Here is a 576,716-nt window from a genome sequence, read left to right on the forward strand (position 1 = left end):
TCCAACCCATTCCATACCCCATTCCATGCCATTCCGTTCCACATTCCATTCCATTCCATTCCACATTCCATTCCATTTCATTCCACATTCTTTTCCAGATTCCATTACATATTCCATTCCATTCAATTCCATTCCACATTCCATTCCACTCCATTCAGCATTCCATTCCATTGCATTCCATTCCAAACTCAATTCTCTTCCATTCCACATTTCATAGCACGTTCCATTCCACATTCCATTCCATTCCACATCCCATTCCTTTCCATTCCACATTCCATTCGGAATTCCATTCCATTCCAATCGACATTCCATTCCACTTTCCATTCAATTCCATTCGACTTTGCATTCCACATTCCATTCCTTTCCTGTCCACACTCCATTCCATTCCATTCCATTCCACATTCCCTTCCATTCACTTCCATTCCATGTTCCATTCCATTCCATTCCTCATTCCATTCCATTCCATTTAACATTCCATTCCATTCCATTCCACATTCCATTCCATTCCATTTGATTACACATTCCATTCCAGATTCCCTTCCATTCCATTCCACATCACGTTCCATTCCATTCCATTCCACATTCCATTCCATTCCATTTGATTACACATTCCATTCCAGATTCCCTTCCATTCCATTCCACATCACGTTCCATTCCATTCCATTCCACATTCCATTCCATTCCATTCCACATTCCATTCCTTTCCATTCCACATTCCATTCCATTCCATTCCTCATTCCTTTCCATATTCCATTCCAGAATCCATTCCATTCGATTCCATTCCACATTCCATTCCTTTCCATTTTGCATTCCATTCCATTCCACATTCCGTTCGATTCCATTCCACGTTCCTTACCACCTTCCATTCCAGATCCCATTCCAATCGATCCCATTCCACATTCCATTCCATTCCATTTCGCATTCCATTCCATTCCATTCCACATTCCATTCTGTTAGATTCCACATTCCATTGCACATTGCAATCCTCATACCATTCCATTCCATTCCACATCCCATTCCATTGCATTCCACATTCCATTCTAAATTCCATTCCATTCCATTCCACCTTCCATTCCACTTTCCATTCCATTCCATTCGACATTGCATTCCACATTACATTCAATTCTATTCCACACTCCATTCCATTCCATTCCACTTTCCATTCCATTCCATTCCATTCCAAATTCCATTCAATTCCATTCCAATTAAACTTCCACTCCATTCCATTCCACATTCCATTCCATTCCATTCCCTTCCACATTCCATTCCCTTCCTCATTCCATTCCATTCCACATTCCATTCCATTCCATTCCACATTCCATTCCTTTCCATTCCACATTCCATTCCATTCCATTCCTCATTCCTTTCCATATTCCATTCCAGAATCCATTCCATTCGATTCCATTCCACATTCCATTCCTTTCCATTTTGCATTCCATTCCATTCCACATTCCGTTCGATTCCATTCCACGTTCCTTACCACCTTCCATTCCAGATCCCATTCCAATCGATCCCATTCCACATTCCATTCCATTCCATTTCGCATTCCATTCCATTCCATTCCACATTCCATTCTGTTAGATTCCACATTCCATTGCACATTGCAATCCTCATACCATTCCATTCCATTCCACATCCCATTCCATTGCATTCCACATTCCATTCTAAATTCCATTCCATTCCATTCCACCTTCCATTCCACTTTCCATTCCATTCCATTCGACATTGCATTCCACATTACATTCAATTCTATTCCACACTCCATTCCATTCCATTCCACTTTCCATTCCATTCCATTCCATTCCAAATTCCATTCAATTCCATTCCATTTAAACTTCCACTCCATTCCATTCCACATTCCATTCCATTCCATTCCCTTCCACATTCCATTCCCTTCCTCATTCCATTCCATTCCACATTCCATTAAATTCCATTCCACATTTTATTCCATTCCATTCCTCATTCTACTTCACATTCCATTCCATTCAATTCCACTTTCCTTTCCACTTTCAATTCCATTCCATTTCACATTCCATTGCTTTCCATTCCATTGAAGTCCATATGCCATTCCATTCTATTACACACTTGATTCCATACGAATCCACATTCCATTCCATGCCATTTCACATTCTTTCCATTCCATTGCACATTCCATTCCGTTCCAGATTCCTTTTCATTACATTCCATTCCATTCCACATTCCACTCCCTTCCATTCCATCCCATTCCACATTCCATTCCATTCCATTCCACATTCCATTCGGTTAGATTCCACATTCCATTGCACATTGCAATCCTCATACCATTCCATTCCATTCCACATCCCATTCCATTGCATTCTACATTCCATTCTAAATTCCATTCCATTCCATTCCACCTTCCATTCCACTTTCCATTCCATTCCATTCGACATTGCATTCCACATTACATTCTGTTCTATTCCACACTCCATTCCATTCCATTCCACTTTCCATTCCATTCCATTCCATTCCAAATTCCATTCCATTCCATTCTATTTAACCTTCCACTCCATTCCATTCCACATTCCATTCCATTCCATTCCCTTCCACATTCCATTCCCTTCCTCATTCCATTCCATTCCACATTCCATTAAATTCCATTCCACATTTTATTCCTTTCCATTCCTTATTCTACTTCACATTCCATTCCATTCATTTCCATTTTCCTTTCCACTTTCAATTCCATTCCATTTCACATTCCATTGCTTTCCATTCCATTGAAGTCTATATGCCATTCCATTCTATTACACACTCGGTTCCATTCGATTCCGCATTCCATTCCACATTCCATTCCATTCCATTTCACATTCTTTCCATTCCATTGCACATTCCATTCCGTTCCAGATTCCTTTTCATTCCATTCCATTCCATTCCACATTCCACTCCCTTCCATTCCATCCCATTCCACATTCCATTCCATTCCATTCCATTGCAAATTGCATTCTGAATTCCATTCCCCTCCACTTTCCATCCCATTCCACGTTCCATTCTACATTCCATTCCATTCCTTTCCATTGCTTTCCACATTCCATTCTAGATCCCATTCTACATTCTATTCCAATTTCCATTCCATTCCATTCTATTCCATTCCATTCCATTCCATCGCCTTCCTAATTCCTTTCCATTCCACGTTCCTTCCATTCCATTCCACTTTCCATTCCATGTTCCATTCCACTCCATTCTAAGTTCCATTCCATTCCACTTTGATTCCGTTCCATTCCACCTTCCATTACATTCAAATCCACTGTCCATTCCATTCCAAATTCCATTCCATTACATTCCACGTTCCGTTCCATGTTCCACTCCATTTTCCATTCCTTTACATTCCAGTTTCAATTCCACGTTCTTGTCCACGATTCATTCCACGTTCCATTAAATTCCATGCCACTATCCATTCCAAGTTCCATTCTACGTTCCATTCCACGATCCATTCCACATTCCATTCCATTCCATTCCACATTCTATTCCTCATTCCATTCCACATTCCATTGTATTCCATTCCACATTTCATTCCACATTCCATTCCACATTCCATTACACATTCCATTCCATTCCATTCCACATACCATTCACTTGCATTCCACATTTCATTCCATTCCATTCCATTCCACTCCACATTCCATTCGATTCCATTCCACATTCCGTTCCCTTCCATTCCACATTCCGTTGCTCATTCTATCCCATTCCATTCGACATTCCATACCATTCCATTCCGTATTCCATTCCATTCCATTCCACGTTCCATTCCGTTCCATTCCACATTGCATTCCATTCCATTCCACATTCCATTCCATTCCGCATTCAATTCCACATTCCACTCAGTTCCATTCCACATTCCTTTCCATTCCATTACTCATTCAATTTCATTTCACATTCGATTACATTCCATTCTGTTCCAAATTCCATTCCATTCCATTCCATTCCATTCCACATTCCACAATCCACTCCGCATTCCATTCCATTCAATTCCACATTCCAATCCATTCCATTCCACATTCCATTCCATTCCATTCCATATTCCATTCCATTCCATTCAATTCCATTCCATTCCACTTTCCATTGCATTCCATTCCACCTTCCAGTGCATTCCATAGCATATTCCATTCTATTGCATTCCACATTCCATTCGCGTCCATCTCACATTTCTTTACATTGCATTCCATTCCATATTATACTCCATTCCCTTCCCGTTCCCATTCCCTTCCATTCCACTTTCAATTCCTTTCCATTCCATCCACATTCCAATACATTCCATTGCGCATTCCATTCCATTCCATTCCACTTTACCTTCTATTCCATTTCTCGTTGCATTCCATTCCATTTTTTTCCGCATTCCGTTATATTTCACATTCCACATTTCATTCCATTCCACATTCCATTCCATTCCATTCCATTCCATTCCACATTCCTTTCCATTCCATTCCACATTCCATTCAACATTCCATTATATTTCACATTCCACATTTCATTCCATTCCATTCCATTCCACATTCCTTTCCTTTCCATTGAAATCCAGAATCCATTCCATTCCATTCCTTTCCATTTCACATTCCATTCCACTTTCCATTCAATTCAATTCCACATTCCATTCCATTCTACTTCACATTCCGTTCCACATTCTATTCCATTCCATTACACATTTCATTCCATTCAACTTCATAATCCATTTAATTTCATTCCACAATCCATTCCACTTTCCATTCCATTCCATTCTATTCACATTCCATTCCATTCACATTCCAATCCATTCACATTCCATTCCATTCCATTCCATATTCCATTCAACATTCCGTTCTATTCCAATCCATATTCTATTGAATTGTATTCCACATTCCATTCGATTCCATTCCACATTCCTTTCAATTCCATTCCACATTCCATTCCACATTCCCTTCCATTCAATTCCACATTCTTTTCCATTCCATTCAAAACAATTCCGTCTCAGTCCACATTACATTAGATTCCATTCCACTTTCCATTCCACGTTAACTTCCATTCCGTTCGATATTACATTCCTTTCCATTCCATTCCATTCCAAATTCCATTCCATTCCACATTCCATTCCATTCCATTCCTTTCCATTCCACATTCCATTCTATTCAATTCCACATTCCATTCCATTGCATTCCACATTCTATTTAACATTCCATTCCATTCCATGGTCAATTTCACTCTATTCCATTCCATTCCTTTCCAGTTCACATTCCATTCCTTTCCCTTCCATTACACATTCGATTTCACTACATTACACATTCCAGTCCACATTCCATTCCATTCCACATTCCATTCCATTCCACATTCCATTCCACATTTCATTCCATTCCATTCCACATTCCATTCCACATTCCAACACATTTTATTCCAAATTCCATTACATTCCAGTCCGTATTCCTTTCTATTCCATTCCATTACACATTCCTTTCCATTCCATTGAACATTCCTTTCAATTCCATTCCATTGCATTCCACATTCTATTCCATTTCATTACACATTCCATTCTATTCCATTCCTTTCAACTTTCCATACCATTCCATTCCACATTCCAGTCCATTCCATTCCATTCCCCATTCCGTTCTATTCCATTCCAAATTCAATTCCACATTCCATTCCATTCCCATCCATATACCATTCCACATATCATCCACTTTCCATTCTACATTCCACTCCATTCCATTGCACATTCCTTTCCATTCCATTCCAATTTCCTTTTCACCTTCCATTCCACTGCATTCCACGTTCTATTCCATTCCACTTTCCATTCCATTCTATTCCACATTCCATTCTGCATTCCATTCCATTCCATTCCACATTCCATTCCCTTCCATTCCGTATTCCATTCAATTCCCTTCCATTATATTCCATATTCCATTAAATTCTCTTCCATTACACATTCCGTTACATTCCCTTCTACTTTCCATTACGTTGCATTCCGTTCTATTCCACTTTGCATTCCAATCCATTCTACATTCCATTGCATTCGATTTGACATACCATTCCCTCCCAGTCCACATTCCATTGCATTCCATTCCATTCTACATTCCATCCCAATCCATTCCATATTCCATTCCCTTCCATTCCACATTCCATTCCATTCCCTTCCATTCCACTTTCCATTGCATACCATTCTATTCCACATTCCATTCCATTCCATTCCACGTCTCGCTCCATACCTTTCCTTTCCACATTCCATTCCATTCCATTCCACATTCCATTCCATTCCATTCTTCTTTAATTCCACATTCCATTACATTCCATTACTCATTCCATTCCACATAACATTCTGTTGCATTCCATTCCATTTCACATTCAATTCCATTCCATTCCATTCCACATTGCATTTCCTTCCATTCCACATTCCATTCCATTCCAGATCCATTCCATTCAATTTCACATTGCATTCCATTCCATTCTTCATTCAATTACACATTCCATTCCATTCCATTACCCATTCAATTCCATTCCATACCGCATTCCAATCCGCACTTCCTTCCACATTCCATTTCATTCCATTGCACATTCCATTCCATTGCATTCCTCGTTTCATTCCATTTCATTTCACATTGCATTAAATTCCACTACATTCCACATTCCTTTCCAATCCATTCCAAATTCGATTTCAATCCATTCCACATTCCATTCCACTCCATTTCACATTCCATTCCCTTAGATTTCACATTCCATTCCTTTCCATTCTATTCCACATTTCATTACATTCCGTTCCACTTTCAATTCCATTCCATTTCACATTGCATTCCATTCCATTCCATTCCACATTCCATTCCATTCCATTTCAAATTCCATTCCATTGCTTTCCATTCCATTCCTCATTCCGTACCACATTCCATTCCATTCCATTCCACTTTCCATTCCATTCCATTCCATATTCCATTCAATTCCATTGCAAACCACATTCCATTCCATTCCATTCCATTCCATTCCACATTCCATTCTATTCCATATTCCACATTCCATTCCATTCCACATTCCATTCCATTCCATTCCATTCCAAATTCCATTCCACATTCCATTGCATTGCATTCCACATTCCATTGCATTTCCCATTCCATTCCATTCCATTACATTTCACTTTCTATTCCATTCCATTCCATCATTACATTCCATTCCACCTTGCAATCCATTCTGTTCCACATACCATTTCACATTCCATTCCATTCCATTCCACATTCCTTTCCATTCCATTCTATTCCACATTCCATTCCATTCCATTGCATTCCACATTCCATTCCAAGTTCCATTCCACTCCATTAAACATTCCATTCCGTTCTTCTTTCCATTCCATTGCATTCCACGTTCCATTCCATTTCCTTCCACATTCCATTCCATTCCACATTCCATTCCATTCAATTCCATATTCCATTCCACATTCTATTCCATTCCATTCCACATTCCATTCCATTCCTTTCCACGTTCCATTCCACGTTCCATTCAATTCCATTTCACATTCCTTTCCAACGCTTTTCACATTTCATTCCACATTCCTTTCCATTCCATTCCACATTCCATTCTACATTCCACTCAAATGAATTCCAATTTCCATTCCACATTCCATTCCATTCCATTCCTTTCCATTGCATTCCACATTTCAATCGATTCCATACCATTCCAGTTTCCATTCCATTCCATTCCACATTCAATTCCACATTTCATTCCATTCCGTTCTACGTTCCATTCCACATTCCATTCCATACCGTTGCACATTACTTTCCATTCCACATTCCATTCCATTCCATTGCACATTCCATTCTATTCCATACTACATTCAATTCCACATTCCTTTCCATTCCATTCTACTTTCCAGTCCACTCCAATCCATTCGATATTCAATTCCATTCTATTCCAGGTTCCATTCCACATTCCATTCCATTCCACATTCCATTCCATTCCATTCCACCTTCAATTCTATTTCCATTTCACATTCCATTCCATTCCATTCCACATTCCATTCCAGTCCATTACACATCCATTCCATTCCACATTCCATTTGATTCAGTTCCGCATTTCATTCCACATTCCATTATATTACATTCCAGATTGCATTCCACTTTCCATTCCATTGTACTCCACATTCCACTCCAAATTCCATTACACGTTCCATTTCACATTCCATTACACATTCCATTCCATTCCGCATTCCATTCCATTCCATTCCACCTTGCATTCCACATTCCATTCTGCATTCCTTTCCACATTCGAGTCCATTCCAGTCCTCATGCCATTCCACTGCATAAAACATTCCTTCCCATTCCATTCCATTTTCCATCCCATTCCGCATTCCTTTCCACATTCCTATTCGATTCCATTCCACAATACATTACAACTTACTTTCCATTCCATTCCACATTGCATTCCCTTCCATTCCACATTCCACTCTAACACTAACTACATTCCATTCCATGACATTCCATTCCACCTTGCATTCCATTCCATTCCACATTCCATTCCATTCCATTCCTTTCCACTTTCCATTCCACTTTCCATTCAACATTCCATTCCTTTCCGTTCCATTCCATTCCATTTTCCATTCCACGTTCCATTCTATAACATTCTTTAGATTCCATTGCGTTCCACATTCCATTCCATTCCATTCCATTCCACATTTCCTTCCATTCCATTGCACATTCCATTCCATTCCATTCCACATTCCATTCCACTTTCCATTCCAGCCCATTCCACGTTCCATTCCACATTCCATTCCACTCGATTCCACATACCTTTCTAATCCATATCACATTCCATTCTACATTCCTTTCCATTCCATTCCACATTCCATTCCTAATTCCATTCCACATTTCATCCCATTGCTTTCCATTCCATTCCATTTTCCATTCCACATTCCATTCCACATTCCATTCTGCTCCATTGCATTTCATTCCACGTTCCATTCCATATTCCATTCCAAATTCCTCTCCGTTAAATTCCATTCCATTCCACTTTCCTTTCCACTCCATTCCAGTTTCCATTCCATTCCATTCCACGTTCCATTCCATTCCACGGTCCATTACATTCCACATTCTGTTCCATTCCATTCCCTTCCACTTTCCTTTCCAGATTCCATTCCATTCAATTCCACATTCCATTCCATTCCATTCCACATTCCATTCTATTTACATTTCACATTCCAAACTACTTCCACTTCTCATTCCGTTCCATACCATTGCACATTCAATTCCATTCCACAGTCCGTTCCATTCCATTCCACATTCCATTCCACATTCCATTGCATTCCATTCCACGTTGCATTTCGTTCCATTGAAACATTCCATTAGATTCCACATTCCACTCCATTCCATTCCTTTCCATTTCATTCCATTCGATATTCCATACCATTACATTCCATTCCACATTCCCTTCCATTCCATTCCATTCCACCTTCCATTCCATTCCATTTCATTCCACATTCCATTCCATTCTATTCCGTTCCACTTTCCATTCCACATTCAATTCCATTCCATTCCTCCGCATTCCATTCCACATTCCATCTTGTTCCATTCCATTCCACATTCCATTCCATTCCATTCCACATTCCTTTCCAGTCAATTCCAAATTCCACTCCACATTCCATTCCATTCCATTCCACGTTCCATTCCACTTTACATTCCTCTTTCCGTTCCATTCCATTCCGCATTCCATTCCACATTCCATTCCATTCCATTCCACCTTCCATTCCATTCCACTTTGCATTTCATTCCTATCCATTCCATTCCACATTCCATTCCACGTTCCAATCCACTCCATTCCACTTTCCATACCATTCCATTCAAAGTTCCATTCCTTTCCATGCCACATTCCTTTCCAGATTCCATTCAATTTCATTCCATTCCACATTCCATTCCTTTCCATTCCATTGCACATTCAATTCCATTCCATTCCACATTGAATTCCAATCCATTTCACATTCCATTCCGCATTCCATTGCCTTCCATTCCACATTCCATTCTATATTCCATTCCACATTCCATTTAATTCCATTCCATTCCATTCCACGTTCCACTCCACATTCCATTCCGCTTTCAAATCCATTCCATTCCATTCATTTCCATTCCACTTTTCATTCCACGTTCCATTCCATTCCATTCCACATTGCATTCCATTCCATTCCACCTTGAATTCCACTTTCCATTCCATTCCACATTGCATTTCACGTTCTGATACTTTACATAGAACATTACAGTCCACATTCCATTCCATTCCATTCCATGTTCCATTCCTTTCCACTTTGCATTCCATTCCGTTCCATTCCATTCCACATTCCATTCCACGTTCCATTCCACTCCATTCCACTTTCCATACCATTCCATTCCATGTTCCATTCCATGCCATTCAACTTTCCATTGCACTCCAATCCACCTTCCATTCCATTCCACGTTCCATTCAATTCCATTCCACGATCCATTCAATGTTGCATTCCGCGTTCCATTCCACGTTCTATTCCATGTTCCATTCCATTTCATTCCTCGTTCCGTTCCTCATTCCATTCCACATTCCTTTCCATTCCTTTACAAATTCCATTCCACGTTCCATTCCACTCCACTCCACATTCTATTCCATTTGGCGTTCCATTCCTTTCCACGTTGCATTCCATTCCGCGTTCCATTCCATTCCACGTTCCTTTCCATGTTCCGTTCCATGTTCCATTCCATGTTCCATTCCATGTTCCATTGCATTCCATTCCACGTTACATTTGTCGTTTCATTCCATGTTCCATTCCATTCCATTCCACATTCCATTCCAGATACCATTCCACATTCCATTCCATATTCCATTCCACATTCCATTCAATTCCATTCCACATTCCATTCCACATTCTTTCCATTCCATTCCTATCCACATTCCTTTCCATTCCATTCCATTCAATTCCACTTTCCATTCTATACCATTCAACTTCCCATTCCATATTCCATTCCACGATCCATTCCACTTTCCATTCTACATTGCATTCCACATTCCATTCAACTTTTCGTTCTATGTTCCATTCCAGTCCATTCCATTCCTCATTCCATTCCACCTAACATTCCATTCCAGTCCATTCCACATTCCATTCTATTCCATTCTAATTTCCATACCATTCCATTCCACATTGGATTCCATTCCATTCCATTCCATTCCACATTCCATTCCATGCCATTTCATTCCACATTCCTTTCCTTTCCTTTCCAGATTCCATTCCTTTTCATTCCACTTTCCATTCCATTCAGTTTCACATTCCAATCCATTCCATTCCACTTTCCGTTTCCATGCCATTCCACGTTCCATTCCACATTCCATTCCACGTTCCATTCCACTTTCCATTCCACACTCCATTTCAGGTTCCGTTCCACATTCCATTCCACATTCCATTACACGTTCCTTTCCACGTTCCTTTCCATGTTCCATTCCATTCCATTCCTTTCCAAATTCCTTTCCACATAGCATTCACTTACATTAGATTCCACTTTCCATTCCATTCAATTCCACGTTCCATTCCATTCCATTCCACATTCCACTGCATTCCCCTTTGCATTCCACTTTCCATTCCATTCCATTCCACATTCAATTCCATTCCACATTCGTTTCCACATTCCATTAAACATTCCATTCCATTCCTTGCGAAATTCCATTCCACATTCTATTCCATTCGATTCCGCATTCCATTCCATTTGATTCCAAGTTGCATTCCATTCCATATTACATTCAATTACATTCCACATTCAATTCCATTCCGTTGCATTCCACCTTCCTTTCCATTCCATTCCCTTCCATTCGAAATTCCATTCCATTCCATTCCAAATTCCATTAGATTCCATTCCACATTCCATTCCATTCCCTTCCATATTCCATTCCACATTCCTTTCCATTCCATTCCACATTCCATTAGATTCCATTCAACATTCCATGCCATTTTATTCCATTCCATTCCGCATTTCCTTCCATACTCCATTCGATTCCATTCCACTTTCCTTTCCACATTCCATTCCATTCTATTCCATATTCCATTCCATTCTATTCCACATTACATTCCATTCCCTTCCACAATCCATTCCACATGGCATTCAATTCCATTCCACATTCTATTCCATACAATTCCATTTATTTCCACATTCCATTCCCTTCCATTCCACATTCCAGTCCACATTCTATTCCATTCAATTGCACATTCCATTCCATTCTGTTGCACTTTCCATTCCATTCCACTCCATTCCATTCCACATTCCATTTCATTCCATTCCACTCCATTCCATTCCACATTCCATTCCATTCCATTCCACATTCCATTCCATTCCATTTCATTCCATTCCATTCCATTCCATTCCATTCCACATTCCATTCCATTCCATTCCACATTCTATTCCACATTCCATTCCTCCTTCCATACCGTTCCATTCCATATTTCATTCCATTCCATTCCACATTCCATTCCATTCCACATTCCATTCCATATTCTATTTCACATTGCATTCCATTCCTTTCCATTCCACATTCCTTTCGAGATTCCATTCCAAATTCCATTCCACATTCCATTCCAATCCCTTCCATCTCACGTTGCATTCCGCAATCGCTTCCATTCCATTCCATTTAATTCCATTCCACTCCACATTCCATTGCATTCCACATTCCATTTCATTCCATTCTACATTCCCTTCCAATCCATTCCATCCCATTCTTTTCCACATTCCATTCCACATTCCACTCCACATTCCATTTAATTTCATTTCATTACACGTTAAAATCCGCAATCCATTAAACATTCCATTACATGCCATTCCACATTCCTTTCAAAATTCCATTCCGTTCCATTCCACTTTCCATTCCACAATCCATTCCACATTTCATTCCATTCCACGTTCCATTCCACATTCCATTCCACATTCCATTCCGTTCCATTTCACGTTCCTTTCAACATTGCATTCCATTCCATTTCACATTCAGTTCCATTCCAATCCACATTCCATTCCATTAAATTCCACATTCCATTCCATTCCATTCCATTGCATTCCACATTCCATTCCATTCCATTCCACATTCCATTCCCCATTTCATTTCATTCCAATCAACGTTCCATTTCACATTTCATTCCATTCCATTCCACATTCCATTACATTCAATTCCACATTCTATTCTATTTCCATTTCTCATTCCATTCTATTTCCATTTCACATTCCATTACATTCCACACTCCATTCCACATTCCATTCCATTCCATTCCACGTTACATTCCACATTCCATTCCATTCCATTCCACATTCAATTCCATTCCCTTCCACATTCCATTCCACTCCATTCCTTTCCATTTCATTCCACATTCCATTTCATTCCGTTCCAGTCGTCATTCCATTCCATTCCATTTCACATTCCATTCCATTCCACGTTCCATTGCATTCGATTCCACATTCCGTTCCATTCTACAATCCATTCCATTCCATACAACATTCCATTTCATTCCATTCCATTCCACATTCCATTCCATTCCATTTCACTTTCCATTCCATTCCATTCCATTTCACATTCCATTCCATTCCATTCCACATTCCATTCCATTCCATTCCATTCCTTTGCATTCCATATTCCACATTCTATGTTCCATTCCGCATTACATTCCACATTCCATTCCATTCCATTTCACATTCCATTCCATTCCATTCCACTATCCATTCCATTCCATTCAATATTCCTTTCCGTTCCATTCCACTTTCCATTCCATTCCATTCAACATTCCATTCCATTACATTCCCTTGCATTCCACATCCTATTCCATTTCATTCCTTTACACATTCGATTCCATTCCACATTCTATTTCACATTCCTTTCCATTCCATTCCATGTTCCATTCCACATTCAATACCTTTCCATTCCACATTCCAATCCATACTAATCCACAATACATTCTATTACATTTTCACTTTCCATTCCTTTCTCTTCCAGATTGCATTCCATTCCATTCCACATTGCATTCCACTTCATTCCACATTCCATTTATTCTATTACTTTCTATTCCACATTCCATTTCATTCGATTCCACATGCCATTCCCATGCATTCCACATTGCATACCACAATGCATTCCATTCCATTCCACTTTCCATTCCGCACTGCATTGCACATTCCTTTCCATTCCACATTCCATTACACATTCCATTCCCCATTCCATTCTATTGCATTCCACACACCATTCCATTCCATTCCATTGCACTCAACATTCCATTCCATTCCATTCAATTCCACATTCCATTCCATTGCACTCCACATTCCATTCCATTCCAATCCATTCCACTTTCCATTCCATTCCATTCCATATTCCATTCCATTACATTTCACATTCTATTCCATTCCATTGCATTCCATTCCATTCCATATTCAATTCCGTTCCATACCACATTCCATTCCATTCCATTCCACATTCCAGTCCATTCGATTCCATTCCATTCCACATTCCAATCCACATTCCATTCCACATTCCATTCCATTCCCGATTCCATTCCATTCTATTCCACATTCAATTCCATTTCATTCTGCATTCCATTCCATTCCATTCCACATTCCATTGCATTCCATTCCACATTCCATTCCATTCCATTCCACATTCCATTCCATTCCATTCCACATTCCATTGCATTCCATTCCACATTCCAGTCCTTTCCATTTGACATTCCTTTCTGTTCCATTCTGCATTCCATTCCATTACATTACATTTGACTTTCCATTCCATTCCATTCCACATTTCTTTCCATTCGATTGCATTCCATTCCATATTCCATTCCATTCCATTTCACATTGCATTCCACATTCCATTCCTTTCCATTCCAAATTCCTTTCGAGATTCCCTTCCAAATTCCATTCCGCATTCCATTCCATTCCACTCCATTCCGTTCCACGTTGCATTCCGCAATCGCTTCCATTCCATTCCATTTAATTCCATTCCACTCCACATTCCATTCCATTCCACATTCCATTTCATTCCATTCCACGTTCCTTTCAAAATTCCATTCCTTTCCATTCTACTTTCCATTCCACAATCCATTCCACATTCCATTCCATTCCATTCCATTCCACGTTCCATTCCACATTCCATTCCACATTCCATTCCATTCCATTTCACGTTCCTTTCAACATTGCATTCCATTCCATTTCACATTCAGTTCCATTCCAATTCACATTCCATTCCATTAAATTCCACATTCCATTCCGTTACGTTCCATTGCATTCCACATTCCATTCCCCATTTCATTCCATTCCATTCATCGTTCCATTTCACATTTCATTCCATTGCATTCCACATTCCATTACATTCAATTCCACATTCTATTCTATTTCCATTTCTCATTCCATTCTATTTCCATTTCACATTCCATTCCATTCCACACTCCATTCCACATTCCATTCCATTCCATTCCACGTTACATTCCACATTCCATTCCATTCCATTCCACATTCAATTCCATTCCCTTCCACATTCCATTCCACTCCATTCCTTTCCATTTCATTCCACATTCCATTTCATTCCGTTCCAATCGTCATTCCATTCCTTTCCATTCCATTTCACATTCCATTGCATTCCACATTCCATTGCATTTGATTCCACGTTCCATTCCATTCAATTCTACAATCCATTCCATTCCATACAACATTCCATTTCATTCCATTCCATTCCACATTCCATTCCATTCCATTTCACATTCCATTCCATTCCATTCCATTTCACATTCCATTCCATTCCATTCCACATTCCATTCCACTCCATTCCATTCCTTTGCATTCCATATTCCACATTCTATGTTCCATTCCGCATTACATTCCACATTCCATTCCATTCCATTTCACATTCCATTCCATTCCATTCCACTTTCCATTCCATTCCATTCAACATTCCTTTCCATTCCATTCCACTTTCCATTCCATTCCATTCAACATTCCATTCCATACCATTCCATTGCATTCCACATCCCATTGCATTTCATTCTTTTACACATTCGATTCCATTCCACATTCTATTTCACATTCTTTTCCATTCCATTCCATGTTCCATTTCACATTCAATACCTTTCCATTCCACATTCCAATCCATACTATTGCACAACACATTCTATTACATTTTCACTTTCCATTCCTTTCTCTTCCACATTGCATTCCATTCCATTCCACATTGCATTCCATTCCATTCCACATTCCATTTATTCCATTCCTTTCTATTCCACATTCCATTCCATTCGATTCCACATGCCATTCCCATCCATTCCACATTGCATACCACAATACATTCCATTCCATTCCACTTTCCATTCCGCACTGCATTGCACATTCCTTTCCATTCCACATTCCATTGCACATTGCTTTCCCCTTTCCATTCCATTCCATTCCACACTCCATTCCATTCCATTCCATTCCATTGCATTCAACATTCCGTTCCATTCCATTCAATTCCACATTCCATTCCATTGCAATCCACATTCCATTCCATTCCAATCCATTCCACTTTCCATTCCATTCAATTCCATATTCCATTCCATTACATTTCACATTCCATTCCATTCCATTGCATTCCATTCCATTCCAAATTCAATTCCGTTCCATACCACATTCCATTCCATTCCGTTCCACATTCCAGTCCATTCGATTCCATTCCATTCCACATTCCATTCCATATTCCATTCCACATTGCATTCCATTCCCGATTCCATTCCATTCTATTCCACGTTCAATTCCATTTCATTCTGCATTCCATTCCATTCCATTCCACATTCCATTCCATTCCATTCCACATTCCAGTCCATTCCATTCCACATTCCAGTCCATTCCATTTGACATTCCTTTCTGTTCCATTCCGCATTCCATTCCATTACATTACATTTGACTTTCCATTCCATTCCATTCCACATTTCTTTCCATTCGATTGCATTCCATTCCATATTCCATTCCATTCCATTCCACATTGCATTCCATTGCATTCCACATTCCATTCCATTCCAATCCACATTCCATTCCTTTCCTTTCTTTTTCACTCCGAATTCCATTCCATTCCATTCCGTTCCATTGCACGTTCCATTCCATGCCATTCCACATTCCATTCCATTCCATTTCATATTCCATTCCATTCCATTCCACATTCCACATTCCATTCCACGTTCCATTCCAAGTTCCATTCCACGTTACATTCCATTCCATTCCACTTTCCATTCCACGTTCCATTCCATTCAATTCCACGTTCAATTAAACGTTCCATTCCAAATTGCATTCCATTCCATTCCACATTCCATTCCATGTCATTCCACTTTCCATTCAACAATCAATTCCATTCCATTCCACATTCCATTAGAATCGATTCCACATTCCATTCCATTCGATTCCACGTTGCATTCCATTCCATATTCCATTCTATTACATTCAACATTCCATTCCTTTCTATTCAATTGCATTCCACCTTCCTTTCCATTCCATTCCATTCCATTCCAAATTCCATTCCTTTCCATTCCACATTCCATTAGATTCCATTCCAGATTCCATTCCATTCCATTACACATTCCATTCCATATTCCCTTCCATTCCATGCCACATTTCATTCAATTACATTCCACATTCCATTCCATTCAACTTAACATTCCATTCCATTCCATTCCACATTCCATTCCATTCCTTTCCACATTCCATTCCACATTCCATTCCATTCCACTCCACATTCAATTCCATTCGATTCCATTTAATTCCCCATTCCATTCCCTTCCATTCCACATTCCAATCCACATTCCATTCCGTTCTATTACACATTCCATTCCATTCAATTCCACTTTCCATTCCATTCAACTCCATTCACTTGCATATTCAATTCCATTCCATTCCATTCCACATTCCATTCCATTCCATTCCAAATTCCATTCCATTCCATTCCACATTCCATTCCTTTCCACATTCCATTCCACATTCCATTCCACATTGCATTCCATTCCATTCCTTTCCACTTTCCATTCGAGATTCCCTTCCAAATTCCATTAAACATTCCATTCCATTCCATTCCATTCCATGTTCCATTCCGCATTCCATTCCGCATTCTATTCCAGTTTCCAAGAGATTCCATTCCACATTCAATTCCTCATTCCATTCCGCTTTCCATTCCACATTCCATTCCATTCCGCTTTCCATTCCACATTCCATTCCATTCCATTCCGCATTCCAGTCCACATTCTATTCCACATTCCATTCCATTCCATTCCACATTCCATTTAATATTCCATTACACATTCCATTCAATTCCATTCCACATTCCATTCCACATTACGTTCCATTCCCTTCCACATTCCATTCCATTCCATTAAATTCCGCATTCCATTCCATTCCATTCCACATTCCTTTCCATTCCATTCCACTTCCATTCCATTTCATTCAATGTTACATTCCACATTTCATTCCTTTCCATTGCATACCATTTCATTGCAAATTCCATTCCATTCCATTTCACATTCCATTCCATTCCATTACACATTCCGTTCCAATTTCTATTCCATTCCATTACATTCCGTGTTCCATTCCACATTCCATTCCGTTCCATTCCATTCCATTCCATTCCATTCCACATTCCATTCCATTCCATTCAAATCCACATTCCTTTACATTCCGTTCCATTCCACATTCCATTCCACATTCCATTGCATTCCATTCCACATTCCTTTCCATTCCATTCCTCTCCACATTCCACTCCATTCCATTCCTCATTCCATTCCATTCGATTTCAATTCCTTTCCATTCCTCATTCCATTCCATTCCATTCCACATTTCATTCCATTCCATTTCACATTGCATTCCATTCCATTTCACATTGCATTCCATTCCATTGCACATTCCATTCCATTCCACTATCCATTCCATTCCTTTCGTTTCCATTACACATTCCATTCCGTAGGATTCCTTTCCACATTCCATTCCATTCCATTTCTAATTCCATTCCTTTCCATTCCATTCCACAGTCCATTCCATTCCATTTCCCATTCCATTCCTTTCCATTCCGTTCCCCCGTCCCTTCCATTCTTTCCACGTTCCATTCTATTCCACTTTCCATTCCTTTCCACTATGCATTCCATTAAACTTTCCATTCCATTCCACTTTCCATTCCATTCCATTTGTTTCCATTCCACGTTCCATTCCATACCACTCCTTTCCAGATTTCATTCAATTCCATTGCACATTCCATTCCATTCCATTCCATTCCACGTTCCATTCCAAATTCTCTTCCACATTCCTTTCCATTCCACATTCCATTCCATTGCATTCCAATCCACTCTTTTCCATTCTACGTTCCATTCCACATTCCTTTCCACATTCCATTCCAATCCACATTCCATTCCATTCCATTCCATTGCATTCCACACTGCATTCCATTCCATTGCATTCCACATGCAATTCCATTCCATTCCACATTCCATTCCATTCCATTCCACATTGCATTGCATTCCATTCCACATTCCATTCCATTCCATTTCATTGCATTCCACTTTCCATTGCATTGTATTCCACATGCCGTTCCCATACATTTCACATTGGATTCCACATTCGATTCCATTCTATTCCACTTTCCATTCCACATTCCATTGCACATTCCATTCCATTCCACTATCCATTCCACATTCCGTTCCCCATTCTATTCCATTCCTTTCCTCATTAAATTCCATTCCGTTCCATTCCACTGCATTTCACGTTCAATTCCATTCCATTCTTTTCCACATTCCATTGCATTCCATTCCACATTCCATTCCGTTCCCTTCCTCATTCCATTCCACATTCCACTCCATTCCATTCAACGTTTCATTCCACCTTCCATTCCATTACATTCCATTGCATTCCACATTCCATTCCAATCCTCTCCTTTCCACATTCCATTCCAATTCATGCCACATTCTATTCCATTCCATTCCACAATCCATTCCACATTCCATTCCATTCCACATTCCCTTCCACTTTCCATTCCATTCCGTTCCAATTTCTATTCAATTCCATTCCATTCCATGCCACATTCCATTCCAGATTGCATTCAACATTGCATTCCACATTCCATTCCATTCTATTCCATTCCATTCCATTCTATTCCATTCTATATTCCATTCAATTCCACATTCCATTCCACTCCATATTCAATTCCATTCTATTCCACATTCCTTTCCACTTTCCATTCCACATTACATTCCACATTCCATTCCATTCCACATTCCTTTCCACATCTCATTCCTTTCCAATCCACATTCGATTCCACATTCCTTTTCATTCTATTCCACATACCATTCCACATTCCATTGCATTCAATTCCATATTCCATTTCACAGCATTTCACATTGCATTCCACATTCCATTACATTCCATTCCACATTCCGTTCCATTAAATTCCACTCCGCATTCCATTCCATTCCCTTCCACCTTCCATTTCATTATATTGCACATTCCATTCCGTTCCACTCCATTCCATTCCATTCCAAGTTCCTTTCCATTCCATTCCACGTTCCCTTCCATTCTGTTCCACATTCCATTCCATATTCCATTCCGCATTCCATTCTGCATTCCAATCCCTTACCTTCCACACCCCATTCCATACTATAACTGATTCCATTCCACATTCCCTTCCACGTTCTATTGCATGATCCATTCCACGTTCCATTCCATTCCATTCCACATTCCATGCGACATTCCATTCCATTCCATTCAACTTTCCATACAATTCCATTCCATTCAATTCCATTCCATTCCACATTCCATTCCATTCCATTTCACATTCCATTCTACATTCCATTCCATTCCTTTCCACAATCCATTCCATTCCAACCCACATTCCATTCCATTGCTTTCCACATTCCATCCCACGTTCCATTGCATTCCATTCCAAGTTCCATTTCAAATTCCATTCCACGTTGCATTCCACTCCTTTCAATTCCACATTGAATTCCATTCCATTCCACATTCCATTCCACTCCATTCCATTCCACATTCCATTCCACTCCATTCCATTGCACATTCCATTCGAGATTCCCTACAACTTTCCATTCCGCATTGCATTCCATTTCATTCCACTTTCCATTCCATTCCATTTCACATTCCATTCCGTTCCATTCCATTCCACATTTCATTCCATTCCATTCCACATTCCATTCCGTTCCATTCCATTACACATTAAATTCCATTGCATTCCACATTCCATTTCACATTCCATTCCAATCCATTTCACATTGCACTCCATTCCATTCCACTTTCCAATACATTGCATTCCATTCAATTCCATTCCATTCCATATTCCATTCCATTACTTTCCACATTCCATTCCGTTCCGTTCCTCATTCCATTCCATTCCATTCCACATTCCATTTCAAATTCCATTCCACATTCCATTCCATTCCATTTCACATTCTATTCCATATTTCATTCGAAATTCCATGCCAGATTACATTCCATTCCCTTACAGATTCCATTCCACATTCCATTCCACATTCCATTCCATCCCATTCCACGTTCCATTCCATGAACATTCTACGTTCAATTCCATTATATTTCACGTTCCATTCCACTTTCCATTCCATTCCATTCCACTTTCCATTCCATGTTCCCTTCCATTACATTCCACATTCCATTCCACGTTCCTTTCCGTTACATTCCACATTCCCTTTCATTCCATTCCACATTCCTTTACACATTCTATTTCACATTCCATTTCACATTCCATTCCACATTGCATTTCACATTCCACATTCCATTCTACTCCATTTCACATTCCATTCCATTCCACTTTCCATTCCAATACCTTCTACCCTTCATTCCACATTTCATTCCATTCCACTTTCCATTGCATTCCGTTCCACTTTCCATTCCATTCCATTACATTCCACATGCCATTTCATTCCGTTGAACATCCAATTTCATTCCATTCCATTCCACATTCCATTCCATTCCATTCCATTACACATTCCATTCCACATTCCATTCTACCTTCCATTCCAAATTCCATTCCTTTACACATTACATTACATTGCATTCGACAATCCATTCCATTCAACATTCCATTCCAAATTCCATTAAATTACACATTCCATTACATTCCATTCGAAATTCCAGTCCATTTAATTCATTCTTGCATTCCACTCCATTCCACATTCCATTCCATTTCATTCCATTCCAGATTCCATTCCACATTCCATTCCATTCCATTTCACATTCCATTCCACAGTCCTTTCCATTCCATTCCAGATTCCATTCCATTCCACATTCCATTCCATTCCATTCCACATTCCATCCCACATTGCATCCCATTCCATTCTATATTCCATTTCACATTGCATTCCATTCCACATTCCATTCCATTCCACATTCCATTCCTTTCCATTCCACATTCCATTCCACTTTCCAGTCTAATACCATCTAATTTCCATTTCACATTCCATTCCATTACGTTCCATTTTCCGTTACATTCCGTTCCACATTCCACTACATTCCATTCCATTCCACATTCCATTCAATTCCATCGCGTTCCACATTCCACTCCACATTCCATCACATTCCATTTCACATTCCATACCACATTCCACTACATTCTGTTCCACATTCCATTTCATTCCATTCCGTTCAACATTTCATTCCACTCCGTTGCATTCCATTCCACATTCCATTTCACTCCATTCCATTCCATTCCACTTTCCAATTCATTCCACTACATTCCAGATTCCATTCCAAATTTCATCCCATTTCATTCCACATTCAATTCCACTTTCCATTCCATTCCATTCCACACTCCATTCCATTCCATTCCATTCCACATTCCATTTCATTTCGTTCGTTTCCATTGCACGTTCCATTCCATTCCGTTACGTCCCACATTCCACTCCACTTTCCATTCCATTCCACATTCCATTCCATTCCATTCCACATTTCATTCAACATTGCATCACATTCCATTCCTCATTATACACCACATTCCTTTCCATTCAATTCCACATTCCTTTCCATTCCATTTCATTCCAAATTTCGTTCCATTCCATTCCATTTCACATTCCATTCCATGCCACTGGAAATTCCATTCCATTCCACATGGTAATCCATTCCATTCCATTACAACTTCCATTCCGTTCCATTCCACATTCCATTCCATTCCATTCCACATTCCATTCCATTCCTTTTCCCATTCCACACTCCATCCCCCTTTCTGTTCCAAGTTCCATTTAACATTCCATTCATTTCCATTCCACATTCTATTCCATTCCACATTCCAATCAATTCCATTCCACACCACATTCCATTCCATTCCATTTCTCATTCCATTCCACAATCCGTTCCACGTTTCATTTCACATTCCATTCCATTCCATTCCACATTCCATTCCACATTCCATTCCTTTCCATTCTACTTTCCATTAAATTCCATTACACATTCCATTCCTTTCCATTCCACTTTCCATTTCAGTCCACATTCGATTCCACAATCCATTCCACATTCCAGTACATATTCCATTCCATTTCACATTCCATTCCAGTCAATTACATTCCACATTCCATTCCATTCCACATTCTATTCCTTTCAATTCCATTTCACATTCCATTCCACATTCCAACACTTTCCACTCCACATTCCATTCGATTCCATTACTCATTCCATTCCACAATCCATTTCACATTCCATTCCACAATCCATTCCATTATTTTCCTTTCAACATTCTATTATTTTCCATTCAGCATTCCACTCCATTCCATTCCACATTCCACTCCATTCCATTGCTTTCCATATTCCATTCCACTCCATTCCGTATTCCATTCCATTACATTCCATTCCATATTCCACTCCACTGCATTCCATATTCCACTCATTTCCATTCCACGTTCCATTCCTTACCATTCTATTGCATTCCACATTCCATTCCATTCCATTCCACATTCCATTCCATTCTATTCCAGATTCCGTTCCTCATTACATTCCATTCCATTCCTCATTTCATTCCATTCCATTCCACTTTCTATTCCACATTCCATTCCACTTTCCATTGAATTCCATTCCACATTCAATTCCATTCAGTTCAATTTCATTCCACATTCCTTTCCATTCCATTTCACATTCCATTCCATTCCATTCCTCTTTCCATTTCATTCCATTCCACATTCCAATCCATTCCATTCCACATTCCATTCCACATTCCATTCCACATTCTATTCAACATTCTTGCCCATTCCTTTCCACATTCCATTCCACATTTCATTCCCCATTCCATTCCACATTCTATCCCATTCCATTCCACATTCCATTCCGCATTCTATTCCACTCCATTTAACATTCCATTCCATTCCACATTGCATTCGACATTCTTATCCTTTCCATTCCACCTTCCATTCTACTTTCCGTTCCATTCCACTCAAAATTCCATTCCACATTCCATTCCATTTTCCTTTATATTCTGTTCAACATTCCTTTCCATATTCAACTCCTTTCTCTTAATTCCATTCCATTCCACATTCCATTCCATTCCATTCCACATTCCATTCCATACCATTTCAAATTCCATTCCATTCCATGGCACGTTACATTATGCATTCCATTCCATTCCATTCAGTTCCATAACATTCCATTCCACATTAAATTCCATTCCATTCCACGACCCATTCTTTGTTCCATTCCTCGTTCCATTACACTTTCCTTTCCACTTTCCATTCCACGTTCAGTTCCAAGTTCCATTTCATTCCATTCGATACTGCATTTCAAATTCCATTCCACATTCCATTCCATTCCATTTCACATTTCATTCCTCATTCCATTCCCTTGCACATACCTTTCCATTCCACATTAGATTCCACACCCCATTACATTCCATATTCCATTCAATTCCATTTCATTCCATTCCACATTCCATTACAATCCTTTCCACCTTCCATTCCATTACATTCCAAATTGCATTCCTTTCCATTCCACATTCCGTTCCATGTTCCATTCGACTTTCCATTCCACGTTGCCTTCTACATTCCATTTCACTGTCCATTCCAAGTTCCTTTCCATGTTTCATTCCACATTCCACTCCACATTCCATTCCACGTTCCATTCCATTCCATTTCACATTCCATTCCATATTCCATTCCACGTTCCATTCCAGGTTCCATTCCATTCCTTTCCACATTTCATTCCTTTCCCTTCCACATTGCACTCCATTCCTTTTCACACTCCATTCCATTCAATTGAACATTCCATTCCATTCCTTTTCACATTCCATACCATTCCATTCCACATTCCTTTCCATTCCACGTTTCTTTTCCTTACATTCCACTTTCCATTCTGCATTCCCTTCTATTCCCTTCCATTCCATTCCTTTCCATTCCATTCCATTGCATTCCACATTCCTTGAAATTCCATTCCATTCCATATTCCATTCCATTGAATTCCATTCCATTCTACAATCCATTCCATTCCATTCCACATTCCATTCCATTCCATTCCATACAAAATTCCATTCCACATTCCATTCCATTCCGTTCCACATTCCATTCTACTTTCCTTTCCATTCCATTCCACATTCCATTCAATTACATTGCACATTCCATTCCAAATTCCATTCTACATTCCATTCCATTCCATTCCACATTTCATTCAATTCCATTCCACATTACATTCCATTCCATTCCACGATCCATCCCACATTCAATTCCATTACATTCCATATTCCATTCCACTCCATTCCACGTTCCATTCCATTTCCTTCCACATTTCATTCCACATTCCATTGCACATTCCATTCCAAGTTCCATTCCTCGTTCCATTCCACGTTCTTTTCCATGTTCCATTTCACGTTCCATTCCACTTTCCATTCCATTCCATTCCACATTGCATTCCACGTTCCATTCCATTCCATTCCACTTTCCATTCCACATTCTATTACATTCTTTTACACATTCCATTCCACATTGCATTCCAGATTCCATTCAACGTTCCAATCCATTCCATTCCACTATCCATTCCACATTCCATTCCTTTCAGTTCCACATTCCGTTCCAAATTCCACTCCGCGTCCCATTCCACATTCTATTCCATTCCATTCCACATTCCATTCCACATTTCATTTCATTCCATTCCACATTGCGTTCCACATTCCATTCCATTCCATTCAACATTCTATTCCATTATATTCCACATTCCATTCCATCCCATTCCTTCCCATTCAACATTCCATTCCATTCTATTCCACCTTCTTTCCATTGCATTCCACATTGTATTCCATTCCATTCCTCGTTCCATTCCACGTTGCGTTCCACCTTCCATTTCAGTTTCCATTCCACTTTCCACCCCACGTTCCATTTCATTACATTCCACGTTCCATTCCATTTTCCATTCCACTTTCCATTCCACTTATCATTCCACTTTTCATTCCTCATTTTATTCCATTCCATTCCAAATTCCAATCCATTCCATTCCAAATTTCATTCCATTCCATTTCACATTCCATTCCTTTCCTTTTCACATTCCATTCCATTCCATTCCAAATTCTATTCCAATAAATTTCAGAACCCAATGCATTCCATGCCACATTCCATTCCACATTCCATTCCATTCTATTCCACATTCCATTCCCTTCCACATTCCATTCAATTCCATTCCACATTCCATTCCATTCCATTCCATTCTGTAATCCATTCCATTCCATTCCACATTCCATTCCATTCGATTCCACTTTCCGTCCACATTCTTTCCATTCCATTTCATATTCCTTTCCATTCCATACCACATTCCATTCCACATTCTAATTCATTTCATTCCACAATCCATTCTACATTCCATTCCACTTTCTATTCCACATTCCATTACATTCGATTCCACATTCCATTCCTAGTTCCATTCCATTCCATTCCACATTGCATTCCATTACATCCCATATTCCATTCCATTCCTTTCCATTCCATTCCAGATTGCATTGCATTCCATTCTACCTTCCATTTCATTCCATTCCACATTGCATTACATTCCATGCCACGTTACTTTCCACATTGCATTCCACTTTCCACTCTACGTTCCATTCCGTTCCATTCCAAGTTCCATTCCACGCTGCATTCCGCATTCTATTCCATTCCATTCCACATTCCATTCCATTCCATTCCATTTCACATTCCATTCCAAGTTCCATTCCACACTGCATTCCTCTTTCTATTCCATTCCATTCCACATTCCATTCCATTCCATTCCATTCTACATTCCATTCCATTCTTTTCGATTTAACATTCCTTTACACCCCATTCCATTTCAAATTCGATTGCACATTCCATTTCATTCCATTCGACCTTCCATTCCATTGCATTCCATGTTCCATTCCATTCCATTCCACATTCCTTTCCATTCCATTCCACATTCCATTCCATTCATTTCCTTTCCATTCCATGCCACATTCCATTCCACGTTATATTTCTTTCCATTCCAGATTCCATTCCACATTCAATTCCTTTCCATTCCTTTCCATTCCACCTTCCTTTCCACGTTCCATTCCATTGAACTCCAGTTTCTATTCCATGCCATTCCTCATTCCATTCCACATTCCATTCCATTCCAATCCAGATTCCATTCCATTCCTTTCTTTTTCACTCCAAATTCCATTCCATTCCTTTCCGTTCCATTGCACATTCCATTCCATGCCATTCCACATTCCATTCCCTTCCATTTCATATTCCGTTCCATTCCATTCCACATTCCACATTCCATTCCACGTTCCATTCCAAGTTCCATTCCACGTTACATTCCATTCCATTCCACTTTCCTTTCCATGTTCCATTCCATTCAATTCCATGATCAATTAAACGTTCCATTCCAAATTGCATTCCATTACATTCCACATTCCATTCCATGTCATTCCACTTTCCATTCAACAATCCATTGCATTCCATTCCACATTCCATTCCACATTACATTCCATGCCATTCCAGTTTTCATTCCACATTCCTTTCCATTAAAATCCATATTCCATTCCTTTCCATTCCATTCCAGTCTACATTCCATTCCATTGAATCCCATTCCAAATTCCATTCCATTATATTCCACATTCCATTCCATTCCATTCCATACAAGTCAAAATTCCATTCCATTCCATTCCACATTCCATTCCATTCCATTCCATTCCACATTACGTTCCATTCCATTCTACTTTCCATTCCATTCCATTCCACGATCCATTCCACGTTCCATTCCAGTTTCCATTCCACGTTCCCTTCCATTACGTTCCTCGTTCCATTCCATGTTCCCTTCCACATTGCATTCCAAGTTCCATCCCACGTTCCTTTCCGTTACATTCCTTGTTCCATTCCATTACATTCCTCGTTCCATTCCACGTTCCATTCCACCTTCCATTGAACTTTACATTACATTCCATTCCACGTTCCATTTCACGTTCCATTCCACGTCCCAATCAATTACATTCCACCTTCTGTTCGGCGATAAATTCCACATTCCATTCCATTCCGTTGTACATTCCATTGCACATTCCCTTCCATTCCATTCCACATCCTATTGCACTTTACATTCCAATCCATTCCAAATTCCATTCCTTTCCATTGCACATTCCAATCCATTCCTTTCCACATTCCATTCCATTCCATTCCACGTTGCATTTCACGTTCCATTCCATTCCATTCCCCATTCCATTCCACTACATTCCCCATTCCATTCCACATTCCATTCCATTCCATTCCACATTGCATTCAACATAGGATTCCTTTACCTTCCCCATTCTATTCTATTCCCTTCCACATTCCTTTCCATTGCACATTCCAATCCATTCCTTTCCACATTCCATTCCATTCCATTCCACGTTGCATTTCACGTTCAATTCCATTCCATTCCCCATTCCATTCCACTACATTCCCCATTCCATTCCACATTCCATTCCATTCCATTCCACATTGCATTCAACATAGGATTCCTTTACCTTCCCCGTTCTATTTCATTCCCTTCCACATTCCATTTCATTCTTTCCACATTCCATTCCATTGCATTCCACATTGCATTCCTTTCCACTGCATTTCACATTCCATTCTAAATTCCATGCCACATTCCATTCAATTGCATTACATGTTCCATTCCATTAAAATCCATTCCATATTCCATTCCGTTCCATTCCACTTTCCATTGCAAATTCCATTCCATTCCATTCCACATTTCGTTTCACATTCCATTCCATTCAATTCCACATTCCATTACATATTCCTTTACATTCCATTACACGTTCCTTTCCAAATTCCATTCCTTTCTATTACACATTCCATTCCACATTCCATTCCATTCCAATTCTCATTCAATTCCATTCCATTCCTTTCCATTTCATTTCACTTTCCATTCCATTCCACATTCCATTCCATTCCACTCCACATTACATTCCACATTCCATTCCATTCCGTTACATTCCACATTCCATTCCATTCCATTCCATTCTAAATTCCATACCATTCCATTTCATGTTCCATTCCAATCCATTACATTCAATGTCACATTCCATTCCACATTGCATTCCATTCTGTTCCACATTCCATTCCATTCCATTCCACATTCCATTCCATTCTTTTCCAAATTCTATTACATTGCATTCCACATTCCATTCAATTTCTTTCCACATGCCTTTCCATTCCATTCCACATTCCATGCCACATTCCATTTCATTCCATTCCACATTCCATTCCTTTCCATTCTGTTCCACATTTCATTCCATTAATTTCCACATTCCATTCCATTCCATTCCACATTCCATTCCATGCCATTCCACATTCTATTCCATTCCAGTCCACATTACTTTCCATTCCTCTCCTTTCCACATTCCATTCCATTCCATTCCACTTTCCATTCCTTTCCATTCTATGTTACATTTAATTCCATTCCATATTCCATTCCATTCCATTCTACATTCCATTCCACATTCCTTTACATGCCATTCCACATTCCATTCCATGTTCCATTCCATTCCATTCAACATTCCATTCCACATTCGAACCCATTCCGTTTCACATTACATTCCACATTCTATTCCACTCCAATCCACATTCCATTCCATTCCATTCCACATTCCATTCCATTCAATTTCACATTCCCTTCCACATTTCATTCCACTCCAATCCACTTTTCATTCCATTCCATTCCCTTTCAGTCCATTTTCCATTCCATTCTATTCCATTCCACATTCCATTCCATTCTATTCTATTCCACGTTCCATTCCATTCCATTCCACGTTCCATTCCATTCCATTCCGCGTTCCATTCCATTCCATTCCACGTTACATTCCATGCCACGTTGCATTCCATTTCACTATCCATTCCATTCCATTCCACGTTCCATTCCACGTTCCATTCCACTTTCCATTCCAAGTTCCATTCCATTATATTCCACGTTCCATGTCTCATTGCATTGCAAAATCCATTCGATTCTTTTCCACATTCCTTTCCACATTCCAATCCCTGATGAATTCCATTCCCTCCCACATTCCATTCCTTTGCATTCCACATTCCATTCTACATTCAATTCCATTCCATTCCAACTTCACTTCCACATTCCATTAAATTCGATTCCACATTCTATTCCATTCCATTTCACATTCAATTCCATGTTCCTTTCCATTCCATTCCACATTACATTCCATTCCACATTCCATTCAACATTCCTTTACATTCCATTCCACATTCCATTCCATTGTACATTCCATTTAACATTCCATTACATTCCATTCCACATTCCATTCCATTCCATTCCACATTCCATTCCATTTGATTCCACATTCCGTTCTGCATTCAATTCCATTCCATTACACAATCCATTCCACTCCATTACACATTACATTCCAAATTCCATTACACATTCCATTCCATTCCATTCTATTCCATTCCACATTATATTCCAGTCCACATTCAATTCCTTTCAATTACATTCAACATTGCATTCGATTCCATTCCATATTCCATTCCATTCCTTTCCACATCCCATTCCACATTCCATTCCATTCCATTCCACGTTGCATTTCACGTTCCATTCCATTCCATTCCCCATTCCATTCCTCATTCCTTTCCATTCCATTCCACATTGCATTCAACATAGGATTCCTTTACATCCCCGTTCTATTCCATTCCCTTCCACATTCCATTCCATTCCTTTCCACATTCCATTCCATTCCGTTCCACATTGCATTCCTTTCCACTGCATTCCACATTCCATTCTAAATTCCATGCCACATTCCATTCGATTGCATTCCATGTTCTATTCCATTAAAATCCATTCCATATTCCATTCCTTTCCATTCCACTTTCCATTGCAAATTCCATTCCATTCCATTCCACATTTCGTTTCTCATTCCATTCCAATCCATTCCACATTCCATTCCATATTCCTTTACATTCCATTCCACTTTCCTTTCCAAATTCCATTCCATTCCATTACACATTCCATTCCACATTCCATTCCATTCCAATTCTCTTTCAATTCCATTCCATTCCTTTCCATTTCATTTCACATTCCATTCCATTCCACATTCCATTCCATTCCACTCCACATTACATTCCACATTCCATTCCATTCCATTCCATTACACATTCCATTCCATTCCATTCCATTCTGAAATCCATACCATTCCATTTCATGTTCCATTCCACTCCATTACTTTCAATGTCACATTCCATTCCACATTGCATTCCATTCTGTTCCACATTCCATTCCATTCCTTTCTACATTCCATTCCATTCTTTTCCAAATTCAATTCCTTTCCATTCCACATTCCGTTCAATTGCTTTCCACATTCCTTTCCATTCCATTCCACATTCCATGCCACATTCCATTTCATTCCATGCCACATTCCATTTCATTCCATTCCACATTCCATTCCTTTCCATTTCATTCTCATTTCATTCCATTAATTTCCACATTCCATTCCATTCCAGTCCACATTCCATTCCATGCCATTCCACATTCTATTCCATTCCAGTCCACATTCCTTTCCATTCCTCTCCATTTCACATTCCATTCCATTCCATTCCACTTTCCATTCCTTTCCATTCTATGTTACATTTAATTCCATTCGATATTCCATTCCATTCCTTTCTACATTCCATTCCACATTCCATTACATGTCTTTCCACATTCCATTCTATATTCCATTCCTTTCCATTCAACATTCCATTCCACATTCGAACCCATTCCGTTTCACATTGCATTCCACATTCTATTCCTCTCCAATCCACATTCCATTCCATTCCATTCCACATTCCATTCCATTCAATTTCACATTCCATTCCACATTCCATTCCACTCCAATCCACTTTTCATTCCATTCCATTCCCTTTCAATCCATTTTCCATTCCATTCTATTCCATTCCACATTCCATTCCATTCTATTCCACCTTCCATTCCATTCCATTCCACGTTCCATTCCATTCCACGTTCCATTCCATTTCACTATCCATTCCATTCCATTCCATGTTCCATTCCACGTTCCACTCCACGTTCCATTCTACTTTCCATTCCAAGTTCCATTCCATAACATTCCACGTTCCGTGTCTCGTTCCATTGCAAATTCCATTCCATTCTTTTCCACATTCCTTTCCTCATTCCAATCCCTGTTGAATTCCATTCCCTCCCACATTCCATTCCTTTGCATTCCACATTCCATTCTACATTCAATTCCATTCCATTCCAAATTCTTTTCCACATTCCATTAAATTCGATTCCACATTCCATTCCATTCCATTCCACATTCCATTCCATTCCATTCCACATTCCGTTCCGCATTCAATTCCATTCCATTACACAATCCATTCCATTCCATTACACATTACATTCCACGTTCCATTCCACATTCCATTCCATTCCATTCCACATTCCATTCCATTCCTTTCCACATTCCATTCCATTCTTTTTCACATTCCATTCCATTCCACATTCCAATCCATTCCATTCCACATTGCATTCCTTTCCATTCCATTCCACATTCCTTTCCAATTCATTCCACATTCCATTCTGCATTCCTTTCCTTTCCATTCCATTCCATTCCGTTCCAATCCATTGCATTCCACATTCCATGCAATTCCATTCCTTTCCACATTCCATACCAGCCCATATTTCATTCCATTCCATTCCATTCCATATTCCATTCCATTCCATTCCATTCCACAATCCATTGCATTCCATTCCACTTTCCATTCCATTCCATACCACATTCCATTCTACATTCTATTCCATTCCATTCCACATTCCACTGTGCATTCCATTCCATTCCGCATTCCATTCCATTCCATTCAACATTCCATTCAATTCAATTCCACATTCCATTCCACATTCCATTCTACATTCCATTCCATTCCATTCCATATTGCATTCATATCCATTCCATATTCAATTCCATTCCACATTCCATTCCATTCCTTTCCACTCCAGTCCACATTCCGTTGCTTTCCATTCCACATTGCTTTCCATTCCATTCCACATTCGATTCCATTCCATTGCACTTTCCATTCCATTCCATTGGACAATCCATTCCATTCAATTTCACATTCCATACTACATTCCATTTCATATTGCATTCCATTCCTTTCCACAATTGATTCCACATTCCTTTCCACATCCCACTCCAAATTCCATTCCTTTTCATTCCACATTCCATTCGCGTTTCATTTATTTCCATTTCACATTGCAATCCACATTCCATTCCATTCCATTTCACATTCAATTGCATTTCATTCCGCATTCCATTCCATTCCACATTCCATTCCATTGCATTCCATTCCATTCCACATTCCATTCCATTGTATTCCATTCCACATTCCCTTTCATTCCATTCCAAATTCCATTCCATTAAATTCCATTCCACATTCCATTCTATCCCATATTCCATTCCACCTTCCATTCCATTCCATTGCATTTTAATTCACATCCCATTTCACATTCCATTCCATTCCATTCCACATTCCATTCCATTATATTCCACATTCCATTCCATTCCATTCCACATTCCATTCCACATTCACTTCCATTCCATTCCACCTTCCATTCCTTTCCATTCCATTCCATTCCACATTCCATTCCATTCCGTTCCAATTTCCATTACACATCCCATTCCGTTCCACTCCACCTTTCATTCCTTTCCACTCCATTTCATTCCACATTAAAATCCACTTCATTCCATTCCAGAATCCATTCCATTTCATTCCCCTTTCCATTCTATTCCATTCCACATTCCATTTCATTAGTTTCCACTAAAATCCAATCCATATTTCATTCCATTCCATTCCATTCCACAATCCGTTCCACTCCATTCCACATTCTGTTCCATTGCCTTCCACTTTCCATTCCACATTCCTTTCCATTCCATTCTACATTCCATTCCATTACCTTCCATATTCCATTGAACTGCATTGCAAATTCCATTCCATTCCATTTCACTTTCCATTCGATTCCATTCGATTCCAGTCCACTTTCCTTTCCATTTCATTCCACATTCCTTTCCATTCCTTCTCCACATTCCATTCCAGATTCCATTCCCTTCCATTCCACATTCCATTGCATTACATTCCAGATTCCATTCCATTCCATTCCGCATTCCTTTCCACATTCCCTTTCATTCCATTCCACCTTCAATTCCTTTCCATTCCATTCCATTCAACATTCCATTCCATTCCATTCCATTCCGCATTCCATTCCATTTCATTCCCCATTCTATTCTATTCCATTCCACATTCCATTTCATTCGTTTCGATAGTATTCCAATCCTCATTCCATTCCCTTCCATTCCATTCCACAATATATTCCACTCCATTCCACATTCCGTTCCAATCCATTCCACTTTCCATTCCACATTCCTTTACATTCCATTCCACATTCCATTCCATTCCATTCCATATTCCGTTGAATTGCATTGCAAATTCTATTCCATTGCATTTCACTTTCTATTAGATTCCATTCTTTTCCAGTCCACATTCCATTCAATTACATTCCACATTCAATTCCATTCCATTCCATTCCACATTCCATCCGTTCCAATCCATTCCATTCCACTTTGCATTCCATTCCGTTCTATTCCTTTCCATTCCACATTCTATTCCGCATTGCATTCCATTCCATTCCACATTCCACACCATTGCATTCCATTCCACATTCCATTGCACATTCCATTCTACATTCCGTTCCATTCCATTCAACATTCCACTCAATTCCATTCTATTCAACATTCCATTCCATTCATTATTCCACTCAATTCCATTCTATTCCACATTCCATTCCATTCCATTTCAAATTCCATTCCATTCCATTACTTTCCATTCCATTCCACGTTCCTTTGCATTCCATTCGAAATTCCATTCCAGTCCATTCCGCATTCATTTCCACATTGCATTCCACTCCATTCCTCATTTCATTTCACCTTCCATTCCACTCCATTCCACGTTCCATTCCAGTTTCCATTACACATTCCATTCCATTACATTCCACTTTTCATTCCACATTCCGTTCCAAGTTAAATTCCATTCCATTCCACATTCCATGCCATTCTGTTCCACATTCCTTTCCACATTCCTTTCCATTCCATTCCACTTTCCGTTCCACATTCCATTCCATTATATTCCAAATTTCTTTCCATTCTATTCCATTCCATTCCTCATTCCATAACACATTCCATTCCATTCCATTCCACGTTCCGTTCCATTCCCTTCCACGTTTCCTTCCACATACCTTTCCATTCCTTTCCACATTCCTTTCCATATTCCATTCCATTCCATTTCACATTCCATTCCATTCCATTCCCTTCCATTGAACTTTCAATTCCATTCCATTAACTTCCATTCCACATTCCATTCCTTTCCATTCGACTTTTCTTTCCATTCCATTCCATTCCATGTTCCATTCCATTCCATTCCATATTCCATTCCATTCCATTCCACATTCCATGCCATTACATTCAATCCCATTTCACTTTCGATTCCATTCTATTCCACATTCCATTCCTTTCCATTCAACTTTCCACTCCATTCCATTACATTCCACATTCCATTCCATTCCATTTCACATTCCATTCAACATTCATTTCCATTCTATTCCATTCCACTTTCCATTCCACTTTCCATTCCATTCCATTCCACATTCCTTTTCATTCCAATCCATATTCCATTCCATTCCACTTTCCATTCCATGCCATTCCACATTCCGTTCCATATTCCATTCAATTCTATTCCAGGTTCCATTACACATTCCATTCCACATTCCTTTCCCTTCCATTACATTCCACGTTCTATTTCACATTTCTTTCAACATTCCATTCCATTCCTCTCAACATTCCATTGCATTGCATTCCACATTCCATTCCACGTTCCATTCCACTCCACTTCACCCACCGTTCCATTACATTCCACTTTCAATTCAATTTCATTCCACGTTCCATTCCATTACACTTTCCATTCCAAGTCCCATTCCACGTTCCATTTCACTTTCCTTTCCATTTCATTCCACGTTCCATGCCTCATTCCATTCCATGTTCTATTCCATTCCATTTAACATACCATTCCACATTCCATTCCACAATCCATTCCATTCCATTCCATTCCACATTTCATTCTACATTCCATTAATCTTTCCATTCCATTCCACTCCAGATTCCATTCCATTCCATTCCACATTCCTTTTAACATTCCATTCCATTCCATTCAACATTCAATTCTACATTCCATTCCATTCCATTCCACATTCCTTTCCATTCCATTCCATTTCATTCCTCATTCCATTACACATTCCATTCCATTCCATTCCAAGTTCCATTCCATTCTTTCTACGTTCCATTCCACATACCGTTCAATTCCATTACACTTTACATACCGTATTCCATTCCTTTCCATTCCACATACCATTCCATTCTATTCCATTCCCTTCCATTCCATTCCACATTCCATTCAATTCCATTCGATTCCGAATTCCATTCCATTCCATTCCAGTTTGCATTCCTATCCATTCCACATTCCATTCCATTCCATTCCAATCCACATTCCAATCCATTCCATTCCACATTCCATTCCATTCCATACCACATTCCATTTCATTCCATTCCACACTCCTTTCTACATTCGTTTACATTCCATTCCACATTCCTTTCAGTTCCGTTCCACATTCTATTTCACACTCCATTTCCCATTCCATTCCATTCATTTCCATTCCATTCCACATTGCATTCCATTCCATTCCACATTCGATTCCATTCCATTCCACATTCGATTCCATTCCATTCCATTCCATTCCATTCCACATTCCATTCCATTCCACATTCCATTCAACTTCATTCCCCATTCCATTCTATTCCATTCCACATTCCGTTTCATTTGTTTCCATAGCATTCCAATCTTCATTCCAATCCCTTCCATTCCATTCCACAATACAATCCACTCCATTCCACATTCCGTTCCTTTCCATTCCACTTTCCATTCCACATTCATTTACATTCCCTTCCACTTTCCATTCCCTTCCAAATTCCATTGAATTGCATTGCAAATTCTATTCCATTCCATTTCACTTTCCATTCGATTCCATTCTTTTCCAGTCCACATTCCATTCCATTACATTTCACATTCCATCCCATTCCATTCCGCATTCAATACCATTCCTATCCATTCCGTTCAACTTTGCATTCCATTCCATTCCATTCCTTTCCATTCCACATTCCATTCCGCATTGCATTCCATTCCAATCCACATTCCACTCCATTCCATTCCATTCCACATTCCATTGCACTTTCCATTCCATATTCCAATCCACATTCCATTCCCTATTCCATTCGATTCCATTCCACGTTCAATTTCACATTCCATTCCATTCCACATTCCTTTCTAACCCATTTCACATTCCATTCCACATGCTTTTCCATCCCATTCCACATTCTATTCCACATTCCATTACACATTCCATTCCACGGAATTGGAATATCCATTCCACATTCCATTCCATTGCATTCCTTTCTATTTCATTCCGCATTCCATTCCACTTTCCATTCCACTTTCCATTATATTCCATTGCACATTCCATTCCTTTGCATATGACATTCAATTCCACATTCCTTTCCATTCCATTCCACTTTCTATTCCACATTGCATTCCCCATTCCATTCCATTCCTTTCCATTCCACATTCTATTCCACATTCCATTCTATTCCATTCCACATTCCATTCTATTCCTTATTCCACATTCCATTCCATTTCACATTTCATTTCATTCCATTCCATTCCATTCTACATTCCATTCATTTCCATTGCATTCCATATTTCACTCCATTCCATTCCACATTCAAATCTGTTCCACATTCCACATTCCATTCCATTCCATTCCACGTTTCATTCCCCATTCAATTCCATTCCATTCCACATTACATTCCATTCAATTTCACACTCAATTCCATTTCATTTCGCATTCCATTCCATTCCATTGCATTCCACATTCCATTCAATTCCATATTCCATACAATTCCGTTCCACCTTCTATTGCATTCCATTCCATTCCATCACACATTCAGTTCCACATTTCATTACATTCCTTTCCTCACTGCATTCCATATTCCATTCCACTCCATTCCACATTCCATTCCTTTCCATTAAACCTTGGATTCCTTTCCAATCCATTCCACATTGCATTCCAAACTCCATTCTTCACTTTTCCCCATTCCATTCCTTTCCATTCCACATTGCATTCCATTCAATTCCACATTCCATTCTATTCAATTTGACATTGATTTCCATAACATTCCTTTCCATATTCCATTATATTCCACTCCAAGTTCCATTCCATTCCATTCCATTCCTTTCCACCTTCCATTCCATTCCATTCCTTTCCACCTTCCATTCCATTCCATTCTACATTCCATTCCATTCAACATTCCAAATTACATTTCATTCCAAATTCCATTCCATTCCACACCACATTCCATTCTATTCCATTCCACCTTACCGTCCATTCCGTTCCACATTCCATTACCCATTCCATTCCATTCTATTCCACGTTCCATTACAAATTCCATTCCACATTCTATTCCGCATTTTATTCCATTATATTCCATTCTGTTCCACATTCCATTCCACCTTCCATTCCATTCCATTCCACCTTCCATTGCATGTTCGTTTCCACGTTCCATTCCATTCCCTTCCACGTTCCCTTCCACTTTCCTTTCCATGATGCATTCCGTTCCATTCCACATTTCATTCCACATTCCATTCCAAGTTGCATTACATTCCAATCAACATTCCATTCCACATTCCATTCCATTCCACATTCCATTCCACATTCCATTCCATTCCATTCCATTCCATTCCACATTCCCTTCCACATTCCATTCCAATCCTTTCCTCATTCCCTTCCAAATTCCATTCAATTCGATTCCATATTCCATTCCATTCCATTCCACATTCCATTATATTCCACTTTCCATTCCATTCCATTCCATACCATGCCAAATTCCATTCAATTCCATTCCACATTCCATTCCATTCCATTTCACATTCCATTGCTTTCCATTGCATTCCACATTCCATTCCATTCCATTCCACATTCCTTTCCCTTCCATCACAATTTCCATTCAATACCATTCGATTCCATATTACATTCCTTTCCATTCCATTCCAATTTCCATTCCATAGCGTTCCTATACTAATTCCAGTCCATTCCATTCCACATTCCATTCCATTGCACTCTTAATCCAATTCTACATTTCATTACATTCCATTCCTCATTCCATTCTACATACCATTACATTGCTTTCGATTCCATTACACTTTCAATTCCATTCCATTCCATTCCACATTGCATTCCCTTCCATTCCACATTCCATTCCATTCCATTCCGTTCCAGATTCAATTCCATTCCATTCCAGATTGCATTCCATTCCATTCCACATTCCATTCCGTTCCATTCTTCATTCCATTCCACATTCCATTCCATTTCATTCCACATGGCATTCCATTAAATTCAGCATTCCATTCCACATTCCATTTCATTCCATTGGAAATTCCATTCCATTCCATTCCACATTTCGTTCCATTCTATTTCACATTGCGTTAAATTCCACTACATTCCACATTCCATTCCGTTCCATTCCAAATTACGTTTCATTCCATTCCACATTCCTGTCCATTCCATTTCACATTGCATTCCATTCCATTCCATTGCATTCCACATTCCATTCGATATTCCATTCCATTCCATTGTATTCCACATTCCATTCCACATTTCTTTCGACATTCTATTCCACATTCCATTCCATTCCATTCCACATTCCATATTCCATTGCTTTCCATTGCATTCCACATTCCATTCCATTCCATTTTGTATTCCATTCTATTCCACATTCCACATTCCATTCCATTCGACTTTCCATTCCATTCCATTCCACATTCCATTCCACTTTCCATTCCACATTCCATTCCACATTCCATTCCACATTCCATTCCACATTCCATTCCATTCCATTTCGCATTCCATTCCATTCCATTTCACATTCCATTCCTCATTCCATTCCACATTCCATTCCACATTCCATTCCATTCCATTTCGCATTCCATTCCATTCCATTTCACATTCCATTCCTTTCCATTCCATTCCATATTTAATTCCATTCAATTCCACATTAAATTCCATTACATTTCACATTGTATTCCATTCCATTCCATTCCACTTTCCATTCCATTCCATACCAAATTCCATTCCATTCCTTTCCTTTCCATTCCACATTCCATTTCACATTCCATTCCTTTCCATTCCACATTCCATCCCACTTTCCATTCCATTCCATTCCATATTCCATTCCATTCCTTTGCATTCCACATTCCATTCCATTCCTTGCCAGTCCTCATTCCATTCTAATCCACATTACACATTCCATTCCATTCCACATTCCATTCCATTCCATTCCACATTCCATTCCACATTCCATTCCATTCCATTCCACATTCCAATCCATTAAACATTCCGTTCCATTCGATTCCATTTCACATTCCATTCCATTCCATTCCATCATTGCCTTCTATTCCACATTACATTGCTTTCTATTCCACTTACCTTTCAACATTCCATTCCATTCTATTCCGTTCCATTCCACTTTCCATTCCATTCCATTCTTTTAAACATTCCATTCCTTTCCATTGCATTCCACATTCCATTCCAGGTTCCATTCCACTCCATTATACGTTCCATTCCATTCCACTTTCAATGACACGTTCCATTCCACGTTCCATTCCTCGTTCCTTTCCATGATGCATTCCACGTTCCATTGCATTCTATTCCGCTTTCCTTTCCTCATTCCATTCCACGTTCCACTACATTCCATTCCACATTCCATTCCTCTTTCCTTTCCACTTTTCATTCCATTCCATTCCACAATCCATTCCACGTTCCATTCCACGATCCATTCCATCTTCAATTCCACGTTCCATTCCTCATTCCATTCCACGTTCCATTCCTCATTCCATTCCACGTTCCATTCCATTTCATTCCACATTCCATTCCAGTCCATTCCGCATTCATTTCCACATTGCATTCCACTCCTTTCCTCATTCCATTTCACCTTCCATTCCACTCCATTCCACGTTCCATTCCACTTTCCATTACACATTCCATTCCATTACATTCCACTTTTCATTCCACATTCCGTTCCAAGTTAAATTGCATTCCATTCCACATTCCATGCCATTCTGTTCCACATTCCTTTCCACATTCCTTTCCATTCCATTCCACTTTCCGTTCCACATTCCATTCCATTATATTCCAAATTTCTTTCCATTCTATTCCATTCCATTCCTCATTCCATAACACATTCCATTCCATTCCATTCCACTTTCCGTTCCATTCCCTTCCACGTTTCCTTCCACATACCTTTCCATTCCTTTCCACATTCCTTTCCATATTCCATTCCATTCCATTTCACATTCCATTCCATTCCATTCCCTTCCATTGAACTTTCAATTCCATTCCATTAACTTCCATTCCACATTCCATTCCTTTCCATTCGACTTTTCTTTCCATTCCATTCCATTCCATGTTCCATTCCATTCCATTCCATATTCCATTCCATTCCATTCCACATTCCATGCCATTACATTCAATCCCATTTCACTTTCGATTCCATTCTATTCCACATTCCATTCCTTTCCATTCAACTTTCCACTCCATTCCATTACATTCCACATTCCATTCCATTCCATTTCACATTCCATTCAACATTCATTTCCATTCTATTCCATTCCACTTTCCATTCCACTTTCCATTCCATTCCATTCCACATTCCTTTTCATTCCAATCCATATTCCATTCCATTCCACTTTCCATTCCATGCCATTCCACATTCCGTTCCATATTCCATTCAATTCTATTCCAGGTTCCATTACACATTCCATTCCACATTCCTTTCCCTTCCATTACATTCCACGTTCTATTTCACATTTCTTTCAACATTCCATTCCATTCCTCTCAACATTCCATTCCATTGCATTCCACATTCCATTCCACGTTCCATTCCACTCCACTTCACCCACCGTTCCATTACATTCCACTTTCAATTCCATTTCATTCCACGTTCCATTCCATTACACTTTCCATTCCAAGTCCCATTCCACGTTCCATTTCACTTTCCTTTCCATTCCATTCCACGTTCCATGCCTCATTCCATTCCATGTTCTATTCCATTCCATTTAGCATACCATTCCACATTCCATTCCATTCCATTCCACATTTCATTCTACATTCCATTAATCATTCCATTCCATTCCACTCCAGATTCCATTCCATTCCGTTCCACATTCCTTTTAACATTCCATTCCATTCCATTCAACATTCAATTCTACATTCCATTCCATTCCATTCCACATTCCTTTCCATTCCATTCCATTTCATTCCTCATTCCATTACACATTCCATTCCATTCCATTCCAAGTTCCATTCCATTCTTTCTACGTTCCATTCCACATACCGTTCAATTCCATTACACTTTACATACCGTATTCCATTCCTTTCCATTTCATATACTATTCCATTCTATTCCATTCCCTTCCATTCCATTCCACATTCCATTCAATTCCATTCGATTCCGAATTCCATTCCATTCCATTCCAGTTTCCATTCCTATCCATTCCACATTCCATTCCATTCCATTCTTCATTCAATTCCACATTCCATTGCATTCAATTCCAAATTCCTTTCCAACTTCTATTCCATTCCACTCCACATTCCATTACATACCATTTCACATTCCATTCCATTGCATTTCACATTCCATTCCATTGCATTTCACATTCTATTCCATTCCATTCCATTCCACATTCCATTCGATTGCATTCCGCATTCCATTCCAATCCATTTCACATTGCATTAGATTCCATTCCATTCCACATTCCATTCCATTCCATTCCAAATTGCATTCCATTCCACATTCCATTTCACATTCCATTTCATTCCATTCCATACTCCATTCCATTCCATTCCATTCCACATTAAATTCTAATCCATTCCACATTTTATTCCATTCCATTCCACATTCTATTCCATTCCATCCCATTCCAAATTCTATTCCCTTACATTCCACATTCCATTCAATTCCATTTCACTTTCCATTCCATTCCATTCCATTCCAAATTCCATTCCATTCCACGTTCCATTCCCTTCTATTCCACATTCCATTCGATTCCATTCAATTCCACATTACATTCCATTGCATTCCGCCTTCCATTCACTTCCATTCCACATTTCATTCCATTCCATTCCACATTCCATTCCCTTCCATTGCACATTCCTTTGAAATCCATTCAACATTCCAATCCACATTCCATTCCTCATTCCATTCCATTCCATTCCATTGCAGATTCCATTCAATTCCATTCCACGTTCCTTTCTATTCCATTCCACACTCCATTCCACATTCGATTCCACTACATTCCACATTCCATTCCACATTCGACTCCATAGCATTACACATTCCATTCCATTACGTTCCATATTCCATTCCATTCTTTACCATTCCATTCCTCATTTCATTACACATTCCATTCAATTCCATTCCACGTTCCATTCCATTCCTTTCCACGATCCATTGCACACTCCATTCCTTTCCATTCCTCATTCCATTCCATATTTCATTCCTTCCCATTCCACATTCCATTCCATTCCATTCCCTTCTATTCCACATTCCATTCCATTCCCTTTTATATTCCTTTCCATACCATTCCAATCCACATTCCATTCCATTCCACTCCACATTCCATTCCATTCAATTCCACAATCCATTCCATTCCATTCCACATTCCATTCCTTTCCATTCCATTTCAATGCACATTCCTTTCCATTTCAACACATTCCACATTCCATTCCATTCTTCATTCCATTCCTTTCCATTTCACATTCTTTTCCAGTCCATTCCACATTCCATTCCACATTCCATTTCATTCCATTCCATTCCATTCCATTCCACATTCCATTCCACATTCCTTAGCATTCCATTACAAATTCCGTTACATTCCACTCTATTCAAGTCCACATTCCGTTCCATTCCATTCCATTATATTCCACACTCCATTCCACATTCCATTCCACGTTCCTTTCCATTCCATTCCATGTTCCTTTACTCATTCCATTCCACATTCCATTACATTTCTTTCCCCATTGCATTCCACATGCCATTAGACGTTCCATTCCTTTCCCTTCCACATTCCATACCATTCCGTTCCACATTCCAATCCACATTCCACACCATTCCATTCCACAATCTATTCCTTTCCATTTCACTTTCCATTCATTTCCATTCCATTCCATAGTCCATTCCATTCTACTCCACATTCCATTCCACATTCCGTTCCACGTTCCACTCCATCCCATTCCACATTCCATTTCGTTCCCTTCCAATCCATTCCATTCCACATTCCAATTCATTTGATTCTACATTCCATATCCACTCCATTCCACAACCCATTCCATTCCATTCCACATTCCATTACATTCCATTCCACTGCACGTTCCATTCCGCATTCCATTCTATGATCCATTTCACTTTCCATTACACGTTCCACTCCACCTTTCATTCCACGTTCCAGTCCATGTTTCATTCCATTCCAGTCCATGTTCCGTTCCTCATTCCATTCCACTATCCATTCCATTCCATTTCACATTCCTTTGCACATTCCATTCCACGTTCCATTCCCTTCCATTCCACATTCTATTACATTCCATTCCGCATTCCATTCTACGTTCCATTCCATTCCATTCCACATTCCATTCCACTTTCCATTCCATTACAATCAACATTCCATTCCATTCTATTCAATTCCATTCATCATTCCTTTTCACATTACTTTCCATTCCATTCCACGTTCCATTTCATTGCATTCCATCTTCCATTCCACATTCCATTCCATTCCATTCTATCTTCCATTCCATATTCCGTTCCATTGCATTCCACGTTCCATTCCATTCCACGTTCCATTCCATTCCATTCCACATTCCATTCCATTCCATTCCATTCCACATTCAATTCCATTCCATTCTACATTCCATTGCATTCCATTGTTCGTTCAATTCCACATTTCATTCCATTCCATTCCATTCAACATTGCATTCCATTCCATTCCGCATTTCATTCCACATTCCATTCTATTCCATTCCACATAACATTCCATTCCATTCCATATTCCCTTCCATTCCATTTCCCATTTCATTCCATTCCATTTCATTCCGCATTTCATTCAATTCCATTCCAAATTCCATTCCATTCCATTCCACATTCCATTCCATTCCATTTCAAATTGCACTCCATTCCATTGCATTCCACATTCCATTCCATTCCTTTCCAAATTCCATTAAATTCCATTCGATTCCATTCCACATTACATTCCAAATTCCATTCCGTTCCATTCCACATTCTATTCCACATTCCATTCTATTCCATTCCACATTCCTTTCCTCTCCATTGCATTCCACATTCGATTCCATTCCATTCCACATTACAATCTATTCCAAATTCCACATTCCATTCCATTCCACATTCCATTCCATTCCATTGCATTCCATATTCCCTTCCTTTCCATTGCAATCCATATGCCATTCCTTTCCTTTCCACATTCCATTCTATTCTACATTCCACATTCCATTTCATTCCACATTCCATTTCACTCCATTCCATGTTCCATTCCTTTCCATTGCATTCCACATTCCATTCCATTCCACCCCACATTCTATTCTATTCCATTCCACATTCCATTCCTTTCCATTCCATTCAACATTCCATTCCTTTCCTTTCCACATTCCATTCCATTCCATTCCACATTCAATTCCACATTCCATTCCATTCCATTCCACATTCAATTCCACATTCCATTCCATTCCATTCCACTTTCCACTTCACTACCATTCCACTCCATTCCACGTTCCATTCCATTCCACTTTCCATTCCAGTCTATTCCAAATTCTATTCCACAGTCCATTCCATTCCTTTCCACATTACATTCCCTTCCATTCCATATTCCGATCCATTCCATTCCTTTCCCTTCCATATTCCTTTCCATTCCATTCCTTTCCACATTCCATTCCATTCCATCGAGCAATCCATTCCTTTCCACATTCAATTCCAGATTCCACTCTGTCTCCATTCCACATTCCATTCCCTTCAATTCCACATTACATTCCATTCCATTCCACATTCCATTCAATTCCATTCCATTCCATTCCGCATTCCATTCCACGTTCCAATTCACATTCCATTCTGTTACATTCCATTACACATTCCATTCCCAATTTCATCCCAAAAGTTTCCACATTCCATTTCGCATTCCATTCTGTTCCATTCCACAGTACATTACATTTCATTACACATTCCTTTCCATTCCATTAAATTCCAAATTCCATTCCATTCCATTCCATTCCATTGCACTTTCCTTTCCATTCCATTCCACATTCCAGTGTATTTCATTGCACATTCCATTCCATTCCATTCCGTTCCATTCCAATTTCCATTCCATTCCATTCCGGATTACATTGCATTCCATTCCAAGTTCCAATGCATTCCTTTTCACATTGCATTCCTTTCCATTCCACATTCCATTGCATTCCATTCCATTCCATTTTCCATCCCATTCCATTCCAAATTCCATTCCATTCCATTCCATTCCACATTCCATTCCATTTAATTCCGTTCCATTCCACTTGCCATTCCATTCCATTCCACATTACATTGCATTAGATTCCACATTCCATTGCATTCCTTTACACTTTCCATTCCCTTCCATACTACATTCCATTGCATTCTATTTGATTCCACATTCCATCCCATTCCATTCCAAATTCCATTCCCTTCCATTCCACATTCCATTCCATTCCATTCCATTCCACATTTCATTCCATTCCATTCTACATTCCATTACATTCATTTCTTCATTCAATTCCACATTCTATTCCATTCCATTCCATTCCATTCAACTTTGCATTCCATTCCATTCTGCATTCCATTCTATTCTATAACATTCCAATCCATGTTCCCTTCCATTCTATTTCATATTGAATTCCATTCCATTTACTTTTTCATTTAATTCCATTCAATTCCAAATTCCATTCCATTCCATTCCACATTCCATTCCATTCCATTTCACATTGCACTCCATTCCATTCCATTCCACATTTCATTACATTCCATTACAAATTCCATTCCATTCCATTCCATTCCATTCCACATTCCATTCCACATTGTGTTCTACATTCCATTCCATTCCATTCCATATTCCATTCCATTCCATTCCACATTCCATTCCATTCCATTTCACATTGCACTCCGTTCCATTCCATTCCACATTCCATTCCATTCCATTCCATATTCCATTCCTTTCCATTGCATTCCCCATTCCATTCCATTCCATTCCATATTCCATTCTCTTCCACATTCCACATTGCATTCCACACAACATTCCATTCCATTCCATTGCATTCCACAATCCAATCATTTCCATTGCATTCCATATTCCATTCCACTCCATTCCACATTCCATTCTATTCCACATTCCACATTTCAACCCATTCCACATTCCATTCCAATCCATTCCACATTTCATTCCACATTCCATTCCATTCCATTCCACATTCCATTCCATTCCATTCCACGTTTCATTCCTGTCCAATGCATTCCACATTACATTGCATTCCATTTTGTTCCAGATTCCATTCTATTCCACATTCCACATTCCATTCCATTCCACATTCCATTCCATTCCATTTCGCATTCCATTCCATTCCATTCCGTTCGATTCCGCATTCCATTCAATTCGAAATTCTATTGCATTCCATTCCATTCCACATTCTATGCTACCTTCCATTCCATTCCACTTTCCATTCTATGTACCATTTCGTTACATTCCACAGTGCATTCCATTCCATTCCTCATTCCATTCATTTCCATTCCATATTCCATTACATTCTCTTCCACATTTTATTACATTTCATTCCACATTCCATTTCACATTCCATTCCACATTCCATTCCACTGGCTTCCACGTTTCTTTCCACATAGCATTCCATTCCATTCTGCATTCCATTCCTTTCTACATTCCATTCCATTCCATTCCAGATTCCATTCCATTCCATTCCACATTCCATTCCTTTTCATTACAGATTGCATTCCATTCCATTACATTCCACATTCCATTCCAAATTCCATTCCACATTCTATTGGATTTCATTCAACATTCAATTCAATTCCATTTGACATTCCTTTCCAGATTGCATTCCATTCCATTCCACGTTCTATTCCATATTCCATTCCATTCCATACCACATTCCATTCCATTCCATACCACATTCCATTCCATTCCATTCCACATTCCACATTCCATTCCTCTTTATATTCCACGTTCGATTCTACATTCCATTCAACGTACCATTCCACTTTCCATTCCATTCCATTACACGTTCTATTCCACATTCCATTTCATTCCATTCCACGTTCCGTTCCATGTTCCATTCCTTTCAATTCCATGTTCCATTCCACGTTCCATTCTATTCCATTCCATTCCACTTTCCATTCCATTCCATTCCATTCTACTTTGCATTCCTTTCCTTTCCATTCCACTTTCCCTTCCATTACATTCCACATTCCATTCCATTCCATTCAGCATTCCATTCAATTCCATTTCAAATTCCAATCCATTGCATTCCATTCCATTCCATTCCACATTCCATTGCATTCCAAATCACATTCCATTCCATTCCAATCCATTCCACATTCCATTCCATTCCATTCCACGTTCCATTCCACTTTCCATTCCTCTTTCCATTCCATTCATTTCCACATTCCCTTCCACATTGCATTCCATTTCTTTCCTCACTGCACTCAATTCCTTTCCACCTTCCTCCCCATTCCATTCTGCATTCCATTCCACATTCCACTCCATTCCATTCAACATTCCATTCCATTACATTACATTCCATTTAACATTTCATTCCATTCCTTTCCATTCTAGTCCACTTTCCTTTCCTTTCCATTGCACTCCATTCCACATTTCATTCCATTGCATTGCACACTCCATTCCCTTCCATTCCATATTGCAGTGCATTCCATTGCTCTTTCAATTCTACATTCCATTCCACCTTGCATTCCATTCCTTTCCACTTTCGATTCCACATTCCTTTCCACATTCCTTTCTAAATGCCATTCCATTCCATTCCACATTCCATTCTGCATTCCATTCAATTGCATTTCACATTCCATTCCACATTCCATTCCATTCCACTCCACATTCCATTCCACTTTTCATTCCACATTCCATTCCTGGTTCCTTTGCTTTCCATGCAACTTTCCATTCCACATTCCATTCCTTACAACTCCACATTCCATTTCACGTTCCATTCCATTCCATTCCACACTCCATTTCACATCCCCTTCCATTCATTTCCACATTCCATTTCAATACATTGCACATTCTATTCCATTCCCTGACACTTTCCATTTCATTCAATTCCACATTGCATTCCATTCTGTTCCACTTTCCATTCCACATTGCATTCCAATTTCCACTCCACGTTCCATTCCATTCCATTCCACGTTCCACTCCATGTTCCTTTCCAATTTCTATTGCATTCTATTCCACAATCGTTTCCATTCCATTCCATTTCACATTCCATTCCATTCCATTACATTTCACGTTCCTTTCCACATTCCATTCAATTCCATTCCACATTCCATTCCATTACATTCCACATTCCATTCCAATCCATTCCATTCCATTAAATTCCTTTCCACCTTCTGTTCTATTCCTTTCCACTCCACATTCCATTCCATTCCATTAAATTCCACTTTACATCCCATTCCAATCCCTATTCCATTCCTTTTCTTTCCACTTTCCATTGCGTTCCATTCCACATTATATTCCACATCCCATTCCACGTTCCATTCCTTTCCATTCCACATTCCATTACTTTTCATTGCATTCCATTCCACGTTCCATTCCATTCCATTCCACATTACATTGTCTTCCATTCCACATTCCATTCCACTCGTTTCAATTCCATTCCATTCCATTCCATTCCACATTCCTTTCCATTGCATTTCAGATTCCATTCCATTCCGTTCCACATTCCATTCCACTTTCCATTCCATTCCATTCCACTTTCCATTCCACATTCCTTTCCTTTCGATTCCACATTCCATTCCATTAAATTCCACATTCCATTCCACGTTGCATTTCATTCCAATCTACATCCCATCCCATTCAATTCCATTCCACGTTGCATTCCATTCCATTCCACTTTCTATTCCACTTTCCATTCCACATTCCATTCCATTTCATTGCATATTCCTTTGCTTTCCATTCCACGTTCCATTCCATTCCATTCTACATTCCATTCCATTCGACATTCCAAAAAACTTTCCTTTCTATTCCATTCCACCTTCCATTCCACATTCCATTCCATTCCTTTCAACATTCCATTCCATTCCTTTCCATTCAACATTCCATTCCATTCAATTCCATTCCACTTTCCATTCCATTCAATTCCACATTCCATTACATCCAATTCCACATATCATTCCACATTCCATTTCATTCCATTCCACATTCAGTTCCACATTCGATTCCAATCCATTACACATTCCTTACCATTCCATTTCACATTGCATTCCACATTCCATTCCATTCCATTCCACATTCCATTCCACATTCCCTTCCATTACACATTCCATTCCACATTCCATTCCATTCTATTTAACATTCCATTCCACATTCCATTCTATTCCACTCCACATTGCATTCCACTCCACTCAACATTCCGTTGCATTCTTTTCCACATTCCTTTCCATTCCACATTCAATTCCACATTCAATTCCATTCCAGATTCCATTCCACATTCCATTCCATTCCATTCCACTTACCATTCCATTCCACTCCACACTCCATTCCATTCAGTTGCATTCCATTGCGTTTCATTTCATTCCATTCCTTTCCATTCAATTCCATTTTACCTTTCATTCCATTCCATTCCTCATTCCATTCAATTCCATTCCATTCCATTCCACATCCAATTCCATTCCGCATTCCGTTCCATTCCATTCCACATTCCATTCCATTTCATTCGACATACCATTCCACGTTCAATTCCGTTCCATTCCACATTCCATTCCATTCCATTCTATGTTCTATTCCACATTGCATTCCTTTCCATTCCACAGTCTATTCCACATTCCATTTCATTCCATTCCGTTCGAATCCACATTCCATTCCATTCCATTCCATTCCACTTTCGGTTCGATTGCATTCCCCGTTGTATTCCATTCCATTACACCTACCATTCCAGTCTATTCCACATTCTATTCCATGCCATTCCACATTTCATTACACATCCCATTCCATTCAATTCCATCTTCCATTCCATTCCGTTCAATTCCATTACAGTCCACATTCCATTCCATTCCATTCCATTCCACATTTCATTCCATTGCATTCCACATTCCATTCCATTCCACATTCCATTCAATTCCAGTCGATTCCACATTCCATTCCATCCCACATTCCATTCCATTGCATTCCAGATTCCATTCCATTCCATTCCACATTCCATTCCATTCCATTCCACCTTCCATTCCACGTTCTATACCACGTTCCATGCCATGTTCCATTCCACTTTCCGTTCTATTCCATTCCATTCCACTTTTCATTCTACTCTATTCCACATTCCATTCCACTCCATTCCACATTCCATTTCACATTCCATTCCATTACACATTCCTTTGCACATGCCATTCCATTCCATTCCAGCACAAATTCCATTCCATTGCATTCCATTCCACTTTCCATTGCATCCCATTCCACTTTCCATTCCATTCCATTCCATGTTGCTGTCCATTACATTCCACATCCCATTCCATTCCACGTTCCCTTGCACTCCATGCAACATTCCATTCCATTTCATTCCACATTCTATTTCATTCCACTTTCAATTCCAAATGCCATTCCATTCCACATTCCATTCCACATGCCATTTCATTGCATTCCGCATTCCTTTCCAAACCATTCCTTTCCATTCCATTCCATTCAAGTCAATTCCACATTCTGTCCCATTCTATTCCATTCCACATTCTATTGCATTACATTCAATTCCACATTTCATTCCCTTCAACATTCCATTCCATTCCATTCCACATTCCATTGCGTTTCATTCCATGACATATCTCGTTCCATTGCATTTCTCATTCCATTCCAATCAATTCCAATCCATTAAATTCCATTCCATTCCAATCAATTCCACATTCCGTTCTTTTCCATTCCATTCCAAATTCCATTCCATTCCTTTACACATTCCATTCCATTTCATTCCACATTCCATTCCACTCCATTCCACATTCCATTCCATTGGTTTCGATATTGAATTCCATCCCTTTCCACTTTCCATTCCATTATATTCCACATTCAATTCCACATTCCATTCCATTCCATGCCACATTGCATTGCACATTCCATTCCATTCCATTACAGTCATATTACATTCCATTCTATTCCACTACACCTTCCATTGCATTCCATTCCACTTTCCTTCCCATTCCATTCAACATTGCATTCCATTCTATTCCACATTCCATTCAATTCCACGTTGCAGTACACATTCCATTCATTCCATTCCACATTCCATTCCACATTCCTTTCCATTCCTTTCCGCATTCCATTATTTCAACATTGCTTTCCACATTCCATTCCACATTCCGTTCCACTTCGCGTTCCATTCAACATTCCATTCTGTTCCATTCCACATTCCATTCCATGTTCCATTCCATTCCATTCTGCATTCCATTCCATTCCACTCCACATTCCATTCCATTCCATTACACATTCCATTCCACATTCCATTCCATTGCATTCAACATTCCATTCCATTGCATTCCACATTCCTTTGCATTACGTTCCACATTCCATTCAATTCCATTCAATTCCATTTAATATTCCATTCAATTCCTTTCCATTCCAGTCCATTCCTTTCCACATTCCACTCAACACTCCTTTCCTCATTTCATTCCACGTTCCATTCCACATTCCATTCCACTTTCCCTTTCACGTTCCATTCCTCGTTCTGTTACACGTTCCATTCCACATTCCATTCCATTTCACATTCCATTCCTCGTTCCATTCCACTCCATTCCTCGTTCGATTCCATTCCATTCCATTCCATTCTATTCTATTCTATTCCACATTCCACTCAATTCCATTCCATTCCATTCTACATTCCATTCCATTACATTCCAAATTCCATTCCATTCCATTCCATTCCAATCCACATTCCGTTCCATTACATTCCACATTCCATTCCATTCGACATTCCATTATTCTTTCCATTCCATTCCATTCCACATTCCATTCCACATTCTATTCCTCATTTCAATCCTTTCCATTCCACATTCCATTCCATTCCATTCCACATTCCATTCCCCATTCCATTCCCCATTCCATTCCATTCCATTCTATTCCATTCTATTTCACATTCCACTCTATGCCATTCCATTCCATTCCACATTACATTCCATTCCATTGCACATTCCTTTCCATTACATTCTATTCCATTCCATTCCATTCCTCCATATATTCCATTAAATTCCACTTTCCATTCCATTCCATTCCATTCCTTACCATATTCCATTCCATTCAATTCCATTCCACATTCCATTCCATTCCATTCCATTCCACATTCCGTTACACTCCATTCCATTCCACATTCCATTCCATTCCATTCCATTCCACATTCCGTTACACTCCATTCCATTCCACATTCCATTCCATTACATTCCACATTCCATTCCATTCCATTGTATTCCATTCCATTCCATTCCTTTCCACATTCCATTCCATACCATTCCATTCCACGTTCCACTCCACATTCCATTCCGTTTTCTATTCCATTACATTCCACATTCCATTCCATTCCATTCCACATTTCACTCCATTCCATTCCACTTTCCATGACATTCCTCATTCCATTTCATTCCACATTCCATTCCACTTTCCATTCCATTACATTCCAATTCATTCCATTCTTCATTCCATTCTATTCATTCCATTCCATTCCACATTCCATTGCACATTTCATTCCATTCCATTCTATGATCCTCTCTACATTCCATTCCACCTTCCTTTACATTCCATTGCGTGTACCACTCCACATTCCATTCCACTCCATTCCATTTTCCATTCCATTATATTCCACACTCCATTACATTCCATTGTATTATACTGCACTCCACATTCCATTCCATTTGTTTCCATTCTGCATGTCATCCCATTCCATTCCACATTCCATTCCTCCTCCCTCGCCATTCCATTTCACATTGCATTCCTTTCCGTTAAATTCCATTCCATGCCAATCCACATTCCGTTCTATTCCGTTCCACACATAATTCCATCACATTCCAAATTTCATTTCATTCTATTCCACATTCCATTCCATTCCACTCCACATGCCATTCCATTCCATTCCACATTCCATTCCATTCAATTCCTCCTTCAATTCCATTCCATTCTACATTCCATTCCATTCCATTCTGCGTTCCATTTCACAGTCTAGTCTATTGCATTCCACATTCCACTACATTCCATTCCACGTTCCATTCCACATGCCTTTCCAAGTTCCATTCCGCGTTCCATTCCGCGTTCCATTCCATGTTCCATTCCTCATTCCATTCCACATTCCATTCCTGATTCCAATCCATTCCATTCCACATTCCATTCCATTCCATTCCACATTCCATTCCATTCCATTCCAGTCCACATTCCATTCCATTGCATTCCATTCCATTCCATTCCACATTCTTTTCTATTCCATTCCACATTCCATTCCATTTCATTCCATTCCAAATTCCATTCCATTCCATTCCACATTCCATTCCATGCCATTCCATTCCATTCCGTGTTACATTCCACATTCTATTCCACATTCCATTCTATTCCACATTTCATTCCATTTCATTGCATATTCCATTCCATTCCATTCCAGGTTTCATTCTATTTCATTCCACGTTCCGTTCCATTTCATTCCATGTTCCTTTCCATTCCATTCCACGTTCCGTTCCATTCCATTCCACGTTCCATTCCATTTCATTCCAAATTCCATTCCACATGCCATTCCATTCCATTCCACTTTCCCTTACGTTCCATTCCACATTTAATTACATTCCATTCCACATTCCAATCCATTCCATTCCACATTCCGTTGCATTCCATTCCACATTTCATTCCATTCCATTGCACATTCCATTACATTCCGTTCCATTCCACATTCCATTCCGTTGCATTCCATACCATATTCCATTCCATTCCATTCCATTCGACATTCCATTCCATTTCATTCTTCTTTCCATTCTATTTCATTCCTCATTCCATTCCATTCCATTCCACATTCCATTCCACATTCCATTCCATTCCATTCCACATCCCTTTCCACTTTCCATTTCATTCCATTCCACATACAATTGCATTACATTCCACTTTCCAATCCATTCCATTCCAAATTCAATTCCACGTTCCATTCCACGTTCCATTTCACGTTCCTTTCCACATTCTATTGCACATTCAATTCAATGTTCCATTCCATTCCATTCCACATTTCATTCCACATAACATTCCATTCCACGTTCCATTCCACATTCCATTCCATTCCATTTCACATTCCATTCCTTTCCATTCCATTCCATGCCAATGCACATTCCATTCCATTCCATACCAATACACATTCCACTCCAATCCATTCCACATTCCATTCCATTCCACTTTCCATTCCGCATTCTATTCCATGCCATTCCACATTACATTCAAATTCATTCCACATTCCTTTGGAGTTTCCATTCCATTCCGTTACACATTCCATTCCACCTTCCATTCTATTCCATTCCACATTCCATTAAATATTTCATTCCACATTCCATTGCACATTATATTCCATTCCATTCTGTACTCCATTGCATTCCTTTCCATTCCACATTCCATTTCATTCCATTCCACATTGCATTCCATTCCATTCCTTTCCATTCCACATTCCATTCCATTCCATTCCACATTCCATTCCATTCTATTCCACTCGTTTACACATTACATTCAACATATCATTCCACTCCATTCCACATTCCATTCCATTCCTTTCCACATTTCATTCCACATTACATTCTATTGCATTCCACATTCCATTCTATTCCATTTCACATTCCATTCCATTATATTCCACATTCTATTCCATTATATTCCGCATTCCATTCCATTCCATTCCATTCCGTGTTGCATTCTGCATTCCATTCCACTTTCCATTCCACTTTCCATTCCATTCCATTCCACATTCCATTCCATGTTCCTTTCCACGTTTCAGTCCACATTCCATTGTACATTCCATTCCACCTTCCATTTCACATTCCATTCCATTCCATTCCAGATTCCATTCCACATTCCATTCCATTCCACGTTCCAATCCACATTTCATTCCACGTTGCATTACACATTCCATTCCATTCCATTCCATGTTCCATTCCACTTTCCATTCCCTTCCTTTCCACATTCCATTCCATTTTATTCCACATTCCATTCCACATTCCATTCCATTCCATTCCACATTGCATTACACATTATATTCCATTCCTTCCCACATTCCTTTCCATTCCATTCCACATTTCATTCCACGTTCCATTCCACATTCCATTCCACATTCCATTCAATCTCATTCCACATGGCATTCCACATTCCATTCCAGAATCCATTCCAAATTCCATTCCATTCCACTATCCATTCCACATTCCATTCCAAGTTCCACTCCATTCCACGTTCCATTCCACATTCCATTCCACGTTGAATTCGAAATTCTTTTCCATTCCATTCCGCGTGTCATTACACATTCCATTCCATTCCTTTCCACATTCCAGTGCATCTCATTCTGCATTGCATTCCACCTTCAATTCTATTGTATTGCAGCATCCATTTCACATACCTTTCCATTCTGTTCAGTCGCACTTTCCATTCCATTCCATAGCCCGTTCAATTCCACGTTACATTCCCCGTTTCATTCCACGTTGCTTTCCATGTTCCATTCCACATTCCATTCTATTCCATTCCACATTCCATTCCACGTTTCATTCCACGTTGCTTTCCATGTTCCATTCCACGTTCCATTCTATTCCATTCCACATTCCATTCCACATTCCATTCCATTCCATTCCACAGTCCATTCCACATTCCATTCCCTCCATTACATTCCACTTTCCATTCCATTCCACATTCCATTCCACATTCCATTCCACATTCCATTCCATTCTATTCCATTCCACATTCCAGTCCACGTTAAATTCCACATTCCTTTCCTTTACATTCCACGTGGCATTACAGATTCTATTCCATTCCTTTAAACATTAAATTCCGTTTCTTTCCACATTCGATTCCACATACCTTTCTATTCCATTCCACCATCCATTCCACATACGTTTCCATTATGTCACATTTCACATTCCATTCCATTCCATACCACGTTCCATTCCACGTTCCATTCCACAATCTGTACCACGTCCCTTTCCACGTACCATTCCACGTTCCATTCCATTCCATTCCACATCCCATTCCAAATTAAATTACACGTTCCATTCCACGTCCCTTTTCACGTTCAATTCCAAGTTCCATTCCATTCCATTCCATATTCCATTCCACATTCCATTCCATTCCATGCAACATTCCATTGTTCATTCCATTTAACATTCCATTCCATTCCATTCCATTCTATGCCAATCCACCTTCCATTCCATTCCATTCCACATTTCATTCCATTCCATTCCATTCCACGTTCCATTCCACATTCCATTCCATGCCATTCCACTTTCCGTTCAATTTCATTCCCCATTTCTTTGGAGTTTCCATTCCATTCCACTGCACATTCCATTACACCTTCCATTGCGTTCCATTCCACATTCCATTCCACATTCCATTCCACATTCCATTCCACATCATATTCCATTCCATTCCGCATTACATTCCATTCCTTTCCATTCTGTATTCCATTCCATTCCATTCCACATTCCATTCCATTCCAAATTCCATTCCATTCCATTCCATTGCATTACACATTCTTTTTCACATACCATTCCACTCAATTCCACATTCAATTCCATTCATTTCCACATTCCATTCCACATTACTTTCCAATGCATTTCACAATCAATTCCATTCCATTTCACATTCCATTCCATTCCATTCCATTCCATATTCCATTCCACATTCCTTTCCATTCGATTCCATATTCCATTCCATTCCACATTCCATTCCATTCCCTATTCGATTCCACAATCCACTGCATTCCTTTCCACATTCCATTCCATTCCACATGTCATTCGATTCCATTCCATTCGATTCCATAACACATTCCATTCCATTCCATTCCATTCCATTCCACTTTACATTCCCCATTCCATTCCATTCCATTCCATTCCATTCCATTCCAGTCCACTTTACATTCCACATTCCATTCAATGGCATTCCACATTCCATTCCAAAATATTCCACATTCCATTCCATTCCATTTCATTTCATTCCATGTTCCATTCTCCATTCCATTCCACTTTCATTTGCACATTCCATTCCATTCCATTCGACGTTCTACTCCATTCCATTCCACATCCCATTCCACATTCCATTCACCATAACATTCCATTCCATTCCATTCCACATTCCATTCTATTCCATTCCACATACAATTCCATTCCGTTCCACATTCCATTCCCTTCCATTCCATTCCACATTCCATTCCATTCCTTTCCAAATTCCATTCCATTCCACCTTCCATTCCACATTCCATTCCTTTCCATTCCATTCCACATTCCATTCCATTCCATTCCATTCTACATTGCATTCCATTCAATTCCATATTCCCTTCCATTCCATTCCATTCCACATTCCATTCCATTCTATTCCAAATTCAATTCCATTCCATTTAACACTGCATTCCATTCAATTAGATGTTCAGTTCTATTCCATTCCACATTCCATTCCATTCCAATACACATTGCATTCCTTTGCATTGCACCTTCCATTCCACATTACATTCAATTACATTACTCATTACATTTCACATTTCATTCTACTCCACTTTCCATTCCGCATTCCATTCCACATTCCTTTCCATTCCATTCCACGTTGAATTCCTCATTCCATTCTATTACATTCCACATTCTATTCCATTTCATTCCACATTCCATTCCACTTTCCATTTCTTTCCTTTCCACATTCCATTGCATTCCACTCCACTTTCCATGCAATTCCATTCCAAATTTCATTCCGCGTTCCATTCAACGTTCCATTTCACGTTCCTTTACACGTTCCATTGCACATTCATTTTAACGTTCCATTCCACTCCATTCCTCATTTCAGTCCACATTCCACTCCATTCCATTTCATATTCCACTCCATTCCATTCCATATTCCACTCCATTCCATTCCATTCCATTCCATGCCAATCCACATTCCATTCCATTCCATTCCACATTCCATTTCATGCCATTCCATTGCATTTCATGTTATCTTCCACGTTACATTCCATTCCATTCCACATTCCATTCCATGCCATTCCATTCCATTCCACGTTACCTTCCAAATTACATTCCATTCCATTCCACATTCCATTCCATTTAATTGCACATTCCATTCCATTCCTATCCAGGTTCCGTTCCATTCCATTCCACGTTCCGTTCCATTCCATTCCACGTTCCATTCCATTTCATTCCAAGTTCCATTCCACATGCCTTTCTGTTCCATTCCACGTTCTATTACTTTCCATTGCACATTTCATTCAATTCCATTCAATTCCACTCCACTTTACCTTCCATTCCATTCCACATTCCATTCCCTTCCATTCCACGTTCCATTCCACTTTATTTTCCACGTTCCATTCTATGTTCCGTACCACTTTCCATTCGACATTGCATTCCACGTTCCATTCAACGTTCCATTCCACATTCCATTCCATTGCATTCCACATTCCTTTCCACTTTCCATTCCAGTCCATTCCACATTCCATTCCACGTTCCATTGCATTCCATTCCACATTCCATTCGGTTCCATTCCACATTCCATTCCATTCACTTGCAGATTCCATTCCATTCCAGGTTCCATTCCGTGTTCCATTCCATTCCATTCCAAGTTCCATTCCATTTCATTGTACGTTCCATTCCACATTCAAATCCATTCAATTCCGCGTTCCACTCCTTTCCATTCCATTCCACTTTCCATTCCATTCCATTCAATTCCATTCAACGTTCCATTCCATTCCATTCCACATTCCATTCCCTTCCATTCCAGCTTCCATTCCACATTCATTTCCACCTTCCATTCCATGTTCCATACCACTTGCCATTCGACGTTCCATTCCTCGTTCCATTCCACATTCCATTCCACTATCTATTCCATTCCATTCCACATTCAATTCCATTACATTCCATTCGATATTCCATTCCAATCCATTCCGCGTTCCGTTACATTCCATTCCACGTTCCAGTCCGATCCAATCCACATTCCAGTCCTTTCCATTCCAAGTTGCACTCCACGTTACATTCCCCATTCCATTGGACGTTGTATTCCACGTTACATTCCCCATTCCATTCCAAGTTCGATTCCACATTCCATTCGATTCCATTCCACATTCCATTCTTTTCCATTCCAACATCCATTCCACATACCAGTCCATTCTGTTACATTGCACATTCCATTCCATTCCATTCCATGTTGCATTCCACGTTCCATTCCACGTTCCTTTCCACGTTCCATTCCCCGTTCCATTCCATTTCATTCCACATTAAATTCCACATTCCATTCCATTCCATTCCACATCCCATTCCACTTTCCATTTCATTCCATTCCACATTCCATTCCATTCCATTCCATTTTCCATTCCATTCCATTAGAAATTCTATTCCAAGTTCCATTGCACGTTCAATTCCACGTTCCATTCCATTCCATTCCACATCCCATTCCACATTCCATTCCATTGCATTCCTCATTCCATTCCACATTCCACCGCATTCCATTTCACATTCCATTCCATTCCATTCCATGCCAATACACATTCCATTCCATTCCATTCCACATTCTTTTCCACATTCTATTCCATATTCCATTCCATTCCATTCTCCATTCCATTGCAGATTCCATTCCCTTCCAGTCCACGTTGCATTCCATTGCATTCCACATTCCCTTCCATTCCATTCCACATTCCTTTCCACATTCCATTCGATTCCCTGCCATTCCCTTGCATTCCATTCCGCATTCCATTACATTCCTTTCCTCAATGCATTCCATTCTATTCCACATTCCATTCCATTCCGTTCCACATTCCACTCCATTCCATTCCATTCCATATTCCTTTCCTTTCCATTCCACATTCCATTCCATCTTCCTTTCCATTCCATTCCACATTCCATTCCATCTCATCCCACATTCCATTCCAGTTTCCATTCCACAATCCATTCCACATTTCATTCCACGTTCCATTCCACATTCCATTCCACGTTCCACTCCACTCCACATTCCATTCCCCATTCCATTCCACGTTAAATTCCAAATACCTTTCCATTCAATTCCACGTGGAATTACACATTCCATTTCATTTCTTTCCACATTCCATTCCATTTCATTCTGCATTGCATTCCACATTCCATTCTATTCTATTGCTCCATCCATTCCACATACCATTCCATTCTGTTCCTTTGCACATTCCATTCCATTCCATACCACGTTCAATTCCACGTTCCATTCCACGTTCCATTCCACTTTGCTTTCCATGTTCCATTCCACGTTCCATTCTATTCCATTCCACATTCCATTCCAAATTCCATTCCATTACATTCCACAGTCCATTCCACATTCCATTCCCTCCATTCCATTCCACATTCCATTCCTTTCCAAATTCCATTCCATTCCACATTCCATTCCACATTCCATTCCATTCCATTACATTCCACATTCCATTCCACATTAAACTCCACATTCCTTTCCATTACATTCCACGTGACATTACACATTCCATTCCGTTCCTTTCCACATTACATTCCGTTTCATTCCACATTCCATTCCACATTCCATTCTATTCCATTCCGCCATCCATTCCACATATCTTTCCATTCTGTCGCATTTCAAATTCCATTCCATTCCATACCACGTTCCATTCCACGTTCCATTCCACGTTCCATTCCACGTTCCATTCCACAGTCCATTCGCTTCCTTTCCACATTCTATTTCATTTCATTACACATTCAATTCCACATTCCATTCCATTCCATTCCACTTTCAATTTCACATTATAATCCCTTCCTTTCCACTCTCCTTTCCATTCCATTCCACATTCAATTCCACATTCTATTCCATTTCATTCCATTCCACCTTCCATTCCATTCCATTCCATTCCACATTCCATTCACCATAACATTCCATTCCATTCCATTCTACATTCTATTCCATTCCATTCCACATACCATTCCATTCCATTCCACATTGCATTCCCTTCCATTTCATTACACTTTCCATTCCATCCCTTTCCAAATTCCATTCCATTCCACATTCCATTCCACATTCCATTCCATTCCATTCCACATTCCATTCCTTTCCATTCCATTCCACATTCCATTCCATTCCTTTCCACATTACATTCCATTCAATTCCATATTCAATTCAATTCCATTCCATTCCACATTCCATTCCATTCAATTCCACATTCAATTCCATTCCATTTAACATTGCATTCCATTGAATTTCGTATTCCATTCTATTCCATTCCGCATTCCATTCCATTCCGATCCACATTGCATTCCATTCCATTCCACCTTCCTTTCCACATTACATTCTATTAACTTCCTCAATACATTTCACATTTCATACTATTCCACTTTCCATTCCACTTTCCATTCCGCGTTCCGTTCCACATTCCTTTCCATTCCATTCCACGTTCAATACGACATTCCATTCCATGCCATTCCACATTCTATTCCATTTCATTCCACATTCCATTCCACCTTCCATTCCATTCCATTGATCATTCCATTCCACATTCCATTAATCAATCCCTTCCATTCCATGATCCATTCCACATTCCTTTCCACATTGCATTCCGTTCCACGTTGCATTCTACATACCATTCCTCTTTGCTGTCCACAATCCATTCCACGTTCCATTCCACATTCCATTCCATTTCATTCCACGTTCCCTCCAACTTTGCATTCCATCTCATTCTGCATGCCATTCCACATTTCATTCCACAATCCATTCCACATTCCATTCCATTCCACATTTCATTCCACATTTCTTTAAGCGATCCAGTCCATCCCATGTTCCATTCCACATTCCATTCCACATTAAATTCCACTTTCCTTTCCATTCCATTCCACTTGGCATTACACATTCCGTTTCATTCCTTTCCACATTCCTTTCCATTTCATTCTGCATTCCATTCCACATTCCATTCTATCCCATTGCACCATCCATTCCACGTACCATTCCATTCTATTCCATTGCACATTCCATTCCATTCCATACGACTTTCCATTCCACGTTCCGTTCCACGTTCCATTCCACGTTGCTTTCCACGTTCCATTCCACGTTCCATTCCATTCCATTCCACATTCCATTCCACATTAGATTCCATTCCATTCCACAGTCCATTCCACATTCCATTCCCTTCCATTCCATTCCACATTCTATTTCAGAGCATACCATTCCATTCCACATTCCATTCCACATTCCATTCCATTCCATTCCATTCCTCATTCCATTCCACGTTAAATTCCAAATTCCTTTCCATTACATTCCACGTGGCATTACACATTCCATTCCATTCATTTCCACATTCCATTCTGTTTCATTCCTCATTCCATTCCATGTTCCATTCCACATTCCAGTCCACATTACATTCCATCTTGTTCCACATTCCATTCCACATTCCATTCCACAATACATTCCACATTACATTCCATTCCATGTTCCATTCCACATTCCATTCCACAATACATTCCACATTTCGTTCCATTCCATGTTCCATTCCAGATTCCATTCCACGTTCCACTCCATTATACATTCCAATCCACGTTAAATTCCACATTCCTTTCCATTATATTCCACGTGGCATTACACATTCCATTCCATTCATTTCCACATTCCATTCCATTCCATTACATTGCGCATACCATTCCACGTTAAATTCCACATTCCTTTCCATTACATTCCACGTGGCATTACACATTCCATTCCATTCATTTCCACATTCCTTTCCGTTACATTCCACATTCCATTCCACATTCGATTCTATTCCATTCCACCATCCATTCCACATGCCAGTCCATTCTGTTACATTGCACATTCCATTCCATTCCATACCACGTTCCATTCCACGTTCCATTCCATGTTCCTTTCCACGTTTCATTGAACGTTCCATTCCACATTCCATTCCATTGCATTCCACATTCCATTCGACATTCCACTGCATTCCATTTCACATTCCATTCCATTCCATTCCATGCCAATACACTTTCCATTCCATTCCATTCCACATTCCTTTCCACATTCTTTTACATATTCCATTCCATTGAATTTCACATTGCACTGCAGATTCCATTCCCTTCCAGTCCACATGGCATTCCATTGCATTCCACATTCCATTCCATTCCATTCCACATTCCTTTCCACATTCCATTCCATTCCATTCCATTCCACATTCCACCCATTCCATTCCATTCCACATTCCTTTGCTTTACATTCCATTCAATTCCATTCCATTCCATTCCATTCCACATTCTTTCCATGTTCCATTCCATTCCATTCCACTTTCCATTCCACAATGCGTTCCATTCCATTACACTATCCATTCCACTTTCTGTTCCATTTCCCATTCCACACTCCATTCCATTCCATTCCACATTCCATTCCAAAATCCATTCCTTTCCATTCCACATTCCATTCCATTCCATTCCACATTCCTTTCCACATTCCATTCCATTCAATTCCACATTCCATTCCATTTCATTCCATTCAAGTCTGCTTTCCATTACAGTCAATTCCAATCGACATTCCATTCCAGTCCATTCCTCATTCCATTACATTCCATTCCATACCACATTCGATTCCATTCCATTCCACATTTCATTAAATTCGATTCAAATTCCATTCCATTCCATTCCACATTCCATTAAATTCGATTCCACATTCCATTCCATTCCTTTCCACTTTCCATTCCATTGTGAATTCAATTCCATTGCTTTCCATTACACATTCCATTCCATTCCATTCCATTCCACGTTCAATTCCACATTCCATTCCATTGTGAATTCCATTCCATTCCTTTCCATTACACATTCCATTCCATTCCATTCCATTCCACGTTCCATTCCACATTCCAATCAATGCCGTTTCACATTGCTTTCCATTTCATTCCACATTCCATTCCACATTCCATTCCATTGCATTACACATTCCATTCCATTTCTTTCCACATTCCATTCCATTCCGCCTTCCATTCCACTGTCCTTTCCACGTTCCATTCCTGTTTCTTTTCAACTTTTCATTCCAATTTCCTTTCCACCATCCATTCCACATTCCATTCCTTTCCATTCCACATTACATACCACATTCCATTCCATTCCATTCCGCATTCCATTTCACATTCAATTCCATTGCATTCCACATTAAATTCCATTTAATTGCACACTCCATTCCATTCCATTCCACATTCAACTGCACACTCCATTCCATTCCATTCCACATTCAATTGCACACTACTTTCCATTTCATTCCACATTCCATTCCATTCCATTCCGTTCCATTCAACATTCCATTCCATTCTATTCCATTCCATTGCACATTCCATTCCAATTCATTAGAGATTCCATTTCACATTCCATTCAATTCCGTTCCAGATTCCATTCCATTCCATTCCATTCCTTTTCACATTTCGTTCCATTACAGTCCACATTCCATTTCATTCATTTTCACATTCCATTCCATTCCTTTACACATTCCTTTCCACATTCCATTCCATTCAATTCCACATTTAATTCCATTCCATTACATTACACATTCCTTTCCATTCCATTCAACATTACATTCCTCATTCCCTTCCATTCCATTCCATTCCATTCCAAATTCCATTCCATTCAACTCCATTTCACACTATATTTTCTTTAATTCCATTCCACTTTCCAATCCATTCCTTTCCATTCCATTCCACAATCCATTCCATTCCGTTCCCCATTCCATTCCATTCCATACCACATTCCATTCCATTTTGTATTCCATTAAATTCCACATTCCATTCTATATTCCATTCCATTCCATTCCACATTCCATTCAATTCCATTCCAGATTCCATTCCATTCCACTTCCCATTCCATTCCATTGCATTCCTGTACAAATTCCGTTCCATTCCAGTCCGCATTCCATTCCATTCCTTTCCGCATTCCATTCTATTCCATTCCATATTACATTTCACATTCCATTCAATTCCATTCCACCTTCCATTCCTTTCCATTCTATTCCATTCCAGATTCCATTCAATTCCATTCCATTCCACATTCCATTCCACATTCACTTCCATTCCATTTCACTTTCCATTACTTTCCTTTTCATTCCATTCCATATTCCATTCCATTCCGTACAACATTACTTTCCATTTCATTACACATTTCATTTTATTCCATTCCACATTCCAATTCCTTGGTTTCCATTCCATTACATTGCACATTCCATTCCACTCCATTCAGTTTGTCAATCAGTTGCATTCCTTTCCACATTCCCCTCAATTCCATTCTTCAATCAATTCCATTCCATTCCACATTCCATTCCATTCCATTGCCTTCCATTCCACATTCCATTCCATTCCATTGCCTTCCATTCCACATTCCATTCCATTCCATTCCACATTCCATTCCATTACATTTCAAATTGCATTCAATTCCATTCCATTCCATTCAACATTCCATTCCACATTGCATTCCATTCCACCTTCCGTTCCACATTCCATTCCACATTCCATTCAATGTTCTTTACCGCGTTCTATTGCACGCTCCATTCCACCTTCCATTACCTTCATTTCCGCATTCCATTACACATTCTATTCAACGTTCCATTCCATTCCATATTCCATTCCACATTCCATTCCGTTCATTTCTGCATTCCATTCCACTTTCCATTCCACATTCAATTCCACGTTCCATTCCATTCCAATGCACATTCCTTTCTACATTCCATTCCATTCAATTCCACATTTCATTCCACATTCCAGTCCTCATTCCATTCCATGTTCCATTCCACGTTCCATTCCACTTTCCTTTCCGCGTTCCATTCAACGTTCCCTTCCACCTTCCAATGAATTCCTTTCCACATTCCATTCCACATTCCATTCAACGTTCCATTCCAGTCCATTCCACATTCTATTCCCCATTCCATTTAATTCCATTCCACATTCCATTCCCCATTCCATACAATTCCATTCCACGTTCCATTCCACGTACCTTTCCACGTTCCTTTCCATTCAATTTCAGGTTGCATTGCACATTCCGTTCCAAATTTCAGTCCATTCCATTCCACATTCCATTCAACATTGCATTCCATTTCATTCCACTCCACATTCCACTCCATTCCATTTCGCATCCCATTCCACATTCCATTCCACATTCCATACCAATCCATTCCCCATTCCGCTTCATTCTATTCCAGTCTATATTCCATTGCATTCCATCCCACATTCCATTCTACATTCCATTCCATTCCATTCCATACCACTTTCCATTCAGTTCCTTTCCACATACCATTCCACTTTCCATTCCACTCCATTCTACATTCCATTCCGCTTTCCATTCCACATTTCATTTGACATTCCTTTCAATTCCACTTTCCATTCCACTTTCCATTCCATTCCACATTCCATTCCATTCCATTGTACATTCCGTTCCACATTCCATTCAACATTCCATTCCACATTCTTTTCCATTCCATTCCATTCCATTCAACATTCCATTCCACATTCAATTCCACATTCCATTCCAAATTCCCTTCAACATTCCATTACATTCCATTCCGCATTCCATTCCACTTTCCATCCCATTCTATTCCACATTACATTCCACATTCCATTCCTCATTCCTTTCCACATTCCATTCTATTCTGTTCCACATTTCATTCCACATTCCATCCCATTCCATTCCACATTCCATTCCACATTCCATCCCATTCAATTCCACATTCCATTCCACATTCCATTCCTCATCCCTTCCACGTTCCATTCCATTCCATTCCACATTCCATTCCACATTGCCTTCCACATTCGATTACATTCCTTTCCACATTCCATTCCATTTCATTCCACATTCCATTCCTCATTCCATTCCATGTTGCATTCCATTCCATTCCACGTTGCATTTCACCTTCATTTCCACGTTCCACTCAAAGTTCCATTCCACTTTCCATTTCATTCCATTCCACGTTCCATTACACCTTCCATTCCTTATTCCATTCCATTCCATTCCATTCCAGTCCACTTTCCATTCCATGCCATTCCACATTCCATTCTAATCCATTCCATCTTACATTCCTCTTACCATTCCACATTCCATTGCATTCCTATCCAAGTTCCATTCAGTTACATTCCAATTTCCATTTCCTTCCATTCCACGTTCCATTCCATTTCATTTCAACTTCCATTCTGCATTCCATTTCACATTCCATTCCATTCCATTCCATTGCATTCCACATTCCATTCCATACCAATCCATATTCCATTCCATTCCATTCCACTTTCCATTCCATTCCACATTCCATTCCATTCCATTCCACATTCCATTCCATTCCATTCCACATTGCATTCCACCTTCCATTCCATTCCATTCCACAATGCATTCCACATTGCATTCCATTCCACTTTCCATTCCAGATTTGATTCGATTCCATTCCACGTTCTATTCATTTCTATTCCACGTTCCATTCAACACTCCATTCCATTCAATTTCATATTCCAAATTCCATTCCACATTCCATTCCAGATTCCAATCCACGTTCCATTCCACCATCCATTCCACTTTCCATTCCACGATCCATTGCACATTCCATTCCAAGTTCCATTCCGCATTCCATTCCATTCCATTCCAAATTCCATTCCACATTCCATTCCATTACATTCCACATTCCTTTCCATTCCATTTCACATTGCATTCCACATTTCATTCAATTCCATTCCATTCCACGTTCCATTCCATTCCATTCCACATTCCAATCCATTCAATTCCACATTCCATTCCACATTCTATTCCACATTCCATTCCACGTTCCATTCCATTGCATTCCACATTCTGTTCCATTCCATTCCACATTCCATTCCATATTACATTGCATTACATTCCACATTCCATTCTCATTCCATTGCATTCCATTCCGCATTTCATTGCATTGCATTCCGCATTCCATTCCATTCCATTCCATTCCATTACATTACATTACATATTTCACTCTATTCCATTCCATTCCACATTCTAATCCAGTCCATTCCACATTGCATTCCATTCCATTTCACATACCATTCCATTCCACGTTGCATTCCACATTGCATTCCACTTTCTATTCCATGTTCCATTCCACTTTCCATTCCACATTCAATTCCATTCCATTCCAAATCACATTCCATTCAATGCCACATTCAATTCCACCCTCCATTAAATTCCATTCCACTTCCCATTCCACGTCCCATTCCATGTTCCATTCGACATTCCATTATATTCCATTGCACTTTCCATTCAACTTTCCATTCCATTACATTCCACGTTCCTTCCACTTTCCGTTCCGCGTCCCATTTCACTTTCCATTCCACGTTCCATTCCACATTCTATTCCATTCCATTCCACGTTCCATTCCACTCCATTCCACTATCCAGTTCATTCCATTCCACGTTCCATTCCACATTCCAATTCACATTCCATTCCACCTTCCATTCCATTCCATTTCACCTTCCATTCCATTCCATTCCATTCCATTCCACGTTACACTACATTCCATTCCACTTTTCATTCCATTCAATTCAACATTCCATTCCATTGCATTACTTTCCATTCCACATTCCATTCCATTCCATTCCACATTCCATTCCATTCCACTCCATTCCAAATTCCATTCCATTCCATTCCACATTGCATTCCACATTCCATTACATTCCATTACACATTGCATTCCACATTCCATTCCATTCCACATTCCATTGCACATTCGATTCGATTCCATTCCATGTTCCATTCCATTCCATTCCAAGTTCCATTCAACACTCCATTCTATTCAATTTCATATTCCAAATTCCATTCCACATTCCATTCCAGATTCCAATCCACGTTCTATTCCACCATACGTTTTACTTTACATTCTACGATCCATTGCACATTACATTCCACGGTCCATTCCACATTCCATTCCATTCCATTCCAAATTCTATTCCACATTCCATTCCATTACATTGAACATTCCTTTCCGTTGCATTTCACATTGCATTCCACATTACTTTCGATTCCATTCCATTCCACGTTCCATTCCATTCCATTCCACATTCCAATCCATTCAATTCCATATTCCATTCCACTTTGTATTCCACATTCCATTCCACATTCCATTCCATTCCATTCCACATTCCATTCCATTCCATTCCATTCCATTCCACATTCCATTCCATATTCCATTCCATCCCATTCCACATTCAATTCTCATTCCTTTGCATTCCATTCCACATTTCATTCCATTGCATTCCACATTCCACTCCATTCCATTCCATTCCATTACATATTCCACTCTATTCCATTCCATTCCAGTTTCCATTCCATTCCATTCCACATTCCATTCCCTTCCATTTGACATTCCATTCCATTCCACATTCCATTCCATGTTGCTTTCCACTTTCTATTACATTTTCCATTCCTCATTCCATTCTTTCCATTCCACATTGAATTCCATTACATTCCAAATCCCATTCCATTACATTCCACATTCAATTACACGTTCCTTTCTATTCCATTCCACTTCCCATTCCACTTCCCATTCCACTTTCTATTCCATTCCATTCCACGTTTCTCCAACTTTCCATTCCACGTCCCATTCCACGTTCCTTTCCACGTTCCATTCAACCTTCCATTCCATTCCACGTTCCGTTCCACTCCATTCCACTATCCGTTTCATTCCATTCCACGTTCCATTCCACATTCCAATTCACATACCATTCCACCTTCCATTCCATTCCATTCGATTCCATTCCATTCCACCTTCCATTCCATTCCATTCCACATTCCATTCCACTCCATTCCACTTTCCATTCCTTTCAATTCAACATTCCACTACATTCTGTTTCTTTCCATTCCACATTCCTTTACATTCCTTTACTTTCCATTCCACATTCCATTCCATTTCATTACATTCCATTACATTTTCCATTCCATACCATTCTGCATTCCATTTCATTCCATTCCATTCCATTCCATTACACATTCCATTCCATTCAATTCTACATTCAGTTCCATTCCATTCCCTTCCATTCCACATTCTATTCCATTCCATTCCACATTCCATTCCACGTTCCATTCCACGTTCCATTCCATGCCATTACACATTCCATACCATACCATTCCATTCAATTCCTTTCCGGATTCCATTCCATGCCAATCCACATTCTATTCCACATTCCATTCCTTTCGTTTCCACATTACATTCCACTTTCCATTCCACGTTTCATACCATGTTCCATTCCATGTTCCATTCCACGTCCCATTCCATTCCATTCCACGTTCCATTCCAAGTTCCATTCCATTCCATTAAACGTTCTATTCCATTCCATTCCACTTTCCATTCCACGTTCCATTCCATTCCATTAAATGTTCCATTCCACATTCCATTCCCTTCACATCCACGTTCCATTAAACATTCCATTCCACATTGCATTCCACGCTGCATTCCACATTCCATTCCACTTTCCATTCCACGTTCCATTGCAAGTTCCATTCCACGTTCCATTCCATTCCATTCCACGTTCCATTCGACATTCCATTCCATTACATTTCAATTTCCATTCCATATTCCATTCCACTTTCCATTTCGTTGCATTCCACTTTCCATTCGACATTCCATTCCTTTCCATTACACTTTCCATTCAACATTACTTTGCATATTCCGTTAATTCCCATTCCACATTCCATTCCACATTCCATTCCATATTCCATTCCAAGTTCCATTGCATTCCATTCCACATTCCATTCCATTACATTCCACATTCCATTTCACATTCCTTTCCATTACATTCCACATTCCATTCCACATTGCCTTCCATTCCCTTACACATTCCAATCCAGATTTCATTCCATGTTCCATTCCATTCCATTCCACATTCCATTCCATATTCCATTCCGTTCCATTCCACGTTTCATTCCAGGTTCCATTCCACATTCCATTCCGGGTTCCATTCCACATTCCGTTCCTTTGCATTCCACGTTCCATTCCACTTTCCATTCCATTGCATTCCACATTACATTCCGCATTCCACTGCCCATTCCATTCCACGTTACATTCCACTTTCCCTTTCACTTTCCATTCCACTTTCCCTACCACGAACCATTCCATTGCATTCCACGTTCCATTCCACGTTCTATTCCATTACATTCCACGTTGCATTTCGCATTCCATTGCACATTCCATTCCACATTCTATTGCATTCCATTCCACATTTCATTCTTCATTATATTTTTCGTTCCATTCCATGATCCATTCCACGTTCCATTCCACGTTCCATTCCCTTCAACTGCATGTTCCATTCCACAATCCATTCCATTCCATTCCACTTTCGTTAGCACATTCAATTACACATTCCATTCCTTTCCATTCCACTTTCCTTAGCACATTCAATTACACATTCCATTCCATATTGCATTCTGTTCCATTCCGCATTCCATTCAACATTCCATTCCACATTCCCTTCCACATTATGTTCCATTCCTTTGCATTCCATTCCACATCCCATTCCACTTGATATTCCATTCCATTCCATGTTCCATTCCACATTCCATAGCCCATTCCATTCCCCGTTCCATTCCACGTTTCATTCCATGTTCCATTCCACGTTTCATTCCATGTTCCATTCCATTCTATTCTACGTTCCATTGCACTTTCCTTTCCATTCAATTCCACGTTTCATTCCACTGCATTCCACATTTCATTCCACATTCCATTCCATTGCATTCCACATTACATTCCACATTCCATTCCATTCCATTCCACAATGCTTTCCACATTCCATTCCATTGCATTCTACATTCCTTTCAATTCAATTCCACATTCCATTCCATTCCTTTCCACTTTCCATTCCATATTCCATTCCTTTGCATTATACATTTCATAGAACCTTCCATTCCATTCCATTCCACATTGCATTCCACATTTCCTTCCATTCCACTCAACTTTCCATTACACATTCCCTTCCACATTGCATTCCATTCCATGCCACATTCCAATGCACATTCCATTCCATTCCATTTCACAAACCATTCCACAATCCCTTCCACATTCCATTCCATTCCATTCCACATTCCAATAGACGTTTGATTCCATTCCACTCGACGTTCCAATCCACATTCCATTCCATAGTCCATTTCATTACATTTCACATTCTATTCAACATTGAATTCCACATTCCCTTCCACATTCCATTCCATTCCATTCTACATTCCATTCCACATTCCAATCCATTCAATTCCACATTCCATTCCACATTCGATTACATTCTTTTCCATGTTCCATTCCATTACATTCCACATTCCATTCCACGTTCCATTTCATTCCATTCCACATTCCATTCCACTTTCCATTCCAATCCATTGCACATTCCATTCCACATTCCATTCAATTTCATTCCACCTTCCATTCGGTTCCATTCCACATTCCATTCCATTCCATTCCGCATTCCCTTCCACTCCATTCTGCAGTCAGTTCCTTTCCATTCCACTTTGCATTGCATTCCATTCTATTGCACATTCCATTCCGTTTCATTCCATTCATTACTCCATTCCATTCCATTACACATTCCATTCCATTCCATTCCATTTCACATTCCATTCCACATTCTTTTCCTATCCATTCCACAATCCATTCCACATTCCATTCAATTCCATTCCACATTCCATTCCATTCCATTAAGCATTCCATTCCATTCCATTCAATTACATTCCATTTCGTTCTCATACCATTCAATTCCATTACACATTCCATTCCACATTCCTTTCCATTCCATTAAACATTCCATTCCATTCCATTTAATTCCATTCCATTCTCTTCTATTCCACATTCCATTCAATTACATTCCATATTCCATTCCACATTCCATTCCATCCCATTCCAAATCCATACCATTTCATTCCATTCCACATTCCCTTCCATTCCATTACACATTCCATTCCATTCCATTCCATTACATTACATTTCATTCCACATTGCCTTCCATTCGATATTCAATTCCATTCCACATTCCATTCTATTCCTTTCCATTCAAATGCAAATTCCATTCTACATTCCATTCCATTCCATTCCATATTCCATTGCATTCCATTCCACATTCAATTCCATTCCATTCCACCACCTATTCCATTCCTTTCCACTCCATATTCCATTCCATTCCATTCCACATTCCATTCAATTCCATTCCATTCCATTCCACTTTCCATTCAATATTCCTATCCATTACATTCCAAATTCCATTCCATTCCATTACACATTCCATTGCGTTCCATTCCACATTCCATTCCATTCTATTCCACATTGCATTCCATTCCATTCCATTCCACATTTCTTTCCATTCCATTCCATTCCACATTCCATTCCATTCCATTCCATGTTCAATTCCATTCCATTCCACACTCCATTCCATTCCATTCCCCATTCCATTCTATTCCATTCCAAATTCCATTCCACTTTCCTTTTATTCTATTCCACATTGCATTCTGCATTCCAATTCATTCCATTCCACATTGCATTCCACTCCATTCCATTCCATTCCATTCCACATTCCATTCCATTCCATTCAACATTCCATTCCATTACATTCCACATTCCAGTCAATTCCATTCCGCATTGCATTCCATTTATTCCGCATTCCATTTCATTCCATTCCGCATCCCATTCCATTCCATTCCATTCCAATCCATTCCACATTGAATTCCATTCCAATCCATTCCACATTCCATTCCATTCCATTCCACATTCCATTCCATTAAATTCCATTCCATTTCACTTACCCTTCCACATTGCATTCCAATCTATTACACAATCCATTCGCCATTCCATGCGATTCTATTCCAATCCATTCAACAGTCCATTCCACGTTCTATTCCAATCTATTCCGCTTTCCATTCCATTCCATTCCATACAATTCCATTCCATTCCACATTCCCTTCCATTCCATTACACATTCCATTCCATTCCATTCCATTCCATTACATTACATTACATTTCATTCCACATTGCATTCCATTCGATATCCAATTCCATTCCACATTCTGTTCTATTCCTTTCCATTCAAATGCAAATTCCATTCCATATTCCATTCCATTCCATTCCATTCCATATTCCATTGCATTCCACTCCACATTCAATTCCTTACCATTCCACAATCCATTCCGTTCCATTCCATTCCTTATTCCATTCCATTCCATTCCACATTCCATTCAATTCCATTCCATTCAATTCCACTTTCCATTCAACATTCCTATCCATTACATTCCAAATTACATTCCATTCCATTACACATTCAATTCCGTTCCATTCCACATTCCACTCCATTCCATTCCACATTGCATTCCATTCCATTCCATTCCACATTGCATTCCATTCCATTCCATTCCACATTCCATTCCATTCCAATCCATGTTCAATTCCATTCCATTTCACACTCCATTCCATTCCATTCCAAATTCCATTCTATTCCATTCCGAATTCCATTAAACTTTCCATTGTATTCTATTCCACATTTCATTCTACATTCCATTTCATTCCATTCCACATTGCATTCCACTCCATTCCATTCCATTCCACATTCCATTCCATTCCATTCCACATTCCATTCCATTACATTCCACATTCCAGACAATTCCATTCCACATTGCATTCCATTTCATTCCGCATTCCATTACATTCCATTCCTCATCCCATTCCTTTCCATTCCGTTCCAATCCATTCCAAATTGAATTCCATTCCAATCCATTCCACATTCCATTCCATTCCCTTCCACTCTAATCTACTTTCCATTCTGCGTTCCATTCCATGTTCCATTCAATTCCATTCCACTTTCCATTCCACATTCCATTACAGTTTCCATTCCACTATACTTTCCATTGAAGTCCTGATTCCTTTCCATTCCGTTCCACATTTTATTTCATTCCATTCGAAATTCCATTCCATTCCATTGCATTCCATATTCCACTCCATTCCATTCTGCATTTATTTCCATTACATTCCACATACCATTCCATTCCATTCCACATTCCATTCCCGATTTCATTCCACATTCCATTCCATTCTAATCCACATTCCTTTCCGTTCCACATTCCATTCCATATTCCATTCCACATTCAATTTCATTCCATTCCCCATTGCATTATATTCCATTCCACATTCCATTCCACTGCACCTTCCTTACCATTCCATTCCATTCCATTCCAAATTCCATTCCGTTGGATTGCATTGCACATTCCATTCTAATCCATTGCACATTCCATTCCAATCCACATTGCAATCCATTCCATTCCCTTCCACATTTCATTCCCATCCATTCCATTCCAAATTCCATTCCATTCCATTCCACATTCCATTCCTTTCCATTCCACGTTCCACGTTCCATTCCACGATCCGATCCATGTTCCATTTCCTGTTCTATTCCATTACATTCCACATTCCATTCCATCCCATCCCTTTCCACATTCCATTCCACTCCATCCCATTCCATATTCCTTTCCACATTCCTATACATTACATTCCACATTCCATTTCACATTCCCTTCCATTGCATTTATCATTCCTTTTCACATTCCATTCCACATTCCATTCCACATTCCATTCTATTCAGTTCCATTCTACATTCCATTCCTTTCCATTCCACATTCCATTCCATTTCATTACACATTCCATTCCGTTGCATTCCACATTCCATTCCATTCCACATTTCATTCCACATTCCATTCCAAATTCCATTCCATTCCATTTCACATTCAATTTCTTTCCATTCCTTTCCAAATTAAATTCCATTCCACTTTCCATTCCATTCAATTCAATTCCATTCCATTCCATGTTCCATTCCATTTCATTCAATTCCATATTCCATTGCACTCGATTCCATATTCCATTATATTCCCTTCAACCTTGCATTCCATCCCTTCCCATTCCGTATTCCATTCAACTCCATTCAATATTCCATTCCATTCCATTCCACGTTCCATTGCTTTCCATTCCGTTGCTTTCCACATTTCATTCCATTCCTTTTCTCATTTCATTCCATTTCATTCCACATTCCATTCCACTTTCAATTCCATTCCGTTCAACTTCCCATTCCACATTCCATTACACATTCCATTCAATTAGATTCCACATTCAAATCTATTCTGTTCTATGTCATTCCACATTTCTTTCCATTCCTTTCCACATTCCATTCCATTCCATTCCACATTCCATTGCATTCCATTCTACATTCCATTCCATTCCATTCCACATTCCATTCCATTCCATTCCACATTCCATTCCACATTCCATTCCACATTCCAGCCATTCCATTCCACATTCCTTTTTACATTTCATTCCATTCCATTCTACATTCCATTCCACATTCCAACCCATTCCATTCCACAGTGCATTCCACATTCCTTTGTATTCCATTTGACATTCCATTCCATTGCACATTGCGTTCCCCATTCTAAGCCATTACATTCCACCTTCCATTCCACATTCCATTCCACTCCACTCCACATTAAATTCCACTTTCCATTCCACTTTCCATTACATTCCGTTCCACATTCCATTCCGTATTCAACTCCATTGTATTCCTCATTCCATTCCATCCCATTCCCTTCCACATTCCATCCCTTTCCATTCCACATTCCATTCCACATTCCATTCTTTTCATTAAACAATCCATTCCACATTCCATTCTTTTGCATTACACAATCCATTCCATTCCATTCCATTCCACATTCCATTCCATTACATTCTATTCCATTCCACATTGCATTCCATTCCATTCCATTCCACATTCCATTCCATTCCATTCCACATTCCATTCCATTCCATTCCACATTCCATTGCATTCCACATTCCATTCCACATTACATTCCATTCTATTCCTCATTCCATTCCACAATGCCTCACTTTCCCTTCCATTGAATTCCACATTTCATTCCATTCCATTCCATTCCACATTTCATTCCTTTCCATTCCACTTTCAATTCCATTCCATTCAACATTCCATTGCATTACACATTCCCTTCCATTCCATCTATTACACATTCCATTCCACGTTCCATTCCATTCCACATATCAATCCGTTCCACATTTCATTCCTTTCCGTTCAAAATTCCATTCCATTCCATTTCATTCTATATAATTCTACATGCTGTTCCATTCAATTCCTCATTCCATTCCGTTCCGTTGAATTCCACATTCCATTTCATTCCATTCTATTGCATTCCGTTCCTCGCTGCATTCTACATTCCATTCCTTTCTCTTACACATTTCTTTCCGTTCCATTGAATTCCAAATTCCATTCGAATCCATTCTACATTCCATTAGATTCCATTCCATTCCGCATTCCATTCCATTCCATTCCACATTCCATTCCACATTCAATTCCATTCCATTCCGTTTCATTCCACAATCCACAAAACATTCTGTTCCATTCCATTCCACATTCCACTCAACATGTGATTACATGCCATTCCACATTCTGTGCCATTCCATTCCACATTCCATTTCTCATTCCATTCCATTCCATTCCTCATTCCGTGCCATTCCATTCCACATTCCATTCCACATTCCATTAATTTCAATTCCACTTTCCATTCCACATTCCATTCAACATTCCATTCCACATTCCATTCCGTTCCATTCCATTCAACATTCCACACTGCATTCCTTTCCATTCCATTCCATTCCACACGTCATTCTACATTCCTTTCCATTCGATTCCACATTCCATTGCCTTCCATTCCACATTCCATTCCACATTCCCCTGCATTTCTGTTCATATTCCATTCCACTTTCTATTCCATTCCATTCCGCATTCCACTCCATTCCAATCCACATTCCATTCCACTTTCCATTCTATTCCATTGCACATTATATTCCACATTCCATTCCATTCCATTCCACGTTCCATTCCAATATCAATTCCACATTCCTTTATAGGTTCCATTCCATTCCATTCCATGATCCATTCCACGTTCCATTCCATTCCATTTGAAGTTCCATTCCGCATTCCATTGCACATTCCATTTCACTTACCATTCCACCTTTGATTCCACTTCCCATTCCATACCATACCACGTTCCATTTCTTTCAATTCCACAATCCATTCTACATTCCATTTCACATTCCATTTCACATTCAATTTCACATTGCATTCAATTCCATTTCATTCCTTTCCACATTCCATTCCATTCCATTCTATTCCTTTCCACATTCCATTCCATTCGGTTCCACATTCCATTCCATTCCATTCCACATTCCATTCCTCATTCAATTCCATTCCAAACCACATTCCATTGCACATTGCACTCCAAGTTCCTTTCCACATTCCAGTCCACGTTTCATTCCATTCAAATCCACGTTCCATTCCATTCCATTCCACATTCCATTCCACGTTCCACTCCACATTCCAGTCTACATTCCATTCTATGTTCCATTACACGTTGCATTCCATTTCATTCCTCGTTCCTTTCCATTCCATTCCACGTTGCATTTCATTTCATTCCACTTTGCATTCCACATTCCGTTTCATATTCCATTCCAAATTCCATTTCACATTGCATTCCATTACATTCCGTTTCCATCCACATTTCTTTTCTTACGAATCCACATTCCATTCCTTTGCATTCCACGTTACATTCCATTCCATTCCATTCCACATTTCTTTCCACATTCCATTCAACATTCCTTACCACATTCCATTCTATTCCATTCGACATTCCATTCCATTCCATTCCACATTCCATTCCATTACATTCCACATTTCTTTCCACATTCCATTCCACATTCCTTACCACGTTCCATTCTATTCCATTCCACATTCCATTCCATTCCATTCCACATTCCATTCTATTCAATTCCACTTTCCATTCCATTCCATTCCATTCCGAATTCCTTTCCACATTCCATTCTAAATTCCATTCCATTTCATTCCACATTCCATTCCTTTCCATTCCACTTTCCATTCCATCCAATTCCACACTCCTTTCCATTCCATTCAATTCCACAATACGCTCCATTCCGTTCTGCATTGCATTCCATTTCATTCAAAATTCCATTCCATTCCATTCCTTTCCACATTCCATTCCATTTCTTTCGACATTCCATTCCATTGAATTCTAAATTCCATTCCCTTCCATTTCATTCCATTCCGCATTCCTTTCCATTCCATTCCATTCCATTCCAAATTCCATTCCATTCGATTCCATTCCACAGTCCATTGCTTTCCATTCAACATTCCATTCCATTCCATTTCATTACACAATCCATTCCATTTAATTCCACATTCCATTCCATTCCTTATAATTCTATTCTACATTCCATACCATTCCAATATATTCCACATTCCATTCCTTTCCATTCCACATTCCATTCCATTCCGTTCCACATTCCATTCCAATCCACTCCACATTCAATTCCACCTTACTTTCCACATTGCATTGCACTTTCCATTCCACGTTCCATTACATGTTCCATTCCATTCCACATTCCACAGCATTCCATTCCGTTGCACTCCTCATTCCGTTCTATTCCAATTCCATTCCAAATTCCATTCCATTCCATTCCATTCCATAATCCATTCCTTTCCCTTCCACATTCCATTCCACATTCCATTTAATGTTCTATTCCAAATTCCATTCCACACTCCATTCCACGTTCCTTTGCATTCCATTACACGTTCCATTACATTCCGTTCCACGTTCCATTCCACGTTCCATTCCGCCTTGAATTCCAGTTTCCATTCCACGTTCCATTCCAGTTTCCATTCCAGATTCCATTCCACATTCCATTCCACGTTCCATTCCAAATTCCATTTCACGTTCCTTTCCATGTTCCATTTCAAATTGCATTCCACGTTGCATTCCACATTCCATTCCACATTCCATTCCATTCCATTCAACTTTCCATTGCATTCCATTCCAGTCCACAATCCATTCCATTTCATTCCACATTCCATTCCATTCCTTTTAATTCTATTCTACATTCCATACCATTCCATTATATTCCACATTCCATTCCTTTCCATTCCACATTCCATTCCATTCCATTGCACGTTCCATTCCAATCCACTCCACCTTCCTTTCCACATTCCATTGCACTTTCCCTTCCATGTTCCATTCCATGTTCCATTTCATTCCATTCCACATTCCACACCATTCCATTCCATTCCATTCCTCATTCCAGTCGATTCCATTCCATTCCAAATTCCACTACATTCCATTCCTTTCCACATTCCATTCCACATTCCATTTAATGTTCAATTCCCAATTCCATTACACACTCCATTCCAGGTTCCATTACATTCCATTCCATGTTCACGTCCACGTTCCATTCCGCATTGTATTCCAGTTTCTATTCCACGTTCCATTCCATTCCATTCCAAGTTCCATTACATCTTCCATTCCATTCCATTCCATTCCAGATTCCATTCCACATTCCATTCCACGTTCCATTCCAGATTCCATTTCACGTTCGTTTCCACGTTCCATTCCAAATTCCATTCCACGTTCCATTCCACATTCCATTCCATTCCATTCCACATTCCAATCCACATTCCATTCCGCATTCCATTCCTTTCCATTCAACATTCCATTCCACATTACATTCCATTCCACGTTCCATTCCTTTGCATTACACATTTCATTCCTCATTGCACTCGACAGTCCATTCCATTCCATTCCATTCCAATTTCCATTCCACTTTCCATTCCACATTCCATTCCACATACCAATCCATTCCATTCCACATTACATTCTGTGTTCCATTCCATTCCATTCCACTTTCGATTCCACATTGCATTGCACATTCCATTGCATTCCACAATCCATTCCATATTGCATTGAATTCCTGTCCACATTCCATTCCACTTTCCATTCCATTCGAATCCACATTCCACTCCATTCCAATCCACATTACATTCCACATTACTTTCGATTCCATTGCACATTACATTCCACATTCCATTCCACATTAAGTTCCACATTCCATTCCATTCCATTCCACGTTCCTTTCCACCACCAATTCCACATTCCATTACACATTCCATTCCATTCCATTCGACGATTCGTTCCGCTTTCCATTCTATTCCATTTCATTTTCCATTACACATTTCATTGCACATTCCATTCAAAGTTCCATTCCATCTTCCATTCCACGTCCCATTTCATTCCATTCCACGTTCCATTTCATTCAATTCCACAATCCATTCTACATTCCATTTCACATTCCATTCCACATTTCATTTCACATTGCATTCCATTCCATTCCGTTCCTTTCCACATTCCATTCCATTTCTTTGTATTCCACATTCCATTCCATTCCATTCCATTCCACCTTCCATTCCATTCCATTCCATTTCTCATTCCATTGCACATTCCATTCCATTCCACACTGCATTCCATTCCGTTCCACATTCCACTTCATTCCACTCCACATTCCATTCCATTGCATTCCACATTCCATTCCACATTTCATTTCATTCCATTCCACATTGAAGTCCATTCCATCCCATTCCACACTGCATGCCATTTGATTCCTTTCCATATTCCATTCCTTTCCATTCCACATACCATTCCACGTTCCATTCCGTTTCATTCCACATTCGATTCCATTCCATTCCATTCCACATTCCATTCCAGTCCATTCCACATTCCATTCAATTCAATTCCACATTCCATTCCATTCCATTCCAAACCATTCCATTCCATTCCACTTTAAATTATTTTCCATTCCACCTTCCATTACATTCCAATCCACATTCAATTCCATTCCATTCCTTTCCATTCCACATTCCATTCCACATTCAATTCCATTCCTTTCCATTCCAATTTCCATTGCACGTTCCATTCCATGTTCCATTACACGTTCCATTTGACGTTCCACTCCATTCCATGACGTTCCATTCCATTTCATTCCACATTCCAATACATTCCATTCCATGTTCCATTTCATTCCATTCCACGGTCCATTTCACTTTACATTCCTCATTCTATTTAGCATTCCATTCCATTCCGTTCCATTCCATTCCACATTCCATTCCATTCAATTGAACTTTCAACACCATTCCATTCCACATTCCATTCCATTCCATTCCATTCCACATTAAATTCCATTCCATTCCACATTCCATTTCTTTCCATTCCACATTCCATTCCATTCCATTCCATATTTTATTCCTCATTCAATTCCACATTCCATTCCATGTTCCATTCCATTCTTATTCCACATTCTATTCCATTCCATTCCACATTCCCTTCTATTCAATTCCACATTGCATTCCATTCCATTCCACCTTCCATTCCATTTCATTCCTTTCTATTCCATTCCATTTCATTCCACTCCCCGTTCCATTCCATAGTCCATTCCACGTTCATTTCCTTTCCGTTACATGTTCCATTGCACGTTGCATTCTATGATCCTGTCCATTCAATTCCACATTCCATTCCATTTCATTCCACATTCAATTCCATTCCGATCCACATTCCATTCCATTCCATTCCGTATCCCATTCCATTCCATTCCACTTTCCACTCAATTCCAATCCACAATCCGTTCCACATTCCATTCCGTTCCATTCCACATTCCATTCCAAATTCCATTCTGTTCCATTCCACATTCCATTCCATTCCAATACTCGATCCTTTGCATTCCACATTCCATTCCACATTACTTTCCACTTTCCATTCCACATTCCATTAAATATTCGATTCCATTCCTTTCCACATTCAATTCCACTTGCCATTCCATTCCATTCCACGTTCCATTCCACTTTCCATTCAATGTTACACTCCATTCCATTCCACTTTCCTTTCCACATTCGATTCCATTCCATTTCAAGTTCCCTTCCACATTACATTCCACATTCCATTCGACTTTCCATTGCATTCCATTCCACATTCCATTCCACATTCCATTCCACATTCCATTCCATATTCCATTCCACATTTCATTCCACATTACATTGCATTCCATTCCACATTCCATCCCACATTCCATTCCACATTCCATTCCACATTCCATTCCACATTCCATTCCACATTCCGTTCCAAATTCCATTCCAAATTCCATTCCATTCCATTCCACATTCCATTTCATTCCATTCCACATTCCATTACACGTTGCATTCCATGTTCAATTCCACGTTTCATTCCACCTTCCATTCCATTCCAATGCTCGTTTCATTCCACATTCCATTTCTTTACATTCCACTTTCCCTTCCACCTTCCATTCCACATTCCATTGCACATTGCGTACCATCTTCCATTCCATTCCATTCCACAGTCCATTCCATTACATTCCACATTCCATTCCACTTTCCTTTGCATTCCATTGCACATTGTTTTCCACGTTCCTTTTCACATTCCATTCCACACTCCATTCCACATTCCATTCCACATTCCATTCATCATTCCATTCCGTTGCACTACACGTTACATTTCACTTTCCGTTCCACATTCCATTCCATTCCGTTCCACATTCCATTCCACACTCCAATACACATCCTGTTCTACCTTCCATTCCATTCTGTTCCACATTCCATTACACATTTCATTCCATTCCATTCCACATTCCTTTCCATTCCATTCCATTCCACATTCCATTCCTCATTCCATTCCATACCATTCCACATTCCATTCCACATTCCATTCCATTCCACATTCCATTCCTCATTCCACTCCATTCCACCTTCCTTTCCATTTCATTCCACATTTCATTCTATTCCATTCCACATTCCATTTCATTCCATTCCACATTCAATTGCATTCTGTCGCACATTCATTTCCATTCCATTCCACATTCCATTCCAGTTTCCATTCCATTCCGTTCCACATTCCATTCCACTTTCCATTCCATTCCATTCCCCATTCCAATCCACATTCCATTCCACTCCATTCCGCATTCCATTGCACATTCCAGTCCATTGCATTCCACATTCCATTCCATTCCATTCCATTTCTTATTTGATTCCACATTCCAGTCCATTGCATTCCACATTCCATTCCATTCCATTCCATTTCTTATTTGATTCCACATTCCACTCCACATTCCATTCCATTCCATTCCACATTGCATTCCATTCCATTCCACATTTCATTCCATTCCGTTCCACATTCCATTCCATTATGTTCCACATTCAATTCCATTCTATTCCACATTCCATTCCACTTTCCATTCTATTCCATTCCACATTCCATTCCACTTTCCATTCCATTCCATTCCATTCCACATTCCATTCCACATTCCATTCCACATTCCATTCCATTCTACATTCCATTCCACATTCCATTCAATTGCATTCTACATTCCATTCAATTCCATTCCACATTGCATTCTGTTCCATTCCATTCCACATTTCATTCCATTCCATTCCATTCCATTCAATTACATTGCATACCACATTCCGTTCCATTCCATTCTGCATTCCTTTCCATTCCTTTCCATATTTCATTCCACTCCATTCTATTCCACATTCCAATCCACATTCATTACAATTCCTTTCCATATTGCATTCCACATTCCATTCCAATCCATTCCACATTCCATTCCATTCCATTTCACATTGCATTCCGCATTCCATTCCAAATTCCTTTCCTTTCCATTCCAGATTCCATTCCACGATCCATTCCATCATACATTTCATTCCACATTCCATTCCATTCCATTCCAAATTCCAATGCACATTCCATTCCATTCCATTCCACATTTTATTCCATTCCATTCCTCATTCAATTCCACATTCCATTACATTCCATTCCACATTCCATTCCATTTTGTATTCCTTTCCATTCCATTCTGCAGTCCATTCCATTCCATTCCACTTTGCATTGAATTCCATTCCATTCCGCTTTCGATTCCGTTCCATTCCACATTCCATTCCATTCCATTCCTCATTCCATTCCATTCCACTCCGTATTGCATTCCATTCTATTCTGCAATCCATTAAATTCCATTTTACTTTGCAGTGTATTGCATTCCATTCCACATTCCATTCCAATCCATTCCACATTCCATTACACTGCATTCCACTCCATTCCACTTTCCATTCCACATTCCTTTCCAATCCATCCCACATTCCATTCCACATTCCATTCCAATCCATTTCACTGTCCCATCCATTCCATTCCACATTCCATTCCATTTCATTCCACATTCCATTCCTTTCCTTTCCCCATTCCATTCCATTCCATTCCACATTCCATTGCACATTCCATTCCATTCCATTCCACATTCCATACGATTCCATTCCATATTCCTTTTAACTTTCCATTCCATTCCATTCCACGTTCCATTCCACCTTCCATTCCTCATTCCTTTTCCTGTTCCATTCAACTCCATTCCACCTTCCATTATTTCCATTATTCATTCCATTCCACTTTCCATTCCATTCCATTCCATATTCCATCCCTCATGCCATTCCATTCCATTCCACCTTCCATTCCACATTGCAATTCCCATTCCACTCAATTCCATTCCACATTCCATTCCATTCCATTCCTCTTTGCATTCCACATTCCATTCCGTTGCATTCCGTATTCCTTTGTTCATTCCAATCCATTCCATTCCACATTCCATTCCATTCCATTCCACATTCCATTCCACATTCTATTCCACCTTAGAATCCACATTCCATTCCTTTCCACATTCCATTCCACATTCTATTACACATTCTATTCCACATTCCATTACATTCCATTCCACATTTTATTCTACATTCCATTCCATTCCATTCCACATTATATTCCACATTTCTTTCCACATTCCATTCCATTCAATGCCATGTTCCCTTCCACATTCCATTCCGCATTCCATTCCACATTCCATTCCACCTTCCTTTCCATTCCATTCAACATGCCCTACCAGAATCCATTTCACGTTTCATTCCACATTCCATTCCTTTCCATTCCACGTTTCATTCTATTCCACCTTCTCTTCCAAGTTCCATTCCAAGTTCCACTCGACGTTCCGTGCCATTCCATTCCACTTTCCTTTCCACATTCCATTCCATTCCATTCCACATTTCATTCCATTCCATTCCACATTCCATTCTACGTTCCACTCCCATCCATTCCGCATTCCATTCCACATTTGATTCCCTTCCGTTTCTCATTCCATTCCACATTTCACTCCACATTGCATTCCACATTGCATTCCACTTTCCAACCACATTCCATTCCATTCCATTCTTAATTCCTTTCCACATTCCTTTCCATTCCATTCCACATTCCATTGCATTATCCATTCCATTCCATTCCACATTTCTTTCCACATTCCATTCCACGATCCTTTCCACGTTCCTTTCCACGTTCCTTTCCACGTTCCATTTCACTTTCAATTCCATTCCATTGCATTCCATTACAGATTCAATTATATTCTAATCCATACTCCATTCCATTCCATTCCATTCCATTCCACATTCCATTCCACATTCCATTCTACTTTGCATTCCATTCCATTCCACATTCCATTCCACTTGCCATTCCATTCAATTTTATTCCACAATCCATTCAATTCCATTCCATTCCACATTCGATTCCATTCCATTCCACATTCCATTTCACATTCAATTCTGCATTAGATTCCGTTCCATTCTACATTCCTTTCCACATTCCATTCCAGATTCCATTACACATTCCATTCCATTCCAATCCACATTCCATTAAACAATCCATTCCATTCCATTGTACTTTCCGTTCCATTGAATTTCACATTCCATTGCACATTACGTTCCACATTCCATTCCACATTCTATTCAAAATTCCACTCCACTTTTTTTCCACATTCCTTTCCATATTCCATTCCACATTACTTACTTTTGATTCCACATTCCATTACACATTTCATTCCGCGTTCCATTCCACATTCCTTTCCATTGCATTCCACATTCCATTCCACATTACTTACTTTTGATTCCACATTCCATTACACATTCCATTCCGTGTTCCATTCCACATTCCTTTCCATTGCATTCCACATTCCATTCCACATTCCATTCCATTCAATTCCTCATTCCATACCACATTCCATTCCATTCCATTCCACATTCCATACCACATTCCATTCCATTCCATTCCACATTCCATTCCATTCCATTCCATTCCACATTCCATTCCACATTCTTTTCCATTCAATTCCACATTCCATTCCACATTCCATTCCATTCCATTCAAAATTCCTTCCCACATTCTATTCCACATTCCATTCGATTCTATTCCACATTCCATTACATGTTCCATCCCATTCCATTCCACGTGAAATTTCACTTTCCATTCAATTACATTCCACATTCCATTCCACTTTCCTTTCTACATTATATTCCACTTTCCTTTCCACGTTCATTTTCACTTTCCATTCCATTCCATCCCACATTCCATTACATGTTCCATTCCATTCCATTCCACATTCCTTTACACGTTCCATTCCACATTCCATTACACGTTCCATTCCATTCCATTCCACCTTCCATTCCACGTTCCATTGCACTTTCGATTCCACTTTACTTTCCACGTTCCATTCCACAATCCATTCCATTACATTCCATATTATATTCCATTCCATTCCATTCCTTTCCACAATCCATTCCATTTCATTCCACTTTGTATTCCACATTTCGTTCCACATTCCAATCCGTTCCTTTCCACATTCCATTCCTTTCCATTCCTCATTCCATTCCACTATGCATTCCACATTACATTCCACTTTCTAATCCGTTCCATTCCACATTCTATTACACACTCCATTCCACATTCCATTCCAACCACCCATTCCATTTCATTCCACATTCCATTCCACATTCCATTGCGTTCCATTAAACATTCCTTTCTACCTTTCAATGCATTCAATTCCACATTCCATTCCATTCAATTCCACATTCCATTCCAAATTCTATTGCACATTCCTTTGCAAATTCCATTCCAGTCCTTTCCACATTCTATTCCATTCCATTTCACATTCCATTCCATTCCATTCCACATACCATTCCACATTCTATTCCCTTCCATTCCACTTTTACTTGTACATTCCTTTCCATTACATTACACTTTCCACTCAACATTTCATTCCACATTCCATTCAACATTCCATTCCACATTTCATTCCACTTTCCTTTATACATTCCATTCCACATTCCATTCCACATTACTTCCATTCCATTCCACATTCCATTCCTCATTCCATTACACGTTCCTTTCCACTTTCCATTCCCACACATTCCACGTTGCTTTCCAGACTCCATTCCATTCCGTTCCACTTTCCTTTCCACAATCCATTCCACATTCAATTCCTCATTCCATTCCATTCCACATTCCATTACATTCCACTAACCCTTCCACTTTCCATTCCATTCCACATTCCATTCCATTCCATTGTACATTCCAATCCACATTCCATTCAACATACCATTCCACTTTCTATTCCATTCCATTCCATTCCACATTCCATTCCACATTCTATTCCATTCCATTCCATTCCCCATTCCATTCCACACTCCTTTCCATTCCATTCCACATTCCATTCCACATTCCATTCCATTCCATTCCACATTCTATTCGACGTTCCATTCCATTCTATTCCACATTCCATTCCACAATCCATTCCATTCCATTCCACATTCCATTTCACATTCCATTCCACTTTCCATTCCATTCCATTCCACATTCCATTCCATTCCATTCCACATTCCATTCCACTCCATTCCACTTTCCTTTCCACGTTCCATGCCATGTTCCATTCCATTCCATTCCTTGTTCCATTAAATTCCATTCGACATTTCTTTCCACATTCCATTTCACGTTCCATTCCACATTCCATTCCACATTCCATTTTACATTCCATTCCACATTCCATTTCACATACCATTACATTCCCTTCCACATTCCATTCCACTTTCCATTCCATATTCCATTCCATTCCATTCCAAATTCCATTCTACATTCCATTCCATTCCGTTCCAAATTCCATTCCATATACCATTTCATTCCATTCCACATTCCATTCCAAGTTCCATTCCACTTTCCATTTCATTCCTTTCCACATTCCATTCCACGTTGCATTTCACATTGCTTTCCACATTCCATTTCACATTCCATTCCATTCCATTCCACATTCCATTCCACATTCCATACCACATTACTTTCCATTACATTCCATTGCACATTCCATTCCACATTCCATTCCATTCCATTCCACATTCCATTCCATTCCATTCCACATTCCATTCCACATTCCATTCCATTTCATTCGAACTTCCATACTACATTGCATTTCATGTTCCATTCTACGTTCCATTCCACATTCCATTCCTTTCCATTCCACGTTCCATTACATTCTACCCCACTTTACATTGCATTCCACCCCACATTCCATTCCATTCCATTCCACATTAAATTCAACATTCCGTTCCACATTCCATTCCATTACTTTCCACATTCCATTCCTCATTCCACTCCATTCTGTTCCACGTTTTTTCCACATTCCATTCCACCTTGCATTCCATTCCATTCCATTCCATTCCACATTCTATTCCACATTCCATTCCATTCCATTCCACATTGCATTCCACATTCCATTCCTTTCCATTCGAACTTCCATACTACATTGCATTTCACGTTCCATTCTACGTTCCATTCCATGTTCCATTCCTTTCCATTCCACGTTCCATTACATTCTACTCCGCTTTCCATTGTATTCCACCCCACATTCCATTCCATTCCATTCCACATTCCGTTCAACATTCCGTTCCACATTCCCTTACGTTACTTTCCACATTCCATTCCACATTCCACTCCGTTCCATTCCACGTTTTTTCCAAATTCCATTCCACATTGCATTCCATTCCATTCCATTCCATTCCAACTTCCAAATCTCATTGCATTACACGTTCCATTCTACGTTCCACTTCATGTTCCATTCTTTCCATTCCACGTTCCATTCCATTGTATTCCACTTTCCATTGCATTCCACCCTACATTCCATTCCATTGCATTCCACTTTCCATTACACATTCCGTTCCACATTCCATTACGTTACTTTCCACATTCCATTCCACATTCCATTCCGTTCCATTCCACATTTCTTTCCACATTCCATTCCATATTCTATTCCATTCCATTCCACATTGCATACCTTTCCATTCCAGATTCCTTTCCACGTTTCATTACGCCTTCGATTCCATTCCATTCCACATTCCATTCCACATTCCATACCATTCCATTCCACATTCCATTCCATTCCATTCCACATTCCTTTCCACATACCATTCCATTCCATTCCATTCCGTTAAACATTCCATACCACATTCCATTCCACTCCATTTCACATTCCATTTCATTCTATTCCACGTTACATTCTATGTACCTCTCCATGTTCCATTCCACGTTGCAATCCACGTTCCATTCCATTCCATTCCACTTTCCATTCCATTCCATTCCACATTAAGTTCCACTTTCCTTTTCACATTCCATTCCATGTCACATTTCACATTCCATTCCACTTCATTCCCCATTCCATTTCATTCTATTTCACATTCCATTCAACATTCCATTCCATTAATTTCCACATTCCATTCCACATTTAATTTCTATTTCCATTCCATCTCATTCCATGTTCCATTGCACATTCCATTCCATGTCACATTCCATTCCATTCCACGTTCAATTCCACATTCAATTAAGTTTCTTTTCACTTTCCACTCTACATTCCATTCCACAGTCCATTCCGTTCCATTCCACATTACATCCCATACTCCATTATGTCCCATTCCACATTCCATTCCACACTCCATTCCACAATCCATTCCACACTTTATTCCGTTGTATTCCACATTCCTTTGCACATTCCATTCCACATTCCATTCCACATTCCTTTCCTTTCCATTCCATTCCATTCCACATTCCATTCCATTCCATTCCACGTTCCTTTCAACATTCCTTTCCACGTTCCATTCCACGTTCCATTCCACGTCCCATTCCATTACATTCCACGTTCCATTCCATTCCATTCCACTTTCCATTTCATGCCATTCCACGTTCCATTCCACATTCCATTTCACATTCCATTCCACATTCCATTTCGCATTCCATTCCATTCCTTTCCATTCCACATTCCACTCCATTCCATTCCATACTCCATTCTATTCCATTCCACGTTCCACTCCATTCCACATTCCATTCCATGGCATTCCACATTCCATACCATGGCATTCCATATTCCATTGCGTTCAATTCCACATTGCATTCCGCATTCCTTTCCATAATTCCATTCCACATTCCTTTCCATTCGGTTCCACATTCCATTCCATTGCATTCCACATTCCATTCGACATTCCATTCCACATTCCATCCCGTGTTCCATTCCATGTTCCATTCCATTCCATTTCGCTTTCCGTTCCATTCCATTCCACGTTCCATTTCATGCCTTTCCACGTTCCATTCCACATTCCTTTTCACATTCCATTGCATTCCATTCCACATTGCATTCCGCATTCCTTTCCATAATTCCATTCCACATTCCTTTCCATTCCGTTCCACATTCCATTCCATTCCATTCCACATTCCATTCGACATTCCATTCCACATTCCATCCCGTGTTCCATTCCATGTTCCATTCCATTCCATTTCGCTTTCCGTTCCATTCCATTCCACGTTCCATTTCATGCCTTTCCACGTTCCATTCCACATTCCTTTCTACATTCCATTGCGTTCCATTCCACATTCCATTCCATATTCCTTTTCAAATTCATTTCCATTACATTCCACATTCCATTCCACGTTCCATTCCTCAATCCATTCCACTTTCCGTCCCTCATACCATTCCACATTCCATTCCATTCTATTCCACATTCCATTCCTCATTCCATTACGCAATCCATTCCACATTCCATTCCATTCAATTCTGTTCCGCATTCCACTGCATTCCATTATACATTCCATTCCACATTCCATTTCCCATTCCATCCCACATTCCACTCCATTCCATTCCACATTCCATTCCAGTTTCCATTCCATTGAATTCCACGTCCCATTCCATTCCACTTTCCATTCCAGTCCATTCCACATTCCATTCCACATTCCATTCCATTCCATTCCACATTCCATTCCATTCCTTTCCACCTTCCATACCACATTCCATTCCATTCCATTCCACGTTCCGTTCCACAGTCCATTCCATTCCATTCCACATTGCATTCCATAACATTCCTTTCCACATTTAATTCCATTTCATTCCACGAACCATTCCACGTTGCCCTCCACGTTCCATTGCACTCCATTCCAGATTCCATTCCACATTCCATTCCATTCTATTGCACATTCCATTCCACATTCCATTCCACAATCCATTCCACATTCCATTCCATTCCATTCTATTCCACATTCCCCTGCATTCCATTCTACATTCCATTACACATTCCATTCCATTCCATTCCACCTGCCACTTCATACCATTCGGTTGCACATTCCATTGCATTCCATTCCAGATTCCATTGCATTCTACTCCACATTCCATTCCATTCCATTTAAAATTCCAGTCCATTACACTCCATATTCAACTCCACATTCCATTCCATTCCATTCCATAACATTCCATTCCACATTCCTTTGCATTCCATTCCACGTTCCATTCCATGTTCCATTCCACGTTCCATTCCACATTCCATTCCACTTTCCATTCCATTCTATTCCACATTACTTTCCTTCCCATTCCACAATTCATTACACATTCCAATCCATTCCATTGAATAACACTTTCCCTTCCACATTCCATTCCACATTCCAGTCCATTCCATTCCACCTTCCACTTCTTTCCATTCCATTCTACATTCCACTCCATTCCATTCCACATTCCATTCTGTTCCATTCCTCATTCCATTCCATTCCATTTCACATTCCATTCCATTCCATTTAACAGTCCATTCCATATTCTATTCCACATTCCATTTCATTCCACTCCATTCCATCCCACATTCCATTCCATTCCATTCGATTCCACATTCCATTCCACTCCATTACACATTCCATTCCTTTCCATTCCATTCCATTCCATAAAATTCCATTCCATATTCAATTCCACTCCATTTCACGTTCCATTCCACATTCCATTCCACGTTCAAATCCATTCCATTCCACATTCCATTTCACATGCCATTCCATTCCATTCCACATTTCATTCCACATTCCACTCCATTCCATTCCATTACACATTCCACTCCATTGCATTCCACTTTCCATTCCACATTCCTATACACATTCCATTCCACATTCCATTCCATTCCATTCCAGCTTTCACTTCATTCTATTACATTCCATATTTCATTCCGTTCCATTCCACACTCTTTCCATACCATTCCACATTCCATTCCATTCCATTTCCCATTCCATTCCATTCCATTCCATTCAACATTCAATTCCACTTTCCATTGCACTCCATTCCGTTCCATTCTACTTTCCATTCCATTCTATTCCATTTCCCATTTCATTCCATTCCATTCCACATTCGATTCCATTCCTTTCCTTTTCATATTACATTCCATTCCATTCCATTCCACATTCCATTATTTTCCTTTACATTACATTTCATATTCCTTTTAATTCCATTCCACTTTCCATTCCTTACCATTCCACTTTTCATACCATGTCCCATTCCATTCCATTCCACACTGCCATACTCTCCATTCAATTCCATTTTACATTCAATTCCATTCTATATTCCATTCCATTCCATTCAACATTCCATTCCGTTTTTTCCACATTCCATTACAATTTCCATTCCATTCCATTCCACTTTCAGTTGAACATTCCATTCCATTTCATTCGATATTCCATTCCATTCGATTCCACATTCATTCCACTTTCCATTTCATGTTCCATTCCACGTTCCTTTAAACGTTCCATTCCTTTCCATTCCACTTTCCAATCCACGTTCCTTTCCACGTCCCATTCCATTTCATTGAACATTCAATTCCACAGTGAATTGCATTCCATTTCACGTTCCATGCTACATTCCATTCCACATTCTATTCCACGTTCCATTCCGTCCATTCCACACTCCATTCCACACTCCATTCCCCATTCCTTTCCACATTTCATTCCGTTCCATTCCACATTCCATTCCACGTTCCATTCCACTTATCATTCCATTCCATGTTCCATTCCACATTTCATTCCATTCCATTCAACATTCCATTCCACATTACATTCCACAACCCACTAAATTCCAATCCACATTCCATTCCATTCCATTCCACATTCCTTTACACATTCCATTCCACATTCCAATCCATGACATTTCACATTCCATTCCTTATTCCTTTCCACATTCCATTCCACATTCCATTCTACATTCCATTCCACATTCCATTCCATTATATCCCACATTCCATTGCACATTCGATTCCACTTTCCATTCCAGGTTTCATCCCATTCCATTCCACTTTCCATTCCACTAAATTCCACGTTCTGTTCCACGTTCCATTCCATTGAATTAAACATTGCATTTCACATTGCATTCCACATTCCATTCCACATCCCTTTCCATTCCATTCCTCATTCCATTCCACGTTCCATTCCACGTTCCATTCGATTCCATTCCACGTTCCATTCCACGTTCCTTTCCACATTCCATTCCACATTCCATTCCATTCCATTCCATTCTATTCCACATTGCATTCCACATTCATTCCACATTCCATACCATATTCCATTCCATTCCATTCCACTTTCCTTTCCACTTTGAACTCCATGTTCCATTCCACGTTCCATTCCATTCCATTCCACGATCCATTCCATTCCATTCCATTCTACATTTCTTTCCACATTCAATTTCACAATCCATTCCTCATTCCATTTGAAATACCATTGCATTCCCTTCCGCAGTCCATTCCGCATTCCTTTGCACATTCCATTCCATTCTATTACACATTCTATTCCATATTCCATTCCATTCCATTCCACAATACATTCCACATTCCATTCCACTCCATTCCAAATTCCATTCCATTCTATTCCACATTCCATTCCAAAATACATTCAATTCCATTCCATGTTCCATTCCACGTTCCATTTCACATTCTATTCCACATTCCATTTCACATTCCATTCCACATTCCCTTTCACATTCCATTCAATTCCATTCCATTCCTCTTTCCATTCTACATTCCATTCCACATTCCATTCCACGTTCCATTCCATTCCATTTCACTTTCCATTGTACGTTCCATTCCACTTTCCATTCCGCGTTCCATTGCATTCCATTCCACGTTCCATTCCACATTCCATTCCATTCTATTCCACTTTCCATTTCATATTGTATTACACATTCCGTTCCCCCATCCATTCCACATTCCATTGCATATTCCATTCCGTGTTCCATTTCACGTTCCATTCCATGTTCCAATGCACGTTCCTTTCCACGTTCCATTCCATGTTTCATTGCATGTTCAATTCCATGTTCCATTCCCTTCCATTCCACATTGCATTCCATATTCCATTCCACACTCCATTCCATTACTTTCCACACTCCATTCCACATTATATTCTATTCCATTTCATATTCCTTTCCACATTCCATTCCACATTCTATTAAACATTCCATTCCATTTCAATCCACATTCCATGCCACATCCCATTGCTATTCCAGTACACTTTCTATTCCACATTCCAATCCATTCCATTCCACATTCCATTCCATTCCAATCCACTTTCCATTCCACATTCCATTCCACTGTATTCTACATTCTATTCCACATTCCATTCCACATTGCATTCCATTGCATTGCACATTCCATTCCACAGTCCATTCCATTTCATTCCTCGCTCTATTCCACGTTCCATTCCATGTTCCATTCCATTCCATTCCACAATCCATTCTATTCCATTCCACTTTCTGTTCAACGTTCCATTCCATGTTCCATTCCACGTTCTATTCCACGTTCCATTCCACGTTTCATTCCATTCCATCTCACATTCCATTCCATACCATTACAACTTCCATTCCACATTCCACTCCACTCCTTTACACATTCCATTCCATTCCACTTCAACTTCAATTCCACATTTCATTCTGTTCCATTCCATTCCACATTGCATTCCATTCCATTCCATTCCATGTACCACTCCATTCCATTCCACATTCCATTCCATTCCATTCATTCCATTCCACATTGCATTCCATTCCATTCCATTCCATGTACCACTCCATTCCATTCCACATTCCATTCCATTCCATTCCACATCCCATTCCTTTCCATTCCACATCCCATTCCGCATTCCAATCAATTACATTTCACATTCCATTCCATTCAATTCCACATGTCATTCATTTCCATTCCACTTTCCATTCCATTCCATTTCACATTCTATTCCACATTCCATTCCATTCCATTCCACCTTCCATTCCACGCTCCATTCCATTCCATTCCACATTCCATTCCATTCCATTCCACAATCCATTCCACATTCCTTTCCTCATTCCATTCCACATTCCATTCCTTTCCATTCCATTACATCTTCAATTCAACGTTCCATTCCATTCAACATTCCATTGCACATTCCATTCCATTCCATTCCACATTCTGTAACATTCCATTGCGCATTCCATTCCACATCCCATTCCTTTCCATTCCACGTTCCATTCCACGTTCCATTCCACATTCCATTCCACATTCCATTCCACCTTCCATTCCACATTCCATTTGACATTCCATTCCACGTTTCATTCCATTCCATTCCACAATACATTCAACATTCAATTCCTTTCCTTTCCAAAATCCATTCCACATTCCATTCCATATTCCATTCCACTTTCCATTCCATACCATTCCTCTTTTCATTCCACGTTCCATTCCACATTCCATTCCACATTCCATTGCATTCCATTCCTCATTGCATTCTGCATTGCTTTCCATATACCATTCCACATTCCTTTCCATTCCATTCCACATTCCATTCCATTCCATTCCACATTCCATTCTACGTTCCATTCCACGTTCCATTCCATTCCATTCCACGTTCCGTTTCATTCCATTCCACATTCCATTTCATGCCTTTCCACGTTCAATTCCACATTCCATTCCACATTCCATTGCGTTCCATTCCACATTCCATTCCACATTACATTCCATAATCCTTTGCAAATTCATTTCCATTACATTCCACATTCCATTCCACGTTCAATTCCACTTTCCATTGCATTTCATTTGAAATTCCATTACACATTCCACTCCACTCTCCATTTCACATTGCATTCCGTTCCATTCCACATTCCTTTCGACATTCCGTTCCACATTCCATTCCAAGTTCCATTCTATTCCTTTCCACATTCCGATGCATTCCATGCCACATTCCATTCTATTCAATTCCACATTCCATTCCATTCCATTCCACGTTCCATTCCATTCCATTCCACTTTCCTTTTGATTCCTTTCCACTTTCTATTCCACATTGTATTCCGCTTTGAATTCCAGTTTACATTCCACGTTGCATTCCATTCCATTCTACGTTCCATTCCATCTTCAATTCCATTCCATTCCATTACAGATTCCATTCCAGATTCCATTCCACATTCCATTCCACATTCCATTCCGCGTTTCTTTCCACGTTCCATTCCAAGTTCCATTCCACGTTCCATTCCACATTCCATTCCATTCCATTCCACATTCCATTCCACATTCTATTCCACATTCCATTCCATTCCTTTGAACATTCCATTCCACCTTCCATTCCACATTCCATTCCACTTTCCATTACATTCCATTCGACATTCCATTCCACATTTTACTGCACATTCCATTCCATTCCATTCCCTACCAATTTCAATTCCACTTTTCATTCCACATTCCATTCCACATACCATTCCATTCTATTCCACATTACATTTCACGTTCCATTACATTCCATTCAACTTTTGATTCCACATTCCATTCCACATTCCATTCCCTTCCACGTTTCATTCCAAATTCCATTGCATTCCTGCCCAGATTCCATTCCACTTTCCATTCCATTCCATTCAACATTCCACTCTATTCCAATCAGCATTCCATTCCACATTCAATTCTATCCCATTTCACTTTGCATTCCACATTCCATTCCATTCCATTCCGCATTCAATTGCACTTTCCATTACACTCCATTCCACGTTCCCTTCTACGACTAATTCCACATTCCATTCCGCGTTCCATTCCATTCCATTGCACATTCCATTGCATTCCATTCCAATCCATTCCAAATTCCATTCCATTCCATTCCATTCCACATTCCAGCCCATTGCATTCCACAATCCGTTCGATTCCTTTTAATTCTATTCTAAATTCTTTGCCATTCCATTCCTTTCCACATTCCATTCCAATTGACTCCACATTCCATTCCACATTCCTTTCCACATTCCATTGCACTTACCATTCCACGTTCCATTCCACGTTCCCTTCTATTCCATTCCACGTTCAATTCCATTCCATTCCACGTTCCATTCCACGTTCCTTTCCGCGTTGATTTCCAGTTTCCATTCCATGTTCCATTCCATTCCCTTCCAGTTTCCATTCCATTTTCCATTCCATTCTATTCCATTCCAGATTCCATTCCACATCCCATTCCATTCCATTCCACATTCCTTCCCACATTCCATTCCATTCCATTCCAAATTCTATTCGATTCAATTCCATTCCACCTTCCATTCCATTCCATTCTATTCCACATTCCATTCCATTCCACATTCCATTCCCTTCCTTTCCTCATTCCATTCCACTTTCCATTCCATTCCATTCCAGATGCCGTTCCTTAGTCCATTCCATTCCATTCCGCTTTCCATTCCACATAACATTCCTTTCCGTTGCAAATTCCATTCCATTCCATTCCACACTCCGTTCCACATTCCATTCCACATTGCATTCCACGTTCCATTCCACGTTGCATTCCAACTTCCTTTCCACGTTCCATTTCACATTTCATTGCACGTTCCATTCCATTCCATTCCACATTCCATTCCACTTTCCTTTCCATAACATTCCACATTCTATTCTACATTCCATTCCATTCAATTACACATTCCATTCCATTCCATTCCACCATCTTCTGCATTCCATTCCACATTGAATTCCACATTCCAGTCCTTTGAATTCCACATTCCATTCCACATTCCAATCCACATTCCATTGCATTCCATTGCACATTCCGTTATATTCCATTCCATTCCACCTTCCATTCCGTTGCATACCACATTCAATTCCATTCCATTCCATTCCACATTCCACTCCATTTCATTCCATTCCACTTTCCATTCCATTCCATTCCACTTTCCATTCCATTCCATTCCACATTCCATTTCATTCCATTTCAACTTCTTCTTCATTCCATTCCATTCTGCTTTCCATTCCATTCCATTCCTCATTCCATTCCATGCCATTTCATATTCCATTCCCTTCCATTCCACATTCCATTCCACATTCCTTTGAATTCCGTTCCATTCCGTCAAATTCCATTCCACATTCCGTTCCATTACATTCCACATTCCATTCCATTCCATTCCACTTTCCAATCCATTCCATTCCACATTACATTTCATTCCATTTCGACTTCTTCTTCATTCCATTCCATTCTGCTTTCCATTCCATTCCATTCCTCATTCTATTCCATGCCATTTCATATTCCATTCCCTTCCATTCCACATTCCATTCCACATTCCTTTGAATTCCATTCCATTCCATCACATACCATTCCAAATTCCATTCCATTACATTACACTTTCCATTCCATTCCATTCCACGTTCCATTCCATTCCATTCCACATTCAGTTCCTCATTCCATTCAATGCCACTCCATATTCCATTCCATTACATTTCAAATTCTATTCCATTCAATTCCACATTCCATTCCACACTCCATTCCATTCCATTCCACTTTGCATTCCACATTCCATTCCACATTCCATTCCATTCCATTCCACATTCCATTCCGTTGCATTCCATATTCCACTCCAAATTCCATTCCACATTGTATTCCATTCATTCCCCGTTCCATTCCACATTCCCTTCCACTCCGTTGCATTTCATTCCATTCCATTTCTCATTACTTTGCATTCCTTTGCATTCCACATTCCATTCCATTCTGTTACACATTCCATTAAATTCTATCCACATTTCATTCCATTCCATTCCATTCCATGGCACATTCCGTTACATTCCATTCCTCATTCCATTCCATAGCATTCCATTCCTCATTCCATTTCATTCAATTCCATTCCACATTCCTTTCCACGTTCCATTCCAAGTAACATTCCACATTGCATTCCAGGTTACATTAAATTCCATTCCACATTCCATTCCATTGCATTCCACTTTCAATTCCACATTCCATTCCACGTTCCATTCCACATTCCAATCCACTTTTCATTCCATTTCATTTCACTTTCAATTCCAATCCATTCCACCTTCCATTCCAAATTCCATTCCATTCTATTCCATTCCACATTCCATTAGACATCCCCTTCCATTCCATTGAACTTCCACTTCATTCCATTCCAATGCACATTCCATTCCATTCCATTCCACTTTCCTTTCTATACCATTTCACATTCCATTTATTGCCATTTCAAATTCTACTTCTTTCCGTTCCACATTCCATTCCACATTCCTTTCCATTCCATTGTATTCAATAACATTCCATTCCACATTCAATTCCATTCCATTCCAAGTTCCATTCCAAGTTCCATTCCATTCATTTCCACATTCCAGTCCATTTCATTCCACATTCGATTCCTTTCCATTCCACATTCAATTCCACATTCCATTCAATTCCATTCCACATTCCTTTCCATTCCATTCCATATTCTATTGCACTCCACTACACATTCCTCTCCAAATTCCATTAAATTCCGTTGCATTCCATTCCACATTCCACTCCATTCCATTCCTCATTCCATTCCACTTTCCATTTCACTCCATTCCACATCCCATTCCATTCCACTTTCCATTCCATTCCATTCCACATTCCATCCCACTCCATTCCAGATTGCATTCCACATTCCATTCCATTCTATTCCACATTCCATACCACATTCCATTGCATTCCATTCCACATTCCATTCCACAGTCCATTCCATTCCATTCCACATTGCATTCCATCACATTCCATTCCACATTTCTTTCCATTTCATTCCACGAACCATTCCACGTTGCCTTCCACGTTCCATTGCACTCCATTCCAGATTCCATTCCACATTCCATTCCATTCTATTCCGCATTCCATTCCACATTCCATTACGCAATCCATTCCACATTCCATTCCATTCATTTCTATTCCGCATTCCACTGCATTCCATTATGCATTCCATTCCACATTCCATTCCACATTCCATTTCCCATTCCATCCCACATTCCACTCCATTCCATTCCACATTCCATTCCACTTTCCATTTCATTGAATTCCACATCCCATTCCATTCCACTTTCCATTCCATTCCATTCCACATTCCATTCCACATTCCATTCCATTCCATTCCACCTTCCATACCACATTCCATGCCATTCCATTCCACATTCCATTCCACAGTCCATTCCATTCCATTCCACATTGCATTCCATAACATTCCTTTCCACATTTCATTCCATTTCATTCCACGAACCATTCCACGTTGCCCTCCACGTTCCATTGTACTCCATTCCAGATTCCATTCCACATTCCATTCCATTCTATTGCACATTCCATTCCACATTCCATTCCGCAATCCATTCCACATTCCATTCCATTCCATTCTATTCCGCATTCCCCTGCATTCCATTATACATTCCATTACACATTCCATTCCATTCCATTCCACCTGCCACTTCATACCATTCGGTTGCACATTCCATTGCATTCCATTCCAGATTCCATTGCATTCCATTCCACATTCCATTCCATTCCATTTAAAATTCCAGTCCATTACACTTCACATTCAACTCCACATTCCATTCCATTCCATTCCATAACATTCCATTCCACATTCCTTTGCATTCCATTCCACGTTCCATTCCACGTTCCATTCCACGTTCCATTCCACGTTCCATTCCACTTTCCATTCCATTCCATTCCACATTACTTTCCTTTCCATTCCAAAATTCATTACACATTTCAATCCATTCCATTGAATAACACATTCCCTTCCACATTCCATTCCACATTCCATTCCATTCCATTCCACCTTCCACTTCATTCCATTCCATTCCACATTCCACTCCATTCCATTCCACATTCCATTCTGTTCCATTCCTCATTCCATTCCATTCCATTTAACAGTCCATTCCACATTCTATTCCACATTCCATTTCATTCCACTCCTTTCCATCCCACAGTCCATTCCATTCCATTTCATTCCACATTCCGTTGCACTCCATTACACATTCCATTCCATTCCATTCCATTCCATAAAATTCCATTCGATATTCAATTCCACTATATTTCACGTTCCATTCCACATTCCATTCCACGTTCAAATCCATTCCATTCCACATTCCTTTTCGCATGCCATTCCATTCCATTCCACATTTCATTCCACATTCCACTCCATTCCATTACATTACACATTCCACTCCATTCCATTCCACATTCCATTCCACATTCCAATACACATTCCATTCCCCATTCCATTTCATTCCATTCCAGCTTTCACTTCATTCTATTCCATTCCATATTTCATTCTGGTCCATTCCACATTCCTTTCCATACCATTCCACATTCCATTCCATTCCATTTCCCATAACATTCCATTCCCTTCAACATTCAAGTCCACTTTCCATTGCACTCCATTCCATTCCATTCCACTTTCCATTCCATTCTATTCCATTCCCCATTTCATTTCATTCCATTCCACATTCGATTCCATTCCTTTGCTTTTCACATTCCATTACATTCCATTCCACATTCCATTATTTTCCTTTACATTACATTCCATATTACTTTAAATTCCATTCCACTTTCCATTCCCTACCATTCCACTTTTCATACCACGTTCCATTCCATTCCATTCCACACTGCAATACTTTCCATTCAATTCCATTTCACATTCAATTCCATTCCATATTCCATTCCATTCCATTCAACATTCCATTCCGTTTTTTCCACATTCCATTACAAATTCCATTCCATTCCATTCCACTTTCAATTCCACATTACATTCCATTTCATTCGACATTCCATTCCATTCCATTCCACATTCATTCCACGTTCCATTTCATGTTCCATTCCACGTTCCTTTAAACGTTCCATTCTATGTTCCATTCCGCGCTCCATTGCACGTTATTCCATTCCATTCGACACTCCACACCATTCCATTCCACTTTCCATTCCTTTCCATTCCATTCCATTCCAGATTTCATTCCATTCCCTTCCTTTCCACATTCCTTTACATTCCATTGCACATTCCATTCCTTTCCATTCCATTCCATTAAACATTCCATTCCACATTCCATTCCATTCCATTACACATTCCATTCCACATTCCATTCCTTTCCATTCCATTCCATTCCACATTCCATTCCACATTCCATTTCATTCCATTCCACAATCCATTCAATTACATTCCACATTCCTTTGTATTTCATTCCCTTCCATCCCACTTCACATTCCATTCTGCTCAGTTCCACATTCCGTTCCACATTCCATTTCATTCCATTCCAAATACCATTCCTTTCCTTTCCACATTCCATTCCATACCATTCCATTCCATTCCATTCCATTCTACCTTCCATTCCATTCCATTCCATGTTCCATTCCACATTCCATTCCTCTCCGTTCCTTTCCATATTCCATTCCATTCCATTTCACATACCATTCCATTCCTTTGCATTTCACATCCCATTCAAGTCCATTCCACATACATTCCATATTCCATTCCATTCAGTTTCACATTTCATTCCATTGCATTCCTCATTCCATTCCATTCCACATTGCATTCCATTCCATTGTGCATTCCATTCCATTCCGTTCCACATTTCATTCCACATTAAATTTCTTTCCGTTCCACATTGCATTCTACATTCCATTCTATTTCATTCTACATTACATTCCACATTACATTTCATTCCGTTCCACTTTATATTCCATTCCATTTCAAATTCCATTTCATTTTATTGCGTTCCACATTCCATTCCTTTCCATTCCACTTTCCATTCCTTTCTCTTGCACATTGCATTCCATTGCATTCCATATTGCATTCCACATTCCATTCCATTCCATTCCGCATTCCATTCCAAATTCCCTTCCACATTCCATTACATTCGATTCCACATTCCCATCCATTCCCTTCCATTCCATTCCACATTCCATTCTTTCCCATCCATTCCATTAAATATTCCATTACCCATTCCATTCCTTTCCATTCCACATTCCATTCCATATTCCTTTCCATTCCATTTCATGTTACATTCAATTCCAATCCATTCCATTGCACATTGCCTTCAATTCCATTCATCATTCTATTCCATTCCATTCCACATTCCATTCAATTGCATACCACATTCCATTCCATTCCGCTCCACATTGCATTCCAAATTCCATTCCATTCCATTCAACATTCCTTTCCATTCCATACCACATTCCATTCCAAATTCCTTTCCATTCCATTCCACATTCCATTCTGCATACCATTTCATTCCATACCGTTTTCCATACAATTCCATTCCATTCCACTTGACATTCCTTTCCATTCCACCTTCCATTCCGTTCCATTCCACTTTGCATTCCATTCTATTCCACGTTCCATTCCACGTTCCATTCCAGGATCCATTCCACGTCCCATTCCACTTTCCTTTGCATTCCATTCCACATTCCATTCCAGATTCCATTCCATATTCCATTCCATTCCATTTCACATTGCATTCCATTCCATTCCACTTTCCATTCCACATTCGTTTCCATTTCAAATTCCATTCCACGTTGCATTCCATTCCACATTCCATTCCACTTTCCATTCAATTTCATTCCACATTCCATTCCACATTCCATTCCGCATTCCATTCCGCATTCCATTCTGCATTCCATTCCATTCGATATCATTCCGCATTCCCTTGCATTCCATTCCACATTCCATTCCATTTCATTCCACATAACCTTCCCTTCCATTTCTTTCCATTCACATTCCATTGCATTCCATTCCAGATTCATTTCCTCATTCCATTCCATTCCATGACATGCCATTCCCCAACCCGTTCCATTTCACATTCCATTCCACTTTCCATTCAATTCCATTCCACTTTCCAATGCATTCGATTCCATATTACATGCCATTTAATTCCACATTCCAAATTGCATTCCACGTTCCATTTCAAGTTCCATTCCAAGTTGCATTTCACATTCCATTCCATTCCTTTCTACATTCCATTCCGTATCCCATTCCATTTCATTACAAATTCCATTCCATTCCATCCCACATTCTATTCCATTGCATTCCACATTCCATTCCATTCCAGTTCACTTTCTATTCCCATTCCATTCCACTTTCTATTCCCATTCCATTCCATTCCATTGAACATACCGTTCCATGCCATTCCACATTCCATTCCATTCCATGCCACATTCCATTCCACATTCCACTCCATTCTATTCCACATTCCATTCCATGCCATTCCACATTCTTTTCCACATCCATTCCATTCCAATCCACATTCCATTCCATTCTATTCCATTCCTGTCCACATCCCATTCCATTCCACTTTCCATTCTATTCCATTCTGCATTCCATTCCGTTTCATTCAACGTTTCATTCCATTCCATTCAACGTTCCATTCCATTCCATTCCATGTTCTGTTCCATGTTCCATTCCACTTTCCCTTCCACGTTCCATTGCACATTCTATTCCACATTCCATTCTACTACTTTCCATTTTGCATTCCCCTTTCCATTCCACATTCCTTTCCATTCCATTCCACTTTCCATTCCACTTTACTTTCCACGTTCCATTCCAAGTTCCATTCCATTCCATTCTACGTTACACTGCACGTCCCATTCCACATTCCATTCCATTCCATTTCACATTCCATTCCAAATTCCTTTCCATTCCGTTCCATATTCCATTCCATTCCATTCCACATTGGATTTCATTCCATTCCACATTTTAATCCATTCCATTGTATTCCATTCCAGATTCCATTCCTTTCCATTCCACATTCCATTACTTTCCATTCCATATTCCACTCCATTCCATTCCACATTCCATTCCATGCCATTCCTCATTCTATTCCACATTCCATTTCATTCCAATCCACATTCCATTCCATTCTATTCCATTCCTCTCCACATTCCATTTCATTCCACTTTCCATTCCGCTCCATTCCTCATTTCATTCCATTCCATTCAACTTTCCATTTCGTTCCATTCCATGTTCTGTTCCAAGTTCCATTCCACTTTCCCTTCCACGTTCCATTGCACATTCTAATCCACGTTCCATTCTACTAATTTCCATTTTGAATTCCACTTTCCATTCCACGTTCCATTCCATTCCATTCCACTTTGCATTCCACTTTACTTTCCACGTTCCATTCCATATTCCATTCCATTCCATTCCCCGTTACACTGCACGTCCCATTCCACATTCCTTTCCAGTCCATTTCACATTCCATTCCAAATTCCGTTCCATTCCATTCCATATCCCCTTCCATTTCATTCCACATTCGATTTCATTCCATTCCACATTGTAATCCATTCCATTGTATTCCATTCCAGATTCCATTCCTTTCCATTCCACATTCCATTCCATTCCATTCCACATTCCATTCCATTCCATTCCTTTACACATTCCATTCCGTGTTCCATTACCTTCTAATCCACATTCCCTTCCATTAATTCCACAATCCCTTCGACGTTCCATTCCACATTCCATTCCTCATTCCATTTCACGTTCCATTCCATTCCATTCCATTCTATTCCACATTCCATACTATTCCATTGCATTCCACATTGAATTCGTTTCCATTACACATTCCATTCATTTCCATTTCACGTTCTATTCTGTTCCATTACACATTCCTTTCCAATCCATTCCACATTCCTTTCCACATCCCATTCCATATTCCTTTCCACTTTCCATTCCACGTTCCACTCCATGTTCTATTCCATTCCATTCCACATTCCATTCCATTCCATTCCATTCCACATTCAATTCCACATTCCATTTCACAATGCATTCAATTCTGTTCCATGTTCCCTTCCACGTTTCATTCCATTCCATTCCACATTCCATTCCATTCCATTCCGCATTCGATTCCACATTGCATTCCTCGTTGCATTCCATTCAGTTACACGTTCCATTCCACTTTCCTTTCCATTCCATTCCACTTTCCATTCCACATTCCATTGCACATTCCATTCCACGTTACCTTCCACGTTCCATTTCGTGTTCTCTTCCATACCATTCCAAGTTCCATTCCACATTCCATTCCATTCCATTCCACGTCCCATTCCACATTGCATTCCATTTTCCATACCGATCCATTACATATCCCACTCCACATTCCATTCCACATTCCATTCCACATTAAATTCCATTCCATTGCATTCTATTCCACATTCCATTCCACAATCAATTCCACTTTCGATCCGCATTCAATTCCGTTCCATTCCACATTACATTCCACATTCCATTTCATACCATTCCACATTCCATTCCACAGTCAATTTCACATTCCGTTCCACATTACATTCCACATTGCATTTCACATTCCATTTCATTCCATTCCATATTCCATTCCATTCCATTCAGCATTCCATTCCACGTTTCACTCCACTTTCCTTTCCATTCCATTCCACGTTCCATTCCACGTTTCATTCCACGTTCCAATCCACTTTCCATTCCATTCCATTCCACATTCCATTCCACATTCCATTCAATATTCCATTTCACATTCCATTCCACTCCATTGCACATTCTATTCCATTCCATTCCATACTCCATTCCACATTCCATTTCATTCCATTCCACATTCCCTTCCATATTCAATTTCCCATTCCATTCCGCATTACATTCCACATTATATTACACATTCCATTCCACTTTCCATTCCATTGCATTCCATTCCGCATTCCATTCCACATTTCATTCCATTCCATTCCACTTTCCATTCCATTCCTTTCGACTTTCCATTCCTCATTCCATTGCACATTCCATTCCATGTTCCAGTGAACTTTCCATTCTATTCCATTCCACATTCCATTCCACATTCCATTCCACATTCCATTCCACATTCCATTCAACATTCCATTTCACATTCCATTCCATTCCATTCCACATTCCATTCCACATTCCATTCCACATTCCATTCAACATTCCATTTCACATTCCATTCCATTCCATTCCACATTCCATTCCACATTTCATTCCACATTCCATTCCATTCCATTCCACACTTCATTCCACATTGCATTCCACTTTCCATTCTGCATTCCATTCCATTCCACATGCCATTCATTCCATTAAACATTCCATTCCACGTTGCATTCCATGTTCCACTGCACTTTCCATTCCACGGCCCATTACATTCCATTCGACGTTCCATTCCACATTCCATTCCATTCCGTTCCACTTTCCTGTCCACATTCTTTTCCAAATTCCATTACACATTACTTCCGTTCCATTCCACTTTCCACTCCACATTCCATTCTACGTTCCATTACATTCCACTTTCAACTCCGCATTACTTTAATCATTCCGTTGCACATTAAATTCCATTACGTTCCACATACAATTCCACATTCCATTCTATTCCATTCCACATTAAATTACACGTTTCATTCCATTCCATTCGACGTTCCATTTCACGTTCCATTCCACATTCCATTCCACATTCCATTTCACGTACAATTCCACTCCATTCCACACTCCATTCCAAACAATTTCATTTTGCATTCCACATTCCATTCCACATTGCATCGCATTCCATTGCATATTCCAAACCACACTGCATTCCATTCCATTGCATATTCCAAACCACACTGCATTCCATTCTATTCCATTCCATTCCATTCCACATTCCATTCCAGATGACAGTCCACGTGTAATTCATAATTCCATTCCACAATCCACTGTACTTTACATTAAAAGGCATTCGACCTTCCATTCCACGATCCAATCCTCATTCCATTCCACATTGCAATCAACGATCCATTCCATTCCATTCCATTCTACATTCCATTGCTTTGCATTCCACATTCAATTCCACATTCAATTCCACATTCCATTCCATTCCTTTTCACATTGAATTCCACTCCACATTCCATTCCATTCCATTCCACATTCCATTCCACATTCCATTCCATTCCATTCCACATTGAATTCCCCATTCCATTCCACATTCCTTTGCACATTCAATTACAGATTCTTTTCCACATTCCATTCTATATTCCATTCCTTTCCCTTCCACATTCCATACTATTCCATTCCACATTCCATTCCATTCCATTCCATTACACTTTCCATTCAATTCCATTCCACGTTGCATTCCATGTTCCATTCCATGTACCATTCCATTGCATTCCACTTTCCATTCCTTTCCATTCTACTTTCCATTTCATTCCATTTCACATTCCATTCCACATTCCATTTCACATTCCATTGCATTCCATTCCATTAGATTCCACATACCATTCCATTTCACATTCCATTCCATTCCACTTTTCATTCCATTCCACATTCCATTCCATTCCACATTCCATTCTATTCCATCCACATTCCATTCCATTGCATTCAACATTCAATTAAACTCCACATTCCATTCCCTTTCATATTCCATTCCATTCCATTCCATATTTCATTCCACGTTCCATCTCACATTCCCTTCCACATTCTATTCCACATTCCATTCCACAATCCCTTCTATTCCATTCCCCATTCCACTCCATTCAATTCACTTCCACATTCCATTGCATTCCATTCAGCATTCCTTTCCATTCCATTCCACATTGCATTCCATTCCAATCTATTCCACATTCTATTCCATTCCATTCCTCTTTATATTCCATTCCATTCCACTTTCAATTGCACATTCCATTCCATATTCCATTCCACATTACTTTCTGCATTCTAGTTGCTTCCATTCCACATTAGATTCCATTCCATTACACGTTCCATTCCATTTCTTTTCACGTTCATTCCATTCCATTCCACTTTCATTTCCACATTCCATTCCACATTTACTTCCACATTCCATTCCCTTCCATTCAACATTCCATTCCATTACCTTATTCATTCCATTACACGTTCCATTGCACGTTCCATTCCAAGTTCCATTCCACGTTCCATTCCAAATTCCAATCCATTCCAGTCCATATTCCATTCCACATTCCCTTCCATTCCATTCCAAATACCATACCATTCCATTACATTCCATTACACACTCCATTCCATTCCATTGCATTCCACATTCCATTCCACATTCCATTACATTCCGTTCCGCATTCCATTCCATTCTATTCCACATTCTATTCAATTCAATTTCACATTCCATTCAATTCCATTCCACATTCGACTCCGTTTCATACAATTACACATTTCATCCCTTTCAATTCCACATTCCATTCCATTCCATTCCATTCCATTCCATTCCACATTCCTTTCCATTACATTCCACATTGCATTCCATTCCATTGCACATTCCATTACATTCCGTTCAACATTCCACTCCATATTCCATTCCACATTCCATTCCGCATTCCAGTGCCTTCCATTCCACACTGCTTTCCATTCCATTCCATTCACCATTCCATTCCATTCCATGTTTCGTTCCATTCCATTCCACATTCCATTCCATATTCCATTCCACATTCCAATCCACATTCCATTCCCCTCCGTTCCACATTCCATTCCATTGCATTACTCATTCCTTTCCACTTTCCATTCCACATTCCATTGCACGATCCATTGCAAGTTGCATTCCACGTTCCAGTCCACGTTCCATTCCATTCCATTCCACATTTCATTACACATTCCATTCCATTCCATTCCACATTTAATACCATTCCATTCCATTCCATTTCAAATTCCATTCTATTGAATTCCACATTCCATTCCACATTCCAAACCATTCCACGTTACATTCTATAATACGTTCCATTCCACATTCCACTCCACTTTCGATTCCATTGCTTTCCACATAGCATTCCACATTCCATTCAATTCCATTCCATTCCACATTCCATTTAATTCCATTCAATTCCATTCCACATTCCATTTCATTCCATTCCATTCCACGTTGCATTCTATTCCACATTCCATTCCACATTCCACTCCTCATTCCATTCCATTTCATTCCACATTCCACTCCACATTTCATTCCATTCCATTTCACATTCCAGGCAATTCCATTCCACATTCCTTTCCACATTCCATTCCATTCCATTCCAAATTTTATTCTACATTCCATTCCACATTCCATTCCTCGTTCTATTCCACCTTCCATTCCATTCCATTCCACATTCCATTCCACATTCTATTCCACGTTCCTTTCCACATTCCATTCCACATTCCATTCCATTCCATTACATATTCCAATCCACATTCCATTCCATTACATTACACCTTCCATTCCACATTCAAACCCATTCCACATTGCATTCCACGTTCCATTCCACATTCCATTTCATTGCATTCCACATTCCATTGCACATTCCACTACTTTCCATTCCACATTCCAATCCATTCCATTCACTTTCCATTCCATTTCATTCAACATTATATGCCACATTCCATTACATTCTATTCCATATTCTGTTCCACATTGCATTCCACATTCCATTCAATCCCTTTCAACATTCCATTCCATTCCGTTCAATTGCATTCCTCATTCCGTTCAATTCCATTCCACATTCCAATCCTTTCCATTCCACATTCCATTCCATTCCATTCCACATTCCGTTCCACTCGATTCTACATTCCATTCCATTCCATTCCACTTTCCATTCCACTTTCCATTCCATGCCATTCCAAATTCAATTCCTTTCCTTACTCCATTACATTCCGTTCCACATTGCATTCCATTCCAGTACATTCCATTCCATATTCCATTCCGTTACATTCCATTCCAGATTCCATTCCACATTCCATCCCATTCCATTCCGCGTACCATTCCGTTCCATACACATTCCATTCCACTTTCCATTCCACGTTCCATACCTTTGCGTTCCACATTCCATTCCACTTTACATTCCATTCCATTCAACTTTGCATTCCATTCCACATTCCATTCCACATTCCTATGCATTCTATTCCACATTCCATTACATGCCATTCCATTCCATTCCAATCCACATTGCATTCCATTGCATTCCATTCCGCTTTCCATTCCTCATTCCATTTCATTCCATTCCTCATTCTATTCCATTACATTCCATAACATTCCATTCCTTTCCATTCCATAGCATTCAATTCCACATTCCATTCCACTGCATTCTATTCCATTCCATTCCACATTCCATCGCAATCCATTCCATTCCACATTCCATACCATTCCATTCCATTCCACATTCCATTCCACTCCATTCCACATTCCATTCCACATTCCATTCCATTCCATTCCACATTGAATTCCCCATTCCATTCCACATTCCTTTTCATATTCAATTCCAGATTCCTTTCCACATTCCATTCTATCTTCCATTCCTTTCCATTCCACATTCCACACCATTCCATTCCACATTCCAATAAATTTCATTCCACATTCCATTCCACATTCCATTTCTTTCTCTCCACATTCCATTCCTCTTTCCATTTCACATTGCATTCCATTTCATTCGACTTTCAATTCCACATTCCATTCCATTCCATTCCACATTCTACACCATTCCATTCCATTCCACATTCCATCACTTTCCATTCCAACTTCCATTCCACACTCCATTCCATTCCATTCCACATTCCATTCCATTCAATTCCTCTTTCCATTCTGATGCATTCTATGCCATTTCACATACGATTCCATTCCATTCCACATTCCATTCCATTCTGCATTCCATTCCAATATCCATTCCTTTTTATTCCACCTTCAATTTCACATTGCATTCCATTTCATTCCATATTCCATTCCTCATTCCATTCCATTCCATTCCACGTTGCATTCCATGCCATTCCATTCCACATTCTACACCATTCCATTCCATTCCACATTCCATCACTTTCCATTCCAACTTCCATTCCACACTCCATTCCATTCCATTCCGCATTCCATTCCATTCAATTCCTCTTTCCATTCTGATGCATTCTATGCCATTTCACATACGATTCCATTCCATTCCACATTCCATTCCATTCTGCATTCCATTCCAATATCCATTCCATTTTATTCTACCTTCAATTTCACATTGCATTCCATTTCATTCCATATTCCATTCCTCATTCCATTCCATTCCATTCCACGTTGCATTCCATGCCATTCCATTCCACATTCCATTTCATTCCATTCCACATCACATTGCGTTCCATTGAATTCCACATTCCATTCCATTACACATTACATTCCACATTCCAACCCATTCCTTTCCACATTCCATTCCACATTCCATTCCACATTCCAGTCTATTCCATTCCTTTCCACATTCCATTGCTTTGGATTCCACATTCCATTTCCTTTCATTACACATTCCATTCCGTTCCATTACACATTCCATTCCATTCCACATTCCATTCCACAATCCATTCCACATTCCATTCCATTCCATTTCACGTTCCATTCCATTCCACATTTCATTCCATTCCGTTCTATTCCATCCCATTCCACATTCCTTTCCTTTCAATTCCACTTTCCATTACTTTCCATTCCACATTCCATTCCATTCAATTCCATTCCCTTCCACATTCCATTCCATTCCATTCCACGTTCCATTCAATTCCATTCCACATTGTATTGCATATTCCATTCCACATTTCGTTTCGCATTCCAGTCCGTTCCATTCCACATTCCTTTCCACATTCCATTCCATATCCCATTCTGCATTCCATTCCCTTCCATTTCACATTCCATTCCATTCCATTACTCTTCCCATTCCACGTTCCTTTCCAATCCATTCCACTTTCCTTTCCACATTGCTTTCCACGTTCCATTCAACATTCCATTCCACATTTCATTCCACGTTGCTTTCCACATTCCATTCGACATTCCATTCAACGTTCTATTCCATTCCATTTCAATCCATTCCACATTCAATTCCATTCCATTCCATTCCATATTCCATGCGATTCCACATTCCATTCCATTCCACATTCCATTCCATTCTATTCCACACTCCATTCCATTGCATTCCACATTTCATTCAATCACATTCCACTTTCATACCATGTTCCATTCCACTATCTACTCCACTCCATTCTACCTTCCATTGCATTGCATCCCACGTTCCATTTCATTCCATTACACATTTCATTCCACATTCCATTTCACATTGAATTCCAACTTCCATTTCACATTCCATTCTTTTCCACATTTCATTCCATTCTATCCACATTCCATTCCATTGCGTTCCACATTCCATTCCTTTCCACATTCCATTCCACATTCCATTCCCAATTCCATTCCATTCCACCACATTCCACATTCCTTTCCTTGAAATTCAACTTTGTATTCCAAATTCCGTTCCACATTTCCTTCCACATTCCATTCCACAGTCCATTCCACGTTCCATTGCATTTCATTCCACTTTCAATTTCATTCAATTCCAAATTCCATTCCATTCCACTTTCCGTTCCATACAATAGCATTCCAAATTCCATTCCATTCCACATTCAATTCCACATTCCAATCTTCATTCCATTCCATTCCATTCCACTTTACATTCCATTCCATTCCACATTCCATTCCACATTGCATTTCACATTCCATTCCACATTCCATTCCATGTGCCATTCCAAGTTCCATTCCATTCCCTTCCACGTTCAATTGCATTCAATTCCCCCTTCCATTCCATTCCACTACACATTCCATTCCATTCCATTCCATTCAAATTCCAATCCATTCCATTCCATTCCATTCCATCTTGAAGTCAATTCCATTCCTCATTCCATCCATTCCATTCCACGTACCATTCCATTCCATTAAACGTTCCATTCCATTACATACCGTGTTCCATTCCATTCGATTCCACATTCCATTTGACATTCCATTCCGCATTTCATTCCCTTCAATTCCACATTCCAATCCATGTTCCATTCCACATTCCATTGCACGTTCCTTTCCATTCCATTCTACCTTCCATTCCGCTTTGCATTTTACGTTCCATTCCATTCCATTCCACATTCCCTACAATTCCTTTCCGTTCTATTCCACATTCCATTCCATTCCATTCCACATTCCTTTCCATTCCATTCCAAAATTCACTCCATTCCTTTCCACTTACCATTCCACATTCCATTACTTTCCATTCCTAATTCCATTAAAATCTTTTCCAATTTCCACTCCATTATCCTTCATTCCAAATTCCATTCCATTCCCTTCCACGTTCCATTCCATTACCTTCCGCACTGCCTTCCATTCCATTGCAGATTCCATTCCACATTCCATTACACATTCCGTTCCTTTCCATTTCACATTCCACTACTTTCAATTCCTCATTACATTCCACGTTCCATTCCACGTTCCATTGTTGTTTCATTCTACGTTCCATTCTACGTTCCATGCCACATTCCAATCCGTTCCATTCCACATTGCATTCCATTCCACATTCCATTCCATTCCATCCATTACAGATTCAATTCCACATTCCATTCCATTCGATATTCCATTCCATTCCACATTTCATTCCATTCCATTCAACATTCTTTTCCATTCCATTCCATTCCATACCATTCCACATTCCATTCCTTTCCATTGCATTCCATTCGATTCCATTCCTCTTTCCACTCACATCTTTTCCACTATCCATTCCATTCCCTTTCACATTCCTTTTCATTCCATTCCATTCCATTCCACATTTCCATCCAAATTTCATTCCATTTCATTCCACATTTCTTTGCTTTCCATTCCATTCCACATTCCCTTCCATTCCATTCCAAATCCCATACCATTCCATTCCATTCCATTACACACTCCATTCCATTGCATTCCACATTCCATTCAACATTCCATTACATTCTGTTCCGCATTCCATTCCATTCCATTCCACATTCTATTCAATTCAATTTCACATTCCATTCAATTCCATTCCACATTCCACTCCGTTTCATACAATTACACTTTTCATTCCATTCAATTCCACATTCCATTCCATTCCATTCCATTCCACATTCCATTGCATTCCATTCCACGTTGCATTCATTCCATTGCACATTCCATTCCATTCCGTTCAACATTCCACTCCATATTCCATTCCACATTCAATTCCGCATTCCAGTCCCTTCCATTCCACACTGCTTTCCATTCCATTCCTTTCACCATTCCATTGCATTCCATGTTCCATTCCATTCCATTCCACTTTCCATTCCATATTCCATTCCACTTTCCAATCCGCATTCCATTCCCTTCCGTTCCACATTACATTCCATTGCATTACTCATTCCTTTCCACGTTCCATTCCACGTTCCATTGCACGTTCCATTGCACGTTGCATTCCACGTTCCAGTCCATGTTCCATTCCATTCCATTCCACATTCCATTCCACATTCCATTCCATTCCATTCCACATTTAATACCATTCCATTCCAAATTCCATTAAATTGAATTCCACATTCCATTCCACATTCCAATCCTTTCCACGTTACATTCTGTTCCACGTTCCATTCCACATTCCACTCCACTTTCCATTCCATTGCATTCCACATACCATTCCACATTCCATTCCATTCCACTCCATTCCACATTCCATTAAATTCCATTCAATTCCATTCCACATTCCATTTCGTTCCATTCAATTCCACGTTTCATTCTATTCCACGTTCCATTCCACATTCCACTCCTCATTCCATTCCATTGCATTCCACCTTCCATTCCACATTCCATTCCATTCCTTTTCACATTCCATGCCATTCCATTCCACATTCCTTTCCACATTCCATTCCGTTCCATTCCAAATTTTATTCCACATTCCATTCCACCTTCCATTCCTCATTCTGTTCCACCTTCCATTCCATTCCATTACACATTCTATTCCACATTCTATTCCACGTTCCTTTCCACATTCCATTCCACATTCCATTCCATTCCATTACATATTCCAGTCCACATTCCATTCCATTCCATTCCAAATTCCATTCCATTCCATTGAATTCCGTATTCCATTCTGTTGCATTCCACATTCCCTTCCATTCCATTGCATTCCACATTTCATACCATTCCATTCAATTGCATTCCTCATTCAATTCCATTCCATTCCACATTCCATTCCTTTCCATTCCACATTCCATTCCATATTCCAATCCATTCCATTCCACACTCCATTCCACCTTTCATTGCATCCCATTCCACATTCCATTCCATTCCATTCCATTCCATTTTTCATTCCATTCCACATTCCATTCCATTCCTTTCCATTCCATTCTATGCCTTTTGACATTCCATTCCTTTCCATTCCACATTCAATTCCATTCAATTACGCTTTCCATTCCGTTCCTTTACAAATTCCAATCCACATTCCATTCCACATTCCTTTCCACATTCCATTCGACATTCCATACCATTCTGTTTCACATTCTATACCATTCCATTCCATTCCACTTTCCATTCGATTCCACCTTCCATTCCATTCAATTCCACGTTCCATTCCGTTCCATTTCTCGTTCCTTTCCACATTCCATTCTATTCCATTCCAGATTCCATTCCACATTCCATTGCATTCCATTCCATTCCACTCCCTTCCATTCGACATTCCTTTCCTTTCCATTTCACATTCAATTCCATTCCATTACAAATTCCAATACGTTCCATTACAAATTTCTTTCCATTCCACATGCCGTTCTTCATTCCATGCGACATTCCCTTCCATATCATTTCACATTCGATTCCATTTGATTCTATTCCACTTTCCATTCCATTCCACATTCCATTCCATTCAATTACATTCCAATCCATTCCACATTGCATTCCATTCCATTCCATTCCATATTCCATTCCATTGCATTCCATTCCATTCCATATTCCATTCCATTTCATTCCATATTCCATTCCATTCCTTTCCATTCCATTCCACATTCCATTCCACATTCCATTCCATTCCATTCCCCATCCTATTCCATTAAATTCCACATTCCCTTGCACTCCATTCAACATTACATTCCACATTCCATTTCGTTCTATTCCACTTTCCATTCCACTTTCCATTCCACTTTCCATTCAACATTCCATTCTATTCCATTCCACATTCTATTACATTCCATTCAATTTCATTCCACTTTCCTTGCCATTCCATTCCACCTTCCATTCCATTCCATTCCTCATTCCATTCCATTACTTTCCACATTCCATTTCACATTCCATTCAACATTCCAGCCCATTCCATTGCACATTCCTTTCCACATTTCATTCCATTCCATTAAACATTCCATTCCACATTCCATCCCATTCGATTCTACATTCCTTTCAACATTCCATTCCACTCCGTTCCACATTCCATTCCATTCCATTAAATTCCAAATTCCATTTCACTCAATTCCAAATTCCATTCCACTCCCCTTTCCATTCCTTTCAATTCCAATCCACATTCAATTCCATTTCATCCCACATTCCATTCCACATTACTTTCCATTCCATGCCACTGTCCATTCTTTTCCAATCCACTCTTCATTCCATTCCAGTCCACATTCCATTCTATTCCCATTGCATTCCACACTCTATTTTTTCCCATTCCACATTCAATTCCATTCCACTCCACATTCCATTCCATTCCATTCCCTGTTCCATTCCATTCCATTCCACGTTCCATTCCATTCCATTCCACATTCCAATCCATTCCATTCCATGTTAAATTCCATTCCATTCCTCGTTCCATTCCATTGCATTCCAAATTGATGTGTATTGCATTCCGCATTCCATTCCATTCCATTCCACATTCCATTCTGTTCCTTTCCACATTCCATACCGTTCCAATTTCCATTCCATTCCATTCCACTTTCCATTCTATTCTTTTCCACGTTCCATTACATTCCCTTCCACGTGCCACTCCCTGTTCCATGCCACTTTCCATTCCACGTTCCATTCCATTCCATTCCACCTTCTATTCCATTCCATTCCATTCCATTCCACGTTCCATTGCATTCCATACCGTTCCAATTTCCATTCCATTCCATTCCACGTTCCATTCTATTCTATTCCACGTTCCATTACATTCCCTTCCACTTGCCACTCCACATTCCATGCCACTTTCTATTCCACGTTCTATTCCTTTCCATTCCACATTCTATTCCTTTCCATTCCATTCCATTCCATTCCATTCCACATTCCATTGCATTCCTTTCCATTCCACATTCTTTTCCACTACATTCCACATTCCGTTCAATTCATTTCCACGTTCCATTCCATTCCCTTCCATGTGACATTAAACGTTCCATGCCACCTTCCATTTCACATTCCATTCCACGTTCCATTCTATTCCATTCCACTCTCCATTCCATTCCTTTCTGCTTTCCATTCCAAATCCCATTCCATTCCATTCCACATTCCATTCCAAATTCCATTCCATTCCATTCCACGTTCCATTCCACATTCCATTCCATTACACATTCCATTCCATTTTGCATTGAATTCCACATTCCATTCCACGTTCCATTCCATTCCACATTCCATTCCACATTCCATTCCGCATTCCATTCCATTCGATTCCTTTCCAATCTCCATTGCATTCCATTCCAAATTCCATTCCATTCCGTTCCACATTCCATTCTGTTCCAGTCCACTTTCAATTCCACTTTCCATTCCACATTACATTCAATTCCATTCCATATTCCATCCCACATAACATTCCACAAGCTATTTCATTCCATTCCTCATTCCATTCCATTATAGTCCACATTGCTTTCGATTCCATTCCACATTCCATTCAATTCCATGCCAGATTCCATTCCATATTCCACTCCATTCCATTGCATTGCACATTGCATTCCACTTTCCATTCCATGCCATTCCATTCCAAATTTCACTGAACTTTCCTTTCCATCCCATTCCAGTCCATATTCCATTCCATTCAATTGCATTCCAAATTCAATTCCATTCAATTCCACATTCCATTCCATTGCATTCCAAATTGCTGTCCTTTGCATTCCACATTCCATTCCATTCCATTCCGCGTTCCATTCCATTCCATTCCACATTCCATTCCTTTCCATTCCACATTCCATTCATTTCCATTGCTTTCCACATTCCCTTCCACATTCCATTCCATTCCATTGCATATTCCATTCCACATTCCATTCCATTCCATTGCACATTCCATTCCACATTACATTCCATTCCACATTCCATTCCACATTCCATTCCACTTTCCATTCCACATTCCATTTCACATTCTATTGCATTCCATTCCACATTCTATTCCATTCCATTCCATTCCATTCCGTTCCACATTCCATTCCATTCCATTCAAATCCACATTCCATTCCATTCCATTCCATTCCATTCCATTGTACATTCCATTCCACATTTCTTTCGAAGACATTCCACTTTCCATTCCATATTCCACTACATTCCATTACACGTTTCCCTACATTCCCTTCCACATTCCATTCCATTCCAATCCACATATCGTTCCATATTCCATTCCATTCCATTCCACATTCTATTCCATTCCATTCCACATTCCACTACACTTTCATTCCATTCCATTCCACATTGTAGTCCATTCTATTCTACATTCCATTCCCTTCCTTTCCAGTCCACATTCCATTCCATTCTATTCCACAATCAATTCCACATTACATTCCATTACATTCCACATTCCATTCCACTTTCCATTACATTCTGTTCCACATTCCATTCCACATTCCATTAGATTCCATTAAATATTCCATTCCTTTCCATATTGCATTCCATGAGATTCCAATCCACATTCCATTCAATTCCATTCCTGTCCTCATTCTATTCCATTCCATTCCAAATTCCATTTCATTCCAGTACAAATTCCATTCCTTTCCATTCCACATTCCACTCCAGTCCATTCCACATTCCATTCCGTTCCATTCCTTTCCCTTCCACATTCCATTCCACATTCCCTTCCGTTTCATACCACATTGCATTCCATTGCATCTCAAATTCCATTCCGTTCCATTCAATATTCCATTTAATGCCATTCCATATTCCATTCCACATTCCATTCCATACCATTCCACATTCCATTCCATTCATTCCATTCAAGTCCACATTAAATTCCATTCCATTCCGTTCCATATTCTATTCCATTGCATTGCACATTCCATTCCATTCCATTCAGTATTCCATTCCATTCCATTCCACTTTCCATTGCCTTTCATTCCACATTCCATTCCATTCCATTTAACATTCCATTTAATTCCATTCCACTTTCCATTCCATTCCATTCCACATTCCTTTCCATTCCATTCAACATTCCATACCATTCCTCACTCCATTCATTGCCATACCATTCCATTCCTTTCAATTCCACTTTCCGTTCCATTCCATTCTATTCCAAGTTGCATTCCATTCCATTCCAATTTCCATTTCATTCCATTTCACATTCAATTCCATTCCATTCCACATTCCGTTTCACATTCCATTCCATTCCATTGTACATTCCATTCCACGTTGCATTCCATTCCAATCCACATTCCACATTCCATATTCCATTCCATTCCAGTCCTCATTCCACTCAATTTCATTCCATTCCATATTCCATTCCATTGCACTGCATTGCACTTTCCATTCCATTCCATTCCACATTCCACACTCCGTATTGCATTCCACATTCCAAACCATTCCATTCCATTCTGCATTCCATTGCATTCCATTCCACATTCCATTCCATTCCGCTCCGTTCCTATCCATTTCTCATTCCATTCGATTCCATTCCTCATTGCATCCCATTCCATATCAAATTCCATTCCAGACCATTCCACATTCTATTCCATGCCACTACACATTTCATTCCACATTCCATTAGATTCCATTCCATTTCATTCCACATTCAATTCCATTCCATGCCACTACACATTTCATTCCACATTCCATTAGATTCCATTCCATTTCATTCCACATTCCATTCCATTCCATTCCAGATTAAATTCCACATTCCATTCGGTTCCATTCTAAATTCCATTCCATTCAATTCCACATTCTATTCCATTCAATTCCACATTCCATTCCATTCCAGATTGCACACCTTTCCACATTCCATTCCAGACCATTCCAAATTCTTTTCCATGCCATTCCACATTTCATTCCACATTACATTCGATTCCATTCCAATTCATTCCACATTCCATTCCATTGCATTCCACATTAAATTCCACATTAAATTCCATTCCATTCCACATTCCACTCCATTCCATTCCACCTTCCATTCCATTCCATTCCACCTTCCATTCCATTCCATTCCTCATTCTTTCCACATTCCATTCCATTCCATTCCACACTCCATTCCATTCCATTCCGCATTCCATTCCACATTCCACTCCATTCCAGTCCATATTTCATTCCATTCCAATTCACATTCCATTCCTTTCCGTTCCACATTCCATTCCATTCCATTCCAATTTCCTTTCCATTCCACATTCCATTTCTTGCTCTTCCATATTCCATTGCATTCCGTACCACATTCCATGTCATTGCATTCCAGATTCCATTCCATTCCACTCCACATTATATTCCATTCCGTTCCTCATTCCATTCCATTCCATTCCATTCCACATTCCATTCCATTCCATTCCATTCCACAACATATTCCATTCCATTCCGTTAGACATTCCAATCCACTCCATTCCATTCCATTCCAATCCATTCTACGTTCCATTACAAGTTACATTCCATGTTCCATTCCATTCCATTCCACGTTCCATTCCATGATCCAATCCACGTTCCATTCCGCGATACTTTCCATTGAATTCCACATTCCATTACATTCCATTGCACATTCTTTTCCATTACATTACACATTCCATTCAATTCTATTGCACCTTCCAATCCATTGTATTCCATTCCATTCCCTATTCCATTCCACATTCCATTCCATTCCACTGCACATTCCATACCATTCCACATTCCATTCCACATTCTGTTCCATTCCATTCCACATTCAATTCCATTCCATTCCACATTCCATTTCACAATCCATTCCATTCCATTCCACATTACTTTGCAATCCATTCCACAATCCATTCCATTTCACATTCCATCGCATTCCATTCCATTCCATTCCAAATTAAATTCCACATTGCTTTCCATTCCACTCCACATTCCATTCTATTCCATTGCACATTCCATTCAACATTGCATTCCAATCCATTCCATTCCACATTGCATTCCATTCCACATTTCATTCCATTACATTCCACATTCCATTCCATTCCATTCCACATTACATTCCATTCCCTTCCATTCCACATTGCATTCCATTCTGGTCCATTCCCCATTCCATTCCACATTCCATTACATTCCATTCCACATTCCATTCCATTCCATTCCATATTCCATTCCATTCAACATGACATTCCATTCCTTTCCATTCAATTCCAAATTCCATTTCACATTCCATTCCATTCCATTCCATTGCACTTTCAGTTCCTTTCCATTCCACATTCCATTCCATTCCATTGCATAACACGTTCATTCCATTCCATTCCACGTTCCATTCTATTCCATTCCACATTGCATTTCGTTCCATAGCATTCCACATTTCATTCCATTCCATTTCAATCCACATTACATTGCATTCCATTCCACATTCCATTCCATTCCATTACACATTCCGTTCCACGTTTCTTTCCACGTTCCATTCCAATCCATTCCACAATCTACTCCGCGTTCCATTCCACATTGCATTCCACATTCCTCTCAAACTTCCATTCCATTCCATTCCGGGTTCCATTCCACGTTCCACTCCATTCCATTCCACGTTCCAACCCACATTCCATTCCTTTGCATTCCACATTCCGTTCCACATTCAATTCGACATTCCATTCCACATTCCATTCCATTCCATTCCACATTCCATTCCATATTCCATTCCATTCCATTCCACAGTCCATTCAAAATTCCATTCCATTCCACTCAACATTCCATTCCACATTTCATTTCATTCAATTCAGTTTCATTCGACATTCCTTTCCATTTCTTTCCACAGTCCATTCAATTTCATTCCACATTCCATTCCATACTTTCCACTTTCCATTCCATTCCATATTCCATTCCATTCCTCTTTCCATTCCACATTCCATTTTATTACATTCCACATTCCATTCCACTGGATTCCACATGCCATTCCACATTCCATTCCATTGCCTTCTTCATGCCATCCCACAACCCATTCCTTTCCATTCCAGATTCAATTCCATTCGGTTCCATATTCCATTATGTTCCATTCCATTCTACATTCCATTCCGTTCGAATCCATTCCACATTGAATTCCACATTCCATCGCATTACATTTCAAATTCCGTTCAACATTGCATTCCATTCCATTCCACATTAATTTCCATTCGATTCCACTTTCTATTCCATTCCATTCCAATCCATTCCACATTCAATTCCCTTCCAATCCACATTCCATTCCATTCCACTTTACATTCCACATTCCAATCCATTCCATCCCACATTCCATTCCATGCCATTCCGTATTCCATTCCATTCCATTCCATTCTATATTCAATTCCCTTCCAATCCACATTCTATTCCATTCCATTCCACTTTCCATTCCACATTCCAATCCATTCCATTTCACATTCCATTCCACATTCCAATCCATTCAATTTATCATTCCATACCACATTCCATTCAATTCCATTCCACATTCCTTTCCATTGCATTCCACGTGCCATTCCACGTTCCATTCCATGATCCATTCCATTCCATTCCACATTCCATTCATTCCATTCCCCATTCCATTCCATATTCCATTCCATTCCATTCCATTCCACATTCATTTCTTTTCCATTCCATTCCACATTCCATTCCATTCAACATTACATTTCTCATTCCACTCCATTGCAATCCACTTTCCGTTCTACATTCCCTTCCATTCCATTCCATACCACATTCCTTTCCACGTTTTAGTCCACTTTCCATTCCATGTTCCATTCCACACTGCATTCCATTCCATTCCACATTTCATTCCATTCCATTCCACATTCCATTACACATTCCACTCCATTCCATTCCACATTCCATTCCAAATTCCATTCCATTCAATTTCGTTCTATAACACTTAGCATTCCATTCCATTGAACTTTCCATTCCATTCCTCACTCCACTCAATTCCATTCCACATTCCATTGCACTTTCCATTCCACATGCCATTCCTTTCGATTCCACAGTCCACTCAATTCCATTATACATTCCATTCCATTCCATTACACATTCCATTACTTTCCATTACACATTCCATTCCATTCCACATTCCATTCCATTCCTTTCCATTCCTTTCAACATTCCATTAAATTCCATTCCATTCCATTCCATTCCACATTCCATTCCATTCCATTCCATTCCACATTCCCTTCCATTCAATTCCATTCCAGGTTCCATTCCATTCCATTCCACATTCCATTCCATTCAATTTCTCATTCCATTCCACATTCCATTCCACATTCCATTCTATTCCAGTCCACATTCCATTCCACACTGCATCCCATTCCTTTCCATATTCCATTCCATTCCACATTGCATTCCTTTCCATTCAATTACATATTCCTTTAAATTCCATTGAATTCCACATTTCATTCCAATCCACATTTCGTTCCATTATATTCCTTTCCACGTTCCATTTCACTTTCCAATCCATTCCATTAAACATTACATTCCACATTCCATTCCATTCAATTTCTCATTCCATACCACATTCCATTGATTTCCATTCCACATTGATTCGACATTCCATTCCATTCCATTCCACGTTCCCTTCCACTTTCCACTCCATGATCCATTCCATGCCATTCCACATTCCATTCAATTCCTTTCCACTTTCCATTCCGCAATCAAATCCATTCCATTCCACATTCCATTCCATTCCATTCCAAATTCCATTCCATTCCATTCCAATCCACATTCCATTCCATTCCATTCCACATTCCAGTCCATTCCATTCCACATTCCATTCCTTCCCATTCCGTTCCACATTCCATTCAATTCCACATTCATTTTCTCATTTCACTCCAATCCATTCCACTTCCCATTCCACATTCCTTCCATTCCATTCCATTCCACATTCCATTACATTCAATTACTTTCCATTCCATTCCACATTCCTTTCCATTCCATTCCATTCCACATTCCACTCCATTCCATTCCATATTCCATTCCACATTTCATTCCACGTTCCATTCCGCATTCCATTCCATGTTCCATTCCATTCCAGTCCACATTCAATTCCATTCACTTCCAAATTCCATTCCATTCCATTCCACATTCCGTTCCATTCCATTCCATTCCGCATTCCATTCCATTCCATGGAATTCCACATTCCTTTCCATTCCGCATTCCATTCTTCATTCCACATTCCATTCCATTCCATTCCACATTCCATTCCATTAGATTCCACATTCCTTTCCACACTCCATTCCACATGCCATTCCTATTTCTATTACATTCCATTCCATTCCATATTCAATTCCATTCAATTCCACATTCCATTCCATTCCTTTCAACATTTCAATTGATTCCATTACATATTCCATTCCATTCCATTCCATATACCATTCCGTTCCATTCCACGTTCCATTGCATTCTATTCCACATTCTATTCCATTCTATCCTATTCCACATTCCATTCCATTCCATTGCACATTCCATTCCATTCCACGTTCCTTTCCATTCCATTCCATTCCACGTTCCATTCCTTTCCATACCACGTTGCATTCTCTTCCACATTCCATTCCATTCCATTGCATTCTCCATTCCCTTGCATTCCATTTTACATTCCACTCCAAATTCCATTCCATTCCATTCCACATTCCATTCCATTCCGCTGAATTCCATATTCCATTCCATTCCATTCCATTCCACTCCACATTCCATTCCACATTCCATTCCATTCTTTTCCAAATTCAAGTCCATTCCACATTCAATTCCATTCCATTCCACATTCCATACCATTGCATTCCACTTTCCAGTGCATTAAATTACAAACTCCTTTCCATTCCATACCACATTCCACTCCGTACGATTTCACATTCCATTCCATTCCATTCCAGGCCACATTGCATTCCTTTCCATTACCGGTTCCATTAAATTTCATCCTGCATTTCATTCCGTTCCATTCCACTTCCCATTGCGTTGCATTCCACATTCTATTCCATTCCATTCCATGTTGTATTCCATTTCATTCCACGTTCCATTCCATTCCACATTCCATTCCATTCCATTCCATTCCACATTCCATTAAATTCTATTCCACATTCCATTCCATTCCATTCCACACTCCATTACTTTACACTCCATTACACATTCCATTCCATAAGATTCCACATTCCATTCCATTCCATTACTTTCCATTCCATATTCCATTCCATTCAATTCCATTCCATTCCTATTTAAATTCCATTCCATTCCATGGAATTCCACATTCCTTTCCTTTCCATTCCACATTCCATTCCATTCCCTTCCATTCCACATTCCATTCTCCATTCCATTCCACATTCCATTCCATTCCACTCCATTCCATTCCATTCCACATTCCATTCCTTTCGATTCCACATTCCATTCAATTCCATTACACATTCCGTAAATTTCCATTACACATTCCATAAAGTTCCATTACACATTCCATTCCATTCCTCATTCCATTCCACATTCCATTCCACATTGTTTTCCTTTCCATTTCACATTCCATTCCACTCCATTCCATTCCACATTCCATTCCATTCCACATTCCATTCAATTCCATTTTGCTTTGCATTCCACACTCATTTCCATTAAATTCCACATTCCATTCCACATTCCATTCCATTCCATTCCACATTCCATTCCATATTCCATTCCAGTCCATTCCATTCCATTCCATTCCACATTCCATTCCTTTCCATTCCATTCCTCATTCCATTCCATTCCACATTCCATTTCTCATTCCACTTCAGTCCATTCCACTTTTCATTCCACATACCCTTCCATTCCATCGCATTCCACATTCGATTCCACATTCTAGTCGGCTTTCTATTCAAATTTCCATTCCACATTCCATTCCATTCCATTCCACATTCCATTCCTTTCCATTCCACATTCCATTCCACATTCCACTGAACATTCCTTTCCACATTCCATTCCATTGCACATTCCATTCCACATAGCATTCCATTCCATTCCACATTCCAATCCACTTTCCATTACATTCCACTTTCATTCCCTTCCATTCCATATTCTTTCCACATTCCATTCCAATCCATTCCATTTTCCATTCCACTTTCCTTTCCACAATGCATTGCACATTCCATTCCTCACTGAATTCCATTCCATTCCAAATTCCCTTCAACGTTCCATTCCATTCCATTCCACATTCCATTCCATTCCATTCCCCTTCCATTGCACATTGCATTCCATTCCACATTCCATTCCATTCCATTCCAAATTGCATTGCACATTCCATTCCATTCCATTCCACTTTCCATTCTCCAAATCCATTCCACATTCCTTTCCACTTCCCATTCCACACTGCATTCCACATTCCATTCCATGCCATTCCACATTCCACTGCATTAATTCCAAACTCCATTCCATTCCATGCCACATTCGACCCCATTCGATTTCACATTCCTTTTCATTCCATGCCACATTCCATTCCTTTAGATTCCACATTCCATTACACATTCCACTGCATTCCATTCCACATTCTATTCAAAATTCTATTCCATTCAATTCCATTCCATAACACGTTGAATTCAATTCCATTCCATTTATCTTTTCGTTCCATTCCATATTCCTTTCCATTCCATGCCACCATCCATTCCATTCCACGTTCCATTCCATTCCATTCTGAATTTCATTCCGTTCCATTCCATTCTGATTTTCATTCCGTTCCATTCCAATTTCCTTTGCGTTCCATTCCACATTCTATTTCATTCCATTCCACGTTGTATTCCATTTCATTCCAAGTTCCATTCCATTCCACATTCCATTCCATTCCATTCCATTCCGCATTCCATTCCATTACATTCCATGTTCCATTCCATTCCATTCCACACTCCATTCCATTCCGTTCCATTACACATTCCATTTCATTTGATTCCACATTCCATTCCTTTCCATTCCATTCCAATCCACATTTCCTTCCATTCCATTTCACATTCCATTCCATTCCCTTCCATTCCACATTCCTTTCCATTCCATTCCATTCCACATTCCACTCCATTCCATTCCATATTCCATTCCACATTTCATTCCACGTTCCATTCCGCATTCCATTCCATGTTCCATTCCATTCCAGTCCACATTCAATTCCATTCAATTCCAAATTCCATTCCATTCCATTCCACATTCCATTCCATTCCATTCCATTCAGCATTCCATTCCATTCCATGGAATTCCACATTCCTTTCCATTCCGCATGCCATTCTTCATTCCACATTCCACATTCCATTCCATTAGATTCCACATTCCTTTCCACACTCCATTCCAAGTTCCATTCCATTCCATTCCATTCCATATTCAATTCCATTCAATTCCACATTCCATTCCATTCCATTCCATTCCATTTGATTCCACATTCCATTCCATTCCATTCCATTCCGTTCCACAATCCATTCCACATTCCATTCCACATTCCATTCCACATTCCACATTTCATTCCATTCAATTTTACTCCACAATCCTTTCCATTTCATTCCACATTCTCTTCAATTCCAGTCCACTTTCCATTCCATTCCACCCCACATTCCATCCCATTCCTTTCCACATTCCATTCCATTCATTTCCACATTCCATTCCATTCCATTCCACATTGCATTCCACATTCCGTTCTATTCCATTCCGCCTTGATTTCATTCCATTCCACATTCCAATCCACTACCTTCTGCATTCCATTCCACATTCCATTCCATTCCGTACCACATTCAATTCCATTCGGTTCCATATTTCATTATATTCCATTCCATTCCACATTCCGTTCCATTCGATTCCATTCCACATTCCATTCCACATTAAATCCCGTTCCATTCCAAATTCCATTCAACATTCCATTCCATTCCATTCCACTTTAATTTCCATTCCATTCCCCAATCCAATCCATTCCATTCCATGCCATTCTATTCCACATTTCATTCCATACCTTTCCATTCCATATTATATTCCATTGCATTCCAGAATCCTTTCCATCCCTTTCCACATTCCATTCCTTTGCATTCCATTCCACATTCCATTCCATTCCATTGAATTCCACATTCCTTTCCATTCCATTCCACATTCCATTCCATTCCATTCCTCATTCCTATCCATTCCTTTAGACATTACATTTCACATTCCTTTCCATTCAATTTCACATTCCATGCCACATTACATGCCATTCGATTCCATATTCCATTCCACAATCCTTTCCATTTCACTCCACATTCCATTCCATTCCATTCCAAATACCATTCCATTCCATTGAATTCCATATTCCATTCCATTGCATTCCACATTCCATTCCATTCCATTGCATTCCTCATTTCATACCATTCCGTTCAATTGCATTCCTCATTCCATTCCATTCCATTACACATTCCATTCCATATTCCGTTCTTCATTCCATTCCAATCCATTCCATTCCAGATTCCATTCTTCATTCCATTCCCTTCCATTACATTCCATATTGCATTCCATTCCATTCCACATTCCATTCCACATTCCATTACACATGCCATTCCATGTTCCATTCCATTCCATTCCACATTATATTCTATTAAATTCTGCATTCCAATCCATTCCATTCCACATTCCATTCCATTCCATTTCATTCCATATTACATTCCATTCCTTGCCATTCTATTCCACAATTCATTCCACATTCCATTCCATTGCATTCCACATTCCACTCCACACTCAAGTACTTTCAATTCAATTTCATTCCACATTCATTTCAATTTCAATCCACATTCCTTTCAATTCCATTCCACTTTCCATTCCATTCCGTTGCACATTGCATTCTTTTCCATTCCATACTCCATTCCATTCCTTTCCACATTCCATTCCATTCTATTCCAATTTCCATTCCCTTCCATTCCACATTCTATTTCACATTCCATTCCATATTCCATTCCATTCTATTCCACATTATATTTCACATTCCATTCCAAATTCCATGCCAGAATCCTTCGCGTTAGATTCCATATTGCATTCCACATTCCATTGCACATTCCCTTCCATTCCATTCAACATTCCATTCCATTCCATTCCACATTAATTTCCACGTTCCATTCCAATCCATTCCACTTTCCATTCCACTTTCCATTCCACATTCCATTCCACATTCCATTCATCGTTGAATTCCATTGAATTCCACCTTCCATTCCATTCCATTCCACGTTTAATTCCACATTAGATTCCTTTGCATTCCACATTCCATTCCACATTCCATTCCACATTCCATTCCACATTCCATTCTGTTCTATTCCACATTCCATTCCACATTCCATTACACATTCATTTAAGAATTCTGTTCCATTCTATTCCATTCCATTCCACAATCCATTCCACATTCCCTTCCATTCCATTCGACATTGCATTCCACAATCCATTCCACATTCCATTCCATTCCATTCCACATTGCATTCCATATTCCATTCCATATTCCATTCTACATTCCGTTCCATTCCATTCCACATTCAATAACATTCCATTCCACATTCCATTCCAAATTCCATTTTACATTCAATTGAATTCCATTCCACATTCCATTCCATTCCATTCTACATTCCATTCCATATTCCATTTAATTCCATTCCCCATTCCATTCCACATTCCATTAGATTCCATTCCACGTTCCATTCCACGTTCCATTCCACATTGCATTCCACTTTCCATTCCATTCCCCGTTCCATTCCAAGTTGTACTACACGTTCCATTCCACGTTCCAAAACGTTGCATTCCATGCTTCATTCCGCATTCCATTCCTTTGCATTCCAGGTTCCATTCCACATTCATTTCCAAATTCCATTCCACGTTTCATTCCACTCCATTCCATTGCATATTCCATTCTACGTTCCATTCCATTCCATTCCACATTCCATTCCACTTACCTCTCCACATTCCATTCCTTTCCATTCTGCATTCCATGACAAATTCCTTTCCATTCCATTCCACGTTCCATTCCACATTCCATTTCATTCCATTCAATTTCATTCCATATGCCTTTCCATTCCATTCCACATTCCATTCCAGTCCATTCCATTTTCCATTCCATTCCTTTCCACATTCCAATCCATTCCATTCCAATTTCCATTGCTTTCCATTCCACATTCCATGCCACATTCCATTCTATTCCACTCCACATTCCATTCCATTCCACATACCAGTTCACATTCCATTCCATTACCTTCTACATTATATTCCACATTCCATTCCACTCCTTTCCACATTCATTTCTATTCGCTCCCATATTCCATTATATTCCGTTCCATTCCGCATTCCATTGCATTCTATTCCATTCTACATTCATTCCACATTCCATCCCATTCCATTCCAAATTCCATTCAACATTCCATTCTATTGCATTGCACATTAATTTCAATTACATTCGACATTTCATTCTATTCCATACCATTCCATTCCATTCTATTTCATTTTCCATTCCATTCCATTCCATTCTATTTCACATTCCATTCCATTCCATTCTATTCCATATTACATTCCATTCCATTCCATATTCCATTCCGTTCCATTCCGAATTCCATTCCATTGCATTCCATTCCATTTCACATTCCATTCCCTTCCATTCCGCATTCCATTCCATTGCATTCCATTCCATTTCACATTCCATTCCATTCCATTCCACATTCCATTCCATTCCATGCCACTTTCCATTCCACATTCCATTCCATTACATTCCACATTCCATTCAATTCCATTCCACATTCCATTCCATTTGATTCCACATTCCATTCCTTTCAATTCCTTTCCACATTCCATTCCACATTGCATTCCCTCCATTCCACTTTCGATTCCATTCCATTCTATTGCACATTCCATTCCATGCCATTCCATATTCCATTCCATTCCATTCCAATCCACATTCAATTCCATTCCAATCCACCTTCCATTCCATTCCATTCCATGTTCCACATTCCATTCCATGTTGCATTCCACTTTCCATTCTACGTTCAATTCCGCGTTCCATTTCATTGCATTCCACGTTTCATTCCACATTGCATTCCACATTCCATTCCATTCCTTTCCACATTTCAATCGATTCCCTTACATATTCCATTCCATTCCATTCCATATACCATTCCATTCCATTCCACGTTCCATTGCATTCTATTCCACATTCAATTCCATTCTATCCTATTCCACATTCCATTCCATTCCATTGCACATTCCATTCCATTCCACGTTCCTTTCCATTCCATTCCATTCCACGTTCCATTCCTTTCCATACCACATTACATTCTCTTCCACATTCCATTCCATTCCATTGCATTCTCCATTCCCTTGCATTCCATTTCACATTCCACTCCAAATTCCATTCCATTCCATTCCACATTCCATTCCATTCCGCTGCATTCCATATTCCATTCCATTCCATTCCATTCCACTCCACATTCCATTCCATTCTTTTCCACATTCAAGTCCATTCCACATTCAATTCCATTCCATTCCACATTCCATACCATTGCATTCCACTTTCCAGTGCATTAAATTACAAACTCCTTTCCATTCCATACCACATTCCACTCCGTTCGATTTCACATTCCATTCCATTCCATTCCAGGCCACATTGCATTCCTTTCCCTTCCCGGTTCCATTAAATTGCATCCTGCATTTCATTCCATTCCATTCCACTTCCCATTGCGTTGCATTCCACATTCAATTCCATTCCATTCCATGTTCTATTCCATTTCATTCCACATTCCACTCCATTCCACATTCCATTCCATTCCATTCCATTCCACATTCCATTCCATTCCATTCCACGTTCCATTCCATTCCATTCCACACTCCATTACTTTACATTCTATTACACATTCCATTCCATAAGATTCCACATTCCATTCCTTTCCATTACTTTCCATTCCATATTCCATTCCATTCAATTCCATTGCATTCCTATTTACTTTCCATTCCACTCCATGGAATTCCACATTCCTTTCCTTTCCATTCCACATTCCATTCCATTCCCTTCCATTCCACATTCCATTCTCCATTCCATTCCACATTCCATTCCATTCCACTCCATTCCATTCCATTCCACATTCCATTCCTTTCGATTCCACATTCCATTCAATTCCATTACACATTCCATAAATTTCCATTACACATTCCATAAAGTTCCATTACACATTCCATTCCATTCCTCATTCCATTCCACATTCCATTCCACATTGTTTTCCTTTCCATTTCACATTCCATTCCACTCCATTCCATTCCACATTCCATTCCATTCCACATTCCATTTAATTCCATTTTGCTTTCCATTCCACACTCATTTCCATTAAATTCCCCATTCCATTCCACATTCCATTCCATTCCATTCCACATTCCATTCCATATTCCATTCCAGTCCATTCCATTCCATTCCATCCCACATTCCATTCCTTTCCATTCCATTCCTCATTCCATTCCATTCCACATTCCATTTCTCATTCCACTTCAGTCCATTCCACTTTTCATTCCACATACCTTATCTTCCATTCCATCGCATTCCACATTCGATTCCACATTCTAGTCCGCTTTCCATTCAAATTTCCATTCCACATTCCATTCCATTCCATTCCACATTCCATTCCACATTCCATTCCATTCCATTCCACATTCCATTCCGCATTCCACTGAACATTCCTTTCCACATTCCATTCCATTGCACATTCCATTCCACATAGCCTTCCATTCCATTCCACATTCCAATCCACTTTCCATTACATTCCACTTTCCATTCCCTTCTATTCCAAATTCTTTCCACATTCCATTCCAATCCATTCCATTTTCCATTCCACGTTCCGTTCCACAATGCATTGCACATTCCATTCCTCATTGAATTCCATTCCATTCCACATTCCCTTCAACGTTCCATTCCATTCCATTCCACAATCCATTCCCTTCCATTCCCCATTCCATTGCACATTGCATTGCATTCCACATTCCATTCCATTCCATTCCAAATTGCATTGCACATTCCATTCCATTCCATTCCACTTTCCATTCTCCAAATGCATTCCACATTCCTTTCCACTTCCCATTCCACACTGCATTCCACGTTCCATTCCATGCCATTCCACATTCCACCGCATTAATTCCAAACTCCATTCCATTCCATGCCACATTCGACCCCATTCGATTTCACATTCCTTTCCATTACATGCCACATTCCATTCCTTTAGATTCCACATTCCATTACACATTCCACTGCATTCCATTCCACATTCTATTCAAAATTCCATTCCATTCAATTCCATTCCATAACACGTTGAATTCAATTCCATTCCATTTAACTTTTCGTTCCATTCCACATTCCTTTCCATTCCATGCCACCATCCATTCCATTCCACGTTCCATTCCATTCCATTCTGAATTTCATTCCGTTCCATTCCAATTTCCTTTGCGTTCCATTCCACATTCTATTTCATTCCGTTCCACGTTCTATTCCATTTCATTCCAAGTTCCAATCCATTCCACATTCCATTCCATTCCATTCCATTCCACATTCCATTCTTTTACATTCCATGTTCCATTCCATTCCATTCCACACTCCATTCCATTCCGTTCCATTACACATTCCATTTCATTTGATTCCACATTCCATTCATTTCCATTCCATTCCAATCCACTTTTCCTTCCATTCCATTTCACATTCCATTCCATTCCCTTCCATTCCACATTCCATTACATTCAATTCCATTCAATTCCATTCCACATTCCTTTCCATTCCGTTCCATTCCACATTCCACTGCATTCCATTCCATATTCCATTCCACATTTCATTCCACGTTCCATTCCGCATTCCATTCCATGTTCCATTCCATTCCAGTCCACATTCAATTCCATTCAATTCCAAATTACATTCCATTCCATTCCACATTCCATTCCATTCCATTCCATTTCGCATTCCATTCCATTCCATGGAATTCCACATTCCTTTCCATTCCGCATGCCATTCTTCATTCCACATTCCACATTCCATTCCATTACATTCCACATTCCTTTCCACACTCCATTCCACATGCCATTCCAATTTCCATTCCATTCCATTCCATTCCATATTCAATTCCATTCAATTCCACATTCCATTCCATTCCATTCCACATTCCATTCCATTCCATTCCACGTTCCATTCCATTCCATTCCATTCCATTTGATTCCACATTCCATTCCATTCCATTCCATTCCATTCCATTCCACAATCCATTCCACATTCCATTTCATTGCATTCCACATTCCATTCCACATTCCACATTTCATTCCATTCAATTTTACTCCACAATCCTTTCCATTTCATTCCACATTCTCTTCAATTCCAGTCCACTTTCCATTCCATTCCATCCCACATTCCATCCCATTCCTTTCCACATTCCATTCCATTCATTTCCACATTCCATTCCATTCCATTCCACATTCCATTCCACATTCCGTTCTATTCCATTCCGCCTTGATTTCATTCCATTCCACATTCCATTCCACTACCTTCTGCATTCCATTCCACATTCCATTCCATTCCGTACCACATTCAATTCCATTCGATTCCATATTTCATTATATTCCATTCCATTCCACATTCCGTTCCATTCGATTCCATTCCACATTCCATTCCACATTAAATCCCGTTCCGTTCCAAATTCCATTCAACTTTCCATTCCATTCCAATCCACTTTAATTTCCATTCCATTCCCCAATCCAATCCATTCCATTCCATGCCATTCTATTCCACATTTCATTCCATACCATTCCATTCCATATTATATTCCATTGCATTCCAGAATCCTTTCCATCCCTTTCCACATTCCATTCCTTTGCATTCCATTCCACATTCCATTCCATTCCATTGAATTCCACATTCCATTCCATTCCATTGCACATTCCATTCCATTCCATTCCTTTCCACATTCCATTCCTCATTCCTATCCATTCCTTTAGACATTACATTTCACATTCCTTTCCATTCAATTTCACATTCCATGCCACATTACATCCCATTCGATTCCATATTCCATTCCACAATCCTTTCCATTTCACTCCACATTCCATTCCATTCCATTCCAAATTCCATTCCATTCCATTGAATTCCATATTCCATTCCGTTGCATTCCACATTCCATTCCATTCCATTGCATTCCACATTTCATACCATTGCGTTCAATTGCATTCCTCATTCCATTCCATTCCATTCCACATTCCATTCCTTTCCATTCCACATTCCATTCCATATTCCAATCCATTCCATTCCACACTCCATTCCACCTTTCATTGCATCCCATTCCACATTCCATTGCATTCCATTTTTCATTCCATTCCACATTCCATTCCATTCCTTTCCATTCCATTCTATGCCTTTTGACATTCCAATTCTTTCCATTCCACATTCAATTCCATTCAATTACGCTTTCCATTCCGTTCCATTACACATTCAATTCCATTCCACATTCCGTTCCACATTCCATTCGACATTCCATACCATTCTATTTCACATTCTATTCCATTCCATTCCATTCCACTTTCCATTCGATTCCACCTTCCATTCCATTCAATTCCACATTCCATTCCGTTCCATTTCTCATTCCTTTCCACATTCCATTCTATTCCATTCCAGATTCCATTCCACATTCCATTGCATTCCATTCCATTCCACTCCCTTCCATTCGACATTCCATTCCTTTCCATTTCACATTCAATTCCATTCCATTACAAATTCCAATCCGTTCCATTACAAATTTCTTTCCATTCCACATGCCGTTCTTCATTCCATGCGACATTCCCTTCCTTATCATTTCACATTCGATTCCATTTGATTCCATTCCACTTTCCTTTCCATTCCACATTCCATTCCATTCAATTCCATTCCAATCCATTCCACATTGCATTCCATTCCATTCCATTCCATATTCCATTCCATTGCATTCCATTCCATTCCATATTCCATTCCATTCCATTCCATATTCCATTCCATTCCTTTCCATTCCATTCCACTTTCCATTCCACATTCCATTCCATTCCATTCCCCATTCTATTCCATTACATTCCACATTCCCTTGCACTCCATTCAACATTACATTCCACATTCCATTTCGTTCTATTCCACTTTCCATTCCACTTTCCATTCAACATTCCATTCTATTCCATTCCACATTCTATTCCATTCCATTCAATTTCATTCCACTTTCCTTGCCATTCCATTCCACCTTCCATTCCATTCCATTCCACATTCCATTCCATTACTTTCCACATTCCATTACACATTCCATTCAACATTCCAGCCCATTCCATTGCACATTCCTTTCCCCATTTCATTCCATTCCATTAAACATTCCATTCCACATTCCATCCCATTCGATTCTACATTCCTTTCCACATTCCATTCCACTCCGTTCCACATTCCATTCCATTCCATTAAATTCCAAATTCCATTTCACTCAATTCCAAATTCCATTCCACTCCCCTTTCCATTCCTTTCAATTCCAATCCACATTCCATTCCATTCCATCCCATGTTCCATTCCACATTACGTTCCATTCCACGCCACTGTCCATTCCATTCCAATCCACTCTCCATTCCATTCCAGTCCACATTCCATTCTATTCCCATTGCATTCCACACTCTATTCTTTCCCATTCCACATTCAATTCCATTCCATTCCACATTCCATTCCATTCCATTCCATTCCACATTCCACTCCATTCCATTCCACGTTAAATTCCATTCCATTCCTCGTTCCATTCCATTGCATTACAAACTGCTGTGTATTGCATTCCGCATTCCATTCCATTCCATTCCACATTCTATTCTGTTCCTTTCCACATTCCATACCGTTCCAATTTCCATTCCATTCCATTCCACGTTCCATTCTATTCTATTCCACGTTCCATTACATTCCCTTCAACGTGCCACTCCCTGTTCCATGCCACTTTCCATTCCGCGTTCCATTCCATTCCATTCCACGTTCTATTCCATTCCATTCCATTCCATTCCATTCCATTCCACATTCCATTGCATTCCATACCATTCCAATTTTCAATTCCATTCCATTCCACGTTCAATTCTATTCTATTCCACGTTCCATTACATTCCCTTCCACTTGCCACTCCCCGTTCCATGCCACTTTCCATTCCATGTTCCATTACTTTCCATTCCACGTTCTATTCCATTCCATTCCATTCCACATTCCATTGCATTCCTTTCCATTCCACATTCTTTTCCATTACATTCCACATTCCGTTCAATTCATTACCACGTTCCATTCCATTCCCTTCCATGTGACATTCCATATTCCATGCCACCTTCCATTCCACATTCCATTCCACGTTCCATTCTATTCCATTCCACTCTCCATTCCATTCCATTCTGCTTTCCATTCCACGTTCCATTCCATTCCATTCCACATTCCATTCCATTCCATTCCACATTCCATTCCATTCCATTCCACGTTCCATTCCACATTCCATTCCATTACACATTCCATTCCATTTTGCTTTGCATTCCACGTTCGATTCCATGTTCCATTCCATTCCACATTCCATTCCACATTCCATTCCGCATTCCATTCCATTCGATTCCTTTCCAATCTCCATTGCATTCCATTCCAAATTCCATTCCATTCCATTCCACATTCCATTCTGTTCCAGTCCATTTTCAATTCCACATTCCATTCCACATTACATTCAATTCCATTCCATATTCCATCCCACATAACATTTCACAATCTATTTCATTCCATTCCTCATTCCATTCCATTATAGTCCACATTGCTTTCGATTCCATTCCACATTCCATTCAATTCCATGCCAGATTCCATTCCACATTCCACTCCATTCCATTGCATTGCACATTGCATTCCACTTTCCATTCCATTCCATTCCATTCCAAATTTCACTGAACTTTCCTTTCCATTCCATTCCAGTCCATATTCCATTCCATTCAATTGCATTCCAAATTCAATTCCATTCAATTCCACATTCCATTCCATTGCATTCCAAATTGCTGTCCTTTGCATTCCACATTCCATTCCATTCCATTCCGCATTCCATTCCATTCCATTCCACATTCCTTTCCATTCCATTCTATTCCATTTCTTTCCATTCTATTCCACATTCCATTCCTTTCCATTCCACATTCCATTCATTTCCATTGCTTTCCACATTTCCTTCCACATTCCATTCCATTCCATTGCATATTGCATTCCACATTCCATTCCATTCCATTGCACATTCGATTCCACTTTACATTCCATTCCACATTCCATTCCACTTTCCATTCCACATTCCATTTCACATTCTATTGCATTCCATTCCACATTCTATTCCATTCCATTCCATTCCATTCCGTTCCACATTCCATTCCATTCCATTCAAATCCACATTCCATTCCATTCCATTCCATTCCATTGTACATTCCATTCCACATTTCTTTCGAAGACATTCCACTTTCCATTCCATATTTCACTACATTCCATTACACGTTTCCCTACATTCCCTTCAACATTCCATTCTATTCCAATCCACATATCGTTCCATATTCCATTCCATTCCATTCCACATTCCATTCCACATTCCATTCCATTCCATTCCACATTCCACTACACTTTCATTCCATTCCATTCCACCTTGTATTGCATTCTATTCTACATTCCATTCTCTTCCTTTCCAGTCCACATTCCATTCCATTCTATTCCACAATCAATTCCACATTACATTCCATTACATTCCACATTCCATTCCACTTTCCATTACATTCTGTTCCACATTCCATTCCACATTCCATTAGATTCCATTAAACGTTTCATTCCTTCCCATATTGCATTCCATGAGATTCCAATCCACATTCCATTCAATTCCATTCCTGTCCTCATTCTATTCCATTCCATTCCACATTCCATTTCATTCCAGTGCAAATTCCATTCCATTCCATTCCACATTCCACTCCAGTCCATTCCACATTCCATTCCATTCCATTCCTTTCCCGTCCACATTCCATTCCACATTCCCTTCCGTTTCATACCAAATTACAGTCCATTGCATCTCAAATTCCATTCCGTTACATTCAATATTCCATTTAATGCCATTCCATATTCCATTCCACATTCCATTCCATACCATTCCACATTCCATTCTATTCATTCCATTCAAGTCCACATTCAATTCCATTCCATTCCGTTCCATATTCCATTCCATTGCATTGCAAATTCCATTCCATTCCACTTTCCATTCCCTTCTATTCCACATTCCATTCCATTCCATTTAACATTCCATTTAATTCCATTCCACTTTCCATTCCATTCCATTCAACAGTCCTTTCCATTCGATTCAACATTCCATACCATTCCTCACTCCATTGCATGCTATACCATTCCATTCCTTTCAATTCCACGTTCCGTTCCATTCCATTCTATTCCAAGTTGCATTCCATTCCATTCCGCATTCCATTCCACATTCCATTCCATTCCATTCCATCCCAGTCCATATTTCATTCCATTCCAATCCACATTCCATTCCTTTCCGTTCCACATTCCATTCCATTCCATTCCAATTTCCTTTCCATTCCACATTCCATTCCTTGCTCTTCCATATTCCATTCCATTCCGTACCACATTCCATGTCATTCCATTCCAGATTCCATTCCATTCCACTCCACATTCCATTCCATTCCGTTCCTCATTCCATTCCATTCGATTCCATTCCACATTCCGTTCCATTCCAGATGGCATTCCATTCCATTTCACATTCCATTCCATTTCATTCCACGTTCTATTCCATTCCATTCCACGTTCCTTTCCATTCCAAGTTCCATTCCATTCCTTTCCACATACCATTCAATTCCATTCCACATTCCATTGCACATTCCATTGTACTATGCTTTCCATGTTCCATTCCATTCCATTCCAAATTCCATTCCACATTCCATTCCTTTCCATTCCACTCCATTCCACATCCCATTTCTTTCCATTCCACATTCCATTCCGCATTCCATTCCACTTTCCTTTCCATTCCATTCCATTCCACATTCCACTCCATTCCATTTCACTTTCCATTCCATTCCATTCCATTCCATTCTGCATGCCTTTCGACCTTCCATTAAATTCCATTCCACATTCCATTCCATTATATGCCACCTTCTATTTTACCCCTTTCCATTCCACTTTCCATTCTATTCCATTCCACATTCCATTCCACATTCCATTCCATTCCATTCCACACTCCTTTCAATTCCATTCCATTCCATGTTCCATTCCATTCCATTCCACATTCCACTCCATTCCATTGCACATTCAATTTCATGATATTCAACCTTACATTCTATTGCATTCCATTCCACATTAGATTCCATTCCATTCCACTTTCCATTCCACCTTCCATTCCATTGCTTTCCATATTCCATTCCATTATATTCCATGTTCAATTGTATTCCACATTCCATTCCATTCCTTTCCACATTCCACACAACATTCCATTCCATTCAATACCAAATTCCATTTCTTTCCATTCCACATTCCATTCCTCATTCCATTCTCTTCCATTCCACATTCCATTCCATTCCATTCCACATTCCTTTCCATTCCACATTCCATTCCATTCCACATTCCATTCCATTCCACATTCCATTCCATTCCATTCCATTACACGTTCCATTGCATTCCATTCCAACTTACATTTCATTCCATTCCACATTCCACTCCATTCCTTTCCACGTTCCATTCCACATTCAATTTCATTGCAAACCACATTCCATTGCATTCCATTCCACATTCCATTCCACATTCCATTCCATTCCATTCCATTCCACTCCACTTTCCATTCCATTCCAAATTCCATTCCATTCCATTCCACATTCCATTTCTTTCCATTCCACATTCCATTCCATTCCATTCCACATTCCATTGCACATTCCATTCCACATTCCATTCCACATTCCATTCCACAATCCATTCCACATTCCATTCGACGTTCCATTCCTTTCCATTCCACATTAAATTCAACATTCCATTCCATTCCATTTCACATTCCATTACATTCCATTCCACTTTCCATTCCAAATTCCATTCCATTCCATTCCACATTCCTTTCCATTCCATTCCGTTCCACATTCGATTCCACATTGCATTCAATTCCATTCCACGTTCCGTTCCACGTTCCATTCCACTTTCCCATCCACCTTCCATTCCTTTGCATTCCACCTTCCATTCCACTTTCCATTGCACATTCTGTTCCATTCAATTTCATATTCAATTCCATTCCATTCCATTCCATCCCATATTCCATTCCATTCATTTCCACATTCCATTCCTTTGCATTCCACAATCCATTATATTCCATTCCACATTCAATTCCTCAATGCATTCCACATTCCATTCCACTTGCCATTCCTTTCCATTCCACATTCCATTCCACATTCCATTCCTATCCATTCCATTCCATTCCACATTCCTTTCCATTCCATTCCATTACACATTCCATTCCATTCCATTGCATTTCACATTCCATTGCATTCCGTTAAACATTACATTCCTTTCGTTTACATTCCATTTCATTCCACATTCCATTCCATTCCAGTCCATTCTGCAATCCATTGCATTCCATTCCACATTCCATTTCCTTCCATTCGTATTTCCATTCCACTTTCCATTGCATTCCATTCCACATTCCATTCCACATTCCATTGCATTCCCCTCCACATTCCATTCCATTCCATTCCATTAAATTATGTTACATTCTTTTACATTCCATATTCCATTCCATTCCATTACATTGCGTAATCCATTTTATTTCTTACCACATTCCATTCCATTTCATTCCACTTTCCATTCCATTCCAGATTGCATTCCATTGCATTCCATTTCGCAATCCATTCCATTCCATTCCACATTCTGTACCATTCCATTTCACTTTCCATTTCATTCCATTCGATTTTGCATTCCATTTCATTCCATTCCATTCCTTTCCTCATTCCATTCCATTCGACATTCCATTCCATTCCATTGTACATTCCATTCCTTTCCATTCCACTTTCCATTCCATTCCATTCCACGTTCCATTCCATTACATTCCTCATTTCATTCCATTAAATTCCACATAGTATTCCATTCCATTCCACATTGAATTCCAAATTCAATTCTATTCCATTCCTCATTCCTTTCCACATTCCATTACACATTACATTCCACGTTCCATTCCACTTTCCATTCCATGTTCCTTTCCACGTTCCATTCCATGTTCTATTCCACCTTCCATTCCATTCCATTCCATATTCCATTACAAATTCCATTTAACTTTCCTTTCCAATTCATTCCACATTCCATTCCACATTCCACTTCATTCCTTTCCACATTGCATTCCACTTTCCATTCCTCATTCCATTCCGCCTTCCTTTCCACATTCCATTCTGTTCCATTCCACAATCCTTTCCATTCCATTCCATTCAAAATTCCATTCCATTCTACTTCAATTTGCATTTCATTCCATTCCATTCCATTCCACATTCCGCTGCATTCCATTCCACAATCCATTCCATTCCCTACAACGCGTCATTTCGTTCCAATCCACGTTCCATTCCACATTCGATTCCACTTTCCATTCCACTTTCCATTCCATTCCATTCCATTCCACATTTCATTCCACATTCCATTTCATTCCATTCCACATTCCATTCCATATTCCATTCCATCCCAAATTCCTCTCCTTTCCATTCCAGTCAACATTCCACTCCATTCCATTCCACATTCCATTCCACATTCTACTCCACATGCCACTTCATTCCATTTCACATTCCATTCCACATTCCATTCCTCATTCTATTCTATCCCATTCCACTTTGCACTCTTCCAATACATTCCATTCCACATTCCATTCCATTGCCTTACACATTCCATTCCACATTCCATTCCACATTCCATTCCGCATTAAGTTCTACTTTCCATTCCACGTTCCATTCCTTTCCATTCCACATTCGACTGCACATTCCATTGCATTCCATTCCACATTTCATTCAATTCCATTCCACATTCCATTCCATATTCCATTCCATTCCATTCCACATTACATTCCATTACTTTCCACATTCCTTTCCATTCCATTCCATTCCATTCCAACTTCCATTCCATTCCTTTCCTCCTTCCATTCCATTGCATTCCACATTGCATTCCATTCCGTTCCACGTTCCATTCCACGTTCCATACACTTTCCCCTCCATGTTCCATTCCATACCATTCCACCTTCCATTCCATTTTCCATTCCACATTCTATTCCATTGCATTCCACATTCCATTGCATTCCATTCCATTACATTACATTGCTTTCCACATTCCTTTCCATTCCATTTCATTCCCAATTCCATTCCGTTCCATTCCATATTCCATTCCATTCCTTTCCACATTCCATTCCTTTGCATTCCACATTCCATTCCATTCCATTCCAGATTCCATTCCACATTCCATTCCTCGTTCCATTCCTTTCCTTTCCACCTTCCATTCCACGTTCCATTCCTTTCCATTCTGTTCCATTCCACATTCAATTCCATTCCGTTCCATTATACGTTCCATTCCATTCCATTCCACATTATACTCCACGTTCCACTCCACCATCCTTTCCTTTCCATTCCACGTTCCTTTCCATGTCGTATTCCGTTCCATTCCACATTCCATTCCATTCCATTCCACATTCAATTCCACTTTCCATTCCACAATCCATTCCACGTTCTATTCCTTGTTCCATTCCATTTCATTCCACGCTCCATTCCATGTTCCTTTCCACGTTCCATTCCATGATCCACTCCACGTTACCTTCCATTCCAAGTTCCGTTCCATTCCATTCCACATTTAATTTCACATTCCATTCCATTCCATTCAATATTTCATTCCATTCATTTCCACATTCCATTCTATATTCTACTTCACCCCTTTCCTCGTTTCATTCCACATTCCATTCCATATTCCATTCCATTCCACATTCCATTCCACTATCCGTTCCATTCTGTTCCACATTCCATTCCATTCCACACTCAGTTGCATTCAACATTCCCTTCCATTCCATTACATTCAACATTCCATTTCATTTATTACACATTGCATTCCATTCCATTCCATTCCACTTTCCTTTCCACATCCCTTCCCTTCCATTCCACATTCTATTCCATTCCATTCCAATTTCCATTCCATTGCATTCCACATTCCATTCCTTTGCATTCCTTTCCAATCCATATTATATTCCATTCTATTCCACATTCCTTTACGTTCCATTCCATTCCATTCAACATTCCATTCCACATTCCATTCCTTTCCGTTCCATTTCTTTCCACGTTCCATTCCATGTTCCATTCCACATTCCATTCCATTCCACTCCTTTCCCTTTCATGTTACATTCCATTCCATTTCATGTTCCATTCCATTCCATTCCACATTCCATTCCTTATCATTCCACATTACCTTCCACATTCCATACAACGTTCCATTCCACATTACTTTCCACATTCCATTCCACGTTCCTTTGCATTCCATTACAATTTCCGTTCCACTTTCCATTCCACATTCCATTCCACAGTCCATTCCATGTTCCATTCCGTTCAATTCCACATTCCATTCCACATTCCATTCCGCAATCCAATCCATTCCATTCCACATTCAATTCCACATTCCATTTCACATTCCATTCTGAAATCCAAACCATTCCATTCCACATTCCATTTCACTCCATTCTACATTCCATTTCACATTCTATTCCATTCCATTCCACTTTCCATTCTGTACCATTACACATTCCATTCTATTCCGCATTCCATTGCATTCCACTACATTCCACTTTGCTTTCCATTCCATTCCACTCCATTCAACTTTTCATATAATTCCCTTCCATTCCAAACACCATTCCTTTCCATTCCATATTCCAGTGAATTTGATGCCACATTCGATTCCATTCCATTCCATTCCACTTTCCTTTCCACATCCCTTCCCTTCCATTCCAGATTACATTCGATTCCCTTCCACCTTCCATTCCATGTTCCATTCTACTCAATTCCACATTCCATTCCAGATTCCAATCCATTCCATTCCACATTCCATACCATACCAATCCATTCTATTCCATATTCAATTCCATTCCATTCCAAATTCTATTCCTGATTCCATTCCATTCCATTCAACACTCCATTCCACATTCCATTCCATTCCATTCCAATTCCATTCAATTCCTTTCCATGTCTCATTCCTTTCCATTCCACATTATATTCCACATTCCATTCCTCATTCCATTCCACATTCCATTCCACTTTCCATTTCACGTTTCATTGAATTCCATTCCATTTTCCATTCCACGTTACATTCCACATTGCATTCCACATTCCATTCCACTTTCTATTCCATTCCATTCCACATTCCATTCCACATTCAATTAAACATCCCATTACAATTTCCATTCTATGCCATTCCTCATTGCACTCTTCCATTCCATTCCATTCCACAATCCATTCCATTCCATTCCACATTCCATTCCGCTTTCCATTCGACGTTCCTTTCCTTTCCATTTCACATTCCATTCCTCATTCCATTCCATTCCATTCCACATTCCATTCCATGATATTCCACATTCCATTCCAAATTCCATTCCATTCTATTCCACATTCCATTCTGTTAATTTACACATTCCATTCCATTCCTTTCCCCATTCCATTCCATTCCATTACAGATTCCATTCCACTTTCCATTCCACATTCCATTCAAATCCATTCCACTTTCCATTCCACATTCCTTTCCATTCCACATTCCATTTCATTCCATTCCACATTCCATTGCGTTCCATTCCACATTCCATTCCAGTCCATTTCACACTGCATTCCATTCCAATTTCCATTTCACATTCCATTCCACATTCCATTCCATTCCATTCCACATTCCATTCCATTACATTCCACGTTAAATTCCACTTTCCATTCCGCATTCCATTACATTCCTTTCCACCTTTCATTCCATTTCACATTCCATTCCATTTCACGTTCCATTCCACATTCCATTCCACATACCATTCCAAATTCCTTTTTGTATTCTATTCCATTCCATTCCACGTTCCATTCAATTCCATTATACATTCCATTCCATTCCATTCCACATTGCTTTCCGTCCCAATTGAAATTCAATTCCATTCCATTCCACATTCATTTCCCTTGCATTCCATTCCAATTTGCATGCCATTCCAATCCAAATCACATTCCATTCCATTTCATATTCCATTCCATTCCATTTCATATTCCATTCCATTCCACTCCTATCCACATTCCATTCCATTCCATTCCACATTCCATTCCATTCCATTCCATTCCATTTCACATTCCATTCCACATTCGATTGCATTGCTTTCCACTTTCCATTCCACATCCCATTCCACGTTCCTTTCCACATTTCATTCCATTGTATTCCACATTCCTTTCAAAATTGCATTACTTTCCATTCCACATGCCTTTCCACATTCCATTCCAGAATCCACTCCACTTTCCATTCCATTCCACATTCCATTCCATTCCATTCCACTTTCCTTTCCATTTGATTCTATTCAACGTTACATTCCATTGCAATCCACATTCCATTCCATTCCATTCCACATTCCATTCCATTCCATTCCATTCCATTCCACATTGCATTCCATTCCATTCCACCTTGCATTCCACATTCCAATGGATTGCATTCCACTTTCCATTACACAATCCATTCCACATTTCATTTCCTATTCCATTGCATATTCCATTCCATTCCCTTCCAGATTCCATTCCATATTCCAATGCATTGCATTCCACTTTCCATTCCATATTCCTTTCCACATTCCATTCCCTATTGCATTGCATATTGCCTTCCATTCCATTCCACATTTCATTCCATTCCATTCCACATTAAATTACAAATACATTCCACATTCCATTCCACATTCCATTCCAATCCATTCCACTCCACATTTAATTCCTCATTCCATTAAATTCCATTCCACTTTCCATTCCACATTCCATTCCATTCCACATTCCATTCTGTTCCATTTCAGATTCCATTCCATTCCATTCCACATTCCATTCCATTCCATTTCACACTGCATTCCATTCCATATTCGTTTGCATTGCATTCCACCTTCTATTCCATTCCATTCCACCTTCCATTGCATTACATTAAATGTTCCATTCCACATTCCATTCCATTCCATTCCACTTTCCAATACATTCCATTCCAATTTGCATTTCATTCAACGTAACTTTCCACATTCCACTGTACTTTCCATTCCATGTTCCATTCCACATTCCATTACATTCCATATTCCTTTCCACATTCCACTCCATTCCACATTTCATTCCACATTCCATTCCACTTTCCATTCCATGTTCCATTCCACATTCCATTTCATTGCATTCCGCTTTTCATTGCATTCCATTTCACATTTCATTCCATTCATTTCCACATTCCATTCATTCCACTCCACATTCCATTTCTTAACACATTCCATTCAATTCCTCATTCCATTCCACATTCCATTCCATTCAATTCCACATTCCGTTCCATTTATTTCCACATTCCATTCCATATTCCATTACACATTCCATTCCACATTCCATTCCATTCCATTCCACATTCAATTCCTTTCAATTTAACATTCCATTCCCTTCCATTCCATTCCACATTCCATTCCATTCCATTCTACATTCCATTCCACATTCCATTCCATTCCACATTGCTTTCCATTCCATTCAATATTCCATTGCATTCCATTCCACATTCCATTCCATTCCACATCCCATTCCATTCCATTCCACGTTCCATTCCACATTCCATTCCACTTTGCATTCTACAGTCCATTCCATTCCATTCCACAAACCATTCCTCATTCCATTCAATTCCATTCCACATTCTTTCCGTGTTCCATTACTCATTCCGTTGCATTCAATTCCACATTTCATTCCACATTACTTTCCATACCACTGTCCATTCCACATTCCATTCCACATTCCACTCCATGTTCCATTCTACATTCCTGTCCATTCCGTTTCATTCCACATACCATTCCACATTCCATTCAATTCCACTCGACATTACATTCCACGTCCCATTCCACATTCCATTCCATTCCGTTCTACATTCCATTCCACTTTCCATTCCACATTCCATTCCATTCCATTCTACATTCCATTCCACATTCCGTTCCATTCCCTTCCATTCCACATTCCATTCCATTGCATTCCACAATGTATTGCATTCCATTCATTTCCATATTCCATTCCACATTCCATTCCTTACCACGTTCCATTCCACATATCATTCCATATTCCATTCCACGTTCCATTCTACATTCCATTCCACTGCATTCCCGATACCATTCCACATTCCGTTCAATTCCATTGCACATTCCATTCCAGATTGCATAACACATTCCATTCCATTCCAGTCCACATTCCATACCACATTCCATTCCATTCCATTACACATTCCATTCTATTCCATTCCACTTTACATTCTACATTCCTTTCAATTCCATTGTAATTTACCTTCCATTCCATTCCACACTCCATATCGCACTCCATTCCATTCCATCACACATTGCCTTAGACTTTCCATTCCAGTCAATTTCACATTCCATTCCATTCCATTTCATTCTAGATTCCATTACATTCCATTTCACATTCAATTCCACTCCTGTCCATTGCATTCCAAATCCCATTCAACATTCCATTCCATTCCATTCCACATTCCATTGCATTCCAATCCACATTCCTTTACATTCCATTCTATATTCAATTCCATTCCATTCCACATTCCACTCCCTTCCATTCCATTCCACATTTCCATTCCATTCCATTCCATATTCAATTCCATTCAATTCCACATTCCATTCCCTTCCCTTCCATTCCACTCCACATTCCATTCAATTCCATTCCACCTTCCATTCCCTTCCCTTCCATTCCACTCCACATTCCATTCAATTCCATTCCACCTTCCATTCAACTTTCCATTCCATTCCACCTTCCATTCCATTCCATTCCACTTTCCATTCAACATTCCATTCCATTCCACATTCCATTCCGTTCCATTCCACATTCCATTGCATTTCATTCCACATTTGATATTCCATTCCATTACACACTGCAGTCAATTCCATTCCAATTTCTATTCCATTCCATTCCACATTCCATTTCATTCCATTCCACATTCCATTCCATTCCATTCCATTCCACGTTCCATTCAACTTTCCATTCCACATTCCATTCCATTCCTTTCCACATTCCTTTCCATTCCACATTCCATTCCATTCCATTCCACATTCCATTCGATTCCATTCCATTCCATTCCATTCCGTGCAACATTGCATTCCATTCCACTCCTTTCCACATTGCAATCCACATTCCCTTCCCCGTTCCATTTCACATTCCTTTCCACATTCCATTCCACTTTCCATTCCACATTCCATTCCTATCCATTCCACAACTCATTGCCCATTCCATTCATTTCTTTGCAAATTCCATTACTCGTTCCACTCCACGTTCGATTCCTTTCCATTCCACAGTCCAATCTACATTCCAATCAATTCTATTCCACATTTGATACAATTACATTCCACATTGCATTCCACATTCCATTCCATTGCATTCCACATTCCATTCCACATTACATTCCACAATCCATTCCATTCCATTCCATATTCCTTTCCATTCCATTCTGTTCCATTCCACATTTCATTCCACTTTCCATTCCATTCCACTCCACATTTCATTCCACAGTCCATTTCAAGCGATTCCATGTTGCATTCCATTCCAATCCATTCCAAGTTCCATTCCATTACATTCCGCATTCAATTCCATTCCATTCCACATTCCATTCCATTCCATTCCATTCCACATTTCATTCCATTCCATTTCACATTTCATTCCACTTTCCATTCCACATTCCATTCCATGCTCCATTCCACATTCCATTCCGTTCCATTCCGCATTCCATTACACATTCCATTCCATTCCACATTCCTTTCCATCTCATTCCACATTCCATTCTGCATTCCGATCCATTCCATTCAAAATTGCATTCCACTTTCCATTCAACAATCCATTCCACATTCCTTTCCATTCAACGTTCCATTCCACATACCATTACATTCAATTACACGTTGCATTTCACATTCCAATCTATTCCATTCCACATTCCATTCCACATACCATTCCATTCATTTCCACATTCCATTCCATTCCACATTCCATTCCATTACATTCCATTCCATTACATTCCATTCCATTATCCATTCCACATTCCTTTCCTTTCCTTTCCTTTCCAGAATCCATTCCACATTCCTTTCCATCTCATTCCATTCCATTCCACAATGCATTTCACATTCCATTCAATTCCATTCCACATTCCATTCTACATTCCAATCATTTCAATTCCACCTTTGAAACCATTACATTCCACATTGCATTCCACATTCCATTCCATTCCATTTCACCTTCCATTCCACATTCCATTCCACATTCCATTCCACTATTCATTGCACATTCCATTACATTCAACGTTCCATTCCACAATCCATTCCACATTGTATTCCATTCCATGATCCATTCGACGTTCCATTCCACGCTCCATTCCACATTCCATTCTCTTCCATTCCACATTCCATTACACATTCCATTCCACTCCATTCTACATTCCCTTCCATCTCATTCCACATTATATTCCGTTCTATTCTACATTACATTCCTTTCCATTGCACTTTCCATTCCATTCCATTTCACATCCCATTCCATTACTTTCCAAATTCCTTTCCATTCCATTCCACATTCCATTCCATTCGATTCCATTCCATTCTATTCCATTCCATTCCATTCCACAATACATTCCACATTCCAATGCATTCCATTACACATTCCATTCCATTCCATTCCACATTCCATTCCACATTCCATTCCATTCCATTCCACATATCATTAAATTCCATTCCGTTACATTCCACTCCATTCAACATTCCATTCCACATTTCATTCCATTCCATTCCTCATTCCTTTCTACATTCCATTTCATTCTGTTCCATTCCATTCCTCATTCAATTCCACACTCCGTTCCATTCTATTCCACAATCCATTCCATTCCTTTCCCTTCCATTCCACATTCCATTCAATTCCATTCCACGTTCCATTCCATATTCCATTCCATTCCAGTCCATTCCACATACCACTGCACATTTCATTCCCTTTCATTCCACATACCTTTCCACATTCAATTCCATTCCACTTTGCATTCCACATTCCATTCCCTTCCAATCCATTCCACATTCCATTGCATTATATTCCACATTCCATTCCATTCCACATTCCATTCCATTCCATTCCACATTCCATTCCATTCCATTCCACATTCCATTCCATTCCACTTTCCATTCCATTCCATTACACATTCCATTCCATTCCACATTCAACTCCATTCCATACCACTTTCCATTCCGCATTCCAGTCCACTCCATTACACATCCCATTCCATTCTACTCCTCATTCAATTCTATTCCATTTTGCATTGCATTCCATTCCACTTTACATTCCATTCCATTCCGCATTCCATTCCATTCCATTCCATTTTACATTCCACATCCCATTCCATTCCACATTACATTTCATTCCATTCCACATTCCATTCCATTCCATTCCACATTCCATTCCATTCCACTTTCCATTCCATTCCATTACACATTCCATTCCATTCCACATTCAACTCCATTCCATACCACTTTCCATTCCGCATTCCAGTCCACTCCATTACACATCCCATTCCATTCTACTCCTCATTCAATTCTATTCCACTTTGCATTGCATTCCATTCCACTTTACATTCCATTCCATTCCACATTCCATTCCATTCCATTCCATTTTACATTCCACATCCCATTCCATTCCACATTACATTTCATTCCATTCCACATTCCATTCCATTCCACATTCCAGTCCATTCCATTCCACTTTCCATTCCACATTCCAATCCTTTCCATTGCATTCCATTCCATGTTCCATTGCATTAAATTCCAAGTTGCATTCCATCCCATTCCACCTTCCATTCCATTCCATTGCATTCCAATCCCTTCCACAGTCCATTCCATTACACTTTCCACTACATTCCATTTCATTCAACGTTGCATTCCATTCCATTTCATTCCAGGTTCCATTCCACTCCACATTCCATTCCACTCCACGTTCCTTTCCATTTCACGTTCCATTCCATTCCACGTTCCATTCCATTCAACTCCACTTTCCATTCCACATTCCATTCAATTCCATATTCCATTCCAATCCACATTCCATTCCATTCCATTCCACATTCAATTCCATTCCATCCCATTCCGCATTCCATTCCACATTCCATTCCATACAATTCCAGTACATATTCCATTCAATTCCCTTCCATTCCACATTCCAATCCTTTCCATTGCATTCCATTCCATGTTCCATTGCATTAAATTCCAAGTTGCATTCCATCCCATTCCATCTTCCATTCCATTCCATTGCATTCCAATCCCTTCCACATTCCATTCCATTACACTTTCCACTACATTCCATTTCATTCAACGTTGCATTCCATTCCATTTCATTCCAGGTTCCATTCCACTCCACATTCCATTCCACTCCACGTTCCTTTCCATTTCACGTTCCATTCCATTCCACGTTCCATTCCATTCAACTCCACTTTCCATTCCACATTCCATTCAATTCCATATTCCATTCCAATCCACATTCCATTCCATTCCATTCCACATTCAATTCCATTCCATCCCATTCCGCATTCCATTCCACATTCCATTCCATACAATTCCAGTACATATTCCATTCAATTCCCTTCCATTCCACATTCCATTCCATTCCACGTTGCATTCCATTCCATTCCTCATTCCATTCCATTCCAAATTGTGTTACATTCCATTCCACATTCCATTCCATTCCAAATTGCTTTACATTCCATTCCACATTCCATTCCATTATATTTTCCATTCCATTCCATTCCAAATTTCATTCCAATCCACATTCCATTCCACATTCCATTACATTGCTTTCCACATTCCATTTCAATCCTTTCTATTCCATTAAACATTCCGTTCCATTCCATTGCATTACATTCCACATTCCATTCTATTTCATTCCATTCCGTTCCCCATTCCAATCCATTCAACTCCACATTCCATTCCATTCCATTCCAGTTTCCATTCCATTCCATTCCACATTGCATTCCACTGAGTTACACATTCCATTACATTCCATTCCATTCCATTCCACGTTCCCCTTAACATTCCATTCCATTCCACTCCACATTCTATTCCATACAACTTTCCAATCCATTCCATTCCACATTCCATTCCTTTAATTCCACGTTGCATTTCAAATTCCATTCCATTTCATTCCACGTTCCATTCCATTCCGCCTTCCATTCCATTCCGTTCTACATTCCATTCCTTTCCAATACATTCCACATTCCATTCCAAATTGCATTCCATTCCATTCCACTTTCTATTCCACATTCCATTCCATTCCATTACACATTCCATTCCATTACATTCCACTTTCCATTCCATTCCATTACAATCCATTCCATTCCACATTCCATTCCATTCCATTCCACATTCCATTCCATTCCATTTCACATTTCACTCCTTTACATTCCACATTGAATTCCAAATTTGTTTTTGTTGCATTCCACATTCCATTCCATTCCTTTCCACATTCCATTCAATTCCATTCCACATTCCAATCCATTCCATTCCACCTTCCATTTCAATCCATTCCAATCCACATTCCATTCCATGCCATTCCTCATGGCATTCCATTCCATTCCACATTCCACATTCCATTCTACTTTCCATTCCACGTTGTATTCCACGTTCCATTCCACATTACGTTCTTTTCCATTCCATGTTACATTCCAAGTTCCATTACATTCCAATCTACGTTCCTTTCCACATTCCATTCCGTTCCATTCAAGGATCCATTCCTTTCCTTTAAATATTCCGTTACACCTTATATTCCATTCTGTTCCACATTGCATTGCATTCCATTCCATTCCATTCCTTTACATTCCGTTCCATTCAAATCCACATTCCGTTCCATTCCATACCATTCCACGTTCCATTCCAATCCATTCCATTCCGCTTTCCATTCTATTCCACATTCCATTCCATTCCATTCCACATTCCATTCCACTCTATTTCGCATTCCATACCAATCCATTCCCTTCCGTTCCCCTTTCCATTCCATTCCATTCCCCATTCCATTCCATTCCATTCCACATTCCATTCCACATTCCATTCCATTCCATTCCTTTCGATTGCAAATTCCATTCCAATCCATGCCATTCCGCATTCTATTCCACATGCCATTCCACATTCCATTCCACATTTCACTCCGTTCCATTCCACATTCCATTCCATTCCATTCCACATTCCATTCCATTAAATTCCATTCCTTTACAAGTTCCATTCCGTTGCATTCCATTCCCTTCCACATTCCTTTCCATATTCCATTCCATTCCAAATTCCATTCTATTCCATTCCACATTGCATTCAATTACTTTCCATATTCCATTCCATTCCACATTGAATTCCTTTCCATTTCACATTGCATTAAACTCCACTCCATTCTATATTCCATTCCATTCCATTCCACATTCCATTCCATATTCCATTGCACATTCCATTCCATTGCATTCCATTCCATTCCACATTCCATTCCATATTCCATTCCACATTCCATTCCACTGCATTCCACATTCCATTATATTCCACTTTGAATTTCATTGCATTCTACACTCCATTCCATTCCACATACCTTTCCATTGCTTTCCACATTCCATTCCATTTCACATTGCATTCCACATTCCGTTTCATTCCACATTCCATTCCAGATTCCTTTCCATTCCATTATATTCCTATCCACATTCCATTCCATTCCAAGTTGCATTCCATATTCCATCCTTTCCATTCCATTCCTTTCCACGTTTCATTCCATTCCATTCCATTGCACGTACCATTCCAATGTATTCCACTCTCCATTGCATTCCATTCAATTCCATTCCATTCCAGTCCATTCCTTTCCTTTCCATTCGACACTCCGTTCCTTTCCAGTCCATTCCTTTTCTTTCCATTCGAATTTCCGTTCCTTTCCTTTCCATTTCACATTCCATTCCATTCCATTCCACATTCCATTCTATTCCATTCCACATTCCATTTCATTCCATTCCATTCCAATCCACATTCCACATTCTATTCCACGTTCCAATCCATGTTAGATTCCACATTCCATTCCAGGTTGCATTCCACGTTCCACTCCATTCTGTTCCAGGTTCCATTCCACATTCCATTCCATTCCAATCCATTCCACATTCCATTCCATTCCATTCCACCTTCCATTCCACATTGCATTCCATTCCATTTCACTTTGCATTCCACATTGCCTTCAATTCAATTCCACATTCCATTCCATTCCATTCCATTCCTTATTCCATTCCATACCATTCCTAATTGCATTCTGTTCCATTCCACATTCCACATTCCATTCCACTTTCCATTCCACGTTGCCTTCCATGATCCATTCCACAGTGCTTTCCACGTTCCATTCCATTCCTTTCCACGTTTCATTCCACGTTCCCTTCCATTCCATTCCACGTTAGATTCCACGTTGCATTCCGTTACATTCCACTTTCCATTCCATTCCATTCGAAATTCCGTTCAACTTTCCATTCCATTCCACTCCACATTCCATTGCATTCCATTCCACATTCCATTCCATTCCATTCCATTAGAGATTCCATTCCAAATACCGTTAAATTCCCCTACACATTCCATTCTTTTCCATTCCATATTCCATTCCATTCCACATTCCATTCCATTCCATTGCATTCCGCATTCCTTTCCGAATTCCATTGGACATTCCATTCCATTCCATTCCACTTTCCTTTGCATTCCATTCCACTTTCCATTCAATTCCATTTCAATTTCCATTCCATTCCATTCCACAAAGTATTCCATTCCATTCCACATTCCATTGCACATTGCATTCCATTCCATTGCACATTCCATTTCACATTCCATTCAATTTCATTCCACATTCGAACCCATTCCCTTCCACCTTACATTTCAATCCTTTCCAATCCACATTCCATTCCATGCCATTCCACATGACATTCCCTTCCATTCCACATTCCACATTCCATTCTACTTTCCATTCCACGTTGTATTCCAAGTTGCATTCCACGTTACATTCCATTCCATTCCACGTTGCATTCCAAGTTCCTTTCCATTCCATTCTACGTTCGTTTCCACATTCCATTCCGTTCTTTTCCATGTTCCATTCCTTTCCTTTCCAAATTCCATTCCACCTTCCTTTCCATTCTATTGCACATTCCATTCCATTCCATTCCATTCCATTCCTTTACATTCTGTTCCCTTGAATTCCACATTCCGTCCCATTCCATACCATTCCACGTTCCATTCCAATCCAATCCATTCTACTTTCCATTCTATTCCACATTCCATTCCATTCCATTCAACATTCCCTTCCACTCCATTTCACATTCCATACCAATCCACTCCATTCCATTCCCCATTCCCTTCCATTCCGTTCCATATTCCATTCCATTCCATTCCACATTCAATTGCATTCCATTCCATTTCATTGCAAAATCCATTCCTTTCCATGCCATTCCACATTCCATTCTACATGCCATTCCACATGCCATTCCACATTCCATTCCGTTCCATTCCACATTCCATTCCATTCCATTCCACATTCCATTCCATTCCATTCCACTTTCCATTCCATTCCACATCCCATTTCGTTGCATTCCATTCCCTTCCACATTCCTTTCCATATTCCATTCCATTCCAAATTCCATTCTGTTCCATTCCACTTTGCATTCCATTATATTCCACATTCCATTCCACATTGAATTCCTTTCCATTTCACATTGCATTAAAGTCCACTCAATTCCACATTACATTTCATTCCATTCCACATTCCTTTCCATATTCCATTCCACATTCCATTCCACTGCATTCCATTCCATTCCACATTCCATTCCATATTCATTTCCACATTCCATTCCACTGCATTCCACATTCCATTACATTCCACTTTGAATTCCATTGCATTCCACATTCCACTCCATTCCACATACCTTTCCATTGCTTTCCACATTCCATTCCTTTTCAGTTTGCATTCCACATTCCATTTCATTCCACATTCCATTCCAGATTCCATTCCATTCCATTATATTCCATTCCACATTCCATTCCATTCCAAATTGCATTCCATATTCCATCCATTCCATTCCATTCCGTTCCACATTTCATTCCATTCCATTCCATTCCACGTACCATTCCAATGCATTCCACTCTCCATTCTATTCCATTCCTTTCATTACCGTCCAGTCCATTCCTTTCCTTTCCATTCCACATTCCGTTCCATTCCATTCCACCTTTTACTGCATTCCACATTCAATTCCGTTCGACATTCCATTCCATTCCATTTCATTCCTCGTTCCATTCACTCCATTCCACATTCCATTCCAGTCCATTCCACATTCCATTCCATTCCGTTCCAAGTTCCATTCCACATTCCATTCCATACCCTTCTACATTCGATTCTATTCATTTCCACATGACATTCCACATTTCATTCCATTCCTTTCCATTCCATATTGCATTCCATTGCATTAAACACTCCATTCCATTCCATTCCACATTGCAGATTTCATTCTATGTTCCATTCCATTCCATTCCACATTCCGTTCCATACCATTCCATGGCATTCCGTAATACATTCCATTCCATGCCACATTGAATTCCATTCCATGGCATTTCGCATTCCATTCCATTCCATGACACATTCAATTGTATTGCTTTCCACATTCTACTCCATTCCACTTTCAATTCCATTCGACATTCCATTCCATTCCATTTCATTCCACGTTCCATTCACTCCACTCCACATTCCATTCCATTCCATTCCACATTCCATTCCATTCCATTCCATTCCACAATCAATTCCACATTCAACTCCATACCACGTTGCATTCCAAATTTCATTCCATATTACATTCCATTCCACTTTCCATTCCACTTTCCATTTCACTTTCCATTTCACATTCCTTTCCATTCCATTCTACGTTCCATTCCATTCCATTCCCTTCCAATCCACAATCCTTTCCATATTGAATTCCATTCCATTCCACGTTTCATTCCACATTCCATTCTATTCCATTCTACATTCCCTTCCATTCCATTCCACATTCCATTCCATTCCACATTCCATTACAGTTTGCATTCCATTTCATTCCACATTCCATTCCACTTTCCATTCCATTCAATGCCACATCCCATTACATTCTATTCCACATTCCATTTCATTCCATTCCGCATTCCATTCCATTCCAATCCACTTTCCACATTCTATTCCACGTTCCAATCCACATTAGATTCCACATTCCATTCCAGGTTGCATTCCACGTTCCATTCCATTCTGTTCCAAGTTCCATTCCACATTCCATTCCATTCCTATCCATTCCACATTCCATTCTATTCCATTCTACATTCTATTCCACATGGCATTCCTTTCCAATTCACTTTGCATTCCACATTGCCTTCAATTCCATTCCACATTCCCTTCCTTTCCATTCCATTCCATATTCCATTCCATTGCATTCCAAATTGCATTCTGTTCCATTCCACATTCCACATTCCATTCCACTTTCCATTCGACGTTGCCTTCCATAATCCATTCCATGGTGCTTTCCACATTGCATTCCATTCCATTCCACGTTTCATTCCACGTTCCATTCCATTCCATTCCACGTTGGATTCTTCCTTGCATTCCATTTCATTCCACTTTCCATTCCATTCCATTCGACATTCCATTTCCACATTCCATTCTATTCCATTCCACATTCCATTCCAATCCGTTTCACATTCCATTCCATTCTATTCCACATTCCATTTCTTTCCATTCCACATTACATTGCATTACATTCCACTTTCCATTCCACATTCCATTCCATGTTCCATACTACGTTCCATTCCACATTCCATTCCACCTTGCACTCCCTTCCATTCCACGTTTGATTCCACTTTCCACTCCATTCCATTCCACCTTCCATTCCATTCTGATTGAAAGTCAATTGCAAATTCCATTCCATTCCATTCCATTGCCCATTCCATCACATTCCACTCCATATTTCTTTCCATTCCACTCCACATTCCTTTCGTTTCTACATTCCATTCCACATTGCATTCCATTCCATTCCACATTGTATTCCACTTTCCATGCCATTCCATGCTACGTTCCATTCCATTCCATTCCACATTCCTTTCCATTCCATTACATATTCCATTCCATTCCATTCCATCTTCCACATTCCATTCCACGTTCCATTCCATGTCCATTCCACGTTCCTTTTCTCTCTACCCCTTTCCGTTCCACGTTGCTTTCCATTAGGTTCCATGTTCCATTCCACATTTCATTCCATTCCATTCCACCTTCCAGTCCACATTCCATTTCACCTTTCATTCCACATTCCATTCTTTTCCATTCCACATTCCATTGCACTTTCCCTTTCATTCCATTCCACATTCAATTGCACATTCCATTCCATTCCATTCCAGTTTGAATTCCACATTCGATTCCATAATCCATGCCATATTCCATTCCATTCCACGTTTCATTTCACTTTCCATGCCACATTCCATTCCATTCCATGTTCCATTCCACATTCCATTCCATATTCCATTCCGCATTCCTTTCCACATTCCATTCCACATTCTATTTCATTCCATTCCACGTTCCATTCCACGTTCCTTGCCCTTCTATTCCACTTTCCATTCCACATTCCGCTCCATTCCATTTCACATTTCATTCCATTCAGTTCCATCCCATTCCATTACATTAATTTCCACATTCCATTCCATTGCATTCCATTCCGTTAAACATTGCATTCCACATTCCATTCCATTGCATTCCACATTCCATTCCACATACAATTCCACTCCATTTCACATTCCATTAAATTCCCGTCCATTCCATTCCACATTCCACTTCATTCCATTCCACGTTCCATTCCATATTCCATTCCACATTCCATTCAACATTACTTTCCATTCCATTCCATGTTCCCTTCCACGTTCCATTCCTTTCCACGTATCATTCCACATTCCATTCCACTTTCCGTTCCACGTTCCGTTCCACATTCCATTCCATTCCACATTCCTTTCCACATTCCATTCCACGTTTCATTCCACATTCCATTCCACTTTCCATTCCACATTCCGTTCCACATTCCATTCCATTCCATTGCACTTTCCATTGCATTCCATTCCACATTCCATTCCATTCCATTGCACTTTCCATTGCATTCCATTCCACATTCCATTCCATTTATTTCCACATTCCTTTCCATTCCATTCCACATTCCATTCCATATTGCATACCATTCCATTCCACATTCCTTTCCATTCAATTCCACATTCCATTCCACATTCCATTCCACATTCCTTTCCATTCCATTCCACATTCCATTCCACATTCCATTCCACATTCCTTTCCATTCCATTCCACATTCCATTCCACATTCCATTCCACATTCCTTTCCATTCCATTCAACATTTCATTCCAGATTCCATTCCTTTCAATTCAACATTCAATTCCCTAACATTCTATTCCACATTGAACTCCATTCCATTCTACATTCCATTCAACATTTCATTCCATTCCACATTCCATTCCACGTTGCATTCCATTCCATTCAATATTCCATTCCATTCCATTAAACTTTCCATTCCATTCCATTCCACATCCCATTCCATTCCATTCCACTTTCCATTCCACATTCCATTCCACGTTCCATTCTACAGTCCATTCCATTCCATTCCACATACCATTCCATATTCCATTCAATTCCATTCCCCATTGCATTCCATGTTCCATTACTCATTCCATTGCTTTCCATTCCACATTCCATTCCACATTTCTTTCCATACCACTTTCCATTCCACATTCTATTCCACGTTCCATTCTACATTCCATTCCATTCCATTCCATTCCATATGCCATTCCACATTCCATTCAATTCCACTACACATTCCATTCCATGTTGCATTCCACATTGTGTTCCATTCCATTCCACATTCCATTCCACTTTCCATTCCATTGCATTCCACATTGTATTGCATTCCATGCAGTTCTATATTCCATTCCACATTCCATTCCATACCACGTTCCCTTCCACATATCTTTCCACATTCCATTACACGTTCCTTTCTACATTCCATTCCATTGCATTCCACTTACCATTGCACATTCCATTCAATTCCATTCCACATTACATTCTGTGTTCCATTCCACTTACCATTCCATTGAATTCCACATTCCGTACCACTTTCCATTCCATTCCATTACACATTTCATTCCATTCCATTCCACATTCCATTCAATTCCCTTGTAATTTACGTTCCATTCCATTCCACATTCCATACAACATTCCATTCCATTCCATTACACATTGCCTTCCACATTCCATTCCAGTCCATTCCACATTGCATTCCATTCCATTCCAAATTCCATTCCATTCCATTCCACGTTCAATTCCATTCCAGTCCATTGCATTCCACATTCCATTCCACATTCTTTTGCATTCCATTCCACATTCCATTCCATTCCAATACACATTCCTTTACATTCCATTCCATATTCAATTCCATTGCATTCCAAATTCCGTTCCCTTGCAATCAAATCCACATTTCCATTCCATTGCATTCCATATTCAATTCCATTCCATTCCACATTCCATTCCCTTCCATTCCTTTCCAAATTTCATTCAATTGTATTCTACTTTTCATTCCACATTCCATTCCATTCCACATTCCATTCCAATCCATTCCACATTCCAGTGCATTCCGTTCCACTTTCCATTCCATTCCATTACACACTGCAGACAATTCCATTCCAATTTCCATTCCATTCCATTCCACATTCCATTCCATTCCATTCCACTTTCCATTCCATTATATTTTGTGTTCCATTCCACATTGTTTTCCACATTCCATTCCATTCCTTTCCACATTCCATTCCTTTCCACATTCCAGTCCATTCCATTCCACATTCCACTCCTTTCCATTCCATTCCATTCCATTCCGTTCAACATTGCATTACATTCCATTCCTTTCCATATTGGAATCCACGTTCCAATCCACATTCCATTCCACATTCCATTCCACTTTCCATTCCACATTCCAATCCATTCCATTCCACAAACCATTCCACATTCCATACATTTCCTTTGCAAATTCCATTCCACTTTCCATTCCACATTCCAATCCATTCCATTCCGCAAAACATTCCACATTCCATACATTTCCTTTGCACATTCCATTCCTCGTTCCACTCCAGATTCCATTCCTTTCCATTCCACATTCCATTCCACATTACAAAAAATTCCATTCCACTTTTGGTACCATTACATTCAACATTCCATTCCATGTGCCATTCCATTCCATTCCACATTCTATTCCACAATCCCTTCCACATTCCATTCCATTCAATGATCCATTCCACAATTCTTCCACATTCATTCCATTCCACGATCCATTCGACATTCAACTCTAGGCTCCATTCCACGTTTCATTGTGTTCTATTCCATGCTCCATTACACTTTCCATTCCAATCCATTCCAATCCATTCCACATTCCTTTTCATCTCATTCCACATTCCATTCTACATTCCATTCCATTCCATTCAACATTGAATTCCACATTCCATTCAACAATCCATGCCACATTCCATTCCATTCAATGTTCCATTCCACATTCCATTTCATTCCACTTTCCATTCCATATCCCATTACACGTTCCATTCCACATACCATTCCATTCCTTTACATGTTGCATTTCACATTCCATTCTCTTCCTTTCCACATTCCATTCCACATACCATTCCATTCAATTCCACATTCCATTCCACATTCCATTTCATTTCTTTCCACATTCCCTTCCACATTATATTCCAGTCTATTCTACATTCCATTCCATTCCATTCCACTTTCCATTCCATTGCATTCCACATTCCATTCCATTACTTTCCACATTCCATTCCTTTCCACATTCCATTCCATTACACATTCCTTTTCATTCCATTCCATTTTCCATTCCACATTCCTTTCAATTGCAGTCCACAATCCGTTACACATTCCTTTCCTTCCAATTCCATTCCATTCCATATTGCATTCCACATTCCATTCCATTCCTTTCCACAATACATTCCACATTACAATGCATTCCATTCCACATTCCATTCCATTCAATTCCACATTCCATTCCTCATTCCTTGCCATTGCATTCCACATATCACTAAATTCCATTCCATTCCATTCCACATTCCATGCCGTTCCATTCATCATTCCATTGCACATTCAATGCCATTCCATTCCATTTCACATTCCATTCGATTGCATTCCAGTTTCAATTACCTTACGTTCCTCATTCCCTTCCATTCCTTTCCATGTTCTGTTCCATTCCATTCCAAGTTCCATTCCATTCCATTTCACGTTTGATTCCATTGCATTCCACATTCCATTCCATTCCATTCCACGTTCCATTTCACCTTCCATTCCATTGCATTGCAAGTTGCATTGCATTCCATTCCACGTTAAATTCCACATTCCATTTCATTTTATTCTACATTCCATTCCACATTCCATTCCATTGCATTACTTTCCATATGCCATTACATTCCATTCTATTCCACTTTCCATTCATTTGTATTCCACTGCAGAGTCCATTCCATTCCATTCAATTCCACTCCATTCCATTCCACATTGCATTCCATTCCATTCCACATTCCATTCCATTCCTTTCCATTCCACATTCCATTCCATTCCATTCCATGTTCCATCCCTTTATATTCCACATTCAATACAAAGTTCCATTCCATTAAATTCCACATTCCATTCCGTTCTAATAAACATTCCATTCCTTTCCATTCTTATAAACATTCTATTCCATTCTAATAAACATTCCATTCTCTTTCCATATCACATTCCATTATATTCCATTCCATTCCCTATTCCACTCCATTCACTTCCATTCTATTCCACATTCCGTAACACTTTCCAGTTCATTCCATTTCACATTCCATTCCCTTCCATTCTGCATTCCATTCCACTTTCCATTCCAATACATTGCACGTTCCATTCCATTGCATTCCATTCCACATTCCATTTCATTCCACTCTATTCCATTCCACATTCCATTCCACTTCATTTCATTCCACATTCCATTCCCTTCCGTTACACTTTCTATTCCACATTCCATTCCATTCCTTTCCACATTGCATTGCACGTTCCATGCCATTTCATTCCACATTCCATTCCACATTCCATGGCATTACGTTCCATTCCACATTCCATTCCATTCCATTCCACTTTCAACTCCTTTCCATTCCACATTCCATTCCATTTCTTTCCAAGTTCCGTTCCAATCCATTCCAACTTCAATTCCATTCCATTTCACGCTCCATAACATTCCATTCCACTTTCCATTTCACATTCCATTCTATTCCATTCCACGTTCCTTTCCATTCCATTCCACGTTCCATTCGATATTACATTCCATTCCATTGAATTCTATATTCCATTCCATTCTATTCCACATTCCATTCCATTTCACATTCCATTCCATTCCACGTTGCATTCCACTTTGAATTCCACTTTCTATTCCATGTTCCACTCCTCCTTCCATTCCTTTCCATTCCACATTCCCTTCCATTCTATTCCACATCACATTCCGTTCCATTCCACATTCAATTACACGTTTGATTCCATTGCATTCCATGTCCCATTCCACGTCCCGTTCCAAGTTTCATTCCACCTTCCATTGCACTACATTCCACATTCTATTCCACGTTCCATTCCATTCCCTTCCACGTTCCTTCCACGTTCAATTGCACGTTCCATTCCACTTTCCATTCCATATTACATTCCACATTCCATTCCATTCCATTCCGCGATCCATTTCACATTCCATTGCACATTCCATTCCACATCCCATTACCTTCCATTCCACATTCCATTCCATTCCATTCCACGTTCCATTCCACATTCCATTCCACATCCAGTTGAACATTACATTCCACATTCCTTTCCATTCCATTCCAAATTCCATTCCACATAGCATTCCTTTACTGTACACCTTCCATTCCACATTCCATTCCATTCCATTTAAACATTCTATTCCTTTTAACATTCCAATCCACATTCCATTCCATTCCACGTTGCATTCCATTCCATTCCACATTCCATTCCACCTTCCATTCCATTCCATTCGATCTTCCATTCCACGTTGCATTACACATTCCATTGCACATTCCAATCCTCATTGCATTCCATTCTAATACACATTCCATTACACATTCTATTCCATTCCATTCCACATTCCATTCCATTACACTCCACATTCCATTGCACATTCCATTCCATTCCATTTCACATACCATTCCACTTTACCTTCCACATTCCATTCCATTCCATTCCACCTTCCATTTCACCTTCCATTCCATTACATTCGACGTTCCATTCCACGTCCCTTTCCAAATTCCATTCCATTCCTTTCCCTTCAATCTCACATTCCATTCCACATTTCATTGCATTCCATTCCACATTCCATTGCATTCCATTCCACATTCCATTCCACATTGATTTCCGCATTCCCTTACACATTCCATTGAATTCATTTCCACCTTCCATTCCACGTATCATTCAATTCCATTCTACATTACATTCCACATTGCATTGCACATTCCCTTCCACATTGCCTTCCATTCCATTCCACATTCCATTCCACTTTCCAATTCATTCCTTTCCACATTCCATTCCACATTCTATTGCATACTTTTCCACATTCCATTCCATTCCATTCCACATTCCATTCCACGTTCTCTTCCATTCCATTCCATGTTTCATTCCACTTTCCATTCCATATTCCATTCCATTCCAGTCCACATTCCATTCAACATTTCATTCCATTCCATATTCCATTCCATTCCATATTCCATTCCATTCCATTCCAAATTGCATTGCACATTCCATTCCATTCCATTCCATTCCGCATTCCATTCCGTTCCATTCCAAATTGCATTAAACATTCCATTCCACGTTCCCTTCCACGTTCCCTTCCACGTTCCATTCCACGTTCCATTCCATTCGATTCCTCATTCTATACCATTCCATTCCATTCCATATAGGATTCCATTACATTCCATTCCACATTCTATTAACCATACCATTCCATTCCATTCCACATTGCATTAGACATTCCATTTCATTCCATTCCACATTCCTTTCCATTGCATTCCACATTCCATTCCTGTACATTCCACATGCCATTCACATTTCATTCCACGTTCCACTTCACATCCCATTCCATGTTCCATTCCACATTCCTTTCCATTCCATTCCAGATTCCATTCCACTTTCCATTCCACGTTCCTTTCCACATTCCATTCCAGTTTCCATTCCATTACATTCCACGTTCCTTTCCACATTCCATTCCATTCCATTCCACGTTCCATTCCACATTCCATTCCACGCTCCATTCCACATTCCATTCTACCTTCCATTCCACGTTCTGTTCCAATTTGCTTTCCACGTTCCATTCCATTTCATTGCACGTTCCATTCCACTTTGCATTCCATTCAATTTCACTTTCCATTCCACATTGCATTCCACATTGCATTACATATTCCATTCCTTTCCATTCCATATTCCATTACACATTCCATTACACATTCCATTCCACTTTCCAACACATTCCTTTCCACATTCCACTCCATTCCACATTCCCTTCCACAGTGCATTCCTTTGCAGTCCACATTCCATTCCTCATTCCATTCTATGTCATTCCACGTTCTATACCATTCCATTGCACAATCCAGTCTACATTCCTTTCCATATTCCAGTCCATTCCATTCCACATTCACTTCCACATTCCATTCCACTTTCCATTCTGTGTTCCATTCCACTATTCAGTGCACGTTCCATTCCATTCCATTCCATGTTCCATTCCACATTGTTGTACATTCCATTCCGCTTTCCATTTAACATTTCATTCCACATTCCATTACATTCCATTCCACATTCCATTCCACATTCCATTCGACATTCCATTCCATATTTCATTCCATTCCATTCCACATTCCATTTGACATTCCATTCCATTCCATTTCACATTCCATTCCACATTCCATTCCATTCCATTCCACATTCCATTCTACATTGCATGCCACAATCCATTCCTTTCCATTCCATATTCCATTCCACATGCCATTCCACGTTCCATTCCACGTTCCATTCCACATTCCATTCCATTCCTTTCCACAATCCATACCAATCCATTCCATACCATTCAACAATCCATTCCATTCCATTCCACTTTTGATTCCATATTCCATTCTACATGCCATTCTGTTCCCTTCCACTTTCCTTTCCACATTCCATTCCATTCCATTCCACATTATATTGCATTACATTCCACATACCTTTGCACTTTCCATTCCATTCCATTCCACATTCCTTTCCATTCAATTCCACATTCCTTTCCACATTCTATTCCACATTCCATTCCACATTCCTTTACATAGCATTCCACATTCTATTCCATTCCATTCCACCTTCGATTCCACAATCTTCTCCACATTTCTTTCTACATTCCTTTCCATTCCATTCCACATTTCATTCCACATTCCGTTCTACTCTTCATTCCTCATTCCATTCCATTCCATTCATCATTCCATTCCATTTTATTTCACATTCCATTATACGATCATTTCCACGTTTCATTCCACGTTCCATTGCATTCCATTCCACATTCCATTCCACATTCCATTCCGTTCGATTAAACTTTCCTTTCCACAATACATTCCACATTCCATTACACAATATATTCCGTTCTATTCCACTTTCCCTTCCATATTCCATTTCACATTCCATTACACAATATATTCCGTTCTATTCCACTTTCCCTTCCACATTCCATTTCACATTCCCTGACATTGCATTCCACGTTCCATTCCACGTTCCATTCAACTTTCCATTCCACATTTCATTTCATTCCATTCCACATTCCATTGCATTTCATTAGACATTCCATTCCAGATACCATTCCATTCAATTCCACTTTCCATTCCACATTCCATTTCACATACCTTCCACATTCCATTTCACATTCCATTCCACATTCCATTCCATTCCATTCCACAATCCATTCCATTCCGTTCCACATTCCATTCCATTCAACTCCACATTCCATTCCCCGTTCCATTAAACGTTACATTGCACGTTCCATCCCACGTTCCATTACATTACATTCCACGTTCCATTACATTACATTCCACGTTCCATTCCACAATCCCTTCCATTCCATTTCACTTTCCATTCCACATTCTATTCCACATTCCATTGCATTTCATGCCATATGCCATTCCATTGCACACCACATTCCATTCCACATTTCATTCCATTCCATAACAAATTCCATTGCACTTTCCTTTCCATATTGCATTGCATTCCTGTCCACATTCCATTTCACATTCCATTCCACATTCCATTCCACTCCATTCCACATTCCATTCCACATTCCTTTGCATTCCAGTCCACATGGCATTCCTCGTTGCCTTCCGTTCCATTCCACTTTCATTTCCATTCCAAACCAAATTCCATTACACATTCCATTGCACTTTCCATTCCACATTCCATTCCTCCTTCCATTCCATATTCCATTCCATTCCGTTCCACATTCCATTCCATCCCATTCCACATTCCACTCCATTCCATTCCACATTCCATTCCAATCCATTATATGTTGCATTGCACGTTACATTCCATGTTCCATTCTACGTTCCATTCAAAGTTCCATTCCATTCCATTCCACTTTCCATTCCACTCCATTCCACTGTACATTTCATTCCATTCCACGTTCCATTCCACATTCCATTTCTCATTCCATTCCACCTTCCAATCTATTCCATTCCATTCCTTTCCATTTCCCATTCCATTCAATTCCACATTCCATTCCATTCCATTACATTGCATTCCACATTCCATTATGTTCCATCAGATTCCATTCCACATTCCATTCCATTCCATTCCAGTCCATTCCACATTCCACTCCATACCGTTCCAATTTCCATTCCTTTCTATTTCATTCCCCTTTCCATTCCATTCCCCTTTCCATTCCATTCCATTCCACATTCCATTCTATTCCATTGGACATTCTAATACACATTCCATTCCACATTGCGTTCCATTCCATTCCACATTCCATTCGAAGTTGCATTCCATACAATTCCACATTCTATTCCACATTGCATTCCACATTCCATCCCATTCCATTGCACATTCCATTAGACATTCCATTCCATTCCATTCCACATTCCATTCAACTTTCCATTGTATTACCCTTTCCATTACACATTCCATTCAATTCCATTACACTTTCCATTCCACATTCCAATCCACATTCCCTTCCTCATTCCATTCCATTCCATTCCACATTCCATTGCATTCCATTCCACATTCCATTCCACATTCCATTCCATTCCTTTCCACATTACATTCCACATTCCCTTCCCCATTCCATTCCATTCCATTCCACATTCCATTCCACATTCGTTTCCAGATTACCTTCCACATTCCATTCCATTTTATTCCACATTCTATTCCACATACCATTCCACATTAAATTCCTTTCCATTTAAACCTTCCATTCCATTCCATTACACATTTCATTCCACATTCCTTTACTTTCCACATTCCATTCCACTTTCCATTCCACATTCCTTTCTATTCCATTCCACGTTCCATTTCATTCCATTCCACATTCCATTTTACATTCCATTTTACTTTCCATTCTACATTCCATTCCACATTCCATTCCTTTTTACTTTTCATTCCACATTCCATTCCACATTCCATTCCTTTCCATTCTATTCCACATTCCATTCCATTACATTCTACTTTCCCTTCCACTCTATTCCACATTCCATTCCATTCCACATTCCATTCCACATTCCATTCCACATTCCATTACACGTTCCATTCCATTCCATTGCACATTATATTCTATTCCATTCCAATCCACATTCCCTACCATTCCCTTCCACATTCCATTCCGTTCCGTCCCATTCCATTAAACATTCCGCTACATTCAATTCCATTCCACATTACATTCCGTTCCATACCTCATTCCATTCCATTGCATTCCACATTCCGCTCCATTCCTTTCAACATTCCTTTCCATACCATTCCATTCCAGATTTCATTTCCTTCCATTCCACATTCCATTACATTCCATTCGAACTTCCATTGCATTCCTTTCCATTCCTTTACACATTACATTCCGCGTTGCATTCCATTCCAATCCACATTCAATTACATTCCATTCCACGTTCCATTCCACGTTCCTTTCCATGTTCCATTTCGCGTTCCATTCCGTTCCATTGCACATTTCATCCCATATTCAACTCCATTCCATTCCACATTCCATACAATTCAATTCCATTCCATTCCACATTCCATTCCACATTCCAATACATTCCATTCCACATAGCATTCCACATACCATTCCACATTACATTGCATTCCACTTTCCATTCTACATTCCATTCCATTCCAGCCCACATTGCCTTCCACATTCCATTCTATTCCGTTCCACATTCCATTCCATTACAGTCCACTTTGCATTCCACATTCCAGTGCATTCCATTCCACTTTCAATTCCACATTGTATTCCATTCCATTTCACATTCCATTCCATTCTTTTCCACTTTCCATTCTATTTTCCTTTCCACATTCCATTCCACGTTCCATTCTACGTTTCATTCCACATTCCACTCCATTCTATTACACATTCCATACCATTCAGTTCCATTTCATTCCAAAATCCGTTCGATTCCATTTGACATTCCTTTCCATCGCATTCCACATGCCATTGCGTTACATTCCACATTAATTTCCATTTTCCATTCACTTCCATTCCAGATTCCTTTCCATTCCATTCCACATTCGATTCCATGTTCCATTAAATGTTACATTCCACTTTCCATTCCACTTTGCATTCCATTCCATTCCACGTTCCATTCCACATTAGATTCCTTTGTATTCCAAATTCCATTCCAAATTCCATTCCTCATTCCATTTCACATTTGAGTCCACATTCCAATTCACTTTCCATTCCTTTCCATTTTCCATTCCATTCCAATCCACATTCCATTCCATTCCATTCCACCTTCCATTACATTCCATTCCACATACCATTCTATTATATTCTCTTCCACATTCCATTCCATTCTATTACACAATCCATTCCATTCCATTACACATTCCGTTCCATTCCATATTCCATTCAACTTTCCATTCCACCTTCCATTCCACGTTGCACTCCATTCCATTCCACGTTAAATTCCCCATTCCATTCCATTCCACGTTCAATTCCAACTTCCATTCCATTGCATTCCACGTTCTATTCCACATTCCTTTCCACATTCATTTCCATGCTCCATTCCACATTTCATTCCACATTCCATTCCATGTTGCATTCAACGTTCCATTCTGTTTCATTCCACGTTCCATTCGACATTCCATTCCATTCCATTACAATTTCAATTCCACATTCCATTCCATTACACTTTCCATTCCACATTCCATTCCACATTCCATTCCACATTCCTTTCCGTTCCATTCCACATTCCATTCCACATTCCCTTCTACATTCCATTACTTTCCTTTCCACATTCCACACAATTCCATTCCACACTGCATTCCACTTTCCATTCCATTCCATTCCACATTCCATTCCACATTGCATTCCATTCCAGTCCACATCCCATTCCACATTCCGTTGCATTCCTTTCCACATTCCACTCCATTCCATTACACATCCCATTCCACTTTTCATTCCACATCCCATTTCATTCCATTCCAAATCCATTCCACATTTCATTCTGTTCCATTCCAGATTCCATTCCACATTCTATTCCAGATTCCATTCCACGTTCCATTTCATTCAATTCCATGTCCCATTTCCTTTTCCATTCCACTACCTTCCACGTTCCATTCCGCGTTCGATTGCCCATTCCTTTCCACATACCATTCCACGTTACATTGCTCGTTCCATTCCACGTTCCATTCCACATTCCATTCCACGTTACATTGCATTCCATTCTACGTTCCATTCCACGTTCCATTCCATTACATTCCACGTTCCATTCCACCTTCCATTGCACATTCCATTACACATTACCTTCCGTTCCATTGCCCATTTCATTCCACATTCCATTCCTCATTACATGTCCTGCTACATTCCACATTCCATTCCATGTTCCATTCCACTCTATAACAATTTCCTTTGCACATTCCATTCCACATTCCATTCCACTTTGCATTCTGTTCCATTCCACATTCCATTCCACATTCCATTGCATTCAATTCCAATTTCCTTTAGATTCCATTACATTCCGTTCCACATTAAATTTCATTCCATTCCATTCCATTCCACATTTCATTCCATCGGATTCCGCATTCCATTCCATTCCATTCCGTGCCATTCCACATTCCACTACATTCCATTCCAATCCACATTGCATTCCATTCCGTTCCACATTCCATTCCATTTCACTTCACATTCCAATCAAGGTTCCATTCAAGATTGCTTTCCACGTTCTATTCCATGTTCCATTCCATTCCATTCCATTCCACATTCCATTCCACTTTCCATTCCATTCCATTCCACGTTCATTTCCACTTTCCATTAAATGTTCCCTTCCACATTCCATTCCATATTCCATTCCACATTCCATTCCGTTCCATTCTACGTTCCATTCCACATTCCATTCTACATTCCATTACATTCCATTCCACATTCCATTCCACATTCAATTGAACATTCCATTCCACATTCCATTCCATTCCATTCCACATTCCATTCCACATAGCATTCCATTACATTCCACATTCCGTTGCACATTCCATTCCATTCTATTTGAACATTCCATTCCATTCCACATTCCAATACACATTTCATTCTATTCCACATTCCTTTCCATTCCATTGCACCTTCCATTCCTCATTCCATTACATTCCGTTCCATCTTCCATTCCACGTTCCATTCCACACTCCATTCCATCTTCCATTCCACATTCCATTCCACATTCCATTCCACATTCCATTCCTCATTGCATTCCATTCCATTCCACATTCCATTCCACATTCCGTTCCATTGCATTCTACATTTCATTCCACATTCCATTGCATTGCTTACCACATTCCTTTCCACATTCCATTCCATAGCTCTCCACATTCTATTCCATATTCCATACCATTCCATTCCACATTTCATTCCAGTTTGCATTCCACATTCCCGGCCTCATTCCATTCCTTTCCATTCCTCATTCCATTCCACATTCCATTCCACATTCCCTTCCACATTCCATTCCATTCCACTCCATTACACATTCCATTCCACCATCTATTTCACATTCCCTTCCACATTCCATTCCATTCCATTCCACATTGCATTCCACATTCCATTCCATTCTATTCTACTTTACATTCCACATTCCTTTCTACATTCCCTTCTACATTCCATTCCATTCCATTCCAGATTGCATTCCACATTCTATTCCATTCCATTCCACTTTGCATTCCACATTCCACTCCATTACATTCCACGTTGCATTCCACATTAGATTACATTCTTTTGCACATACCATTCCATTCCATTCCACATTCCATTCCATGTTTTATTACATTGAATTCCATGTTTCATTCCACCTTCGATTACACTTTCCATTCCACATTCCATTCCACTCAATTCCACATTCCATTCCACATTCCATTCCTTTGCACATTCCATTCCAGATTCCATTCCACATTCCATTCAATTCCACATTCCATTCCATTGCATTCCAAATTGCATTGCACATTCCATTCCATTCCCGTGCACTTTCCATTCTATTCCATTCCAAATTGCATTACACATTCGATTCTGCATTCCATTTTAAGTTCCATTCCACGTTCCATTCCACGATTCATTCCATTCGTTTCCTCATTCCATTCCAATCCATACTGGAATCCTTTCCGTTCCATTCCACATTCTATTAATCATACCATTCCATTTGATTCCATTTTGCATTCCACATTATATTGCATTCCATTCCGTATTCAATTCCATTCCATTCCACATTCCATTCCGCTCCATTCCACTTTCCATTCCACGTTCCATTCCACATCCCATTCAACCTTCCATTCCACGTTTCATTCCATTCCATTCCACGTTCCATTTCACGTTCCATTCCACATTCCTTTCCACATTCCCTTTCACATTGCATTCCATTCAATTCCCCGTTCCATTTCACGTTCAATTCCTTTCCATTACACGTTCCATTCCACACTCCTTTCCCCATTCCATTCCATGTTCCATTCCACTTTCCATTCCACGTTCCATTCCATGTTCTATTCTAAGTTCCATTCAAAGTTCCATTACATTCCGTTGCACGTTCCATTCCACATTGCTTTCCATTGCATTCCACTTTCAATTCCACATTCCATTCTATTGCATTCCACAATCCATTCCATTCCATTCCATTCCATTCCTCATTCCATTCTATTCCATTCCATTCCATTCCACATTCCATTCCATACCATTCTACATTCCATTCCATTCCATTCCATTCCATTCCACATTCCATTCCATTCCATTCCATTCCATTCCATTCCATTCCACATTCCATTCCTTTCCATTCCATTCCATTCCATTCCTCATTCCATAAAATTCCATTCCATTCGGCATTCCATTCCTTTCCATTCCTCATTCCTTTCCATTTCATTCCACATTCCATTCCATTCCACATTCCATTCCATTCCATTCCACATTCCCTTCCACATTCCATTCCATTCCACTCCATTACACATTCCATTCCACCATCTATTTCACATTCCCTTCCACATTCCATTCCATTCCATTCCACATTGCATTCCACATTCCATTCCATTCTATTCTACTTTACATTCCACATTCCTTTCTACATTCCCTTCTACATTCCATTCCATTCCATTCCAGATTGCATTCCACATTCTATTCCATTCCATTCCACTTTGCATTCCACATTCCAGTCCATTACATTCCACGTTGCATTCCACATTAGATTACATTCTTTTGCACATACCATTCCATTCCATTCCACATTCCATTCCATGTTTTATTACATTGAATTCCATGTTTCATTCCACCTTCGATTACACTTTCCATTCCACATTCCATTCCACTCAATTCCACATTCCATTCCACATTCCATTCCTTTGCACATTCCATTCCAGATTCCATTCCACATTCCATTCAATTCCACATTCCATTCCATTGCATTCCAAATTGCATTGCACATTCCATTCCATTCCCGTGCACTTTCCATTCCATTCCATTCCAAATTGCATTATACATTCGATTCTGCGTTCCATTTTAAGTTCCATTCCACGTTCCATTCCACGATTCATTCCATTCGTTTCCTCATTCCATTCCAATCCATACTGGAATCCTTTCCGTTCCATTCCACATTCTATTAATCATACCATTCCATTTGATTCCATTTTGCATTCCACATTATATTGCATTCCATTCCGTATTCAATTCCATTCCATTCCACATTCCATTCCGCTCCATTCCACTTTCCATTCCACGTTCCATTCCACATCCCATTCAACCTTCCATTCCACGTTTCATTCCATTCCATTCCACGTTCCATTCCACGTTCCATTCCACATTCCTTTCCACATTCCCTTTCACATTCCATTCCATTCAATTCCCTGTTCCATTTCACGTTCAATTCCTTTCCATTACACGTTCCATTCCACACTCCATTCCCCATTCCATTCCATGTTCCATTCCACTTTCCATTCCATGTTCCATTCCATGTTCTATTCTAAGTTCCATTCAAAGTTCCATTACATTCCGTTGCACGTTCCATTCCACATTGCTTTCCATTGCATTCCACTTTCAATTCCACATTCCATTCTATTGCATTCCACAATCCATTCCATTCCATTCCATTCCATTCCTCATTCCATTCTATTCCATTCCATTCCATTCCACATTCCACTCCATACCATTCTACATTCCATTCCATTCCATTCCATTCCATTCCACATTCCATTCCATTCCATTCCATTCCATTCCATTCCATTCCACATTCCATTCCTTTCCATTCCATTCCGTTCCATTCCTCATTCCATAAAATTCCATTCCATTCCGCATTCCATTCCTTTCCATTCCTCATTCCTTTCCATTTCATTCCACATTCCATTCCATTCCACATTCCATTCCATTCCATTCCACATTGCATTCCATTCCATTCCACATTCCATTCCATTCCATTCCACATTCCATTCCACGGTCCATTCCACGTGCCATTATATGTTCCCTTCCATTTCACTCCACATTCCGTACCATTACATTCCATTCCATTCTGGATTCCATTCCATGCCAATCCACATTCTACTCCACATTCCATTCCTTTGAATTCCACATTATATTCCATATTCCATTCCACTTTCCATTCCACATTCCAATCCACGTTCCATTCCACTTTCCATTCCACATTCATTTCCATTCCATTCCACGTTCCATTCCATTCCATTCCACCTGGCATTCGACATTCCATTCCATTCCATTCCACTTTCCATTCCACATTCCACTACACATTCCATTCTACATTCCATTCCGTTCAATTCCACGTTCCTTTCGACATTCCATTCCACATTCCATTGCACATTACAATACATTCCATTCCACGTTCCTTTCCAGAATCCATTGAAAATTCCATTGAAAATTCCATTCCAGTTCATTCCACATTCCATTTCAGAGTGCATTCCATTCCAGTCCACATACCTTTCCACTTGCCATTCCATTCCTTTTAAACTTTCCATTCCATTCCATTCCACATTCCATTCCATTCCATTCCACATTCCATTCCACTTTCAATTAAATTGCTTTCTACCTTCCATTCAACATTCCATTCCACATTTCATTCCACATTCCATTCCATTCCATTCCACTTTCCATTCCACTATCCATTCCTAGATCCATTCCATTCCTTTCCGCGTTTCATTCCACTTTCCTTTCCATTCCATTCCACTTTCAGTTCTACATTCCATTGCAAATTCCATTCCACTCCATTCCACTTTGCCTTCCACATTCCCTTCCACAATCCATTCCATTCCATTCCACATTCCATTCCACATTCCAATCCTTTCCATTCCACATTCCATTCCACTTTACATTACAATTCATTCCATTCCATTCAACATTCCATTCCATTCCATTCCACATTCCTTTCCATTCCATTTGACATTCCATTCAACATACCATACCACAATCCATTCCATTCCACATACCAATCCATTCCGTTCCACATTCCATTCTCATTCCATTGCATTAAATTCCACATTCAATTTCACATTCCATTCCATTCCACATTTCATACCACATTCCTTTATATTCCATTCCACATTCCTTTCCACATTCCATTCCACGTTCCATTCCATGATCCATTCCACGTTCCATTCCAAGATCTTCTCCATTCCATTCCACGATCCATTACACTCCACGTTCCATTCTATTCCTTTCCACGTTCCATTCCACTCCATTCCACGTTCCATTCCACTCCATTCCACGTTCCATTACATTCCGTTCCACATTCCATTCCACATTCCATTTAACATTCCATTCCCCATTCTATTTCACTTTCCATTCCATTCCATTCCATTCCTTTCCGTTCCACATTCCATTCCATTCTATTCCACATTCCATTCCATTCCAATCCACATTCCTTTCCACATTCCATTCCGCATTCCATTCCTTTCCCTTCTGTTACAAATTCCATTCCATTCCATTCCATTCCACATTCCATTCCACATTCCATTCCACGTTCCATTCCATTTCATTCGAAATTCCATTCCATTCCATTGTTTTCCACACTGCATTCCATTCAATTCCACATTCCATTAGATTCCATTCCAGTCCATTCCATATTTCATTCCTTTCCATTCCACTCCATTCCACATTTCATTCCATTGCATTCCGCATTCCATTCCATTTCATTCCATTACCTTCCACATTCCACTTTCCATGCCGTTCCATTCCACATTCCATTGCATTCCATTCCACATTCCATTCCTCATTCCAATCCATTCCATTCCACATTGCATTACATTCCATTCCACATTCAATTCCATTCCATACCACATTCCATTCCATTTCATTCCACATTCCACTCCATTCCATTCAACATTACTTTCCATTCCATTCCATTCCACATTCCATACCATTCCATTCCACATTCCATTCCTTTCCTTTCCACATTCCATTCCATTCCATTCCACATGCCATTCCGTTTCATTTCATTCCATTACACATTCCATTCCGCGTCCCATTCCCTTCCAATCCACATTCAATTGCATTCCATTCTTCGTTCCATTCCAAGTTCCATTTCACGTTCCATTACACGTTCCACTTCAGGTTTCATTCCATTACATTCCACGTTCCATTACACGTTCCATTTCACGTTTCATTCCATTCCATGCCACATTCCATTCCACATTCAATTCCATTCCTTTCCACATTCCATACTATTCAATTCTTTTCCAATCCACATTCCATTCCACATTCCAGTCCATTCCATTCCACATTGCATTCCACATTCTATTCCACATTCCATTGCATTCCACTTTTCATTCCACATTCCATTCAATTCCATCCCACATTGCCTTCCACCTTCCATTCCATTCCTTTCCTCATTCCATTCCTTTCCCTTCCACATAACATTCCATTCCATTACACAATCCATTCCATTCCTTTCCACGTTCCATTCCACATTCCTTACCACGTTCAATTCCACATTCCATTCCATTCCGTTCCACATTCCATACCATTCCTTTCCATTCCTTTTCACAAATCATTACTTTCCTTTCACATTCCATTCCACATTCCATTCAACTTTCCATTCCATTCCGTTACACATTCCATTCCACATTCCATACCGTTACATTTCACATTCCATTGTATTACATTCCACAATATTTTCCACTTTCCATTCACTCCCATTCCATGTTCCCTTCCACAATCTATTCGACATTCCATTGCACATTACATTACATTCCTTTCCACATTCTATTCCACATTCCTTTTCACTTTCCATACCACATTCCATTTCACTCCATTCCACATTCCATTCTCTTCCATTCCACATTCCATGCCACGTTCCATTAAATGTTACATTCCACTCTCAATTCCACGTCCATTCCATTCCATTCCACGTTCCATTCCACATCCCTTTGCATTCCATTCCACTTTACTTTGCACTTTCCATTCCACATTCCATTCCACATTACATTGCTTTGCATTCCACTTTCCATTCCACATTGCTTTCCACATTCCATTCCACATTGCATTGCATTCCATTCCATTTTCCATTTCATTCCACTCCACATTCTATTCCACATTCCATTCCATAACAAATTCCAGTGCACATTCCATTCCAAATTCTATTCCATTCCATTCCAGGATGATTTCCACGTTCAATTCCACGTTCCATTCCACATTCCATTCCACTATCCATTCCCCATTCCATTCCATTCTATTCCGCATTCAATTCCACTTTCCATTCCACGTTCCATTCCACGTTCCACACTATTCCATTCCATTCCTTTCCATGTTTCATTTCACTCCATTCCTCATTCCAGTCCACATTTCATTCCACATTACATTTCACATTCCAGTCCACGTTACACTTCACTTTCCATTCCATTCCCCTTTCTCTTCCATTCCAATCCACATTCTATTCCATTCCGCCTTTCATTCCATTCCTTTCCACCTTCCATTGCATTCCATTCCACATTCCCTTCCACAATACATTCCATTCCACATTCCATTCCTCATTCCATTCCATTCCATTCTATTCCACATTCCATTCCATTCCATTCAACATTCCATTCCTTTCCTTTCCAAATTCCATTCCACATTTCATTCCACATTCCATTCCATTCCATTCCACATTCCATTCCATTCCATTCCACATTTCATTCCATTGAATTGCATTCCACATTCCACTCCATTACATTCAGCATTCCATTCCATTCCACTCCATTCTATTCTACATTCCATTCCATTGCATTCCACATTCCATTCCACATTCCATTCCGTTGCATTCCTCCTTTCATTCCACATTCCATTCCATTCAATTCCACATTCCGTTCCAAATTTCATTCCATTCCACATTCCATCACACGTTCCATTCCACCTTCCAATCCACGTTCCATTAGACCTTCCATTCCATTCTATTCCTCGTTTCATTCCACATTCTATTCTATTACTTTCTACTTTCCTTTCCACATTCCATTCCACATTCTATTCCACATTCCATTCCGTTCCATTCCACATTCCATTCCGCATTCCATTCCACATTCCATTCCTTTCCATTTCACATTCCATTCCACATTTCATTCCACATTCCATTCCATTCCATTCCACATTGAGTTGCACATTCCATTCAACATTCCATTCCGTATTCCACTCCATTCGATTCCAAATTACATTCCACTTTCCATTCCATTGCATTCCACATTGCATTAAACAATCCATTCGACATTTCATTCCATTTCATTCCACATTCCATTAAACTTTCCATTCCATTTTATTCCACATTCCATTCCCCGGTACATTCCACATTCCATTCCTCATTCAACTGCACATTCCATTACACGTTCCATTTCATTCATATTCTATTCCACATTCCATTTGACATTCCGTTCGATTCCATTTCACATTCCATTCCACATTCCATTCCATTCCATTAAACATTCCATTCTACATTGCGTGCCACATTCCATTCCATTCCATTCCACATTCCATTCCATGGTCCATTCCATTCCATCCCAAATTCCATTCCACATTCCATACCATTCCATTCCACATTCGATACCATTCCATTCCATTCTATTTCACAATCTATTGAATTCCATTCCACTTTCGACTCCACATTTCATTCTAGATTCCATTCCACATTCCATTCCGTTCCATTCCACATTCCATTCCACTTTCCATTCCGTTCCATTCCACATTCCATTGCATTCCATTCCACAATCCTTTCCACTTTCCATTCCATTCCATTCCACATTCCATTGCATTCCATTCCACAATCCTTTCCACTTTTCATTCCATTCCATTCCACATTCAATTCCATTCAGTTCCACATTCAATTCCACATTGTATTCCACATTCAGTTCCACATTCCATTCCATATCATTCTACATTCCATTCCATTCCATTCCACGTTTGATTCCAGATACTATTCCACATTTCTTTCCACATTCCTTTCCATTACTTTCCACATTTCATTCCACATTCCGTTCCACTTTCCATTCCACATTCCATTCCATTCCGTTGAACATTTCATTCTATTTTATTCCACATAGCATTACACGTTCCCCTCCACATTTCATTGCATTACTTTCCACTTTAAATTCCACATTCCATTCCAATCCATTCCACTTTTTTTCAACATTGCATTCCACATTACATTCCACTATATATTCCGTTCTATTCCACATTCAATTCCACATTCCCTTCTACATTCCATGCCATTCCATTGCACATTCCATTCCACGTTGCATTCCACATTCCATACCAAATTTCATTCCATTCCATTCCACATTCCATTGCATTACATACCACATTCCATTCCACATTCCATTCCATTCCTTTCCCCATTCCATTTCACATTCCATTCCACATTCCATTCCATTACATTCCACATTCCATTCCATTACATTCCACATTCCATTCCACATTCCATTAAAAGCTAATTTCCACATTCCATTCCATGTTCAATTCCATTATATTCCATGTTTCATTCCACAATACTTTCCATTCCATTCCAATTTCCATTGCAGTTTCCATTCCACATTCCATTCCACTTTACTTTCTTTTCCATTCCACATTCCATTCCACACTCCATTCCGCATTCCATTGCATTCCATTCCACATTCCATTCCAAATTCCATTGCATCCAAATCCATATTCCATTTCATTCCACTCCACATTCCATTCCACATTCCTTTCCATTCCATAACAAATTCCATTGAACTTTGCATTGCACATTCCATTGCATTCCTTTCCACATTCCATTCCACATTCCATTCGACATTCCATTCCGCATTCCATTCCATTCCATTCCACATTCCATTCCACATTCCTTTGCATTCCAGTCCACATTACATTCCTCATTCCATTGCTTTCCATTCCAAATTCCATTCCATTCCAAACCACATACCATTCCACATTCCATTACACTTTCCATTCCACATTCCATTCCACATTCCATTCCATATTCCGTTCCATTCCGTTTTACATTCCATTCCATTCCAATCCTCATTCCATTCCATTCTGTTCCACATTCCATTCCTTTCCATTATACGTTCCAGTCGACGTTCCATTCCACGTTCCATGCCACGTTGCATTCAACTTTCCATTCCATTCCATTCCACGTTCCATTCCACTCCATTCCACGTTCCATTGCACATTCCATTTCACATTCCATTCCACCTTCCACTCCATTCCATTCCATTCCGTTCCACGTTGCATTCCATTCCCTTCCACGTCCCATTCCATTAAATTTCACATTCCATTACACATTCCATTCTATTCCGCTACTTTCCATTCCATTGAACTTTCCATTCGATTCCTTTCCATTCCACTTTCCATTCCATTCCATTCCATTCCACATTCCATAATTTACCATTCCATTCCGCATTCCTTTTCTTTCCATTCCACTTTCCATTCTATTTCATTGCACATTCCATTCCATTCCAGATTCCATTCCATTCCATTCCACATTCCATTCCACATTCCATTCCTTTCCCTTCCCCATTACATTCCACAGTAGATTACACGTTCCATTTCAAATTCCGTTTCACATTCCATTCCACTTTCCATTCCATTCCTTTACACGTTCCATTCCACGTTCCATTCCATATTACATTCCACATTCCGTTCCACCTTCCATTCCATTGCATTCAGCGTTCCATTCCACCTTCCATTCCATTCCATTCCACGTTTCATTCCACATTCCATTCCAAATTCCTTTCCACGCTCCATTCAACATTCCATTCCATGTTCCATTTCACGTTCCTATCCAAGTTCCATTCCATGTTCATTTCCATTCCATTCCACGTTCCATTCGACATTCCATTGCATTCCATTCCAAGTTCCGTTCCACACTCCCTTCCACAGTCCATTTCACCTTCCATTCCATTCCATTCCATATTCCATTCCACAAACGATTCAACATTCCATTCCACTGTCCATTCGACACTCCATTAAAGTACTTTCCACCTTCCATCCCATATTCCATCCCACATTCCATTCCACATTCCATTCCATTCCTTTCCACATTCCATTCCACATTCCATTCCACTTTCTATTCCACCTTCCATTCTATTTCATTCCATGTTCCATTCCTCATTCCATTCCATTCCATTGTATTCCACATTCCATTCCATTGCATTCCTCATAGTGTTCCAGATTCTATTAAAATCCATTGCACATTCAATTCCACATTCCGTTCCTTTCCATTCCACATTCCATTCCAATCCATTCCATTCTGCATTCCATTCCATTGCATTCCAGAATCTCTTCCTCATTCCAATCCATTCCATTCCACATTCAATTCCACATTCCATTCCATTCCATTCCACATTCCATACCATTCCAATCCATTCCATTCCACATTCCATACCATTCCATTCCAATCCATTCCACATTCCATTCCATTCCACTTCACATTCCAGTACACATTCCGTTCAACTTTCCATTCCATTGCATTCCACTTTCCTTTCAACATTCCATTCCATTCCATTCCACATTCCTTTGCACATTCCTGACCACATTCCATGCCATTCCATTACACATTCCTTTCCATTACATTCCACTTTCCATTCCACATTCCATTCCAATTTCCATTCCATTCTACATTCCTTTCCAATCAATTCCACATTCCATTCCACATTCCATTCCATTATATTTCGGATTCCATAGCATTCCATTCCATTCCATTCTACATTCCGCTATATTCCATTCCATTCCACATTCCATTCCATTCCTTTCCACAATCCATTCCATTCCTTTCCACATTCCATCCCATTCCATTCCACTTTCCATTCCATGTTCCATTTCCTTCCATTCAACAATCCATTCCATTCCATTGCACTTTCCATTCCACGTTGAATTACACGTTTCATTCTGCGTTCCATTCCACGTTCCATTCCTTTCCACTCCAAATTCCATTCCATTGCCTTCCCTATTCCTTTCCTTTCCATTCCATTCCATTCCACATTGTATTCCATATTCCATTCCCTTCAATTAAAGATTCCATACCATTCCATTCCACATTCCATTGCACGTTCCATTCCACGTTCCATTCCATGTTCCATTCCATTGCATTCCACATTCCGTTCCACTTTGCATCCCATTCCGGTCCATATTCATATCCACATTCCATACCATTCCATTTATACATTCCATTCCATTACATTCCACATTGCATTCCACTCCATGTTGCATTCCACATTCCATTACATTTAACACTCCATTCCGTTTTCCATTCCATATTCCATTCCATTATATTTCGCATTCCATAGCATTCCATTCCATTCCATTCTACATTCCACTACGTTCCATTCCATTTCACATTCGATTCCATTCCACATTCCAATCCATTCCATTCCACCTTCCATTCCACATTCCATTCCACATTCCATTCCATTATATTCCACATTCCATTCCACATTCCATTCCATTCCACATTCCATTCCACATTCCATTCCATTCCGCATTACATTCCACTATCCATTCCACGTTCCATTCCATTCAATTCCACGTTCCATTCCACATTGCATTCCATTCCTTTCCACATTTCTTTACACATTCCATTGCATTCCATTCCCTTCCATTCCACGTTCCGTTCCACATTCCATTCCCTTCAATTGCACGTTTCATTCCACATTCCATTACATTCCATTCCACATTCCATTCCAAGTTCCATTCTACATTCCATTCTACGTTTCATTCAATTCCATTCCATGTTCCATTCCAAATTCCATTCCACATTCCATTCCACATTCCGTTCCATTCCATTCCACATTCTGTTCCACATTACATTCCATTCCATTCCACATTGCATTCCACATTCCATTCCATTCCACATTCCATTCCACATTCCTTTTCACATTCCATTTCATTGCATTGCACATTCCATTCCATTCCACATTCCATTCCATATTCCATTCCATTCCTTTCCACGTTCCTTTCCACATTCTATTCCACATTCCATTTCATTCCAATACAAGTTCCATTCCACGTTCCCTTCCATGTTCCATCCCACTTCATTCCACGTTCTATTCCGCATTCCATTACTTTCTATTTCACTTTGCCTTCTACATTCGATTCCACATTCCACTCCGTTCCATTACACATTCCACTCCACACTCCATTCCACATTCCATTCCGCATTCCATTCCATTCCATTACACATTCTATTCCACATTCCATTCCACAAGACATTCCACATTCCATTCCGTTCCATTTCACGTTACATTTCACGATCTATTCCACATTCCATTTCATTCGATTCCACATTCCTTTCCACACACTATTACACATTCCATTCCACTTTCCATTCTGTTCCATTCCACATTCTATTCCACTTCCCATTCCACAGTGTATTCCACATTCCCTTCCATTCCATTCCACATTTCATTCCATTCCATTCCATTCCATTCCATTACACATTCCATTCCACATTCATTTAACATTCCATTCCACATTGCATTTCACATTCCATTCCATTACCTTCCACTTTCCATTCCATTCCATTCCACATTCCGTTCCACATTCAATTGCATTGCTTTCCACATTTCATTCCACATACCATTCCACGTTCCATTACACTTTCCATTCTACATTCCATTCCACATTGCATTTCATTCCTGTCCACATTCCATTCCACATTCCATTCAATTAGACTCCACATTCCATTCCACATTCCATTCCAATACATTCAACATTCCATTCCACATTCCATTCCATTCCATTACACGTTCCATTCCACGTTCCATTCCACATTCAATTCCACCTTCCATTCCACATTGCATTCCATTCCATTTCACATTGCATTTCACCTTCCATTCCATTGCATTCTACATTCCATTCCCGATTCCATTCCCTATTCCATTTCACTTTCCATTCTATTCCATTCCACAATCCATTCCATTCCATTCCACGTTCCAATTCATTCCATTCCGCTTTCCATTCCACATTCCATTCCACATTCCATTCCAGAGTTCATTCCACATTCCAATTCACTTTCCATTCCATTCTTTTCGATTCCATTACACATTCCGTTCCATTCCAATCCACATTCCCCTCCATTCCATTCCACGTTCCATTCCTTTTCACATTCCATTCCATTCCATTCCACATTCCATTTTTTTCATTCTACATTCCATTCCATCACATTTCACATTCCATTCCACATTCCATTCTACATTCCATTTCCTTCCATTCAATTCCACTTTCCTTTCCATTCCTTTCCACATTCCATTCCATTCCATTCCACATTCCATTCGAATTAATTTCACATTCCGTTTGATTACATTGCATTCCACATTCCATTCTATTTGATTCCGCATTCCATTCAATTCCATTCAATTCCACTGCACATTCCATTCCATTCCATTCTATTACAGATTCCATTCCATTCCATTCCACATTCCATTCCATTCCATTCCGCATCCCATTCCACATTCCATTCCACTTTTCATTCCACATTCCATTCCACTTTCCATTCCATTCTATTCCACTTTCCACTCCATCCCATTCCACATTCCATTCCATTCCATTCCACTTTCCACTGCATCCCATTCCACATTCCATTCCATACCATTTCACATTCCACTCCATTACATGGCTTTCCAAATTCCTTCCCATTGCATTCCGAATTCCATTACATTCAATTCCATTCTATTTCACGTTCCATTCCATCCCGTTCTATTCCACGTTCCATTCCTTTCCATTCCACATTCCATTCAACTACATTCCACATTCCTTTCCACATTCCATTCCAAATTTTATTCCACGTTCCTTTTCACATTCCATTCCACATTCCATTCCATTGCATATGACCGTCCAGTACACGTTCCATTCCATTCCATTTCACATTCCATTCCACTTTCTATTCCATTCCATTCCACCTTCCTTTCCGCATTCCATTCCACGTTCCATTCCACGTTGCTTTCCACGTTCCATTCCACACTCCATTGCATTCTATTCCATAATCCATACCATTCCATTAAATTCCATTCCACAATCTAAATCACTCCATTGCACATTCCATTCCACATTCCATTCCACATTCCTTTCCGTTCCCTTCCACATTCCATTCCTTTCCATTCCACATTCCATTGCATTCCATTCCACATTCCTTTCCACATTCCATTCCATTCCATTCCGCGTTCCACTACAAATTCTATTCCACATTCCATTCCACTTTCCTTTCCATTCCATTCCTCATTCCTTTCCACCATCTCTTCCACATTCAATTCCACATTCCATTCCATTCCGTTTCATGTTCCCTTCCACATTCCATTCCAGATTCCATTACACATTCCATTCCATATTCGTTTCCAATCCATTCAACATTCCATTCAACATTCCATTCCACATTCCATTTCACATTCCATTCCACATTCCATTCCATTCCATTCCACATTTCATTCCATTCCACGTTCCCTTCCACGTTCCATTCCACGTTCCACTCCACGTTCCATTCCATTCCAATCCACGTTCCATTCCACATTCCATTCCATTCCATTCCGCTCTACATTCCGCATTCCATTCCACATTCCATTCCACATTACATTCCTTTCCATTCCAGATTCCATTCCACATTCCATTCCACTTTCCACTGTACCTTCCATTGCACATTCCATTCCATTCCTTTCCGCATTCCATTCCATTGCATTCCATTATATTCCACATTCCATTCCACTACATTCTGTTCCACTTTCCATTCAGTTACATTCCAGATTCCATTCCACATTCCTTTCCACATTCTATTCCTCTTTCCATTCCATTCCATTGCACATTCTATTCCACATTCCATTCCGTTCAATTTCACATTCCATTCCATTACATTGCATTCCACTTTGCATTCCATTCGATTCCGCATTCCTTTCTATTCCATTTCATTATATTCCACATTCCATTCCATTCAATTCTTTTACACATTCCATTCCATTCCATTGCACATTCCATTCAATTACATTCCTCATTCTATTCCAAATTCCATTCCACATTCTCGTCCACATTCCATTCCATTCCATTCCATATACTATTCCCTTCCATACCACATTCCATTCCATTCAATTCTGCATTCCTTTCCATTCCATTGTATTCCATATTCCATTCCATTCCATTCCGCTTTCCATTCCATTCCTTTCTATTCCACATTCCATTCCATTACATTCCTCGTTCCATTTCATTCCATTGCACATTCCATTCCACATTCCATTCCACTTTCTATTCCACGTTCCATTTCATTCCGTTCCAAATTCCTTTCCATTCCATTCCACATTACATTCCATTCCATTCCACTTTCCATCCAATTCCATTCCATTCCATTCCATATTCCAACTCATTCCATTCCACGTTCCATTCCATTCCATTCCATTCCACATTCCGTACTATTCCATTGCATTCCACATTCCATTCCTTTCCATTACACATTCCATTCCTTTCCATTGCACGTTCCATTTCATTTCATTCCACTTTCCATTCCATTCCAATCTACGTTCCATTCCTCATTCCATTGCATCACATTCCACTTTCCATTCATCTTTCCATTCTATTCCATTCCACACGGAATTCCTTTCCTTTCCACGTTCCATTCTATGTTCCATTCCACGTTCCATTCCACGTTCCATTCCACATCCCATTCCATTCATTTCCATTTTCCATTCCTTAGCATTACACGTTCTAATACATTCCATTCCACATCCCACTCCACATTCCATTTCACTTTCCTTTCCACTTTCCATTTCACATGTCATCCCATTCCTTTCTATTACATTCCACTTTCGATTCGATTCCACTCCATTTTCCATTACATTCCATTCCGAAATCCATTCCATTCCATTCCACATTCCTTTCCACATTCAATCCCATTCCAGACCACATTCCATTCCATGTTCCAATCCACATTCCATTCCACGTTCCATTCCACTTTCCAATGCATGTTCCATTCCACGTTCCACGCCACGTTCCATTCCACGTTGCATTCCATATTCCATTCCACATTCCATTCCATTTCATTCCATGTTCCATTCCTTTCCATTCCACATTCCTTTCCACATTGAACTCCACGTTCCATTCCACATTCCATTGCATGTTTCATTCCATTCCATTCCATGTCCCATTCCATTGCATTCCCCAATCCATTCCATTACATGCTACGTTCCATTCCATCTTCCATTCCTTTCCACTCCACATTCCATTTCACATTCCATTTCATTCCATGCCACGTTCCATTCCGCATTCCATTCCACGTTGCATTACTCGTTCCATTGCATTGCACTCCATGTTCCACTACTTTCCATTCCACGTTCCAATTTATTCCATTCCACATTCCTTTTGACATTCCATTACACATTCCATTTCATATTCCGTTTCTTTCCAATCTTTTCCATTCCACATTGCATTCAATTCCAATCCACATTCCCTTCCATTCCATTCCACGTTCCATTTCATTCCATATTCCATTCCATTCCATTTCCTTCCACATTCCATTCTGTTCCATTCAACATTCCATTCCACATTCCATTCCTTTCCATTCCACATTCCATTCCACAATCCATTCAATTCCTTTGTATTCCACATTCCATTCCGTTCCAATCCACATTCCTTTCCATTTTATTGCACTTTCCATTTGACATTCCATTCGACTTTGCATTCCACTTTCCATTCCATTCCATTCCACGTTCCATTCCATTCAGTTCTACATTACATTGCATTCCATTAAACATTCCTTTCCATTCTACTCCAAATTCGATTCCACATCACATTCCCTTCTATTCCGCAATCCATTCCATTCCATTCCACGTTCCATTGCACGTTCCTTTCACGATACTTTCCATTGAATACCGCATTTCGTTCCATTCCATTCCACATTCAATTCCATTTCGTTCCGAAATTCATTCCATTCCTATCCATATTCCATTCCGTTTATTTCCACATTACACTACATTCCGTTCCACGTTCCATTCCACATTCCATTCCGTTCCATTCCAAATTCCATTCCACATTCCATTCTATTGCATTCCACATTCCATTCCATTACATTACACGATGTGTTCCATTCTACAATCCATTCCACATCGCATTCCATTCCATTCCACATTCGATTCCACATTCCATTCTATTCCATTCTACATTCCATTCCACATTCCATTCGATTTCATTCCGTTAAACTTTTAATTCCATTCCATTCCACATTCCATTCCACTTTCCATTTCACGTTCCATTCGACGTTCCATTCCACGTTCCATTCCATGTTGCATTCCACGTTCCATTCCACATTCCATTCCATTCCATTCCACATTCCATTCCACCTTCCATTCCAGGTTCCATTGCACCTTCGATTCCATGATCCAATTCAATTTCCATTCCACGTCACATTCCACGTCACATAACATTCCATTCCATATTCCATTCCACGTTCCATTCCACGTTCCCTTGCCCATTCCATTCCAATTTCCATTCCTCGTTCCATTCCACGTCCCATTCCACGTCCAATTCCAACCCTTCCATAATCCTTTCAATTCCACATTCCTTTCCATTCCATTCCATTCCATTACACATTGTATTGCATTCCATTCCATTCCACATTCGATTCCATTCCATTCCACATTCCATTGCATTCCATTAAATATTCCATTCCATGCCATTAAACATTCCATGCCATTCCATACCTCATTCCATTCCACAACACATTCCCTTTTATTACGCATTCCATTCCATTCCATACCACTTTCTATTACACGTTCCATTCTACGTTCAATTTCACGTTGCATTGCAAGTTCCATTCCACTCCATTCCGTGATCCGTTGCATTCCAATCAATCTTCCTTGCCATTCTATTCGATGTTCCACTCCACTTTCCATTCTACTTTCATTCCACATTCCATTCCTTTCCATTCCCCATTCCATAACATTCCATTCCATATTCTTTTCCACTTTCCATTCCATTGCAGTCCACATTCCATTCCACTTTCCATTCCACATTCCATTTCACATTCCATTCAATTCTATTCTTCATTCGATTCCTTTCCTAATTTTCATTCCATTCCACATTCCATTCCATTCTATTTCATATTCCATTCCTCGTTCCTTTCCATTCCATTCCACATTCCATTCTATTCCATTCCACATTCCATTACGCATTCCATTCAATTGCATTCCACATTCCATTCCGTGTTCCATTCCACGTTAAATTCTATTGCATTCCATTCCATTACATTTTCCCTTTCATTCCATTCCACATTGCATTTCACATTCATTTCCACCTTCCATTTCACATTCCATTCCATTCCACATTCCATTCCACAATCCATTTCACATTCCTTTCCACATTCCATTTGACATTCGATTCCATTCCATTCCATTCCACATTCCATTCCCCTTTCCAATCCATAACATTCCACATTCCACAAGGCATTCCATTCCATTCCATTTCACATTCCATTGCATTCCAATGCACATTCCATTCCATTCCATTCCATTCCATTCCACATTGCATTCCATTCCATTCCACTCAACTTCGAATTCCATTCTACGTTTGGTTTCGTTCCTTTCCATATTCCATTCCATTCTATTCCACATTGCATTCCATTCCTTTCCATTCGACATTGCATTCCAATCCAATTGATTCCACATTCCATTCCATTCCATGCCAAACTACCTTGCATTCCATTACATATTGCATTCCATTCCATTTCATTCCACTTTCCATTCCATTCCAGTGAATACCGTTCCACATTGCATTCCGCATACCATTCCATTCCATTCCACATTCCATTCCGTTCCTTTCCGCATTCCATTATATTCCACATTCCATTCTATTCCTTTCCATTCAATTCCAAATTCCATTCAAAATTTCATTACATTCCATTCCACATTCAATTCCATTCCATTCCACATTGCATTCCATTCCATTCCATTCCACATTCCATTCCATTCCATTGAATACCATTCCACATTCCATTCCAGATTCCATTCCATTCCATTCCACATTCCTTTCCATTCCATTCCACATTCCATTCCATTCCATTTCACATTCCATTCCATTCCATTCTACATTCAATTCCGTTCCAATCCACATTCCATTCCATTCCAAATTCCATTCCCCCTTCCTTTCCATTCCATTCCACTTTCCATTCCATTCCTTCCATATTCCATTCCATTCCATTCCACATTGCATTCCATTGCATTCCATTTTCCATTCAATTCCACATTCCATTCCATTCCATTCCACATTCCATTCCTTTCCATTATACATTCCATTCCATTCCACATTCCATTCCTTTCCATTATACATTCCATTCCGTTCCACTTTCCATTCCATTGCTTTCCATTCAAATCCAAATTCCAATCCACCTTCCAAACCATTCCATTCCACATTCCATTCCATTCCATTCCACATTTCATTCCATTCCATTCCACATTTCATTCCATTCCTTTCCATTCAATTCCAAATTCCATTCCACATTCAATTCCATTGCATTCCACATTCCATTCCATTCCATTCAGCATTCAATTCCATTCCAGTCCTCTTTCCTTTCTGTTCCATATTCCATCACATTCCATTCCAGATTCCAATCCATTCCATTCCAATACATTCCACATTCCGTTCCACATTCTGTTCCATTCCTTTGCACTTTCAATTCCATTCAATTTCACATTCCATTGCACTACATTCCACATTGCATTCCATTCCATTCCATTCCACACCTCATTCCATTGCATTCAATTCCAATTTCAATTCCATTCAATTCCACATTGCATTGCATTCTATTCCTTTAAACATTCCATTTCAATCCATTCCAAATTACAGTACATTCCATACCGCATTCCATTCCATCTTTCATTTCATTCCATTGTAGATTCCATTTCAAGATCCATTCCATTTCACATTCCGTTCCACATTCCTTTCCTTTCCATTCCACATTCCATTGCATTCCATTCCAAATTCCATTCAATTCCTTTCCTTTCCACTTTCAATTTCATTCCATTCCACATTCCATTCGTTTACATTCCACATTCCATTCCATTCCGTTGTGCGTTCCTTTATATTCCATTCCAAATTCAATTCCATTCCATTCCAAATGCCATTCCATTCCAAATTCCATTCGATTTATTCCACACTGTATTCCATTACCTTCCATATTCCATTCCATTCCATTCTATTCCACATTCAATCCATTCCATTCCCAATTCAATTCCATTCCATTACACCTTCCATTCCATTCCAGTCCACATTCCGTTCCATTCAATTCCACATTCCGTTCCATTCCATTCCATTCCACATTTCATTCCACATTCAATTGGATTCCATTCCACATTCCATTGCATTCCATTCCACAATGCATTTAATTCCACTCCATTCCACATTTAATTCCATTCCATTTCTCATTCCATTCCATTCCATTCGACATTGCTTTCCATTCCGTTCCATTCCACATTCCTTTCCACATACATTTGCATTCCATTCTACATTCCATTCCAATTCCACATTCTAATCCACAATCCATTCCATTCCACATTCCAATGCACATTCCAATACTATCTATGCCACATTCCATTACAAATTACATTTCATTCCATTCCACATTCCATTCCACGATCAATTCCATTCCAAATAACATTCCACTCCACTGCACATTCCATTTCACAATCCATTCCATTCCACATTCCACTCCATTCCATTCCATTTTTCTTCCACATTACATTCCACTTTCCATTCCATGTACCATTCCGCGTTCCATTCCACGTTCCATTGCATTGCATTCCATGTTCCATTCTATTCAATTTCACATTCCCTTCCACATTCCATTTCACATTCCGTTCCACATTCCATTGCACATTCCATACCATTCCATTCCACAGTCCATTCCATTCCAATCCACATTCCATTCCGTTCCTTCCCACATTCCGTTCCTTCCCGCCTTCCATTCCATTCCATTCCATTCCACATTCCATTCCATTCCGTTCCACATTCCATTCCATTCCATTCCATTCCATACCTTTCCTATTGCATTCCACATTCCATACCATTCCATTGCCTTCCTAATTCCATTTGTTCAATTCCACATTCCATTGCATTCCATTCCACATTCCCTTGCATTCCTTTCCATTCCACATTCCATTCCACATTCCTTTGCCTTCCGTTCCACATTTTGTTCCATTCCATTCCATTCCATTCCACGTTCCAGTCCACGTTCCATTCCATGTTCCATTCTACATTCCTTTCCACGTTTCATTCCACTTTCCATTCCATTCCATTACACATTCCATTCCACATTGCATTACATTGCATTACACTTTCCATTACACATTCCATTTGACATTTCATTCCGTTCTATTCCACATTGCATTCCACATTAGATTACACTTTCCATTCCATTCCATTCCACATTCCTTTCCAAATTCAATTCCACATTCCATTCCATTGCATTCCACCTTGGATTCCGCATTCCATTCCATTGCATTGCTCATTCCATTCCACTTTCCATTCTATTGTATTCCTCATTCCATTCCACATTGAATTCCATTCTATTCCACATTCAGATTCCATTCCACATTCCATTCCATTCCATTGCATTCCACATTTCATTCCTTTCCATTCCTCATTCCATTCCATTCAATTACATTTCATTCCACATTCCATTCCAAACCATTCCACATTCCATTTCTTTCCATTCCGCAATCCATTCCATTCCATTCCTAGTTCCATTCCATTCAATTCCACACTCCGTTCCATTTCATTCCATTCCTTTCCTCATTCCATAGCATTGCATTTAATTCCATATTCCAATAATTTCCATTCTGCTTTCCATTCCATTCCATTCCGCTTTCCTTTCCATTGCATTCCACATTCAATTCCACATCCCTTTCCCTTCCATTCCACATTCCATTCCGCGTTCTATTCCACGTTCCATTCCACATTCCATTACATATTTCTCTCCATTCCTTTCCACATTAGATACTATTCCATTGCATTCAATTCCACTTTCCATTGCATTCCAATCCACATTCCATTCCACATTCCATTCCATTCTGTTTCACATTCCATTCCATTCCGTTCCACTTTCCATTCCATTCCATTCAATTCCACATTCTATTCCATTCTATTCCATTCCACATTCCATTCGATTCCACATTCCATTCTATTCCACATTCCCTTCTATTCCTTTCCATTCAAATCCAAATTCCATTCCACATTCCATTCCACTCCATTCCACATTCAGTTCCATTGCATTCCACCTTCAATTCTACTCCATTAAATGTTCAATACCCTTCCTTTACATTCCACATTCTATTTCATTTTTTCCACATTGCATTCCATTCCATTCCACATTGCATGCAATTCAATTCCATTCCACATTCAATTCCGTTTCATTCCAAATTCCATTTCATTGCATTCCATTCCATTCCATATTACATTCCATTCAATTCCACATTCCATTCCATTCCATTACATACCATTCCAAATTCTATTCCACATTCTATTGCTTTCCATTTCATTCGTTTACACGTTCCATTCCACTTTCCATTCCACATTCCATTCCATTCCATTCCATTCCATTCCACCTTCTATTCCATTCCATTCCATGTTTCTTTCCATTCCATTCCACTTTCCATTCTATTCCATTCCACGTTCCATTCAATTCGACATTCCATTCCATCCCATTCCATTCCATGTTCTATTCCATTCCATTCCATTCCATCTTCCATTCCATTCCATTCCACGTTCCATTCCATTCCATTCCAAGTTCCATTCCATTCCATTCCACGTTCCACTGCAAGTTCCATTCCATTCCAATCCATTCCATATTCCATTCCATGCCACATTCCACTCCGTTCCATTTCATTCAACGTTCCATTCCAGTCCATTCCATTCCATATTCCATTCCATTCCACATTCCATTCCATTCCACGTTCCATTCCATTCCATGTTCCATTCCATTCCACTTTCCATTCCACATTCCATTCCATTCCATATTTCACTACATTCCAGTTTCTATTCCATTCCATTGCTTTCCACATTCCTTTCCTTTCCCCATTCCCTTCCTCTTTCCATTGCACTCCTTACCACATTCCATTCCATTCTATTCCACATTCCATTCCATATTCCATTCCACCTTCCATTCCATTGCATGCCACATTGCATTCCACTTTCCATTCCATTTCATTCCACATTCTTTTCCACATTCCATTACATTCTATTCCACATTCCATTCCATTCCATTCCACGTTCCATTCCATTCCGTAGCATTCCACATTTCATTCCATTCCATTCCGCATTCCATTCCATTCCATGCCATTCCACATTCCGTTCCATTCCATTGTATTCAACATTTCTTTCATTTCATTCCATTGCACATTCCAATCCCTTCCATTCTAAGTTCCATTCCATTCCGTTCCACATTCCATTCCATTCCATTCCTTTGCACATCCCACAGCATTCCATTCCTTTCCACATTTCATTACCTTCTGATCCGCATTGCATTCCATTTCATTCCCTATTCCATTCCATTGCATTCCACATTCCATTCCACATCCCTTTCCATTCCATTCCACATTCCATTCCACGTCCATTCTACGTTCCATTCCACATTTCATTACATATTCCATTCCGTTCCTTTCCACGTTCCATGCCATCCTATTACATTCTATTCCACATTCCATTGCATTCCATTCCACATTCCATTCCAAATTTCATTCCATTCTATTCTACATTCTATTCCTTTCCACTTCATATTCCATTCCATTCAATTCCACGTTGCATTCCACGTTCCATTACATTCCATTCTACATTCCACTCCACTTTCCATTGCACATTCCATTCCGCGTTCCATTGCACATTCCATTCCACATTCTATTCCACGTTCCATTCCACGTTGCATTCCATTCCATTTCACGTTCCATTCCACATTCCATTGCACATTCCATTCAATTGCACGTTCCATTCCACGTTCAATCACATTCCATTCTACTTTCCACTCCGCATTCCATTGCACATTCCATTCCATGTTCCATTGCACTTTCCAGTCCTCATTCCATTCCGAATTCCATTCCATTCTATTCCACATTCTATTCCATTCCATTCCAAATTCCATTCCATTCTATTCCACTTTCCATTCCTTTCCATTGCACATTTGATTCCACATTCCATTAAACTTTTCATTCCACATTCCATTACACCATCAATTCCAAGTTCCTTTCCATTCCATTCCTTGTTCCATTCTATTCGATTACACGTTGCATTCCACTTTCCATTCTACATTTCATTTCACATTCCATTCCATGTTGCATTCCTTTCCATTCCATTCCACATTTCATTCTAAGTTCTGTTCCATTGCATTCCACTTTCCATTCCACATTCCATACTATATTGCAGTACACGTTCCACTCCACGTTCCATTCCATTCAATTCCACATTCCATTCCACGTTCCATTACATTCCGTTCTACGTTCCATTTCGCATTCCATTCCATTCCATTCCATTCCGCATTCCATTCCATTCCAATCCATATTCCATTCCATTCCATTCCATTTTGCATTCCATTCCACATTCAATTGCATTCCACATCCCATTGCATTCCACATCCCATTCCACTCCATTCAATATTCCATTCCATTCCACATTCAATTGCATTCTACATCCCATTGCATTCCACATCCCGTTCCATTCCATTCCACATTCCATTCCATTCCACTCCACTTTCCATTCCACATGCCATTCCACATTCCATTCCATTCATTTCTATTCCCCATTCTATTCCACATTCCATTCAACATTCCATTCCATATTCCATTCCACGTTAAATTTCATATTTCATTTCATGTTCCATTCCGTTACTTTCCATTCCGAATTGCATTCCATTCTATTTCGTATACCACATTCCATTTCATTCCATTGCATTCCACATTCCATTCCATTCCATTCCACTTTCCAATCTATTACTTTCCTCTTTCCAATCCTTTCCACATTCCATTCCACGTTCCATTCCACATTCCATTCCATTCCATTTTTATTCCATTCCACATTCCATTCCACATTCCATTAGACTTTCCATTCCTTTCTATTCCACATTCCATACCACAGTCCTCTCCTCATTCCATTCCACATTCCATTACTTTTCACTCCACATTCCATTCCACATTTCAACACATTTCATTCCACATTCCAGTCCATTCCATTCCGCATTCAATTCCACATTCCATTTCATTCCATTCCACTTTCCATTCCATTCCATTCCACATTCCATTCCATTAAGTTCCACATTACATTCCACGTTCCATTCTACATTCTACTCCAAATTCATTTCAATACCATTCCAAATTTCATTCCACATTCCATTCCATTCCACTTTCCTTTCCACATTCCTTTCCACATTCCATTGCTCATTACATTCCGTTCCAACGACATTCCATTCCACATTCTATGCCACATTCCATTCCAATCGATTCCACATTCCATTTAACATTCAATTCACATTCCATTCCATTCCACATTCCATTTAACATTCCATTAACATTCCATTCCATTCTATTCCATTCCACATTCTATTCCACATTCAATTCAACAATCTCTTCCACATTCCATTCCATTCCATTCCACATTCCATTGCCTTCCTTTCCACATTCCATTCCATTCCACTCCACATTCCATTCCACATACCATTCCATTCCATTCCACATTCCATTCTATTCCATTCCATTCCATCCCCAGGTTCCATTCCATTCCATTACACATTCCACTCCATTCCATTCCATTCCATATTTCATTTCATGGCATTCCACATTCCAATCCATTCCATTCTAACGTCCATTCCATTGCATTCCGCATTCCATTCCGTTCCATTCCACATTCCATTCCATTCCATTTCACTTTCCTTTCCATTCCATTCCACATTCCATTCTTCATTCCATTCCACATTCCATTCTTCATTCCATTCCACATTCCATTCCATTGCATTCCATATTACACTCCACATTCCATTCCATTCCATTCCACGTTCCATTCCACGTTCCATTCAACATTCCATTCAATTTTCCATTCCTCTTTCAATTCCATTCAATTCGACATTCCACTCCAAATACCATTCCATTCCAGTCCACATTCCATTCCAACTTCCATTGAATTCCATTCCACATTCCATTCCACATTCCATTCCACGTTCCATTCCACGTTCCATTCCATACCATTCCACTTTCCATTAAATTCCATTCAACGATCCATTTCATTCTATTCCACCTTCCTTTCCACATTCCATTCCACATTCCATTTCACATTCCTATTCGCATTCCATTGCATTCCATTCCATTCCATTCCACATTGCATTCCACTCCAATCCACATTGCATTCCACTCCAATCCACAATCCATTCCATTCTATTCCACGTTCCATTCCATTACACGTTCCATTCCATTCCATTTGACATTCCATTAAACATTCCCTTCCTTTCCGTTCCACATTCCCTTCCATTCCATTCCATAGCATTCCACATTCCATTCCGCGTTCCATTCCATTCCATTCCACATTCCATTCCACGTTCCCTTGCACATTCCATTCCACGTTCCAATCCACTTTCCATTTGACATTCCATTCCTTTCAATTCCACGTTCCATTCCTTTGCATTCCACGTTCCATTCCATTCCATTTCATATTCCATTCCACATTGCATTTCACATTCCATTCCGCATTTCATTTTGCATTCCATTACATTCCATCTCTTTCCACATTCCATTCCATTCCAATCCATATTTCATTCCATTCTTTTCCACCTTGTACTCCATTCCACATTCCATTGCATTCCACGTCCAATTCAATTCCATTCCTCACTCCATTCCATTCCATTCTATTCCACAGTCTTTTCCACATTCCATTCCATATTCCATTCCACGTTCCACTCCATATTCCATTCCACGTTCCACTCCATTCCATTACATTCCATATTCCATTCCATTCCATTCTGCATTTGACATTCTATTCCATTCCATGCCACATTCCATTCCATTCCATTCCATTCCTTACCATACTCCATTCCATTCCATTCAACTTTCAATTCCATTCCATTCCACATTGCATTCTGTTCGGTTCCACATTCCATTCCACGTTCCACTCCATTCCATTCCAGATTCCATTCAATTGCATTCCATTGCATTCCAAATTCCATTCCACATTCCATTCCATTCCATTCAACAGTGCTTTCCATTCCAATAGATTGCACATTGAATTCAATCCCACATTCCATTACATTCCATTCCGTATTCCATTCCATTCCATTCCACATTGTATTCCTTTCCATTCCATTCAACATCGCTTTCCATTGAAAACCATTCCACATTCCATTCCATTCCATTCAACATTCCATTCTATTCCATTCCACTTTGAATTCCATTCCATTCCACTTTGCATTCCATTCCATTCCATTCCACATTCCATTCCATATTCGTTTCCATTCCAATACAAATTCCATTCCACATTCCATTCTATTCCATTTTTCATTCCATTCCACATTCCATTCCTTTCCTTTCCACATTCCATTCCATATTCCATTCCATTCCATTCTACATTCCATTCCACATTACATTCCGTTCCATTCCACATTGCTTTTCATTCCATTCCATTCCACATTGAATTCAATTTCACATTCCATTCCATTCCATTCCACATTCTGTTCCATATTCATTTCCATTCCAATCCACATTCCATTCCACATTCCATTCTATTCAATTTTACATTTCATTCCACATTCCATTCCTTTCCATTCTACATTCCATTCCACATACAATTCCATTCCATTCCAAATTCCGTTCCACATTCCATTCCATTCCGTTCCGCTTTGCTTTCCGTTCCATTCCATTCCACATTGCATTCCATTGCAAACCATTCCGGATTCCATTCCATTCCATTCTATTCCATTCAACTTTGCATTCCATTCCTTTCCATTCCACATTCCATTTCATATTTATTTCCATTCCAATCCACATTCCAATCCACATTCCATTCCATTCCATTCCACTTTCCATTCCATTCCACTTTGCATTCCATTGCATTCCACATTTCATTACATTCCATTACACATTCCATTCCATTACATTCCACAATCCATTCCACATTGCATTCCACATTCCATTCCATTCCATTCAATTCCACATTCCATTCCATTCCATTCCAGATTCCATTCCATTCCATTCCACTTTCCATTCCACATTCCACATTCCACTTTTTCCTTTACACATTCCATTACACGTTCCATTCCACCTTCCATTCCACATTCCATTCCACGTTCCATTCCATTCCATTCCACATTCCATTCCACATTACATTCTACATTCCATTCCATTCCTCATTCCATTCCACATTCCATGCGACATTCCATTTCACATTCCAATCCTCATTCCTTTCCATTCCATTGCACCTTCCATTCCATTCCACATTCCATTCAATTCGACATTCCATTTCATCTTCTGTTCCACATTCCGTTGCATTCCTTTCCACATTCCATTCCAGATTCCACTCCATTCCATTCCACATTCCATTCCACTCCATTCCACATTCCTATCCATGTTCCATTCCCCTTTCCAGTCCATGTTCCATTCCATTCCATTGTACGATCCACTCCATTCCATTCCACATTCCACTCCATTCCAATCCACTTTCCTTTCCACATTCCATTCGATTCCTTTGCACATTGCATTCCACTTTCCTTTCCATTACATTCCACATTCAATTCCACAAACCATTCCATTCCATTGCACTTTCCATTCCATGATCCATTCCCCATTTCATTCCATATTCCATTACACGTTCCATTCCATTCCATTCCACGATCCATTCCACGTTCCATTATATTCCATTCCACACTGCAATCCGCATTCCGTTGTACATTCAATTCCAAGATCCATTCCACCTTCCATTCCAGGTCCAATTACCTTTCATTCCACGTTCCATTTCCTTCCATTCCACATTCCATTTCATTCAATTCCACATTCCATTCTACTTTCCTTGTCATATTCCATTCCGCATTCCATTCCACTTTCCATTCCACATTCTATTCCATTCCATTCTATTCCAAATTCCTTTCCATTAAATTCCACTTTCCATTCCATTCCACATTCCATTCCACATTTAATTCCACGTTCCATTCCTTTCCATTCCACATTTCATTCCATTCCATTCCGCATTCCATTCCATTACGTTCCATTCCTATCCACATTCCAGTACATTCAATTCCATTCCACATTCCATTCCATTCCATTCCCCATCCCATTCCATTCCATTCCATTCCACATTCCACTCCATTCCCTTCAACATTCCTTTCAATTCCATTGCATTCCACATTCCATCCCATTCCTTTCCACATTCCATTCCTTTCCATTCCACATGCCATTCCCTTCCATTGCACATTCCTTTCCACTCCATTACCCATTCCATTCCTGTTTCCATTCCCTTCCAATCCACATTCCCTTCAATTCCATTCCACGTTCCATTCCACGTTCCATTCCACGTTCCGTTCCAATTTACATTCCATTCCATTCCACATCAATTCCACTCCATTCCACATTCTGTTCAAATCATTTCCATTGCATTCCACATTCCATTAAATTCCATTCCACATTCCATTCCACATTCCGATTCATTCCATTTCTCATTGCATTGCAAATTCCATTCCACATTCCATTGCATTCCACTTTCCATTACATTCCATTTCATTACTTTCCACATTCAATTCCACATTGCATTCCACATTCCATTCCATTCCATTCCAATTTCCATTCCACTTTCCATTCGACATTCCATTCCATTCCTTTCCCCTTTCCATTCCACTTTCCATTCGACATTCCATTCCATTCCTTTCCCCTTTCCATTCCATTGCATTTCACCTTCCATTCCACATTCCATTGCATTGTATTCGACTTTCCATTCCACTATCCATTCTATTCCATTCCACATTCCATTCCTTTTTTTCCACTTTCTATTCAACATTCCATTGCACGTTCCATTCCACGTTCCTTTCCACGTCCCATTCCTTTCATTTAAACTTTCCATTCTGTACCATTACACGTTCCAGTTCATTCCATTCCACATTCCACTCCACTTTCCATTCCACATTCCATTCCATGTTCCATTCCACGTTCCATTGCATTCCATTCCATGTTCCACATCTTTCCATACCGCGTTCCAATTCATTCCATTCCACATTCCTTTCCACATTCCATAACACATTCTATTTCTTATTCCATTCCATTCCAATCTTTTCCATTCCACATTGCATTCAATTCCAATCTACATTCCCTTCCATTCCATTCCACGTTCCATTCCATTCCATATTCCATTCCATTCCATATCATTCCTCATTCCATTCTGTTCCATTCCACATTCCTATCCATTCCATTCCACAATCCATTCAATTCCTTGGTATTCCACACCCAATTCCATTCCATTCCACATTCCTTTCCATTCTATTCCACTTTCCATTCGGCAATCCATTCCACATTCCATTCCACGTTCCATTCCATTCCATTCCACATTCTGTTCCTTTCTATTCCACATTGAATTCCATTTCATTCCACATTCCATTCCACATTCTGTTCCTTTCTATTCCACGTTGAATTCCATTTCATTCCACATTCCATTCCACATTCCATTCCGTTCCATTCCACATTCCATTCCACTTTCCATTCTATTGCATCCCACATTCCATTCCATTCCATTACACGATCCGTTCCATTCCACATTCCTTTCCACATTCCATTCTATTCCATTCTAGATTCCATTCCACATTCCATTTCATTTCATTCCATTAAAATTTTCATTCCATTCCATTCCACATTCCATTCCACTTTCCATTCCACGTTCCATTCGACGTTCCATTACACGTTCCATTCCACGTTGCATTCCATGTTCCATTGCACATTCCTTTCCATTCCATTCCACGTTCCATTCCACGTTCCATTCCATGTTCCATTGCCAGTATGATTCCACTTTCCATTGCCAGTATGATTCCACGTTCCATTTCAATTTCCATTCCACGTCTCTTTGCACGTCCCTTACCATTCCATTCCATATTCAATTCCATGTTCCATTCTACGTTCCATTACACTTCGAATTAAATACCATTCCACGTTGCATTCCATTCTATACCACGTTGCATTTCATTCCATTCAACATTCCATTTCACATTCCGTTTCACATTCAATTCCAAATTCCATTTCACACTACATTTCATATTCCATTCCTTTACATTCCATTACACTCCACTTTCCATTCCATTCCATTACAGTGCACATTCCATTCCATTCCATTACAGTGCACATTCCATTCCATTCCATTCCACATTCCATTCCTTTCCATTCGACTTTACATTCCATTACGCATTCCATTCCTTTGCATTCCACATTCCATTCCGTTACATTCCACATTCCTTTCCACATTCCATTACACATTCCATTCCACTTTCCATTCAATTCCATTCCACATTGCATTCCCTTCCATTCCACATTCCATTCTATTCAATTCCACATTCCATTCCATTCCATTCCACCTTGCATGCCATTCCAATCCATTCTGAGTTCCATTCCATGATCCATTCCACGTTCCTTTCCATTCCATTCCACGTTCCATTGCACGTTTCATTCCACGATACTTTCCATTGAATTCCACATTCCATTCTATTCCATTCCACATTCAATTCCATTTCGTTCCACATTCCATTCCATTCCATTGCATATTCCATTCCATTCCATTCCACATTACACTCCATTCCATTCCACTTTCCATTCCACAATTCATTCCGTTCCATTCCACGTTCCATTCTGCATTCCATTCTATTCCGTTCCGAATTCCATTCCATTCCACCTTCCATTTCATTCCTTTACATTGAATTCCAAATTCCATTCCACATTCCATTCTACATTCCATTCCATTCCATTCCATTCCATTCCACATTCCATTCTATTCCATTCCACATTCCATTTTATTCCATTTCATTCCAATTCACATTCCATTCCACATTCCATTCCAATCCATTCCACAATCCTTTCAACATTCCACTGAATTCCATTACATATTCCATTCCTTTCCATTCCACATTCCATTCCATTCCATTGCATTCCATTACACATTCCTTTCCACATTGCATTCCAATCCAATCCACCTTCCATTCCATGTTCCATTCCATTCCATTCCATGTTCCATTCCATTCCCTTCCATTCCAGTCCTGATTCCATTCCATTCCACATTCCATTCCTTTCGATTTCACATTTAATTCCACATTCCAATCCGTTCCATTCCACTTTCCATTCCATTATAATCCACATTGCACTCCATTCCACATTCCTTTCCAACTTCCATTTCATTCCATTCCACATTCCATTCCACATTGCACTCCATTCCATTCCACATTGCATTCCATTCCATTCCACATTCCATTCTATTCCATTCCATTCCATTTTGCATTCCAGTTTCCTTTCCATTGCATTCCACGTTCCTTTGCACGTTCCATTCTACGATGCTTTACATTGAATTCCAGATTCCATTCCATTCCATAAGACATTGAATAACATTCCATTCCACATTCCATTCCATTGCATTCCATATTTCCTTCCTTTCCATTTCGTATTCCATTCCATTAAATTAGGCATTCTATTCCATTCTATTTCGTATTCCATTGAATTCCATTCTACATTAAATTCCATTGCATTCCATTCCATTCCACGTTGCATTCCACATTCCATTCAATTCAATTCCACATTCCATTCCATTCCATTCCACATTTCATTGCATTCCATTCCACATTGCATTCCATTCCATTCCATTCCACATTGCATTCCAATCCATTCCATTCCATTCCACTTTCCATTCTATTACACATTCCATTCCGTTCCATATTGCATTCTGTTCCACACTGCATTCCATTCCACATTCCATTCCATACCTTTCCATTCAATTCGAAATGCCAGTCCACATTCCATTCCATTCTATTCCACATTCCTTTCCAATCCACTCCGCATTCAATTCCATTCTCTTCTACATTACTTTCCATCCCATTCCATTCCATTTTACATTCCATTCCATTCCAAATTCCATTCCATTCCATTCCATTCCACATTCCATTCCTTTCCATTCCACATTCCATTCCATTCTATTCCACATTCCATACCACATTCCAATCCGCCATCCATTCCATTCAAAATTCCATTCCACATTCCAATCCTTTCCATTCCACATTCCATTCCACATTCCATTCCATTCCATTCCACTTTCCATTCCATTCCAATCCATTCGACATTCCTTGCCACATTCTATTCCACATAGCATTCCATTCAATTCCACATTCCATTCCATTCCATTACAAATTCCATTCCATTCCATTCCACATTCCATTCCATTCCACATTCCATTCCAATCCATTCCACAATCCATTGCATTCCATTCCACATTCCATTCCACATTCTACTCCATTCCATTCCACAATCCATTCGATTCCATTCAATATTTCATTCCATTCCTATCCATTCCACATTGCATTCCATTCCATTCCTTGCCACATTCCATTCCATGTTCCATTCCATTCCATTCCACTCTGCATTGCAACTTCCATTCCATTCCATTCTAATCCATATTTCATTCCATTCCATTCCATATTTCATTCCATTCTATTCCATTCCACATTCCATTCCTTTCCATTCCACATTAAATTGCATTCCTTTCCACATTGCATTCCATTACATTCCGTTCCACATTCCATTCCATTCCATTCCATTGCACTTTCCATTCCACACTCCATTACTTTTAATTCCACATTCAATTCCATTCCACATTCCATTCCATTCCACTTTCCTTTCCATTCCATTCCACATTGCATTCCATTGCATTTTATTCCACGTTGCATTCCATTCCATTCCATTCCACGTTGCATTCCATTCCATTCTATTCCATTCCGCATTCCATTCCATTCCCTTCCACATTACATTCTATTCAATTCCACATTGCATTCCATTCCATTCCATTGCACATTCCATTCCATTCCATTCCATTCCATTCCATTCCACGGTCCATTCCGTTCCATTCCACATTCCATTCCATTCCACATTCCATTCGATTACACATTCCATTCCATTCCATATTCCATTCCATTGCACGTTCCATTCCATTCCACATTCCATTCCGTACCTTTCCATTCAATGTGAAATTCCACTCCACATTCCGTTCCACTCCATTCCACATTCCATTCCACCTTCCATTCCATTTCACATTTTAATCCATTCCATTCCATTCCACATTCCATTCAATTCCATTCCATTCCACATTCCATTCCATTTCATTCCAAATTCCATTCCATTCCTTTCCACATTCCATTCCATTACATTCCCCATTCCATTATATTTCTTTCAACATTCCATTCCATTCCATTCCATTGCATTCCATTCCACATTTCATTCCATTCCATTCCATTCCACATTCCATTTCATTCTATTCCACATTCCATTCAATTCAATTGCTTTCCACATTTCATTCCATATTGCATTCCATTCCATTCCAATTTCCATTCCATTCCATTCTTTTCCACATTCCATTACATGCCATTCCATATTCCATTTCATTCCATTGCATTCCATATTCCACATTCCATTACAAATTCCATTCCTCTTTCCATTCCAGGTTCCATTCCACGTTCCATTCCATTCCGTTCAATGTTCCATTCCATTCCATTACACATTCCATTCCTTTCCATTGCATTCCATTGCACATTCCACTCCATTGCTTTCCATTCCATTTCATTCCATTCCACATTCAATATCATTCCATTCCACATTCCATTCCATTCCATTCCATTCCATTCTACATTCCATTCCATTCTATTCCATTCAATTCCACATTCAATTCCATTCCATTCCATTCCACATTCCGTACCATTCTACTTTCCACTCCATTCCATTGCATTCCCCTTTCCATGTCATTCCATTCCATTCCATTTCACTTTCCATTCCATATTCCATTCCATTCCTTTCAACATTCCATTCCATTCCATTCCACATTCCATTTCATTCTACATTTCATTTCATTCCATTACACATTTCATTCCATTCCATTCCACATTCCATTCCACTCCATTCCATTCCACATTCCATTTCATTCCAGTTTCCTTTCCTTTCCATCCATTACAAATTCCATTCCACATTCTATTCCATTCCACATTCCATTGGACATTCCATTTCGTTCCACTCTACATTCCTTTACACATTCCATTCCATTCCATTCCACATTCCATTCCACATTCCATTTCATGATATTCCACATTCCATTACATTCCATTCCACTTTCCATTCCATTCCATTCCACTCCCTTCCATATTCCATTCCATTCCATTCCACATTCCATACCAGATTCCAACCCGCCATCCATTCCAATACAAATTCCATTCCACAGTCCATTCCTTTCCATTCCACATTCCATTCCACATTCAATTCCATTCCATTCCACATTCCATTCCATTCCAATCCATTCCACATTCCATGCCACATTCCATTCCACATAGCATTCCATTCTATTCCACATTCCATTCCATTCCATTCCACATTGCGTTCCAATCCATTCCACATTCCATTGCATTCCATTCCACATTCCAACCAACATTCTACTCCATTCCATTCCTCATTCAATTCGATTCCATTCCACATTCCATTCCATTCCATTCCATATTCCATTCCATTTCATTCCTTGCCACATTCCATTCCACGTTCCGTTCCATTCCATTCCACTGTGCATTGCAACTTCCAATCCATTCAGTTGTATTCCATATTTCATTGCATTCCATTCCATTCCAAATTCCATTCCATTCCATTCCACATTACTTTGCATTCCTTTCCACATTGCATTGCATTACATACCATTCCACATTCCATTCCATTCCATACCATTCCATTGCACTTTCCATTCCACATTCCATTACTTTTAATTCCAGATTCCATTCCGTTCCATTTCACTTTCCATTCCATTCCTCATTCCATTCCATTCCAAATTCCTTTCCTTTCTATTCCACATTGCATTCCATTCCATTCTATTCCATGTTGCATTCCATTCCATTCCATTCCGCATTCCATTCCATTCCCTTCCCCTTTACATTCCATTCAATTGCACATTGCATTCCATTCCATTCAATTCTCCTTTCAATTCGTTTCCTTCCCATTCCATTCCACGTTCCATTCCATTCCATTCAACATTCCATTCCATGCCACATTCCATTCGATTACACATTCCATTCCATTCCATATTCCTTTCCATTGCACATTCCATTCCATTCCACACCTTTCCATTCATTTCGAAATTCCACTCCACATTCCATTCCATTCCATTCCGCATTCCTTTTCATTCCAGTCCAAATTCATTTCCTTTCCATACCAAATTCCATTCCATTTCATTAAATTCCGTATTCCATTCCATTCCCTTCCACATTTCATTTCATTCCATTCCATTCCATTCCACATTGCTTTCCATTCCATTCCATTCCACATTCCATTATTTTCCATTCCACATTGCATTCCATTCCATTCCAGATTGCATTCCATTCAAATCTATTCCACTTTCCATTCCAATTTCCATTTCGTTGCATTCCACGTTGCATTCCACATTCCATTCCATTCCATTTCACATTCCATTCCATAATCGATTCCATTCCATTCCACATTCCATTCCAACATCCATTACATTCCACATTACACTGTCCATTCCTTTCCATTCCTCATTCCATTACACATTCCATTCCATTCTATTCCTCATTCCATTCCATTCCATATTCCATTCCATTCCATTCCGCATTCCATTCCTTTCCATTCAATTCCACATTCCATTCCACATTCCAATCCACTATCCATTACATTCCAACTTCCATTCCACATTCCATTCCATTCCATTCCACATTGCATTCCATTCCTCTCCATTCCACATTCAATTCCACTGCCCATTCCTTTCCATTCCACATAGCGTTCCATTGCATTCCACATTGCATTGAAATCCATTCCACATTCCGTTGCATTCCATTCCGCATTCCATTCCACATTCCAGTCCATTTCATTCCACATTCCATTCGATTAAATTCCACATTCCATTCCATTCTGTCCCACATTCCATTCCATTCCATTCCACATTCCAGACCTTTCCATTCCATTCCACATTCCATACCATAACATTCAATTCCACATTCCGTTTTTTCAATATCATATTCCATTCAATTCCATTCCCCATTCCATAGCATTCCATTCCATTCCACATACCGTTCCACATTCCTTTTCCTGCCATTCCACATTGCATTCCATTCCATTCCATTCCATTCCACGTTCCATTCCACTTTCCTTTTCACTTTCCTTTCCACTTTCCATTCCACGTTCCATTCCATTCCATTCCACATTCCTTTCCACATTCCATTCCATTCCATTGTACTTTCCATTCCACATTCCATTCCACATTACATTCCGTTCTATTCCACATTGCTTTCCCCGTAACGTTCCACATTCCATTCCATTCCATTCCACATTCCATTCCATATTCCATTCCACATTGCATTCCATTGCATTCCTTTTTCCATTCCACATTGCTTTCCATTGTATTCCACATTCCATTCCATTCCATTCCACGTTCCACTGCATTCCATTGCATTCCACATTTCATTCCATTCCATTCCTCTTTCCATTCCATTCCATTCAATTCCATTCCACTTTGCATTCCAATCCATTCCACATTGCATTTCATTCCAGTGTACATTCAATTGCATTCCATTCCAAGTTCCATTCCATTCCATTCCACATTCCATTCAAATATATTACATTCTACTCCTTTCCAAATTCCATTGCATTGAATTACATTCCACTTTCCATTGCATTCCATTCCACTCCTTTCCAAATTCCGTAGCATTGAATTCCATTTCACTTTACATTACTTTCCGCTCTGCATTCCATTCCATTCCATTCCTCCTTTTATTCCTTTGCATTCCACATTGCATTCCACATCCCTTTTTATTTCATTCCACATTCCACCACTCATTCCATTCCACGTTCCATTTCATATTCTATTCTACGTTCCATTCCACCTTCCATTCCATTCCATTCCGCATTGCATTCCACATTCCATTTCACATTCCATTCCATTCCATTCCATATACATTCTACATTCCATTCCTTTACATTCTACATTTCATTCCATTCCATTCCACCTTCCATTTCACATTGCATTCCACATTCCATTCCATTCCATTCCACATTCTATTCCACATTCCATTCCACATTCCATGCCACATTCCATTCAATTCCATTCCACATTCTGTTCCAGATTCCATTCCACATTCCATTCCATTCCATTCCACATCCCATTCCATTCCATTCCACATTCCATTCCACATTCCTTTCAACTTTCCAATCCATTCCATTCCACATTCCTTTCAACTTTCCATTCCATTCCATTCCACATTCCATTCCATTCCACATTCCATTCCACTCCATTACACTACCTATTCCATTCCTTTCCACATTCCATTTCACATTCCATTCCACGTTCCATTCCATTCCATTCCACATTCCTTACCACATTCCAATCCATTCTATTCCACATTCCATTCCACATTACATTCCAATAAATTTCTCATTCCATTTCAAATTCCATTCCACATTGCATCCCATTCCATTCCATATTCCATACTACAATACTTCACATTCCATTTCACATTCCAGTACATTCCATTCCATTCCACATTACATACCATTCCACTCCACATTCCATTCCACTTTCCGTTCCATTCCATTCAACAATCTATTCAACATTCCATTCCATTATTTGAACATTCCATTCCACATTCCATTCCATTCCATTCCATTCCACTTACCATTAGATTTTCCATTCCACATTCCATTCAATTTCATTCCACATTCCATTCCATTCCATTCAATTGCATTCCCTATTACATTCTACATTCCGTTCCATTCCAGTCCAAGTTACAGTCCACGTTCCATTCCATGTTACATTCCTTTCCATTCCACATGCCATTGCATTCCATTCCACATTCCCTTCCACATTAAATTCCACATTCCTTTCCACTTTCCATTCCACATTCCATACCACATTCCATTCCACATTTCTTTCCACGTTCCATTCCAATCCATTCCACGTTCTACTCCACGTTCCATTTCACATTCCATTCCACATTGCACTCAAACATCCATTCCATTCCATTCTGAGTTGCATTCCACGTTCCCCTCACTTCCATTCCACGTTCTGTTCCACATTCCATTCCTTTGCATTCCACGTTCCTTTCCACATTCCATTCCACATTAAATTCCATTCCATTGCATATTCCATTTTACATTCCATTCCGTTCCATTCCACATTCCATTCCTTTCCATTCCACATTCCATGCCACATTCCATTCCATTCCATTCCACAGTCCATTCAACATTCCTTTCCATTTCATTCCACATTCCATTCCACATTCCATTCCATTCCACTCAATTTCATTCCACATTCCTTTCCATTTTATTCCACAATCCATTCAATTTCATTCCACATTTCATTTCATACCTTTCCACATTCCATTCCATTCCATTCCATTCCACATTTCATTCCATTCCACATTCCATTCCACATTCCATTCTATTCCATTGCACATTCCATTCCATTGGATTCAACTTGCCATTCCACATCCCATTCCATTGCCTTCTTCATTCCATCCAACATTCCATTCCTTTCCATTCCACAATCAATTCCATTCTGTTCCGTATTCCATTATGTTCCATTCCATTCCACATTCCATTCCGATCGATTCCATTCCACATTGAATTAAGCATTCCATCCCCTTCCATTCCAAATTCCATTCAACGTTTCATTCCATTCAATTCCACATTAATTTCCATTCCATTCCACCTTCTATTGCATTCCATTCAATTCCATTCCATTCCATTCCATTCCATTCCATTCCATTCTATTCCACATTCCATTCCATTCCATTCCATTCCATATTCCATTCCTTTCCATTCAGCTTTCCGTTCCATTCCAATCCACATTCCATTCCTTTGCATTCCATTCCATTTCACAACCCATTTCATTCCTTTCCACATTCTATTCCATTCCATTCCACTTTCCATTCCCCATTCCATTCCATTCCAGTTTCCATTCCACATTCCATTCCACATTTCATTCCATTCCATTCCATATTCCATTCGATTCCATTCCACATTCCATTGCATTCTATTCCTCTTTCCATTCCATGCAATTCCGTTCCACATTCCATTCCACATTACATTCCATTTCATTCCACTTTAGATTCCATTCCATTCCATTCCACATTCCATTCCATGCCATTCTGTTTTCCATTCCATTCCATTCCATTCCATATTCAATTCCCTTCCAATCCACATTCCATTCCATTCCATTCCACTTTTCATTCCAAGCTCCAATCCATTCTGTTCCACGTTCCATTCCATGCCATTCCGCATTCCATTCCATTCCATTCCATTCTACATTCAATTCCCTTCCAATCCACATTCCATTCCATTCCATTGCACTTTCCATTCCACATACAATCCATTCAATTTATCATTCCAAACCACATTCCATTCAATTCCATTCCATATTCCATTAGACATTCCTTTCCATTGCTTTCCACGTGCCCTTCCCTGTTCCATTCCACGATACATTCCATTCCATTCCACAATCCATTCATTCCATTCCACATTCCATTCCATATTCCACTCCATTCCATTCCATTTCTCATTCCTTTCCATTCAATTCCATTCCACATTCCATTTCATTCAACATTCCATTTCTCATTCCACTCCATTGCATTCCACTTTCCATTCCACATTCCCTTCCATTCAATTCCATTCCACAATCCTTTCCACATTCCATTCTATTCCATTCCATTCCACATTTCATTCCATTCCATTCCATATTCCATTCCACATTCCTTTCCACATTCCATTCCGCAATCCATTCCACTTTCCATTCCATTCCATTCCACATTCAATTCCATTCAATTCCAAATTCCATTTCATTCCATTCCATATTACTTTCCATTCCACTGAATTCTACATTCCATTCCATTCCACATTCCTTTCCACATTCCATTCTTCATTCCAATCCAATCCATTCCATTCTAAATTCCATTCCATTCCATTCCACATTCCATTCCACATTCCATTCCACATGCCATTCCACCTTCCGTTCCATTACATTACAAATTCAATTCTAGTCAATTCCACATTCCATTCCATTCCATTCCACATTCCATTCCATTCCATTCCACATTCCATTCCATTTCATTCCACATTCCATTCCTTTCCTTTCCATTCCACAATCCATTCCACAATCAATTCCATTCCATTCCAAATTACATTCCACATTCCATTCCATTCCATTCAATTTCTTTCCACATTCATTTCAATTCCATTCCACATTCCATTCCATTCCATTCCACTTTGCTTTCCTTTCCATTCCACATTCAATTCCAATTAGTTCCAAATTCCATTTCATTCCATTCCATATTCCATTCCATTCCCCTGAATTCTACATTCCATTCCATTGCACATTCCTTTCCACAATTCATTCTTCATTCCATTCCATTCCATTCCTTTCTACATTCCATTCGATTCCATTCCATTCCATATTCCATTCCACATTCCATTCCACATGCCATTCCACATTCCAGTCCATTACATTACACATTCAATTCTAGTCAATTCCACATTCCATTCCATTGCATTCCACATACCATTCCATTTCATTCCACATTCCATTCCTTTCCATTCCATTCCACAATCCATTCCACATTCCATTCCATTCCACAATCCATTCCACATTCCATTCCAAATTCCATTCCACATTCCATTCCATTCCTTTCAAATTCATTCCACATTCCTTTGAATTCCATTCCACATTCCATTCCATTCCTTTCCAAATTCCGTTCCATTCCATTCCACATTCCATTCCATTCAATTCCATAATCCATTCCACACACCATTCCACTTTCCATTCCATTACATTCCACATTCCATTCCATTCCAATCCTTTCCCCATTCCATTCAACTCTATTCCACTATCCGTTCCGTTCCTTTCCACATTCCATTTCACATTCCATTCCACATTCCATTCCATTCCATTCCAAATTATATTCCACATTTGATTCCAAATTCCATGCCACAATCCATTCCGTTCCATTCCAGAATCGATTCCAAATTCCATTGAACATTCCTTTCTCTTCCATTCCACATTCCATCCCACATTCCATTCCACATTCCATACCACGTTCCATACCACATTCCATTCTACATTCCATTCCGTTCCACTCTACTTTCCATTCCACATTCCATTCCTTTCCATTCCACGTTGAATTCCACATAGAATTCCCCATTCCATTCTACATTCCATTCCGTTGCATTCCACATTGCATTCCACAATCCATTCCACATTCCATTACACATTCCATTCCAAATTCCATTCCACATTCCATTCTATTCCATTCCACATTCCATTCCATATTCCATTCAGTTCCATTCCCCATTCCATTTCACATTCCGTTAGATTCCATTCCACTTTCAGTTCCATGTTACATTCCACATTCCATTCCAGTTTCCATTCCATTCCATTCCATGTTACCTTCCACATTCCATTCCATATTCCATTCCATTCCATTCCATTCTATTCCACATTCCATTCCATTCCTCTTCCCATTTCTCATTCCACTGCATTCCATTCCACTTTCCATTCCACATTGCCTTCCATTCCATTTCATTCCACATTCCATTGCGTTCAATTACTTTCCATTCTATTCAACATTCCTTTCCATTCCATTCAATTACACATTCCATTCCATTCCATTCCATATTCCATTCCACATTCCATTCCACATTCCATTCCACGTTCCATTCCATTCCATTCCTCTTTCAATTCCATTCAATTCCAAATTCCATTCCATTCACTTCCACATTCCATTCCATTCCGTTGAATTTCACATTCCATTCCATTCCACACTCCATTCTTCATTCCTTTCAATTCCATTCCATTCCACATTCCATTCTTCATTCCTTTCCATTCCATTCCATTCCACATTCCATTCTTCATTCCTTTCCATTCAATTCCATTCCACATTCCATTAAATTCCACTCCACATTCCATTCCACATTTCATTACACATTGCATTCCATGTTCCATTCCATTCCAATCCACATTCAAGTCCATTAAATTCCTCATTCCATTACATTCCATTCAACATTCCATTCCATTCCATTTCATTAAAAATTACTTTCCATTCCTTTCTATTCCATTCCACAATTCATTCCACATTCCATTCCATTCCATTCCAAATTCCATTCCACATTCAATTATTTTCAATTCAATTTAATTCCACATTCCTTTCAATTTCAACCCACAGTCCTTTCAATTCCATTCCACATTACATTCCATTCCGTTGCACATTCCATTCATTTCCATTCCATATTCCTTTCCATTCCTTTCCACATTCCATTCCATTCCATTCCATTCCACTTTCCATTTCATTCCATTCCACATTCTGTTCCATTGCATTGCACATTCCATTTCACATTGCAATCCATATTCCATTCCATTCTATTCCACATTATATTCCACTTTCCATTCCAAATTCCATGTCACAATCCTTGGCATTCCATTCCATATTCCATTCCACATTCCATTGCACATTCCATTCCACTACATTCAACATTCCATTCCATTCCATTCCACATTAAATTCCACGTTCCATTCCCATCCCTTCCACTTTCCTTTCCACTTTCCATTCCACATTCCATTTAACATTCCATTCATCGTTCCATTCCATTCCATTCCATGTTCCTTTCCATTCCATTCCACGTTTCATTCCACATTCCATTCCTTTGCATTTCACATTCCATTCCACATTGAATTCCACATTCCATTCCACATTCTATTCTTTTCCATTCCACATTCCTTTCCACATTCCTTTCCACATGCCGTTAAAAATTCCGTTCCATTCTATTCCATTCCATTCCACAATCCATTCCACTTTCCAATCCATTCAATTCCACATTGCATTCCACATTCATTCCACTTTCCATTACATTCCATTCCATATTGCATTCCACATTCCATTCCATTCCATTCCTTATGCCAGTCTACATTCCATTGCATTCCATTCCACATTCCATTCTATTCCATTCCATTCCACATTCCATTTCACATTCCATTCCAAATTCCATTTCACATTCCATTCCAAATTACATTTCACATTCCATTCAATTCCATTCCACATTCCATTCCATTTCATTCCACGTTCCATTCCATATTCCATACAATTCCATTCCCCATTCCATTTCACATTCCATTCCATTCCATTCCAAGTTCCATTCCACATTCCATTCCACGTTCCATTCCATTCCACATTCCATTCCAAGTTCCATTCCACATTCCATTCTACGTTCCACTACATTCCATTCCACGTTCCACTCCATTCCATTCCATGTTCCATTCCACATTCCATTCCTTTGCATTCCACGTTCCATTACACATTCAATTCCACATTCCATTCCACATTTCATTCCAATCCATTCCATTACCTTCTGCTTTCCATTCCATTCCGTACCACATCCAATTCCATTCGGTTCCATATTCGATTATATTCCATTCCATTCCACATTCCATTTCATTCAATTCCATTCCACATTGCAATCCACGTTCCATGCCATTCCGTTCCAAATTCCATTCAACATTCTATTCCATTCAATTCCACATTGATTTCCATTCCATTCCCCAATCCTATCCATTCCATTCCATTCCATTCCATTCCATTCTATTCCACATTCTATTCCATTCCATTACTTATTACATTCCCTTGCATTCCACAATCCTTTCTAATCCATTCCGGATTGCATTCCTTTCCATTCCATTCCACTTTCCATTCCATTCCATTGAATTGCACTTTAAACTCCAATTCATTCCACATTCCGTTCCATTCCATTCCATTCCACATTCCAGTCCTCATTCCAATCCATACCATTACACATTACATTCCACATTCTTTCCATTGAATTTATCATTCCATTCTACATTCCATTCCACATTCCATTCCATTCCATTCCACATTCCATACCATTCCATTCCAATCCACAATCCATTCCTTTCCATTCTCCATTCGATTGCATTCCATTCCATATTTTATTCCATTCAGTTTCACATTCCATTCCATTCCATTGCATTCCATATTCCATTCCACTCCATTACGCATTCCATTCCATTCCATTCCATTCTATTCCACATTACATTCCATTCCATTTCACATTCCATTGAACATTCCATTTCACATTCTGTTCTATTTTCCATTCGTTTCCATTGCACATTTCATTCCATTCCACATTCCATACCATTCCATTCCACTAAACATTCCATTTCTTTCCATTCCACATTTCATTCCATTCCATTAACTTCCATTCCACATTCCGTTGCACATTCCATTGCACATTCTATTCCACGTTCCATTCCTTTCCATTTCACATTCCATTCCATTCCACATTCCATTCCATTCGAATCCACATTCCATTCCAATCCACATTCCATTCCATTCCATTCCACATTCCATTCCACATTCCATTCCACATTCCATTCCACATTCCATTCCATTCCATTCCACATTCCATTCCATTCCATTCCACATTCCATTCCTCATTCCATTCCAATTTCCATTCCACAATCCTTTCCATTCCTTTCTTTTCCACAATTTATTCCACATTCCGCTATATTGCATTCCATATTCCTTTCCACATTGCATTCCATTTCATTCCAGATTCCATTCCATACCATTCCACATTCCATTGCATTCCACATTCCATTCCATTTCGCATTCCATTCCATTCCATTAAACATTCCATTCCACATTGCATTCCACATTCAGTTCCACATTCCATTGCTTTCCATTCCATGATCCATTCCACATTCCATTCTAGATTCCATTCCACCTTCCATTACATTCCATTCCTTGTCCCATTCCTGTTTCCATTCCATTCCAATCCACGATCCATTCCACATTCCATTGCGCATTGCATTCCACATTCCATTCCACTTTCCATTCCATGTTGCCTGCCATGTTCCATTCAAAGTTCCATTCCATTCCACTCTGCATTCCTTTCCGTGTTCCATTCCGTTCAATTCCACTTTCCTTTGCACGTTCCATTCCACATTGCATTCCACAATGCATTCTCTACCATTCCACATTCCATTCCAAATTCCATTCCACATTGCATTCGACATTCCATTCCCCTCCATTGCATATTCCATTCCATTCCATTCCACATTCCATTCCACGTTCAATTCCACCTTCCATTCCACGTTCCATTCCACGTTCCATTCCTTTCCATTCCACATTCCATACCATTGCTTTTCGTTTTCCATTCCATTCCAAACCACATTCTATTCCACATTCCATTCCTTTCCATTCCACTTTACATTCCACCTTCCATTCCACGTTCCATTCAACATTTCGTTCCACATTCAGTTCCATTCCATTCCATTACACGTTCCATTCCACTTTCCATTTCACATTCCATTCCACACTCAATTCCACATTCCATTCCATGTTCCATTCCACGATCCTTTCCAATTTCCATTCCACTTTCCATTCCATTCCATTCTACTTTCCTTTCGACATTCCGTACCATTGCATTCCACTTTCCATTACATATTCCATTCCATTCCATTACACTTTCCATTCCACATTGCGTTCCATTCCATTCCACATCCCATTCCACATTGCGTTCCTTTCGATTCCACATCCCATTGCACATTACATTACATTCCTTTCCACATTCCATTCTATTCCGTTACACATTGCATTCAAATTACATTCCTCATTTCATTCCACATCCCATTCCATTCCGTTCCACATTCCATTGCACATTCCATTCCGTTCCATTCCACGTTCCATTCCAGGTTCCATTCCACATTCCATTCCAGATTCCATTCCACTTTCCTTTCCATTTCATTCCACGTTCCATTCCACATTCCATTCCTGTCTATTCCACAACCCATTCCATTCCAATACATATTTCATTCCACATTTCATTGCACTCCATTCCACATTCCATTCCAAGTCCCATTCCAAATTCCATACCACACACCATTCCCCATTCCACTCCAAATTGGATTCCATTCCATTCCATTCTATTGCACTTTCCATTCCACATTCCATTCTATTCCATTCCACGTCCCATTCCACATTCCATTCCATTACATTCCACTTTCCATTCCACTCTCATTTCCACATTCCATTCCACATTCAATTACGTTCCATTCCAAATTCCATTCCATATTCCATTCTGCGTTCCATTCTGCGTTACAATCCACGATCATTTCCATACTATTTCACGTTCCATTCCACAATCCATTCCACGTTCCATTCCACATTCCATTGCATTCCATTCCATTCCATTCCACATTCCATTCCACATTTCACTCCATTCCATTCCATTCCATTCCATTTTCCATTGTACTTTCCATTAAATTCTGCTTCACTTTCCATTCCATTCCATTCCACATTCCATTGCATTCCAATCCACATTTCATTCCACATTTCATTCCATTCCATTCCACTTTCCATTCCACATTCCATTCCATTCCATTACACATTCCATTAAATTCCATTCCATTCCACGTTCCATTCCACATTCCATTCCATTACATTCCACATTCTATTGCACACTCAATTCCAAATTCCATTCCACCTTCCAATCCGTTGCATTCCACAATCCATTAAGCATTCCATACCACGTTCAGTTCCACAATGCATTCCACGTTGCATTCCACGTTCCATTCCACACTCAATTCCACATTCCATTCCAGTTTTCAATCCGTTCCATTCCACTTTCCATTCCACATTCCATCCCACTTTCCATTCCACATTCCATTGCCCATTGCATTCAACGTTCTATTCCATGTTCCATTTCACGTTCCATTCCACCTTCCATTCCACGTTCCATTCAACATTCCATTCCATTCCGCTACACGTTCCATTCCACGTTCCATTGCATTCAATTCCACGTTCCTTTGCACATTCCATTCCACATTCTCTTCCACATTGCATTTTGTTCCTTTCCACATTCCATTCCAAATTCCATTCCACATTAATTTCCACATTCCTTTGCATTCCATTCCACATTCCATTCCACAGTCCATTCAACAATCCATAACACATTCTGTTACATTCCATTCCACATTCCATTCCACATTCCATTTCATTCCATTCCACGTTGCATTGCAGATTCCATTACACACGCCATTCCATTCCATTGCATTTTCCATTCCACATTCCATTCCATTCATTTCTACGTTCTATTCCACGTTCCATTCCACATTCCATTACACTTTGCTTTGCACTTTACATTCCATTACATTCCACGTTCCATTCAATTTCATTTCACGTTGCATTCCATATTCCATTCCACGTTCCATTCCACGTTCCATTCCATGATGTATTCCACGTTCCATTCCATTTTACATTCCATTCCATTCTGCGTTCCTTTCCACATTCCATTCCAATACATTCCACGTTGCATTCCATTCCATTGCACATTCCATTCCACATTCCTTTGCATATTCCATTCCATTCCATTCCACATTCCCTTCAATATTGCCTTCCAATTTCCATTCCATTCCATTCCACATTCCATTCCACATTCCAATCCATTCCATTCCACATTCCATTTAACATTCCATTCCACTCCATTCCGTGTTCCATTCCATTCCATTCCTCGTTACATTTCACGTTCCATTCCATGTTCCATTCAATTCCCATGCACCTTCCATTCCATTCTATTCAACTTTCCATTTCATTCCATTCCTCATTCCATTTTATTCCATTACACATTCTATTCCGCTTTCCATTTCACATTCCATTCCATTCCATTCCATTGCATTCCACATTCGAAAGACATTCCAATCCATATTCCATTCCATTGCACTATCCATTCCATTGCACATTCCATTCCTTTCCATTCCACATTCCATGAAATTCCATTCCATTTCACATTCCGTTCCTTTCCATTCCACATTCAATTCCATTGGCTTCCACATTCCATTCCATCCCATTCCATTCCATTCCATTCCACCTCCCATTCCACATTCCATTCCCTTCCATTCCACATTCCATTACTTTCCATTCCACATTCCATTCTACTTTCCATTCCACGTTCCATTCCATGTTCCATTCCATTCCATTCCACATTCCACACCATTGCATTCCATTCCATTCCGGTTTCCTTTCCATTCCAATGCACATTCTATTCCACATTGCATTCCTTTCCATTCCACATTCTATTCCACGTTCCATTCCCCATGCCATTCCATGTTCCATTCGAAGATCCATTCCATTCCTTTCCACGTTCCATTCCACGTTCCATTCCACATTCCATTCTGCATTCCGTTCCACATTCTATTCCATTCCATTCCATTCCGTGTTCCATTCCACATTTCATTCCCCTTTCCATTCCACGCTCCATTCCTCATTTCATTCCATGTTGCATTCCACTTTCCATTCCAATTATTTCCATTCCACTTTCCATTCCATTCCATTCCAATTTCCATTCGAGGTTCCTTTCCATTCCATTCCACATTCCATTCCATTCCACTTTCCATTACACATTCCATTCCATTCCATTCCATTCCACATTCCATTCCACATTGCATTCCATTCCATTCCACATCTCATTACAAATTATATTCCATTCGTTTCCACATTCCATTCCATTCCATTACACATTCCACTCCACATTTCATTCCACTTGTCATTCGATTCCATTGCATATTCCATTCCACATTCCCTTCCACGTTCCATTCCATTTCATTCCACGTTCCATTCCACTTTCCATTCCATTACATTCCACGTTACATTCCACATTCCATTCTACTTTCTATTCCACTTTCCAATCCATTGCATTCCATGTTCCATTTGACATTCCATTCCATTCCATTCCACTTTCCATTCCACATTCCATTCCACATTCCCTTCCATTCCATTCCATTCCATTACACATTCCATTTCACATTCATTACTTTCCATTCCACGTTCCATTCTAGGAACCTTTCCACCTTCCATTCCACATTCTCTTCCATTCCTGTCCACATCCCATTCCACATTTCGTTCCACTCTCAGTTCCACATTGCTTTCCACACTGCATTCCACATTCCATTCACATTCTATTCCACATTCCATTCCACTTTGTATCCCAAGTTCCATTCCACACTCAAATCCACATTCCATTCCAGATTCAATTCCGTTCCATAACACTTTCCGTTCCACATTCTATACCAGGTTCAATTTAACATTCCATTCCAGGTTGCATTCCCCTGTACATTCCACTTTCCTTTACATACCATTTCACGTTCCATTCTGCATTCTATTCCATTCCATTCAAAGTTGCATTCCACATTCCATTCCACGTTCCATTCCATTACATTCCATGTTCCATTCCACATTGCATTCCACGTTCAATTCCATTCCATTCCACATTCCATTCCACATTCCATTGCATTCCATTCCAAGTTCCATTCCACACTTCATTCCACATTGCATACCACATTCCAATCCGTTCCATTACACATTCCATTATATAATGGGTACCACATTTCATTACACTTTCCATTCTACATTCCGTTAAATTCTATTCCACATTAAATTCCACATTCCGTTAGATTCCATTCCACACTCAATTCCACATTCCATTCCACATTCCATTCAATTCCTTTCCACATTTCATTCCACATTCAATTACACATTCCATTCCACTTTCCTTTCCACGTTCCATTCAATTTCATTCCATGTTTTATTCCACATTCCATTCCATTCAATTCGAAATTCCATTCCACTTGCCATTCCACATTCCATTCCTCATTCCATTCCGTTCCATTCCACATTCCATTCCACATTCCATTCCATATTCCAATCCATTCCATTCCCTTCCTTTCCAAATTGATTTCCATTCAATTCCATTCCATATTTCATTGCATTCCATTCCTCATTCCATTCCTTTCCATTCCACGTTCCTTTCCATTCCATTCCACATTCCATTCCTCATTCCATTCCATTCCACATTCCATTCCACATTCCGTTCCGTATTCCAATCCATTCCATTCCACATTCCATTCCGTTCCATTCCACATTTCATTCTCATTCGTTTGCATTCCATTCCACCTTTCACACTGCATTCCATTCCAGTCCATTACACATTCCCTTCAACTTTTCATTCCATGTCCCATTCCATATTCCATTCTATGTTGCATTCCACGTTCCTTTCCATTCCATTCCATGTCCCATTTGATTCCTTTCCACGTTCCATTTCAATCCGTACCACATTCCATTGCACATTCTTTTTCACATTCCTTTCCACATTCTATTTCACTGTCCATTCCATTTCATTCCATTCCATTACACATTACATTCCATTCTTTCCACATTACATTCCATTACACATTACATACCATTCCTTTCCACATTTCATTCCATTCCATTCTACATTCCTTTACACATTCCATTCCACATTCCATTCCATTCCACTCTGTTCCACATTCCATTCCATTCCATTACACAATCAATTCCACATTCCATTCCACATTCCATTCCACGTTCCATTCCATTCCATTCCACATTGAAATCCATTCCATTCCATTCCGTTCCACATTCCATTGCATTCCATTCCATATTGCATTCCATTGCATTCCACATTCCTTTCCATTCCACATTCCATTCCATTGCATTCCACATTCCATTCCATTCCATTCCATCCCATTACATATTCCACTCCATTCCATTCCTTCTCACATTCGATTGCATTCCATTCAACATTCTGTTCCATTCCATTCAACTCCGCGTTCCATTCCACTCTCCATTGCACGTCACATTCCTTGTTCCATTCCACATCCCATTACACTTTCCATTCCTTTCCATTCCGCATTCCATTCCATTCATTTCCACATTCAATTTCATTCCATTCCACATTCCATTCCATGTTCCATTCTTTTCCATTCCACATTCCATTCTATTCCATTCCACTCTCCATCCCTTTCCATTCCTTTCCACATTCCATACCACATTCTATTCCACAGTCCATTCCATATTCCATTCCATTCCATTCCACATTCCATACCACATTCCACTCAATTCCATTCCACATTCCAGCCCATTGTATTCCACATTCCGTTCCACTTTCCATTCTGTGTTCCATTCCAAGATCCTTTCAACGTTCCACTCCATGTTCCATTACATTCCATTCCACGATCTTTGTCCATTTTCCACTTCACATTCCATTCCATTCCGTTCCACCTTCCATTCCACATTACTTTCCATTGCATTATACCTTCCATTCCATTCCATTCCAGGATCCATTCCACATTCTATTTCACATTCCGTACCACCTTCCGTTACATTCCATTCCTTTCCATTCCACATTCCTTTTCATACTGTTACACTCCACATTCCATTCCATACCGTGCCACTTCCAATTCCTTTCATTTCCACATTCCTTTCCTTTCCATTCCATTCCATTCCACATCCATACCATTCCTTTCCTTTCCACATCCCATTACTTTCTCTTCCAAGTTCCATTCCATTCCATTCCACATTCCATTCAATTCCACTCCATTCCATTCCATTCCACATTCAATTCCACATTCAATTCCCTTCCATTCCACATTCCATTCCATTCCATTCAACATTGCATTCCACGTTCCATTCCTCATTTCATTCCATGTTCCATTGCATTCCATTCGACATTCCATACCATAAAATTCCATTCCATTCTGGAATCAATTCCATTGCATTCCACATTCTATTCCACTTTCCATTCCATTCCATTCCACATTCCATTCAATTCCATTCCACGTTCCATTCCACATTTCATTCCACATTGCATTCCATTCCATTCCACATTCCATTCCACTTTCCATTCCACATTCATTCCACATTCCATTTCACATTCCATTCCATTGCATTCCATGTTCAATTCCACTTTCCATTCCATGTTATATTCCACTTTCCATTCCATTCAATTCCACTTTCCATTCCACTTTCCATTGTGCTTTGCATTCCTCCTTCCATTCCCGATTACATTTCACGTTCCATTCCTCATTCCATTCCTTTGCATTCCACGTGACTTTACACATTCTGTTCCATTCCATTCCACATTCCATTCCACATTGCTTTCCACATTCAATTCCACATTCCATTCCACATTCCATTTGTCATACCATTCCACATTCCATTCCTCTCCATTCCACATTCCATTCCACATTTCATTCCACATTGCATTCCTAATTCTGTTCCATTCCATTCCACATTACATTCCACATTCTATTCCATTCCAATCCATTCCATTCCACATTATAATCCACATTCTATTCCACATTCCATTCCACATTCCATTTCATTCCACTCCACATTCCATTCCATTCCATTTCACATTCCATTCCACATTACATTCCATTAAATTCCATTCCACCTTCCAATCCACATTCTATTCCACATTCCATTCCACAGTCAATTTCACGTCCCATTCCACGTTAGATTCCTTTCCATTCCACGTTCCAATGCACATTCCATTCTATTCCATTTCACATTGCATTCCAAATTGCTTTCCACATTCGATTCCGCATTCCATTCCGCATTGCATTCCACATTCAATTCCACATTCCATTCCACATTCCATTCCTCATTCCATTCCACATTCCATTCCACTTTCCATTCCTTTCCACTCCATTCCTCATTTCATTCCACATTTCATTCCTTTCCATTCCAAATACCATACCATTCCATTCCACATTCCATTCCTTTCCATTCCAAACTGCATACCATTCCATTCCACATTCCATTCCATTCTATTACAAGTTACATTTCACATTGCATACCATTCCATTCCACTTTCCATTCCATTCCATTCCACGTTGAATTTCACATTCCATTCCACATTCCATTCCATTCCATTCCACATTCCGTTACACATTCCTTTACACATTCCATACAGCATTTCATTACATTCCATTCCACATTCCATTCCCCTTCCCATACCATTACATTTAACATTCCATTCCAAATTGCATTACATTCCAATTCACATTATATTCCACATTCCATTCCATTTAATTCAGCGTTCCATTGCGTTCCGTTAGGCATTCCATTCCACGTTCCATTCCGCAATCCATTGCAATCCCTTAAACATTCCATTCCTCATTACATTCCATTCTGTTCCACGTTCCATTCCACTTTCTATTCCACATTCCATTCCACATTCCATTCTACGTTCCATGTCATTGCATTCCACGTTTCATTCCATTTCATTCCACGTTCCATTCCACATTCCATTTCACATTTGATTCCACATTCCATTCCACTCCATTCCACTTTCTATTCCACATTACATTCCACGTTACATTCCACATTCCATTGCCCATTCTTTTCCACGTTTCATTCCACATTCTATTCCACGTTCCATTCCATGTTCCGTTCCGTGTTCCATTCCATTCCATTCCACATTCCATTCCACATTACATTACAATCCTTTCCACCTTCAATTCCACAATGCATTCCACATTGCTTTCCTTTACATTCCACATTCCATTTCACTTTCTGTTCTTCATTCCTTTCCACATTCCATTCCGCTTTCCGTTCTTCATTCCTTTCCACATTCCATTCCGCATTCCATTACATTCCACTCCACTCCACATTCCATTCTGCATTTCATTCCACATTCCATTCCTCACTCCATTCTATTGCATTCAACATTCCATTACACATTCCATTCCATTCCATTCCATTCCATCCCACATTCCAATCCACATTCTATTCCACATTCAATTTCACATTCTTTTGCATTCTATTCCACATTCTTTTCTCCATTCGTTTCCGTTCCGTTCCACTTTCCTTTGCATTGCATTCCACATTCCATTCCACATTTCATTTCATTCCATTCCACATTCCATTCCATTCCATTCCACGTTGCATTCCACATTCCATTGCACATTAAATTCCATTCCACATTCCACTCCCCATTTCATTCCACATATCATACCTCATTCCATTCCTCATTCCATTTCACATTCTATTCCATTCCACTCCATTCCTCATACCATTCCACATTTCATTCCATTCCATTCCACTTTCCATTCCATTCCGCTTTCCATTCCACATTCCATTGCATTCATTTCCACATTCCATTCTACATTGCATTCCACATTCCTTTCCATTCCATTCCACCTACCATTCCACATTCCATTCTACATTCCATTCCATTGCATTACACATTCCATTCCACATTCCATTCCCTTCCATTCCATTGCATTCCAGATTCCATTCCACTTTCCATTCCCTTCCATTCCACATACCATTCCTTTGTATTCTATTCCACATTTCAATCCATTCCTTTCCATTACAAATTCCATTCCACTCCATTCCATTTCACATTTCACTCCATTCCTTTACAATTTCCATTCCATTCTTTCCATTCCATTCCACATTCCATTCCATTGAGTTCCACGTTCCATTCCATTCCATTTCATTCCATTACAAAATCCATTCCATACCATTCCAGGCCACGTTCCATTCCAAATTCCATTCCACGTTCCATTCCGTTCCATTCCATGTTCCATTCAACTTTCCATTCCATTCCATTCCACGTTGCATTCCGCCTTCCTATATATTGCATTCCACTTTCCATTCCATATTCCATTCCATTCCATTCCGCTTTCCTTTCCACGTTCCATTCCATCCATTCAATTTTCCATTCCACGTACCATTCCGCATTCCATTCCAGAATCCATTCCATTCTCTTTAACATTGCATTCCACAATCCATTCCACATTCCATTCCACATTCCATTCCTTTCCATTCCTCTTTCCATTCCATATTCCATTCCATTCTCTTCCAAATTCCATTCCACATTCTATTCCACGTTCCATTCCACATTCCATTCCTTTCTATTCCACATTCTATTCCATTACATTCTGCATTCCTGTCCGCATTCCATTACACATTCCATTCAATTCCTTTCCATTCCACATTCCATTCCACATCCCATTCCTGTTGCATTCCATTGAATTCCACATTCTGTTCCATTCCATTCCACATTCCATTCCACATTCCATTCCACATTCCATTCCACATTCCATTCCCCATTAAATTCCACTCAATTCCGCGTTCCATTCCACTCCATTCCACATTCCATTCCATTCCATTTTATATTCCGTTCAATTCCATTCCAACTTCTGTTCCATTCCGTGTTCCATTCCATTCCATTCTATGTTTCATTCCATTCTATTCCACATTCCATTCCATTCCCTTCCACTTACCATTCCACTTTCAATGCCACTTTCCTTACCATGTTCCATTCCATTCCATTCCACAGTCCAATCCATTGCATTCCACATTCTTTTACCTTCTATTCCACGTTCAATTTCAGACCCTTCCATGAGCCATTCCAGGTTCCATGCCACGTTCCATTCCACGTTCCATTCCATTCCATTCAACGTTCCATTCCATTCCATTCCACATTCCATTCCGGATTCCATTTCACTTTTCATTCCATTCCATTCAACATTCCATTCCATTCCATTCCATTCCACATTCCATTCCATTCCTTTCCAGATTCCCTTCCATTGCAACGCACATTCCATTCCATTCCACACTCCATTTCATTCCATTCCATTCCACATTCCATTCCATTCCACTTTCGGTTTCGCATTATTTTCCATTCCATTCCACGTTCTATTCCATTCTATTCCAATCCACATTCCATTCCTTTCCATTCCACAATCCACTGAACATTCCATTTCATTCCACATTCCATTCCATTCCATTCCACATTCCATTCCATTCCATTCCATTCCACATTCAATTCCACATTTCATTCCGCTCCACGTTCCATTCCACATTTCATTCCGCGTTCCATTCCATTCCATTACACATTCAATTCCATTCCATTTCACATTCCTTTCCATTGCATTCCATTCCACATTCCATTCCTTTCTTCTACACATTCCATTCCATTACAACACACATTCCATTCCATTCCACACTCCATTCCATTCCATTCTGCTCCACATTTCATTCCATTCCACTCCACATCAGATTCCATTTCATTCCATTCCACATTCCATTCCTTTCTTCTACACATTCCATTCCATTACAACACACATTCCATTCCATTCCACACTCCATTCCATTCCATTCTGCTCCACATTTCATTCCATTCCACTCCACATCAGATTCCATTCAATTCCATTCCACATTCCCTTCAATTCCTTTCCATTCCACATTCCTTTCCATTCCATTCCATATTCCATTCCATTCCACTCCACATTCCGTTCCATTCCATTCCACTTTCCATTGCGTTCCATTCCACGTTCCACTCCACTTTCTGTTCCACATTCAATTCCATTCCATTCCACATTCCATTACTATCCGTTCCACTTTCCACTCCATTCCATTCCACGTTCCATTCCATTATATTCCACATTCCATTGCATTCCATTCCACATTCCATTCAATTCCTTTCCATTCCACATTCCCTTCTATTCAATTCCATTTAGCATTCCCTTCCTTTCCATTCCGTATACCATTGCATTCCATTCCTCATTGCATTCCATTCCATTCCACGATCCATTCCATGTTCCGTTCCACGTTCCATTCCATTCTGCTCCACGTTCCATTCAATTCCATTACATATTCCATTCCATTCCATTCCACATTCCATTTAATTCCATTCCACATACCATATAATTCCGTTACATATTCCATTGCATTAAATTCCATTACATTACTTTCCATGTTGCATTCCTCATTCCATTCCAATCCATTCCTCATTCCATTCCGTATTCCATTACACATTCCTTACCATTCCATTCCATATTCCATTCAATTCCATTCCATTCCACATTCCATTCCCTCCCATTCCATTCCACATTCTCTTCCATTCCATTCCTCATTCCCTTCCCTTCCATTCCACAGTCCATTCCATTCCATGCCACTTTCCATTCCACGTTCCATTCCACGTTGCATTTCCCATTCCATTCCATTCCATTCCACATTCCATTCTACCTTCCATTCCATATTCCTTTCTACAATCCATTCCATTCCATTCTACATTCCATTCCAATTTCCATTCAATTCCATTCTATATTCCATGCCATTCCAGTCCACATTGCATTCCATTCTATTCCACATTCCAATCAATTCCACATTCCATTCCATTCCACATTCCATTCCATTTTCCATTGCATTCCATTGCACAATACATTAAACATTCCATTCCTTTCCATAGCATTGCATTCCACTTTCCCTTCCATTCCAATCCATTCCATTCCACTCAACAATCCATTACATTGAATTCCAAATTCCCTTGCACTTTCCATTCAACGTTCCATTCCACTTTCCATTCCACATTCCATTCCTTTCCATTCTGTTCCATTTCACATTCCATTCCATAACTTTCCACGTTCCAATCAACATTCCATTCCACATTCCATTCCACATTCCATTCCATTACATTCCACATTCCATTACATATTACATTAAATTACATTCCACATTCCATTGAATTACATACCAGTTTCCATTCCATTCTGCTCCACATTTCATTCCATTCCACTCCACATCAGATTCCATTCCATTCCATTCCATTCCACATTCCATTCGATTCCATTCCACAGTCCTTTCCACATTCCAGTGAAATGGAATGGAATCAAATTTGGAATGGAATGGAATGGAATGGAATGTGGAATGGAATGGAATTGTATGTGGAATTGAATGGAATGGAATGGAATGTCAAATGGAATTGAATGGAAAGGAATACAATGTTTAATGGAATATGGATTGGAATGGAATTAGTAATGAAATGCTGTCTGGAATGAAATACAATGGAATGTGGAATGGAATTGAGGGGAATGGAATGGAATTGAAAGTGGAATGAAATGGAATGTGGAATGCTTTTTAATATGTGCAATGAAATGTAATGCAATGGTAAGTGGAACGGAAAGGAATGGAATGGAAAGTTGAATGCAATGTGGAAAGGAATGGAATTTAGAATGGAATGTGGAATGCAATGGAATGTGGAGCGGAATGGAGGTGAATGGGGTGTGGAATGGAATGAAATGGAATGTGGAATGCAATGTGGAATGCATTGGAGAGGAAAATTGTATAGAAAGTGGAATGTAATGTTTAATGGCACGTGAAATGGAACATGGAATGTAATGGAATGGAATGTGGAATATAATGGAATGGAATGTGAAATGGAATGGAATGGAATGTGGAATGGAATGTAAAATGGAATGTGGAATGGAATAGAATCGAAAGTGGAATGGAATGTTGAATGCAATGTTGAATGTAATGTAATTCAACTGGAATGTTGAATGGAATGGAGTGGAATGTGGAATGGAATGGAATGGAATGGAAAGTGGAAAGGAATGGAATGAATTGGCAGATGGAATGGAATGGAATGGAATGTGGTATGGAATGTGCAATGGAATGTGGAATGGAAAGGGGAATGGAATGTAGTGGAATGTGGAATCAAATGGAATGGAATGTGGAATGCAATGGAATGGAATGCGGAATACAATGGAGTGGAAAGTGGAATGGAAATTGGAATCTAATGCAGTGGAGTGTGGAATGGAATGGAATGGAATCTGGAATGGCAAAGAGTGGAATGTGGATGGGAATGTTGACTGATATGGAATGGAATGAGGAATGGAATTTGGAATGGAATGGAATGGATCGTAGAATGGAACGTGGAATGGAAGGTGGAAAGGAATGTGGAACGGAATGGAATGGAATGTGGAATGGAATGGAATGGACTGTGGAATGGAATGTGGAATGGAATGGAATGAGGAACATAATGAAATGGAATGTGGAATGGAATGGAATGGGGTGAAATGTGTAATGGAATGGAATGGAACGTGAAATGGAATAGAGTGGAATGTGGAATAGAGTGGAATGTAGAGTGGAATAGAGTGGAATGTGGAATGGAATGGAATGGAATGTGTAATGGAATGGAACACGATGTGGAATGCAATGTGGAAAGGAATGTAATGGAATGTGGAATGGAATGGAATGGAAAGTGGAATGGAATGGAAGGGAACGGAACGGAATGGAATGTGGAATGAAATGGAACGGATTGCGGAATTGAATGGAAAGGAATGGAATGTGGAGTTGAATGGAATGGAATGTGCAATAGAATGGAATTGAAAGGAATGGAATGAAATTTGAAAAGGAATGAATGAAATGTGCAATGGAATTGAATGGAATGTGAAATGGAATGCAACGGAGTGGAATGTTTAAAAGAATGGAATGAAATGTGGAAAGGAATGTGGAATGGAATGTGCAATGGAATGTGGAAAGGAATGGAGTGGAATGTGGAATGGAATTTGACTCAGAATGGTGTGGAATGTGGAATGAAAGGGAGTGGAATGTGGAATGGAATGCAATAGAATGTGGAATGGAATGTGGAATGGAATGGAATGGAATGGAAGGGAATGTGGAATGGAATGTGAAATGGAAAGGAATGCAATGGAATAGAATGTGGAATAGAAAGTGGCATGGAAAGTAATGGAACATGGAATGGAATGTGGCCAGGAATGGGTTGGAATTTAAGGGAATGTGGAATGGAATGGTATGCAGAATGGAATGTGGAATGGAATGGAGTGGAATGTAAGGGAATGTGGAATGGAATGTGAAATGGAATGGAATGGAATAGAATGTGGAATGGAAGATGGAATGGAAAGGAATGGATAGTGGAAGGGAATATGGTATGGAATAGAATGGAATGTGAAATGGAATGTGTAATGGAACATGGAATGGAACGTGGACTGGAACGTGGAATGAAATGGAATGGAATGTGGAATGGAATGGAATGGTATGGAATTTGGAATGGAATGGAAAAGGATGTGGAATGGAATGGAAAGGAATGGAATGGAATTTCAAATGTAATGGATTGGAATGTGCGACAGAATGGAATGCATTGTGGAATGGAATACGGAATGGAATGTGAAATGGAATGGAAAGGAATGTGAAATGGAATATGAAATGGAATGGTGAGAAATGTGGAATGGAACATGAAATGGAATGGTGTGAAATGTAGAATGGAACATGGAATGAAATGGAACCTGGAATGGAAGGTGGAATGGAACGGAATGGAAAGTGGTATGAAACGGAATGGAATGTCGAATGGATTGTGGAATGGAAAGGAATGGAATGGGGAGTGCAATGGAATGTGAAGTGGAATGGAAGGGAAAGGAACGGAATAGAATGTAGAATGGAATGGAATGGAATATGGAATGGAAGGGAATATGGAATGGAATATGGAATGTGGAATGGAATGGAATGGAGTTTGGAATGGAAAGTGGAATGGAATGGTAAGGAATGGAATGCGGAATGGAATGTGGAATGGAATGGAATGCAATGTCGAATGGAAAGTGGAATGGAATTTAATGGAACCTGGAAAGGAATGGAATGGAATGTGAAATGGAATGGAATGGAGTTTGGAATGGAACATGGAGTGGCATGGAATGGAATATGGAATGGAAAGGAATGTGGAATGGAACATGGAATGGAATGGAATGGAACGTGGAATGAAATGTGGAATTGAATGGAATGGAATGTGGAATGGAATGGAATGGAACGTGGAATGCAATGTGGAATGGAATGGCATGGAATGTGGAATGGAATGGAAAGGAATGGAATGCAGAATGGAAAGTGGAATGGAATGGAATGGAATGTCGAATGGAAAGTGGAATGGAAAGGACAGGAATGTTTAATGGAATGCAGAATGGAATGGAATGTTGAACGCAAAGTGGAATGGAAAGGGCAGGAATGTTTAATGGAATGTGGAATGGAATGGAATGGAATGGAAGTTGGAATGGAATGGAAGTTGGAATGGAATGTGGAATGGAAAGAGGAAAGGAATGGAATCCAAAGGGGAATGGAAAGGAATGGCATGGAATGTGAAATGGAAAGAGGAATGGAAAGGAATGCAACGTGGAATGGAGGGTGAAATGGAACGTGGAATGGAACGTTGAATGGAATGGAATGAAAAGTGGAATGGAACTGGGATTGGAACCTGGAAAGGATAGTGGAAAGGAACGTGGAATGGAACGTGGAATGTAATGTGAGATGGAGTGGAACGGAATGTGGAATGGAATGGAATGGAAAGGAAAGGAATGGAATGGAATGGTATTTGGAATGGAATGAAATGGAATGTGGAATGGAATGTGGAATGAAACGTGCATAGAAATGATGTTGAATGAGGAATGGAATGTGGAATGGAATGGAGTGGAAAGTGGAATGGTATGGAAAGCAGAGGAATGTGGAAAGGAATGGAATGGAATTTGGAATGGAATGTAGAATGGAATGGAATGGAATTTAATGTTGAATGGAAAGTGGAATGCAACGGAATTGAATCTGGAATGGAAGGTGGAATGGAATTTGGAATGAATGGCATGGAATGTGGAATGGAATGAGGAATGGAAAGGAAAGGAATGTGGAATGGAATGGAATGGCGTGGAATGTGGAATGGAATGTAGAATGGAATATGGAATATAATGTGGAATGGAATGGAATGTGGAATGGAATGGAATGGAATGTGGAATGGAATGTGGAATGGATTGCAATGGAATGGAATGGAATGTGGAATGGTATCTAATGTGGAAAGGAATGTGGAATCGAATAGAATGGAACGTGGAATGGATTGTGGAATGGACCATGGAATGGAATGTGGAATGGAATGGAATGGAATGAAATGGAATGTAAAACGAAATGGGATGGAATGTTAAATGGAATGTGGAATGGAAAGTAATGGAACGTGGAATGGAATGGAATGGAATGTGGAATGCAATGTGAAATGGAATGGAATGGAATATAATGCAATGTGGAATGGGATGGAATGATATGTGGAATGGTACATAGAATTGAATGAAATGGAATGTGAAATGGAATGGAATGTAATGGATTGTGATGTGGAATGGAATGGAAAGGTATATGTATTGGAATGGAATGGAAGGTGGAATGGAATGGAATGGAGTGGAAAGTGGAATGGAATTGAATGGAATGTGGAATGGATGTAGCATGGAATGTGGAATGGAATGTGGAATGAAATGGAATGGAATGTGGAATGGAATGGAATGGAAAGTGGAACGGAAAGGAATGGATTGTGGAATGTAAAGAATGGAATGTGGACAGGAATTTAATGGAATGGAAAGTGGAATGGAATGGAAAGTGATGTGGAATGCAATTTGTAATGGAATGGAAAGGAATGTGGAATGGAATTTGGAATGGAATGGAAAGGAATGCGGAATGGAAAGTGGAATAAAATGGAATGGAATGTGGAATGGAATGGAATGGAATGTGGAATGGTATGCAATGGAAAGGAATGTGGAATGGAAAGGAATGGAAAGTGGAATGGAAAGGAATGGAATGCGGAATGGAATGGAATGGAATATGGAATGAAATGGTATGGAATACAATGTGGAATGGAATGGAGTGGAAAGGAATGTGGAAAGGAATCTAATGCAATATAACGGATTGAAATGGATTGGAATGGAATGTGGAATGGAATGGTTGGGAATATGGAATGTAATGGAATAGAAACAAAAGCAATGTGGAATGGAATGGAAGGCAATGTGGAAAGGAATGTGGAAAGGAATGGAATGGAATGTGGAATGGAATGGAATGCAATTTGGAATGGAATTGAAGGGAATGCAACGTTCAATGGAATGGAATGCAATTGAATGTGGAATGGAATGGAATAAGGAATGGAATGAAATGGGATGGAAAGGAATGGAATGTGGAATGAAATGGACGGGAATGTGGAATGGAATGTGGAATGGAATGGAATTGAAAGGAATGAAATGGAATATGGAATGGAATGGAATGCAAGGGACAGGAACGGAATGTGGAATTGAATGGAAGGGAATTTGGAAGGAAATGTGGAATGGAATGGATTGCAATGTGGAATGTCATGGAATGAAATTTGGAATGGAATGTGGAATAGAATGTGGAATTGAATGAAGTGGAAAGTGGAGTTGAATGGGGAATATAATGTGGAATGAAATAGAGTGGTATGTGGAATGAAATAGAGTGTTATGTGGAATGGAATGGAATGGAGTGGAATGTGGAGTGGAATGGAATGTGGAATGGAATATGGAATGGATTGGAAAGGAATGTGGAATGGAATGGAATGGAAAGTGGAATGGAATGTGGAATGGAATGGAATGGAAAGTGGAATGCAATGTGGAATGGAATGTGGAAAGGAAAGGAATGGAAAGTGGAATGCAATGAGGAATGGGATGTGGAATGGAATGTGGAATAGAATGGAATAGAATGTTCAACGGAAGAGAATGTAGCGGAATGTGGAATGGATGGAAGAATGGAATGTGGAATGCAATGTGGAATGGAATGGAATATGGAATGGAATGTGGATCGGAATGGAATATAATGGAATGAAATGTGGAATGGATTGTGGAATGGAGTGGAATGGAATGGAATGGAATGTGGAATGGAATGGAATGGAATGGAATGTGGAATGGAATGGAATGGAAAGGATTGGAATATGTAATGAAATGAAACGGAAAGTGGAAAGAAATGGAATGGAATGGAATGTGGAATGGAATTGAATGGAATGGAATGTAATGCAGAATGGAATGGAATGGAATGCGGAATGGAATGCAATTGAATGTGGAATGGAATCCAATGGAATGTGGAATGGAATGGAATGGAATGGAATGGAATGCGGAAAGGAATGCAATTTAATGTGGAATGGAATGCAGTGGAATGTGGAATGGAATGGAATGGAATGGAATGTGGAATGGAATGGAAAGGATTGTGGAAAGGAATGGAATGAAATTCGGGATGGAATGCAATGAAATGTGTAATGGAATGGATTTTAAAGTGGAATGGGTTGTAAAATGGTTAAAAATGGAATGCGGAATGCAATGCGGAATGGAATGGAATGGAATTTGGAATGGAATGAGGAATGGAATGTGGAATAGAATGTGGAATCGAATGTGGAAACGTATGGAATGGAATGTGGAATGGAAAGTAGAATGGATTCTGCAACGGAATGGAATACAATGTGGAATGGAATGGAATGGATTGTGCAATGGAATGGAGTGGAATGTGGAAAGGAAAGTGGAATGGAATGGCCTGGAATGTGGAATGGGATGGAATGGAATGTGGAATGGATTTGAAAGGAGCTTGGACTGGAATGGAAAGGAACGGAATGGAATGTGCAATGGAATGGAATTTGGAGAGGAAGGCTGTATGGAACGGAATGGAATGTGGAATGGAATGGATTGGAATGGAATATGGAATGGAATGGAATGGAATTTGGAATGGAATGAAATGGAATGGAATGTGGAATGCAATGGATTGGAATGGAATGGAATGGAATGGAATGGAATCGAAGGGAATGCGGAATGGAAGGTGGAATGGATTGGAAACGAATGTGGAATGGATTGGAAAGGAATGGAATGTGGAATTGAATGCAATGGAATGTGGAATGGAATGTGCAAAGGAATGGAATGGAATGTGGAATGGAATGGAATGGAATTTGTAATGGATCATGGAATAGAACGTGGAATGGAAAGTGGAAAGGATTGTGGAATGGAACATGGAATGGACCGTGGAATGGAATGTGGAATGGAATGTGGAATGGAAGTCAATGGAATGGAATGGAAATTGAAATGAATTATAATGAAAGGTGTAATGGAATGGAATGAAGTGGAAAGTGGAATGGAATGCAATACGGAATGGAATGTGGAATGGAATGGAGTGGAATATGGAATGGAATGGAACGAAGTGGATTGTGAAATAGAATGTGGAATGGAATGGAATGGAATATGGAATGGAATGGAATGTGGAAAGGAATGGAAAGAAGTGTCAGATGGAATGGAATGGAATGGAATATGGAATGGAATGTGCAATGGAATGTGGAATGGAAAGGGGAATGGAATGTAGTGGAATGTGGAATTCAATTTAATGGATTGGAAAGTGGAATTGAATGTGGAATGGAATGGAATGGAATGGATTTGACTGGAATGTGGAATGGAATGGAGTGGAATGTGGAATGGAATGGAACGAAGTGGATTGTGAAATGGAATGTGGAATGGAATGGAATGGAATATGGAATGGAATGGAATGGAATGTGGAAAGGAATGGAATGAAGTGGCAGATGGAATGGAATGGAATGGAATGTGGAATTGAACGTGCAATGGAATGTGGAATGGAAAGGGGAATGGAATGTAGTGGAATGTGGAATCAAATGGAATGGAAGGTAGAATGAAATGGAATGGAATGCGGAATGCAATGGAGTGGATTTTGGAATGGAATGTGGAAGGTAATGCAGTGGAGTGTGGAATGGAATGGAATGGAATCTGCAATGGCAAGGAGTGGAATGTGGACTGGAATGTGGACTGATATGGAACGGAATGAGGAATGGAATTTAGAATGGAATGGAATGGATCGTAGAGTGGAACGTGGAATGGAAGGTGGAAAGGAATGTGGAACGGAATGGAATGGAATGTGGAATGGAATGGAATGGACTGTGGAATGCAATGGAAAGGAATAAGGAATATAATGAAATGGAACATGGAATGGAATGGAAAGGGGTGGAATTTGTAATGGAATGGAATAGAATGTGAAACGGAATAGAGTGGAATGTGGAATAGAGTGGAATGTAGAGTGGAATAGAGTGTAATGTGGAATGTCGAATGGCACAGAATGGAATGTGGAATGGAATGCAAGGGAACGCAGAATGGAATCTGGACTGCAAAATTTAATGGAAAGTGGAAAGGAACGTGGAAAAGAACGTGGAATGGAAGATGGAATGGAAAGTGGAATGGAAACTGGAATGCAATGTGGAATGGAATGGAATGGAATGTGGAGTGGAAAGGAATGGAATGTGGAATGCAATGTGGAAAGGAATATAATGGAATGTGGAATGGAATGTGGAATGGAATGGAATGGAAAGTGGAATGGAATGGAATGGAATGGAATGGAATGGAATGTGGAATGAAATGGAATGGATTGCGGAATGCAATGGAATGGAATGGAATGTGGAATGGAATGGAATGGAATGTGCAATAGAATGGAATTGAAAGGAATGGAATGGAAATTGAAGTGGAATGAATGAAATGTGCAATGGAATTGAATGGAATGTGGAATGGAATGCCATGGAATGGAATGTGGAATGAATTGGAATGGATTGCGGAATCGAATGGAATGGAATGGAATGTGGAAGGGAATGCAAAGGAATGTGCGATAGAATGGAAATGAAAGGAATGGAATGGAATTTGAAATGGAATGAATGAAATGTGCAATGGAATTGAATGGAATGTGGAATGGAATGCAAGGGAGTGGAATGTTTCAAAGAATGGAATGAAATGTGGAAAGGAATGAGGAATGGAATGTGCAATGGAATGTGGAATGGAATGGAGTGGTATGTGGAATGGAATTTGGCTCGGAATGGTGTGGAATGGAACGGAATGGAGCGGAATGTGGAATGGAATGCAATGGAATGTGGAATGGGATGTAGAAAGGAATGGAATGGAAGGGAAGGGAATGTGGAATGGAATGTGAAATGGAAAGGAATGGAATGGAATAGAATGAAAAATGGAAAGTGGAAAGGAAAGTAATGGAACATGGAATGGAATGTAGAAAGGAATGGGATGGAATTTAAGGCAATGTGGAATGGAATGGAATGCGGAATGGAATGTTGAATGGAATGGAGTGGAAGGTAAGGGAATGTGGAATTGAATGTGAAATGGAATGGAATGGAATAGAATGTGGAATCGAAGATGCAATGGAAAGGAATGGAAAGTGGAAGGGAATGTGGTATGGAATAGAATGGAATGTGAAATGGAATGTGTAATGGAACGTGGAATGGAACGTGGAAAGGAACGTGGAATGAAATGGAATAGAATGTGGAATGGAATGGAATGGTATGGAAATTGGAATGGAATGGAAAGGGAAGTGGAATGGAATGGAAAGGAATGGAATGGAATTTCAAATCTAATGGAATGGAATGTGTGACGGAATGGAATGCATTGTGGAATGGAGTATGGAATGGAATGTGAAATGGAATGGAATGGAATGTGGAATGGAATATGTAATGCAATGGCGAGAAATGTGGGATGGAACATGAAATGGAATGGCGTGAAATGTGGAATGGAACGTGGAATGGAATGAGGAATGGAGCGTGGAATGGAATGGAATGGAACATGGAATGGAATGGAATGGAACTTGGAATGGAACGGAATGGAACGTGGAATGCAATGGAATGGAACGTAGAATGGAACGTGGAATGGAACCTGGAATGGAAAGTGGAATGGAACGGAAAGGAACATGGTATGCAACGGAATGGAATGTCGAATGGATTGTGGAATGGAAAGGAATGGAATGTGGAGTGCAATGGAAAGGAAGGGAATGGAACGGAATAGAATGCAGAATGGAATGGAATGGAATATGGAATTTAATGTGGAATGGAATTTAATGGAACCTGGAAAGGAATGGAATGAAATGTGGAATGGAATGGAATGGAGTTTGGAATGGAACGTGGAATGGCATGGAATGGAATATGGAATGGAATGGAATGTGGATTGGAACATGGAATGGAATGGAATGGAACGTGGAATGAAATGTGCAATCGAATGTAATGGAATGTGGAATGGAATGGAATGGAACGTGGAATTGAATGGAATGGTAAGGAATGGAATGCGGAATAGAATGTGGAATGGAATGGAATGGAATGTCGAATGGAAAGTGGAATGGAAAGGACAGGAATGTTTAATGGAATGTGGAATGGAATGGATTGGAATGGAAGTTGGAAAGGAATGTGGAATGGAAAGATGAATGGAATGGAATCCAAAGCGGAATGGAAAGGAATGGAACGGAATGTGGAATGGAAAGAGGAATGGAATGGAATGCAACGTGGAATGGAGGGTGAAATGGAATGTGGAATGGAACGTTGAATGGAATGGAATGAAACGTGGAATGGAACTGGGATTGGAACATGGAAAGGATAGTGGAAGGGAATGTGGAATGGAACTGGGATTGGAACATGGAAAGGATAGTGGAAGGGAACGTGGAATGGAACGTGGAATGTAATGTGAGATGGAATGGAACGGAATGTGGAATGGAATGGAATGGAAAGGAAAGGAATGGAATGGAATGGTATTTGGAATGGAATGAAATGGAATGTGGAATGGAATGTGGAATGAAACGTGGATAGAAATGATGTTGAATGAGGAATGGAATGTGGAATGGAATGGAGTGGAAAGTGGAATGGTATGGAAGGGAGAGGAATGTGGAAAGCAATGGAATGGAATTTGGAATGGAATGTAGAATGCAATTGAATGGAATTTAATGTTGAATGGAAAGTGGAATGCAACGGAATTGAACCTGGAATGGAAGGTGGAATGGAATTTGGAAAGAATGTAATGGAATATGGAATGGAATGTGGAATGGAATGGAAAGGATGAGGAATGGAATGGAATGGCGTGGAATGTGGAATGGAATGTATAATGGAATGTGGAATATAATTTGGAATGGAATGGAATGTGGAATGGAATGGAATGGAATGGAATGTGGAATGGAATGTGGAATGGAATTCAATGGAACGGAATGGAATGTGGAAGGGAATCTAATGTGGAAAGGAATGTGGAATCCAATAGAAAGGAACGTGGAATGGATTGTGGAATGGACCGTGGAATCGAATGTGGAATGGAATGGGATGGAAACAAACGGAATATAAAATGGAAAGGAATGGAATGTGGAACGGAACGTAGTAGAATGTGCAATGGAATGGAATGAAATGTGGAATGCAATGTGAAATGGAATGGAATGGAATATAAAGCAAGGTGGAATGGGATGGAATGATATGTGGAATGGTACGTAGAACTGAATGAAATGGAATGTGAAATGGAATGGAATGGAATGGATTGTAATGTAGAATGGAATGGAAATGTAAATGTATTGGAATGGAATGGAAGGTGGAATGGAATGGAATGGAGTGGAAAGTGGAATGGAATTGAATGGAATGTGGAATGGATGTAGAATGGAATGTGGAATGGAATGTGGAATGGAATGTGGAGTGAATTGGAATGGAATGTGGAATGGAATGGAATGGAAAGTGGAACGGAATGGAATGGATTGTGGAATGTAAAGGAATGGAATGTGGACTGCAATTTAATGGAATGGAATGTGGAATGGAATGGAAAGTAATGTGGAATGCAATTTGGAATGGAATGGAAAGGAATGTGGAATGGAATTTGGAATGGAATGTAAAGGAATGTGGAACGGAAAGTGGAATGAAATGGAATGGAATGTACAATTGAATAGAATGGAAAATGGAATGGAATGGAATGGAATGTGGAGTGTAAAGGAATGGAATGTGGACTTGAATTTAATGGAATGGTAAGTGGAATGGAATTGAAAGTAATGTGGAATGCAATTTGGAATGGAATGGAAAGGAATGTGGAATGGAATTTGGAATGGAATGGAAAGTAATGTGGAATGGAAAGTGGAATGGAATGGAATGGAATGTGGAATGGAATGGAATGGAATGTAAGATGGAATGGAATGGAATGTGGAATGGAATGGAATGGAATGTGGAATGGAATGGAATGGATTGTGGAATGGAATGGAATGGAATGTGAGATGGAATGGAATGGAATGTGGAATGGAATGTGGAAAGGAATGGAGTGGAAAGTGGAGTAGAAAGGAATGGAATGTGGAATGGAATGGAAGAGAGTCGAATGTGGAATGGAATGAAATGTTGAATGGAATGTGCAATGGAATGTGGAATGGAATGGAATGGAATTAGAAATGTAATGAGTTGCTATGTGGAGTGGAATGGAATGGATTGGAAGGGAAAGTGCAATGGAATGGTATGGAATGTGGAATGAAATTGAATCCAACTTGGAATGTAATGGAATGGAATGTGGAAAGGAATTGAAAGTAGTGTGGAATGGAAAGAGGAATGGAATGGAATGGAATGTGGAATGGAATTTTATTGATTGCAGAATGGAATGGAATGGAATGGAATGTGGATGGGAATGGAATAGAAACGAAAGAAACGGAATGTGGGGTGGAATGCAATGGAATATGGAATAGAACGGAATTGAATTGAATGGAATGTGGAATGGAATGGAATTGAAAGGAATGGAATGTGGAATTGAATGGATTTGAATGTGGAATGGAATGTGGAATGGAATGCAATTGAAAGCAATGTGGAATGGAAAGGAATGGAAAGGAATGGAAAGTGGAATGGAAAGGAATGGAATGAGGAATGGAATGGAATGGAATGGAATATGAAATGAAATGATGTGGAATGCAATGTGGAATGGAATGGTGTTGAAAGGAATGTGGAAAGGAATCTAATGCAATATAATGGAGTGAAATGGATTGGAATGGAATGTGGAATGGAATGGAATGGAATACAGAATGGAATAGAATAGAAAGAAATGCAATGTGGAATGGAATGGAAGGCAATGTGGAAAGGAATGTGGAAAGGAATGGAATGGAATGTGGAATGGAATTTGGAATGGAATGGAAGGGAATGCAATGTTCAAAGGAATGGAAAGCAATTGAATGTGGAATAAAATGGAATGGAAAGGAATGGAATGTGGAATGAAATGGATGGGAATGTGGAATGGAATGTGGAATGGAATGGAATTGAAAGGAATGGAGTGGAATATGGAATCGAAAGGAATGGAATGGAAAGGAACGGAATGTGGAATTGAATGCAAGGGAATTTGGAAGGGAATGTGGAATGGAATGGAATGGAATGAAATGCAATGTGGAATGTCATGGAATGGAATCTGGAATGGAATGAGGAATGGAATGCGGAATTGAATGAAGTGGAATGTGGAGTTGAATGGGGAATATAATGTGAAATGAAATAGAGTGGATTGTGGAATGGAATGGAATGGAGTGGAATGTGGAATGGAATGGAATGTGCGATCGAATTTGGAATGGAATGTGGAATGGAATGAAATGGAATATGGAATGGAATGTGGAATGGTTTGGAAAGGAATGTGGAATGGAATGGAATGGAAAGTGGAATGGAATGTGGCATGGAATGGAATGGAAAGTGGAATGGAATGTGGAATGGAACTTGGAATGTAATGGACTGCAACGAGGAATGGAATGGAATGGAATGTGTAATGGAATACAACGGATTGTGGAGTGGAATGGAATGGTTTGAAATGGAAATTGGAATGGAATGCAATGGAATGAAATTGAAATTGAAATGGAATGAAATGGAATGTGGAATGGAATGGAATGGAATGCGGAATGCAAAGGAATGGAATCGAAGGTGGAAGGGAGAGGAATGGAATGTGGAATGCAAATTGGAATGCAATGTCGAATGGCACGTGGAAAGGAATGAACTGGAATGTGGAATGGAATGAGGAATGGAATGGAGTGGAATGTGGTATGGAATGTGGAATGGAATGGAGTGGAATGTGGAATGGTATGGAATGCAGAGGAATGTGGAAAGCAATGGAATGGAATGCGGAATGGAATGTGGAATGGAATGGAATGCAATGTGGAATGGAATGTGGAAAGGAATGGAATGGAATGTGGAATGTGAAATGTAATGTGGAAGGGAATGTGAAATGGAATGTGGAATGGAATGTGGAATCGAATGTGGAGTGGAATGAAATGGAATGTGGAATGGAATGGAAAGTAATGTGCAGTGGAATGGAATGAAATGTGGAATCGAAAGTGAAATGCAATGGAATGGAATGTGGAATGGAATGGAAAGGAATTGTGTGGAAAGTAGAATGGAATGGAATGAAATGTGGAATTGAATGTGGAATGGAATGGAATGGAATGTAAAATGCAACGTGGAATGGAATGCGGAATTAAATGGACTGTAAAGTGCAATGGAACATGGAATGGAACATGGAACGGAATCTGAAATGGAAAGGAATGAAATACGGAATGGAATGTGGAATGGAATGTGGAATGGAATGGAATGGAACGTGGTATCTACTGGAATGGAACGTGGAATGGAATGGAATGGAATATTGAATCAAATGGAATGGAATGATGTATGGAATGGAATGGAATGTGGAATGGAATGGAATGGAATGGATTGGAATTTGGAGTGGAATGGAAAGGAATGTGGAATGGAATGGAATGGAATGTGGAATTGAATGGAATTGAATGTGGAATGGAATGGAATGGAACGTAAAATTCAACGTGGAATGGAATGTGGAATTATATGGAATGGAAAGTGCAATGGAACGTGGAATGGAACATGGAATGGAATGTGGAATGTAAGGGAATGAAATACGGAATGGAATGTGGAATGGAATGGAATGGAACGTGGTATGTATTGGAATGGAACGTGGAATGGAATTGAATGGAATGTCGAATCGAATAGAACGGAATGAGGTATGGAATGGAATGAAATGTGGAATGGAATGGAATGGAATGGATTGGAATTTGGAGTGGAATGGAATGGAATGTGAAATGGAATGGAATGGAATGTGGAATTGAATGGAATTTAATGTGGAATGGAATGGAATGGAACGTAGAATGGCAGGTTTAAAGGAATGTGGAATGGAATGTGTAATGGAATGGAATGGAATGAAAAGTGGAATGGAATGGAATGGGATGGAATGAAGAACGGCATGTGGAATGGAATGTGGAATGAAATGGAAAGTGGTATGCAATGGAATGGAATGGAATGTGAAATGGAATGGAATGGAATTTGGAATGGAATGGAATTGAATGTGGAATGGAATGGAAAGGAAGGTGGAATGTAATGGAATGGAACGTGGAATGGAATGTGGAATGGAATGTGGAACAGAATGTGGACTGCAATGTGGAATGCAATGTGGAATGTAAAGGAATGGAATGTGGAATGAGATGGAATGGAATGGAATGTGGAATGGAATGTGGAATGGAATGGAATGTGGAATGCAATGGAATGGAATCTGGATGGAATGGAATGGAATGCGGAAAGGAATGGAATGTGAAATGTAAGGTGGAATGCAATGTGAAATGCAATGTGGAATGGAATGTGGAATTGAATGAAATGAATCGTGGAATGCAATACAATGGAACGTGGAATGGAGTGGAAATGTAAGTGGAATGGAAAATGGAATATAACGTGGAATGGAATTGAATGGAATGTGGAATGCAATGGAGTGAAATGTGGAATGGAATGGAATGGAATGTGGATTGGAATGGAATGGATTTTGTAACAGAATGTGGAATGGAATGGAAGGGAATGTGGAATTGAATGTAATTTGGAATGGAATGGAAAGTGGAATGGAAAGGAATGGAATGGAATGGAATGGGGTATGGAATGGAATGGAATGGATTGTGGACTCGAATGGAATATGGAATGGAATGGAATGCAATTGTATGTGTAATGGATTGGAATGGAATGGAAAGTTGAATGGAATGGGAAATGGAAGGTGGAATGGAACGTGGAAGGGATTGGAATGGAAGGTGGAATAAAATGTGGAATGAAATGTGGAATGGAACGTGGAATGGAACTTCGAAAGTAATGTGGAATGGAATGGAATGGAATGGAACGTGGAATGGAATGAGTAATGGAATGGAATGGAATGTGGAATGGAAGTGAATGGAATGAGGAACGGAATTTGGAATGGAATGTGGAATGGAATGGAACGTGGAAAGGAATGGAATGGAAGGTGGAAAGGGATGGAATGGTATGTGGAATGCATTCCATTCCACATTCCATTCCATTCCATTGCATTCCATATTCCATTCCATACCATTCCACCCCATTGTACAATCCATTCCATTCCATTCCACATTCCATTCCATTCCATACGTCCTTTCATTCCACATTCCAGTCCATTCCATTCCATATTCCATTCTACATTCCATTCCATTCCATTACACATTCCATTCAATTCCATTGCACATTCCATTTCGCATTCCTTTCTACATTCCATTCCATTGCTTTGCACATTCCATTCAATTCCATTCCACATTCCATGCCCTTCCGTTTCACATTCAATTCCATTCCATTCCATTCCACATTCCATGCCCTTCCGTTTCACATTCCATTCCATTCCATTCCATTCCACACTCCATTCCATTCCATTCCACGTTCCATTCCTCATTCCACTCCATGCCATTCCGCATTCCATTTCATTCCAATCCACATCCCATTCCATTCCATTTAACTTTCCATTCCAAATTCCACTCCATTCCAAACCGCATTCCATTGCATTCTATTCCACATTGCCTTTCATTCCATTCCACATTCCATTACACATTCCATTCCACGTTCCATACCACATTCCTTTCAATTCCATTGTACATTACATTCCATTCCGTTCCATTCCACATTACCTTAGATTTCATTCCACCTTCCATTCCATTCCATTCCACATTCCATTCCACTCCATTCCACATTCCATTCCACATTCCATTATTTTCCATTCTACATTCCATTCCATTCCATTCCATTCCACATTCCGTTCCATTCCATTCAACTTTCCCTTCCATTCCATTCCACGTTCCATTCCATTCCATTCGACGTTCCATTCCACATTTCATTCCATTGCATTCCACATTCAATTCCATTGTATTCGACGTTCCATTCCATTCCATTTCACATTCCATTCCATTCCACATTCTATTCCATTACATTCCTCACTCCACTCCATTCCATTCCACATTCCATTCTGCATTCCTCTCCATTCCATTCCATATTCCATTGCATTCCATTCTACATTCCATTCAACACTGCATTTGATTCCATTCCACCTTCTATTCCACATTCCTTTCCATTCCATTCCTCACTCCACTCCATTCCATTCCACATTCCATTCTGCATTTCACTCCATTACATTCCACATTCCATTGCATTCCATTGTACATTCCATTCCTTTCCACATTCGATTCCACTTTCCATTCCACATTCCATTAAAAATTTAATTCCTTTCCATTCCATATTCCAATCCACATTCCATTCAATGCCATTTAAGATTACTATCCACATTCCACTCCATTCAATTCCACATTCAATTGCATTGCATTTCATTCCAATCCACATTCCATTCCATTGCATTCCATTCCATACCACATTCCATTCCATTCCATTCCTTTCCACATTCCATTTCATTCTATTACACATTCCCTTCCATTCAATTCCATTCAACGCCACAATCCATTCCATTCCATTCCATTCCACATTCCATTCCACATTCCTTTCCAAATTCCATACCATTCCACATTGCATTCCAAATTCCATTCAACATTCCTTTCCACATTCCACTGCATTCCATTCCATTCCATTACACATTCCATTCCATTGCATTCCACGTTCCATTCCATTCCATTCCTCATTCCATTCCACATACCATTCCATTCCATTCCACATTCCATTACACATTCCATTCCACGTTCCATTCCACATTCAATTCCATGCCATTCCCCATTGCAATCCATTCCATTCCATTCCACATTCCATTCCATTCCATTCCACGTTCCATTCCACATTCCATTCCACATTCCATTTCACAATCCATTCCATGCCATTCCACATTGCACCCCATTCCTTTCCATTCCACATTCCACTCCATTCCTTTCAACGTTCTACTTCCTTCCAATCCACGTTCCATTCCACATTCGATTCCACATTCCATTCCACGTTCCATTCCATTCCATTCCACATTCCAATCCATTCCATTCCATATTCCATTCCACATTCCGTTTCATTCCATTCCACATTCCATTCTATATTCCATTCCATTCCATTCCACATTCCACTCCATTTCATTCCATTCCACATTCCACTCCATTCCGTTGCACATTCCATTCCACATTTCACTCTACATTCCACTTCATTCCATTCCACATTCTATTCCACATTCAGTTTCATGCCATTCCACATTGCACTCCATTCCTTTCCATTCCATATTCCATTCCATTCCATTCCACATTCCATTCCATTCCATTCCACATTCCATTCCATTCCATTCCACATTCTATTCCAGATTCCATTCCACATTCCATTCCACATTCCGTTCCATCTTCCATTCCTTTTCTTTCCACATTCCATTCCATTTCATTCCACATTCCTTTCCAAATTCCATTCCCTTCCATTACACATTCCATTCCATGAAATCCAAATTTCGATTCAATTCCATTCCGTTCCATTCCATTCCAAATTCCATTCCATTACATTCCACCTTCAATTTCATTCCATTCCACATTGCATTCCAATCCATTAAAAGTTCCACTCGACGTTGCATTCCACTTTCCACTCCACATTCCATTCCATTCCATTCCACGTTCCATTCGACTTTCCATTCCACATTCTATTCCATTCCATTCAACATTCCATTGCATTCCATTCCATTTCACATTCCATTCCATTCCATTCAATTTCACATTGCATTCCACATTCCATTCCATTCCATTGCACATTCCATTCCATTACATTACATTCCTTTCCACCTTCCATGCCATTCCATTCCATTCCACATTGCATTACTTTCCATTCCATTCCATATTCCATTCGATTCCATTCCTCATTCGATTCCTTTGCATTCCACATTTCATTCTATTCCATTCCACACTCCTCTCCACATTTCATTCCACGTTCCATTCCTTTCCATTACACTTTCCATTCCCTTCCATTCCATTCCAGTAAAGATTCCATTCCATTCCATTTCACATTTCTTTCCATTCAATTGCATTACATTACTTTCCTTTCCACATTCCATTCCATTGAATTTCACATTCCGTTGCATTCCATGCCACCTTCCATTTCATTCCATTGTACGTTCCAGTCCACATTCCATTACATTATATTCCATTCCATTCCACATGCCATTCCATTCCATTCCACTTTCCTTTCCATTGCATTCCACATTGCATTCCATTCCATTCCACCTTCCATTCCATGGTCCATTCCACCTTCCATGACAAGTTCCATTCCACTTTCCACTCCGCCTTACATTTCATTCCATTAAACGTTCCATTCCACTTTCCATTGCAGTTTCCACTCCACATTCCATTCCATTCCATTCCACGTTCAAATCCACGCTCCATTCCACTTTTCATTCCCTCTGCATTCCACGTTTCATTCCTCATTCTATTCCATTCCATTCCACATTCCATTCCATTCCTTTTCACATTCTTTTCCATTCCATTCCACATTCCATTCTATTCCATTCCACATTCCATTCCATTCCACATTCCTTTCCATTCCATTCCACTCCACATTCCACTCCTCTTTCCTTTCAATTCCATTCCATTCCATTCCATTCCATTCAACATACCATTCCATTCCATAAAAAATTCCATTCCACATTCCATTCCATTCCATTCCACATTCCATTCTACATCCCATTCCATTCCATTCCACTTTCCATTGAATTCCATTCAACATTCCATTCCACATTCCATTCTACATTCCATTCCATTCCATTCCACATTCCACTCCATTTCATTCCATTCCACATTCCACTCCATTCCGTTCCACATTCCATTCCACATTTCACTCCACATTCCACTTCATTCCATTCCACATTCCATTCCACATTCCGTTTCATGCCATTCCACATTGCACTCCACATTCCACTCCATTCCATTCCATTCCATTCCAATTTACATTCCACTTTCCATTCCACATTCCATTCTACATATCATTCCGTTCCATTCCACATTACATTCTACGTCCCATTCCATTCCATTCCACTTTCGATTACACATTACATTCCACATTCCATTCCATTCCATATTCGATTCCAAATTCCATTGCATTCCTGTCAACATTCCAATCCACTTTCCATTCCTTTCCATTCCACATTCCACTCCATTCCAATCCACATTCCGTTCCGTAATCTGTTCGAATCATTTGCACATTCCATTCCACATTCCATTCCATTCCATTCCACGTTCCATTCCACGACCAATTCCACATTCCGTTACCCTTTCCAGTCCATTCCATTCCACGATCCATTCCACGTTCCATTCCATTCCATTCCATTTTGCATTCCGCATTCCATTGCACATTCCATTCCGCGTTCCATTCCACCTTCCATTGCACATTCCATTCCACCTTCCATTCTACCTCCCATTTTATTCCATTCCACTTTCCATTCCATTGCATTCCACGTTCCATTTCATCCCATTCCACATTCCATTCTACATTCCATTTCACTTTCCGTTCCACATTCCATTTCACATTCCATTCCATTCCATTCCATTCCATTCCAGATTGCATTACATTCCAATCCACATTCCCTTCCACATTCAGTTGCATTCCATTCCACATTCCATACAAACCAATTCCATTCCATTCCACATTCCATTCCATTCCATTCCACATTCCATTCCACTTTCCAATCCATTCCAATCCAGATTTCATTACCTTCCACTTTCCATTCCACATTCCATTCCATTCCATCTCACCTTGCATTCCACATACCGTTCCATTCCTTTCCACATTCCATTCCATTCCATTCCACTTTCCATTCCACATTCCATTCCACTTTCCATTCCATTCCATTCCTCATTCCATACAATTCCATTTCATTCCATTCCACATTCCATTCTGTTACATTGCTCATTCCATTCCATTCCATGCCACAATCCGTACCATTCTATTCCAATCCATTCCACATTCCATTCCATTCCATTCCACTTTCCATTCCATTCTATTCCGCATTCCATTCCATTCAATTTCACATTCCGTTCCATTTCATTCCACATTCCATTCCATTCTGTTCCACATTCCATTCCATTCCTTTCCATTCAATTGCACATTCCATTCCATTCCATTCCACATTCCATTCCATTCCATTCTACATTCCATTGCATTGCATTCATTTCCACTTTCCTTTCCATTATATTCCGCATGCCTTTCCACATTCCATTCCTCATTCCATTCTCTTTCATTTCACATTCGATTCCATTCCATTAGGCAATCCATTCCATTTCAAATTCCACGTTCCGTTGCACTTTCCATTACACGTTTCATTCCACGTTCCGTTCCATGTCACATTCCCTTCCATTCCACATTCCATTCCACATTCCATTCTATTCTATTCCATTCCACATTCCATACCATTCCATTCCGCATTCCATTGCATTCCATTCCACATTCCATTCCACTTTCCATTCCATTCCATTCAACATTCCATTCCTTTCCATTCCACATCATATTCCATTCCTTTCGACATTCCGTTCCATTCCATTCCACTTTCCATTCCATTAAATTCCACATTCTATTCCATTCCATTCCACGCTCAATTTCATTCCATTCCACATTCCATTCCACATTCCATTTCACATAACATTCACCATTCCATTTCGCATTCCATTCCACATTCCATTCCACATTCCATTTCACATTCCATTCCACAATCCATTTCACAGTCCATATTCCATTCCATTCCATTTCACGTTCCATTTCATTTCACGTTCCATTGCATTCCATTCCACATTCCATTCCTTTCTATTAAATTTTCCATTCAATTCCGTTCCATATTCCACTCCACATTACATTGAACATTCCATTCCATTCCATTCCATTCCACATTCCATTCCATACCATTCCACATTCGATTCCATTCCATTCCATTCCATTCCACATTCCATTCCACATTCCATTACCTTCCATTCCACATTCCATTCCATTCCAAACCACATACCATTCCATTACGTTCCATTCCACATTGCATTCTTTTCCATTCCACGTTCAATTCCATTACATTCCACATTCAATTCCATTCCATTCCGTTCCATTCCACATTCCATTCCTTTCCATTCCACATTTCATTCCATTCCATTCCTCATTCCATTCCATCTTCCATTCCACGTTCCTTTGCCCTTTCCATTCCACGTTGCATTCCACGTTCCATGCCATGTTTCATTTCATGTTCCATTCTAATCCATTCCTCATTCCATTCCCCGTTCCATTCCAATACATTCCACATTCCATTCCATTCCATTCCACGTTCCATTCCACATTGCATTCCACATTCCGTTCCATTCAATTCCACATTCCATTCCACCTTCCATTCCATTCCATGCCAAATTCCATATCATTCCATTCCAATCCATTCCACATTCCATTCCATTCCATTCCACATTCCATTATACATTCCATTCAACATTGAATTACATTCCATTCCATGTTCCATTCCATTCCATTCCACATTCAATACAATTGCATTCCATTACACTACACATTCCGTTACATTCCATTCCGCATTCCATTAGATATTAAATTCCACATTCCATTCCCCATTATATTCCATTCCATTCCAGATTCCATTCCATATTCCATCCCATTCCATTCCACTTTCCATTCAACATTCCATTCAATTCTATTTCACATTCCAATCCAATCCATTCCATTCCATTCCATTCCAATCCATTCCATTCCATTCCATTCCAATCCATTCCATTCCATTCCATTCCATTCCATTCCAGTCCATTCCATTCCATTCCACATTCCATTCCATTCCTTTCCATTCCATTCCATTCCACATTCCATTCCTTTCCATTCCATTTCAATCCACTTTCCTTTCCATTCCATTCCTTTCCACATTCCATTCCATTCCATTCCATTCCACATTCCATTCCATCCCATTCCAGATTCCATTCCACATTCCATTCCATTCCATTACACATTCCATTATATTCTGTTCGATTCCATTCCGTTCCATTCCAAATTGCATCCCATTCCATTCCACATTGCATTCCACATTCCATTCCATTCAATTCCATTCCATTCCACATTCCATTTCCCATTCCATTCCACATTTCATTCCATTCGATTCCCAATTCCAATCCATATTTCATTCTATTGCTTTCCAAATTCCTTTCCACATTCCATCCCTTAGCATTGCACGTTCAATTCCTCATTGAAATAGATTCCATTCCAACGTCCATTCCACTTTCCATTTCACTACACTTTCCTTTCCACATTCCATTCCACTTTCCTTTCCACATTCCATTCCATTCCATTCCACATTCCATCTCATTCCATTCCACGTTACGGTCCATTTTATCCACATTCCATTCCATATTCCATTCCATTCCATTCCATTCCACATTCTATTCCTTTCCATTCCATTCCAATCCACTTTCCTTTCCATTCCATTCCTTTCCACATTCCATTCCATTCTATTCCATTCCACATTCCATTCCGTCCCATTCCAGTTTCCATTCCACATTCCATTCCATTCCATTACACATTTCATTCTATTCTGTTCCATTCCTTTCCGTTCCATTCCAAATTGCATCCCATTCCATTCCATATTGCATTCCACTTTCCATTCCATTCAATTCCATTCCATTCCACATTCCATTTCCCATTCCATTCCACATTTCATTCCATTCGATTCCACATTCCAATCCATAATTCATTCTATTGCTTTCCAAATTCCTTTCCACATTCCATCCCTTAGCATTGCACGTTCAATTCCACATTGAAATAGATTCCATTCCACCGTCCATTCCACTTTCCATTTCACTCCAGATTCCCTTCCACATTCCATTCCACTTTCCATTCCACATTCCATTCCATTCCATTCCACATTCCATCCCATTCCATTCCACGTTACAGTCCATTCCTTTCCACATTCCATTCCACATTCCATTCCATTCCATTACTCGTTCCATTCCACTTTCCATTGCAAGTTCCATTGCACTTTCCATTATATGTTCCATTCCACATTCCATTCCACGTTCCATTCCATTCCATTCCACATTCCATTCTAATTTCCATTCCATTTCATTCCATACCATTCCATTTCATTCTTTCCACATTCCATTCCATTGCATTCCACATTCCATTCCACATTCCATTCAACATTCCATTCCACATTCCATTCCATTCCATTCCATTCCACGTCCCATTCCACATTTTATTCCATTACATTCCACGTTCCATTCCATTCCATACCACGTTACATTTCATTCCATTCCAGTTTCCATTCCACATTCCATTTCACATTCCATTCCACATTACATTTCACATTCCATTTCACATTTCATTCCGCATTCCATTTCACATTCCACATTCCATTCCATTCCATTCCACATTCCATTCCTTTCCATTACATTACACATTCCATTGCATTCCAATACACGTCCCAGTCCATTCCATTCCACGTTCAATTCCACATTGCATTCCACATTCGATTCCGGATTCAATTCCCTTCCATTCCACACTCCATTCCATTCAATTACTCATTCCATTCCACGTTCCATTTCACGTTCCATTGCACGTTTCATTCCACGATCCATTCCACGTTCCATTGCACGTTACACTACGAGTTCCATTCCAAGTTCTGTTCCACGTTTCATTCCATTCCATTCCACTTTACATTACATATTCCATTCCATTCAATTCCTCATTCCATACCATTCCATTCCATTGCATTCCACATTCCATTCCATTCCATTCCACATTCCATTCCATTGCATTCCACATTCCGTTCCATTCCATGTTCCTTTCCACGTTCCATTCCACGTTCCATTCCATTGAATTCCACGTTCCATTCCATTCCAATCCTATTTCCGTTTCATTCCATTTCACTTTGCATTCCACATTCCCTTTCACATTCCATTCTACGTTCCATTTCACATTCCATTCCATATTCCATTGCACATTCCGTTTCAAATTCCACATTCCATTCAATTCCATTTCACGTTCCATTCCATTCCACATTGCATTTGATTCCATTCCGCGTTCCGTTACGCATTCTGTTCCACATTCCTTTCCCTTCAATTCCATTCCACATTCCATTCCATTCCATTCCACGTTCCATTCCTTCTCATTCCACATTCCGTTCAATTCCGTTCCACATTCCATTCCTCATTCCATTCCACATTCCATTCCTTCCCATTCCACATTCCATTCGACTCCATTCCACATTCCTTTCCACATTCCATGCCACATTCCGTTTCACATTCCTCCTTCCATTCCATTCCCTTTGACGTTCCATTCCATTCCATTACTTTCCACATTCCATTCCATTGCATTTCACTTTCCTTTCAATTCCATTCCACATTCCATTGCACGTTCCATTCATATTCCATTACATTCCATTACATTCCACGTTACATTCCATTCCTTTCCAGGTTCCGTTTCATTCCATTCCACATTAAATTCCACATTCCGTTTCACATTCCATTCCACATTCCATTCCACATTTCATTTCACACTCCATTCCACATTCCAATTCACATTCCAAATTCCATTCCTTTGCATTTTACGTTGAATTCCACATTCCATTACATTCCGTTGCATTCCATATTCCATTCCTTTCCATTCCGTATTCCATTACATTCCATTCCACATACCCTTCGGTTCCATTCCACATTCCATTCCATTCCATTCTATTCCATTACACATTCGATGCCATTCCATTCCAATCCACATTCCATTCCATTCCATTTTACATTCCATTCCATTTCACATTCCATTCCACATTCCATTGCATTCTATTCCACATTCCATTCCACATGGCATCACATTCCATTTCATATACTTTCCACATTCTATTCCAATCCATTGCACATTACATTCCTTGGCATTCTATTCCATTCCTTTCAACATTCCATTCCATTCCATTCAATTCCACATTCCGTTACATTCCATTCCACATCCCATTCCTTTGCATTCTATTAAACATTCCCTACCACATTCTATTCCATTCCAATCCACATTCCATTCTGATAAATTGAATTCCACTTTCCATTCCATTGCATTTCACATTCCATTCCCTTCAAAATTCCAATCCACATTCCAATTCATTAAATTCTACATTCCTTTCCACATTCCATTCCATTCCATTCCGCATTTTATTCCACATTCATTTCCATTCGTTTGCATTCTATATTGCATTCCATTCCATTCCATTCCACATTCCATTTCATTCCATTCCATGTTCCATTGTGTTCCACATTCCATTCCTCATTCCACACCACATTGCATTCCATTCCATTCCACATTCTGTTCCACATTCCATACGATTCCATTCCACATTCCACGACATTCCATTCCACATTAAATTCCACTTTCCATTCCGTTCAATTCCACATTCCATTACACATTCCATTCCACTTTCCATTCCACATTCCATTCCATGCCATTCCACATTCCATTCAACACTATTTTCCACTTTCCATTGCATTCCATGCCCCATTCCATTCCACATTCCGTTCAACATTTCTTTCCACATTCCATTCCCTTCCATTCCACATTCCTTTCCACATACCATTCCACATTCCATTCCATAATATTCCATCTTCCATTCCACATTCCATTCCACATTAAATTACATTCCATTCCACATTCCGTTCCAATCACATTCCATTCCATTCCATTCCACTTTCCATTCCATTCCATTCCACATTCCTTTCCATTTCATCCCACATTCCATTTCACACTGCATTCCATTCCAATCCACATTCTGTTCCATTCCATTCCATTGCAGTCCACATTCAGTTCCATTCCATTCCATTCCACATTCCAATCCAATCCGTTCCACGTCCCATTACATTCCATTCTACATACCATTCCACATTCGATTTCATATTCCATTCCACATTCCATTCCATTCTATTCCACAAACCATACCATTCCATTCCATTCCACATTTCATTCCACTTTCCAGTCCATTCCATTCCATTCCATATCCCATTCTATTCCATTCCATTCCACTCCACATTCTATTCCATTCCATTCCATTCCACGTTCAATTTTATTCCATTCCTCATTCAATTCTATTCTATTGCACATTCCGTTCCATTCCATTCCATATTCCATTCCTTTCCATTCCACATTCCATTCCATTCAATTCCACATTCCATTCCATTCAATTGCACATTCAATTCCATTCCGCGTTCCATTCCATTCTATTCCACTTTCCAGTACATTCCATTCCGCATGCCATTCCACATTACATTCCACATTCCATTAAATTCCATTCCATTCCACATTCCATTGAATTCCATTCCATTCCACATTCCATTCCATTTCATTTGTCATTCCACTCCACGTTCCATTCTACTTTCCATTGCACGTTCCATTACACGATCCATTACACGAGAAATTCCACATTAAATTACACTTTCCATGCCACTCCATTACAGGATCCATTTCATGTTGCATTCCATTCCATTCCACAATCCATTCCGCATTGCATTACACATTCCATTCCATGTTCCATTCCACATTCTGTTCCACGTCCCATTTCATTCCTTTCCACGTTCCATTCCATTCCATTCCACTTTACATTTAATTCAATTCCACATTCCATTCTACATTCCATTTCACATTCCATTCCATTCCGAAGCACATTCCATTCCATTCCAATCCACATTCCCTTCCTTTACATTCCACATTCCATTCCATGTTTCATTCCACGTTCCCTTCCACGTTCCATTCCACGTTCCATTTGATGTTCCATTCCATTCCATTCCACATTCAATTCCATTCCATTGCACAATCCACACAAACGAATTCCATTCCAATCCACATTCGATTCCATTCCATTCCACTTTCCAATCCATTCGATTCCACATTGCATTTCACATTCTATTCCACATTACATTGTATTCCAAATTCTTTTCCTCATTCCATTCCTTTCCATCCCACATTGCATTCCATATTCCATTCCATTCCTTTCCACATTCCATTCCATTCCATTCCACTTTCCATTCCACAATCCATTGCATTCAATTCCACTTTCCATTCCACATTCCATTCCATTCCATTCCACTTTCCATTCCATTCCTTTCCACGTTCCATTCTACGTTCAATTCCACGTTCCATTCCACGTTCCATTCCACGTTTCATTCCACATTCCATTCCATTCAATTTCACGTTCCATTCCATACCATTCCACGTTCCACTTCATTCCATTCCACATTCTTCTCCACATTCCATTTCACATTCCCTTTCACATTACATTTCTCATGCCATTTCATTTCATTCTATTCCATTCAACTCCATTCAACATTCCATTCCTCACACCGTTCAATTCCATTCCACATTCCATTCCATTATATTCCACATTCCCTTCCATTTCATTCCAATTTCCATTCCATTCCATTCCAGTTTCCATTCCATTCCATTACACATTCCATTCCATTCCATTCTATTCCACATTTCATTCCATTCCGTTCCACATTCCATTCCATTCCATTCCACATTCCATCCCACATTCAATTCCACTCCGTACAATATTCCATTCCACATTGCACTCCACGTTCCATTCCATATTCCATTCCACATTTCTTTCCATTCCATTCCACGTTCCATTCCAAGTTCTATTCCGCTTCATTCCACATTCCATTCCATTCCATTGCACTTTTCATTCGACATTCCATTCCATTCCACTCCACATTCCATTTCACTTTCCATTAGATTCCATTCCACATTCTATTCCACATTCAATTCCACCTTCCTAACCACGTTCCATTGCATTCCATTCCTCGTTCCACTACACTCCATTCCACGTTCCAATTCATTCCATTCCACATTCGTTTCTGCATTCCGTTACACATTCCATTTCACATTCCATTCCATTCCATTATATTCCACATTGAATTCATTTCCAGTCCACATTCCACTCCATTCCATTCCACGTTCCATTCCACATTCCATTCCATCCCATTCCTCATTCTATTCCGTTACATTCCACATTCCTTTCCATTCCATTCCACATTCCATTCCACTTTATATTCCGTTCCACATTCCATTCCACATTCCATTCCACATTCAATTCCATTCCATTCCACATTCCATTCCACATTGCACTCCACATTCCACTCCATTCCATTCCATTCCATTCCAATTTACATTCCACTTTCCATTCCACATTCCATTCTACATACCATTCCGTTCCATTCCACATTACATTCCACGTCCCATTCCACTCCATTACACTTTCGATTACACATTACATTCCACATTCCATTCCATTGCACATTCCATTCAAAATTCCATTGCATTCCTGTCAACATTCTATTCCACTTTCTATTCCATTCCATTCCACATTCCACTCCATTCCAACCCACATTCCGTTCCACATTCCGTTCGATTCCTTTGCACATTCCATTCCACATCCATTCCATTCCATTCCACATTCAATTCCACATTCCCTTCCATTCCATTCCACATTCAATTCCACATTCCATTCCATTCCATTCCACATTCCATTCCACGACCAATTCCACATTCCGTTAGACTTTCCAGTCCATTCCATTCCACGATCCATTCCATGTTCCATTCCATTCCATTCCACATCCCACTCCACATTCCATTCCATTCCATTCCACATTCGATACCTTTTCATTTCATTCCATTCCACATTCCATTCCATTCCACATTCCATTTCACATTCCATTCCATTCATTTCCACATTCCATACCATTCCATTCCATTCCATTCCAGATTCCATTCCATTCCATTCCACATTCCATTCCAAATTCCCTTCCATTCCATTCCACATTCCATTCCATTCCATTCCACATTCCACACCATTCCATTCCATTCCAATCCACAATCTATTCAATTCCGTTCCACATTCCATTCAATTCCATTCCATTTATTCCACATTCCATTCCATTCCATTGAACACTCCATTCAATTACATTCTACATTCCATTGCACATTCCATTCCACATTCTCTTCCACGTTCCATTGCATTCCTTTCCATTCCATATACTATTCTTTTTCATACGACATTCTATTCCATTCAATTCCACATTCGTTTCCATTCCATTGCATTGCACTTTCCATTCCATTGCATTTCGCTTTCCATTCCATTCCATTCTATTCCATATTCCGTTCCATTACATTACACATTCCATTCCATTCCATTCCAAGTTCCATTCCACATTCCATTCCACGTTCTATTCCATGTTCCATGGCATTCCGTTCCACATTGCTTTCCATTCCATTCCACATTCCATTCTTTTCCATTCCACATTCCTTCCCATTCGATTCCACATTCCTTTCCATTGCATTCCAATCCATTTCAGATTCCATAGTATTCCTTTGCATTCCACATTCCTTACATTCCCATTACACATTCCATTCCTTTACATTGCACGTTCCATTCCATTCCATTCCACATTCCTTTCCATTCCATTCCACATCCCATTCCACGTTCCATTCCACGTTCCATTACACGTTAAATTCCACGATACATTCCATTCCATTGCTCATTCCATTCCATTCCATTCTACCCTCCATTGCACTTTCCATTCCACGTTCCATTCTTCGTTACATTCCATGTTCCATTCCACGTTTCATTCCTTTCCATTCCACGTTCCATTCCATTCCATTCCACATTCTATTCCACATTCCATTCCATGTTGCATTCCATTTCGTTCTACATTCCATTCCATGTTTCTTTCCATTTCATTCCACTTTCCATTCAATTCCATTCCATACTCAATTCCACATTCCATTCCACGTAGCATTCAATTCCGTTACACGTTCCATTCCACGTTCCATTCCATTCGAGTTTCCATTCCACATTCCGTTGCACATTCCTTTCCACGTTCAATTCCACATTCCATTCTACGTTCCATACAAATTTCCCTTCCACGTTCCATTGCGGGTTGTATTCCATACCATTCCAAGTTCCATTCCACATTCCATTACTTTCCATTGAACGTCCCATTCCACATTCCATTCAATCTTCAATTCCACATTCCATTCCGTTCCATTCCACATTCCTTTCCAAATTCCATTCCACATTAAATTCCATTTCATTACATTCTATTCCACATTCCACTCCAGAATCCATTCCACGTTCCATCCACATTCCATTCCATTCCATTCCATACCACATTCCATTCCATTCCATTCGACGTTTCATTCCTCGTTCCATTCCAATTTCCATTGCACATTCCAATCCACTTTCCATTCTATTCCATTCTACATCCCATTCCTCATTCCATTCCACATTCCTTTCAACATTCCATTTCACATTCCATTCCATTCCATTCCACAATCCATTCTGTTGCATTCCATATTCCATTACACATTCCATTCCACATTCATTTGCACGTTCCATTGCATTCCATTCCACATTCCACTCCATTTTCCATTCCACATTCCATTCCATTCCATTCCCCGTTCCATTGCACATTCCATTCCACGTTCCATTCCAATTTCCATTGCATTCCACTACACATTCCATTGCACGTTCCATTTCAATACATTCCGCGTTCCATTTCACATTCCATTTCACATTGCATTCCACATTCCATTTCTCAATCATTTCCATTCCATTCCATTCCACTCCACATTCCATTCCATTCCAATCCAGATTTCTTTCAATTACATTCCAGATTCCATTCCATTCCACATTCCATTCCATTCCATTCCATTCCATCCGAAATCGCATTCCACATTACTTTCCATTCCAATCCACATTGAATTCCATTCCTTTCCCAATTCCATTCCATTCCATTCCATTACACGTTCCATTCACCGTTCCATTCAATTACCTTCCACGTTCCATTCCACGTTCCATTCCACGTTCCATTCCACGATAAATTCCATTGAATTCCAGATTCCATTCCATTCCATTCTGAATTCCATTCCATTCTACATTACATTCCATTCTCTTCCACGTTCCACTCCATTCCATTCCATCCCATATTCCATTCCATTCCATTCCACATTCCATTCCATTCCATGTTCCATTCCATTCCATTCCATTCCACATTCCATTCCAAATTACATTCTACCTTCAATTACTTTCCATTCCACATTCCTTTCCATTTCATTCCATATTCCATTCCATTCCATTCCATATTCAATTGAATTCCTTCCACATTGCATTCCATGTTCCATTCCATGTACTATTCCATTCTATTACACAGTCCATTCCATTCCATTCCACTTTCCATTTCATTCCATTCCACATTCCAATGCACATTCCATTTCACATTCCTTTCCACATTCCATTCCATTCCGTTCCACATACCATTCCTCATTCAATTTCATTCCTTTCCCTTTCATATTCCATTCCATTCCATCCACATTATAGTCCATTGCATTCCACAATCCGTTCCTTTCAACATTCCATTCCACAGTCTATTACACATTCCATTCCATTCCATTCCATTCCTCATTCCATTCCATTCCATTCCACATTAAATTCCATTCCTTTACTTTCCACATTCCGTTCCATTCCTTTACATTCCATTCCACATTCTGTTCCATTCCTTTCTATTCCATTCCATTTATTTCCCCTTTCCATTTCATTCCTTTCCACATTCCATTTAATTACATTGCAGTCCTCATTCCATTGCATTGCATTCCACGTTTCATTCCATTCCATTCCACATTCCATTCCATTCCATCCCACATTCCTTTCCATTCCACATTCCATTCCATTCCATTCCACATTCCATTGCATTCCACATTCCATTCCATTCCATTCCACATTCCATTCCATTCCATTTCACATTCCATTTCACGTTCCATTCCATTCCATTTCATGTGCCATTTAATTCCATTCCACGTTCCACTTCATTCCATTCCACATTCCATTTCACATTCTATTCAATAGTGCACTCCACAATCCATTCCATATTCCATTTCACCTTCCATTCCACATTCCATTCCATTCCATTCCACATTCCATTGCATTCCACATTCCATTCCATTCCATTCCACATTCCATTCCATTCCATTTCACATTCCATTTCACGTTCCATTCCATTCCATTTCATGTGCCATTTAATTCCATTCCACGTTCCACTTCATTCCATTCCACATTCCATTTCACATTCTATTCAATAGTGCACTCCACAATCCATTCCATATTCCATTTCACATTCCATTCCACTTTGCATTCCGCATTCCATTTCATATTCCACTTTCCATTCCATTTCATTTCAGGTTCCATTCCATTCCACATTCCACCCAATTCCTTTCCCCATTCCATTCCGTTGCATTCTACATTCCATTCAATTCCATTCTACATTCCATTCCGTATTCCATTCCATTGCATTCCATTCCACTTTCCATTCCATTCCATTCCACATTCAATTCCATTCCATTCCATTCCATTACACTTTCCATTCCACATTCCATTCCCTTGCATTCCTCATTCCATTCCATTCCATTACCTTGCATTCCTCATTCCATTCCATTCTATTCCATTGCACATGCCTTTCCATTCCATTCCACGTTCCATTCCATTACATTCCACATTCCATTACCTTCCATTCCATTCCTTTCCACATTCCATTCTATATTCCATTCCTTTCCATTCCACATTACATTCAATTCCATTCCTCATTCCATTCCACTTTCCATTCCACGTTCCATTGCACGTTCCATACCATGTTCCATTCCACGTTCCATGCGACGTTCCATTCCACGTTCCATTCTCTTCCATTCCACATTCCATTCCACTGCATTTCATTCCATTGCACATTCTTTCCATTCCATTCCTTTCCATTCAACATTCCATTCTATATTCCATTCCATTACATTCCACAGTCCATTCCACGTTACATTGCATTCCATTAATATTTTCCATTCCACATTATATTCCATTCCATTCTAAATTCCATTCCATTCCTTTCCACTTTCCGTTCTACGTTAAATTCCACTTTCCATTCCATGTTCCATTCCACATTCCGTTGCATTCAATTCCACGTTATATTCCATAGCATTCCACGTTCCATGTCATTCCATTCAACATTCTACTCTACATTCCATTTTACATTCCCTTCCACACGCCATTTCATTCCATTCTATTCCATTCCACATTCCATTCGATTCCATTCCACATTCCATTCCACATACCATTCAATTCCATTCCACAATCTATTCAATTTCTTTCCACTTTAAATTCCACATTCCATTCCGTTCCATTCCATTTTTCTTTCCACACTCCATTCCACATTCAATTCCGCTTTCCATTCCGTTCCATTACACATTACATTCCACCCTCCATTCCGTTCCATTACACATTCCATTCCACCCTCCATTCCACATTCCGTTCCACTTTCCATTCCATTCCATTCCACATTCCATTCCACATTCGATTCCTTTCCATTCCAGATTCCATTCCATTCCATTCCACATTCCTTTCCATTCCATTCCACGTTATATTCCATTCCATTCTATTCCACATTCCATTCCATTCCATTACATATTCCATTTCATTCCATTGCACGTTAAATTCCTCATTCCATTACGTTCCGTTTCACTTTCCTTTCCACAGTAGATTCCACATTCCATTCCACGATCCATTCTGCTCCTTTCCACATTCCTTTCCACATTCTATTCCACATTCCATTCCATTCCATTCCACATTCCATTCCACTTTCCATTCCATTCCATTTCACATTCCATTCCATATACCATTCCATTCCATATTGCATTCCCCATTCCATTCCATTCCATTTCACATTCCATGCCATTCAATTCCGCATTCCATTCCACATTCATTTCCACATTCCATTCCATTCCACTCCACTTTCCGTTCCACATTCCATTGCACATTCCGTTTCACATTCTATTCCACATTCCATTTCATATTCCATTCCATATTCCATTCCATTCCATCCACATTCCATTCAACAACCCATTAAATTCCATTTCACATTCCATTCCATTCCACATCACATTCCATTCCACATTCCCTTCCATCCCATTCCACTTTCCATTCCCCGTTCCATTCCTTTCCATTCCACATTCCATTACACGTTCCATTCCATTCCATTACACATTCCTTTCCACCTTCCATTCCATTCCATATTCCATTCCATTCCATTAGACATTCCATTCCATTCCATTCCACTTTCCATTCCATTCCATTCCAAATTCCATTCCGTTCCAAATTCCATTCCATTCCTTTCCATTCCATGCCACATTGCATTCTAGATTCCATTCCATTACATTCCACATTCCATTCCATTCAATTCCATTTCACATTCCATGCCATTCAATTTTACATTGCATTCCAATCCTTACCATTCCATTTCACCTTCCCTTCCATTCCATTCCATTCCCTTCCACATTACATTCCACATTCCATTCCATTCCATTCCATTGCATTCCAGTCCAAACTCCATTCCATTCCATTCCACATTCCATTCCATTCCATTCCATTCCACATTACATTTTATTCAATTCCATATTCACTTCCATTTCATTCCACTTTCCATTCCATTTCATTCCACATTCAATTCCATTCCATTCCATGCCATTTCACATTTCCTTCCACATTCCATTCCATTCCATTTCACTTTCCATTCCATTCCAATCCATTCCAGTCCACAATCCATTCCATTCCATTCCATGTTCCATTCCATTGCAGTGCACATTCCATTAAATTCCATTCAACATTCCATTGTATTCCATTCCACGTTCCATTGCATTCCCTTACACAATCCATTCCATTCCATTCCACATTCCATTCCTTTCCGTTCTACATTCCATTCCAATCCAGATTGCATTCCTTTCAAATCCACATTCCATTCTATTCCAAATTCCATTCTACATTCCATTCCATCCCTCATTCCATTCTTTTCCATAACACGTTCCATTCCACATTCCATTCCATTCCAGTTTCCTTTCCATTCCATTCAACGTTCAATTTTATTCCATTCCAAGTTCCATTCCATTCCATTCCGCATCCACTTCCATTCCACTCCACATTCCATTCCACATTCCTTTCCATTCGATTCTATATTCCATTCCACTTCCCATGCGATTGCATTCCACTTTCAAGTCCACTTTCCATTCCATTCCATTGCATTCCATTCCACATTCCATTCCTTTCCATTCCATTCCCCATTCCATTCCATTCCTTTACACATTCCATTCTATTCCATTCCATTCTACATTCCATCCGATACCATTCCACATTCCATTCCATTCCATTCCACAATCCATTCCATACCATCCCACATTCTCTTCCATGGCATTCCCCATTTCATTCCACATTATTACATTCCATTACATTCCACATTCCATTCGGTTCCATTCCATTCCATTCCACCGTCCATTCCATTACATTCCAAATTTCATTCAACATTCCATCCCATTCGATTCCAGATTTCATTGCTTATTCCAGTGCATTCCATTATACTTTCCATTCCATTCTACATTCTATTCCATTCTATTCCACATTCCATTCCGTACCATTCCACATTCCATTCCCTTCCATTCCACATTTCATTCCACATTCCTTCCATTCCATTCCTCATTCCATTTCACTTTCCATTCCATTCCTTTCAACATTCCATTTCATTCTATCGCATACGTGTTTGCAATCCATTCCATTCCATTCCAGTTTCCATTCCGTTCCATTGCACTTTCCACTCCATTCCAGATGGCATTCCATTTGATTCCACATTCCATTCCTTTCCAGTCCACATTCCATTCCATTCCATTGCACATTCCATTCCATTCCTCATTCCATTTCAATCCATGCTATTAAATTCCATTCCATTCCACATTCCATTCCATTCCATTCCACGTTCCATTCCATTCTATTATAAGTTGCATTCCCTTCCATTCCACATTACATTCCACTCCATTCCACACTCGATTCCACATTCCTTTCTACATTCCATTCCCCTTTCCATTCCATTCCTTTCCATATACTATTCCACAATCCATTCCATTCCATTCCATTCCAGTCCACATTCCATTCCATTCCATTGCACTCCACATTCCATTCCATTCCATTCCATTCCACATTCCATTCCATTCCATTCCCATTCCATTCCGCATTCCAATCCACATTCCATTCCATTCCATTCCATTCCACATTCCATTCCATTCCACATTCTTTTCCATTCCATTCTATTCCACATTCCAATTGATTCCATTCCAAATTCCATTCCACTCTATTCCACATTCCAATTGATTCCATTCCACATTCCATTCCACTTCTTTCCATATTCCATTCCATACCACTCCAAATTCTATTCCATGCCATTCCACGTTTCATTGTACATTCCATTCCATTTCCTTCCACATCCCATTCGATTCCATTCCATTCCATACCACATTCCATTCCATTCCATTCCACTTTCCATTCTACATTCCATTCCATTACATTCCGTAATCCATTCCCCATTCCATTCCATGCCTTTCCACACTCCATTCCATTCCCTTCCTCATTCCACTCCTTTCCTTTGCACATTCCATTCCACATTTCATTTCCAATCCAGATTGCATTCCATTCCTTTCCACATTCCTTTCCATTCCATTCCACATTCCATTCCATTCCATTCCAAATTCCATTCCACATTCCATACCATTCCTCATTCCATTGCATTCAATACGATTGTATTCCATTCCATTCCACGTTCCATTCCATTCCATTCCAATTTCCTTTCCATTCCATTCCAAATTCCATTCCATTATACACCACATTCAATTCCATTCCATTCCAAATTCTATTCCACATTCCATTCCATTCCATTCTACCTTCCATTCCACGTCACATTCCATTCCATTCCACATTCCATTCCACATTGCATTCCATTCCATTGCATTCCATTCCACATTCACTTCCATTCCATTCCCTTCTGCATTCCATTCCATTCCGCATTCCATTCCATTCCATTCCACATTCCATTCCATTCCATTCCATTCCACATTCCATTCTATTCCATTACTTATTTCACTGCATTCCATTCCACATTCCATTCCATACCATTCCACATTCTATTCTTTGCCATTCCACGTTTCATTCCACAATACATTTCATTTCATTCCACAATCCATTTGATTCCATTCCATGGCATTCCACATTCCATTCCATTCCATTCTATATTCCATTCCCCTTTCAATTCCATTCCATTTCGCATTTCATTCCTCATTCTATTTCATTCCATTCCACATTCCATTCCATTCTTTTCCATATTCCATTCCATTCTCTTCCACATTCCATTCTAATCCATTCCACCTTCCATTCCTTTCCATTACACACAGCATTCCATGCCATTCCACATTCCAGATTCCATTCCTGGTTCCATTCCATGTTCCATTCCTCTTCCCATTCCAATCCATTCCACATTCCATTCCATTTTCCATTCCTTTCCACTCCACATTCCTTTCCATTCCATTCCATATTCCATTCCATTCCACTTTACATTACATTCCATGAAACACTCCATTCTATTCAATTCCACAATCCGTTCCATTCCATTCCACATTCCTTTACATTCCATCCCATTCGCACTGCATTCCATTCCATTCCACGTTCCATTCCATTCCATTACATTCCACATTCCATTCCACGTTGCATTCCATTCCATTCCACTTTCCATTTCACATTCCATTGCATTCCATTCCACATTCCATTCCATTCAACGTTCCACATTCCATTCCACGTTCCATTCCATTCCTTTCCACTGCATTCTGCATTGCATTCCATTCCATTCCACGTTCGCTTCCATTCTATTCTGCGTTACATTCCATTCCATTCCATTCCATTCTACTTTCCATTCCATGTTCCATTCCATTTCATTCCACATTCCATTCCATGCCATTGCATATTCCAGTCCACTTTCCATTCTATTCCATTCAAAATTCCATTCCACATTTGATTCCACTCCATTCCACATTCCATTCTAGATTCCATTCCACTCCAATCCACATTCCATTATCTTCCATTCCATCCCAGTCCACATTCCATTGCATTCCATTCCATTCTGCATTCCATTCCATTCCATTCCACGTTCCATTCCTTTCCACTCCACGTTCTATTCCATTCAATTCCACGTTCCATTCCATGCCATTCCAAGTTCTATTCCATGTTTCATGCCACCTTCCATTGCACTTTCCATTCCATATTCCATTCCATTCCATTCCACATTCCGTTTCTTTCCACTTTCCATTTCATTCCACGTTCCATTACATTCCTTTCCACATTACATTCCACATTCCTTTGTTTTCCATTCTGCATTTCATTCCACATTCCATTACATTCCATTCCACATTCTACGCTACCTTCCATTCCATTCCTCTTTCCATTCCACTTACCATTCTGTTCCATTCCACATTGCATTCCATTCCATTCCACATTCCATTCAATTTTATTCGAAATTCCATTCCATTCCATTCCACATTTTATTCCATTTCATTCCACATTCCATTTCACATTCAGTTCCATTCCATTTCATATTCCATTCCACTTTCCGTTCCACATTCCATTCCCCTGGCTTCCACATTGCTTTCCACCTAGCATTCCATTCCATTCTACATTCCATTCCATTCCATTCCATTCTCATTCAATTCCATTGCATTCCAAATTGCTTTCCATTCCATTGCATTCCACATTCCATTCCAATTTCCATTCCACTTTCCATTCGATTTCATTCCACATTCCATTCAATTCTATTCCACATTCTTTTCCACAGTGCATTCCATTCCATTCCACATTCTATTCCACATTCCATTCCCTTCCATACCACATTCCATTCCATTCCATTCCAATTTCCACATTGCATTCCTCCTTTTATTCCACGTTTGATTCTACATTCCATTCCACTTTACATTCCACGTTCCATTCCCCGTTCCTTTCCACGTTCCATTCCACCTTCCGTTACATTTCTTTCCACATTCCATTCCACATTCCATTCAATGTTCCATTGCATTCCACATTCCTTTCCACATTCCTCTGCATTCCATTACACTTTCCGTTCCACATTCCATTCCATTCCATATTGCATTGCACATTCCTTTCCATTCCATTCCACATTCCATTCCAGATTCCATTCCATGGCATTCCACCTTCCATTTCACTTTCCATTCCATTTAATTCCACATTCCATTCCATTCCATTCCATATTACATTCAAATTCATTCCATTCTATTCCACATTCCATTCCATTCTATTCCACATTTTATTCCAATTCATTCCACATTCCATTTCACATTGCATATCATTCCAATCAATTTTCCATTCCACATTCCGTTCCACTTTCCATTCCACTCCCTTCCACATTGCTTTCAACATAGCATTCCATTCCATTCTACTTCCATTTCCATTTCATTCCACATTCCATTCCATTCCATTCCACGTTGCATTCCATTCCATTGCATTAAACATTCCATTCCAAATTCCATTCCACATTCCATTCGATTTCATTTCACATTCCATTCAATTCCATTCCACATTCCTTTCCACATTGCATTCCATTCCATTCCACTTTTGATTCCACATTCCATTCCATTGCATAACACTTTCCATTCCATTCCATTCCACATTCCACATACCATTCCACTTTCCATTCCACGTTTGATTTTACATTATATTCGACGTACCATTCCACATTCCATTCCATTCCATTACACATTCCGTTCCAAGTTCCATTCCATTCCGTTCAACGTTCTATTCCACGTTCCATTCCATTCCATTCTGTTCCGTACCACATAACATTCCATTCCATTCCTCTTTCCATTCCATTCCATTCCACATTGCATTCCATTCCATTCCATTCCACTTTCCATTCCATTCCATTGCACATTCCATTCCATTCCATTCCACATACCATTCCATTCCATTCCACATTCCATTCCAATTCATTTCAAATTCTATTCCGTTCCATTCCAAATTCCATTCCATTCCTTTCCGTTCCATTCCATTCCATTCCATTCCATTCCATTCCACATTCTATTGCATTGCAATCCACTTTCCAATTCATTCCAATACATTCCACTTTCCATTCCATTCCATTCCACGTTCCATTCCACATTCCATTCCACTTTCCATTCCTTTCCATTCCACATTCCATTCCACTCTACATTACATTTCATTCTGCATTCCATTCCAAATTCCATTTTATTCCATTGCACATTCCATTCCACATTGCATTCAATTCCATTGCACATTTAATTCCACATTCCATTCAATTCCATTCCACATTTCATTCGTTTCCAATCCACATTGCATTCCATTCCATTCCACATTCCATTCCATTCAATTCCATTAAATTCGATTCCACATTCCATTCCATTCCACATTCCATTCCATTCCATTCCACGTTCCTTTTAATTCCATTACATTCCATTCCCCATTCCATTACACATTGCATTCCATTCCATTCCACGTTCCATTCCACATTCCTTTCCATTCCATTCAACATTGCATTCCACATTCCATTCAAAAATCCATTACACATTCCATTCCATTCAATGCTCCGTTACACTTTCCATTAAATTCAACGTTCCATTACACATTCCATTCCACATTCCATTTCATTCCACTTTCCATTCCACATGCCATTACACGTTCCTTTCCACATACGTTTCCAATCCATTCCACGTTGCATTTCACATTCCATTCTATTGCATTCTACATTCCATTCCACATACCATTCCGTTCAATTCCACATTCCATTCCACATTCCATTCCACTCCTTTGCACATTCCATTCCACATCATATTCCATTCCATTCTATATTCCATTCCATTCCATTCCACTTTCCATTCCCTTCCATTCCACATTCCTTTCCATTACTCTCCACGTTCCATTCCAATCCATTCCATTCCATTTACCATTCCACATTCCTTTCCATTCCATTCCACAATCCATTACACATTCCTTTCCATCCCATTCCATTCCATTCCACATTGCATTCCACATTCCATTCCATTCCATTCCAAAATATATTCCATATTCCAATGCATTCCATTCCACATTCCATTGCATTGCATACCACATTCCGTTCCATTCCATTCCCCATATCATTAAAATCCGTTCCATTCCATTCCACATTCCCTTCCATTCCACTCCATTCCACATTCCATTCCACATTTCATTCCATTCCATTCCACATTCCATTCTAAATTCCAATTCATTCCGTTCCATTCCATTCCACTTTCCATACCACACTCCGTTCCACTCCATTCCACATTCCATTCCCTTCCATTCCACATTCCATACCATTCCATTCCACATTCCATTCCACATTCCATTCCCTTCCATTCCAAATTAGATTCCATTCCATTCCACATTCCATGCCATTCCATTCCACATTCCATTGCATGTTCCATGCGGTTCTATTCCATTCCACATTCCATTCCATTGCATTCCAGTTTCAATTCCCTTACTTTTCACATTCCCTTCCATTCCATTCCAAGTTCCTTTCCATTGCATTTCCCGTTCCATTCCATTCCATTCCGCGTTCCATTGCATTACATTCCACGTTCAATTTCATCTTCCATTCCATTCCATTCGACGTTGCATTACATTCCATTCCATGTTACATTCCACATTCCATTCTATTGCTTTCTACATTCTATTCCACAATTCATTCTGTTCCGTATTCCATTACATTGCATTCTATTCCACATTCCATTCCATTGCCTTCCAATCCACATTCCATTCCATTCCAATTCCATTCCACGTTTCATTCCACATTCCATTCCATTCCATTGCACATTCCATTCCATTCCATTCCATTGCATTCCACATTCCATTCCATTCCATTCCATAACACACCACATTCCATTCCATTCCATTCCACATTCCATTCCATTACATTCCACATTCAATACAAAGTTCCATTGCATTCCATTCCACATTCCCTTCCATTCTAATAAACATTCCATTCCATTCCATTCTAGTAAACATTGAATTCCATTCTACTAAATATTCCATTTTATTTTCGTTTCGCATTCCATTACATTGCATTCCATTTTCTATCCCACTCCATTCCCTTCCATTCCATTCCACATTCCATTCCACTGCATTCCACATTCCATTCAAATCCATTCCACGTTCAATTCCATTGCATTCCATTCCACATTCCGTTCCATTCCACTCGATTCCATTCCACATTCCATTGCATTTCATTGCATTCCACTTTCCATTCCCTTCTCTGACACCTTCTATTCCACATTCCATTCCATTCCTTTCTACATGGCATTCCACATTCCATGCCATTTCATTCCACATTCCATTCCAGATTCAGTGCCATTACATTGCATTGCACATTCCATTCCATTGCGTTCCAGTTTCAATTCCTTTGCATTCCACATTCCATTCCATTCCATTCCACGTTCCGTTCCTATCCATTCCAAGTTCCATTCCATTCCATTTCGTGTTCCTTTACATTCCAATTCACTTTCCATTTCACATTCCATTCCATTCCATTCCACGTTCCATTCCATTCCATTCCATGTTCCATTTAACATTCCATTCAATTTCATTCCACATTCCATTCCACATTCCATTCCATTCCATTGAATTCCATATTCCTTTACATTCCATTCTATTCCACATTCCATTCCATTGTATTCCATTCGACATTCCATTCCACTCTTTTCGTTTCCACGTTGCATTCCACTTTCTATTCCACATTCCTTTCCATTCCATTCCACATTCAATTGCACATTCCATTCCATTCCATTCCCCATTCCATTCCATTCAATTTCAATGCATTCCGCTTTCCATTACATTCCATTCAATTCCACATTCCATTTCATTCCATTCACATTCCATTCCATTTCATTCCACATTCCATTCCACATTCCATTCCATTCCATTCCACATTCCATTAAACATTCCATTCTATTTCCATTTCACATTCCATTACAATCCATTGCATTCCACATTCCACTCCTTTCCATTCCATTCCATTCCACATTCAATCGCACATTCCATTCCATTCCATTTCACATTCCATTGCATTCCATTTCACATTCCCTTCCATTCCATTACACATTCCATTTCACTTTCCATTCCAATCCATTCCATATTTCATTCCTTTACATTCCACATTCCATTCTGCCTTCCATTCCATTCCACATTCCATTCCATTCCATTCCACTTTCCATTCCATTCCATTAAAATTTCCTTTCTATTTCCATTTCATATTAAATTCCATTCCTCTCCATTTCACATTCCATTCCATCCCATTCCATTACACATTCCATTCTATTCCACATTCCATTCCACATTCCATTCCATTCCAATCCACATTGAGTTCCACATTCCAATTCATTGCTTTCCACATTCCATTCCATTTCATTCCACATTCCATTTCATTTCATTCCACCTTCCATTCCGTTCCATTCCATTCCACATTCTCTTCCATTGCATTCCATTACATTCCACATTCCATTACATTTCAGTGCATTACACATTCCATTCCTTTCCCTTTCACATTCCGTTCCACATTCCATTACATTACATTCTACGTTGCATTCCATTCAATTCCTCATTGCTTTCCATTCCATTTCACACTCCATTCAATTCTATTGCATTTCCCATTCCATTACATGACTTTCTACGTTGCATTCCTTTCTATTCCACATTCCTTTCCATTCCATTACACACTCAATTCAATTCCATTGCATTCCACTTTCCGTTCCATTCCATTCCACATTCCATTCAATTCCACTGCATTCCATTCAACATTCCATTCCACATTCCATAATACGTTCCTTTCAATTCCATTCCACATTCCATTCCATTGCATTCCACATTCCTTTCCACATTCGATTGCATTATATTCCACCTTCATTTCCATTCCATTCAGTTGCATTTCACATTCCTTTCCATTCCATTACATTCCACATTCCATTGCATTCCATTCCACATTCCATTCCATGCCATTCCGCATTCCATTCCACATTCCATTCCATTTCATTGCACATTCCATTTCATTCCATTCCACATTCCATTCTATTTCCATTTCACTTTACATTCCATTCCATTCCTTTCCACATTCCATTCCATTCCATTACACATTCCATTCCATTCCACATTTCTTTACGTATTTCATTGCATTCCTCTACAGATTCCATTCCATTCCACATTCCATCGCATTTCATTCCATATTCCATTCCAATCCATTCTGTATTCAATTCCATTCCATATTCGTTTCCATTTCATTCTACATCCCATTGCATTCCATTCCACATTCCATTCCAAACCATTCCACTCCAATCCATTCCACATTCCATTCCATTCCCCAATCTGTTCCGTTCCATTCCATTCCATTCCAGATTCCATTCTATTCCATTCCATACCATATTACGTTATACTTCTTTCAAATCCATTCCACATTCCATTCCACTTTTCATTTCACATTCCTTTCCATTCCATTCCCTTCAACATTCCATTCATTTCCACATTAATTTCTATTCCATTCCATTCCAATCCATTCCAAATTACATTCTTTCCATTCCACATTCCATTTCACATTCCATTCCGCATTCCATTCCATTCCACATTCCGTTCCATTCCTTTCCACTTTCCATTCCATTCCATTAAACAATCCATTCTATTTCCATTTCATATTCAATTCAATTCCTCTCCATTCTACATTCCGTTCCATTCCATTCCATTCCATTCCACATTCCATTCTATTCCACATTCCATTCCACGTTCCATTCCATTCCATTCCACGTTGCGTTCCACATTCCAATACATTGCTTTCCACATTCCATTCCATACCATTCCACATTCCATTTCATTTCGTTCCACATTCCATTCGATTCCATTCCTTTCCACATTCTGTTCCATTCCATTCCGTTCCATTCCACATTCCATTCCATTTCATTCCATTCCACATTGCATTCCATTCCCTTCCACGTTCCTTTCCATATTCCATTCCATTCCTTAACACACTGCATTTCACATTCCATTCCATTCCATTCCATATTCCTTTCCATACCATTCCACGTTGCATTCTACATAGCTTAACATTACATACCACGCTGCATTCCATTCCATTCCACATTCCTTTGCATTCCATTTCACGCTCCATTCAATTCCATTGCATTCCGCATTCCATTCCATTCCATTCCACATTCCATTCAATTCCAGTGCATTCCATTCCATGTTCCATTCTACATTCCATTCCATTCAGTTCCACATTCCATTCCATTCCATTCCACATTCCATTTCACATTCAATTCCGTTATATTCCACTTTCCATTGCATTCTATTCCACCTTCCATTCCATTCCATTCAATTGCATTTCACGTTCCATTCCATTCCATTCCATTCCACATTTCATTCCATGCCATTCCACATTCCATTCCATACCACTTCACATTCCATTGCATTCAATTCCATATTCCAATCTATTTCCATTTCTCATTCCATTCCATTCCATTCCTTTCCATATTCCATTCCATTCCAATCCACATTCCATTCCCTAACGTTCCATTCCATTCCACATTTCTTTACGTATTTCATTTCATTCCTTTACACATTCCATTCCATTCCACATTCAATTCCATTACATTCCATATTCAATTCGACTCCATTCCATATTCCATTCCAGTCCATTTCATATTCCATTACTTTCCACATTCCTTTCCATTCCATTCCATTCCACATCCCCTTCCATTCCATTGCACATTCCATTCCATTCGATTACACATTCCATTCCATTCCACAGTCTGTTCCGTTCCATTCCATTCCCTTCAACATTCCATTCCATTCCACATTAAGTTCTATTCCATTCCATTCCGTTCCACATTCCATTCCACATTCCATTTCACATTCCATTCCATTCCATTCAACATTCCATTCCATTGCATTCCACGTGGCATTCCACGATCCATTCCAATCCATTCCACGTTCCATTCCGTGAGACATTACATTCCACCATCCATTCAGGTTCCATTACACGTTCCATTCCACGTTCCAATCCATTCCATTCCGTGTTCCATTCCTCATTCCATTCCACGTTCCATTGCATTCCATTCGACATTCCATTCCACATTCCACTCCATTCCATTCTACATTCCATTCCATTCCATTCCAAATTCAATTCCACGTTCCATTCCACTCCATTCCACGTTCCGTTTCATTCCACTTTCCATTCCGTTCCGTTCAACGTTCCATTCCCTTCCATTCCACGTTCCATTCCATTCCATTCCACATTCCATTCTATTCCACGTTAGATTTCATTCGATTCTGCGTTCTATTCCACATTCCACTCCACGTTCCATTCCATGTACCATTCCACGTCTATTCCATTCCATTACACGTGCCATTCCTCATTCCATTCCAAATTCCATTCCCTTTCATTCCACATTCCTTTCCACATTCCATTCCACGATCCATTACATTCCACTACGGGTTTCATTTCATTCCGTTCCAAAATCCATTCCTCATTCAATTCAATTTCATTACACATTCCTTTCCACATTCCATTGCATTCCATTCCATTGCATTCCACATTCCTTTCCATTCCATTCCATTGCACTTTCCAACGCATTACATTGCTTTCCATTCCACGTCCTGTTCCACAGTAAATTCTACATTCCATTCCATTCCATTCCACGTTCCATTCCACATTCCTTTTCACATTCCATTCCATTCCATTCAACATTCCATTCTATTCCATTCCTTTCCACATTCCATTCCATTCCATTCCATTGCATTCCAAATTTCATTCGATTCCATTAAATTCCATTCCACGTCCCATTCCACAATCCATTCCACATTCCATTCCATTCCAATAAACACTCCATTCCTTTCCATTCGATTGCATTCCACATTCCATTCCATTCCATTCCATTCCATTCCACATTCCATTCCATTTCATTCCACCCTGCATTCCACATTGCATTCCATTCCATTCCAATAAAAACTCCATTCCTTTCCATTCGATTGCATTCCACATTCCATTCCATTCCATTCCATTCCATTCCACATTCCATTCCATTTCATTCCACCCTGCATTCCACATTGTATTCCATTCCATTCCAAATTCCATTCGATTCCAATCCAAATTGCATTCCATTCCATTAAGCATTCCATTCTATTTCCATTTAAAAATCCATTCCATTCCACATTCCATTCCAATCCGTTCCAATCCATTCCACATTGCATCAAATTTTCCATTCCATCACATTCCATTGCACATTCCATTCCATTGCATTCCATTCCACATTCAATTACATCCTATACCTCTGCAAATTCCATTCCATTCCATTCCACATTCCATTCCATACCATTCCACATTACTTTCCAAATTCCCTTCCATTCCATTCCACATTCCATTCATTTCCATTCCGTTCCATTCCAGATTACATTCCACTTTCCTTTCCATTCCATTCCACATTCCCCTCCTTTCAATTCCATTCCATTCCGTATTGCATTCCATACCATTTCACATTCCATTCCATTCCATTCCACATTCCATTAAATTCCTTTCCACATTCCATTCCTTTCCTCTTTCCATTGCATTCCATTCCATTCCATTCCACAATGCATTCCATGTCATTCAACTCCGACTTTCATTACATTCGTTTCCAAATTCAATTCCTTTCCGTTCCACATTCCATTCCATTCCATTCCATTCCGTCTTTCATTGCATTCCATTCCTCATTCTATTCCTTTCCATTCCACATTCCATTCCATTCCACATTCCATTCCACATTCCCATCCATTCCATGCCAAATTCCATTCGTTTCCATTCCATTGCTTTCCACATTCCATTCTTTTCCTTTCCACATTCCATTTCATTTCATTCCACTTTCCATTCCATTCCTTTCCACATTAAATTCCATTCCATTCCTTTACACATTAAATTCCATTCAATTCTGCAATTCATTCTATTGCATTCAACCTTCCATTCCATTCCATACCAATTTCCATTCAACGTTGCTTTCCATTCCATTCCGCATTCTATTCCATTCCATTCCAAGTTCCATTGAATTCCATTTCACATGCCATTCCATTGCATTTCTCTTTCCATTCCATTCCACTCCATTCCATTATACATTCCATACCATTGCATTCCACATTCCATTCCATTCCAATCCACATTCCATTCCACACTCCATTCCACATTTCATTCCATTCCATTCCACGTTCCATTGCGTTACATTCCACATTCCCTTCCACATTCCATTTCACATTCCATTCAACATTACATTTCGCTTTCCATTCCATTCCATTCCATTCCGCATTCCATTCTGTTCCAATCCATATTCCATTTCATTCCATTCCACGTTGCATTCCATTCCACATTCCATTGCATTCCACATCCCGTTCCATTCCATTCCATATTCCATTCCATTCCATTCCAAATTCCATTCCACATTGCATTCCATTCAATTCTATTACAAATTCTATTCTACATTTCATTTCACATTCCTTTCCATATTACATTACACATTCCATTCCATATTCCATTGCACGTTCCATTGCGTTCCATTCCATTCCTCGTTCCATTCCATATCTGTCCACATTCTATTCCACATTCCATTCCATACCGTTCCACATTCCATTCCATTCCATTTCAAATTCCATTTCATACCTTTAAATTCCATTACACATTCCGTTGCATTCCATTCCACATTCCATTCCATGCTATTCCACGTTCCATTCAATTCCACTCAACATTCCATTCCAAATTCCATTCCATTCCATTCCCCGTTCCATTCCACATTCCATTCCATTCCATTCCACACTCCATTTCATTCCATTCCACATTCCATACCATTCCTGTCCATTCCAGTCCGCATTCCCTCACATTCCATTACACATTCCATTCCACATTCCATTCCATTCCATTTCACATTCCATTCCATTCTATTCCACTTTCCATTCCACATTCGATTTCACATTCCTTTCCACGTTCCATTGCATTCCATTCCATTTACATTTCCGCATTCCATTTTACAGTCCATTCCACATTACATTCCGTTGCATTCCACATTCCATTCCACATTGCTTTCCACATTCCATTTCATACCATTCCACATTCCATTCCATTCTATCCCACATTTCATTGCACGTACCATTCCATTCCATTTCACATTCCATTCCACTTTCCATTCCATTACATTCCACGTTCCATTCCACATTCTTTTCCACGTTCCATTCCACATTCCATTCCATTCCATTCCATATTCTATACCATTCCATTCCATTCCACAATCCATTCCACATTCCATCTCACATTCCATTCCACTTTCCATTCCATTCCATTCCACATTTTATTCAATTCCACGTTCCCTTCCACGATGCATTCTATGTTCCACTTCACGTTGCATTGCATTCCTTTCCATGTTCCATTCCGCATTCCAGTCCATTTCATTCCACTTTCCATTCCACATTCCATTCTTTATTACATTCTACAGTGCATTCCTTTCCATTCTGCATTATATTCCACATTCCAAACCGTTCCAATCCACATTCAATTCCACATTGCCCTTCACATTCCATTACACTTGCCATTGCATTCCATTCCACATTCCATTCCTTTCCACTCCACATTCCGTTCAACATTTCATTCCATTCCATTCCACGTTCCATTGCACATTCCATTCCACATTCCATTCCTTTCGATTTCACATTCCATTCCATGTTCCATTCCATTCCATTCCACCTTCTATTCCACTTTCCATTCCACATTACATTCCACATTCTATTCGACGTTCCATTCCGCATTCCCTTCCACATTCCATTCTACATTCCATTCCGTTCCATTACACATTGCATTCCACATTTTATTCCACAATCCATTCCATATTCCATTCCACGTTCCAACGACATTCCTTTCCATTTCATTCCTCATTCCATTCCAAATTCCATTCCATTCCGCATTCCACTCCACTCAATTCCACATTCCTTTCCGCGTTTCATTCCACGTTCCATTCCACCTTCCATTCCAAGTTCCATTCCATTCCATTACACCATCCATTCCTTTCCATTCCACGTTCCATTTCATTGCATTCGGCTTTCCATTCAACATTCCATTCCACCTTCCATTTCACATTCCATTAAACATTCCATTTCACTTTCCATCCCATTGCCTTCCATTCCATTACATATTCCATTCCATTCCAATCCACATTCTCTCCATTCCATTCCATGTTCCATTCTGATCCACATTCCATTCCATTCCTTTCCACATTCCATTCCATTCCATTCCACATTCCGTTCCATTACATTGCACATTCCATTCCATTCCATTCCATTCGACATTCATTCCATTCCATTCCACATTCCTTTCCATTACATTGCATATTCCATTCCACATTCCATTCCACGTTCTATTCCATTCCATTCCGCATTCCATTCCATTCCATTCCCCATTCCATTCCATTCCACATTCCATTTTATTCAAATTCATATTCCATTCAATTCAATTTCACATTACATTCCATTACATTGCATTTCATATTCCATTCCATTCCATTCCGCATTCCATTCCATTCTATTCCACATTCCATTCCATTCCATTTTGTTCCACATTCTATTCCATTCCATTCTATTCCACATTCTATTCCATTCCATTCCACGTTCCATTCAATTACATTCCACATTCCATTCCACTTACCATTGCACATTCTATTCCACTTTCCATTCCATATTCCATTCCGCATTCCCTTCCATTCCATCTCACATTCCATTACACTTACCATTCCATTCCATTCCGCCTTCCATTCCACGTTACATTCCATGTTCCTCTCCCTGTTCCTTTCTACGCTCAATTCCACATTCCTATCCATTCCGTTCCATATTCCTTACCATTTCATTCCTTTCTAATCCACAATCCATGCCAGATTCCATACCATTCCATTCCACAATCCATTCCATTCCATTCCAAATTCCATTCCACATTCCATTCCAAAATAAATTCCTTTCCTTTGCACATTCCATTCCAGAATCCATTCCACATTCCATTCCACATTACATTCCGTTCCGTTCCACATTCTATTCCACACTCCATTCCACATTCCATTCCACATTCCATTCCACCTTCCATTCAAAATTCCATCCCACATTCCTTTAAACTCCATTCCACATTCCGTTCCACATTTCATTGCATTCCATTCCACATTCAATTCCACATTCCGTTCCATTCCATTCCATGTTTCATGACACATTCCTTTCCACATTTCATTCCGTTTGATTCCACATCCCATTATACGTTCCATTCTTTTCCATTGGATGTTCCATTCCCAGTTATATTCCATATTCCATTCCATCCCATTCCACCTTCCATTCCATTACATTCAACATTGCATTCCCTTACATTCCACATTCCATTCCACATTCCATTATATATTCCATTTCATTCCATTCCACATTCCATTACATGTTCCATTGTATTCCATTTGACATTCCATTCCACGTTATATTCCACACTCCATTGCCCATTCCATTCCAAATTACTTTTCACATTCCATTCCATTGCATTCCACATTCCATTCCAATCCATTCCACTTTCCATTCCATTCCATTCCACATTCCATTCCATTTCATTCCACGTGAATTTCACGATCCATTCCATTCCATTCCACGTTCTATTTCATTCCATTCCACGTTTCACTTAATTCCATTTCACATTCTATTCCACATTAAATTCCAAAATCCATTCCATATTCCATTTCACATTTCATTCAACATTACATTTCACATTCCATTTCACATTCCAAATTGCATTCCATTCCATTTCAGGTTACATTCCATTCAACATTCCACTCCATTCCTTTCCACATTCCATTCAATTCCAATATACATTCCATTCAGTTCCATTCCACATTCCATTCCACATTCCCTTCCATTGCATTACTTTCCACTTTCCATTCCATTCCATTCCACATTCCATTCCATTCCATTCCTCATTCTGTTCCACTTTCCATTCCACGTTCCATTGTACGTTCCATACCACGTTCCATTCCACGTTCCATGGCATGTTCCATTACACGTTCCATTCCATTCCATTTCACATTCCATTCCACACTACATTACATTCCATTCCGCATTCCATGCCATTCTTTTCCAATCCATTCCACATTCCATTCCATTGCATTCCACATTAGTTTCCACATACCATTCCACATTCCATTCCAGATTCAATTACATTCCATTCCACATTCCATTCTTTTCCATTCCACATTCCATACAAATCCATGGCTTTCCATTCCACTTTCCAGTCCATTCAATTCCACATTCCATTCCACATTACATTCCACATTCCTATCCACATTAAATTCCACATTCCATTCCCTACCATTCCACATTCCATTACACACTATTACGTTCCACGTTCTATTAGACCTTCCATTAAATTCCATTCCACATTCCATTCCACATTGCATTCCATTCCATTCCACATTCCATTCCGTTCCATTCGACTTTCCCTTCCATTCTATTTCACATTCCATTGTATTCCATTCCTTTTCACATTCCATTCCATTCCACTTTCCATTACATTACAATCCATTCTATTCCTTTCCACATTCCATTCTGTTCCATTCCATTCCGTATTCCATTCCATTCCATTCCACATTCCACACAATTCCATTCCACATTACGTTGCATTCAATTCTATATTCCATTCAATTCCATTCCATTCCTTTGCACGTTCTTTCCATTCCATTCCACATTGCATTACATGCCATTTCACATTCCAAGCATTCCATTCCACATTCCATTCCACATTCCATTCCAAAATCCATTACACATTCCGTTCCATTCCGTTCGACATTCCATTCCACATTCCATTACATTCCATTCAATTTCATTCCACATTCCTTTAAATTCCATTCCACATTTCGTTCCATTCCATTCCATTCCACATTCCATTCCATTCCATTCCACATTCCATTCCACAATCCATTCCACATTCCATTCCATTCCATTCCACATTCCATTCCACATGCCATTCCATTCAATTCAATTTCATTCCACATTCTTTAAATTCCAGTCATCATTCAAGTCCATTCCATTCCATTGCATTCCACATTCCATTCCATTCCATTCCACATTGCTTTCAATTCCCTTCCACGTTCCATACCATTCCATTCCACATTCCACTCCACATTCCATTCCATTCCATTCCAAATTCCATTGCACATTACATTCCATTACCTTCTACAATCCATTACACTTTCCATTCCAATCTGTTCCACATTCAATTGCATTCCATTCCATATTCCATTAATTACATTCCATTCCACATTCCATTCAATTCCATTCCATTCCACATTCAATTCCACATTCCATCCCATTGCATTCCACATTCCATTCCATTCCATTCCACATTCTCCTTCATTCCATTCCATATTCCATTCCTTTCCATTCTACATTCCATTCCATTGAATTACAATTTCCATTCCTTTCCACATTCCGTTCAATTCCATTCCACTTTCCTTTCCATTCCATTCCATGCCATTTCATGTTCCATTCCATTCCATTCCACATTCCATTCCACTCCATTGCACTTTCCCTTCCATTTTCCATTCAATTGCCATCCATTCCACATTCCATTCCACATTCCATCCCATTGCATTCCACATTCCATTTCGTTCCATTGCGCTTTCCATTCCATATTCCATTCCACATTCCATTCCTTTCTATTCCATTGCATTCCACATTCCACTCCATTGCATTACACGTTCCATTCAGATCCATTCCACAGTCCATTCCTTTCCATTACACATTCCATTCCATTCCATTCCACATTCCATTCCGCATTTCATTCCATTCCATTCCACATTCCATTCCACATTCCATTCCATTCCATTCTACATTCCATTCCATATTCCATTCCATTACATTCTACATTCCATTCCATTCCATTCTACATTCCATTCCATTCCATTCCACTTTCCGTTCCATTCCATTCCTTTCCATTCCGCATTCCATTCCATTCCATTCCGCATTCCATTCCATTACTTTCCATATTGCATTCCACATTCCATTCAATTCCATTCCACTTTCCAAGCCACTCCACTCCACATTCCATTCGACATTCCATTCCTTTCCATTCAACAATCCATTCCACATTACATTCCTTTTCGTTTCATTTCTGATTCCATTTCTCATTCCATTCCACATTCCATTCCATTCCATTCCACATTCCATTCCACATTGCATTCAATTCTTTTCCACTTTCCATTCCACATTCCATTCCTCATTCCATTCAATTCTATTCCACATTCCATGACATTCCATTCAGTTGCATTCCACTTTCCCTTCCATTCCATTCCAAATTCCATTCCTTTCCATTCCACATTCCAATCCATTCTATTACACATTCCATTCCATTCCATTCCACATTGCATTTCATTCCATTCCACTTTCCATTTCACTTTCCCTAACACATTCCATTCCATTCCACATTCCAATACATTCCCTTCCACATTCCATTCCCCTTCGATAGACATTCAATTCCATTCCATTCCATTCCATTCCACATTCCATTCCATTCCATTCCACATTCCATTCCATTCCATTCCATATTCCATCCCATTCCACATTCCATTCTATTCCATTCCACATTCCATTCCATTCCATTCCACATTCCATCCCATTCCACATTCCATTCCACATTCCAAACCCATTCCATTCCATTCCACATTCCATTGAATTCCACATTCCATTGCACAACATTCCACATTCCATTCCATTCCATTCCATTCCATTCCACTTTCCATTCCACATTCCAATCCATTCCATTCCACATTCCATTCCACATTCCTTTCTATTCCATTCCACATTCAATTCCACATTCCATTCCATTCCATTCCACATTCGATTCCAAATTCCAATCCACATTCCATTCCACATTCCCTTCCATTCCATTCCATTCCACATTCCACATTCCATTCCACATTTCATCACATTCCATTCCATATACCCTTCCGCATTCCATTCCATTCCATTTCACATTCCATTCCATTCCATTTCATTCTACATTCCATTCCATTCCATTTCACTGAATTCCACATTCCATTCCATTCCATTCCACATTTCATTCCATTCCATTCCTTTCCATTCCACATTCCATTCTGCATTCCATTCCTTTCCATTACTCATTCCATTCCACATTCCATTCCATTCCATTCCACATTCCATTCCACATTCCATTGCACATTCCAATCCATGACATTCCACATTCCATTCCACATATCTTTCCAATCCATTCCACATTCCTTTCCACATTGCATTCCATTCCATTTCTCATTCCATTCCACATTCCATTCTGTTCCTTTCCACATTCCATTCCACATTCCATTCCATTCCACATACCATTCGTTCCCATTCCACATTCCATTCCATTCCAGTACACAATCCATAACATTCCATTCCACATTCCATTCCATTCCACATTCCATTCCACATTCTATTCGGCATCCCATTCCATTCCATTTCACATTCGATTCCCTTCCATTCCATTCAACTTTCCATTCAATTACACATTCCATTCCATTCAATTCCATTCCACTCCATTCCACTTTGCATTCCATTCCATTCCATTCCATATTCCATTGCAATCTATTCCATTCCGTATTACATTCCGTTCCATTCCATGTTCCATTCCATTCCACTCCACTCCATTCCACATTCCATTCCGTTTCATTGAACATTACATTCCACATTCCATTCCGTTTCATTGCACTTTCCATTCCACATTCCATTCCACATGCCATTCAATTCCTTTCAACAATCTATACCATTCCTATCATATTCATTCCACTTTCCTTTCCATTCCATTCCACATTGCATTCCTTTCCATTCCACATTCCATTCCATTCCATTCCACATTCCATTCCACATTCCATCCCATTCCATTGCACATTCCATTCCGTAATTCATTCCATTCCATTAAATATTCCATTGCAAATTCCATCCCATTCCATTCTACATTCTGTTTCACATTCCATTCCACTCCATTCCACATTCCATTCCGTTCCATTCCATTCCACATTCCATTCCATTCCTTTCAACTTTCCATTCCATTCCATTCCTCGTTCCATTCCATTCTACTCCACTTTCCATTCCATATTCCATTCCACATTCCATTCCACATTCCTGTCTTTCCCATTCCAGATTCCATTCCATTCCATTCCTCGTACCATTCCATTCCATTCCATATTCCATTCCATTACATTCCACGTACCATTCAATTCCATTCCACATTCAAATCCATTCCATTCCACATTCCATTCCACATTCCGTTCCACATTCCATTCAACATTCCATTCACTTCCATTACACATTCCTTTCCATTCCATTACTCATTCCATTCCACGTTCCATTGCACGTTCCATTCCATGTTCCATTCCATTCCATTACACATTCCTTTTCACATTGCATTCAATTCCATTCCATATTCCTTACCTTTACATTCCATTCTCTTCCACATTTAATTAGATTCCATTCCACATTCCATTCCATTCAATTCCATACTCCATTCAATTCCATTAAACATTCCATTTCATGTCCCATTACACATTCCATTCAATTACATTCCACATTCTATTCCATATTCCATTCCAAATTCCATACCACGTTCCATTCTATTCCCATCCTCATTCCATTCCACAGTCCATTCGACATTCCATTCCATTCCATCCAACATTCCATTCAATTCCATTCCACTTTCCTTTCCACGTTACTTTCCACGTTCCATTCCACTCCATTCCACAATCGCTTCCATTCCATTCCTCATTCCTTTCCACATTAGATTCCACTTTCCATTTCCCATTCCTTTCCACATTTCATTCCACATTCCATTCAAACCCATTCCACGTTCCATTCCATATTCCATTCCACATTTCATTCCACATTCCATTCCGTTCCATTGCATATTCCATTCCACATTCCATTCCATTCCATTCCATATTCCTTTCCACGTTCCATTCCACGTTCCATTCCGCGTTCCATTCAATTCCATTACACGTTGCTTCCCTCTTTCCATTCCAAATTCCACTAAATTCCATTCCACATTCCATTCCTCATTCCATTCCACATTCCATTCCATTCCATTCCACGTTCCAATCCACATTCCATTCCACGTTACTTTCAATGTTCCATTCCATGTTCCATTGCATTCCATTCCAGGTTGCATTCGTCATTCCATTTCATGTTCCATTGCATTCCATTCCACATTCCATTCCAGATACCATTCCACATTCCATTCCGTTCCATTATATTCCATATTCCATTCGAGTCCATTCAACATTCCATTCAATTGCATTCCACGTTACATTCCATGTTCCCTTTCATGTACCATTGCATTCCATTCCACATTCCATTCCATTCCATTCCAGGTTCCATTTCATTCCATTCCACATTCCATTCCACATTCCATTTCACATTCCATTGCACATTCATTTTCACATTCCATTCCATTCCATTCCACATTACATTCCAATCCACATTCCATTCCATTCCAACCATATTACAGTCCATTGCATTCCACATTCCATTCCATTCCACATTCCATTCCACATTCCATTATACATTCCATTCCATTCCATTCCATTCCACATTCCTTTCCATTCCATTCCACATTCCATTCCATTCCATTCTAGTGAATTGCATTCATTTCCACTTTCCATTCCATTCCATTACACATACCATTTCATTCCATTACACTCCACATTCCATTTCACATTCCATTCAACATAGCATTGCATTCCATTCCACATTCCATTGCAGTCCACTCCATTCCATGGCATTCCATTCTATTCCATTCTATTCCACTTTCTCTTCCATTCCATTCCATTCCACATTCCATTCTATTTTCCCTTCCATTCCATTCCACGTTCAATTCCATTCCAGCCCATTCCATTCCATATTGCAATGCATTCCATTCCATTCCACATTCCATTCGATTCCATTCCATTCTATTCCACTCCATTCCACAATGCATTCCATTCCATGCCACATTCCTTTCCATTTCATTCCACGTTCCATTCCACTTTCCATTCCATTTCACATTCCATTGCATATACCATTCCATTCCATTAAACATACCAATCCATTCAAATCCACATTCCATTGCATTGCATTCCATGCCATTCATTTCCATTCCATTCCTCATTCCATTGCATTCCACATTCCATTCCATTCCATTCCACATTCCATTCCATATTCCCTTCCATTCCATTCCACATTCAATTCCTTTCCAATCCACATTCTATTGCATTCCATTCCATTACATATTTCATTCGATTCCATGCCACATTCCTTTCCATTCCATTCTATTCCATTCCATTCCACAATGTATTCCATTCCATGCCACTTTCCTTTCCATTTCATTCCACTTTCCATTCCACATTCTATTCTATTCCATATTACATTACATATTCCATTCGATTGCCTTCCACATTCCATTCCATTCTAAACCAGATTCCATCCAATTTGATTCCAATCCATTCCATGCCATTCCATTCCATTCCATTCCTCATTCCATTCCATTCCATTCAACAGTCCATTCCATTCCATTCCACTTTCCATTCCACATTCCATTCCATTCCGTGCCACGTTCCATTCCACATTCCATTCCATTCCATGTTCCATTCTGAATTCCATTCCGTTCTATTCCACATTCCGTTCCACATTCCATTCCATTTCATTGCACATTCCATTCCTTTCCATTCCGGATACGATTCCATTTCTTATCATTCCACATTGCATTCCACATCCCATTCCATTACCCATTCTTTTCCATTCCACTTTGCATTCCATTCCATTCCACAATTTTGTGTTCAATTCCATTCCATTCCACACTCCATTCCGTTACATTTCACTTTCCATTACATTCCTTTCCACTATCCATTCCATATTCCATTCCATTCCACTCCACTTTCCATTACACATTCCACTACACATTCCCTTCTGCATTCCATTCTACTCCATTCAATTCCAGATTCCATTCCATTCCATTCCATTCCATTCCACTTTGCATTCCATTCCATTCCATTACACATTCCATTCCAAATTCCTTGCCATTCCATTCGCTTCCATTCCACATTCCATTCCATTCCATTCCACATTCCATTCCATTCCATTCCATTCCACATTGCTTTCTATTCCATTCTAATTTCCATTCCACATTCAATTCCATTCCATTCCACATTCCATTTCATTCGGTTCCATTGCATTCCATTCCACTTTCAATTCCATTTCATTCCATTCCACATTCCATTCCTTTCCACGTTTCATCCAATTCCTTTCCACGTTCCATTTCATTTCATTTCATTTCATTTTCCCTTCCAGTCCATTCCACATTCCATTCCGTTCCATTCCACATTCCATTCCACATTCCATTCCAACTTCCATTCCTTTCCATTCCACATTCCATTCCACATTCCATTTCATTCCATTCCACATTCCATTCTCATTCCATGGCATTACATTCCACATTCCATTCCACATTCCTTTCCATTCCATTTCACATTTCATACCACATTCCATTCCATTGCATTCCACATTCCATTCCACATTCCATTCCACTTTCCGTTCCATGATCCATTCCACATTCCATTCCAAGTTCCATTCCACATTCCATTCCATTCCATTCCACGTTCCTTTCCATTCCATTCCACCTTCCATTACTTTCTGTTCCACATTCCATTCCACATTCCATTTCACATTCCGTTCCACATTCTATTTCACTTTCCATTCCATTCCATTCCACATTCAATTCCATTCCATTCTATTTCACATTCCATTCCATTAAACAATCCATTTCATATTTCTTTCCACATTCCATTCCATTCCATTACATATTCCATTTCACATTGCATTCCACATTCCATTTCATTCCATTACACTTTCCATTCCACATTCCATTCCTCATTCCATTCCAACACGTTCCACATTCCATTCCACATTCCATTCTCATACTATTGCATTTCATTCCATATTCCATTCCGCATTCCATTTTATTCCAATTCACATTCCATTCCACATTCCATTCAATTCCATTCCACATTCCATGCCACATTCCATTCCTCAGTCGCCTCCACATTCCATTCCATATTCCATTCCACATTCCATGCTCATTCCATTTTATTTCATTGCAGATTCCATTCCACATTCCAATGCATTCAAATTCACATGCCATTCCACCTTCTATTCCAATTTCCATTCCGTTATATTCCACATTCCATTCCACATTCCATTCCACCTTCCATCTGTAGTCCATTCCATTCCATTCCACATTCCATTCCTCATTCCATTCCATCCCTCATTCCATTCCATCCCATTCCACATTCCTTTCCACATTCCATTCTCATACCATTGCATTTCATTCCATATTCCATTCCACATTCCATTGCATTCCAATTCACATTCCATTCCACATTCCATTCAATTCCATTCCATTCTATATTCCATGCCACATTCCATTCCGCAGTCCACTCCACATTCCATTCTATATTCCATTCCACATTCCACGCTAATTCCATTTTATTTCATTGCACATTCCATTCCACATTCCAATGCATTCAAATTCACATGCCATTCCACCTTGTATTCCAAGTTCCATTCCATTATATTCCACATTCCATTCCACATTCCATCCCACAGTCCATCTGTAGTCCATTCCATTCCATTCCACATTCCATTCCATTCCAATCAACATTCCATTCCACATTTCACTCCATTCCTTTCCACATTGCATACCACTTTCTGCATTCCATTCCCCATTCCATTCCATTGCATCCCACTTTCCATTCCATTCCATTCCATTCCATTCCACGTTCCATTCCACTTTCCAATAAATCCTCTTCCACATTCCATTCCACATTCCAGTCCATTCCATTCCACATTCCATTCCATTCCGATCCACATTTCATTCCACATTTCATTACATTCCATTCCACATTCCATTCCACATTCCGTTCCACATTCCCTTCCAAATTCCATTGCATTCCATTTGACATTCCATTCCATTCCATTCCATTCTGCATTCCATTCCGGTCCATTAAACGTTCCATTCCACCTTCTATTCTACATTCCATTGTCTTCCATTCCATGTTCCATTCCTCATTACATTCCACATTCCATGCTACGTTCAATTCCACATTCCATTCCTCGTTCCATTACACATTACATTAAGTTATCCTTTCCATTACATTTCACGTTCAATTCCCGATTCCATTCCATTACATTCCAAGTTCCATTCCACATTCCATTCCACTTTCCACTCAATTCCATTCCAAGTTCCATTCCACGTTCCATTCCACGTTCAATTCCATGCCATTCCACGTTGCATTCCACATTCCATTGCATTCTATTCCAAGTTCCATTCCACACTCCTTTCCACATTACATTCCAAATTCCATTCCCTTAACTCCACATTCCATTCCACAATCCATTCCACATTCCATTGCACTTTCCAATCCACATTCCATTAAAGTCCATTCTACATTCCATTCCACACTCCATTCCACATTCCATTCCACATTCCATTTCATTCCTTTCAACATTCCATTTCACTTTCCATTCCACTTTCCATTGGACATACCATTCCACATTCCATTCCATAGCATTTCACATTCCATTCCGTTCCATTCCATTCCATTCCATTTCCCTTTCCATTCCACTTTCCATTCCATTGCATTCCACGTTCTATTCCACATTCCATTCCTTTCCATTCCATGTTCCTTTCCCCACTCAATTCCACATTACATTCCACAATAGGTTCCATTCCAATCCACATTCCATTCCACATCAAATTCCATTACATTCCACTTTCCATTCCACATTGCATTCCACATTACATTCCGTTCAGTTCCACATTCCATTCCACATTCCATTCCATTCCACTCCAGATTCCATTCCACATTCCCTTCCATTCCATTCCACATCCTATTCCAAGTTCCATTCCATTCAATTCCACGATCCATTACACGTTTCATTACACATTGCATTCCACTTTCCATTCCGCATTCCATTGCGTTCCATTGCACATTGCATTCCACAATCCATTCGATATTCCAGTCCATTACTTTCCACATTCCTTTCCACATTCCATTGCATTCCATTCCATATTTAATTCCACATTCCAATCCACATTCCATATCACATTCCCTTCCATTCCATTCCACATCCTATTCCAAGTTCCATTCCATTCAATTCCACGATCCATTACACGTTTCATTACACATTGCATTCCACTTTCCATTCCGCATTCCATTGCGTTCCATTGCACAATGCATTCCACAATCCATTCCACATTCCAGTCCATTACTTTCCACATTCCTTTCCACATTCCATTCCATTCCGTTCCATATTCAATTCCACATTCCAATCCACATTCCATTCCACATTCCATTCCGCATTCCATTCCATTCCATTTCTGTCCATTCCATTCCACATTCCATTCCACACTCCATTCCACTTTCCAATCCATTCCATTGCACCTTCCATTCCACATTCATTCCATTCCATTCCTCATTTCTTTCCACATTCCATTCCATTCCATTCCACATTCCATTCTGCATTCCATTCCATTCCATTCCATTCCTGTCCATTCCACATACTATTCCACATTCCATTCCTTTCCATTACACATTCCATTCCTTTCCGTTCCACATTCCATTCCCCACTGCATTCCATTCCATTCCACATTCCATAGCATTCCATTTCATTCCATTCCGCATTCAATTCCAGTTCATTCTATTCCTCATTCCACTCCATTCCATTCCGTATTCGATTCCAGATTCCATTACATTCCTTTAGACATTCAATTCCACATTCCATTCCATTCCATTCCACATTCCATTCCATTCCATTGCATTCCGCACTCCATTCCATTGCATTCCGCACTCCATTACATTGCATTCCACATTCTATTCCTCATTCCATTCCATTCCATTCCACATTCAAATCCACATTACATTACATTCCACATTCCATGCCATTCCATTGCACATTCCACTCATTTCCATTCCACATTCCATTCCACGTTCCTTTCCACATTCCATTCCACGTTCCATTCCACTTTCCATTCCATTCAATTCCACCTTCCATTCCACGTTCCATTCCATTCCATTCAGCATTCCATTCCGCATTCCATTCCATTCCATTTCTGTCCATTCCATTCCACATTCCATTCCACACTCCATTCCACTTTCCAATCCATTCCATTCCACCTTCCATTCCACACTCCATTCCACTTTCCAATCCATTCCATTCCACCTTCCATTCCACGTTCATTCCATTCCATTCCTCATTTCATTCCACATTCCATTCCATTCCATTCCACATTCCATTCCGCATTCCATTCCATTCCATTCCATTCCTGTCCATTCCACATACTCTTCCATATTCTATTCCTTTCCATTACACATTCCATTCCTTTCTGTTCCACGTTCCATTCCCCACTGCATTCCATTCCATTCCACATTCCATAGCATTCCATTTCCTTCCATTCCGCATTCCATTCCATTTCATTCCATTCCTCATTCCATTTCGTTCCATTCCGCATTCCATTCCATTTCATTCCATTCCTCATTCCATTCCATTCCATTCCGTATTCTATTCCAGATTCCATTACATTACTTTCCACATTCAATTCCACATTCCATTCCACTCCACATTCCATTCCATGCCATTGCATTCCACATTCCATTCCATTGCATTCCACATTCTATTCCTCCTTCCATTCCATTCCATTCCATTCCACATTCAAATCCACATTACATTACATTCCACATTCCATGACATTCCATTGCACATTCCACTCATTTCCATTCCACATTCCATTCCACATTCCATTCCACGTTCCTTTCCACATTCCATTCCACTTTCCATTCCATTCAATTCCACCTTCCATTCCACGTTCCATTCCACATTCCATTCCACATTCCATTCTAGGTTACATTCCACATTCCATTCCACTTTCCATTCCACGTTCCATTAAATTCCATTCAGCATTCCATTCCATTCCATTCCACATTCTACTCCACATTCCACTCCATTCCATTCCACATTCCATGCCACATTCCAATCCATTCCATTCCACCTTCCATTACACATTCCAATTCGCATTGCATTCCGCATTCCATTACAGTCCATTCCACTTTCCATTTCACATTCCTTTCCACATTCCATTCCGTTCTATTCCACATTCCATTCCACATTCCTTTCCACATTCCTTTACAGATTCCATTCCATTCCATTCCATTCCACATTCCATGCCATATTCCATTCCACATTCCATTCTGCAGTCCATTGTACTTTATATTCCACATTCCATTCCACATGAAATTCTCATTCCATTGCATTTCATTCCACATTCCATTGCATTGCAATTCACATGCCATTTCACTTTCTATTCCAAATTGCATTCCATTATATTGCACATTCCATTCCACATTCCTTTCCGAAGTCCATTCCATTCCATTCCACATTCCATTGCATTCCAATCAACATTACATTCCATATTCCATTCCATTCCATTCCACATTCCATTCCATTCCATTCTAAATTCCATTCCATTCCTTTCCATTCCATTCCACGTTCCATTCAAATTTGCATTAAATTCTATTCCACCTTCCGTTCCACATTCCAGTCCATTCCATTCCACATTCCACTCCATTCCAATCCACATTTCATTCCACTTTTCATTCCATTCCATTCCACACTAGAGTTCACATTCCATTCCACATTCCCTTCCACATTCCATTCCATTCCATTCCATTCCACATTCCTGTTCATTCCATTCCCTTCCATTCCACGTTCCATTACGCATTTCATTCCATTCCATTTAACGTTCCATTCCACTTCACGTTCCATTCCACTTTCCATTCCACATTCCATTCCTTTCCATTCCACGTTCCATTCCACACTTAATTCCACATTCAATTCTACATTCCTTTCCGTTCCATTCCACATACCATTCTAAATTCCTTTCAACTTTCCATTCCACATTACATTACGTTCTATTCCACGTTTCATTCCACATTCCATTCCACATTCCAATGCAAATTCCAGTCTCACTCCATTGCATTTCATATCACATAGCATTCCACATTCCATTGCATTCCAATTCACATGAAATTCAAGATTCTATTGCAAATTCCATTCCATTATATTCCACATTCCATTCCACATTCCATTCTACATTCCATTCCGCAGTCCGTTCCATTCCTTTCCACATTCCATTCCATTTCAATCAACATTCCATTCCACATTTCATTCCATTCCATTCCACATTCCATTCCACATTCCATTCCACATTCCATTCCATTCGATTCCATTCCACGTTCCATTCCACTTTCCATTAAATTCTATTCCACATTACTTTCCATTCCAATCCACATTTCATTCCACGTTTCATTCCATTCCATTCCACATTCCATTCCACATTCCATTTCACATTGCCTTCCACATTCCTTTCCATTCCATTCCACATTCCATTCCACATTCCATTCCACATTCCATTCCACATTCCATTCCATTCCATTCCATTCCATTCCACATTCCATTCCATTCCATTCCTTTGCATTCCACGTTCCATTCAACATTGCATTCCATTCCATTACACGTTCCATTACACGTTCCATTCCACATTCCATTCCATTCAATTGACGTTCCATTCCACACACAATTCTACATTCCAGTCCACATTCCATTCCGTTCCATCCATATTCCATTCCACATTCCATACCACGTTCAATTCCACATTCCATTCCATGTTCCATTCCACGTTACATTCCACGTTCTATTCCATTGCATTTCACGTTCCATTTCACATTCCATTCCATTCCAAGATACATTCCACGTTCCATTACACTTTCCACTACATTCCATTCCACGTTCAATTCCACATTCCCTTCCACGTTCAATTCAATGCCATTCTACGTTGCATTGCATCTTCCATTGCATTCCATTCCAAGTTCCATTCCACACTCCATTCCACATTCCATTCCAATTCCATTCTGTTCCATTCCTCATTTCATTAAACAATCCATTCCACTTTCCTTTCCACTTTCCAATCCACATTCCATTAAATCCATTCCACATTCCATTCCACATTCCATTCCATTCCATTTCACACTCTATTCCACTTTCCATTCCACATTCCATTCCATTCCTTTGCACATTCCATTTCACTTTCCATTCCACTTTCCGTTCCAGATTCCATTCCACATTCCATTCCATTACATTCCACATTTCATTACATTCCATTTCTTTCCATTCCACTTTCCATTCCACATTCCATTGCATTCCATTCCACATTCTATTCCCCTTTCCATTCCACATTCCACTCCATTCCATTCCACGTTCCATTCCACACTCAATTCCACATTCCATTCCACAATCCATTCCATTCCATTGCACGTTCCTTTCCACACTCTATTCCATATTCCATTCCACATTCCTTTCTATTCCAATCCACGTTCCATTTTACATTCCATTCCATTCAACTTTCCAATCCACATTCCATTGCACATTCCATTCTCCGTTACATTCCTTTCCATTCCACATTCCATTCCACATTCTATTCTATTCCATTCCACATTCCATTCCATTCCACTCCACATTACTTTCCGCATTCTATTCCATTCCGTTCCACATTCCATTCCATTGCACTGCACATTCCTTTCCACATTCCATTCTACATTCCATTCCACGTTACATTCCTTTCCATTCCACGTTACATTATTTTCCATTCCACGTTTCATTCCACATTCCATTCCACATTCCAGTCCACGTTGCAATCCACTAAATTCCACTTTCCGTTCCACATTCCATTCCGTTCCATTCCACATTTCAATCCACATTCCATTCCACTTTGCATTCCACTTTCCATTCCATTCCTTTCCACATTACATTCCGCATTCTATTCCATTCCATTTACTTCCACATTCCTTTCAATTTCATTCCACATTCCATTCAATTCCATTCCATGGTCCATTCCATTCCATTCCACATTGCATTCAGCATTCCAATCTCTTCCATTCCACATTCCATTCCATAACATTCCACATTCCATTATATAGCATTCCACAATCCATTCCATTCCACTCCACATTCAATTCCACACTCCATTCCTTTTCATTCCACATTCCATTCCACATTCCATTACATTTTCTATTCCACATTCCATTCCATTCCATTCCTTTCCACATTCCATTCCACTAAATTCCACATTCCATTCCATTCCATTCCACAATCCATTCCATTCAGTTCCACATTCCATTCCACATTCAATTCCACATTCCATTTCATACTCCGTTCGATTCCATTCCACATTCCATTCCATTGCATTTGACATTCTATTCCATTATATTCCACATTGTATTCCATTACATTCCACATTCCTTTCCACATTCCATTCCACTGCACATTCCTTTCCACATTCCATTATACATACCATTACACATTCCATTCCATTCCTTTACATCCCACATTCCATTCCATTCCATTCCACATTCCATTCCACATTCCATTCCATTCCATTTCACATTCCATTGCATTCCATTACACATTCCATTCCACATTCCATTCCACATGATATTCCACACTCCATTCCATTCCATGCCACATTCCACTCCTTTCCATTCCACATTCTACTCCCTTCCATTCCACAACCCATTCCTCTCCATTAAACGTTGCACCCCAATCAATTCCATTCCACTTTCTCAATCCTTTCCATTCCATTCCACAGACCATTACACTTTCCATTCCACATTGCAGTCCATTCCATTCAGATTCCATTCCACATTCCATTCCGTTCTATTGCACATTCAATTCCACATTCCATTCCATTCCTTTGCACATTCCATTCCATTGCATTCAATATTCCATTCCACAATCCTTTCCAATCCGTTCCATTCCGCTTTCCATTCCACCTTCCATTCCATTCCATTCCACATTCCATTCTATTCAACTACACAGTCCGTTCCATTCCACTCCACATTCCATTCCATTCCATTCCATTCCATATTCATTTGTATTCCGCATTGCATTCCATCCCATAACACATTCCATTCCATTGCATAGCACATTCCATTCCATTCCATTCCACATTTCTTTAGACATTCCATTCCACCTTCCATTCCATTCCATTCCACTTACAATTCCACCTTCCGTTCCCGATTCCGTTCCACATTCCATTCCATTATATTTCACTTTCCACTTTCCATTCCACTTTCCATTCCATTCCATTCCACATTCCATTCCATTCCACATTCCATTCCACGTTCCATTCCACGTTCCATTCCACGTTCCATTCCATTCCATTCCACTTTCCATTCCACATTACATTCCACATTCCAATCAATTCCATTCCACATTCCATTCCTTTCCATTCCACATTCCATTACATTCCATTTCATTCCAGTCCACTTTCCATTGCAATAAATTCCATTCCACATTCCATTCCATTGCATTCCACATTCCATTTCTTAGCATTACACATTCCCTTCCATTACATTCCACTTTCCATTTCATTCCATTCCACTCTCCATTCCACGATATATTCCACTTTCTATTCCGTGTTCCATTCCACGTTCCATTCCACATTCCATTCCACATTCCATTCCATGTCTTTCCTTTCCACATTCCATTCCAATCCTTTCCGCATTCCTTTCTACATGTCCTTCCATTCCATTCCACATTCCGTTCCACATTCCTTTTCATTCCTTTCCACATTCCATTCTACATTCCATTCCTTTCCATTCCACTTTACTTTCTACATACCATTCCATTCCAATAAACTCCATGTTCCCCTGCACATTGCACTCCATTCCATTCGAGTACACATTCCACTCCATTCCATTTAATTCCACATTCCTTTCCATTCCATTCCACATTCAATTCAATTCCACATTTCTTTCCACATTCCATACAATTCCACATGCCATTCCATTTCACTGCATTCCATATTCCTTTCTATTCCATTTCATTCAATTCCACATTCCTTTCCTTTCCATTCCATTAAATTTCACATTCCATTCCACATTCCATTCCTTTCCATTCCACCTTCCACTTCATTCCATTCCATTCCACATTCCATTCCATTCAATTCTGCATTCCATTCCATTGCATTCCACATTCCATTCCATTCCTTTTCACCTTCCATTAAATTCCATTTCAAATTCCATTCAACATTCCATTCCATTCCTTTCCACATTCCATTCCATTCCATATTCCATTCCATTCAATTCCACATTCCAATCCATTCCTTTCCATTCCATTCCTTTCTACATTCCATTTCATTCCTTTCTGAAATCCACTCCATTCCATTCCATTCCACATTCCTTTCCATTTCATTCCATGATCTATTCCATTCCATTCCACATTCAAATCCATTCCATTCCAGAATCCGTTACATTCCATTTCACATCCCATTCCATAGCTTTCCACATTCTATTCTACTTTCCATTCCATTGCAATTCACATTCCAATTCACACTCCATAACACATTCCATTACATTCCACATTCCATTCCATTCCATTTCACGTTCCACTCCATTCCACATTCCACTGCATTCCATTCCGCATTCCATTCCATTCCATTCCACATTCCATTCCCTTTCATTCCATTCCACATTCCATTCCGTTCCATTGCTCCATTCCACTTGCCAAACATTCCATACCACATTCCACTCCATTCCATTCCACATTCCATTCCATTCTTTCCAAAATCCATTTCACAGTCCATACCATTCCTGCATTCCACATTCCATTCGATTTCACATTCCATTCCATTCCATTGCACATTCTATTCCAATCCATTCCATATTCCATTCCACATTCTATTCCATTCAATTCCACATTCAATTTCAAATTCCATTCCATTGCATTCGACATTCTGTTCCACATTCCAGTCCATTCCTAAATGCCAAATTCCATTCCATTCCATGCCACATTCCAATCCATTCCAAATGCCAATCCATTCCATTCCATATTCCATTCCATTCTATTCCACATTCCATTCAACATTCCATTCCTTTCTTTACCACTTTCCATTCCATATTCCATTCCATTCCATTCTACATTCCATTCCACATTCCATTCCCTTCCATTCCACATTCCATTCCACATTCTATTCCATTCCTTTCCATTCCACAGTCCATTCCATTCCATTCGACATTCCATTCCATTCCACATTCTATTCCATTCAATTCCACATTCCATTCCATTCCATTCCACATTCCATTCCCTTTCATTGCATTCCACATTCCATTCTATTCCATTCCACCATTCCCCATTACCTTCCATTCCATTCCACATTCAATTCCATTACATTCCACATTCCATTCCATTCCTTTCTACATTCCATTCCAATACATTCCACATTCCCTTCCATTCCATTACAAATTCCATTCTATTCCATTCCACATTCCATTCCACTTTCCATTCCACATTCCATACCACATTCCATTCCATTCCATTGCACATTCCATTCCATTCCTTTCCACATTCTAACCTTCATTCTATTCCATTCCATTCCACATACCGTTCCACATTCCATTCAATTCCTTTTAACATTCCATTTCCCATTCCATACCACATTCCACTCCATTCCGTTCCACATCCTATTCCATATTCCATTCCATTCCACATTTCATTGCCCATTAAATTCCATTATATTCCACATTCCATTCCAAATAACCTTACCGTCCATTCCACATGCCATTCCACATTCCAATCCTTTATATTCCATTACATATTCCGTTTCAAATTCCATTCCTTTCCATTCCACTTTCTATTCCACATTCCATTCCATTCCATTACACATTCCTTTCCGTTCCATTCCGCTTTCCATTCCATTCAATTCCAATCCCTTCCATTCCACCCTCCATTCCACATTGCATTCCACATTCCATTCCACACTCCATTCCTTTCCATTTCACATTCTATTCCGTGACATTCCACATTCCATCCCAAATTCTTTTCTGTTCCTTTCCACATTCCATTCCACATTTCATTCCATTCCATTCCACAATCCATTTCACATGCTATTGCATTCCATTCCACATTCCTTTCCATTCCATTCCGTGATCCATTCCACTTTCCATACCTCCTTCCATTCCATTCCATTCCACATTCCATTCCATATTCCATTCCATTCCATTCCACGTTTATTTCCACTTTCCTTTCCAAGTTCCATTCCACGTTCAATTACGCATTCCATTCCACCTTCCATTCCATTCCATTCCACGTTCCATTCCACATTCCATTCCACATCCTTTTCCAATCTATTCCACGTTCCAATCCATTGCATTCCACGTTACATTCCACAATCCATTCCATTCCATTCGATTCCACGTTCCATTATATTTCACATTCCATTTCAATACTTTCCACATTCAATTCCACATTCTATTCCATTCCATTCCACATTCGGAAGATTCCATGCCACGTTCCAATACACGTTCCATTCCATTCCTTTTCACGTTCCATTCCACTTCCCATTTCCTTCCAGTCCGCATACCATTGCATTGCATTCCATCCCTATCCACATTCCATTCCACATTGCATTCCATTTCATTCCACATTCCATTCCAGATTCCATTCCATTTCATTCCACATTCCATTCCAGATTCCGTTGCATTCCAATCGACATTCCATTCCATTCCATTCCAGATTCCATTCCAGTCCACTCCATATTCCGTTCCATTCCATTCGATATTCCATTTTATTCCACGCTCCATTCCACTCTATTCTTTTCCAAATTCCATTCCATTCCAAATTCCATTTCATTGCATTCAATTCCACTTTCCATTTCACATTCCATTCCATGCCATTCCACATTCCATTCCACATTCCTTTCAATTCCTTTCCACATTCCATTCCACTTTTCGTTCCATTACTACGTTCCACCTTCCATTCCATTCTTTCCACATTCCATTGCATTACATTACACAATCCAATCCACATTCTATTCCATTCCATTCCACATTCCATTCCACAATCCATTTCATTCCACATTCCATTGCATTCCATTAAACATTGCATTCCGCATTCCATTCCATTCCATTCCACATTCCTTTCCACATTCCATTCTATTCCATTCCATTCGACATTCCATTCCATTCCACATTCCACGCCATTCGATTCCACATTCCATCCCATTCAATTCCACATTCCATTCCCTTTCATTCCATTCTAAATTCCATTCAATTCCCTTCCACATTCCATTCCCTTCCATTCCATTCCACATTCCATTCTGTTCCATTCCTCCCTTCCCCATTCCAAACATTCCAGTCCACATTCCATTCCATTCCATTCCACATTCCATTCCATTCATTCCAAATTCCATTTCACAATCCATTCCATTCCTCCATTCCACATTCTATTCCATTCCATTCCATTCCACATTCCATTCCATTCCATTGCACATTCCATTCCCTTTCATTGCATTCCACATTCCATTCCTTTCCTTTCCTCCATTCCACATTCCAAACATTCCATTCCACATTCCTTTCCATTCCATTCCACATTCCATTCCATTCTTTCCAAATTTCATTTCACATTCCATTCCATTCCTCCATTCCACATTCCATTCCATTCCATTCCACATTCCATTCCATTCCATTGCACATTCCTTTCCTTTCCATTCCACATTCCTTTCCAAATTCTATTCAATTGCATTCAACATTCCATTTCACATTCCATTCAATTCCACATTCCATTCTCCATTACAGTCCATTGCTAAACTCCACATTCCATTCCATTCCATGCCACATTCCAACCCATTCCATTCCACATTCCATTCCACATGCCATTTCATTCCATTCCACATTCCATTCCATTCCATTCCACATTCCATTCCATTCCATTCCACATTCCATTCAACATTCCATTCTCTTCCATTCCACATTCCATTCCATACCATTCCGCATTCCATTCCATTCCATTCCACATTCCATTCCATTCCATTCCACAATCCATTCCATTCCACTCCACATTCCATTCCACACTCCATTCCTTTTCATTCCACATACCATTCCACATTACATTACACTTTCTTTTCCACATTCCATTCCATTCCATTCCGTTCCACATTCCATTCCATTCCATTCCACAATCCATTCCATTCCGTTCCACATTCCATTCCACATTCAATTCCACATTCCATTTCATACTCCATTGGATTCCATTCCACATTCCATTCCATTCCATTCCACATTCTATTCCATTCCATTGCACATTTCTTTCCACATTCCATTCCATTCCACTGCACATTCCATTCCACATTCCATTATACATACCATTCCACTTTCCATTCCATTCCATTACAAACCACATTGCAGTCCATTCCATTCCACATTCCATTCCACATTCCATTCCATTCCATTGCACATTCCATTCCACTTTCCATTCCATTCCTTTCCACATTTCTTTCCATTGCATTCCATATTCCATTCCACATTCCTTTCCATTCCCTTCCATTCCGCATTCCATTCCACCTTCCATTGCATTCCATTCCATATTCCGTTCCATTCAACTCCACATTCAATTCCATTCCACTCCACATTCCATTCCATTCCATTTCATTCCATATTCAATTCTATTCCACACTGCATTCCATTCCTTAACACATTCCTTTCCATTGCATACCACATTTAATTCCATTCCATTCCACATTCCATTCCATTCCATGCCATATTGTATTCCACATTGCATTCCACGTTCCATTCCATTCCATTCCACTTTCCATTCCACCTTCCGTTCCCGATTCCATTCCACATTCCAGTACATTCTATTCTGCATTCCACTTTCCATTCCACTTACCATTGCGTTCCATTCCACATTTCATTCCATTCCACATTCCATTCCACGTTCAATTCCACGTTCCATTCCATTCCATTCCACTTTCCATTCCACATTATATTCCACAATCCATTCAATTCCATTCCACATTCCATTCCTTTGCATTCCACATTCCATTACATTCCATTTCATTCCAGTCCAATTTCCATTACATTAAATTTCATTCCACATTGCATTCCATTGCATTCCACATTCCATTTCACACCATTACACATTCCATTCCATTACATTGCACTTTCCATTTCATTCCATTCCACGATCCATTCCACGATATATTCCACTTTCTATTCCATGTTGCATTCCACGTTCCATTCCAAATTCCATTCCATTTCTTTCCTTTCCACATTCCATTCCAATCCTTTCTGCATTCCTTTCTACATTTCATTCCATTCCATTACACATGCCATTCCACATTCCTTTCCATTCCTTTCCACATTCCTTTCTACATTCCATTCCTTTCCATTCCACATTACTTTCCGCATTCCATTCCATTACAATATATTCCATATTTCACTGCTCATTCCATTCCATTCCTTTCGAGTCCACATTCCACTCCATTCCATTCCATTCCACTTTCCATTCCATTCAATTCCAGATTTCATTCCACATTCCATACCATTCCACATTCCATTCCATTTCACTCCATTAAATATTCCTTTCAATTCCATTTCCTTCAATTCCACGTTCCTTTCCATTCCATTCCATTCCATTCCACATTCCATTTAACTTTCCATTCCATTCCATTCCACCTTCCACTTCATTCCATTCCATTCCACATTCCATTCCATTCAATACGACATTCCATTCCATTACATTACATTACATTTCTCCTTCCATTAAATTCCATTTGAAATTCCATTCAACATTCCATTCCATTCCATTCCACATTCCATTCCATTCCGTTGCATTCCAAATTCCACTCCTTTCCGTTCCACATTCCATTCCATTCCACATTCCATTCCTCATTCCCTTCCATTCCATTCAACTTTCCATTCCTTTCCATTCCATTCTATTCCACATTACATTCTACTCCATTCCATTCCACATTCCATTCCATAACATTCCACATTCCAATCCATTCCTTTCCATTCTATTCCATTCCACATTCCATTCCATTACACATTCCATTCCATTCCATTCCACTTTCCAATCCATTCCTTTCCATTACATTCCTTTCTACACTCCATTTCATTCCTTTGTGAAATCCACTCCATTCCATTCCATTCCACTTTCCTTTTCATTCCATTCCATTAGCCATTCCATTCCATTCCATGTTCCATTCCATTCCATTCCATTCCATTCCATGTTCCTTTCCATTCTATTCCATTCCATTCCACATTCCATTGCATTCCATTCCACATTCAATTGCATTCCATTCCAGATTCTGTTACATTCCGTTACATTTCGCATCCCATTCCATACCTTTCCACATTCTATTCCACTTTCCATTCCATTGCATTTCACATTCCAATTCACATTACATTCCACATTGCATTCCATTGCACATTCCATTCCATTCCATTTAACTTTACATTCCACATTCCAATCCATTCCCTTTCACCTTCCTTTAGATTCCATATTCCATTCCACATTCCATTCCATTACGTTCTATATTCCAATCCATTGCATTCCACTTTCCATTTCATTCCATTCCACATTGCATTCCACATTCCATTCCATTGCATTCCATTCCACATTCCTTTCCATTCCATTCCACATTCCATTCCATTCCACATTCCATTCCACATTTGAATCCATTCCATTCCACATTCCTTTCCATTCCATTCCACATTTCATTCCACATTCCATTCCATTCCATTGTACTTTCCATTCCATTCCATTCCACATTGCATTATATTCAATTCCATCCCACTTCTTTCCATTCCACATTCCATTCCATTCCATTCCATTACAAATTCCTTTACATTGCATGTCGCATTCCATTCCACATTCCATTTCATTCCATTTCGCATTCTATTCCATTCCATATTCCATTCCACATTCCATTCCATTCCATTCCACATTCCATTCCATTCCTTTCCATATTCCTTTTCAAATCCCATTCCCTTCCCTTCCACATTTGATTCCACTTTCCATTCCATTCGATTCCACATTCCATTTTATTCCATTCCAGCTTCCATTCTAATCAATTCAACATTGCTTTCCATTCCATTCCACTTTCCATTCCACTTTCCATTCCACTTTATGTTCCACGTTCTATTCCACGTTCCTTTCCACATTCCATTCCACCTTCAATTCCACCTTCACTTTACCATTCCATTCCATTGCATTCCACATTCCATTCCATTCCATTTCAAATTCCATTCCATTCCATTCAGTTCCATTCCATATTCCATTCCATTCCTATCTACATTCCAGTACCTTCCATTCCATTCCATTCAACATTCCACTCCTTTCCATTCCACGTTCCATTCCACGTTCCATTCCGCATTACGTTCCACATTCCATTCCATTATAATTCACTTTCAATTCCACAATTCATAACATTCTATTCCACATTCCATTCCTCATTCCATTCCATTCCATCCCACATTCCATTCCACATTCCATTCCATTCCTATCCACTTTCCATTCCATTCCATCTGACTTTCTATTCCCTTCCACTTTCCATTTCACTCCAATCCACATTCCGTTCCATTAGATTCCACATTCCATTCGATTCCATTCCGCATTGCATTCCACATTCCTTTCCATATCATTCTGCATTAAATTCCATTCCATTCCATTGTATTCCACATTCGATTCCATTCCATTGCGCATTCCATTCCATTACATTCCACATTCCATTCCACTTTCTATTCCACGTTCCATTCCATTTCATTCCACATTCCAATCGATTCCATTCCACATTCCATTCCATGTTCTATTCCATTCCATTCCTCATTCCATTCCATTCCACATTCCATTCCATTCCATTCAAAATTCCATTCCATTCAATTGTTTATTTCATTCCATTCCATTCCATTCCACATCCCACTCCACATTCCATTCCAAATTTCAATCCACATTCCATTCCATTTCATTTCACATTCCATTCCATTCCATTCCACTTGCCATTCCATTCGATTCCACATTCCTTTCCACATTCCATTCCAAATTCCATTCCTTTCCATTCCACCTTCCTTTCCACATTCCACTCCACATTCCTTTGCATTGCAGTCCACATTCCATTCCTCGTTCCATTCCATTCCATTCCACATTCCATTCCATTCCAAACCACATTCCATTCCACATTCCATTCCACATTCTATTCCATTCCATTCGACATTCCATTCGACATTCCATACCCAGTTGCATTCCATTCCATTCATCGTCCCATTCCACATTCCATTCCACATTGCATTCCACGTTCCATTCCATTCAATTCCACATTCCTTTCTATTCCATTCCACTTTCCATTCCACATTCCACTCCACGTTGCATTCCATTCCATTCCATGTTCCATTCCATGTTTAATTCCATTACATTCCACATTCCTTTCCACATTCCATTCCACATTCAATTCCACATACCATTCCACGTTGCATTCCAATCCATTTGACATTCCATTCCACATTCCATTCCTTTCCATTCCACATTCCATGTCATTCCATTCCACATTACTTTCCGCTTTCCATTCCCTTCCATTCCACATTCCATTAATTTCCATTCCATGTTCCCTTCCACATTACATTCCACATTCCATTCCATTCCATTCCACATTCCATTCCACATGCCATTACAGATTGCATTCTGTTTCATTCCACATTTCATTCCACATTATATTCCATTACATTCTACATTCCATTCAACGTTGCATTCCACATTCCTTTCCATTCAATTCCACAATCCATTCAACAGTCCATTCCACATTCCATTCCTTTCCATTCTACATTCATTCCACATTCCCTTCCATTCCATTCTACATTGTATTCCACATTCCATTCCATTCCATTACACATTGCATTCCACATTCCTTTCCATTCCATTCCATGTTCAATTCCACGTTCCATTCCACTTTCCATTCCACATTCCATTCCATTTTCCATTCCTTTACATTCCACGTTCCATTTAACGTTGCATACAATTCCATTTCACATTCCATTTCATATTTAATTCCACATTCCATTCCACATGACATTCCACTTTCCTCTCCACGACCCATTCCACTTTCCATTCCATGTTCCATTCCATTCCATTACACATTCCACTCAACTTTCCATTCCATTCCTTCTCAACTTCAATTCCATTCCACATTCCATTCCACATTCCATTCCATGTTCCATTCCACAATCCGTTTCATATCATTCCATGTTCCATTCCACATTCCATTCCACATTCCATTCCACTTTCCATTCCACATTCCATTCCACATTCCATTCCGTTGCATTCAACGTTCCTTTCCACTTTCCTTTCCACATCCCATTTCCCATTCCTGTACATTCCATTCCACATTCCATTCCACATTCCATTGAAAATTCCATTCCATATTCCATTCCATTCAGTTCCACATTCCATTTCACAGTGCATTCCATTCCAGTGCACTTACCATTCCACATTTCATTCCATTCCATTTAAACTTTCCATTCCTTTCCATTCCACATTCCATTCCATTTCACATTCTTTTCCACATTCCGTTCCATTCCATTTCAGATTCCATTCCACATTCCATTAAATTGCATTCCACATTCCATTATACATTCCACTCCGCATTCCATTCTACATTCCTTTCCATTCCATTCAAATTTCCATTCCGCATTTCAGTCCACATTCCATTCCACATTCTGTTCCATTCCATTCCACGTTTCATTCCACCTTCCTTTCCACGTTTCTTTCCACTTTCCATTCGACGATCCATTCCATTCCATTCCATGTTCCATTCCAACTTCCATTCCACTTTCCAATTCATTCCATACCATTCCAGTCCACCTTCCATTCCATTCATTTCCACATTCCTTTCCTTTCAATTGAATATTCCATTCCACCTTCCATTCCACATTCCATTCCACATTCCATTCCATTCCATTCCACTTCACATTCAATTCAATTCCTTTCCACATGCCTTTCCACATTCAATTCCACATACCACATTCAATTCCACATACCATTCCACATACCATTCCACGTTCCGTTCCACGTTCCATTCTACGTTCCATTGCACATTCCTTTCCACATTCCATTCCATTCCATTCCACATTCCATTCTTTTCCATTCCACATTCCATTCCACATTACACCCCACGTTCCATTCCACATTCCATTCCACGTTTCATTCCATTCCATTCCATGTTCTATTCCATTCCATTCCACATTCCCTTCCACATTCGGTTCCATTCCGTTCCACATTCCATTGCACGTTGCATTCCACATTCCATTCCATGTTCCATTCCATTTTCCTTTCCATTCGAATCCACGTTGCATTCCACGTTCCATTCCACATTCCATTCGACGTTCCATTCCACGTTCAATTCCATTCCATTCCACATTCCATTCCACATAAAATTCCACATTCCTTTGCATATTCCATTCCATTCCATTCCACATTCCATTCCACATTCCAATCCATTCCATTCCACATTCAGTTTCACATTCCATTCCATTTCATTCCACATTCCATTCCATATTCCACTCCATTCCTTTCCATTGCACATTCCATTCAACGTTCCATTCCAAGTTCCATTAATTTCCATTGCATTCCATTCCACTTTCCATTTCATTCCATTCCACGTTCCTTTTCACTTTCCATTTCACATTGCATTCCACAATCCTTTCCTTTCCATTCCATATTCCTTTGTACATTCCATTACACATTCCTTTGCAGGTTCCATTGCATTCCATTCCACATTCCATTCCATACCATTCCACATTCCATTCCATTCCATGCCACTTTCCATTGCACATTCCATTCCACGTTCCATTCCACGTTCCATTCCACATTCCATTGCATTCCATTCCACGTTCCATTCCATTATATTCCACGTTCCATTTCAATCCATTCCCCGTTTCATTTAACATTCCATTCCACATTCCATTTTGAAATCTTTTAATTTCCATTCCATTCCTCTCCACATTCCATTCCATTCCTATCCACCTTACATTCAATAACTTTCCACGTTCCGTTCCATTCCGCATTCCATTTCGCAATTTTTTCCATTCCATTCCATTCCACTCCACTTTCCATTCCATTCCAATCCACCTTACATTCAATTACATTCCACGTTCCATTCCATTCCACATTCCATCCCATTCCATTCCACATTCCTTTACATTCCATACCACATTCCATTCTACATCATAGTACATTCCATTCTATTCCACATTCTATTCCATTCCATTCCACTTTACATTCCATTACATGCCGCATTCCATTGCACATTCCATTCCACAATCCATTCCGTGGCATTCCACATTCCTTTCCACTTTCTATTCAACATTCCATTCCATTCCGTTCCACGTTTCATTCCACCTTCCATTCCATTCAATTCCACATTCCATTCCGTTGCATTCCACATTCCATTCCATTCCACATCGCATTCCATTCGTTTCCATTCAATTCCAAATTCCATTCCACCTTCCATTCCATGCCATTCCACTCCACATTCAATTGCATTCCATTCCACATTCCATTCCATTCAGTTCCATTCCACATTCAATCCCATTCCATTCCGCATTCCATTCCATTCCATTCCACATTGCATTCCATCACATTCCATTCCACATTTCATTCCATTCCATCACATTCCATCTTACATTCCATTCAATTCAAAATTCAGTGGCATTCCATTCCACTTTCCGTTCCATTACATTCCACATTCCAAACCATTCCATTATGCATTCCATTCTACATTCCATTCCATTCCATTCCACATTCCATTCCACATTCCATTCCATTCGACATTCGAATCCATTCCACTCCGCATTCCATTCCATTCAATTACGTTCCAATACATTCCATATTGCATTCCATTCCATTCCATTCCACTTTACATTCAATTCAATTCCGTTCCAGTCCATTCCACATTGCATTCCATTCCACATTCCATTCCATTCCATTCCATTCCATTTCACACTCCATTTCACATTCCCTTCCAATCCATTCCACAATCCATTCCACATTAATTTCCATTCCATTCTAATCCATTCCACATCCATTCCACATTCCATTCCATTCCATTCCATTCCACATTCCATTACATATTCCATTCCAATCCATTCCACATTCCATTCCACGTTGCATTCCATTCCATTCCACATTCCATTCCATTCCAGTACACATTCTATTCCTTTCCATTCCACATTGCATTCTATTCCAATCCACCTTAAATTCCATTCCACATTAATTTTCATCTTCCCTTCATTTCCATTCCACATTCCATTCCATTTCATTCCACATTCCATTCCACATTGCATTCCATTACATTCCACATTCCATTCCTTTCCAGATTCCATTCAATTTCATTCCATTTAATTCGAAATTCCATTCCACATTACATTCGTTTCCACTCCACATTCAATTCCATTCCGTTCCACATTCCATTCCATTCTTTTCCATTCCATTCCATTCCATTCCATTCCTTTCCATTCCATTCTACGTTCCATCCCACGTTCCATTTGAAGTTCCATTCCTTTCCATTCCAGTTTCCGTTCCATGTTTCATTCCACGTTCCATTCCAAGATCCTTTCCTTTGAATTCCATTTTCCATTCCATTCCGCTACTCATTCTATTCCATTCCATTCCACATTCCAGTCCTTTCCATTCCACCTTCCATTCCATTCCATTCCATTCCATTCCATATTCCATACACATTCCATTCAATTCCGCTGCCCATTCTAATCCATTCCACATTCCAATCCAAATTCCATTCCATTTCATTCTTTTCCACATTGCATTGCATTCCATTCCATAATCCATTCCATTCCACATTCCTTTCCATTCCATTCCAAATTTCATTCCATTGCAATCCATTCCATTCCACCTTCCATTCCACATTCCATTCCATTCCATTCCACATTTCATTCCACATTACATTTCATTCCATTCCACACTACATTCCATTGAATTCCACATTGCTTTCTACTGCATTCCATATTCCATTCAATTCCCTTCCACATTCCATTCCATTCCACATTCCATTTCCTTCCATTCCATATTCCAGTCCATTCCATTCCACATTGCGTTCCATTCTCTTCCTTTCCTCATTCCAGTCCATTCCATTCCATTCCACATTCCATTCTATTACATTCCATTCCAATCCATTCCACATTCCATTCCAAATTCCATTCCATTCCTTTCCACTTTCCATTCCATTCCATTCTGCATTCCATTCCATTCCACATTCCATTCCATTCCACATTCCATTCCATTCATTTCCTTTCGATTCCAAATTCCATTCAACATTCCATTCAATTCCATTCCACTCCACATTCCGTTCCATTCCATTCCACATTCCATTCCATTCCACATTCTATTTCATTCCACATCCCATTCTTTTCCTTTCCATTCAATTCCAAATTCTATTCCACTTTCCATTCCAACTTCCAATCCTTTCCCTTCCACATTCCATTCCATTCAATTCCACATTGCATTTCATTCTATTCCACATTCCATTTCATTCCATTCCATGTTCCATACCTTTCCATTCCACATTCTATTCCACATTACACTCCAAGTTCCATTCCACATTATATTCAACGTTTCTTTCCATTCCATTCCATGTTCCATTCCCTTCCATTCCACATTCCCTTCCACAATCCGTTCCATTGCATTCCACATTCCATTCCACGTTCAATTCCACATTCCATTCCATGTTCTATTCCATGTTCCTTTAAATTCCAATACACGTTGCATTCTATGTTCAATTCCACATTCCATTCCACGTTCCATTCCACATTCAATTCCAATCCATTCCACAATCCATTCCACATAAAATTCCACATTCCTTTGCATATTCCATTCCATTCCTTTCCACATTCCATTCCACATTCATTTCCATTCAATTCCACAATCCATTCCACATTCCATTCCATTCTATTCCATATTCCATTCCATTCCAGTCCATTCCCTTCCATGCTTTTCCATTCCACATTGCGTTCTGTTCCATTCCATATTCCATTCTATTCCATTCCATACAATTCCATTCCAAATTCCATTGCACATTCCATTCCATTCCACACCATATTCCATTCCATTCCATTCCACATTCTTTTCCATTCCATTCCATTCTACCTTCCATTCTGCGTTCCATTCCAGCTTCCATCATACTCCATTCTACGTTCCATTCCACGTTCCATTCCACATTAAATTCCACGAACCTTTCCATTGAATTGCACATTTCATTCCATTCCGTTCCACATTCTATTACATTCCATTCCACATTTCATTCCATTTCATTCCATTCCATTCCACATTCCTTTCCATTCCATTCCATTCTTCCTTTCATTCTGCGTTCCATTCCACTTTGCATTATACTCCATTCCACGTTCCATTCCACGTTCCATTCCACATTCCATTCAATTACATTCCACATTCCATTCCACATTACATTCAACATTCTATTTCACGTTCCATTAGACATTCCATTTCACATTCCATTCCATTAAATCCCACATTCCATTACATGTTCCATTCCTTTCCATTCCACATTCCATTCTACGTTCCAATCCATTCCATTCCACCTTCCATGGCACGTTCTATTGCACTTTCCATTCCAAGTTACTTTAAACGTTCCATTCCACATTCCATTCCATTCCATTCCATATTCCATACCATTTCTTTCCGTTCCTTTCCACAGTCCATTCTTTGCCGTTCAACTTTCCATTCCTCATTCAGCTCCACTTTGCATTCCATTCTGTTCCACTTTCCATTACTTTCCATTGCACATTACATTCCACATTCCATTCAACGTTCCATTCCATTTCATTCCACATTCCATTCCACATTCCATTCCGTTGCATTCCACATTCCATTCCACATTCCTTTCCATTCCATTCTATTCCTCAATCCGTTCAATTCCATTCCATTCCACATTGCATTCAATTCCATTCCACATTCCATTCCATTCCATTCCACATTCCATACCATTCCATTCCGAAATCTATTCCATTCTATTCCACTCTTTTCCACATTCCATTCCATTGCATTCTGTTCCACATTCCATTCCATTCCATTCAACATTCCAGTCTGTTACAGTCCACATTCCATTCCGCATTCTATTTCACATTCGATTCCATTCCATTCCACATTCTATTCCATTCCATTACAAATTCCATTCCAATTTCCATTCCTTTCCTTTCCACATTCCATTCCACTTTACATTCCTTTCCATTCCGTTTCATTCCACATTCCATTATTTTCCATTCCATTACAGGTTCCATTCCATTCCATTCCACTTTCCATTGCATTCCATTCCAAATTCCATTCCATTACAGATTCCATTCTATACCATTCCACATTCCATTGCATTGCACACCACATTCAATTCCATTCAATTCCATTCCATTCTATTCCACATTCCATTACATTTCATTCGAAATACCATTGAATACCATTCCACATTCCATTCCATTCCATTCCACATTCAATTCCATTCCACATTCAATTCCATTCCATTCCACATTTCATTAGACATTTCATTGCATTCCATTCCACATTCGATTCAACATTCCATTCAATTCCATTACACATTGCATTCCACATTCCATTCCACATTCCTTTCCTCATTCCATATTCCATTCCATTCGATTTCACCTTCCATTCCACATTCCATTCGATTCCAATCCACATTCCATTCCAGTCCATTGCACATTCCATTCCATTCTAATTCACATTCCATTACATCACATCCATCCTACAATTTCATTCCAGACAGCATTCCACATTCCATTCCACATTCCATTCCATTGCACATTCCATTGCACATTCCATTCGATTCCATTCCACGTTCCATTCCACGTTCCATTCCATGCCATTCCACTTTCCATTCTCTTTCCATTCCACGTTCCATTCCACATTCCATTTCAAATACCATTCCATTCCATTCCACATTGCATTGCATTGCATTCCATGCCTTTCCACATTCCATTCCTTTCCACATTCCATTCCACGTTCACTTCCTTTCCATTCCACATTCCAGTCCACGTTCCATTCAATGTTCTACTCCATTCCATTCCACGTTCCATTCCACATTCGATTCCATTCCATTTCCAGTTCCCTTCCGCATTCCATTCCACATTCCATTCCACATTTCATTCCACATTCCATTCCATTCCATTCCACATTCCATTCCACATTCTACTCCACATTCCATTCCATTGCATTTCATTCCATGCCAAATTCCATTACACTTTCCTATTCACTTTCCATTCCACGTTCCATTCCACTTTCCATTCCATTTCATTGCTTGTTTCATTCCACATTCATTCCACTTTCCTTTCCACATTCCCTTCCACATTCCTTTCCACATTCCATAAAACAATCCATTCCTTTCCATTTGACAGTCCATTCCATTACATTCCACTTTCCTTTCCACATTCCATTCCACTTTCCATTCCATTACATTCCACGTTCCCTTCCATGTTCCGCTGGACGTTCCATTCCACGTTCCATTCCACGTTCCATTCCATTGCATTCCACGTTCCATTCCATGTTCCATTCCATTCCATTCAACATTCCATTCCATTCCATTCCACTTTATATTCCATTGCTTTTCACGTTCCATTCCATTCTATTCCCCGTTCCCTTCCACTTTGCACTCCTCGTTCCATTCTATTCCATTCCACATTCCATTCCATTCCATTGCACAATCCTTTTCATTCCATTTCACCTTCCATTCCACGTTTCATTTCACATTACATTCCACCTTCCATTCCATTGCATTCCATTCCAGATTCCATTCCTTTCCATTCCACTTCCCATTACCTTCCATTCCACATTCCATTCCATTCCATTCCACTTTCCCTTCCACATTCCATTCCACGATGCATTCCATGTTTCATTCCGTGTTCCATTCCACGTTCCACTCCTTTCCACTCCACTTTCCATTCTATTGCATTCCACATTCATTTCTTTCCATTCCACATTTCTTTCCAAATTACACTACATTCCTTTCCCTTCCACATTTGATTCCATTCCATTCTACATTGCATTCCATACCATTCCATTCCACATTCCATTCCATTCCATTCCATTTCACACCACATTTCATTACATTCCATTGCACATTCCATTCCATTCCATTCCACATTCCATTCCATTCCATTTCATTACTAACCCCATTCCATTCCACTTTCCATTCCATTTCATTACATTCCAAATTCCATTCTAATCCACTCCATTCCATTCCACATTGCATTCCACACTCCATTCCATACCACATTACATTCCATTGCATTCCATTCCACTTTCTATTCCATTCAAGTGCACTCCACATTCCATTGGATTCCATTCCATTCCACATTCCATTCCATTTCGTTCCACATTCCATTCCATTCCACATTCCATTCCATTCCATTCCACATTCCATTCCACATTGCGTCCCATTCCATTCCATATTCCATTCCACATTCCATTCCATTCCATTCCACACATCATTCCATTCCATTGCATTCCAAATTCCATTCCGTTTGTTCCCATTACACATTCCATTCCATTCCATTGCTCATTCCATTCCAATCCACATTGCAATCCATTCCATTCCCTTCCATATTTCATTCAATTCCATTCCATTCCACATTCCATTCCACATTATATTCCATTCCATTCCACATTCCATTGCATTCCATGTTCCTCATTCCATTCCACGTTCTGTTCCACGTTCCATTTCACGTTCCATTCCATTCCATTCCACATTCCATTCTATCCCATCCCATTCCACATTAAATTCCATTCTATCCCATTCCACATTCCTTTCCACATTCCTATCCATTATTTTCCACATTCCATTCCACATTCCATTTCATTGCGTTTCTCATTCCTTTTCATCTTCTATTTCACATTCCATTTCACATTCCATTCCATTCAATTCAATTCCACTTTCCATTCCTTTCCATTCCACATTCCTTTCCATTCCACTACACATTCCATTCCGTTCCACTCCACATTCGATTCCATTCCACATTCCATACCGCATTCCATTCCACATTTCATTCCATTCTGTTTCACATTCCATTCAATTCCATTCCATTACACATTAAATTCCATTCCACATTCAATTCCATTAAATTAAATTCCATTCGATTCCACATTCCATTCCATTCCATTCCATTCCACATTCCATTCCATTCCATTCCATTCCATTCCATTGCATTCCATTCTGTATTCCATTCAACTCCGTTCAATATTCCATTCCATTCCTTCCACATTCCATTCCATTCCATTCCTTTGCATTCCACATGCCATTCCATTCCTTTCGAGATATAATTCCATTCCATTCCACATTCCATTCCACATTCCATTCCATTTCATTCCACTTCCCATTCCACATTTCTTTCCACATTCAATTCAATTCTATTCCACATTCAATTCCATTCAGTTCAATTTCATTCCACCTTCCATTCCTTTCCATTCCATTCCACATTCCTTTCCAATCCATTCCATTCCACATTCCATTCCATTCTATTCCACATTCCATTCCATTCTATATTCCATTCCATTCCATTGCACATTCCATTCCACATTGCATCCCATTGCATTCTATACTCCATTCCACATTGCATTCTATTCTATTCCACATTCCATTCCTCTCCATTCCTTTCCAAATCCATTCCGTTCGATTCCATTACACATTCCATTCCATTCCATTGCACATTCCATTCCGATCCACATTGCAATCCATTCGATTCCCTTCCATATTACATTCCATTCCATTTCATTTCACATTCCAATCCATTCCATTCCACATTCCATTCCATTCCATTCCATTCCACATTTCATTCCATTCCATTTGACATTCCATTCCACAATCCATTCCACATTCCAGCCCATTCCATTCCACATTACATTTCACTTTTAATTCCATTCCATTCAACATTCCATTCCACATTCCATTCCACCTTCAATTCCATTCCATTCCACATTCCATTCCACATTCCATTCCATTCCATTCCACATTCCATTCCATTCCATTCCATTCCACGTTCCATTCCACATTCCATTCTTTTCCATTACACATACCATTCGACATTCCATTCCACTGTCCATTCCATTCCTTTCCAAGTTGCATTCCACATTCCTTTCCATTCCATTACAGGTTCCATTCCACATTTCATTCCATTCCATTCCACAATGCATTCCACATTCCATTGCACATAGCATTTCACATTCCTTGCCATTCCATTCCACAATGCATTCCACATTCCATTGCACATAGCATTCCACATTCCATTCCGTTCCATAACACGTTCCATTCCACATTCCATTCCACATTCCATTCCGTTCTATTCCACATGCCACTCCACATTCCAGTCCACATTCCATTCCATTTCATTCCACGTTCCATTCCACATTCCATTCCAATCCATTCCACGATCCATTCCACATTCCGTTGCACATTGCATTCCACATTCCATTCCGTTCTGTAAAACTTTCCATTCCACATTCCATTCCACATTAAATTCCGTTCTATTCCACATGCCACTCCACATTGCAATCCACATTCCATTCCCTACAATTCGACATTCCATTCCACATTGCATTCCATTCCCTTCCACATTCTCTTCCACAATACATTCCACATTCCCTTCCACATTCCATTCCACATTCCCTTCCACATTCCCTTCCATTCCATTCCGCATTCCATTCCATTCCATTCCATTCCAAATTACATTCCATTCCATTCCATTCCACAGTCCATTCCAGTCCATTCCACATTCCATTCCATTCCATTCCACAATCCATTCCATTCGTTTCACAATCCTTTCCATTTCATTCCACATTCCATTCCATTCCTTTTAATTCTATTCTACATTCAATACCATTCCATTACATTCCACATTCCATTTCTTTCCATTCAACATACCGTTCCCTTCCATTCCACATTCCATTCCTATCCACTCCGCATTCCATTCCACCTTCCATTCAACGATCCATTCCACGTTCCGTTCCATTCCATTCCACAATCTATTCCACATTGCATTCCATTCCATTCCACGTTCCATTCCAAATTCCATTACATAGCTTTCCACGTTCCATTCCACCTTCCTTTTCACATTCGATTCCAATTTCACTCCACATTCCATGCATTCAATTTCACGTTCCATTCCACTTTCCATTCCATTCCATTCCACGTTCCTTTCCAGATTCCATTGCATATTGCTTTCCAAGTTCCATTTCACCTGCTGTTCCATACTCCATTCCACTTTCCATTCCAATTTCCATTCCACATTCCATTTCATTCCACTCCACGTTCCATTCCACTTTCCATTCCATTCCATCCCACATTTCATTCCACATTCCATTCCACATTCCATTCCACTCTATTCCACAATGCATTCCATGCCGTTTCAAATTCCATTCCACATTCCATTCCGTTCCGTTCCATATTCCATTCCACATTCCATTCCATTCCATTCCACATTCTGTTCCACATTCCATTGCATTCCTGTCCACATTACTTTCCATTTTCCTTTCCAGATTCGATTCCTTTCCATCACACAATCCATTTCACATTCCAATGCATTCCAGTCCACATTCCATTCCACATTCCAATCCATTCCACATTCCATTCAATTGCAATCCACATTTCATTCCACGTTTCATTCCATTACATTCCACATTCCAGTAGACTTTCCATTCCATATTACGTTCAATTCCATTCCACATTCCATTCCACATTCCATTCCACGTTCTATTCCACATTCCATTCCCCATTCCATTCCATGTTACATTCCATTCCATTCCATGTTGTATTCCAGTTTCCATTTCTTTCCATTCCACGTTCCATTCCACATTCCGTTGCACTTTCCTTTGTATCTTCCATTCCACATTACATTCCACATTCCATTCCTCATTCCATTCAATGTTCCATTCCACTTTCCATTCCATACCTTTCCACGTTCCATTCCACATTCCATTCCATTCCACGTTCCATTCCACATTCCATTCCCCGTTCGATTCTACCTTCCTTTCCATTCCATTCCACAATGCATTCCATTCCATTCGACATTCTATTGCATTCCACTCCACATTCCATTACACCTTCCGTGACATTCAATTCCATATTCCATTCCACACCATTCCTTATTCCATTCCACTTTCCATTCCACAGTCCATTTCACATTCCCTTCCACATTCCATTTCATTCCATTCCACATTACATTCAACATTCCATCCCGTTCCACATTCCTTTCCACATTTCATTTCACATTCTGTTCCACATTCCATTCCATTCCATTCCACATTCCATTCCACATACAATTCCATTGCATTCAACATTGCATTCCATTCCATCCGACATTCTATTCCACATTCCATTCCATTGCATTCCGTGTTCCATTCCACATTAGATTCCATTCCATTCCATTCCACATTCCATTGCAAAATGCCTTCCATTCCGTTCAACTTTCCATTCCACATTCCATTCCCTTCCATTCCACATTCCATTCCATTCCATTTAACGTTCCATTCCAATCCGTTCCACTTTCTATTCCACATTCCATTTCATGTTTGGTTCCACATTCCATTCCATTCCATGCCACATCCCATTGTATACCCTTCCACATTCCTTTCCACATTCAAATCTATTCCATTCCACCTTCAATTCCATTCCATTCCACATTCCATTCCACATTCCATTCCATTCCATTCCACGTTCCATTCCACATTCCATTCTTTTCCATTACACATACCGTTCGACATTCCATTGCACTGTCCATTCCATTCCTTTCCAAGTTGCATTCCACATTCCTTTCCATTCCATTACAGGTTCCATTCCACATTTCATTCCATTCCATTCCACAATGCATTCCACGTTCCATTGCACATAGCATTTCACATTCCTTGCCATTCCATTCCACAATGCATTCCACATTCCATTGCACATAGCATTCCACATTCCGTTCCGTTCCATAACACGTTCCATTCCACATTCCATTCCACATTCCATTCTGTTCTATTCCACATGCCACTCCACATTCCAGTCCACATTCCATTCCACATTCCATTCCAATCCATTCCACGATCCATTCCACATTCCGTTGCACATTGCAGTCCACATTCCATCCCGTTCCATAAAACTTTCCATTCCACATTCCATTCCACATTAAATTCCGTTCTATTCCACATGCCACTCCACATTGCAATCCACATTCCATTCCCTACAATTTGACATTCCATTCCACATTCCATTCCATTCCCTTCCACATTCTTTTCCACAATTCATTCCACATTCCCTTCCACATTCCATTCCACATTCCCTTCCACATTCCCTTCCATTCCATTCTGCATTCCATTCCATTCCATTCCATTCCACAGTCCATTCCAGTCCATTCCACATTCCATTCCATTCCATTCCACAATCCATTCCATTCCATCCACAATCCTTTCCATTTCATTCCACATTCCATTCCATTCCTTTTAATTCTATTCTACATTCCATACCTTTCCATTACATTCCACATTCCATTTCTTTCCATTCAACATACCGTTCCCTTCCATTCCACATTCCATTCCTATCCACTCCTCATTCCATTCCACGTTCCATTCAACGATCCATTCCATGTTCCGTTCCATTCCATTCCACAATCTATTCCACATTGCATTCCATTCCATTCCACGTTCCATTCCAAATTCCATTACATAGCATTCCACGTTCCATTCCACATTCCTTTTCACATTCGATTCCAATTTCACTCCACATTCCATGCATTCAATTTCACGTTCCATTCCACTTTCCATTCCATTCCATTCCACGTTCCTTTCCACATTCCATTGCATATTGCTTTCCAAGTTCTATTTCACCTTCTGTTCCATATTCCATTCCACTTTCCATTCCATTTTCCATTCCACATTCCATTTCATTCCACTCCACGTTCCATTCCACTTTCCATTCCATTCCATCCCACATTTCATTCCACATTCCATTCCACATTCCATTCCACTCTATTCCACAATCCATTCCACGCCGTTCCAAATTCCATTCCACATTCCATTCCGTTCCGTTCCATATTCCATTCCACATTCCATTCCATTCCATTCCACATTCTGTTCCACATTCCATTGCATTCCTGTCCACATTACTTTCCACTTTCCTTTCCAGATTCGATTCCTTTACATCACACAATCCATTTCACATTCCAATGCATTCCAGTCCACATTCCATTCCACATTCCAATCCATTCCGCATTCCATTCAATTGCAATCCACATTTCATTCCACATTTCATTCCATTACATTCCACATTCCATTAGACTTTCCATTCCATATTCCGTTCAATTCCATTCCACATTGCATTCCACATTCCATTCCACGTTCTATTCCACATTCCATTCCCCATTCCATTCCATGTTACATTCCATTCCGTTCCATGTTGCATTCCAGTTTCCATTTCTTTCCATTCCACGTTCCATTCCACATTCCATTGCACTTTCCTTTGTATCTTCCATTCCACATTACATTCCACGTTCCATTCCTCATTCCATTCAATGTTCCATTCCACTTTCCATTCCATACCTTTCCACATTCCATTCCACATTCCATTCCGTTCCACGTTCCATTCCACATTCCATTCCCCGTTCGATTCTACATTCCTTTCCATTCCATTCCACAATGCATTGCATTCCATTCGACATTCTATTGCATTCCACTCCACATTCCATTACACCTTCTGTGACATTCAATTCCATATTCCATTCCACACCATTCCTTATTCCATTTCACTTTCCATTCCACGGTCCATTTCACATTCCCTTCCACATTCCATTTCATTCCATTCCACATTCCATTCAACATTCCATCCCGTTCCACATTCCTTTCCACATTTCATTTCAGATTCTGTTCCACATTCCATTCCATTCCATTCCACATTCCATTCCACATACAATTCCATTGCATTCAACATTGCATTCCATTCCATCCGACATTCTATTCCACATTCCATTCCATTGCATTCCGTGTTCCATTCCACATTAGATTCCATTCCATTCCATTCCACATTCCATTGCACAATGCATTCCATTCCGTTCAACTTTCCCTTCCACATTCCATTCCACATTCCCTTCCACATTCCATTCCATTCCATTCCACATTCCATTCAAAATTCCATTCCATTCAATTCCACATTCTATGCCACTTTGCGTTCCACATTCCATTCCATTCCATTGCACATTTCATTAGACATCCCATTCCATTCCATTCCATGTTCCATTCTACATTCCATTCCATTACATTTCACTTTGCAATCCACATTCCATTCCGCATTCCCTTCTTCATTCCATTCCATTCTTTTCCACAATCCATTCCAAATTCCATTCCATTCCATTCCACTTTCCATTCCACACACCATGCCACATTACCTTCCACATTCCATACCATTCCTTTCCACTTTCCATTCCACATTCCATTCACATTCCATTCCACATTCCTTGCCACATTCCCTTCCACATTCATTCCATTTAATACCATTCCAGGCCTCATTCCATTCCATTCCATTACACGTTCCATTCCTTTCCTTTCCACGTTCCATTCCTTTCAATTCCTCATTCCATTCCCCATTCCATTCCACTTTCCATTCCACATTCCGTTACACATAGCAATACATATTCCATTGCATTCCATTCCACTTTCCATTAAACGATCCATTGCTTATTCCATTCCACGTTGCATTCCATTCAATTCCATGTCCCATTCCGCATTCCATTCCCTTTCATTCCAAGTTACTTTCCACATTCCATTGCACATTACACTCCACGTTCCATTCCACGTGCCATTCCACATCCCATTCCATTCCATTACACTTCCCATTCCACATTCCATTCTACATACCATTACATTCCATTTCTCATTCCATTCAATTACATTCCATGTTGCATTCCATGTTAAATTCCACATTCCATTCCATTCCATTCCACATTCCATTCCATTCCAATCCATTCCACTTTCCATTCCCTTGCATTCCACGTTCCATTCCATTTCATTGCACGTTCCATTCCATTCCATTCCACATTCCATTCCATATTCCATTCCACATTCCATTCCGCATTACAGTCCCTTCCATTCCATACTCCATTGCATTCCATTCCACTTTCCATTCCATTCCATTCCACGTTCAATTCCATTCCATTCCACTTTCCATTGCACGCTCCATTCCACACTCCATTATGCATTCCCTTCCCTTCCACTCTACAGTCCATTCCATTGCATTTCTCATTCCATTCCTCGTTCCATTGCGCGTTCCACTCCACGTTGCATTCCACGTTCCAGTTCCTGTTCCATTCCATTCCATTCCACATTAAATTCCACATTCCATTACATTCCACTTTTCATACCATTTGATTCGATTCCATTCCAAATTCCATTCCATTCGATTCCACATTCCATTCCACATTCCATTCCATTCCTTTCCATGTTCCGTTCCATTGCATCCCACATTCCATTCCTTTCCATTCCACTTTCCTTTCCATTCCATTCCATGTTCTATTTCATTCTATTCCACAATCCATTTCACACTCCATTTCACATTCCATTTCACATTTCATTCCACATTCTATTTCACTTTCCATTCCACATTCCTTTCCGCATTACGTTTCTCTTTGAATTCCACATTCCATTTCACATTCCACATTCAATTCCATTCCATTTCACATTCCATTGCATTTCACATTCCATTGCATTCCATTCCAGATTGCATTCCTTTACATTCCACTTTCCATTCAATTCAATTCCACATTCCATTCCACATTCCATTCCATTCCATTCCACATTCCTTTCCATTCCATTCCGAATTCCATTCCATTCCATTCCATTCAATTCCATATTTCCTTCCACTTTCAATTCCATTCCATTCCACTTTCCATACCTTTCCAGTTTACATTCCACTCCAGTCCACACTCCATTACTTTGAACATTTCATTCCACATTCCATTCCATTCTATTCCACATTCCACTCCGCATTGCATCACTTTCCATTCCATATTCCATCCCACATTGCTTTCCATTAGATCCCGCATTCCATTCCATGCCATTCCATTCCATTCCATTCCAAATGCCATTGAATTCCATTGAATTCCACATTCCATTCCATTCCTGTCCACATTCTATTCCATTCCACATTCCATTCCATTCTATTCCACATTTGATTCCATTTCATACCACATTGTATTCCACATTCCAAACCATTCTATTCCACATTCCACTCCACATTCCTTTCCATTCGATTCCACATTGCATTCCACATTCCATTCCATTCTATTCCATTCCACATTCCATTCCATTATTTCAATTCCATTCCACATTCCACTCCTTTCCATTACATTCCACTTTATATTATATTCCAGGTTCCATTCCAAGTACCATTCCACATTCCACTCCGCATTCCATTCCATTGCATTCCACATTCCATTCCACATTCCATTCCATTCCATTCAAGATTCCATGCAATTCCTTTCCACGTTCCTTTCCACATGCCATTCCGTTCCATTGCACTTTTCATTCGACATTCCATTCCACGTTCCATTCCACATTCCATTCCATTCCACCTTCCATTCCATTTCATTCCATGTTCCATTCCATTCCATTCCACAGTCCATTCCATTCCCTTCCATTCCAGGTTCCTTTAAATTCCATTCCACATCCCATTCCATTCCATTCCATTCCATTCCATTCCATTCCATTCCACATTCTATTCCATTCCATTCCATTCCCTTCCATTTCACTTTCCATTCCATTCCATTCCACATTCCAATCCATTCCATTCCACATTCCATTCCATTCCATACCATTCCATTCCACATTCCATTCCTTTCCATTCCATTCCACATTCCATTCCATTCCACATTCCATTGATCATTGCACTACATTCCATTCCACTTTCCATTACACTTTCCCTTCCATTCCATTCTATTCTATATTCCATTCCAAGTTCTAGTCCACGTTCCATTGCACTTTGCATTCCAAACTCCATTTCATTCCATTCCACATTCCATTCCATTCCATTTCACATTCCATTACACATTCCAATCCATTCCATTCCACATTCCATTCCAATTTCCATTCCATTCAACTCCATTCCATAACACATTTCATTCCATTCCATTCCTTTCCACATTCCATTCCGTTCCACATTCCAATCCTTATTCTATTCAATTCCATTAATCATTCCATTGCACATTCCGTTTCATTCCATTCCAGATTCCTTTCCATTCCATTCCGCATTCCATTCTATTCCATTCCACGTTCCATTCCATTCAATTACAGGTTCCATTCCATTCCATTACAGGTTCCATTCCATTCCATGCTACCATCCTTTCCATTCCACTTTCCACTCAACATTCCATTCCATTCCATTCCAGTTTCCATTCCATTCCATTCCACGTTTCATTTCATTCCATTCCACTTTCCATTCCACATTCCATTTTACATTCCCTTCCACATTCCATTTCACATTCCATTCCACATTCCATTGCACATTCCATTCCACATTCCATTACACATTCCATTCCACATTCCATTGCACATTCCATTCCATTCTAAATTCAATTCCAGTCCGTCCACATTGTATTCCATTGCATTCCAGATTACATTCCACTCCACATTCCATTCCACATTCCATTACCCATGCAATTCTATTCCATTCCATTCCACATTCCATTCCATTCCATTCAACATTGCATTCCTCGTTCCAATCCTCATATCTTTTCACTTTACATTCCACATTCCATTCCACGTTCCATTCCATTCCATTCCACATTCATTTCCAATCAATTCTACATTCCATTCCATTCCATTCCACATTATATTCCATTGCATTGCATTCCACATTTCATTCCATTCCGCATTCCATTCCACATTCCATTCTTAGTTCCATTCCATTCCATTCTATTCCACATTCAATTCGATTCCATTCCACATTCCATTCCACATTCCATTCCACATGTCATTTCACTTTCCATTCCATTCCATTCCATTGAATTCCACATTCTGTTCCATTCCATTCCACATTCCATTCCTTTCCTTTCCATTCCATTTCATTCCACATTCCATTCCATTCCATTCCACAATCCATTCCACATTCCATTCCATAGCATTCCGTATTCCATTCCACATTGCATTCCATTCAATTCAATTTCATTCACCATTCCTTTCCATTTCATTCCACATTCCATTCCACTCCATTCCACATTTCATGTCATTCCATTCCGCATTCCATTCCATTTCATACCACATTGCATTTGACATTCCATTCTATTCCACTGCACATTCCATTCCATTCCATTCCACATTCCATTCCACCTTCCATTCCATTACATTCTACATTCCATTCCACATTCCATTCCATTTCGTTCCACATTCAATTCCATTCGGTTGCATATTCCATTATATTCCATTCCATTCCCCATTCTATTCCACATTCCATTCCACATTCCCTCCCGTTCCATTCCAAATTCCATTCAACATTCCATTCCATTCCATTCCGAAATAATTTCCATTCCATTACACTTTCCATTCCATTCCATTCCATTCCATTCTATTCCACATTCCATTCCATTCCATTCCATTCGATATTACATTGCAATGCATTCCAAAATCCTTTCCATTCTGTTCCACATTCCATTCAATTCAATTCCATTCCACATTCCATTCCATTTCATTGAATTACACATTCAATTCCACTCCAGTCCATTCCACGTTCCATTCCACATTCCATTACACATTCCATTCCATTCAGTTTCTCTTCCCATTCGACTTTCCGTTTCACATTCCATTCCATCCTGTTCCACATTCCATTCCACATTGCATCCCATTCCATTACATATTGCATTCCACAATCTTTTCCATTTCATTCCGCATTCCATTCCATTCCATTCCATTCCACATTCCATTCCATTCCACATTGCATTCCACTTTTTTCCACATTGCATTCCACATTCCATTCCATTCCATTACTCATTCCATTACATGTTCCATTCCACTTTCCATTCCACGTTCCACACCACTTTCCATTCCAATCCATTCCACGTTCCATTCCACATTCCATTCCATTCCATTCGCCTGTCCATTACATATTATATTCCACATTCCATTCCACATTTCATTCCTTTGCCTTACACATTCCATTCCACAATGCATTCCACATTCCATTCCATTCCATTCCACATTCCTTTCCACATTACATTGCATTCCTTTCAACATTCCATTCCATTCCATTCCACATTGTGTTCCATCTTCCACTCCATTCCATTCCACATTACTTTGCACATTACATTCCACATTCCATTTCATTTCATTCCACAATCCATTCGATTTTCCATTCCATTCCATTCCGCATTCCTTTCCGCATTCCATTCCTTTCCCTTACACTTTGCATTCCACGTTTCATTCCACAGTCCATTCCACATTCCATTCCAGATTCCAACCACATTCCATTCCATTCCATTCCTCATTACTTTCCGCATTCCATTCCATTCCATTCCACATTTCATTCCACTTTCTATTCCATGTTCCATTCCATTCCTTTCCACGTTCCCTTCCACATTCGATTTCACATTCCATTCCACGTTTCATTCCACATTCCATACCACGTTCAATTCCACGTTCCATTCCAACTTCCATTCCATTCCATCTATTCTATTCCTTTCCATTGCGTTCCCCATTCCATTCCATTCCATTCCACATTCCATTCCATTCCAGTCCGCATTCTTTCTATTGCATTCCACATTCCATTCCATTCCATTGCACATTCCGTTCCATTCCATTCATTTACATACCACCTTCCATACCATTCCATTGCATTCCACATTCCTTTCCACATTCCATTCTACATACCTTTCCACATTACTTCCGTTCCATTCCACTTTCAATTCCACATCCAATTCCACATTGCATTCCATTGCATTCCACATTCCACCCCTCCTTCCATTCAAAATTCCATTCCACATTCCATTCCATTCCAATCCACCATCCATTCCTCATTCCATTCGATTCCATTCCACATTCCATTGCACATTCCACATTCCATTCCAATACATTCCACATTCAATTCCACAATCCATTCCAAATTCAGTTCCATTACATTCCACATTGCATTACACTTTCCATTTCATTCCATTCGACATTCCATTCCACGTTCCATTCCATATTCCATTCCATTCGTTTCCACGTTACATTCCACATTCCATTCATCATTCCGTTCCACATTCCATTCCACATTCCATTTCACATTCCATTCAATTCCATTCCACATTCCATTCCAATCCATTCCACTTTCCATTCATCATTCCATTCCACATTCCATTCCACATTCCATTTCAGTCCATCCCACATTCCATTACACATTCCATTCTATTCCATTTCACCTTCATTCCACCTTCCATTCTATAATCCATGCCATTCCATTCTACGTTACATTCCACATTCCATTCCTTTGCATTCCACTGTCCATTCCATTCCATTCTGCATTCCATTCCATTCCATTCCTTCTATTCCAAGTTCCATTCTGTTCCATTCTCTTCAATGTTCCATTCCATTCCATTCCACATTCCATTCTATTACTTTCCACATTCCATTCCACATTCCATTCAATTCCATTCCACCTTCCATTCCACGTTCCATTCCATGTTCCATTCCCTGTTCCTATCCACATTCCCATCCACATTCGATTCCATTCTATTCTGTATTCCATACAATTCCATTGCATCCCAATCCACTATCCATGCCATATTCCATAGCATTCCTTTCCATTCCATACCACAATCCATTCCATTCCATGGCACATTCCATTCCACATTCCATCCCACATTCAATTCCGTTCCATTCCACATTCCATTCCATTCCACGCCCCATTCCACTCCGCCTTCCATTCAAAATTCCATTCCACATTCCTATCCAGACCATTACACATTCCATTCCACATTGCATTCCATTCCATTCCATTCCACCTTGTATTCCACATTACATATTCCTTTCCATTCCATTCTACATTACATTCCACATTCCATTACATTGTATTCCACATTCTGTACCACATTCCTTTACACATTCCATTCCATTGCATTCTACATTCCATTCCACATTCCATTTTATTCGATACCACATTCCATTCCATTCAGTTTCACATTCCATTCCATTCCATTTAATTCCACATTCCAAACATTCCATTCCGTATTCCTTTCCACTGCTTTCCCTTCCTTTCCACATTACATTCCTTTCCATTCTACTCCACATTACATTCAGTTTCATTCCACATTCCATTCAAATACATTTCACATTCCATTACACATTCCATTCCACATTCTATTCCACGTTCCATTCCATTGCATTCCACATTCTATTCCATTCCATTCCACATTCCATTCCATTCAATTCCTCATTCCATTCCATTCCATTCCATTGCATTCCACATTCAATTCCATTCCATTCCGCATTCCATTACATTCCATTCATTTCTATACTACATTCCATTCCCTTCCATTCCACATTCCATTCCGCATTGCGTTCCATATTCTCTTCCATGTTCCAATTCATTCCATTCCGAATTCCATTCCAATCCATTCAAATCCCATTCCATTCCATTCCACATTCCATGCCATTGCCTTCCGCTTTCCATTCCACATTCCATTCCACATTCCATTCCACGTTGCATTCCATTCCGTTCCACGTTCCATTCCACTTTCCATTCCATTCCATTCCACGTTCCATTCCACATTCCATTGCACATTCCCTTCCACGATCCATTCCACATTCCATTCTACGTTCCATTCCACGTTCCATTCCACGTTCCATTGCTCTTTGTATTCCGTACCATTCCAACTTCCATTCCATTTTCCATTCCATTCCATTCCAGGTAACATTTCACATTCCATTCCTCATTGCATTCCACATTCCATTACGTTGCATTACACTTTCCATTCCACATTCCGTTCCACAATCCATTCCACAATAAATTAGATTCCATTACATTCTGTGCCACATTCCATTCCATATTCCATTCCACATTCCGTTGCTCATTTCATTCCATTCCATTTCACATTTAATTAAAATCCCATTCCATTCCATTCCACATTCCATTACACATTCAATTTCACATTCTATTCCACATTACATTCCAGATTGCATTTCATATTAGATTCCAGATTGCATTCCATTCCATTCCACATTCCATTCCACATTCCATTCCATTCCATTCCTCATTCCATTCCATTCCATTCGAAGTTCCATTCCACTTTCCATTCCACGTTCCATTCCACATTCCAATCCAGTTTCCATTCCATTCCGCATTCCATTCCGTTCCATTACACGTTTCTTTCCACATTACATTCCACATTCCATTCCATTCCATTAAACATTCCATTCCACGTTGCATTCCACGTTCCATACCATTCCATTCCACGTTCCATTCCACGTTCCATTAAATTCCTTTCCACATTCCATTACACATACCTTTCCACATTACTTCCGTTCAGTTCCACATTCCATTCCACATTCCATTCCATTCCATTCCACATTCCATTACACCTTCCATTCAAAATTCCATTCCACTTTCTATTCCATTACATTCCACATTCCATTCAACATTCCATTCCATGTTTCATTTCTTTCCATTCTACATTCCATTATACGTTCTATTCCATTCCATTCGATGTTCCATTCCACGTTTCATTCCATATTCCATTCCTTTCTATTCCCCATTCCATTCCTTTCCATTCCACATTCGATTCCATGTTGCATTCCATTCCTTTCCACATTACATTCTACATTCCATTCCACATTCCCTTCCATTACATTCCATGTTACATTCCACGTTCCATTCCTTGTCCCATTCCATTCCTTTCCACGTTGATTTCCACATTCAATTCCATTCCATTTCACGTTGCATTCCACATTCCATTCAATTACATTCCACATTCCATTCCATTCCACCTTCCTTTCCACATTCCACTCCACATTCCATTCCACCTTCCATTCAAAATTCCATTCCACATTCCATTCCATTCCATTCCATATTCCATTCCATTCCATTCCACATTCCTTTCCATTTCATCCCACATTCCATTCCACATTCCATTCCATTCCAATCCCCATTCAGTTCCATTCCATTCCAGTCTAGTCCACATTCTTTTCCATTCCATTCCATTCCACATTCCATTCCAATTTATTCCACATTCCATTTCATTCCATTCTACATAAATTTCCACATTCCATTCCGTAATCCAATCCACATTCCGTTACACTGTGTTCCATAAACCATTCCATCCCATTCCACATTCCATTCCATTCCATTCTATTCCATTCCATTCCACATTCCGTTCCATTCCTTTCCTTTCCAGGCCACATTCTATTCAATTCCAATCCATTCCATTCCACATTCCTTTCCATTCCTTTGCACATTCAATTCCATTCAATTCCTCATTCCATTCCATTCCATTCCATATTCCATTCCATTCAATTCCACATTCCATTCCATTTAATTCCAAATTCCATTCCATTCCATTGCACATTCCATTCCTTTCCATTCCATTCCGTGTTCCATTCCATTCTATTCCACTTTCCAGTCCATTCCGTTCCACATTCCACTGATTTCCATTCCATTCAATATTCCATTCCATTCTATTAGTCATTCCATTCCACGTTCTATTCCACTTTCCATTGCACGTTCCATTACACGTTCCATTCCACGTTCCATTCCACATTCCAATCAATTCCATTCCACATGCCATTGCACATTCCATTCCATTTCATTCCATATTCCATACCATTCCATTCCATATTCCATTTCATTCCGTTCCACATTCCATTCCATTCCATTCCACATTCCATTCCATTCCAATCCACATTCCATACCACTCCATTCTATTTCTTTCCACATTCCATTCCGTTCCATTCCACATTCCATTCCATTCCATTAAACATTCCATTCCGCATTCCATTCCATTAAATTTCACATTCCATTCCGTTCCATTCCAGATTCCTTTATACTTTCCATTCCACATTCCTTTCCAAATTCCGTTCCACAATCCATTCTACATTCCATTACTCTCCGTTCCACATTCCATTACACATTCGATTCCGTTCCATTCCACATTCCTTTCCACATTGCATTCCATATTCCAGTCCACATTCCATTCCTCATTGCATTCCACATTCAACTCCATTCCACTCCACATTTCATTCCATTCCATTCCACATTCCATTTCACATTCCATTCCGTTCCATTCCCCATTCCATTCCATTCCATTCCACTTTTCATTCCACATTCCATTCCATTCCATTCCACATTCCATTCCATTCCATTCCACATTCTATTCCATTCCATTCCACATTCCATTCAACGTTCCATTCTAAGTTCCATTCCAAGGTCCATTCAATTAAATTCCACGTTCCATTCCCCATTCCACTCCATTCCATTCCACTTTCCTTTCCACATTCCATTCTTCATTCCATTCCATTGCATTCCACATTCCATTGCATTCCATTCCACATTCCATTATACGTTCCACTCCATTCCATTCCATTTCCAATTCCCCATTGCAATCCAAACTCCATTTCACATTCCATTACACTCTATTTCACATTGCATTGCACATTCCACTACATTGCATTCCACAAGCCATTCCACAGTCCATTTGATTCCATCCCACATTCAATTCCACGTTCCAATCCATTCCATTCCACGTTCAATTAAACCTTCCATTCCATTACATTTGACTTTCTATTCCACGTTCCATTCCACATTCCGTTTCACATTCCATTCTGTTGCGTTACACCTTCCTTTCCACACTCCATTCCACATTCCATTCAACATTCCATTGCATTGCATTCCATATTCATTTCCACATTTCATTCCGCATTCCATTCCATATTCCATTCCAAATTCCATTAAATTCCATTACACTTTCCATTGCATTCCATTCCACATTCCTTTCCACATTGTATTCAACGTTCTATTCCAGGTTACATTCGATAACCTTTCACGATCCTTTCCGCATTCCATTCCATTCCATTCCACTTTCCTTTTAACATTCCAATCCCCATTCCATTCCACATTACATTCCGTTCCATTCCACATGCCATTCCTCATGCCGTTCCTCATTCCACTCCATTCCATTCCATTCCATTGCACATTCCATTCCAAATTCCATTCCTTTCCTTTCCACATTTCATTCCATATTCAATTCCACATTTCATTCCACATTCCATTCTATTCCACATTCCAATACACGTTCCATTCCATTACATTCCACGCTCCATTCCACATTGCAATCCACATTCCATTCCACATTCCATTCCAAATTCCACTCCACAATACATTCCACATTCCATTCCACAATCCGTTCCACATTCCATTCCATTCCATACCACATTCCATTCCACGTTCCATTCCTTTCCATACCACTTTCAATTCCACATTCCTTTCCATTACATTAGACATTCCATTCCAAATTCCATTTCACATTCCATTGAGTTCCATTCCACATTACATTACACATTACATTCCGTTGTATTTCACATTTCATTTCCCACGCCATTCCGCATTCCATTCCACTTTCCATTCCGCATTCCATTACACATTCTATTCCACATCACTTTCCACCTTTCATTCCACATCCCATTCCACATTCCATTCCGTTCCATTCAACATTCCTTTCCTCACTCCAATCCACATTCCATTCCATTTCATTCCACATTCAATTAAACATTCCATTCCATTCCATTTCACATTCCATTCCGTTAAATTACAGATTCCTTTCCACATTCCATTCCACATTCAATTCCACAATCTGTTCCACATTCCGTTCCACACTCCATGCCATTCCATTACACATTCCATTCCATTCCATTCCACATTCCATCTCACATTTCATTCCGTTCCATTACACATTCCTTTCCACATTCCATTACACATTCCATTCCACATTCCGTTCAAAACTCCGTTCCACATTCCATTCCACTCCATTACACATTCCATTTCGCATTCCGTTCAACATTCCATTTCACATTCCATTCCATTCCATTCCGCATTCCATTCTATTCCATTCAACATTTCATTCCACTTTCCCTTACATTCCATGCCACATTTCACTCCATTCCTCATTACATTCCATTCCATTCCACGTTCCATTTTACGTTCCATTCCAAGGTCGATTCAATTCCGTTCCACATTCCATTCCTTTCCATTCCATTGCTTTCCATTTCTCATTCCATTACACTTCGTTCCCATTCCATTCCACTTTCCATTCCACGTCGCATTCCACGTTCCATTCCAAATTCCAATCCTTTCCATTCCACATTCTTTTCCACATTCCTTTCCGCATTCTATTCAATATTCCATTCCTCATTCCTTTCCACAATCCATTGCACAGTCCATTTCACTTTCCATTCCATACCATTCCACATTCCTTTCCACATTCCATTCCACATTACATTCCATTCACATTCCATCCCACATTCCATTCCATTCCGTTTCACATTCCCTTCTTTTCCATTCCACATTCCTTTCCACCTTCCATTCCACAGAATGTTCCACATTCCGTTCCACTTTCCATTCCACATTCCGTTCCATTCCATTCCACATTCCATTCCATTCCATTTCACATTTCATTCCTCATTCCATTCCACATTGCATTCCACATTCCATTCCATGTTCCATTCCACGTTCCATTCCACGTCTCGTTCCATTCCATTCCATTTTCCATTCCACGTTCCACTCCATTCAATTCCACGTAACGTTCCACAATCCATTCCGTTCAATTCCACATTGCATTTCACATTCCATTCCACATTCCATTCCACATTCCTTTCCATTCCATTCCTGCTTCCATTCCAAGTTCCATTCCAACGTACCATTCCACGTTCCCTTCCACTTTCCATCCCATTCCATTCCACGTTCTATTCCACTTTCCATTCCACATTCCATTCCACATTCCATTCCATTCCATTCCATTCCACATTCCGTTCATCATTCCATTCCACATTCCATTCCATTCCATTCCAATTTCCTTTCCACGTTCCATGCCACGTTCCATTCCACATTCCATTCCATTCCATTCGACATTTCTTTCCATATTCCATTTCACATTCCATTCTACATTCCATTTGACATACCAAGCATTACCTTCCACATTCCATTCCACATTCCTTTGCACCTTCCATTCCTTTCCATTACACATTCCATTCCACATTCCTTTCCATTACATTCCACTTTCCATTCCACATTCCATTCCATTCGATTCCACATTCCATTCCACGTTCCATTACACGTTCCATTTCATTCCATTCCACATTCCATTCCACATTCCATTTCACATTCCATTCCACATTCCATTTCGCATTCCATTCCACATTCCATTCCACATTCCATTTGACAATCCATTCCATTCCATTCCATTCCATTTTGCTTTCTACATTCCATTCCACATTCCTTTCCTTTCCATTCCACACTACATTCCACTTGCAATTCCTTTCCATTCCACTTTCCTTTCCACGTTCCATTCCACATTCCATTCCACTTTCCATTCTATTCCACTCCTCTTTTCATTCCACATTCAATTCCACAGTCCATTCCACATTCCACTCCACATTCCATTGCGTTCTATTCCACATTGCATTCCACATTCCATTCCATATTCCTTGGCACAATCCTTTCCATTCCATTCCACATTCCACTGCACATTCCAATCCATTCCATTCCACATTCCATTCCACCTTCCATTCCACAATCCATTCCGCGTTCCATTCCATGTTCCATTCCATTCCATTCCACATTCCATTCCATTCAATTCTACTTTCCATTTCATGCCGTTCAACATTCCATTCCACATTCCATTCCACAATCCATTGCGTTCCATTCCGCATTCAATTCCACATTACATTCCATATTCCTTTGCACATTCCTTTCCATTCCATTCCACATTCCATTCCACATTCCATCCCACATTCCATTCCATGTTCCATTAAATTCCATTCCAAGTTAAATTCCACATTCCGTTGCATTATTTTGACATTCCATTACACATTCCATTCCACATTCCACTTCACATTGCATTGCGTTCCATTACACATTCCATTCCACACTCCATTCCACATTCCATTGCACATTCCATTCCGTTCCATTCCACATTCCTTTCCACATTCCTTTCCGCATTGCAATCCACATTACATTCAATATTCCAATCCACACTGCATTCCACATTCGATTCCACATTCCATTCCGTACCATTCCCCATTCCTTTCCACATTCCATTCCACATTCCATTCCATTCCATTCCACATTGCATTCAATTGCATTTCACATTCTATTCCTTTCCATTCCACATTCCTTTCCACCTTCCATTCCACATTCCATTCCACATTCCGTTTCTCATTCCATTCCACATTCCATTCCATTCCATTCCACAGTCCATTTCACATTTCATTCCGTTCCATTCCACGTTCATTCCACGTTCAATTCCGCATTCCATTCCACATTCCCTTCCGTTCCATTCCACATTCCATTCCATTCCATGGCATTCCACATTGCTTTTCACATTCCATTCCTTTCATTTCCACATTCCATTCCACATTCCATTAATCGTTCCATTCCTCTAAATTCCACGTTCCATTACACGTTCCATTCCACGCCCAATTCCATTTCATTCCACGTTCAATTACATGGTCAATTCCTTTCCATTTCACGTTCCATGCTACATTCCATTCCACATTCTATTCCACTTTCCATTCCATCCATTCCTCATTCCATTCCACACTCCATTCCACATTCCATTCCACATTCCATTCCGTTGCATTCCACATTCCATTCCACACTCCATTCCACATTTCATTGCACATTCCATTCCGTTCCATTCCACATTCCTTTCCAGATTCCATTCCACATCCCATTCCAACTTCTATTCCATTCCATTCCACGTTCCATTCCATTCCATTCCACATTCCATTCCATTCCATTCCAGATTCCTTTTAACATTCTATTCCATTCCATTCCACGTTCCATTCCATTCCATTCCAGATTCCCTTTCACATTCCATTCCACATTACATTCCACATTCAATTGCACACTCTATTCCACATTCCATTCCACATTCCATTCCGTTCCATTCCACATACCTTTCCAGATTGCATTCCACATTCCATTCCACATCTCATTCCATGCCATTCCACATTCCATTCCATTGTATTCCACTTTCCTTTCCACATTCCATACCATTCCACATTCTATTCCATTACATTCCACATTACATTCCATGTTCTTGTCCACGTTTCATTCCACATTCCATACCACGTTCCATTCCATTCCATTCCACGTTTCTTTCATTTCCATTCCAATTTCCATTCCATCCCATTCCACATTCCATTCCATTCCTTTCCACATTCCATTCAACATTGCATTCCACATTCCATTCCTTTCCATTCCACATTCAATTCCATTCCATTCCACATTCAATTCCATTCCATTCCGCATTCCATTCAACATTCCAGTTCATTCCAGTCCACATTCCATTCCACTCCAATCCACGTTCCATTCCACGTTCCATCCCATTCCACATTCCATTGCATTCCATTCCATTCCACATTACATTCCGCATTGCATTCCATTTCTTTCCATTCCATTGCATTCCATTCTATTCCACAATCCATTCCACATTCCATTCCATGTTCCATTCCACGTTCCATTCCACATTCCTTTCCATTCCACATTCCATTGCATTCCATTCCATTCCACATTTGATTCCACATAGCATTCCATTTCATTGTATTGCATTGCATTCCATTCCACATTCCAATACATTCCTATCCTCTCCACATTCCATTCCATACCACTCCACATTCTATTCTATTCCATTCCACATTCCAATCCGTTTCGTTGCACATTCCATTCCATTCCATTCTATTCAATTCCACATTCCTTACCATTACATTGTATTCCGTATTACATTGCTTTCCATTACAGATTCCATTCCTTTCCATTCCACGTTACATTCCATTCCATTGCACAATCCAATCCATTCCATTCCACCTTTCGTTCCACAGTCCATTCCACATTACCTTACGTTTCATTCTTTTCCATTGCACTCTGTTCCACATTCCATTCCATTCTATGCCATTCCACATTCCATTCCACATTCAATTCCATTCCATTCCACATTCCGTTCCACATTCCATTGCATTGCTGTTGACATTCCATTCTACATTCCGTTCCACATTCCATTCCACATTCCATTCCACATTCCATTCCATTCTACATTCCATTCCATTCTATTCCACATTCCATTCAATTCCAAACCACATTCCATTGCACATTTCATCCCATTGCATTCTACATTCCATTCCACATTCCGTTCCATATTACATTCAATTCCATTCCACATTCCATTCCACATTCCATTCTACATTCCATTCCATTCCATTCCACATTCCTTAGCACATTCCTTTTTACATTCCATTCCATTACAAATTCCATTCCACATTCCATTCCATTGCATTCAACATTGCATTCCATTCCATCTGATATTCCGTTCCACAGTCCATTTCATTCCATTCCACATTCCAATCCACCTTCCACTCCATTCCATTCCTTTGAATATTCCATTCCACATTCTTTTCCATTCCATTTCACTTTCAATTCCATTTCATTGCGTTCCATATTCCATTCCACATTCCATTTCTTTCCATTTCACATTCCTTTCCATTCCATTCCACATTAATTGCATCCCATTCCACATTCCATTGGACATTCCATTCCATTCCTTTCCACATTCCAATCTACATTACTTTCCATATTCCATTCCACTTTCCATTCCACATTCCATTCCACATTCCATTCCACATTCCATTCCAAATTCCATTTCACTTTCCATTCCATTCCACATTCCATTCCATTCCTTTCCAATCCACGTTCCGTTCCATTGCATTCCAAGTTCAATTCCGATCCACATTCCATTCCATTGCATACCACATTCCATTCCAGATTCCATTGAGCATTCCATTCCATTCCATTCTGTTTGAAATTCCATACTCTTCCATTCCTCATTCCATTCCATTCCATTCCACATTCCATTCCCCGTTCAATTGAATTCAATTGCACGTTCCAGTCCATTCCATTCCATTCAATTCCACATTTCAGTCAATTCCATTCCGCATTCCATTCCATTCCATTCCACATTCCATTTCATTCCATTCCCATTCCATTCCACATTCCTTTCCATTCCATTCCTCTTTCAATTCCATTCCATTCCATTCCATTCCTCATTCTAATCCATATTGCATCCCATTCAATTCCCCATTCCATTCCATTCCATTGCACATTCCATTCCATTCCATTCCACGTTCCAATCCACATTCCACTCCATTCCATTCCTTTGCACATTCCATTCCACATTCCATTCCATTCCATTTCATATTCAATTCCATTCCTTTCCAGTCAACATTCTATTCCACATTCAATTTCTTTCCATTTCACATTCCTTTCCATTCCATTCCACATTCCATGCCGCATTCAATTCCATTCCATTCCACATTCCATTGGACATTCCGTTCCATTCCATTCCATATTCCTTTCCATTGCATTTCTCGTTCCATTCTAATCCATTCGATGTTCCTTTCCATGTTCCATTCAACGTTCCATTCCACTTTCCATTTCACATGGCATTTCACATGCCGTTAAATTCCTTTCGAATTTCCATTCCACATTCCCTTCCATTCCATTCCACATTCCATTCCATTCCATTCCACATTGAAGTCCACATTGCATTCCACATTCCAGTCCAGGTTAGATTCCATTCCATTCCACTTTCCATTCCATTCCATCCCTTTCTATTCCACATTCCATTCCAGATTCCATTCCTTTCCATTCCATTCCATACTCCATTCCATTCCATTCCACATTACATTCCATTCCATTCCATTCCACATCCCATTCCATTTCTTCCCATTCCATATTATATTCCATTCCACTTTCCACTCCATTCCATTCCACATTCCATTCAGTTCCATTCCATTCCATTCCACATTCCATTCCATTCCATTCCATTCCACATTCCATTCCATTCCACATTCCATTCCATTCAGTTCCATTCCATTCCATTCCACATTACCTTCCATTCCGTTAAACTTTGCATTCCAATTCATTCCATTCCACATTCTATTCCATTTCACAATCCATTCCATTTCATTCCATTCCACCTTCTCTTCCATTAAACATTTCACTGCATTCCATTCCACATTCCATTCAGTTTCATTCCATTCCTTTCCACATTCCCTTCCATTCAATTCCATTCCGCATTCCATTCCACTTCATTGCATCCCACGTTCTATTCCTTCCCACATTCCATTCCATTCCTTTCTGCATTCCATTCAATTCCATTCCATACGATTCCCCTTTACATTCCATTCCTTTCCATTCCACATTCAATTCCTTTCCACATTCCATTCCATTGCATTCCACATTCCATTCCACATTCCATTGCACATTCCATTCCAGTCTATTCTATTCCACTTTCCATTCCATTCCATTCCATTCCACATTCCTTTCCATTCCATTCCACATTCCATTCCACTTTCCATTCCACATTCCTTTCCCTGTTCAATTCCATTCAATTCCACGTTGTATTCCATTCCATTGCATTCAACGTTCCATTCCATTCCATTCAATTCCACGTTCCATTCCATTGCATTCCACATTCCATTCCACTCCATTCCACATTCCATTCCATTCCATTCCACGTTTCATTTCACATTCCATGCCACATTCTATTTCATTCCATTCCAGTTTCCATTCAACTTTCCATTCCATTCGATTCCACGTTCCACTCCACGTTCCATTCCACTTTCCATTCCACTTTCCATTCCATTCCATTAAACGTTCCATTTGACATTCCATTGCACATTCCTTTCCAAATTCCATTTCATTGCATTCCACATTCCATTCCACATTCCATTGTACTTTTCATTCCAAGTTCCATTCTACATTACTTTCCAGGTTCCATTCCAAATTCCTTTCCATTCCATTCTAAGTTCCGTTGCACATTCCATTCAATTCCATTCCATGTTCCATTCCACATTGCATTCCACATTCCATTCCATGTTCCATCCCACTTTCCGTTGCACATTCCATTACAGGTTCCATTCCACATTCCATTCCACGTTCCATTCCACATTCCATTCCATGTTCTATTCCATTCCATTACACGTTCTATTACACATTCTATTCCATTCCATTGCAAGATCCATTTCACATTCCATTCCACATTCCATTTCTGATTCCATTCCAATTCTCTTCCACTTTCCACTCCATATTGCATTCCACATTCCCTTTTACATTCCATTCTGTTCCATTCCACATTTCATTCCACATTCCGTTCCATTCCATTTCACATCCCATACCAAATTCCATTCCATTCAATTCCACGTTCCATTCCATTATATTCACATTCCATTCCACATTCAATTACATGTCCCTTTCCATTCCATTGCACATTGCATTCTACGTTCCATGAGACATTCCATTCCATTCCATTCCACGTTCCATTCTTCGTTACTTTAGTGGTTCCATTCCACGTTCCATTCCATTCCATTGCACGTTACATTCCATATTCCATTCCATTCCATTCCAAATTCCATTGCATTCCGTTCAACATTCCATTCCATTCCATTTCACGTTTGATTCCACGTTCCATTCCACGTTCCATTCCATTCCATTCCATTCCATTCCACCTTCCATACCTTACCATTCCGGATTCCATTCCATTCCATTCCTTTCCACCCTCGATTCCATTCCATTCCACATTCCATTCCAATCCTTTCCACATTTCAGACCTTTCCATTCCATTCCACAATGCATTCCGCATACTATTCCACATTCCATTACATTCCACATTGCATTCCATTCCATTCCACATTCCATTCCATTCCATTCCATGGTGCATTCCATTCCATTCCACGTTCCATTCCATTCCATTCCATTCCATTCCATTCCATTACACATTCCATTCCACGTTCCTTTCCTTTCCATTCCACATTCCATTCCATTCCATTCCACATTCCATACCACATTCCATTCCACCTTCCATTCCACGTTCCATTTCATTCCATTCCATTCTATTCCATTCCATTCCATTCCACATTTCAGACCATTCCTTTCCATTCCACATTCCATTCCATTCCATTCCACTTTCCATTCCATTTCATTCTACGTTCCATTCCATTCCATTCCCTTCCATTGCACATTCCACTCCACATTCCATTTCCTTCCATTCCACATTCCATTTCCTTCCATTCCACATTCCATTCCATTACCTTACACATACCATTCCACATTCCATTCCACATTCCATTCCACGTTCCATTCTACATTCCATTCCATTCCTTTGCACATTCCACTACATTCAATTAAACATAGCATTCCTTTCCATTCCACGTTACATTCCACATTACATTCCACCTTCCATTCCACATTCCATTCCAAGTTCTATTCCACATTCCATTCCACCTTCCATTCGAAAATCCACTCCATTCCATTCCGTTCCCTTCCACATTCTATTCCACATACCATTCCATTCCATTCCACTTTCCATTCCACATAAAATTTCATTCCATTCCACATTCCATTCCATTCCATTCCACCATCCATTCCACATTTCATTCCAGGTTGCATTCCACATTCCATTCCACATTCCATTCCAATTTCCATTCAAATTTCCATTCCATGTTCCATTCCATACCATTCCACGTTCCGTTGCACATTCCATTCCATTCCATTCCACTTTCTATTCCACATTCCATTCCACATTCCATTCGGTTCCATTCCACGTTCCATTTCATTGCATTACACATACCATTCCACATTCCATTCCATTCCATTTCACATTCTGTTCGAAATTCCTTTCCATTCCATTCCACTTTCCATTCCACACTGCCTTGCATTACATTCCACATTCCATTCCACTTTCCAATTCAGTCCATTCAACGTTCCATTTCATATTCCATTCCACATTCGATTCCACGTTCCATTCCATTCCATTCCTCGTTCCAGTCCACGTTCCATTCCTTTCCATTCCACGTTCCATTCCACATTCCATTGCACATTTCATTCCACTTTCCATGCCATGTTCCATTCTACGTTGCATTCCGCATTCCATTGCACGTTCCATTCCTCGTCCCATTCCACATTCCATTCCATCTTCCATTCCACTTTGCATTCCACATTCCAGTCCATTCCATACTTTTTCACGTTCCATTCCAGGTTCCTTTCCACATTCCATTCCGCATTCCATTCCACATTCTGTTCCACATTCCATTGCATTGCATTCCACATTCCATTCCACATTCTCTTCCACATTCCATTGCATTGCATTCCACATTCCATTCCACATTCCATTCCATTCCATTCCACATTCCATTCCATTCCATTCCACATTCCATTCCATTGCACATTCCATTTCACATTACATTCGATTTCATTTCACATTCCATTCCACTTTGCATTCGACATTCCCTTTCACATTCCATTCCGCAGGCCATTATACATTCCATTCCATTTCTTTCCACATTGCATTCTACATTCAATTTCGTTTCATTCCACATCCCATATCACATTCCATTCCACAATCCATTCTATTCCTTTCCCCATTACATACCACATTCCATTCGATTCCTTTCAAACTTCCATTCCATTACATTCCACATTCCTTTCCATATTCCTTTCCATGTTCCATTCCACATTCAATTCCATTTCACTCCACATTTCTTTCCACATTCCATTCCAGATTTCTTTCCACATTCCCTTTCATATTCCATTCCATTCCACATTCCATTCCACATTCCATTATATTCCATTCCACATCCAATACACTCTTCCATTCCACATTCCATTCCATTCCTTTCCACATTCTTTACCTCATTCCATTCCATTCCATTCCACGTTCCATTCTACTTTCCATTTGACGTTCCATTCCATTCCATTCCATGTTCCATTCTACGTTCCTTTAGTGTTTCCATTCCACGTTCCATTCCACCTTCTGTTTCTTTACATTCCACGTTACATTCCATATTCCATTCCATTCCATTCCACTTGCATTCAATTCCATTCAACATTCCATTCCATTCCACGTTCCACTCAACGTTTCATTCCACGTTCCATTTCGCATTCCATTCCACGTTCAATTCCATTCCATTCCACGTTCCATTTCATTCCATTCCATGTTCCATTCCACATTCCAATCCACATTCCATTACACCGTCCATTCCATTCCATTCCATTCCATTCCACATTCCATTCCATTAAATTACACTTTCCATTCAATTGAAATCCACATTGCATTCCATTCCATTCCATACCATTCCATTCCATTCCACATTCCATTCCTTACCATTCCGCATTCCATTCCATAAAATTCCGCATTCCATTTCATTCCATTCCATTACACATTCGATTCCATTCCATTCAACATTTTATTCCATTCCGTTCCACATTGCATTCTATTCCATTCCATTCCGTTCCACATTCCATACCATTACATTCCTTTTGGCATTCCATTACATTCCATTCCACATTCCAATGCATTCCATTCCATTGCATTACACGTTCCATTGCGCATTCCATTCCCTTCTATTCCACATTCGATTCCTTTCCATTCCACATTCCATTCCATTTTGCATTCCACGGTCCATTCCACTTTCCATTCCATACCATTCCATTCCTTTCCATTCCACTCCATTCTGGATTCCCTTCCATTGCATTCCACATTATATTGAAATTACATTCCATTCCATTGCACATTGCTTTCCACTCAATTCCACATTCCATTCCATTCCATTCCACATTCCATTCCTTTCCTTTCCGCATTCCATTCCTCTTTCCATTCCACGTTCCATTCCACGTTCCATTCTATGTTTCATTTCATTCCATTCCAAGTTCCATTCCACGTTATATTCTACATTCCATTCTGGGTTCCGTTCCATTCCCTTTAACTTTCCTTTCCCTTTCCATTCGATGTGCCATTCCATTCCATTCCACGTTCCATTCCACGTTCCTTTCCATAGCATTCCACATACCATTCCATTCCATTCCATTCCATTCCATTCCATTCTGTTCCATTCCACATTCCATGCCACTTTCCTTCACCTACCTTTCCACATCCTTTCAATTCCATTCCACATTCGTTTGCATTCCATTCCACATTCCATTCTACATTCCATTCCACATTCCATTCTACATTCCATTCCACATTCCATTCCACATTCCATTCCATTCAATTCCATTCCATTCCTTTCCATTCCACATTACATATCTTTCCATTCTATTCCACATTCCATTCCTTTCTATTCCGCTTTCCATACAATACCATTCCATTCCACATTCCATTACTTTGCATTCTACATTCCATTCCATTCCATTCCAGATTCCAATCCTAGCCATTCTATACCATTCCACTTTCTATTCCCTTCCATTCCACATTCCTTTCCATTCCATTCCACATTCCATTCCACGTTACACTCCACGTTCCATTCCATTCCATTGCACATTGAGTTCCACTCCATTCCACATTCCATAACTTTCCCTTCTGTTCCATTCCGCATTCCATTACATTCCATTCCATATTCTATTCTCATTCCATTCCATTCCATTCCACAATCAATTCCACATTCCATTCCATTCCATTCCACATTCCTTTAGATTCCATTCCACATTATATTCCACATTCCATTCCTTTCCAGTCCAAATTCCATTCAACATTCCATTCCACGTTCCATTCCAGGTTTCATTCCAAGATCCATTCAATGTTCCATTCCATTCCACTCCACCTTCCATTCCACATTCCATTCCATTGCACTACACTTTCCATTCCACATTCCATTCCACATTCCATTGCTTTCCATTCCGCATTGCATTCCACATTCCATTCCACATTTCTTTGCATTCCATTCCACATTCCATTCCATTCCATTCCACATTCCATTCCATTCCATTCCATTCCTCGTTGGATTCCATTGCATTCCACTTTCCATTCCACTCCATTCGACATTCCATTCCACATTGCATTCCATTCCACTCCACATTCCATTACATTCCATTTAAACTTTCAATTCCATTCCATTCCACATTCCATTCCACATTCCATTCCGTTTCACATTCTATTCCACATTCCATTCCACATTCCATTCCACATTCCATTCCATTCCACATTCTATTCCACATTCCTTTCCACATTCCAATCTATTCCATTCCACATTTCCTTCCACATTTCATTCCATTCCATTTAAACTTTCCATTCCATTCCATTCCACATTCCAGTCCACATTCCATTGCATTCCACATTCTATTCCACATTCGATTCCACATTCCATTCTATTCCATTCCACTTTCCATTACACATTCCATTCCATTGCTTTTAACATTCCTTTCCACATTCCCTTTCACATTCCATTCCATTCCATTTCACATTCCATTCCATTCCATTCCACATTCCATTCGATTACTTTCCACTTTCCATTCCTGATTGAATTCCATTCCATTCTTTTCCACATTACATTCGGTTTCATTCCACATTCCATTCCATTCCATTTTATTCCATTACACATTCCATTACACATTCAATTCCACGTTCAATTCCATTCCATTGCACATTCCATTCCGTTTCTTTCCACATAACATTCCATTCAATTTCACATTCAATTCTCGTAGATTGCAATCCACATTGCATTCCATTCCATTCTGCATTCAATTCCATTCCATTCCATTTTATTCCGCTTTCCATTCCTTTCCATTCGCTTCCACATTCCATTCCACTCTATTCCACATTCGTTTCCATACACTTCCACATTCATTTCATTTACATTGCAGATTCCATTCCACATTCCTTTCCACATTCTTTTCCACTTTCCTTTCCATTCCATTCCACATTCCATTCCATTCCCCTCCACATTCCATTCCATTCCATTCCACATTCCACATTCCATCGCATTCAATTCCATGTTCCATTCCATTCCATTCCACTTTCCATTCCATTCCACATTCCAATCCACATTCCATTCCATTCCATTCCACATTCCATTCCATTCCATATTCCAATCCACATTCCATTCCATTCCATTCCACTTTCCATTCCATTCCATTTGACGTTCCTATCCACGTTCCATTGCACGTCCAAATCCACAACCAGTCCATTCCATTCCACATTCCATTCCACATTTCATCCCATTCCTTTCCCCATTCCATTGCACATTCCTTTCCATTCCATTCCCCATTCCTTTGCCCATTCCATTCCATTCCATTCCACATTACATTCCACTACTTTCCACTTTTCAATTCTTTCCACATTCCATTCCACGTTCCATTCCGCATTCCATTCCATTCCATTTTACGTTCCATTCAACATTCCATTCCACATTGCATTCCATTTTCCATTCCGTTCCGTTCAACATTCCATTCCACACTCTTCTCCACATTCCGTTCCACATTCCATTCCGTTCTACTCCACATTTCATTCCACATTCCATTCCACATTTCATTCCAAATTGCAGTCCATTCCATTCCACATTCCATTCCACATTCCATCCATAATCCATTCCACATTCCATTCCACTTTCCATTCCATTCCAATCCACATTCCATTCCATTTCATTCCACTTTCCATTTCATTCCATATTTCATTTCACATTTCATTCCATTCAATTTCACATTACTTTCCGTTACATTCCACATTCCTTTCCACATTCCATTCCACATTCCATTCCACATTTCGTTGTATAATCCATTCCACATTCTACGGCATTCCATTACTGATTCCATTCCATTCCATTCCACATTGCGTTCCATTTCATTTCACATTGCATTCTGTTCCATTCCACATTTCTTTCCACATTCCATTCCACATTCCATTCCACATTCCGTTCCACATTCCATTCCACATTCTGTTCCATTCCATTCCATATTCCATTCCACATTCCATTCCATATTCCATTCCATTCCATTCCACATACCATTCCATTCCATTCCACGTTAAATTCCACGTTACCCTCGCTATGCCATTACAAGATCTATTCCACATTCCATTCCATTCCATTCCTCTTTCCATTACATGCAATTTCACATTCCTTTCCACATTCCATTTCAGATTGCATTCCACATTCCATTCCATGCAATTTCACATTCAATTCCAGATTGCATTTCACATTCCTTTCCACATTCCATTTCACTTTCCATTCCATTCCATTCCGCATTCTATTCCATTCTGTACAACATTCCGTTCCACATTCCATTGCATTAGTTTCCACATTCCATCACGCATATGATTCCAAGTTCTCTTCCATTCCATTCCTCGTTCTGTTCCACGTTCCATTCCACGTCCCATTCCATTCTATTCCACGTTCCAGTCCACATTCAATTCCAATACATTTCACTTTCAATTCTACATTCCATTCCACATTCCATTCCCTCTTCCATTCCGTTCCATTCCACTTTTCTTTCCGCAGTCTATTCCACTTTCCATTCCACGTTCCATTCCCTTCCATTCCACATACCATTCCACATTCCATTGCGTTCCATTCTGCATTACATTTCACACTCCATTCCATATTGCATTCCATTTTCCATTCCATTCAATTCGACATTCCTTTCCACATTCCTTTCCCCATTCCATTCCACATTCCATTCCATTCCATTCCAGATTTCATTAAACACTCCATTGCATTCCATTCCGCATTCCATTCCACATTCCATTGCATTCCATACCACATTCCATTACATTCCATTCCTTATTCCATTCCATTCTATTTCACATTCCATTCCATTCCACATCTTGTTTAACTACATTCCATTCCTTTACATTCCATTCCACATTCCATTCCATTGCCCGTTCCATTCCATTCCATTCCATGTTCCATTCCACATTTCATTCCACGTTCTACTCCACATTGCATTTCACGTTCCATTCCACATTCTACTACATTCTTTTCCACTTTCCATTCCACTCCATTCCACATTCCATTCCTCATTCTATTCCATTCAATTCCACTTTGCATTCCATTCCATTCCACATTCCATTCCATTCCATTCCACATTCAATTCCACATTCCATCACATTCCATTCCACATACCTTTCCACATTCCATTCCATTCCATCCCACATTCAATTCCGCATTCCATCAGATTCCAATAAACATTTCATTCAACTTTCCATTCCATTCAAATCCATTCCACTATTCATTCAATTCCAAATACCATTCCTCATTCAATTCCATTCCATTCCACGTTCCATACCGTTCCATTCCACAATACGTTCCATTCCATTTTGTACCACGTTCCATTCCGTTCCACAAACCATTCCATTCCATTCCACTCCATTCCTCTTTCCATTCGATTCCATTCCACGTTTGATTCCAATCCATTACACTTTCCATTTCATTCTACATTACATTGAATATTGTTTTCCATTCCATTCCACACTCCATTCCAAATTGCATTCTATTCCATTCCACATTCCATTCCACATTCCATTCTATTCCATGCCACATTCCATTCCGCAATCCATTCTATTCCATTCCACATTTGATTACATTCCATTCCACATTCTTTGCCATTTCATTTCACATTCCATTTCCTTCGACATTCCATTTAATTCCATTTCATTGCATTACTTTACTTTCCTCATTCAATACTATTCCATTCCTGATTCCATTCCATTCCATTCCATTCCATTGCATTCCATTCTACTTTCCATTCCATTCCATTCCATTCCACATTCAATTGCAATCCGTTCAACATTCCATTCCATTCCACATTCCATTAATTTCCATTCCATTACACATTCCATTCCACATTTCATTCCATTTTACATTCCATTTTATTCTATTCCATTCCACATTCCATTCAATTCCATTCCATTCCACATTCCATTCCATTCCATTGCACACTCCATTCCATTCAATTCCATTCCACATTTCATTCAATTCCATTCCACATTCCATACCACTCCATATTCAATTCCATATACCATTCCTTTGCAAATTCCATTGCATTCCGTTCAACATTCCAATCCATTTCATTCCATTCCATTGCACATCCCAATCCTCATTACATTCCATTCCATTCCACATTCCATTCCATTTCATTAAACATTCCATTCCATTCCATTCTACATTCCATTCCATTCTATTCCAAATTCTATTCCATTCCATTTCATTCCTTTCCATATTCCATTCTATTCCATTCCATTCCACATTCCATACCATTCCATTGCACTTTCCATTCCTTTCCATTTCACATTACATTCCATTCCATTCCTCATACCATTCCATTCCATTCCATTCCACATTCCATTACACATTCATTTCCATTCCACATTCTATTCCATTCCATTCAATTCTATTCCTCATTCCATTCCATTCCATTCCAGATTCCATTCCATTGCATTCCACATTCCATTCTATTACATTCCATATTCCATTCCATTCCATATCCCATTCCATTCCATTCCATTCCATTCCATATTCCATTCCATTGCATTCCATTCCATATTCCATTCCTTTCCATTACACATTGAATTTCACATACCATTCCACATTTCTTTCCATTCCACGTTCTATTTCATATTCCATTCCAAATTCCATGCCACATTCCATTTCAATCCATTCCACGTTCCATTCCACATTCTATTCCACATTCGATTCCATCCCATTCCAGATTCCATTCCATTCCATTCCACTTTGCATTCCACATTTCGTTCAATTCCGTTCCACATTCCATTACACATTCAGTTACATTCCATTCCACGTTCCATTCCACGTTCCATTGCACGATCCATTCCATTCCATTCCACATTCCATTCAATTCCATTCCACATTCATTTCCATTCCATTGCAACTTCCATTCCACATTCCATTCCATTCCATTCCACATTCAATTCCACATTCCATTCCATTCCATTCCATTCCATTCCACATTCCATTCCATTCCTTTCCACATTCCATTCCATTCCTTTCCACATTCCATTCTATTCCTCATTCCATTTATCATTACACTCCATTCCGTTCCACTTTCCATTCCACTTTCCCTTCAATTCCATTCCATTCCATGTTCCTTTCCACTTGCTAGTCCACTTTCCATTCCACGTTGCCTTCCACACTCCATTCCATTCCATTTCACATTGAATTCCACAGTCCATTCCATTCCATTCCACATTCCATTACATATTCCACTCCATTCCTTTCCACATTCCACTCCAAATTCCATTCAATTCAACTCCATTCCATCACACATTGCATTCCATAGCTTTCCATTCCACATTCCATTCCATTCCACATTCCATTCCTCATTCCATTCAATTCCATTCCAGATTTCATTTCACATTCCATTTCATTCCATTCCACAATCCATTCCATTCCTTTCCACATTCCATTCCATTCCATTCCACGTTACATTTCATTCCATTCCAGGTTCCATTCCATTTCATGCCACCATCAATTCCATTCCACCTTCCTTTCCATTATATTCCGCATTCCATTACATTCCATTCCAGGTTCCGTAACATTGCATGCCACCATCAATTCCATTCCACCTTCCATTCCATTATATTCTGCATTCCACTCCATTCCATGCCACTTTCCATTGCATTCAATTCCACTTTCCATTCCATTCCATTCCTTTCCACATAGCATTCTATTCCATTCCATACCTTTCCACTTTCCATACCATTCCATTCCATTCCACATTGCATTCCACATTCCGTTACATTCCATTCCACATTCCATTCCACATTCCATTCCCTTCCATTCCACATTCGATTCCTTTCCATTCCACATTCCATTCCACTTTGCATTCCACGTTCCATTCCACTTTCCATTGCATTCCATTCCATTCCATCCCGTTCCACTCCATTCTGGATTCCTTTCCATTCCATTCCACATTATATTCAACACTCCTTTCCATTCTATTGCTCAATGCATTCCATTCCATTCCACATTCGATTACATTCCATTCCACTTGGATTCCACCTTACATTCCACATTCCATTACACGTTGCGTTCCATTCCCTTCCTCGTTCCTTTCCACTTTCCATTCCACGTTCCATTCCATTCCATTACATGTTCCATTCCAGTTTTCTTTCCATAACATTCCACATTCCGTTCCCTTCCATTCCATTCCATTCCACATTCCATTCCACTTTCCATTACCTTCCATTCCACATCCTTTCCATTCCATTCCACATTCCTTTGCATACCATTCCACATTCAATTCCACATTCCTTTACCTTCCATTCGGCATTCTTTTCCATTTCATTCCTCATTCCATTCCACTTTCCATTCCACGTTTCATTTCACGTTCCATTCCACTCCATTCCTTTCCATTCCCTTCCAGATTCCATTCCTTTCCATTCTTCATTCTATTCCACCTTCCATTCCATTCCGTTCCACCTTCCATTCCAGATTGCATTCCATTCCATTCCACATTCCACTCCATTGCCTTCCACATTCCATTCCTTTCCATTCCAGATTCCATACCATTGTATTCCACATTCCATTCCTTTCCATTCCACTTTCCATACCATTCCATTGCATTCCATTCCACATTCCATTCTTTTCCATTCTACATTCCATTCATTTCCTTTCCACATTCCAATCCATTCCATTCCATGCCGTTCCACATTCCATTCCCTTCCATTTCAAATTCCTTTCCAATCCATTACTCATTCCATTTCACATTTCATTCCATTCCACATTCTATTCCACTTTCCATTCCATTCCTTAAACAATTCCATTCAATTCCACATTCCATGGCATTCCATTCCCTTCCATTCCACATTCCATTCCATTCCATTCAACATTCCATTCCATTCTATTCCACATTCCATTCCGCATTGCATTCCGTTCCATTCCACATTCCGTTCCACATTAAATTCTACATTCCTTTCCTTTCCATTCAACATTCCTTTCCACATTAAATTCCACTTTCCATTCCTCATCCCATTCCACATTCCGTTCCATTCCTTTCCATGTTTCATTCCACATTCCTTTCCATTTCATTCCACGTTCCATTCCACATTCCATGCCACATTCCATTCCTTTCCATTCCACATTCCATTCCACGTTCCATTCCATTCCTTTCCACTTTCCATTCCACATTAGATGCCACATCCCATTCCATTTCATTCCACTTTCCATTCCATTCCACTCCACATTCCATCCACATTCCATTCCACATTCCATTCCATTCCACATTCCATTCCACGTTCCATTCCATTCCATTCCGCTTTCCTTTCCACATTTCATTCCATTCCATTCCACTTTCCTTTCCACATTCCATTCCACGTTGCATTCCATGATGCATTCCACGCTCCATTCCATTTCATTCCATGTTCGATTCCACATTGCATTCCATTCCATTTTGTATTTGACATTAAATTCCACATTCCATTCCACATTGCACTGCGTTCCATTCCACGTGCCACACCACATACCATTCCACAATCCATTCCACATTCCATTGCATTCCACATTCCATTCCATTCCATTCCAAATTCCATTCTGCATTCCATTCCACTTTCCATTCCCATTCCATTCCATTCCTTTCCACATTCCACTCCACGTTCCAATCCCTTCCATTCCACATTCCGTTCCATTCCATTTCACATTCCATTCCAGATTCCATTTCACATTCCATTCCATTACTTTTCACATTCCATTCCACATTCCCTTATACATTCCAATCCATGCTGCATTCCACATTCCATTCCACGTTCCATTCCACGTTGCATTCCAAGTTCCATTCCACGTTACCTTCCATTCCATTCGACGTTCCATTGCACAATCCATTCCATTCCATTCCACTTTCTATTCCACATTGCATTCCACATTGCATTCCATAATCCCTTCCTTTCCATTCCACATTCCATTACGTTCCTTTCCACATTCCAATACATTCCATTCCTCATTCCATTGCATTCCATTCCACATTCCATTACATTCCTTATCACATTTCATTCTACATTGCCTAGCATTCTATTCCACCATCCATTCCACATTCCATTCCACTTTCCATGCCATTCCATTCCATTTTCCATTTCACGTTCCATTCCGCCGTCCATTCCACATTCCATTCCACGTTCCATTCCGTTCCATTCCATATTGCACTCTACTTTCCTTTCCTTTCAATTCCACTTTCCATTCCGCATTCGATTGCACATTGCCTTCCACGTTCTATTCCACAGTCCATTCCACATTCAATTCCTTTCCATTCCACATTCCATTCCAAGCCATTCCATTCCACATTCCATTCCATACCATTCTGCCTTCAATTCCATTCCATTCCATTGCACAATCCATTCCATTCCATTAAATTCCACATTCAATTCCTTTTCCTTCCAGATTCCATTCCATTCCATTCCGCGTTCCATTCCATTCCACTCCCTTCCACATTCCATTGCATTCCATTAAATTCCACATTCCATTCCCTTCCTTTACACCTTCCATTGCATTCCATTCCAAATTCCATTCCATTCCGTTCCATTCCACATTCCATACCATTCCATCTATCCACATTCCATTCCTTTCCATTCCACATTCCATAGCATTCCATTCAATTCCATTACATTCCACATTCCATTCCATAACATTGCGCATTCCATTCCATTCCAATGCATTCCACATTCCATTCCATTCCATTAAATTCCAGATTACATTACATGACATTCCACATTCCATTCCTTTCCATTCCACATTCCATTCCATTCCATTCCTTTCCATTCCACATTCCATACCATTCCATTCCATTCCAAATTCCATTCCTTTCCTTTCTCCATTCCATTCCATTCCAATTTCTTTCCATTCCATTCCACATTCCATTTCACATTGCATTCCTTTCCACATTCCATTCCACTTTCCATTGCATTCCACTCAACATACAATTCCATTCAATTCCACGTTCGTTTCCATTCCATTCCCTTCCTTTCCATATTCCATTCCATTCTTTTCCGCATTCCATTCCTTTCCATTCCATTCCACATTCCATTCCATTCCATTAAATTCTATATTCCATTCCATTTCATTCCTCACTCCATGCTAATTCTTTTCACATTCCATTCCATACCATTCCATTCCATTCCACATTACATACAATTCCATTGTATTCCACATTACTTTCCGTTCCATTCCACCTTCCATACAATTCCATTCCACTCCACATTCCATTCCTTTCCATTCTACATTCCATTCCATTCTATTCCTCATTCCAATCCTTTCCATTCTATTCAATTCCTCTTTCCATTCCCTTCCATTCCATATTCCTTTCCATTCCATTCCACATTCCTTTCCAGGTTACATTCCGCATTCCAATAAATTCCTTTCCCCATTGCATTCCACTCCATTCCGCATTCCATAACTTTCCATTCCGTTCCCTTCCGCATTCCATTACGTCCCGTTCCACATTCTACTCTCATTCCATTCCATTCTATTCCACATTCAATTCCATATTCCATTCCATTCCATTCCATGTTCCATTCCATTCCATTCGACATTCCATTCCTTTCTATTTCACATTACATTGCACTTTCCATTCCATGTTCCATTCAAGGTTCCATTCCAAGTTCCATTCCACTTTCCATTCCATTCTACTCCACGTTCCATTCCACATTCCATTCTATTTCATTACACTTTCCATTCCACATTCCATTCCACATTCCAATCCACATTGCCTTGCATTCCATTCCACATTCCATTCCATTCCTTTCCAATCCACATTCCATTCCATTCAATTCCACATTCCATTGCTTTCCATTCCACATCCCATTCCACATTCCATTCCATTCCATTCCACATTCCATACCATTCCATTCCGTATTCCAATCCATTCCATTCCACATTCCATTCCACATTACATTCCATTCCATTGCACTTTCCTTTCCATTCCATTCCACAATCCATTCCATCTCCTTCCGTTCCACTTTCCATTCCATTCCATTCCACATCCCATTCCACTCCATTCCATTCCATTCCATTCCACATTCTATTCAATTCCATTCCATTCCCTTCCCTTTCATTTTCCATTCCATTCCATTCCACATTCCATTCCATTCAATTCCATTGTATTCCACATTCCATTCCTTTCCATTCCATTCCACATTCCATTGGATTCCACATTCCATTTATCATTGCACTACATTCCACTCCACTTTCCATTCCACATTCCCTTCTATTCTATTCCATTCTACATTCCATTCCACGTTCTAGTTCACTTTCCATTCCACGTTGCATTCCACACTCCATTCCATTCCATGCCACATTCCATTCCACATTCCATTCCATTCCATTCCACATTCCTTTCCAAATTCCATTCCATTCAACTCCATTCCATAACACATTGCATTTCATTCCATTCCATTCCATTCCATATTCCTTTCCATTCCACATTCCATTCCTCATTGCATTCAATTACATTCCACATTCCGTTGCGCATTACATTTCATTGCATTCCACATTCCATTCCATTCGAATCCGCATTCCATTCCATTTCATTCCAGGTTCCCTTCCATTGCATGCTACCATCCATTCCATTCCACGTTCCATTCAAATCCATTCGGCATTCCATTCCATTCCATTCCACGTTCCATTCCAATCCATTCGGCATTCCATTCCCTTCCATTCCACGTTCCATTCCATTCCATTCCACTTTCCATTTCATTCCATTCCACATTCCATTTTACAGTCCATTCCAAATTCCATTTCACATTCCATTCCTCATTCCGTTTCACATTCCATTCCACATCCCGTTTCACATTCCATTTCACATTCCATTCCTTTGCACATTCCATTCCATTCTGTCCACATTCCATTCCATTGCATTCCACATTCCATTCCATTCCACATTCCATTCCACATTCCATTACCCATTCCATTCTATTCTATTCCATTCCACATTCCATTCCTTTTTATTCAACATTGCCTTCCTCTTTCCAGTCCACATTACCTTCCACATTCCATTCCACATCCTATTCCACGTTCCATTCCATTCCATTCCACATTCAATTCCATTCAGTTCCTAATTCTATTCCATTCCATTTCACATTAATTTCCATTCCATTGAATTCCACATTCCATTCCTTTCCACATTCCATTCCACATTCCAATCTTCGTTCCATTCCATTCCATTCAATTCCACATTCAATTCTATTCCATTCCACAATCCATTCCAAATTCCACTCCACCTGCCATTCCACTTTCCTTTCCATTCCATTCCACAGTCCATTCCACTGAATTCCGCATTCCATTCCGTTCCCTTCCACATTCCATTCCATTCAATTCCATTACATTTCATTCCATATTCCATTCCATTCCATTCCACAATCCATTCTACATTGCATTCCTTAGCATTCCACATTCCATTCCACATTATATTCCATTGCATTCAATTTCATTCCACATTCCTTTCCATTTCATTCCACATTCCATTCACTTCCTTTTCACATTCCATTGCATTCCATTCCACATTCGATTCTATTCCTTTCCACATTCCTTTCCTTTAGATTACACTTTCCATTTCATTCCATTCCACATTCCATTCCATTCCATTCCACATTCCATTTCACATTCCATTCTATTCCATTCCACATTCTATTTCATTCCATTCCATTCCACATTCCATTCCACCTTCCATTCCACTACTTTCTACATTCCATTGCACATTCATTTCCATTCCGTTCCACATTCAATTCCATTCGGTTGCATATTCCATTATATTCCATTCCATTCCCCATTCCATTCCACATTCCATTCTACATTCCATTCCACATTCCATCCCATTCTATTCCAAATTCTATTCAACATTCCATTCCATTCCTTTCCACATTAATTTCCATTCCATTCCTCAATTCATTCCATTCTATTCCATTCTGTACTATTCCACATTCCATTCCATTCCATTCCATTCCATATTACTTTCCATTCCATTCCAGAATCCTTTCTATTCCGTTCCACATTCCTTTCAATTCCTTTCCGTTACACTTTCCAGTCCATTTCCTTAGATTCCACATTCCATTCTAATCCATTCCATTCCACATTCCATTCCACATTCCAATCCATTCCATTGCACATTCCAACACATTCCATTCCATTCAATTCCTCATTCCATTCCACATTCCATTCCACATTCCATTCTATCCCATTTCACATTCCATTCCACATTGAATCCCATTGCATTACATATTCCATTCCATAATCCATTCCATTCCATTCCACGTTTCTTTCCATTCCATTCCATTCCACATTCCATTCAATTCCATTGAATTTCACATCCCATTCCCTTCCATTCCACATTCCATTCCATTACATTGCATTCCACTTTCCATTGTACATTCCAATCCATTACTTTCCATATTCCATTCCACATTCCATTAAATTAAATTTCTCATTCCTTACAACATTCCATTCAATTCCATTCCACATTCCATTCCACATTCCATTCCATTCCATTCCACGTTCCATTCCACGTTCCATTCCACGATCCATTCCATTCCATTCCACATTCCATTCAATTCCATTCCAAATTCCATTCAATTCCATTCCACATTCCTTTCCACATTCATTTCCATTCCATTCCTCATTCCATTCCACATTCCAATCCATTCCATTCCACATTCCATTCCATATTCCATTCCATTCCACATTCCATTCCTTTCCATTCCATTCCACATTCCATTCCGTATTCCATTCCATTCCACATTCCATTCCTTTCCATTCCATTCCACATTCCATTCCATTCCACATTCCATTTCTCTTTCCACTCCATTCCATTCAACTTTCCATTCCACATTCCCTTCCATTCCATTCCATTCCACATTCCAATCCACGGTATAGTCCACTTTCCATTCCACTTTCATTTCTCAGTCAATTCCATTCCATTCCACATTCCATACCATTCCATTCCACATTCCATTACACATTCCACTCCATTCCATTCCACATTCCTTTCCAAATTCCATACCATTCAATTCCATTCCATAACACATTGCATTCCATTGAATTCCACTCCATTTTCCATTCCATTCCACATTTCATTCCACATTCCAGTCCTTACAATTACACATTCCATTCCACAATTCATCCCATGCAATTCCATATTCCATTCCACAGCCCTTTCCATTCCATTCCCAGTTCCTTTCAATTCCATTCCATTCCATATTCCATTCCATTCCATTGAAATTCCACATTCCTTTCCATTCCATTCTGCATTCCATTGCATTCCATTCCACATTCCATTTCACATTCCATTCCACGTTCCATTTAACATTCCATTCCACATTCCATTCCATTCCATTCCACATTGCATTCCTTTCGATTCCACATTCAATTCAATTCCATTATACATTCCATTCTATTCCATTACACATACCCTTACATTCCATTACACATTCCATTAAATTCCACATTCCCTTCCACATTCCATTCCACATTCCTTTCCATTGCATTAAACATTCCTTTCCATCCAGTTCCATTCCATTCCACTCCACACTCAATTTCACATTCCATTTCACATTCCATCCCATTCCATTCCCCATTCCACTCCACATTGCATTCCATTCCATTCCATTCCACATTTAATTCCATTCAATTGCACATTCCATTCCATTCCATTCAACATTCCGTTCCATTGCATTCTATTCCACATTACATTCTATTCAATTCCACATTCCATTCCATGCCATTTCTCTTTCCTTTCCATTCCATTTCACTTTCCATTCCATTCTATTCCTTTCCACTTACCATTCTATTCCATTCCACTTTCCATTCCACATTCAATTCCACATTACATTTCACATTCCATTCCACATTCCATTTCACTTTCCATTCCATTCCATTCCATTTCATTACATATTCCTTTCCGTTCGAAACCACATTCCATTCCATTCCATTCCACTTTCCATTCCTTTTCACATTCCATTCCATTCCATTCCACATTCCATTCAATTACATTGTACGTTCCATTCCTCTTTCCATTCCACATTCCCTTCCATTCCATTCTTTTCCACATTCCATTCCATTCCATTCCACATTCCCCTCCATTCCATTCCATATTCCATTACATTGCATTCCACATTCCATTCTCTTCCATACCACATTCCATTCCATTCCATTTCACATTCCATTCCATTACATTGCATTCCAAATTCCATTCCTTTCGATTCCACATTTCATTCAATTTCATTCCATTCTATTCCACATTCCATTTCATTCCATTCTATTACACATTCCATTCCATTCCATTCGTCATTCCATTCCACATTCATTCCACGTTTCATTCCATTCCATTCCATATAGTATACCACTCCATACCACATTACATTCCATTCAATTCCACATTCCTTTCCATTCCATTGCATTCCACATTCCATTCCAGTACATTCCCCATTCCATTTCGTTCCTTTCCATTCTATTCCACATTCCATTACATTACATTCCACATTCCATTCCATTCCATTCCACATTACTTTCCACATTCCATTTCACTTTGTATTCCATGTTCCATTGCATTCAATTCCACATTCCAAACCATTCCATTCCACATTCCATTCCATTCCACTCCACGTTCCATTCCATTCCATTCAATTCCATTCCACAATCCATACTATTCGATTGCATTTCACATTCCATTCGCTTCCATTACACATTCCATTCATTTCCATTGCACTTTTCATTCCATTCCATTCCACCTTCTATTCCACGTTCCATTCCATTCCATTCCATGTTCCATTCCATGTTCCTTTCCATGTTCCATTCCGCATACCATTCCATTCCTTTCCATATTCTATACCATTCCATTCCATTCCACAATTCTTTCAGCATTCCATTCCACATTCCATTTCTTTCCACATTTCATTACATTCCACGTTCCCTTCCACGGTGCATTCCACGTTCCACTCCATGTTCCATTCCATTCCACGTTCCATTCCACTCTCCATTCCATGTTCCATTCCACGTTCCATTCCAAGTTCCATTCCGCGTTCCATTCCCTTCCATTACACGTTCCATTCCACATTCCATTCCATTCCGTTCCACTTTCGTTTCCACATTCCATTCCTCATTACTTATGTCTGTGCATTCCTTTCCATTCCACATTACATTCCACATTCCATTCCACATTCCATTTCGTTCCAATTCACATTCCATTCCACATTCCACTTAAGAATCCATTACAGATTCCATTTCATTCCATTCTACATTCCATTCCATTCCACTCCACCTTCTATTCGAAATTTCATTCCATTCCTTTCCACATTCCCTTGCACATTCCATTCCATGTTCCATTCCATTCCATTCCACATTCCATTCCATGTTGCATTTCATTCCTTTCCACGTTCCATTCCACGTTCCATTCCTCATTCCATTCCACATTCCATTCTACATTCCATTCCGTTCCATTCCACATACCATTCCACATTCCATTCCACCTTCCATTTCTCATTCAATTAAACATTCCATTTCACTTTCCATTGCATTCCATTCCATATTCCGTTCCATTCCAATTCACATTGCATTCCATTCCATTCCACGTTCCATTCTGTTCCACATTCCATTCCATTCCACATTCCATTCCATTACATTACATATTCAATTCCATTCCATTATATTCGACATTCCATACAATTCCATTCCACACTCCATTCCATTACATTGCACATTCCTTTCCACATTCCATTCCACATTCCTTTCCACATTCCATTGCGTTCCATTCCACATTCCATTCCATTCCTTTCCCAATACCATTCCATTCCATTCCACATTCCATTTCATTCAATTTCACATTCCATTGCATTCCATTACATTCCACATTCCATTCCATTCCATTCCGTTTTCCATTCCATTCCATTCCATTCTATTCCGCTTTCCATTCCATTCGATTCTATTCCACATTCCATCCCATTTCATTCCACATTCCATTCAATTACGTTCCACATTCCATTCCAAGTACCATTCCAAATTCTATTCCATTTTCCATTCCACATTCCATTCCATTTCATCCCACATTCCATTACACTTTCCATTCCATTCCATTCCAGATTGCATTCCACGTTCCATTAATTTCTATTCCACCTTCCATTCTATGTTCCATTACTCATTCCATTCCCTGTTCCTTTCTGCATTCCATTCCACATTCCATTTAGTTCCATTCCATATTCCAAAAAATTCCATTCCATTCCAATCCACATTCCATGCTATAATCCATACAATTCCATTCCATTCCATTCCACAATCCGTTCCATTCCATTGCACATTCCGTTAAACGTTCCATTGCACATTCAATTCCTTTCCATTACACACTCCATTCCATTCCGTTCCACATTCCACTCCACCTTTCACTCAAAATTCCATTTCAGATTCCATTCCAGTCCATTCCACATTCCATTCCACATACCATTCCAGTCCGTTTCATATTCCATTGCACATTCCATTCTATTCCATTCCACATTCTATTCCACATTCCACATTCTATTCCATTACATTCCACATTCAATTACACATTACATTCCAAAATCCTTTCCATTTCATTCCACATTCCATTACACGTTCCATTCCATTCCATTCGATGTTCCATTCCTCGTTCCATTCCATTTTCCATTCCATTCCACTGTACATTACATTCCTGATTCCATTCCATTGCATTCCACTTTCCATTACACGTGCGATTGCACATTCCATTTCATTCCTTTCCACATTCCATTACACGTTCCATTCCATTCCATTCGAATTTCCGTTCTACGTTCCATTCCACATTCCGTTCCACATTTCATTCTACATTCCATTTCACATTCCAGTCCATTCCATTCCACATTCCATTCCATTCAATTCCACTTTTCATTCAACATTCCATTCCACATTCCTTTGCACATAACATTGTACATTCCATTCCACATTCCATTCCATTCCATCTCACATTCCGTTGCACGTTTCATTACATTCCATTTCACATTCCATTCCACGTCCTATTCCATTACATTACAAGTTCCATTCCACGTTCTTTTCCACGTTCCATTCCACATTCCATTCCATTCCATTCCTTATTCCATTCGACATTCCATTCCATTCCATTCCATATTCTATAACATTCCATTCCATTCCACATTCCATTCCACATTCCATTCCACTTTCCATTCCTTTCCATTACACATTCCATTCCATTCCAATCCCCATTCCATTCCATTCCACTTTCCATTTCATTCAAATTCATATTTCATTCCATTCAATTTCACATTCAATTCCATTCCATTGCATTCCACATTCCATTCCATTCCATTCCGCGTTTAATTCCATTCCATTCCATTCCACATTCCATTCCATTCCATTCTATTCCACATTCCGTTCCATTCAATTTCACATTCCATTCAATTACATTCCACGTTCCATTCCACTTATTATTCCACTTTCTATTACACTTTCCATTCCACATTCCATTGCACATTCCATTCCATTCCATTCCACATTACATTACACTTTCCATTCCATTCCATTCCACATTACATTATACGATCCATTCCATTCTATTGCACCTTCCATTCCACGATCCATTCCATGTTCCATTCCCCGTTCCTTTCCACATTCAATTCCACATTCCCATGTATTCCATTTCATATTCCTTACCATTTCATTCCGTTCTAATCTGCAATCCATGCCATATTCCATACCAGTCCATTACATTCCATTCCACAATCCATTCCATTCCATTGCAAATTCCATTTCACATTCCATTCCACATTAAATTCCTTTCCATTCCGCATTCCATTCCACAATCCATTCCTCAATCCATTCCACATTCCATTCCATTCCATTCCACATTCCATTCCACACTCCATTCCACATTCCATTCCACATTCCATTCCATTCCATTCCACATTCCTTTAAGCATTCCATTCCATTCCATTCCACTTTCCATTTCACTCAAATTCATATTTCATTCCATTCAATTTCACATTCCATTCCATTACATTGCATTCCACATTCCATTCCATTCCATTCCGCATTCCATTCCATTCCATTCTATTCCACATTCCTTTCCATCCCATTCTATTCCAAATCCCGTTCCATTCCATTTCAAATTCCATTCAATTACATTCCACGTTCCATTCCACTTATTATTCCACTTTCTATTACACTTTCCATTCCACATTCCATTGCACATTCCATTCCATTCCATTCCATTCCACATTCCATTACACTTTCCATTCCACTCCATTCCACATTCCATTATATGATCCATTCCATTGTATTGCACCTTCCATTCCACGATCCATTCCATGTTCCATTCCCCGTTCCTTTCCCAGTTCAATTCCACATTCCCATGCGTTCCATTTCATATTCCTTATCATTCCATTCCGTTGTAATCCACAATCCATGCCATATTCCATAACATTCCATTCCACAATCCATTCCATTCCATTGCACATTCCATTTCACATTCCATTCCACATTAAATTCCTTTCCATTCCACATTCCATTCCACAGTCCATTCCTCATTCCATTCCACATTCCATTCCATTCCATTCCACATTCCATTCCACACTCCATTCGACATTTCATTCCACATTCCATTCCACCTTCCTTTCAAAATTCCATTCCACATTCCATTCCATTCCATTCCGCATTCCGTTAAGCATTCCATTCCATTCCATTCCACTTTACATTTCATTCAAATTCATATTTCATTTCATTCAATTTCACGTTCCATTCCATTACATTGCATTCCGCATTCCATTCCATTCCATCCCGCATTCCATTCCATTCCATTCTATTCCACATTCCATTCCATTCCATTTCACATTCCATTCCGTTCCATTACACTTTTCTTTCCACATTCCATTCCACATTCCATTCCACATTACGTTCCACATTCCATTGAACATTCCATTCCATTCCATTCCACATTCCTTCCCATTCCATTCCACATTCCACTCTAAATTCCATTCCATATCTTTCTACATTCCATTCCACTTTCCATTCCACATTCCTTTCCATTCCAATGCACGTTCCATTCCACGTTGCATTCCACGTCCCATGGCATCGCATTACGAATTCAATTCCACATTGAATTCCATTTCATTTCACGTTCCATTCCACATTCCATTTCAATCCATTCCAGATTGCATTTCTCATTCCGTTCCACATACCATTCCACATTCAGTTGCACACTCCATTCCACATTCCATTCCAGATTCCATTCTGTTCAATTCCACGTTCCTTTCCACATTCCATTCCATTCCATTCCACATTCCATTGCACATTGCTTTCCACATTCTGTTCCATATTCAATTCTATATTCCATTCCATTCCATTCCACACTCCATTCTATTTCATTCCACATTCCATTCCACATTCCATTCCATTCCACATTTCATTCCACATTTCATTCCATTCCATTTCACATTCCATTCCACATTTGTTTCCACATTCCATTCCGCAGACCATTACACATTCCATTCCACATTCCATTGCATTCCATTCCACATTTGATTCCACATTCCATTCCGCATTCCATTCCACATTCCATCTGTTGGATTCCATTCCTGTCCATTCCGCATTGCATTCTACGTTCCATTCCTTTCCATTCCACATTCCATTCCACGTTCCATTCCACGTTCCATTCCATTCCATTCCAAATTCCCTTCCGTTCCATTCCACATTCCATACCCTCTCATTCCATTCCATAATGCTTTCCATTCAATTCCATTCCACATTCTATTCCAGATGCCATTCTATTCCATTCCACATTCTATTCCACATTCCATTCCATTCCATTCCATATTCCATTACATTCCATTGCACATTCCATTCATTTCCATTCCACTTTCCATTTCACATTCCATTCCACGTTCCACTCCACTTTCCATTCCATTCCATTCCACCTTCCATTCCACGTTCCATTCCACATTCCATTCCACGTTCCAATCCATTGCATTCCATATTCCTTATCATTGCATTCCATTTCATTCCGCATTCCATTCCATTCCATTCCACATTCTACTCCACATTCCATTCCACTCCATTCCACATTCCATGTCACATTCCATTCCATTGCATTCAATATTCCATTTCATTCCATTCCACTTTCCATTCCATTCCATTCAACATTCCATTCCATTCCATTCCACCTTCCGTTCCTTTCAATTACACTTTCCATTCCACATTCCATTCCACTTTCTATTCCACATTCCATTCCACTTTCCAATACACGTTCCACTCCATTCCATTCCACTTTCCATTCCACGATCCATTCCACATTCCAATCCACGTTCCATTCCATTCCATTCCGTGTTCCATTCCACGTTCTATTCCATTCCATTCCACGTTCCATTCCACATTCCATCCCCCTTTCCGTTCCACATTCCATTAAGTTCCATTCCACTTTCCATTCCACATTGCATTTCATATTCCATTCCACAATCCAATACATTCCATTCTATTTTCCATTCCACATTCCATTCCACATTCCATTTCGTTGTATTCCACATTCCTTTCCACATTCCATTCCAGAATCCATTCCATTCCATATTCCATACAATTAAATTCCATTCCATTCCACATTCAATTCCATTCCACATTCTGTTCTGCATTCCATTAAATTCCTTTCCACATTCCATTCCATTCTTTTCCATATTCCTTAACTTTCCATTCCACTTTCCATTCCACATTCAATTACAGGTTGCATTCCACATTTCATTCCCCTTTCCATCCCACGTTCCTTTCCATTCCATTTCTCGTTCCATTCCATTCCACGTTCCATTCCACATTCAATTCCAAGTTCCATTCCATTCCATTCCACGTTACATTCCACATTCCATTCCATTCCATTCCACGTTCCATTTCAGATTGCATTGCACATTCCATTCCATGATCCATTCCACGATCCATTCCACATTCCATTGCGCATTCCATTTCACTTTCTTTTCCACGTTCCATTCTACGTTCCATTCCACGTTGCATTCCATGTTCCATTTCACTTTCCATTCCATTCCATTCCACTTTCCATTCCACGTTCCATGTAACATTCCATTCCACATTACATTATATTCCATTCCACATTCCATTCTACATACCATTCCACAATCCATTCCACTTTCCATTCCGTTCCATTCCACATTCCATTCCACATTATATTCCATTCTATTCCACATTCCTTTCCACATTCCATTCCACATTCCATTCCATTTCAGTCCACATTCCATTGCACATCCCATTGCATTCCAGTCCACATTTGATTCCACATTCCACTCCATTCGATTCCACATTCCATTCCATTCCAATCCACTTCCCATTCCACATTCCATTCCATTCTATTCCACATTCTATTCCACATTCTGTTCAACATTCCATTCCATTCCATTGCACATTCCATTCCACAATGCATTCCATTCCATTCCTCGTTGTTTTCCACGTTCCATTCCACATTCCATTCCACAATCCATTCCATTCCATTCCATTCCACGTTGCATTCCACGTTCCATTCCACATTGCATTCCATTCCACATTCCATTGCATTCCATTCCATTCCACATTCCATTCCACATTGTATTCCATTACATTCTATTCCATTGTATTCCATTCCACATTCCATTCCATTCCAATCCTCTCCACATTCCATTCCATTCCATTCCATTCCACATTCTATTCTACTCCATTCCGCATTCCAATCCATTCCATTGCACATTCCATTCCATTCTATTCCATTCCATTCCACATTCCATACCATTCCACTGCATTCCACATTACATTCCTTTCCATTACACATTCCATTTCTTTCCATTCCACATTCCATACCATTCCTCTGCATTCCACATTACATTCCTTTCCATTACACATTCCATTTCTTTCCATTCCACATTCCATTCTACATTCCATTCCATTCCTTTACACGTTGCATTGCATTCCCTTCCACATTCCTTTCCACATTCAAATCCATTCCATTCCTCAGTCAATTGCATTCCATTCCACATTGCATTCCACATTCTATTTCACAGTTCATTCCACATTGCATTCTATTCTGTTCCATTCCACATCCATTCTATGTTCTATTCCACATTCTATTCTACATTGCATTGCATTCCATTCCATGTTCCCCTCCACATTCCATTCCACATTTCATTCCTGATTCCATTCCACATTCCATTCCATTCCATTCAACCTTGCATTCCACATTCCATTTCACATTGCATTACACTTTGCATTGCATTCCATTCCACATTCAATTCCATTCCATTCCATTCCACATTACATTCCACGTTGCATTCCATGTTCCATTAAACTTTCCATTCCACGTTCCATTGCATTCCATTCCACATTCCATTCCACATTCCATTCCACATTCCATTTCAGATTCCATTCCACATTACATTTCACTTTCCACTCCATTCCATTTCACATTCCATTCCATATTCCATTCCATTCCGTTCCACATTCCATTCCACATTGCATGCCACATTCCATTCCATTCCATTCAACATTCCATTCCACATTCCATTCCATTCCATCCCACATTCCATTCCACATTCCCTTCCATTCCATTCCGCGTTGCATTCCACATTCCATTCCACGTTCCATTCGACATTCCATTGCACATTCCATTCCATTCCATTCCTCATTCCATACCATTCCTTTCCATTCCATTATAAATTCCATTCCATTCCATTCCACTTTCCATTCCACATTCCATTCCACATTCCATTCTGTTCCATTCCACATTCTATTCCATTCCCCATTCCATTCCATTCCATTCCGCATTCCATTCCGTTGCATTCCATGTTCCATTGCATTCCATTCCACATTCCTTTCCACATTCCATTCCATTCCATTCCACCTTCCATTCCATTCCATTTCACATCCCATTCCACTTTCTATGACACTTTCCATTCCACATTCCATTCCACTACATTCCACATTCCTTTCCATTAAACATTCCATTCCACATTCCATTCCACTTTCCATTCCATTCCATTCCAGATTCCATTCCATTCCATGCCATTCCACGTTACATTGCATTGAATTCCACTTTCAATTCCATTACATTCTAAATTCCTTTCAATACCACTCCACGTTCCATTCCATTCTATTGCACTTTCCTTTCCATTCCATTCCACGTTGAATTTAACATTCCGTTCCTTATTCTATTTCAAATTTCATTCCATTCCATTCCATTCGACATTCCATTCCGCATTCCATTCCATTCCATTTCACGTTCCACTAAAAATTCCATTCCATTCCATTACACATTCCATTCCGTTCCACTTTACATTCCATTCCATTCCACATTCCGTTTCAAATTCCTTCCCATTCCATTCCACATTGCATTGTATTACTTTCCACGTTCCATTCCAACTTGTATTCCGCATTCCATTCCAATTTCCGTTCCATGTTCCATTCCATTCCAGTTAATATACCATTCCACATTCCTTTCCATTACATTCCACTTTCCGTCCACATTCCATTCCATTTCATTCCACTTTCAATTCCATTCCATTCCACATTCCATTCCATTTCATTTCAAATTCCATTCCATTCCATTCCAATCCATTACATTCCACATTCCATTCCATTGCATTCCATGTTCCATTCCACGTTCCTTTCCATTCCATTCCACGTTCCATTCCACTTTCCTCTCCGCATTCCATTCCACGTTCCATTCCACGTTCCATTCCATTCCATTTCACGTTCCATACCTCATTCCATTTCACATTCCATTCCATTTCATTCCACATTCCTTTCCACATTCTAATCCACAATCAGTTCCATTCCAATCCACATTCCATTCCATTCCACATTCCATTCCATTGTGTTCCATTCCATTCCTCATTCCATTCCACATACCATTCCATTCCTTTCCACATTCCATTGCATGTTACATTCCTTTCCATTCCACATATCTTTCCATTCCATTCCTTTCCACATTCCATTGCATGTTACATTCCTTTCCATTCCACATATCATTCCATTCCATTCCTTTCCAAATTCGATTCCATTACATTCCACCTTCCATTCCATTCCTTTCCATTCCATTCCATTCCACGTTCCATACCATTTCAAATTCCATTCCATTCCCTTCCACATTTCATTCCATTCCATTCCACATTCCATTCCATTCCTTTCCACATTCCATTCCATTCCATTTCATTCCATTCCATTCCATTCGACGTTCCATTCCATTTGAAATTCCATTCCATTCCATTCCAGATTTGATTCCATTCCTTGCATTGTAATCCACATTCCATTCCTTTCCACTTCACATAGCGATCCATTCCATTCCATTAGATTGCATTACACATTCCATTCCAAATTCTATTTCACATTCCATTCCATGTTCCATTCCACGTTCCTTTCCACATTGCATTACAAGTTCCTTTCCACGTTCCACTCAACGTGACTTTCCACTTTCCATTCCTCAATCCATTCCACATTCCATTCCACATTCCATTCCATTGAATTCCACATTCCATTCCCTTCCATTCCACTTTCCATTTCTTTCATTCTACATTCCAGTACACATTCCATTCCACATTCTATCCTCTTCCATTCCACTTTCCATTTCCTTCCATTCCACATCCCATTCCACATTCCATTCCATTCCGTTCCCCATTCCCTTCCATTCCTTTCCACATTCCTATCCATTCTACATTCCATTCCATTCCACATTCCATTCCAGATTCCTTTCTATTGTATTCCACATTCCATTCCATTCCGGTTCACATTCCATTCCATTTCATTCCATTCCGTATACCATTCCACATTCCATTCCATTCCATTCCACATTCCATTGCATATTCCATTTGGCGTTCCATTCCGTGTTCCATTCCACTTTCCATTCCATTCGATTTCACATTCAATTCCATTCCATTCCACATTCCATTCCATTCCATTCCGAATTCCATTCAATTCCACATTTCATTCCATTCCATTCCACATTCCATTCCACATCCTATTCCATTACATTCCACATTCAATTCCACATTCCATTCCACATCCTATTCCATTCCATTCCACATTCAATTCCATTCCTTTCCACATTCCATGCCATTCCATTGCACATTCCATTCTACATTCCATGCCATTCCATTCCATTTCACATTCCATTCCATTCCACATTCCCTTGCACATTCCATTCCATTCCATTCCACATTCCATTCCAGATTCCATTCCACTCCATTCCACATTGCATTCCATATTCCATTCGATGCCATTTCACATTCCATTCCATTTCATTCCGCAGTCCACTCCATTGAATTCCATACGAGTCCACATTCCATACCATTCCATTCCATTCAACATTCCATTCCATATTCCATTCCATTCCATTCCATTCCACATTACATTCCAGATTCCATCCCATTCCATTACTCATTGCATTCCATTGCAAATTCCTTTCCGCATTCCATTCCACGTTCCATTCCATTCCATTCCACGTTCCATTCCATTCAATTCCACATTCCATTACACTCCATTCCACATTCCATTCCACATTCCGTTCCACATTCTATTCCATTTCATTCCACCTTCCATTCCAGATTCAATTCCATTCCATACCATTGCATTCCACATTCCATTTCACATTCCATTCCATTCCATTCCATTGCATTCCACATTGCATTTTTCTTTCCATTCCATTCCACTCCAAATTCCAGTCCATTCCATTCCACTCCATTCCACATTCCATTCCATTCCATTCCATTCCACAATCAATTGCTTTCCATTTTAAGTTCCATTTCACATTCCATTCCATTCCATTGCACTCCATTCCTCATTCCATTCCATTCCATTCCATTCCATTCCATATCACATTCCATTCCTCATTTGATTCGATTAAATTCCACATTACTTTCCACATTCCATTCCATTCCATTCAATTCCAATCCGTATTCCATTTCATTCCATTCCATTCCACATTCCATTCCCTTCCACATTGCATTCCATTCCATTCCACAGTCCTTTCCACTATACATTCCTTTCCTTTCCATTCCACTCCATTCCACATTCCATTCCGATCCACATTTCATTCCACATTCCACTACTTTCCACTCCGCATTCCATTCAACGTTCCATTCCATTCCATTCCATTCCACATTCTATTCCATTCCATTACACATTCCATTCAACTCCATTCCACATTCCATTCTACATTCCATTCCATTCCATTCCATGTTCCCTTTAACATTCCATTCCATTCAACTGCACTTTGTATTCCATTCCACATTCCATTCCATTCAATTTCACATTCCATTGCTTTGCATTCCACGTTGCATTCCACGTTCTGTTCCATTCCATTCCACATTGCATTCCATTCCACATTCCATTCCATTCCATTCCATGTTCCATTTCATTCAATTCCATTCCATTCCAAGTTCCATTCCAGATTCCATTCCATTGAATTACACCTTGCTTTCCATTCCATTCCGTGTTCCATTCCAAATTCCATTCCACATTCCATTCCATTGCATTCCACATTCTATTCCATTACACTCCGCATTCCTTTCCATTCCATTCCACATTCCATTTCATTGCATTCAATTCCATTCCACATTCCATAACATACCACGTTCCATTCCACCTTCCGTTCCACATTCCATTCCACGTTCCATTCTACATTCCATTCCATTCCATTCCATTCCACAGGCCATTCCACATTCCATTCATTTATATTCCACATTCCATTCCACGTTCCGTTATACACTCCAATCCAATCAATTCCTCATCCCATTCCATTCTACTACACATTCCTTTCCATTACATATTCCATTCCATTCTATTACAAATTCCGTACCAATTTCCATTCCATTCCATTCCACATTCCATTCCCCATTCTTTCCATTGCATTCCACATTCCATATTCCTTTCTAATCCATTCCACATTCCATTCCCTTCCATTCCACATTCCATTCCATTCCATTCCACTTTGCATTGCATTCCATTCCATTCCATTCCATTCCACATTCTATTCCCCACTCCATTCCATTACATGTTGCATTACACATTCCTTTCCATTCCATTCCACATTCCTTTCCACGTTCCATTCCATTCCATTCTACTTTCAATTCCTCATTCCATTGCATTCCATTCCACATTCCATTCCACATTCCATTCCATTCTATTCCTTTCTATATTCCATACAATTCCACGGAATGGAGTGTGGAAAGGAATGTGGAATGGAGTGTGGAAGGAATGTGAAATGGAATGGAATCCATTCCACATTCGATTTCATTCTATATTCCATTCCATTCCTTTCCACATTCTATTCCATTCCATTCCACATTGTATTCCACTTTCCATTCCACGGAAAGGAATGGAGTGGAATATGAAATGTAATGTGGAATGGAATGGGATGGAACGTGGAATGGAACGTGTAATGGAACCTCTAATGTAACGTAGAATGGAACGTGGAATGGATTGGAATGGGACGTGTAATTGAATGTGGAATGGAATGTGAAGTGGAATGGAATGTTAAATGTAATGGAATGGAATGTGGAATGGAATGGAATGCAATGCGGTATGGAATGTGGAATGTACTGTTATGGAATATGGAATGCAATGTGGTAGGGGTTGTGGAATGGAATGCAATGGAATGTGGAATGGAAACTGGAATGGAATGGAATGGAATGTGAGAGGGAATGTGGAATGCAATATGGAACGGAAAGTGGAAGAGAATTTGGAATGGAATCTGGAATGGAACGTGGAATGGAATGTGGAATGGATCTTGGAATTCAATGGAATAGAGTGTGGAATGGAACGTTTAATGGAATGGAATGGATCATGGAATGGAATGTGGAATGGAACATGGAATGGAATGTGGAATGGAAGGTGGAGTGGAATGTGCAATGGAATGTGGAATGGAACACGGAATGGAGTGGAATGGAAATTGGAATGGAACGTGGAAAGTAATGTGGAATGGAACTTGGAATGTAAAGTAAAATGTAATGTGGAATGGAACATGGAATGCAATGAAATGGAACGTGGAATGGATAGTGCAATGGAATGTCGAATGGAACGTTTAATGGAAAGGAATGGAAAGTGGAATGGAAAGTGGAATGGAACGTGGAATTGCGCGTGGAATCGAATGGAATGGATAGTGGAATGGAAACTGGAAAGGAATGAAATGGAATGTGGCATGGAATGTGGAATGAAACGTGGAATGGAATTGAATTTAATGTGGAATGGAATGTGGAATGGAATGTGGAATAGAATGGAATGGAAAGCGGAATGGAGTGTGAAATGGAATGTGGAATGTAGTGGAATGGAGTGGAATGGAGTGGAATGTGGAAAGGCATGTGGAATGGAATGTGGAATGGAATGGAATGGAATGTGGAATGGAAGGTGGAATGGAATGTGGAATGGAATGGAATGGAACGGAATGGATTGTAGAATTGAATGTGGAATGGAATGTGAAATGGAACATGGAATGGAATGGAATGGAATGTGGAATGGGATGGAATGCAATGTTGAAGGTAACGTGGGATGGAATGGAATGGAACTTCGAATAGTACATGGCATGGAACGTGGAATGGAAAGTAGAATGCATCTTGGAATGGAATGTGCAACAGAAAGGGGAATGGAACGTGGAATTGAAAGGAATGTAAACTGGAGTGAAACGTGGAATGGAATGGAATGGAGCGTTTAATGGAATGTGGAATGGACTGTGGAATGGAACGTGAAATGGAATTTGGAATGGATTGAAATGGAAAGTGTAATGGAATGTGGCATGGAATGCGGAATGGAATGCAAGGCAATGTGTAATGGAATGTGGAATGGATAGGAACGTGGAATGGAATGTAATGGAACGTGGAATGGAATGGAATTGAACGTTTAATGGAATGTGGAATGGACTGTGAAATGGCATGTGAAATGGAATGTGCAATGGATTGTAATGGAATGTGGACTGGAATGTGGAAGGGAATGTGGAATGGAATGCAAGGCAATGTGGAATTGAGTGGAATGGAACATGGAATGGAAAGTGGAATGGAAGGTGGAATAGATCTTTGAATGGAATGGAATGGACCGTGGAATTTAACATTGAATGGAATGTGGAATGGAATGGAATGGAATGCGGAATGGAATGGAATGGAATATGGAATGGAATGTGGAATGGAATGTGGAGTGGCACTTGGAATGGAATGGAGTGTAATGTGGAATGGAATGTGAAATGCTACGTGGAATGGAATGTAAAGTGAAATGGAACCTGAAATGGAATGGAATGGAACGTGGAATGGAACGTGCAATGGTATCTGGAATGGAATGTTGAAAGGAAAGTGGAATGGAATGGAATGGAATGTGGAATGGAACGTGGAATGGAACGGAGTGGAAGATGGAATGGAATGGAATGGAACGTGGTATGGACTGTGGAATGGAACGTGGAATTGAACGCGCAATGGAATGTGGAATGGAACGTGGAATGGAATGGAATGGAAAGTGGAATGGAACGTGGAATGGAATGGAATGGAATGTGGAATGGAATGTGGAATGGAATGGACTATGGAATGGAATGTGGAATGGAATGTTAAATGCAACGGAATGGAACGTGGAAAGGAATGTGTAATGGAAAGTGGAATGGAACGCGGAATGGAATGCAATGGAATGTGGAAAGGAATGTGGAATGAAATGGAATGGAATGTGGAACGAATTTTGAATGGAATGGAATGGAATGTGGAAGGGAAAGTGGAAATGAATGTGGAATGGAATGGAATGGAATGTGGAATGGAATGTGGAATGGAATGGAATGGAATGAGGAAAGGAATGTGGAATGGAAGGTGGATTGCAATGTGGAATGAAATGGAATGGGATGTAGAATGGAATATTTAATGGAATGGAATGGAATGTCTAATGAAATGTGCAATGGAATGGAATGGAATGTGGAATGCAAAGTGGAATAGAATGTGGAATTGAATGGAATGGAATTTTGAATGGAATGTGGAGAGGAATTGAATGGAATGTGGAAGTGAATGTGGAATGGAATGTGGAATGGAATGTGGTATGTAATGTGGAATAGAATGTGGAATGGAATGGAATGGAATCTGGAATGGAATGTGGAATGGTATGGAAAGGAATGTGGACTGGAATCTGGAGGGGCATGTGGAATAGAACGGAATGGAATTTGGAATGGAATGTGGAATGGAACTCTTTATGGAATGGAATGGAATGTGGAATGCAATGTGCAATGGAATGTGGAATGCATCGCAGAATGGAATGGAATGGAAAGTGGAATGGAACGTGGAATGGAATGGAAGGGAAAGTGGAATGGAACGTAGAGTGGAATGGAATGGACAGAGGAATGGAATGTCGAATGGTACGTGTATTGGAAAAGAATGGAATGTGGAATGTAATGGAATGTGGAATGGAATGGAATGGAATGTGGAATGGAATGAAATGAAATGTGGAATTGAAAGACATGGAACGTGGAATGGGACAAGGAATAGAACATGGATTTCAACGTGGTATGGAACAAGGAATGGAATGTCGAATACAATGGAATGGAAAGTAGAATGGAATTGAATGTAGAACGGAATGGAATGGGATGTGGAATGGAAAGGAATGGATCGTAGAATAGAACGTGGATAGGAATGGAATGGAATGTGGAATGAAATGTGGAATGGAATGGAATGGAATGTGGAATTGAATTGAATAGAATGTGTAACGGAATGGAATGGAAAGTGAAATAGGATGTGGAACAATATGTGAAATGGAATGTAGAATGGAAAGTGGAACTGAATGAAATGGAAAGTGGAAAGCAACGGAATGGAACATGGAATGGAATGGAATGGAACTTGGATTGGAACGTGTAATGGATCATGGAATGGAAAGTGGAATGGAATGTGGAATTGAATGTGGAATGGAATGGAATGGATTGTGGTATGAATCGCTGAATGGAATGGAATGGAATGTGGAATGGAATGGAATGGAATGTGGAATGGATTGCGAAATGGAATGCAGAAAGTAATCTGGAATGGAATGGAAAGGAATGTGGAATGGAATGGAGTGTAAACTGGTATCGAAAGGAATGTAATGCGTAATGAAATGTGGAATGGAATGGAATGGAATGTGGGATAGAATGTTGAATGGAATGGAATGGAATGTGGAATGGAATGGAATGGAATGGAATTGAATGTGGAATGGAATGGAATGTGGAATGGAATGGATTGGAATTTGGAATGGAATGTGGAATGGAATGGATTGGAATGTCAAATGGAATGGATTGGAATGGAATGGAATGTGGAAAGGGATGGAATGTAATGGAATGGAATGTGGAATTGAATGGAATGCAAAGTGGAATGGATTGGATTGGAATGTGGAATGGAATTGAATGTAACCTGGAATGGAATGTGGAACGGAATGAGGAATGGATTATGTAATGGAATGGAAAGGAATGAAATGCAATGGAATGTAGAATGGTATGTGGAATGGAATGGAGAGTATTGTGGAATGGAATGTTGAATGGAATGGAATGGAAAGTGAAATGGAATGGAATGGAATGTGGAATGGAATGTGGAATGCCATGGAATGGAAGGTGAAATGGAAGGGACTGGAATGTGGAATGGAAAGTGGAATGGAATGTGGAATTGAATGGACTGGAATGTGTAATGGAGTGGAATGGAAAGTGAAATAGAATGTGGAACAGAAAGTGAAATGGAATGTGGAGTGAGAAACAGAATGAAATGGTTCGTGGAAAGGAATGGAATGGAACGTGTAAAGGAATGGAATGGAATGGAACGCGGACTGGAACGTGGAATGGAAAATGGAATGGAACATGTAATGGAATGTGGAATGGAATGTTGAATGGAATGGAATGGATAGTGGAATGAAATGTGTAATGGAATGGAATGGAATGTGGAATGGAATGTGGAATGGAATGTGGAATGGAATGCAATGGAATGAGAATGGAACGTGAAACGGAATGGAATGCAATGTGGAATGGAATTTGGAATGGAATGTGGAATGGAATGTGTAATGAAATGTGGAATGGAACGGAATGAAATGTGGAATGCAATGTGGAATGGAACGTGGAACAGAACGTGGAACGGATTGTGGATTGCAATGGAATGGAATGTGTAATGGAAGGTGAAATGCAATGTGAAATGGAAAGGAATGGAATGGAATGTGGAATGGAATGTGGAGTGGAATGGAATGGAATGTGCAATGGAATGTGGAATGGAATTGAAAGGAATGTGGAATAGAATGGAATGGAATGGAATGTGGAATGTAATGTGGAATGGAATGGAATGGAATGTGGAACGGAATGGAATGGAATATGGAATGGAATGGAAACGAATGGAATTGAAAGTGAAGTAGAATGTGGAAAGAAATGTGAATTGCAATGAGGAAGGAATGTGGAACGGAATGAATTGGAACGTGGAATGGAATGGAATGGAACGTAGAATGGAAGGTGGAATGGAACATGGAATGGAACATGGAATGGAAAGAGGAATGGGATGTGCAGTGGAATGTGTAATGGAAAGTTGAATGGAAAGGAATGTAACGTTGAATGGAATGTGGAATGAAATGGAATGGAAAGTGGAATGGAACGTGGAATAGAACATGGAAAGGAATGTGGAATGGGACGTGGAATGGAATGTGGAATGGAATGTGGAAGGCAATGTGGCATGGAATGTAATGGAAAGGAATGGAATGTGCAATGAAAAGTGCAATGGTTCCTGTAATTGAGCGTGGAATGGATCGTGGAATGGAACTGGAAGGGAATGTGGTATGGAATTAGGAATGGAATATGGAATGGAAAGTGAAATTGAATGGATTGGAAAGTTGAATGGAAAGTGGAATGGAATGGAATGAGGACTGGAATGTGGAATGGAATGTGGAATGGAATGGAATGGAATGTGGAATTGAATGGAATGGAATGTGGAATGGAAAGGCATGGAACATGGAATAGGACGTGGAATGGAAGATGGAATACAACGTGGAAAGGAACGTGGAATGGAATGTCAAATGGAATGGAATGGAATGGAATGTGAAATAGAATGGAAAGGAATGAGGAATGGAAACGAATGGAATGTGGAATGGAACGTGGAATGGAAAGGGGAATTGAATGGAATTGAACGTGGAAATGGAAATGGCAAGGGGCATGGAAAGTTGAATGACATGGGCAATGGAATGTGGAATGGAACTTGGAATATAATGGATTGGAAAGTGGAATGGAATGTGGAATGGAATGGAATGGAATTTGGAATCGAATTGAATGGAAGGTGGAATGGAAGTTGGAATGGAATGTGGAATGTAACGTGGAACGCAAAAGAAGGTAATGTGGAATGGAACGGAGTGGAATATGGAGTGGAATGCAATGGAATGTTGAATGGAATGTGGAATGGAATGGAATGGAATGTGGAATAGAATGTCAAATGGAATGGAATGGAATCCAGGATGGAATGGAATGGAATGGAAAGCGAAATGTAACGTGGAATGTAATGTGGAATGGAATGTGGAATGGAATGGAAAAGAATGTGGAATGGAAGGTAATGGAAAGTGGAATGTAATGTGCAATGGAATGGAATGGAATGTGGAATGGAACGGAATGGAATATGGAATAGAATGGAAAGGAATGTGGAATGGAATGTGGAATGGAAAGGAAGGGAGTGGAATGGAATGTGAAATTTTATGGAATGGAACATGGAACGGAACATGCAATGGAAAGAGGAATGGACCGTGGAATGGAATGGAATGGAATGTGGAGTGTAATCTGGAACAGAATGTGGAATGGAACGTTCAATGGAACGTGTAATGGAATGGAATGGAATCCAGAATGGAACATGGAAGGGAACGTAGAATAGAAGGAGGAATCGAATGTGCAATGGAACATGGAATGGAAAGTCGAAAGTAATGTGGAATAGAAAGGAATGGAATGGAATGGAATGTGGAATGGAATGGAGTGGAATGTGGAATGGAAAGGAAAGTGGAATGGAATGGAATGGAATGTAAAATGGAACATTGAATGGAAAGTAGAATAGGAAAGTAGAATGGAATGTGGAATGGAACGTGGAATGGACAGTGGAATATAATGTGGAATGGAAAGGAATGGAATGTTATTGGAATGAAATGGATTTGAATGTGGAATAGAGAGGAATGGAATGTGGAAAGGAATGGAAAAGAATGTCGAAAACAATTTGGAATGGAATGGAAAGGAATACAGACTGGAGTGTGGAATGGAATGTGGAATGAAATGTGGAAAGGAATGGAAGGTGGAATGGAATGTGGAATGGAAAGGAAGGGAATGTTTAAATGGAATGGAATGGAATTTGGAAAGGAATGTGGACTGCAAAGCAATGCAATGTTGAATGGAATGGAATGGAATGTGGAATGGAATGTTTAATGTAATGTGGAATGAAATATGGAGTGGAACGTGGGATGGAACGTGGAATGGAATGGAATGGATCGTGGAATGGAACTTGGAATGGAACGTGGAATGGAAGGTGGAATGGAGCGTGGAATGAAACGGAATTGAACGTGGAATGGAATGTGGAATGGAATGGAATGGAATATGTAATGGAATGGATTGGAATGTGGAATGGAATGTGGAATGGAACGGAATGTAACGTGGAATATAATGTGGAATGGAATGGAATGGAATGCTGAATGGAATGTGGAATGGAATTCAATGGAATGTGGAATGGAATGGAATGGAATCAGGAATGGAATGGAATGGAATGTGTAATGGAATGTGGAATGCAATGTGGAGTGGCACGTGTAATGGAACGCAGTGAAATGTGGAATGGAATTTGCAATGGAACGTGAAATGGAACGTGGAATGGAAGGCAATGTGGAATGGAACGTGGAATGGAAAGTGGAATGGAATCTGGAATGGAAACTGTAATGGAATGGAACGGAATGTGGAATGGATCGTGGAATGGAACGGAGTGTAACGTGGAATGGAACGTGGAATGGAACGTGGAATGGAACACGGAATGGAAACTGCAATGGAATGTGGAATGGAACTTGGAATGGAATGGAATGGAAAGTGGAATGGAACGTGGAATGGAATGGAAAGGGACATGGAATGGAATGAGGAATGGAATGTGGAATGGAACGTGGAATGGAATGGAATGGAATGTGGAATGGAATGTGGATTGGAATGTGGAATGGAATGGAATAGAATGTGGAATGGAATGTGGAAAGGAATGTGGAATGCATTGTGGAATGGAATGGAATGGAATGTGGTATGGAATGTGGAATGGAACGTGGAATGGAATGGAATGGAATGGAACAGATTGTGGAATCGAATGTGGAATGTAATGCGGAATGGAACGTTGACTGGAAGTAAATGGAACGTGGAATTGGTTGGAATGTAATGTAGAATGGAACGTAGAATGGAATGGAATGGAACGTGGAATGGAACATGGAATGGAAAGTGGAATGGAATGTGGAATGGAGTGGAATGTAATGTGGAATGGATAGTGGAATGCAGTCTGGAATGGAATGGAATGCAATGTGGAATGGAAAATGGAATGTAATGGAATGGAACGTGGAATGGATTGTGGAATAGATCGTGGAATGGAATGTAGAATGCAATGGAATGGAAAGTGGATTTGAATGTGGAACGGAATGTGGAATAGAAAGTGGAATGGAATGTGGATTGAAATGCTGAATGGAAAGGAGTAGAATGTGGAAAGGAATGGAATGGAATGGAATGAGGACTGGAATGGTAAGGAATGGAATGGAATGTGGAATGGAAATTGGAATGGAAAGTGGAATGGAATGGAATGGAGCATCAAATGGAAGGTGGAATGGAAAGTGGAATGGAAGGTGGAATCAAACGTGGAAAGAAATGGAACAGAAGGTGGAAGGGAAGGTGGATTCAAACGTGGAAAGGAATGGAACAGAAGGTGGAATGGAACGTGGAATTGAATGGAATCGACTGAGGAAGGGAATGTGGAATGGAATGTGGAATATAATGCGGAATGGAATGGAATGAATGTCTAATGGAATGTGGAATTGAATGGAATGAATGTCTAATGGAATGTGGAATTGAATGGAATTAATGTCTAATGGAATGTGAAATGTAATGGAATGAAATGTGGAATGCAATGTGGAAGAGAATGTGGAATTGAATGGAATGGAATTTTGAAAGGAATGTGGAATGGAATGGAATGTAGAATGGAATGTGGAATGGAATGGAATGGAATGTGGACTGGAATGTGGAATAAAAAGTGGAATGGAATGTGGAATGGAATGTGAAGTGGCATGTGGATTAGAACGGAATGGAATGTGGAATTGAATGTGGAAACGAATGTGTTATGGAACGGGATTGAATGTGGAATGCAATGTGGAATGGAATGTGGAATGGATCGTGGAATGGAATGGAATGAAATTAGGAATGGAAAATGGAATGGAATGGAATGAAACGTGGAATGGAACGTGGAAAGGAACGTGGAATGAAATGTGTAATGGAACGTGGAAAGGAATGTGGAATGGAATGTGCGGTGGTAAGTGGAATGGAATGGAATGGAAAGTGGAATGGAATGTGGAATGGAGTGTAAAGGAACGGGGAAAGTAATGTGAAATGGAATTTGGAATGGAATGTGGAACGGAAGGAAAAGGAATGTGCAATGTAATGTGGAATGGAATGTGGAATGTGATGTGCAGTGTAATATGGAATGGAATATTGAATGGAATGGAATGGAATGTGGAATAGAACTTGGAATGGAATGGAATGGAATGGGGAACGGAACGTAGAATGGAACTCGGAAAGGAATGTACAATGGAACGTGAAATGGAATGTGGAAAGCAATGTGGAATGGAATGTGTAGTGGAATGGAATGAAATGGAATGGAATGTGGAATGGTACGTGCAATGTATCGTGGAATTGAATGTGGAATGGATTGTGGAATGGAACGTGAAATAGAATGTGGAATGGAAAGTGGAATGGAATATGGAATGGAACTTGAAATTGTTTGGAATGGAATGTGGAATGGAATGGATTGGAATGTGGAATGGAATGTGGAATGGAACATGGAAAGGAACATGGAATGGAATGGAATGGAATTGAACGAGCAATGGAATGTGGAATGGAATGGAATGGAATGTGGAATGGAAAGGAATGGAATTTGAAATAGGACGTGCAATGGAACATGGAACGCAACGTGGAATGGAACGTGGAATGGAATGTGGATTGCAACGGAATGGAATGTGGAATGGAATGGAATGTGGAATGGAATTGGATGAACTGGAATGTGGAATCAAATGAAATGGAAATGAATGGATTGCGGAATGCAATTAACTGGAATGTGGAATGGAATGGAATGGAATGGAATGGAATGTGGAATGGAATGGAATGGAATGGAATGGAATGGAATGGAATGGATTGGAATGGGATGTGGAATTGAATGGAGTGGAGTGAAGAATGGAATGGATTGGAATGTGGAATGCAATGGAATGAAACGTGGAATGGAATGTGAAATGGAATGTGGAATGGATTGTGCAATGGAATGGAATGTGGAAAAAATGGAATGGAATGGAATGTGGAATGGCAGGTGGAAAGGAATGTGCAATTGAATGGAATGGAATGTGGAATGGAATAGAATGGAATGTGTAAAGGAATGGGATGGAATGGAATGGAAAATGAAATAGAATATGGAACGGATTGTGAAATGGAATGTGGAATGGAATGTGGAACGGAATGAAATGGAACATGGAATGCAATGGAGTAAAACGTGGAATGGAATGGAATGGAATGGAATGTGGAATGGAACATGGAATGGAAAGTGGAATGCAATGGAATTGAATGTGTTATGAAATGTGGAATGGAATGGAATGGAATGTGGAATGGAATATGGAATGTAATGCAATGGAATGAGAAAGGATTGTGGAATGGAAAGGAGTGGAATGTTCAATGGAATGTGAAATGGAATTGATTGGAATGTGGAATGGAACGTGGAATGGAATGCGAAATGAAACGGAATGGAATGTGGAATGGAATGTGGAATGAAATGTGGAATGAAACGTGGAATGGAACGTGGAATTGAATGGAATGGAAATTGGAATAGAATGTGGAATGGAAAGGAAGGGAATGAGGAGTGAAATGTGGAGGGTAATGGAATGGAAGGTGGAACGGAATGGAATGGAAAGTGGAATGCAATTTGGAATCGAACGGAATGTAAAGTGGAATGGAATTTGCAATGGAATGTGGAATGGAAAGTGGAATGGAATGTGGAATGGAACATGGAATGAAATCGAATGGAACACAGAATGGAAAGTGGAATGGAATGTGGAATGGAATGTGGAATGGAATGGAATGGAATGTGGAATGGAATGTGGAATGGAACGTGGAATGGAATGGAATGGAATGGAATGTGGAATGGAATGTGGCAGGGATTTAAATGGAATGTGGAATGGAAAGTGAATTAGAATGTGGAGTGGATTGTGCAATGGAATGTGGAATGGAAAGCAATAGAATGTGGAATGGAATGTGGATTGGAGTGTGGAATGGATCTTGGAACGGAATGCAACGAAATGTGGAAAGGAACGTGGAATGGCATGCAATGGAACGTCGAATGGAATGTGGAATGGAATTGAGTTGAAAGTGGAATGGAATGTGGAATGGAACTTGGAATGGGACAGAATGGACTGTGGAATGGAAAGTGAAATGCAATGGAAGTGAACGTGTAATGTAATGTGGAATGGAACATGGAATGCAATGCGGAATTGAATGTGGGATACAGTGTGGAAACAAATGTGGAATGGAACAGACTGGAATGTGGAATGGAATGTGGAATTGAGTGTGGAATGGAACGTGGAATGGAATGGAACATGTAATGGAACGTGGCATGGAATGGAATGGAATGGAATGCAATGTGGAATGGAAAATAATGGAATGTGGAATGGAATGTGGAATGGAATGTGGAAGGCAATGGAAAGAAATGTGGAATGAAATGTGGATTGAAATCGAATGGAATGTGGAATGGATTGAAATGGAATGTGGAATGGCATTTAATGGTAATTGGAATGGAACCTGGAATGGAATGGAATGGAATGTGGAATGGAATGGAAAGGAATGTGGAATGGAATGTGGAATGGAATTGAAAGGAATGTGGAATGGAATGTGTAATGGAATGTGGAATGGAATGGAAAGAAATGTGGAAAGGAATGTGGATTGGAAAGGAACGGAAAGTGGAAAGCAAAGGGAAGGACTGCGGAATTCAAAGTGGAATGGAATGTGGAATGGAATGTGGCATGGAATGGAATCTGGAATGGCATGTGAACTGGAATGCAATGGATTGTGGAATGGAATGTGGAACGAAATGCAATGGAATGAAAATGGAACGTGGAATGCAATGTGGAATGGAAGGTGGAATGGACTGCGGAATGGAATGTGGAATGGAATGGAATGGAATATGGAATGGAATGTCAATTGGAATGCAATGGAATGTGGAATGGAATGGAATGGAACGTGGAATGGAACGAGGAATGTAATGCAATGAAATGGATAGTGGAATGGAATGTGAAATGGAAAGTGAAATCGAGTGGAATGGAACGTGGAATGGAACGTGGAAAGGAAATTGGAATTGAACGTGGCATGGAACGTGGAATATAATGTGCAATGGATTGGAATGGAATGTTGAAAGGAATGTGGAACTGAGTGTGGAATGGAATGTGGAATGGAATGGAATGGAATGGAATGTGGAATGGAACATGGAATGGAATGGAATGGAATTCAATTGAATGGAATGTGGAATGGAATGTGGAATGGAATGTGGAATGGAATGGAAAGAATTGTGGAATGAAATCTACATTGGAATGAAATGGACTGGAATGTTGAATGGAATGTGGAATAGAATTTAACGGAAAGTGGTATGGAACATGGAATGGAAAGGAATGGAATGGATTTTGGAATGGAATGGAAAGGAAAGTGGAATGGAATGTGGAATGGAATGTGGGATGGAATGGAATGGAATGTGGGATGGAATGGAATGTGGAATGGAATGAAATGGAATGTGGAATGGAATGTCGAATGGAAACTGGAAAGAAATGCCATGGAATGAGAATGGAATGTGGAATGCAATGTGGAATGGAATTTGGAATGGACTGCGGAATGGAATGTGCAATGGAATGTGGAATGGACTGTGAATTGGAATGCAAGGGAATGTGGAATGCAATGTGGAATGAAATGCAATGGAATGAGAATGAAATGTGGAATGGAAAGTGGAATGGAATGGAATGGAATATGGAATGGAAGATGGAATGGATCGTGGAATGTAACGTGGAATGGAACATGGAATGGAACGTGGAATGTGATGTGCAATATAATATGGAATGGAAAGTTGAATGGAATGGAATGGAACATGGAATTGAACTTGGAATGAAATCGAATGGAATGTGGAATGCAACGTATAAAGGAACTTGGAAAGGAATGTGGAATGGAACGTGGAATGGAATGTGGAACGGAACGTGGAATGGAATGGAACGGAACGTGGAATGGAACTTGGAATCGAATCTGGAATGTAACCTGGAATAGAATGTGGAATGGAAGGTGGAATGGAATGTAGAATGGAAAGTAAAATATAATGTGGAATGGAATGGAATGGAATGCGAAATGGATTGGAATGGAATGGAATGTGGAATGGAATGGCATTGAATGTGGAATTGAATGAGGACTGGAATGGAATGCAATGTGGAATGGAATGTGGAATGGAATGGAATGGAATGTGGAATCGGTTCTGGAATGGAATGTGGAAAGGAATGTGGAATGCAATAGAATCGATCGTGGAAAGGAAAGTGGAAAGGAATGTGGACTGAAAAGCAGTGGAATGTGCAATGGAATGGAAAGGAATGCGAATTAGAATGAGGACTGGAATGGAATGCAATGTGGATTGGAATGTGTAATGGAATCGAATGGAATGCGGAATGGAATAAGGAATACAATGTGGAAAGGAATGTGGAATGGAACAGAGTGGAATGTGAAATGGAATGTTGAATGAAATGTGGAAGGGAATGTGGAATGGAAAGTGGAATGCAATGTGGAATGGAACGCAGAATGGAATGGAATGAAACGTGGAATGGAACTTGGAATCGAACCTCTAATGGAACCTGGAATGGAAGGTGGAATGGAACGTGGAATGGAACATAGAATGGAACAGAATGGAATGGAACATGGAATGGAATGGAATGGAATGTGGAATGGAATGTGGAATTGAATGGAATGGAATGTGGAATAGAATGTGTAACAGAATGGAAAGGAATCAGGAACGGAATGGATTGGAATGGGATGGAATTCGGAATGGAATGGAATGGAATGGAACGTGGAATGGAATATGCAATGGAATGGAAAGGAATGTGGAATGCAATTGAATGGAATGTGGAATGGGTTGTGGAATGGAATGGAATGGAAAGTGGAATGGAATGGAATGGAAGGCAATGTGGAATGGAAAACAATGGAATGTGGAATGAAATGGAATTGAATGTAGAATGGAATGGAATGGAATGTGAAAAGGAATGGAATGGAATGCAGTGTGGAATGGAATGGAATTTAATGCGGAATGGAAAGGAATGGAAAGTGGCATGGAATGGAATGGAATGTGGAATGGAATTGAATGGAATGTGGAATGGAATGTGGAATGGAACAGAATGCAATTGAATGTGGAATACAATAGAATGGAATGTGGAAAGAATGTGCAATGGAATGGAATGGAATGTGGAAGGAAATGTGGAATCGTGTGGATCGTGGAAAGGAATATGAATGGAATGGAATGGAATTTGGAATGCAATGTGGAATGTAATGGAATGGCATGTGGAATGGAATAGAATGGAATGTGGAATGGAATGTGGAATGGAATTGAATGGAAAGTGGAATGGAATGTGGAATCTAATGTAATGGAATGTGTAGTGGAATGGAATGGGAAGTGGAATGAAATGGAATGCGAAATGGAATACGGAATGGAATGTGAAATCGAATGGGGAATGGAATGTGGAATGGAATGAAATCGAACGTGCAATGGAATGGAGTGGAAAGTGGAAAGGAGTGGAATGGAACGTCAAATGCAACGTGGAATGGAACGTGGAATGGAAAGTGGAATGGAACATGGAATGGAATGTGAAATGGAATGGAATGGAATGGAATGGAATGTGGAATGTAATTCAATGGAATATGGAATGGAATGGAATGGAATGTGGAATGGAATGGAATTGAATCTGGAATGGAATGGAATGGACTGTGAAATGGAGTGGAATGGAATGCAATGTGGAATGGAATGGAATGCAATGTGGAGTGGAATTGAATGCAATGTGAAATGGAATGGAATGGAATGTGAAATGGAATTGAATTGAATGTGGAATGGAATGGAATGGAATGTGGAACGGAATGTGGAATTGAATGGAATGAAATGGAATGGAATATGGAATGGATTGGAATAGAATGTGGAATGGAAAGGCATTGAATGTGGAATGGAATGTGGAATGGAAGGGAATTCAATTGAAAGTGGAATGGAATAGAATGGAATGTGGAAAGGAATGTGGAATGGAATGGAATGGAATGTGGAATGCAATGCGGAATGGAGTGGATCGCGGAGTTGAATCTGAATGGAATGGAATGGAATTTGGAATGCAATGTGGAAGGGAATGGAATGGAATGTGGAATGGAATGGAATGGAATATGGAATGGAATGTGGAATGGAATGTGGAATGGAATTGAATGGAATGTGGAATGGAATATGGAATCAAATGTAGTGGAATGTGGATTGGAATGGAATGGGAAGTGGAATGGAATGGAATGTGGAATGGAATGAAACATGGAATAGAATGGAATGGAATATGGTTTGGAATGGAATATAATGTGGAATGGAAAGGAATGGAATGCAATGGAATGCGAAATGAAATGCAGAATGGAATGTGAAATGGAATGTGGAATGGAATGAAATGGAACGTGGAATGGAATGGAGTGGAAAGTGGAAAAGAGTGGAATGGAACAACAGATGGAACGTGGAATGGAACGTGGAATGGAACGTGGAATGGAACATGGAATGGAATGTGAAATGGAAAGGAATGGAATTTAATGGATTGTGGAATGGAATGGGGTGGAATGCAATGTGGAATGGAATGGAATGGAATGGAATGAAATGTAAGGGAATACGGAATGGAATGTAACCGAATGCGGAATGCAGTGGAATGGAATGTGGAATGGAATTTAATGGAATGTGGAATGGAATGGAATGGAACATGGAATGCAATGGAATGGAACATGGAATGGAATGGAATGGAACATAGAATGGAATGGAATGGAATGCGGAACGTAATAGAAATGATTGCAATGTGGAATGGATTGGTACGGAATGAAATGGAATCGAACGCGGAATGGAATGGAATGGAATGAGGATTGGAATGGAATGGAATGCGGAATGGAATGGAATGGAATATTGAATGGAATGGAATGGAATGGAACGGAATGGAGTGAGGAATGAAATGTGGAATGGAATGTGGAATTAAATGTGGAATGGAACGGAATGGAATGGAATGGAATTTGGAATGAAATGGAATGGAATTGAAAGGAATATGGAATGGAATGGAATGTGGAATGGAACGGAATGCAATGTAGAATGGAATGGAATGGAAAGGAATGTGGAATGGAATGGAATGGAATGTGGAATGAAATGGAATGGAATGTGGAATGGATTGTGGAATGGAATGGAAAGAGGATTGGAATGGAATGGAATGTGGAATGAAATGGAATAGAATGTGGAACGGAATAGAATGGAATGTGGAATCGAATGTGGAATAGTATGTGGAATGGAAATTGGAACAGAATCGAATGGAATGTGGAAAGGAATGTGGAATGGAATGTGGAATGGAATGGAATGTGGAATTGAATGTGGAAAGGAGTGGAATGGAAGGTGGAATGGAATCGAAAGGAATGAGGAATATAATGGAATGTAACGTGGGATGGAAACGAATGGAATGTTGAATGGAATGGAATGGAATGTGAAATGGAATGATATCGAATTCAATGTGGAATAGAATGGAATGGAATGGAATGTGGAATAGAATCGAAAGGAATGGAAGATTGAATGGCATGTTGAATGGAATGGAATGGAATGTGGAAGAGAAGGTGGAATGGAATTTAATGGAATGTGGAATGGAATGTGGAAAGAAATGGAATGGAACGTGGAATGGAATGTGGAATGGAATTGAATGGAATGTGGAATGGAAAGGAACATGGAATGGAACGTGGAATGCAATGTGGAATGGAATGTGGAATCTAATGTGGAATGGAACGTGGAATGGAAAGCAATGGAATGTGGAATGTAATGTGGAAAGGTATTGAATGGAATATGTAACGGAATGTGGAATGGAATGGAATGGAATGTGGAATGTAATGTGGAATGGAGTGGAATGGAATGTGGCATGGAATCTGGAATGGAATGTGGAATAGAATGTGGAATGGAATGGAATGTGGAATGGAATGTGAAATGGAATGTGGAATTGAATGGAATGTAAAGTGGAATGGAATGCAGTGGAATGTGGAGTGGAAAGGAATGGAATGGAATGTGGAATGGAATGGAATGGAAGGTGGAATGGGATGTGGAATGGAATGTGGAATGGAATGAGGAACAGAATATGGAATGGAATGGAATGGAATGTGGAATGGATTGTGAAATGGAATGTGGAATGGAATGGAATGGAATGTGGAATGGAATGGAATGGATTGTATAAAGGAATGGAATGGAATGGAATGTGGAATGGAATGGAATGGAATGTGGAATTGAATGTGGAAAGGAGAGGAATGGAATTTGGAATGGAATCGAAAGGAATGTGGAATGTAATGGAAAGGAATGTGGGATGGAAAAGAATGGAATGTTGAATGGAAAGGAACGGAATGTGGAATGCAATGAAATGGAATGGAAAGTGGAATAGAAAGGAATAGAATTTAATGTGGAATTTAATCAAATGGAATGGAAGGTGTAATGGAATGTGGAATAGAATGTAATGGAATTTGGAATAGAAAGTGGAATGGAATGTGGAATGGAATGGAATGGAATGTGTAATGGAATGGAATGGAATATGGAATGGAATGGAACGTGGAATGGAACGTGGAAAGCAACGTGGAATGGAACGTATAATGGAATGGAATGTGGAATGTAATGTGGAAAGGAATTGAAAGGAATGTGGAATGGAATGTAGATTGGAATGGAATGGAATGTGGAATGGAATGTGGAATGCAAAGTGGAATGGAATGGATTGCAATTTGGCATGGAATCTGGAATTGAATGTTGAATAGAATTTTGAATATAATGGAATGTAATATGGAATGGAATGTGAAATGGAATGTGTAATGGAATGGAATGGAATGTGGAATGGAATGAAATGGAAAGTGGAAAGGAATGGAATGTGGAATGTAAAGGAATGGAATGGAATGTGGAATGGAATGGAATGGAATGTGAAATGTGAAGTGGATTGGAACTGAATGTGGAATGGAATGGAATGGAATGGATTTGAATGTAATGCAATGTGCAATGTAATGGAATGGAATGTGGAATGTAATGGAATGGAATATCAAATGGAATGGAATGGAATGGAATGGAAAATGAAGTGGAATGGAATGCAGTGAGGAATGGAATGGAATGACTAATGGAATGCAATGGAATATGGAATGGAACAGAATGGAATGCGTAATGGAATGGAATGGAATGTGGAATGGAATGGAATGGAAGGTGGAGTGGAATGGAAAGGAATATGGAATGGAATGGAAGGGAATGGAAGGTGGAATCGAATTGAATTGAATTGAATGGAAAGGAATATGGAATGGAATGGAATGGAATGTGGAATGGAATGTTGAATGGAATGTGGAATGCAATGGAATGGAATGGTTTGGAATGGAGTGTGGAATGGAATTGAAGGAATGTGGATTGGAATGCTGAATGGAATGGCATGGAATGGAATCAAGTGTGGAATGAAATTGAATGGAATGTGGAAAGGATTGGAAAGGAATGTGGAATGGAAAGGAATGGAATGGAATGTGGAATTCAATGGAATGCAATGTGCAATTGAATGTGGAATGGAATGGAATGGAATGTGGAATTTAATGGAATGGAATGTGGAATGGAATGGAATGGAATGTGGAATTTAATGGAATGGAATGTGGAATGGAATGTGGAATGGAACAGAATGCAATGGGGTATTGAATGTTGGATGGAATGGAATGGAATGGAATGGAATGTAGTGTGGAAAGGAACTGAATATAATGTGGAATGGGATGGAATGGAATGTGGAATGGAATGGAATGGAATGTGGAATGGAATGGAATGGAATGTGGAATGGAAAGGAATGCAATGTGGAATGGAAAGGAATGGAATGTGGAGTGGAATGGAATGGAATATGGAATGGAATGGAATGGAAAGGAATGTGAAATGGAATGGAAAGGAATGATGAATGGAATGGAATGGAATTTGGTATGGAAAGGAATGGAATGTTGAATGGAATGTAGAATGGAGTGGAATGTATTGTGGACTGGAATGGAATAGAATGTGGAATGGAATGTGGAAAGGAAGGTGGAATGTAACTTGGCATAGTATGTGGAAAGGAAATTGGAATGGAATCGAATGGAATGTGGAATGGAATGTGGAATGGAATGTGGAATGGAATGGAATCGAATGTGGAATGGAAGAGAATGGAATGTGGAATCGAATGTGGAATAGTATGAGGAATGGAAAGTGGAACAGAATCGAATGGAATGTGGAAAGGAATGTGGAATGGAATGTGGAATGGAATGGAATGTGGAATTGAATGTGGAAAGGAGTGGAATGGAAGGTGGAATGGAATCGAAAGGAAAGTGGAATATAATGGAATGTAATGTGGGATGGAAACGAATGGAATTTTGAATGAAATGGAATGGAATGTGAAATGGAATGATATCGAATTCAATGTGGAATAGAGTGGAATGGAATGGAATGTGGAGTGGAATCGAAAGGAATGGAAGTTGGAATGGAATGTGGAATGGAATGGAATGGAATGTGGAAGAGAAGGTGGAATGGAATTTAATGGAATGTGGAATGGAATGTGGAAAGAAATGGAATGGAACGTGGAATGGAATGTGGAATGGAATGGAATGGAATGTGGAATGGAATGGAACATGGAATGGAACGTGGAATGCAACGTGGAATGGAATGTGGAATGTAATGTGGAATGGAACGTGGAATGGAATGCAACGGAATGTGGAATGTAATGTGGAAAGGTATTGAATGGAATATGTAACGGAATGTGGAATGGAATGGAATGGAATGTGGAATGTAATGTGGAATGGAGTGGAATGGAATGTGGCATGGAATCTGGAATGGAATGTGGAATAGAATGTGGAATGGAATGCAATGTGGAATGGAATGTGAAATGGAATGTGGAATTGAATGGAATGTAAAGTGGAATGTAATGTAATGGAATGTGGAATGGAAAGGAATGGAATGGAATGTGGAATGGAATGGAATGGAAGGTGGAATGGGATGTGGAATGGAATGTGGTATGGAATGAGGAACAGAATGTGGAATGGAATGGAATGGAATGTGGAATGGATTGTGAAATGGAATGTGGAATGGAATGGAATGGAATGTGGAATGGAATGAAATGGAATGTGGAATGAAATGGAATGGAATGAAAAGTGGAATGGAGTGGAATGCAATTTGGAATGGATTGTGGAATGGTATAAGGAATGGAATCGAACGGAATGTGGAATGGAATGGAATGGTAAGGAATGGAATGGAATGTTATGTGGAATGGAAGGGAATGGAATGTACAATTGAATGGAATGGAACGTGGAATGGAATGGAATGGAATGAGGAATGGATTGGAATGGAATGTGGAAAGAAATGTGGAATCGAAAGGAATGGAATGGAATGGAAATTGGAATGGAATGTGGAGTGGAAATGAATGGAATGTGGAATGGAATGGAATGGAATGTTAAATGGAATGGAATGGAATGTGGAATGGAATGGAATGTGGAATGGAATGGAATGTGTGATGGAATGGATGGAATGTGGAATGGAGTGGAATGGACTGGAATGGAATATGAAATTGAATGGAAAGAAGAAAGGAATGTGTATCGGAATGGAGTGGAATGGAATGTGGAGTGGAATGAAAAGGAGTAGAGAGGAATCGGATGAAGTGCAGTGGAAGGGAGTGGATTAGAGAGGAATGCATTGGAGTGGAGTTGATTGAATGCAGAGGAGTGTAATGGAAAATGACGGAATAGAGTGGAGTGGATTTGACTGGAAAGGAGTGAAATGGAACAGAATGGAATAGCACGGAGTGGAATGGAATGGAATGGAGTAGAATGGAGTGGAGTAGAGTGGAGTGGAGTGTAAAGAAGTGGAGTGGAGTAGACTGGAATGAAGTGGAGTGGAAAAGCATGGAGTGGACTGGAAGGAACTGGAATGGAGTGTAATAGAATGGAGTGTAACGGAATGGATTGGAGTGGAATGGCATGGAATGGACTGGAGTAGATTGGAGTGCAGTGGAACGGAGTGGAGTTTAATGGAATGTAGTGTAGTTTAGTCAATTGCAATGGAGTTTAGTGGAATGAAATAGAGTTGAGTGTAGTGAAACGGAGTGCAATGTAATGGAATGGAATGGAGTAGAAAAAAGTTGTGTGAAGCGGAGTGGAGAGGAGTGGAGTGGAGTGGGGAGGAGTGGAATGCAAGGGAGTGGAATGGAGTGGAATGGACGGGAGTGGAATGTAGTGGAGTGGGATGGAATGGAATTGAATGGAATGTGGAATGGAATGGAATGGAATGTGCAATTGAATGTGGAATGGAGTGGAATGGAATGTGGAATTTAATGGAATGGAATGTGGAATGGAATGGAATGGAATGTTGAATGGAATGTGGAATGGAATGGAATGGAATGGGGAATGGAATGGAATGGAATGGAATGGAATGTGGAAAGGAATGGAAAGAAATATGGAGTGGAATGTGGAATGGAATGGAATGGTATGTGGAATGGAATGGATTGGAATGTGGAATGGAATGTGGAATGCACTGGAATGGAATGGAATGTGGCATAGAATGGAATGCAATGTGGAATGGAATGTGGAATGAAATGGAATGGAATGTGGAATGGAATGTGGAATAGAATGTGGAATGGAATGGAATGGAATGTGGAATGTAATGTGAAATGGAATGTGGAATGGAATGGAATGTGGAATGGAATGGAATGGAATGTGGAATGGAATGGAATGGAATGGAGAATGGAATGGAATGGAGTGGAATGTGGAATGGAATGGAATGTAGAATGGAATGGAATGGAATGGAGTGTGGAATGGAATGGAATTGAATGTGGAATTGAATGTGGAATGGAGTGGAATGGAATGTGGAATGGAATCGAAAGGAATATGGAATGTAATGGAATGGTATGTGGGATGGAAAGAATGGAATGTTGAATGGAATGGAACGGAATGTGGAATGCAATGAAATGGAATGGAATCTGGAATAGAATGGACTGGAATTGAATGTGGAATATAATCGAATGGAATGGAAGTTGGAATGGAATGTGGAATAGAATGGAATGGAATGTGGTATAGAAAGTGGAATGGAATTTAATGGAATGTGGAATGGAATGTGAAATGGAATGTGTAATGGAATGGAACGCGGAATGGAACGAGGAATGGAATGTGGAATGGAATGGAATGTGGAATGTAATGTGGAAAGAAATTTAATTGAATGTGGAATGGAATGTGGAATGCAACTTGGAATGTAATGTGGAATGGAATGGAATGGAATGTGGAATGTAATGTGGAATGGAATGGAATGGAATTTAATGGATTGTGAAATGGAATGGACTGGATTGTGGAATGGAATGGAATGCAGTATGGAATGGAATGTGGAATGGAATGGAATGGAATGTGGGATGGAATATGGAATGGAATTGAATGGAATTTGGAGTGGAATGGAATGGAATGTGGAATGGAATGGAAGGTGTAATGGAATGTGAAATGAAAAGTAGAATGGAATATGGAATGGAATGGAATGGAATGTGGAATGGAAAGTGTAATGGAATGGATTGTGTTGTGGAATGGAATGTAATGTGGAATGGAATGTGGAAAGGAATATGGAATGGAAAGTGGAATTTAATGTGGAAAGGAACATGGAATGGAACGTGGAATGGAATGAGGAATGGAACGTGGAATGGAATGTGGAATGGAATGTGGAATAGAATGCAATGGATTGTGGAATGTAATGGAATGTAATGTGGAGTGGAATGGAATGGAATGGAATGGAAAACAAAGGAATCTGGAATGGAATGGAATGGAATGGAATGTGGAATGAAAACGATGGAATGTGGAATGGAACGGAATGGAATGTGGCGTGTAATGGAATGGAATATGGAATGGAATGGAATGGAATAGAATGTGAAATGGAATGAAAAGGAATGATAAATGGAATGGAATGGAATGTGGTATGGAATGGAATGGAATGTGGAATCGAATGTAGAATGGATTGGAATGTATTGTGGACTGGAATGGAATGGAATGTGGAATGGAATGTAGAATGGAATGTGGAATACTGTGTGGAATGGAATTTGGAATGGAATCGAATATAATCTGGAATGGAATGTGGAATGGAATGGAATGGAATGTGGAATGGAATGGAATGGAATGTGGAATCGAATGTGGAATAGTATGTGGAATGGAAAGTGGAATATAATCGAATGGAATGTGTAATGGACTGTGGAATGGAATGTGGAATGGAATGGAATGTGGAATTGAACGTGGAATGGAGTGGAATGGAAAGTGGAATGGAATTGAAATGAATGTGGAATATAATGGAATGGAATGTGGGATGGAAACTAATGGAATGTTGAATGGAATGGAATGGAATGTGGAATGGAATCGAATGGAATGGAAGGTGGAATGGAATGTGGAATGGAATGGAATGGAATGTGGAAGAGAAAGTGGAATGGAATTTATTGGAATGTGGAATGGAATGTGGAATGGAATGGAATGGAACGTGGAATGGAATACAGAATGGAATGAAATGGAATGTGGATTGGAATGGAACGTGAAATGGAACGTGGAATGGAATGCAATGGAATGTGGAATGTAATGTGGAAAGGAATTGAATGGAATGTGGAATGGAATGTGGAATGGAATGCAGTGGAATGTGGAATGGAATGGAATGGAATATGGCATGGATTCCGGAATGGAATGTGGAATAGAAGGTGGAATGGAATGGAATGAAATGTGGAATGGAATGTGGAATTGAATGGAATGGAATGTGGAAAGGAAGGGAATGGAATGTGGAGTGGAATGGAATGGAATGGAATAGAATGGGGAATGGAATGGAATGGAATGGAATGTGGAATGGAATGGAATGGAATGTGGAATGGAATGTGGTATTGAATGTGGAATGGAATGGAATGGAATGTGAATGGAATGTGAAATGGAATGGGAATGGAATGGAATGGAATATGGAAAAGAATGAAATGGAATGTGGAATGGAATGGTATGTAATGCAATGGAATGTGGAATGGAATGGAATGGAATGTGGAATGGAATGTTATGTGGAATGGAAGGGAATGTAATCGGTAATGGAATGGAATGGAACGTGGAATGGGAGGGAATGGAATGAGGAATGGAATGGAATCGAATATAGAATAGAATGAAATGGAATGTTTAATGGAATGGAATGGAATGGAATGTGGAATGGAGTGGAATGGAATATGGAATGGAAAGAAATGGAATGTTGAATGGAATTGAAAGGAATGTCGAATGGAATGTAGAATGGAATGTCGAATGGAATGGAATGGAATGCAAAATGGAATACAGAATGTAATGTGAAATGGAATGGGGAATGGAATGTGGAATGGAATGAAATGAAACGTGGAATGGAATGGAGTGGAAAGTGGAAAGTAGTGGAATGGAACGTCAAATGGAACGTGGAATGGAACGTGGAATGGAAAGTGGAATGGAATATGGAATGGAATGTGAAATGGAAAGGAATGGAATGGAATGGAATGTGGAATGGAATGGGGTGGAATGCAATGTGGAATGGAATGGAATGGAATGAAATGTAAGGGAATACGGAATGGAATGTAACGGAATGAGGAATGCAGTGGAATGGAATGTGTAATGGAATGGAATGGAACATGGAATGGAATGGAATGGAATGCGGAACGTAATGGAAATTAATGCAATGTGGAATGGAGTGGAACGGAATGGAATGGAATGGAATGAGGAATGGAATGGAATGGAATGTGGATTGGAATGGAATGGAATGGAATGCGGAATGGAAAGGAATGGAATACGGAATGGAATGGAATGGAATGTGGAATAGAATGGAAGGGAATGGAAGGTCGAATTGAATTGAATGGAAGGCGGAATGAAATGTTTAATGGAATGTGGAATGAAATGTGGTGTGGAACGGAATGGAATGGAATGGAATTTGTAATGAAATGGAATGGAATTGAAAGGAATATGGAATGGAATGCAATGTGGAATGGAACGGAATGCAATGTAGAATGGAATGGCATGGAATGTGGAATGGAATGGAATGGAATGTGGAATGAAATGGAATGGAATGTGGAATGGATTGTGGAATGGAATGGAATGTGGATTGGAATGGAATGGAATGTAAAACGAAATGGAATACAATGTGGAATGGAATGGAATGGAATAAGTACTGGAATGGATGGGGATTTAAAACGGAATGGAATGTAATGTGGAATGGAATGTTGGCTGGATTTGAAAGGAATGTGGAACGGAATGAAATTGTAGGGAATGTAATGTGGAATGGAATGGAAAGGAATGTGGAATGGAATGTGGAATGGATTGGAATGGAATGTGGAATGGAATGTGGAATGGATTGGAATGGAATGTGGAATGTAATGTGGAATGGAATGGAATGGAGGGCAATGGTTTGGAATGGAATGTGGAATTTAATGTGGAATGGAATGGAATGGAATGTGGAATGGAATGTGGAATGGTATGTTTAATGGAATGAAAAGGAATGTGGCATGGAATCTATAATGGAATGTGTCATAGAATGTGGAATGGAATGTGAAATGGAATGCGGAATTGAATGGAATGGAATGTGGAATGAAAGGAATGGAATGTGGAACGGAATGGAATGGAATGGAATCTGCAATGGAATGGAATGGAATGTAGAAGGGAATGTGGATTAGAATGTGGAATGGAAAGTGGAATAGAATGTGGAATTGAATGGAATGGAATTTTGAATGGAATGTGAATTGGAATGTGGAATGGAATGGAATGGAATGTGGAATGGAATGGAATGGAATGTATAAAGGAATGGAATGGAATGGAATGAGGAATGGAATGGAATGGAATGTGGAATGGAATGGAATGGAATGTGGAATTGAATGTGGAATGGAGAGGAATGGAATTTGGAATGGAATCGAAAGGAATGTGGAATGTAATGGAAAGGAATGTGGGATGGAAAAGAATGGAATGTTGAATGGAGAGGAACGGAATGTGGAATGCAATGAAATGGAATGGAATGTGGAATAGAAAGGAATAGAATTTAATGTGGAATTTAATCAAATGGAATGGAAGGTGGAATGGAATGTGGAATAGAATGGAATGGAGTTTTGAATAGAAAGTGGAATGGAATTTAATGGAATGTGGAATGGAATGTGGAATGGAATGTGGAATGGAATGGAATGGAATGTGGAATGGAATGGAATGGAATTTGGAATGGAATGGAATGGAATGTGGAATGGAATGGAACGTGGAATGCAACGTGGAATGGAACGTATAATGGAATGGAATGTGCAATGGAATGTGGAATTTAATGTGGAAAGGTATTAAATGGAATGTGGAATGGAATGTAGAATGGAATGGAATGGAATGTGGAATGGAATGTGGAATGGAATGTGGAATGGAATGTGGAGTGGAAAGTGGAATGGAATCGAATGCAATGTGGCATGGAATCTGGAATTGAATGTGGAATAGAATGTGGAATGTAATGGAAGGGAATGTGGAATGGAATGTGAAATGGAATGTGGAATGGAATGGAATGGAATGTGGAATGGAATGAAATGGAAAGTGAAATGGAATGGAATGTGGAATGGAAAGGAATGGAATGGAATGTGGAATGGAATGGAATGGAATGGAATGTGGAATGGAATGTGAAATGGAAGATGGAATGGAATGGAGTGGAATGGAATGTGGAATGGAATGGAATGGAATGTGGAATGGAATGTGAAATGGAAGATGGAATGGAATGGAGTGGAATGGAATGTGGAATGGAATGGAATGGAATGTGGAATGGAATGTGGAATGGAATGTGGAATGGAATGGAATGTAATGTGGAATGGTATGGAGTGGAATGGAATGTTATGTGGAATGGAAGGGAATGGAATGTGTAATGGAATGGAATGGAACGTGGAATGGAATGGAATGGAATGAGGAATGGAATGGAATGGAATGTGGAATGTAAAGGAATGGAATGGAATGTGGAATGGAATGGAATGGAATGGAATGTGGATTGGAATGGAATGGAATATGGAATAGAATGAAATGGAATGTGGAATGGAATGGAATGGAATGGAATGGAATGTGGAATGGAATGGAGTGGAATGTCGAATGGAATGTGTAATGGAATGTCGAATGGAATGGAATGGAATGTGGATTGGAGTGGAATGGAATGTTATATGGAATGGAAGGGAATGGAATGTGTAATGGAATGGAATGGAACATGGAATGGAATGGAATGGAATGAGGAATGGAATGGAATGGAATGTGGAAAGAAATGTGGAATGGAATGGAATGGAATGGAATTTGGAATGGAATGGAATGGAATGTGGAATAGAAATGAATGGAATGGAATGGAATGTGGAATAGAAATGAATGGAATGTGGAATGGAATGGAATGTAATGTGGAATCGAATCGAATGGAATGTGGAATGGAATGGAATGTGTGATGGAATGGCATGGATGGAATGTGGAATGGTGTGGAATGGAATGGAATGGAATGTGAAATTGAATGGGAAGAAGAAAGGAATGTGTAATTGAATGGATTGGAATGGAATGTGGAGTGGAATGAATTGGGGTAGAGAGGAATGGGATGAAGTGGAGTGGAATGGAGTGGAGTAGAGTGGTATGCATTGGAGTTGAGTGGATTGGATGCAGAGGAGTGTAATGGAAAACGACGGAATGGAGTGGAGTGAATTTGACTGGAAAGGAGTGAAATGGAACAGAATGGAATAGTACAGAGTGCAATGGAATGGAGTGGAGTAGAATGGAGTGGAGTAGAGTGGAGTGGAGTGTATAGATGTGGAGTGGAGTGGACTGGAATGAAGTGGAGTGGAAAAGAATGGATTGGATTGGAAAGAACTGGAATGGATTGGAATAAATGGAGTGGAAGTGATTGGATTGGAGTGGAATGGAATGGAATGGAGTGGAGTAGATTGGAGTGCAGTGGAACGGAGTGGAGTTGAATGGAATGTAGTGTAGTGTTGTCGATTGCAATGGAGTTTAGTGGAATAGAATGGAGTGGAGTGTAGTGAAATGGAGTGCAATGGAATGGAATGGAATGGAGTGGAATGAGTTTGTGTGAAGTGGAGTGGAGAGGAGTGGAGTGGAGTGCAGAGGAGTGGAATGGAAGGGAGTGGAATGGAGTGGAATGGAAGGGAGTGGAATGCAGTGGAGTGGGATGGAATGGAATGGAAAGGAAAGGAATGGAACATAGTGGGATGGAACATATTAGAATGAAATGAAACGGAATGGAGTGGAATGGAGTAGAGTGATGTGGGGTGGAGGGGAGTGGAATGGAGTGCAATGGAATGGAATGGAATGGAATCGAGTGGAATGGAATGGAATGGAGTGGAATAGAACGGAATGGAATAATGAAATTTGAGCTGACATAATGCCACTGCACTCCAGGCTGGGAGACATGGTGAGATACTCTCAAAAGAAAGAAATGGGATGTAACGGAGTGTAATGGAATGGAGTGCAATGGAATGGAGTGTACTGGAGTTGAGCGGATTTAGGTGGATTGGAGTGAAGTGGATAAGAAGGGAATGGAATTGAATGAAATGGAATGAAGGGGAGTGGATTAGTTTGGAGTGGAGTGCAGTGGAATGGAGCAAAATGGAATGTGATGGAGTCGAATGGAGTGGAGTGGAGTCCATTGGAGTGGAGAGGAGAGGAATGAAATGGAATGGAATCGGATATAATGGAATGTAGTGGAGTTGAGTGGAGTGGAACAGAGTGGAATGGAATGGAAATGAATGCAATGGACAGAAATGGAATGAAATGGAATGGAATGGAATGGAATTTAATGAAATTGAATGCAATGGAATAGAATGCAATGCAATGGAAAGTTGACATGTAATGAGAGTTGAGATTGTGCCACTGCACTCAAGCCAGGGTGACACAGTGACATACTGTCGAAATAAATGAATGGAATGCAACGGAGCGAAATACAATGGAATGTAATATAATGGAGTGGACTGGAGTGGAGTGGAGTGTTGTGGAGTGGAGTGGAGTGGAGTGGAACGGAGTGGAATGGAATGGATTGGAATGGAATGGAATGGAATGGAATGCAATAGAATGTAATGGAATAGAATGCAATGTAACGGAAAGTTGTCTTGTAATGTGAGCTGCAACAGTGCCACTGCACTACAGCCTGGCTGACACAGTGATATCCATTGGAAAGAAAGGAATGGAATGCAATGGAGTGAAGCGGAATTTAAAGGAATGGAGTAGAATGGAGTGGACTGGAGTGGAGTAGAGTGGAGTAGAGTGGAGTGGAATGGACTCGAATGGAAAGAGATGGAGTGGAATGGAATTGTGATGAGTTCAGTGGAGTGGAGTGAAATAGAATAGAATGCAATGGGATGGAATGGAATGCAATGGTATGATGAAAAGAAAGTTCAGCTGAGATGGTGCCAATGCACTCCAGCCTTTGTGACAGTGTGAGATTCTGTTGAAAGAAAGGAATCGAATGGAATTGAGTGGAATGGAATGGAATGGAATGGAGTGGTGTGGAGTAGAGTGGAGTTCAGTGGAGTGGAGTGGAGTGGAATGGAATGGAGTGGTGTGGAGTGGAGTGGAGTTCAGTGGAGTGGAGTGGAATGGAATGGAGTGGTGTGGAGTAGAGTGGAGTTCAGTGGAGTGGAGTGGAGTGTAATGAAATGCAGTGGAGAGAAGTAGAGTGGAATGGAGTGGGGTGGAATGGAGTGGAGTGAGTGAAATGCAGTGGAGTGGAATGGAAGGGAATTGAGTTGAGTGGAATTGAATGGAAAGGACTGGAATGCTATGGAATGGGATGGAGTGGAGTGAAATGGAATGAAGAGGAGTGGGATGGAATGGAATGGAGTGGAATGGAATGGAGTGAAGTGGAATGGAATGGAATAGAGTTTAATGGAATGGAAAGGAATGCAGTGGAATGGAATGGAATGGAATACAGTGGAATGGAATGCAGTGGAATGGAATGGAGTGAAGTGGAATTGAATGTAGTGGAGTGGAATGGAATGGAATGGAGTGGAATCGAGTGGAGTGCAGTGGAGTGGAGCAGCATGGAATGGAATGGAATTGAATGGAATAGAAAGGAATAGAATGTAGTGGAAAGCAATGGAATGTTATTAAAGAGAATGCAGTGCAAACGGAAAGATGTCCTGTAATGTGAGCTGTGATTGTGCCACTGCACTTCAGCCTGGCTGACCCAGTGATATCCTGTGAAAAGGAACTATTTAAATGCCATGGAGTGAAATGTAATGGAATGGAAAGGAGTGGAGTGGAATGGAGTGGAATGGACTCGAATGGAGTGGGATGCAGTGGAATGGAATGGTATGGAGTAGTGTGAAATAGAATGGAATGGAATGGAATGGGATGGGTTGGAATGCAATGGAATGATGAAAAGAAATGTGAGCTGACATTGTGCCACTGCACTCCAGCCTTCGTGACAGTGTGAGATCCTGCGGAAAGAAGGGAATGGAATGGAATGGAGTGGAGTGGAGTAGAGGGGAGTGGAGTGAAGTGGAACGGAATGGAGTGGAGAGAAGTAGAGTGGAATGGAGTGGAGTGGAAAGGAGTGGAATGGGGTGGAGTTGATTGGAATGGAATGAAGTGGAGTGGAATGGAATGGATAGGAGTGGAATGCTATGGAATAGGATGGAGTGGAGAGCAATGGAATGAAGAGGAGTGGAATGGAATGGAATGGAATTAAATGGAGAGGAATGGAATGCAGTGGAGTAGAGTGGAATGGAATGGAGTGGAGTAGAGTGGAATAGAATGGTGTAGAGTGGAGTGGATTGGAATGGAGTGGAGTGGAGTGGAACGGAATGGAATGGGGTGGAATGGAGTGGAATGGAATGGAGTGGAGTGGAATGTGATGGAATGGAGTGGAGTGGAATGCAATGCAGTGGAGTGGAATGGAATGAAATGGAGTGGAATGGAATGGAATAAAATGAAATGCAGTGGAATGGAATGGAGTGGAGTGGAATTGAATGGAGGGGAGTGGAATGGAATGGAATGGAATGGAGTGGAATCGAGTGGAGTGCAGTGGGGTGGAGTGGAAAGGAGTGGAGTGGAGTGCAGTGGAGTGGAGTGGAGTGAAGTGGAGTGCAGTGCAGTCGAGTGGAGTGGAGTGGAATGGAGTGGAATGGAGCAGAGTGGAGTGGAATGGAATGTGGTGGAATGGAGTGGAGTGGAGTAGAATGGAATGGAGTGGAGTGGACTGGAGTGGAATGGAGTGCAGTGGAGTGGAGTGGAGTGAGTGGTATTCAATGGAGTGGAGTGGACTGGAATGGAATGGAATGGAAAGGAATGGAAAAATGAAATGTGAGCTGAGATTGTGCCACTGCACTCCAGGCTGGGTGACAGAGAGAGATACTCTATAAAGAAAGGAATGGAATGGCATGCAGTGGCATGGAATAGAATGGAATCAAATGGAGTGGACTGGAATGGAGTAGAGTGAAGTGGAGTAGAGTGGAATTTAGAGAAATGGAATGGGTTGGAATGGAATGGAATGAAGTGGAGTGGAGTGTGGTGGTGTGGTGCCCAGTGGAATGGAGCGGATTGGAATGGGATGGAGTGGAATGGATAATAGTGGAGTGCGTTGGAGAGGAGAGGAGTGGAATTGAGTGGAATGGAATCGGAAGTAATGGAATGTAGTGGACTGGAGTGGTGTGGATTTCTACGGAGTGGAATGGAATGGAATTAAGTGGAATGGAATGGAAAGGAATGGAATGGAATGAAAGGGAATGCAATGGAATGCAATGGAATAGCATGAAATATAATGGAAAGTTGACGTGTAATGTGTGCTGAGAATGTGCCACCCCACTTCAGCCTGGGTGACACAGTGATATCATGTAGAAAGAAAGGAATGAAATGGAGTAGAGTGGATTGGAATATAGAGGAGTGGAAGAGAATGGAGTGGAGTAGAATAGAATGGAGTGGATTGGAAAGGAATGGAATGGAGTGGAGTGAAATGGAATGGAATGGAGTAGAGTGTATTGGAATGGAGAGGAGTGGAAAAGAATGGAGTGGCGTGGCGTGGAGTGGATTGGAATGGAGTCTAATGGAGTGGAGCATAGTGGAATGGAGAGGAATGGAATTTAATGGAGTGGAATGGAGTGGAATGTAATGGAGTGTAGTGGAATGGAATGGAGTGGAGTGGAGTTTATTGGAGTGGAATAGAGTGGAATATAATGGAGTGGAGAGGAATGCAGTGGAGTGGAATGGAGTGGAGTGGATTGGAATGGAATGGAGTGGAATAGAATGGAGTGGAATGGAGTGGAGTGTAGTAGATTGGAGTGGAGAGGAATGAAATGGAATGGAGTGGAATGCAGTGGAATGGAATGGATTGGAGTGGAATGGAATGGAATGAAATGGAGTGGAGTGGAATGGAATGGAGTGGAATGGACAGGAATGGAATGGAGTGGAATGGAATGGAGTGGAGTGGAATGGAATGGAGTGGAATGGAGTCGAATGGAATGGGATGGAGTTAAGTGTAGTGTAGTGGAGTGGATTGAAGTGGAGTGGAATGGAGTCGAATGGAATGGAGTGGAGTGAAATGGAATGGAGTGGAGTGTAATGGAGTGAAATAGAATGGAACAGAACTGGATAGAATGGAATGCAATGGAATGATGAAAAGAAAGGTGAGCTGAGACTGTGTCACTGCATTCCAGCATTTGTGACAGAGTGAGATCCTTTGGAAAGAAAGGAATGGAATGGAATGGAGTGGAATGCAATGGAATGGAATAGACTGGAATGGAGTGGAGTTGTGTGCAATGGAATGGAGTGGAGCAGAATGTCGTGGAGTGGAATGGATTGGTGTGGAGTGGAATGGAGTTGACAGAAGTGTAATGAAATGGAGTGGCGTGGAATGGAATGGAGTGGAGTGGACTGGAGTGGAGTTGAGTAGAATGGAATGGAGTGGAATGCAGTGGAGTGGAGTGGAATGGAATGGAGAGGAGTGGAAAGGGATGGTATGGAATGGAGTGGAGTGCAATGGAATGGAGTGGAGTTGAATGGAATGGAGTGGAGTGGAATGGAATGGAATGAAATGATATGGAATGGAATGGAGTGGAGTGGAATGGCGTGGAATTGAGTGGAATGGAATTGAGTGGAGCAGAAAGGAATGGAGTGGAGTGGAATGGAGTGGAGAGGCATGGAATGGGATGGAATGGAATGGAGTGGAGTGGCATGAAATCTAGGGGAGTGGAATGGAATAGAATGGAATGGAATGGAATGGAATTGAGTGGAATGGAATAGAGTGGAGTGGAATGGAGTATAGTGGTGTGGAGGGGAGTGGAATGGAGTGGAACGGAATCGGATGAAATAGAAGTAGTGGGTTGGAGTAGAGTGGAGTGGAATGGATTGGAATGGAATGGAACGGAATGGAACAGAACAGAGCAGAACAGAACGGAGAAATGTGTGCTGAGATTGTGCCACTGCGCTACAGCCTTGTGACAGATGGAGATCGTGTAGAAAGAAAGGAGTGAAATGGAATGGAATGGATTGGAGTGGAGCGTAGTGGAATTGAGTGGAATAGAATTGATTGGAATGACATGGAATGGAACGGAATGGAATGGGGTGGAATGTAATGGAAGGGTGTGGAGTTGAATGTCATGGAATGGAGTGGAAAGCAATGGAGTGGAATGCAACGTAATTGAGTGGAGTGGAGTGGAGTGGAATGGATTGGATTGGAGTGGATTGGAGTGGAGTGGAGGGGAGTGGAATGGAGTGGAGTGTAATGGAATTGAATGGAGTGGATTGAAATGCAATGGAGTGGAATAGAGTGCAACTGATTGGAATGGAGTGTAATGGAATGGAGTGTAATGGAAAGGAGTGGAGTGGATTGGAGTGAAGTGGAATGGAATGGAGTGGAGTGTAATGGAGTGGAGTGGAGTGGAATAGAGTGGAGTGGAGTAGAGTGGAATGGAGTGGAGTGCAATGGATTGGAGTGGAATGGAATGGAGTGGAGTGAAGTGCTGTGGAGTGTAGTGGAATGGAGTGGAGTGGAATGGAATTGAGTTGAGTGGAATATAATGGACAGGAGTGGAATGCTATGGAATGGGATGGAGTGGAGTGAAATGGAATGAAGAGAAGTGGAATGGAATGGAATGGAGTGGAATGGAATGGAGTGAAGTGGAATGGAATGGAATGGAGTGGAGTGAAGAGGAGTGCAGTGGAATGGAGAGGAGTGGAATGGAGTGAAGTGGAGTGGAGTGGAATGGAATGGAATGGGGTGGAATCGAGTGGGATGGAATGGAGTGGAGTGGAATCTAATGGAATGGAGTGGAGTGGAATGGAATGGATTGGAGTGGAACGGAATGGAATGGTGTGGAATTGAATGGAATGAAGTGGAATGGAATGGAGTGGAGTGGAATTGAATGGAATGGAGTGGAATAGAATGGACTGGAGTGGAATCGAGTGGAGTGGAATGGAGTGGAGTGGAGTGGAGTGGAATAGCGTGGAATAGAATGGAATTCATTGGAATTGAAAGGAAAGGAAAGGAAAGGAATGGAAACTTTGGAATGTAATGGAATAGAATGCAGTGCAATGGAAAGTTGTCTTGTAATGTGAGCTGAGATTGTGCCACTGCACTAAAGCCTGGGTGACACAGTGATATCCTGTCGAAAGAAAGGAATGGAATGCAGTGGAGTGAAAAGAAATGGAATGGAATGGAGGAGAATGAAGTGGAGTCCAGTGGAGTGGAATGGACTAGAATGGAAATGGAAGGAGTGGAATGGAATGGTGTGGATTGGAGTGTAGTGGAGTGAAATGGAATGGAATGGAATGGAATGGAATGGGATGGAATGGAATGCAATGGACTGATGAAAAGAAATGTGAGCTGAGATTGTGCAACTGCACTCCAGCCTTTGTGACAGTGTGAGATCCTGTGGAAAGAAAGGAATGGAATGGAATGGAGTTTAATTGAATGAAACAGAGTAGAGTGGAGTGGAGTGGAGTGGATTGGAATGGAATTGAGTGGAGTGGAATGGAATGGATAGCAGTGGAATCGTATGGAAAGGGATGGAGTGGAGTGCAAAGGTATGAAGAGTAGTGGAATGAAATGGAGAGGAATGGAATGTAGTGGAGTAGAATGGAATGGAATGGAGTAGAGTGGAGTGCAGTGGAGTGGAATGGAGTGGAATGGAATGGACTGGAGAGGAGTGGAGTGAAATGGAATATAATGAGGTGGAATGGAGTGGAATGGAATGGAGTGGAGTGGAATGTAATGGAATAGAGTGGAGTGGAATGGAAAGGAGTGGAGAGGAATGGAATGAAATGGAGTGGAATAGAATGGAATGGAATGCAGTGGAATGGAATGTAGTGAAGTGGAAATGAATGGATGGGAGTGGAATGGAATTGAATGGAGTGGAATCAAGTGGAGAGGAGTGGAGTGGAGTGGAATGGAGTGGAGTTGACTAGAATGGAGTGGAGTGGAGTGCTGTGGAGTGGAGTGGAGTGAAGTGGAGTGCAGTGCTGTCGAGTGGAGTGGAGTGGAATGGAGTGGAATGGAGTGGCGTGGAGTGGAATGGAGTGGGGTGGAATGGAGTGGAGTGGAGTTCAATGGAATAGAGTGGAGTGGTGTGGAGTGAAATGGAGTCCAGTGGAGTGTAGTGGAGTGGAGACTACTGAAGTGGAGTGGAGTGGACTGAAATGGAATGGAATGCAACGGAATGAATTGGAGTGGATTGGAATGGAATGGAATGGAAGGGAATGGAATAATGAAATATAAGCTGAGATTCTGCTACTGCACTCCAGGCTGGGTGACAGAGTGAGATAATCTAGAAACAAAGGAATGTAATGGAATGCAGTGGCATGTATTGGAATGGAGTGGACTGGAGTGGAGTGGAGTGAAGTGGAGTGAAGTGGAATGGAGTGGAATGGAATGGAGTGGAGTGGAATGTAATGGAATGGAGTGGAGTGGAATGGAAAGGAGTGGAATGAAGTGGACTGGAGTGGAATGGAGTGGAATGGAATGGAGTGGAGCGGAATGGAATGGAATGGAGTGGAGTGGAATGGAAAGGAGTGGTGTGGAATAGAATGAAAAGGAGTGGAATGGAATGGAATGGAATGCAGTGGAATGGAATGGAGTGGAGTGGAAATGAATGGACGGGAGTGGAATGGAATCGAATGGAGTGGAATCGAGTGGAGAGGAGTGAAGTGGAGTGGAGTGGAATGGAGTGGAGTTGACTGGAATGGAGTGGAGTGCAGTGGAGTGGAGTGGAGTGAAGTGGAGTGGAGTGCTGTCGAGTGGAGTGGAGTGCTGTCGAGTGGAGTGGAGTTGAATGGAGTGGAATGGAACGGAGTGGAGTGGAGTTGAATGGAGTGGAATGGAACGGAGTGTAGTGGAATGGAGTGGGATGGAATGGAGTGGAGTGGAGTGAAGTTGAATTGAATAGATTGGAGTGGTGTGGAGTGGAATGGAGTGCAGTGGAGTGAAGTGAACTGGAATGGAAAATACTGAAGTGGAGTGGAGTGGAGTGGACTGTAATGGAATGGAATGGAATGAACTGGGGTGGAATGTGATGGAATGGTATGGAATGGAAGAGAATGGAATAATGAAATATGAGCTGAGATTGTGCTACTGTGCTCCAGGCTGGGTGACAGAGTGAGATAATCTAGAAAGAAAGGAATGCAATGGAATGCAGTGGCATGTATTGGAATGGAGTGGACTTGAGTGGAGTGGAATGAAGTGGAGTGGAGTGTAATGGAGAGGAATGGAATGGGATGGAATGGAATGGAATGAAGTGGAGTGGAGTGTGGTGGTGTGGTGTGCGGTGGAATGGATCGTATTGGAATGGAATGGAGTGGAATGGATAGAAGTGGAGTGTATTGGAGGGGTCAGGAGTGGAAAGGAGTGGAATGGAATCGGATGTAATGGAATGTAATGGAGTGGAGTGGTGTGGAGCGGTACGAGGTGGAATGGAATGGTATTAAATGGAATGAAATGAAATGCAATGGAATTCAACAGAATGCAACGGAATAGCGTGCAATGCAATGGAAAGTTGACGTGTAATGTGAGCTGAGATTGTGCCACTCCTCTCCAGACTGGGTGACACAGTGATGTCGTGTGTAAAGAAAGGAATGAAATGGAGTGGAGTGGGTTGGAATCGAGAGGAGTGGAAGGGAATGGAGTGGATTGGAAAGGAATGGAATGGAGTGGAGTGGAATGGAAAGGAGTTCATTGGTATGGAGAGGAATGGAATAGAATGGAGTGGCTTGGCGTGGAGTGGATTGGAATGGAGTCGAATGGAGTGGAGCGTAGTGGAGTGGAGTGGAATGGAATTTAATGGAGTGGAATGTAATGGAGTGGAGTGCAATGGAATGGAGTGGAGTGGAGTGTATTGGAGTGGAGTAGAGTGGGATGGAATGGAGTGGAGTAGAACGGAGTGGAGTGGAGTGGATTGGAATGGAACAGAGTGGAATAGAAAAAAGTGGAATGGAGTGGTGTGGAGTGGATTGCAGTGGAGAGGAATGAAATGGAATGGAGTGGAATGCAGTGGAATGGAATGGAGTGGAGTGGAATGGAATGGAATGGAATGGATAGGAATGAAATGGAGTGGAATGGAATGGAGGTGAGTGGAATGGAATGGAGGTGAGTGGAATGGAATGGAGTGGAATGTATAGGAATGGAATGGAGTGGAGTGGAGTGGAGTTGAGTGGATTGAAGTGGAGTGGAATGGAGTCGAAAGGAGTGGGATGGAGTGGAATGGAATGGATTGGAGTGTGGTGGAGTGAAATAGAATGGAATGGAATTGGATGGAACGGATTGCAATGGAATGGTGAATAGAAAGGTGAGCTGAGACTGTGTCACTGAACTCCAGCATTTGTGAGAGAGTGAGATCCTTTGGAGAGAAAGGAATGGAATGGAATGGAGTTTAATGCAATGGAATGGAGGGGAATGGAATATAGTGGAGTGGAATGGAGTGGAGTTGAGTGCAATGGAATGGAGTGGAGCAGAATGTCGTGGAGTGGAAGGGATTGGTGTGGAGTGGAAAGGAGTTGACTGGAGTGGAATGGAATGCAGTGGCATGGAATGGAATGTAGTGGAGTGGACTGGAGTGGAATTGAGTAGAATGGAATGGAGTGGAGTGGAATGCAATGGAGTGGAGTGGAATGGAATGGAGAGGTGTGGAAAGGGATGGAATGGAATGGAGTGGAGTGGAATGCAATGGAGTGGAGTTGAATGGAATGGGGTGGAGTGGAGTGGAGTGGAATGGAGAGGAGTGGAGTGGAAGGGAATGGAGTGGAAGGAGATGGAGAAGAATGGAACAGAGTGGAGTGGAATGGAGTGGAGTTGAGTGGAATGGAATTGAGTGAAGCAGAGTGGAATGGAGTGGAGTGGAATGGAATGGAAAGGCGTGGAATGGGAGGGAATGGAATGGAGTGGAGTGGAATGGAATCTAGAGGAGTGGAATGGAGTGGAATAGAATGGAATGGAGTGGAATGGAATAGAGTGGAGTGGAATGGAGTGGAGTGGAGTGCAGTGGAGTTGAGGGGATTGGAATGGAGTGGAACAGAGTCGGATATAATGGAATGTAGTGGAGTGGAGCAGACTGGAGGGGAATGGACAGGAATGGAACAGAACGCAATGGAACAGAACAGAGCGGAACGGAACGGAGAAATGTGTGCTGAGATTGTGCCACTGAGCTACAGCCATGTGACAGACGCAGATCCTGTCGAAAGAAAGGAGTGAAATGGAATGGAATGGACTGGAGTGGAGTGGAGTGGAATTGAGTGGAATGGAACAGAATGGAAATGCATGGAATGGAATGAAATGGAGTGGAATTGAATGTAAGGGTGTGGAGTGGAATGCAATGGAATGGAGTGGAATGCAATGGAGTGGAATGCAGTGGAATCGAGTGGAGTGGAGTGGAGTGGAATGGATTGTATTGGAGTGGATTGGAGGGGAGTGGAGTGGAGTAGAATGGAGTAGATTGGAATGGAATGGAGTGTAAAAGAGTGCAATGTAGTGGAATGGAGTGTAATGGAATGGAGTGGAATGGAAAGGAGTGGAGTGGAATGGAATGGAATGGAATAGATCACAGTGGAGTGGAATAGAGTGGAATGGATTGGAATGGAGTGGAATGGAATGGAGTGGAATGGAATTTAATGGAGTGGATTGGAATGAAATGGAATGGAATAGAGTGCAATGGAATGGAATGGAGAATAACTGAATGGAGTGGAATGGAATGGAGTGGAGTGGAGTGGAATGGAATGGAGTGGAGTGGAGTGAAGTGGAATGGACAGGAGTGGAGAGTAATGGAGTGGAGTGGAGTGGAATAGAGTGGAGTGGAGTGGAGTGGAATGGAGTGGAGTAGAGTGGAATGGAGTGGAATGGAATGGAGTGGAGTGGAATGGAATGGAGCAGAGTGGAAAGCAGAGGAGCTGAGTGGAATGGAATGGAATGGAATGGAGTGCAGTGGGATGGAGTAGAGTGGAGTGGAATGGAATGGAGAGGAGTGGAATGCTGTGGAATGGGATGGAGTGGAGTGCAATGGAATGAAGAGGAGTTTAATGGAATGGAATGGAGTAGGGTGGAAAGGAATGGTATGGAGTGGAATGGAATGGAGTGGAGTGGAGTTGATTGGAGTGCAGTGGAGTGGAGTGGAATGGAATGGAGTGGAATGGAACGGAGTGGAGTGGAGTGCAGTGGAATGAAGCAGAGTGGAAAAGAATGGAGTGGATTGTAAAGTAATGGATTGGAGTGGAGTGGAATGGAATGGAGTGGAGTGGAATGGATTGGAATGGAGTGGAGTGTATTGGACTGAAGAGGAGTGGAATGGAATGGAGTGGCATGGCGTGGAGTGGATTGGAATGTAGTGAAACGGAGTGGAGTGGAGTGAAGTGAAATGGAGTTTAATGTGAGTGGAATGGAGTGGAAGAGAATGAAGTGGAGTGGAATGCAATGGAGTGGAGTGGAATGTATTGGAGTAGGGTAGAATGGAATGGAATGGAATGCAATGGAATGCAAGGGAATAAAATGCAATGCAATGGAAAGTTTACATGTAATGTGAGCTGAGATTGTGTCACTGAACTCCAGCTGGGGTGACAGTGATATCCTGTCGAAAGAAAGGAATGGAATGCAATGGAGTGAAATGGAATGGAATGTTATGCAATGGAGTGGAGGGGAGTGACGTAAAGTGGAGTGGAAAGGAATGGAGTGCAGGGGAATGGAGTGGAGTGGAATGCAATGGAATGGAGGGGAGTGAAGTGGAGCGGAGTGGAATGGAGTGGAGAGGAGTGGAATGACATGTAATGTAATGGAATGGAGTTGAGTGCAGTGGAATGCAATGGAGTGGAGTACAACTGAAAGTAAGGAGTGGAGTGAAGTGGAGTGGAATGGAAAGGAGAGCAATGGGATGGAATGGAATCAGTGGAGTGAAGTGGAGTGGAATGGAATGGAGTGGAGTGGAGTGCATTAGAGTGGAGTGGAGTGGAGTGGATTGGAATGGAGTCTAATGGAATGGAGTGGAATGGAGTTGAGTGGAATCGGGTGGAGTGGAGTGGAATGGAATGGCATGGAGTGGATTGGAGTGGAATGGAATGGCTAGGAGTGGAATGGAAGAGAATGGAATGGAATGGAGAGGAGTGATATGGAATTGAAAGGAATGGAGTGGAATGGATTGGAGTGGATTGGAATGGAATGGAGTTTACTGGAGTGCAGTGTAATCGAGGTGAGCGGAAGGGAGGGGAGTGGAGGGGATTGGACTGGAGTGGAAAGGAGGCGAGCGAAATGGAGTGGAGTGGAGTGGATTTTAGGGAAATGGAATGGAATGGAATGCAATAGAGTGGTATGGAGTGGGGTGGAATAGAGTGGAGTTGCGAGGAATGGAATGGAATGAGGTGGAATGGAGTAGAATGGAATAGAGTGGAGTGGAATGGAATGGATTGGAATGGAATGGAATGGAGTAGAGTGGAGTACAGTGGAACGGAATGGAGTTTAGTGGAATGGATACGAATGGAGTGGAATGGGATGGAATAGAGTATAATGGATTGGAGAGGAGTGGAACGGAATGGAATGGAGTGGAATGTAATGCAGTGTAGTGGAATGGCGTGAAGCGGAGTAGAGTGGAGTGGAATGGAGTGGAATGGAGTGCAATGGAATGGAGTAGAATGGAGTGGAGTGGAATGGCGTGGAGTGGAGTCGAAAGGAATAGAATGGAGAGGAAAAGAGTGGAGTGGAATGAAGTGGAGTGGGATGGAATAGAATGGAATGAAATGGAGAGGAGTGGAATGGAATGGAATGAAATGGAGTGGAATGATGTGGAGTGGAAAGGAATGGAATGGAATGGAATGGAGTGGAGTGGATTGGAGTGGAGTGGAATGGAGTGTAGTGGTGTGGAGTGGAATGGAGTGGAGTTGAATGGAATGGAGTGGAGTGGAATGGAGTGGAGTTGAATGGAATGAAATGGAGTGGAAACGAGTGGAGTGGAATGGATTGGAATGTAATGGAGTCGAGTGGAGTGGAGTGGAATGAAGTAGAGTGGAATGGAATGGAATGGTGTGGAGTGGAATGGAATGGAGAGGAATGGAATGGAATGGAAGGGAAAGGAGTGGAGTGGAATGGAATGGAGACGAGTGGAATGAAATGGAGTGAAATGGAATGTAGTGGAATGGAATGTAGTGGACTGGAATGCAGTGGAGCAGAGTGGAGTTGAGTGGAATGGAATGAAGTGGAATGGAATGGAGTGGAATGGAGTGGAGTGGAGTGGAATGGAATGGGTTGGAATGGAGTGGAGTGGAATACACTGGCGTGGAGTGGAATGGAAAGGACTGGAATGGGGTAGAATGGGGTGGAATGTAATGGACTGCATGGGAATGGAATGGAATGCAATGGAATAGGGTGAAGTAGAGCGGAGTGGAGAGGAGTGGAGTGGAATGGAGTGGAGTGGAGAGGAGTGGAGTGGATTGGAATGGAATGGGGTTGAATAGAATGGAGTGGAATGCAGTGGAGTGGAGTGGAGTGAAATGAAATGGAATGCAGTGAATTGCAGAACAATAGAAGGGAGTGGAGTGGAATGGAATGGAGTGTAATGGAATGGAACGGAGTGGAGTGGAATGGAATGTACTGGAGTGAAATGGAATGGATTGGTGTTTAAAGGAGTGGAGAGGGGTGGAATGGAATGCAGTGCAGTGGAGTGGAGTGGAATGGAGTGGAAGAGAATGGAGTGTAGTGGAATGGATTGGAGTGGATTGGAAGGAATTGGAGTGCAGTGGAATGGAACGGAGTGAAGTGGAACCTAACGGAGTGGAATGGAATGGTTTGGAATGGAGTGTAGTGGAATGGAATGGAGTGGAATGGAATGGAGTGGAGTGGAAAAGAGTGGAGTGGAATGGAATGCAATGGAGTGGAGTGGAATGGTATGGAATGGAGTAGAATGGGGTGTAATGGAGTGGAGTGGAGTGGAGTGGAATGAAATGGATCAGAATCGAATGGATTGGATTGGAATGGAATGGAGTGGAGTGAAACGGAGTGAAGTGGAGTGGAGAGGAGTGGAACAGAGTGGAGTGGAGTGGAATGGAGTGGAGTGGAATGGAGTAGAGTGGAGTGGAATGGAGTGGAGTGGAGAGGAACAGAGTGGGGTGGCTAAGAACGTAATTAAGTGGAGTGGAACATAATGGAGAGGAGTGGAATGGAATGGAAAGGAGTGGAATGGAATGGAATGGAATGCAATGGAAGGCAATGGAAAGGAATGGAATGCAATGGAATGGAATGCAATGGAATGGAATGGAGTGGAATGGAATGGAATGGAATGGAATGGAATAAAGAAATGTGAGCTGAAATTGTGCAACTGCGCTCCAGGCTGGGTGTCAGAGTGAGATACTCTCGAATGTAAGGAATGGAATGGAATGCAGTGGAATGAAATGGAATGGAATGGAATGGAGTGGACTGGAGTGAAGTAGAGTGAAGTGGAATGGAGTGGAATGCAGAGGAAAGAAATGGGATGGAATGGAATGGAATGAAGTGGAGTGGATTTGGGAGGAATGGACTTCAGTGAAATGGTGCGGAATGGAATAGGATGGAGTGAAGTGGAGTGGTGTGGAGTGGAGAGGAGTGTTATGGAGAAGAATGGAATTGGATGTAATGGAATGTAGTGGAGTGGAGTGGAATGGAAAGGAACGGAACGAGACAGAAAGCCACGGAATGGGACGGAACAGAGAAATGTGTGCTGAGATTGTGCCACTGAGCTACAGATTGTATGACATAGGGTGATCCTGTCGAAAGAAAGAAGAGGAATGGAATGGATTGGAAAGTAGCAGAGTGGAATTGAGTGGAATGGAATGGAATGGAATGGAAGGGAATGGAGTGGATTGGAGGAGAGCAGATCAGAAAGGAATGGAATGTTATGTAACGGAATGGAATGTGAGATGAGATTTTGCCACTGTGCTACATACTTGGTGACAGAGTGAAATACTCTCGAAAAAAAGGAATGGAATGGAATGCATTGGAAAGGAATGGAATATAATGGAGTGGAGTGTAGTGGAAGGGAGTGAAATGGAGTGGAATGGAGAGGAATGGAATGGGATGGAATGTAATCGAATGAAGTGGAGTGGAGTGGGTTGGAGTGGAGTGGAATAGAATCGGATTTAATGGAGTGGAGTGGAGTGGAGTGGAGTGGAACGGAGTGGATTGGAATGGAATGGAATACAATGGAATGGAATGCAATGGAATGCAATGGAACGGATAGAATGCAATGAAACGTTGTCATGTAATGTGAGCTGAAATTGGGCCACTGTACTCCAGCCCAGGTCTCAGAGTGATAACCTGTTGAAATAAAGGAATGGAATGCAATGGAATGAAATGGAATGGAATGGAATGCAATGGAGTGGAGTGGAGTGGAATGGAGTCGAATGGATTGCGATGGAGTGGAATGGAATGCAGTGTAGTGGAGTGGAGTGGAGTGAAATAGAATGGAATGGAATGGGATGGAATGGTTGCAATAGAATGGTGAAAAGAAATGTGGGCTGAGTTTGTGCCACTGCAGTACGGCCTTTGTGACAGAGTGAGATCCTGTGGAAAGAAAGGAATGGAAAAGAATGGAGTGGAATGGAATTGAGTGGATTGGAGTGGAGGGCAATGGAATGGAATGGATTGGAATGGTGAAATGAAAATTGAGCTGATTGTGCCAATGCACACCAGGATGGGTGACAGAGTGAGATCCTGTCAAAAGAAAGGAATGCAATAGTAGGGAGTGGAATGGAATGAAATGGATTGGAGTGGAGTGGAGTGGAGTGCAAAGGAGTAGAGTTGAATGAAATGGAGGGGATTGGAATGGAATGGACTGCAGTGGAGTGGAACAGAGAGGATTGGAATGCAGTTGAGTGTAGTGGAGTGCAACGGAATGGAGTGGAGTGGAATGGAATGGAGTGCAGTGTAATTGAATGGAATGGGATGGAATGGAAAGGACTGGAGTGGACTGGAATGGAGTGGAGTTGAGGGAGTGGAATTTATTGGAGTGGAGTGGAGTGGAATAGAATGGAAGGGAATGGTGTGGAGTGGAGTGGAATGGAGTGGAATGGAGTGGAAAGGAATTTAGTGGAATGGAATGGAATGGAGTGGAGAGGAATGGAATGGAGTGCAGTGGAATGGAGTGCAGTGGAATGGAGTGGAGTGGAGTGGAATTGAGTGGAGTGGAATGGAATGGAGTGGAGTGGAATGGAATGGAGTGGAATGGAATGGAATAGTCTGGAGTGGAATGCAATGGAGTGGAATGGAATGGAATAAATTGGAATGGAATGTAGTGGAGTGGAATGGAATGGAATGAATTGCAGTAGAGTGGAATGGAATGGAGTGCAGTGCGGTGGAGTGGAATTCAGTGGAATGGAGTGGAATCGAATGGACTGGAATGGAGTGGAATGGAGTGGAGAGGAGTGGAATGGAATGGAGTTTAGTGGAATGGAATGGAATGGAGTGGAAAGGAGTGGATTGGAATGGAATGGAGCAGTATGGAATGGATTGGAGTGGGGTGAAATGGAATTTAGTGGTGTGGTGTGGAGTGGAGTGGAGTGGAACAGAATGGAATGGAATGGAAAGAAGAAATGTGTGCTGAGATTGTGACACTTCTCTTGAGCCTGTGTGACAGAGGGAGATTCTGTCGAAAGAAAGGTGTTGAATGGAAAGGATTGGAAGGGAATAGCATGCAATGGATTGGAGAGGAGTGGAGTGCAACTGAGTGGAATGGAGTGGAGCGAAGTGGAATGGAATGGAATGCAATGGAATGGAATGGAATGTTGAAATGAAACGTGAGCTGAGATTGTGCCACTGCACACCAGGAGGGGTATCAGAGTGTGATCCTGTCAGAAAAAGGAAAGGAATGGAATGGAATGGAGACAAAAGGAGTGAAATGGAGTGGAGTGGAGTAGAGTGGAGTGCAAAGGAGTGGAGTTGAAAAGAATAGACTGGAGTGCAATGGAATGGACTGGAGTGGAGTGGAAAGGAAAGGATGGAATGGAGTCTAGTGGAGTGGATTACAATGGAATTGAGTGGAGTGTAATGGAATGCAGTGGATTGGCATGGAATGGCGTGGAGTGGAATGGAATGGAATGGGATGAATGGAAAGGAGTGGCGTGTACAGGAATGGAGTGGAGTAGAGGGAGTGGAATTGATTGGAGTGGAGTGGAGTGGATTGTAGTGGAGTGGAATGGAATGGAATGGAATGAAGTAGAGTGGAGTGGATTGGAAAGGAGTGGAACGGTGGGCAATGGAATGGAGTGGAACGGAATGGAATGTTGTGGAGTGGAATGGAAAGGATTGGAGTGGAGTGAAGTGGAGTAGAATGGAATGGAGTGGAGTGGAATGGAATGGGTGTTGTGGAATTGAATGGAGTGGAGTGGGATGGAGTGGGTGGGGTCGAGTAGAATTTAGTGGAGTGGAATAGAGTGGAATGAAATGGAATGCAGTGCAGTGGAATGGAATGGAGTGGAATGGAATGGAGTGTAGTGGAATGGAATGGAGTGGAATGGCATGCATTCGTGTGGAGTGGAATGGAATGGAGTGGAATGGAACGGAATGGAGTGGAGTGGAATGGAATGGAGTGGAGTGGAATGGAGTGGAGTGGAGCGGAATGGAGTTGAGTGGAGTGGAATGGAATGGAGTGGAGTGGAATGGAATGGAGTGGAGTGGAATGAATTGGAGTGGAGCGGAATGGAGTGGAGTGGAGCGGAATGGAGTGGAGTGGAGCTGAATGGAGTGGAGAGTAGTGGAATGGAGTGGAGTGGAATGGAGTGGAGTGGAGTGGATTGGAATTCAGTTGTGGGGAATGGAATGGAATGGAGTGGAGTCAAATGGAAAGATGTGGAGTGGAATGGAATGGAGTGGAGTGGAATGGAGTAGAGCGGAGTGGAAATCAGAGGAATGGAATGGAATGGAATTATATAGAGTAGAATGGAGTGGAGTGGAGTGGAGTTAAATGAAGTGGAATTGAGGGGAATGGAGTGGAATAATGAAATGTGAGCTGAGATTGTGCCACTGTACTCCATGCTGGGTGAAAGAGTGAGACACTCTCGAAAGAAAAGAGTAGAATGGAATGCAGTAGAATGGAATGGAATGGAATGGAGTGGACTGCAGTGGAGTGGATTGGAGTGAAGTGGAATGGAATGAAATGGAGAGGAATGGAATGGAATGCAATGGAAGGGAATGAAGTGGAGTAGAGTGGGGTGGGGTGGAATGCGGTGGAATGGAGCGGAATGGAATGGTATGGAGTTGTATTGAGTGCAGAGGAGTTCAGTGGAGTCTAGAGGAATGGAATGGAGGGGAGTGGAATCAGATGTAATGGAATGCATTTTATTGGAATGGTATGGAGCACAACGGAATGGAATGGAATTGAACAGAATGGAACAGAATGGAACGGAATGGAATGGAATGGCGAAATGTGTGTGCAGGTTGTGCCACTGCACTATAAGCTGTGTGACAGAAGGAGATCCTGTCGAAAGAAAAGAGAGGATTGGAATGGAATGCATTGGTGTGGAGTGAAGTGAAATTCAGTGGAATGGAATGGAATGGAAAGGAGTGGAATGGAATGGAATGGAAAGGAATGGAATGGAGAGGATTGGAGGGGAGTGGAGTGAAGCAGAATGGAATGGAACGGAACGGAATGTGAGCTAAGATTGTGCCACTGTGCTCCAGGCTGTGTGAGAGAGTGAGATACTCTCCAAGGAAAGGAATGGAATGGAATGTAGTGGAATGGAATGGAATAGAATGGAGTGGACTGGTGTTGAGTGGACTGGAGTGAAGTAGAGTAGAGTGGAGTGGAGAGGAATGGAATGGGATGGAACGGAATGGAATGAAGTGAAGTGGAGTGGTGCAGTGGAGTGCCGTGTAATGGAGCGTAATGGAATGGGTTGGAGTTGAATGGAGAGGAGTGGAGTGTGGTGGAGTCTGGAGGAGTGGAATGGAGTGGAGTGGAATCGGATGTAATGGAATATAGTGCAGTGGAGGGGAGTGGAGTGGAACGGAATGGGTTTCAATGGAATGGAATCGAATGAAATATAATGGAATAGAACGGAGTGGAATGGAATGAAATGAAATGTAATTTATTGGAATGAAATGCAATGGCTGGCAATAGAATACAATGCAATGCAATGGAAAGTTGACATCCAATGTTAGCTGAGATTGTGCCACTAAACTCCAGCCTGGGTGACACAGTGATATCCTGTTGAAAGAAAGGAATGGAACGCAATGGAGTAAAATGGAATGGAATGGATTGCATTGGAGTGGAGTGGAGTTGAGTAGAGTGGAGTGGAGTGGGATGGAGTGGAATGCAGTCGAATGGAATGCAATGGGGTGGAATGGAATGGAGTGGAGTGCAGTGAAGTGGAGTGAAATAGAATGGAATGGAATGGTATGGAATGGAATGCAATGGAATGGTGAAAAGAACTGTGAGCTGAGATTGTGACACTGCACTTCAGCCATTGTTACAGAGTGAGATGCTGTGCAAAAACGGAATGGAAAGGAATGGATTGGAATGGAATGGAACGAAGTGGAGTGGAGTAGAGTGGAATGAAGTGAGTGGAGTGGAATTGAGGGGAGTGGAACGGAGTGGAGTGGAATGGAGTGGAGTGGAATGGAGTGGAGTGGAATGGAAAGGAATGGAGTGGATTGGAATGCAATGGAGTGGAGTGGAATGGAATGGAGTGGAATGGAATTGAGTGGAGTTGAACGGAGTGGATTGGAGTGAAATGGAATGGAGTGGAGTGGAATGGAATGGGGTGGAGTGGAATGCAATGGAGTGGAATGGAATGGAGTGAAGTGGAACGCAGTGGAGTGGAGTGAAATGCAGTGGAGTGAAATGCAGTGGAGGGAGTGGAATGGAATGGAATGGAGTGGAATGGAATAGAGTGGAGTGGGATGGAGTGTAGTGGAGTGTAGTGGAGTGGAAAGGAGTTGAGTGGAATGGAATGCAGTGCAGTGGAAAGGAGTGGAGTGGAATGGAACGGAATGGAATGGAATGGAGTGGAGTGGAATCGAACGGATTGGAATGGAATGGAATAGAGTGGAATGGAATGGAGTGGAGTGGAATGGACTGTAGTGGAGTAGAATGGAATGGGTTGGAGTGGAATGGAATGGAGTGGAGAGGTATGGACGGGAGTGGAGTGGATTGGAATGGGTTGGAGTGGAATGGAATGGAGTGGAGTGTAATGGAGGGGATTGGAGTTCAATGGAATGGAGTGCAATGGAATGGACTGGAGATCTATGGATTGGAGTGGAATGGAATGGAGGGGAATGTAATGGAGTGGAATGGATTGGAATGGAATGCAGTGGAGTGGGATGGAGTGTAGTGCAATGGACTGGAATAGAATGGAATGGAATGTAGTGGAGTGGAATGGAATGGAGTGAACTTCAATGAAATGGAGTGGAGAGGAAAGGAATGGAATGGAGTGGTGTGGAATGGAATGTAATGGAAGAGAGCAGAATTGAATGGAGTGGAGTGGAGTGGAAGGAAATGGAGTGGAGTGGGGTGAAATTGAATGGAGTGCAGTCGAGTGGAATGGAGAGGAATGGAATGGAATAGAGTGGAGTGGAATGGAATGGAATAGAGTGGAGTGGAATGGAATGCACCAGAGTGGAGTGGAATGGAATGGAGTGGAATGGAGTGGAGTGGAGAGGAGTGGAGTGGAGTGGAATAGAGAGAAGTGGAGTGGAATCGAGTGGAGTGGAATGGAATGGAGTGTAGTGGAGTGGAGTGGAGACGAGTGAAATGGAATGGTATGGCGTGGAATGGATAGGAGTGGACTGGAAGGGAATGGAGTGGAGTGGAAAGGAATGGATTGGGCTGGAATGGAAAGGAATGGGTTGGAGAGGAGTGGAGTGGAGTGCAGTGGAGTGGAAAGGAAAGTAATGGAGTGGTGTGGAGTAGAATGGTATGGAATGGAGCAGAATGGAATGGAGTGGATTTTAGTGGAATGGAGTGGAGTGGAATGGAACGGAATATAATTGAGTGGAGTGGAATGGAGTTCATTGGAATGGAGTGGAGTGGAATGGAATGGAGTGAAATGGACTGGAGTAGAATGGAATGGAGTGGAGTGGAAGGGAATGGAGTGGAGTGAAAAGGAACGGAATGGAGTGGTGTGGAATGGATTGGAATGGAATGGAGTGGAACAGAATGCACTGGAGTGGAGTGAACTGGAATGGATTGATGCAGAAAGAAATGAAGTGGATTGGAGTGGAAAGGAGTGGAGTGGAATGGAATAGAGTGGAGTGGAGTTGAGTGGAATGGATTGGAGTGGAGTGGAGTGGAGTGAAATGGAATTGAATGGAATGGAATGAAGAAATGTGCGCTTAGATTTTTCCACTGCGCTGCAGCTTGTGTGACAGATGGAGATCCTGTTGAAAGAAAGGAGTGGAATAGAAGGGATTGGAAAAGCATGGCAAAAAATGGATAGGAGTGGAATGGAGTGGAGTGCAGTGGAATAAAATGGAATGGAATGGAAAAGAATGGAATAGAATGGAACGGTGAAAAGAAATGTGACCTGAGATTCTGCCACTTCACACAATCCTGGGTGAAAGAGGGAGATCCAGTAAAAAGTACGGAATGGAATGGAATGTAGTGGAATGGATTGAAATGGAGTGGAGTGGAGTGGAGTGGAAAAGAGTGGAGTGGAATAGAATGGAGTGGAGTGGAACGGAATGGACAGGAGTGGAGTGCAATGGAATGGAGTGGAATGGAGTGGAGTGGAGTGGAGTGGAATGGAATTGACTGGAGTGGAAAAGAATGAACTGGAGTGGAATGGAATGTAATGGAGTGGAGGGTAGTGGGGTGGAGTGGAATGGAGTGGAGTGGAGGGGAATGGAGTGGAGTGGAGTGGAATTGATTGGCGTGGAGTGGAAAAGTGTGGAGTGAAATGGAATGGAATGAGATGGAATGGAAAGGAGTGGAGTGGACTGGAATGGAGTGAAGACTGAAATGGATTGGAATGGAGTTCAATGGAATGGAGTGGAGTGGAAAGGAATGGAATGGAGTCTAGTGGAATGGAATGGAGTGCAGTGGAATGGAGTGGAGTTGAATGGGGTGGAGTGGAATGGAATGGAGTGCAATGGAATGGAGTGGAATGAAGTGAAGTGGAGTGGATTGGAGTGGAGTGCAGTGGAATGGAATGTAACACAGTGGAATGGAATGGAACTGAGTGGAATAGAGTGGAATGGAATGAAGTGGAATGGAATGCAGTACAGTGGAATGGAATGGAGTGAAATGGATAGGAATAGAATGGAATGAATTGGGGTGGATTGGAGTGGAGGGAATTGGAGTGAACTGGAATGGAGTCGAATGGAATGGGATGGAGTGGAATGGAATGGAGTGGAGTGTAGTGGAGTGCAATAGAATGGAATAGAATGGATGGAATGGAATGCAATGGAATGGTGAAAAGAAATGAGAGCTAAGACAGTTCCATTGCATTCCAGCATTTGTGACAGAGGAGATCCTGTGGAAAGAAAGTAATGAACTGCAATAGAGAGGAATGCAATGAAATGGAGTAGAATCGAATGAAGTGGAGTGGAATGGAGTGGAGTTGAGTGCAATGGAATGGAATGAAGTGGAGTGGAGTGGAGTGGAGTAGAATTGAGTGGAGTGGGGTGGAAAAGAGTAGAGTGAAATGGAATGGAATCAGATGGAATAGAAAGGAGTGGAGTGGAATGGAATGGAGTGGAGTGGAGTGCAGTGAAATGGATTGGAATGGAGTTCAGTGGAATGGAGTGGTGTGGAAAGGAATGGAATGGAATCTAGTGGAATGGGATGGAGTGGAGTGGAATGGAGTGAAGTTGAGTGGGGTTGAGAGGAATGGAACGCAGTGCAATGGAATGGGGTGGAGTGGACTGGATTGGAGTAGAGTTCAGTGGAATGGAATGGAATGGAGTGGAATAGAGTGGAATGGAATGGAAAGGAGTGGAATAGTGTGGAATGGAATGGAGTGGAATGGAATGCAATAGAGTGGAATGGAATGGAGAGGAATGGATAGGAATGGAATGGAATGAATTGGAGTGGATAGGATTGGAGTGAATTGGAATAAAGTAGAATGGAGTCGAATGGAATGGGATGGAGTGGGATGGAATGGAGTGGAGTGGAGTGGAGTGAAATAGAATGGAATGGAATGGGATTGAATGGAATGCAATGGAATGGTGAAAAGAAATGTGAGCTGAGACTGTATCACTGCACTCAAGCATTTGTGACACAGTGGGATCCTGTGGAAAGAAAGTAATGAACTGGAATGGAATGGAATGGAGTAGAATCAAATGGAGTGGAGTGGAATGGAGTGGAGTTGAGTGCAATGGAATGGAGTGGAGTGGAATGGATTGGAGTGGAGTCGAATGGAGAGGATTGGAGTGGAATGGAATGGAGTGGAGTGGAACGGAATGGAGTGGAGTGGAATGGAGTGGACTTGAGTGGAATGGGAAGGAGTGGAGCGGATTGGAGTGGAGTGGCGTGGAATGGAGTGGAATGGAGTGGAGGGGAAAGGAATGGAGTGGAGTGGAATGGAATGGAGTGGAGTAGAATGGATTGGAGTGGAGTGTTATGGAATGGAGATGAGTATAATGGGATGGAATGGAATGGAATGGAGTGGAATGGAATGGAGAAGAGTGGAATGGCATGGAATGGAATGGAATGGAGTGGAATGGAATGGAGTGGAATGGAATGGAGTGGAGTGGAATGGAATGGAGTGGAGTGGAGTACAGTGGAGTGGAGGTGAGTGGAATGTAGTGGAAAGGAATCGAATGTAATGGAATATAGTGCAGTGGAGTAGAGTGGAGTGGAATGGAGTGGAATGGAACAGAATAGAAAGGAACAGAATGGAATGGAATGGAACGGCGAAATGTGTGGTGCTATTGTGCCAATGCGCTACAGCCCTGTGACAGAGGGAGATACTGGGGAAAGAAACGAGTGGAATGGAATGCAAAGGAATGGAATGGAATGGATTGGTGTGGAGCGGAGTGGGTTTGAGTGGAATGGAATGGAATGGAATGGAATAGAATGGAATTGAATAGAGTGGAATGGAAAGGAATGGTGTGGAGTGGAATGGAATGGAATGGAGTGTGGTGGAATGGAATGGAGTGGAGTGGAAATGAGAGGAATGGAGTGGAATGGAGTAGAGTGGAGTGGAATGGAGTAGAGTGGATTGCAGTGGAGTGAAGAGGAGTGGAGTGGAGTAGATAGGAGTGGAGTGGATTGGAATGGAGTGGAGTGGAGTGGAAATTAATGGAAAGGAGTGGAATAGAATGCAATGAATTGGAATGGAATGGAATGGAATGGAATGGAATGGTATGGAGTGGAATGTAATGGAATGGCATGCAATGCAATGGAATGGAATGGAATGCAATGGAATGCAATGGAACGGAATGAAAAGGAATGGAATGTAATGGAATTGAATGGAATAACGAAATGTGAGCTGAGATTGTGAAACTGAACTCCAGGCTTGATTACACTGTGAGATGTTCCCGAATGTAAGGAATGGAATGAAATTCAGTGAAGTGGAATGGAATGGAATAGAATAGAGTGGACTGGAGTGGAGTGGAGTGAAGTGGGGTGGAGTGGAAAGGAGAGGAATGGAATCGGATGGAATGGAGTGGAATGAAGTGGAGTGGAGTGGGGTAGAGTGCAGTGAGGAAGAATGCAGTGGAATGGAAGGGGTTGGAGTGGAACGGAGTGGAGTAGAGTGCAGTGGAGTGGAGAGGAGTGGAATGGAGGAGAATGGAATCGGATGTAATGGAATTTAGTGCAGTGGAGTGCAGTGGAACATAATGGAACGGAATGGAATAGAATGCAACATAACGAAATGGAATGGAGAAATATGTGCTGAGATTGTGCCACTGTGCTACAGCTTGTATGACACAGGGTGACCTGTCGAAAGAAAGGAGTGGATGGGAATGGAATGGAATGGAATGAAATGTATTAGAGGGGATCAGAGTGGAATCGATTGGAATGGAATGGAATGGAATGGAATGGAATGGAATGGAATGGAATGGGATGGGATGTGATGGAATGGGATGGGATGGAATGGAATGGATTGGAATGGAATGGAGCAGACTAGAGAGAAGCAGAATGGAATGGACCGGAATGGAACAGAATGGAACGGAATGGAATGTGAGCTGAGATTGTGCCACTGCACTACAGGCTTGGTGACAGAGTGAGACACTCTCGAAAGAAAGGCATGGAATGGAGTGAAGTGGAAAGGAATGGGATAGAATGGAGTGGACTGGAGTGGAGTGGAGTGGAGTGGAGTGAAATGGAGTGGAGTGGAATAGAGAGGAATGCAATGGGAAGATTGGAATTGAATGAAGTGGAGTGGGGTGGAGTAAAGTGCAGTGGAATGGAGTGGAATGGAATGGGATGGAGTGGAATGGAGTGGAGTTGTGTGCAGTGGAGTGGAAAGGAGTGGAATGGAGTGGAAGAGAATCGGATTTAATGGAATGAAGTGGAGTGGAGTGGAGTTGAACGGAGTGGAATGGAATGGAATGGATTGGAATAGAAAGGAATGGCAAGAAATGGAATGGCATGGAATGCAATGGAATGCAATGGAACAGAATGCAATGCAATGAAAAGTTGACATGTAATGTGACCTGAAATGGGGCCACTACACTCCAGCCTAAGTTTCACAGTGATAACCTATCGAAAGAAAGAAATGGAATGCAATGGAGTGAAATGGAGTAGAATGGAATGGAATGGAGTGGATTGGAGTGGAGTGGAGTGGAGTGGAGAGGAGTGGAGTAGAATGGAGTCGAATCGATTGGAATGGAGTGGAATAGAATGGAGTGGAGTGGAGAGGAGTGGAGTGGAATGGAGTCGAATCGATTGGAATGGAGTGGAATAGAATGGAGTGGAGTGGAAGGGAGTGAAATAGAATGGAATGGAATGGGATGGAACGGAATGCAATGGAATGGGGAAAAGAAATGTGGGCTGAGATTGTGCCACTGCACTCCATAATTTGTGACAGAGTCAGATCCTGTGGAAAGAAAGGAATGGAATGGAATGGAGTGGAATGGAATGGAATGGAGTGGAGTGGACTGGAGTGGAGTGCAGTGGAATGGAGTGGAGTGGAGTGGAGTGGAATGTATTGGAATGGAAAGTAGTGGAATGGAGGGGAATGGAATGGAGTGGAGTGGAAGAGAATGGAGCGGATTGGAGTGGAATGGAATGGAATGGAGTAGAATAGAATGAAATGGAGAGAAGTGAAATGGAATGGAACGGAATGGAATGCAGTGGAGGGGAATGGAGTTGAGTGGAGTGGAGTGGAGTGGAGTGTCGTGTAGTGGAGTGCAGTGGAATGCAGTGGACTGGAAAGCATTGGAGAGTTGTGGAGTGGAGTGGAATGGAATGGAGTGGAATGGAATGGAGTGGAGTTGAGTGGAATGGAATGGAATGCAGTGGAAAGAAGCGGAATGAAATGGAGTGGAGTGGAAGGGAATTGAGTGGAATGGATTGGATTGAAATGGAATGGAGTGGAGTGGAATGGAATGGAATGGAATGGAGTGGAGTGGAATGGAATGGAATGGAATGGAGTGGAGTGGATTTGAATGCTGTTGAGAGGAAGGGAATGGAGTGGAGTGGAGTGGATTGGACCGGAGTGGAATAGAGTGGAATCAAATGGAGTACAGTGGAATGGAATTGAGTGGAGTGGAATGGAATGGAATGGAATGGAGTGGAGTGGAGTGGAATGGAATGGAGTGGAGTGGAAAGGAATGGAATGGAGGGGAGTGGAATGGAATGGAATGAAATGTACTGGAATGGAATGGAATGGAGTGGAGGGGAATGGAATGGAGAAGAATGAAATGGAATGGAATGCAGTGCAATGGAATGGAGAGGAGTGGAGTGGAATGAAATGGAATGGAGTGGAGTGGAATGGAATGGAGTGGAATGGAGTTTAATGGAATGGAGTAGAATGGAATGGAGTGGAGTGGAATGGAATGGAGTGGAGTGGAATGGAATGGAGTGGAATGGAGTTTAATGGAATGGAGTAGAATGGAATGGAGTGGAGTGGAATGGAATGAAGTGGAGTGGAATAGAATGGAGTGGAGTGGAAAGGAGTGGAGTGGAGTGGAATGGAGTAGAGTGGAGTGGAATGGAGTAGAGTGGAGTGGAAAGGAGTGGAGTGCATTGGAGTGGAGTGGAGAGGAATGGAGTGGAGTGGAAAGGAGTGGAGTGGATTGGAATGAAGTGGAATGGAGTGGAATGTAATGGAAAGGAGAGGAATGGAATGCAACGGATTGGAATGGAATGGAATGGAATGCAATGCAATGGAATGCAATAGAATGGAATGAAAAGGAATGGAATGGAATTGAATTGAATGGAATAACGAAATGTGAGCTGAGATTGTGCCACTGAATTCCAGACTGGGTTAAAGAGTGAGATATTCTCGAATGTAAGGAATGGAATGAAATTCTGTGGAATGGAATGGAATGGAGTGGACTGGACTGGAGTGGAGTGAAGTGGAGTGGAGTGGAAAGCAGAGGGATGGAATGGAGTGGAATGAATTGGAGTGGAGTGGGTTGGAGTGGAGTGCAGAAGAATGGAGTGGAATGGAAGGGGATAGAATGGAAGGGAGTGGAGTAGAGTACAGTGGAGTGGAGAGGAGTGGAATAGAGAAGAATGGAATCGGATGTAATGGAATGTTGTGGAGTGGAGTGGAACGGAACGGAACGGAATGGAATAGAATGCAACATAACGGAACGGAATGAAGAATCATGTGCTGAGATTGTGCCACTGCTCTACAGCTTGTATGACAGAGGGTGACCTCTTGAAAGAAAGGAGTGGAAGGGAATGAAATGGAATGGAATGTATTAGAGGGGATCAGAGTGGAATCGAGTGGAATGGAACGGAATGGATTGGAATGGGATGGAATGGATTGGAATGTAATGGAGCAGATTAGAGATAAGCGGAATGGAACGGAACGGAATGGTACAGAATGGAACGGAATGGAATGTGAGCTGAGATTGTGCCACTGCGCTACAGGCTTGATGACAGAGTGAGATACTCTTGAAAGAAAGGAATGGAATGGAATGAAGTGGAAAGGAATGGAATAGAATGGAGTTGACTGGAGTGGAGTGGAGTGAAGTGGAGTCGAGTGGAATAGAGAGGAATGGAATGGGAGGGAATGGAATCGAGTGAATTGGAGTGGAGTGGGGTGGAGTCGAGTGCAGTGGAATGGAGTGGAATGGAATGGGATGGAGTAGAATGGAGTGGAGTTGAGTGCAGTGGAGTGGAGAGAAGTGGACTGGAGTGGAATAGAATTGAACTTAATGGAACATAGTGGAGTGAAGTGGAGTGGAGTGAAACGGAGAGGAATGGAATGGAATGGTTTGGAATGGAAAGTAATGGCATGGAATGGAATGGAATGCAATGGAATGCAATGGAACAGAATGCAATGCAATGAAAAGTTGACATGTAATGTGACCTGAAATTGGACCACTGCACTCCAGCCTGAGTTTCACAGTGATAACCTGTCGAAAGAAAGGAATGTAATGCAATGGTGTGGAATGGAATAGAATGGAATGGAATGGAGTGGAGTGGAGTGGAGTGGAATGGAGTCAATTTGGACTGGAAAGGAGTGGAATGGAATGGAGTGGAATGGAGTGGAGTGAAATAGAATGTAATGGAATGGGATGGAACGGAATGCAACGGAATGGGGAAAAGAAATGTGGGCTGAGATTGTGCCACTGCACCTCAGAAATTCTGACAGAGTCAGATCTTGTGGAAATAGAGGAATGGAATGTAATGCAGTGGAATGGAAAGGAATGGAGTGGAGTGGAGTGGACTGGAGTGGAGTGCAGTGGAATGGAGTGGAGTGGAGTGGACTGGAGTGAAGAGGAGTGGAGTGGAAGGTATTGGAATGGAAAGGAGTGTAGTGGAGTGGAATGGAATGGAGTGGAGTGGAAGGGAATGGAGAGGATTGGAACGGAATGGAGCGGAATGGAGTGTGGTGGAATGAAATGGAGAGGAGTTGAATGGAATGGAATGGAATGGAATGCATTGGAGGCGAATGGAATTGTGTGGAGTGGAGTGGATTGCCATGTAGTCGAGTGCAGTGGAATGGAGTGGACTGGAAAGGATTGGAGAGGAGTGGAGTGGAGTGGAGTGGAGTTGAGCTGAGTGGAATGGAATGGAGTGGAACCGAATGGAGTAGAAAGGAATGGAGAGGACTGGAGTGGAATGGAAAGGAATGGAGTGGAAAGGAGTGGAATGGAATGGATAGGAGTGGAAGGGAATGGAGTGGAATGGATTGGATTGAAATGGAATGGAGTGGAGTGGAGTGGAATGGAATGGAGTGGAGTGGAATGGATTGGAATGCCATGGAGTGGAATGGAAAGGAATGAAGTGGAGTGGAGTGGATTGGACTGGAGTGGAATGGAGTGGAATCGAATGGAGTGCAGTGGAATGGAATGGAGTGGAATGGACTGGACAAGAATGGAATGGAGTGGAGAGGAGTGGAATGGCATGGAATGGAGTGGAGTGGAGTGGAATGGAATGGAGTAGAGTGGAATGGATTGGAATGCCATGGAGTGGAATGGAAAGGAGTGAAGTGGAGTGGAGTGGATTGGACTGGAGTGGAATGGAATGGAATCGAATGGAGTGCAGTGGAATGATATGGAGTGGAATAGACTGGAATGGAATGGAATGGAGTGGAGTGGCATGGAATGGAATGGAGTGGAGTGGAGTGGAATGGAATGGAGTGGAGTGGAATTCAGTGGAGTGGAATGGAGTGGAATGAACTTGAAGGGAATGGAGTGGAGAGAAATAGAATGGAATGGAATGGGATGGAATGGATTGCAATAGAATGGTGAATACAAATGTGGGCTGAGACTGTGCCACTGCACTCCAGCCTTTGTGACAGACTGAGGTCCTGTGGAAAGAAAGGAATGTAATGGAATGGAGTGGAATGGAATGAAATGGAGTGGAGTGGAATGGATTGGAATGGAGTGGAGTGGAGTGGATTGTGGTGCAGTGGAATGGAGTGGAGTGGAATGGAGTGTAGTGGAGTGGAATGGAATGGAGTGGAGTGGAATGGAATGGAGCAGATTGGAATAGAAAGGAGTGGAATTTAGTGGAGTGCAATGAAATGGTGAGGAGTGGAATGGAATGGAATGGAATGGAGTGGAATGGAATGGAATGGAGTGGAGTGGAATGGAATTGAGCAGAGTGGAGTGGATTGGAATGGAGTGGAGTGGAGTGCAATGAAGTGGGTTGAAAAGGAGTGGAGTGGATTGGAGTGGAGTGGAGTTGAGTGGAGTGGAATAGAATCGAGTGGAATGGAATGGAGAGGAATGAAGTTGAGTGGAATGGAGTCGAGTGGAGTGGAGTGGAATGGAATGGAATGGAGTGGAGTGGAAGGGGTGGAGTAGAATGGAAAGGAGTGGAATGGATTGTTATGGAATGGAATGGAGTGGAGTGGAGTTGAATGGAATGGAGTGGAGTGGAATGGAATTGAGTGGAGTGGAATGGAATGGAGTTTAGTGGAATATAATGCAATGGAGTGGAGTGAAATGCAGTGGAGTGAAATGGAATGGAGTGGAGTGGAGTGGATTGGACTGAAGTGGAATGGAGTGGAGTGGGCTGGAGTGGAGTGGAATGTAATGGAAAGGAGTGCAATTGAGTGGAATGTAATGGAGTGGAGTGGAATGGAATGGAGTGGAATAGACTGCAATGGAATGGAATGGAATGGAGTGGAGGGAATCGAATGGAATGCAGTGGAAGGGAATGGAATGGAGTGGATTGTAACAGAATGGAATGGGGCTCTATGGAAAGGAGTGGAGTGGAGTGGAATGGAAAGCAGTGTAGTGGAATGGAATGGAGTTGAATGGACTGGAATGGAATCGAATGGAGAGGAGTGGAGTGCAATGGAATGCAGTGGAGTGGAAAGGAATGGAATGGAGTGGAGTGGAGTGGAATGGAACGGAGGGGAGTGGAAGGGAATGGAGTGGAGTGGAGTGGAGTGGAATGGAATGGAATGCAGTGGAGTTGAAAGGAATTGAATGGAGTGGAGTGGAGTGGAATTGAATGGAGTGGAGTGGAATGGAAATGAGTGGAGTGGAATGGAATGGAGTGGAGTGGAGTGGAATGGAATGGAATGGAATGAAGTGAAGTGGAGTGGAATGGAGTCGAGTGGAATGGAATGGTGTGGAGTTGGGTGGAGTGTTGTGGATTAGAATGGATTGGAATGGAATGGAATGGAATGGAATGAAGAAATGTGTGCTTCGATTTTGACACTGCTTTTCAGCCTTTGTGACAGAGGAAGATCCTGTTGAAAGAAAGGAGTCGAATGGAAGGGATTAAAATGGAATGGCATGGAATGGATGAGTGTGGAGTGGATTGGAATTGAGTGGAGTGGAGTGGTTTGCAGTGGAATGGAATCGAATAGAATGGACTGGAATGGAATGGTGAAATGAAATGTAAGCTGAGATTGTGCCACTGCACACCAGGATTGGTTACAGAGTGAGATCCTGTCCAAAGAAAGGAATGGAACGCAATGGAGTGGAATGGAATGAAATGGAAAGGAGTGGAGTGGAGTGCAAAGGAGTGGAGTTGCATGGTTTGGACTGCAGTGGAATGAAATGGACTGGAGAGGAGAGGAATGGAAACGTGTAGAATTGAATGGAGTGAAGTGGAGTTGAATGGAATGGAGGGGAGTGGAGTGGAATGGAGTGGAGTGGAATGGAATGGAATGGAATGGAGTGGAGTGGAGTGGAATGGAATTGAGTGGAGTAGAGTGGAATGGAGTGGAGTGGAGTGGAATGGAAAGGAGTGCAGTAGAATGGAATGGAGTGGAAAGTAATGGAGTGGAGAGGAATGGAATGGAATGGAGTGGAATGGAATTCAATCGATTGGAACGGAATGGAATGGAGTGGAATGGAATGGAGTGGAGTGAAATAGAATGGAATGGAATAGGATGAAATGGATTGCAATGGAATGGTGAAAAGAAATGTAGGATGAGATTGTGCCACTGCACTGCTGCCTTTGTGCCAGAATGAGATCCTGTGCAAAGAAAGGAATGGAATGGAACGGGGTGGAATGGAATGGAAAGGATTGGAGTGGAGTTGAGAGTAGTGGAGTGGAGAGTAGTTGAGTGGAGTGGGAAGGAAGGGAGTAGAGTAGAATGGAATGGAGCCGACTGGATTGGAATGGAATGGAGTAGAGTGAAATGGAAAAGACTGGAATGGATAGGAATGGAATGGAATTGAGTGGAGTGGAATGGAATTGAGCGGAGTGGAATGGAATGGAGTGTAGTGGAATGGAATGGAGTGGAGTGGAGTGGAGTGAAATGCAGGGGAGTGGAATGGAATGGAGTGAAGTGGATTGGAGTGGATTGGACTGAAGTGGAATGGAGTGGAGTGGGCTGGAGTGGAGGGGAGTGGAATGGAATGGAGTGGACTGGAATGGAATGGAGTGGAATGGACTGGAATGGAATGGAGTGGAGTGGAGGGAATGGAATGGAGTGCAGTGGAAAGGAATGGAATGAAGTGGAGTGGAATGGAATGGAATGGAGCTTTATGGAAAGGAGTGGAGTGGAGTGGAATGGAATGGAGCATAGTGAAATGGAATGGAGTGCAGTGGAGTGGACTAGAATGAAATGGAGTGGAATTGAGTGGAGTGAAGCGGAAGTGAGTGGAGTGGAGAGGAGTGAAGTTGAATGGAATGGAATGGAATGGAATGGAATGAAGAAATATTTGCTGATATTGTGCCACTGCTCTACAGCCTGTGTGACAGAGGGAGATGATGTAGAAAGAATGGAGTGGAATGGAAGGGATTTGGAATGGAATGGCATGGAATGGATTTGGGTGGAATGGAATTCAGTGGATTGGAGTGGAGTGCAGTGTAATGGAATGGAATGGAATGGTATGGTGAAATGGAATGTGAACTGAGATCGTGCCAATGCACACCAGCATGGGTGACAGAGTGAGACCATGTCTAAAGAAAGGAATGGAATGGAATGGAGTGGAATGGATTGGAATGGAGTGGAATGGATTGAAATGGAGTGGAATGGAGTGCAGTGGCGTGCAAAGAAGTGGAGTTGGATGGAATGGAGTGGAGTGGAATGGAATGGACTGCAGTGCAGTGGAATGGAATGGAATGGAATGGAATGGAATGGAGTGGAGTAGAATGGAGTCGAGTGTAGTGGAATGGAATGGAATGAAGAGGAGTGGAGTGGAATGCAGTGGAGCGGAATGGAATGGAGTTACGCAGAGTGGAGTGGATTGGACAGGAGTGGTATGTAGTGGAGTGGAGAGGAGTGGAGTGGAATGGAGTGGAGTGGAGTGCCATGGAGTGGAGTGGAGTGGAGTGGAAAGGAACAGAGTGGAATGGAATGGATTAGAATGTAGTAGATTGGAGTAGAGAGGAATGGAATGAAATAGAATGGAGTGGAATGGAATGGAGTGGAGTGGAATGGAGTGGAGTGGAGTGGACTGCAATGGAATGGAATGGAGTGGAGTGGACTGGAATGTAGTGGAGTGGAATGGAATGGAGTTAAGTGGAGTGCAGTGCATTGGACTGGAGCAGTATGTAGTGGAGTGGATTGGACTGGAGTGGGTAGAGTGCAATGCAATGGAATGGAGTGTAATGGAGTGTTGAGGAATGGAGTGGAGTTGAGTGGACTGGAATTGAGTGGAGTGAAATGGTATGGAATGGAGTGGAATAGAGTGGAGTGGAGTGGAGTGCAAAGGAGTGGCGTGGAATGGAATGGAGTGGAGTGGAATGGAGTGGAGTGGACTGGAATGGAGTGGAGTGCAATGGAATGGAGTGGAGTGGAATGGAATGGAGTGCAGAGGAATTGAGTGGAATGGAGAGGAATTGAATGGATTGGTGAGTAATGGAATGGAGTGGAGTGGAATGGAGTGGAGTGGAGTGGAATGGAATGGAGTGGAATGGAATGGAGTGTAGAGGAGTGGAATGGAGTGGAGTGGAGAAGAGTGCAGTGGATTGCAATGGAATGGAGTGTAGTCGAATGGAATGGAGTGGAGAGGAATGGAATGGAGTGGAGTGGAATGGAGTGTAGTGGATTGGAAATGAGTGGAATTGAATGGAGCAGAATGGAATGGAATACAATGGAGTGGAATGGAGCGGAGTGGAGTGGAATGGAGTGGAGAGGAGTGGAATGGAGTGGAGTGGAGAAGAGTGCAGTGGATTGCAATGGAATGGAGTGTAGTCGAATGGAATGGAGTGGAGAGGAATGGAATCGAGTGGAGTGGAATGGAGTGTAGTGGATTGGAAATGAGTGGAATTGAATGGAGCAGAGTGGAATGGAATACAACGGAGTGGAATGGAGTGGAGTGGAGTGGAATGGAGTGGAATGGGGTGTAGGGGAGTGGAATGGAATGAAGTGGAGTGGAATGGAATGGAATGGAATGGAGTGGAATGCAATGCAGTGGAGTGGAGTGGAGTGGAGATGAGTGGAGTGGAATAAAATGGAATGGATTCGAATGGAGTGGAATGGAATAGAGTGGAGTGGAATGGAATGGAATAGAGTGGAGTAGAGGGGAATGGAGTGAATTGGAATGGAGTGGAATGGAGTGGAATGGGGTGTAGGGGAGTGGAATGGAATGAAGTGGAGTGGAATGGAATGGAATGGAGGGGAATGCAAAGGAGTGGAGTGGAGTGGAGTGGATTGGAGATGAGTGGAGTGGAATAAAATGGAATGGATTCTTATGGAGTGGAATGGAATAGAGTGGAGTGGAATGGAATGGAGTGCAGTGGAGTAGAGGGGAATGGAGTGAAGTGGAATGGAGTGGAATGGGGTGTAGTGGAGTGGAATGGAAAGAAGTGGAGTAGAATGGAATGGAATGGAGTGGAATGCAATGGAGTGGAGTGGAGTGGAGATGAGTGGAGTGGAATAAAATGGAATGGATTCGAATGGAGTGGAATGGAATAGAGTGGAGTGGAATGGAATGGAGTGGAGTGGAGTAGACAGGAATGGAGTGAAGTGGAATGGAGTGGAATGCAGTGGAGTGGAATGGAATGGAATGGAGGGAAGAGGAATTTAATGGAATGGAATGGAATAGAATGGAATGGAATGGAATTGACTGGATTGAAGTACAGTGGAGTGGATTGGAGTGGAGTGGAGTTTAATGGAGTGGAATGGAGCGGAGTGGAAAGGAATGGAATAGAGTGAAGTGAAGTGTAATGGGATGGAATGGAACGGTATGCTTTGTAATGTGGTGGAGTGGAAAGGAATGGAGTGGAGTGGAATGTAATGGAGTGGAATGGAGTGCAATGGAGTTCAGTGGAATGGACTGGAGTGGACTGGAATGGAGTGGAGTGTAGTGGAGTGGAATGGAGTGGAGTGAAGTGGAAGGAAATGGAATGGAGTCGAATTGAAAGAAGAAATGTGTGCTGAGATTGTGCTACCGCGCTTACACCTGTGTGACAGAATGAGATCCTGTAGAAAGAAAAGAGTGGAATGGAAGAGATTGGAATGGAATGGAATGGAACAGATTGGAGAGGAGTGGAGTGGAATTGAATGGAGTGGAGAGGAGTGCAGTGGAATGAAATGGAATGGAATGGAATGGTGAAATGAAATGTGAGCTGAGATTGGGCCACTGCATACCAGGATGGGTGACAGAGAGAGATCCTGTCAAAAGAAAGGAATGGAATGGAATGGAGTGGCATGGAATGGAATGGAGTGACATGGAATGAAATGGAGTGGAGTAAGGTGGAGTGGAAAGGAGTGGAGTGGAATTGAATTTAGAGGAGTGAGAAGGAATGGACTGGAATGTACTGGAATGTAATGGAGTGGAATGGAGTGGAGTGGAGTGGAATGAAATGGAGTGCAGTGGAATGCAATGAAGTGGAGTGGAATTTAATGGAATGTGATGCAATGGAAAAGAGTGGAGTGGATTGGAATGGAGTGGAGAAGAGTGAGTGAAATAGAATGAAGTGGAGTGGAGTGGAATGGAATGGAATGGAGTGGGACGGAGTGGAGTGGAGTGGACTGGAATGGAATGGAAAGGAGTGGAATGGAATGGAGTGGAATGGAATGAAATGGAGTGGAGTGGAATGGAATGTAGTTTAGTGGCATGGAGTGGAGTTGAGTGAAATGGAATTGAGTAGTGAGGCATGGAGTGGAGTGGAAAAGAATGTAGTGGAGTGGAGTGGAATGGAGTGGAGTGGAGTGGAGTGGAATGGAGTGGAGTGGAGTGGAGTGGAGTGGAGTGGAATGAAGTGGAAAGCATCTGAATGGAGTGGAAAAATGAAATGTGAGCTTTAATTGTGCCACTGCACTCCAGGCTGGGTGACAGAGTGAGACAGTCTAGAAAGAAAGGTTTGGAATGGAATGCAGTGGAATGCAATGAAACGGAGTGGACTGGAGTGGAGTGGAGTGAAGTGCAGTGGAGTGGAATGGAGAGGAATGGAATGCTATGGAATTGGATGGCCTGAAATGGAATGAAGTGGAGTGGAGTGGGGCGGAGTGGCATGCAGTGCAATGGAGCAGAATGGAATGGGATAGAGTGGAATGGAGTGGAGTGGAGTGCAGTGGAGTGGAGAGGAGTTGAATGTAGATAAACGGAATCAGATGTTATGGAATGAAGTGAGTGGAGTGGAGTGGAGTGGAACGCAGAGGAATGGAATGGAATGGAAAAGAATTGAACGGAATGGACCGAAACGAAATGGAGAAATCTGCGTTGGGATTTTGGCACTGAGCTACAGCCTGTGTGATAGAAGGAGATCCTGTCGAAAGAAACTAGTGGAGGGGAATGGAATGGATTGTAGTGGAACGAAGTGGAATTCAGTGGAATGAAATGGAATGGAAATGAATGGAATGGAGCGAATGGAGCAGAGTGGAGTGGAGTGGAATGGAACGGAATGGAATGTGAGATGAGATTGTGCCACTGCACTCCAGGCTGGGTGACAGAGTGAGATACTCTCGAAAGAAAGGAATGGAATGGAATGCAGTGAAATGGAATGCATAGGAGTGGAGTGGAGTGGAGTGGATTGGAATGGAATGGAGTGGAGTGGAATGGAGTGGAGTGGAATGGAATGGAGTGGTATCGAATGGAAAGGAGTGGAATGAAATGGAGTGGATTGGAATGGAATGCACTGGAATGGAATGGAATGAAGTGGAATGGAGTAGAATGGAATAGCATGGAGTGGAGTGGAGTGCAATGGAATTTAGTGGAATGGAGTGGAGTGGGATGGATTAGATTGGATTGGAATGGATTGGATTGGATTGGAATGGAAAGGAGTGGAGTGGAATGGAGTGGAGTGAAATGGAATGGAGTGAAGTGGAATGGAATGGAATGGAGATGAATGGAATGGAGTGGAGTGGAATGGAATGGAGTGGAGTGGAGTGGAGTGCAATGGAATGGATTGGAATGGAGAGGACTGGAGTGTCATGGAGTGGAGTGGAGTGGACTTGAGTGGAGTTGAGTGGAGTGGAACGAAATGGAATGGAATGGAAGGAAGAAATTTGTGCTGAGATTGTGCCACTGCGCTTCAGCCTGTGTGACAGAGGGAGATCTTGTCAAAGAAAGGAGTGTAATGGGAGAGACTGGAAACGTACGGGATGGAATGGATTGGAGTGGAGTAGAGTGGAATTGAGTGGAGTGGAGAGGAGTGCAGTGGAATGGAATGAAATGGAATGGTGAAATGAAATGTTAGCTGAGATTGTATAACTCCACACCAGCATGGGTGACAGAGTGAGATCCTGTCAAAAGAAAGTAATGGAATGGAATGGAGTGGAAGGGAATGAAATGGAGTGGAATGTACTGAAGAGGAATGGAGGGGAGTGGAATGGAGTGGATTGGAATGGAAAGGAATGGAGTGGCATGGAATGGAAAGGAGTGGAGTGGAATGGAATGGAGTGGAGTGGTATGCAGTGGAGTGGAAACGACTGGAGTGGAGTGGAATGAAATGGAGTGGAGTGGAATTGAATGGAGTGGAGTGGAATGGTATGGAAAGGAGTGGAATGGAGTGGGGTGGATTGGAGTTGAGTGGTGAGGAGTGGAAAGCAGTGGAGCGGAATAGAACGCAGTGGAGTGGCATGGAGTGGAGTGGAATGGAAAGGAGTGGAGTGGAATGGAGTGGAGAAGAATAAAGGGAAGTTGAGTGGAATGGGATGGGGTCAAGAGGAATGGTGTGGAATGGAGTGGAATTGAGTGGAGTGGAGTAGAGTGGACTGGAAAGGAGTGGAGTGAAATGGAATGGAGTGGAGTGGAATGGAGTGGAGTGGAACGGATTGGAGTGGAATGGAATGGAGTGGAGTGGATTGGAATGCAGTAGAATGGAATGGAGTGGATTGGAATGGAATGGAGTGGACTGTAATGAAGTGGAGTGGAGTGGAATGGAAGTGGAGTGGAGTGGAATGGAATATGACGGAATGGAATGGAATGGAGTGGAGTGGAATGGAGTGGAATCGAGTGGAATGGAATAGAATGGAGTGGAATGGAGTTGAGTGGAGTGCAGTGGAATGGAGCTGTATGGAATGGAGTGGAGTGGAATGGAATGGATTGTAGTGGAATGGAGTGGAGTGGAACAGAGTGTATTTGAGTGGAATGGAGTGGAGTAGAATGGAATGGATTGTAGTGGAATGCAGTGGAGGGGAACAGAGTGGATTGGAGTGGAATGGAGTGGAGTGGAATGGAATGGAGTGGAGGGGCATGGAATGGAGTTGAGTGGAATGTAATGGAGTGGAGTGGAATGCTATGGAATGGAGGGGAATGGAGTGGAGTGGAGTGGAATGGAATGGAGTTGAATAAAATGTAGTGAAATTTATTGGAATGGAATGGAGTGGAGTGGAATGGAATGGAGTGCATTGGAATGGAGTGGGGTGCAGTGGAATTGAGTGGAATCGAAAGGACGGGATTGCAATGGAGTGGAGAGGAATGGAATGGAATAGAATGGAGTGGAATGGAGAATAGTGGAATGGAAAGGAATGGAACAGAATGGAACAGAGTGGAGTGCAGTGGAGAGGAGTGGATTGGAATGGAGTGGAGTAGATTGGAGTGGAATGGATTGGAGTGGAATGGAATGGAGTTAAGTGGAATGGAGTGTAGTGGAGTGCAGTCTAATGGAGTGGAGTTGAGTGGAATGGAATGGAGTAGAGTGGAAAGGAGTGGACAGCAGTGAAACCGATTGGCGTGGAAGGCAGTATAATGGAATGGAACAGAGTGGTGTGGAATGGAATGGAGTGGAGTGGAAAGGAATGTAGCGGAATAGAATGGAATGGACAGGAGTGGAATGGAGTGGAGTGGAATAGAATGGATTGGAATGGAATGGAATAGAGTGGATACAAATGGAATGGAGTGGAGGTGAATGGAAAGGAGTGGAGGGTAATGGAGTGGAGCATAGTGGCATTAAGTGTAATGGAATGGAGTGCAGTGGAATGGATTGGAGTGGAGTGAAACGGAATAGAATATAGTGGAAAGGAGTGGAGTGAAGTGGAGTGGAATGGAATGGAGTGGAGTGGAATGGTAGGGAATGGAGTGGAATGGAGAGGAGTGGAGTGGAGTGCAGTGGAATGGTGGGGAAGGGAATGGAGTGAAGTGTTTTGGAATGGAGTGGAGCGGAGTGGAATGGAATGCAGTGGAGTGGAATGGAGTGGAGTGCAGTGGAATTGAGTGGAATTGAATGGAGTGGATTGGAATGGAATGAAGTGGAGTGGAATGGAATAGAATGGAGTAGAACGGAGTGAAGTGAAGTGGAGTTGAATGGAGTGGAGTGCAATGGAATAGAATGGAGTGGAATGGAGTGGAGTGGAATTGAATGGAGTGGAATGGAGTTGAGTGGAGTGGAGTGGAGGGGAATGGAGTGGAGTGAAGTGGAGTGGAATGCAGTGGAGTGGAATGGAAGAGAATGGAGTGGAATGTAGTGGAGTGGAATGGAATTGAATGGAATGGAATGGAGTGGAGTGGAGGGCAGAGGAGTGAAATGGAGTGGAGTGTGGTGGAGTGGAGTGGACTGGAATGGAATGGAGTGGAGTGTAATGAAGAGGAGCGGAGTGGAATTGACTGGAATCGAATGGAGTGGAGTGGAGTGGAATGGAATAGAATAGAGTGGAATGGAGTGGAGTGGAGTGGAATGGAGTGGAGAAGAATAAAGGGAAGTTGAGTGGAATGGGTTGCGGTCAAGAGGAATGGTGTGCAATGGAGTGGAATTGAGTGGAGTGGAGTAGAGTGGACTGGAAAGGAGTGGAGTGGAATGGAATGGAGTGGAATGGAGTGGAGTGGAACGGATTGGAGTGGAATGGAATGGAGTGGAGTGGAATGGAATGCAGTAGAATGGAGTGGAGTGGATTGGAATGGAATGGAGTGGAGTGTAATGAAGTGGAGTGGAGTGGAATGGAAGTGGAGTGGAGTGGAGTGGAATGGAATGGATTGGAATGGAATGGAGTGTAGTGGAATGGAGTGGAGTGTAGTGGAATGGAAGGGAGTGTAGTGGAATGGAGTGGAGTGGAAAGGAGTGGAGTGGAGTGCAGAGGAATGGAATGGAGTGGAGTGGAATGGAAAATTATGGAATGGAATGAAATGGAATGGAGTGGAGTGGAATGGAATGGAGCAGAGTGGAATTGGGTGAAATCGAATGGAGTGGAGTGGAATGGAGTGGATTCGAGTGGAATGGAACAGAATGGAGTGGAATGGAGTTGAGTGGAGTGCAGTGGAATGGAACTGTATGGAATGGAGTGGAGTAGAATGGAATGGATTGTAGTGGAATGGAGTGAAGTGGAACAGAGTGGATTGGAGTGGAATGGAGTGGAGTGGAATGGAATGGAGTGGAGTGGAATGGAATGGAGTGGAGGGGCATGGAATGGAGTTGAGTGTAATGTAATGGAGTGGAGTGGAATGCTATGGAATGGAGGGCAATGGAGTGGAGTGCAGTGGAATGGAATGGAGTTGAATAAAATGTAGTGAAATTTATTGGAATGGAATGTAGTGGAGTTGAATGGAATGGAGTGCAGTGGAATGGAGTGGAGTGCAGTGGAATTGAGTGGCATCGAGTGGACTGGATTGGAATGGAGTGGAGTGGAATGGAATGGAATAGAATGGAGTGGAATGGAGTGGAGTGGAATGGAAAGGAATGGAATAGAATGGAACAGAGTGGAGTGCAGTGGAGAGGAGTGGATTGGAGTGGAATGGATTGGAGTGGAAAGGAATGGAGTTAAGTGGAATGGAGTGGAGTGGAGTGCAGTCTAATGGAGTGGAGTTGAGTGGAATGTAATGGAGTGAAGTGGAAAGGAGTGGACAGCAGTGAAATGGATTGGAGTGGAGTGGAGTGTAATGGAAAGGAGTGGAAAGGAATGGAACAGAGTGGTGTGGAATGGAATGGAGTGGAGTGGAAAGGAATGGAGTGGAGTGGAATGGAATGGACAGGAGTTGAATGGAGTGGAGTGGAATGGAATGGATTGGAATGGAATGGAATTAGAGTGGAGAGAATTGGAATGGAGTGGAGGGGAATGGAAAGGAGTGGAGGGGAATGGAGTGGAGCGTAGTGGAATGGACTGGAGCCTAGTGGAATGGAGTGGAGCATAGTGGAATTAAGTGTAATGGAATGGAGTGCAGTGGAATGGATTGGAGTGGAGTGGAACTGAATAGAATATAGTGGAAAGGAGTGGAGTGAAGTGGAGTGGAATGGAATGGAGTGGAGTGGAATGATAGGGAATGGAGTGGAATGGAGAGGAGTGGAGTGGAGTGCAGTGCAATGGAGGGGAAGGGAATGGAGTGAAGTGTTTTGGAATGGAGTGGAGTGGAGTGGAATGGAATGCAGTGGAGTGGTATGGAGTGGAGTGCCGTGGAATTGAGTGGAATTGAATGGAGTGGTTTGGAATGGAATGAAGTGGAGTGGTATGGAGTGAAGTGCAGTGGAATTGAGTGGAATTGAATGGAGTGGTTTGGAATGGAATGAAGTGGAGTGGAACAGAATAGAACAGAGTGGAATGGAGTGAAGTGAAGTGGATTTGAATGCAGTGGAGTGCAATGGAATAGAATGGAGTGGAATGGAGTGGAGTGGAATTGAATGGAGTGGAGTGGAGTTGAGTGGAGTGGAGTGGAGTAGAGGGGAATGGAGTGGAGTGAAGTGGATTGGAATGGAGTGGGGAGGAATGGAAGAGAATGGAGTGGAATGTAGTGGAGTGGAATGGGATTGAATGGAATGGAATGGAGTGGAGTGGAGGGCAGAAGAGTGGAATGGATTGGAGTGTGGTGTAGTGGAGTGGGCTGGAATGGAATGGAGTGGAGTGTAATGAAGAGGAGCGGAGTGGAATTGACTGGAATTGAAAGGAATGGAGTGGAGTGGAGTGGAATGAAATAGAATAGAGTGGAATGGAGTTGAGTGGAGTGGAATGGAGTGGAGAAGAATAAAGTGAAGTTGAGTGGAATGGGACGGGGTCAAGAGGAATGGTGTGCAATGGAGTGGAATTGAGTGGAGTTGAGTAGAGTGGACTGGAAAGGAGTTGAGTGAAATGGAATGGAATGGAGTGGAATGGAGTGGAGTGGAACGGATTGGAGTGGAATGGAATGGAGTGGAGTGGAATGGAATGCAGTAGAATGGAATGGAGTGGATTGGAATGGAATGGAGTGGAGTGTAATGAAGTGGAGTGGAGTGGAATAGAAGTGGAGTGGAGTGGAGTGGAATGGAGTGTAGTGGAATGGAGTGGAGTGGAGTGGAATGGAAAGAGTGTAGTGGAATGGAGTGGAGTGGAAAGGAGTGGAGTGGAGTGGAGTGCAGAGGAATGGAATGGAGTGGAGTGGAATGGAAAATGATGGAATGGAATGGAATGGAATGGAGTGGAGTGGAATGGAGTGGAGCAGAGTGGAATTGGGTGGAATCGTATGGAGTGGAGTGGAATGGAGTGGATTCGAGTGGAATGGAATAGAAAGGAGTGGAATGGAATAGAATGGAGTGGAATGGAGTTGAGTGGAGTGCAGTGGAATGGAACCGTATGGAATGGAGTTGAGTAGAAAGAAATGGATTGTAGTGGAATGGAGTGGAGTGGAACAGAGTGGATTGGAGTGGAATGGAGTGGAGTGGAATGGAATGGAGTGGAGTGGAATGAAATGGAGTGGAGGGGCATGGAATGGAGTTGAGTGTAATGTAATGGAGTGGAGTGGAATGCTATGGAATGGAGGTGAATGGAGTGGAGTGGAGTGGAATGGAATGGAGTTGAATAAAATGTAGTGAAATTTTTTGGAATGGAATGGAGTGGAGTGGAATGGAATGGAGTGCTGTGGAATGGAGTGGAGTTCAGTTGAATTGAGTGGAATCGAATGGACTGGATTGGAATGGAGTGGAGAGGAAAGGAATGGAATAGAATGGAGTGGAATGGAGTGTAGTGGAATGGAAAGGAATGGAATAGAATGGAACAGAGTGGAGTGCGGTGGAGAGGAGTAGATGGGAGTGGAATTTATTGGAGTGGAATGGAATGGAGTTAAGTGGAATGGAGTGGACTGGAGTGGAGAGGATTGGTATGAATTGGAGTGTGGTGGCGTGGGGTGGAGTGGAATGGAATGAAGAAGAGTGGAATGGAATTGAGTAGATTGGAGTGGAATGGAGTGGAGTTGAATGGAGTGGAGTGGAATGGAATGGAATAGAATGGAGTTGAATGGAGTGGAATGGAGCGGAGTGGAATGGAATGGACAGGAGTGGAATGGAGTGGAGTGGAGTTGAATTGACTGGAATGGAACGGAGTGGAGTCGGATGGAGTGGAGTGGAGTGGAATGGAAGAGAATGGAGTGGAGTGGAATGGAAGAGAATGGAGTGGAGTGGAGTGGATTGGAATGGAGTGGAGTGGAGTGGAATGGAGTGGAGTGGAATGGAATGGATTGGTGTGGAATGGAATGGAATGGAGTGGAATACAATGGAGTGCAGAAAAGTTGAGTGGAGTGGAACGGAATAAAATGAAATGGAGTGGAATGGAGTGGAATGTTATGGAGTAGAGTGGAATGAATTGTAGTGGAGCAGAATAGAGTGGAGTGGAGGAGAATGGAGTAGAATGAAGTGCAGTGGAATGGAGTGTAGAGGAATGGAAATGAATGGAGTGGAAAGGAGTGGAGTGGAATGAAATGGAATGGAATGGAGCAGAGTGGAGTGGAGTGGAGTGGAGTGGAGCCGCATGGAATGGAGTGGAGTGGAGTGTAATGGAATGGAGTGGAGTGTAATGGAATGGATTGGATTGGAATGGAGTGAAATGGAATGGAGTGGAAGGGAGTGGAGTGGAGGGAAATGGAGCAGAGTTGAGTGGAATGGAATGGGGTGGAGTGAAAAGGAATGTACAGGAGGGGAATGGCGTGGAGTGGAGTGGAATGTAATGGAGTGGAATGGAATGCAGTAGAGTGGAGTGGAATGGAATGGAATGGAGTGCAATGGAATGCAGTGGAGAGAAATGGAGTGGAGTGGAGTGGAATTGAGTGTAATGGAATGGAGTTGAGTGGAATGGAGTGGAGTGGAGTGCAATGAAATGAAATGGAGTGGAATGGAATGGAGTGGAATGGAGTGGAATGGAGTGGATTGGAAAGGGTTGGAGTTTAATGGAATGGAGTGGAGTGGAGTAGAGTGGAGTGGGAAGGAATGGACTGGAATGTAGTGGAATAGTAGAGTGAAGTAGAGTGGAGTGGAGAATATTGGTGCAAAAATTTACAAAACGCCTCGCAAACTGAATTAAACAATACATAAATAGGTAATTCATAATGACCAAGTGGGATTTATTCCAGGGATGCAAGGATAGTTCAACATGCAAATCAATGAATGTGATAGATCACATAAAGAGAATGAAGGGGCCAGGAACAGTGGTTCACACCTGTAATCCCAGCAATTTGTGAAGCCGAGGTGGGTGGATCACCTGAGGTCAGGAGTTTGAAACCAGTCTAGCCAACATGGCGAAGCTACGTCTCTACTAAAAATACAAAAATTAGCCAGGCATGGTGGTGAGCACCTGTAATCCCAGCTACTCAGGAAGCTGAAGAAGGAGAATAACTTGAACCTGGGAGGCAGAGGTTGCATTGAGCTGAGATCATGCCATTACACTCCAGCGTGGGTGACAGAGGGAGACTACATCTCAAAAAAAAAAAAAAAAAAAAAACAAGGACAAAATCCATATAATCATTTCAATTATGCTAAAAAATTTTGATAAAATTTAATATTCTTTAATAATAAAAAGCGCTTTGAAAACTGGGTATGGAATGAACATACCTCAACATAATAAAGTCATATATGACAGACCCACAGCTAGTATCACACTAAGAGGGGAAAAACTAAAAGCCTTTTCTCTAAAATCTGGAAGACGACAAGAATGTCCACTTTTACCACTGTTATTCAACATAATGCTGAAAGTCCTATCTGGAGCAATCAGACCGGAGAAAGCAATAAAACGCATCCCAATTGGAAAAGAAGTCAAATTACCTTTTTTTTTTTTTTTTTTGCCAATGTTATAATGTTATATTGGAAAAGGCATAAATACTCCTCTGATAGGGTTTGAATGTGTGTTCCCTCCCGAATCTCATATTTAAATGTAATTCTCAATGTTGGAGATGGGCCTGTTGAAAGGTGATTTAACCATTGGGGTAGATTACTATAAATGGCTTAGCACCATCACATTTGGTGCTATCCTCATGATAGTGAGTTCCCATAAAATCTGGTTATTTAAAACTGTGTAACAACTTGCCCCTCTGTTTTTTGCTTCTGCTTTTTGCCCTGTGATGTGCAAGATTCTGCTTCAACTTCTGCCATGACTGTAAACTTCCAGAGACCTCCCCAGAAGCATATACCAGTACTATGTTTTCTCTACAGCCTGTAGAATCATAAGCCACTTAAACCTACTTTGTAAAAAATTAATTATCCAGTCCCACTCTCATAGTGTTGCAAAAATAGCTTAATACAAAAATTGGCACCAAGGAATGGAAAGCAGTTACAAGAATACCCCACAATGTGGAATCAGCTTTGTAACTGGGTAAACAGGCAGAAGTTGGAAGAATTTGTGGGATTCAGAAAACAGAAAAATGAGAGAAAGTTGAGATTTTCTTAGAGACTGGTTGAATGTCTGTGACCAAAATGCTGATAGTGATCTGGACAGTGAAGGCCGGGCTGAGAAGGTCTCAGATGAAAACTAGAAACTTATTGGGACTGAAACAAAGGTCATGCATGTTGTCTTAGCAAAGTGGTTGGCTGAATTTCTGTCATGCACTAGGGATATTAAAAAGTTTGAATTTGAAATTGATGATTTAGGGTTTCTGTTGGAAAAATGTCTAAGCAGCAAAGCATTTGCGATGTGACCTGGCTGCCTCTAACAACCTATGCTCACATGTTCTAGCAAAAAAATAAAAATAAAATAAGTAGTAACTTATACTTACAAAAGAAGCATAATGTAAAAGCTTGAAAACTTTTCAGCCTAGTCATGTGGCTGAAATATAAAAAGCTTTTATAAGAGAGGAACTCAAGCAGCATATGGGTCAACCACTTGTTAGAGATATTTGTATAATCTAAAAAAAAGCAAGTGTTGATAGCCAAGACAATGGGAAAGAGGAATTGAAGGCATTTTAGAAATCTGAAAGGCAGCAACCCATCACAGGCCCTGAGGCCTAAAAGAAGAGAATAGTTTCTGGGATCAGGTCTAGGACCTGCTGCCTTGAGTAGCTTTGGAACAAAGCTCACTGCATCCTTGCCACTGCTTCAGCTCCAGGTGTAGCTCATATTGACCCAGTTACAACTCCAGTCACTGCTTCAGAGAGTGCAAGCCATAACCTTGGTAGCGTCCATGTGGGGTTAGGCCTGTGGGTTTACCAAATGCGAGTAGTTGAGACTTGGGTGTCTCCACCTTTATTTCAAAGGATGTATGAAAAAGACAGGGTGTGCAGGCAGAAGCATGTTGCAGGTGTGGAGCCCTCATGGGGATCCTCTACTAAAACAATGGAGAAAAGAAATGTGCGGTGACAGTCCCCAGGAAGGCTCCCCACTGGGTCATGACCTAGTAGATCTGTGAGGAGAGGATCACTGTCCTCCAGACCTCAGACCCCAGAATGGTAGATCTAGCTACAGCCTGCACCTTGCACCTTGAAAAGCCAGAGGCATAGTATGCCAGCCCATGAGAGCAGCTGTGGGGGCTGAACCATGCAAAGTCACAAGGTAGAACCTTCCCAAGGCATTAGCATGCCCTGGAAATGGGACACAGAGTCAAAAATAATTATTTTGGAGCCTTACAATTCAATAACTGCCCTACTGGGTTTCAGACTTTCATAGATCCTGTGACCGCTTTCTTTTGGCTGATTTCTTCCTTTTAGACTAGGAGTATTTACCCAATGTCTCTGCCTCATTTGTATCTTGGAAGAACCTAATTTGTTTCTTTATGTTACAGGCTTATAGGAGGAAGAAATTAGCTTTGTCTTAGATGAGACTTTTGACTTTTGAGTTAAGGCTGAAATTAGTTAAGACTTTGGGGATTATTGGGAAGTCATGACTGTATTTTGACATATGAGAAGGATTTGAGATTTGGAACGGCCAAGGGCAAAATGATACAGTTTGGATGTGTATTCCCACCAAAATCTTATATTGAAATATAATCCTCAATGTTGGAAGTGGGCCTAGAGGGGAGGTGATTGAATCATGAGGGCAAGATTTCCACAGACAGTTTGGCATCATTTCCTTTGGTGCCATTCCCACAATAGTAAGTTTTTATCAGAGCTGGTTATCTATAAGTGTGTGTAACACTTCCCCCCTGCCCTCGCACTTACCATGTGATGTGCAAGCACTGGATTTATTTTTCTCCTTGTCAGTTGTCAGAGGCTTCCCCAGAAGCAGAAGCCAGTGCTATGCTTTCTGTACAGTCTGTAGAAACATGAACCAATTAAACCTATTTTCTTTATAAATTAACCAGTCACTGATTACTTTTTATAGCAATATGAGAATGGCCTAATACATCCACCAAAATCTATTAGAGGTAATAACTTGAGTAAATTTGCAGAATATGAAATCAACACATACAAATCAGTAGGGTTTCTATATGCCAGCAGTCAACAAACTGAAAAAGAATTCAAAAATGTAATACTATTTGCAGTAGCCACAAATAAAACAAAATATGTGGGAATTTACCAAAGAAATAAAAGTTCTCAACAATTAAAACTGTAAAACAGTTTTAAAAGAAATGAAAAAGGACCCAAAAATTGGAAAGATATTTTTATTTTCACAGATTGGAAGAATCAGTATTTTTTAAAAAATGTCCGTACTATCCATAGCAATCTATACATTTCATGCCATCTCTATCAAAATAACAGGCCAGGGGCAGTGGCTCATGCCTGTAATCCCAGCACTTTGGGAGGCCGAAGTTGGTGGATCATGAGGTCAGGAGTTCAAGACCAGCCTGGCCAACTTGGTGAAACCCCACTTCTACTAATAATACAAAAAATTAGCCAGGTATGGTGGCGGGTGCCTGTAATCCCAGCCATTCAGGAGGCTGAGGCAAAGAATTGCTTGGACCCAGGAGGTGGAGGTTGCACTGTGCCCAGATCACATCACTGTACTCCAGTCTAGGTAACAGAGTAAGACCCCACCAAAAAAAAAAAAAAAAAAAAAAGAAGACATTCCTCACAGATATAGAAAAAAAATTCTGAAATTTATATGGAAACAACACAAAACACCATAATTGTCAAAGCTATGCTGAGTATATAAAACAAAACTGGAGGAATTTCATTACCTGGTTTTAAATTATACTACTAAGTTGTAGTAATTAAAACAACATGACACTAGCATAAAAACAGACATAAAGACAGATGGAACGAAATAGAGACCTGAGAAACAAACTCATACAGCTAAATTAATTTTCAACAAAAGTGCCAAGAACATACAATAAAAAATAAGACAGTTTTGTAATAAATATGTCTGGTAAAACTGGCATTCTGTGTGAGGGACAAACATTCAGACGCTCATAGCAGTGTTCTGGAATCCTATGTGAGGGACAAATATTCAGACCACAGCAAGAGTGTTCTGGAATACCCTGTGAGGAACAAACATTCAGACCCTCGTAGCAGTGTTCTGGAATCTTATGTGACAAACGTTTGGAACCCAGCAGCAGTGTTCTGGAATCCTATGCGAGGGACAAACATTCAGACCCTCATAGCAGTGTTCTGGAATCCTATGGGAGGGGCAGCTAAATTAAATTTCAACAAAAGTGCCAAGAATATGCAATAAAAAATGAGACAGCTTTTGTAATAAATAGGGCTGGGAAAACTGGCAAGCCATAGGCAGAAGAATAAAACTAGAACCCTATTTCTTGCCACTTACAAAAATCAAATTAAAATGAATTAAAGACTTAAACCTAACGCCTCAAACCATGAAACTTTTACAAGAAAACATTGGGGAAACTCTTTAGGGCATTGGTTTGGGCAAAAATTCCTTAAATAATGCCCCAGAAGCACAGACAACTAAAACAAACATGGACAAATCGGATTACAGAAAGTCAGAAAGCCTTTTTAAAGTGAAAGAAACAAGAAACAAAGTGAAGTGAAAATCCACAGAATGGGAGAAAATATTTGTAAATTATCCATCTGAAAAGCAATTAACAGCTACATGATATGGTTAGGATTTGTGTCCCCACCCAAATCTCATATTGAATTGTAATCCCCAGATGTTGAGGGAGAGGTTGGTAGAAGGCCATTGGATCATGGGTTTGGTTTCCCCCATGCTGTTCTTCTGATAATGAGTGATTTCTCAGGAAATCTGATGGTTTTATAGGGGACTCTTCCCCTTTTGCTTCACATAAATGCTCTCTCTCCTGCTGTCATGTAAGAGGTGCCTGCTTCCCCATCTGCCATTATTGGAAGTTTCCTGAGTACTCCCCGGCCATGTGGAACTGTGAGTCAATTAAACCCATTTCCTTTATAAATTACCCAGTCTTGCCAGGTGCCATGGCTCATGCCTGTAATCTCACCACTTTGGGAGGCTGAGGAGGGTGGATCACGAGGTCAGGAGTTCAAGACCAGCCTGGCCAAGATGGTGAAACCCTGTCTCCACTAAAAATACAAAAATTAGCCAGGCATGGTGGCAGGTGCCAGTAATCCCAGCTATTCAGGAGCTGAGGCAGAGAATTGCTTGAATCAGAAGGTGGAGGTTGCAGTGAGCCGAGATTGCACCACTGCACTTCAGTCTGGGCAACAGATCAAGAGTACATCTCAGTAAATAAATAGATAACACAGTCTCAGGTATTTTTTTATAGCAGTGCAGGAACAGACTAATACACTACAATATATTGAGTTCAAAAAATTCCATAGAAAAAATAATAACCCAAATAAAGAGTGGACAAAAACTTTAAATAGACATTTATGAAAAGAAGACATACAAATGTGAAACAGGCAAATGAAAAGGTGCTCCAGATTACTGATCATCATGGAAATGCAAATCAAACCCAAAATGAGATATCATTTCACCCCAGTTAAGGTGGCTTTTATCCAGAAGTCAGTCAAAAACAAATGCTGGTGAGTATGTCGAGTGAAGGAACCCTTGTACACTGCTGTTGGGAGCACATTTAAGGACAGATTGGATGTTCCCGATATAACTAAAACTAGAGCTACTATATGGTCCAGCTATCCCACTGCTCATTATATGCCTACAAGAAAAAAAATTAGTAAATCAAAGACCTATTGGCACTCTCATGTTTGCTACAGCAAAGTTTATAATAGCCAAGATTTGGAAGGAACCTAAATGTCCATCAACAGATGACTGGATAGAGAAAATGTGGTACATATACACAATGGAGTACTATTCAGCTTTGAGAAATAATGAGAGCCTTCCATTTCCAATAACATAAATGGAACTGAAAGTCTTTATGTTAAGTGAAATGTCAGACACAGAAAGACAAATGTCACATGTTCTCACTATTTGTGGGTCCTAAAATTCAAAACAATTGGTGTCATAGAGGTAGAGAGTATAAGGATGGTTACCAGAGGCTGGGAAGGGCAGGGAGGGAACAAGGGGATAGTGGGGATGCTAAATGGGTAAAAAAACAATTGTTAGAAAGAATGAATAAGACAGCATTTGATAGCACAACACGGTGATTTTAGTAAAAAATAATTTAATTCCACATTTAAAAAAACTAAAAGAGTAGAATTGGATTGTTTATAACACAAGCTATAAATGCTTGAGGGGACAGATACCCCGTTTTTATTATGTATTACTTATTTCATGACTGCATCAAAGTGTGTCATGTACCCCCATGAATATATACACCAACTATGTACCCACAAATATCAATTCAAAATTGAAATTGAAATTAAAATTAAAACAAAAGGGAGGAGAGTATAATGAGGTATGTGTGACCCATGGCTTGAACTAGCTTTTCAGGTTAACTTTGGAAAGTCCTTATCCAAGAAGAGAGGTCCATTTAATCAACAGGGGATTAGAAATTTATTTTTAGTTTATAAATGGTAAAAAGAAGGATTTTAAATCTTGAGCCATAGTTCTCAGTCAATCAATCATTGCAGGGAACTCTATTCTTTACTCTGGAGATAAACACTAGTTTTCTTTTCCATGGAATTACATCGCATTTCAAAATGTGGGGAAACATCTTGCAACTAAGAGGTGTAGCCTTACTAAATTTGATTTAGTTTCCATTGTAATTAATTTAATCACATGTGTTCTAGAGTTTGTCCTCAGTCTTCCCCTAGTATAGGCCCATGATCTGTTGAATTTGCTCAGCTCCCTGCTCAACAGCAGGAAATCAGAATTATTTAAAAACCTCATTGTGACTGGGAGTGGTGGCTCTCACCTGTAATCCCAGCTATTTGGGAGGCCAAGGTGGGCAGATCGCTTGTTGTCAGGGGTTTGAGACCAGCCTGGCCAACAGAGGAAAACCCCATCTCTACTAAAGATACAAATATTAGCTGGGTGTGGTGATTCATGCCTGTAATCCCAGCTACTTGGGAGGCTGAGGCAGAAGAATTGCTTGAACCCGGGAGGCACAGGTTTCAGTGAGCCAAGATAGTGCACTGCATTGCAGCCTGGGCAACAGAGCAAGACTCTGTCTCAAAACAATAATAATAATAATAATAATAATAATAATAATAATAATAAATAAGTAACAATAAAAATCTCATTTTGTTTCAAACAAAATTTCTTCTGAATATCAACTGTATCAAATTGCATATTAACTGTAATCATTTTGTTTATTTGATATCCAATCGAGAAATCTTTGAGGAGTAATTTCACTCTTTTCTGCCATTTTGGTAAACATACCAAATGCCTTTAAACAAAATGCACAAAATTCCTGAGAAATACATTTTCTCCTTGAGGAGTAGACTTGCTGTGTTAGAGGAACTCATGGTTACCTAGCTTCTAGTTTAATAAACATGACTAGAATATTCTATCTTAATATGAGTAGCTAGGTACTCACAGGGCATCTAGAAGATTAATGTTCATGGTCTGAAAATAGTCACATTTTTTAACTGGCCACAAATTACAATTGCAGAATATTTGTGGTCATACAAGACATCTTCCACCAAGCCTGAAAAATGTATAAATGTCCTAGGAGTGCAGCAATTTTTGTAAGGATATTATTAATGAGCTAGCTTAGGTCAATGGGATAATGGTTATTGTTAAAACGAATAGCCACGACTTTAGTGACTACATCTGCACCTTCCAAGTTTAATTATAACTCTTTATCTTTATAGTTACTTATAAGTAGAGACACTAACAAAAGACAATGCATACCTGCTCTTGTTTTCTGAGGATGTCCAACTCTGTAATGGAGTAATTTCTAATAAACTTGCTTCTTTCACTGTGCTCTCTAACTCGCCTCAAATTTTTTCCTGTAGAAGATCTAGGAATCCTACTTTGTGGTCTGTATCAGGACCCTCTTTTCCAGCAACATCTTTCAGCAACACCATGAGTGGACAACAAGACAAGACCTCCACTCCAAGGAAAACAATCCACACAGAATCAATCAGCTGACACCTGGCAAGTGGGCTGTCTTTTAGAGTCGTGAAGCCATTCTGGTGGGCAAGAATGATTATCCACTATTATCATACTCATATTAGAGGCCAAGCCCACAGGGTTAGAGGCCCTGGGGAATATTGAGAAGAATGGATTTGGCTAAACAAGATGTTTGCCACTTTCTCTTTTTGGACTGTCCAACTTGTGCTTTCGGTCCCTCAACTGAGTGCTCTACAACTTGTCACCTTTCTGCACATCGCATCTGTTTTGCAGTAGCCTGGAGGCTGCCCCAGGACAGAGGCCCCAAACAGTTTAGCTTTTACTTTCCTCAGCGATTCTCTGACTCTGAACTACTGCTTGTTTAATTTGCCACTTGTCCAAGTAATACTGAAAAAAAGAATTGTCTTGGAACCTAGAATTTTTTTACTATAATTATCAGAAAAGATCAGCAGTAACCTCGCCATCATGACTGAAGTTGAAATGTGGTATTTAAGAGCTCTACATGATAAGATCAGATATGCCTGTTTAGTGACAGCCTCTTTTATGACAACCCTTTGCAAACAATTACCCTCAAGATGGAGAACATGAGACTTTTTCTTAACAGTTTTCTCTCATTTCTTAACCATTTCTCTCATCTTTGATGAGCTGGTATAGGGCAGCTGGACCCTGCTTTCTTAACCCAGCAGGTCACTTTTTCCTGAGAGAGTTTTGTCAGATTTGTCGTAGCAGTGTGAAAATGGACTAACACCATCAGAGTGAACAGGCAACCTACAAAATGGGAGAAAATTTTCGCAACCTAGTCATCTGACAAATGGCTAATATCCAGAATCTACAATGACCTCAAACAAATTTACAAGAAAAAAACAAACAACCCCACCAAAAACTGGGCAAAGGATATGAACAGACACTCCTCAAAAGAAGACATTTATGCAGCCAAAAGACACATGAAAAAATTCTCATCATCACAGGCCATCAGAGAAATGCAAATCAAAACCACAATGAGATACCATCTCACACCAGTTAGAATGGAGATCACTAAAAAGCCAGGAGACAACAGGTGCTGGAGAGGATGTGGAGAAATAGGAACACTTATACACTGTTGGTGGGACTGTAAACTAGTTCAACCCTTTTGGAAGTCAGTGTGGCGATTCCTCAGGGATCTAGAACTAGAAATACCATTTGACCCAGCCATCCCATTACTGGGTGTATACCCAAAGGACTATAAATCATGCTACTTTAAAGACACATGCACACGTGTGTTTATTGTGGCACTATTCACAATAGCAAAGACTTGGAACCAACCCAAATGTCCAACAATGATAGACTGGATTAAGAAAATGTGGCACATATACACCATGGAATACTATGCAGCCATAAAAAATGATGAGTTCATGTCCTTTGTAGGGACATGGATGAAACTGGAAATCATCATTCTCAGTAAACTATCGCAAGAACAAAAAACCAAACACCGCATGTTCTCACTCATAGCTGGGAATTGAACAATGAGAACACATGGACACAGAAAGGGGAACATCACACTCTGGGGACTGTTGTGGGGTGGGGCTGGGGGGAGGGATAGCATTAGGAGATATACCTAATGCTAAATGACGAGTTAATGGGTGCAGCACACCAGCATGGCACATGTATACGGATGTAACTAACCTGTACATTGTGCACATGTACCCTAAAACTTAAAGTATATATATATAAAAAAGAAAATGGACTAATACATTACAATATACAAGTTACATCCTTCCTATTTCCCCTGTTTGATCTGACTCCTATTTTGCAGCTTCATTTGTTTTATAGAAGAGAAACTAAGAGGGAGGAAATACATTATATACAGGCTTCTCTGATGCTTGGTCAGGATAAAAAATTAAAATGGGCTTCTATATGTTTGATGGAGGAAAAGACAAAACAGGGATGGCACATAATTGATTACCCTTTTAATGCTAGTTGCTCTTAATATTAGGCTTTTCTTAGCTGGGACTGAACTCCCCCTGCCAGTCCGAGCACACCATAAGAAAACAATCAGATTCCTTCCAGTTCTAGTGAGGTGTGCAACATATTATTAATTTCTTCTAGTTTTCCAGGGTTATGTAGTGCCTGCTCATCATCTTCTCCCTGCCCTTCGAGTCCTGTCTTACGTACATACCCCACTCTCGAAACACCCGAGCTTCACCAGAACAACATGTAGTGGGGCCTCTTATCAGCTGGCAAAGTTGAATATTTGCCCTCTCTGGGAAGTGACAGATGATAATAGGGACACTATATTGAAGGAGTGGCCTGTCCCTCCACACCTGTGAGCGTTTCTCGTCAGGTAGAACTAGAGGCTTGTGAAAAGAGATGCAGAGACAAAGTATAGGGAAAAAGTGGGCCCAGGGGACAAGAGCTCAGCATATGGAGGACTAGCGCCAACACCATTCTCTGAGTTTCCTTAGTATTTATTGATCATTGTCGGGCGTTTCTCGGAGAGGGGGATGTGGCAGGACAATAGGGTAACAGTGGAGAGAGGGCCAGCAGGAAAACATGTGAACAAATGTCTCTGCAACATAAACAAGGTAAAGGAATAAGTGCTGTGCTTTTGATGTGTATATACATAAATATCTCAATTACTTAAAGAGCAGTATTGCCTCCAGCATGTCTCACCTCCAGCCCTAAGGCAGTTTTCTCCTATCTCAGTAGATGGAATATACAATCGGGTTTTACACTGAGACATTCCGTTGCCCAGGGACGAGCAGGAGACAGATGGTTTTGTCTTACCTCAACTGCAAAGAGGCTTTCCTCTTTTCCTAATCCTCCTCAGCACAGACCGTTTACAGGTGTCGGGCTGGTGGATGGTCAGGTCCTTCCCTTCCCATGAGGCCATATTTCAGACTATCACATGGGAAGAAACCTTGGACAATACCTGGCTTTCCTAGGCAGTTGTCCCTGTGGCCTTCCACAGTGTTTTGCATCCCTGGGTACTTGAGAATAGGGAGTGCTGATGACTTTTAACAAGCATGCTGCCTTCAAGCATTTGTTTAACAAAGCACATCCTTCATATCCCTAAATCCATTAAAACTAGAGTCGACACAGCACATGTTTCTGTGACACAGGGTTGAGGCTAGGGTTACAGATTAACAGCATCTCAAGGCAGAAGAATTTTTCTTAGTACAGAACAAAATGGAGTGTCTTATGTCTACTTCTTTCTACATAGACATAGTAACAGTCTGATCTCTCTTTCTTTTCCACACACTATATAGGTAAATGTACACTTTTCTTTATCTGAATTAGCCATATGCAAGGAAAAACTAAAACAGTTTTCAGAGGTTCCGGGAAAATTCATACACAAATTTAAAAGGCTAACCTTGACGTATGATCTGACCAGGCAGTATTTGCATATATTTATGTTCGCCTGCTGCATGGTAGAAAAGCAGTGCATTATGGGAGTGGATAGAGCACATGCTAATAGGGTGGCAACCTGCAAACAGGGGCATGACACCTATCAAGTAGGAGGCACAGCAGTGCCTGACTAGGACCCAAAAGAACTAGATTCTAGAAAAAACAAATGAATTAGGAAGAAAGTAGGATATATAGAGAAAAAATTATGATTGACTCCGTGAAGGAATAAAAAAAAAGTGTGATACAGCTTTTTAATTTTTATAAAGTCTGGAAAATTACTCAGGGAAAAGATGAAAACCCAGCCTTATTACAAGGGTGGATAATTTAGACCTTGAGGAAATACACTAACACTGACCCTGACTCCAAAAAGGGACAGGCATTTCTAGGAGTTTAATTTATAGCACGGTCTCCTTCTTATATCTGCAGGAAGCTGCCAAAAGCAGCCTTAGGCTTCCAGACTCCCATGGATCAGATTTTAGACTTGGATTTTGCAGTTTTCCATCACAGGAATTGAGCAGAGAAAACATAAAATAAAGCAAATCTTCCAAGAGGCCCAGCTTCTAGCTGCAGCCTTGTGCTCTCCACCACTTCAGAGGCCGCCCCTTAACCCCTGGCCTTCACAGAGGAAGTGAGAAAGTGAAAATCGCAGTCTGTGCCTCTGGGCCACTGCGCCTTGGGTATAAATCTGTGTGCCTTCTGTAGGAAGGTAAGCCTCTGCCGAAGGAAATGCACTGTGCTTCCAAGGGTGCCATCATCAGAGCCCAGCAGACACAAAAGTGGCGGGGCCTGATACTTCCTACCTCCACTCCCATTGGACTACTAGCTATCGAGAGATGGAGGAGCCTCAGGTGACTCTTGAAATAGCAGGTAGGAGTATTAACTTCGTATTAGGTGTGGGAGCAGATTACTCTGTACTGATTTAATTCAATGGTCTCCTGTCTTCTCATGATGGACAAGCCCCAAAACACTCCTTTTTGTATCTTCTAAGTTGTCCTCCAGAGCCTCTAGGTTTCTCGCCTGCCTTTTTAGTACTGTCTGATTGCCTGACCTCTTACTGGGGAGAGGTTTATTGACTGAGGAGACCAAGTCATGGTCACCTTCACAGATCATAAAGCATAGAAACTGTTACTTTTGTTCCTGACCCATCAGGGGAAAAAAGAAGTTAAGAATGAGCTGTCACATTTACCACCTGAGGTGTTGTCTTAAGTAAATCTTGAGGATAGGGCCACACAGGCTCTGGGAAACGCACTAAACACCTCCCCCATTGAAATCCAACTTCAGCCTAGTACTCTTCGACCTCAGAAGAGACAATATATTTTAAGGCAAGAAGCATGAAATTCAACCCCTTATTGCCAAATTCTTGCCATATGAGTTATGAAGCCCATGAGAGTCTCCTTACAATACTCGCATGTTACCAGATAAAAAGCCTAATGGCAAGTACAGATTTGTCAGAACCCTTACAGCATTAAGAAATGCAGTTGTCTCCATACACCTCATTGTACCCAATACTTACCATGTCCCAGGGGATGCAAGCTGGTTTACATTCTTAAATCTGAAAGAGTCACTTTTCTGGATCTCAATGCATCCAGATTCATAATATGTTTGCCTTTGAATGGACTGATCCAGATATGCATTCAGCCACAAAACTAACCTGGACAGTCATCTCTGAAGGGTTCTGGGATAGCCCCCACTTATTTGAAAATACTCTAGCTAAGGACTTAACAAATCTATAATTGGAAAGGGACACAATTATTCAGTATGTAGGTGACTTGCTCATTGCTAACCCAAATAAAGAAGACTCATAATAATAATGTTAAGTTGGTAAATTTCCTGGGAACTTGCAGATATAGGGCATCACCACACAGAGCTCAGATTTTGACTGAAAGACTTAAATATTTGGAATCTGTTTTAAACTCTGGAACTGATCAACCTCCCTAGAAGATAAAAAAGTTATTTTAGTCACCCAACAGTCCCTGTCCAAAAAATGACTGTGGGCTTTTTTAAGAGATGGCTGGGTACTGCTGCTTATGGGTGCCCAGATTTGGGCATGTAGCCAAGTCTTTATATGATACACTAATGGAAAGTTTTAGAGCTCCTTGAATGTAATGAGAACTGCAAGCAAACCTTCAATACTCTCAAGGAGAAATTGGGCTCTGCTGCAGCCATGGGAGTCCCCAAGTTGGATGAACCATTTTTTCTTTATGTGACCAAAAAGCAAGGCATAGGACTTGGGTAATCTTGTCCCCAAACTGGGGGACATTCCAAGACCAGCAGCCTAATTTTGTAAGCAGATTGACCAGGTGGCCTTAGGGTGGCCTTGATGTCTTAGAGCTATTTCCACTGCCACTTTTCTAGCAGGCAAAGCTAATAAACTAACATTAGAACAGCACCTACAGGTTTTTGACCCCACACCAAGGGAAGGTGGTCCTAGAAGCTAAAGTGCAGCAGTGAATAATAAGAGAACATTTATGAAAGTATCAGGGCTTATTGCTAGACACTCCAGACATAACCCTTAAAGCCTGCCAAACCATAAACCCAGCTACTTATCTGCCAGAGTCCACAGGTGCTTCTAGCCTTTCTGGCATACAGGTTGTATTAGTCTATTCTCATGCTGCTAATAAAGACATATCTGAGGCTGGGTAATTTATAAAGAAAAGAGGTTTAATTGACTTACAATTCCACATGGTCAGGGAAGCCTCACACTCATGGCAGAAGGCAAATGAGGAGCAAAGTCACATCTCTCACATGGCAGCAGGCAAAAGAGCTTGTGTAGGGAAACTCCCCTTTATAAACCCATCAGCTGTAATCCCAGCACTTTGGGAGGCCAAGGCAGTGGATGACCTGAGGTGAGGAGATCGAGGCCAGCCTGGCCAACATGGTGAAACCCCGTCTTTACTAAAAGTACAAAAATTAGACAGGCATGGTGGTAGGCGCCTATAATCCCAGCTACTCGGGAGGCTGAGACAGGAGAATTGCTTGAACCCAGGAGTCAGAAGTTGCAGTGAGTCAAGGTCATGATAATGCACTCCAGCCTGAGCAACAGAGCAAGACTATGTCTCAAAAATAAATTAATAAATAAACCATCAGATCTCATGAGGCTTATTCACTGTCACGAGAACAGCATGGGAAAGACTCATCTCCCGATTCGATTGCCTCCCACTGGGTCCCTCCCACGAAATATAGGAATTATGGGAGCTACAATTCAAGATAAGATTTGACTGGGGACACAGCCAAAGCATGTCACAGGTTATGAAACAAATTTATTCTAGCAGGCCAGACTTTAGAAGGATGAGCCCCTTGACCATCCCAAGAAGATTGGTTAACAGATGTAAGTTGTTTTATGCATCAGGAAAACAAGAAGGGTAAGTATGCTATTAGTAGTAGGCACAAGTCTTGCTGGCCTCGACCTCAGCTCAAAAAGCTGAGTTAATTGAACTTACTCAGCCCCTGCAATTGGGAAAGGATTTAAAAGTTAACATTTACACTGATTCCAAGTATGACTTTTTAGTGCTTCATGCTTATGCTGTAATTTGGAATGTGTAGGGGCTCCTGACCCCCAAGGGCTTTTCCATACAACATCATTCAAATTTTGAGCTTGTTAGAATGCTGCTTTGCTGCCAAAAAGTGACTATAATTAATTGCAGAGGACATCAAAAGAGAGACTGACCATGTAAAAGGAAATGCCCTTGTAGATGCCACAGCCAAGGCCCCTGCACTGAAAGGGCCAATGAAGCTTATGGGCGTGCTGGACAGCATACATAGAACTGGGCCAGAACACTCTGAAGAAGAATAAAAACGGGCCAGGGTTTGCATTTCAGTCCAGGGCCCCTCTGGCTGGCTGAATGATGGTAATAAATTACTAATGCCAAGTACCAATCATAGGAATATAATTCAGCACTTTCATTATTCTTTTCACCCTAGAAGGGATTCTTGGTTTCTGTTAATGTCTCATTTGTTTACAGGGGTAAATCTTTTCAAGACACCAAAAGAGGTGACTCAGCCCTGTGAGCTCTTTGCCTGACATGACACAAATGGCCAGCAATTTTCTCCTTCTCCAGGTAAACCTGTCCAAAATTGAGGACCCTATCCAGGTGAGAACTGGCAACTCTAATTTACTCAGATACCTTTCTGCAGGAGATTCAAATATTTGCTAATTCTTACTGATACCTTCACTGGTTAGATCGAGGTATTCCCCACCTCATCTGAAAAATCTTTACCAGAAGAAATATCTCCTCAGTTTGGGTAATCTAAAAGCCTGCAAAGTGACCATGGCCCGTCTTTCACAGCAGGTGTATCCCAACACCTATCCTCAGCTTTAAGAATCCAATATTACCTTCACTCTGTGTGCAGACTGCAGTACTCTGGAAAGTTGAAAGGGCTAATCCTACTCTAAAGAAGACTGTAGCTAAATCAGACGCCTGACTATCTCTAACACCCATAGCTTACTGTGGGTTTGAACTGTTCCAAAGTAAAACTTATAATTAAATCCTGTTGCGTTAACATTCGGAAGACCTTTCCTAAGCACAGGTCTCCTAATAGATGAAAAGACTCATTAATTGCAACAATATGTTATCAATCTAGGACAGGTGCAAAGGCACTCTGTGAATATGGAAACAAGAGTCTTCCCCTCCCACATGGGAGGAAAATTCAGTTTCAGCTCAGCTAGGGATTTAGTCTTACTAAAGATGTGGGAGGAAGTTCTCCAGCTGACCAGCTTTCCCCAACGTGGAAAGGACCACAGCAAGGACACCTGTTTTCCAACAGACGTTCAACGGCAAGGGATTCGCAGGTGGGTACACCTGTGTGGAAGTAAAGCTGTTGCTTATTCTGGGAGCCGAATCCGAGGCTGAGGGAGGTGGGCGCGGGGCGATTTCAGCGTCGGTGGAGGGCGGGCTGGGTAGCTATGCGTCTGCTTCTCCTTCTTGCGTTTCTCCTGCCGCTGTAATCACGCCTTGGCCATGAAGGACATCGTGCTCATGCAGGCCAGGCAGTACAGGAACCAGATCGGCGCCAAGGTAGTATTTGACTCCATAAAAATTAAAATTTTGTATGAGAGAAAAATGCCTCAAAGTCAAAAGTCAAAAGACTGGGGAAATAGATCTGCAACATACATGACAGACAAAAAGCTAATTTGGGATAGATAGATAGATGATAGATAGATAGATAGATAGATAGATAGATAGATAGATAGATGTAAATATCCGTTTTTAACACCATTTTAAAAAATATCGTCCTTTCCCCATTGAACAGTGTTAACGCCCTTGTTAAAAATCATGACCATATTTTTTGGTTCTTTATTTCTATTGCATTGGTCTTTGCGTCTGTCTCTATGCTGGTACAGCATTGTTTTGCATACTGAAGTTTGAAACCAGGAGGTGTTAATCCTCTAACTTTGTTAGTTTTTAAGATTGATTTGGGTGCTCGGGGTTTTTTGAGATTTCATCTGAATTTTAGAATAGGTTTTTCTATTTTTGCAAATATTGGAATTTTTGTAGTGATTTTATTGAATCCGTAGAAGACTATAGATAACAATGGCACCTTGACAAGATTTTGTCTTCCAGTCCATAAGCACATGATGTCTTTTCATTTATTTGTGTCATCTTTAATACTTTCATGCCATGTTTATAGTTTTTGCTCTACAGGTTTTTCATTTCCTTGGTTAAGTGGGTTCATAAGTATTTTATTATTTTGATGCTATCATACATGACCCTGTTGTCTTAATTTCTTCTTCAGATAGTTTATTGTTATTGTAGAAATACAACGATTTTTGTGTATTATTTTGTTTCATGCAGCTTTGATGAATTTTATTTATTGCATCTGACAGTTTATTTCACAGAAACTAAAATATTTTTATAAAGTATTTTTATAAAGTATTTTGAGTATTTTTATGAATATAAAAATATTTTATAAAATATTTTTATATAAGGTTATGTCATCTACAAACAGACAATTTTACTTTTTAAAAAATTGGAATATCTTTAATCCTTTTACTCACCTTATTGTTTTAACTAACCAGAACCTTCAGTACTATATTAAATAGAAGTAGTAAAAGCAAGCATCCTTGTTTTTGCTCTTAGGGTAAAAGCTTTCAGTCTTTCACCATGTTTGTTGTGTTTTTTTGTTTTGTTTTGTTTTTTTGTATAGCATTATGTTAAGGTGTTTACTTTCTTTTTATAGTTTACTAACTATATTTTATCATGAATGTGGGTTAAATTTGGACAAATGTTTTTTCTTCTTTGATTAATATGATCACATGAGGGTTTTTTCCTTCTTTATGTTAATGTGATATTATGCTGATTTTCATGTGTTGGAACATACTTTTATTTCAGGAGTCAATTATACTCATTCATAGTGTATAATCCTTTTAAAGTACTGCTAAGTTTGAGTTGCTGGTATTTTGTTGAGGATTTTTGCATCAGCATTTATAAGGGATTTTTTCTGTAGTTTTCTTATGGTGCCTTTGTCTGGCTTGGTGTCAGGGTAATACTGGACTCATAGAACAAGTTAGAAAAAATTACCGCCTCTTCAAAGTTTTGAAAAAGTTTGAGAAAAAGTGGTTTTAATTCTGCTTTAAACATTGGGTAGAATTCAACACTGAAGCCATCTGGTCCAGGCTTTTCTTTGTTGCTGGGTTTTTGATTACTGATGCAATCTTCCTGCTGAATCTCCTTGCTGAATAGGTTTATCCAACTTTTCTGATTCAGTCTTAGTAGGTTTTTTCTTTCTAGGAATTTGTTCATTTTATTTAGGCTATTCAATTTTTTAGTGTATACTTCCTTATGTTACTCTCCTACATCCCTTTTTTACTCTAAAAATTTGTTAGTAATGTACCCATTTTATTTTTGAGTTTAGTAATTTGAATATTCACTTTTTTTCTTAGTCAATATAAATAAAATTTTGTCAGTTTTGATCTTTTTCAGGGAACAAACTAGGCTTTGTTTATTTTTGATATTGTTTTTTTATTCTCTATTTCAGTTATTTCCACTGCTATCTTTATCATTTTTTCAATTTTGCTAGTTTTAGTTGTCCCTCTTTAGTAGTCCCTCTTTTTCCCTCTGTTTTTAGTTCCTTAGGAGTAAAGTTGTTGATTTGGTATCTAATTTTTTATAATCACTTATAGCTATAAATTTTTCCCTTATGGTACTGTTTTTGATGTATCTCTTAACTTTTGGTATTTCATGTTTTTAATTTATCTCTACATATTTTCTATTTTCTCTTGTGATTTCTTCTTTTATCCATCCTTGAGTGTTTCATACCTGTATTTTTAGACATAAAATGTATAACCTACAATATTTTCTTGATTTGTTAGTTTTATTTGTTGTAAGTTTTTATTTCAGAATTAAACGTATGTATCAACATTTATTATGTTCTCATAAACTTTGTAATACCTGGAGATTTCTGGTCCACAAATGTAAGTCTCTACATGAGTATTATTTTGAAGCATTTAACCTTCTGTTTTAATATTTCAAAAATCTAAATAAAACTGAGATTTTGGTTTCTGAGATGAAATCATGGTAGGTGACTGAGAAAAGCTTAAAAATTAGCCAAAACTTAAAATTAAGTTAAAGTTTACCTTCAAGATTCAACCTGAATAAGTCACCCTGTATTGCTGGTAATAAAAAATAAGTCTTTAATGGTATAAAAGGAAACTTCAGAGAATGTTTCTCTTTCCCCAGTTGACATATAAATTAAAAGATGTAAAAAATTTTTATGCCCTTATGCATTTTTTACTTTAGAATTCCAACTTTTTCTGATTAAATTTTTTCCAAACAGATTCCTGTGTATTTGAAAGACAAATAATTTTTTAGTTGAAATGCTTAAGCAGTTAAATAAGGCCATGAAAGTTTCTTGAACTTGTGGGAATCCATGAGAAAATCTGACATTATGTTCTATTCTCTTGGAAGGTAGGAATATCGTTTGACTTCTGCTTTGCTGACAAGAAATGTCCTGAGCAAGACTTCCTGGGGCAATGACCTCACACATGGAAAACGCTGGAGCCCGTCTGTTTCCAATCTGCTTTTTTCCAAAAATTAGGGAAGTTTAGTTTTCCCTTTGATACTCTCTGTTACTGCCAATCCCAATGCCAGGGCTGTCCTGCTTCTACAAGTGACAATGACAAATATAGGCCTGAAGAAAGATGAGCTGATGGCATTCCCAGCTTATTACCTCTACTTGGGGGCCTTATCTCACATACATGGATTCAACTCATAGACTCAGCTGGGTGAGAATCTATTATTCAGCTACATTAGAAGTGACTGCTTAAGACTCAGGTGTATGGTGAAATGAGGCAGAAATTTCTCAATGGAGTGTTAGGAGAATTTTCTCCTCATAATTACCTTCTTACTGTCACTAAATCGTAGCTAAAATGAGGAAATTATTCAAAAAGAAATAGAAATGTAATCTTATGAGGACATAAATTTAGAGATTTGTGGAGAGCTCTTCATAATTTCATGGTGCTCTCTTTGAGCTGAGATTATAGTTGACTTTTCATTATAATATATTAGCTGTTCTAGACTTTATGCATTTATGTAAAGTTTTCTTTGTTGTACTTTAAGTTCTGTGATAAATGGGTAGAGCATGCATGTTTGTTACATAGTTATACACTTACGATGGTGGTTTGCTGCACCCATCAACCCGTCATCTACATAGGTATTTCTCCTAACGCTATTCCTCCCCTAGCCTCCCACCCCATGACAGGCCCCAGTGTGTGGCGTTCCCCTCCCTGTGTCCATGTGTCCTCATTGTTCAACTCCCACTTATGAGTAGGAACATGCAGTGTTTGGTTTTCTTTTCTTTTTTCTTTTTCTTTCTCTCTCTTTTTTTTTTGGACAAAATTTCACTCTTGTTGTCCAGGTTGGAGTGTAATGGCGTGATCTCGGCTCAACACAACCTCTGCCTCCTGGGTTCAAGCGATTCTCCTGCCTCAGCCTCCCAAGTAGCTATGATTACAGGTATGTGACAACATTCCTGGCTAATTGTTTGTATTTTTAGTAGAGACGGGGTTTCTCCATGTTGGTCAGGCTGATCTCAAACTCCCAACCTCAGCCTCCCAAAGTTCTGAGACTACAGGCATGAGTCACTGCTCCTAGCCTGGTTTTCTTTTCTTGTGTTAGTTTGCTGAGAATGATTTCCAGCTTCATCCATGTCCCTGGAAAGGACATAAATGCATAGTATTCCATGGTGTATATGTGCCACATTCTCTTTATACAGTTTATCATTAATGGGCATTTGTGTTGGTTCCAATACTTTGCTATTGTGAACAGTGCTGAAATAAACATGCAGTGCTGAAATAAACATACAGTGCATGTGTCTTTATAGTATAATAATTTATAATGATTTGGGTATATACCCTATAATGGGATTGCTGGGTCAAATGGTATTTCTGGTTCTATATCTTTGAGGAATTTTCATACTGTCTTCCACAATGCCTGAACTAATTTACACTCCTACCAACAGTGTAAAAGCATGCCTATTTCTCCACAGCCTCATCAGCATCTGCTGTTTCCGGATTTTTTAATAATCGCCATTCTAACTGGCGTGAGATCGTATCTTATTGTGGTTTTGATTTGCATTCATCTAATGACCAGTGATGATGAGCTTTTCTTCATGTTTGTTGGCCACGTAAATGTCATCTTTTGAAAAGTGTCTGCTCATTTCCTTTGTCCACTTTTTGATTGGGCTGTTTTTTTCTTGTAAATTTGTTTAAGTTCTTTGTAGATTATGGATATTAGCCCTTTGTCAGACAGATAGATTGCAAAAATTTTCTCCCAATCTGTAGGTTGTCTGTTCACTCTGATGATAGTTTATTTTGCTGTGCAAAAGCTCTTTAGCTTAGTCTGATCCCATTTGTCAATTTGGGCTTTTGTTGCCATTGCTTTTGGTGTTTTAGTCACAAAGTCTTTGCCCAAGCCTATGTCCTGAATGGTATTGCCTAGGTTTTCTTCAATGGTTTTTATGGTTTTAGGTCTTATGTTTAAGTCTTTATTCCATCTTGAGTTATTTTTTGTATAAGGTTTAAGGAAGATGTCCAGTTTCAGTTTCTGCATATGGCTAGCCAGTTTTCCCAACATGATTTATTAAATAAGGAATCTCTTCCCCATTGCTTGTGTTTTTCAAGTTTGTCAAAGATCAGATGGTTGTATGCGTATGGTCTTATTTTAGAGTTCTCTGTTATGTTTCATTGGTTGTTTTTGTACCTGTACCATGCTGTTTTTGTTACTGTAGCATTATAGCGTAGTTAGAAGTTGTGTAGTGTGATGCCTCCAGCTTTTTTCTTTTTGCTTAGAATTGCCTTGGCTATTTGGGCTCTTTTTTGGTTCATGAGAATTTTAAAATACTTTATTCTAATTCTGTGAAGAATGTCATTGGTAGTTTAATGGGAATAACATTGAATTTTTTATAAATTACTTTGGGCAGTATGGACATTTTCAGGAATGAATTCTTCCCTATCCATGAACATGGAGTGCTTCTCCATTTGTCTGTGTCCTATCTGATTTCTCTGAGCAGTGGTTTGTAGTCCCCCTTGAAGAGGTTCTTCACTTCTCTTGTTAGCTGTATTCCTATGTATTTTGTTCTCTTTGTAGCAATTGTGAATGAAGTTCATTCACGATTTGGCTCTCTACTTGCCTGTTGTTTGTATATAGGAATACTAGCAATTTTTGCACACTGATTTTGTATCCTGAGATTCTGTTGATGTGGTTTATCAGCTTAAAAAGCTCTTGGGCTGAGATGATGGGGTTTTCTAGATACAGGATTATGTCATCTGCAAACAAAGATAATTTGACTTCACCTCTTCCTATTTAAATATCTTTATTTCTATTTTCTACCTGATTGCCCTGGCCAGAAATTCCAGTACTACGTTGAATAGGAGTGGTGAGAGAGGCCATCCTTTTGTTGTGCCAGTTTTCAAGGGGAATGCTTCCAGCTTTTTCTCACTCAGTATGATATTGGCTGTGGGTTTGTCATATACGGCTCATATTATTTTGAGGTGTGATCTTTCAATACCTAGTTTATTGAGAGTTTTTAACATGAAGGGATGTTGGATTTTATCGAAGGCCTTTTCTGCATCTATTGAGATAATCGTGTTGTTTTTGTGTTTAGTTCTGTTTATGTGATGAATTACATTTATAGATTTGCCTGTGTTGAACCAACCTTGTATCCCAGGGATGAAGCCATCTTGATCGTGGTGGGTCAAGGTACCCTTTTCAGTCTTAAGTTCAGTCTTTTTACATAATCCCATAATTCTTGAAGGTTTTGTTGTTCTTTCTTTTTTATTCTTCTTTCTCTATTCTTCTCTTCCTGTCTTATATCAGACAGATAGTTTTGAAGCTCTGAGATTCTTTCCTCCACTTGGCCTATTCTGTGAGTGATAGTTGTGGTTGTGTTGTGAAGTTCTCATGTTGTGTTTTTCAGCTCCATCATGTCAGTTATGTTCCTTTCTAAACTGAATATTCTGGTTATCAGCTACTGTGTTCTTTTATGATTTTTAGCTTCTTGCATTGTTAGAACGTGCTCCTTCAGCTCAGAGAAGTTTGTTATTACCCACCTCCTAAAGCCTAGTTTTGTCAATTCAGCCATCTCAGCCTCGGGTCAGTTCTATGCCTTTGCTTGGGAGGTGTTGTTGTCATTTAGAGGAGAAGAGGCCCTCTGCCTTTTTGAGTTTTCAGCGTTTTTGTGTTGATACTTTCTCATCTTTGTGGGCTTTTCTACCTTTGACGTTGCTGACATTTGAACGGAGTTTTTCATGGGGTCTTTTTGTTAATGTTGTTGTAGTTGCTTTCTGTTTGTTTTTAACAGTCAGACCACTCTTCCCTAGGGCTAGGGCTGCTGTGGTTTTTGGGGGTCCCCTCTAGACCCTAGTCACATCAGTCTCTTCTGCACCTGGAGGTCTCACCAGTGAAGGCTGAAAAACAGCAAAGATGGCAACCTGATCCTTCCTCTGGGAGCACAAGTCCAAGGGGGTACAGACTTGATGCCGCCTGGAACGCTCCTGTAGGAGATGTCTGTAGACCCCTGTTGGGAGGTCTCACCGAGTCAGGAGGAACAGGATCAGGGACTGCTTAAAGAAGCAGTCTGGCTGCCCTTTGGCAGAGCACTTGTGTTGTTCTGACCCCCAGGAGTCTTCAGAGCCAGCAGGCTGGAAAGTTTCAGTTGGCTGAACTGGGGAGACAGTAGCTATTTCTCTCCCTGGGGACTTAATCCCAGGGAGAAATCAGAGTTCTGTCCATAGAACTCTGGCTGGAGTTGCTAAAATTCTGATGGGGAGGCCCTGTCCAGTGAGGAAGGATGGATTTCAGTCTCTCTTAAAGAAGCAGCCTGGCCATGATCAGTCACAACAGCTGTACTGTGTTATAGGGGACTCCTCCTGATCCCTGGAGCCAGCAGGCTAGAGCAGCCAACTGAAACCACAGATAGAGTGGCTGCCCCTCCCCCTGGGAACTCCGTCCACCTCCAGCTTTCTCCAGCCAGCTGTCACTGGCCAGCTGGAATTCCAAGCCAATGGGTCTTGTGAGGTGCTGTGGGAGTGGGGTCTCAGAATGATGTCACTTGGCTCCCTGGGTTCAGCCTCCTTCCTAAGGGAATGCACAGATGTATCTCCCAGTTTGCTGGAATTCTCAGGGCAGAGTATGCAAAATTCCTGGGTTTCTATGCATGCTGCTGTAAGCCAGCAAGCACTGTGCTGAGACTCCACACAGCTCTGTGCTTCAAACCTGAGGCCGTGGTTGCTGAGCTCATGAAGGTACCTCCAGATTTGCAGGTTGAAAAGATCCATCAGGGAAGCATGGTTTCCCGGGCAGGGTCGCAAAATCACTCATGGCCTCCCTTGTCTGCAAGTGGGGACTCGGCTAGCTCCGTGCCACACCTGGGTGGGTCACTGACCCACTTGCTTTTCCTGACTCTCTGTGGGTCGAGGTGTCTGCCTAGTCAGTCCCAATGCAGGAACCTGAATACATCCATTGAAGGTGCAGAATTCACTCGCAGTGTTCATTGCTCTCTGTGAGAGCCACGGGCCACAGCTGCTTCTAATCGGCCAGTTTGGCCCCATCTAAAGTATGATTTCTTGATACATGAGAAGTTTTAAATACCTAACAATAATGATATTTATCACAAATATATTTTGTCTCAACGTGATATACAAATTGCTTATAAATCAGTTCTGTTTTTGGTTACCACAAAGCTATCTGGAAATGTAACGTCTGCCATTTATAAAATTTTTGTAGAGTTAATAGAACATTACTTGAAGGGAGGCTGGCAATATGCATCATGACTTCAAGCACTGCCAGTGAAGTTGTGGAGTTTGAAGTGTTACTGACGTCTTGTTACTCGATTATAAATTAGTACAAACTATATCAATTGTGATTAAACAATATATACCAAAATTATAAATGAAAATACTCTCCGATTCAGCAATTTCATTTTCAGAAATTTACCCTACAGACATACTCATGATGCCTGGAATTATGTATGAATGGGAGGAAGTATTATACCATCTTTTTAATTAAAAAAAGTCTAGAAATCACCTTAATGTTTATCAATCACATTAATGATTATCACCTTACCGTTTATTGAAATTATCATTATTCATATGATAGAATACTATGCAGCTAATTAAAAAAATAAATTTTAAAAGGATGCTCAAAAATGATGTCCAAAATATGTTACAAAGTAAAAAACCTAGGTGCAGAGCCAATTGTCTGATATGCCTCCATTCCTATAAAATCAGAGTGTATAAAAATGCATAGAGTATATCTATTAACTGGTAACTCTTACAAAATTCAAAGTTAATGCAAGCAAGGCCTTTCTTTTTTAATGCTAAAACTCCAAGGAACTGCACAACATTTGAGGATTTCCAACACATGCCAATCTACCTTTAACCTACAGATTTTAGGAAATGAAGCTCTTGAAAAATCAAGCATTAATATTCCTAGCTATAGTTGTTTGGGACATAACTAGAATGATCCATTCTTTGAAAGTCTGTAAAATTTGCTCATACAACCATCTGGGCGTAGTCCTTCCTTTGTTAAAGATTTTATTTTACTAGAGGTTTTATGTCATTCATGTTATAGTACTTCTTAGGTTTTCTATTTCTTCTTGATTCTTGAGTCAATTTTGGTACCACTTAGTACCCCACAGGGTGCTTGGGCTCAGAACACATCAGTCAAAGAAAGAGAGAAGAAAGGAAGGCAGGATGGAGGGAGGGAGGAAGGAAGGAATGGGACAAAGAAGGAAAGAGAGAAGAAAGGAAAGAATGAGAGAAGGAAGGATGGAGGGAGAGAAAGTTGGAGAGAGAGAGAAAGAGAGAAGGAGATGAGAGGGAGAAAGAAGGAAGGAGGGAGAGAAAGAGGGAAAGAGAAAGAAGGAAAGAAACAAGGAAGCAGGGAGGGAGAGAAATAATAAGGTAGAGGAAGGAAGGAAGAAATGAAGGAAAGAGGGAGGGATGGAAAGGAGAGAAAGGGAGGGAAAGAAAGAGAGAAAGGTGAAAGGTAGGGATGGGAAGAGAAGAGAAGCCAGCCACAGGCTACATGCTGTTTGTTCACTCTTTTAGTTTACCCAGGCAGTTCTGCCTTTTAAATATTCCACCTTCTGCCATGAGTTACAATGTTCAATATTCATTCCTCAGAGCATTCAAAGGTTTATGTGTGCCCTGCCATGATGGTGCATGGCTTCAGCTCCCAAACACAACTCTCAGCTGAAATATTCATGACTGGTCACTCCCATATACTCATCAATCCCCCATGTATGGTCTGCATGTGTGCTCCGGAGCTCAAGGGTTGGAAACTTAATCCTCTATGTGACAGTGTTGAGAGGTGAGGCCTAATAAGAGTGATTGGGTTATGAGATTATGACCCCATGCATGGATTAATGTCACTATCTCAGGAATAGGCTAGTTATCTTGGGGGTGGGTTCGTTATCTTAGGAGTGGGCTTGTATTAAAAGAAAGTTCAGCCCCTTTTGCTCTCTTTCTTTCTCAAAGTCTTGCTCTGCTGCCTTCAGCCATGAGATAACACAGCAAGAAGGCCCTCACCAGATGCAGAACCCTAATCCTTGGACTTCCTAGCTTCTAGAACTCTAAGAAATACATTTCCTTTATTTATAGATTCCCTAGTCTTTGGTATTCTGTTATAGCAGCACAAAATGGGTTAAGATGTCCCATTACATGGAGAGTGCTGATCCACAGGGTTGAGATCATTGACTTAGAAATTGGAGTCTTATACAACATCCCTACGGGAGTTGGCCTCCATATTCCCTAACTTCCAGGAATCTCAAATGGTGATCTCAGACCAAAATATAGCCCAGATATTTTGCATTTGGCAATATTGCCCACTTTTCCACTTTATCTTGGCAGCTTTGATGTGTTCGCTTCTATGATCCCTAAAAGGATATGAGTCCAAGATCCTGCTATGTTACAATCCAAGGATAGGAGAACCTAGACAAGAGTCTCATCACCTGGGTGATCAGTGCAGAGATATGTCACAAAGCCCCAGTAGACAGAGCCTAGACAACTGTTACATCACCTGGGTGACAGGCAAACAACAACGGCAATTTATTTTCATCCCCACTTCAGTCTTTGAGGTTAGACAGACCTGGATTCACATCCAAGCTCCACCCCTCGCTGTGTGACCTTGCTCAGGCTGCTAAACTCTCTGAGACTTGACTCTTCATTTGTGAAATGAGGATAAAGCCCCTTCTCTCAGGGGCTGTGCCAAGGATGAGATGAGTCATGCATTTGTCATGACAGGTGATGCAGTGTGACAAAAAAGTCCCCAAACCTCAGTGGCTTCAACAGCAAAGTTGAATTCTTTTCTTTTCTTTTCTTTTTTTTTCAGGGCATGGGGTTCAGTGGATGGAGTGTCACTCTGTGGCCCAGGGTGGAGTGCAGTGGTGCAATCTCAGCTCACTGCAACCTCCGCCTCCTGAGTTCAAGAGATTCTCCTGCCTCAGCCTCCTGAGAAGCTTGGACTACAGGCGCCTGCCACCACGCCTGGCTAATTTTTTGTATTTTTAGTAGAGACTGGATTTCACCGTATTTGTCAGGATGGTCTTGATTACCTGACTTCATGATCTGCCTGCCTCAGTCTCCCAAAGTGCTGGGATTACAGGCGTGAGCTACCGCACCCAGCCTTGACTTCTCAATTGATTTCACATCCATCACAGGTCAACAAGAGGCCTCCGGTGGTCGTAGTCATTCAGAGACTCAAAAAGATAGACCCTTATCCCAGAAGATGCTCCCACAGTTCCAGAAACAGAACAAAGAAAACACAATCAGCCATGAGCCACTTCTTAAATCCTTTACCCGGAAGGGATACACATTTCTTCTGTCACACCTGTTGCCCAAAATGTCTCAAGTGGCCGGGCACAGTGGCTCACATCTGTAATCTCAGCATTTTTGGTGGCAGAGTTGGGCAGATCACCTGAGGTCAGGAGTTCAAGACCAGTCTGACCAACATGGAGAAACCCTATCTCTATTAATAATACGAAAATTTTCCAGTCGTGGTGGCGAGTGCCTGTTAGCCCCAGCTACTCTGGAAGCTGAGGCAGAAGAATCACTTGAACCCGGGAGGTGGAGATTGCAATGAGCCAAGACCAGGCCACTGCACCCCAGCCTGAGTGACAGAGTGAGACTTCATCTAAAAAAAAAAAAAGTCTCAGGCTATGTCTGAACTAGGAGGGTAGAAAAAATAGTCATTTTGGTTGCCACAAACCATTGAAACAAAGATGCAGATTGTTGATGTAAAATTACAGTTAGTTCTTTCCCACTCCTTTTCAGCTTCTCTTCGTTGCTATGAGCCAGCATCTCCAGTGTCAGTTTTCAGTCTGTTGCCTCCCAGCTCCTAGTGCACCTTTCAATACGTGCACTGTGTTAAACTGGGAAATACTGTTCAATATACCCTCTGGAAGTGAACATTCTGCAGGCATCTAGGTAGAGGATGGAGAGACTGGAGGGGGCACGAGCTCTCTCCCTGGGCCTTGATCATGTTCAAGCCCCAACCACAGACCTAGGCCTGGTCCCTCAGCCACCTTGTAGCCTTGGATTGCAGCATCTTGACATGGAAACCAAAACGTAGCCGGGTCCATGTGGTCTGAAAGTTCCTGAAAAGTTTCCGAGAACCCCTCTTGTACCCCTTGTACAAGCTGCACACAGTGACCTGTATTCTAGAGGGTCTGCACAGAGCTGCCATTCCTTCTGCCAGACCCTGCGGGACTCAAGCATTCTGGAGACTTCCTGCCCTACAAAGGCAGCCAGACTCCCGCCATGCATCCCTGCACCAACGGCTTACGGCCAGCCCCCTCACCTGCACTCCAGTGGCTCATGGCCAGCTCCCTCACCTGCCCCAACAGCTCACGGCCTGCTCCCTCCCCTGCACACCAGCGGCTCATGGCCGGCTCCCTCCCCTGCATTCCAGTGGCTCACATCCAGCTCCCTCACCTGCACTCCAGTGGGTGGCCTAGTGCTTGTGCAAAAGCTGCTGACGAGCTCCAGCCTGCCCAAATCCACAAACGTCTCTTATGCGGTGGCTGAACCACATTTTATGACATCCGAACACCTTTCAAATCTGTGCTTCCTTGGGTACCTCCCTCTGCCCTAGGGCACCAGGCAGAATTGCTTTATGTCTTACAGTGACTCTTTTATCATAGTTGCAATCCTTTATACTACACTTCCCCGTTAGACCCACTATGTGGTTTCTATCTCTTGGTGGGACCCAGGCTGCTACACAACTTAACCTATGCACATTGCACTTCATTAGTTCTTCACCATTGGCCCAAGATCATGCTCCACCACCCCTCTCTGCCCCCTGGCTTTCTTTCCTTAAGTGAAACCCCTAAACGCCCTCTTTGGGCCCAAAGCTTACCTGCTCTTCCTTCCCTATATTCTTGGCCAGACATAAAAATCTGATGCTCCAGCTAATGCAGAAATGGGGAGAAGGCAGGGGAATCATTTCTCTTCCCTTAGGTAAGTACTGAGGGTTATGTTATTCCATTGTGTGAGGAATAAAAAAATGAGGCATAGAGAGCTGCCATGATTTGCCTGGACCAAGGAAGTTGTCCTGGCAGAAGTGGAACAAAGGTTTAGGTGTCCCAAATGTCAGTCCAGCTCCTATGCCTTCAGAACGTGCCATGGAGGGAGACACTGGGGGACCCCACTCATGCTGAGCACTCAGGGGTACCCAGGTGCTGACAGTGGGGACGTGACAGGCTGAGTTGACTCTGTCCAGTCCTCCTACACCAAATAAGGATGGAAACCCTCACATAATAGAAGTGAAGAGAGGGAACGAAGCCAGGAACTATTAAGAGGCTGATGCCTGGAAGGCCTGGGCAGAAGGACAGGGAGATTGGAGCAGAACAGAGGCCGTAGATGGGGACAAGGGGAAGGAAGTGGCCTCAGTGGCCAAATGGCACCTTCCATCTAGTATTTGTGAACTACAATCATTCTGCCCTATGGTTCAACGAGTCCTGGAGAAAATGTGTTTTCTGCAGTCTGGGGAGGTGAGAATAAAACAATTCAGCCTTAAGAAGTTGAAAGCCCAGGAAATCATAGCACGTGGAGATGGGATTCATACTTAAACTTCCTGCCCTTGACTTCTGGTTTGGCCACGTGACTCACTTTTGCCAATGGATGTGGTAAAGTGATAGTCTGCCCATTCTCAGCCTGTGTAGTAAGATAACAGACCTTCACATTTCCCTTTGTTCTTTGCACTCCTGCCATTGTTATGAGAAGAAGGCACCCTGGCAGGCCCCAAACCCAGGAGGATCAGAGACACTTGGAGTAGATCCAGCTCAGCCACCACAGTTCGAGCTGAAACCTCCCAAGCAACCCATGCTCAGGAGTGAGAAATGGTGGCCTATGGTCTTAGGCCTCTGAGGTGTGGGGTTACTTGTTACCAAGCAAGGGTTAACTGATAGAGACTTCTACCTCACATCCCTACGAATCAAAGAACAAAGGAAATAAAACAGAATGTGAGAAACAGATTTCCAATTTTTAGAAGAAAACAGAGGACAGATTTTATGACACTAAGCAAAGAAAAACTTTTTTTAATATGACACAAAACACAGACACCATAAAAGAAATTACTGATAAATTCAATCATATTAAATGTAGAAGCTTTGATCTGACAAAAAAAGGCAATGAATAAAGTTAAAAGACAAAGACAGTGCATGATATGGTTTGGCTGTGTGTCCCCACCCAAATCTCATCTAGAATTGTCCTCCCATAATTCTCCTGTGTCATGGGAGGGACCTGGTGGGAGATAATTGAAATCATGTGGGCGGTTCCCCCATACTGTTCTCCTGGTAGTGAATAAGTCTCATGAGATCTGACGGTTTTATCAGGGGGTTCCACTTCTGCATCATCCTCATTTTTCTCTGGCCACTGCCACGTAAGAAGTGCCTTTCACCTCCCTTTATGATTCTGAGGCCTCTTCAGTCTTGTGGAACTGCAAGTCCAGTTAAACCTCTTTTTCTTCCCAGTCTGTGGTATGTCTTTATCGGCAGTGTGAAAATGGACTAATACAGTGCACCAATAGGGAAAACATATTTGTAAGGTATTTGGCCAAAAAATCATTGATATCCAGATCATTAAAATCAAAATTGGCCAGACGTGGTGGCTCATGCCTGTAATCCCAGCACTTTGGGAAGCTGAGATGGGTGGATCACCTGAGGTCGGGAGTTCGAGACCAGTCTGACCAACATGGAGAAACCCTGTCTCTACTAAAAATACAAAATTAGCCGGACGTCGTGGCACTTACCTGTAATCCCATCTACTCAGGAGGCTTAGGCAGGAGAATCGCTTGAAATCAGGAGGCAGAAGTTGTGGTGAGCTGCGATCATGCCATTGCACTCCCATGTAGTCATCAAGTGCAAAACTCCATCAAAAAAAAAAAAAAAACACAAGTCAGCAACGAGAAACCAAAGACCCAACAGACATATGGGCCAGGAGCTATTCACAGAGGAGGAGACCCGAAGGGCTGGGAAACACAAGGCACGCATTCAGCTGCACAGCAAAATCTAGGAACAATATCAGAAAGTGTGATAACAAATATTGATGAAGATGAATGAAGACGGATGTGTGCACTGCTGGCGAGGGGCATAGTGAGGTCTCCAGCCCCAAGGTCATCTGGCTGTGCTTCCTAGGAAGGAAGGGTTGACAACAGACCTGTCCCAAGACCCCAAGCCTCACTAGGCTATGAGCAGGCCTTGGACCAGAACATCAGCATCACCTTGGGGTGGGGGTTGAAGGGGGCGTTGCGCATCCTCTGCTCACCAGAAATGCAGGATTCTAGATTCATCTGGAAGATATTGTTCAAGGAAAAAGCAACTTTCAGGAGAGTATGTACAGACTGATATTTGTATAAAATTGCAAAAAACAGACCAAAGAGCACTATCCATTCTTCATGGACAGGCACACTAGGTATTAATCATGGATGGGAAGACACATATTGACTTCAGAATGGTGGGGAGGGAGGCGGTAGCTGGACTGGAAAAGGGATATATAACTCGAGTGTCGGCGTGAACATTATGGCTGAATCCGTAGTTTTCTTCCCTTAAACTCCGGAGCAAATGCATCCAAAAGCTACCACGTTTGAATTTTAACTGGGAGGTACATGAAAGTTTGATGTCATTATCCCCTACATAGTCCTGTGTGTTTGTAATATTGAGCCATATTTTTTAAACACTTGACACAGCATGAAAGGAAGCTTGCCTACATGGTAACAATGGTTATCTTTAGGTAGCAGAATTCAAGACTGCTTCTTTTTCTTTTTTTCCTACTTGTATATTCTCTATTTCCCTGTGTGAGGATTTAAGACTGTTGTGATGAAAAGGCTAGTATTCTAACTCCATGCATCATAAGCACACACCGTGCCCTGGCTGGCAGGACGGGGAGGAGGGAGCATGTCTGTTCACCTGGCCACCCCTAGGCAACCCTGCAGAGAAAGACACAGGCACTTCCCCTCTGCAGCCAAAGAGTTAAGAAGGCTTGATGTGAAATGAATCATTCCAGGGGAGCTAAATCCCGGCCTTATCTAATTCTGTATCCTGAGGCTGACTAATTTAAACTCAAAAATAAAATAAACATCATCTTTAAATAGGGATTAAATACTCAGAGGGGTCCCTAGTTGAACAAACTGACATACATTTTATGGTATGGATTCAGGGGGCCCGGGGTGGGGCGAGGGGTGTCTGTGGGGATGCTCTCTGAGCTAAGGTGAGAAAATCGCCAGTGCTCCTGGATTCCGGAGTGCATTCACCTTTAGCTTCTTTTCTTGATACCCGCAGAAAACCAAAGAGCCACCCTGTGGCAGGATCTTCACACAGGAAGTGCGCTTGTGCCCTGTGTCCCTGAGGGAGAAGGGATTAGTGGAGGGAGTAGGTGAAGAGTTTGGAGGAAGTCCCTGATGTTCGTAGAAAACAGTAGGAAAGAGATTCCCTTGCCTGGGCATTGTTCGCAAATAGGAGACAAGAGCATGAACTAAAAACAGAGACTCCCGGTTCCCTCCATGTTCCCTGAGTTCAGAAGGGAACCCAGGGAGGTGAGGCAAGGAAAACATTGAGGGGCTGATATGTGCCTGGTGGGACCCACGAACCTGAGTCAGGCATGAGAGTTGGCAGCTGGTGGATTCTTCCAGGCCTGCATCACAAAGCCATGCGGACGTCCCAAGAACAAGCCATGTCTGCAGAGGCCTCTACTGCATCCCTGCCTCGTGGGCACAATGTCACAGAACAGAATTACATCATGTGGGAGACCGTGGGCAGTGTGGTTGTCATAATGGAGCTGGACCCAGAAGGTCCCAGACCCAGGTACAACTATGTCTCTGCTATAGTGAATGTTTTTGTGCCCCTAAAATCCGTGTGTTGAAACCTAACCCCTGATATGTTAGGTTTGAATTAGGAGGAGGCAAAGACTTTAGGAAGTGATTTCATCATGAAAGCAAAGACCCCATGAATGGGATAAGTGGCCTTGTAAAAGGGAGCCAGGGGAGCTTGTTCTCCCCTTCCACCATGTGAAGACACAGCTAGGAGTTGCCTTCTATAAGGAACAGGTCCTCAACAGACACTAACTTGACCTTCCACTTGCCAGCATCCAGACCTATGAGACATAAATTTCTGCTGCTTGTAAGCCCCCTAGGCCAAAGTATTTTGTTACGGTAGCCCAAATGGAATAAGACAGCCTCTGACCATCTTGAGCAACTCACTTATCTGCTGAACTCTCCACAGATTTAACTGTGATGAAATCCCTTCAACAGATGTATATTGAACACCTACTGTGTATAAGGACACACTGTGTTATTGGATAGGGTATAAAGCAAGTCACAGTTCCCCAGAGGTAGGCCCTGCAATAGCTGAAGAGCAAACCCAAGTTGCTGTGACCAATGGGGGAAGGGGTGGGTTTCAGAGAAGAAGAGAACATGCTAGAGTCCATGTCTGCAGCAATATTGGAACGTCTAATGGATGGTTACCAAAGTGGTGACTTCTCATCTTCTTACCAAAACTCATAGTTGTCTCTGTGTAAAGTCTTCCCAGAAGTGCAGGGCAGTTGAGAATATGCAGATCAGAAAAGAGAAGAGGACAGACAGAACACATTGTTGGCATCAGCAGCCACGGACTTCTTGCAGAAAGGAAAGCATTTCTCCTGGATCCCTGGGTAGCAGATAAACGTACTGAAATACATTTGTTGGCTATTTGATACACGGACTTTGAACATTTGCAGACCGAGAGGCTGAGAATCTTCTCCAACCAGATGGTGTGGGGCGTGGAAGTACAGAAAGGGATCAAAGGAGGAGAAAAACAGAGCAATGAGAAGGGAGCTCTCAGCATGACCAACACAGAGACCTGGGTCTCTGCTACCAACAATACAAGCTAATGTATAATGATTGCAGGTCTGCAAACAGCAGGCTTTCCATATCACATGTGACAAGCTCTGATGACAAACCTGTGTGACAGGTATTGTCAGAGGCAGAGAGTTGCTAAATAATCACACGCAACTGGTGGAATGCCGGAGAGTTTGGTTTTAATTGGTCATCTTCCTGTTTGCTTTCTCTTTGTCCCATCTGTAGTTTCTTCTCCTTTTCTCCTTTTCTTACTTCTTTTAAATTTGTTGAGTATTTTTATTTCATTTAATCTTCTTTTTTGGCCTTTTACATCGAACTATTTTTGCTTCATTTGGTTTTGAGTTTTAATCATTGCTCTATGGTTTATGGTATATCATATGGTTTGGATCTGTGTCCCTACCCAAATCTCATGTGGAAATGTAATCCCCAATGCCAAACGTGGGGCCTGGAGGGATGTGATTGGATCATGGAGCCAGTTTCTCATGGTTTGAAACCATCCCCACTTGGTACCACATAGCGAGTGAGTTCTCACAAGATCTGGTTGTTTAATAGAGATTGTGGCAACTCCCCCTCTCTCTCTTCCTCCTGCTCCAGTCACATAAGATGCACCTGCTTCCCCTTTGCCTTCTGTCATGATTGTAAGCTCCCTGAGGCCTCCCCAGAAGCTGAGCAGATGACAGAATCACGTTTCCTGTGCAGCCTGCAGAACTGTGAGCCAATTAAACCTCTTTTCATCATAAATTCCCCAGTCTCAGACTTTTTTTTTGAGACGTAGTCTCACTCTGTCTCCCAGGCTGCAGTGCAGTGGTGCGATCTCGGCTCACTGCAACCTCCGCCTCCCTGGTTCAAGTGATTCTGCTGCCTCAGCCTCCCAAGTAGCTTAGCTGGGACTACAGACATATGCCAACAAGCCCACCTAATTTTTTTTGTATTTTTAGTAGAGACAGGGTTTCACCATATTGGCCAGGATGGTCTCAATCTCTTGAACTCATAATACACCCGCCTCAGCCTCCCAAAGTGCTGGGATTACAGCCGTAAGCCACCATGCCCAGCCCCAGTCTCAGACATTTCATTTTTTTAATTTATTTATTATTATTTTTAAATTATTATTATTATACTTTAAGTTTTGGGTACATGTGCACAACGTGGAAGTTTGTTACATATGAATACATGTGTCATGTTGGTGTGCTGCACCCATTAACTCGTCATTTAGCATTAGGTATGTCTCCTAATACTATCACTATCCCCTCCCCCCAACCCACAACAGTCTCTGGTGTGTGATGTCCCCCTTCCTGTGTCCATGTGTTCTCATTGTTCAATTCCCACCCATGAGTGAGAACAGGAGGAGTTTCGTTTTTTGTCCTTGTGGTGGTTTGCTGAGAATGATGGTTTCCAGCTTCATCCATGTCCCTACAAAGGACATGAACTCATCATTTTTTATGGCTGCATACTATTCCATGGTGTATATGTGCCACATTTTCTTAATCCAGTCTATCATTGTTGGACAGTTGTGTTGACTCCAAGTCTTTGCTATTGTGAATAGTGCCACAATAAACATATGTGTGCATGTGTCTTTATAGCAGCATGATTTATAATTCTTTGGGTATATACCCAGTAATGGGATGGCTGGGTCAAATGGTATTTCTAGAAGAATTGCCACACTAACTTCCACAATTGTTGAGCTAGTTTACAGTCCCACCAACAGTGTAAAAGTGTTCCTATTTCTCTGCATCCTCTCCAGCACCTGTTGTTTCCTGACTTTTTAATGATCGCCATTCTAACTGCTGTGAGATGGTATCTCATTGTGGTTTTGATTTGCATTTCTCTGATGGCCAGTGATGATATTGTGGTTTTGATTCACATTTCTCTGATGGCCAGTGATGATGAGCATTTTTTCATGTGTTTTTTGGCTGCATAAATGTCTTACTTTGAGAAGTGTCAGACATTTCTTTATAACAGTACAAGAACAGACTAATACAGTATATGTATTTAACTTAGCATTGGCTGCCATCAACATTATACCACTTCACATAGAGGATAAGAACCTTAAAACAGTGTCCGTTCATTTCCCTCCTTTTGGGTTTTGTGTTATTGTTTTCATGCATTTTACTTCTATAAGTGCTGTAAACTCACATTAATTTGTTATCATTTTTTGCCTTAGACCATCAATTATCTTTTAAAAATGCTTTTTAATGTTGTATTTTTGCTCAAACATTTGCCATCTCTGGTGCTCTACATTCTTTTGTGTACATCTGGACTTCCATCTGGTTTCACTTTCCCTCTGCCTGAAGGATTTCCTTTAATATTCCTTGTAGTGAGGACGTGCTGGTAATGTATTCCTCAAGTTTTCAATGTCTGAAAGTCTTTATTGCACTATCATCTTTGAAAGATATTTTTGCTGGGTGTAGAATTCTAGCCTGAAAATCGTTTCATCCTTAAGTATTTTATAGAAGTCACTCTTACTATCCTCTGGTTTGCATTGTTTCTTTCTTTTTTTTTTTTTTTTGAGACAGGGTCTTGCTCTGTCACCCAGGCGGCAGTGCAGTGGCATGATTTCAGCTCACTGAAACCTTTACTTCCTGGGTTCAAGAAATCCTCTCGCCCCAGCCTCCCAACTAGCTGGGACTACAGGCATGCGCCACCACACTCAGCTAATTTTTGCATTTTATGTAGAGGCCAGGTTTTGCCATATTGCCCAGGCTGGTCTAGAACTCCTGGGCTCAAGTGAACATCCTGCCTTAGCCACCCAAAGTGCTGGGATAACAGACATGTGCCATCACATCCGACCTTGCGTTGTTTCTAACCAGATGTCTGCCATCTTTTTTTTGAGACAGTGTCTCACTCTGTTGCCCAGGCTGGAGTGCAATGGCATCATCTCAGCTCACTGCAACCTCCGCCTCCCGAGGTCAAGCGATTCTCCCTGCCTCAGTCTCCTGAGTAGCTGGGGTTACAGATGCGTGACACCATGCCCTGCTAATTTTTGTGTTTTTAGTAGAGACGGGGTTTTGCCATGTTGCCCATGCTGGTCTTGAACTCCTGGGCTCAACTGATCATCCTGCCTCAGCCTCCCAAAGTGCTGGGATTACAGGTGTGAGCCACCACGCTCAGCCCATTTTCATCTTTGTTCCTCTCTGTATAATGTCCTTTTCCCTTTGGTAACTTTTCAGATTTTCTCTTTGTCACTGGTTTGGGGCAATTGGATTATGATGTGCTTCAGTGTGTCATCCTTATGTCTCTTGTGCTAAGGGTTCCTTGGTTCTTAGATCTCTGGGATTACAGTTTTTCTCAAATTTAAATTTTTTCAACCACAGTTTTTTGAAATATTTTTTCTTCTACTCCTCCCCACCTTTTTCAGGAACTCCAATTACACATATATTAGTCCTGTTGGTGCTGATATTCTGTTCAATTTTTTCCATTATTTTCTCCATGTTCCATTTTTGATAGTTTCTACTGCTACATCTTCCAGTTGACTAATCCTCTTTTGTATAACATCTATTCTATTTTAAATGCCATTTATTATATTTTTCATCTCAGACATTGTATTTTTTATCTCTAAAATTTCAAGCTGGGTCTTCCATGTCTCTACTTCCATGTTCTAGCTTCCCTTTACTCTCTTCTTGTGGAATGTTATCATTACAATAACTGTTTTAATATCATTGCTTACTAATTCCATCTTATTTGCCATTTCCGCATCTATTGATCAAGTTTTCTTCTCATTATTGAGACGTTTCCGTTTTCTTCACATGCCTGGTAATTTTCAGCTGGATGGCAGACAACATGAAATATATCTTATTGTGTGTTGGATACTTTTGAGTTCCTATAATATTATTGAGCTATGTTCTAGGATGCAGTTAAATTATCTGGAAAGATTTTGGTTCTTTGAGGGTTTTCTTTGAGGTCTTGTTAATTATGACCTTAGCATCCTCGGCCTAGATCTAATCTTCTGCACTGCTGAGGCAATTCTTTTCTGAGTGCTCCATCCAATCGTCTGGAAAGTATAAGATTTGTCCACTGTTGCTGGTGGGAACACCAAATATGCCTGGTTCTGTGGGAGGTTCAAGCATTGTTCTTTCTGTTTCCTTCAGGTATTTTTTTCCCCCAGACTTGTAGTTTACACACATACATGTGTTGATCAGTATTTAACTGAAGACTGGAGAGTTTTTGTTTTGTGACTTTTTCCTTTTCATGCCCTGAATACTCTGCCCTGCAGAGTTTATCTGAGCTTCTTTGGTCTCCCTGGACTCCAGCTTCATCTATTCAACTCATGACAATCACCAGGCTCAGCCTGGGTTCTCCATCCCTGAGCTGTGGCCTAGAAATGGTCTCCACTCCCTGATTCCTTTCTGTTCACCGCACCTGGGCAGCCCAGAGTCACGAGAAACTCTAGGCCATGTGGCAGAATGCCCACTACCCCACTTCACCACACTGTACTCTCTCCATCCAGTGCTATCTGCAGCCACGCTGTCTCACAGTCCAGAATGCTAGCCAGAGACCAAGTTTTCTGCTGTGCCTTGGCTGGGGACCGCAGAAAAGGATGGCCAAGCAGTGCTCCCAGAAACCAGCAGATGCCATCAATCGGTTTTACATCCACCAGGCACTGAGAATCTCTGGACACCAGAAGTGTCCTCTGTTGCCAGAGCTGAATTCTCAAGTGAAGACTCCAGAAGGCCCTGAAATATGGGCAGGCTCCCATCATTGTCTATCCGTGGCCACAAGGACAAACACTCTTTCCATGGCTGGTGAGATATCCAGCACACTTGGGACTCTGGAAAGCCCCTTTTCAACTTTATGCCTTAGCTGAGCTCTCCATGTACCTCAGGCCAGGCAGTGCACATTATGGGGGACACCACTGGGTGCTGGGATGAGAATGGCACTTGGCATGTGAGCTAGGATTGAGAGCCCACTGCTCTCTTCCCCTGCCAGGCAGTGGCCTGTTACCATCTCTGGCTTCTGTCCCCTTACCAGCCTCCTCTGCTACAATTGCATTTCTGGCAGGCAGTGGATCAGGAAAGCACTGGCAGTTGAAAACCATGTGGAGCACCACTACTGGCCAAGCATTCCAAACCTGAGAGCAGAACAGGAGTACAGCAGTGCTGAGGTGAACTTGACAGAGAACTTTGAGTCCATGAAGGCAGCCAACACTTCCAACTTACCACAACCTGCCTCTCCCATAGATTTATTGTAGACCAACTCAACCATCTCCATGTCAACAAGAAATGGTCCTCACTCTAAGCCATCATCCTTGGATTTAGATCATGGGACTGTCCTGTCTTTAGTATGGAAATGAAAAGCTTTAATTTCCACAAAAATGTAAGGTTTTGGGCTACAGCCTTATTAAAACAAAGATATATGAGCATAGTGGTCTACAGATGGAATATCTGGGGCTCTAAACAAACTGATACTTGAAAGTATAATCACTGTCTTTTTGTCTGTTTCTTTAGCGTGGTAGGAAAATATCAGAGATTTCTTTGGTCATAGGGAATATAAACCATAGTTTGCACAAAAGCAGCAATAAAGCTAGAAACTATTTTTTGGTGTATTTGCTTAAGTATAAGATAGCTGATTGGGGCTTTATCATGTAATGTTAGTTTGCTTAGTTTTCATTAAGTTTGTTAAACTTGAATTGTGAATAAATATATGGCTGATTCATATTGTAATTAAACTGCACATTGACATAAACTGTACATTAAAAGTTGCTGCACATTGTCATCCAAAATAATACTTAGGTAAAACCAAAAATACCATAAACCAATGTCAAGGAACCTACCCTAAAATAAAAATACAATTAACATGGAATTGCAAAACCAGAATGGGAGAAATATGTACCCATAAAATCTTGTTTGGAACATCGATATAACACTAGACAATAATTTTTCTAAATAACTACAATGTTCAACTGTGACTGTGCATCTGTGAAGACCAGGCATTTTGAATCATTGCCCTGTAGTGTGTGGCAGTACAATTTTACAGAAATACACTACAATAATTAATGAAATTCTCTAATGGGAAGATTTAAGTGAATAAGTATTTACACTATAAATATTTGTAATATTGTTGCTATTATTTCACAAAATAAAAAAGCTGTATTATAGCCTTTAAAAGCAAATAATAGCCTTACATTTCTAAATAAAGAAAAAAGATAAATTTTATGAAATATGGTTAAAAGTAATTGATAAAATAAAAATTGGGGCACAAATTATATTATAGTTTGGACAGAGGTTGAAAAAAGTTGATGAAAATTTTAATGAGCCCTTTTTGCCTGCACTAAACTTAATCTTTTGGGGGAATATTATAATATATATAGGGTTCCTACTGGCTATCTAATTTACTTTTCACACAATGTATAAATCCTAGCCTATTGGTCTTAATATTTGAACCTAAAATAACACACAAACATACAAGAGAACAAAATAAGGAAGAAATGTATGGAGACAGTGACATTATCAAGGTGGTGGAATATGGGGTCCCTACTTTTGTATTCCCTTGCAGCAATAAAAACTAGTCAGCCATCCATCAACCAAAGTAACTTTGTGAGAGATCCAGGCACAGTGGCTCATAAGAGTAATCTCCTCCATTTAAGAGCCTGAGGCATGAGGACTGCCAGGCCAGTAGTTCAAGAACAGCCTGGGCAATATAGTGAGCTTTGGGATACAGGGCCTTATGAAACCTTGATCGGAAAGGGTCATTTTGAGAACGCAGGCCCTTTGGTTAATAAGGGTTCATGTTATCCAAAGCAATCTGTAAGTTAACTCAAATCCCTATCAAAATCCCTGTCCCAATTTTTATAGTAATAGAAAATGTAAGCCTACAATGTAGGCTGAATGGCCAAACCAATCATGAGGAATAAGAAAAAAGCTGGGGACATCATACTCGTGACTCACACAAAACAGTTCAAAAGTCACTGTTTGTAGATAAACTGGGGAAACCCTGTTAAGTACTCAGTGGAAGCCACACTCACTCAGACATCTGCTATTAGTCCCAGCATATAGCAGAACCTGCCCTAGTGCCTGCTCCACAGAACAAAGCCCTGAATACAATCCAGCCTGCCGAAAAACATGACAGAATTCACAACCACACGTGCTCCTGGCAACAAGCCCGCTAATGGTAAAACTCACTCCAGATTCGGCAGCGACCTTGTGATGCAGCTAGAAGCCTTTTTACTGCAAACCCATAAAGATCTCATCAGGCTTGAGACCCAAAAGATGAAGATCTTTACCTACTAAAACCAGTTTATAAAAATGAAAAGAGGTGGCTGGGCACGGTGGCCCAAACCTGTAATCACAGCATTTTGGGAGGCCGAGGTCAGGCGTTCAAGACCAGCCTGGACAAGATAGTGAAACACTGTCCCTACTAAAAATAAAAAATTAGCCAGGCATGGTTGTTGGCGCCTGTAATCCCAGCTGCTCGGGATGCTGAGGCAGAGAATTGCTTGAACCCAGGAGGTGAAGGTTGCAGTGAGCCAAGATCGTGCCACAGCACTCCAGCCTGGGTGACAAAGCGAGACTCCATCTCAAAAACCAAACAACAACAAAAAAAAAAATGAAAAGAGGTGTTTGCTCCTTCAAATGCACAAACACCAATGCAAGTCTATATTATGCCCATTCTAACGGTTCTATTTTAACATAGAACTGGAAGTCCTACATAGAATAATTAAGTCCTACATCAAAAAATTAAGCAAGAGAAGCTAAAAGATCCAAATTGAAAAGAAGAAATAACGTCACTGTTTGTAGATGACATAATATTATATATAAAAAACATAAATAATACATTTAAATAGTGCATTTAATTAATCTATATATAAATACTGCATCTAATAAATGCACTCAGTAAAGAAGCAGAATATACAATTAACATACAAATATCAGTTTTGTTTCTGTATGCTAGCAACAAACCAATAAAAAAGAAAAAAAATCTCATTTACAATAGCAACAAACTAATAGATTTCTTAGCAATAAATTCATCCAATGTGGTGAAAGATCTTTACAATAAAAAATAAAATATATTGATGAAAAAATTTTAAAAAATACAAATAAATATAAATATATTATATGTTTATGGATTAGAAGAATATTGTCTAAAAGCCATATTATCCAAAGCAATCTGTATATTAGTTCAACTTCCTATCAAAATTCCTGTGCCACTTTTTACAGTAATAGAAAATAAATTCTGCAATGTATATAAAACTATAAGAAATATTGAAAGGCCAAAGCAATCATAAGGAATAAAACGAAATCTGGGGACATTATACTTTATTCTTTAAAACTACATTTCAAGACTACAGTAAACATAATAGAATGGTATGTTTATAGGAACCCACAAAAAAACCGGTGGAACAGAATACAGAGCCCAGAAGTAAATCTATGCATCTAAAGTTAATCTTTGACAAGGGCACTATGAATACACAACACAAAAAGTGTAGCCTTTTCAATAACTTAGTGCTGGGAAAACTGGATACTCACAAGCACAATAATAAAACTTGATCATATTTCTTACGCCAGACACAAAAATTGACTTAAGACTAATTTAATACATAAATTCTTAAAAGAAAATGTTTAAAAAAGCATATGAAAAGCCTCCATGATACTGGCCTTGCCAATTTTTTTTAAATATAATATCAAATGTATAGCAATAAAACCAGACATAAAGTTGTAGTGTATTAAACTATTGTGCACAGCAAAAAATAAGAAAACATTTAAGATGGGATAAAATATTTGCAAATCATATATGATAAGAGGACAGTATTCAAAATATAGCAGAAACTCATACAAATCAGAAGCTAAACAATAATAATTATAATACCCAAATAAAAAATAGGCAAAAGACTAAACATTATTTTTTAATATTATTATACTTTAACTTTTAGGGTACATGTGCACAATGTGGAAGTTTGTTACATATGTATACACGTGCCATGTTGTTGTGCTGCACCCATTAACTCGTCATTTAGCATCAGGTGTATCTCCTAATGCTATCCCTCCCCCCTGCCCCCACCCCACAACAGTCCCCGGTGTGTGATGTTCCCCTTCCTGTGTCTATGTGTTCTCATTGTTCAATTCCCATCTATGAGTGAGAACATGTGGTGTTTGGTTTTTTGTCCTTGAGATAGTTTGCTGAGAATGATGGTTTCCAGCTTCATCCATGTCCCTACAAAGGACATGAACTCATCATTTTTCATTGCTGTATAGTACTCCATGGGGTATATGTGCCACATTTTCTTAATCCAGTCTATCGTTATTGGACATTTGGGTTGGTTCCAAGTCTTTGCTATTGTGAATAGTGCCGCAATAAACATATGTGTGCCTCTGTCTTTATAGCAGCATGATTTACAATCCTTTGAGTATATACCCAGTAATGGGATGGCTGGGTCAAATGGTATTTCCAGTTCTAGATCACTGAGTAAATGCCGCACTGACTTCCACAATAGTTGAACTAGTTTACAGTCCCACCAACAGTGTCAAAGTGTTCCTATTTCTCCACATCCTCTCCAGCACCTGTTGTTTCCTGACTTTTTAATGATCGCCATTTTAACTGGTGTGAGATGGTATCTCATTGTGTTTTTGATTTGCATTTCTCTGATGGCCAGTGATGATGACCATTTTTTCATCTGTTTTTTGGCTGCATAAATGTCTTCTTTTGAGAAGTGTCTGTTCATATACTTTGCCCACTTTTTGATGGGATTGTTCACTTTTTTCTTGTAAATTTGTTTGTGTTCATTGTACATTGTGGATATTAGCCCTTTGTCAGATGTGTAGATAGATTGCAAAAATTTTCTCTCATTCTGTAGGTTGCCTGTTCACTCTGATGGTGGTTTCTTTTGCTGTGCAGAAGCTCTTTGGTTTAATCAGATCCCATTTGCCAATTTTGGCCTCTGTTGCCATTGCTTTTGGTGTTTTAGACATGAGGTCCTTGCCCATGCCTATGTCCTGAATGGTATTGGCTAGGTTTTCTTCTAGTGTTATTATGGTTTTAGGTCTAACATGTAAGTCTTTAATCCATCTTGAATTAATTTTTGTATAAGGTGTAAAGAAGTGACCCAGTTTCAGCTTTCTACATATGTCTAGCTAGTTTTCCCAGCACCATTTATTAAATAGGGAATCCTTTCCCCATTGCTTGTTTTCTCAGGTTTATCAAAGATCAGATAGTTGTAGAACTGCAGCATTATTTCTGAGGGCTATATTCTGTTCCATTGGTCTAGATCTCTGTTTTAGTACCAGTACCATGCTGTTTTGGTGACTGTAGCCTTGTAGTATAGTTTGAAGTCAGGTAGCGTGATGCCTGCAGCTTTGTTCTTTTGGCTTAGGATTGACTTGGTGATGCGGGCTCTTTTTTGATTCCATATGAACTTTAAAGTAGTTTTTTCAATTCTGTGAAGAAAGTCATTGGTAGCTTGATGGGGATGGCATTGAATCTGTAAATTACCTTGGGAAGTATGGCAATTTTCACAATATTTATTCTTCCTGCCCATGAGCATGGAATGTTCTTCCATTTGTTTGTATCCTATTTTATTTTATTGAGCAGTGGTTTTTAGTTCTCCTTGAAGAGTTCCTTCCCATCTCTTGTAAGTTGGATTCCTAGGTATTTTATTCTCTTTGAAGCAATTGTGAATGGGAGTTCATTCATGATTTGGCTCTCTGTTTGTCTGTTATTGGTGTATAAGAATGCTTGTGATTTTTGCACATCGATTTTGTATACTGAGACTTTGCTGAAGTTGCTTATCAGCTTAAGGAGGTTTTGGGCTGAGATGATGGGGTTTTCTGGATATACAGTCGTGTCATCGCAAACAGGGACAGTGTGACTTCCTCTTTTCCTAATTGAATGCCTTTTATTCCCTTCTTCTGCCTAATTGCCCTGGCCAGAACTTCCAACACTATGTTGAATAGGAGTGGTGAGAGAGGGCATCCCTTTCTTTGTCAGTTTTCACAGGGAATGCTTCCAGTTTTTGCCCATTCTGTATGATATTGGCTGTGGGTTTGTCATAGATAGCTCTTATTATTTTGAGATACGTCCCATCAATACCTAATTTATTAAGAGTTTTTAGCATGAAATGTTGAATTTTCTCAAAGGTCTTTTCTGCATCTATTGAGTTAATCATGTGGTTTTTGTCTTTCGTTCTGTTTATATGCTAGATTACGTTTATTGATTTTCGTATGTTGAACCAGCCTTTTATCACCAAGGATGAAGCCCACTTGATCATGGTGGGTAAGCTTTTCGATGTGCTGCTGGATTCGGTTTGCCAGTATTTTATTGAGAATTTTTGCATCAATGTTAATAAAGGATATTGGTCTAAAATTCTCTTTTTTGGTTGTGTCTCTGTCCGGCTTTGGTATCAGGATGATGCTGGCGTCATAAAATTAGTTAGGGAGGATTTCCTCTTTTTCTATTGATTGGAATAGTTTCAGAAGGAATGGTACCAACTCCTCCTTGTACCTCTGGTAGAATTCGGCTGTGAATCCATCTGGTCCTGGACTTTTTTTGGTTGGTAAGCTATTAATTATCGCCTCAACTTCAGAACCTGTTATTGGTCTATTCAGAGATTCAACTTCTTCCTGGTTTAGTCTTGGGACGGTGTATGTGTCAAGGAATTTATCCATTTCTTCTACATTTTCTAGTTTATCTATATAGAGGTGTCTATAGTATTCTCTGATGGTAGTTTGTATTTCTGTGGGATCCGTGGTGATATCCCCTTTGTCATTTTTTTTTTGCGTCTATTTGATTCTTCTGTCTTTTCTTCTTTATTAGTCTTGCTAGTGGTCTTTCAATTTTGTTGATCTTTTCAATAAACCAGCTCCTGGATTCATTAATTTTTTGAAGGGTTTTTTGTGTCTCTATTTCCTTCAGTTCTGCTCTGATTTTAGTTATTTCTTGCCTTCTACCAGTTCTGAATGTGCTTGCTCTTGCTTCTCTAGTTCTTTTAATTGGGATGTTAGGGTGTCAATTTTGGATCTTTCCTGCTTTATCTTGTGGGCATTTAGTGCTATTAATTTCCCTCTAAACACTGCTTTGAACGTGTCCCAGTGATTCCGGTATGTTGTTTCTTTGTTCTCGTTGGTTTCAAAGAACATCTTTATTTCTGCCTTCATTTCGTTATGTACCCAGTAGTAATTCAGGAGCAGGTTGTTCAGTTTCCATGTAGTTGAGCGGTTTTGAGTGAGTTTCTTCATCCTGAGTTCTAGTTTGATGGCACTGTGGTCTGAGAGGCAGTTTGTTATGATTTCTGTTCTTTTCCATTTGCTGAGGAGTGCTTTACTTCCAAGTATGTGGTCAATTTTGGAATATGTGTGGGGTGGTGCTGGAAATAATGTATATTCTATTGATTTGGGGTGGCGAGTTCTGTAGTTGCCTATTAGGTCCGCTTGGCTCAGAGCTGAGTTTAATTCCTGGGTATCATTGTTAACTTTCTGTCTCGTTGATCTGTCTAATGTTGACAATGCAGTGTTAAACTCTCCCATTATTTCTGTGTGGGAGTGTAAGTCTCTTTGAAGGTCACTAAGGACTTGTTTTATGAATCTTGGTGCTCCTGTATTGGGTGCATATATATTTATGATAGTTGGCTCTCCTTGTTGAATTGATCCCTTTACCATTATGTAATGGCCTTCTTTGTCTCTTTTGATCTTTGTTGGTTTAAAGTCTGTTTTATCAGAGACTAGGATTGCAACCCCTGCCTTTTTTCTTTTTCCATTTGTTTGTTAGATCTTCCTCCATCCCTTTATTTTGAGCCTATGTGTGTCTCTGCACGTGAGATGGGTTTCCGGAATACAGCACACTGATGGGTCTTCACTCTTTTCCAACTTGCCAGTCTGTGCCTTTTAATTCGAGCATTTAGCCCATTTACATTTAAGGTTAGTATTTTTAAGTGTGAATTTGATCCTATCATTATGATGTTAGCTGGTTATTTTGCTCGTTAGTTGATGCAGATTCTTCCTAGCCTTGATGGTCTTTACAATTTGGCAAGTTTTTGCAGTCACTGTTACCGGTTGTTCCTTTCCATGTTTAGTGCTTCCTTCAGGAACTCCTTTAGGGCATTTCTGGTGGTGACAAAATCTCTCAGCATTTGCTTGTCTGTAAAGGATTTTATTTCTCCTTCACTTATGAAGCTTTGTTGGGCTGGATATGACATTCTGGGTCCAAATGCTTTTCTTTAAGAATATTGAATATTGGCCTCCACTCTCTTCTTCCTTGTAGAGTTTCTGCTAAGAGATCTGCTGTTAGTCTGATGGGTTTCCCTTTGTGGGTAACCTGACCTTCCTCTCTGGCTGCCCTTAACATTTTTTCCTTCATTTCAACTTTGGTGAATCTGACAATGTTGTGTCTTAGAGTTGCTCTTCTCGAGGAATATCTTTGTGGTGTTCTCTGTATTTCCTGAATTTGAATGTTAGCCTGCCTTGCTTGATTTGGGAAATTCTCCTTGATAATATCCTGCTGATTGTTTTGCAACTTCGTTCAATTCTCCCTGTCACTTTCAGGTCCACCAATTAGACGTAGATTTGGTCTTTACACATAGTCCTGTGTTTCTTGGAGGGTTTGTTCATTCTTTTTATTCTTTTTTCTCTAAACTTCTCTTCAAACTTCATTCCATTCATTTCATCTTCCATCGCTGATACCATTTCTTCCAGTTGATCGCGTTGGTTACTGAGGCTTGTTTATTCATCACGTAGTTCTGGTGTCATGGTTTTCAGCTCCATCAGGTCCTTTAAGGACTTCTCTGAATTGATTATTCTAGTTATCCATTTGTCTAATTATTTTCAAGGTTTTTAACTTCTTTGCCATTGGTTTGAACTTCCTCCTGTAGCTTGGAGTAGTTTGTTCTTCTGAAGTCTTCCTCTCTCAACTCATTAAAGTCATTCTCTATCTAGCTTTGTTCCATTGCTGGTGAAGAGCTGCGTTCCTTTGGAGGAGGAGAGGTGCTATGATTTTTAGAGTTTCCGGTTTTTCTGTTCTGTTTTTCCCCATCTTTGTGGTTTTATCTACCTTTTGTCTTTGATGATGGTGATGTACAGATGGGTTTTTGGGGTGGATGTCCTTTCTGTTTGTTAGTTTTCCTTCTAACAATCAGGACCCTCAGCTGCAGGTCTGTTGGAGTTTGCTAGACGTCCACTCCAGATCCTGTTTGCCTGGGTGTCGGCAGCGGTGTTTGCAGAACAGCGGATATTGTTGAACCAAAAATGCTGCTGCCTGATCGTTCCTCTGGAAGTTTTGTCTCAGAGGAGTACCCAGCCTTGTGAGGTGTCAGTCCAACCCTACTGGGGGGTGCCTCCTAGTTAGGCTACTCGGGGTTCAGGGACTCACTCGAGGAGGCTGTCTTCCCATTCTCAGATCTCCAGCTGCATGCTGGGAGAACCACTACTCTCTTCAAATCTGTGGGACACGGACATTTATATCTGTAGAGGTTATTGCTGTCTTTTGTTTGTCTGTGCCCTGCCTCCAGAGGGGGAGCCTACAGAGGCAGCAGATCTCCTTAAGCTGTGATGGGCTCCCCCGAGTTCGAGCTTCCCAGCCACTTTGTTTACGTACTGAAGCCTGAGCAATTGCGGGTGCACCTCCCCCAGCCTCACTGCCACCTTGCAGTTTGACCTCAGACTGCTGTGCTAGCAATGAGCGAGGTTCCGTGGGCATAAGAACCTCTGAGCCAGGTGCAGGATATAATCTCCTTTTGTGCTGTTTGTGAAGCCCATTGGAAAAGTGCAGTATTAGGGTGGGAGTGACCCGATTTTCCAGGTGCCATCTGTCACCCCTTTCTTTGACTAGGAAAGGGAATTCCCTGACCCCTTGCAGTTCCCCAGTGAGGCAATGCCTCGCTCTGCTTTGGCTTATGCGTGGTGCACTGTACCCACTGCCTGGTACCCACTGACAGGCACTCCCCAGTGAGATGAGCCTTGTACCTTAGTTGGAAATGCAGAAATCACCCATCTTTTGCATCACTCAAGCTGGGATTTGTAGACTGGAGCTATTCCTATTTGGCCATCTTGGCTCCAAGGACCAAGACTAAATATTTTTTACAAACATATTCAAATATCCAACAGGTGTGTAGAAAGATGCTAAACATTACCATTCATGAGAAAATTGCAAATAAAAAGATACCGCTTTACAACAGTTGGAATGGCTAATATCAAAAAAAGAGATATGACAAGTGTTAACAAGGATGTGACAAAATATTTCTGTACAGTCTTAATGAGTTGTAAACTGGAAAACTCATTATGAAAATTAGTATGCAGGTTATTTTAAAAAAATTGAACTATCGTACAATCCCGAAATTCCTCTTCTGTCTATAAACAAAATAAAATCAGCATCTCAAAAATAATCTGCACCCCTGTATTCAATGCAGCGTTATTCACAACTGTCAAAAGTACTTTTTTAAAAAAATGACTTATCTGTAGATGCTGAATGGATAAGGGAAATGTGGTAAAATTGACAACTGAATATTAGTCACCCATAAAAAGGAATGAAATTCTGCTATTTCAACAACATGAATGGACCTGGGTACATTATGCTATGCAAAATAAGCTGGCCACAGAAAAACAAACACTGTATGTTCTCACTTACATTGAGAATTTAAAAAGCCTGAACTCACAGAAACAGAGAGTACAATGGTAATGACCAGGCCTGGAGGTAGAAAAAATGATAAAGTGTTCAAAGAGTACAAACTTTCAGTTATAAGATAAATAAGTTTTGGGGGTCTAATGTATAGCTTTAAAATGTAGTTAATAACAGTGTTTTGTATGCTTAAAATTTGCTACAACAATAGGAGACCTCAAATGCTCTCACTACAAAATCATAACCATGTGAGGTGATATGAATGTTCATCAACTTAATTGTATTAAACATTTTACAATATATATCAAATTATTATAATGTAGAAAATGCATAATTATGCAATTTTTATTGGTCAAAAAATCAATGTTTTGTACACATGCATATATTCACATAAGTGTGTATATACACATGTATAAAACATATAGATATATATCAATTACATATGTTGTTATATATATACTTGTGTGTGTATATATATATATACACACACACACATATCAGTGACAAAATCCTAGTAAGCTTCAAACTAAATAAGAGAAAATTATAAAATGATAACTATTAAAAAATCAGGAAACAAATGAGTATTTAATACATGCTCAGCAATATTCTAAGTTACTCAACAGCAAAGTACATGTTTTAAAAGTAGAAAGTAGATACATTAAACCATATTACAGTTTAGGAATTATGGCACAGAGTGTTTACAGCTTTTGAGTCAATACATACCAAAAACTTAAAATTTTGAATTAAAATAACATTAGGTTTTATTATATGGGGCAGAGGCTTAGTGTTCTGATAAAATTATTGAGTTTGAATTTCTTTAGAATCACATTTGAAAACTTCACAGGATATGGAATTATAAAGCAGAAAACATACGACATCTGGATGTGGTGTTTCTGCGATTTCTAAACCAAATCCCAATATCTCCACTACTCTCACACATTTTAGACAAGACTCAAAATGGAAATTAGAAAATGTTTAACATAGAGTTCCTTAAAAATCACAGACGGTCCTATGTCCTCAAAAACAATAAAAGAGCAAGCAGCCAGGTCCTCCAGTCCCTTGCAAGCCATGCAAAGGGTTTGATTTTCTTTGTAACTTAGATGAATGATCGTTGAAGTGGAAGTCCAGTCCTAGAAAACTGAAGAGCATGGGGCAGAAGATGTCTGTTTCTAATAAAAGCAAGAGAAAGAAACCAGGGCTTCTCAGAAAAGATTTCCATTGGAGTATAGCTTCGCAAACCACACTTTAAGATCTGGCTTTCTCCTTGACCTTTGGACATCTCATCTGTGTCATCTGCCTTATTCACTCCCACCTCTTTGGATGTTTGGCTACTATCTCCTATCTCCTCACACTCTGGGGCTTTTTCTTTTTCTCAATGTAGGTGATCATGTTTAGCTTAGAGAACAGCCAAAGACTCTGTATTAGAAAAAGTAATATGACGTATGCTGTGATTTTCCAATTACTACTTAGTACTGTGTTCAGTGGAAAAAAAAAGAACATTATAAAAGAGTCTAAAAATGTAATAACAAATACTATTTCCTCACAGAAACGTTATGATATTTAAAAAGTTTTCTAAATTTGTGGGTCCTTAGCTCCACGACCCAGTGCTGCTGAATCCAAACTTGGTGGTGGTTGGCTGGGCATGGTGACTCACACCGCTGATCCCAGCACTTTGAGAGGCCAAGGCAGGCATATCACTTAAGCCCAGGAGTTAGAGGCCAGCCTGGTCAACATGGCTAGACCTAGTCTACGGGTTGAGGTTGGTGAGGAGGGGGAAAGTTGCTGGTAATGGGAGGTGGCAATGCGATTATAAGGTGTGGGCAATCATATTTTGTACCTCTAAATTTGTGGAGTTACCACTAATATAAAATTAAGGATACATATCAGCTGAAGAATGAAAAACATTTATGTCGAGATGAAACCTCCTCGTGTGGATCCGCAGCTGCAATACCGCCAGGCATCAGCATTCCACCTCTTCTGCCTGGCTGCAGCCCCACCAGGAGCCCGGCTCCAGCTGGGGCTCTGTGGCAGGTACTAGACCCCAAAGGCGCAGGCTAGGGTTTCCTGCCCTCCGGGGTGTCTTCCCACTCCCCGGACCCCAGGCAATTCAATTCATTCATCAAGTGCCACTGCAACTGTCCAAGCTGGGGCAGCAGGTCCCACAGTCACCAGCCAAGACCACTGCTCCAGAACACGTGGGCTGCTTTCCCCGGGGGAAGGACATTGTTTTTCCCAGCCATGAATAAATCCTTCCCTGTGCATCCTGTTTCCCATTGCCACTGACTTCGTGTAAACTCAAGTCCTGAGGACACAAGAGAGACCCAGGCCTGGCACCGTGGATACGCTTGGTGCCACGACTTCCACCTGATGGACGGGTGCACTCTACAAATCTCAGGGCCCACCACACCTAGGAGACAGAAGGACCCTGTGAGACGCACCCCCAAAGCAACCAACCAATCCAAGAAAAAAAAAAAATCACGTCTCAGGGCTCCGTTGGTTTTCCCACTTGGGCGGTCCTGACCCCCTGTTCTAGCCTGGCCCAAGCACCCTCCACCTCACCCTGGCCTGCTCAAAGTTGCCCTGTCTACCTGAGCAGAGCCTCCTTCTCCAAGGCTCTGTCTCTCTTGCTCTACAACTCCCTTGCCATCTCCCTTTCTCTATTTCCCCCTCCACCTCTCGCTCTTCTGTCACCTTCTGTCTCTCTCCTCCTCCACCTTTCTCTCTCTCCCTACATTTCTATCTCTCCATTCCAGTCTCCCTTGCTCTCTTTCAAGCTGTGTCTGTGTCTTTGCCTGTATGTCCTTTTGTGTGTGTCCGTTTGTGTGCTTGTGTGCCTCTGTGCGTGCCCCCGTGTGTATCTGTGTGTGTGTCGGGGTGGGTTTGCTCGTGGTGTTGGTGTGGTGTGTCTGGATGTCCGTCAGCCCCTCTTTCCCGGCATCAGGCTGCCGGGGCTCTAGTGCCAGCGTGGGGCAAATCAGGGCCTTCCTTTCCCGTTGGCCATGGGCGGGTACTCGTCGGGACAAGCGACGATGGTGTGGGGATTGTGAGAAAAAGGGCTGGGCAGGCTGTTCCCCCCTGGGCAGCCCTGGCGTCTCTGGGTGTGTGGGGGAAGAGGGGGCCTTGCAGGAGGGGCAGTGAGGGATCCAAAACAATTCTTCTGCGGTAAGGCAGAGGACTGGAGGGGATCCCAGAACTGTGGGCCCCGGGCCCTGACACCTCCGAGCACACCCTGTCCTGAGCCGGCGCAATGTGTTGGAAGCTCGGGAGCTCGTGAGCCGAGGGAAGGCCTGGAGAGTCAGCGAAAGGGAGGCCTCCTGGTGGGCCTGGAGCCAGGGCAGGGGACTGAGGCATCACAGCCTGATGATGCATTCCTGTTTCCTGCAACATGAGGAGTCTCCAAAATGGCTTGTTTGGAAACTGCAAAGGAGAGCGAAGACACAATGCTGCTTTTCCATGCTTTGCTGGAGGTTTCTGTGTCCCCACAGAGCTCGGGAGACAAACAGTCCACATGGTCACGCTTTCAGGGGCCAGAGACCAGTGAGCAACAGGCCACCTTGCAGAGGGCAAAGGAACGTGGAATCCGGAATCATGGTTCACTTGGCTTGAGTGTGACTCCTGTGTGGATGGGAGTATCTGCCTCATGTTCTGTTGCAGGCTTAGCGTGGGGATATGCCATCTGTGAACCATGTGGATGAAAAACAGACAACCATTCGAGTCTTGGCTCTGCTCTTTGGGGAATTCGCTCATTCCTTGGGAGGTAGAATTCGTCTGAATCGCTCCCAGATGAAATAACCCAGGCTGACAATCCCGAGGGCCGGTGAGGGCACCGTCGGCCTACACGGCCTTTGGCCGAGAACTCAGCCTTCACTGGGCACCCAACATTTTCCCAGAGTTCGAGGTCCTGCTAGTCCTGGAGGCAGAAGACAGCTTTTCTCTTTGCCTTCCTTTCTCTGTTTCTTGCTCCTTTTCTCCCTCTGTCCATCCTTCCCTCTATTCTTCCTTCTCTCCCTCTCTCCCTCCCTCTGTTCTTCTCTCCTTCCCTCTCTCCCTCCATCCATACCTCCATTTCTCACTCCTTCCCTCCCTCCATTCTTCTCTTTTTCTTTCCCTCCCTCCCTCCATCCCTTCCAAGTTCCCTCCATTCATCCATCCTTTCCTCCCTCTGTCACTCCCTCTCACTTTGTCTGCGTTCCTTTCCCCATCTCTGCCTGGCTTCCCTCCCACCTAGAAAGAGCAGAACCACAGTTTGTGAGAGATCTCGGGGTCTACATTTAGTTGCCAGGCACTCCACGTGATGCCAGGGAGTATGGCAGGACACGGGTGCGCGAGTGATGGTGGAGCGGGGAGGCAGTGGAGTTGAGCCGTGGAAAAGAGAGCAGGCCTGACCACTGCCCCGGCCGGTGTTTCCCGGGGTGGAGATCTCCGCCTACACCACTGAAGAACGGGTGTCGGGGAGGTACAAGGCTTAGGGGGGCTGGGGAAGGGATGAGAGCCCTGCCTGGGCTGGTCAAAAACCCTAGCTGGCTGCCCGCGGACCCGCACATGTGCAGTAGACGGCCCATCTCTGAGTACCTGTGCTGGCTCTGAAATCCCTGAGATACTCAGAAAAGAATGACAGCCCTCCATTCTGTGGAGTCTCTTGCTGGACCTTGACTCAGGAATCCTAGACAGGTCAGCTGGAAGGGAAGACACAGGTCTCCATACCAAGCCAGAGGTTCACCGAGAAAGAAGGGCCACCCCCCTGTCCCCATCGTTTCCCAACCCTGCGTCCTAAAGCTCCTCCAACTGAGCCCAGTGTTCTTCCTGGCTGAGGAGTGGTTCCAGAAAAGTGGGCTCTTCCACGTCCTTCAACTCCCCCAGTGGCTCCGTTGCTAGGAAAGGATGTGCCTTTTGCTGAAATTCTGGGGTCGACAGGAGTTCATATAGCAGGGTGGGTGTGAGTGTAGATGAACCCTACAGCTCCTGGAGCGGTTGGGAGGGTGTCTGGATGGCTTACATCTGCTTCTGACATGCAGAGGCCTCCATGGGCGTGAGCTGCGGAGGTAGATGTGCCTCGGCTTCACATCCCCAAGTGCCCTGGTGACTTGGAGACCCTGGCCCCAGCCCCAATACGGACTCATGTGGGACGTGTGCGGTGCAAGCACACCTTGCTCCTGTGACTCAGCCTGAGCGGCTCAAGTTGTCCCACTGAGCAGGTACCCAGAAGACCGCCTTGCTGTGGGTCCTGGTCCCCCTGCCATCTGTTTGACTCAGTGTGAGCGGCCCAAGCTGTACCATTGAGCACACACCCAGAAGGCCACCGTAGTGTGGATCCTGGTCCCCCTGCCATCTGTTTGGCTGCTGAGGTCACCCAGGTGTCTGAGGGTGGGTCAGCGCCACTTCCAAAGGAGCCAGGACAGCAAACCCAAAATCCCCATGTTCCATGGCAGGTTGGGAGATTCCCTCTGCCTGGGAAGCCTCGCTGGGCTGCAGCAGAGGAGTGACCCTTGCTGCCTGGCTAACGAAAGCCCCCTGTACCCCACGCCCTGGTGGGGGTGAAGGTGACCAAGGAGGGAGGGTGGCACCCTTGTGGGCCGCATTGCACAGGCCGTCTGCATGCGTGGGTTCCGTGCCACCCTGGCCTGGATGCCTGAACCTTCGATTCTGACATGAAATCTGAGTCCTGGACTCTAAAAGGCAGGTCTCTCTGACCAGTTCAGGTAAGGGTTCCACTCAAAGCACGCTGGCAGGGCATCTTTTCGTTCAGGTTACAAACAAGTCCCTTTGCCGTCCTCGTCCTCAGGCTTCCGTGGGGAAGGGGCTGTCAGAAGGTGTCGGGAGAGCCATCGCAGGGGCACCTGGCTGGAATTTCATGGAGAGACAAGGGCAGAGAGTGGCCAGCAGCGCCCGTGTGCCTCAGTTGGTCTTTGTGCTGCACGCAGGTCCATTCAGGAGTCCGACCCCTCCAGTGGCACTTATAAAGACCCACCAGCTTCACCCCTTCACGAATATGCATGAGTACCCAAGGGCCATGGATAACCCGCCCTCTGAAGCCAGAGACCACAGACACAGGGCCATGTGTGGTAGGTGAAGGTGGGGCCAGATCGGCCAGGAAACGGGGGCTTCTGGGGCTGGCTTTCTGAGTTCTCCAGAATTCTATGGAAACTAGAATTTTCTCTCTGGGCTCACACACGATTTCAGGGAGAAATCACTTTGGAAGGGTGGAGTGTAGAACTGAACATCCATGATAGTCTTGAGTTTTCCATGCCGTCTCCGTGAAGGCGGCAATGCCTGTGGGTGTCGCTGTTGCCGTGATAGTCTCACACACGCAGGTGTGTGGATCGCATTCATTTTCTTTTTTTTAATTTTATTTTTTTTATTTCTGCCTCTTAAAGTCAATAATAAAGTCACAAGTGTAAAATGAATGCATTTAAAAACATAAAAATACATTTCAATGACAAGAAGTATGCAATGATCATGAAAATCTACTGTACACTTTGCCAAAGTCAAAGAATGAAAGACATTACAGAAAACCCAATCTTCAAATATATCCTTAACAAAAACTCTCTCCTGCATAGTAAAAGCATCATCTAAACATCAGTTCCAACCGAGAAAAAAAAACAGCAGGGTAGATGGGACAGACAACTTTCCCCAGGTTTTCCAGATAAAAACATGTGGTCACCAGGAATTCAAGGTAACTTCATAAGCCACAATTAATTCAGAATAAAATGAACATTTCTGACAGATGACAACAGTATGATACTGATTTTTTTTCTTTCCTAGATACAAATCATATGGGGCATTTCTTAGCAGTTTAGTAATCATCTAAGAATAACTGTAGAAATAACCCCAATTCCACCATCCTAGCCACTGGTACAAAACAAATAACCTTCCATTGATACTGCCTTTCACATAAATAAAATATCCTCACTTACTTGGAACAATTTCATGCTTACACATGATCACAAACACTTGTTTTCAGATGTTGTGGAATTATTGGGGCTGAGATTTTTGAAAAAATGTCTTAATCTTAGCAGAGAGATAATAATCCTTTCACTATACTTTGATTGGGCTTCCTTAACCAAATCTGAGCAACTACTGTAATAATAATCCTGGTGGTAATCCATGATACTCTCAAATTTTTCCCTTTAAGAAATATATAATCCATGTAACTCTAGCAAATATGTTACATTGCACACTTTCTTAATAAGGAATGGCTGTTTTCAGGCCTTATTCGGAAAACAAACAAGCAAACAATGGCAATTACTACCTGTTTTTTATCACTGATAAGCTACAATAAAGCTCAAATATGGACAGTTTAATTGTGTGATATTAAGTAAAAAATGAAAACCATTATAGTTTTACCAAAAGAAACATAAAAAATATGGGAAGAAGTCAAATGAGCATGGCATGAGTCCCAAAGATTACACTATGATTCTGAACAGAATTTTCCAAACAAAAGGTGTCTAGATACAATTTCTGTGAATATTTCATGTACTAGAAAGTTCCAAAGCAAGTGTAGGCTCAGCCCTACCTTGTCAAGGATAAATATTCAGGTAAACTAGAAGTTCCATCTGCTAAAGTGCATCTGCTGACCAGGTCTACCATGGCCCTGCTACTTACAGACATCTAAGAAAGTGGTCTCACTCATGCTCATTCACTTGTTCTGTGGCCTATCAAGAGTCACACATAACGATGATTTTGCTTTTTTAAAAAAACCAATCCATCTTGAATTGATTTTTGTATAAGGTGTAAGGAAGGGATCCAGTTTCAGCTTTCTACATATGGCTAGCCAGTTTTCCCAGCACCATTTATTAAATAGGGAATCCTTTCCCCATTTCTTGTTTTTGTCAGGTTTGTCAAAGATCAGATAGTTGTAGATATGTGGCATTATTTCTGACGGCTCTGTTCTGTTCCATTGATCTATATCTCTGTTTTGGTACCAGTACCATGCTGTTTTGGTTACTGTAGCCTTGTAGTATAGTTTGAAGTCAGGTAGCGTGATGCCTCCAGCTTTGTTCTTTTGGCTTAGGATTGACTTGGCGATGCGGGCTCTTTTTTGGTTCCATATGAACTTTAAAGTAGTTTTTTCCAATTCTGAGAAGAAAGTCATTGGTAGCTTGATGGGGATGGCATTGAATCTGTAAATTACCTTGGGAAGGATGGCCATTTTCATGATATTGATTCTTCCTACCCATGAGCATGGAATGTTCTTCCATTTGTTTGTATCCTCTTTTATTTCCTTGAGCAGTGGTTTGTAGTTCTCCTTGAAGAGGTCTTTCACATCCCTTGTAAGTTGGATTCCTAGGTATTTTATTCTCTTTGAAGCAATTGTGAATGGGAGTTCACTCATGATTTGGCTCTCTGTTTGTCTGTTATTGATGTATAAGAATGCTTGTGATTTTTGCACGTTGATTTTGTATCCTGAGACTTTGCTGAAGTTGCTTATCAGCTTAAGGAGATTTTGGGCTGAGACAATGGGGTTTTCTAGATATACTATCATGTCATCTGCAAACAGGGACAATTTGATTTCCTCTTTTCCTAATTGAATACCCTTGATTTCCTTCTCCTGCCTAATTGCCCTGGCCAGAACTTCCAACACTATGTTGAATAGAAGTGGTGAGAGAGGGCATCCCTGTCTTGTGCCAGTTTTCAAAGGGAATGGGGATATATACCCAAAGGACTATAAATCATGCTGCTATAAAGACACATGCACACGTATGTTTATTGTGGCATTATTCACAATAGCAAAGACTTGGAACCAACCCAAATGTCCTACAATGATAGACTGGATTAAGAAAATGTGGCACATATACACCATGGAATACTATGCAGCCATAAAAAATGATGAGTTCACATCCTTTGTAGGGACATGGATGAAATTGGAAATCATCATTCTCAGTAAACTATCGCAAGAACAAAAAACCAAACACCGCATATTCTCACTCATAGGTGGGAATTGAACAATGAGAACACATGGACACAGGAAGGGGAACATCACACTCTGGGGACTGTTGTGGGGTGGGGGGAGGGGGGAGGGATAGCATTGGGAGATATACCTAATGCTAGATGACGAGTTGGTGGGTGCAGCGCACCAGCATGGCACATGTATACATATGTAACTTACCTGCACATTGCGCACATGTACCATAAAACCTAAAGTATAATAATAATAATAATAATAATAATAAAAGAAAAAAAAAAAAAAAAAAAAAAAAAAAAAAAAAAAAAAAAAAAAAAAAAAAAACCAAATACTTTATACAGTGAACTATAGAAAAAACAATTCTAAATATAATTTAAAAATTCTAGAGAGTGGGCGCAGCCAAGATACCCAAATAGGAACAGCTGCAGTCTACAGCTCCCAGCATGACTGACGCAGAAGACGGGTGATTTCTGAATATCCACCTGAGGTACCGGGTTCATCTCACTAGGGAGTGCCAGACAGTGGGCACAGGAGAGTGAGTGAAGCGCACCGTGTGCAAGCCAAAGCAGGGCTAGGCATTGCCTCATTCAGGAAGTGCAAGGGGTCAGGGAGTTCCCTTTCCTAGTCAAAGAAAGGAGTGACAGATGGACCTGGAAAATTGGGTCACTCCCACCCTAATACTGCACTTTTCCAACGGGCTTAAAAAACGGCACACCAGGAGATTATATCCCGCACCTGGCTCGGAGGGTCCTACACCCACGGAATCTCACTGATTGCTAGCACAGCAGTCTGAGATCAAACTGCAAGGCGGCAGCAAGGCTTTGGGAGGGGCGCAGCCATTGTCCAGGCTTGCGTAGGTAAACAAAGCAGCCGGGAACTTCGAACTGGGTGGAGCCCACCACAGCTAAATGAGGCCTGCGTGCCTCTATAGGCTCCACCTATAGGGTCAGGGCACGGACAAACAAAAAGACAGCAGTAACCTCTGCAGACTTAAATGTCCCTGTCTGACAGCTTTGAAGAGAGCAATGGTTCTCCCAGCACGCAGCTGGAGATCTGAGAACGGGCAGACTGTCTCCTTAAGTGGTTTCCTGACCCCTGAACTCCAAGCAGCCTAAGTGGGAAGCAACCCCCAGTAGGGGCAGACTGATACCTCACAAGGACGGGTACTCTTCTGAGTCAAAACTTCCAGAGGAACAGTCAGACCGCAGCATTTGTGGTTCATGAAAATCTGCTGTTCTTCAGCCACCGCTACTGTTACAAAGGCAAACAGCGTCTGGAGTGGACCTCTAGCAAACTCCAACAGATCTGCAGCTGAGGGTCCTGTCTGTTAGAAGGAAACTAACAAACAGAAAGGACATCCACACCAAAAACCCATCTGTACATTACCATCATCAAAGACCAAAAGGAAATAAAACCAAAAAAAGGGGAAAAAACAGAGCAGAAAAACTAGGAACTCTAAAAAGCAGAGTGCCTCTTCTCCTCCAAAGGAATGCAGTTCCTTTTCAACAACGGAGCAAAGCTGGAGGGAGAATGATTTTGACCAGTTGAGAGAAGTCTTCAGATGATCAAACTACTCCGAGCTACAGGAGGAAATTCAAACCAAAGGCAAAGAAGTTAAAAAACTTTGAAAAAAATTTAGACGAATGTATAACTAGAATAAACAATACAGAGAAGTGCTTAAAGGAGCTGATGGAGCTGAAATCCAAGGCTTGAGAACTACGTGAAGAGTGCAGAAGTCCCAGGAGCCAATGCAATCAACTGGAAGAAAGAGTATCAGTGATGGAAGATGAAATGAATGAAATGAATTGAGAAGGGAAGTTTAGAGAAAAAAGAATAAAAAGAACGAACAAACCCTCCAAGAAATATGGGACTATGTGGAAAGACCAAATCTACTTCTGATTGGTGTACCGGAAAGTGACGGGGAGAATGGAACCAAGTTGGAAAACACTCTGCAGGATATTATCCAAGAGAACTTCCCCAATCTAGCAAGGCAGGCCAACATTCAGATTCAGGAAATACAGAGAACACCACAAAGATACCCCTCGAGAAGAGCAACTCCAAGACACATAATTGTCAGATTCACCAAAGTTGAAATGAAGGAAAAAATGTTAAGGGCAGCCAGAGAGAAAGGTCGGGTTATGCACAAAGGGTAGTCCATCAGACTAACAGTGGATCTCTCAACAGAACCTCTACAAGCCAGAAGAGACTGGGGACCAATATTCAACATTCTTAAAGAAAATAATTTGGACCCAGAATGTCATATCTACCCAAACTAAGCTTCATAAGTGAAGGAGAAACAAAATACTTTACAGACAAGCAAATGCTGAGAGATTTTGTCTCCACCAGACCTGCCCTAAAAGAGATCTTGAAGGAAGCACTAAACATGGAAAGGAACAACTGGTACCAGCAACTGCAAAATCATGCCAAATTGTAGAGACCATCGAGGCTAGGAAGACACTGCATCAACTAACGAGCAAAATAACTAGCTAACATCATAATGACAGGATCAAATTCACACATAACAATATTTACTTTTGATATGAACGGACTAAATTCTCCAATTAAAAGACACAGACTGGCAAATTGGATAAAGAGTGAAGACCCATTAGTAGGCCGTATTCAGGAAACCCATCTCACGTGCAGAGACACAGATAAGCTCAAAATAAAAGGATGGAGGAAGATCTACCAAGCAAATGGAAAACAAGAAAAGGCAGGGGTTGCAATCCTAGTCTCTGATAAAACAGACTTAAACCAACAAAGATCAAAAGAGACAAAGAAGATCATTATATAATGGTAAAGGGATCAATTAAACAAGAAGAGCTAACTATCTTAAATATATATGCACCCAATACAGGAGCACCCAGATTCATAAAGCAAGTCCTGAGTAACCTACAAAGAGACTTAGACTCCCACACAGTAATAATGGGAGACTTTAACATCCCGCTGTCAACATTAGACAGATCAATGAGACAGAAAGTTAACTAGGATACCCAGGAATTGAACTCAGCTCTGCACCAAGTGGACCTAATAGACATCTACAGAACTCTCCAGTCTAAATCAACAGAGTATACATTTTTTTCAGCACCAAACCTATTCGAAAATTGACCACATAGTTGGAAGTAAAGCTCTCTTCAGCAAATGTGAAAGAACAGAAATCGTAACAAACTGTGTCTCAGACCACAGTGCAATCAAACTAGAACTCAGGATGAAGAAACTCACTCAAAACTGCTCAACTACATGGAAACTGAACAACCTGCTCCTGAATGACAACTGGGTACATAACGAAATGAAGGCAGAAAGAAAGATGTTCTTTGAAACCAATGACAACAAAGACACAACATACCAGAATCTCTGGGACACATTTAAAGCTGTGTAGAGGGAAATTTATAGCACTAAATGCCCACAGGAGGAAGCAGAAAAGATCCAAAATTGACACCCTAACATCAGATTTAAAAGAGCTAGAAAAGCAAGAGCAAACACATTCAAAAGTTAGCAAAAGGCAAGAAATAACTAAAATCAGAGCAGAACTGAAAGAAACAGAGACACAAAAAACCCTTCAAAAAATTAATGAATCCAGGAGCTGGTTTTTTGAAAGGACCAACAAAATTGATAGACTGCTAGCAAGACTAATAAAGAAAAAAAGAGAGAAGAATCAAATAGATGCAATAAAAAATGATAAAGGGGATACAATCTCCAATCCCACAGAAATACAAACTACCATCAGGGAATACTACAAACACCTCTATGCAAATAAACTAGAAAATCTAGAAGAAATGGATAAATTCCTCGACACATACACCCTCCCAAGACTAAACCAGGAAGAATTTGAATCTCTGAATATACAAATAACAGGCTCTGAAATTGAGGCAATAATCAATAGCTTACCAACCAAAAAAAGTCCAGGACCAGATGGATTCACAGCCGAATTCTACCAGAGGTACAAGGAGGAACTGGCACCATTCCTTCTGAAACTATTCCAATCAATAGAAAAAGAGGAAATCCTCCCTAACTCATTTTATGAGGCCAGTATCATCCTGATACCAAAGCTGGGCAGAGACACAACAAAAAAGAGAATTTTAGACCAATATCCTTGATGAACATTGATGCAAAAATCCTCAATATAATACTGGCAAACCAAATAAAGCAGCACATCAAAAAGCTTATCCACCATGATCAAGTGGGCTTCATCCCTGGGATGCAAGCGTGGTTCAATATACACAAATCAATAAATATAATCCAGCATATAAACACAATGAAAGACAAAAACCACATGATTATCTCAATAGATACAGAAGAGTCCTTTGACAAAATTCAAAAACCCTCCATGCTAAAAACTCTCAATAAATTAGGTATTGATGGGACATATCTCAAAATAATAAGAGCTATCTATGACAAACCCACAGCCAATATCATACTGAATGGGCAAAAACTGGAAGCATTCCCTTTGAAAACTGACATAAGACAGGGATGCCCTCTCTCACCACTCCTATTCAAAATAGAATTGGAAGTTCTGGCCAGGGCAATTAGGCAGGAGAATGAAATCAAGGGTATTCAATTAGGAAAAGAGGAAGTCAAATTGTCCCTGTTTGCAGATGACATGATTGTATATCTAGAAAACCCCATTGTCTCAGCCCAAAATCTCCTTAAGCTGATAAGAAACTTCCACAATGTCTCAGGATGCAAAATCAATGTACAAAAATCACAAGCATTCTTATACACAAATAACAGACTAACAGAGCCAAATCATGAGTGAACTCCCATTCACAATTGCTTCAAAGAGAATAAAATATCTAGGAATCCAACTTACAAGGGACATGAAAGACCTCTTCAAGGAGAACTACAAACCACTGCTCATTGAATTAAAAGAGGATAGAAACAAATGGAAGAACATTCCAAGCTCATGGGTAGGATGAAACAATATCATGAAAATGGCCATTCTGCCCAAGGTAATTTATAGATTCAATGCCATCCCCATCAAGCTACCAATGACTTTCTTCACAGAATTGGAAGAAACTACTTTAAAGTTCATATGGAACCAAAAAACAGCCCTCATCGCCAAGTCAATCCTAAGCCAAAAGAGCAACCTTGGAGGCATCACGCTACCTGACTTCAAGCTATACTACAAGGCTACAGTAACCAAAACAGCATGGTACTGGTATCAAAACAGAGTCATAGATCAGTGGAACAGAACAGAGCCGTCAGAAATGATGCCACATATATACAGCTATCTGATCTTTGACAAACCTGAGAAAAACAAGCAATGGGTAAAGGATTCCCTATTTAATAAACGGTTCTGGGAAAACTGACTAGCCATATGTAGAAAGCTGAAACTTGATCCCTTCCTTACACCTTATTCAAAAAATAATTCAATATGGATTAAAGACTGAAACATTAGACCTAAAATCATAAAAACCCCAGAGGAAAACCTAGGCATTACCATTCAGGACACAGGCATGGGCTAGGACTTCATGTCTAAAACACCTAAAGCAATGGCAACAAAAGGCAAAATTGACAAATGGGATCTAATTAAACTAAAGAGCTTCTGTACAGCAAAATAAACTACCATCAGAGTGAGCAGGCAACCTACAAAATGGGAGAAAATTTTCAAAACCTACTCATCTGACAAAGGGCTAATATCCAGAATCTACTATGAACACAAACAAATTTACAAGAAAAAATCAAACAACCCCATCAAAAAGTGGACGAAGGACATGAACAGACACTTCTGAAAAGAAGACATTTATGTAGCCAAAAAACACATGAAAAAATGCTCACCATCACTGGCTATCAGAGAAATGCAAATGAAAAACACAATGACATACCATCTCACACCAGTTAGAATGGCAATCATTAAAAAGTCAGGAAACAACAGGTGCTGGAGAGGATGTGGAGAAATAGGAACACTTTTACACTGTTGGTGGGACTGTAAACTAGTTCAAACATTGTGGAAGTCAGTGTGGTGATTCCTCAAGGATCTAGAACTAGAAATACCGTTTGACACAGCCACCTCATTACTGGGTATATACCCAAAGGACTGTAAATAATGCTGCTATAAAGACACATGCACAAGAATGTTTATTGCGGCACTATTCACAATAGCAAAGACTTGGAAACAATCCAAATGTCCAACATTGGATTAAGAAAACGTGGCACATATATACCATGGAATACTATGCAGCCATAAAAAATGATGAGTTCATGTCCTTTTTAGGGACATGGTTGAAATTGGAAATCATCATTCTCAGTAAACTATCCCAAGGACAGAAAACCAAACACTGCATGTTCTCACTCATAGGTGAGAATTGAACAATGTGAACACACGGACACAGGAAGGTGAACATCACACTCTGGGGAATGTCGTCGGGTGGGCGGAGGGTGGAGGGATACCTGTAGAAGATATACCTAATGCTAAATGTCGAGTGCTGAATGGGTGCAGCACACCAGCATGACACATGTATACATATGTAACTAACCTGCACATTTTGCACATGTACCCTAAAACTTATTGTATAATAATAATAAAAATATTCTAGAGAGTTAAGATAACCTCATTTTTTAAAATACTGAAAATGTAAAGGGTCCATATAAAAAGTTGTGTTAAGTACTACTTCCTATTTTAATAATTCACTTGCTTTGCTCTTAAAATCTCTATGAGCGAAGTCGATATTTTACTCATGTCTTTTGGAAAGAGATTCAAAAGCAAAAGTAGCTGTGCTGTGAAATTTCATGAAATTTGTGGGATTTTTACAAGCTAAATTATTCAGTATTTTGTATTGTTATTACACTCATATATTTCCTGGAATATAAATACAGCAACCCAGCAACAGTGATTGCAACAAAATTAAGGTAAATAGGTCTGCAATCATTTGATTTCCTTATTAGATAAATGAAGTTTTCATAGAGGAAATGCAAATTCAGATCAGGTTACATAAGTTTAAGTATCATTTAAACCTTATATAAAATTAAATCTAACCCTCACATCTGCAAATCTGTAAGGAATCACTGTCAGGAATCTACAGGACTTAGCTCGTATTTATATTGGACCCACACTTAGAAATTTCATAAATGATGAGATGCAGGCCAAGGGGATTCCTCAAAGGGCTCCACCCAAAAGGAAAGGAAAGAGAGTTAAACAGAGAATTACCACTTACGTATTTGTGGGTAATCAGCTTATTCCTCAGCCTCTAGACAGTGAGGAGGATGAAAAAATTGGAAGAAGATAGCAAAGAAGAGGAAGAAAAAGATCACAGTGAAGCGATGAAGCCAGAGGAGTAACCTCAAAATTTACTGAGAGAAAAAATCATGAAACTGCCCATCCCTGAATCTTTAAAACCTTACTTGACATATTTTAGAGACAAACAACTTAGATCAAGAAGAAAGAATGCCTACTGATAATTCCTTTAGTCCTGAAAATGTAGCATTTGTGAGGAGTTAAAAGAATTATTTCTTTCATCAGTGCAAATTATAGTGGAAAAAATATCACTTGTTACTCTCAGTAACTTAAATTATGTATTGAGTGAATAAAAAAATCCCTTGTATAAAATCTATTTCTCTTTAAATCTTGGAAAACTGTTGTTTTAGCTCAAAGTGATTTCAAAGTGGAATGCAACAGTAGTCAAGACTTGTGTACCATAAATTCTTTTCTGATTCCTTACGAATCTTGTTCATTTTCATGTAGAAAACGAGAGCGAAACTACAGAGAAAAGAAACGCCCAGTGCATCACGGCCTGACGATGGTTTCCTGTTTCCTAAGACATGGGGAGTCTCCACTATGACCTGTTTCCAAAGAGGAAACTGGAAAGGAGAGCGAAAACACGATGCTGCTTTTCCACTATTCTCTGGAGGTTTCTGTATCCCCACAGAGCTCGGGAAACAAACAGTCAAAATGGTCACGCTTTCGGGGGCTAGAGACACATGAGCAACAGGCCCCCTTGCAGAAGACAAAGGAACGTGGAACCCGAAACCATGCTTCAGTCGGCCTGAGTGTGACTCCTGTGTGGGCGGGACTATCCACCTCGCGCTCCGTTGCAGGCTCAACGTGGGGCTATCTCATCTGTGAACCATATGGATGAAAAATGAACAATCACCCGAGTCTCGGCTCATTGCTCTCTGGGTAATTCGCTTATTCCTTTGGAAACGAAATTCGTCTGAATCGCTCCCAGATGAGGTAACCCAGGCTGGCTATCCAGAGGGCCAGTGAGAGCCCCACAGGCCGACGCGGCTGTGGGCCGAGCACTTAGCCTGCCCTGGGCACCCAACATTTTCCCGGAGTGCAAGATCCTGCTGGTCCTGGAGGAAGAAGACCGCTTTTCTCTCTGCCTTCCCCTCTTTGTTTCTTTCTTCCACCCTCCCTCCCTCTTTCCCTCTGTCCCTCCCTCAGTTCCTCCCTTTCTCCCTCCCTCCCTCCTTCCCTCTCTCCCTCCTATCCCTCCAAACCTTCCAAGGTCCCTGGGTCCATCCGTTCTTTTCTCCCTCCATCGCTCCCTCCCTCTCTGTCTCCGTTCCTCTCCCCTTCTCTGCCTGAGTTCCCTCCCGCGTATAAAGGGCAGCACCCCGGTTTGCGCTGGGTCTCGGGTCTGCATTTAGCTGTCAGGCACTCCACGGTGATTCCGAGGAAGCTGGCTGGGCAAGGGTAGGCGAGTGACGGAGGGGTGGGGAGACAGAGGTGGTGAGATGCGGAAAGAAGAGTAGGCTTGGCACCTGCCCAGGCCAGTGTTTCCCGGGATGGAGGTCTCCGCCCGCCCCACTGAAGAACGTGGCGGGGGCGCAAGAGGGAAGGGATGAGAGCTCTGCCTGAGCTGGTTAGAAAACCTAGGCTGCTGCTTGCTAACCCGCGCATGAGTAGTAGACACTCCATCTCCAGGTACCTGGACGGGCCCTGGGATCCCCGGGATGCTCAGGAAAGAATGACAGCCCTCCTCTGAGTGGAGTCTCTCATGGGACCTGGAACTCAGAGATCCTAGGCAGGTCAGCTGGAAGGGAAGACACGCCTCTCCATACCGAGTCAGAGGTTCACCGCGAAAGAGAGGCCGCCGCCCTGCCCCCACCCCGCCTCGACCCCGCATCCTAAAGCTTCTCCAGCAGAGCCTGGTGTTCTTCCTGGCTGAGGTGTGGTTCCAGCAGAGCGGGGTCTCCCACTTCCTTCAGCTTCCCCAGTGGCGCCGGATCTAGGAAAGACTGTGCCTTTTGCTGAAACTCTGGGGTTGACAGGAGCTCATCTAACAGGCTGGAGGTGAGTGTAGACGAGCGCCCCGGCTCCTGGAGCGGTTGAGAGGTGCCTGGATGGCTTGCATCTGTGCTTGATCGGGAGGCCTCCGGGGTCGATAGCTTCGGAGGTGGAGGTGCCCCGTCTTTGGTTTCCCACACCACCCTGGCGACCTGGGGCTCCAGACCCACCGCGGACTCCAGTGGGACGTGGGTGGTGCAAACACACCTTGCCCCTGTGACTCAGCTTGAGGGGGCCCAAGCTGCCCCACTGAGCATGCGCCCAGCAGGCCACCATGCTGCAGATCCTCGTCCTCCTGGCATTTGTTGGGGTGCGGAGGCCACCGAGGTGTCTGAGGGTGGGACAGTCCTACTTCCAGAGGAGCCAGGGCAGTGAACACAAAATTCCCACGTGCAATGGCAGGTTGAGAGATTCCTTCTGCCTGCACAGCCTTGCTGGGCTGGAGCGGGGGGACGGCCCTTGCTCCCTGGCTCACGAAAGCCCCCTGTGGGAGATCCCCAGGCATGCAGGGCGTGTGTGGTGCAGAAAGCCCCGTTCCCCACGCAGAGATGTGGGTGAACTCGATTGAGGAGGGAGGAGAATGACACCCACTGGGGGTGTTAATTAGTAACCACAGTGATCTCAAAGAGCTCAAATGAAAGGAAGAATTGCACGTCTCTCACTTTAAGTAAAGAGCTAGAAATGATTAAGCTTACTGAAGATGTAAAATTTCATCGCTAGAGAGACGTCAACACTTGGCTTCAAAACTTCAAAGGATGTGCTGACTGTCTTTGAGGACCACTATAGTTGGTGACTTTAAGTTACAGCCAATGCTCATTGACCACTCTGAAAATCTCAGGGCTCTTAAGAATTATTCAAAACCTATTCTTTCTGTGCTCTAGAAATGGAACATCACAGTCTGAGTGACAACACAACTGTTAACAGTATGGCTTACTGAATATTTTAATCCCACTATTGAGACCTACTGCTCAGAAAAAAAAAAAAAAAAAAAAAACAATGAGTCCTTTAAAGGGATTGCTGCTTGGCCTGGTGCAGTGGCTCACACCTATAATCCCTGCACTTTGGGAGGCTGAGGTGGTTGGATCGCTTGAGGTCAGAAGTTGGAGACCAGCCTGGCGAAGATTATGAAACCCCATGTCTAATAAAAATACAAAAAAATTAGCCGGGCATGGTGGTGGTACTTGAAATTTCACCTACTTAGGAGGCTGACACAGAAGAATGGCTTGGACCCTGGAGGCGGAAGTTGCAGTGAGCCAAGACCACGCCACTGCCCTCCATCCTGGGCAACAAGAGGGAAACTATATAAAGGAGAAAAAAAATAAAAAGGAAAGAAAAGAAAAAAGGAAAAAAAGATTGCTGCTTATTAATAACTCTCCTAGCTACCCAGAAGCTTAGATGGAGATGTACTTGGAAATTAATGTTATGTTCATGGCTGCTAATACAATATCTATCCTTCAGCCTGTGGATCAAAGAGTGGTTTTGACTTTCATGTGTTTTTATTAAATGATAAATGCATTTTGTAAAGGTATAGCTGTCATAGATAGTAATTTCTTTGATGAGTCTGGATAAACTGAATTGAAAACCTTTTGGAAAGGTTTCACCATTAATCTCTTCATGACATTTCAGACTACTCCCATGAATCACAAATGTCCTTAATAGCAAATGCCATTAAGAACATTTGTGCTTGATGGGAGGAGGTTGAAATATCAACATTAACAGGAGTTTGGAAGAAGTTGATTCCAACCCTCATGGATTACTTTGAGGGCTCAGGATGTCAGTGGAGGAAGTCCCTACAGATGTGGTAGAAATCGCATGACAATGAGAATTAGAATTAGGGCCTTAAGATGAGATTAAATTGCTGTAAACTCATGATGAAACTTGAACAAGTGGGGAGTTGCTTCTTATGGATGAGCAAAGAAAATATTTTCTTGAGATGGAATCTACTCCAGGTGGAGAAGCTATGAACATTGTTGAAATAACAACCAAGGATTTAGAATATTCCATAAACCTAGTGAATAAAGCAGCAGCAGGGTTTGAGAGGGTTTACTCCAGTTTTCAAGGAAGTTCTACTGTGGATATAATGTTATCAAACAGCATCACATGCTACAGGGAAATCTTTTGTGAAAGGAACAAACTTCATTGTTTTAAGAAATTGACACAGGTACCCAAACTTCAGCAGCTCCCATACTGATCAGTCAGCAGCCATCAACATAGAGGCAAGACCCTCACTGTAGAGAAAAGAAAGAGAGATCAGACTGTTACTGTGTCTATATAGAAAGAAAAGACATAAGAGACTCCATTTTGAAAAAGACTTGTACTTTAAACAATTGCTTTGGTGAGATGTTGTTAATTTGTAGCTTTGCCCCAGCCGCTTTTCCCCAGCCACTTTGCCCCAGCCACTCAGACCCAACCGGGAGCTCACAAAAACATGCGTTGTATGAAATCAAGGTTTAAGGGATCTAGGGCTGTGCAGGACGTGCCTTGTTAACAAAATGTTTACAAGCAGTATACTTGGTAAAAGTCATCACCATTCTCTAATCTTAATAAACGAGGGGCAAAATGCACTGCAGAAAGCCGCAGGGACCTCTGCCCTTGAAAGCGGGATATAGTCCAAGGTTTCTCCCCATGTGAAAGTCTGAAATATGGCCTCATGGGATGAGAAAGACGTGACTGTCCCCCAGCCCAACACCCGTTAAGGGTCTGTGCTGAGGTGGATTAGTAAAAGAGGAAAGCCTCTTGCAGTTGAGATAGAGGAAGGCCACTGTCTCCTGCCTGCCCCTGGGAACTGAATGTCTCAGTATAAAACCAGATTGTACATTTGTTCAATTCTGAGATAGGAGAAAATCCGCCCTATGATGGGAGGGCAGACATGTTTGCAGTAATGCTGCTTTGTTATTCTTTACTCCACTGAGATGTTTGAGTGGAGAGAAACATAAATCTGGCTTACGTGCACGTCCAGTCATAGTACCTTCCCTTGAACTTAATTGACATAGATTATTTTGCTCACACGTTTTTTGCTGACCTTCTCCTTATTATCACCCTGTTCTCTTACTACATTCCTTTTTGCTGAAATAATGAAAATATAAGCAATAAAAACTTCTCCTTATTATCACCCTGCTCTCTTACTACATTCCTTTTTGCTGAAATGATGAAAATAATAAGCAATAAAAACTTCTCCTTATTATCACCCTGCTCTCTTACTACATTCCTTTTTGCTGAAATAATGAAAATAGTAAGCAATAAAAACTTCTCCTTATTATCACCCTGCTCTCCTACTACATTCCTTTTTGCTGAAATAATGAAAACAATAAGCAATAAAAACTTCTCCTTATTATCACCCTGCTCTCCTACTACATTCCTTTTTGCTCAAATAATGAAAATAATAAGCAATAAAAACTGAGGGAACTCAGAGGCCGGTTCCTGTGCAGGTCTTGGTATGCTGAGTGCCGGTCCCCTGGGCCTACAATTGCTTCTCTATACTTTGTCTCTTTGTATTACTTATTTTCTCAGTCTCTCGTCCCACTTGACTAGAAATACCCACAAGTGAGGAGGAGCAGGCCACCCCTTCACTCACCAGCAAAAAGATTATGACTTGGTAAGGTTCAGATATTCATTAGTATTTTTCAGCAATGAGGTATTTTAAGTTAAGGTATGTACATGGATTTTTAGACATAATGTGATTACTAATTAACTAATTAATAATTATTAAATACTCATTAGACTACAACACAGTTTAAGCATAACTTTTATAAGTACTGGGAAACAAAATGTTTATGTGACTAATTTGATTTTATCATTTGCCTTATTGTGGTTATCTGGAACCAAACCTACACTATCTCTGAGTATTCTTGAAAGTTTTTGGTTGTTCTTTGTTTTGAGAAGGGGTTTCGCTCTGTCACCCAGGCCAGAGTGCAGTGGCATGATCATAGCTCACTGCAGCCTCAAACTGCTGGGTGAAGTGATTGTTCTACCACAGCCTCCTGAGTAGCTGGGACTACAGGCATGCAGAACTATGCTTGGATTTTTTTTTTTTTTGAGATGGAGTCTCACTCTTTAGCACAGGCCAGAGTGTAGTGGCTCTATCTCGGCTCACTGCAAGCTGTGCTTCCTGGGTTCATACCATCCTCCTGCCTCAGCCTCCCGAGTAGCTGGGACTACAGGCGCCCACACCAGGCCCAGCTAATTTTCTGTATTTTTAGTAGAGATGGGGTTTCACCGTGTTAGCCAGGATGGTCTCGATCTCCTGACCTCGTGATCCACCCGCCTCAGCCTCCCAAAGTTCTGGGATGACAGGAATGAGCCACCGCACCCGGCCTGTCTTTTCTTAGTGGCACAAGCCCAATGGAGTGTGGTGTGTCTGATCTACGATGCTTTTGAACAGTGTAGAAAGTGTTGCTGTCTGTATTTAATTTTTTCCTACATGTATGGCCGCGATCGATCACAAGATCAATAAGCCCTTCTCCGTATTCTACTTCCCTTTCTAGCAATGGAGAACTTTGATTGGATTTTTCCTGCCTACAGGCAGGAATCAGTCTGCTGTTTTCTTTTTTAAATCCGAGGGGACTGAGCCTGAGGGCCTGGAGCACGACCACCCTCCCCCAACCCCCAACTGGTGATTGTGGTGGTGGTGGTGGTGGTTTTGTGTTCCAGCTTCTGTTCTGTTGTTGTTGTTGTTGTTGCTGCTGCTGCTGGTGCTGTCGTCGTTGTTTTGGTATTTTACAGACTTAGGGGGTGTACTTGCTTGTTTGTTAGATCAGCATACTACTGCCTCCGGTTGTAGAAGTGGACCTCCAGTGTATCCGATACCCACGTGGTGAACGTTGTCTCTGACGGGTGATTTATTCATCCCTCGTCCTCCTGTTGTCCTCCTCCTCCCTTTTGGAGTGTCTGTTATTTCCATCTTGATGACCGTGTGCGTACCCACTGTTTACCTCCCACTTTTAAGCAGAAGGCAGTTCACTGGGTACATACTTGCTTCCAGCTCTATCCATGTTGTGGGAAAAGACGTGAAATCACTCTTTTTTGTGCCTACACCATTAGAGAATTTTAACTTTCTTGGTGATTGTTTTTCTTTTTTCTTTTCTTTTCTTTCCTCCTCCTCCCCCTTTTTTTTCATTTTTTTCAGCTGGGCTCTCCTACTTGTGTTGCTCAGTTGATCAGGTTGGTCTCCTGGCCTTGACACTTCTCCCGTCACATCCACCGCCTGGTTGTTGAAATGAGCATCTCTTGTAAAATGGAAAAGACAAAAAAAATAAAGAGAAAGACAAAAAGTATGGGGTGAACGTTTCTCTTGCCGCCTCCCAGGGTGTACCTTGGACCCGATAGGAGTGAGGGAGCTTGCCTGGGTGGGTTTTCTGTGCTAAATCCTCCCGGGGGCCTCCTTCCCTCTCCCGCTTGTCCCTGCTTCTCCCCCAGCCAAGGCTCCCACTGCCGCTGTGGGATTTTCCGTGGGAGAGGTATGGGAGAGGACTGATGCACCTTCCAGATCTACATCCTGCCAGACGTCTCTGGCTCAGCATCCCCCACCGGCTGCCTGCCATCTTCCAGCGAGCTCTGAGGCTGATGCCCCGCCCCCGTTCACGTCCCACCACCCTCCCCCGGCTGGCCGTTGCCTGGTGACCCCAAGGGAACTGCGATGACGCTTTCTTTTTTCTTTTTTTTAAATTTTATTATTATTATACTTTAAGTTTTAGGGTACATGTGCACAACGTACAGGTTTGTTACATATGTATACGTGTGCCATGTTGTTGTGCTGCACCCATTAACTCGTCATTTAGAATTAGGTATATCTCCTAATGCTATCCTTCCCCCCTTCCCCTACCTCACAACAGTCCCCAGTGTGTGATGTTCCCCTTCCTGTGTCCATGTGTTCTCATTGTTCAATTCCCACCTATGAGTGAGAACATGGGATGTTTGGTTTTTTGTCCTTGCGATAGTTTGCTGAGAATGATGGTTTCCAGTTTCATCCATGTCCCTACAAAGGACATGAACTCATCATTTTTTATGGCTGCATAGTATTCCATGGTGTCGAATCCTCCAGTGAAGACTTCCACCAGATGCCCCGGGTGGGCCGGATGGGATGAGACTGGACCACCCCGGACCATGCTGTTCTTGGGGGTATGTTGACATACAGGGTGGACTGGCAGCCCCAGCATAGTAAAGGGTGTCCAGGTATGGAAATGTCACATAGGATGTCCTCCGTCCCGTCAGCCTGCCGTCAGCTTCCTCAGGCATGAAGACAACTTCCCATCAGAACCTCTTTTCTTTCCTTTATCCACCACACACATGAGATGCATGAGAGGGAGAAACAGCTCAATAGATACTGCTGACCTTCATTTGTAGAATCTTCAGTCATCTACACACAGACAGGTGAATAGACAGGTATCCAAATCAAACACCATTTCCGCGTCCTCATGGTGGGATTGGTCTTTCTCTTTCTCTCACACACACACACAATTTCCACATCTAGTTCACAAACCACACTAATGTACCCTTTTCACAGTACGCAGTCTGAGTAAAACCCACCCCACCCTCCACCTGGCAGTTGACAAAACTCCTTCTCTACAATTTATAAAAAAGATCATCTGGGCTGGGCACAGTGGCTCACACCTGTCATTCCAGCACTTTGGGAGGCCAAGGTGGGTTGATCACTTGAGGCCAGGAATTCAAGACCAGGCTGGCCAACATAGTGAAACCCCAAATCTATGAAAAATAGAACAATTACCAGTTCTGGTGGCATAGGCTTTTAATCACAACTATTCAGGAGACTGAGGCAGGCGAGTTGCTTGAATTAGGGAGGCCGAGGTTGCAGTGAGCTGAGATCATGCCATGGCAATTATTGAGACAGAGCGAGACTCTGTCTCAATAATAATTATAGTATTATTATAAGATTAGTTTTGCGTGGTAATACCTGCCTGTAGTCGCAGCTACTCGGGAGGCTGAGATAAGGAGAAGAACACTTGAGACCCCACAGGTCGAGGCTTCAGTCAGCTGTATCCTGGGCAGTCACCAGTCAAGGAGATATGCCCCTCCCCGTTTTCTTTTCTTTTCTTTTTCTTCTCTTTTCTTCTCTGTTCTCTTCCCTCCCTCCCTTTCTTTCTTTCTTTCTCTTTCTTTCTTTCTTTCTTTCTTGCTTCCTTCCTTCCTTCCTTTCCTGCCTGATTGCCTTTATGACTTTCTTCTTTCCTCCCTTCCTCCCTTCCTTCTTTCCTCCTGCCTCAGCCTTCCAAAGTACCAGGATTACTGGCGTGAGGCCCCATGCCTGCTTGGCCTAAAGAGACACGCTTTGAAAGTGAGACACAGACAGCGATTTCCAGTGATCTGATTGATTGATTGACTGATTTAGAGGCAGCGTCTCACTCTGTCACCCTGGCAGTGGTGCCATCATAACTCACTCACTGCAGCGTGGATGCTCCTGGACTCAACTGATCCTTCCACCTCAGCCTCCAGAGTAGAGTACCTGGGACCACAGGCACGCACCACTGTGCCCAGATAATTTTTATTTATATATTTATTTTTTTCCCGAGACAGAGTTTCTCTCTGGTTGCCCAGACTGGAGTGCAATGGCGTGAACTTGGCCCACCACAACCTCTGCCTCCTGGGTTCAAGCGATTCCCCTGCGTCAGAATCCCCAGCAGCTGGGACTGCAGGCATGCGCCACCACGTCTGGCTGATTTGGTATTTTTAGTGCAGACAGGGCTTCTTCATGTTGGTCAGGCTGCTCTTGATCTCCCGACCTCAGATGATCCGCCCTCCCCGGCCTCCCGAAGTGCTGGGATGGCAGGCATGAGCCACCGAGCCTGGCCTTCATTTTCCAATGTTTTTCCACAGATAGGGTCTCATCATTTTGTTGCAACCCTCCTGACCTGGTGCCTCAAAGTGCTGGCGTGACAGGCGTGAGCCACTGTGCCTGGACTCCGGGGAATGATTCACGACCATGACCACTGTACTGATTCTTTCTTTCTTCTTTCTTTCTTTCTTTCTTTCTTTCATTGATGATTTTTTTATTATTGATTGATTGATTGATTGATTGATTGATTTTGAGATGGAGTTCCGCTCTGGGCGAGGTGAAATGAGGCGAGGTGCAATGCTTTGGAAGCCGCAGCACCGCCTTCTGAAGCCCCTTTCAAATGCACAAAGCCCTATTCACTTCCTGGACTTGGAGCTGATGCCTTCCATTGCCTTGGGTTTCTCTCCATTCAGAAGTTTTACAGGCACAACCCCACCCAGAAGCTGGCTATGGCTGAGGATTACGGGATGTGGTGGGGCTGGAAACTCTTTCCCCCATTGTTGCAAGCTCAGCCAAGATATCCCCCGACCCCCATCGCTTTCTCACCCTTTGAGATCCCCTCCCTCCACCACCTTGGAGGCTGATCTCTTACTTTAATTTCTGTCTTTCTTCCTTTCCTGCGTTTGAGGAGTGTGTGCCGGAATGAGGGTGTGTAGGGGGAGGGGGCGTGGGGTGGGGACAGAGGGGAACATCCTAAGGGTCGATTTAGTGTCTTGCCTCTTTCACCGCCACCACCGAAGTTGAAAGAAACAATCAGTTAAATACCGCGTGTTCTCATCCATAAGTGGGAACTTATAGATGAGAGTTCTGCGTGGGCAGAACAAGGGACACGAGAGACGCGGGAGCCTACTTGAGGGAGGAGGGGTGGAAGGAGAGACAGCTTCAGGAGAAACCAAAACAAAACAAAACATGAAAACTGTCAAGTACTGCGCTCAGTGTCTGGGTGATGAAATCATCTGCACACTGAACCTCCCATCAGAAGTTTACCTATGTAACAATCTTGCACATGTATGTTTGAACAAGAAATGAACGTTAGAGGAGAAAGAGAGAGAGAGGGAGAGAAGGAAAGAGAGAGAGAGAGAAGTGAAACGAAACACCACCTCCTTGACCTGAGTCAGGGGGTTTCCGGCCTTTTGGGGGAACATTCAGCGACAATGTAGTATTTGGGCCTGTTCTTTCTTTTTTTCTTCATTTCTTTTTTTTTGGACTGAGTCTCTCTCACTTTGTCACCCAGGCTGCGTTGCAGTTGCGCTCTCTTGGCTCACTGAAACCTCTGCTTTCTGGCTTCCAGTGATTCTTCTTCAGTAGCTGGGATTACAGACACGCACCACGACAGACGGCTTATTTTTCTATTTTTAGTGGAGATGGGGTTTCTCCATGTTGGCCGCGTTGGTATTGAACTCCTGACCTGAAGTGATTTTCCCTCCTGGGCCTCCCAAAGTGCTGGGACGACAGGCCTGAGCTGCAGGGATTTCAGCCTTTAAAAGCGCCGGCCCTGCCACGTTTCGCTGCGGCCCTTACACTCAGAATGACGTGTCCTCTCTGCCATAGGTTGACTCTTTGTGTCCCCTATGCCATTGCACTCCAGCCTGGGCAGCAAGAGCGAAACTCCATCCCCCCAACTTCCCGTGCAAAAAATGAATAAATAAATAAAATATCTACACATGACCTATAAGTGCGTGTTCCCATGAGTGATTTCTAATAAATGCCACTGTACACTGAAAGCAGTGGCTCACGTCTGTCATCCCAGCACTTTGGGAGGCTGAGGTGGGTGGGTCACGAGGTCAGGAGTTCAAGACCAGCCGAGCCAACATGGTGAAACCCCATAGGGCGCGCTGGGGCAGGCACCTGTAATCCCAGCTACTCGGGAGGTTGAGGCAGGAGAATCACTTGAACCTGGCAGGCAGAGGTTGCAGTGACCTAGGATGGCACCACTGCACTACAGCCTGGACGACAGAGTGAGATTCAGTCTCTAAATAAATAAATAGAAAGAAAGAAAAGAGAAGAGAAGAAAAGAAAAAAAGAAAAGAAAAGAAAACCAGAAAAGAAAGAGAAAATGAAAGAAAAGGCACTATATCGCTACTCGGCTAGGACCTTCTCTCTTTCTGTGTTTCTCTCTGTCTCTCTCTGTCTGTCTTTGTCTTTCTCTATCTGTCTCTTTCTCTGTCTGTCTCTTTCTTTCTCTCTATCTCTGTCTCTCTCTCTGCCTGTCTCACTGTGTCTATCTTCTGTCTAACTCTCTTTCTCTGCCTGTCTATCTCTCTCTGTCTCCCTCCCTGTCTGTTTCTCTCTCTCTCTGTCTCTCCCTTTCTGTCTGTTTCTCTGTCTCTGTCTGTCTCTGTTTCTCTCTGTCTCTCTCTGTCTGTCTCTGTTTTTCTCTGTCTGTCTCTCTCTTTCTCTTTCTGAGTCTCTCTGTCTGTCTCTCTCACTCTCTCTCTCTCTCTCTGTGCCTATCTTGTCTTACTGTCTTTCTCTACCCGTCTGTCTATCTCTCTGTCTGTCCCTCTTCCTCCCTTTCTGTCTTTCTCCCTCTCTCTCTCACTCTCTGCCTGTCTGTCTCTCTTTCTGTCTGTTTCTGTCTCTCTGTCTCATCTCTGTCAGTCTCTCTTTCTGTCTGTCTCTGTCTGTCTCTCTCTGCCTGTCTCTCTCACTGTGTCTCTCTTCTGTCTTGCTGTCTTTCTCTGCCTGTCTGTCTCTCTCTCTGCCTGCCTTTCTGTTCTCTCTTGCTCTGTCTCTCTTTCTGTCTGTTTCTCTCTGTCTGTCTCTGTCTGTCTCTATCTCTGTCTGTCTGTCTCTCTCTCTTTTATTTTTTTTCACATGGAGTCTCACTGTGTTGCCAAGGCTAGAGTGCAGTGGCACCATCTCGGCTCACTGCAAACTCCACCTCCCAGGTTCACGCCATTCTCCTGCCTCCCGAGTAACTGGGACTATAGGCGCCCACCACCAAGCCCAACTAATTTTTTGTATTTTTATTAAAGACGGGATTTCACTGAGTTAGCCAGTATGGTCTCGATCTCCTGACCTCGTGATCCACCCGCCTCAGCCTCCCAAAGTCCTGGGATGACAGGAATGAGCCACCCTGCCTGGCCTGTCTCTCTCTTTCTTTCTTTCCTCTCTCTCTCTCTCTGTGTGCCTATATTCTGTCTTACTCTCTTCTCTGCCTGTCTGTCTCTCTCTCTCTGTCTGTCTCTCTCCCCCCCGTCTTTTTCTCTCTCTCTGTCTCTCTCACTCTTGTTCTCTCTGTCTCTCTCTCTTGCTGTTTCTCTCTGTCCGTCTCTGTATGTCTCTTTCTCTGTCTGTCTCTCTCTTTCTTTCTCTCTGTCTCTGTCTCTCTCTCCCTCTGCCAGTCTCTCTCACTGTGTCTCTCTTCTGTCTTACTCTCTTTCTCTGCCTGCCTGTATCTCTCTCCCCCTCTTTCTGTTTCTCTGTATATGTCTCTCACTCTCTCCATCTCTCTCTGTCTCTGTCTCTCTGTCTCTGTCTTTCTCGGTCTGTCTCTGTCTCTCTCCCTCCCTGTCTGTCTGTTTCTGTCTCTGTCTCTACCTCTGTCTCTCTCTTTCTGTTTCTCTCAGTCCATCTCTGTCTTTCTCTGTCTCTGTCTGTCTCTCTCTTTCTCTCTGTCTCTTTCTCTCTCTCTCTGCCTGTCTCTCTCACTGTGTCTGTCTTCTGTCTTACTCTCTTTCTCTGCCTGTCTGTCTGTCTCTCTCTCCCTCCCTTTCTCTCTCTCTCTGTCTCTCTCTTTCTGTTTCTCTCTGTCTGTCTCTGTGTGTCTGTCTGTTTCTCTCTCTGTCTCTCTCTCTGTTTCCTCTCCATCTGTCTCTGTCTGTCTGTCTGTCTCTCTCTGTCTCTCTCCCTCCCTGTCTGTCTGTTTCTCTCTGTCTCTGTCTCTCTCTCTTTCTGTCTGTTTCTCTCTGTCTCTCTCTGTCCATCTCTGTCTTTCTATGTCTGTCTCTTTCTCTGTCAGTCTGTCAGACCCCCCATGACGGAGAGGGCCCTGCCCCTTCCACGAAAGTCAGAAGGGCCTGCTTAGAGAGGCCGAGAGGAATCCAGACAAACGGGCCTTGCTATGCTTCACAACTCGGTGTATGATTTTGGGAGGTCGAGGCCGGGTCCCCACTTGGATGGAAGGGGCATTTTCAGACTTTTCTCTCTGTCACGTGTGGCGTCCCTACTTCTCGTATTTCCCTGATAAGCTCCTCGACTCAAAAATACATGGATAAGGCCGGGCGTGGTGGCTCACGTCTGTCATCCCAGAACTTCCAGAGGCCGAGGCAGGGGATCACGTGAGGTTGGGAGTTCGAAACCAGCCTTGCCACCACGGTAAAACCCCGTCTCTACTAGAAATACTAAACTGAGTCAGGCACGGTGGGGTATGCTCCTGTAATGCCAGCTACTCGGGAGGCTGAGGTGGGAGAATCACTTTAACCTGGGAGGCAGAGACTGCAGTGAGCCGAGATTGTGCCACTGCACTACAGCCCGGGCTGTAGAGTGAGTAGGACTCTGTCTCTAAACAAATAAATAAATAGATAAATAAATAAATGCATTCTTTTCCATGCTGACTGACACTTGCAGGCATCGGTTGTCTTCGGGCATCATCTAGCGGCCAGTGTTATTGAAAGTCTAGGTGACATGGAGGGAGGTCTTGCTTACTTCACTGAGCCTGGGCAACGGGTTTCTCTCTCTCCCTTCTGAAGGTCCCTGCCTCTCTCCCTGGTTGCCTAGGGAACCTCCGCCCTGGCGGGGGCCCTATTGTTCTTTGATCAGCGCTTTAGTTTTCTTTGTGTGTTGGTTCTTTCATGCGCATAGACTCTTCTACTTGGGTTTTAGGAGGGGTCACTTTAATTTTCAAGTCGCCCCCCGGCTCCCCCCACTACCCACGTCCCTTTACCTTCATTTAGTGAGTCAGTTAGGCGGGTTCCCCCCAAACCCCCCACCTCCCGCCTCCCAACACCCTGCTTGGAAACCTTCCGGAGCCACCCTGGTGTGCCTCCATTTCTCTCCCCTTCCCCCACCCCTTACCGGCGATCTCATTCTTGCCAGGCTGACATTTGCAACGGTGGGCATCAGGCCTCACTCAGTGGCCACCGTTTATGAAGATGGTGGTGGCACGGTCCCACTTCCTTGGAGGCAGCTCGGGCCGATGTCATAGCCCTTGACCCGCGTGGGCAAGCGGGCGTGTCTTCTGTTGTGGGTTTTTTTCCCCCCACTTCCCTCCTCAGGCCTCCCTCCCTAGGAAAGCTTCACCCTGGGTGGGTCTCCATCACCTTTTATCATGATGTTTTAGTTTCTCCGCCCTCCAGCCAGTATAGTTTCACAATGGGAATGGCGTCACAGCTCTAGTCTGGGCGTTCTTTGTATTTGCCCATAATAGAAACGTTTTCTGAAAACTCATACTTTGCTCACTTAAGATTTCCAGGGACGGTGCCTTGGCCCGTGTTTGTTGTTTTGTTTTGTTTTGTTCGTGTTTTTCCTTTTTCGTATGTATTTATTTTCAGGTGAAGTAGAAATCCCCAATTTTCAGGAAGACGTATCTTTTCCCCAAGACATGTTAGCTGCTGTTTTCTCCTGTTGTTAACTAGCGCTTTTGTGAATCTCTCAACGTGTAGTGAGAGCCGGTTGATGTTTACTTCATAACATATTATTTTCTTGAAATCCATAAGCGAATGCTGCTGCTGCTCTTGCTGCTGCTGCTGCTGCTCTTGTTGCCGTTGTTGTTTTCAAAGCACACCCCGGCCACCCTTTACGGAATCAAAAGCGTTATAAAATATGTGTAATTATTTCCTGAACACGCCATTCCTCCTCCTCTCTCTGTCTCTCAGTCTCTTTCTCTGTCTCTCTCTCTCTGCCTGTCTATTTTTCTCTCTCTCTCCTTGCCTGTCTCTCTCACTGTGTCTGTCTTCTGTCTTACTCCCTTTTTTTGTCTTTCTGTCTCTCTCTGTCTGCCTGTCTGTCTGTCTCTCTCTCTCCCTGTCTGTTTCTGTCATTCCGTCTCTGTCTTTATCTCTTTCTGTCTCTTTCTTTCTCTCTGTCTCTCTGTCTCTATGTGTCTCTCTCTCTGCCTGTCTCTCTCACGGTGTCTGTCTTCTTTCTTTCCTTCTCTGCCTGCCTCTCTCTCTCTCTCTTTCTCTCTCTCTGTCTCAATCTGTCCGTCTCGATTTTCTCTGTCTGTCTCTTTGTCTGTCTGTCTGTATCTCTCTTTCTTTCTTTTTCTCACTGTCTCTGTCTCTCTCTCTCTGTCTCTCTCACTGTGTCTGTCTTCTGTCTTATTCTCTTTCTCTGGCTGTCTGTCAGTTTCTCTCTCTCTCTCTCCCTGTCTGTCTCTCTCTCTCTCTCTCTGTCTGTCTTTTTTTCTCTCTCTTTGACTGTCTGTCTCTCTTTCTCTATCTCTCTGTCTCTCTCTCTCTGTGTCTGTCTTCTGTCTTACTGTCTTTCTCTTCCTGTCTGTCTGTCTCTCTCTCCTTGTCTGTTTCTCTCTGTCTATCTCTCTCTCTTTCTGTCTCTGTCTCTCTTTCAGTTTCTCTCTGTCTCTTTCCATCTGTGTCTTTCTCTGTGTCTTTATCTCTCTGTCTCTCTCTGTCTTTCTCTCTTTGTGTATCATTGTGTCTCTCTGTCTGTCTCTATGTCTCTGTCTCTGTGTCTCTCTCTCTCTCTCTTGCTCGCTCACTCTCTGGCTCTCTCTATCTCCCGCCCTCTCTTTCTTGGCAAAATAAGTTCAAGTACATCTAATCTAATCCATTACCACGGCCTGAATTCTTAATTTTAGACATCCCAAATTTGATCTCCCTACAAAATGCTGTACAGAACTGGAAAGTTGATTTCTGGACTTGGATACCTCTTAGATACTACATATTAATAAAGATCCAATCCTAAAATCTGTGGTTGCATCTAGCTCGACTGTCTCAAAAAATCATACCTCTGTTCACCTAGGATGCTGGGAGGGTTTTCTCAATGTGCATCTGCTCATGTCCTTCATGACCTATGACCAAGCTCTGTCTGTTCTGTCTGAAATATGTATCTGCAAACACTTCTCTCCATTTCCACAACTACCCATGGCCCATTGAGGAACAACTGACTCTTTGAAAAAAAATCCCAGAAGTGGCTTTGGCTTTTTGGCTAGGAGGTCTAAACCTGCTGAGAACTTTCCTGACCAGGATTCTGTGTGAACAAAAGTGCTTCTGCTGGAAGCTGGGATCCTCGGTACCATGCTTGCTGCACTGGATGAGTCTCTGGAAGGACGCACGGGACTCCACAAAGCTGACCTGTCCCACCGAGGTCAAATGGATACCTCTGCATTGGCCCGAGACCTCCAACTTACATCACTGTCACCAACCGTTACCTTCAGCATCCTTGTGAGCCTGCCCAAGGCCCCAACTCTGGGGAGACTCTTGGGAGCCTGGCCTTCCTTGGCTAAAGTCCAAAGGGATGGTGACTTCCACCCACAAGGTCAACACTGAAATGCAAAGATGTGGAGCGTAGGTCAGAGAGGGTACCAGGAGGGGAGACGTCCTGACAGGCAATGAGCTCCCTAGGCTCTGGCCACCCCACTCACGTCCCACGTACTGGGCACCCACGTGACACCACCGCTTTATCCCCTCCTCTGTCCACAGCCACCCCAACCCCACCCCATAACCCAGGCACACACACTGGAGGTTAGAAAACCACACGGCCTGAATAGAGCCTGACGGAGCGAGAGCTCATTTCACGAAGCGGGGGGGTGGGTTGCGGTGGGGTGGGGTGGGGGTTGGGGGTCTGTAGAGAGCCCGATTCTCCCTCATGGGTGGCTACAGGATACAAATGAATATCACTTCTTGGGCGGAGGGGCTTCTTTAGGCCGTCACGTTTGCGATCAACGTTTGCAGGACTGTCTCTCAAACCCTTCCTTGAGGCCACAAAATAGATTCCACCCCACTTATCAACATTTTCCCGGGTACTGGATGTATCCTGTCAAGAGACCTGAACCTGACACGTTGAGTTAAACACCTTTATTGGCTTTCTGTGTTTGTTTGCTTCTGAGATGGAGTCTTGCTCTGTCCCCCGATGGCTGGAGTACAGTGGCGTGATCTCAGCTCACTGAAACCTCTGTCTCCTGGGTTAGAGTGATTCTCCTGCCTCAGCACAACCACGCCTGGCTCATTTTTTTATTTTTAGTAGACACGGGATTTGACCCTGTTTCATTGGTTTTCACTGGAGAGTCTAGATTTGAGTCACACCTCATTGTGTGCCATATAATGACTTCTTTTTTTTTTTTAAAGCACAATATATCTGCTTTATTTGAGTGGCTTTGTATATCGTTATAATTGTGTCATAGATGAAGAAAAGGTATTAAACATGGTGCTAATGATAGTGAAAGTGAAAAGAAAAGAAAGGCTATTTTGTAGGTAGAATAAAGTTGCTCAGTATTTAGAGTTACCTAAATACGTCAGCATTTAAACTCCTCCTACTAAAAGCTTGCCAGTCTGAATAATCCTCCTTTAAACACGATTTTGATATGGATAAGGTTTTTAAGAATGTGACTCCTGTGGAATAGCTGGACAGACAATATACATTTAAAAAAGAACAGTACAAGGATCCACCAGACTTGGGAAAAAATCAAAAACAACACAAGCCTTATGAAGAACTGAGTTCTTAAAATATTATGGAGAACATAGCTATTGGAAGAGATGGCAATATTGGCAAGTTGATTTTTACATTGGTCAGCAATAGCTAGCACTATTTTTCTGGCAATCTTTCAGGCACTGCAACTACTACTGCAAAATGATATATAATCCATTAAACAACATAATCACAAATCAAAAAATATTTTAGTAATATAATGCTTCAGATTTAGAAGCAAATCAAGTGTTAAAACTCAACTGCTGTAATAACTAATCCCAAAGATAACTGTATCTGACAAAAAAGCTTCTGCAGAGTTACTACTTCAGAATTATACTTTCTCTTGATATTTATTTTATTTTATTTTATTTTATTTTTGTTTTACTTTTTTCTTGAGATGGCGTCTCACTCTGTCGCCCTGGCTGGAGTGCAATGGCATAATCTTGGCTCACTGCAACCTCCACTTCACAGGTTCAAGCGATTATCCTTCCTCAGCCTCCTGAGTAGCTGGGACTACAGGCGCCTGTCACCATGCCCAGCTAATTTTTATACTTTTAATATAGGCGGGGTTTCACCATATGGTCTCGACCTCTTGACATTGTTATCTGCCTGCCTTGGCCTCCCAAAGTGCTGAGATGACAGGCATGAGCCACCATGCCTTGCCTTCTCTTGATATTTAAACTTTAAAGTCAGTCCAGAGAAATACAATAAATGTCAACAGTAAGTATGGTGTTGAGGCAGAAGTACGACCAAACTTTTTCATATGTTATTCAGTTGATAACAATATGACCTGGGTAGTAATTTCCTATGTTTCTACTTATACACAAATACAAAATGTAAAACAGTGATACTGCTAAATAAAGGATACATTAAGTTCTTAATAGTAACTCAATAAACTGGAACATTGTCGAAAAGCAGCTAGTGAACTTTTTCAGTGTTTTTTTTCGATTATCCAATAAGTGAATTATGCTATTCGTTTCCAATTTCCCAAGCACTTTTTGTCCCAATCACCATTTTTGTGTTCGAGGAAAAAGTAACAAATCAAGTAACAAAACTAAACAAGCAAACAAACAAAACACAACTACAGTATCTGCAAAAGTTTTGTAGAAGACTGAAACTGTTGAGTATAAGCATCTGGTATTCTATTATCATTAGTTAACTGAAGAGTTTGTTAAAGACATACATTTCATAAAAAAAGTTAGTTTGAAGTTATTGACCAGTATGTACCATTCCTAAGTATTAGTAACCAAATTTATGACAATAAAGAGCTATCTAACAAGAAAAATTAGTGACTACCGGCACCATCAACAAGACTTTGTCTTTACAATTCATTACCACTTACCATGCATTGTAATGTCTAGGATTGACTCTGATAGCATTTCAAAAACAAGCTAATGCTTTGTCCAATTCTTCAGTTAAGACAAACTCTCGCCCTAATAAAGTATAGGCATAAGCATAATTTGGATCCACTTGGATAGCTCTCTGGAAGAATTTAATTGCAATATCGTGTTCCCGTTGCAGACTGAAACAGTTCCCTGCAGCACACCAGGCCTCTGGCGAATTTTTATCCATGTCTGTTAAGTCTTTTGACAGAAATGAAAGAGCGACATCTTTTTGAAGATGCCAAAGTGTTGTAGAGTAGATTTCCATGCCTTCGAATCTATAATTCTCAATCCTTCTAACCTCTGAGAATATTCTTTCAGCTTGCATGTACTCTGAAAGTTCAAAATAGGACCTTCCAATTTGGCACAGTACCCAACCAGTATTGAAGTGGTGAGAAGGTAGATGGCTCAAAATATTTATAGCTTCTTTGCAGTGGTATGAACATAAAGCTAAATAACCTTTCCCCCTTTCACGAAGAAGGCTCATCAAGCCTTCTGCTGCTGCTTTTTGTAGATTAAAAGCCTGAATCTGAGGTGTGATTGTGGATATCTCCTCTTCTGAATTGATGAAAGGGTCCAATTTTGTAATTTCCAGGTTGTCATTTATATTAGATTGAGTTATTCCTCCTTTATTAGTTTTACTTTTTGTTTTTCTGTTTGGGATTTTAGGTGGAAACTTCATTTTTAATTTCATCCTATTCTCCTTGGTTGTGGAACTGTCACTAGTAAAGAGTCATGAACTTCTTTGATGCAGTGCATTTGGGGGAGATGTCATAGTGGGGCTCATTATCTGAGGTGTTGTAGGTATTTATGGACCAGAACTTTCTGTTAGTGAAAGAATTGGAGTTACCTCTCAGCTATTTCCACTCTGCGAGAAGACAGACTTTGCTCCAGTTTGGCCAATTTTGGCAACAGACTTTTTTGAAGGGGCTCTGGTGGATGGCACATCAATTACAGAAAGTGTATTAGTGTAGTTTTGTAAATAAGATCCATCTCTAGGACTTGGGGTTTCTAATGGCAAAATCCCAAAACTTGGGGTAAATGGACTAAGAGCTGCTGGTCCTGTCAATAAACTTCAACCAGTTTTTGGTTTATTTTGAACCTGTTTAGATAATATGGAATTTCCTGTTCCCAGTGGGATAGTTTCAGGTGAAATTACAGCTGAATCAATAAAAGACACTGGGGAAACTGTATTCAAGGAGTACTTTGAATTGGAAGATTCTAAATTGACTCTGTTTAATTCAATTGTGTCCTGGGGTGTTTCCATAAGAATGGTCTCAGGCTGTCTGTGACATAAACTGTGATTAGGTACTTGTGTTGTGCAAGAGTTGGGCAGACAGTTGCTAAAGTTCTGTAAAGATGTGAATTTAAATGTTTGGTCAGGATCTGGCTTTTCACCTATTTCACATAATGATTCAAAGGGATACCAGAGGAAAGGATTTAGACTAAGTATATTTTGGTAACATTCTTATCCTTTGGCAAGCCGATCTGTCTTGCAATATACACGTCCCAACAATGGAAGGGGAAAGCAAACTGAATCACCAAACTCAGTAACAATATCATCATGGCTTTTCTGCTTATTAAACACTCCAACAGATAAGATTTGTTCCCAGTCTGCAAGGTTACTGATATCAACACAACATTTTGCAAGCAGGTATTTGCATTGCAGGGTAGGACAACTGTGTCTTTTCAAGAGTCTATATGCTTTATAGGCCTTTCCTGGGAGGTAAGAACAGGTCGCCATTAAAAACAAGGCTTCTTCTGAGTGTACTTCTGCATAAAGGAGTTCTGTGAGGAAAACCCCATCTCGGTAAGCATAGTGGCTTAGTGCTTGCCATATAGCAGCCTGGAAGGGTTACTGCAGCACTGTCATCCTCGAGGCAAAGGCCCAATTTCTGCAGTGCCTCAGGAAACCCCCACCCCACCCACCAGCCTCACCCCTGTAGCGGTTCCGGCCCGGCCAGCCTCCCCTAGCAAACTGTACAAAAAGCGTTTCAAATCTGTGCTTTCAAAAGGAAGTTTCCTCTCTGTGACTTGAATGCAAAAGGCGCAGGGAAGTTTCTGAGAATGCTTCCATCTAGTTTTTATGTGAAGATATTTCCTTTTCCAGCGTTGGCCTCATATCACTCCAAATATCCACTTGAAGATCCTACTAAAAGAGTGTTTCAAAACAGTTATATCAAAAGGAAGTTTCGACTCTGTGAGTTGAATGCGCACGTCACAAAGAAGTTTCTGAGAATGCTTCTATCCAGCTTTTATGTGAAGATATTTCCTTTTCCAGCTTAGGACTCAAAGCGTTCCAAATGTCAACTTGCAGATTCTATGAAAAGAGTTTTTCAAAACTGTTCTATCAAAAGGAAGGTTCAGCTATGTGAGCTGAATGCAGAAAGCACAGGGAAGTTTCTGAGAATGCTTCCATCTAGTTTATATGCGAAGATATTTCCTTTTCCAACATCGGCCTCAAAGCGCTCCAAATAAACAGTTGCAGATCCTACAAAAGGAGTGTTTCCAAACTCTTCTATCAAAAGGAAGGTTCAACTCTGTGAGTTGAATGCACTCATCATGAAGAAGTTTCTGAGAATGCTTCTGCCTAGTTTTTCTGTGATGATATTTCGTTTTCCAGCATTGGCATAAATGCACTCCAAATATCCACTTACAGGTGTTACTAAAAGAGTCTTTCAAAACTGCTCTATCAAAAGGAAAGTTCAAGTGTGTGAGTTGAATGCACTCATCACACAGAAGTTTCTGAGAATGCTTCTGTCCAGTTTTTAATGTGAAGATATTTGCTGTTCCATCCTAGGCTTCAAAGCGCTCCAAATAAACACTTGCAGATTCTACAAAAGGAGTGTTTCAAAGCTATTCTATCAAAAGGAAGGTTCAAGTCCATGAGTTGAAAGCACTCATCAAACAGAAGTTCTTGAGAATGCTTCTGTCTAGGGTTTCTGTGAAGATATTTCCTTTTGCAGCATAGGCCTGAAATCGCTCCAAATATCCACTTGCAGATTTACAAAAAGGCTGTTTCAAAACTGCTCTATCAAAAGTCAGGTTCAACTCTGTGAGTTGAATGCACACATCACAAAAAAGTCTCTGAAAATGCTTCTGTGTAGTTTTCAGGTGAAGATATTTCGCTTCCCAGCAAAGGCCTCAAAATGTTCCAAATATCCACTTGCAGATTCTGCAAAAAGAGTGTTTCAAAATTGCTCTTCAAAATGAAGGTTCAAGTCTGTGAGTTGATTACACTCATCACAAAGAAGTTTCTGAGAATGCTTCTGTCTAGTTTTTATGGGAAGATATTTCGATTTCCAGCATAGGCCTCAAATCGCTCCAAACATCCACTAGCAAATTCTACAAAAAGAGGATTTCAAAACTGTGCTTTCAGAAGGAAGGTACCTCTCTGTGACATGAATGCATAAAGCACAGGGAGTTTCTGAGAATGCTTCCGTCCAGTTTTCATGTGAAGATATTTCCTTTTCCAGTGTTGGCCTCTTAACACTCCAAATGTCCACTTGCAGATTCTACTGAAAGTGTGTTTCAAAACAGCTGTATCAAAAGGAAGCTACAACTCTGTGAGTTGAATGCGCACATCACAAAGAAGTTTCTGAGAATGCTTCTATCTACTTTTCAGGTGAAGATATTTCATTTCCCAGCAAAGGCCTCAAAACGCTCAAAATTTCCACTTGCAGATTCTACTAAAAGAGTGTTTTCAAAACTGCTCTTTCAAAAGGAATGTTAAAGTCTGTGAGTTGAATGCACTCATCACAAAGAAGTTTCGGAGAATGCTTCTGTCTAGTTTTTATGTGAAGATATTTCCTTTTCCAACATAGGCCTCAAAGCGCTCCAAATAAACGGTTGCAAATCCTGCAAAAGGAGTGTTTCAAAACTGTTCTATCAAAAGGAAAGTTCAAGTGTGGGAGTTGAATGCACTCATCACACAGAAGTTTCTGAGAATGTTTTTGTCTCGTTTTTATGTGAAGATATTTCCTTTTCCAGTGTTGGCCTCTTAGCACTCCCAATATCCACTTGCAGATCCTACTGAAAGAGTGTTTCAACACAGTTATATCGAAAGGAAGCTTCAACTCTGTGAGTTGAATGCGCACATCACAAAGAAGTTTCTGAGAATGCTTCTATCTAGTTTTTATGTGAAGATGTTTCCCTTTCCAGCAAAGGCCACAAAGCCCTCCAAATATCCTCTTTCAGACTCCACAAAAAGAGGGTTTCAAAACTGTTCTATCAAAAGGAAGGTTCAACTCCATGAGTAGAATGCACACATCACAAAGAAGTTTCTGAGAATGGTTCTATCTAGTTTTCATCTAAATGTATTTCCTTTTTCACTAGATGAAGCAATCGCACCAAATATCCACTTGCAGTTCCCACAACAAGAGTATTGCAGAACTGCTCTATGAAAAGGAAAGTTCAACTCTGTGAGTTCAATCCGCAAATGACAAAGAAGTTTCTCAGAATGCTTCTGTCTAGGGTTTAGTTGGAGATATTTCTTTTTGCAGCATAGGTCTCAAATCGCTCCAAATATCCACTTGCAGATTTTACATAAAGGCTGTTTCCAAGCTTCTCTCTCAAAAGGCAGTTTCAGCTCTGTAAGTTGAATGCACACAGCACAAAGAAGTTTCTGAGAATGCTTCTGTCTAATTTTTATGGGAAGATATTTCGTTTTCCAACATAGGCCTCAAATCGCTCCATACATCCCCTAGCAAACTGTACAAAAAGTGTTTCAAATCTGTGCTTTCAAAAGGAAGTTTCCTCTCTGTGACTTGAATGCAAAAAGCGCAGGGAAGTTTCTGAGAATGCTTCCATCTAGTTTTTATGTGAAGATATTTCCTTTTCCAGCGTTGGCCTCATATCACTCCAAATATCCACTTGAAGATCCTACTAAAAGAGTGTTTCAAAACAGTTATATCAAAGGGAAGCTTCAACTCTGTGAGTTGAATGCGCACGTCACAAAGAAGTTTCTGAGAATGCTTCTATCCAGCTTTTATGTGAAGATATTTCCTTTTCCAGCTTAGGACACAAAGCGTTCCAAATGTCAACTTGCAGATTCTATGAAAAGAGTTTTTCAAAACTGTTCTATCAAAAGGAAGGTTCAGCTATGTGAGCTGAATGCAGAAAGCACAGGGAAGTTTCTGAGAATGCTTCTCTCTAGTTTTTATGCGAAGATATTTCCTTTTCCAACATAGGCCTCAAAGCGCTCCAAAGAAACAGTTGCAGATCCTACAAAAGGAGTGTTTCAAAACTCTTCTATCAAAAGGAAGGTTCAACTCTGTGAGTTGAATGCACTCATCATGAAGAAGTTTCTGAGAATGCTTCTGCCTAGTTTTTCTGTGATGATATTTCGTTTTCCAGCATTGGCATAAATGCCCTCCAAATATCCACTTACAGGTGTTACTAAAAGAGTCTTTCAAAACTGCTCTATCAAAAGGAAAGTTCAAGTGTGTGAGTTGAATGCACTCATCACACAGAAGTTTCTGAGAATGCTTCTGTCCAGTTTTTAATGTGCAGATATTTGCTTTTCCATCCTAGGCCTCAAAGCGCTCCAAATAAACACTTGCAGATTCTACAAAAGGAGTGTTTCAAAGCTATTCTATCAAAAGGAAGGTTCAAGTCCATGAGTTGAAAGCACTCATCAAACAGAAGTTCTTGAGAATGCTTCTGTCTAGGGTTTCTGTGAAGACATTTCCTTTTGCAGCATAGGCCTGAAATCGCTCCAAATATCCACTTGCAGATTTACAAAAAGGCTGTTTCAAAACTGCTCTATCAAAAGTCAGGTTCAACTCTGTGAGTTGAATGCACACATCACAAAGAAGTCTCTGAAAATGCTTCTGTGTAGTTTTCAGGTGAAGATATTTCATTTCCCAGCAAAGCCCACAAAATGTTCCAAATATCCACTTGCAGATTCTACAAAAAGAGTGTTTCAAAATTGCTCTTTCAAAATGAAGGTTCAAGTCTGTGAGTTGATTACACTCATCACAAAGAAGTTTCTGAGAATGCTTCTGTCTAGTTTTTATGGGAAGATATTTCGATTTCCAGCATAGGCCTCAAATCGCTCCAAACATCCACTAGCAAATTCTACAAAAAGAGGATTTCAAAACTGTGCTTTCAGAAGGAAGGTACCTCTCTGTGACATGAATGCATAAAGCACAGGGAGTTTCTGAGAATGCTTCCGTCCAGTTTTCATGTGAAGATATTTCCTTTTCCAGTGTTGGCCTCTTAACACTCCAAATGTCCACTTGCAGATTCTACTGAAAGTGTGTTTCAAAACAGCTGTATCAAAAGGAAGCTACAACTCTGTGAGTTGAATGCACACATCACAAAGAAGTTTCTGAGAATGCTTCTATCTACTTTTCAGGTGAAGATATTTCATTTCCCAGCAAAGGCCTCAAAACGCTCAAAATTTCCACTTGCAGATTCTACTAAAAGAGTGTTTTCAAAACTGCTCTTTCAAAAGGAATGTTAAAGTCTGTGAGTTGAATGCACTCATCACAAAGAAGTTTCGGAGAATGCTTCTGTCTAGTTTTTATGTGAAGATATTTCCTTTTCCAACATAGGCCTCAAAGCGCTCCAAATAAACGGTTGCAAATCCTGCAAAAGGAGTGTTTCAAAACTGTTCTATCAAAAGGAAAGTTCAAGTGTGGGAGTTGAATGCACTCATCACACAGAAGTTTCTGAGAATGTTTTTGTCTCGTTTTTATGTGAAGATATTTCCTTTTCCAGTGTTGGCCTCTTAGCACTCCAAATATCCACTTGCAGATCCTACTGAAAGAGTGTTTCAACACAGTTATATCGAAAGGAAGCTTCAACTCTGTGAGTTGAATGCGCACATCACAAAGAAGTTTCTGAGAATGCTTCTATCTAGTTTTTATGTGAAGATGTTTCCCTTTCCAGCATAGGCCACAAAGCCCTCCAAATATCCTCTTTCAGACTCCACAAAAAGAGGGTTTCAAAACTGTTCTATCAAAAGGAAGGTTCAACTCCATGAGTAGAATGCACACATCACAAAGAAGTTTCTGAGAATGGTTCTATCTAGTTTTCATCTAAATGTATTTCCTTTTTCACTAGATGAAGCAATCGCACCAAATATCCACTTGCAGTTCCCACAACAAGAGTATTGCAGAACTGCTCTATGAAAAGGAAAGTTCAACTCTGTGAGTTCAATCCGCAAATGACAAAGAAGTTTCTCAGAATGCTTCTGTCTAGGGTTTAGTTGGAGATATTTCTTTTTGCAGCATAGGTCTCAAATCGCTCCAAATATCCACTTGCAGATTTTACATAAAGGCTGTTTCCAAGCTTCTCTCTCAAAAGGCAGTTTCAGCTCTGTAAGTTGAATGCACACAGCACAAAGAAGTTTCTGAGAATGCTTCTGTCTAATTTTTATGTTAAGATATTTCGTTTTCCAGCATAGGCCTCAAATCGCTCCAAACATCCCCTAGCAGACTGTACAAAAAGTGTTTCAAATCTGTGCTTTCAAAAGGAAGTTTCCTCTCTGTGACTTGAATGCAAAAAGCGCAGGGAAGTTTCTGAGAATGCTTCCATCTAGTTTTTATGTGAAGATATTTCCTTTTCCAGCGTTGGCCTCATATCACTCCAAATATCCACTTGAAGATCCTACTAAAAGAGTGTTTCAAAACAGTTATATCAAAGGGAAGCTTCAACTCTGTGAGTTGAATGCGCACGTCACAAAGAAGTTTCTGAGAATGCTTCTATCCAGCTTTTATGTGAAGATATTTCCTTTTCCAGCTTAGGACTCAAAGCGTTCCAAATGTCAACTTGCAGATTCTATGAAAAGAGTTTTTCAAAACTGTTCTATCAAAAGGAAGGTTCAGCTATGTGAGCTGAATGCAGAAAGCACAGGGAAGTTTCTGAGAATGCTTCTCTCTAGTTTTTATGCGAAGATATTTCCTTTTCCAACATAGGCCTCAAAGCGCTCCAAAGAAACAGTTGCAGATCCTACAAAAGGAGTGTTTCCAAACTCTTCTATCAAAAGGAAGGTTCAACTCTGTGAGTTGAATGCACTCATCTTGAAGAAGTTTCTGAGAATGCTTCTGCCTAGTTTTTCTGTGATGATATTTCGTTTTCCAGCATTGGCATAAATGCCCTCCAAATATCCACTTACAGGTGTTACTAAAAGAGTCTTTCAAAACTGCTCTATCAAAAGGAAAGTTCAAGTGTGTGAGTTGAATGCACTCATCACACAGAAGTTTCTGAGAATGCTTCTGTCCAGTTTTTAATGTGCAGATATTTGCTTTTCCATCCTAGGCCTCAAAGCGCTCCAAATAAACACTTGCAGATTCTACAAAAGGAGTGTTTCAAAGCTATTCTATCAAAAGGAAGGTTCAAGTCCATGAGTTGAAAGCACTCATCAAACAGAAGTTCTTGAGAATGCTTCTGTCTAGGGTTTCTGTGAAGACATTTCCTTTTGCAGCATAGGCCTGAAATCGCTCCAAATATCCACTTGCAGATTTACAAAAAGGCTGTTTCAAAACTGCTCTATCAAAAGTCAGGTTCAACTCTGTGAGTTGAATGCACACATCACAAAGAAGTCTCTGAAAATGCTTCTGTGTAGTTTTCAGGTGAAGATATTTCATTTCCCAGCAAAGCCCACAAAATGTTCCAAATATCCACTTGCAGATTCTACAAAAAGAGTGTTTCAAAATTGCTCTTTCAAAATGAAGGTTCAAGTCTGTGAGTTGATTACACTCATCACAAAGAAGTTTCTGAGAATGCTTCTGTCTAGTTTTTATGGGAAGATATTTCGATTTCCAGCATAGGCCTCAAATCGCTCCAAACATCCACTAGCAAATTCTACAAAAAGAGGATTTCAAAACTGTGCTTTCAAAAGGAAGGTACCTCTCTGAGACTTGAATGCAAAAAGCGCAGGGAAGTTTCTGAGAATGCGTCCATCTAGTTTTTATGTGAAGATATTTCCTTTTCCAGCGTTGGCCTCATATCACTCCAAATATCCACTTGAAGATCCTACTAAAAGAGTGTTTCAAAACAGTTATATCAAAGGGAAGCTTCAACTCTGTGAGTTGAATGCGCACGTCACAAAGAAGTTTCTGAGAATGCTTCTATCCAGCTTTTATGTGAAGATATTTCCTTTTCCAGCTTAGGACTCAAAGCGTTCCAAATGTCAACTTGCAGATTCTATGAAAAGAGTTTTTCAAAACTGTTCTATCAAAAGGAAGGTTCAGCTATGTGAGCTGAATGCAGAAAGCACAGGGAAGTTTCTGAGAATGCTTCTCTCTAGTTTTTATGCGAAGATATTTCCTTTTCCAACATAGGCCTCAAAGCGCTCCAAAGAAACAGTTGCAGATCCTACAAAAGGAGTGTTTCAAAACTCTTCTATCAAAAGGAAGGTTCAACTCTGTGAGTTGAATGCACTCATCATGAAGAAGTTTCTGAGAATGCTTCTGCCTAGTTTTTCTGTGATGATATTTCGTTTTCCAGCATTGGCATAAATGCCCTCCAAATATCCACTTACAGGTGTTACTAAAAGAGTCTTTCAAAACTGCTCTATCAAAAGGAAAGTTCAAGTGTGTGAGTTGAATGCACTCATCACACAGAAGTTTCTGAGAATGCTTCTGTCCAGTTTTTAATGTGCAGATATTTGCTTTTCCATCCGAGGCCTCAAAGCGCTCCAAATAAACACTTGCAGATTCTACAAAAGGAGTGTTTCAAAGCTATTCTATCAAAAGGAAGGTTCAAGTCCATGAGTTGAAAGCACTCATCAAACAGAAGTTCTTGAGAATGCTTCTGTCTAGGGTTTCTGTGAAGACATTTCCTTTTGCAGCATAGGCCTGAAATCGCTCCAAATATCCACTTGCAGATTTACAAAAAGGCTGTTTCAAAACTGCTCTATCAAAAGTCAGGTTCAACTCTGTGAGTTGAATGCACACATCACAAAGAAGTCTCTGAAAATGCTTCTGTGTAGTTTTCAGGTGAAGATATTTCATTTCCCAGCAAAGCCCACAAAATGTTCCAAATATCCACTTGCAGATTCTACAAAAAGAGTGTTTCAAAATTGCTCTTTCAAAATGAAGGTTCAAGTCTGTGAGTTGATTACACTCATCACAAAGAAGTTTCTGAGAATGCTTCTGTCTAGTTTTTATGGGAAGATATTTCGATTTCCAGCATAGGCCTCAAATCGCTCCAAACATCCACTAGCAAATTCTACAAAAAGAGGATTTCAAAACTGTGCTTTCAGAAGGAAGGTACCTCTCTGTGACATGAATGCATAAAGCACAGGGAGTTTCTGAGAATGCTTCCGTCCAGTTTTCATGTGAAGATATTTCCTTTTCCAGTGTTGGCCTCTTAACACTCCAAATGTCCACTTGCAGATTCTACTGAAAGTGTGTTTCAAAACAGCTGTATCAAAAGGAAGCTACAACTCTGTGAGTTGAATGCACACATCACAAAGAAGTTTCTGAGAATGCTTCTATCTACTTTTCAGGTGAAGATATTTCATTTCCCAGCAAAGGCCTCAAAACGCTCAAAATTTCCACTTGCAGATTCTACTAAAAGAGTGTTTTCAAAACTGCTCTTTCAAAAGGAATGTTAAAGTCTGTGAGTTGAATGCACTCATCACAAAGAAGTTTCGGAGAATGCTTCTGTCTAGTTTTTATGTGAAGATATTTCCTTTTCCAACATAGGCCTCAAAGCGCTCCAAATAAACGGTTGCAAATCCTGCAAAAGGAGTGTTTCAAAACTGTTCTATCAAAAGGAAAGTTCAAGTGTGGGAGTTGAATGCACTCATCACACAGAAGTTTCTGAGAATGTTTTTGTCTCGTTTTTATGTGAATATATTTCCTTTTCCAGTGTTGGCCTCTTAGCACTCCAAATATCCACTTGCAGATCCTACTGAAAGAGTGTTTCAACACAGTTATATCGAAAGGAAGCTTCAACTCTGTGAGTTGAATGCGCACATCACAAAGAAGTTTCTGAGAATGCTTCTATCTAGTTTTTATGTGAAGATGTTTCCCTTTCCAGCATAGGCCACAAAGCCCTCCAAATATCCTCTTTCAGACTCCACAAAAAGAGGGTTTCAAAACTGTTCTATCAAAAGGAAGGTTCAACTCCATGAGTAGAATGCACACATCACAAAGAAGTTTCTGAGAATGGTTCTATCTAGTTTTCATCTAAATGTATTTCCTTTTTCACTAGATGAAGCAATCGCACCAAATATCCACTTGCAGTTCCCACAACAAGAGTATTGCAGAACTGCTCTATGAAAAGGAAAGTTCAACTCTGTGAGTTCAATCCGCAAATGACAAAGAAGTTTCTCAGAATGCTTCTGTCTAGGGTTTAGTTGGAGATATTTCTTTTTGCAGCATAGGTCTCAAATCGCTCCAAATATCCACTTGCAGATTTTACATAAAGGCTGTTTCCAAGCTTCTCTCTCAAAAGGCAGTTTCAGCTCTGTAAGTTGAATGCACACAGCACAAAGAAGTTTCTGAGAATGCTTCTGTCTAATTTTTATGTTAAGATATTTCGTTTTCCAGCATAGGCCTCAAATCGCTCCAAACATCCCCTAGCAGACTGTACAAAAAGTGTTTCAAATCTGTGCTTTCAAAAGGAAGTTTCCTCTCTGTGACTTGAATGCAAAAAGCGCAGGGAAGTTTCTGAGAATGCTTCCATCTAGTTTTTATGTGAAGATATTTCCTTTTCCAGCGTTGGCCTCATATCACTCCAAATATCCACTTGAAGATCCTACTAAAAGAGTGTTTCAAAACAGTTATATCAAAGGGAAGCTTCAACTCTGTGAGTTGAATGCGCACGTCACAAAGAAGTTTCTGAGAATGCTTCTATCCAGCTTTTATGTGAAGATATTTCCTTTTCCAGCTTAGGACTCAAAGCGTTCCAAATGTCAACTTGCAGATTCTATGAAAAGAGTTTTTCAAAACTGTTCTATCAAAAGGAAGGTTCAGCTATGTGAGCTGAATGCAGAAAGCACAGGGAAGTTTCTGAGAATGCTTCTCTCTAGTTTTTATGCGAAGATATTTCCTTTTCCAACATAGGCCTCAAAGCGCTCCAAAGAAACAGTTGCAGATCCTACAAAAGGAGTGTTTCCAAACTCTTCTATCAAAAGGAAGGTTCAACTCTGTGAGTTGAATGCACTCATCTTGAAGAAGTTTCTGAGAATGCTTCTGCCTAGTTTTTCTGTGATGATATTTCGTTTTCCAGCATTGGCATAAATGCCCTCCAAATATCCACTTACAGGTGTTACTAAAAGAGTCTTTCAAAACTGCTCTATCAAAAGGAAAGTTCAAGTGTGTGAGTTGAATGCACTCATCACACAGAAGTTTCTGAGAATGCTTCTGTCCAGTTTTTAATGTGCAGATATTTGCTTTTCCATCCTAGGCCTCAAAGCGCTCCAAATAAACACTTGCAGATTCTACAAAAGGAGTGTTTCAAAGCTATTCTATCAAAAGGAAGGTTCAAGTCCATGAGTTGAAAGCACTCATCAAACAGAAGTTCTTGAGAATGCTTCTGTCTAGGGTTTCTGTGAAGACATTTCCTTTTGCAGCATAGGCCTGAAATCGCTCCAAATATCCACTTGCAGATTTACAAAAAGGCTGTTTCAAAACTGCTCTATCAAAAGTCAGGTTCAACTCTGTGAGTTGAATGCACACATCACAAAGAAGTCTCTGAAAATGCTTCTGTGTAGTTTTCAGGTGAAGATATTTCATTTCCCAGCAAAGCCCACAAAATGTTCCAAATATCCACTTGCAGATTCTACAAAAAGAGTGTTTCAAAATTGCTCTTTCAAAATGAAGGTTCAAGTCTGTGAGTTGATTACACTCATCACAAAGAAGTTTCTGAGAATGCTTCTGTCTAGTTTTTATGGGAAGATATTTCGATTTCCAGCATAGGCCTCAAATCGCTCCAAACATCCACTAGCAAATTCTACAAAAAGAGGATTTCAAAACTGTGCTTTCAAAAGGAAGGTACCTCTCTGAGACTTGAATGCAAAAAGCGCAGGGAAGTTTCTGAGAATGCGTCCATCTAGTTTTTATGTGAAGATATTTCCTTTTCCAGCGTTGGCCTCATATCACTCCAAATATCCACTTGAAGATCCTACTAAAAGAGTGTTTCAAAACAGTTATATCAAAGGGAAGCTTCAACTCTGTGAGTTGAATGCGCACGTCACAAAGAAGTTTCTGAGAATGCTTCTATCCAGCTTTTATGTGAAGATATTTCCTTTTCCAGCTTAGGACTCAAAGCGTTCCAAATGTCAACTTGCAGATTCTATGAAAAGAGTTTTTCAAAACTGTTCTATCAAAAGGAAGGTTCAGTTATGTGAGCTGAATGCAGAAAGCACAGGGAAGTTTCTGAGAATGCTTCTCTCTAGTTTTTATGCGAAGATATTTCCTTTTCCAACATAGGCCTCAAAGCGCTCCAAAGAAACAGTTGCAGATCCTACAAAAGGAGTGTTTCAAAACTCTTCTATCAAAAGGAAGGTTCAACTCTGTGAGTTGAATGCACTCATCATGAAGAAGTTTCTGAGAATGCTTCTGCCTAGTTTTTCTGTGATGATATTTCGTTTTCCAGCATTGGCATAAATGCCCTCCAAATATCCACTTACAGGTGTTACTAAAAGAGTCTTTCAAAACTGCTCTATCAAAAGGAAAGTTCAAGTGTGTGAGTTGAATGCACTCATCACACAGAAGTTTCTGAGAATGCTTCTGTCCAGTTTTTAATGTGCAGATATTTGCTTTTCCATCCGAGGCCTCAAAGCGCTCCAAATAAACACTTGCAGATTCTACAAAAGGAGTGTTTCAAAGCTATTCTATCAAAAGGAAGGTTCAAGTCCATGAGTTGAAAGCACTCATCAAACAGAAGTTCTTGAGAATGCTTCTGTCTAGGGTTTCTGTGAAGACATTTCCTTTTGCAGCATAGGCCTGAAATCGCTCCAAATATCCACTTGCAGATTTACAAAAAGGCTGTTTCAAAACTGCTCTATCAAAAGTCAGGTTCAACTCTGTGAGTTGAATGCACACATCACAAAGAAGTCTCTGAAAATGCTTCTGTGTAGTTTTCAGGTGAAGATATTTCATTTCCCAGCAAAGCCCACAAAATGTTCCAAATATCCACTTGCAGATTCTACAAAAAGAGTGTTTCAAAATTGCTCTTTCAAAATGAAGGTTCAAGTCTGTGAGTTGATTACACTCATCACAAAGAAGTTTCTGAGAATGCTTCTGTCTAGTTTTTATGGGAAGATATTTCGATTTCCAGCATAGGCCTCAAATCGCTCCAAACATCCACTAGCAAATTCTACAAAAAGAGGATTTCAAAACTGTGCTTTCAGAAGGAAGGTACCTCTCTGTGACATGAATGCATAAAGCACAGGGAGTTTCTGAGAATGCTTCCGTCCAGTTTTCATGTGAAGATATTTCCTTTTCCAGTGTTGGCCTCTTAACACTCCAAATGTCCACTTGCAGATTCTACTGAAAGTGTGTTTCAAAACAGCTGTATCAAAAGGAAGCTACAACTCTGTGAGTTGAATGCACACATCACAAAGAAGTTTCTGAGAATGCTTCTATCTACTTTTCAGGTGAAGATATTTCATTTCCCAGCAAAGGCCTCAAAACGCTCAAAATTTCCACTTGCAGATTCTACTAAAAGAGTGTTTTCAAAACTGCTCTTTCAAAAGGAATGTTAAAGTCTGTGAGTTGAATGCACTCATCACAAAGAAGTTTCGGAGAATGCTTCTGTCTAGTTTTTATGTGAAGATATTTCCTTTTCCAACATAGGCCTCAAAGCGCTCCAAATAAACGGTTGCAAATCCTGCAAAAGGAGTGTTTCAAAACTGTTCTATCAAAAGGAAAGTTCAAGTGTGGGAGTTGAATGCACTCATCACACAGAAGTTTCTGAGAATGTTTTTGTCTCGTTTTTATGTGAAGATATTTCCTTTTCCAGTGTTGGCCTCTTAGCACTCCAAATATCCACTTGCAGATCCTACTGAAAGAGTGTTTCAACACAGTTATATCGAAAGGAAGCTTCAACTCTGTGAGTTGAATGCGCACATCACAAAGAAGTTTCTGAGAATGCTTCTATCTAGTTTTTATGTGAAGATGTTTCCCTTTCCAGCATAGGCCACAAAGCCCTCCAAATATCCTCTTTCAGACTCCACAAAAAGAGGGTTTCAAAACTGTTCTATCAAAAGGAAGGTTCAACTCCATGAGTAGAATGCACACATCACAAAGAAGTTTCTGAGAATGGTTCTATCTAGTTTTCATCTAAATGTATTTCCTTTTTCACTAGATGAAGCAATCGCACCAAATATCCACTTGCAGTTCCCACAACAAGAGTATTGCAGAACTGCTCTATGAAAAGGAAAGTTCAACTCTGTGAGTTCAATCCGCAAATGACAAAGAAGTTTCTCAGAATGCTTCTGTCTAGGGTTTAGTTGGAGATATTTCTTTTTGCAGCATAGGTCTCAAATCGCTCCAAATATCCACTTGCAGATTTTACATAAAGGCTGTTTCCAAGCTTCTCTCTCAAAAGGCAGTTTCAGCTCTGTAAGTTGAATGCACACAGCACAAAGAAGTTTCTGAGAATGCTTCTGTCTAATTTTTATGTTAAGATATTTCGTTTTCCAGCATAGGCCTCAAATCGCTCCAAACATCCCCTAGCAGACTGTACAAAAAGTGTTTCAAATCTGTGCTTTCAAAAGGAAGTTTCCTCTCTGTGACTTGAATGCAAAAAGCGCAGGGAAGTTTCTGAGAATGCTTCCATCTAGTTTTTATGTGAAGATATTTCCTTTTCCAGCGTTGGCCTCATATCACTCCAAATATCCACTTGAAGATCCTACTAAAAGAGTGTTTCAAAACAGTTATATCAAAGGGAAGCTTCAACTCTGTGAGTTGAATGCGCACGTCACAAAGAAGTTTCTGAGAATGCTTCTATCCAGCTTTTATGTGAAGATATTTCCTTTTCCAGCTTAGGACTCAAAGCGTTCCAAATGTCAACTTGCAGATTCTATGAAAAGAGTTTTTCAAAACTGTTCTATCAAAAGGAAGGTTCAGCTATGTGAGCTGAATGCAGAAAGCACAGGGAAGTTTCTGAGAATGCTTCTCTCTAGTTTTTATGCGAAGATATTTCCTTTTCCAACATAGGCCTCAAAGCGCTCCAAAGAAACAGTTGCAGATCCTACAAAAGGAGTGTTTCCAAACTCTTCTATCAAAAGGAAGGTTCAACTCTGTGAGTTGAATGCACTCATCTTGAAGAAGTTTCTGAGAATGCTTCTGCCTAGTTTTTCTGTGATGATATTTCGTTTTCCAGCATTGGCATAAATGCCCTCCAAATATCCACTTACAGGTGTTACTAAAAGAGTCTTTCAAAACTGCTCTATCAAAAGGAAAGTTCAAGTGTGTGAGTTGAATGCACTCATCACACAGAAGTTTCTGAGAATGCTTCTGTCCAGTTTTTAATGTGCAGATATTTGCTTTTCCATCCTAGGCCTCAAAGCGCTCCAAATAAACACTTGCAGATTCTACAAAAGGAGTGTTTCAAAGCTATTCTATCAAAAGGAAGGTTCAAGTCCATGAGTTGAAAGCACTCATCAAACAGAAGTTCTTGAGAATGCTTCTGTCTAGGGTTTCTGTGAAGACATTTCCTTTTGCAGCATAGGCCTGAAATCGCTCCAAATATCCACTTGCAGATTTACAAAAAGGCTGTTTCAAAACTGCTCTATCAAAAGTCAGGTTCAACTCTGTGAGTTGAATGCACACATCACAAAGAAGTCTCTGAAAATGCTTCTGTGTAGTTTTCAGGTGAAGATATTTCATTTCCCAGCAAAGCCCACAAAATGTTCCAAATATCCACTTGCAGATTCTACAAAAAGAGTGTTTCAAAATTGCTCTTTCAAAATGAAGGTTCAAGTCTGTGAGTTGATTACACTCATCACAAAGAAGTTTCTGAGAATGCTTCTGTCTAGTTTTTATGGGAAGATATTTCGATTTCCAGCATAGGCCTCAAATCGCTCCAAACATCCACTAGCAAATTCTACAAAAAGAGGATTTCAAAACTGTGCTTTCAAAAGGAAGGTACCTCTCTGTGACATGAATGCATAAAGCACAGGGAGTTTCTGAGAATGCTTCCGTCTAGTTTTCATGTGAAGATATTTCTTTTTCCAGTGTTGGCCTCTTAACACTCCAAATGTCCACTTGCAGATTCTACTGAAAGTGTGTTTCAAAACAGCTGTATCAAAAGGAAGCTACAACTCTGTGAGTTGAATGCACACATGACAAAGAAGTTTCTGAGAATGCTTCTATCTACTTTTCAGGTGAAGATATTTCATTTCCCAGCAAAGGCCTCAAAACGCTCAAAATATCCACTTGCAGATTCTACTAAAAGAGTGTTTTCAAAACTGCTCTTTCAAAAGGAATGTTTAAGTGTGTGAGTTGAATGCACTCATCACAAACAAGTTTCTGAGAATGCTTCTGTCTAGTTTTTATGTGAAGATATTTCCTTTTCCGACATAGGCCTCAAAGCGCTCCAAATAAACGGTTGCAAATCCTGCAAAAGGAGTGTTTCAAAACTGTTCTATCAAAAGGAAAGTTCAAGTGTGGGAGTTGAATGCACTCATCACACAGAAGTTTCTGAGAATGTTTTCGACTCGTTTTTATGTGAAGATATTTCCTTTTCCAGTGTTGGCCTCTTAGCACTCCCAATATCCACTTGCAGATCCTACTGAAAGAGTGTTTCAACACAGTTATATCGAAAGGAAGCTTCAACTCTGTGAGTTGAATGCGCACATCACAAAGAAGTTTCTGAGAATGCTTCTATCTAGTTTTTATGTGAAGATGTTTCCCTTTCCAGCATAGGCCACAAAGCCCTCCAAATATCCTCTTTCAGACTCCACAAAAAGAGGGTTTCAAAACTGTTCTATCAAAAGGAAGGTTCAACTCCATGAGTAGAATGCACACATCACAAAGAAGTTTCTGAGAATGGTTCTATCTAGTTTTCATCTAAATGTATTTCCTTTTTCACTAGATGAAGCAATCGCACCAAATATCCACTTGCAGTTCCCACAACAAGAGTATTGCAGAACTGCTCTATGAAAAGGAAAGTTCAACTCTGTGAGTTCAATCCGCAAATGACAAAGAAGTTTCTCAGAATGCTTCTGTCTAGGGTTTAGTTGGAGATATTTCTTTTTGCAGCATAGGTCTCAAATCGCTCCAAATATCCACTTGCAGATTTTACATAAAGGCTGTTTCCAAGCTTCTCTCTCAAAAGGCAGTTTCAGCTCTGTAAGTTGAATGCACACAGCACAAAGAAGTTTCTGAGAATGCTTCTGTCTAATTTTTATGGGAAGATATTTCGTTTTCCAGCATAGGCCTCAAATCGCTCCAAACATCCCCTAGCAGACTGTACAAAAAGTGTTTCAAATCTGTGCTTTCAAAAGGAAGTTTCCTCTCTGAGACTTGAATGCAAAAAGCGCAGGGAAGTTTCTGAGAATGCGTCCATCTAGTTTTTATGTGAAGATATTTCCTTTTCCAGCGTTGGCCTCATATCACTCCAAATATCCACTTGAAGATCCTACTAAAAGAGTGTTTCAAAACAGTTATATCAAAGGGAAGCTTCAACTCTGTGAGTTGAATGCGCACGTCACAAAGAAGTTTCTGAGAATGCTTCTATCCAGCTTTTATGTGAAGATATTTCCTTTTCCAGCTTAGGACTCAAAGCGTTCCAAATGTCAACTTGCAGATTCTATGAAAAGAGTTTTTCAAAACTGTTCTATCAAAAGGAAGGTTCAGCTATGTGAGCTGAATGCAGAAAGCACAGGGAAGTTTCTGAGAATGCTTCTCTCTAGTTTTTATGCGAAGATATTTCCTTTTCCAACATAGGCCTCAAAGCGCTCCAAAGAAACAGTTGCAGATCCTACAAAAGGAGTGTTTCCAAACTCTTCTATCAAAAGGAAGGTTCAACTCTGTGAGTTGAATGCACTCATCTTGAAGAAGTTTCTGAGAATGCTTCTGCCTAGTTTTTCTGTGATGATATTTCGTTTTCCAGCATTGGCATAAATGCCCTCCAAATATCCACTTACAGGTGTTACTAAAAGAGTCTTTCAAAACTGCTCTATCAAAAGGAAAGTTCAAGTGTGTGAGTTGAATGCACTCATCACACAGAAGTTTCTGAGAATGCTTCTGTCCAGTTTTTAATGTGCAGATATTTGCTTTTCCATCCTAGGCCTCAAAGCGCTCTAAATAAACACTTGCAGATTCTACAAAAGGAGTGTTTCAAAGCTATTCTATCAAAAGGAAGGTTCAAGTCCATGAGTTGAAAGCACTCATCAAACAGAAGTTCTTGAGAATGCTTCTGTCTAGGGTTTCTGTGAAGACATTTCCTTTTGCAGCATAGGCCTGAAATCGCTCCAAATATCCACTTGCAGATTTACAAAAAGGCTGTTTCAAAACTGCTCTATCAAAAGTCAGGTTCAACTCTGTGAGTTGAATGCACACATCACAAAGAAGTCTCTGAAAATGCTTCTGTGTAGTTTTCAGGTGAAGATATTTCATTTCCCAGCAAAGCCCACAAAATGTTCCAAATATCCACTTGCAGATTCTACAAAAAGAGTGTTTCAAAATTGCTCTTTCAAAATGAAGGTTCAAGTCTGTGAGTTGATTACACTCATCACAAAGAAGTTTCTGAGAATGCTTCTGTCTAGTTTTTATGGGAAGATATTTCGATTTCCAGCATAGGCCTCAAATCGCTCCAAACATCCACTAGCAAATTCTACAAAAAGAGGATTTCAAAACTGTGCTTTCAAAAGGAAGGTACCTCTCTGTGACATGAATGCATAAAGCACAGGGAGTTTCTGAGAATGCTTCCGTCTAGTTTTCATGTGAAGATATTTCTTTTTCCAGTGTTGGCCTCTTAACACTCCAAATGTCCACTTGCAGATTCTACTGAAAGTGTGTTTCAAAACAGCTGTATCAAAAGGAAGCTACAACTCTGTGAGTTGAATGCACACATGACAAAGAAGTTTCTGAGAATGCTTCTATCTACTTTTCAGGTGAAGATATTTCATTTCCCAGCAAAGGCCTCAAAACGCTCAAAATATCCACTTGCAGATTCTACTAAAAGAGTGTTTTCAAAACTGCTCTTTCCAAAGGAATGTTTAAGTGTGTGAGTTGAATGCACTCATCACAAAGAAGTTTCTGAGAATGCTTCTGTCTAGTTTTTATGTGAAGATATTTCCTTTTCCGACATAGGCCTCAAAGCGCTCCAAATAAACGGTTGCAAATCCTGCAAAAGGAGTGTTTCAAAACTGTTCTATCAAAAGGAAAGTTCAAGTGTGGGAGTTGAATGCACTCATCACACAGAAGTTTCTGAGAATGTTTTCGACTCGTTTTTATGTGAAGATATTTCCTTTTCCAGTGTTGGCCTCTTAGCACTCCCAATATCCACTTGCAGATCCTACTGAAAGAGTGTTTCAACACAGTTATATCGAAAGGAAGCTTCAACTCTGTGAGTTGAATGCGCACATCACAAAGAAGTTTCTGAGAATGCTTCTATCTAGTTTTTATGTGAAGATGTTTCCCTTTCCAGCATAGGCCACAAAGCCCTCCAAATATCCTCTTTCAGACTCCACAAAAAGAGGGTTTCAAAACTGTTCTATCAAAAGGAAGGTTCAACTCCATGAGTAGAATGCACACATCACAAAGAAGTTTCTGAGAATGGTTCTATCTAGTTTTCATCTAAATGTATTTCCTTTTTCACTAGATGAAGCAATCGCACCAAATATCCACTTGCAGTTCCCACAACAAGAGTATTGCAGAACTGCTCTATGAAAAGGAAAGTTCAACTCTGTGAGTTCAATCCGCAAATGACAAAGAAGTTTCTCAGAATGCTTCTGTCTAGGGTTTAGTTGGAGATATTTCTTTTTGCAGCATAGGTCTCAAATCGCTCCAAATATCCACTTGCAGATTTTACATAAAGGCTGTTTCCAAGCTTCTCTCTCAAAAGGCAGTTTCAGCTCTGTAAGTTGAATGCACACAGCACAAAGAAGTTTCTGAGAATGCTTCTGTCTAATTTTTATGGGAAGATATTTCGTTTTCCAGCATAGGCCTCAAATCGCTCCAAACATCCCCTAGCAGACTGTACAAAAAGTGTTTCAAATCTGTGCTTTCAAAAGGAAGTTTCCTCTCTGTGACTTGAATGCAAAAAGCGCAGGGAAGTTTCTGAGAATGCTTCCATCTAGTTTTTATGTGAAGATATTTCCTTTTCCAGCGTTGGCCTCATATCACTCCAAATATCCACTTGAAGATCCTACTAAAAGAGTGTTTCAAAACAGTTATATCAAAGGGAAGCTTCAACTCTGTGAGTTGAATGCGCACGTCACAAAGAAGTTTCTGAGAATGCTTCTATCCAGCTTTTATGTGAAGATATTTCCTTTTCCAGCTTAGGACTCAAAGCGTTCCAAATGTCAACTTGCAGATTCTATGAAAAGAGTTTTTCAAAACTGTTCTATCAAAAGGAAGGTTCAGCTATGTGAGCTGAATGCAGAAAGCACAGGGAAGTTTATGAGAATGCTTCTCTCTAGTTTTTATGCGAAGATATTTCCTTTTCCAACATAGGCCTCAAAGCGCTCCAAAGAAACAGTTGCAGATCCTACAAAAGGAGTGTTTCCAAACTCTTCTATCAAAAGGAAGGTTCAACTCTGTGAGTTGAATGCACTCATCTTGAAGAAGTTTCTGAGAATGCTTCTGCCTAGTTTTTCTGTGATGATATTTCGTTTTCCAGCATTGGCATAAATGCCCTCCAAATATCCACTTACAGGTGTTACTAAAAGAGTCTTTCAAAACTGCTCTATCAAAAGGAAAGTTCAAGTGTGTGAGTTGAATGCACTCATCACACAGAAGTTTCTGAGAATGCTTCTGTCCAGTTTTTAATGTGCAGATATTTGCTTTTCCATCCTAGGCCTCAAAGCGCTCCAAATAAACACTTGCAGATTCTACAAAAGGAGTGTTTCAAAGCTATTCTATCAAAAGGAAGGTTCAAGTCCATGAGTTGAAAGCACTCATCAAACAGAAGTTCTTGAGAATGCTTCTGTCTAGGGTTTCTGTGAAGACATTTCCTTTTGCAGCATAGGCCTGAAATCGCTCCAAATATCCACTTGCAGATTTACAAAAAGGCTGTTTCAAAACTGCTCTATCAAAAGTCAGGTTCAACTCTGTGAGTTGAATGCACACATCACAAAGAAGTCTCTGAAAATGCTTCTGTGTAGTTTTCAGGTGAAGATATTTCATTTCCCAGCAAAGCCCACAAAATGTTCCAAATATCCACTTGCAGATTCTACAAAAAGAGTGTTTCAAAATTGCTCTTTCAAAATGAAGGTTCAAGTCTGTGAGTTGATTACACTCATCACAAAGAAGTTTCTGAGAATGCTTCTGTCTAGTTTTTATGGGAAGATATTTCGATTTCCAGCATAGGCCTCAAATCGCTCCAAACATCCACTAGCAAATTCTACAAAAAGAGGATTTCAAAACTGTGCTTTCAAAAGGAAGGTACCTCTCTGTGACATGAATGCATAAAGCACAGGGAGTTTCTGAGAATGCTTCCGTCTAGTTTTCATGTGAAGATATTTCTTTTTCCAGTGTTGGCCTCTTAACACTCCAAATGTCCACTTGCAGATTCTACTGAAAGTGTGTTTCAAAACAGCTGTATCAAAAGGAAGCTACAACTCTGTGAGTTGAATGCGCACATCACAAAGAAGTTTCTGAGAATGCTTCTATCTACTTTTCAGGTGAAGATATTTCATTTCCCAGCAAAGGCCTCAAAACGCTCAAAATATCCACTTGCAGATTCTACTAAAAGAGTGTTTTCAAAACTGCTCTTTCAAAAGGAATGTTTAAGTCTGTGAGTTGAATGCACTCATCACAAACAAGTTTCTGAGAATGCTTCTGTCTAGTTTTTATGTGAAGATATTTCCTTTTCCGACATAGGCCTCAAAGCGCTCCAAATAAACGGTTGCAAATCCTGCAAAAGGAGTGTTTCAAAACTGTTCTATCAAAAGGAAAGTTCAAGTGTGGGAGTTGAATGCACTCATCACACAGAAGTTTCTGAGAATGTTTTCGACTCGTTTTTATGTGAAGATATTTCCTTTTCCAGTGTTGGCCTCTTAGCACTCCCAATATCCACTTGCAGATCCTACTGAAAGAGTGTTTCAACACAGTTATATCGAAAGGAAGCTTCAACTCTGTGAGTTGAATGCGCACATCACAAAGAAGTTTCTGAGAATGCTTCTATCTAGTTTTTATGTGAAGATGTTTCCCTTTCCAGCATAGGCCACAAAGCCCTCCAAATATCCTCTTTCAGACTCCACAAAAAGAGGGTTTCAAAACTGTTCTATCAAAAGGAAGGTTCAACTCCATGAGTAGAATGCACACATCACAAAGAAGTTTCTGAGAATGGTTCTATCTAGTTTTCATCTAAGTGTATTTCCTTTTTCACTAGATGAAGCAATCGCACCAAATATCCACTTGCAGTTCCCACAACAAGAGTATTGCAGAACTGCTCTATGAAAAGGAAAGTTCAACTCTGTGAGTTCAATCCGCAAATGACAAAGAAGTTTCTCAGAATGCTTCTGTCTAGGGCTTAGTTGGAGATATTTCTTTTTGCAGCATAGGTCTCAAATCGCTCCAAATATCCACTTGCAGATTTTACATAAAGGCTGTTTCCATGCTTCTCTCTCAAAAGGCAGTTTCAGCTCTGTAAGTTGAATGCACACAGCACAAAGAAGTTTCTGAGAATGCTTCTGTCTAATTTTTATGGGAAGATATTTCGTTTTCCAGCATAGGCCTCAAATCGCTCCAAACATCCCCTAGCAGACTGTACAAAAAGTGTTTCAAATCTGTGCTTTCAAAAGGAAGTTTCCTCTCTGTGACTTGAATGCAAAAAGTGCAGGGAAGTTTCTGAGAATGCTTCCATCTAGTTTTTATGTGAAGATATTTCCCTCTCCAGCGTTGGCCTCATATCACTCCAAATATCCACTTGAAGATCCTACTAAAAGAGTGTTTCAAAACAGTTATATCAAAGGGAAGCTTCAACTCTGTGAGTTGAATGCGCACGTCACAAAGAAGTTTCTGAGAATGCTTCTATCCAGCTTTTATGTGAAGATATTTCCTTTTCCAGCTTAGGACTCAAAGCGTTCCAAATGTCAACTTGCAGATTCTATGAAAAGAGTTTTTCAAAACTGTTCTATCAAAAGGAAGGTTCAGCTATGTGAGCTGAATGCAGAAAGCACAGGGAAGTTTCTGAGAATGCTTCTCTCTAGTTTTTATGCGAAGATATTTCCTTTTCCAACATAGGCCTCAAAGCGCTCCAAAGAAACAGTTGCAGATCCTACAAAAGGAGTGTTTCAAAACTCTTCTATCAAAAGGAAGGTTCAACTCTGTGAGTTGAATGCACTCATCATGAAGACGTTTCTGAGAATGCTTCTGCCTAGTTTTTCTGTGATGATATTTCGTTTTCCAGCATTGGCATAAATGCCCTCCAAATATCCACTTACAGGTGTTACTGAAAGAGTCTTTCAAAACTGCTCTATCAAAAGGAAAGTTCAAGTGTGTGAGTTGAATGCACTCATCACACAGAAGTTTCTGAGAATGCTTCTGTCCAGTTTTTAATGTGCAGATATTTGCTTTTCCATCCTAGGCCTCAAAGCGCTCCAAATAAACACTTGCAGATTCTACAAAAGGAGTGTTTCAAAGCTATTCTATCAAAAGGAAGGTTCAAGTCCATGAGTTGAAAGCACTCATCAAACAGAAGTTCTTGAGAATGCTTCTGTCTAGGGTTTCTGTGAAGACATTTCCTTTTGCAGCATAGGCCTGAAATCGCTCCAAATATCCACTTGCAGATTTACAAAAAGGCTGTTTCAAAACTGCTCTATCAAAAGTCAGGTTCAACTCTGTGAGTTGAATGCACACATCACAAAGAAGTCTCTGAAAATGCTTCTGTGTAGTTTTCAGGTGAAGATATTTCATTTCCCAGCAAAGCCCACAAAATGTTCCAAATATCCACTTGCAGATTCTACAAAAAGAGTGTTTCAAAATTGCTCTTTCAAAATGAAGGTTCAAGTCTGTGAGTTGATTACACTCATCACAAAGAAGTTTCTGAGAATGCTTCTGTCTAGTTTTTATGGGAAGATATTTCGATTTCCAGCATAGGCCTCAAATCGCTCCAAACATCCACTAGCAAATTCTACAAAAAGAGGATTTCAAAACTGTGCTTTCAAAAGGAAGGTACCTCTCTGTGACATGAATGCATAAAGCACAGGGAGTTTCTGAGAATGCTTCCGTCTAGTTTTCATGTGAAGATATTTCCTTTTCCAGTGTTGGCCTCTTAACACTCCAAATGTCCACTTGCAGATTCTACTGAAAGTGTGTTTCAAAACAGCTGTATCAAAAGGAAGCTACAACTCTGTGAGTTGAATGCGCACATCACAAAGAAGTTTCTGAGAATGCTTCTATCTACTTTTCAGGTGAAGATATTTCATTTCCCAGCAAAGGCCTCAAAACGCTCAAAATATCCACTTGCAGATTCTACTAAAAGAGTGTTTTCAAAACTGCTCTTTCAAAAGGAATGTTTAAGTGTGTGAGTTGAATGCACTCATCACAAAGAAGTTTCTGAGAATGCTTCTGTCTAGTTTTTATGTGAAGATATTTCCTTTTCCGACATAGGCCTCAAAGCGCTCCAAATAAACGGTTGCAAATCCTGCAAAAGGAGTGTTTCAAAACTGTTCTATCAAAAGGAAAGTTCAAGTGTGGGAGTTTAATGCACTCATCACACAGAAGTTTCTGAGAATGTTTTCGACTCGTTTTTATGTGAAGATATTTCCTTTTCCAGTGTTGGCCTCTTAGCACTCCCAATATCCACTTGCAGATCCTACTGAAAGAGTGTTTCAACACAGTTATATCGAAAGGAAGCTTCAACTCTGTGAGTTGAATGCGCACATCACAAAGAAGTTTCTGAGAATGCTTCTATCTAGTTTTTATGTGAAGATGTTTCCCTTTCCAGCATAGGCCACAAAGCCCTCCAAATATCCTCTTTCAGACTCCACAAAAAGAGGGTTTCAAAACTGTTCTATCAAAAGGAAGGTTCAACTCCATGAGTAGAATGCACACATCACAAAGAAGTTTCTGAGAATGGTTCTATCTAGTTTTCATCTAAATGTATTTCCTTTTTCACTAGATGAAGCAATCGCACCAAATATCCACTTGCAGTTCCCACAACAAGAGTATTGCAGAACTGCTCTATGAAAAGGAAAGTTCAACTCTGTGAGTTCAATCCGCAAATGACAAAGAAGTTTCTCAGAATGCTTCTGTCTAGGGTTTAGTTGGAGATATTTCTTTTTGCAGCATAGGTCTCAAATCGCTCCAAATATCCACTTGCAGATTTTACATAAAGGCTGTTTCCAAGCTTCTCTCTCAAAAGGCAGTTTCAGCTCTGTAAGTTGAATGCACACAGCACAAAGAAGTTTCTGAGAATGCTTCTGTCTAATTTTTATGGGAAGATATTTCGTTTTCCAGCATAGGCCTCAAATCGCTCCAAACATCCCCTAGCAGACTGTACAAAAAGTGTTTCAAATCTGTGCTTTCAAAAGGAAGTTTCCTCTCTGTGACTTGAATGCAAAAAGCGCAGGGAAGTTTCTGAGAATGCGTCCATCTAGTTTTTATGTGAAGATATTTCCCTTTCCAGCGTTGGCCTCATATCACTCCAAATATCCACTTGAAGATCCTACTAAAAGAGAGTTTCAAAACAGTTATATCAAAGGGAAGCTTCAACTCTGTGAGTTGAATGCGCACGTCACAAAGAAGTTTCTGAGAATGCTTCTATCCAGCTTTTATGTGAAGATATTTCCTTTTCCAGCTTAGGACTCAAAGCGTTCCAAATGTCAACTTGCAGATTCTATGAAAAGAGTTTTTCAAAACTGTTCTATCAAAAGGAAGGTTCAGCTATGTGAGCTGAATGCAGAAAGCACAGGGAAGTTTCTGAGAATGCTTCTCTCTAGTTTTTATGCGAAGATATTTCCTTTTCCAACATAGGCCTCAAAGCGCTCCAAAGAAACAGTTGCAGATCCTACAAAAGGAGTGTTTCAAAACTCTTCTATCAAAAGGAAGGTTCAACTCTGTGAGTTGAATGCACTCATCATGAAGAAGTTTCTGAGAATGCTTCTGCCTAGTTTTTCTGTGATGATATTTCGTTTTCCAGCATTGGCATAAATGCCCTCCAAATATCCACTTACAGGTGTTACTAAAAGAGTCTTTCAAAACTGCTCTATCAAAAGGAAAGTTCAAGTGTGTGAGTTGAATGCACTCATCACACAGAAGTTTCTGAGAATGCTTCTGTCCAGTTTTTAATGTGCAGATATTTGCTTTTCCATCCTAGGCCTCAAAGCGCTCCAAATAAACACTTGCAGATTCTACAAAAGGAGTGTTTCAAAGCTATTCTATCAAAAGGAAGGTTCAAGTCCATGAGTTGAAAGCACTCATCAAACAGAAGTTCTTGAGAATGCTTCTGTCTAGGGTTTCTGTGAAGACATTTCCTTTTGCAGCATAGGCCTGAAATCGCTCCAAATATCCACTTGCAGATTTACAAAAAGGCTGTTTCAAAACTGCTCTATCAAAAGTCAGGTTCAACTCTGTGAGTTGAATGCACACATCACAAAGAAGTCTCTGAAAATGCTTCTGTGTAGTTTTCAGGTGAAGATATTTCATTTCCCAGCAAAGCCCACAAAATGTTCCAAATATCCACTTGCAGATTCTACAAAAAGAGTGTTTCAAAATTGCTCTTTCAAAATGAAGGTTCAAGTCTGTGAGTTGATTACACTCATCACAAAGAAGTTTATGAGAATGCTTCTGTCTAGTTTTTATGGGAAGATATTTCGATTTCCAGCATAGGCCTCAAATCGCTCCAAACATCCACTAGCAAATTCTACAAAAAGAGGATTTCAAAACTGTGCTTTCAAAAGGAAGGTACCTCTCTGTGACATGAATGCATAAAGCACAGGGAGTTTCTGAGAATGCTTCCGTCTAGTTTTCATGTGAAGATATTTCCTTTTCCAGTGTTGGCCTCTTAACACTCCAAATGTCCACTTGCAGATTCTACTGAAAGTGTGTTTCAAAACAGCTGTATCAAAAGGAAGCTACAACTCTGTGAGTTGAATGCGCACATCACAAAGAAGTTTCTGAGAATGCTTCTATCTACTTTTCAGGTGAAGATATTTCATTTCCCAGCAAAGGCCTCAAAACGCTCAAAATATCCACTTGCAGATTCTACTAAAAGAGTGTTTTCAAAACTGCTCTTTCAAAAGGAATGTTTAAGTGTGTGAGTTGAATGCACTCATCACAAACAAGTTTCTGAGAATGCTTCTGTCTAGTTTTTATGTGAAGATATTTCCTTTTCCGACATAGGCCTCAAAGCGCTCCAAATAAACGGTTGCAAATCCTGCAAAAGGAGTGTTTCAAAACTGTTCTATCAAAAGGAAAGTTCAAGTGTGGGAGTTGAATGCACTCATCACACAGAAGTTTCTGAGAATGTTTTCGACTCGTTTTTATGTGAAGATATTTCCTTTTCCAGTGTTGGCCTCTTAGCACTCCCAATATCCACTTGCAGATCCTACTGAAAGAGTGTTTCAACACAGTTATATCGAAAGGAAGCTTCAACTCTGTGAGTTGAATGCGCACATCACAAAGAAGTTTCTGAGAATGCTTCTATCTAGTTTTTATGTGAAGATGTTTCCCTTTCCAGCATAGGCCACAAAGCCCTCCAAATATCCTCTTTCAGACTCCACAAAAAGAGGGTTTCAAAACTGTTCTATCAAAAGGAAGGTTCAACTCCATGAGTAGAATGCACACATCACAAAGAAGTTTCTGAGAATGGTTCTATCTAGTTTTCATCTAAATGTATTTCCTTTTTCACTAGATGAAGCAATCGCACCAAATATCCACTTGCAGTTCCCACAACAAGAGTATTGCAGAACTGCTCTATGAAAAGGAAAGTTCAACTCTGTGAGTTCAATCCGCAAATGACAAAGAAGTTTCTCAGAATGCTTCTGTCTAGGGTTTAGTTGGAGATATTTCTTTTTGCAGCATAGGTCTCAAATCGCTCCAAATATCCACTTGCAGATTTTACATAAAGGCTGTTTCCAAGCTTCTCTCTCAAAAGGCAGTTTCAGCTCTGTAAGTTGAATGCACACAGCACAAAGAAGTTTCTGAGAATGCTTCTGTCTAATTTTTATGGGAAGATATTTCGTTTTCCAGCATAGGCCTCAAATCGCTCCAAACATCCCCTAGCAGACTGTACAAAAAGTGTTTCAAATCTGTGCTTTCAAAAGGAAGTTTCCTCTCTGTGACTTGAATGCAAAAAGCGCAGGGAAGTTTCTGAGAATGCTTCCATCTAGGTTTTATGTGAAGATATTTCCCTTTCCAGCGTTGGCCTCATATCACTCCAAATATCCACTTGAAGATCCTACTAAAAGAGTGTTTCAAAACAGTTATATCAAAGGGAAGCTTCAACTCTGTGAGTTGAATGCGCACGTCACAAAGAAGTTTCTGAGAATGCTTCTATCCAGCTTTTATGTGAAGATATTTCCTTTTCCAGCTTAGGACTCAAAGCGTTCCAAATGTCAACTTGCAGATTCTATGAAAAGAGTTTTTCAAAACTGTTCTATCAAAAGGAAGGTTCAGCTATGTGAGCTGAATGCAGAAAGCACAGGGAAGTTTCTGAGAATGCTTCTCTCTAGTTTTTATGCGAAGATATTTCCTTTTCCAACATAGGCCTCAAAGCGCTCCAAAGAAACAGTTGCAGATCCTACAAAAGGAGTGTTTCAAAACTCTTCTATCAAAAGGAAGGTTCAACTCTGTGAGTTGAATGCACTCATCATGAAGAAGTTTCTGAGAATGCTTCTGCCTAGTTTTTCTGTGATGATATTTCGTTTTCCAGCATTGGCATAAATGCCCTCCAAATATCCACTTACAGGTGTTACTAAAAGAGTCTTTCAAAACTGCTCTATCAAAAGGAAAGTTCAAGTGTGTGAGTTGAATGCACTCATCACACAGAAGTTTCTGAGAATGCTTCTGTCCAGTTTTTAATGTGCAGATGTTTGCTTTTCCATCCTAGGCCTCAAAGCGCTCCAAATAAACACTTGCAGATTCTACAAAAGGAGTGTTTCAAAGCTATTCTATCAAAAGGAAGGTTCAAGTCCATGAGTTGAAAGCACTCATCAAACAGAAGTTCTTGAGAATGCTTCTGTCTAGGGTTTCTGTGAAGACATTTCCTTTTGCAGCATAGGCCTGAAATCGCTCCAAATATCCACTTGCAGATTTACAAAAAGGCTGTTTCAAAACTGCTCTATCAAAAGTCAGGTTCAACTCTGTGAGTTGAATGCACACATCAGAAAGAAGTCTCTGAAAACGCTTCTGTGTAGTTTTCAGGTGAAGATATTTCATTTCCCAGCAAAGCCCACAAAATGTTCCAAATATCCACTTGCAGATTCTACAAAAAGAGTGTTTCAAAATTGCTCTTTCAAAATGAAGGTTCAAGTCTGTGAGTTGATTACACTCATCACAAAGAAGTTTATGAGAATGCTTCTGTCTAGTTTTTATGGGAAGATATTTCGATTTCCAGCATAGGCCTCAAATCGCTCCAAACATCCACTAGCAAATTCTACAAAAAGAGGATTTCAAAACTGTGCTTTCAAAAGGAAGGTACCTCTCTGTGACATGAATGCATAAAGCACAGGGAGTTTCTGAGAATGCTTCCGTCTAGTTTTCATGTGAAGATATTTCCTTTTCCAGTGTTGGCCTCTTAACACTCCAAATGTCCACTTGCAGATTCTACTGAAAGTGTGTTTCAAAACAGCTGTATCAAAAGGAAGCTACAACTCTGTGAGTTGAATGCGCACATCACAAAGAAGTTTCTGAGAATGCTTCTATCTACTTTTCAGGTGAAGATATTTCATTTCCCAGCAAAGGCCTCAAAACGCTCAAAATATCCACTTGCAGATTCTACTAAAAGAGTGTTTTCAAAACTGCTCTTTCCAAAGGAATGTTTAAGTGTGTGAGTTGAATGCACTCATCACAAACAAGTTTCTGAGAATGCTTCTGTCTAGTTTTTATGTGAAGATATTTCCTTTTCCGACATAGGCCTCAAAGCGCTCCAAATAAACGGTTGCAAATCCTGCAAAAGGAGTGTTTCAAAACTGTTCTATCAAAAGGAAAGTTCAAGTGTGGGAGTTGAATGCACTCATCACACAGAAGTTTCTGAGAATGTTTTCGACTCGTTTTTATGTGAAGATATTTCCTTTTCCAGTGTTGGCCTCTTAGCACTCCCAATATCCACTTGCAGATCCTACTGAAAGAGTGTTTCAACACAGTTATATCGAAAGGAAGCTTCAACTCTGTGAGTTGAATGCGCACATCACAAAGAAGTTTCTGAGAATGCTTCTATCTAGTTTTTATGTGAAGATGTTTCCCTTTCCAGCATAGGCCACAAAGCCCTCCAAATATCCTCTTTCAGACTCCACAAAAAGAGGGTTTCAAAACTGTTCTATCAAAAGGAAGGTTCAACTCCATGAGTAGAATGCACACATCACAAAGAAGTTTCTGAGAATGGTTCTATCTAGTTTTCATCTAAATGTATTTCCTTTTTCACTAGATGAAGCAATCGCACCAAATATCCACTTGCAGTTCCCACAACAAGAGTATTGCAGAACTGCTCTATGAAAAGGAAAGTTCAACTCTGTGAGTTCAATCCGCAAATGACAAAGAAGTTTCTCAGAATGCTTCTGTCTAGGGTTTAGTTGGAGATATTTCTTTTTGCAGCATAGGTCTCAAATCGCTCCAAATATCCACTTGCAGATTTTACATAAAGGCTGTTTCCAAGCTTCTCTCTCAAAAGGCAGTTTCAGCTCTGTAAGTTGAATGCACACAGCACAAAGAAGTTTCTGAGAATGCTTCTGTCTAATTTTTATGGGAAGATATTTCGTTTTCCAGCATAGGCCTCAAATCGCTCCAAACATCCCCTAGCAGACTGTACAAAAAGTGTTTCAAATCTGTGCTTTCAAAAGGAAGTTTCCTCTCTGTGACTTGAATGCAAAAAGCGCAGGGAAGTTTCTGAGAATGCTTCCATCTAGGTTTTATGTGAAGATATTTCCCTTTCCAGCGTTGGCCTCATATCACTCCAAATATCCACTTGAAGATCCTACTAAAAGAGCGTTTCAAAACAGTTATATCAAAGGGAAGCTTCAACTCTGTGAGTTGAATGCGCACGTCACAAAGAAGTTTCTGAGAATGCTTCTATCCAGCTTTTATGTGAAGATATTTCCTTTTCCAGCTTAGGACTCAAAGCGTTCCAAATGTCAACTTGCAGATTCTATGAAAAGAGTTTTTCAAAACTGTTCTATCAAAAGGAAGGTTCAGCTATGTGAGCTGAATGCAGAAAGCACAGGGAAGTTTCTGAGAATGCTTCTCTCTAGTTTTTATGCGAAGATATTTCCTTTTCCAACATAGGCCTCAAAGCGCTCCAAAGAAACAGTTGCAGATCCTACAAAAGGAGTGTTTCAAAACTCTTCTATCAAAAGGAAGGTTCAACTCTGTGAGTTGAATGCACTCATCATGAAGAAGTTTCTGAGAATGCTTCTGCCTAGTTTTTCTGTGATGATATTTCGTTTTCCAGCATTGGCATAAATGCCCTCCAAATATCCACTTACAGGTGTTACTAAAAGAGTCTTTCAAAACTGCTCTATCAAAAGGAAAGTTCAAGTGTGTGAGTTGAATGCACTCATCACACAGAAGTTTCTGAGAATGCTTCTGTCCAGTTTTTAATGTGCAGATGTTTGCTTTTCCATCCTAGGCCTCAAAGCGCTCCAAATAAACACTTGCAGATTCTACAAAAGGAGTGTTTCAAAGCTATTCTATCAAAAGGAAGGTTCAAGTCCATGAGTTGAAAGCACTCATCAAACAGAAGTTCTTGAGAATGCTTCTGTCTAGGGTTTCTGTGAAGACATTTCCTTTTGCAGCATAGGCCTGAAATCGCTCCAAATATCCACTTGCAGATTTACAAAAAGGCTGTTTCAAAACTGCTCTATCAAAAGTCAGGTTCAACTCTGTGAGTTGAATGCACACATCAGAAAGAAGTCTCTGAAAACGCTTCTGTGTAGTTTTCAGGTGAAGATATTTCATTTCCCAGCAAAGCCCACAAAATGTTCCAAATATCCACTTGCAGATTCTACAAAAAGAGTGTTTCAAAATTGCTCTTTCAAAATGAAGGTTCAAGTCTGTGAGTTGATTACACTCATCACAAAGAAGTTTATGAGAATGCTTCTGTCTAGTTTTTATGGGAAGATATTTCGATTTCCAGCATAGGCCTCAAATCGCTCCAAACATCCACTAGCAAATTCTACAAAAAGAGGATTTCAAAACTGTGCTTTCAAAAGGAAGGTACCTCTCTGTGACATGAATGCATAAAGCACAGGGAGTTTCTGAGAATGCTTCCGTCTAGTTTTCATGTGAAGATATTTCCTTTTCCAGTGTTGGCCTCTTAACACTCCAAATGTCCACTTGCAGATTCTACTGAAAGTGTGTTTCAAAACAGCTGTATCAAAAGGAAGCTACAACTCTGTGAGTTGAATGCGCACATCACAAAGAAGTTTCTGAGAATGCTTCTATCTACTTTTCAGGTGAAGATATTTCATTTCCCAGCAAAGGCCTCAAAACGCTCAAAATATCCACTTGCAGATTCTACTAAAAGAGTGTTTTCAAAACTGCTCTTTCCAAAGGAATGTTTAAGTGTGTGAGTTGAATGCACTCATCACAAACAAGTTTCTGAGAATGCTTCTGTCTAGTTTTTATGTGAAGATATTTCCTTTTCCGACATAGGCCTCAAAGCGCTCCAAATAAACGGTTGCAAATCCTGCAAAAGGAGTGTTTCAAAACTGTTCTATCAAAAGGAAAGTTCAAGTGTGGGAGTTGAATGCACTCATCACACAGAAGTTTCTGAGAATGTTTTCGACTCGTTTTTATGTGAAGATATTTCCTTTTCCAGTGTTGGCCTCTTAGCACTCCCAATATCCACTTGCAGATCCTACTGAAAGAGTGTTTCAACACAGTTATATCGAAAGGAAGCTTCAACTCTGTGAGTTGAATGCGCACATCACAAAGAAGTTTCTGAGAATGCTTCTATCTAGTTTTTATGTGAAGATGTTTCCCTTTCCAGCATAGGCCACAAAGCCCTCCAAATATCCTCTTTCAGACTCCACAAAAAGAGGGTTTCAAAACTGTTCTATCAAAAGGAAGGTTCAACTCCATGAGTAGAATGCACACATCACAAAGAAGTTTCTGAGAATGGTTCTATCTAGTTTTCATCTAAATGTATTTCCTTTTTCACTAGATGAAGCAATCGCACCAAATATCCACTTGCAGTTCCCACAACAAGAGTACTGCAGAACTGCTCTATGAAAAGGGAAGTTCAACTCTGTGAGTTCAATCCGCAAATGACAAAGAAGTTTCTCAGAATGCTTCTGTCTAGGGTTTAGTTGGAGATATTTCTTTGTGCAGCATAGGTCTCAAATCGCTCCAAATATCCACTTGCAGATTTTACATAAAGGCTGTTTCCAATCTTTTCTCTCAAAAGGCAGTTTCAGCTCTGTAAGTTGAATGCACACAGCACAAAGAAGTTTCTGAGAATGCTTCTGTCTAATTTTTATGGGAAGATATTTCGTTTTCCAGCATAGGCCTCAAATCGCTCCAAACATCCCCTAGCAGACTGTACAAAAAGTGTTTCAAATCTGTGCTTTCAAAAGGAAGTTTCCTCTCTGTGACTTGAATGCAAAAAGCGCAGGGAAGTTTCTGAGAATGCTTCCATCTAGTTTTTATGTGAAGATATTTCCCTTTCCAGCGTTGGCCTCATATCACTCCAAATATCCACTTGAAGATCCTACTAAAAGAGTGTTTCAAAACAGTTATATCAAAGGGAAGCTTCAACTCTGTGAGTTGAATGCGCACGTCACAAAGAAGTTTCTGAGAATGCTTCTATCCAGCTTTTATGTGAAGATATTTCCTTTTCCAGCTTAGGACTCAAAGCGTTCCAAATGTCAACTTGCAGATTCTATGAAAAGAGTTTTTCAAAACTGTTCTATCAAAAGGAAGGTTCAGCTATGTGAGCTGAATGCAGAAAGCACAGGGAAGTTTCTGAGAATGCTTCTCTCTAGTTTTTATGCGAAGATATTTCCTTTTCCAACATAGGCCTCAAAGCGCTCCAAAGAAACAGTTGCAGATCCTACAAAAGGAGTGTTTCCAAACTCTTCTATCAAAAGGAAGGTTCAACTCTGTGAGTTGAATGCACTCATCATGAAGAAGTTTCTGAGAATGCTTCTGCCTAGTTTTTCTGTGATGATATTTCGTTTTCCAGCATTGGCATAAATGCCCTCCAAATATCCACTTACAGGTGTTACTAAAAGAGTCTTTCAAAACTGCTCTATCAAAAGGAAAGTTCAAGTGTGTGAGTTGAATGCACTCATCACACAGAAGTTTCTGAGAATGCTTCTGTCCAGTTTTTAATGTGCAGATATTTGCTTTTCCATCCTAGGCCTCAAAGCGCTCCAAATAAACACTTGCAGATTCTACAAAAGGAGTGTTTCAAAGCTATTCTATCAAAAGGAAGGTTCATGTCCATGAGTTGAAAGCACTCATCAAACAGAAGTTCTTGAGAATGCTTCTGTCTAGGGTTTCTGTGAAGACATTTCCTTTTGCAGCATAGGCCTGAAATCGCTCCAAATATCCACTTGCAGATTTACAAAAAGGCTGTTTCAAAACTGCTCTATCAAAAATCAGGTTCAACTCT

This window comes from Pongo pygmaeus, chromosome 11 (assembly GCF_028885625.2).
Source record: "Pongo pygmaeus isolate AG05252 chromosome 11, NHGRI_mPonPyg2-v2.0_pri, whole genome shotgun sequence".
Taxonomy (NCBI): Eukaryota; Metazoa; Chordata; class Mammalia; order Primates; family Hominidae; genus Pongo; species Pongo pygmaeus.